This window comes from Cricetulus griseus, chromosome 6 (assembly GCF_003668045.3).
Source record: "Cricetulus griseus strain 17A/GY chromosome 6, alternate assembly CriGri-PICRH-1.0, whole genome shotgun sequence".
NCBI lineage: Eukaryota > Metazoa > Chordata > Mammalia > Rodentia > Cricetidae > Cricetulus > Cricetulus griseus.
In genome coordinates, this window is record NC_048599.1 from 73,085,867 (window position 1) to 73,642,419 (window position 556,553).

The 556,553-nt window shown below is 42.7% G+C and overlaps 6 protein-coding genes and 1 non-coding gene across 14 annotated transcripts; 2 read left to right on the forward strand and 5 right to left on the reverse strand.

The window, feature by feature from the left end:
• Window positions 1-81,383: 81,383 nt before the first annotated feature.
• Window positions 81,384-158,280, forward strand: Hipk3 (homeodomain interacting protein kinase 3). 6 transcript variants are annotated; one of them, XM_027422340.2, is made up of 18 exons: window positions 81,384-81,842; window positions 83,044-83,077; window positions 106,634-107,732; window positions 137,019-137,142; window positions 141,348-141,467; window positions 142,542-142,628; window positions 143,835-144,019; window positions 145,189-145,348; window positions 145,734-145,857; window positions 149,498-149,619; window positions 149,858-149,985; window positions 150,072-150,233; window positions 150,392-150,454; window positions 150,714-151,007; window positions 151,178-151,318; window positions 153,322-153,557; window positions 153,858-154,030; window positions 154,422-158,280. In XM_027422340.2, the coding sequence occupies exons 3-18, from the start codon at window positions 106,636-106,638 to the stop codon at window positions 154,896-154,898; spliced, it is 3,693 nt and encodes a 1,230-aa protein (XP_027278141.1). In that variant the 5' UTR covers window positions 81,384-81,842; window positions 83,044-83,077; window positions 106,634-106,635; the 3' UTR covers window positions 154,899-158,280. The 6 variants fall into 6 exon arrangements, with proteins under 6 accessions (XP_027278141.1, XP_027278140.1, XP_027278144.1 ...); XM_027422339.2 differs by having other exon boundaries at window positions 83,044-83,073; XM_027422343.2 differs by lacking the exon at window positions 83,044-83,077 and having other exon boundaries at window positions 149,861-149,985.
• Window positions 158,281-174,517: 16,237 nt separating this feature from the next.
• Kiaa1549l (KIAA1549 like) lies at window positions 174,518-441,725 on the forward strand. The gene is made up of 21 exons (XM_035446940.1): window positions 174,518-174,752; window positions 331,978-332,322; window positions 334,926-335,537; window positions 337,698-337,813; window positions 340,870-341,089; window positions 342,045-342,178; window positions 349,259-349,421; window positions 351,321-351,380; window positions 357,118-357,269; window positions 362,879-363,050; window positions 371,046-371,209; window positions 376,048-376,232; window positions 383,783-383,910; window positions 387,296-387,480; window positions 390,294-390,508; window positions 398,390-398,519; window positions 421,239-421,589; window positions 432,099-432,196; window positions 433,823-433,971; window positions 435,558-435,709; window positions 441,444-441,725. The coding sequence occupies exons 1-21, from the start codon at window positions 174,518-174,520 to the stop codon at window positions 441,723-441,725; spliced, it is 4,248 nt and encodes a 1,415-aa protein (XP_035302831.1).
• Window positions 441,726-470,804: 29,079 nt separating this feature from the next.
• LOC113836417 (uncharacterized protein C11orf91 homolog) lies at window positions 470,805-472,794 on the reverse strand. Its single transcript, XM_027422351.2, has 2 exons — window positions 472,226-472,794; window positions 470,805-471,061 (listed from the first exon to the last, which is right to left on the reverse strand). The coding sequence occupies exons 1-2, from the start codon at window positions 472,722-472,724 to the stop codon at window positions 470,976-470,978; spliced, it is 585 nt and encodes a 194-aa protein (XP_027278152.1). The 5' UTR covers window positions 472,725-472,794; the 3' UTR covers window positions 470,805-470,975.
• Window positions 472,795-483,077: 10,283 nt separating this feature from the next.
• On the reverse strand, window positions 483,078-493,133 carry Cd59 (CD59 molecule (CD59 blood group)). Of its 2 annotated transcripts, XM_035447148.1 has the most exons (5): window positions 492,976-493,124; window positions 492,497-492,756; window positions 488,382-488,460; window positions 485,082-485,183; window positions 483,078-483,462 (listed from the first exon to the last, which is right to left on the reverse strand). In XM_035447148.1, the coding sequence occupies exons 3-5, from the start codon at window positions 488,440-488,442 to the stop codon at window positions 483,221-483,223; spliced, it is 405 nt and encodes a 134-aa protein (XP_035303039.1). In that variant the 5' UTR covers window positions 488,443-488,460; window positions 492,497-492,756; window positions 492,976-493,124; the 3' UTR covers window positions 483,078-483,220. The 2 variants fall into 2 exon arrangements, with proteins under 2 accessions (XP_035303039.1, XP_027278153.1); XM_027422352.2 differs by lacking the exon at window positions 492,497-492,756 and having other exon boundaries at window positions 492,976-493,133.
• A 6,530-nt stretch (window positions 493,134-499,663) lies between these two features.
• Window positions 499,664-530,211, reverse strand: Fbxo3 (F-box protein 3). 2 transcript variants are annotated; one of them, XM_027422347.2, is made up of 11 exons: window positions 530,054-530,211; window positions 527,328-527,417; window positions 523,932-524,095; window positions 518,671-518,785; window positions 514,833-515,037; window positions 513,795-513,840; window positions 510,529-510,613; window positions 509,559-509,681; window positions 507,031-507,146; window positions 505,445-505,635; window positions 499,664-500,767 (listed from the first exon to the last, which is right to left on the reverse strand). In XM_027422347.2, the coding sequence occupies exons 1-11, from the start codon at window positions 530,155-530,157 to the stop codon at window positions 500,570-500,572; spliced, it is 1,437 nt and encodes a 478-aa protein (XP_027278148.1). In that variant the 5' UTR covers window positions 530,158-530,211; the 3' UTR covers window positions 499,664-500,569. The 2 variants fall into 2 exon arrangements, with proteins under 2 accessions (XP_027278148.1, XP_027278150.1); XM_027422349.2 differs by lacking the exon at window positions 499,664-500,767 and adding an exon at window positions 501,224-504,519.
• LOC113833237 lies at window positions 521,050-521,186 on the reverse strand. Its single transcript, XR_003486645.1, has one exon.
• A 22,963-nt stretch (window positions 530,212-553,174) lies between the features above and the next one.
• Window positions 553,175-553,782, reverse strand: LOC100755733 (ATP synthase F(0) complex subunit C2, mitochondrial-like). The gene is given in 2 exon segments (XM_035446701.1): window positions 553,175-553,521; window positions 553,523-553,782. Coding segments are annotated over 2 exon segments (426 nt in total). The 5' UTR covers window positions 553,754-553,782; the 3' UTR covers window positions 553,175-553,326.
• Window positions 553,783-556,553: the final 2,771 nt, after the last annotated feature.

Here is a 556,553-nt window from a genome sequence, read left to right on the forward strand (position 1 = left end):
GCTTGTAAAAGATAATCAGAACTGGGCCTGTTGATGGTTTACCTTCCCTGGGGGAGGAGGATTTGGGAAGGGTCTTAGAACCCTCATCTGAGTATTCTACCACTCATATAAAACAGTTGAATGCAATTCTGCCAAATTATATGTGGTCTCAGGTCTTGGGGGAGGGATTAGAGGATATAGGTGGGACAAGGGTTCTATCTGTATTAGTTAGAAATTACCATCCCTGCTGGGGGCTGCCCTTTCAGTGTGACTGCTCTGTGACTGTCCTAACCCTCTCCCATCACTCCATAGGTAAGCCTAATAAATTCATTGGTTCCCACATGTGAACATTGGCAGGATCTTTCTTAGTTCATCATTGGGACCTTAAGAAGAGGGGAACACAGTGTTTATAGCTCCCCAGGGGAAGGAATTTTAGCAGCATTTGTCTCAAATTTGTCCTGATTTAATTAAAGTGTGACTGTTAAAAATATTCTAGACCTCAGGGAGCTGAGAACAAAGGAGATCTGAGATTTTTGAGGCCAGCCAGGAATACATAGTGAGACCTTTTGGGAAAAGACAGGGAGTAGAAAGAAAAAGTTACCTGCAATGGTTCTGTGAATCCCCCAGGTGGCAGCAAATACAATTTACATCTAATGATTAAACAGTGGTGGTAAGCCCCCTAATCAATCAATCAATCTATCTTCCAAATTCAATTAGAGGCTAGCTTTGTGTTACCAACTGTAATCCCAGCACAAGGAAGTGCAGGAGGGTCAGAAATCCAAGGTCAGCCTTTGCTATCCCTGAGGTCAGTGTGTGCTGTATGAGACTTAGTCTCAAAAACAAGAAAACAAATGAAAGGAAGAAAAGAAAGAAAATCCATTAGAAATTTTAATCAGGCTGGGCCATGGTGACACATACCTATAATCCCAATATGGGGAGAGGCGAAGGAGGGGAGGCAGGTTGATCTCTGTGAGTTCAAGGCCAGCCTGGTCTACAAAGTGAGTTCCAGGGCAGACAAAGCTATACAGAAAAAAACAAAAAAAAAAAAACAAACAACAAAAAAAAATTTAAACAGAATTCTAAAGTAATAGCTGGGCTTGTGATGAACTTGGTGGCTGGCATATGGTACAAACTTGGATGTTATATATCTTAAAATACCTGGTTAGCTGGAGTTGGTAGCATACAGCTCCCAGCACTGGGGTGATAGGGGCAGGTAGATCTCCATGTGTTTGAGGCCAGCTTGGTCTACATGGGGAAATTTTTTTTTTTCGAGACAGGGTTTCTCTGTGTAGCTTTGGAGCCTATCCTGGCACTCGCTCTGGAGACCAGGCTGGCCTCGAACTCACAGAGATCCACCTGCCTCTGCCTCCCAAGTGCTGGGATTAAAGGCGTGTGTTACCACCGCCCAGCTTACATAGGGAATTTTTAGGACAGCTAATTTACATAGAGATCCCTGTCTCAAAGCAACAAAACCAAAAAGAAAAGAAACAAAACAAAATTAAGGGAAAAAAAACAAATAAAAAACCCTAGTTAAACCTGATTGTCACAGGCTGGGTATAAATCACATTTGCTACACATACTGGCTCTAAATATATCAAGTATAGCCAACCTCTGTACCCATGCAGCTGTATTCTTTCCATTTCTGTCTTTCCATATTTTGATTTATTTTAGAGAAAAGGTTGTCAGGCCCTTGACTTCAGGCCTATGTCAAGGGATGGGTGAATATTTCAAAAGCCTGTGTGAGAGAGGCACAGATATATCTGGGATTTTATTTTTAAAACATGTGTGGCATTCTCAAGATACAATTTCTCAATATACACGATGAACTGACTAGAATGACTGCTGACTTATCCTGAATTAGAATGCTGCCCGAACACATTTTCATTCCTGAAATTTAATCTGATCTCTTACTTGAATTTAAAATATTTTAAAATTAAATTAGCTCTGGATAGTCAGTTAATCAGATAATCTAGGTATTCAATTATATTTATTATTATAAAAGATCTATTTATTTATTTAGACTGAGTCTCACTATGTAGCCTTGGCTAGCCTGGAACTCCTTATGTAGACCAGGCTGGCCTAGAATTCACAGCAATCTACCTGCCTATGCCTCCTGAGTACTATGATTAAAGGTATGGGCCACCACACCCAGCAAGAGTTACTTATTTTTACTTTTTTAAGTGTATGACTATTTTGCTTGCATGTATGTATGGGCAAGGACCAAGGAAGGAAGAAAGGGAGGAAAAATTTTTATTTCTCATAATCTCTTTTCATATTCAATCATATGCATATACTTCTCCCACTGTAGTACACATTAAGCAAATACAAATTTGATTATATGGAAGGTTATTTGTAGTTTTAAAAGATGTGAGGTCTTAGCTGGACAGTGGTGACACACGTCTTTAATGCCATCACTTTGGAGACAGAGGCGGATCTCTGTGAATTCAAGGCCAGCCTGGTCTACAGAGCGAGTTCAGGACAGCCAGGGCTACTCGAAGAAACCCTGTGAGAGAGCCTGGGTGGTGGTGGCACAGGTCTTTAATCGAAGCACTTGGGAGGCAGAGACAGGTGGATCTCTGAGTTCTAGGCCAGTCTGGTCTACAGGGCTAGTTCCAGGACAGCTAGGGCTACACAGAGAAACCCTGTTTCAAAAAACAAAAGAAAACAGAAACAAAAACAAGCAAACGAAAAAGAAACCCTGTGAGGTCTGCTCTGGTCCTGAAGACACTGCATACCTCTGTTGCAGGATGTAGAGAAATGAGGCTGGAACACAGCTGGAAGCTTCCTCCTTGCTGGCAAGCTTTGATGGTTCAAGGAGGCACTATATAGGTTGCTGGGAGAAAAAAGGCATCAACATTCTTAGCCAGCCGTGAGTCCTTCAAACTGCACTTAATGTTCTGTTTTTCTCTTCCCTGCTTCCTCACTTTTTATATGATTCATTTAAAACAGAAGAAAGTTTATTGTTCAATTTGTATGTGCGTTCCTGTGTGCACTATACCTTAAGTAAGAGAACAGGCATGGGAGTCAGTTCTGTCCTTCCACTATGCAGAAGTCACCAGGCTTGGTGGCAAGGGCCTTTACCAGCTGGCAATCTTGCTGGCTTTGTTGATGTTTTGAGACAGGGGTCTCATTTTGTCCCGGATGGCCTCAAATCTAAAACAAGATATGTAGCCAATACTGACCTTGAACTCCCAATCCTCCTGCTGCTTCTTCCCAAATACAGAGGTTAAAGTTGAGCACCACCAAACACAGCTTAGAAGTCATTTTTAAAACAGATTTTACTAACTGAAAATAAGGAGCACCTTAGGACTTTTCCTGACAAGCTTCATTGTTGTCCTGTGTCGTGAGAACTGTACAAAGGATGTATTCATTTTCTGGGAAGAAAAAGATTACCTACAATCTCCATAGATTACATTATTTAAGATGCATGCATGTTTTCAGCACATGCATTTGGACCCACAAAGAGCTCTCCAATAAGGATGTGTGTCTCAAAATCTTGGTGTGACTGTGCTCACCACACTTACCACTTGTGTGACTTCAGCCAAAGACACTTCTACATTTATTGTATGAGGCCCCAAACACTTCGACTCTCTGATGGTCATTTCATTATTTACTAGTTATAGTACACAGACGTTGGAATGTGCTCTCTTGGCACAAAGCATTCTGCTGGAAGTCTAGAGAATAAAATGTCTTCATACTTGAATGACTAAGGAGAAAACACTTGTGGAAAAGGGAGAAAGCAAGTTCCAAGAAGTATATATTTATTATCTCTGGGCCGGTTCCATAGAACTCTTTGTCAATGAGGTCATACATTTGTCCCAGTTGTGGCTCATTTATCTCTACTAGCTTCCTTAATTAGAGCATGCACCCTATCTTTGGCCAACTGTTTAACAAATGTCTTTTCTTGAGCAAAAGACAACCTAAAAAGAATTTTTACAAATCCATGCACGACTGAGGAAAAGACTCCCTTGATAGAGCTTGCATGAAGTCTTGGGCTTGATCCCCAATACCACTTAAACTGACACATGTCTCCATTCCTCCCTCCAATCCAATGGGGAGGTAGAGGCTGGAGCATCAAAAGTTCAAGGTCATTCCAAGCTACCTGAAGAATTTACAACAACTTCTACTGTATGAGAACCTAAGTCAACAACAACAACAAAACTATACAAATCCATTACTATAATTAGAAACAATAACAACAAATCCACTTATTTAATTGTCAATGTACTAGGAGAGGTATTTTCTTTTTCTTTTAAGATGGGTCTCATTATGTTCCCCTGGCAGGACTGTCCTGGAACTAGTTATGTAGAGTAGACTGCCTGCTTCTGCCTCTCAAGGACTGACATTAAAGACGTGTGCCACTACACCTATCAAGTTAATGTTTTCATCTAGATACTGGCTAGCAGTATATATGAAGTCACTGCTCATATTACACAAGGAAATCAATCCTTAAGTGATTCTAGATGAACAATTAATTAATGGTGGTAACTCTCGAAATTTATTTTATGGTGTCTGGATCAATATACAGGTATAACCTTCTTACGATGAAAGACCTGTAGCTGTAGCTCAGTGAATGAGGCCTTGTGATCAAAAGCCAGCACATCACACACACACACACAAGATTTTATGTAAAAAATCTAGCCACTTGAGTTTCAAATAAAAATCATTTCTTTGAAGCATCAAATCTAGTAGCAACCAAAACCCAACCAAGACTGACCTAATTTGGCTCAGGTGAAAAGACTCAGGGGGCTACTTCCTATTTCATTTGAAGCACAAAACTGTTATTCCTTTGGCTACCTTGGTCACATGACTTATCATAAAATAATGTAGTGCCATCTACATCAGAAAGGATGTGACATGTTCCTTAGCATCTAACTTGAGACTACATTCACATGAAGGTTGGTTAATTCTGATTGCTGTAGGATTTCCCAGAGGTAAGCTAGAATATGGGTTTTTAGTAGAAGTAAGTCTTCGGTAACCAGATTAAAGAAAACCTAGAAACCCTGAAAAGCATTGTTTTGAGACTGTTTCCAGAGAAGGTTGGCACCTGAGCCTGAGAGGACTGGAAGGCACGTCTTCAATGTGGCAGTACAATGTGGCTGTCCAGTAGGATAGGAGTGGGAGAGAACAAACACAGGCCAGTTGTTCTTTTGTTCCCTCTAAGAGCTGGGGCATGTATCTCCTGCCCAGGATACCAAAAATCCAGGCCCTTGAGCTGTCAGACTCCAAGATCTAAACTAGTAATAATATCTTTGATGTCCAGCTATGATTTATAGCATTGGTTTTCTTTGGTCTGAAGTTCTCAGACTTGAACTTAGCCATATAATCAACATTGCAGGGCCTCTACTCTACAGTGGAACCCCTCAGCCACCACAGTTGCAGGAGTCAAATCTGTAATAAATCCTCTCATGTATTTATATTAATACCTATTGGTGTTGGAATACATTGCTGGCCAGTTAGAGGCCGCAGTCTGCCACAGGCTGGCAGCTTACTATAAGCTCCAAAATATGGAATTCCCTCCCTCCCCATCAAAGCTTCCTGCTCTCTACCTAGCCTTTTCTGGAAGATGTCTCTGGGCCTGGAGGGCTGACCTCATCTGAAAGTTGTCTCTGCCCCAGATGCCTGGCTTATCTTTAGTTGAACCCTGACATAGAAGCATGCTTGAAAGCTCCTTTGTAGTACATACTAGGAGGCTTATGATAGAAGCATGACTTAGTGAAAAATAGGTGGTGCCCCTGCCACTGTCCCCTTTCTTCCTGGAATAAAGTGCAGTCGTATCACTTAACCATCTCCCTGGAGAGGGGTCTCTATTGACTTACAAGCAGAGGGACCCTGCTCACTTGTTTTGGCTCCCTCCCCACTCAGACTTGCCACCAAGCCCGATTACTTAAATTTGATCCTGTTGTAATAAAATACCTCAAAAACAAACAAAAAACAAAACAAAAGACAGGGTTTAGTTTGGTTCACAGTTCAAGGATACAGAGTGTCATAGTGGGGAAGCAGGAATTTAAGGCAGCTTTCACATTGTATAAACACCCAAGAAACAGAGAGTGAGAAACACTTGGGCTCAGCTATTAGCTTTCTCCTGTTTATAAAGTCTAGGACCTGAGCCCAGGGAATGGGGCCTCCCACTTTCAGGGTGAGTGTTACTACTTTAATTAACCTGATCAAGACAATCCTTCACAGACATAGCCAGAGAACAACACAATCTAGACAATAATCCTTCACAGGCATTCCCAGAGGCCCATCTCCTTGGTGATTGTACATCTTGTCCAGTTAAAGATCAATATTAACTGTCTCAGTCAGAAAGCATGAAAACACTGAAGCTTTGATGGCACTAGGTATGGTAGGATTGGCCTACAATCCATGCTGACAATGAAACTTTCATGGGGATGTGGGATCTAACTTGAAGAGGCTCCCATTGGTCAAATGTTGCCCAATTGGAGCAGAAAAATAATTCATTAACTTAAAAGAGAATCTACAAATCCATACTACTGCATTACAAAAAAGAAAACCATTGTTATAGCCTCTAAAATAGTAATTGAGCCATAAAAATAAATCCTAAAGCTACTTTGTGTAAGACTGTTGGGAAAATGAGACATTCGCAAAGTCTCAAAATGTCAATTCCCAGAATGCTTTTAAATTACAAAGGGGAAAGATATCTGGATGTCAGAGACTGTCAAGAGGACAGAAGGTAAAGGACAAAGATAGTGCTGATCATGATGCAAATGGATGCAATGCCCTCTGTGTGGGAATATCCTAAAGTAAACCTCTCATTTCGTAGATTCCCAGGGACTCACAAAACTAAACTAAAAATCTCACTGATGTGGTGGCGCATGCTGGTTATCTAAGCACTTGAGCAACTTGGGAGCAAGAAGATTGTAAATTTGAGGCCAGTCTGAGATAGTTAGCCAGTTTAGCCCATCTTGGGTATGGTAATTAATTACAATTATCACATTGATGAGATATAAAATCACCTGGAAGATGGTCCCTCTGCATGGGGAATCATTTTGACTAGATTGGGATGGGAAGATCTACCCGCTGTGGGTGGCACCATTTCCTGGGTAGGATCCTGGAATTGTAAAAAAGAAGAAAAGAGCAACTGTTCATCAACATCTGCTTCTTGACTATAGATGCAAAGTGATTACCTGCCTCCAGGTGCTGCTGCTACGACTTCCCGGGTGCAGTTAACCTCAAATTGTAAGTCAGAATAACTCCTCTCACTCTGAAGTTGCTTTCCGCCAGGGCATATTATCGCATCAACAGAATGTGGTTATATCAACAAAAAAGTGATTCCACTGGGCTCCAAAGTGAGACTGTCTCAGAATAAGACACTAAAGGAAGCACCTCAAATAAAGCTGTTCTATGGGCTGGGGAGATAGTTTTGTGAGCAAAGTGATTTCCGTGTGGGCACCAGGACCTGAGTTTGGATCTCCAGCATTCACTTAAAGGCTGGGAGTGGTGTCACAGTCTGTAAAGCCAACACAGCAGAGGTGGAGACAAGAGTTCATGGGGAGCCCCAGACCAGTGAGAGACCCTGCTCAAAAAATATAAACTAGGCCGGGAAGGTTGGCTCAGTGGTTAAGAGCACTCGCAGAGGTCCTGAGTTCAATTCCCAGCAGCCACATGGTGGCTCACAACCATTGGTCAAGATCTGGTGCCCTCTTCTGGCATGCAGGCATACTTGCAGGCAGAACACTGTAGAAAATATATATATATATATATATATATATATATATATATATATATATATATTCTATATGGGCCAGAGATGGCGCTGGCTGCCTACAGCCCTCTGTCACTCCAATTCCAGAGAATCTGACATTCTTTTTTGGCACAAATGCAGTGCACAGACATACATTCAGGCAACACATCCACACACATAAAATAATATTAAATTTAAAAACTAAATGCCAGGTGTGGTGACACACACCTATAATCCCAACACTTGTGAGGCAGAGGCAGGCAGATCTCTGTGAGTTTGAGGTCAGCCTGGTCTGTAAATCAAGTTCCAGGACAGCCAGGTCTACACAGAGAAACTTTGTCTTGAAAAACCCAAAACAGAAAAATAAATAAATAAATAAATAAAAAGTAATGTTGTATGTTGTCTTGACCTTGAACTCACTACCAATCAGAAGATGATCTTGAATCCATGATTCTCCTGTTTCCACCTTCCTAATGCTGAGATTACAGGTGTGTGCCACCATGCCTGGCTTTGTTTCTATGAATTTTATTCCTCTAAATACATCATATGAATAGAATCAAAAAGTAAAACCTTTTGTAAATGTTATTTTTTATTAATTTTTGAGACAGGGTCTCCCTATGTAACCTGGTTGGTCTGTTATTCACTATATAGGACAGGCTGATCTTGAACTCACAGAGATCCTCCTGCTTCTGCTTCCTGAATGCTAGGACTAAAGGTGTACAGCACCAATTTTGTGACTAGTTTATTACTAGTAAAGGTTCTTGAGGTTTATCCATGTTCAACATGTGACAAGATTTTTAGATGGTCTCCTTTTGTTGAGAACAGCACCACATCTTTTAGTATGCTTCATATCTATATCTATCTGTCTGTCTGTCTATCTATCTATCTTCATAGATGAGATTCTGCAGTATGTGTGTATGTACCCCCCCTTTTTAAAGATTTATTTATTATGTATACAACATTCTGCTTCCATGTAACCCTCCAGGGAGGAAGAGGAAACCAAATCTCATTACAGATGGTTGTGAGCCACCATGTGGTTGCTGGGAATTGAACTCAGGACCTCTGGAAGAACAGTCACTGCTCTTAACCTCTGAGCCACCCCTCCAGCCCTTTTTTAAATACACAGTCTCACTATGTAGCCCAGATTGTCCCTTAGACTTGAAATCCTTCGGTATCAATCTCTTTTATGCTGGGATTGCCAACCTGAGCCGCCACACCTGACCTCTATCACGTTTTCTTTTTCCATTCATTTGTTGATTAACATTTGGTTTACTCTCATCTCTTGGCCATGGTGAATCATTTAGGGTGAACATGGATGTGCAGATACCACTCTAATGCCTGTTTTTACTGGTTTGGAATATATATCTAGAAGTAGACACAGGGAATCATATAATAAACTCTTGTTTTACTTTTGTAAACAATTTCCATGCTGTTTCTCATAAAGGCTGCACAATCTTACACTCCCAAGAACAGTACAAACGGACATATATCTTACACATCCTTAGCAGTACTATTTTTTGTATGGGGGGCAAGGGAATAATGGGAGGATTGCACCCAGAATCCTAGACATGTTGGGCAAGTTTATTCTTTTGTTTAAGAACTCATTTTCTTATTAAACTAGGTGTGGTAGAACAGGCCTATATTTCCAGCCCTTGGGAGGCAGAGGAAGGTAGATATCTGTGAGTCCAAGGCCAGCCTGGTTTACATAGTGACCTCCAGGATAGCCAGGGCTAAACAGAGAGACCCTGTCTCAAAAAAACATAAACAAATAAATAGATAAATAATAAAAAGGTTGTGGTGGTTTCTTGTTTCTGTTTTTTGGGGGAGTGTTGGTTGTTATTGTTGTTGGTTTTTCTTTTTCTTTTCTTTTTTTAAAAATGGAGACAGTCTTACTTAGCTATGGCTAGTCCTGAACTCCTGATCCTCCCTGCCTCAACCTCTCTAATCTATTCATGTAAAAGCATGAGGCTGACTTCAGCTGCTTTCTGCCATATTTATTAAGGAAGAGTCTTGTGCTGAATCTGGAGGCACCCAATTTGGCTAAGCTTGCTTTAAAGATCCCTGTCTCTGCTTCCCAAATGCTGAGATTGTGGGCTCTCTGCCACGCCCATCTGTACCAAGGGTGCTAGGATCCAAACTCTGCTCCTCATGCTTCCCAGTCCCTTTACCTTTTAGTTTTGAGGCAGGGTCTTGCTAAGTTGCTTGTCATGATTTTGAATTCTCTCTCTCTCTCTCTCTCTCTCTCTCTCTCTCTCTCTCTCTCTCTCTCTTATCTTTCTTTCTTTCTTTTTTTTCCCGAGACAGGGTTCTCTGTGTAGCTTTGGCACTATCTTGGCACTCACTCTGTAGACCAGGCTGGCCTTGAACTCACAGAGATCCGCCTGCCTCTGCCTCCCTAGTGCTGGCATTAAAGGCATGTGCCATCACCACCTGGCTGAACTCTCTTTTGTATCCAGGCATGTTTCAATTTTCAAACTTCCTTTTCAGCCTTCCAAGTAGGAAGGATTATAGACCTGTGTCACCAGGCCAAGTTCTTTCCTCTTTTGTTTTCAAAAAGGGACTCACTGAAAGTCCAGGGTTGCCTGGAGCTCACTATGTAGCCCAGGGCGCCTCAGAGCCCCAAGTTCTAGGGTTCCATATGTGAGCAATTATTCTTTTATTGTTTTTAATGACATGTATTTTTATGTTGTGTGTATGAGTATGGGTTTGTGCATGTAAGTGCAGTACCCATGGAGGTCAGAAGAGAGCAGTGTATCCTTGCAACTGAAATGACAGGTGGGTGTGAATTCACCCCACCTGCTGTGAGTGCTGGGAACTGAATTTAGGCCTCACTCAAGAGCAGCATGCACACCTAACTTCTAAGTCTTTCTCCGGCTCTCATATGTATTTTAAAATTTGATAAAGTCCCATTTGTCTATGTTTGCTTTTGTTATATTTTGGTATCATACCCAAGAAAATATTGCCAAATTCAAATACCTAAATATTCCTCCTTCATTCCTTTGTTCCTCTCTCCCTGCCTGCCTCCCTCTCTTCCTTCCTTCTTTCTTGAGAAGGGTCTCACTGTGTAGCTTTGGCTGACCTGGAACTCACTATGTAGACCAGGCTGGCCTCAAACTTACAAAGATGTGCCTGCCTCTGCTTTCTGGGAGCTGAGATTAAAGGTTTGCACCACTATGCCTGGTAATAGCCTTTTGTTGTTTGACTTTTGTGATTTAACTTGACAGAGAATGCTATCTTGCCTGATAATACAAAAGCTAAGTATTTGTCAATCTTCCCTGTAAATATATTTGAAGAACTAAGGGACAAGAATATTATCATGTGTCTTATACATGTGCAAAAAGGAAAAAAAATATTTTCTTCTGAGTAACTTTCAAGGTTGTCAGTAAGCATTAATATGTAAAAGTCACTTGGGTAAAAATAGCAATAACGATAGGAAGAAAGTAATTCATATAGGGCCAGCAAGAGTAGCAGAGTGGTGGTGGCAGCACACGCCTTTAACCCCAGGATTTGGGAGGCTGAGGCAGGCAGATCTCTGTGAATTCAAGGCCAGCCTGGTTTTCAAAATGAGTTCCAGGGGTCCACAGTGAAACCCTGTCTCTAGAAACCTAAAATAAAGAGGCTTCATGGGATTTCTTGCAAACCTCACAAGCTCTGATTACCAGAGTTTGATCCCTAGACGTTGTCCTCTGACTTCCACATATGCACTGTGGTACACTTATCTACCCCCCATAATAATGATGATGATAACAACAATAACAATAATTAGTAATAAAATAATTTAGTAAGTTATTAAATAAATAAATTCCCAAACTAAAGTTGTGATAAAAGAGCTTTTTCATGACAACCTCACATGTTCTCATTTTCCTAAGAGTTCTTCCAGACAAACAGAAGAATGCCTCAGGTAACAGGAGAGTGAGTGGAACGTGGAACGATGTATGAAGGTTCTTGGATGAACTGAAGTAATGCCCTGTTGAGTTTGAGAGTGTAGTGTCCTATGAATGTACAAACATAGACTAGTAGCTGAGTTAGGGGATCATGTTTATAGGCTGCACCTGTCAGCACCAGCGTGAACAGAGTCCTTGTTTAAGGCTTCCAGTTGGAGCTGGCAGTTGTTGTAGGGATTAAATTATTTAAAGCTTTCAGCTGGCTAGTGTAGGCAAGCAGTAGCTTAGAAAACACTTAATCTATTTTTTAAAATCTGTTCCTAAGTTTGCTTTGCTTCTGCTGGAAGGCTATACACGCCGCCCACCTGCCACATTCTGGAATCTTTTAAATTTATCCAAGAGAGAAAGGGACCTTTAAGGGATGTTTTTAATGTGATGCACCTATTTTTGAACAAAATCTATTTCTAATACATAAATCACAATTTGCTAAGAATCTAAAAAGGGGGACTGCTTAAATTTATTTCATAAGAAAATGACCACTTTTCCTCCTTGTTTCCACAGGGGTCTCTTTTAAGTTTTGGTTTTGAGTTAGAAGGGCTTTCAGTAATGCCGTATGGATCCTTTCACAGAAAAGCATGTTTAAAAGGTAGTTCTATTTATATCAAGTAGTTTGGCAGCATATTACAATACATTTTACTTCATTTTAGAAAATAGGAGTGATTACTGTGCCTCTAAGTGACCTAACAACCTATTTGACGAAGTGATTGGATAAGTCTGAGGCAGAGGATTTATTAGGCAAATCTTCTTATGGTTAGGTAATTAACCATTACCCAGAGGCCCAGTGTGTTGTTTTCACTGATGAAAACTACACGCAGGATGGCTTTCTTTCTCCTAGAAACATCAGTTCTGGCATTCTACCTCCCATCTATTTGAAGGTGTTAGATATATGACAAGTTAAACTCAATCTGCAAAGAAACTGCTTCTCACATCATTTACCAACTGAGCCTTTTCCTGTATGGCTATAAAAAGAGAAGAATAAGCCAGGTGGTGGTGGTGCACACCTTCAATCCCAGCACTTGGGGAGGCAGAGGTAGGCAAATCTCTGAGTTTGAGGCCAGCCTGGTCTACAGATCGAGTTCCAGGACAAGATCTCATTAAGTAGTCCTGACTGTCCTGGAATTCACTCTGTAGACCAGGCTGGCCAAGAACTCAGAGAGACCCTCCTGCCTCTGCCTCCCAAGTACTGGGATTAAAAGCTTGTGCTACTATGCCTGGCAATGACTATGATTTTTATTTAACTCTATTACAACCTGGCATGATGTCATCATTTCTCCAGTTCTATTGCTAGGGATATGGCTCAGCATTAAAGAGCACTGGCTGCTCTTCCAGAGGGCTGGATTTGTCATATGGCACATGGTGGTTACAACTGTTTTTAATTCCAGTTCCAAGGGATCTGACATCCTCTTCTGACCTTTGTGGGCATCAGGCACAGAATATATGCAAGCAAAAATACCTATAGACATAAAAAAACATTAAGTTGTTAAAAAATGTTAAACTCTTGGGGCTGGAGAGATGACTCAATGGGTTAAGAGCACAGGCTGCTCTTCAGAAGGACCCTGGTTCAATTCCCATCACCCACAGGGCAGTTCACAATCATTCATAACTCCAGCTTCAAGGAGTATGATGCCCTCTTCTGGCCTCTGATGGCACCAGACACACATGATGCATAGACATAAATGTAATCAAAACACCTATACACAAAACATGAATTAAAATAAATTTTAAAATGTTTAACTGCATTTTGATTGGTCATGATTTTCTGTAATAGTCTCTACTTGTTGCAAAGAGAAGTTTCCTTGATGAAGGCCGGCTTTATAAAATCGTGATTATATGTTCTCTTCCATGACCCATGATGTCACTATTCCTGAGTAGTTGGCTAGGTTTCTGGAACCAGGCATGGCTTATTTCTTGCTCAGCAGGTCTTAAGTCCACTTAGAGACCCATTAATTACCGCCAAAGTATGTGTGCCACTACTGCACCTGTAGGGTTAGTGTGCCATGCTGGCCATTGCTGTGGTCCATAGGTGCCTCCTCCTCTGAAAGCTTACAAGGTGCTGTCCGGTGCCATGAGAGCTAGTTCTCAGGGAGGAGGCATCCAGGTAGTTCCAACTCAATGGCCTCTGGGCCCTGAAGCACATGGAGTCTGCAGTAATAGAGGCCACCACCTCTGGAAGGCAACAACAACAAAGATCCCAGGAGGCCTCAATCTTATACAAAGAACTCCAGGCAACTAAGGACCACAGGAGAAACAGTTTCCCCTGGGGTTACTCAATACCAAATGGCCAGTTCTGAAAATATCATACAAACTGAGCGGTTTGTACTTAGATGTTTAGGAATATATACATAAACATATATGTAATGATAATTGATGACAAAGAAGGTCATGAACTTGAAAATAGTGAGGAGGGACATATGGGAGAGTTTGGAGGGAGCAAAGGGGAAATAATATATTATAATCTCAAAAAAGTAATTTAATAAAATGTTTATCAAGGGGCATTATCCCAGAACTCAGTGATCAAGGCTGGGAAGCCCAGCTCCATTTCCACGCCTGGACCGCCTCCCTTAGAGTCACTTTCTAGTATTTGAGCTGGCTCCTAAGGGATCAACACATGCTTTTCTGTTCCTCACAGCTGTCACTGTCAACTCTGTTTCCTGGGGTCCCTCCTCCACCTCATCCTACCCAAGTCTGGTTATGGTCTGATTCAGTTTGCCTAACTGACCCCCACTCTTCCTTTCTGTCACTGAAAATAAACAAGAAGGCTATTTACGTACTGAGGAGGCAGAGCACCAGGAGGAATCCACAGTCCAGACATCTCCACCACTGTCACAAAGGCATCCTTTGTCTGGGGTTAGCTCACTCTCATGTGCCTGACTTCTTCTTGGAATCTACAAGGAATCAAACCAGTGTGGCCAGATGTGGTGGCACAAGCCTGTAATACCAGTACTTGGGAGTTAGAAGTAGCAGGAAGGATCAAGAGTTCAAGGCCAGCCTTGGTTACATAGTCTTAAAAATGACATCCTCACAACAAAATCTTATTATGTTTGTCTACTTTTTCTTCAAGTATGTGTTCTCTCCAGCTAGTACTTCCTTTCCTTATAGTGGGTGCCACTGGCACACACACAACTGTGTATGAAACTGTTAAACAATGGAACAACCAACAAGCTTTTGAATGATGCCCAAAGGAATCCTGGTAGATGGTGAGATAGCTAAGTGGGTAAAAGCTCTTGCTGTGAAAGCCTCATGGTTGAAGAGTTCTGAGTTTGATCCCCAGAATGCTCCCATAGAGGTAAAATAGACTCTACAAAGTTGTCCTCTGAGGACTGCAAGTGTTCTGTGGCATGGGTGCCCACAAATTTACACTAATAACAAAAAAGATGAAAAGAATGAAGTGTGCAGCCTATAATACTGGTACTTAGGAAGCTGAGACAGGAGGACAGTGAGTTTGAGGCTCTCTTGAGATACTGATCAACATAGTGAGTGAGGGCCAGGTCACAGTGAGACCATTTCTCAAAAACTAAAATAAAATAATTAGTGAATAGTCTATACATTTCATGTTTGCTCTTAAAAGTATTGCCTGAGCCAAAAGTAGCCCGTTTGAGCTGTGGATTTCCTGTGGATGAGCAGGTTAGGTGTGGGGGCCTTGCAAATGAATTCTGCCTCTTGCCAACACACTTCTTACGGAGACTACTGACAGCTGTCTATGGCCAATGCCTAGACTCTGTCCCAGGTGTGAGTGGGAGACCTCTTTCCTGTAGACTACTTTGAATTGTCTCAAATATTAACTCTCCAGTTCCAAGCTGATGGATTTTGTGTCTTGGGTTTCTTTTACTTTCCCAGATCTGTGTTTAATTAACAGGCTCTTATTTTATTTTATTTTTTCTTAGAATAGACTCACCCAGTGATTCTTTACAATGCTGTCTCTGGCAATTTCTTTGGATCCAACAGAGAAATTAGACGAAGCCTCTGACTCCTAAGGCTGTAATAGGATTAAATGTGTTAGTATTAGTAATGCATTTACAGCAGTTTCTCACACATAAAAACACAGAAGTGTTAAACAAATGAAAAGCTAATTTTAAAATAACTAACTGGTTGATGTGTATCCTTCTATACAGTATTGAAACAATTTAGGGGCTGCTGAGAGGTAGGCAGATCTCTGAATTCGTGGCCAGCCTGGTCTACAGTGCAAGTTCCAGGACAGGTTACAAAGCTATACAGAGAAACCCTGTCGCGAAAAAACAAACAAACAAACAAAAAAATTAGTGACTAATGATATGGGCTAGTGGGTAAGGACACTTGCTGCTAATCTTGAAGACCTGAATTCAATCTCTGGAACACACATGGTAGAAATGGAGAAGTGACTCCAATTTGTCCTCTGACCTTGACCTGGGGACAATGGCATGTGTACCTATACGAAAACAAACAAACAAAACATTATTAACTGCAACTTGACCTGGTGGTGTATGTCTATAATCCCATCATTTGGGAGGTGGACGCAGGAAAATCAGGAGTTCAAGACCAGCCTTGACTAAATATCAAGTTCAGGAGGCCAACCTGAACTGAATGAGACTCTGTCTCACAAACAAACAACAACTAAATAATAAAAATAAAAATAATAAACAAAACCAACAACCACCTCCCAAACACTATCATTTGGAGCAGTGAAAAATCATTTCATGTGACCTAGAAAAAGTTCCAGAATGAAATTAACTGAATTATAACTATTTTTCTTACTATTGGAAGTTTTCAGTCAAATTTCAATCAATAAAGACATTCCTCCAGTAGATAACTAAATATAAGACTTATTATTTTTGAAGTTTAGTGAGGAAGTTCTTGTTTATACAAAATGGAAATACCTTTCTTATAAAATTAAAAATATAATTTGAAATTATGTGTTAGCTGAGAGAAAATTACGCGTGGTGCAGGCCTATAACATTAGCTGCTTAGGAAAATGAATCAGGAAGATCTCAAATCCAAGATCTGCGCAAGTCAAAGAGTGGGTTCAAGGACAGTCTGGACAACTTGGCAAGACCCTGTCTCAAAATAAGTAAGAAGTAGTTCCAAGCACTGGCCTTGTAAGTGAAAGGCCCTGGTTTCGAATAAGAGAAAACAGGATGGGTTTAAGTAGAGTGAGAACATTAACGTAGTTTTTTGTTTTGTTTTGTTTTAACAAAGCTGGGTTTTTGGTTTTTTTTTTTGTCAACTTGACCCAAGCTAAAGTCATCTTGGAATAGGGCATCTCAACTGGGAAAATGTCTCCATCTACTTGGTCTGTAGGCAGGCCTGTGGGGCATTTTCTTGATTAATGGTTGATGTAAGGGAACCTGGCCCTTTGTGGCCTCCAGAACTACCCCTTGGCATGTGGACCTGGGCTGTATTAATAGCCCTGTGAGCTATTAGGGGCAAGCCAGTAATCAGCATTCTTCCTTGGCCTCTGCTTCAGCTCCTGCCTCCAGCTCCCTGCCCTGACTTCCCTTCAAGAGGGACTTATAAGCTGTAAATCAAAATAAACCCTTTCTTCTCCAATTTGCTTTGGTCATGATGTTTATTACAGCAATAGAAAGCAAACTGGAACAATACCTTCAGTTGTTTTTCAAGACAGAATCTTGTTATGTAGCCCAGACTGGCCTTAAACTTATGGTTTTCCTGAAATAGTTCCCTGAGAGCTGGAATAGTATGTGCCAATATATTTGGTTACTTTCTTTTTAATATATTTATTTTAAACTAATGAAGACTTAATTCATATCCTAAAAGGAAATGGTTTAAAAAATATAGAATTATTTTACATGTATGAGTCTTTTGCCTATATGTATGTATGTACACATGTATACCTGTGCCTACTGAGACCAGAAGAGAGTATTAGAGATTCCGGAACTAGAGTTACAGATGGTTGTGAACCATGTGGAGACTGGGAACTGAATGTAGGTTCTCTTTGAGAACAGAAAGTGCTCCTTCCTAACTGCTGACTAACTCTCGAGCCCATATATATATATATATATATGGAGAAGAGCTGACTAGTTATATTATGATTTTAAAAAGAAAGGAAGGGAGAAATAAATAAAAGAAGAAAGAAAGAGTGTGTATGATATGCACATATATGCCTTTCAAACAATTCTATTAAATGAGTTATACTTAAAATACGGTACAAGTAATGCTTGTTCAGTAGTGGGAGCTGAGGAAAGGAAAATCCCTGAAACCTAGGCATTTAAAGCCTGCTTGGGAAATACAAAGAGACCACGCCTTTAAAAAACAAACAACAAAAAAAAAAAGAAAGAAAAGAAAAGAAATACAGTATGAACAACTTTATTTTCCTCTCAGTGACTCATTAAACCCCAGAGGAAATTTTCTGTAGGTGCCTCGTAACTTTTTGGGTCATCATTTGGGTAGCAAAAAGTTCCCAGACCACGTGTTTCCAATAATAGTTTCATTTCTGTAATTACATTGTCTAGCCCAGCAAATAATGGAAGCCCATATGATGTGGCACTTGCCTCTAGTTCAGCTCTGTCTTGACCATGATCAAAGGTCAGGCCTTTCCCTTATACTGCCTACCACCTGATACCTAAAGAATTCTGGCTTCTTGGAAAAAACAGAGAGAAGAAAAAGGATTTATTTGATTGACAATCAGGCAACCCCTAAGAGCAGTAGGTTCTTACTCTCTATCCCGTCTTATTTCATTAAATTTTTTTTATGTGTATGATGCTTTGCTGCATGTATGCCTTGCACCATGTGTATTCTCAGAGGCCAGAAGACAGTGTTATATCTCCTGGAATTGGAGTTAATGAACGGGTGGTAACAAGTCCACATATACTTAACTTGAGAAGGGATCTGAGAGGAGTAGAGGGAGGAGAAACTGGAATCAGGGTGTATATGTAAGAAAGAAAAATCTATTTCAATAAAAGGACAAATAAGCAAATAAAAATAAACTATTTTTTAAGTTGTCTTGGTTGTGATGTTTCGAAAACTTCTTTTGGTTTAAGCTCAGGAGAAACACCCACAAAACACACAGGGATGACACAGTTGTCTCCACGGACAAATCCCCTCTTCAGGCCACTTTAATGTCAAGCCTTTATAACCTTTATAATTCATTAAGACTTCTGTATTATTGGCTTTTTAATTGCCACCATAAAACATCAGACCAAAGCAACTTCCAAAAGAAAGGGTTTATTTTTATTTATTTATTGTCCCACTTATTGAAAAAGATTTTTTCTCACATAATATATCCCGATTTCTGGGGGCTGGAGAGAGAGCTCAGCAGGTAAGAGCACTGGCTGCTACTTTTTCAGAGGTCCTGAGTTCAATTCCCAGCACCCACTGGGCAGTTCACAACTTTCTATGATTGTAACCCTGTGGGTTCCAATGCCCTCTTCTGATGTGCGGATGTACATGAAGAAAAATTACCCCTCTCAGATTCTTCCCCCAGTTCCTTTCTCTCTCCAGAAGTTCCACCTCTCCTCTCCTGCCTAGCTATTGGCCATTCGGCTCTTTATTAAATCAATCAGAAGGTGCCTTAGGCAGATGAGGTAAAACAGACACATCTTCACAGGAAACACAAAAATTATCCCACAGCAGGGATAGATTTGTTGGAGACGTCCACTTTAGGGCTGAGTGTTCCAAGGTCTCTCACTCTCTGCATTAATGTCTGCCTGTGAGTCTCCCTATTTGTTCCCATCTGCTTTAAAAGGAAGTTTCTCTGATGTTGGCTGAACAAGGCACTGATCTATAACTATAGTAGAATGTCATTAGGAGTGATTTTACTTCTACATTCTTTTAATAGTATTTGGTTCCCTGGGCCATCTGGTCTCAGGTTCTTGGTCACAAAAGCAGTATCAGGTATGGGTCCCATCTCAAGGTGTGGGCCTTAAGTCAAATCAGATATTGGTTGGCTACCTCCACAAGCTTGTGCCACCGTTGTACTAGCATATCTTGCAGGCAGGACACAATTATAGATCCAAAGGGTTTGTGGATGGCTTAGTGTTTATGTTTCTCCTTTGGTAGCATGCAGAGTACCTTTCTGTACCAAAGATGATAGTTTGTAGGGATAAAGGCTCTATGTAGGTACCAGTTCAACTTCTCCATGCTCTATGAGTTATGGCGTATTGTCTTGAGCAATAGGGCCTTGCCACCAGTTTGTGGAAAGCAACCTATAGTCTTGGCAACAGCCTTGGTTGTTTAGCAATTCCTATGGGACCCCTTTGGTCAACAACTCAATTAGATGTAATTCATTTTCCATACCGGAAGCTTCATTTTGTGACAAGAGATGCTCAGTTGGGGCTCTGTATCCTCCATTATTTGTTGATATCATTTATATAGCCTTCATGTCTGCATATATTTCCATATCAGGTTTCCATACTGCCCCTCAAATGGCCTTTAATTTATCTGTCTCTCCCCATGTTCCCTCCCTCATCACCCTCTTCCTTCCCCTTCCCCACTTGATCCCCCCCCCTCTATCTCCCCAAACTCACATAAATCTATATCTATTCTGTTCCCCTTTCCAAGGGAGATCTAACTGTCCCCAATACACACACACACACACACACACACACACACACACACACACACACACACACACACACACACTCCAATCTCTTACTCTATACCCAACTTTTGTGGTTCTATGGATTGTAGCTTGGTTATCATTGACTTATCAACTAATTTATGTGTAAGTGAATACAGACCATATTTAACTTCCTGGGTCTGGGTTTCCTCATTCAGGATGATTTTTTTAAATAGTTCCATACATTTATCTGTGAATTTCATGATTCATTTTTTAAATTGCTGAGTAATATTCCATTGTGTAAATGTACCACATTTTCTTTATCCATCCTTCTGTTGAGGGGCATCTATGTTGTTTTCAATTTCTAGATGTTATTAACAGAGCAGCAGTGAACATGGTTGAGCAAGTGTCTCCATGGTAGAATAACACATCCTTTGGTATCTTGTTCAAGCTGGATCTTGAGGTAGAACAATTCCCATCTTCCTGAGGCACCACCATACTGACTCCCATAGTGGCTATAGAAGTTCGTTTCCCTAATTACACATCCTTGCTAGCATGCACTGTTACTTGTTTTATTGATCTTAGCCATTCTGACAAGTATAAGATGAGATCTCAAAAGTACTTTTGACTTGCATTTCCCTGATGACTAAGGATGTTGAACATTTCTTTAAGTGTTTCTCAGCCATTTGAGGTTCCTCTTTTGAGAATTCTCTGTTTAGATCTGTGCCTCATTTTACAATTTGGTTATGTGTTTTCTTGATATCTAGATTTTGAATTCTTATAGATTTTGGATATTAGCCCTCTATCTGATGTGTAGTTGGTTAAAAAAAAATCTTTTCCTATTTTGTAGCCTGCCACTTTGTACAAGTGACAGTGTCCTTTGCTGTAGAGAAGCTTTTCATGGTGGGAAGGAAGGTGTCTCAAAGTCTTTTCCTATGCCAACGTGTTCAAGGCTATTTATTCCCCACTTTCTATCAGGTTCAGGATATCTGGTTTTATGCTGAAGTCTTTGATCCATTTGGAGTTGAGTTTTGTGTAGGGTGATAATTTTGGATCTATTTGTCTATTTGCCTTCTACATGCAGCTGTGTGGTTTGACCAGCAAAATTTGTTGCAGATTTTTTCCCAGTGTGTATTTCCGGTTTCTTTATAAAAAAAAAACTGGGTGTTCACAGGTATGTTGTATTTATGTCTGGGTCTTCAGTTTGATTCCATTAATCAACATGTTTGTTTTTGTGCCAATGCCATGCTGGTCTTATTACTATAGCTTTGCAGTAAAACTTGAAATCGAGGAGGGGTGGTGGTGGTAATACGTCCAGCATTGTTTTGGTTTTTGAGACAGGGTTTCTCTGCCTGTCCTGGAACTCACTCTGTAGACCAGGTTGGCCTTGAACTCACAGAGATCCACCTGCCTCTGCCTCCCAAGTGCTTCGATTAAAGACATGCACCATCACTGCTTGGCTCCAGCAGTTCTTCTATCATTCAGGATTATTTCAGCTATCCTGCTTGTGTGTGTGTGTGTGTGTGTGTGTGTGTGTGTGTGTGTGTGTGTGTGTGTTTCCATATGAGGTTCTTTCAAGATCTGTGAAGAATTGTGTTGGAATTTTGGGGATTTCATTTAATCTACAGGTTGCTTTTGGTAGGATGACCATTTCTACTATATTAATCCAACTGATACATGTGCATGGAAGATTTTTTTTTTTTTTACATCTTTGGTTTCTTTCTTCAATGTTTTAAAGTTTTTATTACACAAGTATTACACTTGCTTGGTTAGAGTTACCCCAACATATTTTATATTATTTGAGGCTATTGTGAAAGGTGTTCCTTGATTTTTTTCTCAGTCTGTTTGTTCCTTGTGTATAGGAGGGCTACTGATTTTTGTAAGCTAGTTTTGTACCCAGCTACTTTGCTGAAACTGTTTATCAGCTGTAGGAGTTTCCCACTGAAAATTTTAAGATCACTTATGTATACTATCATATTATTTACAAATAATGATGCTTTGAATTCCCCTGTCTAATTGGTATCCCTGTGATATTCTTCAGCTGTCTATTGCTCTAAGACTTCAAGTACTGCGTTGAATAGGTATGGAGAGAGTGGACAGCCTTGTCTTGCTCCTGATTTTAGAGGAATTGCTTGAGTTTCTCTTCATTTAAGTTGATGTTGCCTATGGGCTTGCTGTAAACTGTTTTTATTATGTTGAGGTATGCCTCTGGAATCCCTAATCTCTCCAGGATTTTTCTCATAAAGGGGTGTTGGATTTTTTCAAGGCCTTTTATACATCTGATGACATGATCATGTGATTTTTTATCTTTCAGTTTCTTTGTATAAGGATCACATTCATCAACTTACATATGTTGAACCATTCCTGCATCTCTGGGATGAAGCCTACTTCATTGTGGTCAATGATTTTTTTTTTTTTTTGATGTTCTTGGATTCGGTTTGCAAGTATTTCACTGAGAATTTCTGCACCATGTTCATAAGGGGATTTGGTTTGTGTTGGGTCTTTATGTGGTCTGGACATCAGAGTAACTGTGGCCTTGTAAAATGAATTGGGTAATGTTCCTTCTGTTTCTATTTTGTGGAATAATTTTGGAGTGTTGGCATTAGCTCTTTTTTGAAATCCCAGTAGAATTCTGTGCTAAACCATCTTGTTTAGAGCTCAGAAGAGGTCAAAAGAGGGTATTAAATACTTTGGAACTAAAGTGGTTGTGAGCTTCTTATTGTGTGTGCTGGGAACCAAACTTGGATCCCCTGGGAAAGCAGCAAGTACCCTTAACCTCTGAGCCATCTATCCAGTCCCCATAATTGATTAATTGATTGACTGAGACAAGTCTCATTTAGCCCAAGCTGGACTTGAACTCTGTATGTAGCCAACAATGAATTTAAACTCCTGATTTCCTGCCATCCCCCCTCCACTCCCCAGGCAGGGTAAGGCCCTCAAAAGGGGCTCCCCAAAATCTACCACATCATCCTGGGCCAGGCCTAGGCCCTTCCCCATGTGTCCAGGCCAAGATAGCATCCCTTCACATGGGATGGGCTCTCAAAATCCCTTCTTTTTTTTTTAAGACCTTACATATTTAATACAGTGCGTTACCCCTGTACAAATGGAAAAAAATTAAGTTCAACATTTCTAGACCAATATGGCTGTTAATTTTTGTACAATGCCAACTCAACATGGTAAACTGGGATACTTTTTTCCAAAGTTGACAGCACAGCTAAAGTTTCCAAAAATTCAAATTATATATATATATATATTTATATATATATATATATATATATATATATATATAATGGCAGTATGTTATGCATCAATAGCAAGCAACAGCTTTTCCAGGTTCCGCAGTCATTTGAACAAAATTGTAGAGATATCCAGCAACTCCATTTTAAAAAAAATGTAAAAAACAAAATCCCAGAAAGCAGCACTGTTCTGTTGCTCTTATGGTACCTGGCACCAGTTTTTTAAAAAATTGGCTTCTCAATCATCATCTGGAAGGAAATCATTCTGAGCAACATCATTAAAAACAGCTCTGATAAAGCACGGTCACTACTATGTATCATAAAGCAGGTCCACATATGGGTGAGTACATATCATGTTTGTCTTTTTGTGATTGGGTTACCTCGCTCAGAATGGTTTCTTCAAGTTCCATCCATTTTCCTACAAATTTCAAGATTCCATTGTTTTTTTCTGCTCAGTAGCACTCCATTGTGTAAATGTACCACATTTTCTCTATCCATTCTTCAGTTGAGGGACATCTAGGCTGCTTCCAGTTTCTGGCTATTACAAATAGTACTGCTATGAACATGGTTGAACATATGTCCTTTTTATATGAATGTGCTTCTTTTGGGTATATGCCTAGGAGTGGAATTGCTGGATCTTGTGGTAGACTCATTCCCATTTTCTTGAGGAGTCGCCATACTGATTTAAAAAGTGGCTGTACAAGTTGGCACTCCCACCAGCAGTGGAGGGTGTTCCTCTTTCTTCGAATCCTCTCCAGCATAAACTGTCATTGGTATTTTTGATTTTGGCCATTCTGACGGGAGTAAAATGGTATCTCAGAGTTGTTTTGATTTGCACTTCCCTGATTTCCCTGAACACTTTCTTATTTGTCTTTGAGCCATTTTAGATTCCTCTATTGAGAATTGTCTAGTTCTGTACCCCATTTTTTAATTGGATTGTTTGGTGTTTTCGAGAATAGCTTCTTGAATTCTTTGTATATTTTGGAGATCTGTCAGATGTGGGGTTGATGAATATCTTTTCCCAGTCTGTGGGCTGTCGTTTTGTCTTTGGCTGACTATGTCCTTTGCCTAACAGAAGCTTCTCAGTTTCAGGAGATCCCATTTATTAATTGTTGATCTCAGTGTCTGTGCTACTGGTGTTAGGTTCAGGAAGTGGTCTCCTATACCGATTAATTCAAGGGTATTTCCCACTTTATCTTCTAGTAGGTTCAGTATGGCTGGGTTTATGTTGAGGTCTTTGATTCATTTTGACTTAAGTTTTGTGCAGGGCGAAAGGCTTGGGTCTATCTATAGTCTTCTACATGTTTGCATCCAGTTATGCCAGCACCATTTGTTGAAGATGTTCTCTTTGTTCCAGCATATATATTTGGATTGTTTGTCAAAAATCAGGTATTCGTAGGTTTGTGGGTTAATATCAGGGTTTTCAACTCTATTCCATTGGTCTACCTGTCTATTTTTGTGCCGATACCAAGCTGTTTTCAGGACTATAGCTCTGTAATAGAGCTTAAAGTTAGGGATGGTGATGCCTCCAGATGCCTCTATTGTACAGGGTTGTTTTGGCTATCCTGGGTCTTTTGTTTCTCCATATAAATTTGAGAATCGTTCTTTCAAAATGTGTGAAGAATTGTGTTGGGATTTTGATGGGGATTGCATTGAATTTGTAGATTGTTTTTGGCAAGATTGCCATTTTTACTATGTTGATCCTGCCTATCCAAGAGCATGGGATATCTTTCCATTTTCTGGTATCTTCTTTAATTTCTTTCTTTAGAGACTCAAAATTCTTACGGTACAGGTCTTTCACTTTTTTGGTTAGTGTTACTCTAAGATATTTTATGTTGTTTGTGGCAATTGTAAAGGGTGATACTTCTCTGATTTCTTTCTCCACCATTGTGTCATCTGTATATAGTAGGGCTATAGATTTTCTTGAGTTAATCTTGTATCCTGCCACTTTGCTGAAGGTGTTTATCAGCTGTAGGAGTTCCCTGGTTGAGTTTTTTGGGTCACTTATGTAGACCATCATATCATCTGCAAATAGTGAGAGTTTGACCTCTTCCTTTCCGATTTGTATTCCCTTGATCTCCTTTTGTTGTCTTATTGCTCTAGCTAGAACTTCAAGGACAATATTGAAGAGGTATGGAGAGAGTGGATAGCCTTGTTTTGTTCCTGATTTTAGAGGAATTGCATTGAGTTTCTCTCCATTTAATTTGATGTTGGCTGTTGGCTTGCTGTATATTGCTTTTATTATGTTGAGGTATGTTCCTGTTATCCCTGATTTCTCCAGGACCTTTCTCATGAAGGGGTGTTGGATTTTGTCAAAGGCTTTTTCAGCATCTAGTGATATGATCATGTGATTTTTCCCCCTGTTTATATGGTGGATTACATTGATTGATTTTCATATGTTGAACCATCCTTGTATCCCTGGGATGAAGCCTACTTGATCGGGATGGATGATTTCTCTGATTTGTTCTTGGATTCGATTTGCCAATATTTTATTGAGAATTTTTGCATCAATGTTCATGAGGGATATTGGTCTATAGTTCTCTTTCTTAGTTGTGTCTTTGTGTGGCTTGGGTATCAAGGTTATTGTGGCCTCATAAAAAGAGTTTGGTAATGACCCTTCTGCTTCTATTGTCTGGAATACTTTGAGGAGAATTGGTATTAGCTGTACTTTGAATTTCTGGTAGAATTCTGCACTGAAGCCATCTGGTCCCGGGCTTTTTTTGGTTGGGAGACTTCTAATGACTGCTTCAATTTCATTAGAGGTTATAGGTCTATTTAAGTTGCTTATCTGTTCTTGATTTAATTTTGGTAAGTTTAATCTGTCCAGAAAATTGTCCATTTCCTTTAGATTTTCAAATTTTGAGGAATATAGGTTTTCAAAGGATGACCTGATGATTCTCTGGATTTCCTGTGTCTGTTGTTATGTCCCCCTTTTCATTCCTGATTTTATTAATTTGCATGTTCACTCTTTGTTGTTTGGTAAGTTTGGATAAAGGTTTGTCTATCTTGTTGATTTTCTCAAAGAACCAACTTTTTCTTATATTGATTCTTTGTATTGTTCTCCTAGATTCCATTTTATTGATTTCAGCCCTCAATTTAATTATTTCCTGGCATCTGCTCCTCTGGGGTGTATTGGCTTCTTTGTTTTCTAAAGCTTTCAGTTATGCTGTTAATTCTCTAGTGTGATTATTCTCCTGTTTCTTCATGTGGGCATTTAGCGCTATGAACTTTCCTCTCAGCACTGCTTTCAGAGTATCCCATAGGTTTGGATATGTTGTGTCTACATTCTCATTGAATTCTAGGAAATCTTTAATTTCTTTTTTTATTTCTTCCTGGACCGATGAATTGTGCAATTGGGTGTTACTTAATTTCCATGAGTTTGTAGGTTTTCTGTAGTTCTTGTTGTTGTTGAATTCTAATTTTAAAGCATGGTGGTCTGATACAACACAGGGGATTATTTCAATTTTTTTGTACTTGTTGAGGTTTTCTATGTTGTCAGGTATGTGGTCGATTTTAGAGAAGGTTCCATGTGGTGCTGAGAAGAAGGTAAATTGTTTTGTATTTGGGTGGAATGTTCTATAGATATGTTAAGTCCAATTGCGCCATAACTTCTATTAGTTCTTTTGTTTCTTTGTTAAGTTTCTGTCTGGTGTTCCTGTCCAGTGGTGAGAGTGGGGTGTTGAAATCTCCCACTACAAGTGTGTGTGGTTTTATGTGTGATTTGAGTTTTAGTAATGTTTCTTTTACAAACGTGGATGCCTTTGTATTTGGGGCATAAATGTTCAGAATGGAGACTTCATCCTGATGGATTTCTCCTATGATGAGTAGGAAATGATCTTCTTCATCTCTTTTGACTGATTTGTTTAAAGTCCAATTTGTTGGATATTGGGATTGCTATTGCCGCTTGTTTCTTGGGTCCATTTGATTGGAAGATCTTTCCCCAACCTTTAATTCTTAGGTACCTTCTGTCTTAGAGGTTGAGGTCAGTTTCTTGTATGCAGCAGAAGGAAGGATTCTATCTTCTTATCAATTCTGCTAATCTGTGTCTTTTTATAGGGGAGTTAAGACCATTAATATTGATGATATTAATGACTATCAATTATTGTTCATTCTTGTTTGTTTTTGATTTGGTGATGATGGAGAGATTATGTGTGGGATTCTATCCCTTTTTTCCTTTGACTGTTGGTAAGTTGGGATTATCTATTGCCTATGTTTTTCTGGTTGTAGTTAACTTCCCTGGGTTGCAGTTTTCCTTCCAGTACTTTCTGTAGGGCTGGATTGGTGGATATGTATTGTTTGAATCTGCTTTTGTCATGGAATATCTTGTTTTCTCCATCTATAATGATTGAAAGCTTTGCTGGGTATAGTAGTCTGGGCTGGCATCCATGGTCTCTTAGTGTAGGTAGAATATCTATCCAGGACCTTCTGGCTTTCAGAGTTTCCAAGGCAATGTCTGTTGTGATTCTGATAGGTTTGTCTTTATAGGTTACTTGACCTTTTTCCTTTGCAGCTCTTAATATTTTCTCTTTGTTGTGTATGCTTGGTGTTTTGATTATTATGTGGTAAGGTGACTTTTTTTTTGGTTCAGTCTATTTGGTGTTCTGTAGGCTTCTTGTATTTTCATTGGTATGTCTTTCTTTAGGTTGGGAAAGTTTTCTTCTATGATTTTGTTGAATATGTTTTCTGCGTCTTTGAGTTGGATTTCTTCACCTTCTTCTATACCTATTATTCTTAGGTTTGGTCTTTTCAGGGTATCCCTTATTTCCTGGATATTTTGTGATAGGAATTTGTTGGACTTAAGATTTTCTTTCGTTGATGAATCTATTTCTGCTAGTGTGTCTTCAACTCCTGAGATTCTCTCTTCCATCTCTTGTATTCTGTTTGTTATGCTTACATCTGTAGTTCCTAATCGTATACCCAGCTTTTCTATTTCCAGCATTCCCTCAGATTGTGCTTTCTTTATTGTCTCTATTTCAGTTTTTAGGTCTTGAACTGTTTCCTTGAGAGATTTGTTGATATCTTATATTTTTTGGTTTGTTTTGTCTTCCATTTCTTTAAGGGATTTTCTCATGTCCTCTTTGAGGTCCTCTATCATTTTCCTGAAGATGTTTTTAAGGTCATTCTCTTCTGGTTCATCTGCATTGTGATGTTCAGTTCTTACTGGTGTATGGTTCCTAGTCTCCGGTGGTGTCATATTGGTTTTTCTGTTGTTGGATGTGCTTTTACCTTGTCCTCTTCTCATCCTTTCTTCTGGTGGGTGTAGCAAGTGTTTCTTGTTCTCCTGGTGGGTGTGGGACCAAGGTTCCCTTCTGGTAGATGCAAACAGGTCCAATACTCTGATGTTGGTCCTCTTCTCGTGGATGGAGGTGTCACTGTTATCCAGGTGTTGGCAGTGTTCCGGCATGCCGGATCCCGCCGGGCGGGCAGTTGGAGGCAGAGCTGTCACCAGGCCTTGGGGTGTCGGATCCCGCTGCCGAACTCTGTATGGCACGCAGGTCGCTTGCTTCAGATGACTCTGAGCAGCGACGATGAGCAGGAGCCAGAAACAGCCCCTGGCCTACCTGGGCAGGTGGGTGGAGGCTGGGCCACCTCTGGGTGTTAGGTGTTCAGAACCCTCCGTCGCCGAACTGGGTCTGGCACACAGGTCGCTTGCCTCAGATGACTCTGAGCAGCGACGATCAGTTTTGCTGTTTTAATTTCTAGAAATTATTATTATCTGTATATGAGCACAAATGAGTGTAGTGGTGCTGTGTCATGGTGCGCACACGGAAGTCAGAGGACAGCTTTGAGATGGGGTCTCTCCTACACTTTCTGTGCTATGTATTCAAGCTTCCTCCCATCTTGCAGTAGAAGTGCCAGGATCATAGATGTGTCCCACTGCATTTAGACTCATACTAAAGTTCAGGGCTTGAACTTTGGTCATCAGAACTATATGGCAATTATTTTTACCAGCCAAGCATCACTGCTTGGACTTGGGTACATTTTCTACTTGTGAAGGGTCTTTCCTCTCACTCACCATGTAGTTCTTTGGTTTCTTGTTTGTTTGCTGACTAAAGAATATTATCTCATTTTTTTCAATGATTATTTCAGATTTTGTGGTTACTATTAAACCTGTTGAATATGTTTGATTCAGTTTACTTAAACCCCCTGGGAGGCAGAGGCAGAGGCAGAGGCAGGTTATCTCTGTTAATTTGAGGCTAGCCTGGTCTACAAAGTAAATTCCAGGACAGCCAGAGCTGTTACTCAGAAAAACCCTGTTTTGAAATCACTCCCCAAGAAAACCAACACCCCTCCCAAAAAAGGAAGGAAGGAAGGAAGGAAGGAAGAAGGAAAAAGACCTGTTGTGTGTAGTTGCTTAGGTCACAGCTGGTGATCACAGCTTTGTGGTCAGCTGTCATGGCTGGACACATGCTCCAAGAAGCATAAAATCTGCTTTTTTTCTTTCTTTTTTTTTTTTTTTTTTTTTTTTTTTTTTTTTTTGGTCAGGTATGTGTTTTGTTTTCTTCCTTTTTCTCTGCAGCAAAGGAGATGAAGGGGAGCATCTGTAGCATTATGTAACCCAGTGACAGCCTTTGTTCCTGCCTTGTCATGCCCTCAGGGTAAACTCAATGCTCTTCTTTATTCATTCTCAGAAAGAAAATCCATTCTAAGAGGCATTAGACTCTGGAGGAAATCTTCACAGAGAAAGCGGGGTTACATCATACATCACACAGTAAGATTTAATAAGAGCCCCACTAAGCATTTCTGTTGTCCCCTTTGGTTCATCCTGGGATGCAGTTACTGCTCCCTAAGGACTCCTTCTCAGGCAGCCTCCAAGTGCCACCTGCTCAGAGCATCTCTACAGTGCCCAGGGTCTTCCTTCCAAACCCCTCAATCTATTTTTCTCTTGCAGAATGTTTTTTGCTGTCTCCCAGATTCTTCAATTTTGCATCTTAACCCCTGTTACAGAATATAAGAAATGAAATGCAGAGAAATCTTCATGGGGCTAGAGTGCAGCTCAGTGATGAACTATACCCTTGGCATTCGAGAGGCCTGGGTTCAGTCCTCAGCACCTAACCAACAAGCAAACAAATGAGAATTTTCTTTGGTTGAAATATTTTTGACAGTCACATGATAAGAAATCCATCATAACATGAAGATTCTATGTGTAGATAGCTGAGAGCTTTAGGGATTACAAAACCCCAGAATATTAGCAATAGTGCTGTGTGTGTATAGCTCAGCTGCAAAGTGTTTGCTTGGTTTGTATGAAGCTCTAGATTTGATTATTAGATTCCTAACAGTGGGTGGGGACAGAGGAGGCTTAATGTGGTGGTGCACACCTGAGGCCAGCCTTATGGTCACAGAGAGACACTGTCTTTTTTGTTTTGTTTCCTAGACAAGGTTTCTTTTCTTTCTGTTTTTTCGGGGATGGGGTGGGGTTGGAGGGTGGGAAGGGGAGGTTTTGAGACAGGGTTTCTCTCTGTAGCCTTGGCTGTCCTGGAACTTACTCTGTAGACTAGGCTGGCTTCAAACTTAGATCTGCCTGCCTCTGCCCCCGAGTGCTAGGATTAAAGTTGTGCACCACTACAGAAGCCCAGCCGAGACACTGTCTTAAAAAACAAAACCATTGTATATGTGAATGTGTGTTGGGGGGGGCAGTGGAGAGTTGCCTCAGCAGATAAGAGGACTGGCTGCTCTTCCAGAGGACCGGGGTTCAGTTCCCAGCACCCACACAGCTTACATAAAATAAAAGTAAGTAAATATTAAAACAAAGCAAGCTTGGCTAGGGATGCAAGCCTATAATCCCTCACTTGGCAGAAGCAGATGGTCTGATGCAAGTTCTGGGCCAGCCTGGTCTACAAGGCAACTTCCAAGCCAGCCAGAGCCACATAGTAAAAGCCTGATGGGGAATGTACTTCTGTGTATGTTTATCTTATTGATTGTTGAATAAAGTTCTGTTTGGCCAATGAGACAGCAAGTTAGACAGGACTACGAGTCAAAGAGGATTCTGGGAAATGTAGTAGAGAAGTGGTGATCCAGGCAGGAAGTGACATAGCAAGGAGACTCATATTTAAGCAAGAAAAAACAGGAAATGTCTTTTTTCCCCTCCACTCTTTCTCCAGCGGCGCCATGTGAGCCACCGACCGGCAAGAGAGGGTGCCAGCGGAAGGCATCCTCTATAAGATAAGTCTTATAAAATATATAGATTTATGATAATTAAGACTGAGCTAACAGATGAGAAATCCTAGTCATTGGCCAAGCAGCATTTGTACCTAATATAAGTCTGTGTATTATTTTGTCCATCCATGCTGCGGGCAGAACTGGGGTGGCTTTGGTGGAAAGATTTATCGTAACAGAGACCTATATTAAAATCCAATGAGGACTCATTAATTCTCCTCTCAAATCTATTTCCCTTCTTCAGGCTGATGGATTTGTTGTTTGGTGTGGCCATATGTCTAAATTATGGCCAATGGAGTGGAGCAGAGGTGATCTGCACAATTTTAAAGTTATTTGCTTAGAGCCAGGCATGGTGGTTCACACCTATAGTCCCAGCACTTGGGAGACTGAGTCAGGGGGACTGTTGCAAGTTTGAGGCTAGCCTGGGCTAAACAGTGGTGAATCAGGCCAGCTTAGTCTACAGAATGAGAGTCTGTTTCCAAAGAAAAACAAAACAAAACAAAAAAGTTATTTGATTAAAAGGAGGGAAGCTGTATGCTGATTTCTTCTTTTTTCCCACTTCACTGGAGCGGAAAACCAGACCTGGCAGCAACACAACTTGGAGCAATCAGAGAAAGCCACATCCTCATAGCACCTTGCCTGTGAGAATGCTTAGGCAGAAATTAAGCCCCTTACCAGACATGCTCACGGAGTCTGCAGTCTAACTAGATGCCCCAGTGATTTGTACTGATACTATAGTTTAAGAAGAACATTGGACCCAGCCTACAATCCATAACCCCAGAGAAGCTTGAACCCTCTTCCAGAAAACAGATGGAAGTAGAAGCAGAAATCTACAACTAACCAATGGGCCAAGCTCCTAGAGTACAATCAAAGTGAGGAAGGAGCAATAAGATGAAAGAAGGAGTCAAGACCATGATGGGGAAACCCACAGAATCAGCTGACCCGAGGTAGTGAGAGATTACTGACTTAGGTCTGACAAATGGGGAGCCTGCATAAGACTGAACTAGACTCCCTTAATATAGGTGACAATGATGTGACTGGGACAAAATATGAGGCCACTGGAAGCAGGTCTAAGATCTAACACTATTGCACAAGCTGACTTAGTTGAGCCCATTTTATATGGAGAGATACCTTGCCCAGCCTAGACACAGGGGTGTGGGCGTGGAGCGGTACCTTGGTCCTGCCTCAGCAAGATAATTGGACAGACTTAGTAGACTTCCTAGGGGAGGCCTTACCCTCTCCATGGAGCAGATGGGTGGAGGGGGGAGTAGGAGGATAGGAGGGAGGGGGAACTGGGATTGGAATGTAAAAAAGTAAGTTAATAATAAAAAAAAGGACATTGGAGCTTGTGGTGGATGGAATCCTGAATGTCAACAGCTGAACTACCTGTACCTACCTACATTTCATTACTTCCCCTTTTCTTTTAATTTTGGTAAAATGAATGTAATATAAAACTTACTGGGGAGCTGGAAATAGAGCTCAGTGGAGAAATGTGTGTGAGACATAGGTTCAATCCCCAGACCACCACACACATACACACACACACACACACACACACACACACACACACACACACACACACACACACACACACAGAGAGAGAGAGAGAGAGAGAGAGAGAGAGAGAGAGAGAGAGAGAGAAAGAGAGAGAGAAAGACTCACACATACACACACAATCTTAATTGTTGTGGGCTGTATTTGTGTGTGTCTTACTGGAGTTCAAACTCGAAGCCTTACCTACACTAATGCTCTTTTAGTCCCATGGCAACCATGTTTAACAATAGTTCTGTAGTATTAAGTACACACATGGTGTTGTGAAACTGTCAGCAACTGTCTCTGGGGCTCTTTTCATTTTATAAAAGTGACACTTGAAACTCTATACCCATCAAACAACAACTGGCCTGTTTGTTAGCCCCCCGCTGCCCACAGACTCTGGCAGCCAATATTCTGCTTTGGGACAGCTAGGAAAGAAAGGCAAATCTCTAAATTACTCACTGCTTGGATCCCCTCTTGTAGGACAAAAGAGTTGATTTCCTCAGCTGCTGGGTGTTGACAGCTGACTGTCTAGGACCTCTAGAATGAACAGAGCTCAATCATTTGTCTTTCTAGGGTCAGCAAGTTCACATCCAAAAGGTGTGGGGGGCCGATCCTATGTCGTTACCTATGGGGTAACTCTAGAGCCTCACTTCTTAAACTCTGTGACCCTGAGAGGTTGAAAGTCTGACATGGGATTGTAAAAACATTGGTCATGGTAAAAGGTTTCTGAATGCATGCACAGCCGTCAAAAGTTAATTCACCATCAAATGCAGGATTCCCACAGTGTTTCTGATAGCCTCTGCCTGTGTCACGTGGTGTGTCTTACTCTAGCCTTGGTCATAAATGTTCAGTAGGCATCTCACTTGTGATGGCTGCTTAAAACATTCCTTCTCGCTGGGCGTTGGTGGCGCATGCCTTTAATCCCAGCACTCCGGAGGCAGAGGCAGGTGGATCTCTGTGAGTTCGAGACCAGCCTGGTCTACAAGAGCTAGTTCCAGAACAACCTCCAAAGCCACAGAGAAACCCTGTTTTGAAAAACAAAAAACAAAACAAAACAAAAAAACATTCCTTCTCAGATTCAAGACTGTTGTATTCTTCTGCTTTTATAGAAACAGTGGTTTAATTATGGAAAAAATGTTTTAAATATTTTCTCATCATGATTCCTCGACATATATGTATCAGTTGAGCATCTATGTAGGTTTTATTGTGTTAGAATATTTTATTTTAGCTGGGCGTTGGTGGCGCACACCTTTAATCCCAGCACTTGGGAGGCAGAGGCAGGCAGATCTCTGTGAGCTGGAGGCCAGACTGGTCTCCAGAGCGAGTGCCAGGATAGGCTCCAAAGCTACACAGAGAAACCCTGTCTCAAAAAAACAAAACAAAAAAAGAATATTTTATTTTATAAATTGCTAATGAGTGTCATATAAAATTATTAAATGAATTTGACTTGAAATTAAGAAAGAATTTGGAACAATTCTGAAATGGCTATAAATACATTTCTGTCATTTATACAAAGATGCATTCTTCCAATCAATGATTATAAAATAAAATAAAGTTATAAAATACACACAAATTATAAAAAATTATAATACATTTGTAATAAATTATAAAAAATTGGAGACTCAGGCTGAGAGGCAGCTCAGATGGCCATGTGTTTCCCTTACATACAGGGAAGTTCTGGGTTTAATCTCTTGTATCACATAAACAAGGCACAGTGGGCAACTGTAATCCCAGTACTTGGGAGGTAGGAGCAGAAGGATCAGAAGTTCAAGGTCACTATCTTCAACATAGCAAATTTGAAGCCAGACTGGGCTACAAAAGAGCTTGACTTACTTAAAATTCTCTGCATTCTGAAGTATTAAAATATGTAGCTGAAGGACTGGAGAGATGGCTCATTGGCTAAAGCAACTGCCACTTGCCTTAGTTAGTGTTTCTATTGCTGTGAAGAGATGTTATGACCCCTGCAATTCTTATAAAGGAAAGCATTTGAGGTGATGGCTTACAGTCCATTATCACCGTGGTGAGGAGCATGGTGGCATGTTAGCAGACATGGTGCTAGAGAAGTAGCTTTGAGTTCTACATTTTGTAGGCAACAGGAAGTGAACTGAGACCCTTGGGTGGTATCCTGAGCATAGGGAACTCAAAGATGGTCCCTAGAGTGATACATTTCCTCTGACAAGGCCACATCATTCCAACAAAGCCACACCTCCTAATAGTACTACTCCTGATGAGCTTATGGGAGCCAATTACATTCAAACTACCACACTACTCAAGTGTGAGGACTGGAGTTCAGATCCCCAGTACTCACATGAAAGTTTAGTAGGCGTGGACAGCCCGCCAATAATCTTGTCACTCATGTGGCGGAGACAGTGGATTCTTTGGTCAAGCTGGTTGACTAGACTAGCCAAATTTTAAGTTCAGTTTCAGTGGGAGACTGTGCCTCAGTAAATAAAGTGGAAATAATTGAGGAGCACAACAGACATCAACCTCTGACCTATACACACACACACACACACACACACACACACACACACACACAGAGAGAGAGAGAGAGAGAGAGAGAGACAGACAGACAGACAGACAGACACAGACAGACACACAGACACATAGACACACAGACACACAGACACACAGACACACAGAGACATGCACAGACACACAAACACACACATACATCCAAAAAACTCAGTTAAAACTTACCCTTTTGTTGTTTTTTGAGACAGTCTCCCTATGTAGCTCTGGCTGTCCTAGAACTTACTATGTAGACCAGGTTGGCTTTGAACTGACAGAGATCTGCTTGCCTCTGCCTCCCCAGTGCAGAAATTAAAGATATATATCACTACTCCCCACTGACTTAATCTTATGTAAAAATAAGCAATCATATTCATATCTGCTTATATTGTTGATAAATAGTAAAATTATATGTATATTGAAGAAAAGTTTTAAGATAAATTTTTTCATAGTCTATTATAAGTAAATGTTTGGCTTGTAGATTTGTATGCTTACTTTATATGCCTATACATTAGATTGCAGACCTATTTACACATAGCAAAGGGACCAGCAGGAGTGAAGTGGGGTGGGGATAAACTTTGCTCTAAAGGACCATTCTAACTTGGAACTTCCCTGGAATTAGTGTGTGTGGGTGTGTGTGTGTGGGTTATTTGACTTATACTTCCACATCACACATTTCAGTAACAAAGGAAGTCAGGACAGGAAGTAAAGCAGAGCAGGTACCTATAGGCAGCAGCTGATGCAGAGGCCAGGGAGGAATGCTGTTTACTTGCTTGTTCCTCAAAGCTTGCTCAGCCTGCTTTTTTATAATGCCCAGGACCACTTGCCCAGATGTGGCCCCACTCACAATGGCATGGGCCCTCCATATCAATCATTAATGAAGAAAATGCCATACAGTCTATCTACAGCCTGAACTTATTGAGGCATTTTCTTAACCGAAGCTCTCTCCTCTCCAGTGACTCTAGCTTGTGTCAAGTTGATATAAAACTAGCAAGCATAGTCATTAAGGAAATGGATTTGCAACTGTGATGTGATAACATCAAGTTTGCTTTCCCATTCTTTTTTATTTTTTAGGTTTTCGAGACAGGGTTTCTCTGTAGCTTTGGAGACTATCCTGGAACTCTCTGTAGACAAGGCCTGCCTTGTCTACAGAGATCTGCCTGTCTCTGCCTCCTGAGTGCTGGGATTAAAGGCGTGCACCACCATTACTGGCTCTTTTTTTTTTTAAGATTCATTTTGTATTTTATGTTTCTGATTCTTTTGTCTTCCTGTATATATGTGTATCACATGTGTGCCTGGTGTCTGCAGAGGCCAGAGAGGGCATTGGATTCCTTGGAACTGAAGTTATAGGTGGTTGTGAGCCACAATGTGGGTGTAGAGAACTGAATCTAGGTCCACTGCAAGGGCAGCAAGTGCCCTTAATTATTGAACCAGCTCTTCATCCCCCTTCTCTTTCATTCCTAAACAGTATCCAATGTAGCTTAGTGGTAAAGTGTTTCCTGGCATCCACAGGCTGTAAGTTCTATACCCAGCACTGCAATGCAACAAAAGCCAGTGTCCAAGAGGGGCATGGTAGCTCATGCTTATAATTCTAGCATTTGGAAAGTTAAGGCAGAAGGATTACTACCCATTAGAGGCCATCCTAGGCTACATAATGCCATACATTTGGCATTATGGTCTGAAGAAAAAATGACCCTATCTACAAAACAAACAAAAGCCCATCTATCTATCTATCTATCTATCTATCTATCTATCTATCTATCTATCTATCTATCCATCCATCCATCCATCCATGTACATATAGAGTACTATAGAGCACAAATCTAATTAAGATTTATTTTCACAAAGCCTCGTGTAGTGGTACCCACGAGGCTGAGGCAGAAGGATCACAGGTTAGAGGCCAGTCTGGGCTGAATAATGAGATCTTTCTCGATATATGTCATATACAATATAATTGTATATATGTACAATTACATATAATCATATCATATATATACAACTATGAATATACACATATACAATATACAACACGTACATATATACACTAATATACATGTAATATATGTTTTATATATATGTAAATAAACCCTTTTTCCTCCATAGGTTATACTTTAGCTCTGTTGCCTAAAAATTCATCACTAGTCAGGCATGGTGGCACACACTTTTAATCTCAGCACTTAGGAGGCAGAGGCAAATGAATCTCTGTAAGTTTGAGTCCATTCTGGTCTTTATAGTGAGTTCCAGGTCAACCAGGGCAAGAAGGGAGAACTTGTCTCAAAAATAAAAATAAAAACAAACAAAAAAAACACTGAGAGGTGGGGTTAAGGATGTAGCTCAGTTGGTAGAATGCTTGCCTACCATGAACAAAGCCCTGGGTTGGCGCCCCAGTACCACATAAACTGGGTATGGTACACACTTGTAATCCCAACCCTCAAAGAGTGACCTGGAAGCCTAAGTTTTCAACCTTCACTCAGTGTACTTTTTACCTCCCATATCCCAGCCAATCCAGCCTACTGTGTTTCTCTTTTCCTTCCAAGCAAGCCCCTGTTCATGGGAATTTACAAGTACATTGTAAATTCTATAGGGGAAAGTTTCAGCCCTGGTGGTCCATGTTAGCTTCATGTTTCTGAGCCTGGGATTGGCTGGCCACTTAGCAACCATACCTCAAAGCAGGCAGTAGATGGAGAAGTGACAGGGGAAACACAGCATGCCTTCTGGAAGCCTGGCTTTTTTAAAATAGTAAATGATGAAAATATCTTAATTTCATAACAGATGCAGGGGCATCGTGAGATATAATATGGACTATTCAGGGACATTCATGATAGAGCTTTGACTCAGATTCCGAGCTTTTGAATGACCAGTGTAGATATGAGTTTTCCCCTTTGACTTGAATAAAAAGCTGTAACAGCACTAACTTTAGACATTTTTCCAAGGCAGTGGTTCTCAACCTTCCTCATGTTGAGACTCTAAAATACAGTTTCTCATTTGTGGTGACCCCCAATCATAAAATTAGTTTTATTGCTACTTTGTAACTGTAATTTTGCTACTATTACAGATCATAATGTAAATATCAGATATTTCTGATGGTCTTAGGCGACTGCTATGAAAGGGTCATTTCCTCCACAAAGGGATAGCTACCCACAGGTTGAGAACCATTGCTCCAGGATCTGAAGCTGTATCTCAGTTGGTAGCATGTTTGCCTAGCATGCATGAATCACTGGGTTTGATCCCCAGCACTCTATAAACTAGACATGATGGTGCACACTTGTAATCCCAGAAATCAGAGATAAAGGCAGGAGGATTTCAAGTGTGTATCATCCTGGAGCCAAATACAGTGCTAACTGTATTAACTACTCATATAGTTAAATGGATGACTGGATGGATGGATGACTGGATAGATGGATGACTGGATGGATGGATGACTGGATGGATGGATGGATGGATGGATGGATGGATGGAATGCTGATTCTCTTGAGGCCTAAAATGGAAATTCCTATTCTCATTCATTAAATTCATTTCACTCATTGAACAGGATCTCAATTATCACCATTGAATCTGGCAAATGCATCTGAGAAAATAAAGTCAAATGTGAACTTACAGGGTAAGAGCTACCATATGAGGTGCCTTGTGGTTACCCTAGTTCTCAGCAATTCTGGAGGGAGAGGGTCATGCTTGTATTGATGATGAGACTAGACATTGACGTTGCACTGCTGAGGCTAAGTGACATTTGTCAACAACACTTTCATGCTCTTGACTCAATAATTTTTCCTAGGAAATGATGAGACATATGTAAAAAGACATATATATTTATGGCAACATGGTTTATAATGAGAAAATTTGTGTATGAAATATAGGGCTGGTTAATTAACATGACAGAACCTCATAATGGATATGGAATGATACTGTCTTCAGGGGTGGGGAAAGGAACTCAGGAGTAGCATGTGTGCTTAGGCTGGGTGAGGCCTGGGTTCCTATACCAGTACATAAACACATGTAAAGTGCACAATAATCTTTAAGAAGAATATCTAGTGATGTAGGGAAAGATTCCATAGGGTATGAAATAAGATCACAACTAAAATATTACTGAAGAATGTTGAGGGATATTTGATTACACTGTGAACCCCAAGATTGTATAATTTAAGTAAAATCAACCATAGATCAAGAGGTGGAGGAAGCAACCAGACTAGAAGTAACAACAGAGAGTGAGGGAAATCTGGAAGTCAGAGAGAGAGGCTGAGGAAGTAAAAGGGAGGGACATCTAGTTGGAAGAATTTTTTGTTTTTGCTTTTTTTTTTTTTTTTTTTTTGCATGTGGCATAGGAAATAAAACCCTCTTTCTGAGACAACAGCAGAGGAGGAAGTTCAGCTGGCTACTCTCTTTGCCTCTCTGAGCTAGCAGGTTTTCAGCCCAGCATTTGGCTCTCGAGTCTTTATTGGTAAAATAAAAAAGATAGAGACTTAGTTCAAACAACATTTGCTGCCTCATGTGGAGGTGGTGGAGGCTGCTGAGACAGTGATAGAATTAGGCATTTTGCTGCAGATAAAAAACAACAGAAGAAACTTTAAAAGTTACAAACAAATGGAAAGGCACCTGTATTCATGGATTGGCAGACTTTATATTGTTCATATGTTAATATCACCCAAATCGACCTACAGATTTAATACAGTCACTAGGAAAATCCCATTATTTTTTTTCTTTCAGAAATAGAAGAATTTGGGGCTGGAGAGTTGGCTTAGCAGTCTACTCTTCTAGAGAACCTAAGTTTGGTTCCCAGCAGCCAGTTTGGTGCCCGCCCACATTGTGTCTTACAATCACCTGCAACTCCAGCAACAGGAGATCTGATACCCTTTACCGGTTTCCATGGGCAGGCACATAAGTGGCATATATTAATATACACATATAAAATTTTTGAGGGGTGGTTTGGAGACAGGGTTTCTCTGTGTAGTCCTGGCTGTTCTGGAACTCACTGTATAGACCAGGCTGTTCTCAAACTCAAAGATATGCCTGCTTCTGCCTCCTGAGTGCATTAAAGGAATGTACCACCACCTAGCACATGAAATTTTTTTAATTAAAAAAATAGCCATTATCTTTAATCCCAATACTCTGGAGGAGAGACAGGTGGCTCTCTTGTGAATTTGAGGTCAGCCTTGTCTACATAGTGAGTTCTAGGACAGCCAGAGCTACATAGTGAGACCCATCTTATTAAAAACAATCGGGTTGGTGAGGTGACTCTGCTATGGCAGAGGACTGGAGTTCTATTCCCAGCACCACATCAGGTGGTTCAAAACTGCCTGTAACCCCAGTCCCAATGGATCTGACACCCTCTTCTGGTCTTCCTGGGCCATGGAACACAAACATAGAGACAAAATACTCATACACATAAAATAAATATTTTTTAAAAATAGAAAAGGTCTCCCTTTAGAGCCCACTCCACAAAGAGGGATACTCTCTCAGCCTAGACACATGGGGGTCTAGGCCTGCTCCACATAATATGACAGACATTGATGATCCCCCATGGAAGGCCTCACCCTCCCTGGGGGCAGAAAGGGGATGGGACAGGGGGTTGGTGGGGGGCAGGGGAGGGAGAGGGAACCGAGATTGATGTGTAAAACAAGCTTGTTCCTAATTAAATTTTGTTGTTGTTGTTTTTTTTGAGACAGGGTTTCTCTGTGTAGCTTTGGAGCCTATCCTAACACTCGCTCTGGAGACCAGGCTGGCCTCAAACTCACAGAGATCTGCCTGCCTCTGCCTCCCAAGTGCTGGGATTAAAGGCGTTCGACACCAACATCCTGCCTAATTTACATTTTTTAAAAAGAAAATAAAATAGAAAAGGTCTCTGTTTAATTTATATGCTATTCTAGGAATTCCAGCAAGCTAAAACAATTTTGGAAAAAAGGTAAGTTGAAAATCATTCTTGATTTGAACTTGTTATATATAGTTATAATAATCAAAATACTGTGGTTCTAGCAAAAAGGCAGACAAAAAGGTCAAGGAAATAAAACATTCCAGGACTCTTGCCCTGGATTCCCTCAATGGCAGACTGTGTGAATGTGTAACAAAAGACTGATAGCTAAAAAGTATAAAGAGCTAGTACTAACCAATAAAAATACCCCCAATGATCTTTTTCATGTAGAGTCAATTCATAGAGGAATTGTAGGCTGCAATAAACACTTTGCTCTCTACCTTAGTCACTGTTCTATTGCTGTGAAGAGATACCATGACCAAGGTAACTCTTATCAAAGAAAACATTTGAGGGCTTGCTCACACTTTCAAAGGTTAATCCAATATGGGGAGGGGTGAGAATGATGGCGGGCAGGCATGCTGGTGCTGGAGCAGTAGCTGAGAGCTACATCCTGATCTTCAGGCTGAGAAAGAGACACTGGGCCTGGTATGGGTTTTTGAAACTTCAAGCCCATCCCCAATGATATGATTCCTCCAACAGGTCACATGTAGCAAGAATTCTAATCAATATTTGTTAGTATTCAGGCATCTGTACTGGCCTGCCCTTGGGTTTCTGACAGAATACATCCTCAGCTGCAGCCACTAAGAGCACCACCTGTGCACATTCACTATGTTCCCTTTTAAAAGGGCCCTGCCTACCTCCTCTCTCTGTGTGTGTCTCTCTCTGTGTCTCTTTCCCTCTCCCTCTCTCCCTCTTTCCCTCCCTCTCTCTGTATCCCCTCCTCCCTCTCTCTGTATCCCCTCCCTCCCTCCTCCCTCCCCCTCCCTCTGTATCCCCCCTCCCTCCCTCCCCTACCACTTTTGTCCCCAGGGACTGGTCTCTGCTCTACTCTCTCCCCGCTTTTCTGCCCCTTCTCTCTCCTTTGCCAATAAACCTCCTATGTGAGTCCTGTTGTATGGCATGACTTCTCTTTAAGGCATTTTAAAAATGGCAACAGTATTAATAATAAAAACCCAGGATCAGATATTAGGGGACAAAAGCTGGAAGATCAAAGAAGCAAATTCTTACCTCTACCAATTCTCAAATTAAAGGGGCAATCCTGTCCTCTGACTGCCTCCTCAGACTGATTGCTTTAGACTGGCTGCTGCTCAGACTGCCTAGACTGCCATGAACTTCTGTCTCTATCTCCTTAGAGCTGGGATTAAAGAGATGTCACTCCAAGTGCTGGGATCACCTTTGTGTGACCTCTGTTTCTCTTTCAGACTGGATCAATTTCATGTAGCCCAGGGTGGCCTTGAACTAACAGAGATCTGTCTGCCTCTATCTCCGGAGTGCTGGGATTAAGGGAGTGTGTTCTACCTGGCCTCTATGGCCAACTAGTGTGGCTAGCTTTGCACTCTGATCTTCAGGCAAGCTTTACTTGTTAGATCATAAACAAAATATCACCATAGTCACATCTGATTCTTCTCAAATAGTGCTACTCACTGATGGCCAAGGGGTACAGAGGCAAGCACTAGGTCACACCACCAAGTTTATCTTTTAGCTGCAAGGGGGAAGGTGCTATGAGGTCACAGTATAGCATGCTTTCTCATCAACTCTGTCCCAGAGAGAGACCTGCAACAGGGTGACTGTGGCCTGATTTCTGGGATGGGGAGAGACAGCTAAGGAGTCTGTACCTACTGTTGAAAATGAAGCTTCATTCCAGTATCTTTGGACCTCTTTACAGAGCTGTGGTACCAGTTAAGAAAGTCTTTGTGGGAGGAAAAGATTGAAGTATTCTTGAATTAAATGTTTCTTTTTTTCTTTTTTAAATTTTATGTGCTATTTTTGCTTGCATGTGTGAAGGTGTTATAACTCCTGGAGTTGCAGTTACAGACAGTGGGTTCTGGGAATTGAACTCAGGTCCTCTAGAAGATCAGCCAGTACTTTTAATTGCTGAGCCATCTCTCCAGCCCTCAATTTAATGCTTCTTATTCTCTTTGTCAAATTTCAAACCCCATACACTTTTTCCCCAAAAAGACCAGCTGAATTCAACAAGAATTTCAGAAGGTCACCAGCATGGGGACAAAAATGACTGGGCCCCCGGGAGACCAAGAAGAATTAGTGTAGGCAGTTCATGCTTACTGCATCTGCCCTAGCTTTGCTTTTCCTCTCAGGGATCTGAGCTGGAGTTTACTTGTATAGCAAAATGGCTCTGGAATAGAACTTCCGGAATATTCCTAGCTCCATCGAATGGCAACTGCATAGTTATAAAAGCCTATACCTTCACAGAGCTTACATTTTAAGAGAGGACAACTTTCAGGAGTCATTTTTTTCTTCTACCATGTTTGGAGGGACTGAGCTCAGGGTGTGTGGCTGGATAGCAAGCTCCTTGCCCTCTCAGCCATCTTGCAGCTCATGTAGTACATTAATGAAGGATGTAAGCTGCATGAAAGCACTCTTAATGTGATGCTTAAGAAACAGTGAGTGCTCAGTCATGTGAACCGAAGTGACCATGATGATTTAACCAATCACCTCAGAGGGCACCCTGACTCACTTTAACCTAGGAAGCAGTTATTCTTTCCAACCCTTTAAACTCTCAAAAACAGTTGAATTTTTCATGACTCCTCCTTATTTGTTTTAATAGCACATACAATAATAGTTTAACAGTGGAGTAAATTTTAAGAGAAAATCGCCACAATGTCATTGTCTAAACATACTGTTTCTATTTTCCCTTGTGTTTCCCTCTTGTCTCCTCATTTTGAAAGAGCAAATTAAAACAGTTGAACCCAGAGGCATGTATACATGTGTCTCCTGGTTACCTCAAGTAACATTATCTCAGGAGCTATTTTCCAAGTGACCACATAGTTTGCCTAATTATAAATTTTAGTGGTTGCAAAATAATCCATATTTACTTGTCCCTTTTGCTATTCTCGTTGTTTATTTAGGCTGTTTTTAACACAGCACTGTTACAACTGCAGTCCTTAGTATTTACAATTTTTCTCTTAGAATGCATTGCCAAGAGCCAGGGTTTCTGGGTCAAAGGCCATGAACATTTTTTTTATAACTCTTAATATCTAATGCCAAATTGTGGAAGGGTTTGCAAGAGTTTATAGTGCCAAAGGTTGGATCTTTTCATAGGAAAAAAAAGGAGTAAGTCTGGAATGGTGTATTCTCTAGAGTAACAAAACTTTATAGAATGAATCTTCTATATGTAAAAGGGGTTTATTGGAATGACTTACTGGTTGCAGTACAACTAAACCTTCAATGGCTTGCTGTGAACACAAAGTCCAAGAATCCAGTAGTTTCTCAGTCTATAATGCTGGATGTTTCAGCTGGTCTTCAGTCTATGCTAGAATCCCAAGGAAATAGGCATCAATGCCAGTGAAGGAATGGTGTCTAGCAAGGCAAGGGTAAGGAGGCAAAGAGGAAAAGGAAAGATGTAATGTGGCCTCATCCCTACTGCTCTAGCCCAACCGAGCTACTCAAAGATACTGAAAATGTAGAGTTAATTAGTTATGATGATTAACTATATATCTAGTGACATCCTCTTTACGGGTGAAGAGGTGATGATCCATGGTCAGTACTGAAGTGAAAAACTGTGACCAGTTGGTTCAGACTGGTTTTTTTGTTTGTATTGATTGGCTTTTGTTTTCTAAACAAAAGTGTATTACAATATGCAATGGATTCCAAGACAATGTTTCATTCTAGCTACAGGTTCCAAAAGATGTGAATCCAGATATTTAAATAGGAGTGGAAGAGGGTCACCATCATCTCAGGAACAAGGAACAGCTTCCTTTTTATGAAAAATTTCCTCTTCCTCCTCCTCCTCTTCTCCCTCCTCCTCTTCTCCTTCTCCCTCCTTCTCTGTTGTGCTTGTTTTTGGAACAGGGTCTTAGTATGCAGCCTTAGCTGGCCTGGAGCTTGTTATGTAGATCAAGCTGTCTTTGAACACATATTAATCAACCTGCCTCTGCCTCAAAAGTGCCAAATGTCTTAATTTCACCTGTGACACTAGGCTTTTCCCAGTGGCCTTGGCTTTTTGCTCCGAGTTTCTTCTGTTTCTGTTTGAAAGCCTTATCTTCCTCATCTATCTCTTTGACCTGGTTCTTGGGGCATCTCTGGAGCATTTTTTTGCAACCTTTGGGGCCAAACATGACATATTTGGCCACTTCCCCAGACCCTGACCCCAAGCCTGGTTTTCCTTCTTGGATTGAGAGCATCCTACTGTGCTGCACAGGCAAGCTTTGTAGTGGACATCTTTCTGCTTCCACTCCCCAGTGTTGAACTGCAGATTGTGCCTCCACCCCATTCAGACTAGGTTTTCTTCCTGGATGGGTTTCGGGGAGGACATGGACTGTAGAATGGGCTCTGGGAAGGTGGGTCCTGGAGTTTATGACAAGTACCTCTATTCACTCTGTGGAGAGTCAGAAACCTCACAAAGCAAGACAACTAGATAAAAACATTTAGTGAAACTGGATCCTCTGACAGTCAAGCTCATTGTCAGGATAACTGATGGAATCTAAGGATTAGATGGTAGCAATGAATCAATGATAACATACCTGCTTAATTTTTTTTTTCTTTTTTGAGACTGAGTTTCTCTGTGTAGCTTTGTAGACCAGGCTAGCCTCAAACTCACAGAGATCCACCTGCCTCTGTCTCCTGAGTGCAGGGATTAAGGGCATGTACTGCCCAACTTCTCTGTTTGATTTTTTATAATATATTTTATTATATTTGATTCATTTGTTTATGTGCCTGTGTGTTGTGTATTGAATCATGTGGAGACCAGAGGACAACTTGTGGGAGTCAGCTCTCTGTAACACATGGGCTCCAGGGATTGAATTCAGGTCTCAGGCTGGTTGGCAAGTATCTGCCTGCTAAGCCATCTTGCTGGCCTTAATTTGAGGATATTATGGCTACACAGAACATCCTTGTTTGTAAAAATATATACCTAAGCATTGGATCTGGTAAGAGGACATTATATTATATTATCATCGTGTGTGTGTGTGTGTGTGTGTGTGTGTGTGTGTGTGTGTGTGTGTGTGTGTGTGATATGTATGTGTGCTTCAATGTGAGAAGGCTAGAGACCCTCAGGTGTCCTGCTCTATATAAACTCTCTGTTTATTTTCTGGAGACAAGATCTCCCACTGAGCCTGAAATGAGTTTACAACCAGCAAGCCCAGTGGTCTTCCTGTCTCCAGCTTCACAGGGCTACGGTGACAGACCAGCATAGTCAGGTGCTTATGTCCTTATGTCTGTGCAGCAAACTCCCACCCACTGAGTCATCTCTCTAATCCCAACTTCTTACTCTTTGTACTATATTTACACATCTCCTAGAAGTTTCGAGTTATTTAAAAACAGAAGAAAAAAGGAAAAGCAAAATTACACACACACACACACACACACACACACACACACACACACACACACACGGTGGGGGGGTGAATTGTAAAGGCACACACTAAACTACTCACAGTGGGTATTTTAGAGGAGATAGTAACAAAGCCAAGCAGGAGCAAAGAGGTAGTTTGAAGTGTTATTCTACAAACTTGTGTACTGTCACAGAAAAGATACACCTCTAAATAGAAAGGATCTACTGAAATAACTGAAGAGTTTTGGTCTTTATAGCACTTGGAATCAGACTAGCCTTGATCAGCAGTATGGCTTGGTGCATTGACATGATTAGGGATGTTGAGAATGAAAAAAAGAACAGAAACCTGGGGTAGGGTGATTGTGCAGGCTCTTATGGAGCCACACCTACTACTGCAACAACCTCAGTGTGTTTATTTTATGAACAGCACTGTGATTGGCTACTCTCAGTAGGCCTCTGTAGGTCTACAGTCTCTAGGTACAGTTGCTAGTTTTTGCACACACTAGTCAATTATTCATAAACACTTCTATTTGCACACACTGTCAATATTCAAACTCTGAGTGGAAGAAGTCTTTACCAGTCCCTCTGAGCTGCTTGACTGGGGTTTACAATTTCCGTGGATTGAGGGCATTGGGTTCTTGACATGGGCATACTCATGTCAAAGAATAAACATTCAGTCAGGACTTCATCTGCTCTTTACACATTCACGAAAGGCTTTCTTGATTTCCCACACAAACTGAGGGGCTTAATGCATGCTAAACATATATTCTACTATTGAGCTACACCCCAGCTAAATGACAACACTGAAAAGAACTATTAGTCATAAACAATACTTCTGACACTCTGGGGCATTCAGACTAATATTTTATTTGTTTGTTTGTTTTATTATTTGTGGTGTTGGGGTTCAAACCTATGGCTTTACCAATGAACTACACTCTAGCCTCAGACTTACAGTTTAAAAATAATGGTTTAATTAATTTTTGAAACAAGGACTCATCATGTATCCCTGGCTAGCCTGGAACTCTCTGCATAGACCTAGCTGAATCTGAACTCATACAGATTATATGCCTTTGCCTCCCATGGGCTGGGATTAGAAATATGGAACACCACACCTAACCAAAAAATTATTTTCAAATAATTTTTTAATTACAATTATTTGTGTGTGTGTGTGTGTGTGTGTGTGTGTGTGTGTGTGTGTGTGTGTGTGTGTGTTTGTGCAACCCCCTGCAGTTTCGAAGTCAGAGGACCACTTGGGGGGAATCACTTCTTTCCTTTCTTCCTCTGGGTCCTGGGGAGTGAACCTGGGTCTTTAGACCTTGTGGTAAGCACCTTTTCTGGCAAGCCATCACATGGGCCAAGTTTAGCATAATTTAAAGCTCTTTTATGTATTAGCTCCTACTGTAAACATCTTCTGTCTCTTTAGCCTGTTTTGAAGAAATCAACCAACCTCATAGCTAAATTATTTTCCAATTTGTTTTTTTATTTGTTTATATTGTCTAAATATTCCTTCCTAGGTATTTCTGAAATATTAAGTTATTGAGTCAACAGAGCTGTTTTGACTTATTATTTGTGGTTATTATTACTTATGAATGCTCGGCCTTATCTTATGCTCATTTCTTGCTAGCTTTACAACTTTTAATTTCTGTTTTTCTTCATCTACATTTTGCCTAGGAGCTTTTTACCTTTCTTTCATTCTGTATGTCTTACTCCATGTCTGACTGGCTGGCAGCTAGCTGCCTAGCTGGCTGGCCCTGGGCATCTCCCTCTCTTTCTCCTTTGTTTTCTCCTCTTTTTCTCTCTCATTCTCTTCTCCTACTTAATCTTTCTGCCTGCCAGCCTTGCCTATGGCTCTACTGCCTACCTATTGCTCATTTAGCTTTTTATTAGACCAATCCGGTGCCTTAGGCAGGCAAGGTGAAACAGCAACATCTTTATGGGCTGGAGAGATGGCTCAGAGGTTAAGAGCATCAACTGCTCTTCCAGAGGTCCTGAGTTCAATTCCCAACAACCACAGGGTGGCTCACAACCATCCCTTATGAGATTTGGTTCCCTCTTCTGATATGCAGATATACATGGAAGCAGAATGTTGTATATATAATAAATAAATAAAATCTTTATAAGAAAACACATCTTTACATAATTAAACAAATGCAGCATAAACAAAAGCAACACTTGTTTGTAGTTTTTTTTTTTTTTTCTACTTTGGTCTTTTGCTTTTTTGGACGCAGATCCCAAATACATCAATAAATCACACAAAGACTTATTCTCTTCTTCTTCTTCTCCTCCTCCTCCTCCTCCTTATACATGGCCTTAGCTTGGCTTGTTTCTTGGCAGCTTTTCTTAAATTATTCCATCTATCTTTTGCCTCTGGGCTTTTTACCTTTCTCTATTTCTGTGTATTTTATCTTTCCTTCTTCTTTCGTGTCTTGCTGTGTGACTGGCTGGCTGGCCCTGGGATTCTCCTATTCTTTTCTCACTCAATTTTCTCTTGTCTCTGCCTGTCTGCCCAACCTATCCTTGCTGACTAGTTAGTAAGATGAAATGGTGAGTTCCAGGTTCAGTGACAGATCCTGTCTTAAAAAAAAGATGGGGGGTTGAGAGTTTGGAGTGGTGTTACATATTTTTAATCCCAGCAGTTGGGAGGCAGAGGCAGATCATGTGAGTTTGAGGTCAATTCCCAGACAGTCACCAGAAGAACTACATAATGAGATCCTGTCAAAAAAAAAAAAAAAAGTGGGGAATGCAGTTGAGGAAGATACCCTAACATCTGGCTTTTCAAGCATGTACACACACACACACACACACACACACACACACACACACACACACACACACAAAGGAGAAAGGAAAAAAACAGAAAGAAATAATTTAAAAACTAGTCAAAATTGTGTAATTATTTTTAAAGGAAGTTTTAAGACATTGATAACAGTCTGTAGGCTGGCCACTTAAGGTTTTTAGTGACATTTAGTGGCATGTGTAATGTGTAGTGTTTTTAAGTCACTCACTGTAACTATTTATATTTTAGGTATGTCTCCATACTAGTGAGACTTGTATCACACATAGTCATTACAGAAATTGATAATTGGCCCCATTCCTCCCTCTCTGGATGATAATAACTTCCACCTGAGAACATATATGACTCAACATTAATAAATATAGCAATATAGCAGGGCATGATGGCACATGCCCACAATCCCAGTGCTCTGGAGGCTGAGTAAGAGGATCACAAGTTCAAGGCTAATCTGGGCTAAAAATAAATTCAGAAATACATTTATAAATATATGAAAAACCTACCACATTCAAGGTGCTTGATTAAAAAAAAATGAAGTCATATTTGGAAGATGTTAAAGTTTGCCTTTTCTTTCTTTTTTTAAACAACACACCTAAAATTAGATTTTTGCCTTATTTTGCATTCCCAAAGTACCTAGTACGATGTTTGGCTCACAAAGATTTCAAGGACTTGTTGAATCAAAAAAATAAAAAAGAAGAAACCTTACTCTAATATGTGACCTTAGAGACACATTTCCCAGTTCTTATTCCCTATGGTTTGTATAAAAATAGACCAGGATTAAACTGTGTTACAGAAACAAACTCAAACTTCTGGAAATACTGGTTCATACCCTTTTACCCTTTTACTGATGGCTACAGAAAACACTACCACCACACACACACACACACACACACACACACACACACAGAGGAAGGATGGTTCACCTTAAGTTCTCATTAATATTCTAATTAACAAAGAATAAGGTTTGGCATGTGCTATTATGTTTAAAAGTAAGAGTTCTTTTTTTTTCTTGGTTTCTTTTAAAGACAGGGTTTCTCTGTGTAACCGAGCCTTGGCTGTCCTGGAACTCACTCTGTAGACCAGGCTGACCTCAAACTCAGAAGGATCTGCCTTCCTCTGCCTCCTGAGTGCTGGGTTTAAAGGCATGTGCCTCTATCTATACCTGGCTAAGAGTTAGTTCTTGAGCTAGTTGGGTATTATTGCCTTTAAACCCATTACTCAAGAGTATAGAGCAGAGGAGTCTTGCATTTGAGTCTAATCTGGGATAGAAGGCAAGTTCAAGGCTAGCCTGGCTACATAGTAAGACCCTACCTCAAAATGAAATTTTATTCATCTCTTAAATGATAATAATACTATGCATAGTATTCCATAGAGCATAAGTTTTGGTAAATATAAGCTTCGAGAAGTTATATTTAGGCATAAATTTCTACAAAATAATTATCTGGGTTTAGAAAATATATATTTGCATTTATATAGATTATTCATTTGTTTTGTTTTGAGATTAGTGTCTCCCTATGCAGTCCTAGTGGGCATAGAATTCACTCTTTAGACCAGACTGGCCTCAAACTCAGAGATCCTCTTGCCCTCCCTTCTGACTGCTGGTATTAAAGGCTTGCACCACGTGGCCAAGACGTGATTCTTTCAGGGTTTCATGTTTGAGAGCCTAATCTTCACTGAGAAATAGGGCAAAGCACAGTTTTCCCCAACAGTCAGTATTTATATTCCACAGGAAAGTAGCCGAAAGACTGGACTCTGGCTTCTTGTCACCTTGTTTCCTAGTGACAGTTTCCTAGCTCAAATCCCTTGCTCAGACATGTGCCTGAGATCAGGCATACACAAGTTGAGAAACAGGGGAAACAGACTTCCTGTCAAAAAGCTCTAGATTTATTTGTATTTTATTGGTGTTTTGCCTGTGTGTATGTCTGTGTGAGGGTGCTGGATCCTGGGGTTACAGACACTTGTGAGCTGCCATGTAGGTGCTGGGAGTTGAACCTAGGTCCTCTGGAAGATCAGCCAGTTCCCTTAACCACTGAGCCGTCTCTCCATCCCTCCTCCAGCCTTTTAAAAACAGGGATTTCCCTGTGTAAGTTCTCCCATTGGTTTCATACCTCCTCAAAAGTCATCTCTTCAGAGGCATGTGGATCTCTGTGAGTTCAAGGCCATCCTGGTCTACAGAGTGAGTGCCAGGACAGGCTCCAAAGCTACACAGAAAAACCCTGTTTTGGAAAAAAAAAAAAGTCATCCCTTCCCACCAATTATTTCTACTGTGTGGGAGGGTACACTGTTTTTCTCACTTGTTCTGCTCTAAGTGCTTCTTCATACTTCATCTCCTCCCAATTTCTTTGGTCTTCTGAGACAGAGTTTCATGAAGGCCAGTCTGGCCTCAAACTCACTACACAGACAAGATGACCTTGAATTTCTGATCTTCCTTCCTCCACCTCCCAAGTGCTGTTATTATTAGTATTCTGTGTTCCCATTTTTTATGTCGTGTTAGGAATCAAATACAGGCCCCCTGCATGCTAGGCAAGCACTCTGCCAAATGAGCTTCATCCTAAGACCCCCTCATACTTCTTTGGCCTGAAAAGCTTTCCTATCTCTTATACTAACTACTCCTTTAGGAATTTGTTAGGCAAAGTAACATACTTTAATTAAATAATCATAATAAAAATACACATTGTTGCTGGGTGTAGTGGTGCACACTTTTAATCTCAGCACTTGGGAGACAGAGGCAGGCCTTTCTCTGTGAGTTCAAGGCCAGGCTAGTCTACACAGTGAGTTCCACGACATAGAGAAACTCAGTCTGGAAAAACCAAAAACCAAACCAAACCAAAACATGCATCCCCACACACATGCACACATTCCTACACAAAACCAATGCTATGTTGTTCTTGGGAAATTCTTTCCCAAATCCCAGCTCTGGTTAAGGTATTTTGTTCCCAGTGGATTGTGGTAATAACAATGACTTCTACCTGGTCCCAAGAAGGAAATGTGAAAAAGAACAACTGAGGCAAAACTTAGATCTGTTAAAATGTGTTTATGGCCTAGAAGATCATTGTTAAATTCGTACAACATGTTCTGAAGGGAAAAGAACAGCTTCCTAAATTTGAACTCGAAGTTGACATAGAGAGAAGCAATCGGATACCTCTGTTGCAACCATCCTATTTACAACCACCAGAAAAACAAACTCAAATAAAGACTTATCTCTGAGGTTTTGGTAAGGTGCAGCTGAGTGGATGATGTCACCTTTCCTTTCTTGAGCTTTGGAAGCTCTGTGAGGCCAGTTTCCAGATGTGGACTTTATTCATGCTGCATGTGGCCAGCAGCTAGCTCTCACAGGGTGCCTCAGTGCCTGAACATTTCAGTTTCTGATAAAGCTCACGTTTCTACTTTAAGTAGTGGCTTTACAAGCAGTTCTAATAAATATTTACTAAGTAACCTTTTTTTTTGTATTCTGCTTTCGGTTTAGATATTAATCATTTGACTGACTGTTGAATTCAAAACCAACAAATGCAAGTTGTCTTGGCAAATGTTTTCAACACTTTTAAAGACAATAGTAAACATTTTGACCTTACAGTAAGTGCTTCTTCCAGCAAACTGGGCCACTAGGAAGAGGCTTTTGCTAATTGGATGACTTGGTTTTATTGCTTTTCTGATGAAAAATTGTACAGTGCTTTAGGTATTTTTTTTTTTTTTTGTCAAAGGGAGATGCTAGAGTAACTGCAAGATAGAAAAGCCTGTTTGATAAATGAGCTTTCAGAGTCGCAAGTACTTACAAGTAGCATCCTTTAAATGAAATGACAGAAAAGAAACTAATGTGTGATTGTTGCTGTGTAAGCTGCAGAACTTGCAAGATCACAAAAAGAAAATAGTAGACACAAATAGATGGCTCAGCTGCTCTTCCAGAGGACCCAGGTTCAGTTCCCAGCACACACATGGGGGGCAGTTCACAACTGTAACTGCAATTCTAGGAGACTGGATACACTCTGCTGGCCTTCATGTGTAACAGTGCTCATGTGCATGGACACACACATACATACACACACACACCACCACTACCGCCACCACCAATAATAATAATAATAATAATAATAATAATAATAATAATAATAAATCTTACTTAAAAATATGTGAGTGGGACTGGAAGTGGTAGTGCATGCCTTTAAATTCAGGGAAGGCAGAGGCTGGTGGATCTCTGTCAGTATAGTCTACATAGTGAGTTCTAGGACAGCCAGAGCTGCATAATACTCTGTCTCAAAAAAATTTAAAAAATAAAAAATAAATAAAAAGTGAAATCTGGGTGTTGGTGGCGAACACCTTTAATCCCAGCACTTGGGAGGCAGAGGCAGGCCGATCTCTGTGAGTTCGAGACCAGCCTGGTCTACAAGAGCTAGTTCTAGGACAGCCTCCGAAGCCACAGAGAAACCCTGTCTCAAAAAACCAAAAAAAAAAAAAAAAAAAAAAAAAAAGAATGGAAGAAAGAAAGAAAAGAAAAAGTGAAATAAATGAGTGAAATGAGTGAAAATTGTATGTTTGAAGATGATTATCTGTAAATGTGTTTTTTTGGTGTGTGTGTTTGTATGTGTATGTGTGATATATGGGGATAGTGTATACACATATGTAAATGAGTATGTGCATAACCATGAACTGAGGCCAGAGGAAGATGTTAGATGTCCTGCTCTATCACCCTCCACAGGACCTTTTATTGGATCTGGAGGTAGACTGACAGCTAGTAAGGCCTTGAGACAATCTTCTCCCACTCCCACACAGTTCCAGGGTTTGGATACTTGGGATTCGAACTCTAAATGAAAATGAGGACATGCCCACACCTACGGTATTGTTGAGAAGGTTTTGTTGTAGAAATGAGGGAGAACACAGCCAGAGGCATCTGGAAGGGTCCAGAATGAACCTATCTGGGGGCCGGAGGGTATTGAGAGAGGAAGGGAGGGGGAAGAAAAGGCAAGAGAAGAGCCTAGTACTAAGAGGCCAGGAGTGAGCTAGGAGAACAAAAGAGATCCAGGAACAGAGCTAGCTGGGAGCCAAGAGGCCCTGTAACCAAAATGACTGAGTTACATAGGGAAGAGAAGGTGGGCGAAGGAAATAGGAACCAGGAGGTAGGGGGATAGGTGAGAAGTGCTGGGTGGAGCCACAGGTACTGGTGAGCCCAGGTTTTCTTTGGGACCCTAACACTCAGGTCTTTGTGTTTGTGCCAGAAACACTGGATCATCTTCCCAGCATCAGATAGCAACTACTGCGGTCAGATTTTTCTTTGGGGTGCCAGCTAACAAATAATGACATGGAGACTTATTATTAATTATGAAAGCTCAGCCTTACTTAGGCTTGTCCCACTAGCTCTTATAATTTAAATCAACCTGCTTCTAGTAATCTGCATTTATCTTTCTTTCATTCTATATGTCTGACTCCCTCCATGTCTCATTGGTGTTTTGCCTTTTTTCTTCCCAGAGATTTTTCTTTGCCCCGACGTCCCACCTATATCTCCTGCCTAGCTATTGGTCATTCAGCTTTTTATTACACCAATCACAGTAATACATCTTTACACAGTGTATGAATATCCCACAACATTTCCCCCTTTTTGCCTAAATAAAAAGGAAAGGTTTTAACTTTAATATAGTAAAACTATATGCAATAAGAACAATTATTAGGTAAGAATTACATTCAAAATGTTTAGTCCATATACATTTGCCAAATTCAGAGAAAGTACTGTATTATCTATCCTATCTTAGTGAGTCCAAACTTTTATACCTAAAACATTTTCTATCATAACTTGTTTTACCACCCTACAAATATCTTTTTTTGGGGGGTAGGGTTCAAGGCAGGGTTTCTCTGTGGCTTTGGAGGCTGTCCCTAGAACTAACTTTTGTAAACCAGGCTGGTCTTGAATTCACAGAGATCCACCTGCTTCTGCCTCCTGAGTGCTGGGATTAAAGGTGTGTGCCACCACCACCTGGCTTACAAATATCTTTTTAGACCTGAAAACCTCTTGGATAAACAATTTAAGCTTTTATGTTTTTAAATTTTACATTTCTTTTGTAAGTTTCTGTTTTGAATTTGGTAACAAGGAAACTGTAAAACTATAACTATCACATCTTCATCTCCATCAGAGCCCAAGAAGGATAAAATATTACTTGAACAATCAGGAAATGTAGAGTAAACAACTTCCAAAACTATAGAAATGAAGGAGACATATCACTTGGGTGAAAGTCACCCAAGGTTCCTCTGCATTGTTGGGGGCATCCATCTTTGGCCTACAGGGCTATGAAATTTGACAGACTTTTCTTTGAAGCAGGAACCATGAAGGACTGCCCTACCTTGTCTTGGCAAAGTTCAGCAGTCACTTTCTTTTGTGTCCTATTTGTACAATTTGGATAACATACTGTCAGCAGTTGAGGCAAGGACAGTTTCTTGTCCAAATGGCTACCTTTGTCACACGGGAAGCAAACTCCATATGGAGGTTCTTTGATGCCCATCATCCTTTCTGAAGTAAATTGGTGCTGCCAGGAGCAGATGTGCCTCATTGTCAAAAAAAGCCTTATGTTATTAAAACATCTTAAATGCCATACTCTGTAGTTCTTGGAAATGTTTGAAGACAACCTATATCTAAAATGTATTTCTGTATGACCTTGAAAACATACCTAATATGACTTCAAGTTTGATTGATATAGGTGACTAACTACTAAAACTGCATTTCTTTTTTAGTTTTTTTTTTCTTTTTTCGAGACAGGGTAGCTTTGGAGCCTATCCTGGCACTCGCTCTGGATACCAGGCTGGCCTCGAACTCACAGAGATCTGCCTGCCTCTGCCTCCCGAGTGCTGGGATTAAAGGCCTGTGCCACCAACGCCCGGCTTAAAACTGCATTTCTTAATTATCCTAATGGTTTATAATAATAGTTTTTAAGGACCAGAACTTTACATTACACTTTCAAATGAGCTGCATATGTACAATATATTAAACAAGAGTTTATATATGTTGTACATATATAAAGTTTAACAAAAATAACCTTAAATTTATATCAATATACAAAAATCATAGTAGATGCTTTTTAGTCTATAAGTAGATTCAACAATCTGCCCTTTTATCCTATCATACCCATATACCCCCTTTTTATTTTCAGAAAAAGATCCTTGAATCATTGCTTAGTTTCCTTCCTTTTCTATGACCAGTAGCAATTTGCAATCAATCCCCCTAAATGATGACAACCATTCATAACCCATCGAACTAAGAACCACTTACTCTACCTCTTGGGAATATGGGTGTCTTATTCTCTAGACTGCTTCCTGTTGTCTTGGGGTGACAGCATCTTTACAGGACCCTGAGAAAACTCGGATATAGTCAAGTCCTGGGAGAACTAGCTGTATTGTTTTTTGTTTAGTCTCTGTGTGAAGGGAAAGTGTAGAGCTTAATGTGAGTATTGGCTGGAGTAGTATGAGGCAGGACCATCTTAGCAGGCAGCTTTGAAGTTGTTCTGGATGCAGAATTTTGAGGAAACTGCAACAGAGACATTCTGTGAGGCTGGATCACCTGGGCTACTTGTCTTTATTGGTGTGTGAAAACATGCAGCTTTTAAAGGTAACATATATATCTGCAATAACACAAGTATGGAATGTGTGGTGTGTGCAAGTCAGCTAAAGATGATTTTCTGTTCTATGTTGGATTAGGTAAAAGGCATCTGTCAACCTTATCAATCTTTTTGGACTATTTAATCAAAGTATAAATCTCCACACATGCTATGTGGAAAGATGGCATGTTACAATAAGTCATGAGAACTTTGTAACCAACAAGATTTATCATGTCTCATCCAGTATCACAGCTGTTCCCATGTAGAGGGATCAGCATAAATGTCACCTGTTCTGTTTTTTTTTTTATTCATGTCTGTAGCCAAGATTTTCAGGATTACTCCCCCAATCACATCTGATCTCTATTAAGTTTGAACCATAACTTCTTGTTTCCTGTAGAAATAAAGGCATAGCTTCTTTCCCAATGCAACATATTTTTGACTTCCATTTTGTTGTTAAGACATTCTTAAAATATATATGTTGTTTTAATTTAGTAGTTTTCATAATCCAACTCCTCTCAGCATCTATTGTTTTTTGTACATTAGCATTTAAAAAATTTTAAGGCAACAAAGCAGGGTCCAGATACCCTGTGCATTTCCCATCTTTCAATAACTTATTTTTATATCACTTTACTCTTTCTTTAAAGACTTTATTATAAATTGTATATAGTTTTACTATGATAGAGTTAAAAACCTTTCCTTTATTTAGACAAAAGGGAGAAATGTTGTGTGAAGGTGTATTGCTGTGATTGGTGTAATAAACAGCTGAATAGGCGTTAGCGAGGCGGAAGGTATAGGCAGAACTTTCAGGCAATGAGAGGAAGGAGGAGGAGGAACTAGGCACGTGAGAGATAGGAGGAGAGAGGGAGGAAGCAAGGTGGGTAGTATGTGACAGAACATAGATGAATAAAAATGGGTTAATTTACATTATAAGAGTGAGTTAAAAACAAGCCTAAGCTAAGGCCAAGCTTTCATTTAATAAGTCTCTGTGTGAGCTGTAGGCCCAAAGAAAAATCCGAATACACTGCACTATGGAGGAGAAGAGGGTTGAGAGTTTGAGGCCAGCCTAGGATATGTAGCAAGATAACTGGTCCCCAGAACCAACAGCAGCATGGGGGAGAAGTTTATGAGGTCCCATCTCTAGCAAAGGAGCTATTGGCTGTTGACAGCTGCTGAGGGAGTGGATGGCCCCATGTTCATGTGCCAACAGGCAGAACTAATTGGACTGCATTGTAAATAAAAGAGGACATAAAGTTGGGAGAGGAGTCTACTGGGGGAGTTGGAAGGGTAGTGGATATGATCACAATTGTATACAGTTTTGTGTACAGTATGAAATTATTAAATAATAAATAAGAAACATACATGTAACACATGTATTATTATATTTGTGATACATATATGCATGTAATATATGTATTTAAACTCAAAATCAAAAGGAAACAAGCATGTTGTATATGTACACATGCGCATGGATGCCTATGTATATGAACAATAGGAGGGAGACTTTAGGAGGGATTCCATAGTGTCTTTATTTTCTCTGTGTAGCCCTGGCTGTCCTGGAACTCACTCGGTAGATCAGGCTGGCCTCAAAATCAGAGACCTGACTGCCTCTGCCTCCCAGGTACTGGGATTAAAGGCATGTGCTACCATGCACAGGTAGAATGGTGTTTAAAGATGGATTACACATGGGTTTGGTCTTTTGGACAATTAATAGCTCATGTCATTGTTTTTGAAAAAAATAAACAATTTTTTGATTTTTTACTCAAAAATCTTTAAATTTGCCCAAGCTTATCATTTTTATATCAAAAATTTACCAAAAGAAACTAGGCTAGAGACCTAGCTCAAAATTCTTTCCTTTGTAGGAATGTCCTTCATAATCTCTATAATAAATGTTAGCTGGTTTTTGTGTTGTTAGGTTTTTTTTTTTTTTTTGAGACAGAAGTGGGTATCTGGGCCAAGTGTTCCCAGTATTCTGGATAGCTTTTGTTACTGGGACACAAACTACAATCACCTGGGAAGAGGGAGACTTACTTAATAAATTTTCTCCATCAGACTGGCCTGTGGGTGTGTCTGTGGGAGCATTCTATTGATTGATATGGGAGTGCCCAGCTTACTGTGGATGCTGCCACCCCTGGGCACGGGATCCTGTGTTGTTGAAGAAAGCAGGATGAGCAAACCATGGAAAGCAAACCAGTAAGCCTGCTTCCAGGTGTCTACCTTTAGTTCCTGCTTGGACTTCCCTCAATACACCGTTACCTAGAAGTATAGGAAGAAATAAGCTCTTCCCCCCCCCCACCCCAGGGGTGTTTTTTTTTTTCTTTTTTCTTTTTTTTTGTCACAGTGATTATAATAGAACAGAAAACATACTGGAACACCAGGTTATGGACATCTTAGTCAAGAAACTGAAATAAACACACACAAATTTCAAAGCAGCAAGGAAACTTCATTTAAGAACAAAGTGACAGTGAAGATCAGAAAGAAATACACAGACAGCAGGTCACTCTGTCGAGACTCTTTCACAGGGTCTAAAGGAAGGAGAGGTTGGTTACTAAAAGACATAATGTGGGCTGTTCCCTATTTTGATTGATAGATTTCAGTTATATAACTTTTACTGTTATGATCCTTCCCATAATGCATCTGATTTTAAGCAGATGCATGCCCAATTATACATAGGCATAAGATGGTAAATAGGAGATCCCCTAAATGTTCGCTTACAGGGCATAGTTTGCATTATTGCAAAGAAACATTCCCTTATACCTAGATATAATCAGAGTATGATCTACTAGAAACTATTTGTGTTTGATGGTTGCCAAGGGGAGAGGAAACTTGCCCAGTTGTTTGGAATATGGTGTATATGTCACTTCAAGCAGATGTGTGTGTGTGGAGAGGGTCCTAAGTTGTCAACAGGTAGCCATATGCAATGTTAGGAGAGGTATGTGTGCCTAGTACAGGCAGGTGAGGGTTCTAAGCTGCTAAGCACATAATTAGAATTGGGAGGAGGTGGGGAGAGGGTTCATAGTCTAAACCTAGTCGGGTCCCAGATAACTAAACCATTTCCTATACTCGCCTCCCTCATCTAGGCTTCACTATGTAGTTCATCCTGGTCTTGAACTCATGGACAACCTTCCTTCCTCTGCCTCTGCCTCTAGAGTGCTGGGATGACAGACACATGCCACCATATCTAACCTTTTTATTTTGTTTTTTGTTTGCTTTTTGATTAAAGGAAAGTAAGGAGAAATACCTAGAATTGTTTCTGGTGCAAACCATTTCTTATTTAATAGCTTCTAAAAATCTATCATTGGGGCTGGGAGGTGGTGGCACATGCCTTTAATCTTAGTACTTGGGAGGCAAAGGCAGGCGGATCTGGACTTTTCTTTCCTGTCTGCCAGTTCCCAAATAACTGACAAAGAGACTTAATATTAATTATAAATCCTTGGCCGATAGCTCAGACTTACTACTAACTAACTCTTACAACTTAAATTAACCCATTTCTATTGATCTCTGTGCTTCCCCAAGGCTCATTTACCTTATCTATTGTAGAACACATGAGCCTGTCAAAGATGGCGCTCAGGGGAAGTCAGATGGGTGAGTCCTGAGTTGTTTATGAAAAAAGATGATTAGTTGCCTAGATGAGGTTGCTACATGAACAGCTTGTGTTCATTAGGTAAAGCCTAGGGCACCTACGTGCGTGGTAAGCTGACCTTTAAAAACCATTGGCTGGCTGTTTTCCCACTGTGCAGTTTTTTCCTTTAAACAGTGTTTGCTGTGTGGTAATGTTAGACCCCCGGAAAACTCAAGTATCCGGGGTCCCAGGCCACGACTACGATCACCCCAATCACCAGGCAGATTCGAGAGCTTGATGCAAACTGCATGAGGCTTTATTGTAATTTAACGAGCTAACCCCATGTTAGCTCGGGTCTTTCACCCACCCGCCATGGCGGATGGCTAGAAAAGACAGTTCGAAGCTGCTGCATACAGATCTTTATAGGGCAGCCTAAGGGGAGAGTCTAGGGGTATGCACAGGCTCAGGATTGGTGTGCCTCCAGGCTTGGATGGTTTGCCCTGTGTTGATTGGTCAACTGGTTGTTATGGTCCATAGGCCCTCCCAGGGTGGTTGCTATGCTCTCTACATCATTGCTGTGCGCTTGTCCGTAAAGCACACCCAGAGCCATAAAGCATAGCGCCACCAGCTAACTTCTGATTGGTTCCTTGTCACGAGGCAGGCATCTGACTTTCTAGTGACTAACTTCTGATGGGTTCCTTGTCACAAGACAGGCATCTGACTTTCTAGTGACTAACTTCTGATTGTTTCCTTGTCACGAGGTAGGCATCTGACTTTCTAGTGTCTAGGACCTTCGGCCATTATTGCTGCCAAAAGGGAAGCTGGTCCCTTCAGTAATAAATGAGTTCCTGCTTGACTAGACTCCCTGCTGCGTCTGATTATCTCTGGGAATCTATGAAGCTGGGAATGCACTTTCTCTTCTTTGGACCCAGCTCAACCTTCTGTGGTTGGGCTTAGACCCTACAATCTATGAACTTCATGTTGCTTCTTCTACACCTAGCTCATGACTCCTCTGACTCCTCCCTCCTTCTTCCCAGAGTTCTCTGTGTCTGGTTGTCCCACCTATACTTTCTGTCTAGCTACTGACCAGACAGCTTTTTATTAAACCAATCCAAGTGATAAATCTTCACAGTGTGTTAAAGGATTATTCTAAAGCAGATCTCTGTGATTCAAGCCAGCCTGGTCAACAGAGCGCGTTCCAGGACAGTCAGAGATGACACAGAAATCTAGTTTTGGAAAAAAAAAATCTGTCATTGGGAATTGGAGCTAGGGCCTTGAACATTGCTGTAAGGTTGAGCTACATCCTTTGCCCCCCCTTTTTTTTGCTCAGCCTCCCCATCACTGGGATTATAGGTAACACTTTATTTTTTTCACTGTGAGCTATCCAAAGTGACTTCTTTCAACACATATAGTCTCAAAAAGGAAATGAGGCAAAAGTTAACTTTATGATGAAAAAATCTGATAAATACTGCTTATGGTTTGAATGAGAATTGCTCCCATAGGCTCAGCTCATATGTTTGAATATTTGGTACCCAATTGGTGGAACTGTTTGGGAAAGATAAGGAGATGTGTGACTCTATTGGAGGAAGTGTGCCACTGGGTGTGGGCTTTGAGGTTTCAACAGTTCATACCATTCCAGGTCTCTCTCTCTCTCTCTCTCTCTCTCTCTCTCTCTCTCTCTCTCTCTGTGTGTGTGTGTGTGTGTGTGTGTGTGTGTGTGTGTGTTTGTATCATATAAAGAAGAGCAACAGAGTATTGTCTCCAGCTATTGCTCCAGGCCCATGTCTTCCTACTGCCATGGTCCCCATCTTGATGATGGTAATGAACTCAACCTTTGCAACTGTAAGTACAATAAATTCCTTCTATATGTCCTAGTCATGGTGTATTACCACAACAAAAGCTGGTAGCCGAGTTAGCATATTTATTGCTGTGTCGGGCAGACTATGTTCTTGTGGGAGGAATATAGAAGACTTTAAGATTTTGGGCTAGGAAAGATGTTGAATAATATAGGTGGGGTTTGTTGTTGTTTGTTTGCTTCTTTGTTTTTCGAGACAGGGTTTCTCTGTATTGCTTTGGAGCCCGTCATGGAACTTGCTCTGTAGACCAGGCTGGCCTTAAACTCACAGAGATCCACCTGCCTCTGCCTCCTGAGTGCTGGGACTAAAGGAGTGCGCCACCACCGCCTAGCTATAGGTGGGATTTAATGGACCATTTGAGTAGAATCTTGGAAGACAGTATCCTTGAGAATAATGTGGATTATAGAGGACCAGTTTGAGAGATCTTAGAAGAGAGTAGTATTACTGAGTTACAGACCATTCTTTTGATATTTTAGCAAAGAGCCCTTGTCTTGAGAATCTGAGGCTAAATAGAACAGTTTTGCACTAATTTCATTGGCAGAGATTTCAAGATAGACTAATATTGATTGTGTCACAGCATTGTTAGTGATTAGTTATGCAGAGCTACACTTAAAAAAGAGAACACAGGCCAGGCACTTGTGGTGCACACCTTTAATCCCAGCACTTGGGAGGCAGAAGCAGGTGGATTTCTGTGAGTTCGAGACCAGCCTGGTCTACAAGAGCTAGTTGCAGGACAGCCTCCAAAGCCACAGAGAAACCCTGTCTCGAAAGAGAGAGAGACAGAGAGAGAGAGAGAGAGAGAGAGAGAGAGAGAGAGAGAGAGAGACAGAGAGAGAGAGAGAGAGAGAGAGAGAGAGAGAGAGAGAGAGAGAGAGAGAGAGAGAACACAGGGAGCTGGAGAGATAGCTCAGCGATTAAGAGCACTGACTGCTCTTCCATGGGACCCCGGTTCTACATGGCAGCTCACAGTTGTCAATAACTCCTGTTCCAGAGGATCTGACACCTTCACACCAAGGCACATGCACATGAATAAAATTAAATAAATTTTTAAAAAGAACACAGGACAAAATGAAATATAAAGTGTACAGTTTGAGGAGCAAAAGTTCACTAGGAAATTTAATGTTGGAGCAGCCATGGCTTGTGGTCTAGGAGATGAAAATAAATGGGATAAAGGGAGTGGTGCCCTCAGGGTGAGACCCTACCCAGATAACCCTGAAGTTTGTGAAAAGGAAAGGCCTAAGGAATGACCTGTTCCTAAGGAGCAAGAACAAGCATCACTTCATGGCTGATGCTTTGATTTCAGCACTGGGGAGAAAGAGGCAGCAGGTCTCTGTGAGTTTGAGGATAGCCTGGTCTACATATCAAATTCCAGGATAGCCAAGGGTACATAGAAAGAAACTGTCTCCAAAAGCAAAAAAACAATAAGCAAAAAACGAAAACAAACAAACAAAAAAGAGGGCCGACAAATCAAAGCTTATGCAAACATAATTCAAAGAGGGGGTCAAGTTCCATTCCAAACAGGCAGCAGAACTTGGCAGCATTGGCCATGTGGTTCTGACTTTCGAGTCATGGATACAGTATGAGCAGTGGTGGTTCACGCCTCTAATCCCAGCACTTGGGAGGCAGAAGCAGGCAGATCTCTGAGTTTGAGGCCAGCCTGGTCTACAGAGCAAGTTTCAGAACAGCCAGGTCTGCACAGAGAAACCCTTTCTTGAAAACCAAAACCAAACAACAATGAAAAGAATCATGATGGATACAAGTAAAGGAGTTGTGGGGTTTTCTTCCACAGCTAAGGGAAGCTGCTGAAGCCATGTGTGTGGCAGGGGAGATCCTGCATGGAGGTCCAGGGAGACCATTTGATAAAGTTGTGAAAGTGAAGCTGGGATTACATTGGAGATGGTAGGATGTTGAAGGTGGCAGAGCTGTCGGGTATCTCACAGGAAGAGCTGTGTACAAGGAATGGACCTCTCCCAAGACAGAGAAGTGTATTGCAGTCTGAAAAACTGGAAAGAAAGAACCACCCAAACCCTTTGACATTGGACTTAGTGCTACAGGATTTGGAGTTTTCTCCTGTTGTTGGTTTGTTTCTTTTGTTTTTGTTTTCATTTTTTTGTTTGTCTGTTTTTTGTTTGTTTGTTTGTTTGTTTTTCAAGACAGGGTTTCTCTGTGTAGCTTTGGATCCTGTCCTGGCACTCGCTCTGTAGATGAAGCTGGCCTTGAACTCACAGAGATCCACCTGCCTCTGCCTTCCAAGTGCTGTGCTGGTATTAAAGGTGTGTGCCATCACTGCCCTGCTCCTGCTGTGTTTTGGTCCAGTACTTTTTTTGGTTCATTGTGCTCTTATTTTTCCCTTTTGGAATGGTAATGTATGTTTTATGCCATTGTATGTTGGAAGTATGCAATTTGATTTTTGATTTTATAGGGGCTACCTTAGAAGAGACTTTGGACTTTTTTTTTTTTTTTAAGATTTATTCATTTATTATGTATACAGTGTTCTGTCTGCATGTATGCCTGTGGGCCAGCAGAGGGCACCAGATCTCACTACAGATGGTTGTTAGCCGACATGTGGTTGCTGGGAATTGAACTCAGGACCTCTTAATCACTGAGCCATCTCTCCAGCCCACTGAGACTTTGGACTTTTAAACCATTTTGAGACTGAAAGACTGGGGAGTTTTGAAGATGGACAAAGTGGATTTTTCATTGTGTTGTGGCTACAGGCTTATGGGGGCCAGGGAGTAGAATGTGTTGGTTTGAATGAAAATGGTCTCCATGGGCTCATATATTTGAATACTTGGTACCCAATCGATGGAACTGTTTGGAGTGTATTAGGGAATGTGGCCTTGTAGGAGAAGGTGTGAGTTTTTAAAAGCCCAAGCCATTCCCAGTGTTTTCTCTCTCCATCTGCCTCCTGCCTGTGGGTCTCAGGCATGCTGTCAGCTACTGCTCTAGCACCATGCCTGCCTGCTGCCATGGCCCCCACCTTAATGATAATGGACTTACCCTCTGAAACTGTACGCCCAATAAACTCTTCTCTGAGGTGCCTTCGTCATGTTGTCTTATCACAGCAATAATAACTAAGTATACTTACCTAAGTAACTAAGAACTACCCTAGCCAGGAGATTAAGGTCAATTTAAAGAGTAACCAGCTGGGGACACTCAGGAGGCAGAATCAAGCAGATTTTTGTGAAATGAGGCCAGTGTGGTCTACACAATGAATTCTAGGCCAGCCAGAGCTACATAGTGAGATCCTGCCTTTACAAATAAATATACCTTAATAAATAAGCAAAGAAAAATAACTTTAAAAAAGATGCAGTAACAGGGGAAACTGTGTCAGGGTGGTCTGTGAGAACTTTCTGTACTTAGTTCTCAGTTTTTCTATAAATCTAAAATTGTTCTAAAATCAAGTCTTATCTTAAAAATGCAACAGAAAATGTGTGCTGCCTTACCTAAAATGCTTCTTCTACCTCCATTATTATGGCCATGTTTCTCTTCAGTTCCCAGATACACTAACTGTGGCTGTGTATTCCCTAGAGTAGCTATTGCTACTTGGTTTTATTTTTTTCGTGTTTATGCTATACCAGCCCCACCAGAATTTAATTATCATGTGAAGGCAAGATGGGGTCTCCTCTACTCATATGTCATTGGGAACATGAAGAATTGCATTCATTAATCTGTTGCTATGGGGGCACATTACCCTCTAAACCAACTGGATTAAAATAGCAAGCATTTCCTATTTCACTATTTCTATGGATCAGGAATTCTGGAAGGCTGAGCTGGATGATTGTGACTTAGAGTTGTATTGTGTGTGTGTGTGTGTGTGTTATGTGCATGTATGTGGTTTGTCTGTGTTCATATGAGGCCTGGAGTTGACATTGGGTAGCTTTCTTAATAGCTTTCCACTCTATTTACTGAGGCAGGGTCTCTCACTGAACCAAGGTCACTGATCTGGCTACCTCCTCTAAGTTCTGTGCATTGGGGTTATCAGCAGATGATAGGTCTGCCCAGATTTTATATGGGTGCTGGGGATTTGAACTCAGGCTTGCACAGCAAGTGCTTTATCCAGTGATCCATTTCACCAGCCTGCGACTCTAGTTTTTAAAGTGATTGCACTCAGTGTTGGTCAGAGTTAGCTCATCGGAAGGTTTTGTTGGCTTGCATCGACTGCAGGATCTCCCAGACTCCCCTAAAGCTATTGACCAGAGACCTGGGTTTCTCCATAGGGCTGCTGTTGAAAAAATGACAAGAGACCAGTGGAGGAAGAAGCGATAAGTATTAATATGACAGCCATAGGAATTTTTATGACCTACCTTCTCAACTTGCATATCATCTCCCTCTTCCATTTACTTACCAAGAGTCACAAGCCAGACTGGAGTGACAGCACTCCAAGGCCAGGGCAGCTGAAACCAGTCTGGGCAAATAAATATAGCAAGATCCTGTCTCAAAATAAAATAATAAAAGATACTGGAGATGCCCAGCTCAGATGCTCTTGAAGGGAAGAGTATTAAATTTATGGGCTGTTTTATTATTTTTAGATAGAATCTCTCTGTGTAGATTAGGCTGGACTCAAATTTACAGAGATCTATTTGCCTCTGTGTCTTAGGGTTTCTATTGCTGTGAAGAGACACCATGACCATGGCAACTGCTATAAAGGAAAACATTTCTTAAGGTGGCTCTCTTACAGTTTCAGAGGCTCAGCCCATTATTATCATGGTGGAGAGCATGGTGGCATGCAGGTAGACATGGTTGCTGGAGAGACAGCTGAGAGTCCTATGTCTTGATATCAGGCAATAGGAAGTGCTGTGACACTGAGCAAATCTTAAGTGAAAGTGACTTCAAAGCCCACCCCACCGCGACACACTTCCTTTAACAAGGCCATACCTATTCCAACAAGGCCACACCTCCCAATAGTGCCATTCTCTGTGGGGGGCATTTTATTTCAAATCACTACACTAAGCACCCACATAAAAGCTAGAAGCTCCTTAATCCAAGGTTAGGGTGGGCAGAGACAGGCAGGTCCAGAGCCTATACTGTTCTTGCAGAGGACATGAGTTCAAGTTCTCAGTACTCACAGTAAAGGTGGCTCGAAGAATCCTGTAACTCCACTCTAGAGGATCTGTTGCCACTAGCCTCTGCAGGCACAGCACTCGAATGTGCACACCTCCCCACACAGAATTTTAAAAAATATTTTAAAAGTATATATAAAGCAGGGAGCATTTGAGGAAGACACTCAATGTCAACGTCTGTCCTCTACATGCATATGCATGGGTAAGCACACCTACACACACGTGTACAGATGCACACCCCCAAACAAAAACAAAACATAATTGGCTGAGGAAAATATCTTAGTTATAAGACAATAGACACATAAATATGTGCTGTAGGTGTTGTGAATTTTACTTTAACTAGGCAAAGATGTATTCCATTTATTTATGCTGCATTTGTTTAATGATATAAAGATGTGTTGTTTTGCCTGCCTAAGGCACCTGATGGGTCTAATAAAAAACTGAATGGCCAATATCTAGGCAGTTGAAAGATAGGCAGGATTGGTGGGCAGAGAGAATAAATAGGAGGAGGAATCTAGGCTTCAGAGAGCAGAAGAGAGAATGAGGGAGAAAGAGAGGCAGATGCCTGGGGCCAGCCAGGCAGATAGAGTAGGGCATACAGAATGAAAGAAAGGTAAAAAGCCCCTAGGCAAAATGTAGATGAAGAGAAACAGGTTAAATTAAGTTATAAGAGCTAATGGGGCAAGTGTAAGATAAAATCGAGCATTCATAACTAATAAGTCTCTCTATCATGATTTAGGAGCTGGTTGGTGGCCCAAAAGAAAGCCTGTTACACGTAGGTTTTAAGTGGCTTCCAGTATTGTATTAATCTCTTTCTTTTTTCTTAGTTTTGGATAATAGAAGTATAGTATGATGAAGATGAGACTAACACACAGGAAGTCCTGGGTTTGATTTCCCTCTACTCCCCCCCCCCCAAAAAAGCCATGTTGGTGTATGCCTATAACTCAAGAGCTCAGGAGGTTGGGGCAGGAGGTGAGAAGTTCAAAGCCATCCTTGGTAATTAGTGAGTTGACACCAGCTTGGGATACATAAGACCCTGTCTCTAACAAACACAGGGATAGAGTGTGACTCATTGTAGAGCCTTGCTTAGCTTGTGTGAGGCCCTGCATTTGGATCCTCAGCAAAACAAAACAAAAAAACCCAAACCCATTATTAATACCAATAATCATCATGCTACATATAATTTAAACTTATAGGCAGTAGGCATTTGACATGAATAACTACACTTGCATTTATATCGGAATACTGGGGTAGGGAAGACCTGGACTGGGCCCGGAGACATTCTGTATTGTATTTGATTATTAATTCAGAGGAACCAGACAGTTAGGACTCTAAATTTTCTGGTTGGGGCAAAACCCCAGGATAGACTTTGGGATTTTGTATTTTGTAGCATGATAATTCTCATAAAAAGGAAGGAAGGAAGGGAAGAAGGTAGGAAAGAAGGAAAGAAGGAAGGAAGAAAGAAATGGCTCTTTTAAAGAAAGACTCAGTCCTGCTCCAAAGTTGAATGTGGTGAATGCCAGAAGCTAGGACTATACTTATGAATAACTAATTCTGGGAAAGAGAAGAGGAGCCCAGTGTGGTGGTTTATTCCTGTAATTCCAGCACATGTGAAGCAGAGGGGTTGCTGGAGGGTCAAAGCCATGCTGGACTATATAGTGGATTCCAGGTCAGCCTGAGATCCAGTATGTAGAGTGCCATGCAGTTTCAAAGAGAGATGGGAGGGAAGGAAGGAGGAGAAGGGTATGTGGTGGGGAATGTCAAAGAAAGGCAAACATTTCTTTCTGTACCTCAGGTGTTTCCCTTTCTTCCCCCACTTCAGGAGCTGATCTCAAACAGGACACAGATTATACACTAGGAACCTGGACAGATTATCTTTTCCAATTATATTTTTTTAAAAGATTTTATTTATTATGTATACAACATTCTGCCTCCATGTATATCTGCACACCAGAAGAGGGCACCGAGCTCATAACGGATGGTTGTGAGCCACCATATGGTTGCTGGGAATTGAACTCAGAACCTCTGGAAGAACAGCCAGTGCTCTTAACCTCTGAGCCATCTCTCCAGCCCTCCAATTATATTTTTAAAATATTGATTGATTGATTTATGTGTGTATGTGTGTCTGCAGAAGCCAGAAGAGGGTGCCAGATGAATCCCCTGGAACTGGAGTTAGGGATGGTTGTGATCTTCCATGTGGGTGTTGGGAATCAAACACAGGTCCTCTGGAAGAGTAGTCAGCTGAGAGCATGCAAACCTGATCTAGGCAGGATTTTGGGGGCAGAGAGGATGCTGGGAAGAAGGGTAGAGTCACCAGCCAGGCATGGAGGAAGCAGGAAAACAGCACAGGTGGTACAGAGTAAAGGTAATAAAGCCATGAGGCAGAAAGTAAATTAATAGAATTGGGTTAATTTAAGTTCTAAGAGCTAGTTAAAAACAAGCCTAAGCCATTGGCAGAGCTGTCATATTAATAAGTCTCCGTGTGGTTGTTTGGGACAGGAAAGACATTTTCCTCAGTGATGCAGCCACAGGTAAGGTGCCGTTGCTCCTCTAAATAACCCCTTATTTACACTCCTGTAAGCAACTCCAATGAAACTCACTGGGTCCCTCATGACAGTCAAAAAGAAAAACACATTGAAGTAGAAGAGGGACCAGTTGGCAAGAAGTAGGGGATGTTTGGGAGGGGATAAGAAAGAGACATGGGAGGGCATGATTGCAACGCGTTATGTACATATATTAAAATGCCACAGTGAAACCCATAATCGTACATAACTAATATATGCTAATAAGTACAAATTTTAGAAAGTGAAATCTTGCTTTGGAGGCTATGCCATGTGTCCTAAGACCTAGAGGCAATGGATTCTGCGGGTTTTTTTTTTTTTTTTCTCTGTTTCTTGGGAGGTCAAGGATAAGAAAGGAAGTCTGTTTCAGCACAGCTGCCGAATAGGGGTCGGGACAATTCATGCCGCAGACACATAGATTTGTATGTTAATTATGACAGTTTTTGACAGATGGCAGAAAAGGGTGTTAACAAACTTCATATATTAAGACACTTTTTTGACAGACGGAAGGAAAGCAAAGTCTTTTGGAAAGTGTCTTTTTCTTATTCAGTTGAAGGCTTTGTTTAGGCTACTGGTTACCCTGGCTATTTTAAAACACAAAACAAAACAAAAATGTTTTAAGTAGCATACTTTGTATGCCAGGCATGATGCCTTGTAATCCCAAAGCATCCCTTGTAATCTCTAAAGAGGTAGAGGCCAGAGGAGCAGGAGTTCAAAGACATCCTCAGCTATGTAGTGAGTGCAAGGCCAGCCTGGACTACAAGAGACTCTGCCCCCAAATAAGTAGATAGTATATCTTTTTTGTTTGTTTGTTTGTTTTGTTTTGTTTTGTTTTTTCGAAACAGGGTTTCTCTGTGTAGCTTTGGAGCCTATCCTGGCAGTCGCTCTGGAGACCAGGCTGGCCTCGAACTGACAGAGATCTGCCTGCCTCTGCCTCCCGAGTGCTGGAATTAAAGGCATGCGCCACCAACACCCAGCGATAGTATATCTTTTCTAAGATTAAATTTAAGTTTACCTAAAGAATGAGTATTTTGACCAAAGGTCAAATTTCACTGCTAAAGATCTCTGCAGCCAGGTATAAATAGGAATGTTCCAGGGACACTTTTGTATTTAGAGCAGAATTTGAAGTAACTTGGAAAGGTGACTTTAACCGAGGTAGCGATAAGATGAGGTATGTAAAGAATGTAAATATATGGGTTGTCACAAGAAAAAGCAGAGGCTGGGGATGGCGCTGCACACTGTTAGTCCCAGCAGAGGCAGGTGAATCTCTGTGAGTTTGAGGTCAGCCTGGTCTATATAGGGAGCTCCAGGCCAGCTAGGACTACATAGTAAGACCCTGTCTAAAACAGGAAGAAAGAAAGGAAGGAGTGTAGGAAAGACGGAGAAAGGGGGGATGGAGGGAGGAAGGAAGGAAGGAAGAAGAAAGAAGGAAGAAAAGAGGGAGGGAGGGAGGAAAAGAGGGAGGGAATGAGAGAGGGAGGAAGGAGGAAGGAGGGAGGGAGGAAGCAGCAATCCAGATCTCACAAAACTTATGTGTGGGAGGGGTAAGGGGGTGCAGGTTGACACCGCGTGTGCTCCTCTATTGCCCTTCACCTTATTTTGTCACTGAACTTGGGCTCAGTGTTCCAGCAGACTGGCCAGTGAGTCCCAGGATCTTGCCTGACTCCTTCCAGATGTGCTGCCCCGGCTTTTGTGTGGGTGCTGGGAATTTGAACTCAGGTCCTCAAGCTTATGAGTAAAGTACTTTGTACACAAAGCCATCTTCCCAGCCCCAAACTTCACAAATGTACCTGGACTTTTCCTGGTGTCTATTCTAGAAGTCTTTTTAAAAAGTTATTTGTGTGTGTGTGTGTGTGTGTGTGTGTGTGTGGTATGTGCTTGCACATGCATATATACAAGTACCATGGCACACATGTGGAAGTCAGATTGCAGCTTGATTTTGGTCTTTTCCTTACATCATGAGAGTCCCAGGCATCAAGGTTGTCAGGTTACAGAAAGCATCTTTACCCACTAAGTCATGTGACAGGCCCTCTCCTAGATGCCTTAAGGACATAGCTATTTTCACAGTTCATCCACTACAACTGCAGCTACACTAGCTCTGTGGGACCAGCTCCTTGTCCCCTATTCCCTAGAAGAGCTGCATTGACATGTGAAGGGTCATGAAATAAGGATAGATTTGAACCCAAGCACTCTTTCCTAAGTGCCTGGCATTTTGCCCTCCCAGAAGAATCCATGTTAGCAGGTGGGGTTTTGTTGCAGTTGTGGCTGACTCATTGTCATTGTTACAAGGCTATGCGTGACTCAACTTGCCACTTCTGTTAGTGAGCACAGCTTGTTCTGGACAGTCCCAGTATACTTCCTCATATGTTATACTGTGACACCTGAACTCCAGAGGAAAGAATGGGGCATTTACATGGAGATGGGCATTCAGTGTTGTTGGGCTACTTCCCTGATCTAGACACAAAGAGACAAGAAGAAATTTGGGGATAAAACAAGGAGTTCCTTCTTTGGAAATACAGAAAGTTATCATGATATATCAGTGGGATTTCTGAGGTAAGAGTATTGGACCTGTGTGGTCTTGGGTCAGTGATGAACTTGGTATGAGCTTCTATTCTCACTCAAATGAATCTCTGTTCTGTCTTCATAAACAAAGACAGGATAGCAGGAGTGTGGGCAACTCTTCACCATGCATTATTTCGTAGCTTTTGATTTGTTGTAACAAGTCCTTGCTGTATAGTCCAGGCTAGCCTAAGGCTTGATATTTCTATGTCAGCTTTCCAAGTACTAGAATTATAGGCCTGTGTCACCACAACCCATCTTTAATCTATCTGTCTATCTGAGATACTCTTATGTAGTTCAGACTGACCATGAACTCATAGTTTCTAGAGGATCTGAACTCAGGTCCTCATACTTATGCGGCAGGCATTTTATTCACTAAGCCTTCTTCCCAGGCCTAAAACACAAATTTGGATCATTCTTGTTGTTTGTTTTAGAAGTCTTAAAAAAAAAACTTATGTGTGTGTGTGGGGTGTGTGTGTGTGTGTGTGTGTGTGTGTGTGTGTGTGTGTGTGTGTGTGTGTCTGTGTGTGTGTGTGTACATAAGTGCTACTGAGCACAAGTAGAAGTCAGAGGACAGCTGCTCAGTGCTGGAGATTACAGACATATGTCATCATCTGGGCTCTCACCTACTATTTGAGAGGATTATAAGCTCTGTTGTCCTTTCCAGTTTGTTTGTCTTACTCATAGCTTTATACTAAGGCTTCTTTGGAGTATAGTCCTTTCCATACTAGCCTTTCCAAAGAGGGATTATTATGTTCTTTGTGAATACATATTTATTTGTGTGTGTGTGTGTATGGTGTATACATGTGTGCACATGTGTGTAGGTGCACTCTCCTGTGTGGGTACTCCTGGAGGCTCAAAGTTAATATCAATATCAGGGATATCTTTCTTAATTGCTCTCTACATTATTGCTTTAAAAATTTCATTTATCTACTTGTTTATCTATTATGCAGTGTGCACACACCACAGAACTCCTGTGGAGTCTGGGAGTAGGTTTTCTTCTTCTGCCGTGACACCTAGGGATCATACTCAGATCCATCAGGTTTGGCTGCAAGCACCTTTACTCACTGAGCCATCTTACTGGCCCCACCTTAGTTTTTTGAGATAAGGTCTTTCACTGAATTTAATTCTTTTGAAATATTTTTAGCAGACCACTAGTTGCCACCATCACAGAAGGTAAGTATGTCATGAAACCATCTGATACCTCAAGCAGAGATGGCACACACCACATCTGTAATCTCAAAACTCAGAGGCAAAGGCAAGAGAATCACTATAAGTTCAAGGCCAGCCTGGTCCACATATTAAGGACTAGGACAGACAGGGCTCTATTTTTGGAGACCCTGTCTCAAAAGGAGAGGAAGAAACCTAAATCTGTTTACCAGAGTTTCCCCACTTTGCTGTGATCCACTCACCTGTTGTCCCCATAATATATTTGTTAATGCATTGATCTATGATTGCCTTTTTATTCTGTGGTTACAAAAGTTCATATAATTAAGTTACAAGGTGGAACATGTCATCTTTCTGGACAACCTGAATCCATGTTCCTGGACCAAGGTCACTCTTAGCTCAGAAACAACCAACCAATCAAACAAACAAATGAACAAACAAAAACACCCTTTGAAATGAGATTTATGTTTTCCTTCTCAAGTTCATTAGACTTCTGAGAATTAATGCTGGATGAGGCTGGGGTGTAAGTCAGTGGCAGAGCTCTTGGCTAGCATGCACCAGGCACTGAGCTGCAGCCCTATACACCATACCCAGCACCACAAAAACTAGCAAGCAAACAAACATAGAAACAAAAGAAAAGCCAGGTGAAGCAGAGGATCTCTTCAAGTTCGAGGCCATCCTTGTCTCTCTAGAGACCTCTAGTGCAGCTAGAACTACATAGAGAATCTTGTCTCAAAAACAAAACAAACAAAGAAAAGACAAGAAACACTATGGGATGTCTGGACAGTGAACAATGTAGAAGGTGTGGGTGCTGGCAGGCCTGTCATCCAGATGAGCTGATGCAGTGGGCGATGGATTCAATCAGAAGGAAAAGGTACATTTGAGCAAAACCTACGTGAACAATGATTGTTCCAAAGATTCTAAGGATCCATTACCCATGGAGACATCTTTGTCACATAGGGGGGAATGCTAGTGTTTCCATTATTGTAGAGGAGGAGATGGGGGAATTAATTAGGGTTTTAGGAACCCTTGGCAAAGAGTGATTATCAGACTACATCTTTTAAAAGAAAATGAAGGGGCCAGCAAGATGGTTCATCTGGTGAACATGTTTGCTGACAAGCCTGAGACCTGATGTCAATCCCTGGAACCTAGGTATAGAGAACTGACTCCCACAAATTGTCCTCTGACCGCCCCCCCCCACACTCACACACACATGTTAAAACGAAAGAGTTAAGTGAAAGAATTATAATCATAAGAATTCTAAATTTCCAGAGGAGAAATGTGAAAACTTGAATTCCATTCTATAGGATTTTTTTGTTTGTTTGTTGACTGTAGTACCTAACCTCCATATTAAAATGACATTATGGGGCTGGAGAGCTGGCTCAGTAGTTAAGAACACTGGCTGTTCTTCTAAGAGGACAGGACCTGAGTTTAATTCCAGCACCCACATGGCAGCTCACCACTGTCTATAATTTCAGCTCCAGGGAATCTAACACCTTCAAACATACATACATGGAGGCAAAATACCAATGCACATAAAATAGACATAAATAAATCATTAAAATGAGATTTCAAATTTCCATATTAATGTGGCACTAATTTTTTGCTTGTATCTCTGTCTGTGGTGTGGGAATGGGAACAAGTGTGTATACTATTTGCATGTGTGTGGAGAAGTTGACATTGGGCGTCTTCCTCAATTGTTCTCCCTCTTATATGTTGAGGCAGGGTCTCAGAGCTCTCTGATTCTGATCATCTAGCTAGCCCTCCTGCCATGGAGATGCTATCTTCACCTTTTTCATGTTGGGATTACAGTCAGGCTTCCTGGCCAACCCAGCATTTGCATGGGTGATGAGGTCCCAACTCTGGGCCTCCCTTGAGCCCTTACCTTACCCAGCTTCCTAATGTCACACTACTTTCACCTTAGTTAATGAGTGAAACTGGGTTTTGTTTGTTTTGAGACAGGGTCTCACTACATGGCCCTGGTTGGCCCAGAACTCACAGAAACCCACAAGCCTCTGTCTTCCAAACTCTTGGATTAAAGGTGTGCCATTATACCTGGCTGCTTGTTTTTCTGTCTTTGTTTGGATGTTTTTTTTTTTTGTTTTGTTTTGTTTTTTTTATTAAGTTGCCAGTGCAGGCCTTGTATTTATAACCTTCCTGCTTCATCCTCAGAGTGACTGGGAGTATACTACTGTACCATCATACCCAGCTTAAAAAAAAATAAACACATTTATTTGTATGTTTTTTTGGCGGGGGACGGGGGTAACAGCAGTGGGGAAACATTGCCAAGGTACATAGTGGAGGTTCTCTTCTTCCAACATGTGAATCCTGGTATATAACTCAGATGGTCAGGCTTGGCAGCAAGCTCCTTTGCTCATTGAGCCATCTTGCCTGCCCTGTTGGCTTTTTTTTTTTAAGAAGCAGAACTTTGGGCTGCAGAGAGTTAGTTATTTGGTGGACTTTTTAGTTATTCAAATATGGGCAGGAACAGCCAGCTTTGAATGGGTTTTTCCATCCCAGCTGCCCCTCCCTGAGGCCCAGATATACAAAGTTAGTCTCCAGGAAAAAGGTAGATTATTTGCATGAGGAGGCCAGGACCTCCTGCGAGGAGGAGAAATAAGCCCCCAGATAAAGTTTTCCTGCTTGATCTGTAGTTAGGGAGCTCATTGATTAACTTGGCACACCCTGCGCTTTCCACCCCTCTGGGAAAAAAGGGACCAAAGGCAAGAAAGAACACCTAGGGTCTGTAGTAGAGGAAACAACAACCATGAAACTCAAAGCCCAACTTCCTTGAGGAAGATGGCTGTGGGTGGGTTGGTGACTCAGGCTCTGACAGAGTTCCAAGGTTTTTCTGGAAACTGCAATGCTTTGAATAGAAGCATTAGCATGGTGTGCTAAGGCTCTGCAAGGCCGTTTCTCTACTGACACCTGTGTGCAGTTCAGAAGAGACGGGTACAAGGACAGTGCAAGAAGGACTGACCTCAGATGGACAGAGAACCGTCGGAGGTGGAGGGAGACCTAAGAGAAAGAAGCAGGTTTCAGACCTTGTGTGTGGGTGATGTTCAAGGACTGTGACTGCTTGCAGGCTGAGTTTGTGGACAGCTTCTTTCTGCTTACATAGAAAATCTATTCTTTCATTTTATAAATATTTATTGAGTTCCTATTCTAGACTGTGAGGGAATCAAGCAACTAACAAATGACAAAAAAAAAAAAAAAAAAAAAAGTCCGGTGGAGGGAGATAGAAAATGTACAAGAGCATGTCTAAAATGGCTGGCCCTTAGGAGAGACAGAAAGAAACTGAGTTCTGCTGGGCCTGGTGCACCTGTGATTGAAGCTACTTAATTGAAGCTGAGAAAGGAGGCTCACAAGTTCAAGGTACCCTGTCACAACATAAAAAACAAAACAAAACAAAACAAAACAAGAAAAGGGACTGGGGTATGTGGTGATGTTTTGCTTATGATCTAACAAATGACGCCAGCCTGAAGATCAGAGTGCTTGCTAAGCCACTAGAGGCCAGGGAGTTGTAGCACACACTTTTAATCCCAGGGGACAGAGGCAAAGGGATCTCTGTTAGTTCAAGGCCACCTGGGGCTACAGGAGATTGAATCTGTCTAAAAGAAACAGAGCTCACACCTTTGATCCCAGCACTTTGGGTTCCCCGCCTTTAATCCCAGCACTAGGGAGGTAGAGACAGGAGTGATAGGGCTGGGCAGAGAGCAGAATATGAGGCAGGAGGAGGCAGGAGAGCAGTGCAGTCTGAGGAGCAGTGCAGTCTGTGGATACAGTGGGAGGACAGGATTGCCTCCTTGGTCTGAGCATTGGCAGAGGTAAGAACTCTCTAGTGATTGGCCACTTTGCTTTTCTCATCTTCAGCATTAACTCTAATATCTGACTCTGAGTTTTTATTTTTAACAATTAAGTTCCTGCTATAGGGGTGTTGCTCAGTGGTAGAGCAGTGCTTTGTACTAGGTTCAGTCTCCAGTACTGGGGGAAAAAAATCGGGCAGGGAGGTACTTGGAGGGGCATCTGAGGAAGAAAAGACTGGAAGGACAGGAGTCAGGAGACAGAAAGAAGATGATATTTCAAGTGCTCCAGTCCTATGTAGGTTTTAAGACACCGGTTTGAGCCAACGTGGCTTTTGGTTATGATAAAGACTGACTAGTGGAAGGAAAATTTGAGTAAGTAGAAAACAGATGGAATCCACTGAAAATTCTTTCACCCAAAGATCGTAGTGGCAGCTTTGATCATTCTCTCTCACCCTTCACCAGCGTCCTTTGCCCTGGGATAAAGTCCTGAGTGCAGCCTGGTCTCCGCCTTGCCTTCCTCGGCTTTCATTTACCTTCTTCCATTCCAAGCTCTTTAGTTCCTGAGACTCTCGTTCTCTGCTGCTTTTTCCTATGTGCCTTTTGCATATCTTTTCTTTTGTTTCAGGTCTTTTTCTTTCTTTCCTTCCTGTATTCAATCTTCCCCCTTTCTTCCTCTCTACTATTTGTCTCCTTTTTTCCTCCGTCCCTTCCCCCCACTTTCTCCTTTCCTTCCTTTTCTTCCTCTCTCTCCTTTTATCTTTTGAAACAAGGTCTCCTACAAGTGAAGCTTTAATCCCAGCACTTGGGAGGCAGAGGGCTAGCTCGGTCAGACTGGGACACACAGAGAAACCACAGAGAAACCCGGTCTTGAAAAACCAGGAAAATAAACAAAACCCAAAAAACCCCCCAAACCTCCCAGTTCTGGGACTACAGATGGGTATCATCCTGTTCTGCAGAACTGGGATTGATCCCAGTGCTTTGGGCATGCTGGGCCAGGGCCACTCTGCCAACTGAGCTGTATTCCACCACCCCTCCCCGTGTATGTATGTATGTATGTATGTATGTATGTATGTATGTATGTATGTGTAGACTTGTATGTACGTGGAGGCCCAAGGTTGAAGTCAGGAGTTCTCTTCAATCACTTTCCACCCTGTCCATTGACAGAGCCTCTCACTGAGCCTGGAGCTCACTGATGACTAGACAGGCTGGCTAGTCAAAGGCCCCAGGGACCCCCCCATTTCTTCCCCATCACTGGGCTTGCTGAAGCTAGCTTTTTATATGATAGCCAGGGAGTGAATTTAATCCCTTAATTTTGGAACTCCCCAGACCTTTTAAAAATTTTTTTGAGACAGGTCACAGGAAATTGCTCAGGTTGGCTTTGAACTCACTCTGTAGCCCAGACTGATGTGACCTTGAGGTCTTCCTGCTTCTGTCTTCTGAGTTGAGATCACAGGCCTGTGCCACCAGGTCAGAAGTATCCTGTATTTAAAATAATTTGGAACTACGAGAGGATCATTAGTCTTTCCGAACTCCATTATTTTTGAGACCAGGAAGTCAGTCTCTAGTCTAAGATGACTTGGAAGTCACTGGTGTTGGACCCTGGTGAATCATCTCCTGCCTCAGCCTCTGGAGTACCAGCATTACAGGAGTGAGGCACCACACCCTGCTGAGAACCACTACGTTTTAAAAATGAACTTAGCAAATTGCTACTTGGAGGGTGTGAAAGATTGTATATTGCAGTTCAAGAATGGATTTGAGGGGAAGAGATTAAGGACATTAGGTTAGGAGACCATAGGTTTACTGAGGAAAAGGGCTTGCATTAAAGTTTATTTATTTAGCAAGCTTTATTAGGAAGCTTTTAAATTAGATACTGTACGCAGTCACTGGCAAGGCAATGGTTAAAAGAAAGGTGACAGAAATCCTTTCTGGAATTCATAGGAAAGAGAGTGGGGCAAACCACCCAGCAGAAAGGGGGAAAAGCCCTCACCTCCAGCCTCTTCATAAATGTAGTAAGCTGAAAAAATGGGGAAAGTCTTCCATTAGGAGGCTAGGGGTATGCTTGCAAAAGTTCTGGAAATTTAGTTCTAATGGAATATTTTCTTTGGGATATTTCTCTATCATTGTTTTTTTCTTTTTTTGTATTGATTTTATAGAGTTTTATTATTGCCTTAAGAAATCCAAAGTAAATGCTAAGGAAAATAAAATGTCTCTGATGCTGCCCTCTTTTTGTCTGTAGACAATAACCTTAAACTCCTGATCCTCTTGCCTCCATCTCCCCAACCCTGGTATCCCAGGCTTGCATCGATATGCCCATTTCATGCACATGCCTTTTCTAAAAATCGGACATCGTTTCGTTTTTTGTTGTTTTTTAACTTTGAGGCATGCTAACCCCTTTCACTTTTGAAGATGTTCTACACAATCCTCTTATAGTTTGAAAGGCAGTAGGCCATAAAAGAGTACTATGTACCCAGCAAGCTGACACTCCCTTTACCCTGTCCCAGATGCTGCAATAGAAAATGTGTGTGGAGAAATACATCAGCAGTAAACTCAACCCTCCTAGTGAAGAAAGCAAAGGACACTTCCATTACAGAGATAAAGGTGTCGTGGGTTGCTGTAACGTTAAACATTTGTTCAGAACAAAAGGAACCAGGCGAATTAGGTTTACTGAATGATGGGTTGCTTCGAAGGTTAGTTGAGTTGCTGCCTGGGGAGACAGATGGAGGAGAGAGGGGGTGGAGACTAAGGCTTTGCTCTATAACCTTGCTCTCCTAAACGAAACTTGTCTTAAACCCCTGTCTTAGCATAAGAGTTTGGACTATGCATCAGTAAGATTCTTTCATCTCAAATTCCATGGTTCTATGATTACGTGGATGGAAATGGACCATTCTGTCGATTTCCTAGTTTCCAGGAGCGAAGAAACTAGCTTGGGTGTGGAACTAACTCGATGGAGAATTATCAACTTAGAGGTGGGGAGCTTCCCAATGACTGTGGTGGTGCGCTTGGAAAACTTCCAACAGTCCTTCCTTCATTCTTTGACATGGTGTGACAAGTCTCCTGCTGTTTTGGAATGGGGGAGCGGGAAAGACCTATTTTAGACTGAGGCTGTTCATTTGGCTAAACATCTTCACTTCCTTTGTTTTTTAAACTCCCAAGATGCCAAGAAACAGATTCTCAAGGGGTGGGAAGGGGAATTAGGATGGGGCGACCAGGAAAGGCCTGTAAAATCCTGCTTCCGCATCCGAACCCCTTCTTTGGGAATTAGAATCGTCCTCTAAACGTGTATTTTTGGCAGAGTGGGCCCGGAGTCAGGCTCAGAACTGCAGAGGAGGGCTGACGGAAGCTATCCCTGCTGGAGGGATGGCGTGAGAGCTCAGGGTTGGATCCGCGCGGGCCGCCTGGCGGGCTGCGAGCGTCAAGGGCGCGGCTGCGGGCGGACCCCGGGGAGGGGCTTCGCGGAGGCGCCGGGGCCCTAGCCGAGCGAGGCCGCCCGGGCTGGGCGCGCAGCGCGGCCGAGCGGGCGGTGGCGCTGCGGAGGCGGCGGCCGAGGCCGGGCGTGGAGGAGGGGCCGAGATCGGGGCGGCCCGCGGCAACTGCCCGGGTGACGACTGCCGGCAGCGCGGCGCCTGGAGGAGTCCGAGCCGCAGGCCCCCGGCGTCGCGGCCTCGCCAGCGGCCCTCCTCGTCCTTGTCTCAACCTCGGGGCTGGGGAGAGATGGGCCCTCGCCGCTGCGGGCCCTGCATCCCGCGCTGCCCGTAGGCCCCGGTGGCCCGCCGGCTTGTCACCGCCCCTCTCCCCAGTCGAGCCGTCCCCACCCCAGATCCCCGGGAAGGAAGATGAGGGAAACGGGCCCGGCGATCGGCAGCCAGAGCAGCAGTAGCAGCAGCAGCAGCAGCGGTCGGGGGAGGGTGTTTCGCCGTTTCCTCTCAGCCGCCAGGACAAGATGGCAGCGGCCGCCGAGAGGGGCTGAGCCCCGGCTGGGTGGCGCCGCCTGCTGAAGCGCTTGGCTCCGGGTCCCCGCACGGCCCCCGCGACCCATCCCGGACATGCTCAGGGCTGCGGCCGCCCGAAGCGGGGAGAGCGCGGGCCTCTAGGAAGGTAAGGGAGCCGGGCAAGGGCGGGGGGAGCTTGGCGGCGGCGACGCGGGCCTCGGGGCCGGGGGAACCCTCGGAGCGCCGCTGCTGCGTTTCCGCCCGGTTGCCGAGTGCCGTCCCCGGGCGGTTCCCGAAGGCCGGCGCCACGCCAGGCCCGAGGCGGCCGGACGCGGGGACCGCGCGTGCTTTTCGCGCGCGCTTGGCGCAGCCTCCGGGAAGCCGCCCTGGCCGCGCCGGGCGGTCCGGGCCTTCCCCCAAGCCAGGGTTGCGCAACGGCTCTTCCCAGCAACCGAAGTTTTGTTTGGTCCCACGGGGGGCCTCTGTTTGGGCTCCGCGGCTCTAGGCCGTCACTACGGAGACCTCGTTCCTTTCATTGATGGGAGCGAACACCAACGTGCACGCACGCTGCCGGAGCGCCCAGCCCCGTGGCTGCGCCCGGGAGGCTTGGTGGCCCTGTCACCGGCGTCGCGGGGCGGCGGATTTGGAGGGTGTCAACTCTGGGGACGTGCGTGCGTGTGATTGTTGGGGAGGAGAAATGTGATCCGCGGCTCCGCGTCCCCAGCGGCGGCGGGAGGAAGGCGTGGCGGCCGCGCGGCCGGGCTGTTGCCGGCTTCTCTCGTTACGGCGGCGGCGGCGGCGGCCCCGGCCTTCTTCCTTCGCGCTGGGGGAGAACTCAGCGGAAAGCACTCGGGACCAGAATGTCTGTTTTCCTGTCTGGGGGGAGACGGCTGTTGTAAAATGGTATGTGGATCTCCGGGCGAAGCCTGTTGTTTCCCATTCTTATCTGTGCTTGAGGGATTGCGCTGAAGGGTGTGTGCGTAAATTACCTTGGACCTGTTACAGAGTAGTCACAACATGTTCGGTCCTTGAACCGTGTTTTCACAACCTCTGGCTGGCCTGCTAGGGAATTTTATTTTTCCACCTGTCAGTTCGCTGCTTATAAGGAGCTTCTATTAGCAGCAGCAGCAGCAGCGGCGGCGGTGGCGGCGGCGGCGGCGGGGCTTTTTTTTTTTTTTTTTTTTTTTAAGGTTTCAGGTTATGGCCCAGTTTAACAGGGAAAACTCATGGTTTTTATCGTCAACTTTATTTTGGTGTCTCTCTGGTACTGGGTTGGAAAAGTTAGCTGAAGCACCAGTCTTAGTTTCTGTGTACCTCCGAGTTGTTTAGAGATCTGCTGATTTTTATTTTTCTGTTTTCTGTTTTAGGTTTCTGCTGTAAGCTACAGCCTCTGAAGTGTAGGTACTTCAAACAATTTCACTTAATTTCAAGATTTTAATTGCTGGATGCTTGAAAAATTTTTAAGAGTTTTTTTTCTGATTAGATTATGAAAACATTTCTAGGTCTATTTTTTTTTTTGCTATTGTTTACCGAGAAAAATATTTTAATGCTTCACCCACATTTACTATTTCAGAAACTGGGCAAGTCTCACCATATGTTTGATAAGTCTAGATTCTGCTTAGGTTTGCAAATGCAGTGCTAATTTTACACAATGAGCAATGATAAGGTTTAGACAGGTCATGATTAAGCTTCAGTATTTTAAGTAAACAAAATATGACTGACCTTTAAAATTTTTTTTTGTATTGATTCTTCTGTCTTCATGCTTCTTACCTGTAACTGAAATTTAACCCAACAACCCAAATTCTTTATTTTTAAACCAACAAGATATTTCTTGGTATATTGTTGTATTCATAAAGTGCAGGAAGCTCTCATTTGTGAAATTTAGTGCTTTACCAGTGTCAGTTTGTTTTTCTTGAATTATTTTGATTATTTTTGATTTGTTATAGTAGAGATATACAGGAATGTCTGATTTTCCAGTGTTGGATATTTCATTGTATTTTGTGGAGAATTTACTTCTTAGGTCCTCCTTTTCTATCATAGGGAATACATTTACAAAGAGAAAAGGAGGATAGATGGGGCAGGGGGAGCACCAGTGTTTTAAACAGGTAAGATGAGCTTGAAGTCTAGAACAGAACTGGCCATTAAATATTTTAAATTTATATTTGGACATTGCTGACTACAGTAGCTAAACATACGTATTAGGCAAGCAGATCATAACATGGTGAGACAGTCTTAGCATTTTGTCGTAATGTCTTTTCCATTGAACTAGTCATTATCTTGTTTATAAACCAGCCATTGGCTTCTGGGCATGGGGTTTTTAGAGTCTCATCAAAGTAGATGGTTTCTGTGAGATAATTCTTGTAAACGTGCTTGAGAAGAAGCTGAAGATTATACTCTTGTTAATTTTTTGGATGATCTGTCATAGGATACCATAAAGTAGGGTTGCAAATTAAAGAGGTTGGTTGCTGTAGCAAGTATAGCACTTGACACATAGATGTTTAATGCTAGTTTAATGCTTAAGGCTTGCTTTCCTGCAACTTCAAAAAGCAGTAGTTGTCAAGCGACCTTCTTGATTGAATTTCTGTTTTTAAATATTTGCTGCATGAACACTGAAGGCATATGGAAAAGAGGAAGGGAGAAAATGTCAACCTCACAGCGCAGAATTGTTAATAAAACGTAATTCATGCACATCTATTTAAATAATGGAATAATTTGGCCTATGTTGCAACTCCATTAACTTTTGAAGTTTGTTTCTTTGGGGTGGAGGAGTTAGCTTCCTAATAGTTCTCATTGTAGCAGTTCAGCCAGCGTGTAAGATAAGGCAGATAAGTATTGTCCTATTGGTTGATTCAGAGGCATAGAAACATTGTTTCCATTGTGCTTCACCTGAGCTTAAATGTGAAAAGATGTCATGACAATGCTTTAAGGATGTTCCAAGAACTAGGAAATTCTCTATTTTGAAAAACAGCCTTCCACAAATTGTTGTGCCTTGTAGTTATTAGAACACACAGGCTAATTTGATACATGCTTATATTGTTGCTGCCAAAGTAAACATTCCTGTTGTAAAATTTGTGGGTTGCAGCTGTCCTGATTTCTTAATGTCCAGAGTTCATTAGTGTTGCATGTTTAAGTTGGAAGCTACTTCTGAAGAGGGACTACAAGAGCTTTGTTAGAAGGAGGAATCTTATTGGTGTTTGTTTAAAAGTACTGCCCCTCCTCCACTTTAACTAGGATGTAGTATTATTTCTCTCTGTGGGAAAAGAGAACTTTCTCAGTAGACTTTTGTCAGGAGCAACATTTGAGTGTGATGTAAAAATAAGATGAAAGGAATTATACTAAATGTCCTTACTAGCTCTGGATTCATCTGTTTAAAAGCAATAATCTTCCCTAGTATCTTTAAAAGGCTATAACTCGAAGAAGAATATGTATTTGGAGCAGAAGTTTTGAATCAGCATAGGATATTTATTTTATTATTTTTGGTTTTTCTTGACAGTGTTTCTCTGTGTATCTCTTGCTGTTCTAGAACTCACTGTATAGACCAGGCTGGCTTTGAACTCAGATCCTCTTGCTTCCCAAGTGCTGGGATTAAAAGGGGGTGCCACCCTCAGTTTATTTATTAATTTTTTTTTTTTCCGAGACAGGGTTCCTCTGTGTAGCTTTGGAGCCTATCTTGACACTCGCTCTGGAGACCAGGCTGGCCTCGAACTCACAGAGATCTGCCTGCCTCTGCCTCAAAAGTGCTGGGATTTAAGGCGTGTGCCACCAACGCCTGGCTATTTATTAAATTTTTAGCAGAGTATTGTTGGCCAATTTAAGGAGGCAGTTAATATCTTTTGGTTGGCTTGGTTTAATTAAGAATGGCTTGGGGAGCACCATCAGTAGAGTGCTTCTATACAGCTCTGTTGTATGTTCTTTTGGATCTTAGTCATTCTGTAAGATGGAGGTAGACTTGACATAGTAAGAGGTGTATGTTATACATTGTATATAAGTGTTTGTCAAAGTAGATGTTGAATTTCTTAGACCAGGGACCTCTCAGTTGATAGTTGTCACTAAACAAAGGACACCAGGCTATGTGCTGGAGCCCTAGGAGCTACTAATGAGGAAGTGAAAAGAGCCAGGAACATGCTGATAATGTCCATAATGATATGGCTAGGGTTACTTCTGTCTTAGCAGGGTTACTTTATCTTCTTTTTGTGTTGTTTTGAACTAGGGTCTTATGTAGCTCAGGCTGGCAGTGAACTCCTGTTTTTCTATTAAGTAATACCACCTGGTCTGGCAGATTTAAAAACAAAAAACCCAAACAATAACAAGACAACACAAACACAAAACAGTATAAAAGTTCATTCCTTCTGGGATTACAGGTGTTTAAGCACTTTAAAACGTCTCACATTAAAAAAAAAAATAGCCGGGCAGTGGTGGCACACCCCATTAATCCCAGCACTTTTGAGGCAGAGGCCGGTCATCTCTGTGAGTTCAAGGCCAGCCTGGTCTACAAAGCTACACAGAGAAACCCTGTCTCGCCCCCCCCCCCCCCAAGTCTTACATTACAGGCTTTTCTGAAATCAGAATGGCAAAGAGAATGGAGTTTAATATTCATAATAAATTAGAGTAATAACTACTCTGCAGGATTGTTATTTTCTTTTAAAAGATCCTTAAAAGTAAAGTCAAGGCACATAACAAATTCTATAAATCTTGTGTTTTCAGATCGAATTAAAACCCAGGCTTCTGATACCTGTCACATAATCCACTTCCTAAAGCAGGCAGACATGCTTTTATTTATATCTGTCTGTGCTGGAGGTGAGCCCAAGATCTTACATTCAGCATGTTCTCTATAGCTGAGTTAATACCCCGAGCTTAATCATCTGTTTTGTTTTTACTTATTTAAGTTTTATTATTTTGTTTTATTTTGTGTGTATGGGTGTTTTGTCTGTATACCACTTGTGTGCTTGTAGAGGCCAGGATAGGGCATCATATCCTCTGGAACTGGAGTTATGGATGGTTGTGAGCCACCATGTGGTTGCTAGGAATTATACCTGGGTCTTCTGGAAGAATGTCCAATGAATGCTTTAGCTACTGAACCACCTCTTCAACCTGCCTCCTTTTATTTATTTATTTAATATTTATTTATTTTTTTTGTATTTAACAGATTCTTACTGCTTATAGCTCAGGCATGTCTTGAACTCTAATCCCCCTGCTTCTGTCTCCCCAGTGCCAGGATTACCAGTGCTAGGGATTACCAAACTAGCATACTTGACCTCTTTCACACTTGACCTCTTTTCACAGTCAATCCAATCAATCTCTTGCCTACCACCTATCTCCCAGGTCTTTAAGAAAGACTCCTGTAGCCCAGGCTGACCTCAAACTTGATGCTCCTTCTATTTCTCCCTCAGCACTATGCCCAGTTTAAGCATTTTTCTCTTTCACTTTTTTTTTTTCTTTTTTCTTGAGACAGGGTCTCACTAGGTAGCACTGTCTAGTCTGGAGCTCACTAAGTAGACCAGGCTAGCTTCAAACTCAAAGACCTGCCTCTGCCTCCATTGGACTCAGCTTCTCTTGTGTGTGTGTGTGGGGGGGAGGGGGTGGGAGTGGGGGTGAAGGGGGAGGTGTTCCAGACAGTTTCTTTTTGGCTTTGGAGGCTGTCCTGGAACTAGTTTTTGTACACCAGGCTGGTCTTGAACTCACAGAAATCTGCCTGCTTCTGCCTTCCGAGTGTTGGGATTAAAGGTGTGTGCCACCACCACCTGGTGTATCTCCTTTTCTTAAGTGGCTAGATTTCCAGATTCACTTTTACTTTGCATTTTCTTTGCTATCCTTTAAAAAAATGGAATATGTATGTGTGTGTTTGTATATGCCTACATGTATGTGCATGTGTTTGCTGTAGTACATGTGTGGTTGTCGATGGATGACTTTTAAGAGGTTATACTCCTTCAACCCCAAGATCCTATAGTCAAGCTCAGATTTTCATGTTCCTCCCTTCCCCCACTCTTTAGTAAGCAAACCCAAAAGGATTATGCTTTTAAAAATAGGAGATTTACTGTAGGGAAGAATAATAAAAGGAAGTGTATTACTCATTTGAGCTGTAATTTTTTTTTGTTTGTGGATAGATTTAAGTTGTTAAAGACTGATTTTTTTGTTTGCTTTGTTTTGTTTTGTTTTGTTTTTTTGAGACAGGGTTTCTCTGTATAGTTTGTGGAGCCTGTCCTAGAGCTCACTCTGTAGACCAGGCTGGCCTAGAATTCACAGAGATCTGCCTGCTACTGTTTCCTAAGAGCTGGGATTAAAGGACATTTAGAACTCTACATAGTTGAGACCCTGCCTCAGAAAAAAAATTAAATTTTGTTTTATGTATATAAATCTTTTGCCTGCATGTATGTAAGTGCTCCATGTGTGTGCCTGGGTCTGCAGAGTCCAGAAGAGGGAGTTGGATTCCCCCTCTCCCCCCCAACTGGTGAGTTGCTACTTGGGTGCTGGTAACCACCCAGGACTTCTGCAAGAATGGCAAATAGTACTCTTAATTGCTGAGCCATCTCTCCAGCTCCAAAGACTGATTCTTTAGTGTAATTTTTGGTTACATTGAATGTAAAGGCTTGCTATAGTTAGTCACATGTGTTTCCAGTAATTTTATGCTGGAGAACATTTTCTAGTTTGAAAATTTTGTTTACGTATGATGAGTGTTACATTAATCAGATTAGGGCTGGGGATGTATCTCCATTAGAAAAGTGCTGCCTAGCATCATGAGGCCCTGGCTTGATCCCGAGTAGTACTACATCAGACCGGGGTATAGATCCACACCTGAGATTTCAGCAGTACTGGGGGTGGGGAGAGTGGGAGAGTGGGGGGGGTGGGGAGGTGGGGGGTGAGGATGGTGTAGAGACCAGAGGGTCACAAGTGCCACCTTGTTTGTCCTTAGGTGACTGGGCTATGAAAAGAATAACATCTGTAGAATATGTGTCATTCAGCCTTTAGTTTATTGGTTTTTTTAAAGATTTTATTTATTTATTATGTATACAACATTCTGCTTCCATGTATATCTGCACACCAGAAGAGGGCATCAGATCTCATAACGGATGGTTGTGAGCCACCATGTGGTTGCTGGGAATTGAACTCAGGACCTCTGGAAGAGCAGTCAGTGCTCTTAACCTCTGAGCCATCTCTCCAGCCCCCTAGTTTATTGTTTTTATGTAGTCTTATAAATTATATTTGATTACATATTGATTACCAAGAAATTTATCTGAAGGTTTGATAGAAAACACAAAAAAACTATATTAAAAATGCTTTTTCTTCCCTCTCTCTCTATTGGACAGGATATAACTGTAGTTCAGACTATCCTAAAATTTACTGTATAACTGAGGCTAGCTTCTCTTGCCTCAGTGCATAAATGCTGATATTACATGTATGGGTTACCAAACCCAGCTAACTTAAGATTCTTTAATATCTCCATACTTAGTTGGATTTGTTCATAAATTTTTACAAAATATTTTAGAACATTTTCAGGTAAATTATTTGCTTACAGAATGTTTTCCAGTTTAGAAAGCAAATACATGAAGGCCTGAAAAAAATATATTTTTTATGCTTACTCTTATCTCTGGCTGTCCTTGAATTCCTCTGTAGACCCGGCTGGTCCTTAAACTAAGATCTGTCTGCCTCCGAGTCCAGCACTGGGATTAAAAGCCTGTGCTGCCACCACTATTATGTGCTGTTTATTAAGACCGAGTCTTGTAAGTTTGGTGAACTGCGTGGCTTTAGATGTATAATGCTGCAGTTTAAATAGTTATTAATAAGTTAGAGTGATAACATTGAAAGTTGGATATTGCTTTCAAGAGACATTACTTCCAAAGTATAGTTTAAAATAATTCTTAGGGCTTTAAATGTATAATTAATTGAGATGAAATAGGGCGTAATGACAAAATTGCAAAGAAAATGACAGGTTATGCTGATGTAGAGTCAGAAGCCATGTTCATCACTGCTTCTTTTGAAACACATTCCCACCCCCACCCCCCCACCCCCACTCCCGTTTCTATTTGAGACATTGGTGTTTTGCCATGGATGTCAGGTTCCCTGGAACTGGAATTACAGACAGGTGTGAGCTGCCATGTGGATGCTGGGAATTGAATCAGGTCCTCTGGAAGAGCAGTCAGTGCTCTTTACTACTGAGCCATCTCTCCAGTCCTTCATTAAAATTTTATTTATTTATTTATTTATTTCTTTATTTTGGTGTTTTGATACAGGGTGTCTCTATATGGTTCTGGCTGTCCTGGAACTCACTAAGTAGGCCCGGATGGCTTCCAACTCAAATCCACCAGTCTGTGCCTCCAGAGTGCTGGGATTAAAGGCATATTATACTATGCCCAGCTTTGTTACATCCTTTTAAAAATGTATTTTTATTCTTTGAGAATATCATATTCTTTGTTGAGACAGTGCCTCACCATTTGATCCTGGCTGACCTGGAGGAACTTACTGTTTAGATCAGGGTTTTGCTACTGCCCCCACTCCTTCTTTTTGAGTTGTGTGCCTCAAAGCCTGGCCATACCTTGTATTTTGATATTTTGATGATGTTTATCCCCTGTACTTTCTTTGAGTCCTTCCATATCTACCCCCACTTTCCTGCTTCTACCAACCTTATGCCTTTGGTTTTTATTATTATTATTATTATTATTATTATTATTATTATTATTGGTTTTTCCCCATCAAGTCTTAATTTGTACTGCCCATATACCACTGAGTATGTATGGGGCATTATATTATTAAAACAAAATGAAAGAAAACATAATTTTGGGTTAATTCTAGTCAGTTTTGGTAGAGATAGTATAAGTATTTTGTATTTATATTAGTTGTAAATATAAAATTAGAAAATAATTATTCTAAGTCCCAAAATAATTGTGTTTGTAATATCTTTAGCATTTTTTTTTTTTGGTATCTGGATCATAGATTTTGACTGTAAAAATGAAATGTTATTATCGCTGGTAAAATATTTTACATTTGATTATTCACAATGATATTATATTCTCCATCTGGTATCATAATTTCTACTGCTGGGTATGGTACCTTAAATTTTTAACTTAGCATGTGGGAGGCAGAGGCAGGGAGAGCTGGGTGAGTTCAAGGTCAGCCTGGTCTACATAGTTCCGGGCCAGCTGGGGCTACAGGGTGAGCCCCTGTCTTCAAAAATCAAAACCCAAACCAAACATAAATAGTCCTCATTATTTATTTATAAGTACTTATTGTGTGTGGTGGTGGGAGGCAAATATTCATATCAAGGCTCATGGGTGGAGGTCAGAGGATGATTTCATAGAGTCTTTGAATTCTGGGGATTGAGCTCAGGTTGTTAAAACTTTAAATAGGGGGGCTGGAGAGATGGGCATTGGCTGCTCTTCCAGAGGACCCTGGTTCAATTCCCAGCACCCACATGGCAGCTTGCAACTGTCTGTAATTCTAGTTCCAGGGGATCTGACACCCTCACACAGATGTACATGCAGGCACAACAGTGGTACACATGAAATAAAACAAGTAAGTAAAAAAATTTAAATCTGAAAAAGCTTGTTTTTGGTGGTGGTTTTATTAAAATTTGTGCAGTTGTACTTTCCAAAATATTATTTTTCCTCTTTCTGGGTATCTATACTAAGGAAAGAATATTGGATTTATTATAATGTTAACAAATGGGGAAAGCAGTCCAGTAAGCTATGCATGCAGAAAGTAGGCTGTAAGGCTCAGGGATCATTGAAAGGAGGAAAGAATGGAAGAGTCAGACACACTGGGGGGAGGGGTTGTGGAACACTGACTTCTAGGTATGGCATGACTTGCACCCCTGTTTTTTTTTTTTTTTTTTTTTTTTTTGTTTGTTTTGTTTTTTGAGCAGGGTTTCTCTGTGTAGCTTTGGAGCCTATGCTGGCACTCGCTCTGGAGACCAGGCTGGCCTTGAACTCAGAGATCCACCTGCTTCTGCCTCCCGAGTGCTGGGATTAAAGGTGTGCGCCACCAACGCCTGGCCCTGCACCCCTGTTTTTAAAATGAAAATTTTAATTAAGACTTTGTGTGTGTGTGTGTGTGTGTGTGTGTGTGTGTGTGTGTGTGTGTGTGTGTGTGTCTGCACAAGTGTTTGGGGGCCAGAAGAGGGCAACAGATCCTCTGAAGCTGAAGTTTCAAGCAGTTAGGAGCTGCTTGAAACTGTCGGAAGTGGGTGCTGGAAACTGCACTTTTAACTGCTAACCCATCTCTCCAGCCCCAAGGCTGTTGAACTCTTGAATTCAAAGCAGTTGGAATTGCTTTCACTGGTGCTGTACAGGATTGGACCTGTTAACATCCTGTTATTCCAAGGAAAGGGGCTCATGGGTCCCTACTGTTCCCTGAAGATTTCCATGCAGATAATGGTTGAGAAGGGAGAGACATGCCCATCAGTTGTGTGGTCACCAGTAAGATGCTTCTGCTCTGTACAAACTCACATGTGCTCCTGTAAGCACCCTAATGAGACTCAATGGGTCACATCTCAAAAGAGGATGAAGAATCGGGGCCATTAGTGGGGATGAGGGAACAAGAGAGGGTAAGGGTTATGTGACTATGAGCACAATCTGTATGAGAATGTCATGATGAGACCTGTTATGTATAGTATGTTCTATACTAGTAAACAAAATGAAGGATGTCCCGTAAAAGAACTAAATATGTGCATCAGGTTTTTACATGTATTTTGATTGGAAAAGATGGACATTAAAATGACTAAGAAAATAGTTTTTTTTTCTGATTGTTTTATAATTTTTTAGTAATTGAATAACTTAGGTGTTTGCTTCATAGAACTTTAACCTCTTCCAAGTATAAATGTTATGTATCTTTTCATGATCTTGTAGTGAAATCTTTATGTGCACACTGCATACATAAGTAGAGGCCAGAGGTTGATGAGATGTGTTTCTCTAGCCTTCCTTTCTTTCTTTTTTCTTTTTTTTCTTAAATAAAAAAAGTTTTTGGTGATTCTTCTGGGGAAAAACCTAGGAAGTAGAAAAGTTACATATGTACTTGTAAGTGGGTTGTTCATAAACTGAACTCCTTTAGCTACTTATTTTTTCTAACAGTTCACTGGTAGATATTAATGAAAATAACCTTTTGAACTGAGACTTTATGAACTGATTTTTTTTTTTTCTTCCTTGAGACAGGGTCTCACTATGTAGCTCTGGCTGCCCTGGAACTCCCTAAGTAGTAGACCAGGCTGGCCTCAAAACTCGCAGAGAAACACCTGCGCCTCTGCCTCCTGAGTGAGTGCTGGGTTTAAAGGTGTGTTTCATTATGCCCAGCTTCACGAACTAAATTTTGACTTTTAATTTTAAGTTTATTTCAAGAAAGTACTAGGTAAACATAATTTCAGCCAATCAGTATTTCTTTTTTTTCATTTGTTTGTTTTTACATCCCAGCAACAGTTTCCCCTCCCTCTTCTCCCAGTCCCTCTCCCTTCCCCCATCAATTCTTCTTCGTCTTCCATTTGTCTTCATAAATGGGCAGGCCTCCCATAGATATTAACCAGCCATTGTATATCAAGTTGCAGTAAGGTTGATACTTCCTTTCATATTGAGGCCGGACAAGACAATCCAGTTGTTGCCCAAAAGCAGGCAACAGAGTCAGAGACAGCATCTGCTCCCACTGCTTGGAGTCCCACAAGCGGACCAAGTTACACAATCGTATCATATCAGTCCCATGCAGGCTCCCTGGTTCAGTCTCTGAGCTCCTATGAGCTGAGGTTAGTTAATTCTGTGGGTTTCCTTGTGATGTCCTTGACCACACTGGCTCCTACAATCATTCCCCGAGGTAGGTCCACCTAGTGTTTGCCTGTAGGTCTCTGCATTTGTTTCCATCAGTTTCCATCCAGCAGGTGAAGCCTCCTTGCTGACTACTGGGCTAGGCACAAACATATGAATATAGCACAACATCATTAGGAATCATTTCATTGGCTTTTCCTGTTTGATTCTATCCTAGGTCTCTGGGTTATCCTGCCTCTGGATGCTAATCAGTGTTTCTACTTCTGATGTTTATCTTTGATTATTTAAGGAAAATCTAGGAAATTACCTGTTCTAGTAAGAGTAATCCCCCTTTTAGATTGATTTGGATTGATAGGGTGATTTCTAGCACCTTTGAAATGTCCAACAGGTCATTTTCCATTCCAAAAGTTGGAGTGTTTTGCTAAGTCAGACCAGGCTTGTTATTTAACACCGAGATTGTGTATAGTCAACACATTCTCTAGATGCCTTCTTCACAATACTGCTGGAAAATACCCAAGACTTCAGAATTTTCAAATAAAATGTTTTGTAGGCACCTCAGATAATAGACTCCATTTATGAAACTTTATATGTGTGGTTCAGTTATGTGCAAATGTTTGTGTGAAGTGGTTCAGTGTAATTTAAATAAAATAGTGGCCAAAAGAACACACAAAGTAGTGCAGGTATTTTAAATTGTGACAGCTAATGATTAAAAGATGAAACTTCTGTTCACATCAACAGCTTATTTTCTGTTTCAAAGAAGGCACGTTTTGACTTTTATAAATATGTACAGAGTAACTTAACAGTGGCACAAACTGACGAGGCACTGCTTTGTCAGAAAATTACAGGCTATGCAGTTCCATTCTCCAAGTTCTACTTATGATACCTCATACAGACTCCTTAAAGAAAGAGCAGAAGCCAGGTGTGGTGGTGGTGCATGCTTTTAATCCCAGCACTCGGAAGGCAGAGGCAGGTAGATCTTTTGAGTTCGAGACCAGCCTGGTCTGCAGAGTGAATTCCAGGTCAGCCAGGGCTACACAGAGAGACCCTGTCTTGAAAAACTAAAAGCTAAAACAAAACGAAAAACTTAAGATAATAATACCCTTTACCTTTAAATAGATTCACGTTCACTACTTATGAATAATATATTTTTACTTTATTTTCATTTTTTAATCCAAAATAGGCTAGTAAGACCCGGTAGGCCAGGCATGGTAATACTTAGTCCAGCATTCAGTGGATTATGAGTTTGAGTCAGCCTGGGCTGCACAGTGGAGACTGTCTCAGAAAGCAAAAGCAAAACAAAGGCTGGCCAGGGACTTGACTGAGAGTTTGGGATTTTATGTGCTTTACAATTCAGTTACAGTGAATGGCCTCAACAGAAGTAATTGCTTCTGCTACTGCTACAATTAAAATCTAGACATATGGAGAAGTTATAAGAATATTACAGAATTCCTGTCTCTTTCAGATTTCTCAGATATTAACATTTCATTCCCCCCTTTAAAGGCACTTTAAAAATTTTTACAAACAAACAAATATTTACATGTTTATTTTATGAATTTGTGTGTGCCTGAGTGTATATATGTGCACAAGTGTACAGTGCCCCTGGAGTCCTGAAGAGGGCATTAGGTCCCCTGGAATGAGTTATAGATGGTTGTGAGCTACCATGGTTGTGGGTGCCCAGAACTTCGGCAAGAGCAGCAGGGGCTCTTACCTGCTGAGCCATTTCTCTAGCTTCAGTCCCATGTCATTTTGTATTAGAGACTTGAAGATCTACTGAAAGTGTGCATCTTTGGTATCCTGCACCCAGCTCCTTTGGATCCTAAGGATGTTAGAGCTTTGTCTTAGTTAAAGTAAATGATACTTTATAATAAATGATGCACCACTCACAACATCATCATCCATTTTAGTTTATTCTATTCTTTAGTATTACATGAATACCACCCCCCTTTTTTTCCTTTTTGTTTTTTTAAAGACAGAGTTTCTCCATGTTGCCTAGCTGTCTTGGAACTATCTCTATAGTCCATGCTGGCTTTGAGCTCAGAGATCTGCCTGCCTCTGCCTCCCAAGTGCTGGGATTAAAGGTGTGAGCCACCACCCCCAGCTGAACAGTCCCATTTTTAACACTTGAAATAATTGGTGTGCAGTTTTAAAACAGTTATATCTTAACTATTATGGATTTGTGTGTGTGTGTGTGTGTGTGTGTGTGTGTGTGTGTGTGTTATACAAATACATGGTAGTATAAGCCACATTTTTTTCTCTTTCAAGTGTTAAATACCGAGGCAAGCACTCTAAGCACTGAGCTAAGACCCCCAACCTTAAGAGTCACATTTGTATTGTAGGAGCAAACTGTAGTACCCAGTCATATGGCAGTAGAGTATTTCAGAATTCATTCCTGTAGGCAGCAGTGAATCGAGCATTATTGTATCTGCTTCCTTGGAGGGCTTGTGAGCATCTGTCTAGGTAGGGCATGTACCTGGAGAACTGCTGGTCTTAGGATGTGCTTGTCTTTGGCTTTGCTGTCTAAAGCAACTGTACTTTTTTTTTTTTTTTTTTTTTTTTTTACCAGCGTTTACAAATACTCTTGTTCTCATTGGGTGCTGTTCTTGCCTTTTGTCAATCTCATGGCTATATAATGGCATATGACTGTGGGTTTTACATTTTCCTTATCAGTGAGGTTGCAACTTTTAAAAATTATTTAATGTGCATTGGTATGAGGGTGTCAGATCCCCATAAACTGGAGTTACAGACAGTTGTGAGCTGCCATTGAGTGCTGGGAATCGAACCCGAGTCCTCTGTAAGAGCAACCGCTGCTCTTAACTGCTGAGCCATCTCTCTAGCTCCTGGAATTTTTTTTTTTTTTTTTTTTTTTTTTTTTTTTTTTGAGATATGATTTCCCATGGCTGTCCTGGAACTCACTTTGTAGACGAGGCTGGCCTCAAACTCAGAGAGATCCATCTACCTTTACCTCCTGAGTGCTGCGATTAAAGGCATTTTCAACCACACACAGCAAGGTTGTAAACCTTAATGAAGTAAAACATATGTTTTATTTTGGATTTTGAGACAGGATTTTTCATATAGCCTAGGTTTGCCTGGATGAAACTAGCTAGGTAGCCAAGTTTGACCTTAACCCTGTCCTGTTTTTACCTGTTGAGTACTGGGGTTTACAAACATGTACCACCATATCCAGCTGAATAAAGTAAAATTTTCATAGTATGTACTTTTTGTGTCTTTGGTTTTTCTTTGAAAGGCTGATGATTAATTTGTTAAAATTGTAGCATGCACTTTAAAGTGAAAGGGATAAAATGTAAGTGTGTGGGCACTATGTACACCTAAGTGTTGAGATATTTAAAGACTTTTGGTCTTTGGGAATATGTAAAATGTGTATGAGTCTTAGTGTAGGAAATTCTGTGCTTTATTTGGAGACTAATGAGCATGTGAGTGAAATGTAATGAAAGATAAATGCAGCATTATGAAAGTCATGCTAAACCACAGGCGTTCATTCTAGGATTACAGTTTTGGGGGATCATTGACAGAGACAGATGATTGTCTGTCCTCCCCTCATGAATACCTTCTTCTTCATGTTATAAGCCATCCTAAGTTAGATGGTGAGATTCTGTCTTTTTCAAAACCCAAGCAGAAGTGACGGTGTCCTCTGAGCCCCCTCAACCCAAAACCAAACTAACCCAAAATAACATAATATGCTCTTTTTAACTCACTAACTTGTTTGTTTTTCTTTCTCTTTTGGATGGTGTAGGGTGAGGGGGATAACAACGCTGAACTGAAATAGCTGGCCAGTTCTGTCTGTAAATGACACAATGTAGTTACAGCATGGGGTATCAAGTAACTTTTCATTTTAAATTTGAGTCTCCTATATCCCAGCCTGGTCTCAGACTTGCTGTATAGCAGAGAATGACCTTGAATTCTTGATTCTCCTGTCTGCACTTCTCTAAGTGCTGAGATTATGGGTGCCACCACATCACTTTTTTTGTGGGGGAGAGCTAATTTGATTATTTGAAAAATAGTACATAATTATAAATTTACAAATGAAAGCAAAATTAGCAAGTCTTTAATTTCTTTTACAAAATAGCTATTGATGTCTGTAGGTGGAGTTTCTCTGTGTTTCAGCTGCCATTTCCCAAATAATCACTCAGAGGCTTAATATTACAAATACTTGGTCAATAGCTCAGGCTTATTACTAAGTAGCTCTTAAATTTTAAGTTAACCCATATTTCTTATCTATGCTTTGCCACATGGCACGGTACCTATTCTCAGTTTGGCACATTCATCTTGCTTCTTCCTGCTTCTGCTAGAAACCTTTTAGACTCTTCCCTTCTTCCTCCCAGCATTCTCCTAGTCTGGCTCGCCTGCCTAACTTTATCCTGTCCAGCTATTGGTCAGTGAGCTTCTTTATTAAACCAATCACAGTGACATATATTCACACAGTGTAAAGGAATATTCTACCACAGATGTCAGAAATAACAACAGTTTCTATAGATTTTGTCATAAATGAAAGTTTAGGAACTTAAAACTGTTATCTTTGAAATGCTGGAACATTATTCTTTTTGTTCATTTTTGAGACAGGCTATCCTGGATCTTGCTATATAGACCTTTCTTGCCTTAAGTCATAGATCTGCCTGCTTCCATTTCTAGAGTGCTGAGACTAAAGGCATTTGCCACCATGCTCACCTTATAATTTTTTTGTTACATTTATTATGTGTGTGTGGTGGGCATGCTTGTGGAGGTCAGAGGGCATCTAGTACTCTTTCTGTGTGGATCCTGGGAATTGAACTCAGGTCATCAGGCTTGGTGGCTAGTGCCTTCACCCACTGATCCATCTTGCTGACTCTCAAATGATAAAACTTTTAAATTTCACATATAATTCTGAGAACTAGGCCAAGCCTTCTTGCTTCAGATAAGTGAGGTGGTAGTAGAATTAGACTAATATTAAAACATTTGATACCCATTGTGGTTGTAGATAAAACATTGACGGGGATGGATGTGATGTAACACTCTCCTAGAGTGCTAGCTTCATTTACTACCCGAAAAGTTGAATTGAAAATTAGGTTGTGCAGCAGCGCTGTAACTTCAGCCCAAATAATATGTCTTTTTAAAACCTTTATTTTAGACATTAGAGTACTATAGCCAGGCTGTTTTTATTGTTACTGTTTTATTTTTGAGACGGGGTAGACCAGACTGGCTTCAAACTAATAAGAGATCTGTTTGCTATGTGCCATAGACCCTGGCCAGGCTGTTTTCCCTTAAGGTGATCCATCTATGTGGAAGGCATCAGGTTAAAGGTTATTGGGACATTTACTTCATTAGGCAGCTTTAATGGATTGTTTAATTTCCTGTTGTATCCTCTTTTTCTTTAGAGACAATAAGCTCATTTTTGAAAGCATCAATGAACACACATCTACTTATTTTAATGTATTTGAAAGAGCTGATTTGTGAGTTCAGAAAAGGAACAGAATCATAGGATCACTGTGAAGAATGAACCATTTCTTACCCTAGCTTATTTCCAGTGGAGCAAAAAATACCCCTAAGACAACTTCCCTCAAGACATTTAGCTTTTAGAAATGTAGTTATGAAATATGGACTTCATATATAATTTTTTATGTTTTAAGCCTTGTTTACTATGGGACACTATGCTAGTGCCCTGAGATATCTTCTTAGGATAAAAATGTCTCCCTACCCCCTTGGAGACATTATTTTCTTATGTATCCCAGGCTGGCCCTGAACTCATAGCAGTGCTCTTCCTTCACCCCCCTTATGTATTGGATTTCTAGGCATGCTCATGACAGCTAGATAAATATTTATTTATTTATTTATTTATTTATTTATTTATTTATTTGGAATTTTGAGACAGGGTTTCTCTGTGTAGCTTTGGGGCTTATCCTGGCACTCGCTCTGGAGACCAGGCTGGCCTTGAACTCACAGAGATCCACCTGCCTCTGCCTCCCGAGTGCTGGGATTAAAGGCATGCACCACCAACGCCTGGCTAAATATTTTTTAATCTGTTTTTGAAAAGCCTTTTTATTCATTCGTTTGTTTTAGTATTTGACATTTTCACTACTGATCATGTTTTGTTTACTTTTTTTTTTTTTTTTTGACAGACTCTCTGTGTAACCTTGGTTGTCCTAAAACTCACCATGTAGACCAGGCTGGCCTCAGACTCAATGTATTCTGGGTTCTGGGATTAAAGGTTTATGTAACCATGTACCATGTCTGGCTTTAATTTTTTTTTTTTGGTTAATTTTTTGTGTGTATGTCTGTGTGGTCTTATCTTTTTCTTTTTGTGACACTGGGGATTTAACCTGAGGCCTTCCACATGGTAGGTAAGTTCTCCATCACCTAGGTTTATATCCATGCCCTTTGTGTGTATGTGCTTATCTGCTTGTGTGTGCTCATGTGTGGATGGACATATGGATGGGTGTGGTAAGCATATGGAGACCTAAGGTGTAATTCCTTAGATCATGATCACCTGAAATGTTTTTTCGAGTATTTTATTTATTTATTTATTTATTTATTTATTTGTTTGTTTGTTTATTTGTGTGTACACGCGCGTACATGTGAGTGCATATGATATATGGGCGTATGCGTGCCATGGTGCCTGAATGTAGGAGGGCAGAGGGCAACTTTGTAGTGTTGAATTTCTTTCTACCTTTTTGTGAATTCTGTTTTTGTTTTTTTGAGACAGGGTTTCTCTGTGTATCCCTGTCTGTCCTGGAATTAGCTTTGTAGACCAGGCTGGCCTCCAAGTGCTGAGAGTGTCACCACTGCCTGTGTTTTTTTGTGGATTCTGGTTTGAACTCAGGTAGCCTGGCTTATATAGCAAGTGTTTTTATCTGCTGAGGCATCTCACTGACCTCTGCTGTTTTTGAGATAGCTTTTATTTATTTTTAAATTCTGATTATCTAGTTTGGCAGGGAGGTCCAGGGATCTGCCTCTGTTCACCTCCCCGGTGCTGGGATTACAAACATGTGCCACCATGTCTGTCTTCTTAAAATGTGACTTCTGGGGGTCAAACTCAGGTTGCAGGCACTTGCTTTCTGCTCAGCCATCATTCAGCACACACATGTGCCTATGTTTAATTTTGAGTAATGTTTCATTAAGTTGCCCATTATGATCTTCTTGCCTCAGCCTATCATGTGCCTGAAATTGTAGGCCTGATTGTATTGAAAAAATATTTTTTTGAGACAAAGCCTTTTGTAGCTCAGGCTGGCCTTGAATCTTTATATAGCCAAGGCTAAAATTGGCATGTCTGTGCTATCACACAAGTTGTGTTTTTTTTTTTTTTCTTCTGAGACAGGGATTTTTTCCTTTTCTTTTTTTATAAATACTTTAACTTATTGTATGTATGTTGGTATGAAGGTATCACATCCCCTGAACTGGAGTTACTGACAGTTGTGAGCTGCCATGTGGGTGCTGGGAATTGAACCTGGATCCTCTGGAAGAGCAGCCAGTGCTCTTAACGGCTGAGCCATCCCTCCGGTCTCTGAGACAGGGTTAGCTGTCCTAGAACTAGTTCTGTAGACCAGTCTGGCCTTGAATGACACCTGTCTCTGCCTTCTGAGTACTGGGATTAAGGCATGCGCCACCACCACCTGGCCTAGGTATGGCTTTAAAAATAATTTAAAGAGTCTGGAGGCAATGGTGCAGGTAGATCTGTGAGTTCAAGGTCAGCCTTATCTACAGAGTGAGTTCCAGGATAAGCCAAGGCTACACAGTGAAATCCTGTGTTTAAAAAAAGATCTCTTTACTTTTCGGTATATGCCTTAAAGGAACTGGGAAGACCTCCGCAATGATTTGCTGATGCTCCACTTATGAGTTTGCCTAGAGTTTAATGTGAGGTGTAATGTTTTAACATTTTCATCAACAACTCCAGTGAATGAACAGATTTCTTGCAAAGCTCCTAATGACATCAGGCTACTGTAAGCATTAGTGTAGGAGTCCTGATGAGCAAAGATTCCATTCATACCCATTCAGATGACTGTTACAAGCAAAGTGTTGATGAGGTTGTGCAGAAATCAGCTTAAGAAGTGGTTGGATTGCAATTGAACACTGTTACTGACTTTAAAAAGTGAAAATGAAATAGCCTTATTACCCTGCAATTCTGCTTCACAGTGTATATACAAAAGAATAAAAGAGATATTTGTGTATTCATGCTCTGGCAGCATTATTTGCAGCAGTAGAAGATAGAGGCAGTGGGAAGAAGTGCCCGATTTTGTTCTGGGATTAATTTGGTACATTTTTATGTAACACTTTCCTCAAGATTAAAATATTTCCATCCTCCAGGAAGCTCCTTAAGCAGGAAGGTGAACAACTTGAAATATCTTTGGAAGTCCTTGAAACTGACCAGATTCACTAGGCCCCTCCCTACCAGAGTAAGAAATAAAAGTTGAGAGTCCCTCTCAAGACAAGGGGAATTGAGCTGTAAGGAAGATCTGAGACCAGACCAGCTGCCTGTAAGAAACAGGAACCAGCTGAGTTGTCTGGAAGAGGTTTAGACCAACCGAGGCACCTGGAAAGGATACTGTCCAACCTGTTGAGCTGTCTGCAGGCCTGTGCTGTGTGCTCTAGGTTCCCAGCTCTGTGAGCTGTCATTTATGTTGGGGTGGGCTTGGGTGATGCAGCTGTCTGTGAGTCATTTCTGCTCCTGTAAGCAATCTTTCACCCATACTCCTGTAAGTAACCCTAATAAATCTCATTGGTTCACCAAAGTGGGCTTTGTTTGTATCTGTCCTTTGGTCTGTCATGGATTCTGTATCTGGGGTATGTAGTGTTTCCTTGGGAAAAGTTTTGTCACCTGACATACCTTTGCCTCGTATGGCAACTTTTAATTGAATGTTTAATTTCCTGTTTCAGCCCCCCTCCCCATTTTTTTGAGATAGGGTTTATCTGTGTAGCTTTGGCTGACCTAGAACTATCTCTGTAGACCAGGCTGGCCTCAAACTCAGAAGAGATCATCCTGCCTCTGCTTCCTGAGTGCTGGGATTAAAGGCATGCACTGCCACCACCTACCAAGCCTGTCTTCCTTTAGAGACAATAAGTTCATTTCGAAAGCATCAGTGAACCCACATCTACTTATTTTAATGTATTAGTTCATGATTTCTTTCTTTTCTCTTTCTTTTCTTTTTTTTTTTTATGTAGCTCTGGTTGTCATGGAACTCAACATGTAGACCAGACTGGTCTTGAACTCACAAGATATATGCCTGCCTATGCATCCTGAGTGAAATTGATAGGTTATTAAGATTAAAGATGTAAGCCTTTAATCCCAGCACCATGGAGGGGCAGGAGTAGGCAGCTCTCTGTCATGTCAAGTCAAGCTTGGTATACATAGCCAACAACAAAATAACACAAAAGTAGAAGCAGCTTTAGTGTCTATGGATGAATAAAATGTCATGTGTACATACATGAAATACCATTTAATCTTACAAAGGAAGAAAATTCAGTTGCATGTTACAACATAGATGAACCTTGACGTTATTCTAAATCATAAAAGGGAAATATGAGTCGACTTATGAAGTATATCTTGAAGTCAAATTCATAGAAAATAAGCAATGGTTGCCGGAGTCAAGAGATAGGTCTCTGTTTCAGTTGCAAAAGAAGGTAGCGTTAGGAGGGAGGGGTAATTATATGGCATTGGGAATGTATTTAATGCCACTGAATAGTAAACTTAAAAATGGTTCAAATGGTAAGCTTTAAATATATTATATATAGATATATAAACCTGTGGTTTTCAAAAAATGTTTCAAAAATGAAGGTTTGGACAAGTGGAGGGAAATTGAATGAGGAGATGTTAAGAAACTATTGACTCATATTTGTTTTGTTATTTAATTAGCTCTGTTACACATAAGGCATAGCTAAGTTTGACAGAAAATATTTCAGAAATTTCATATTATATGAAATTGATTAATTTTCATTTATTAACATTCATAATAAATTGAATGTTAGCAAATTATTTCTGTTTTGGATCCTGTTGTCCTTTTTCAGTAGGCCCAGTATTATACATAAGAAGAAACCAGGAGAGCATGCCTTACTAATATTTTACAATGTCAGATCTGTGTCTATGGATATTCATGTTGTATATATGCTGGTTGATTGTTGATTGGTAGTGTTCAGTTAGGATTGCAAGGTTACTATAGGATTAGAAGTATAAAACCCACATCTTTGTCCATTAGTCTACTACCACAAAATTCTGTAAAGAACATAAATTTATTGCTCTTTGTTCTGTAGGCTAGAGAGTCCCAAGATAAAACCACATGCAGGGTTTGTTGAAGGCTTGCTCTCTTCCCCAAAGGTATCATGTAGCTGTAATTTTACATGGTAAGGGCAAAGAAGTTCCTTGAGGCCCCATTTATGAAAGGGAGCCCTCATGGCTCAATCAGCTCCCAAAGCCCCTTCTTTTGTATTTTTGATACAGGGTCTCACTGTATAGCCCAGGCTGGCCTTGAACTCATGCCAATCTACCCCACCTCCTTGTAGGATTACACTTGGTGGGTAGGGAGCATTTCAATGTATACATTTTGAGAGACTGTAAACATTCAGAACACAGCACCTGAAATGAGAGCTCTGGGTGTGGTTGTGCCCACTTGGAATTCTTCACTTGGGCCTAAGGCAGGAGGATTGCTGTGGGTTTTAGGCTAGCCTCAGCTGCAAGCAAAAAGAATCTGAAGTGAGTAAGACTGAGAAATGAAAGTTTAATGGTTGCTACATTGGGAGGCTTTACTATACTGTTAAGTAATAGTTTTAGGCAGTCCTCCACCATCAAAGAGGTAGTATTTTAAAACCTTATTCCTTAGTCTGCTGATAAGAATAAGTGGCAAAGACATGAATAATATAGCTGCAGAGTGCATCATAGTTTATATTACAGTGAAAAACAATAAGGCATAGTGTTGTGTAAAAGCAGTGTTTTGGACTCCATGGTGTTTAGTTGGGTATACAGCAATTGGTATTAAGTGATTTTCATATTTTTCATCTTCGATCTATGGGTATGGATTACATAGTTATTTTGAAAATTAGGAGTATCATAGGAGAGTTATCGTTGAGACTATGATTGGGCAGCCCTACAAAAATGCATAATATATGAGTTTGATATGTCTAGAAAGAGTTCTCAGTGTGGCTTTGTTTTATTAATTTAGCTGGGTATTTGATCCCAGCACTAGGGAGGTAGAATCAGATGAATCTCTCTGAATTTGTTGCCAGTCTGATCTAAATAGGGAATTCCATGCCTGTCACACACAATGGCATAATAAGACTCTGTCTTAAAATGTGGTTGAATAACCTGGTGGTACTGGCACACACCTTTAATCTCAGCATTTGGGAGGCAGAGGCAGGCAGATCTCTGAGTTCGAGGCCAGCCTGGTCTACAGAATGAGTTGCCAGGACTGTTTCACAGAGAAACCCTGTCTCGAAAAAACAAAAAAACAAAAAGTTGAATAAAGGTAGTTTTTGTGTGTCTATGTGGTGTCTGTGGCACAGGTACATGTATATGTATGGGTGTGTATTCATGTGTGTGTGTGTGTGTGTGAGAGAGAGAGAGAGGAGGATGTTAAGTATCCTGATGAATTACTCTTCTCCTTACTCGTTGACGAAGGGTCTCATTGAACACTTGGGGCTTGCAGTGTCAACTAGATTGGCTGGCCAGCAAGTCTATCTCTGTAGGTCCAGTTTTTTACATAAGTGGAAAAATCTCTGGTTCTCATGCTTGCGCCCCAAATGCTCTTATCCAATGAGTTATCTCTTCAGCCTACTGAAAACATTTTGGAGTTAATAGAACCATCCAAAATTTATTGAACATCAATTTACATCCTAGACAGTTTGATTCCGATCTAGCGTGGAAGACATATGTATATCCTGACAGTTACAGTACAAAGAGTCTAAAGGAGAAGAGTGGGGAGTGTGTTCTGAATCTCCGAATGCCTAGCTCTTCTTGGAGGGTTTGTGGTGAATATAATAATTTGGTCATAATCCTAAAGGAGTTTGCAGTGTGCTCAGGGGTAGATGCACAGAAGAATATAACTAAAGAGAATATGTGGGACTTTATGTGCAAGGAAAGAACATGAATATTAAAGTAATGGTTTTGTCAGAGGGTGACTTTCACTTGTGTTGCATGTTGTTGTGTGATAGACTAAATAGTTGGAGGTAGATTAAAGTGTAATGTGTTTTGAGCTGTGGTACTGAGGATTTGTTGTGTGTGTTTTAAGTTTATGTATGTGGATTAGCAGTTCCTGGATTGTATATTGTATGAATTCTGAGATCATGGAGTAAGGTCATAAGGGAGAAAATCAGCTATGTCAGTAACCTGTTAAATCCCCTGTTGTATCTGTGTTACACTGGAGTCAGGTACTGTTTACAAAATCATTGTGCACTTGATGGCTGTGTAGTTGGAGTAAAACCAAAATCCATAGAAAGTCATTTAGTGTCTGGGAACTTAGGCAGCATGGAGGTAACTGGATGGAAAGCCATTAAGTTGTCCTTGTAGTGTAATGAATGCTCTTTAAGATCAAAGGATATTATATTTGGCAAGTAGAATATAGGATCAGAGCTATTAAATTAATCCCTGTATGTGTGTATATACTTAAAACACACATAGTTGTTTCTTCCAGATTATAAACTGTGTTGGCCCAGGTGTATGCAAGTGTAAGAGTGCATACACAATGTCCAGAAACAGATGTCAGGTGTCTCCTATCACTCTTTACCTTGTTCCTTTGAGACTGAACCTGGAGCTCCCATTTTTTAGCATCCTCCTGTCTCTGTTCTCAGTACTGGAGTGATAGCCACACCCAGCTCTCCATCGGTGCTGGGCTCTGAACTCCCATCCCCATCCTTTGCCGAAAGTGCTCCTAACTCTGAACTGCCTCTCTCTCTAGTCGATGGCACATAAGTTATATTTTGATGAGAGAATATTTTATTTTTGCCACACCTGTGCCACTTTTTTAAGGAGTTGTGCTTTTCCTTTTGTGGGGAAAATGGTTGGTACAGTTTCTACTGCATACCTGGTCAGTGCAGCTTGTTCAGTATTTCCCTGAGAACTGAAATCCTGAGAACTAACTTGGAAATACTGAAGATCTTATCTCCTCCCAAGAAAAAAATCTTAATGGAGTTAGAAATTACCATTATTTTAGCATACTATGAATTTGACCCTAAAAGTTTTCTTCCTACAGTTTAAGGTTGAAGAAAACCTGTTCTTTTGGTTAACATTTTCTTCCTTCTTCTGCAGGTATGGCCTCACAAGTCTTGGTCTACCCACCATACGTTTATCAAACTCAGTCAAGTGCCTTTTGTAGTGTGAAGAAACTCAAAGTAGAGCCAAGCAGTTGTGTTTTCCAGGAAAGAAACTATCCACAGACCTATGTGAATGGTAGAAACTTTGGAAACTCTCATCCTTCCACGAAGGGTAGTGCTTTTCAGACAAAGATACCATTTACTAAACCTCGAGGACACAGCTTTTCATTGCAGGCAGGTGCCGTTGTTGTCAGAGACACTGCCGGTGCTACAAAGGTCATAGCAGCTCAAGCGCAGCAAGCTGGAGTGGAGGTACCTCGGACCGTGGTGTGGCAAAACAGGTTACATTTCCTAGAAGGTCCCCAGCGATGTGGATTGAAGCGCAAGAGTGAGGAGTTAGATAATCACAGCGGCGCGATGCAGATTGTCGATGAACTGTCCATACTTCCTGCAATGTTGCAAACCAACATGGGAAATCCAGTGACAGTTGTGACAACAACCACAGGATCAAAACAGAACTGTACCAGCGGAGAAGGCGATTATCAGTTAGTACAGCATGAAGTCTTATGTTCTATGAAAAACACATATGAAGTCCTTGATTTTCTTGGTCGTGGCACTTTTGGCCAGGTTGTTAAATGCTGGAAGAGAGGGACAAATGAAATTGTAGCAATCAAAATTTTGAAGAACCACCCTTCTTATGCACGCCAAGGACAGATAGAAGTGAGCATCTTAGCAAGGCTCAGTACTGAGAACGCTGATGAGTACAACTTTGTGCGGGCCTATGAGTGCTTCCAGCACCGTAACCACACCTGCCTGGTCTTTGAGATGCTGGAACAGAATCTGTATGACTTCTTGAAGCAGAATAAATTCAGTCCCCTACCCCTGAAGGTAATCCGGCCCGTTCTTCAGCAAGTGGCCACTGCACTGAAGAAGTTAAAAAGTCTTGGTTTAATTCATGCTGACCTCAAACCAGAGAATATTATGTTGGTGGATCCTGTTCGACAGCCATACAGGGTTAAAGTGATAGATTTTGGGTCGGCCAGTCATGTATCAAAGACTGTTTGTTCAACGTATCTACAATCTCGGTACTACAGGTAGGCTGCAACGGCTTTTTGGCTATTTAACACATGCTGAGTTTCTGCTAAGTGAAATTTGATATGTGTATGTGATGAGAGAAACCGATTCGGCTAAATAAGAAAATCAATTAAGATCTATTTAGGTTTGAAGTTTTAAAAAGATGTGAAAAAGGAAGGCGTAACATTCATTGCTTAAGGGCTGGATGATGGTGGTACACACCTTTAATCCCAGCACTCAGGAGACAGAGCCATCTCAGTAGTTCTGGGGAAGTAATTTAACAAATACATAATCTCACATAACAACATTTAGAGAAATTATGAGTTCAGGCCGTTATTCTGATTAATGGCTTCAAGATTCACATGTGTTTACATAGCTGCTATGAAGTTTTCTCTGTGTAGGCTATGAGTAATGTTGTCTTAGTGTTGGTGCTGTGAGTGTGCAGAAGAAATTGAGGACAAAATAATTTCCATGCAGCTATTAACAGAGATCTACAATGTCAAGATTAGTGTAATGCTAGACTGAAATACCGTAGTCTCAGAGGCTAGCTAATTTTTAATAAGGTTCAAAATAGCAAAAGTTCTTTTGTGAGTATGAAAATGTCTTTGAAGTCATAGTTTGAGTTCCCAGTTCATAAATTGGGTCATAAGTTATTTACATTTCCGCATCAGTATGAGTGCTGAGATGTTCTCTTGGTCCTCTATAGCACCATGATTGCCAGCACAGTGGGGGCAAATGCAGGAGCGGTACTGGCAGCTGGAGTGGTCATAAGTTACTAAGTAGATGGAAATGCAGTTTATGGCCAGAGGTTGCTATAGCCTAGGGTTATAAACTTTGACCCAACAAGGGGGTAGTTGTTTTTGGTATCACATCTGCCTTTATACTACTTCTGGTTTTCCTGTTCAGTCTTTTGTAAACATGCTGCAAGACCTTGCACAAATAAGGAGAAGTAAGCCAGTCATCCACAAAAACCAACTCTGTATGCCTTGTCATTAGTTGTCAGAAGAAATCCCATGCTCATGTAATTTAGTTATAATTAAATGTATTGATATAAGTTTAGGAACTAGAAATGTAGTCTAATTTATCCTTAGTATATTTTAGATTGCATTATTTCTAGTATTAGATTTCTGAATATCATTGTTAAAACTGTTCAGATGTGGGATTTGGAAGTATACGTTTTTAGTTCAGTCCTGGGGAGGCAGAGGCAGGAGTGTCTCTCTGTTGAAACACTTTTTCAATAACCAAAGGTTAATTCGCTGTTGGAGCAGGGTAGAAGATCTGACTTAGTTTCACATAATTAGATTTACTTGATTCTCTGTCCTCCTAACCATTCTTTTCTTTCTTTTTCTAGTTTATTGAAATGTATGATTCAATTTTACTGATTTTTTTTTTCCCCTGGAAAAATGATTTTGAAATCTTACTCAATTGCATGAAAAGAATAGTGCCTCTCCCTACTCATGCCCTTTGTATACCACAGACTGTGGTTTTAGAGCTTTTTAATGGCCAGCTAGCATATTATATAAACTCCAGCTCCAGCTGCCTGGGCCCTGTGTTTCGTTCACTTGTTAGTAGATGACTTGATTATATTTGCATTATTTTCATGTCAGATTCTGGGCTGTGTGATGTCTAGCCACCTTTCCATGACTGAAATGTGTGGGGTGATGATAAACAACAACAGAAACATTAACCTAGTTTTTATACTTGAGAGTTTCTGTTGGTTTATTAAATGTTTCCAAAGAGACGAGTCCTTTGAAAAGCAATCTAATATGCTAAATGGTTTGTGATCTGGTTTCCAGCATTAGGTCTTTGCATAAATATTAGCCTCTGTGTTGAGAATGGAAGTAAATGACAAATAATTGCTAAGTATAATTTCATTTTGTTTATTTATAAACTTTGGATTAATATTTACCTGGCTTTCAGAAGCTATCAGAACTAAGATTAGTCACAGGTTCTTTCTTTAGAGTTTAAAACTATGAAATTTGTATTCAGTAAACAAAAGCTCATGCTTATGTGTTAGATGAATTCAAAGTGGGCTTGATGCCTGTTAGATTTAAGAGATAGGATAGTTAGTAAGTACTAAGATAGATTAGCAAAAATGCATTGAAGTTCTTAATTAGATACCATCCTAATGTCTGAAATATTTTTGCATGAAAATGGCAGCTAGCTATTACTTTATTTCAAAATTTGCACATCATTTTTGGAACCCTATTGTTTCTGTCTTAGCTTATGACTGAATTACTTAGATACTGTGTGACTAATGAAAGTATAATAAATATTTTAAGGTAGGGACACTATAGGTATATCCTAATTTCTAAGATAAAGGATTGCCTTTAATCACAGATTCATGTTTTACCCATTTGAACTGTGCAACACAAACGTAGTAGGGAATATCTTAAAATAGAGAGGCGTAGTGGCCAGAGATTGTTGACTACTATAGATGGTGAGGCTGTCTAGCTCCCTGCAGTGATGGAAGCCAGGAGTACATGCTAAGGTCATTGATTTGCTCAAGGTCAGCATGTTCTAAATTCAGCTGCCTGAGTGTGGTTTCTGTCAAGAACACATAGGGCTTTTGAATGTGGAAAGGTTTAGCAGCAGAAGGTGCTGTATTTATGAGGTGTGGTGGCAATATTCAGGTCATGAAGTTATTTTTTTCTTTTTTAAATATAGAATTTTAGCCTGTGGGTCTTAGCTACTTCAGAGCAGAGACAGGAAAGTGGGCTATAAAGTAACCTGTTTAGCAGGTCTCTCTCTCTCTCTCTCTCTCTCTCTCTCTCTCTCTCTCTCTCTGTGTGTGTGTGTGTGTGTGTGTGTGTGTATGTGTGTGTTAATTGCCATTGAAGTAAAGCATGCTTTGTAGGAATGAGGGTGTAAATTAGTGAGACCACTCACTTAGTTGTGGTTCTATCCCACCTTGGGGTAGGTTGGGAGGCTTATGTTATTCTTGTGACAGTACAGAAAGATGGAATGATGAACAATTAGATATCAGTTCTTCTTTAGGGTATACCCACATCTCATTTCTTCTTGGACCTAGAAGTATCAAAGGTAAAGTTCTATAACAAAATTAAGTCATACAGAAAAACCCATAATGATTGATACTTTATATAGGCTACTATTTAATCAATCAGTCAGTCACTCAATCAAATAATTTTGAGACAGGCCTGGATATACTTTATGCAGACTAGTCTGGCCTTATAAACTTACAATTGGCATCTGCCTCCTGAGCTCTGGGTATGTGCTGCCAAGCCTAGCTAGGTTACTTTAAAGTAGACTACCGTGCTTCTATACCATCTCATTTTTGTTTTCAGAGCACTTTTAACTATTCTACTTTGTTTCTCATCTCTCTCTGTCTTTGGAGGGGTGGGGAGTGGCAAGATAAAAGTCTTACTATATAAGCCTAGATGGCTGGAAACATACATTGTAACCCAGGCTGGCCTTGAGCATAATTCATTTGAAGCATACAGTACCAAGGTTTTAATTATAGTCATAGTTCTACACTCATGAATCAATTTTAGAATGCTTATCTACCCTCCCAAGAACACCCACTTAGTCCTTGTTGTCTAACCTTCTCATCTCCCTGCCCCTTCAACCCTCAATCAAGGTTTATCATGTTGTAGCATGTATTAGAAGCAAGTATTAGCAGTTCATTTGTTTTTATTGAGTTTTAGATATATGGCATTATATGCTTGTGATCATGAATGGTTGGAGATCTAAAAAGATGTATTACCAGTGAAAATAATATAGCAATAGAGTTTATAACATTGCCAATGATTAGGGCTGTTTCCTAAAATACTTAGTACCTGTAAAGTGGGATGCATTGTGCTGGGTGCATTGTCTAGCACAAAAATAGCCCCAGCTTGACTTGCAATGTGATGAGTAGATGTTCAAAGAAAAAAGGGAGAGCGCTTGATAGAATGGGCAGTTTTGTTCTTTTATATTTTTTTCAAAAGTTTTTAGTTTTCCCACCCATTTTTCTGTACACACACACACACACACACACACACACACACAACACACACACAGAGAGAGAGAGAGAGAGAGAGAGAGACAGAGAGACAGAGAGAGACAGAGACAGAGACAGAGGACAGAGTTTCAGATATGGAGCCCCCTTGCCTCCAAATAGTTCAGTGTACATTTCTAAGATACGAGGGCATTTTTGGGCCAGCAAGATGGCTCAGTGGATTCTCGGCAGCCTGAGTTCAATCACCTGAACCCATAGAAAAGCAGGAGAAGAGACTCCTGAAAATTGTCATTTGACCTGTACATGTGTGCCTACCCACACATCATATACACACAACAACAATAATAATTTATAGACATTCCTTGCATAGCCTTATAATTTTCAATGTCAATTAACATCAGTATTATAGATTTGGTGAGCTTATTTGCCTATTTAAAAAATTTACATTTGTTTTTGTGTTTGTGCATACACATATATGATACAGGATACACAGTCAGAAAGACAACTTTTAGGAGTTGGTTCTTGCCTTTTACCATATTGAGGCAGGGCCTTGTGTTGCTTCTGCCTACTCCAGGCTAGCTGGCCCTGGAGCTTCCCAGCTATTCTCTCACACTGCCTCCCATCTTGTACAAATCACTCCAGAGTGCCCAATGAAAGGAAGCCCCTTTAAACTTGCCCCCAGCCTCTGTGATATGATCTTAGCCTTCTTTAAGTGCTTGCTTTCTGGTACAAGATGTTCTGGCTTGTCTTGTACTTGCTCCAGCCCCATGATTGGCTTTCTCAGTAGGATACATACACACTCTCTCTCTTGCTTTCTTTCTTTTTAGCTTTTTGAGACAGGGTTTCTTTGTGTAGCCCTGGCTGTCCTGAAACTCTCTTTGTAGATCAGGCTGTCCTTGCTGGGAGTAAAGACGTCTCCCACCACTGTCTGCCTAATTTCTTTATTTATTTGAGAGTGGCTATTTAGCAAACAAGATCTGTATACTAATTAATGTAAGTGCACTTATTGATGAGAGTATCATTGCTTTCTCAGACCCTTTTCATGGTAAACTAGAAAATACATGGTGTGTGTTTATGCTTTACATTTCTACAAGTTTATATAGTGAAGACTTCGATTCGATACATGCTGGTGTATCTAGTTCTGACACAAGTTTGTTTCCTTTTTTTCCCCTCCCTTCCTCCCTTCCTATTTTTGAGACAAGAGTCTGTCTAATTCTGGCTGTCCTGGATCTCACTATGTACATCAGGCTGCTCTGGGATGCAGAGATCTGCCTGCCCCTGCCTCCAGAATGCTAGGCTTAAAGACTTAGCTACTATACCTAGCTGTAGTTACTATTTTAAAGCATAGGCAAGCCGACAGACATATTTATTTATTTATTTATTTATTTATTTATTTATTTTAAAGATTTTATTTATTATGTATACAACATTCTGCTTCCATGTATATCTGCATACCAGAAGAGGGCACCAGAGCTCATAATGGATGGTTGTGAGCCACCATGTGGTTTCTGGGAATTGAACTCAGGACCTCTGGAAGAGCAGCCAGTGCTCTTAACCTCTGAGCCATCTCTCCAGTCCCCCAACAGACATATTTATAAAAAAAGTTTCTATCAGGGATTTTCTACCCACCTAGTGGACAGTTAGTTATTTTGAATAATAATAAAAAAAAAAGAATTCTGGCCAATGTGTATATATATTATTTTTCCTTAAAATATTGAAGTGTTAGAACCTAGTGTGTTATTTTTACCTTGCTTAGAGCACTGTTCTTGGGGTCTGTGCTGTGGAAAATATTTTAGATGATACCTATTTTAGTATTGTATGTAAGGGACTAGTGCCATAGAAAGAAGGAGAATGAATTGGCCATGTCCTAAATACTGTTCATTTGAAAAGAGCATTGGAATTAATGTATACATTTAGTATTAGATCTTTCTGTAGATGAGACAAAAAATATCCTTCTCATGTTATCTTTATCCCAGGAATGTTCATGATTTATTACTGTCACATAACTCCTGTATGATGATTCTAGAGTTATTTTTATAAGATGATAGCTTGTGCATATGGTTCAAAAAAATAAATCAGAACCAGAAGAAGTAAAATGAATAAAGAATGATAGAAGTGGTTCAGAACCAGGACACTGAAACTCTGAATTCTAGTTTCTATCATTGACTGATGTACTTTATGAATGAGGAAGCTACTTAACATTGTGCTTCTACATAAACAAGTAAAGGGAACTGTTACTACCTTTGTGTCTTATAGGTTTGGATTGGTGTATAAGCTTTAATGGTTAAATGTACAATGGTGCTATCGAGGCATATGACAAAAGCATTTTTTAAAGCTTCATCAAGTTGAGTTTAATTCTGCACATGGTAGCTATAAAATATAGAACAAACGTAATGTCATGTAAGCTAGACTGATTAGTCATGTCCTGGCAGGCTTGGAAGGCTGTATGTTAGATGTTAGGACTGCTTGTACCTATTATAGTTGCTCATAGGTTAAAAGAAGATTTTTATGATAGCCTTTTATTCTAGTCAATAAAAGCTTTTGATTTCAAAGGCTGTGTATTTCCCTTGGGCTGTCTGTAGCACTGTAGGAAAGGTACATAGAGCCTCATGGTGTATATTGGCAGTAGACTGAAATGAGGACTTAGGTTAGATGACAGCTTCTCTACACACCTGAGAACATTTATGTTACTTATTTCTGTGTCTTCAGCATCTTCTTGTGGCTGGAATTTAGTACCCTGAATGTTATTAACCTCAAGTGTGTTACCATGGAAGAGTGCCAGTTCTGTGCTGGTGAATAATTTAGGTATCAGCTGGTGAGGTGAGATTCTATTACTGAAGAGACAGACTCCAAGACATTAAAAAGAAAAAAAAAAAAGTTTCTTTTGTGAGAAAGCACCAAGTTACAAAAATTGTATATATTTATCTAAAATTCAAATTATTTCACTTAACATTTTTAAATTATAAAACTTTTTGTTTGTTGGTTTTTTTTGTTTGTTTTGTTTTGTTTTGTTTTTTCGAAACAGGGTTTCTTTGAGTAGCCCTGGCTGTCCTGGAACTCACTTTATAGACCAGGCTGGTCTCGAACTCTTGAAAGTTTTTTTAAAAGATTTTTTATTTAGAAATTCTATATCTGTGTTGGGTATGTGCATGTGAATGCAGATGCCTGCCAAATAGGCCAGAGGCATTGGATATGGGGGCTATCATTTAGGTAGTTGTGAGCTAGCTGTCTGGCATGGGAGTTGGGACTGAACTCAGGTCCTCTGCAAGAGCATGAGGCCCTCTGAACTAACTGCTAAGCCATCTCTCTAGCCACATGATAATTTTTAAAAGCTAGTAAGAATGTAACAAAATAGGAACATTTTTCTCCCTTTATGTTGTGATTTTATTTTATAATTTGGTGGTGCACGCCTTTAATCCCAGCACTCGGGAGGCAGAGGCAGGCGCATCTCTGTGAGTTCGAGACCAGCCTGGTCTACAAGAGCTAGTTCCAGGACAGTCTCTAAAGCCACAGAGAAACCCTGCCTCAAAAAAAAAAAAAAAAAAAAAAAAAAAATTACAGAACACGTTTGCCCTTATTTAAAACAAACCTATTATATGGCTATAATTTTTAGATACAGTCACATGGATCCTACCTATGTGAGCCTGCATTGTTACAGGTATACATTCCCATTTTCCCCATTGCATAGACTGAAGCAACCTTTTCTCTCCTTCCCTCCCTCCCTTCCTTTCTTCCTTCTTTCCAAGACAGGGTTTCCCTGTAGCTTTGGTGCCTGCCTGAAACTCTCTATATAGACCAGGCTGGCCTTGAAACCACAGAGATCTGCCTGCCTCTGTCTTCCGAGTGCTGGGATTAAAGGTTCGTGCCACCACCCGGCCTACTTTCACATTTTTATGAGGAAGATTGTTAGGGTAGTGGGTATGGACATTTTGCTGAAAGATACTATACTCCTTCCTAAATACTAAGCTGGTCCAGTGTGTTTAATTGTAACACAAAAATGGCATTTTTGGACTAGGTTGTAGTTCACTTAGTTTATAGAGTGCTTGCTTGGCATGCAGGAAGCCTTGAGTTTGGTCCTCAGCATTGTATGTATGGGGTGGAGGCAGAAGGACCAGAAATTCAACATCATCCAGCTTCGTAATGAGTTCTGGAATGTACCAGACCTTTTCATTTCCTCCTCTTCTCTTCCTTTTCTAGAAATCCTACTAAAAAAAGAATAAAAATACCTTTCTTCACAAAGTAACTTCCAATTTTCATAGGAGTAGATTTAGTAGACAAACACAAAATTTAAAACATTTTAGCCACTTTTACTAAGCATTAAAGAATAGATCCGTTTTCTGTGTCATGTATTATTACTAGATTTTTTTAATGTAAGGAATAAGAATATAAAATGACATTTATTGACTACTTTGTCCTCATCATTATGTTGGACCTTAAGGTAACTATAAAAATAGTAATATCTGCATTTTATGGATAGGAAGTTGAGATGATTTAGGTGTGTTGAACAACAATCTGACTCAAGCCTCCAAACTACAGAGCTGCAGTTTGAACTCAGTTGTACCTTCTTCTTCAGGAAGTTCACCTTTCTTCCTGAATATTGGTGTTACCCAATATAGTGGTCTTCCTCTTGTCTCTAAGCCCCTCTGGTTGCTCATCTGCCAGTGACTGTTAGTGCTTCTGGATTGTATTTCTTCCTGATGTCATGCTCTTAGGTTTGTCTTTTCACTCTCTGACAGTCTTTCTTATTTCTTTCTTCCCCTCCTCTCTGAATTCATGACGATCTTGTCTCCCTGTGACTTAAAAAAAAAAATATTTTTGACATTGTAATTGCATCATTTCCCCCTTTCTTTCTTCTAATCCTTCTCATATAGCCCTCCTTGCTCTCTTTTATATTCATGGCCTCTTTTTTCTTTGATAGTTATTAATTGCACATGTGTATTTATATTTGTGTATATTTCTGAATTAACCTGCTTTGTCTATGTAATATTATTTGTATGTGTGTTTTCAAGGCTGACCATTTGGTATTGGATAACCGATAGTTGTGCTCTTCTTCCCTGGGGAAGATGATTTCTCCTGCTCTCAGCATTCCTTAGTTGTTTGTAGTTCTTTTTGTGTAGGGATGAGACCTCATCATCTTCCCCATCCACTTTGGCATATCTTCTGTTCTCCTTGTTCAGTTTAGGCCATCATGTTAATAAGTAGCTTCTGAAATCACTTACAAGACATAGTCTCACAGCAAACTCCCTGATCCTCTGCCTCGCCTTCAGCAGTGTTCCCTGAGTCTTAGGTTTAGTAGTTGTTTGTAGATGTGCCTGTTGGGACTGGACTCTGCAACTCAGCATTTTGATTGATTGTGACTTTCTGTAATGGTCTGTGTTGCAAAGAGAAGTTTCCTTGATGAAGTGTGAGGACTGCATTTATCTGTAGTATAGGTATAGGACACATGTTTAGAAAGTAGTTAGGGATTATGCTGGTTTCCAAGATCCATACCTCTACTAGTCCTGGGCAGTGATTGTGTCTGATTAGTGTAAGTCTGATTAGAGAGCTATTGGCTACTTCTAAAGTTGTGCAAGCCACCACTGTACTTTTAGGGTTATTATGCTGGGTTGTCACTGTTGTGGTTCATAGGTGTTAGAGCTGAGTAGGACTGTTGGTTGCTTTCTTCCTTTGGAAGCTCCATGTCCAAGTATGATTTTCCCCTCTAACCACGTCTACCCTTCTGACAATTTTTGGATAATCCTATACAGGTGTCACCATCCTCAGGTACAATTAATCTTAACATCTTTTCATCCTCCTGTGTCACAGGTCAACATTAAGGAACCACTTTCTTGGTTATTCAGTGTTAGAAACAGTTCTTTGGTGTCACTTTTCCTTATTGAATTTGTAATCATCATGTGACCAGATCCTATTGATTTAACTCTGATACATTCCCATGTGTCACTTTCCCACACTTTTTACTATGGCTTGTTCTGGTCTGGACCTCTGTACAGGAATTTTTTTCTTTATGTGTGGCTTAGGGTGTTTTTTTTTTTTTTTGAACTAATTTTTATTTGTGTGCATTGGCATTTTGCTTGCATGTATGTATCTTTGTGTGAGGTTGTCAGAAGCTCTGGAACTGGAATTACAGACATGTGTGAGCTGTCATGTGGGTGCTGAAAATTGAACCTGGGTCCTCTGGAAGAGCAGTGCTCTTTTTTTTTTTTTTTTTTTTTTTTTTCCTTTGGAGCCTATCCTGACACTTACTTTGTAGACCAGGCTGGCCTGGAACTCATAGAGATCCACCTGCCTCTGCCTCTGCCTCTGCCTCCCGAGTTCTGGGATTAAAGGCTTGTGCCACAACACCCAGCTGCAGTGCTCTTTTTTTTTAATCACTGAGCCATCTCTCCAGCCCCATTAAAATTCCATTTTTCTCTTGTAGGACTTATTTCTTGTTTTCCTAATAAGTTTCCTCCTTTCGTTTTTATAAGATACATTTCTTTTTATCTACCTTATGGGTAGGTATTAAACACATTTAGTAACCTCACTATCCCCCTTTCCCATGCTAGGGATTGATCCTAAGACTTTGTATTGCTAGGCAAGTAATTTATCACAGCTACATCCTCAGGGTCCTTAGTGTTTCTATTGCTTGTGATAAAACAAGGACCAAAGGAAACTTGAAACTTGAGGAATGCTTTTTTTTTTTTTTCTCTCCTCCAGGCAGGCTTTCTCTATGTAGCCCTGTCTATCCTGGAAGCTCTGTAGACCAGGCTCACAGAGATCTGCCTGCCTCTGCCTCTGCCTCCATCTCCTGAGCACTGGGTTTAAAGGAATGCGCACACTGCCCGGCATTTTATTTTATGTTTTTCTATCACAGTCCATCACCAAGGAAAGTCAAGGAACTCAAGGCAGGAACCCCGAGGCAGGAGCTTGGGGTGAAGCTATGGAACAGTGCTGCTTGCTGGCTTGTTCTCATGGCTTGCTCATGGAGGTTAAAGGAGGGCATGCAACTCTTGGTGCTGGAGTTAGAGGTGGTTGTGAACCACCCTGAGTGTGTGCTGAGAACTGAACTTAAGTCCTCTGAAAGAGCAAGAAGGGCTCTTAATCTTGGAGCCATCTCTTCAGTCCCTCTCCAGAAACCTGTGTTAGTGTACAGTTTTTTGTTTTAAAAAAGTTTAGTTTTCTATTTTTGCTTTTGTTGTCCATGCTTGTGGCTTCAAATTTAAGAAACTTGTCAAATTTAAGGTTATAAAAGTATGTAACTATATTCTAATGTATTAATATTATGTTCCCATAATTTATTGTCTTAGTTCATGAGGAATTAAATATCTTCTTTTCAGACAAGGGTGAGGTTTTAAGTCTGAAAGTTAAGTGAGGAGAGAAAATTATTTTACTATATTAATTCACATGCTTATGATTCTGGTTCTACTTACTAACTGTGTCATCTGCAGCAAGTTACTTTCTGAGCCTCAGTTTACTCATCTTAAAAAACGCTAATAGCTACTTTAAAGGTTGCTGGGAAGATTAATTCACAGTGCAGCTAAAACACTTATTATGATGGGACACTGGATTGACTTCACAAGTAAGAGCTACATAGGAGAGCAGTGCTGTTTACAATAGTGTACAGTGGCAGTGGTAGAGTGATGGTCTCCCATGGGTATTTCTTGGTGGCTTTCTGCTGCTATTCAGAGCCACATCAGTCGGCATAATGTAGGTGAATTTATGTGAAATCAGTCTGTTTGCTTCAGTGCCTTGGCCTCCCAAGTGCTTGAATGCAGGTGTGCAACACCTATCCTGGAATTATGCAACCACTTTTTCTTTTCTAGATGTATTTATTTATTTAAAGACAGGGTTTCTCTGTGTATCTGATATTCTGGAAATCTCTCTTTAGATCAGGCTGGCCTTATACTCAGAGATCTGCCTGTTTCTGCCTCTCAAATGCTGGGATTAAAGACGTGAACTACCTCTGCCCAGATTTCTAGATTTATTTTTATGTGTAGGGGATTTTTCTTGCAGATGCATCTGTACACCATGTAAATGCCATGTCTTTGGAGGCCAGAAGAGGGGGGAGAAGTTGTAAAATCCTTTGAAACTGGAATTGCAGACAGTTGTTTGCTGCAGTGTGGGTGCTGGGAATGAAACCTAGGTCTTTTGTAAGAATAGCAAGTGCTCTTAACCACAGAGCCATCTTCAGGTCTGCATCTTTTTTTTTTTTTTTCTTTTCTTTTTCTCCACCCAGACAGGATTTCTTTGTGTAGCCCTGGCTGTCCTGGAACTCGCTCTGTAGACCAGGCTGGCCTCAGACTCACAGTGACCTGCCTGCCTCTGCCTTCTGAGTGCTGGCATTAAAGGTGTGTGCCACCACCTGTTTTATGATGTGAGCACACCCATATGTCATGTTTATTAACAAGCTTCGTATTCTACTTTATGAAGTAACTTTTATTTGGGTTTCTATGTGCTTGGTATTCTTAGTTTGTTTGTTTGTTTTGCTTTTTCCAGACAGGGTTTCTCTGTGGCTTTGAAGGCTGTCCTGGAACTAGCTCTTGTTGAGCAGGCTGGTCTTGAACTTAGAGAGATCTGCCTGCCTCTGCCTCCCAAGTGCTGGTATTAAAGGCATGTGCCACCACTGCCCGGCATGCTTGGTATTCTTACTACAGTTGATTAATGTATGTGTACTAATTTATTATTTTCTTATTACTAGGGTTTTCTTGTTTGTTTGTTTTTTAAGACAGGCTCTCACTAGGTAGCTTTGTTTGGCCTAGAACTTTTTATGTAGACCTGGCTGGTCTCAAGATCAAAGAGATCAGCTTGTCTCTGTGTATATAGTGCTGGGATTAAAGGGGAGGGCCACCATACATCACTTTATTATTAGTGTTTTTCTGGCCCCACACGAACTATATGGTCAAGATGACCTTGAATTCCTGATTCTCTGGCTTCCCCCTCCCATGTGCTGGGATTACAGGTATGTATGTGCTGCTATAACTGACTCAGAAATTGTTTTAAAAAAATGCTTTTTTATTTGTAGTGCTGGGAATTGTGGACCCCTGGGGTCTCTTGAGTGCTGGGCAAATTCTCTACCACTGAGCTATATTCCCACTCCTATAGTTTAGAAATATATTCTCAATATAAGACCTGTGGCAAGACACTGCCTGTGATTATGTGGTTATTTATTATGTGTGTGCATGGTTGTATGAGCACTGGCACAGATGTGCCATTGTGTGCATGTGGAGGTCAGAGCTGCCTGGGGCGTTGCCAGTTGGCACTTTCTACCTTGTCTGAGACAGGCTGTTTTGTTTGCTGCTGAGTATGGTAGGTGGAATATTTAATAGATAATTAAGGCTTTCCCTATAGTATTGGTTATCCTGAGTGTGCTCCTGTCTTGCTAGGTCTTTCTCACCTTTTCTGCCCCTTGCCATGTGATTCCTTTGCAACTTTGGAAATAGATTTGTGATTTACCTAGTCTGTGGTATTGTTAACAACAAAAAATTAGGTTATTTTATTATTACATTAATTAATTACTTAAGTGTGTGGGGGCATGCCAATGTTATTTGGAACCTATTGAACAACCTAGGAGTCAGTTTCCTCCACCATGTAGGCCCTGGGAAATGAACTCAGTACATCAGGCTTGGCAGCAATATCTTTTCCTGCTCAGCCATCTTGTTATTATTTGTTTCTTTTGTTCTGTTTTTTGAGACAGGGTTTCTCTGTGTAGCCCTGGCTGTCCTGAAACTCACTCTGTAGACCAAGTTGACCATGAACTCACAGAGATCCACCTGCCATTGCCTCTCCAGGGCTGGCATTAAAGGTGTGGGTCACCATGCTGGGCACACTTAAATTTTTTAAATGATATTTTAAGTTTCTTTTGGGATTGCTTATTTTATGTGTGTTGTGTTTTTCCTGGCATGTATGTATGTATGTATGTATGTATGTATGTATGTATGTATGTATGTATGTATGTATGTATGGAGTTTGTGGGTGTTTGTGAGCCACCAATAGAATGCTGGGAACCAAACCAGATCTTATGCAGGACCAATGAATGTTTCTAACCATTGACCCATCTCTCCAGTCCCTTGAATTTGTGTGTTTTAAAAGACATTTTCTGATGAGCCTCTATTATTTTCTCTATTTTCTTAAGTGTATTAAAGTGCCAGTTTTATAATTTCAGTAGCTCAGTGACTCTAGGAGGCTTCTGTTGATTTCTTCCCTCTGGGTTTTGGCATTTGATTGTGTTTTCTTCCTGGCTGAGAATGTTGTGTGTTAGCACTGGACTGTGAATACGAAAAGTTCTTGGTCTGCTATTTAATATAGTATCCAGCAGTCTGTGGTGTTGTGTAGGAATGAGCTAATATATATTCTTTGAAATGAAATAAACTGAGTCACCTCAGCTTCCTTAGTCATGTCTGAAGTGGCCAACATGTCCAGGTGGATGGTGCGGACAGAGTGTTGCCATCATTTTGGACAGAGCTATCTAGAGACTTAGTGTGATAGCATCTTCTTGGGTGACTTCTGTCAGTTTTAGTGTAGTCGTTGGGTAGTGCTGTTATTTCAAGGGCTGCTGGTCTCTTTGTGATTGTGTTAGAAAAACCTGGGCCAGGGCCCTTCTTCTTAACAGTTCTGAGCTGTAGATTTGTGTTTCCAAATTAATGAAAGACAGTTACAGGCTCTTGGCTCCTCTTTCTGTTCAGCCTTTATGCCTTGCTATTAGTTGGCAACTGTTAGAACGTGAGATGGGACACTGTTCAAATTAGACTTCTCCATATCCATCTTCATAGCTGGTTCTGGGATACCAGCTGCTACAGCTTGATACTACTGTATCAAGATCCTGTCTATGCACCTGTAAACAGACTCCACGGGTGCCTGGATTCCATGACAGGTGCCATTCTCACTTTCCCAGAGAAGCTTCCAGACCAGGTTGCCAGGAGCAGAGACATTAGAAAGATAACAGTGGCAATACATCCTCCACCTTACAATGAGCAGATCTCAACCAGGCGAGCTCCCTCCACCCCCCAGGTCCTCTCAGGTGCACCTGCCTTCCCAAGAATTCTTTGATCTCCTTCATGCCACCTAGGGATCAGGGATAGGGACTGTCTAGCAGTAGGTTTTTTCTGTGAAACTTTACCCTTTCCTCTGATACCTTTAAAGAAGGGACCCCCAGTTCTGCCTCATGGGCCTGAACTCCCATCAGAGCTTCACTGTGCTGTTTGCTGCAGGCCTGCCTGTCCATACCATTAACTTTTCTATTTTTCTATTTTTTAAATGTCTAAAACTTTTGCTCTTTCTTTTCTTTTTTGACTGTCCTGAATTCACTTTGTAGATCAAGCTGCCTTGAACTCAGAGATCTCCTTGCCTCTGCCTCTTGAGTATTGCTGGGATTAAAGGTGTACACCACCATGTCCACCAATAACTTTTCTAATTAAACTTCTTACCCAAAAGGATAATCTAACTTAGAATTTTTTTTTTTTTTGAACCCAAACTCAACAGTTATCTCAAGGAAATGTAATTTCAATCCAGTGATGTTTCTCTTTGTACTGGGACTTGTTCCTTGTTTTTGACTTGTCTGTTTTAAGTTACTTTCCATAGATTTTAGGATAGATTTTTGTTTTTTTAAGAGTAGTTTTAGGCTAGGTATTGGTGGCGCAGGCCATCGCAGCACTCGGGAGGCAGAGGCAGGTGGATCTCTGTGAGTTCGAAGCCATCCTGGTCTCCAGATCGAGTGCCAGGATAGGCTCCAAAGCTACACAGAGAAACCCTGTCTCTTTAAAAAACAAACAAACAAACAAACAAACAAAGAGTAGTTTTAGGTTCATAGCAAGCTTTGTAAGAGACAGTTCCTAAGCACCCCTGCCCTCACACACCCCTGCCCTCACACACCCCTGCCCTCACACACCCCTGCCCTCACACACCCCTGCCTTCACACACCCCTGCCTTCACACACCCCTGCCTTCACACACCCCTGCCTTTACACACCTTTGCCTTCACACACCCCTGCCTTTACACACCCCTGCCTTCACACACCCCTGCCCTCACAACCCCTGCCTTCACACACCCCTGCCTTCACACACCCCTGCCTTTACACACCTTTGCCTTCACACACCCCTGCCTTTACACACCCCTGCCTTCACACACCCCTGCCCTCACAACCCCTGCCTTCACACACCCCTGCCTTCACACACCCCTGCCTTCACACACCCTTGCCTTCACACACTCCCACCTTCATACACTCCCACCTTCTGGTACGTATACCTCCCAGCTCTTTACGAACCACCAATAAACCTTTGTTACAAATAATGATCCTACATACATATTACCACTCAAAATCTGTACACCAAGCTGTTTGTATATTAGCTAGCTTTTATAGTTGGATCCTCTTATTTATTCTGCAGAGTATAATTCACAGCGGTGACAATTTTTTTTTTAGGACAAATATCTCAGAGAATTAGTGGTTTTAGTAGGAAATCATGGTGATGATGTTTTCTTTTTCTTTTGGTTTTTCGAGACAGGGTTTCTTTGTGGCTTTGGAGACTGTCCTGGAACTAACTATTGTAGACCAGGCTGGTCTTGAACTCACAGAGATTCACCTGCCTCTGCCTCCCGAGTGCTGGGATTAAAGGCGTGTACCAACAACACCTGGCTGTGATGATGTTTTCAAGGCAATTGCTTTCATGTTCCCTTAAATCTCGACTCTGGAGTTGCTTAATGTAAAAGTTAGCTATTTTGTAAGGTACCCAAAATCTGAGAATATCATGTAAAACATTGAAGTGGAATGTATTTTGGGGAGTATTGTATCTAACTGGATATTTTCTATTCATGGAATGTTCTTAGATTCTATTTATTATAACTGTGTGCATATGATGTATGTGGGGAGTACTTGAGTAGCATGGCACAGGTGTGGTTGGTCAGTAGACAACTTTCAGGAGTAGGTTATTTCCACTGCTTATCAAGCTTGCAAGTTCCTTTACCAGCTGAGCTATTTGCTGGCCCAGTGAATATTTCTTTAAGGTGTGGTCTTAAGAAACTTCCAGTGTTCATCCAGAGAGCACACACACACATGCGTATTATCCTGACTGTTGTAGAGAATTTACTTTATTCCTTGCCAGGTTTACACTTTAGTTTTGTTGTACTGCTGTTTTTCATAAACACTGAAGAAATAGCATTCTTAATTTTAGATGTATTTTTGGTTGAGATTTATATTATGCTACTGGCCTTCCTTGGTATTGTTGTTTCAGTCTGGAGAGGCAAGTATATCACTCTCATATACATGTAATAAAGAGGATGGGCACTTTTAAAGAAAATTTATCTATCTGTTTCAGTTTGTGGAGAAGGCTTTCGTGACTGTGGTACAGTGTGGTAAAGTGGAAAAGGAACCAGCCTCATGCAGAAAGGGCACAAGTGCCAGCAAGATGTGAGGAGGGCCAGTCCTGACCCTCCTATGAGACTAATGTACTCGTATAGACCATCATTGTCTTTTCATTGGAGACTGGCTACCTTCCAGCCAGTCTCTTTACCTTGGGAGTCTCATATCCAATGCACAGCAAACCTCATTTGCAAATGAATTGAGGCTAGTGAAATGCCTAATTTGTTTAAGCCTAGAGATAGTAAATAAAGTATGTATGTACTTATTTGTTTATTCATTACTTCAGTGCTGAGGTTTGAAACCAGAGCACCACCCATACCAAGCCCACAAGCCACTGAGATACAATCCCAGCCCTTTTTATATCTTTAATCTTGAGACAAAATCTCTCTAAATTGTTCTCGCTGCCTTAGAACTCATGCTGTAGATCAGGCAGCCCTTGAACTCGTGTTCTTCCTGCTTTAGCTACTATTATATTCTGTGCCATTGGAGCTGTTTTTTTTTTTATTTTTATTTTTAAAGCATCTATATCTGTCTGTGTATCTATGTATCTGACTATGTATCTATGTATCTATCTGTCACCTATCTTATCTTTGGAGACAGGGTCTCTCTGCATAGTCCTGACTGTCCTGGAACTATGTAGACCAGGCTGAACTCAATGCCTTTGCCTCTTCTGAGATTAAGTGTGTGTGTGTGTGTGTGTGTGTGTGTGTGTGTGTGTGTGTGTGTGTGTGTGTGTGTGTGTGTGTGTAACCCTTGGGAGAGTTTCTCCTTCTGTCATGTGGGATCTGGGGATCGAATTCAGGTTGTCAGGCTTGAATGCAAGTATTTTTACCTGCTGAGCCTTCTTGCTGGCCCTAGCTCTGGTTTATTTACTTTTTTTCTTTTAAAAAATATTTATTTTAATATGTATTAATGTTTTGCATGTGCACCGTGTGTATGCCTGGTGTTCATGTATGCCAGAAGAGGGCATAGGATTCCCTGGAATTGGAGTTACAGATTGTTGTGAGCCACCATGTGGGTGCTAGGAATATACCCAGGTCTTCTGGAAGAGCAGCAAGTGCTCTTAACTGCTAAGCTATGTCTCTAACTCCTTTAAACATTTTCTTGTATGTTAGAAAGATAAGCATTATTTGATGTGATTGGCAAACTTTTCCTTCCTTTTCCTCTCCCTTGTTCTCCTCTCCCCTCCCGTTTTCTCCTCCCTTCCTTCTCCTCATCTTTGGCTGTCCTGGAATTCACTCTGTAGACCAGGCTGACCTCAAACTCCTGTTTTTGCCTCCCGAGTGTTGGGATTAAAGGTGTGTACTACTATGTCTGCCCCTGTCCCCATCTTTCTTGTGACAGTCTCACCATGTAACCCTGGCTTTGAATAACATTATCATGCTAATGTTAATTTCCTGATTTTGGCATATACATTATAGCTGTATAAAAGACCTTGGTTTTTAGGAAGTATACACTAAATGATGCATTTGGAGGTCAAGGGGCAGACATTATCTACAACTTGAATCTCAAAAACAGTATTTGTGTGTGCGTAAATGAAAGAGACATAGTACAAATAAGATAATGTGTTAACATTTGAAGAATTTGGTTGAGGGTATTATCTGAATACTGTGTGTTGTGGAATATTTGTTTAACTAGGCAAAGATGTGTTACTTTTGTTTATGCTGAATTTGCTAACAATATAAAGATGTGTTGCTTTGCCTAAGGCTCCTGATTGATCTAATAAGAAGCTGAGCATCCAATAACTAGACAGTAGAGGGATAGGCAGGGATGGCAAGCAGAGAGAATAAGTAGGAGGAAGAATCTAGACTCCAGAGAAGAAGAATGAGGGAGAAAAAGAGGGAGATGTCCAGGGCCAGTCAGGCAGCAGCCACCAGCCAGCCAGATATGAAAGAAATAGGAAAAGTAGGACATACAGAATGAAAGGTAAAAAGCCCAGAGGCAAAATGTAGGTGAAGAGAAACAGGTTAAATTAAGTTATAAGAGCTAGTAGGACAAGCATAAGATAAGGCCCAGCATTCATAATTGAAAGTAAGTCTCTGTGTCTTTATTTGGGAGTTGGTTGGCAGCCCAAAGAGAAAGCCTGCTACAACTATATAACCTTCTTATAACTTTTTCTTAAATCTAAAGGTTTCTAAAGATATTTGTGTGTATGTGTGTAAGAAGGTTAGAGGAGAGGAGTGTTGAATCCCCTAGAGTTGGGCTTAGAGGTTCTTGTGGACCTCTGATATGAGTGTTAGGACTTGAATTCTGTCCTCTTTAAGAACAATACATGCTCTTAACTACTAAGCCATCTTTCTAGCCTAAATTGGTAGGTTTTTGAGATAGGGTGACTCATACCTGTAATTCCAGTACTTAGGTGCCTGAGCAGGAGGATTTCGGTGAGTTCTAAAACTGGACTATAGTGTGAGACCTGTCACACTCAAACCAAACCAAAAGAGAGGGGCAGAGTAGGGAGAAAGGAAAGAAAACATTTTAAGCTGGGTGATGGTGGTGCACTCATTTAATTCCTGCACTCGAGGCAGGCTCCAGAGCTACACAGAGAAAGCCTGACTCAAAAAGCCAAAAACAAACAAACAAAAAAAACAAGAAAACAAATAAAAACAAAAAAACCAGCCAAACAAACACCCCCCCCCCCAAAAAAAAAAGAAAGAAAGAAAACATTTTAAAATAGGTTTAGATACAGGTGTTACGTGGGGAGAGAGGGGGTCACTTAGGAACAGGACAGTCCACACTCAAGTATTGGCTTCTCAAGAGAGTCAGTCACACAGTCTTTATAGTAGCCTTTAAGTTAAAACTAGGTCAGAAGGATCAAAAAGACCATACCGTGTCAGCTACAAGGAAGTCAAGACAGGTTAACAGTGTTAACAGTGTGCCTGGTCTTTCTTGTGAGATTCCCAGAAAACCTCAGAGGAAGGCTGAATGTAAAGACTACATGTGTACAATAAGCATTTTAACTTTTTTGTTTGTCTTTGTTTTTCGAGACAGGGTTTTTCTGTGTAACAGTCCTGGCTGTCCTGGAACTAGCTCTGTAGACCAGGCTGGCCTCAAACTCAGAGATCCTCCTGTCTGCCTCCTGAGTGCTGGGATTAAAAGTGTTTGCCACTACTGCTTTTTTTTTTTTTTTTTTAAGACAGAGTCTCTCTGTGTAGCCCCAGCTGTCCTAGAACTCATTTTGTAGACTAGGCTGGCCTTGAACTCAAAGGTCTGCCTGCCCCTGCTTCCTTAGTGCTGGGGTTATAGTTGAGTGCCACTACACTTAGCCCATTTTAGCATTATTATTTGAAATACATCTGTAAGAAAAGGAATATTAAAAAACAAAACCTAAAAATGACAAGTTGTCTTTGTAGCACATTTTGTGCTGGGATTATCTCAGCTTTTGAGAGACTTCATTTATCTAGACTCTGAGTTGAGAGGCCTCTTTCCCTTCATGTCTCTTTATTTTTCCTGTTTTTCTATTCTACTGCAATGGATACAGGATCTGAGAGGCTTAACTTCCAGTAAAAGTCTTAGCAGTCCCAGGGATTATGCATCTTAATACGCAGTGGTTAAAAGCATAGAAGCCTCTCTCTGAGTCTCACCTGCACTTCTGACTGCCACATGGTCCTGCCTGGGAATTTACTCTGGATTTGTATGACTACCAATGAGCTAATATTTTCTAAAATACTTAGAAGGGCTATAGGACACTTAATAAATGCATTACAGTATTATGTTAATCATAGTATTATACTAATCATAGTATTATGCAAAAAACTTACTACTGGGGGCTGGAGAGATGGCTCAGAGGTTAAAAGCACTGGACTGCTCTTCCAGAGGTTCTGAGTTCAATTTCCAGCAACCTTATGGTGGCTCACAGCCATCTATCATGAGATCTGGTGCCCTCTTCTGGTGTGCAGGCAAATATGCAGACAGAACACTGTATATGTAATATGTAATAAAAATAAGTAAATAAATTTAAAAAACTATTATTTCTGTATATTTTTTATCTTGGAGACAATAGTCTCATATCCCAGTCTGGCTTTGAAGCTCTTAGGTGTGGAGGACAGCCTTGACCTTCTGATCCACTGCCTCCATCTCCTGAGTGCTGGGATTATAAGAGAGCACTACGCTTGCTTCTGCAGTTTTGAGGATGAACTCAGGGCTTTGTTATGAACTTATTAAATACATTCCTCCAGGCGTTGGTGGCACATGCCTTTAATCCCAGCACTCGGGAGGCAGAGGCAGGTGGATCTCTGTGAGTTCAAGGCCAGCCTGGTCTCCAGAGTGAGTGCCAGGATAGGCCCCAAAGCTACACAGAGAAACCCTGTCTCAAAAATCAAAAACAAAAAACAACAACAAAAACACATTTCCTAGCTCTTGTTACTCTTGTAATTATATGTTCTTTAAATAATTTGCGTAGAATGTAAAGTAGGAACATGGTGAGAAAAGGGATTTGCCTTGTCAGAGGAGGATTAGAGAGAATAATGAAGGGCGAACATGATCAAATACATTAAATATTTACATATGTATATGTGTGTTCATGAAATTATAAAAAATATAAAGAATTGTTGATTGCCTCAGAAAAAGAGAAATATTCTGCCAAATTCAGCAAAGTGATCTAATGGATTTACTAGGTACTAGGTTACTTACAGGAACATTGGCCAACTCCAAAGAATCTGCACCACAGAAAAGTCATACCACCAGTCTACTTCAGGAAAGTTCTAGTGTTGGGAGTGATGGTGCATGCTTTTATTTCCAGCACTCAGGAGGCAGAGGCAGGTGGATCTCTTGATTTTGAGGCCAGCCTGGTTTACAGAGAGAGTTCCAGGACAGCGGGGGCTACACAGAAAAACCCTGTCTCTGGGGGTGGGAGAAAAACTTCTCTTATACATTAACATATCTAAGATTACTATGACTAGGTGATGAAGAAGTGGTTGGGATCTCAGGGAAAAGTCTATTGGACACCCTTCCATTCCTTGCCTAGAGGGAATGTTAAAAGGGTACTACCAGAAACTTGGATATCTATTGTATCATTTTGTCCATGATATAGGGCCGAGCCATGGTCTCCTATAGTTTACTATAGTCACTCTTGTCCATGGTGTCAATGGACGTGTCAGAACCAAAGGAAACAGCTGTATTCTATCAAGATTCTCTTCATCCCTGTATTCTTTTTGCATTCTTTTTCTTTTGCTTGTAGAAACAGTAACAGACCAGTTAATCAAAAAAAGTGTGTAGCAGGTAGTTCCTCAAGTTATGGACCTATTTTTAAGGTCAGTTGACATTTTCATTTTCTAAAATATGATGAAAGTATATAACAAGAACTACTAAAAATGACTTCTGGACCAGTTTCTAGGTTTTCTAGTTTGCTCCTCTTTTTGTCCTGAGTCAGTTTCATAATTTGACGTTGGTTTGATGAGAGAAAGAGGATTAGGAATCAGTTCTTAGAATCTTTGCAGGGGCTGGAGACATCACTCAGCTGTTGAGAGCCCTTGTTGGATAGTTCACAACTGTCTGTGTCTCCAGCTCCAGGAGAATCCAATGTCTCTGGCCTCCTCAGACTCCTGCAGTCACACACACATATCCACTTGCGCCGACATGCATGAATACATGTAGTTAAAAACAAAATAAATCTTCAAGAAAGACTCAGCTCCACTCTTCCTTGGTAGTCTGGGTGCTGCATTTCTTCTCTTCCTTTGCAAAGCAAACAACTTTAAAACTTGCCCCTAGAACAATGGTGTTTTACTTTCCAGGATTCTAGGGGTGGCTGTATTTGAACCAGCAGTTCTTTCATGTAGAACATTTTGCTTACCTGAGTTTTTGATCTTGGGGTGGAAGAGCATTGCAGCAGTTTGTTTGTAGCACATTTTCTTTAAATGACACAGTGTATTAGCAGTTATTTCCATGGCACCCGACCCATTGTTAACGCTCAGTAAGTGGTATTTGTTTTTGTTCTAAGTCCTAAGATGTTCAGCTGTCTCAAGTGCAAAGTGGCTAGTGTGTCAGAGTCCCTTGGCTGCTGCTTGTTGGACTCATATGTTTGATTCCACAAGAAAGTCCCTTAGTTTCCTGAGTTACACAAGCTTTGTTACAATGCATTGCACAGAGTGCCTGCTGTGTGCCAAGCAGTGTTCTTCTAGGTGCCGGAATCACAGTATTGAGACAAAAAGTCCAAGTTCTTGTGCCTTCATAAAGTGCATAGATGCAGCGGGCAGGCATATTTATCAGTTGTTGGGAAGTATTATAAAAGAACAACCAAGTAGGATCTAGATGGAAAACCAAATGCCACAGGGCGGTGGAACTCCCTCTGTTTAAGATTGTGAGAGGGTCTTTAATAAAATGATAGTTAGGCAGAAAGACGAGAAGGGAATCAGCTCTTGCTCCTTCTACCTTCAACCATCTCCTAGGTGTCCTTACATGTAATGGTTTTGAGCAGGTTTGAAGCAGACCTTAGGCCAGAGCATGTAAGTGGATGGCAGGAAATACCAGGTAGCTGAGGCCTGGAGGCAACTCTGAGACAGAATTCTACAGGGGACTCTGGGGTGAGGGTGTCATGGTCTGGTTTGTGTTACCCCTCTTGTTGCTAGATTGAGATAGGTGGGAGAAGACAAGTACAGAAGCTGAAACAGCTTGCTGTTGACATAATCCAAACAAGATGTCAGTCTGGTTTAGGACAGTATAGCAGTGAAAGTGGAATGAAGTGGTTGAATTCTGGATCGACTTTGCGAGTTGGTGAGACTTGCCAGTAGATGTGGAGCGTGGAAGAGAAGGTATATATTTGACTTTCCTGGATTGGGGACTGAGAAACTAAACATGGGGAAAGCTGGTGGAAGGGTAGCAGTGGTTGGAGGAGATGAAGAATTCTTTTCCAGTATGTTCAGTTTGAGATGACTAATGGACATTTGAGACAGGGTGTGGATGAGATAAATGGATAAATAGATAAATATCCCCTCTCCACCCTGTTCTTGCTTTTCTCCTCTCCCTCCTAACTCTTCCTCTTTGCCTGCTCCCCTTTCTCTTTCTCTGCTGGAAATCAAAGCTGGGTTTTGGACATGCTAGGCAAGTGCTCTACTGCTGAGCTAAGTTAGTCCTTAATCCACCTTTAAAAAAATAGCCAAGAAGTGTACACAACTTAGTGCCCATAACCTGATAAATGGATACATCACAATGTATGCAATGGAATAGATACTGCTTAGCAATAAAAAGGGAATATTAAGAATATAAACAAAAGCTGGTTGTGGTGACCCATACCTTTAATGCCAGGATTCAGAGTCAGATGGATCTCTTAGTTCCACTACACTCTGGACTACATAGTTAAATCTAAGCCAGCCAGGGCTACATAGTCAGACTCTGTTTTTTCTTTTTCCTTCCTTCCTTCCTTCCTTCCTTCCTTCCTTCCTTCCTTCCTTCCTTCCTTCCTTCCTTCCTTCCTTCCTTCCTTCTTCTATTTTTAAAATACAGTCTAAAGAATATCGGTGATTGGTTTGTTTCAATCACCTGGGAAATAAATGTAGAAAGGGAATGTTGATGTTCAAAGTTTGAAGCCAGGCATAAGAGTTAATGAGATGGAGCTAAGACATGGTACAAGATGATTGGTTATTGAGAGCATTATGCCTCTGTCCTAAAAACTGAGTGGTGTAATGGTTGTACAATTCTATGACTGTCTTGAAATGCCTCAGAAAAGTGCTGTTTAAACAGGGCACGTGAATGGCATGTGAAATAACTTAGTAAATCTTTTATTTAATAATAATAATAATGATTGCTTTTTAAACATTTTAAGGTAGGCTGACTTGAAACTTGCTATAGTCTAGGCTGGTCTGGAACCCTCTGCCTCTATCTTTCTGCCCCAGCCTCCTGAGTGCAGGCATCACTGGCCTCTCCCGTGGTGCTTGTCTTGTCTGTTTTTTTTTGTCATTGTTGTTTGTTTTGAAGACCTCTCCCACACCTACTTTTATCTTAGAGAAGAACTCAGGATCTAGTAGTTTCATGTTTACTGAGATTAACTATTTCTTTAACTTGTATAAGTTGGCGCTGTGTAAGTCTGTTGTCTTTATTCTCAGAGTAGGGAAAGCATACACTTGCACACTTTTGGATTATTCCCCAAAGAAGCACAACACACAACTTTTAATTTTACTTAGTGATGTTACTTACAGAAACATCTCTCTTATACTTAAGAAACTATCTAATCATTGCCTTAAGCTTGATCAGGCCTGGGTTTTGTTCTTATGAGCACTTAACTCTGAAGTGGCCGAGCGTATCAGCATTATGCTTAGTTTATTAACACGAAGAAATGAAGATCAGATACTTTTAATCTCTTTTTGAAAAATCACTCTAGTGGGAGCCATTTTGTTATCAGTTTTCCTTCCTCCTCTCTTCTTCCCTTGCACTCCAGGACCTCGTGCTTGCTAGGAAAGCTTTCTAGTGTTGAGCTATAGCCATAACCATAGCTCAATACTTCCTTAATGAGTATGCCTCAGATACAAATTCATAGTTAGCGGCATTTCCAATGATAGCCTATGATACCTGTCTACTATAGGTGTGCTTGTTTCCAGAATTGGACATACTTAGTTCCTAAACCAAGACAACCTTTTCCCTAATAGAGCTGAGTTTCTTTGACTTAAGCAAGTAGGTAAAAATGGAGCAACAGAAAAAGAGATGTTCCATTAATAGACATCTTCTCTGAGTGACTCTTACTTCACTGCATTCTTATTTGAAGAATTTGGAGCATTCTCTTCCAGTACTCTATCAACAGGCTCCCAATCCATTCAGAGTTATGTTCTCTCATTGAGGAAAATTTCCTTTCAGCTTGCCAGTTTCCAGTGTTAAGCTGTGTTTTATATCAGTATTTCTAAAAAAGCAAAGTGTTTGCTTGTTATGAACATCAGTAAATTTGACTAAAAACACATGGCAGACAGAAAACATCATTTTATATATAGACTTTAAAATCTCAACTTTGGAGTAATTATGAGACTTCATGCTTGGTTGGACTGTTCTTTGAATAGGCATATTTAATATATTTCTCCTCTATGTATAATGCACAAACGATATCTATCTAAACAGAAGTCTGCTTATGCAAAAGTGTATTTCCCTAGCTAATAAAGAATATATTCTTACAATGTATAGTGTTAAAGTTTAGGTCTCTGCAGCCCAAAGTGACCTGGAACTCTATGTAGTCGAGGCTGGCCTGAACGCTTTACATTTCTCCTGCCTCAGCCTCCCAAATAATGGGATTACAGGTGTGAGTCACCACACCTGGCTTAGAGTTTATTTTCTATTGCAAGGCCAGCTAGTAGAAACCTTGTATCTCTGTCAGGTTCATCTAGATTTTATGTCCTTTACTTCCCCACTTTTACATGTAATGTTATACAGAAAATGTTTGCCATGGTGAATGACTTCAAGGAGACTGGTTTCCAGACTCAACAGGGCTGGTGCTCATGTGAACTCATAGAGACCAACCATGACAGCAAGCACAAGATCTGTATAAGCTCAAGTCAGGCAAGTTCCCAGCTTGGAGAAGAAAGGGAAGTGGACACAAAGTCCCATCCCCAACCAAGTTGCTGTTTGCAACTGATAGCGCTGCGGGCGGGGGGCAGGGGGGTTTCTTTACTGGAGTGACACTGGGTATATCAACCACGAGCCATGACAAGCCCTATGTAGTTGATCAACACCAAACAGACTCCATGTTTTTTTGTGTGCTTTTTTTTTTTAATTGTTTTTTTTTTTTTTTAAGAGAGAGAATTTGGGTGGGTGGGTATGATCTGGGAAGCGTTGGAAGTGGGAAAAGAATAAGATCTAAACATTGTATGAAAAGTTTGAAATATATATTAAAGAAATATGTCATACCTAAATAGAAAAAATTTGGTCATAAAATTAAATTTATTATATTTTATTATTATATTATTATGTATTTTATAACCAGGTATTCTTAGAGGAAATGGCTACTTCTAGGGTTGTCGGTGGAAAAGAGAAACTTGAGCCTGGAATATCTTGTTATGTCAGAGATCTGTGAAAGTAGCAGTGGATGGTGAATGAATACACTTTGAGAGTTCCAATTGGCCAATTCTTGGAAAATTTGGTATCAAAATAATTATAGCAATGAATTATAGCCCACTGAATATAATAGGAATTCACTAATCTGTATTCATAGGGGGAAACTTAGGAATAGATTTAAAGGCTATTGTTTATTTTTGAGGCAGGGTCTTGCCTATATAGCTCAGCCTAGCCTCAGTCTGTTCCTGCCTCAGTCCTATAGGCGTGTACACCACACCTGGCTCTAATGTATAATGAGGAATAGTGTATTTAAATGGAAACTTTACTGAATAAGTAAATTACAACAAAAAAGGAACAATTTAACATTAGTCAGTTGATCAGAATGAAAATTAGTAATGAAATGTAGTGAGATTGGGTGCATTCCGATAAACTTGATAAGAAAACAACATTTCCATAGCAGATTTATGACATTAATTGGCTTAAATCTGGCAAACTCATACTCAGGGACATTTCTGCAAGAACAGACCTGTGGTATTTTATGCCGGAGCCAGGAATTAATCAATCAAAGACTACTATCGCACATTGGAAAACGATTAAAAGGCATGATTCTGAATGGTCCCTTTTACCAGAAAGGACATTTTTAGTATACTGTTTATATTTATTCAGTGTGTGTGTGTGTGTGTGTGTGTGTGTGTGTATGTATGTTTGTGTGCGCACACACGAGCTACTGCATGCTGTAGCATATGTGTGGAGGTCTGAGGCTTCGCCCTGGAGTGACTTCCTCTTCCTCCAAGGTGGAGTCCTGGGACTGAAATCAGTTTGCCATGTTGGTGACCTGTGTCCTGCTGTGCTGTTTCATGGGCCTGACACTGTTAATACAATTGGCCACTGGGTTAGAGTCTGAGGCTTAGACAGTAGAGCTGTTGCTGCCGGCTTCATGTTTGTGATTGCATTGTGGTTGCACAGGAAAATGGTCTGTGTTTGTAGGGGGAAAAGAGAATATAGCAACATGGCCAGTTATTCCCAATTTATTTAGAAGAAATTATTAGTTGTATTGTGCTTGAAACTCTTGGAATATTCCATGTTTTAAAGTTAAACACACCCATATGCCTGTAGACCTAGGATAACTTGTTCCTGGCTCCTTTGCAGTTTATACAGTGACACATGGAGGCTTTTTTTTTTATAGCACGCCAGTTCTCATAAGTAGCAGCATAATTGATCTGAGAATGATACCTTTTTCCACTAAATAACCAAAAGTGTTTTAAGTGCTAAGATTCATTTTAATTTTGTTTTTCAAGACAGGGCTCAAGAATCCCCTTGCCTTTGCCTCTTGAGTGCTGGAACTAAAGGTGTGCGCCACAAAGTCCATCTTAATGGTTTTATCTTATACTCTTAAAAATTAACTAAAAAAATTAATATTTTTGTGTGTATTGGTGTTTTGCCTACATGCAAGTCTGTGCTTCACATGTGTGCCTGGTGCCAGTGGAGGCCAGAAGAGGACATAGTTACATCCAGTTGTAAACTGTCATGTGGGTATTGGGAATTGAACTGTGGAAGAGCAGACAGTGTTCTAAACCATCTATCTAGCTGTGTGTGTGTGTGTGTGTGTGTGTGTGTGTGTGTGTGTGTGCGCGCGCGCGCGCGCGCACACGTATGTATGTACGTACGTATGTATCTTTACCTTTTAACTGAATACACTGAGTGTCCTGAGAATGACTGAGGACCCCACATTCTGTGACTGTTCATTACTGTTCTATTGATATCACAAATGTTTAATGGTTTTTGTCAGCTTTCTTTTGGGTATTATTTCTATTCTTCTGTAGCTTGAGAAGCAAGTCTGTTTTTCGGTGTTAACAGATCCATTAAGGGAAAGGGCTGTGGGAAGAGACTTCATCGAATGCTGCTTAGCACTGAGCTTTGAAGAGTTCTTAGAGCGATGTTACTATAAACAAGAGTTCTCTGCCGTTTTAGAACTTTTCTTAGAATGTTAAATGAAATCAGATAATTTAAAATGAAAAGGAACCTAATTTACTTTTGTTTTTTAAATTTCAGAGCTCCAGAGATTATATTGGGGTTGCCATTTTGTGAAGCCATAGACATGTGGTCATTGGGATGTGTGATTGCAGAGCTATTCCTTGGATGGCCACTCTACCCAGGAGCCTTGGAGTATGATCAGGTAACAGAACGGTCATAGTGACTGGAATTGGTAGACAGTAAGAGTACTTTATCATTTTAGAGAATTGCATGATTCTACATGCACGGAATGTGAGCAGCTCCACAAAGTGTCTAAGATTAGCACCTTACGGGATCCAAACCACTTACGTTAGGTCTTGGTTTAAAAGCCCTTTTCTCCTGCTCCAGTAATGCATTACTTACTCTTCTGTTGCTGTGATAAAACATGAAGAAGGCAATTCACAGAAGGAGGCAGCAGGTGGCTGGAGCTGCAGCTGAGAGCTCACATCTCAAACCACAGACAGGAAGCAGAGAGAGCTAGTGCAAAATAACAAGAGTCTTTTGAAACTCAAAGCCCACCCCTATTGACATACATCCTCCAGCAAAGCCACACACCTCCCAATCCTCCCCAAGCAGCCACCAACTGGGCACTAGTGTTCAAATGCTGTAAACTTATGGGGGGCATCTCATCCAAGTCATTTTAAATGTTTCTGAGATAATTCAGTATTAATTATTATTAACACACACTATCACTGACAGTAATCTCATCATTTACAGTGACTTTCTACCAGTGAACCTTGTCTTTTAGGCCAGGTTTTCTAAATTGTCTGTTTTGCCTCCTTTATATTCTAGACTCCTCTAAAAGTCAGTTTATGTAAAAATTTCTGTACATTCTCTTCTGGTATGTTTTTAGTTTTTAAACAACTTTGGACTTTGATAGAGCTCTAGACTATTGCTATTCTGAAGGACTGGGCAATCTAACCTGAGTGCCATGATTCCAAGCTGCCAAAGCACTAAGGCACCAGCTAGCTGCCAGGACCATACTTGTAGCTTTCTGGGTTAGTTTATGATGTGTAGTCCTGTGGAGCAGGGTGCCATCTAGTGGCGAGTCCAGGTTGACTGGCTGGTATAGTGTGGATTTGGACTTAGGATGTCTTGGGCAGCTCATGTTAGTACTAACAGAACTTTAAAGGTGAGTCACTGTGCTCCCTCCTTTCTGTGAAGGATGGAAAATGGCAACCCTCACCTCCAAATGAACAGACTTGTAAGGCCACAATGCTAATGTAAAGACAGGAGTAGGAGGACCAAACCAAACTCGGACCAGGTATTACCTGGTTTAGAGGAATAATATTTCCAGAGTGTGTGTTCTTCCAAAGGAACTGAAGAAAGTTATCACAAGGTACCAGTAATTGTAGTTTTCATTCAGTTTTAAAAAGTTATTTTTTTAAATACATACATACAAGTAAATACAAGTAAAGATATATATCCTTATTTTGTTCTTAATCTTAGGAAATGTTTCCCCTCTTTGAGATAGGATTTAACACTATAGCCTAGGATGGCTTGGAATTCACTAGGTAGCCCATGCTGTCCCCAAACCTAATGAAATACTCTTGCCTCAGCCTCCTGAGTGCTGGGGCTACCCAGTGAAGAGAAGAATTTTTTAAATTTATTTATTTATTTAGTTAGTTATTACAAATATCAGTGTTTCATTTTCATAGACTTTATCTATCTCCTTATGATCACCTAATTTAGGATGTAGTAGGTCTCTAGTAGAATGTACTTCTCTTATCTGTTCTCCTTTTCCAGATATCAGTTCCTCAATGCACTTAGGTACTCCAAATAAAATACTGGGTTCTTTTAGTTTCTTTGAAACGGTCTCAGGTAGCTTAGTATGGCTTCAAGCTTTCTTTGTAACTAAGGATGACATTGAACTCCTGATTCTCCTGGTTTCATCTCACAAGGGCTAAGGTTATAGTTGTGTGCCATTATGCGCAACTAAAAACTTTGTGATTCCACCCGCCCCCCACAAGACTCAGGATTGAACTGTCTGCCACTGCCTTAGCCTTGGTATATCATCTTAAAAGTACATTGTTACTATTTTTTTTAACCTTGCACTGGCAGTGGGCAATAATAATATTTCTAATTTATTTACTGAGTTCCTTTCTGGCCCAGAAACTGCTATTATAACACTTTCCATTCCTCTCAATATCTCTGGGATGCTTACTGTTCTCTGATTTCAGATGAGGACTCTAGATTCTAGAAAAGTGGTTGCGGAAGTGCCTTAGTGGCCTTGCTGCACTTGTGCATGTGAGGAAATTGGGTCCCCAGATTCCATGAAGTTGGGTGGGCATAATCCCAAATTCAGAAGAATGGGACAGGAGCTGCATCTGCTGGAGTTCAGTTGAGGAACCCTGCCTCAGTAAATGAAGTGGAGAGCCATTGGATAAAGTTACACACCTGCCACATGGATGAAAATTTACCCCCCACACCACACCTGCTCCCACACACATGCAAGCAAGCATACATCACACTCAGAGATACACGTTAAAAAATAAATAAAACAAAAAGCTAAACTAACACAGTCAGTTTGTTAACAGCCGTTAACAGTGGGTCATTTTCACATGCCAAAGCAGCCTTGAGAAAGGATTAAAAGCAACAGGTATAGCCAGACCTGCTCTGTACTGTTGTCCCCTTTTTGTCATGGCCACCTTCTGGACTCCATTCTCACACCAATAGTATCAGGCTAGTTTTTCTTAGACTGCATTAGTTTTTCAATACCCCAACCAGCCCTGTTGGTCCTGTTCCAAGATTTGGGTTCAGGGAAGGAACTTTATAATTTTGCCCTGAGATGGTAGCATTTTATCTCTCAGAATTTTTATTGTGTCCCCTCCCAAACCCAAGATATCTGAGGCTACTTTAGCCTTCTGAGTGCTGAGTGTGAGCTACTATGACTGGCAAAATAGTCTTTATTTTCTGTGTTACATTTTTTTTATTAATAAAAGTTTTAATAACAGAAATGGTCTTTTGGTTTTTTGAAAAAGGGTCTCTATGTAGCCCTGGCTATTCTGGAACTTGCTTTATAGACCAGGCTAGATCTACCTGCCACTGCTTCCTAAGTGCTGCGATCAAAGACATGCACCACTATACCCAGCTGAATGAACAAAAATTTGAAGTAAAAAGATGGTAGCCATTAGTATGAAAAGAAAATGAAGCCAGCTGTGGTGGTATGTGCCGCTTCAGGGGGCTGCAGTAGGATGGTTGCTTTGATTTTAAGGCCAGTCTGAGCTACAGAGCAAGATTCTGTTTTAACACCCACCTCCTTACTGTACACAAAAAGGAAGTAGTGGAAGGCCTTTTTAAAATTGACTACTAAAGAGGCAAGTTTTTTGTTTTTGAGCCTGGGAGATATAGGATTTCTTTTAATCTGAGAGGAAAAATAACTGGTAGGCGAAGGTAAAGATGGACTACTTAGTAAAGCAGAGTATCTAAGGTTAAACTGGAGGGAAGGAAGACCGAGGACCTTTTTGGTCCTGTTATATTTCCCCCCTTAAAGCCTGTGCTTATTGCTCATACTGACCAGTTACAGAATGGCTTTCTAAAGGCCTGATGTATATCAGACATTGTCATGGATGTTGGGAATTGGAGAGAGAGTAAGAAGATGATAAGGAAAAGTGTCATATACTACATGGTGAAAAACATGGAGAAGAATCTAGCTGGGAGAATGTGGTTGCTGGGAAAGAGAGTTACTGTTGCTTACTGGCTTGGAAGGTATATTGAATAAGGTGATATCAGAACTGAAGGAAGAGTGTCATGTGATACCTAGGACAGGTTCTGTGGGTTTCAGTGTGTTCCTTGGGAGGACATGTCTGTAACCTGTCACTTTCTCACATAGGCAACTGGGGCTCTCTGTCTACACTCCCCCTAGAATAATTCATCTAGGCTATCAATCCAAATCCTGCTCTTTCCTTCCTAGTAACTGATTGGGTTGGGAATAGCTCAATGTTAGAGCACTTGAGGCCATAGGTTCAAATCTTCAGTATTGTCCTCCTTATCCCCAAAGGTAATTTCATCTCTTAACTGTGTAAAGTTTCTCCCTGGTGAATCTCTGTATTTCCAGGCTTTGGACATGTTGGTTTCCTCTCTTGATGTATATGGAACTTTTCATATTTTACATTATGTTAATAATTTACATATAACTTTAATATAGATCAAGCTTTTTCTCAGTGAACTCTTGACTACAGTTCTTTTGGGTATCCATCCCTGTTTTTCCTACAGTGTACATAAAACACTGCAGATTCCTCAGTAAATGTGAAAATGAGTGCATAGGTAGTATCTTTATCTTCTTAACCTGAGATCTAGTGTAGTTGCTGATAGAATGTTCAATTAATGCCTGTCATGAAAAAATAAATTTTTTTTATTATTTTTCAGATTCGATACATTTCTCAGACTCAAGGTTTACCAGGAGAACAATTGTTAAATGTGGGTACAAAATCCACAAGATTTTTTTGCAGAGAAACAGATATGTCTCATTCTGGTTGGAGATTAAAGGTAATTCACTTATTTATTTATTTATTTATTTATTTATTTATTTATTTATTTATTTATATGTACTATAGGACAGGGTGTGACACTGTCTATTACCTTTACCAGAAGCTTTGGTCTCATTTATAGGGTTGAGGTAGGTGTCTTAGTTTGGTTTATGTTGCTGTAATGAACATCATGACCAACAGCAACTTGGAGAGGAAAGATTTTATTTGATTTGGCTTTCATAGCCTGATCATAGTCCATCACTGAGGGAAGTCAGGGCAGGAACTCAAGCAGAAACCCTGGATGAGTGCTGCTTATTGTCATACTCCTATTCCATCACACACCACCTTTAAATTAAAAAAAAAAAAAAAGTCTTAGGTTTTTTTGTTTTTGTTTTTGTTTTGTTTTAAATGTGTGTTTTTCCTGCATGTATGTAAGTGTGTGTACCACATGTGTGCCTGGTGCTTCTAGAGGCCAGAAGATGGTGTTAGACCCTCTGGAACTGTAGTAATAGATGCTTGCTAGCTACCATGTGGGTTCTGGCAAACAGAATCTGGATCCTCTGTAAGAGCAGCAAGTGTTCTTGACCACTGAGCTGTCCCTCCAGCCCCTCCATGTGCTTTCTTATATCACCTGGGACCACATGTGTAGGTGTGGCACTACACCCGTGAGCTGAGCCTTCCCACAGTGGGATGGGCCCTCCTACATCAATCATTAATCATGAAATGTCCCACAGACTTGCCCACAGTTCACACTGATGGAGATACTTTCTCAACTGAGGTTCCCTCTTCCAAGATGATTCTGGCTGTGTCAAGTTGACAAACATAACAGCACAACAGGATTTCACTATGTAGCTCAGGGTGGTCTCCAACTTGATCTTCCTATGCCAGTCTCCTGAGTACTGTGTTTACTTGAATGGGCACTATTCCTGGCTTCATATTTATTCATTTATTTGTATTATAAAATCCAGTTTTTTCTTGTTACTCTGTTTGAAACTACTATACTAGGCATTAGGTTAAATGTGTCAGGCTTAAAGAAATAGAAATCGGGATATGGTGAGTAATATGTTATTTTCTCTTTGGTATATATAATAAGACACTGGAAGAGCATGAGGCTGAGACAGGAATGAAGTCTAAAGAAGCCAGGAAGTACATATTCAGCAGTCTGGACGAGATAGTGCACGTGAGTACTGCAGCCACTTGTTAGTTAATCCTGTGTGCTTAAGATGATCCCAGGGGGCTGAGGATTCAAGACTGCACCACTCATTTCCTGCTTTTTCCCCTCCCAAGACAGGGTTTCTCAGTGTAATAGCCCTGGATGTCCTGGAACTCACTCTGTAGACCTGGCTGACCTTGAACTCAGAGATAGCCAGCCTCTGCCTCCTGAGTACTGGGACTAAAGGCGTGCTCCACTGCCTGGCTGCCACTTATTTTCTAAGTGCTTACTTTGAAGTGTTTCAAACAGAATTCAAAATTTTCGAACTTTCAGGCTAAGTTGTATTTGTCTTTATCAAATTTTAAATTTGCCTATGCTGTCATTTTCTAAAGGTTTTTGTTTTGTCTTCAAGAGGAAAATGAATAGAGAGAGGAATTGGTCTGTGTTTAGTAAACACCATTTGGGCTGGTGAGATGGCTCAACAGAAAAAAAAAAAAAAAATCATTGGCCATGTGAGTCTGGTGACCTGAGTTCTGTCCCTGGAACACATTTAAAGGTGGAAGGGAAGAACCTACTCCACATGTACACACACACACTCACACACACACACACACACACACACACACACACACACACACACACACACACACACACACACACACAGAGGCACACACTCAACCCTCACACACTTAAGACAGACATACACAGAGACAGATACATACATACAGAGACAGATACATACACAGAGATACACACACTCAGCACAGTTATACTTACACTCACACAGGTACATATACAGACAACATTTACATACACACATTCTCTCATTCACTTATACAGCAATAATAAGGTGGTTTTAGGCTTTTTGCTGTTGTTTTTTCTTTCAAGATAGGATTTCTCTGTGTAACAGACCTGGCTGTCTTGGAATTCACATTGTAGACCAGGCTGGCCTCCTCAAACTCACAGAGATCCACCTGTTTCTGCCTTGAGTGCTGGGACCATAGGTGTGCCACCACTGCCCAGCAAGTTTTTTTTTTTTTTTTTTTTTTTAATTTAATTTCCAACTTTGAATCCTGTTTGTTAGCTCAGAGGACTTTGTAGATTTGTGAATTTCAGTTCTTTTTGTTTCAAATAACTAGTTGAGTGGTATTTTTTTTTTTAAGACATGAATTTAACAAACCCTTCTTTCTATGGCTTATCTTTATTTGATGGCTTGAAATTTTGATGTCATAGGTGAACACAGTGATGGATTTGGAGGGAAGTGATCTGTTGGCTGAGAAAGCTGATAGAAGAGAATTTGTGAGTCTGTTGAAGAAGATGTTGCTGATTGATGCAGACTTAAGAATTACTCCAGTTGAGACGCTGAACCACCCGTTCGTTAATATGAAGCATCTCCTAGATTTCCCTCACAGCAACCAGTATGTCACCTTATAATCTTTCATAGTGTTTTTTGTTTTTTAAATAATGGTAGGTATTTAGAAAATCAGTGTCTTCACTAAACATTAATAGACTAAGTCTAAAGATGGAACTAACCTGGCTGAGGTTGCACAGACTAGTATGCGGCAGAGTAGAGTTAGAACACACATTGGAAGGCCAGTTCACTCCTGACCCCAAGTGTCACAAATGGCAGTGTTCCTCCTGGAGCAGTGAGGGTACAGAAAAGAATGTCGGAGGTGACTCTTAAGTCCCATTTCCGATTTCGCTAGCTCTCCTTTTGAGACCTGTAACTTTGTTGTCTATTTTTCTTATCCATCTTTTTATTTCTTTCTCTTTGTCTTCTGATTTCTAGAAGGAAAGTGGGTTTTATGGGTTAGTAAGGAAAAAGATATGCTCACATTCTGAAGGCCTTGCCAGCTGCTTTAAATAAAATCGGTGACTTTTTGTGGTCTTTGGGGGTCAGCAAAGGTAATAGAATCATGTGACATCAGAGCAGAGGAAGAAGACTGTTCTGGGGAGCAATGAACCAGCAAGAGGGGAGTAGGAGGAAGGAGCCTGGGGGCAAGCAGAAGGGAAAGGAATAAAAACGAAGTGCAGTAATTCCCATGTGTGAAATGCCATAGCAAAGCCCATCGCTTCAGTCATTAACTGTCACTCTCCCACAGTTTAAAGCAGCTTAACTACTGCAATGAAAGTTACTATGTGAATGGATCGATATTCATTATTGTGAAATTCCCTTGTATTAGTACTTTTATAAAACCCAGGTAGACTTCCTTTAAACACTGAAGATACTCATTCTATGGATTTCCATAAATAACCACTTTGAAAATAGCATCATAATGATATTCTTGCTACCATTAATTTAGTGATTTGTCTATTAAAATTTAGGACAAATTATAAAGAGATCATTAAATTATTGTGTGTAAAAAGTGTGTAATACTGCCTTGCTCTCTTAAATATATTACCAGCATAATATATAGTTGCTTTGATATTTTTCTTCTAGAAATTTCTGTTAGTAAAAGTATAAGAAATAAAGTACAAATCATAGAATTTATTCTTTTCCAAATAATTTTTATTTTGTTACTATACAGTAGTCTTGAACTAAACGTTTTAAATAATGTTACAATATTTTCCACTCTTTCTTGTGCAGTGTAAAGTCCTGTTTTCATATTATGGATATTTGTAAGTCCCACCCAAGTTCATGTGAAACAAATAATCACAGTAAAATGTCACTGTTACGGCCAGTTGCATCAAATAGCACTGCTGCTCTAACGGCAAACCTGACTAAAATCGGGACCTTAAGAAGCCAGGTAAGAACTGACAGTTGTTCGTACTTTATTGAAAGCCTTTGGGCTGCTCACTTTGATTTGAGATGTAGAAGCATCATGTGAGCAGATGCAGTGAGGGTGAGCATTGAGAATGTCTGCTCTGCTCTGTTCTATCTAAACCAAGTAGAATGTATCTTTTGGATTCATTCTCTCAAATCTTCTTCTCTGTGTTAGGACCAAAACTCTATCAAAACAGAGATCAATAAACCCAACTTAAGTTGATCAATCTGCTTTCTGTTTCATCTTCTGGGTTCATTTTTATTGGGGAATTGTGATTTTAATTTTAAAAAGTATGTGTGGGTTTGTAGTGTATTTGTAGTGATTGGAAGATTGCCCTACATAAAGTGGAGTACATTGATTGTTTCAGGCATTAACCACATCTGCTCACTCAGTTGTGCACCATGGAATACCTCTGCAGGCGGGAACTGCACAGTTCGGTTGTGGTGATGCTTTTCATCAGACCCTGATTATCTGTCCCCCAGCTATTCAAGGTACATTTTCATTTAGAATATAATTTATGTGGTTTTTCGATTCTCTCTCTCTCTCTCTCTCTCTCTCTCTCTCTCTCTCTCTCTCTCTCTCTCTCTCTCTCTGTCCCTTCCTCCCTCCCTCCCCCTCTCTGTCTCTCTCTTTCTCTGTGTCTCTTTGTCTCTCTCTCTCTCTTCTTTTAAAGATAAGTTCTCACTATATAGCCCAGTCTGACTTGGTACTCTGCATCTGGAATACTGGGATTAAAGTCATGCACCCCACACCTTGCTGGCTTTGCTACCTTAAAGCAGCAGGTTGATTACAGATAAGGCTCCAAATGACTGTGTCCAACCTTGCCTCAGTGCTTTAGTGGAAGTGATTGATGTTGCATCAAGTCACCAGGAAATAGACTTCTGATTTTTCTAGGATGCCACTTGAGGTTTAACCCTCTTATTTTATAAAGGAAAATAGACTGGATAGGTGATATCATGGTCGTTTCAATCTTTATAGATTGAGAAGGTTATTTGAAAATTTTAATTTCACTTAATATTAAGTAATTTCTGATTTTAAACATTAATTAATTTTTTTTTTTTTGCTTGTATATTCTCTGTGTGAGGGAGTTGGATACCCTGGGACTGGAGTTACAGACAGTTAAGAGCTGCCATGTGGGTGCTGGGAATTGAACCTGGGTCCTCTGGAAGAGCAGCCAGTGCTTTTAACTGCTGAGCCATCTCTCCAGTCCTATTAAGTAATTTCTTAAAAAGTTTATTTTAACATTTCTCACATATAGTTCAACAAATCACCAAGTACATTTATGTTGAATTAGTTGACTAGTAATAGCAGATGGGAAACACTTTCAGCTAGTTATTCTCTCATGTAACTCTCCTCTCAGAAAGTTTATATATAGTCATGGCTACTTAAAGATAGATACAGTCTGAGAAATAATGTCAGTAGGTGATATGGCCATTGTGAACACCAGAGTGTACTCACACAACCTAATCAATATATCAGCCCCCAACCCTGCACCCCTTGGATTGAACTCAGGGCATGGTGCATAAATGCTAGGCACGTTCTCTATCCAAAAGCTATATCCATAGCTCCAGTAATATAATCTTAAGGGAATAATAATAACAATAATTAATACAGTCTTCAGATGTCATTGTTGAGTGGCTGTTGATCTAAGTGTTGTCACATGACATATCACTATATGAGGTGCTTATATCACATATTTTAACAACTTTGTTTCTGGTAATAGAAATGTTTATGTCATAAGTTGATAGCATTCTTAGAAATATTGTGCATTTGCTTGGTTTTTTGTTTGTTTGTTTTCAAGACAGGATTTCTCTATGTAACCCTGGCTGTCCTGGAACTTGCTCTTATAGACCAGGCTGGCCTCGAACCCAGGCTCCACCTTCCTCTGCCTCCCAAATGCTGGGACTAAAGACATATCACTGCCACCAGGAACATTTGCTTGTTTTTAACTATAAGAATTTGAAACAGTCAAAAAATAAAAATAAAAAAATTTCAAACATGAGAAAGTTGAAAAATACTGTCTTCCAATTTAGATTCTTTGAGTGCTAACATTTTACCATATTATACTCTGTGCATGTACTAGAGAAAGTGAGCCGTATACCTTATGACTTCTTGCTAAGATGTTCTTATATTCTATGTTGACAAGCAGATTTTTTGGCTCTGACAGTCTTTTTCTCCTGTGTCGAAGCCATGTGAGTGTCACCCACTTGTCACTGCGGTGTATTTTGTGCAGATAAGGAATGGCAACATTTTTCAGAGCCTATCTTCTATATATTACATGATGTAAGAGATTTAAGAGATATATTTCAGTGCAATAGGACATCTTTTATCTTTTTAGCTTAAAATTGTTAAGGAATAACTTTGTATATATTTTAGCAAATATATTAATGGCTTAAATGTACTGTTTGCCCTAGACATGGTCTCAGAATCTCTAGAAACTTTTTTTATATTGGTCCTTTTGTTTGTCCCTTTGACTGCTTTTCATTTTGGAGACGTTGTCTGATTCTGTGGTCCAAGGTAGCCTTAAACTTGCAAATCATACTGCTTCCACCACACAAGTACTGGGATTTCAGATGTGTGCCACCATACCCAACTCTTACCAACCTTTGTACCTAGTTTTCAAGTATTAAAACAATTCTAATCAATTAGTTTTGCTAACTTTACTATAAACCAACTATTGAATTTGATTAAAAAGAAAGAGAGATGATACACAGAAAATCTCACATTTATGTGAGCATTGCTTATGGGGGCACTGTGGACAATAGAGCACATTGACAATAAACTAAATGTCTGTGAGGAAAATAAACAGGAAGCAATGATGTTTTCTTTAGGATCTGCACTTAATAATTGAGTTTTACAATAAAAAATTAAGGTTTTTTTTTCAGTAGAGAAAGACTAACACTGCATTATTTTATTCCTTATGACAAAAGGGAAACACTAACATCACTTTTATTTTAAAAAATTAAAGTTACACAGCCGTGTGCCTTTGAGCTGAATTTTAGCTGTTGAGATTACATTGCATAGTGATAGGGTCACATCTTAGTTTGTGTGAGTATACTCTATAACTACACACGTAGCCAACAAGTTTGCCCAATGATGCATTTTTTACAAGGAATCACGTCACTAAGTCTGTAATGAAATTGATTGCTCTACAAGTTTGGAACTTGATATAGAGATCTCTATGATATAGAGAATTGATTGTAGTTGCCCCCCCCCCCAATCTTTGGGACATGTTCCAGAATTTTGTTTCTCAAGGCTCCCAAGTAGGGTCTGGTTTACAGAGTGAGTTCCAGACAGCCAGGCCTGTCTTGAAAAACAAACAAACAAACAAACAAACAAGAGAGTTATTATTTACAGAGTGGCTTGTGATACAGTGAGAAGAAATATTAACAGTAACAATTAATTGGCTATCAGTCCTGCCTGTGTCTTTTCATGTATTTATTTTTTGAACCATTTTATAAAAGTGGTAGCATTTGTTCTGTAGTTCTGGCAGCTCTCTACTAGGAACACCAGCCCATTATATCATATTGGGTAAAGCATTGTGGCATCATCAGATTAGACAGTATAGTGGTTTTTGCTACTCCTTTGGAGGCTGAAATATGGTAGCAAGTATATAAATTTGTGCAATTCTTAAACCCCTCAGTATCTGTCCATTAATTGTGAATATACAACCCCTCTTAGTGACAAGTGTGTGAGGTCCTGACAGTTCTGAAGAAGAAATGGCTTAGGCAAAGGGAAGAGTTTTTGTGAAAGAAGCACATTTCTTCACCAGGTTATTATGAAGATCTTGAGCCTCATCCCATCTTTCCAAGCCCCTGTCATAGGAGACAAATGGAGAGGGAAATAATGCCACAGTAGCAAACTTGAGATGGAAATGAGAAGTTGCAGGAAGAATAAATGATTCTGCTTTAAAGCACATTTAGAAAAAGATGGAGTAATTAGGCATCGGTGTTTGAGACAATACCACAAAACAGATAGGAAATACCCATCTTTACTATTAGATTACCATGTTATTTTTATGTAGAAACAGGCATAATCTGAGTCAGAATTTAAACTTTTCATACATTTAAAGTAATATAAGTTAATGCAAGACAACCTTTTCCTCCTATTGATGACTGTTCTATTTCCTAGGTATTCCTGCAGCACATGGTAAGCCCACCAGTTACTCCATAAGGGTGGACAATACAGTTCCGCTTGTAACTCAGGCCCCAGCTGTACAGCCACTGCAGATCCGACCTGGAGTTCTTTCACAGGTTGGTCACAGTTAGTCTTCCTTTACATATGTGTTCTCCTTTTTTTTTTTAAAACATAAATATAAGCCATATGTAGCTTGTAAATCTGGGAAAATGAGAGTGATCTGGTGGGAAGTCATTCTTTTTTTTTGTTTTTGCAGGCCATGGTCTTTAGCTTTTATAATTACTAGTTGTTACCTAGTGAATTTGGGATGTGTTATTTGTACCTTTGTTTTACTGGGTTGCTTTTTTGATGCAGCAGACATGGTCTGGTAGAACACAGCAGATGCTAATACCTGCCTGGCAGCAGGTAACTCCCATGGCTCCTGCTGCTGCAACACTAACTTCGGAAGGCATGGCTGGTTCACAGAGGCTTGGAGACTGGGGGTAAGTCCAAAGCAGAACTTCTCTGTGAATTATATGCAAAGCAGATCACAGTAAAAAGGATTCAATTTTCTGAACTTGCTCCATAGGAAAATGATTCCACACAGCAGTCATTACAACTCAGTGATGCCACAGCCTCTTCTAACCAATCAGATAACATTATCAGCACCTCAGCCTATCAGCGTGGGCATTGCACATGTTGTCTGGCCTCAGCCTGCCACTACGAAGAAAAATAAGCTGTGCCAGAACAGGTAGGTCATCGGGTACCTTAACTTTCCTCTGCATTTTGAAATTAGGCCTTAAAATAAAATTTGCATGTACACTAAAGGGTCACTCTGTTGTATTCAAAAATGACCTCTTTTATAGCTTTTATACAAACACTAAGCCAGCTCCCTTCTTAATTTCTCAGAGGTATTTTGGTAAAACTAATGGAATGGGAGCCAGGAAGAGAGGAAATAAATGCTTTCAGTTGGTAAGATTGTCTTTACTGCCCTTTGATTATTATCTACCTGTAATAAAGCAACTGTAGACATTCGGATGTCACAGATAGAAAAAGTATGTAAATGTAAATTACAGTATTTTAGAGATAATTCACAAAACTCTTGGTCTGTCAGTGTGTTACATCCATGAACACATGAAAGTTTGCACTGTTTGGTTTTACAAAATATCTTTGAGAAATATAATTTCTCTATTTTGATTATAGAAATTACAAATTATTTCTTTGGTTGCAGGAGTAATTCATTGCAGAATACCAATATCCCACATTCAGCATTTATTTCTCCAAAGATAATCAATGGGAAAGACGTTGAGGAAGTAAGTTGTGTAGAAACACAGGACAATCGTCACACCTCAGAAGCAGAGGCACGGAACTGTCAGGAAGCGTCTGTCCGACAGGACTCTTCAGTTTCAGACAAACAGCGGCAAACCATCATCATCGCAGACTCTCCGAGTCCTGCCGTGAGTGTGATCACCATTAGTAGTGACACCGATGACGAAGAGACCTCACCCAGACATTCACTCAGAGAGTAAGTACCAGATGCTCAGCCTTCACAAACAGTGGCCACCCTCTGAAGTGCAGAGGCCAGCTTATGGGGCATACTCTTTGTCAGTGTCCCTGGGCTGAACTGTGTAAAGTTTGGCTGGTTTGAGAATATCTTCTCACTCTTGACCCATGTCTCCCCCACTTCGTCACTAGGTGTAAAGGTAGTCTGGATTGTGAAGCTTGCCAAAGCACTTTGAATATTGATCGGATGTGTTCACTCAGCAGTCCTGATAGCACTCTGAGCACCAGTTCCTCGGGGCGGTCCAGCCCATCCCCTTGCAAGAGACCCAACAGGTAAAGGAATTTTAATAGTAGCTCATCATAAATATTGTGTCATCTGCTAACAGCCTCATTTCTTCTGTCTTGTGTAAGTGAGTATCTGCCGTTTACTACAGTGATTGCTCTTTTGCACACAGGTTTTGAACTACATCAGTTTTGTAAACTCATGGTTTTCGTAATCATGTTTTCCCATTAAAACAGCTCCAATTTGTGGTGGCACATGCATTTAATCCCAGAATTTGGGAGGCAGAGGCAGGGGATCTCCGAGAGATCAAGGCCTTCCAGGGTCACATAGTTAGACCTTATCTCAAACAAACAAATCAAACCTTTAATTTAAAATTAAAGTACCAATACATTTTTTGCATGTTAAAGTACTGAGTGGCCCACTTATATAGAGTAGTCACTTTGATTTTTATCTCTACTATTGGTAACTGATTTGTCTGCCTCCTTTGGTATTGCCTTGTGGGGGCATGCAGTGCCTAAAAGAGTCTCCTAACCAGCACAATGTGCTAATGTATTGAGAGACAAGCCACAGCAATTTAGGGGTGGGGGAAGGTTTTGAAGAAAGGATTTCTCTGTGTAACTGTCCTGGCTGGCCTCAAACTCACAGAGCTACTCCTGCCTCTGCCTCCCAATTGCTCGGATTAAAGGTATGAGCCACCACACCTGGCAGCCACAACAATTTTTATGAAATATATTTGATTTTGTATTGTAAAAATTGGTGACAGTATTTGAAAAGGATTTTAAAGTTTGTGTTTGTTGTTTGTTTGTTTTTTGTTTTTCAAGACAGGGCTTCTCTGTGTAGCCCTGGCTGTTCTAGAACTTTGTAGTTAGGCTGGCTGCTAACTCAGAGAGATCCACCTGCCTCTTTTTCCGAGTGCTGGAACTAAAGGAGTGTGCTAGCACATTGGGCTTTAAAGTTACTTGATACATTTTCCTTTTCTTTAGTCAGGAGCTGTGGTTGGAGTACTCATTAGCTAAGACTGCAGAAGACAAGACAAACAAACTTAATGTGTCATCTTATAAGTTGTTTATTGCATTGCATAGAAGTTGATACATGCATAAATGTACACATAACAGCCACATAAAAATACATATTTAAAATGGTCATAAACAAGGACAACTGCATATAAGTTCAAGAGGAAAAAAAAAGTGTGCATATAAATAACGATGCCTCAAATTGTTAAGACTGAAATGAATGACTAAAACAGACAATGATGTGGAAATCCCAGGGAGTGGGGTCTCTTGAGGGCTGAGGTGTAGTGGGAAGAGTGGGATTCAGGACTCTGGGTTGACTGCAACTTGGTCAGAAAGTCATTTCAGGAGGACACCTAACCTTACAATTGGATCTGAAATATGCAAGTCCTCGTCTAAATTATCTAGAAGAACATTTTGTTTTGTTTCTGTTTTTTATGTTTATGTGTATGTATTTGTATGTGCATACACATTTGTGCAGGTGCCTCTGGAGACCCAAGGCCAGTGCTGGGTGTCTTCCTCAGTTGTTTTCCACCATAGTTTTGGATCTCTTACTGAACCTGGAGCTCACCCATTTGCTAGACTAACTGGGCAGCAAGCTCAGGGCTCTTCTGTTTCTGCCTCCTTAGTGCTGGGACTGCAGATATACCCTGCTGTGCTCAAGTTTTTATGTAGGTGCTAGGATCCAAACTCAAGTTGTCATGCTTGCACAGTGCACATTTTACCAACTGAGACGTCTTCCTAGCATCTAGAACAGTACCTTTTATTTTGAAGAATTATAAAGACAAATTTTATGAACTATTATTATGATGGAGCTAATGTGAGGAAAGAAGAAATAGTTAAGTGCCAAAAGGATATTTCTGAAGTGGAAGAATTTGGTTTATCTGAATAGTCTAGAAATACTGTGAGGAAAAAAATTAACATTGGCCAATTAAAAAATAAAAAAACAGTAACATTGGCCAAGGGCAAAATCTATATAAAATAACTAAGCATCTTGTTAGTGTGCTGGAGACTTTTAAAAATATAAAAATGTTTTCTTGTAGTATGTCAGATGATGAACAGGAAAGTGGGTGTGAGACTGTGGATGGCTCTCCAACATCAGACTCCTCGGGACATGACAGTCCATTTGCAGAGAGCAGTTTTGTGGAGGATACTCACCAAAACACAGAGCTGGGGACTTGTGCTGGCACAGAAGCCAAGCCAGCTGTTGGCACTGCTGTGGAGCCACCAGTGGGAATAGAAAGTGGATTGAATGTCGATGAGCACATGGCAAACACAGGTAAACTTAGTTCTCTGATTGTCCTTTAATGATCTGAGTTTGAGAACATGGAGACCAGGATTATCAGAAATCATCTTTCAATTGCCATCTTGACCCTGTCATATCTATTACACATAAAAAAATCAAAACCAACTCTTTAGATGTCACTCAATGCTTAGAAGCCATGACTTTCTCTTAAAATTTTAAATGAAGGTTCTTCAATCACTGTATAAAATCTGTAAGCACATGTCTAATTTCATTAGAGAAGCAGAAATCACAACTCTGTCATTTTTGTATGTGTGTGGTGGTTATTGTTGCCAGATTCTACATGCCAGCCATTAATAAAAGGACAGCCTGCCCCTGGAAAGCTGAACCATCCTTCTGCCTCGGGTGCTCGTCAGCAAAAACCTACATCAGCATTCCAACAGCAACAGCAGCAGCAGCAGCAGCAGCAGCAGCAGCAGCAGCAGCAGCAGCATTTGAACTTCAGCCAGGTGTGTTCATGTGTTCATGTGTGCATTTGTGCACTTGTGGGATTTACTATGAGTGGTTTTTTTTTCTTTTACTTTATTATTTTTGATTTTGTTTATGTGTATGGGATGTGGTGTGGGATGTGTGTATACTGAGCAGAGATAAGAGGAATAATTATGTTGTGGGATTGTTTAGGAATTTAATAAAATGATATATATGAATGTTAGTTTTATTAGAGTGTAAGGATTAATAACAGTAATGCTAGCTGTAATAGTAAGAAGCAGAAAAATGTTTCCCTTTCCTTAGTCAACTAGACTCTGAGAGGTCCAGTGTGAGCTGCCAGTCACAGTTCGCCTGCTCTTTACTTTGATCTTACAGAATGTGCTGTTCAGTCATGTTTTTCTTTGTGATTAGGTTCAGCATTTTGGAACTGGGCATCAAGAGTGGAATGGAAACTTCGGGCATCGAAGACAACAAGCATATATTCCTACTAGTGTTACCAGTAACCCATTCACTCTTTCTCATGGAAGTCCTAACCACACAGCAGTACATGCCCATCTGGCTGGAAATACGCACCTTGGAGGACAGCCTACTCTACTTCCATACCCATCATCAGCTACCCTCAGTAGTGCTGCACCAGTGGCCCACCTCTTAGCCTCTCCGTGTACCTCAAGACCTATGTTACAGCATCCAACTTACAATATCTCCCATCCCAGTGGCATAGTTCACCAAGTCCCAGTGGGCATAAATCCCCGTCTGTTACCATCCCCAACCATTCATCAGACTCAATACAAACCAATTTTCCCTCCACATTCTTACATTGCAGCATCACCTGCATATACTGGATTTCCATTGAGTCCAACAAAACTCAGCCAGTATCCATATATGTGAAAACTCAAAAACAGTATATTGAGGAAGCTCAATGATACAAACGTTTGATTAAAAATAAAAACATGGTATTTAATAAATATTAGCCATGGCACAAGAAAATTATTTTTGAATCATGTAGACTTGGGTGCAATTTAAACAACTTTGAGCTTTAAAAAAACTCACTTTTAATGTGTTTTGCACATTTGGTATAACTTGTCTTTGGTCATGTATCTTCTTATGTAGTAACTCTAGACAGGTGACTTATGGGAGCAGAAGTCCAGTTTTGCTCCTGCTATTTTTTATAAAATTGCCTTCTAACTAGTGCAAGACACGTCCACATTTGGGAAGCCATTCTGTGTCTAGACTTTAGAGCAACAGATGCACATGTGTCAGAATTACAGCATACGAGTGAATTGTACTGTCTGTGTCTTAGTGTGTACGTGTTGGGGCACTTAACCTAAGCAATTGAGCTATTGTTCTTTACATTTGCATGTGTCTTTTGCATGGGCAAAATGTTGCCTAGACTTGGCTCTTAATGTTGTTCTAATAATCTCAGCTGCATTGTAAACCGTTCCCACACATAGTGCCTTAAATATTTGAGGTTGTTCAAGTTATTACCTATCTGTAAATGTTGAGGACTGCAGCACTTAAAATTCAGACCTACTCTTTAGTTTTCTTTCAGTAGAGTAATGTTCCTTTTGGCTTTGTGTGGTATGATTTCAGATAGTAGCTGCTTTTTCCTTAGTAAGAGGGCAGCATGTTTGCTATAGCTGAATTCTGCTGTCTGATTTTTTTCAGAATGATCTAGCTTCAAGAAAAGCAAGCAGTTAGTAGTGCTTAAGAAAACTTGATTCAGTAACTAATGGATAGTTGATATCTGTCACAGCACAGCATTTTATATACTATTAAGTGAAACTGCAATACAACCTAAGTTTATTTTGGGAGTGTTTGCTGTATAATTGGACTTCATAAAAATGTTTAGAAGTGCAGTAGGCATGACTTGAGTAGATAATGAAAGAAAATGCAAAATGCTCATTGATTCATGATGTGGTTTCATCTTAGCTTGGGCAGACCATGCAGTATTTAATACATAGTAGCAGAATATTTACTATTGAAGCTTGAAAAGATGTGAGTTCTTTGTGTGCAATTTTTCATTTATGCATGTGAGAAGGTTTTTGGTTTTGGTTATTTTAAGTATTTTTACATTGTAGTACTCGTTTTTGCTTGTTGGTGGTGTTTGCTTATTTAATACATTCCGTCAGGGACAGAAATTACATGCTTTTTCTCTTAGGAAGTGTGTATTGGGTTTTTCCCTCCCCCTCCCCTTGGTGGTGATGGTGGTGATGTTTAAATGAAGTTGCTTTTACAGCACCAAAGACTTAATCATCCATTTCTTATATAAAAAGGTAGCTACTTTTTGCATAGACCTCAAGTATATTGTAGTGTAGAGGTGGAATTTAAGGAAAGGTATTAAACCAAGGCTGTGTTTTAGCTTCCAGGCAAGTAATAAATTGTATCATTTATCTTGAATGTATCATAGATAAGCTGCTATATAACGATTGCCACTTCAGATAGCTGTGAAATTAGGTGATTAACTAGTTGTTATTTAGCCTTCTAATTTCTGTATAAGTCTAATTACACGAGATAGAAGCTGGGGTTTTGATTTTTTACTTTGCTTTTCTGTTTGGAGTGTCATTGTAACTACTGTATTGTAAATGATGGAAACAATTGCCTATGTTATTTTGGGGTGTGTTATTTGCATCAGTATTTTATCTCTATTAATGTTTGTGCTCATCACTGCATATAAAAACTTGGATGTATCAATGTAACTTAATTTTTTATTTTCATACTGGCATTGTAGACACTTGAGAAAGCTGTATCTTGCAGGCTTGACTTAACTTTTTTCCTTAAAAGTCTGGAATATAATCTTACAGCATTTACTGGAATAAACAGTACAAAACATTTGAGTGTAAAACTCCAAATGTTTTGGATTGACAGCTTTTCTTTACTAAACAAGTTGCACACCACAAGTACAGCTCTAGTACAGCGCTGATGATAAAGCTAATGATACATTTCTCTTTACTCCATTGACATAAGCAGTGTTTTATTTAATAATCATCCAAGACATAAATGTGCCTGAAGTTGATTTTAAAAATTACAGTATTAGATCATAAAGTAAAAAACCAGCAGCACATTTTTAGTCACTGAAAATGAAGGACTTGATTCCCCCACAGGTTTCAGTGTTTTTAGTAATTGATTCTATGCATTTTATACAAATAAAATATATATAACACACATTACAAAAAGGAGTAGACTGAGATTAACTTATTTACAGATGACACATTTGTGGAGTTCTTATTTAAGTAACTGCTGCTCTTCTCATTTGAGTTTTACGGTCCAGCAAGTTACTGGTGTCTCTTTGCTTCTTGGAAAAGATTTAGTGCTGGTGACGGATGTTTCAGAAACACCGAGTACAAAGATTGATTGTGTCACAACAGGCACAGAAGTGGCCCGTAAGCTGTGCTTACTGCCCAAATTTGATGCATTTTCTGTATTTCAGTTCCTGACTGGAGCAGCCTTGTTAAATTGACAGTAGATGGTAACACTCAACATTTTCATGCCATAGTAATGCTTTTGAAAGGTGTTTCACAGTAAATGCACTGCTCTTAATTAATTGCAATCATGGGCTTTTTAGTATGTTTCAAAATTTAAAACTTCAGAATCCCCCTGAAGTCTAAGTTTAGCATATTGGAAGAAGAATCTGGATCTTACCCCCTTTAAAACTATCTTAATAGTTTTGTTTTAATGTTTTCTTAAATAAAACACTGCATGATTTCCAAGTTGCATATTTGTGTGCTAATTTGCAAGTGAATTTTTAATCAATTATTTTGATATTTAGGTTTTTTTCTTCAGGGTATTAAATATGTTACTCTATTAGCAAAACCTTTTCATTTTAATATCTCTACTGCTAATTTTTAACTTGGCTTGTGTTCTGTAAAAGTTAAATCATACACTGCAAGGTGTAGGAAGATTCATTTTAATGATCCCTTTATAAATCCAATGACTTAGTTTGAACTGTTAACTGTTGAACAGTTTTACTCTTGTGGCTTTTCTCTTTGGTTTGTTTTTGCTTTTACTTCGATGCTACACTAGTTTGCCATGTAGCAATTGCACTGTGCAATATTACAATAAGGACTGGGAAAATTTTTATGGATGTAATGTCTATTACAGTTTGCGATAGTATTTCTCTCTAGTTCTCAGTGATTTAAATGTGACCAAGCCTTCTGTACTTTGTCACAAAAAGCGGGTTTTCCAGGTGACTATTTTGGTGAGTGTCAAAATAAGAATTTATGGTGTATTACTGTTGATTCACTTTGAATTAAAATATATATATTGCAGCAAACAGCTTGCTGACTTTTTTTCCACTCCAGTATTTCATAAGGGCAGAGATGGGAAAGGCTGGCATTACCAAATTACCTAAGCATTGACATTTCATTTGATGCATAGAGCCACCTTATGTTAGGAATTTTGTTAGGCGAATAAGGACTTGGTACAACTTGTTTATATAACTTGCCCAAAGTCTGACTGCTCATGAGTATGAACCTGAGATAGAGCCAGGCCGACCCCAACTAGTCATCTTCCCACCTTGCTTTTCAAACTGTAGTCTGGCACAGTGTGCCAGAAATACCTGAAACCGAAGCATAACCATAAAAAATTTGATTCTCTCTCTCTCTCTCTCTCTCTCTCTCTCTCTCTCTCTCTCTCTCTCTCTCTCTCTCTCTTGGTTTTTTGAGACAGGATTTCTCTGTGGCTTTGGAGGCTGTCCTGAAACTCACTCTGTAGACCAGGCTGGCCTCAAACTCAGAGATCCGCCTGCCTCTGCCTCCTGAGTGCTGGGATTAAAGGTGTGTGCCACCAATGCCCAGCTTCTTAAATATTTTTAAGGATAATATTTCTCTTTGCTATTCATGGATGGAGGATAGGGCAGTCATATGGATTTTTGAAAAGTGTAACATGTTAGTTACCCCGAGCCAGCTTCAGTTATTGAGTCCTTAACTTTGGACACAAATCTGTAGGCAGGTGTGTGGGACATACTCCATTAGGGCAGAGCAGTGATTAGAGACTTGGTACTTAGAGTCAAATCCAGAGCTAAGCAGAAACACACCTGGGAATATATATTTCTCCACAAGCTTTCAATTGAAGTATAAAGTAGGTGAATATTTTAGTGTTTGCTTCTTTCAACACTTTGTTGGTGAGAGTCTTCCAAATTACACAAAATTCATTTAAACTCATGTCACTATAGTGTTCTTTTGTGTGTTTACCAGTTTTGTTGGTGGTCATTTGGATAAGTTTGCCCCTTTTAGGTGTTTGGAATAGTATTGCTGTGGATGTTATTATTGTCCACCCTTTGGAGAACACATGTGTATGCAGTGTATGTGTAGGAATATAATTAATAGATCATAAGAGGTATACATAAGTATACATGTGTATGTCACTTCTAGCTCAGTTGGTAGAGCCTGAGACTCTTAATCTCAGGGTTGTGGGTTTGGGCCCCACGTTGGGTACCAAAATGTAAGAAGAGCTCTTAAGTGGTCTAATTAATAAAAAGCCCAGAGTCAGATAATGAGGGAAATGCTGAGAGATCAGAAGAAGGAGCAAGCCACGCTACCTTACCTCCTTAAGTGTCTCAGCAGACAAGAGAGTGAGTTCCTGTTTCTCCCTGCTTATATCCTGTTTCCGTCGAGCTACCTCACTTCCTGTCTATCTGTACAAACCTCCAGACCTCTATGGTTAGCTAGTGGCAAGTTCCATTCTCTGACCTTCAGACAAGCTTTATTAGTTCAAGCAAGATATCACCACACAGTGTTCCATAGTCCTGGAAATAGTTTGCACGTGCAGTATGTGAGGATTCTAATTGTCTTCTAACCTGACAGATACTTTTCTTTTGCTTTAGTTGTTGTGAGGTTGGATTCTTAATAAACAACAGCAACAACAACAAAAAAAAACTGTTACTAAGGCTCAAGCCCTGGTCCTATATTTAGAGGAAATCTAGAGTTTGTGATTTGCCTGAAGGTATATTCAACTTGAGGGAATACCAAGGAGTATTGAACTATTTAAGTAGATCTAGGGTCATAGAAATTTTTCTGAAGGGGTTGTAGGGTAACAGCATGGAATTGTCTTTGAGTGCACACTTAAACTAGCACCTGCTATCTTGCCTGGCATATCGCATTCAAAATAGGAAGTATCTGTGTTCCAAATGCTAGGTATTTGTCATTGGTCAAGGCAGAAGGCCCATTGCCTTACCTCACCATGATAAGGGAGACCAAGTCAGTGCCAGTAACGTGGCATTGGAGGTGAATAGAATGCTAGTCACACAAGGGGAAAACTGCACAAAAGCTTAACTAGAACATGAGCTTTTATTGCAATCAAAACAAGGATGTCAGAGCTCAGTGCATGGATGGGGTGCTAGAGACAGAAGATACCATTGTGGGGGTAGGTATGCAGCCTTCTGCTGAAGAAAGGGTGTAGACTTAATAATTCCAGACACTGAGAACCTATAAAATGGAACTTAGGTGGTCAAATACAGCCTGATCTGTGTTTTTAAAAATTCACTCTGGTTGGCTCATGTAGAATGGACTACAGGCTTGAAGACCCTCTAGGGTGGTATTGAAGTCCACATGAGAGAGGGAGAGGCATGAGTTCCAATCTGCGATCAAGAGGTTTGTATTGGTATCTTTTTCTCTTTCTAGAGACAGTCTCCTTATCCAAGCTGATCTTGAACTCTCTGTAGCTCAAGCTGGCTTGGGACTCTAGATCGCCCTGCCATGTACCCCTACACCAGCTTCCTTTTACTTTAACACAGTATTTGGAAGAGTGAAAGTTTTGAATATTAATAAAGCCCAACTTACTGCCATTTTTTTTCCTTTGTGGTTTTGCTTTGTGTTTCCTAAGATTTGTTTGCTTTTGTTTTTCAAGACAAGGTTTCTCTGTGTAACAGCCCTGGCTGTCCTGGAACTCACTTTGTAGACCAAACTGGTATCAAACTCTCAGGGATCCACCTGCCTTTGCCTCCAGAGTGCTGGGATTAAAGGTGTACACCACCACTGCCTGACCCTAAGATGTTTCTTGATTGTGAACTTTTAATTTTTTTTTTCCTGTATTCCAGGGCTTTTATAGGCTTTTTTTTTTTTTCTAGGCCTCTGGTCCATATCATGTAGATTTTTGTACCATTTGTGATCACATTGTCCTATCTTATTGACCCTATGCTTACATATGATAAGTATAGTCATAGGAAGTAAAAAATAATATATTTTCCATCCTAGAAAATAATACATATTGCAATATGCTTGGGAAGTTCATAGAAACATATTTTTAAAAATTTACAGACAAGAAAGTCTTCAAATAGTTACTATACATGCAGGCAATTTTAGATTTCTTTTTTACCTTTATTGGTGTGTGTATGTGTGTGTGTATCTACACATGTTGCTTCTATGCCAGCGCACACATGAGAGCATGTGCCACAGTGCACATGTAAACATCAGAACAACTTTGTGGAGTTGTTCCCTCCTTGCGCCTTTACACTGGCTCTGGGAAACAGACTTCAGTCACCAGGCTTGCATGGCAAGTGCCTTTACCCAATGAGCCATCTTACTGGCCCAGTTTCTACTGTTTTCTACTTCCGATTTATGACAAGGTTTTTTGCATAGTTTACAAACCTCCAACATTTTTAATACCCATGCTCTCAATTTAAAGTGAATGGGTTTGTTCTAACTATTGAAGATGGGGAATACAAAGAACTTGCTTTTTAAGAAAAAAAAAAAACCAAACAGGATTTACTTTTGTATGTGTATGATTGTTTTGCCTGCATGCATGCATGTATACCATGTGCATGCCTAGTGTCTGTAGAGGCTAGAAGAAGGTGCCATATCCCCTGGAACTACATTTGCAGATGGTTGTAAGCTGCCATGTTGGTGCTGGGAAGTGAACCCAGGTCCTCCACAAGACTCTTAACTGACAAGCCATCTCTCCAGCCTCACCTTTTTCTTTTACAGATAGCAATGTTTAATTAAATTTGAGCATTTCATAGCATGCATACTATTTTGATTTACATTTATTTCTTTCATTGAATGTACTGTTTAACTTTGTATATATGAGACATCACTATGATCCCTCATCCCTTTTATCCAGTCTAATTCACTAACTGGAAACTCTGAATTTCACCATTTTTATCTTTGGCATTTGCTTTATGCCTGACTGCAGTAGGTACTAAAATATTTGCTAAGTAAATAAACAAACTTGGGGCCTGCAGATATAGTTCAATGTTAAGAGCCGGGCAGTGGTGGTGCACACCTTGAATCCCAGCATTTGGGAAGCAGAGACAGGCTGATCTCTGTGAGGCCAGCTGGGTCTACAGAGCGAGTTCCTGGACAGCCAGGGCTACACAAAGAAATCCTGTCTTGAAAAACAAACAAACAAAAAAGAGCACTGGCTGCTTTTGCAGAGGACCTGGGTTAATTTCCAGCACCCATGTGGCAGTGGTTCCCAACTGTCTGAAACTCTATAGTTCAGGGGAACTGACTCCTTTTTCTGGCTTCTGAAGGCACTGCACGCAGGTAGTGCATAGATGTACATGCAGGCAAAATACTCAACATAGAAAAACATTTTTTTTTTTTTTAAAGGGAATGAATTTAACAGTCATCTGTTAAATTTGAATGGGATTTGGGGGACTACATTTACTCCGTGGTGCCATTTTGGTTATTGAGTATGATTGTGAGCAAGTTTGGGCTTCAGTTTACTCTTTTAAGTGAAGGAGCTGGGGGGTTGCAAACTCAAGAGAGCAACAGTTAACAGCTGGCAAGGCTGATAGCAACATGGAAAGTAAACTCTCTAGGCCCGAGGGCCAGCAAGTACACAGCAAGGCAGACCCAGTGGGCTATGACTTCTTGTTTTTCAATGAGACAAATGTTGGCAATGAATTCAAAGCGTAGCTTAAAAATGTATAACAAAAATCAAACAAGTTTCATCAGTCCTGAATTGGTCTAGGCATCCAGTTTTCATGTTTGGTCTTCTGTTCAATATAATGTGATGTTCCATACTGACCAGCAGGGGGAGGAAGAGTTCTTTAAGAGTTTGTTTCATACTATCTAGAACAAAGCAGAACTAAGTATATCTTGTGTCCCATGGACATTTATAGTCCAATGTGAGGGGGGTTTTCAGCTGTACAAATAGTTTTAAAAACCGACAATACTCCAAGTCTATTGACATTATGTGTTTATCCCTCTGTGACCTGCCACAGAGTCAAATATATATATATAATGTCTCCAGCAAAGGAAAACACCTAGAATTTGGCAGCTTTGGAAGGAGAAAAATATCATTTATCAAGACCTAGATTATCTCCTTTCACCCAGCCAAACTTTTTAACTTTCTTTTATTTCTAAGAAGAATGAAAAGGCCCAGAGACACTGTAGTTAGTTGATTCATAATAATAGAGAAAAATTCAGTTTTATAGTTTTACCCCTTTAGACATGTTTTCTGATTATGTCTTCTATGTCCAGTTGAGTTTTACTGATGCAGGTGGGAAAGTGTGTGCATATGCACTTAGCTTTTCTATAAATCAATATAGAGAATGTTTAGCACATAATGAACACTTATAAATTCTATATTGGTTCTCATAGGATGGAATCAAAGGATGTTGGTTGCATTTTGCCAAACTCTTGTATGTGTATGTAGCCTAAGACTAGAATTCAGCCATGTTTTGACAATTAAAATCAGGCTGTATTTCACTACTAGCTGCTTCAACAGATCTGATTTAAATGTTGTTGATGAACAGGTATGAGGCATACATATTGTAACATCTCATTCATAAATGACATGAGTGGATTTTCTGTTCTGTCTGATGATGGTTGTTTTCCAACACTTTTTTCCCTGTCTGTCTGTCTGTCTGTCTGTCTGTCTGTCCATCATCTATCTGTCCATCCATCTATTGCCTACCTACCTAGCTGTCTAAGTTCTTGCTGTGTAGTCTAGACTAGTCTTGAATTTACACACCTCTTGCTTCAGCCTTCTAAGGGCTGAAATTACAGGGATATGCCAGGTTTTCCAATACTCTTAATTCTAGACAGTCAACAAAGCAACCTGTCAAGTGTTTGCCAGTCCATAGGGTAAATACTTCCATCAGGCATGATTTCAAGTGGCTTGCCTGGTATCATTGGGCATGAAGAGAGACACAACATTTGACAGAGATCCAACAGACAGAAATAACTTAGAGCATGGAGATAATAGAATGTGTAGCATAACTAGGAAGTGGAAAGTGGTGAGTGCAATTAGTCCCTGCAAAGTTGTAATCAATAGAAGAAAATCACAATCATTCATGACTTTTAAGCTTTTGTGTGAAGGTATTACAAAGTCCTGTCATGGCTGAACTATTTGTAGAAGTGAAAGAAGTGAAGCTCATGTAGTATAAGAATGTAAACCATTGCTGCAGTGAAGACTGGTTTGCCCTGTAACTCTTCCTCCAAAGATGAGGGTTCCTATTCCTTGGCAAGTTGTTGTGCTCTTGACAAGTGTGGCTGAACTTTTGAATTTTATGCTTTAGTGCTTTCCTTACCATGACTGTCTGGGAGGTCCTCTAACATGAAGTTCCTCCACATTGCTTCCTCCCTGGATATCTTTGTGGTTTTTGTCAGAATCACTTTGCTCATGGATGTTGTTGATAAATCTGTCCTTTCCAAGCCCCCCAGATTTGTTAATAATCTGAACAGTGCATATCAACATTCTCACAATCAGCTACTAGTTCTCTGGGTCCATTCACCTTGCAGTCATTGCTTCATTCTTTGCTTCCTTTCATCTTTGCTAGACAAGTCTTTCTCCCCCACCCCCTCCATCTTTTTCTGTAGTGTATATGTATATGTGTATTGTGCAGTGTGCACAGGCTCTTGTAAGGGTAGAGGACAGAGAGGTTGTCAAATGTCTTTCCCTCCCAACCCCACCCTCTACATTTTTTTTCTGAGACAGGGTTTCTCTGTGTAGCTTTGGAGCCTATCCTGGCACTCACTCTGGAGACCAGGCTGGCCTCAAACTCACAGAGATCCGCCTGCCTCTGCCTCCCGAGTGCTGGGATTAAAGGCGTGTGCCACCAACGCCCGGCTCCCTCTACATTTTTGTAGGTAAGGTTTTTCACTGATGCTGAAACTCACCATTTTGGCTCTTCCTCTCTCCATCTCCCACCCTGCTCCCAGTCCTGGGATTATAGGTGCACACAACTCTGCCCAGCTTTTTAACATGTTTGCTGGGCATTTGAACTCATGTCTTCTGGCTTCCACAGCAAGTGCTCTTACCACTAAGCCACCTCCCCAGCTCCTGATCATCCACTTTTTAAAAATGCTATGTAGGCTCATTACTCTGGAAGACCAGAAGGTAACCCAGCCACACACTTTGCTGTCTGCCTGGACCCAATGACAGATGAACAATGATTAGTCACTGCAAGTCTTTGGAAAATGTAGTGTGACTGGCCAGTGTTTATGAGGTATCTGTATTCGTGATTTGTAGACTGAAGAGTTAACAAAGTTTATTTATATAGCCATCGACACTTATTATACTATGACAACTAAAAAATGAATCAGTATTATAGGCAAATTAGTGTTATTTAACTAAATGATGGTAAATGAAATTTATGCACGTTGGAACCATGGAATGTGAGCGCTGCCTGTGTCAACAATTGATTTTTAATGGCATTTAATTGTAACTTTTGTAATTTGATTTAAAAATAATGACTGTGTTTAACAAGTAGCTCACAAACTCCTGAAAATTTAGTCATCAGCTCTGAGAAGCTGGTACATGCCACATCCGCCCATCTCTGCAGACACCCATAAAGCACTCAGCACTTAACCACTGATGTCTATAGCACAAATTAGGAAGCGGGGGCTGTGACTCCATTTCACTGGAAGGATGCTGTATCCAGAGCTATCAAGCCAAGGTTGATATTCTTTAAGCTTTCCTCAGAAAGGGCATTCACATAATCAAGGCAGTTATAATCATACCACAACCTTATTGTATAGCTCCTTGGTTCTATTAAAAAAAATGTTTGACAGCTCAATAACTTTTCATTAAAAATTCATTTTTGACTACACTGTGTCTGTTCTTTCATTAATTAGTCTGCTTTGGATGATAGTACTGAAGTAACAAATGACCCCCAAAGTTTCAGGAGCTGAAAAAAAATAATCTTATCTAGTGGTTCATTTTGAGTGCTCCTTTGGGGCAATTCTGCTGCTGCTGCCTATAGATCTGTGTATGGCTGCAGTCTTGTTCATTTGTAGGACGGCTGAAGGATAGGAATTCCTAATCCTGGAGTTAGGAATATTGGACATGCTTCCCCATGGGAAAGGAAAAGATACAGAGCTGGACCTTGACATGGTCTTTCCTTCCTCCCTCCCTCCTCCCTCCCTCCCTCCCTCCCTCCCTCCCTCCCTCCTCCCTCCCTCCCTTATCTTCCCTTTCCCTCCCTCCTTTATCTTCCCTTTCCCTCCCTCCATCCCTTCCTCTCTTCTTTAGACTGAGTCTCACTTTGTAGCTCTGACTGGCTGAGAACTCCCTTTGTAGATCAGGCTGGTCTCAGAGATTGCCTGCCCCTGCCTCCTGAGTGCTGGGGTTAAAGGCACCAGACTTTAACGTTCTTAAGGAGTGGAACTGCACACAGTGGCTCCTGTGGTGTGCCATTAGCTAAAAACAACAGACATGGGGCGGGGGCGGGGGGCGGGGGGGGGGAGACAGCAACTGCATGGCACACAGTCATTGTGGCGAACCACATTGTCCTATAGGGAAGAGAAGAAACCACCCTGGTTTTGTTCTTTTGAGGAGGCAGAAACAGCTTCTCAAAAGCTGATAAAGTCCAGGAACTTCATTTTAAAGAAATTCTTGGGTTAAGCTAAAGCATATGTCTTACGTTACTCAAATGTGTGGTACAACAGCATCATTGTCACGTGGAGTTTGTTAGAACAGAGATGCTGGGTGAACACTTGGACCCGCCCAGCAGATGTGGCTACTCAGGTGCTCTCTTAGTCTCTCTCTCTCTCTCTCTCTCTCTCTCTCTCTCTCTCTCTCCCTCTCTCTCTCTCTCTGCCTTTCCTGTATTCTCAGACATATGACACCTTGACTCTCCCTTCCTTCCCCCTCCACTTGGCATCATTAGTTGCCGCTGTCCAAGCCAACACAGTTCTTCTCTCCTCCACCCTCCCCACCTTGTCTTGGCTCAGACCTGGGAACTGCATCATGTGACTGACTTCCTGTGTCCCAATCCACCCATGGCTTCCTGCTTCATTACCTGCCCAAGTGGTCTTTCTAGAATTCAGTCTTCATCCATTTAGTAGCAGTGGAGATGACAAGAAATCTGGACCAGGGGAAGAGATGATGCACTGTAGGCCAAAAAAGACCTCTGCCTATCAGAATCTGCAAAGTGCAAAAATCTTGGCGTTCAGCTTTTGGGTTACTGTCCAACTCTGAGGAGGTCACCAGATGATGATGTCTTCCCTCAATAAAACTCGTGGTTCCTTGTACAGAACAACTGCATGAGCAACTGATGAATTCCTACCTCTGCATCTTTGCATGGTGGAAACGCCGTCTTTCTTGCACTCATCTTGTCTGCCTTACCAAGCCTCCCTCTAGTAGCCTTCATAAGCCTCACCTGACACCAGAAGAGATCTAAGTCCATATGCCATTTCACCTATAACATAAGTGATTGCTTTATAGTTTTGTTTCTCCCTTGCTGTACTCTGAGACTGCCAAGGATATGGATTTTGACTAACTCATCTTCACAACCCCATAGAACATTGTGCTGGAGATTAGAGACAATCAAGGTTGTTTCATGAATGGAGTGAAGATCAAAATGATGGCTCAAGCAGCCATTGTGACAAAATGATAAACATGGTTGGGTTGGTATACACAAAGTATTGTCAGACACTTAACTGGCACTCAAGAATGAAAAGTGGTATTAAGAGTTTGCCTGTGGCTTCTAAATGGATGCTGGATTCCTCTAGTTCCAGATGCATTAATCAGATCTCCTTATAAAACAGACATTTTGGCAAATGACAGGGAGCAATGGTTGTTTCAGGTGATGACATTTATTGCTGATGTGCTAATATCCTTGTTAGGATATGTATATATTTTTATAATATACTTCTTAATGACCTTTCAAAAAAAGATAGTACTTTAAAGTGAAAATTGAAGTACAAAATCTCTTTCCTTTTTATGTGTTCAAGAAAGAATTATGTGACAGCATCTGAGATTTATTGAGCCTCTTCTGCCAGGTCCAGCTTTTGTTTTGAACAGTTTTATTAAGACATGCTTTATGAGGCTGGGGATGCAGCTCAGTGGTAGAGCCCTCATATGGTGTTTGAGAGGCTCTGGGTTCAATCCCCAATGTATCTCCAATAGAATTTATATGACATCAGTTTTAGTATACTTACAGAATGATGTAACCTGTACCACAATCTAGTTGAGAATATTTCTATCACCCTAGAAAGGAACTATGTGACTTAGCATCCTTAATCCCTTGGTGCCAGGAATCTACTTTTTTTGGTCTCTTTGGACTTGCCTCCTCTGGATACTTCATATAACTAGAGTCATAAACTATGTAGCCTCTGTAATTGGCTTCTTTCATTTGGCACGGTGTCCTCAGGTTCCTTGGTGTAGTAGCACAAAACAGTATTCTCCTGTCCTTGCTCACTGGGGAACAATGCTCAGTTGTACCAAACTTGTTTATCTTTTCACTGATAGATTTTTAGACTGTTTCAACTTCTGTTATGAACAATAATGCTATAAATATTTAAATGGAAATATTTGTGGCATATGCTTTTGTCTTGACATCTCTGGTAGACACTTGGATACCTTGGGTATACTGAAGCCAAGAGCTCTGGGTTGATGGACTCAGGGCTTGAAGCTAGCTGTAAATCATTAGCATTTCCCACAGCCAGTACTAGTCCCTATCATCCCACAGGGCTTGACAAAACAAACAAAACAAAAAAAAACCGAACAAAAAATAAAACCAAACAAAGAACCAGGGAACTAGAGATATACAGTAAAAATTAGCTAACCTCACAGTGTCACTGTGGAGAGGGAGGAGACCATGTCTCTGCTCTAACTGGAGAATCCCAGAGGCATCAGGGATATATATCATCAAGACAAAATGGCCCTTGATGACTTGAAATGAAGGACAAGATATACTGCCTCCTACCACTGAAGGACTTAGAGGATTATTAACTAGAACCTGGGGGAGTGGAAATGTTATCAACCAGAAGTTAAGTTCAAGTCAACAAACACTGAGTTGCTAGGCTTCTGTGGAGGCCTTCTGTGAGGACTAAATTGAGCCTCACCCACCCGGGAGCTGGCAGCTGCTCGTGGTGGGTGTTACAAGGGTCTTGCTGGGCCTGCCTGCCATCTCAGGCCTTGAGGCTGAAACCTGGGAAACTCTTTTTAGAGGGGGCAGAGGTATCAGAGGAAAGGGAAACCAAGATGGCCTACATTTCTGCAGCACTCTCCTGAGGGCCTCACCCTCTCAGTCTACTCTATGCGGTGGGTGGGGTGGGGAGTGATCTTCCATAACTCTTTAATCGGAGCACTCCCATACCCCCCACTGCCCTCTGGCACTGCTAATTCGACTGCATCTTTTGGCCCTCCCAGGCAGTTCTTTCTACGAGGTACCCACAAAGCTATATTAAGTACTTTTCTCAGGGCCAGGCCAGTCAGATGTAGGAAGGACCCTGAAACGCACCTTCCCAGTTATAGCTATTTTTTCAGGGTCATTAGAAGCAAGAGAAACCACATATACATTTTATTTTAAATTCCTTCCATTCTTGGAGGAAGTGGGCAATATAGGCCAGGCAGTCTTGTGATGTCCTGTCTTGAGTCTCATGGTCTCTGTAGAAACTGCCATATTAAGAAAAAGAAAAAAAGAAAAAAAATCCTTTTTATTTTAAGCATATATCTTACTTCTATTTTATGTATATGGATGTTTTCCTGCATGTATGTGTGGGTACAATGTGTGTGCTTGGGTTCCTCTGAAAGCCAGAAGGCAGCATCAGATCCATTGGAACTGGAGTTGCAGATAGTTGTGAGCTGCTAGTGCTGGTGCTGGGAAGAAACTCAGGCAGGTCCTCTGCAAGAGCAGGAAGTGCTCTTAACGGCTGATGCATCTCTCCACACTCCCTTTCATTCCTTAGAAAAACGAGGACTCTGGGAGTTATTTGAAACATATCCTATGGCCCTAGAAGTCACCATAGCTTTGGTTCCCCATTGGAAGGTAAATCCCTCACTCACCTCTCCAGCTTCTTCTAACTCTCTGCTTTTCATGATTCCCCAGCATCCTCCCTGCTCTGAGCAGGGGCACTGGTGTGTGGTTGCTCATCTGCCCCACTGGACCTTCAGGGTTGAGCTCAGAGAGGGTGGAGACAAGGCTTAGCTCTCTGCAGACTCTGGAATTTAGAACTAACTCACCTGGCTATGGGAAGGAAAGATTTGTGAATAGAACTGGAAGGCATACGGGTGTGAAATGATGACTTGGGGAGCAACAGCTGCTTGTTGCAAAAAGAGGTCTAGATATGTGCCCCAGAATAATGACAGAAAGTTCAGAGCAGGGCCTGAAATCACCACTCAGAGGTGGAGTCTTCTGCCCACAAAGTGAAAAGCTTCGTAGTTAACATATTCGTCAGTACCGGTAGCATTGACCACGCCTTTTGGGCGTGAGTCACAGGTGCTGACTTGACCGGTTAAAAGGAAAAGGATAGGGCTCAGAAAGCCCCTTCAGGGGTCTCCAGGAGCATCAGGGAAAGGGTCTGTCTCCTTGGAGCAGGAACTCCGGGCAGTTACTTATTGTTTTGACTCTTTAAACAATTAACACATAGGGAAGTCCCAAAGCCTCAGTTAAGACTACTAAAAATGAATACCAGGGTTGCAATTATCATATAATATATAAGATTGATTGAGCACTTACTGTATGTCAAGTGCATGTCTAAATGATTGACATGTATCAACTCAATCCTTAAAACAACCCATGTGGGAATTACTTGGATCATTTCAGTTTTATGGGTGAGGTTTACAGAGACACGATTTTCTCAGTCATTAGCTAGCAGAGGCAGATCTTAAATTTAACTCAACATAAGGGTTTGGCTTGTCTATTTACCAAACAAGGACTCATCAATCCAAAATTTAAACAAGCTGCCATGGTAACTCATGTCTGTAGTTTTAGTAACCTGGAAACCGAGGCAGGAGAATTGCTATGAGTTTGAGGCCAGCCTAGGTTACATTACAAGTGTGTTCTGAGTCAGCCTTGGCTATGCAGGAAGACCCTGTCTCATTCTCCCCACTCTCCTGAAAGCCTCACCAAGATTTCTGTCCTGGGAAACAGCCTCCCGTTTACTAGCTAAGGTATGAGTTCTAGAGCCTAGCATTTCAGGCTCTTGGCATCTGCCTCCACTGTGGTTCCCTGCCCTGAAGCAGGGTATCCCCTTCCTTCAGGCCACACTGTGCTGTCCTCACTAGATTCCTTTCCTTTCCCACCATGATGCTAAACCTTTTATGATTGCTTAGTTGGCCCTTTGCTGTGCTTGGAAAACTGCTACTTTAGATGTTCTTGTGTCTTTCTCCTTATTGAAGGCAGAAACAGTCCATGTTCCCACAGGAGATGGATGATCTTCTCATATCTCTGTTCCCATGGGGATAAATAATCCTCACCTATCTTTGTCACACCCCTACTTGCTGTAGAGTGCTCACTGTGTACCTGATTTGCTTACTGGACTGTGAGCTTCTTGAGGGATACAATGGTATCTGGTCTCAAGTCCAGCCTTGTTGGAGGATAGAGCCACTCAACCTAACAACCAGAAACTGAAAAGCAATCTGTGTAATGTCTAAGTCTGGCAAGAAATAGCAAAGGGAAAATCCCATTTACAAAACAGAATATGAATATCTCCTCCCTTTGGCAGTAGCCCCAGTGTTTCCTCTCTTAACTGTCATGGAGAACATGGCTGTGGCTAAGTCTTGTGTCTCTTGTTTTACATACTCTCTATTTGGATCTTTTATGTCTTGGGCCAGCAACTCTGTACTTTCTGTTTTAATGCAACCTGTATCACAGATGGCTACAGCTGTGGCTAGAAAGGTCCAAGTTCTCCTTTACCACACCCACCTTGTGTCCCTAGCTTCTACACAGAGCCATGTGCCAGCTTGGTGCTCCTGAGTATCTGTCCCCTCCTCCTTTCCCTTCCTCCTTTCTTCATGGAAAGGCCCAGATGTATCCAGAACCTTCCATGAACAGGCCTGAATATCTTTAACTTCTTCTGTCCTGTATCTCCACGAGTTGCAGGTGTTGGATGAAGTAACCTCACTATCCCAAGCCTGTGTTTCCCTGCCTCTCTCCCCACCCCGGCTAGGCACACTTGATCTCTGCATCTGTCAGACCTTGCCTAGACTGCCTGCCACCATCCCTGTCCCATTTCCTTGCCTCTGGGATTACCACTTGCCATTCCTCAGACCTTGTAAGGTTGAATAACCTCCATGAATGGGCCTTCTTTGTGCCTCAAAATGACTTATTATTTGGGAAAAACTGTAACTAAATTCCCTACTCCCTCTCTCCCTCCCTCCTTCCCTCACTCCCTCCCTCCTTCCCTCTCTCCCTCCCTCCTTCTTTCTCTCCCTCCTTTTTTCTTTCCTCTGTGTAGCTCTGGCTGTCCTGCAACTCACTCTGTAGACCAGTCTGGTTTTGAACCTGCTTCTGAGTGCTGGGATTAAAGATGTGTGCCACCACTGCCCAGTGTCTTTGCTCCATGAACCATCTTACCAGTCCTAGAACTTTTTGAGCATTTCAGATTTTAAGAGTAGGAATACTCAGCCTGAACTACTACATTTCAATACATCTGAACAGATTTGATAGGACATACCTGAAAAGTTAGCATGTTACAATGCATTTTCTTCAAAACACTGTTACTGCAATGCTACAGACACAGGTGAGACAGAGTAAACACTTCACCAGAATGATGCCAGTTTGCTATGCTGTGTCAGGTTGGTGTGGGGCCCGGCTTCCACCTCTCAGCTCCTTCCAGCTTGCTATGCCTTGAACACACCAGGCTAGGCCAGCCTCAGGGTTTTCACCCTATTGGATCACTTTATCTAGAATGCTCCTTCTGCTTGGTTTGTCCCTTGACCTCCTGGTCTTCTTTCAAACGTCATCTTCACGGGGACCCCTTTTTCATCCTGTTTAATGCTGCAAACCCCTATTCCCACTTTCCATTCTTTTACCTTACCATTTTTCTCTGAGGCTTTTTAGCACTGTCTGGTAGTCAATTTATTACCTATGGGGATTATGCTTGTGGCTCTTGTCCAAGTGTCTGGAATAGGGCCTGGCATATAACAGGCAGTTTGGGATGAATGAATTCTGTCGGATGAACAGATGAGTTTCACCAGGTCAGTGAATGTTTTTCCATCATTACTTATATGCCTAGAGCCTAACACAGTAGCTGGCAAGCCATGGATGCTGGGCAAATGGCTTATTGACTGAAGGGTGCTTGAAGCACCTGAGAACTAAGTAGCCCGTTCAAGGGCACGAAGGTAGAACAAGGGTAAGAGCAGAAGGGCAATTCAGCTGACTCTGCCGATTGTCCCACTAGGAGTGATTGACTTGTCAACTCTCTTATTTGGGGGAGATTTTTTGGAAATGCCTGTAGTTGTCCCAAAGTCCAGTGCACTGCCTCTCCTGTGGTATGGGTGTAACAAATGTTTATAATGTGTTTTATTTACGCCAGCGTTTCACTGCAAATAGGCCACAACAACTTCAGTTCTTCGGGGCTAAATATGGAATTCAGGTGTCTGCCAGACCCTCAGAGAAGTAGTGAACAACTGGCACAAAGCTCCCACGCTCATCCTCAGAGAGCTTTTCCAAGATGCAGGCTGAAGACCTAGCTTCCTCAGCAGGTTGACCATGATCCTGTCTAGTCCCTTCCCTGGTCAAAGGACTATCTCCTTTGACCTTTGGGAACCCGGGTAGGAGGAAAGCCACTCCCCCCCTCCAACGAGGACCTCGCCAGTGCAGGGCACGGTTCGAGCCCCGCGCGCGGAAGCGGGGGGCGCGCGGTGGTTTCGCGCGGGGATGCGCGCGCGCGCCTGCCTCGCCTCCCTCGCCTCCCTCGCCCGCTCCGGTGCTACGTGCTTTCTTTGTCAATGAGGCGCCGCTCTGAGCTGCAGTAGCACTCGCGGCCGGAGCCGGAGCCTAGCAAACGAGCGAACAAGCGGGGACACAGACCCCGGCGTAGGGGCGGCGGCGGGCGGCAGGTTGCACGAGCCAGGGCCGCGGGGTTCCGCGCCTCTCAGCCTCGCGCTCTGGGTGCAGCATTCGGCCCCGGGGAAGGGACCCGGGCGCCGCCCGTCCCACCCTCGCCGCACCGTGGGAACCCCATGCGGCGCCGGTCCCCGAGCGTGTGAAGCCGCGGCTCCGCTGAGCCCGCCTCGGACGGAGGCAGGACGAGCGAGCGACTCGCGCCTCCAGGCTCCCTCCGACTCCCGGGCCATGGCTGGAGATGCCCGGTGAGGAGCGGTGCGCCGAGGGCTGGGTTCCCCGGCGCGGTGTCGAACGAGGCAGCGGCCTGGATGTGTGAACTGTCCCTATGGCTCTGCAGGAGGCGAAGCCCCAGGGCCCGAGCGATGCTGGGCCGACGGTACAGGAGCCCAGGGACCGGCCCCGGGAGTGTGGTCTCTGCGGGGCGGGCGGGATCGCCGCGCGCTTCCAGGGCGTGAGGAGCTCCGGGGCCCGCGGGTCCCAGGATGCGCCGCCTCTGCGGCCGCTGCTGCTGGGACTCTTGCTGCTGGCTGCCCTTCCCGGGTACTGCCGAGCCGACTCCGGTAAGCACTTGTGCCCACGGCGGGGTCTAGAGCAGCTTAACCGGTTGGTGGTGGGTGGTGGGCTCTTTGCAGCACCGCTGGGCTATTCTCTGCCCTTAGCAGTTGCAACAGCGGGAGAACTGTCAGAAATCTGTCTCCGGAAAGGCATCGTGGGCGTAGAAGAAAGAGGCACGTTTTTATCTTTTTTTTTTTTTATCTTTTTTTTTTTCTAGACAAGTTGCAAATGCTTCCTGATGGTCGCACAAACACGTTTCGTTTAGCTAGACATGGCATGGTTGGGACAGCCTAAAAGGGACCTATGTAGTGGGGCATGTTAGGAATGGAGCCGTTCACTGTGTTTTGGGCTTCCTGTTGCTAGTATTCACTTTGTCTTTGCAAGGAATGACCTGAGAGTTTGAAGCAATTTCTGTGACGAAAGAGCGTTTTTCCTTTGCTTATAAGAGTTTTTTTTTTGCCCCCCCTCTTTTGGTAATGAGATACTTAAAATAATTGATTGCACCTTGCAAAAGGTCCAGGCATCGATCAAGTGTATAGTCTATTATTTGCAAGAGGCTTGTTTAAAAACAGTCATGCTTGGCTCTCAGACTTCTAACGATCCTTCAGAAACAGATTTTTGTAATTCCGTGGACAATTTTGTGGATTTGTTGTGACTATTTGGGCGGAATTATTCTGCCGAAGTGCTTGGAAACTTAGTGTCATTAGCAATGGTCTTTGAAGTAAGAATGATTGTTGTGGCTCCTGTAAAGGACAAGCTTTTGTGTTTGTGATGGAATTCTGGACTATAGGCACATTCATTTTATCAAACACAGGTAACTGGTTTCTGTAGTGCTGCATGCAGCTTTTAGAAGAACCAAGAAGGACCCCCACCCCCACCCGTGTGTGCTCCCCACCTGTGTGTGCCCTTTTCCCACATCAGATTGAAATTCCCAGTTTTGAAGGAGTTTACAGCAGTTTTAAATACGTGTTCTGGTTGGCTATATCTATATAAATGTTTAATTTAAAGCCATTTTCCTTTGATTCACTTAAAAGTCATTGGCATGAGGGATCTGTGTGTCAAGGGATTTCTTGTGATTCTAATGGTTCCAAAGTTCAGTAGTCAACCTTCTGGGGAATCTGGTTCCCTGGTTTTAAATATGTGGCACGGTATTGAGAAAGAAGTCATGAGGAAGACATAGAAGTCCCTTAGTGACCATTGGCTTAGAATCACAGAGTTTTTGGTTAACAAGCATCCAATCCTTTGATAGTTTTGTAAACCGTCTGAGAGCTTTTCACTTTTGGATGTTGTTCATTTGAGTGTAAAGAATGAAAACTGTTCAGCCATCTGTGATATGTGAAGTTTGGCTTTCCTGTGTCGCCCCGTTCAGCCCCACGACAGCTGATTTTCTCTGACAGGGTTTTGAATTTCTGATCTCCCTTCCAACCTTTATACTTGGCTCCTTACCAACTTCTGAGACTTTGCTTGGCTCATCTTTCAGTTAGCCAGAATCTTATCTAGGGGACTTCTCATTCTCATGCCAGGTCTTAGTCTGGGTCCACCCCTTCGTTTTTCTTGCCATGTACTAGTCATGTGTACATAAGCCTAGAGTAGATAATGATTAAAATGATGGGGAAAGCTATTAAAATAGTTGTTCTATGAGGCCCTTTATCTTCTCTCTTCTCATTAAACATGGTTTCTTTATGCTTTGGGGGTGCCTTTTCTGCTGTCACCCTTGATGCTCAGTTTTCTATGGACAAGGCCACCTGTGGATCCACTGCCTGACTCTGGTCTCTGCAGTGTCCTGTGGCTTGACCACTGATTCCATTTCATGACTGGCTTCTTGATGGCAGAGTGAACACTGGGCATCCAGCTGGACCTTACCCCTCCTTTCACGTGTTCTCTGATTTCAGCTTTTTCCCAGCCAAGGAGAGGCCTGGGCATCTCAAGGGGTTTGGGGGGGAAAGACCTCTCAGGAGGGAGGCAGAAGAATAGATGACTCTTGCTGGGGACCTTTGCCTTTCCACCAGTTACCTTATCTGGAGCTTGCTCTGATGGGCAGCTGAGGTTCTGTGCTGTTCTCCTCTGCAGTGTGTGTGTGTGTCTGATGCCGAGTTACCCGAGAAGCCGTCAGTGACCTGTCACATTCTGCTTGAAGTCCTGACTGCCTTTGAGCCTGTCATTTGCATCATTGGTGGTCCTTGCATTTTAGCATGGCTAAATCTGATATTATGCCTTGGTTGAAAAAAATGGACAAAAAATAGGTTTGTTTCTAGAAAATACTGCACCAGTTCCTAGCACCTTTGAAGCAGGGTGTTTACAGTATGTTCCAAACTGATTTTCACCACCACACTCCATGCCCCTTTGCCATCGTTGGAGACCTCCTTCCCACATAAAGGGAAATCTGCTGTCATGTTTAGTGCTCTCTTGAAGACTCTGTCTCTGAACTCTGTCCCATGGAACCCTTGATCGCAGGCAGTCACTTCTGTTTTAAGAAAGAAGTTGCTGAAGGCTGATGCCCTTCATTCTCTTCTGCCATGTGGGTTCCAAGCAACAATGGCAGTGTGCAAATCTGATGTTCTAACCTTCCTAACCGCTCCTTGTTTGGTTCACATCTGCAAACATTTAATGTGCCTGCTGTGTGCAGACACAGTGCTCATCCCCTCATGGGCCTCTCTGCTCAATGTGACCTTGGCCTTTGGGGCCCTTGTTTCTCTCCCCAGTGTGAAATGGGGGGTAGTAAAAGCTCTAATCTTATTGGGTGGCTGACTGATTCAGTGACTGAGCTAAAGTGCCATAGGATACAACAGTGCCGGACATGTAACTGCTCATAGAGTGCCTTCTGTTCTTAGAAAGATGGAAGAAACTGACTGCATGTTTGCTAGATGGGAGGCTGGGGTAGGGGATACAGAATTGAATAAGGTGCCACCATTTTGCAGAAGAGGGACTTGAACTCTAATTCTATGTGAGTAGAGCTAATAAAGCCAGACTGTGGTTATCTTTAGGGAGAGTTGGAAGCAGGACTTTGAAGGGTGGGTGGGTTCTTAGGGTTTATAGTGACATTTCAGGTCAAGGAAAAGTAAAGGGTTCTTTGTCTCCAGGACACAGGATAGAGGAGGCTCACATGTACCCCTCCTCTGGGGTGGCTTCTCTAGCCAATGTATTCATTTTCCATTCAGCTTTGCTTCCCTATTGCTTGCTGTGACTCCTAGGATAGAATAGGAGCCTAGTAAAATTTCAGCTTTCTTTCATTCTTTCCATTCAGTTTGGCTCATTCTGGTAGATGTTAGAATATTATTTCAGCTGAGTAACTCACAGTAATTTGTGAGTGGCTGCTTTATTTGAAGAAGGGTTTGCTGATGTCTGGGGTTCTCCAGTTTAGTACTTCACAAAAAGGAGATAATTTTATGCTGCGTGTCATTCTTGCCCTTCTCCATGCTCCTTTGCACATCATCAAGTTGGTCCCTATTCCATAGATTCTGCATTCTGTTCATGCATGCATGCATCCGTTCATCTACCCATTCATTCATCTACTCATTCGGTCTGTGTTTTGAGTACATGAGTATTCTGAGGTCATAGTAGCATTGAAACAAGGTCCTATCTTTATGCCATTTGAAAGTGGTCCAGCACTTTCTAAGCTTCACTGGGGCTATGGATCACTTGAAGAGTTTGTTAAAATTCAGGTTGTGATTTGGTTGGTCCAGGACAAGGCCTGAGATTATATTGATGAATATTGATGATTGCATTCTAACAGACCCTATTTGAGTAGTAAGTGATAATAAATAAATATGGAAAGTCCTATGGAGAAAAGAAGTCAGGGTCGGTGTTCGCACCTTCATACCTATTCTTATTTCTATTAGATAATAAAGGAAGAGCCAGAGATGAGATGACAAGGGAGTGCAGACTGCACAGTGGCTGGCTGTGTGTGTGTGTGTGTGTGTGTGTGTGTGTGTGAGAGAGAGAGAGAGAGAGAGAGAGAGAGAGAGAGAGAGAGAGAGAGAGAGAGAGCTTTCCAGGTGGAGGGAAAGGTACACGCAAGGATTGAGGTAGCCGAAGAATCCAGGGAGGACAGTGCAGAACTGACCAATCAGAGGAAAATAGTAAGACGTGATGCTGAAGAGGGAGCCATGTACAGATAGGTTATGCAGAACTTGCTGGCTGTGACAAGGACACGGTATTTTCTTCTGAGTGAGATGGTGAGCCACCAGAACAATCCAAGGCGAGGATGGAGATGATGTAGACAGCAGAGATGGGAAAGGGTGCGGGAGATGAGAGTGTGAACATGTTCTTGAGATAGAGCTGGTGGAATTATGTGAAGTTTAAGGGTAGGAAAAGAAGAGAAGAAACAACAGGACGTTGTCAGCTGCTGAGGTATATGTGTTAGCCTCCGTGATCGATGAACACTTGGTTTTCTGTTGTGGAGGTGTTTGGTGGTCTTGAGAGTGGCAGGGACAGAGGATGCCAGTGGATTTAGAAATCTCCAGTGGACTGGAGAGGAAGGAGAGAAACTGAGACTATCGAGAGAATACCGCTTCCCCACTGCTTTCTTTATTTGAGGCAGGGCCTCTCTGCAGCCTCAGAAGACTGAGCTTTGGAATTGCAGGTGTGTATCACCCACCCACCACACCAGCTCCATGAAACCCTTTTCTATAAAGTTGAACAACAGCGGACTTGGGTAGATGGGGATATAGAGCCAGGGGTATAGGCACACACCTGTAATCCCAGTACTGGAGAGGCCGACCCAGGAAGATCACCAGTTTAAGGCCAGCCTTTGATATGCAGCGAGATATTGTATAAACTAAGCAGAATTACCCCCCACCCTTCTGCAAATGAAGACAAAAAATGTGGATATAATTGCATATAATCACATTTCCCCTTTCTTTTTAGCATTAAAGACAATGAAATACTAACTGCAATTGGCTTTCCCCACCAAATATAAGTGGCCCGAACAAACCCATTTGGGGTTTTAACTGGGTATACCAGTTATTAGTGCTTTGAGAGCAGTTGCAGGCCAGCTCAGGGCTTCCCATTCTCTCACCCTGCCCTGGATCAGTAAAGAAGGTCTCAGGAACAGGGGACTTGTGGTTTAACGCTGATGTGGGACAGCAGTTAGCTCTCCAGTCCCGAAGTGCAGATGACCTTGCCCAAGTCTTACAATCCTGGAATATGGCCTGGGAATGTGCCAAGTGCTCGTACACACTACACCCCCTTTCATTTTCATTAACCTTTAAGCCTGTATCGTGCTCCCCCCCTCTCTCTCTTTTTTTTTAACACACAACAACTCTACTCTTCTCTAAACAAAAATGAATGGTTGGAATGACCCTAAAACATTTTCGTTGCTTGACAACATATGAGAGACGATTTCTAAACACACAGAGGAACACATTATTCAAGGTTATGGGATGGCTGCCATGGATGGTGACTCGCTGGGGATTTCAGGACCAAAGGAGCAGTCAGCACCTGGGTATTTGGAGTTAGCATTACTGCAGCTGGGGGAAGGTGGTGTTGTGTTGCATTGTTGGGGAGTATTGGGGGCATCCTGTGCTCTCTCTGTGTGGGGACTCAGAGGAGATCAAAGCAGCTGGCCCTTGCCCTTTAAGCAGCTGGTGGGTGGCATGGCAGGTCAGTAAAGTACCCTCATGAATCAGGTCAGGTAGCAAGACAGAAAGTCTCCCTCCTGTCCAGGGAGGCCACTGCTTAGAGACAGCCTCGTGAGGGACTGGGGCTGCAAAGGTCATCATTCTGGCTTCTCAATATCCTTGTTTTCAAAGGTCACCAACTAATCCAGACCTTTGAAAGGTTGTGCTGAAGAGAGCACACTGAGGAGCCACAAGGTTTTGTTTCTCAGACAGAGTACCTTAGGTTGACCTCAAACTCGCTGTGTAGCCCCAGATGTCTTTGAACTCTTAATACTCTGACCTCTACTTCCTGAGTGCTGGGATCACAGGCATGCATCACCATGCCTTGTTTATGTGTTTATGTGGTTCAAACCCAGGGCTTTTTTTTTTTTTTTTTTTTTTTTTGAGACAGGGTTTCTCTCTGTAGCTTTGGAGCCTGTCCTGGAACTCACCTTGTAGACCAGGCTGGCCTCAAACTTACACAGATCCACCTGCCTCTGCCTCCTGAGTGCTGGGATTAAAGGTATGCACCACCACCGCCTGGCTCGGTCCAAACCCAGGGCTTTGTGCATGCTGGGCAAGCATTCTACTAACCTAGCTACATCTCCAACCCCTTTCTCTTCCTCCAAATCAAGTTTATAAAGGTATCATTTATGGGGCAGTGGTGGTGTGTGCCTTTAACCCCAGCACTTGGGAGGCAGAGGCAGGTGGATCTCTGTGAGTTCAAGGCCAGCCTGGTCTACAGAGTGAGTTCCAGGACAGGCAGGGCTACACAGAGAAACCCTGTCTTGAAACACACACACACACACACACACACACACACACACACACACACACACACACTTGGTCATGTGATTCCTTTTAGGTGTACTGCATGAGAAGCTTTTACAGAAGTATACTTTGGGTGCCTCACCACAATCTAGATAGAGAATATTTCTATTATCCCCCAAAGTATCCTCCTGCCCCCTAAAGGTAGACCACCAGTCTGTCCTTCCTCCCCATACTTGAGTTTTTCTAGCTGGTCACGTGAATGGAATCACTAACATGTGTGCCCTGCATGCAGTGTTTACCTTCTTTCACATTCTTGAGCATCATGCATATCATTGCCTGCATACTATTTCTTTACCTTTTTTTAAAATGGCAGAGTAGTACTTGAGCACACCACAGGTTGCTTATACATATTGATGGACATTTGGGTTGTTTCCAGGTGTTGACCAAGGAGGCTTTGTTTGGACAACTTTCTTCCACTTGAGTAAGTAAGGGTAGAATCCTGAGTCCAATGTTAGGCCCGTGTTTAACATTTAAAGGCTGTCATCTTTTCCAAGATAGTGTACACTTCTATCCCAGCAACAATGAGTGAGAGTCTTTGCTGCTCCTCTTCATCCCCACTGGTACTTGGGATTGTCTGGTTGTTTTTTCCCTTTAATTTACATTTCAACCACTCCAATAGTTGGTCAGAGTTATCTCATTGTGGACTTACTTTGCACATCTCTAATTACTAAGTGTTATTATTGCATTTCTTTTCCTATTCTCCCTTTCCTGTCTGTATCTCAAGTTGGAAGGGTCTGTTAAAATCTTTTGTCAATTAGAACAATTGGATTATTTGCTTTCTTATTGTCTGAATTTTTCTGGCCAGGCCTTTATCAGATATGTGCTTTGCAAATGTAATTTTCCTAGTTTGAGGATATTCATTTTTATCTTATTAATAGTATTTTTCAAAGAGTGATGTTTTAAATTTTATTAGCTTTATCAATTTTTAAAATTTAAAGACTGTTTATTATTATTATTATTATTATTATTATTGTGTGTGTGTGTGTGTGTGTTGTAGGATAGAAATCTTTGCCCATCCAAGGTGACAATTCTGGAAAGTTTCATGTCTATTATCTTTACTGTTAGAATTGTGATCCATTCTTGTTAATTTTTATGTACCATACAAGGTAAGAGTCAAGATTAAATTTTACATAGGGATGTTTAATTGCTCCAGATCTGTGTTTTGAGAAGATTGTCGGTGCTCCGTTGACTTGTCTTGGCACTACCTGCGTAGGGTTTACATCTGGTGTCTACTTATTTTCATTTTTCTCCTGATGCCAACATAAGCCTATGTTGATTTCTCTAGTTCATAGCTTCTTAAATTTTAGTGCCATGAACAATTTGTTGTTGCAGGGTTCTGTGCTGAGCATTGTAGAGTGTTTTTTCTTGTCTTTGCTTGGTAGATGCTCTTTCCTCATTCCTCATCTGTGACAGCAATGTTATCTTCCAACATTTCTGTGTGTCCACTGAGGAGTAAAATCATGCTCAGTTGAGTTCCACTGCCCTAGCTTCATAGTCAGTCTTCCAATCAGACAGTGAGAGTACTGTTTGTTTATTTGATTTTTGAGACAGGGTCTTCCTCTCTTGCGTAGGCTGGCCAGGAACTCACTACACAGATCAGGCTGGCTTCAAACAGTCATTCCTCTGCTGTAGCCCCAGGAGTGCTGGAATTGCTCGCTTGGGACACCAGACCTTGCACATGTGTCTTCATCTATTTAAGTTCTTCTTTCATCGTGTGTGTGTGTGTGTGTGTGTGTGTGTGTGTGTGTGTGTGTGTGTGTGTGTATTTCATGCTTTTCAAGGTTTTTGGTAAACAGTACTTATATGGTTTTTTGGCATATAGAAATATGATTGAATAATATTAATTTTCTTGGTCTTGAGAGCTTGCTCAGTGGGTAAAAGCACTGGTTGCTTTGCAGAGGACCCAGGTTAATTGCCAGCACTCACACGGAGGCTCAGAAACAGCTGTAACTCAAGTTCCTGGGTATCTGACACCCTCTTCTGGCCTCTGTGGGCATTGTCCTCACATGGTGTGCAGACTTATGTGAATGCAAAACTCCCATACACACAAACAAACAAACAAATTAACTTTACTATATAATCCTTCTAAGTTCACTTTAGTTTTAGTAGCATTTTGTAAAACTTTGAGGGTTTTTCTAAGTGGAAAATCATTCCGTCTGTGATTAAAGGCAATCTTGTTTCTTTTAAATCTGTACTTGTTTTGAATTTCGTTCTTACCTGATTCACTGACTAGAACTGCCAGCATGTTGTTCACTAAGAACTGAGAGTGTGACATCCTCAAGTTGATCCCATCTGGAGGGCCAAGTTCAGTCTTTCACCGTGAGGTATGGTGTTGTGTAGTTTCAATTTTGTCTTGCAGTAGTGCTTAATCTGGGTGAAGATGCTCCTTTCTTAGCCTCGTTTGCTGTGCTTTTTTTTTTTTTTTTTTTAAATCATGGATGAGTGTGGAATTTTGTCCAAAGTTTTGTCTGTCAATATTAAGATGATCACAAGAGTTTTATTTGTTAGCCTGTAAGAAGGCAACACAACTGATTTTAGAATGTTGAGCTATGCTTTGCTGCTGGCATAAACTCCAGCTTAGTCATGGTGTGAGTTTCTTCTGGGTCTGACTTTTGAGTAGTTTTTTTTTCTTTTAAATATATTTATTTGATTTTATGTGTGCCTGGTGTATGTATGTCTGAAATCCCCTGGGAGTTAGAAGAGGCACTGGAGTTAGAAACAGGTGTGAGCCACCATGTGGGTGCTGGGAACTGAATCTGGATCTTCTGCAAGAGAAGCAAATGCTTAACCCCTGAGCCATCGCTCCACCCGCTTCTAGGAGTTACAAAAAGGGAATTTAAAGTTCTAGGCTCATACGAGATATTAGTCTATTGTGGTGGTTTGAAAGAAAATGGCCCCCAAAAGGAGTGGCATTATTAGGAGGTGTGGCTTTGTTGGAGTAGGTATGGCCTTGTAGGAGGAAGTATGTCAGTGTTGGGGTGAGCTTTAAGGTCTCCTTTGCTTGAGCTACACCCAGTGTGGTCAGACTTTTTCTGCTGCCTGAAGATCAAGACCTAGAATTCTCAGTTCCTATTCCAGCACCATGTCTTCCATGTCCCACCATGATGATAATGGACTAAACCTCTGTCAACTTGAAACGGCTAGACTCATTTGGGAAGAGGCAATCTTAATAGACAAAATGCCTGCAGAGGTATTGCCTATAGGCAAGTATGTGGGGGTATTGTCTTGATTAATGAGTGAAATGGAAGGGCCCCTGTCACTGTGGGCAGTACCACCCCTGGGCAGGTGATCCTGGGGTGTTTAAGAAAAGTAGGCTGAGCAAGCCAGTAAGAGGCTCTCTTCTATGACCTTTGCATCAGTTCCTCTGGGTTCCTGCTTGAGTTCCTGCCTTGACTTCCCTAGATGATGGCCTACAAGCTGTAAAATGAAATGAAGCACTTCTTCCCCAAGTTGCTTCTGGCTGTGTGTTTGCTCAGAGCAAAGTTCTGTTGGATTCATTATTATTCATTATTTAATACAGTCCATCTTTGAAGTGTGTGTTGAGTCCTTCCTGACTTTTTCTGTAGAACTTTATATCTATACACACAGCACTACTTGACTTTCTTCTGGGATGTAAAGGGTAGAATGTTGAGCACTTTTCTTTTTCATGTAGCAATTGATTTTACATTCTCATGAAAGCAAGAAAAAGCTTTTAACATGGAAGAGTAGCTTTAAGACCCCAGCCCAACTTCAAACCTGGTACATTATCTTCTTAAATTATCCCTCCTATCTTTTCCACTCCTTCCATATCTGATTTTCCCACAGGTCTTTAAGGGAAACCATGGATCCTTTAACACCACACAGAGTGGATAAGCATCATGGGTTTGGTTTGCTTGTTTTTTATTTCTTATTTTTCAAAACAGGATTCTTCTGTGTAGCCCTGGCTGTCCTGGAATTCACTCTGTAGACCAGGCTGGCCTCGAACTCGGAGATCTCTGCCTCTGCCTCCTGAATGCTGGGGTTAAGGCTTACACCACTGCCACCATCACCCTCTCAGCTAACTGTGGTGTTTAAACCAACTAATGCAGATGTAAATGAAGCCAAGTAGCTGCTGCTGGCATAGGCCAAGGTCACTGCGGCACCTTCAGTCCACTCAGGCAAGGCTTTGACTAATGTGTCCTAATCTCAAGGGGAATTAGAGTTTGATTTATAGATGTTCTGTCTATTCTTAGCTGGAAGAAACAAACAAACAAACAAACAGACAGCTTCTGATGTTATAAACACAAGATGGCTTTGGTGTTTGAGAGTATGAGTAAATAGGAAGTCAGAGGGTGTATCTAACTCTACTCCTGTGAATCAGGGAATAAAAGCCCTGAGAGGTGTGAGTGTCCCAGAACTGCCCCCATCTCCATCCTAGCAGGGAAAGCTGCTGCTCTGTCACTTGTCTTTTTATTTACCAAATGTCAACAGCAAACTCAGCAAGGCTGAAGAAAAATGGGAAGTCTGAGAAGAAAATGTGTTGAAGTGAATAGTTCAGCCTATAAGCCCTTGTCAAAAAGTGCTGAGCAAAAATATCTTGAAACCTACACACTTCATGATCAAATAAAGTGTCTTTGTTTAAAAAGAGTGAGGATTTGGATTAAGAGAGCTACTCTGAATATAATTAAATGGATGAAAATATATTAAAAATCAGGACCATGGAGCCTGTCTTGGGCAGTTTCCTGATAGTGATTTATTATGGTGAGTTTCACAAACACCAAACCTTCAATGGTATGGGGGAATGTTTCTTGTCTCTGGTCCAGAAATACCAATATCCCAAGTCTATTCTTTCTTTTTAACCTTTAAAGTAAGTGTGTGTGTGTGTGTGTGTGTGTGTGTTTGTGTTTGTGTTTGCATGTACATGCCCAGATCCCAATGAAGGCCAAAAGAGGACCTGGAGCTGGAGTTACAGGGTATTGTGAACCACCTGACACAGGGATAGGAATTGAACCCAGGTCTTCTGGAGGAGCAGCAAGTACTCTGAACCACTGACCCATCTCTCCATCCCCATGTGTTTCCTTTTCCTATGGATAATGACACTACTTTTTCCAACAAGGATAGCAGTCCATACAATTTGGCAGATACCTACTAGTTATTCAAGTTTTCGCTCTCTTTTCTATTTGAATCTCATACTGTACTAAGAGCATTCAGGAAACAATTTGATATAGGCTGTAGGATGGTCTAGGATCTACCCCTACCCCCCCTACTGCCCCCACCCTGATTCAGGAACAGATTGTCAACCTAGCTCCTTAAAGTAGCTCATGAATGGCCTCCTGGCCCCAGGGCAGCCTCCTGGATGTACTCAGAACAGGAGTCAGTAATGGTTGGGCTAAGTGAACTCTAAATAACTGACAAAAAGTATAGCTGACATCGTGAGGGTTTAGTTCATACACTTCTCACAACTATAAAGTAAGTTCTGTCATTAATTCCCTGGCTTCAGATGAAGAAATCAAGGCACAAAATGACTGGGTAGTGACTCTTCCGGTTTCACATGGCCAAGTGTCAGAGGCAGGATTTGAACCCAGGCAGTTTATTCCATTTCCTCACTTCTTTATTGTATGGCATTCTGGAAAGTTAAGAGGCTGAGGATATTGACTTTCTGTTTTATGGACTTAGTCCATCTTCCCATGGCTGGCTCCATCTGCCTCTGCAACTAACTGGCTTTGGCTGAATCCTCACATAGCTTCTTAGTTCCACTGCAGGGAACCTGTGCATAAGACTTTCCATCTGCTAGGGGTGCTCTCCATAGCAAGAGGTGACAGGATTGATATTTTGAGTACCTACCTTCCTAGCCTCCATCCTGGCCCACATTCTTAAGAGGGAGACTCTGGGGCTGCAGCCTGGCCCATGGAATTAGGGATATACCCTTCATTTGATAAGCACAGGCACGTGGCACAAAAATGGCTTCTTACCCTGACCTCTCCTTCAGTCAGGGACTCATAGGTACACAGAGGCACTTCTGACAAAATTGCATCTCTACTGATTGTGGTGTCTCACTTGGACATATAATTAACCCTTTTCATGTGCTGTAGGAGTGTAGGGTGGGTCAAATGCTCCCAAATTTGTCTCTTCCCCTATAGCAATAGTAAACAGGTCCACTGGATGTGGTGGTACACATCCTTTATCTCAGCACTGGGGAGGCAGAGGCAGGCAGAGCTCTAAGTATGAGTTTAGCTAGGTCTGTATGTCAAATTCTAGGCCAGTAAGGGTTTCATAGTGAGACTCCATGTTAAACAACAACCCAAAACAAAGAACAGTACCACGCATTGCCTAGCTGGCTTTATATATAAAAAAAACAAAAAACAAAAAACAAACAAACAGTGCTAAGCAACTGGGTTCACGGGATTGACTAATGTGTTGGTATAAATATTCTTACTGTGTGACTGATATCAGGCCAGTGATGCCACAGTGAGTTGGGAAGTGATGTGTCCCATTGGCTCTGCAATGACGTAATAATGGGTCCCAGCATAGTAACGTTTTTATCCACAAATGGGCGACATGTGCACAGCTCATACAGGTAGTGTGCAAGGTCTCTAAGGAGTTCAAAGCCTAGACTTAACAGGGCAATCATGTAGGTAGGCTTATAATCCTGTCAAAGGGAATGAGATTTCCAGGTAGAGAGGGTACAGGCAGTCTAAAATAGCTTGAAGTCTGTCATCATAAGTGTGAGATCTCATAGATGACAAAATTGCATCTCTACTGATTGTGGTGTCTCCCTCCAGACATATAATTAACCCTTTTCATGTGTTGGACCCCATTTTCTCAAATGAGCATTGGCTTTGTCTTGTGGTACGGGAAGATGTAATTTCTCCTTAACTCTGGATGTCACCACCTTCTCCTCTTGGGGGGTTGTCACCAACAGGCTCCCCCCCACTTTTTTTTTTCTGAATCAGAGATGTGAAATGCATGTGGTGGCCCATTAGATATCTTTCAGCTGAACATATACAATCAGCCTCAATTGGAGGCTTTTATTTATGATCCCAAGGCCATCTCTCAGTTCATATAATGATGTTAAAAGCATGTCATCCACCTGTGAAGAAGACCTTGGGGCTCTTTTCTCTTGCACATCTGGGAGTTTGACAAGGAACCCTGGCTTCCATGTGATGGATGCGTACAATTCTTCCCACATTCCCCATCCATCATGCTGATATGAGCATGTTGCTCACCCTGGCCAGCTGCCGAGAGTCCTGGCCACTGGGAGAGGAGAGAAGGTGTTAACAGGATGCATGCACCACTTTCTTCACACATGCAACCCAAGCGTCCTACTGCTGGAAGGTCATTATCTTTACCTATAAAAATAGCATAATTAATTTTTTTCTTTTAATTTCCCTTGAGATATAGCAAGAGGGAAAAAAACACAAGATTCTTCTTTTTTATGGTTTATTGAAGATTTGTCCTAGTTTGTGGACTTGTTGACTTTGGAACAGAAAGACTAAGGCTTGTGAGACAGTTACTATGGTTAGACACTGGGTCAAGAGTTTTATCTCACTTAATCTGAACAACAATGCCATTAGATGGCTCTTCCTCATTGTGTTTGGAGGAAGAGGGAGTTGAGAAGACATTAAAGAACCCAGCTGGCCTAAGGGTAAGTGACAAGACTGCAATTTGAGAGTAGATATGACTGGGATGTAAATATAGTTTCACCTACATCACATAGTCCCATCCAACATAAACACAAAAAAAGAGTTGAAAGAACTGTACAGTGAACACCTATATTGCTACTATGTATATAGCATGATTGACATTAAAATAATTCACCCTGTCATATCATCCATCCATTAGTTCTTTTTTTTTTTCTGGAGTTCTAGGGAATAATACAGGGTCCTGTGCATACTAGGTAAGAACTTTATTACTCCAGCCACATTCCTCTCTCTGTGTTCATGGCTCTATCTGTCTGTGTGTGTTTGTCTGTCTGTCTTTCTCAGCACAGGGTCTCAAGTAGTCCATGAGGGCACCTTGAACTTCTGATCTTCCTACTCTACCTTGTGAGTGCTGGGATAACCGATGTGCAGAATTATGCCTACTGTATGGGATCCTGGAGATCTAATGCAGGGCTTTGTGCATGCCTCCACGTGCTCTCCCAACCTAGCTACACACTCACCCTCCCATATTATTTTTACATATTTGTAGTAAGTTTCAAACATCAGTGTATTTCACTCCTAAACATTTCATTGACTGGGGTTTCATATTTTCATGTGCACTCTGTCTTTCTCTTTCTATCTCTGTCTGTTTCTTTGTTTCTCTGTCTGTCTGTCTGTCTGTCTGTCTGTCTGTCTGTGTATCTCTTTCTGTGATTATTTTAAGAGAGATTGCTATCATTCCTGATTCTCCTGCTCTGAAGTACTCCTGAGTATTGAGACTATAGATGTGTGTCGCCACCCAGAGCTTCCCATGCAATCTTAAATAATGAAGCTTGTTGTTCCCATGGTGAATTTCCTTATATGTGCTAACTGAGGCATTATTTATGGAGCCCCCTGGCATGGGCAGGCACTGACCACCTTGTCCCAGTACTTACTCTGGATGACATCTCCATGCTCCTGACACCAGAGCCATGGTTGCCAGTGGAGGTGGGTGCTCTGAAGGGGAAGGCTGGCCAGCTGAGTGAGGAGAAAGATGGCTATGGAAGGCTATTCTGAGGTAGTGACATTCAGGGAAGGCTATTCTAAGGAAGTGACATTCAAACCAACATTGGCAGGGTGGCCAGTAGATAAGCAAGCCAGGCATCTGACCAAAGGGAGAAATAGGCAGTGCTCTTGGTGGTGGAGAGAAGCACATTTCATTCCTAATCCAGAGGGAAGGCTCATGACTGCAAACTAGCCTCATCCTTCAGCCAGCGAGTTTATAAAACACGAGTATCCTCAAGCCTTTGGTGCCTCTTCTACTGCCTGATCACTTAGATGAATCCCATTGCTGAGCAGTCTAAGTCCCTCATGGATGAACTACCCCTGACTTACACTTCTTTCTACAGCTAGACTTACAGTTGCTGCAAAACCCTCAAATGCCCCAACATTTATTCTGTCTGGCCAAGAAGCCCTTCCCATCCCTGTCTGCCTGATTAGCATTTGTGCTTCAAGATCCAAGTATAGCCTCTTCCAGCAACCTTCCTTGGCACTCAGTCTGCCGCACGAGGTATTGGATGTCATGTGGTTTGCTAACTCTCTGGGCCACCCTCTAAGGCCACTCTCCCATCTCTTCAACCAGACTGAACTCCTCCAAGTAGTAAGTTCTCAAAAGGCAATCCTCTAAGTACATGGCGGGAGGGGCTAGCAGCCCCCCAGAGCTGTGATCCACAAGTATAAGCTATTGTTGTTAGAACTGAGAGCACACACTATTGCAGCCGCGCCCATTAGTAATAAAGAGCCACGTGAATGAGACAACTTGATCAGAGAAAGGAGGAAGAATACACTGTGAAATCAAGCACTAAGGAATACCAAGACAATTGACCTTCTGAGCATCCCAGACCATTCAGGAGGGGTGGTCAGGAAACTGTGCTACTGCAGCTGTTTGTAGGTGGGAGAACCATGGAGTCAGCTTAAGTTTAGGGTGTGAAGGCGAGCAGACAGCTCCAAACACGTGAGAGCCACAGTCAAGGCTGAGGCATGCTTGACTCATTTTAGCACAAGATCTTGCGCATACATAGCATACACAGGATAATGGGAGTGTATGTGAAGTGAGAAAGTGAATTTCCTGGTTCGTTCTCACTACATAAGAACCTATTATATCTTTCCTAGGTTTATTCTGCCAACATATATATATATATATATATATATATATATATATATATGGATAGCATAGTTCTGATGGTAGGATGTAGTGTAAGGGACTGATTGCAGTTCACATTTATGTTTTCAAAAATTAAACACTTGTCCCACAAAATTGTGTGTGTGTTACTAGATATTGAACCCAGTGCACATATTAGACAAGCATTGTTCCCAAAATGAAAAATCATTATAAAAGTCAAAGGTTTTTCCCACAATAAAATATCAGGAATTCCAGACTCTCTTGAATTGACTCCAAAATTGACCACAAGAGTTCAACATTGCTGCACTGTGACTGTAGGCTGAGCAGTGATGCCTACTAGGACATCTGTCACAGCCACAATTTTCTCCCTGGCTAGCTGGTGGCTTGCCACATTATAATATCAAACCAACTCTCCAAATCCACAGCATAGAGTTCAGTTTTTCATTCACCAAGTGTGTGAGTTCCTGTCTGGGCGCTGTCTTCCAAGCAGTGATTCAGGAATCCAAGGTCCTTCTTTCACAGAGTGGGCGGTCCTCAGCAGCCCTTGGAGTTACAAAACCTGAGGTTCCAGTCACTAACATCAGCTCCAGCATGTCAGGGACTTAATCAGTTCTGTCCAGTGCTTAACACTTAGTGCCTACAGCAGTATCTGTCACACAGTAGGATTTCAGTAAGTCTGTGTTGATTGTATAAATGACCTTCTACTCTCAGACAATAACAGCTCATATTTGCTTGGGGCTTAACTCTGTGGGAGGTTGGGTCCTGTCTCATGACACTGGTACTAAGATTTGGGCAGTGGTAGAGTTGCAGGATTAGAAAGGTGAATGTGAAAATCGTCTTCACCCTCACATTCAGTATTTTTCTGATACTGAATTCTAGGGGTAAATTGATGATAAATTGAATTGTTGCTTGCAGCAGTCCTTGATGCCATGTTTTGTTGCTATTGTGATTCTCACTTATCTTAGGGGCACATTTGTGTACCCGGCTTTTTCTGTTAGGTCATCAGCCAGCTCCCAAATCATGACACAGAGACTTACTAGTTTTGAATGCTGGGTCTACTTTAGGCTCCTTTCTGGCTAGTTGTTTTTCTTTAACTTAAATTAACCTGTTTATCTACCTTTCGCCATGTTTTTTATTTATTATTATTATTATTGTTTATTTAATTTTTTTACGTTTTCTTACTTTCTTGCTGTCTCTGGCTGAAGGCTGCCTGGCTATGGCCCTGGGTTTATCTCTTGTTGTTCTCTCCTCCCTCTTCTCTTGTTCTTCCTTACCCCCTCTCTCTCAAGCCTAGAGTTATTCTCTCAGCCTGCCAGCCCAGCCTATCCCTCCTTTGCTTAGCTATTGACCATTCAGCTCTTTTTTAGACCAATCAGGTGGCTTAGGTACACAGGGTGAAACAAATGCAGCAGAAAGAAAAGTAACACACCTTTATACAGATAAAGTAATATTCTGCAGCATAAAAAATGTAACATATCTTTACCTAGTTAAAATAATATTCTACAACACATTTGAGACAAAGCAGAAGGAACTGGCTATATTGTTCTCCTTTCTTAAAGGAATACAAGTAACCACTCCTGCATGTCTTGTTACCCCTGCTCCTGCATCTTTGCCTGTTATTGTATAGGGTCAAACTGTTTAGAGTGATAACATTCATGTCTGGAGGCAGGAAGTGTGAATCCCTTTGCAGGAAGTGCATCATTTTTTTTTTTTAAATTCTTTGTGTCTTCACATCATGCATCTCCATTGCATTCATTTCTCTGTCCCTTCATATCCACCCTTTGCCTTTGCAACCCCCCCCAAGAAAATAAAATTTAAGAGAAAAAAAGGAAAAAAAAAACAAAGAGGAAAAGCCTCATCATGGAAACTGTAGTATGACACAGTGAGTGAAACAGTAAACCTTTTTGTCCATATATCTTTACTTGCAAAAGTGGTCATTGCATAGAGTCATTGGTCTGGTCCGAGGCCTCTGGTTCCTGCTACACTATCGATGCTAGTCTCTCACTGGGATTCCTCTTGGAAGTCCTGTTGTTGACCTGTATTGTGGAGATCCTGCAGCTTTGGGTCTGTAGGACCAGCCTTTCACATGCTTCTGCAAATCATGGATGGGGTGGATATTGGGTTGGGCTAACTCATAACACTGGTTCTGGGCCTGGGTAGTTGCAGGATTGGTCAGCCCATCAGCTCTAGTTCCCCCCTTGCAGCAATGAGCAAGGTGCAGGGCACGCCCTCAAGGTCAGTGCTCCCTCACCTGGGGTTATTTCCAGCTGGTGAGGGGCAGGGAGAGATCTTCTACTCTTATGACCTCAGGGCCAGCTCTCCCACCTGCTCTAAGTGGTGGGAGAAGGGTGGGGGTGAGGGCATCTCTCCCCTACCCACACCACCATACAGCAGATGAGAGGTGTGGCCACATCTCCCATACACCCATTCGCGGGGCCTGTTACCTGCACCCCTGTCAATAGGGTCAGATCTGCTGCACTTCCCAGGCAATGTTCAGGGCCCACTTTCCTGAGTGCTGCAGCACTCAGGTTAAGAGGGAGGGTCAGCTCCTTTGACCTTCACGGGTGACAGGGGTTGGCAGGGTGGGGTGGGGGGCATCTTCAGAAAGTGCATCTCATGTGACCACAGCCTCACGTCCTCACGAGGAATGTTGCTGTGCATCAGCTCAGTGGCATGCAGGTCTTCTTGCTGCTTGTAGACTCACTTCAGCCCTTTTTGCCAGGAAAGTACCAAAGAAGACATAACAATAAGAGAGAGGCATACTCCCTGGAGAAGGGGAAAAGCTCACGATCCCCTGAGCAAATTGAGAGCATGGGAAGAGGGGGGAGGGAGCTAGGAGAATGAGAAGGGAAGAAGAGGAAGGATGCAGAGGTCATGAGGGAGCAGAAAGGTTGAGTCAGGGGAAGAATAGAAGAAAGGGTATGTGATAGGTAGGGTTTTAGTTGAGGGGGTGGTAGGGGAGGACGGGAGGGAGAAGGGAACTGGGATTGTCATGTAAATCAATCTTGTTTCTAATTCAAATAAAAAAAAGATAAAAAAGAAGACCCATAAAAAAAAAGAGAGAGGCATACTCATATAATAAAAAGAAATAGATGTGACATTATAGAAGCACCGTGAGAGGAAAGGGTAATATGGGCTGTGCAGGTGGCATTTCTGATGAGGCTGCTTAATCTGAAGGTCTTTGAATGGGCGTGGAATGGAAAAGTTTGGCATAAGTGGAATGTTCTAGTGACAGTAACTCAACAAAGACTAAAGCAGGTCAATTGGAGTGAATGAGGGGCCCAGGTTAAACTTATTCATCCCCTTCTTTCTTTAACTTACCTCCTGTAGCCTTATTTAGTGCACTGTGCTTTTTGTTCTTTTAAAAGCTATCAACAGGGCTTAGAGAGATGGCTCAGTGGTTAAAAACACTTGTTGCTCTTCCAGAGAATCCAGGTTCAGTTCCCAGCACCTACATAGTGTGGTTCACAACCATCTGTATCTCCACTTCCAGAGGATCCAATGCCTTCTGGACCCTGAGGGTACCAGGCATGCACGTAGCGCACAGATATACATGCAGGCAAAACACCCGTATGCATAAAATAAATAAAAATTAGACAAATAAAAGATTCCAAAAATGAGTTAATGTTTGCTTTAGATGTTCTCCTTCAAATTTCATCATCTTCTAAAAGTGAAACAAATATTCTAATTTTGAAATTTACAAAATAAACTTAATTGATTATTACTAATCTATTATTTATTTATTTAATTTTTTGAGACAAGTTCTCTCTATGTGGCACTGGCTGTCCTTGAATTCACAGATGTGTGCCAATCTCTGCCTCCTGAGTTCTGGGACTAAATATGTGTACCACCATGCCTGACAACTTTTACTAATTTAAAACATGTTTGTATCGCTGTTATTATTGTGTGTGCATTAGCACGCGCAGGTGTGAATATGCTGCCGTGTTTGTGTGGAGGTCAAGAGAGAACTTTGTGGAGCCAGTTTTCTCTTTCTTCCTTTTTCTGGATCCTGGGAATTGAACTCTGGTCCTCAGGCTTGCTCAGCAAATATTTTTTTATCCATTTAGCCATCTTGAGAGCCCAAGATAACCTTTTAGTATTAATAAAGTCTTGAGGGAAGGGCATGATGGGTCATGCCTGTAACCCCAGCACTTGGGATTTTAAGAGCATCCTTGGCTACACAGTGAGACACAGTCTTTAAAAAATAAAAAAAAGAGAAAAAAATAACTCAAAGATTTTATTATTGTTGCAACCATACAGAGCCCTTTCAGTTTGAGTATTAGTTTTCAATTTGGAGGCAGGCTAATTAGCAGAAACATCAGGGGCTGGGGGCATGGTAGCTGTGGTAGAGCATATTCTGAGGGGGAAAGGACAGCCTGGGTTTGATCTAACACAGGGAGAAAAAGTAGGATACGGCAGACCCACATTCTCTGTACACCAGTGTTACATACAGGTCCATGCTGCGTGCTATCAGTGTGGTAAGCTTAGTATAGGACCTAGATGTTTAGAAATGTTTATAACAACCTCTGTAGACATGCTTGGGGCATCTGGGCATGTGATCGTTGGACTTGTCCCTTAGCAGTTTGGATGTGGCTAGACTGACATGGAGATTGGCAGCTGGCCTGAGCTGTCAAGTCACAAAATGGCAGGTGATGGGTTGGAAGGTTAAAACAAAACAAATGAGCCAAGTCTTTCCCCATTTGTGAACTTTACACTGTTTGCTGCTTTGTGACTGCTCACTCTGTGACTACTTTGTCACCACTTTGTAACCACTCATAGCCTAATTAGAAAGAAAAAGCATCCAGTAATTCCAACAACCTAACATGTTACCAACAGCACCTGTATCCTTCCTTTCTTTAGTGTCTTTCCTGAATCTTTAGTGTTGGTTGTTGTTGTGTGTAAGACATTTGTAGGCCAAGTTCATCATGGTTTCTGAGTCTTTTTTTTTCTTTGAGGCAGGGTTTCTCTTTGAGGCAGTGTAACCCTGGCTGTCCTGGAACTCACTTTGTAGACCAGGCTGGCCTTGAACTCACCTGCCTCTGCCTCCTAAGTTCTGGGATCAAAGGCGTGTACCATCACCACCTGGCTGGTTTCTGGCTCTTTATAGGCTCCTAGCTTAAACAGTGTAGAGAATTTTTGAGTTTTCTCTGCATTCTGTGTTAAATATTAGTAACCATAAAAGTGTTATGGTACAGGTATGGAGATGCCACAGTTTTAAAAAATATTTCTCTGTGTGGTAAGCCAGTAACTAATAAAATAAAAGATTTGGTGATCAGTTATGTTTCTTAATTCTATTTCCTCCTAGAAATTTTCAGCTCATTAATATCCAATTAATGTTTGTAATGCCCTAAGATTTTTGTTTGGGGAAGCAGTAAAAGGGAACTCTTTTCAAGTTTTACAGGTTTGTGGTCAAGCCATGCAAGATCTGTTAGAAAACACTCAAATATCTTCACCTTTTCCAGATTTGATTCTCATTAACCTATATTATTGTTGCACTCCATGAGTTTATAATTTTCTGTTAGTTTTCTCTGTTCAGGTAAAATATAATTCTTACATGCCATCAAGCTTACCTGGTGGTAGAGACCCTGGGAGATGAGCTGGCCATCTGGTGAAGTGGACCTCATCCTTTACAAACAGCCATCTCCCCTGGTGGAGTGACATCCCGAGGGCCTGGGTTCTGAATCCCCCTGGCTTTACCCGCTGCCCACCGGCCATCTGTTCCCTGCCTCTTCCAGGCTTAATTTTGGCTTTCTGTACTGCGTGATGAAATCTCTTCTAAGTCACCTGAGCCTACCTTGGTCTTTTACAAAAAAAAAAAAAACAAAAACTCTTTCCATACCTTGGGAAGGGCTGCAGAGAGCACTCAGTGTTGTAAATCAAAATCCTGAAGGAGGAAGGATGTGGCCTTGCCTGGGTGACATTTCTGCACCCAGTCTCTATGTTATGGCTCATCTACCTGCAGGCTCAGCTTTGTAACTAGCATTGTGATGGAAAGCTAGGTATCACAGGAAAGGAGCTCCATACACACATGTTAAAGGAAAACCAACTTCTGATTCCTCTCCAGTTAAGAACACCAGACGTGTTTAGTAGAAACATGGTTTTGAGGACAGTTTTATTAACCTTTTGGATAGGGCTCATCTTTAAGGGTCAAGGGTGTAGAAATCAACAGTCAAATATTTACATGACATGCTCAGTAATACTTGTGCTAGATGAAGTTTCCAAAACAGTACCAGTAGTGTCTTTGAGGAGCATAGGCAAAATCACATTTTCGTGGAATAACTAATTGAATGTGGAAGGCAAGGCACTTAAGTGTTGTGGGATTTGTACACTGTGTGAAGATGTGTCAATGTGATTGGTTTTAAAAAAGAGCCGAATGGTCAATAGCTAGGTAGGAGGAGGTATAGGCAGGACTTTTGGACAGAGAGAGAGAGAACCCTGGGAAGAAGAAGGGGCAAAGTGGTTAGCCAGAAATGTAGAGGAGACAGGAAGTGCAAGATGAAAGAAAGGTAAAAAACCATGAGGCAGAATGTAGATTAATATAAATGGGTTAATTTAAGTTGTAAGAGGTAATGGGACAAGTCTAAGCTAAGGCCTAGCTTTCATAATTAATAATAAATCTCTTCGTCATTATTTGGGATCTGGCTGGTTGGACAGAGAAAGACTCATTACACTTAGGTGTACAATAAGTGGTACAGCGACTGAGTGTTAAAGCCCTTCATTTCTTTCTCTCTCTCTCTCTCTCTCTCTCTCTCTCTCTCTCTCTCTCTGTCTCTCTGTCTCTGTCTCTGTCTCTGTCTCTGTCTCTCTCTCTCTCTCTCTCTCTCTCTCTCTCTCTCTCTCTGTGTGTGTGTTTTGTGTGTGTGTTGAGACAAGGTCTCACTATAAAGCCTTGGCTGGCCTATCACTCACTATGTAGACCAGCATGACTTGTATTCACAGAGATCTTCCTGTCTTTACCTCTTTAGTGCTGGACTTAAAGGCACATGCCACCATGTGTGGCCATTTGATCTCTCCTTATTCTATGTGGAGAGGGCCATCAGTCAGCATCATTTTACTCTGCATTGCAATGGGAATGGACCACTTGAGTTCCTCATCCTAAGAACATGATTGAAGGAGCAATAGATACAGAGTGTCTGTGGTCTGGGACTCTGGGGCTTTGGATAGTGGCTGGGGTCTCCCAGAACTTCTGAGTTGTTGATTTTATCAGAGCAGGAGTTAGAGGACCACAAACCATCAACTGAATTCTGAAAAAGAAGTGGCATTTTCTCTTGGAAATATTTTCTCACTCATAATACACAGTGCAAATTGTGGGATGAAATGGATACGAAGCTGTCCTTACTCAAATTGCTTTGGAACCTTAGACTGTCTTTACCAAATAGCTCTGTGAAATCTAAGTTGAAGTTAAAGGAACAGTTTCTGCCAGCACTTGCTATGTTCCTGACACTATGCAGAGTGCCTGGAGTGTTTATCTCGGATTTAATCTTCACAATCATTTTATGAGGCAAGACCGTAATTATTTGCATTTTATAGATGAGGAAGCAAAAGGGTGATGTAATTTGCTTCTATCCACATAGTGGGATATTAGGTCTGTCCGTTTGTACCCAGGCCAGAGCACTACTACTGTCTATGTTCAGGATCATCTGTAACTGTCCTTGTTCCTACCATGACAAGGAAGCTATATCCTAGACCAAGGATGAGATAGGGTACCTCTGTCTGATAGGCAGATGTTACCTGCTTTTCACATCTGCCAATCTGCACTACTGTGAGCATCCTAGGGCCACGAGGATCTCTTTGTTTCTGTCTCTTTATTTCAGTCTTTGAACACATAAGTCATATTTCTTTTCTTTTCTTTTTTGGCGGGTGGAGGACAGAGTCTTACATGTAATGTTGGCCTCAAACTTGTGAATTCTGCCTCTGCCTCTGGGGTGCTGGGATTACAGGCATGTGTCATCATAAAATATTTTCTTCTAATCTGCTGTTGCTGAGGATATGAGACTCAACTGCATTTTGTTTAGTCTCTTCCCCCCTTCCCTCCATTGTGTCAAGACTCAAATATACTGGCAAGATTTCTGAGGAATTTTTATGGACTTCTTTAAAACTTATACTTGGATAGAGCCAACTCTGCTTTGCTCTTGTCATAGGCCTGAGTCACACAGTAGACACATCTAAATAAAATTTAGAGGCTGTGGGACATGGTTGTGAACTTGCCCTTTGAGCTTGATGAATTATGAGTTTGTTCAGGGGGCCAATCATTTCCCCTGCACTTTGTGGCCGCTATATTTTTCATGCCAACAATACTGAAAATAATGTTTTGGTTTCCAGTTACCTTTTATAGGATTCATATGAATTTGTGCCAGAAAACAAGATCTGAGATAGATGTTAGCAATTTCTGCACCTATAGACTCAATTTAAAAATTTCAATAAATTTCATATACCATTCATCTTTTCTGCTGCCATTGTTGAATCTCTGCTCTGTGCCAGGGCTGTGCTTCCTGATCTGATGCAGTGTTGCTTTTGTCCATCCTGTTTCCTGGAGTAGCCACTGCCCGCATCTAAGAGGCTCAAAGCATTTGCCTACACTGCAAGTATTTACTGGATGCCAGGTGAATGAGGTTTACAAAGTGGAGTCAGAAATAGATTGATAACAGGTAGTTTATTAAGGAATAGTACTCACGCAAGGGAGCCAGTGACCAGGTTTGCACTGGAGCAGGAGGGACCCACAAGATGCTTCCTAGTGAGCTCAGCCAGGTTAAAGAGAAAAAAGCCCTGTGTACGTGCCTCCCTCCTACTTAAACCCTTGTTACATCACTCGGACCAGGCCCAAGTGGCTGTGGTCATCAGTACCTCTAATCAGGGTTTCTCCCAACACCAGGTATCTAGTATGATTGTTAGGGTGTGGGTGGAAATACCTGTGGTATGCTAGGCTGCATCCTGGTTTAGGGGACTCTCAGCCAAAGAAAAGCTACTAGGAACTAAAGCTCAGAGAGAATACCTCAGAGGCAAACCTACTAAGCAGTCAGCTAACCAACCAACCAATCAGGAAGGTTGACAAGCAGCCAGCCAATCAATTAACCAGGCAGCCAACCAACCAATCACCTAGGCAGCTAACTAACCTACCAACTAACCAGCCAGGTGATATGCAAGTAGGTAGCCAGCCAGCCTGCCAACAAACTAACCAGGCAAGCAAGCAAGCAAGCAAGCAACCAATCAATCAAGTAAGTGCTGGTTAGGCAAATAACAATAATTAAATACAGTTCCCAATTTTCAGAGAAGATACTGAGACTCAGGGAAGAAACAGTCAAATTAAGTAAGCATTTAAATTTTATCATTTTCCGCCAGGCGTTGGTGGTGCACCCCTTTAATCCCAGCACTCGGGAGGCAGAGGCAGGTGGATCTCTCTGAGTTCGAGGCCAGCCTGGTCTCCGGAGTGAGTGCTAGGATAGGCTCCAAAGCTACACAGAGAAACCCTGTCTTGAAAAACAAAAACAAAAAAAAAATTTACCATTTTAGCCATAATTTCTTTAGTTTTAAGTACTATTGATAAGATTTAAATTGCCCTACAAATCATTGTTCTGTTTTGATTTTCATGCTTTTCTAGGTACCCCAAACTAAGGCAGAGACAGTGAACACCGTTAGCCCCATTTTGTTGGAGGATAGCTTTAGACACAGGGATTGGATGGTGTGCTCAAGGTCACTCAAACTGGATAAAACCCGAGTGTCCGGTCTCCTTGTCCACAGATCCTGCCTATAGCAGGGTCTTTGTGCATCTTAGGAGACCCAATGTCTGAGCAGGTGAGAAGGAAAAAGGAGAGACTAGATTGTTATGGAAGAGGAAGGGCACGTAGAGTGAACACTGTAGTCATTTAAGATCTGACTCCTGCGTTTTGAGTTCCCCAGTGAGGTAGTTTACTCTCTGGCATTAATTGGACTATGCAGGTGGGAAGCTGTTTTGAATGCTGAGTATCTATCTTATCTGGTTCTCTTTGCTACTTCCCTTCCCCTCTCTTTCCTTCCTTCCCCCTCCTGCCCTTCCTTTCTTTTAAGACAGGGTCTGTCTATGTAGCTCTGGCTACGCTAGAACTCTATGTAGGCCAGGCTGGTCTCAAACTCTCAGAGGTCCGTCTGCCTCTGCCTCCTGAGTACAAGGCGTGTACCACCACACCTGGTTACCCTTATTCTTTTACCTTCATTCAAAGCCTCCTTTACCATTGAGTGTCTTTCCTTCTCTCCCCTTGATGCTCTTAGCTTCCGACCTCACAGACACCTGACTTCATGTGTGGAGGATTTCACACCACCCAGGGGCCTTCTCTCCATGACAACTAGGTTCTGTTGTCGTCCCATCAGCACTGAGGTTCGTGTTTTATAATCTATCCTCTCTCTTCCTGTAGTTTCAAAAGTTCTTGGCTTCTTTATTTTTTTCTCTTCTGAATCTTTACAAAAGAGTCTTTTTTGTTTAGAAGTCATATAAAATATTTTCTTTTAATGTGTGTTCTGTGTATATGTGCCTGTGTATAGGCCAGAGGACTGCTTTGGTTAGCTCCTTCAGCAATGCTGTCCACCTGCTTTGAGGCCGGGTCTCAAACTGACACGGATCCCATCAACCAGATAGACCTTCTGGCTAGAGAGCCCCAGAGATCCTCCTTGTCTCTACTCCCAGTGCTGGGATTATATGCCTGCTCCCTACCAACACTTGGATGTGGGTTCTGGGGATCAAACTCAGATTCTCACACTTGCGAGGTAAGCAGTTTAGTGACTTAGTTATGTCCTTAGCCCCCTCCAAATGTATTTTTCAATGACATTTTTGTATATTTTGTAATATATTTAAATCCATCTGTTTAAATCTAGGCTTACATATGAGAGAACATACAGTATTTGTCTTTTCTCCACTCCTTCCTTTTAGTCCTCTTCCCTCCCATGGTTTTCTTTCTATTTTTATGTCACATATATTGTATATGTATTATGTGTTATATCAATAGAAATTTGTATCATAATATATATTAAATATAAACTACATAAGTCTGCATTTGGGAAAATATACATGACATTTGTCTTTCGGAGTCTGGATTATTTTACTAAACATGATCTCCTGCTCCATCCATTTTCCTGCAAATGACACAATTTCACTCTTTATGGAGGGATGGAAGTCCACTGTGTAGTTATAACATTTTCTCTGCCCACTCATCTGATGATGGACAGCTAAACTGATTCTGTATCTTGGCTGTAAATAGCATAGTGATGAATATGGATGAGCAACTTTCTCTATGTTGCTTTGACTTAATGTCATTTGGGGGTGCTCCCAGGAACTGTCTCTTACCACGCTTCTAGTCACATAGTCTGTAGTTGTGCCAGTGTTTGTCAGTTCTGGACTTTCTGATGCTTGACCAGTCTCTGTTAATAGAGCCTCTTTGCTTGGCCACCCAAGCCAGAAACCAAAGAACCATCCTAGACTCTTTTTTTTTTTGGTCCCGTCAGTTCTGACTCCTTAATAATTGCTGTGCACACATGCTCCTCCTCCTCCATCCTTTTCTCAGAGGTGATTTCTGTAGTAGCCTTCCAGCAGTCACCCAGTAAGTCTCCCTCCTTACTGCACCCCAGTCCACCTTCCACATATATTTCTTTCTTTTCTTCTTTTCATATGTGTGTGGGCATTGTGTGTTTACAAGTGTATGTGTATTCCCGAGTTGTGGGTGAATGAGCATATATAAACAGGTATAGGTGGAGGCCGAGGTTGATAGTGGGAATCTTCCTTGATTGCTCTTGTACTTATTCTTTGTGGTGGAGTCTTCTGGTCTGGACCAGATCTCACCTGTATAGCCAGTCTTTCTACCCAGCTTGTCCGGAAAGTCCAGCCTCACCTTCCCAGGCAGGTCACTTTGCCCACTTGGCATTTGTATGGATTCTGGGCATCTGGACTCAGGTCCTCCTGCTTGCAGAGCTTTAACTGTGGAGCCATTTACCCTCCCCCATTTTCCCGCTAAACCACAAGACAAATCACATCTTCCTCAGGGGAAAAGCTGTACCTAGCCCATAGGTGTTCTATTTGACTCGAGTATTGGCTCTTGCCATATTTAGAAGCAATTTTCATTGGGCTTAACTTGCCTTTATTAAAAACAGATTTTGAATCAGGATTCAAGCAGTGGCTTACCTTTGGAAATAAGTTCTTCCTTGGCTCTAGTATTCTCCAGTGGGAAGAGCTAACAGGTCCAGTCGTTCCTTTAGATAGGCAACCTCCTTCCAGGCAGCCATAGATTCCAACCTTCTCACTGTGCTGTTGACCTGGTTCCCTTGGCATAGGAGTTGTTGGCCTTTGACTTGTGGCATGATGAGAGTCTGCACCAGATGCCAGGGTCCCACCCTAGTCCTCACTCCCAGACCCGATAGAGCTTGCTTTTGTGGAGGGCCTCACACTGGTACTCTATTCACACCTCTATCTTGGCACAACTCTTCTGGCTACAACTTACATTAGAGGCAGTACTCTTTTCTGAGGCTCTGGGCAGCCAAGTAAGATGACAACCTCCTCCTTAAGCACTTGGCTCAGGGGTGTTTATTCTCACCGAGCATGCTGTGAGCCTGTGGGGTTTAGTCTTTTTGAAATCATTTTTGATGGCAGTGTTCTAGAAGTGGAACATTTTATACTTTGGTCAACACCAGGTCTATGATCCTGTGTGCACAATGCACCCTGTCCTCCAAACAATAGGGTCACGAGAGAGGCCTCCGCACCCTTTCCTCTTCCCACTCTTTACATTTTTCCTTTCTTCACACTACTCACGACTAAATCAGTTTTATGATAGTCTAATGTATCACAATCCGAGCTTAGGGAAAAGCTGTGTGTCTATAAATCCTTGACATCCTATGTTTAAATTCAGTGTGTGCTGTTCCTGCATTTCTCTATATAGGAAGAACTTTCTCTGCTTTCCAAGGGGCCCACAATGAGAACAGATTTCACAGCCACTGAAGTAAGAATGTTATTTTAATGCGATCTTAATCTCCAAGTTCCTGCTCTCGAGGCATGGGATTGGTGGAATGATTGTGAACACGGCCCTTTGTGTCAGCTCTCTGATGTGTCATCTGTGGTCAGATGAAGTTAATATTTTCAGAGTCTTAGGGAGAGTAAAATGGTTCCTTTAAATCTTTTGTACATACGAGGAGGTGAAAAGCTGGGTGAGACTCATAAAAAGAATTTTCTTGGTGACAAGCTTTTAATAAAAACCTTCATTTAAGTCAGTTAAGTCTGAACAAATCACAGAAAAAAACAACAACATGAAAATCAATAAAAAATAAAGGAAGAGTATTGTCATGAACAAGAGATATAAAGGCTGCAATGGGATGTTTATAATTATAACAAAAATGAAAATTGAAGTTATTCCAAAAGGTAAAGTCATAAAGTGACAGCTCTCAAAGTTTCTTTTTCTTTTCTTTCTTCCCTCCCCCCTCTCCCTCCCTCCCCCTCTCCCTTCCTCCCCCTCTCTCCTCCCCTTCCTCCCTTCCTCTCTCCCTCCCTAGCTCCCTTCCTCTCTTTTTTGGTGTATATCCACAGCCATCCTTGATGATAGGAATGAGGAAAAAAAACAGTGGTAAGCAGAATAGATTTAACCTCCATGTATCTTTCAACTCTGAAAGGTAGAGTGAGAGAAAAACAAACAAAAACTCACAAAAACAACCAGAGGACACCACAGCACTGATATAAAGAGAATAATACCGTAATGTACTAATGCCAAAATATACAACCAGAAACGTAAACTTTGCAGAGCTGAGGGCCAGCAGAATGGTTCAGCGGGTAGAAGCACGATTCACAAAACCTGAAGACCCAGGTTTAGTCCCCAGGACCCTCATGGTAGAAGGAGACAATGGGCTTCCCACAAATTGTCCTCTGACCCTTCCAAATGAATGAATGAATGAATGAATGTAAGGTTGTTGGCTCTCTCTCTCTCTCTCTCTCTCTCTCTCTCTCTCTCTCTCTTTCTTTCTTTCTTTTGTTTCCCTGTGTAGCTTTGGAGCCTATCCTGGTACTCGCTCTGGAGACCAGGCTGGCCTTGAACTCACAGAGATCTGCCTGCCTCTGCCTCCCGAGTGCTGGGATTAAAGGCGTGCACCACGAACGCCCGGCTGTTGGCTTTCTTTTTAAACTTTCTTTTGTAGAAGTATGAGAGTAGGGGGTCCACAGAAGGAGGTCACAAGAGGAAAATTATTTTGAGCTATAAAATTGTTAAGCAGTTTTGAGGAAGTGAAAACTCAAATGAAACTTATGTAGTCAAGTAACAAAGTTTGTTAAGATGAAACATGCCTGGGGCATGTTTCTGTTGTGTCTCTCCATAGGTGTGTGTGTGTAACAGTGGGCAGTCATCAGCCCCATTTCAGAAGAGGGCATGGTGTCAGCATGCCCACCGACTTAGCCTGCTACAGCAAAGGCAATGGTTTCTCCAAGAGGGGCATTTATTACCAGCTATGTGTTTCTTTCCTTTGAATGATTCTGGCAGCTGGAGCAAAGCGAGCTTATTACTCCAACAGTCAAAGAATGAAAAATGGCCACTGATACCAGCTCTCCCTTCTCACTTCAGTAATGGAGTGAACATTTCATTATTTGTTTATTTGGGTAGTGAATAGAATAAAGCCATGTTGTCCTTCCAAAACAGTCATGCAGAGAAGGGGCACTAATCCTGGACCCCAAGGTCTTGATGCACCTGCCATTCTCCTTGCTGCTAGGAACTGAGTGCTGCTTTCATTTGCTTGGCGGGCTTTTGGGAAGGCTGGGAGGATTGGGGGCTCCTGCAGCCTGCAATGTGTTCTCCCACTTGCCTAGGCCATATGGCAACACGAATGTGCATATGCACAGGAGAGTTGGTGGCTTGACTCCTGGGCTTTCCATTTGGTTGTTTGTTTTCCTGGGGTCTTTGGTCTAAATTGTATGACCTCATCCTCTTAACAGCTGAACCCAAGTGGGGAAGCTGGCCACACAGGTAGCCTCTTCACCAATGCTGGGTTGTAATCTGGGCAGAGGAGCAAAGCTCCCTAGGGCAGGAGCCCCTGCAACTCAGGGCAGGTTTTGTATGCACTCTTGCTCCATACTCCTCTTTCCTTGGGTCCTCCTGCTCCGTGATGCCTCAAAGGGATTAGTTCCCACTGAGATTTTCTTCTAGATGGAATTAAAAAGGATCAGCACCTCTAAAGAAGCAGCTACTTTGTGGCTGTTTCTTTGCAATCTTTATTTTTGGATAACTATTTTGTTAATCTCTGCTTTTATACACCCAGGGGTCTGGTAAGGACTTCTTGCCCTACAAGCCCTACTTAGATGGCTCAGCCCCCTGCTGCCTGCTGCAGATGGAGGAATGATGCCTGGAGTTGCCTGCAGACTCCTCAGGGACCAGGTCTCAGTTAGGCTCATTTCTGCCTTTGAGCTGCTTCTTCCACACTGAATTGGTTCATCTTGAAGCTCGCTAACCTTTCCTTTTATATCTGTCTAGAAAGATGTGGAATTTGCTCCTTCTTTAAAAAAAAAATGTCGATTCTCCAAACTTCCCATCTTAACTCTACCTTTACAATTCTAAGGAGGTTTGGGGAGGCCTAATGACCTGTACTGCAAAAATAACAGTGCAAGGCCAGTGATGGATCTCTTTTCCAAAAAGTCTTGGAAAATTCTAAACACCCCAAAGCCTCAAAGGCATGTACAACCCATAGCCCATAGACCATATATAACTAAAGATACCTGTGACTGCATTCCCAAAACAGAACTGTAAACTTAAAATATTCTGAGGTCATCTTTCAAGTTTGCTTTTGTGTATGGTGTGTGTGTGCAGGTGCACTTGTGTTCATGGACATGTGGAGGCCAGAGAAGGCCCCCGAGGATGTGGGACCAAAGGTGCTGCCCTCATTGTTTTTTTGAAAACAGGATCTCTTACTGTTTTGAAATTCTCTATGTAGGCTAGACTGATTGGTTAGCCAGCCTCAGAGAGCTGCCTGTTTCTTCCTCCCCAGTGATGGGACTGCAAACCCACCACATCTGACAAGTGCTGGGTTTGCAAGTGTGTACCACCACACCTCACTTCCCTTTTATGTGGGTTCTGGGATTGAACTTGGTTCTCATGATGGCAAAGCAAGCACTTTACCAGAGGAGCTCTACCCAGCCCCATTGTTTTTTCTCATGACTCGATTGATGGCACAGTTCTCCTGTGAAGGTCATAGGTGACAGGTTGCAATGTCCAAAGCTGGACATGCCTGCTCCAACATTTTGCCCTGGTTCTCCATTTCCTCTTTGTCTTCTGTCTTCCCTTTGACTTCCACCCCCAAATTCCTCATGAATCTTCACTAAGAGCTCTCAAGCTTTCTTTGGTCACTTTCCTATTCCGAATGACCATGCCCCTAGGGTCACTTTCTAAGCCTGAGATGATCAAGCCTGCCTGTTCCTCCATTATAACACCATTGTCTCTTTAAGAGCTGTTAAGACAATAACTTGTTCAAGCTGGGCTTGGTGGCATAGACCTGTATGTAGTCTCAACTACTGAGGAGGCTAAGACAGGAGGATTGAAAGGCAGTCCACTCTGGGTTGCATAGTAAGTTCAAGGCTAGCCTGGGCAACTTAGCAAGATGCTGTCTTAAAGTAAAAAAGAGGCCTGGAGACATAGCTCTCTGGTAGATCTCTTGCATAGTATTACTAAACCCTGGTTCAATTTTAGTACCATGAGGGGAAACAGAGTCATTTTTACTGTGTTACTTAATTACGTACTCCCTAGAGAAAAGGAAAAAACCCAATAACTTCCACTCTTCTAGAAGAACAAGGCTGGGGATGTAGCCCAGAGGTAGGGGCCTTGCCTAGAATGAACAAAGCCCTGGGTTTGATTCCCAGCACTGCAAATAAATGCAAATATATTATTATTTATAAAGCTGAATGATTGGGAAGTGTATTTTAGAATGCCATCTTTTTAAAAACACATGATAGCTGAGTTACCAAATCTGGAACTAGAAGGGAAATAATTTGATTTTAAGTTTTAAAAAGGAAATAATTTTACTGTATATGGTGATACACACCTGTAATCCCAGCACTTGGGAGATGGGACAGGAGGATCAGGAGCACAAGGTCAGCCTATCTACAATAGAGAGTTTGAGGCCAACCTGGCCTTCAGGAGCCCCTGCCTACAAGAAGGAAGAAGGAAAGGGAAGTTAACTCATGGGGAGCTCTATGGACCTAAATGCTAAGCTGAGAGTGTCATCTGGGGGACATTGCCACACTTTTACTTTTAAGAACTTGTACTACTCCAAAGCTACACAGAGAAACCCTGTCTTGAAAAAAACAAAAACAAACAAACAAACAAACAAAACAAAACAAAACAACAACAAAAAGACCTTGGTACTAGGCCACTCGCTTGCAAATGGCAGCTCCTCACTGGCAAAATGGGATCCAATGATTTCTAATGTTTTCCAGCTCTATTATTTTATATGTATTTAAACTCTAGAGTTTCCCAGCCTTCTAGGAAAGCTGTGTACAAGTTTTTGCCAACTCTGTGATCCATTTCTTTTGTTCAAGGTGGTTTCCTTTGAGAGTGTGCAGGCCTCCCCACTTCTGACACCATCTTTAATTTTTTAAAATTACAGTTTGTTTCATTTTTATTTAGTGTGTGTGTGTGTGTCTGTGTGTGTGTGTGTGTGTGTGTGTGTAAGAGTTCAAACGTGCTATGGTGTGTGTGTAAGCTAGAGAACAACTTTCAGGAACTAATCTTCCTTGTGGGCCTCTAGGATTGAACTCAGGTTGTCGTCAGGATTGGTGGCTGGTAATGTTATCCACTGAGCCACCTTGCCAGCCCCTCAGACACCATCTTGAGACTAGAAGACCACCTTTTGGCTTATGTAGAAAACATTGCAACAGAGGTTAGGTAAAGCGGATGGTGGGTGGTGCATAACATTTAGCTTGTGTTTTCCTTTTCTGAAAGCTTTTGTGAACTGCGGAGTCTCAAAACTCTGCCTCCATTTCCAAGGAAGAATTGCGTTGGTAGAACTACAGAGTTTCTTAAGGCCCCAGGATGAAGGTTTGAAGGTTTTGCACAACCTTTCATCAGATGTCAGAGAGTTGATGGTTGATAATTGTTCCCCTCTGGATAGAGGGGAGTGACTGACATTTACCAACCTCAGAGGTTTCATGGGTTCCTGCTTTCCTCACTAGTTTTCTTAAGTGACTAAAGGAGGCAGCATTTCTTTTGAAACATTTGTATTTTGTGTGAGATATCTATATATTATATTACATTTATGTATAATTTATTTACATTTACATATATATATATATATATATATATATATATATATATATCAGAGTTTCACTATCTAGTCCTGGCTGGCCTGGAACTCACTATGCAGAGCAGGCTGGCCTCTGCCTCCTGAATGCTTGGATGAAAGGTGTGCGCCTGGCACAATGTGCATCCTGACTTCATTGGGGGTAGATGTTGCTGGACCCGAGGAGATGGCTCAGTGAGTAGAACACTCACTTTGAAAGCAAGATGATCTGATTTGGTTCTCAGAACCTATGTGTAAAAACTGTGTTTGGTGGTGGGTACTTATAATCTCAGGTCTGGAGAGGCAGAGACAGGGTTCTTGGGGCTCCCTAGTCAGCCAGCCTAGCCTAGTTGGTGAATTTCAGGCCAGAGAGACATGTTTCAATAAACAAAGTGGATAGCACCTAAGTAACTACACCAGAGGTTGATGTCTAGCTTCTGCACAGGTGAAAACTGCAGATATACATGAGAGAGAGAGAGAGAGAGAGAGAGAGAGAGAGAGGAGAGAGAGAGAGAGAGAGAGAGAGAGAGAGAGAGAGAGAGAGAGAGAGAGAGAGAGAGAACTACAGTCACACACCTGGATGGGACATTCTCCAGACCCAAGGGAGAAGGAAAAAAAAATCAATAAAGATCATTTGCTAAATCAAGGTCTCTAGGCTTGCCTTTTCTTTCTTTTCTCCTCACTGATTTATTCTCTTTTCTTTGGGGGAACACCCTTTGGGTGACTTATATGATCATTATCATCCAAACTCCCCCCTTTTATTTTCCATTTAAAATAAAAACCCCAAAGCTCACTTTTCTGGTGTGTTCTCACCCTTCCCCCACACTTTTATTTCCATGGTGGTTTTCTCTAAGTCCTTAGGGCATTTTGAGATGAGATTTGGAAGAAAAACTCAATGCAATATAAGGTTACTTTACACCCAACAGTGGAAAGAATACTTCACAGATCCAGGAAGAAAACCCTAGGGAGTCTGGTGGTGGAGAGGAGCCCCACAAAGAGCATTCTGTCTTCTCTGATGCATCTCTATGGCTAATGTGATTACCTTCCTGCATGTTTTGTTTTTATTTATGACTCTTTACTTCTGTCACTCTACTTTGGCAGAACTGGGGGAAGCTAGATTTGGAGTGTGGGGCATGAGAATTCAGAAAGCAAACACTCTTTGCTTTTGGAGAATGAAGCTAGGTGAGTTAGAGAAGATGTCAGAGGAGGTGGCGGCTTGTCACCAAGAGAGTCCTCACAGGCTTTGGAATGGCAAGGGAGTGGATGTGTGTCCTGGCTCAGCCACTTAAAATTAGAAGGATATTGTTGGGCCACTCTGATTGCTGCTCTCTATTGCATTGATAACTGGGAACACTCACAATTTTTCTCTTAGCATTGTTATGAGGGCTAAATGAGATATCAATGTCGTATTCCTAGGCAAATACCTAGGAAGTAACTCAAAATCCCTAGATACTACACAATCATGTTAGAGGTCATTCCTAATTAACTCTTTTTTTTTTTTTTCTTTTTGAGACAGGGTTTCTCTGTGTAGCCCTGGCTGTCCTAGAACGCACTCTAGACCAGACTGGACTTGACCTCACAGAGATCTGTCTGCCTCTGGCTCCCAAGTTCTGGGATTAAAGGTGTGTGCCACCACCACCTGGCCCTCGTTAGCTCTTACAACAGATTTCTTATAAAGGCACTACTACCAAGCATCTTGGTCTGACTCACCTACCCTAACATCGCAGGCTCTGTTTTTTAGTTTCACCAGTCTTCACGGCTTCTGACCTTGAGGTTGGCTTTTCAGTTGTGACCTCGGCTTACTCCTTGGAGTGAAGGCTGTACTATAAATTGTGCTTCGGTTCCCTGTGGGTTGGGCTGGGGAACACAGATAGGTGTTCTTAATGGCTGGGACTTGATTCTGTCCAGGAAGAAGAGGTAGGACATGGGGCTGTGGGCAGGGCAGAAGGGAATCAGTGGGATGGGTTAGATCAGGAACAGCAGAGTCTTTGGGTGGGAGTGAAGCCACCTGGAGACCAGAAGGTGGATCTGGCTTCCTCTGGGAAATGTAGAGGAAGAGGTGAGAAATGAGGGAAAGAGATGGTATTTGGTCACTTAAGAGTCTTTGTGAGTTTTGAAAGGGCTACTCTAGGGGAGAAGGCACAAGCCAGGCTGTAAGGGCTTCCCAAGAGAGAGATAGGGAAGTTGGTTGTAGTGGTTTGAAAGAAAATGGCCCCCAAAGGGAGTGACGCTATTAGGAGTAGGCGTGGTCTTATTGGAGGAAGTGTGTCACTGTGGGGGCAGGCTTTGAGGTCTCTTTCTCTAGCTCCCCTCAGTGTGACAGTCAGGAAGCACTCTCAGCTCCAGCACCGCGTCTGCCTGCACACGTCCATGCCCCCTTCATGATCATAATGTTCTGAACCTCTGAAACTGTTAGCAAGCCAGTCAGCAGCTCCCCTCCACAGCCTCTGCATCAGCTCCTGCCTCCAGGATCCTGCCCTGTTTCAGTTCCTGTCTTGTCTTCCTTCAGTGATGAACAGCAATGCTGAAGCATAGGCCAAATAAACCCTTTCCTCCCCAACTTGCCTTGAGGCCATGGTGTTTCATTGCAGCAATAGAAACCCTAACTAAGACACTGGTATAGAACAGATGTTTCTAAATGCTGGCCCACAGGCACTTTATCAAACACAAAGTTAATATAGTATGTTTTTTAATGAGCCTAATTTTTAAATTTAATTTAGAATCAATCTTATTTTACAAAGCAATCCCAGTTCCCTCTCTCTCCTGTCCTCCCATGCCCCACCACCGACCCCCATCCCACTCCCCATCCACTCCCCAGGGAGAGTGAGACCTTCCATGGGGGCTCATCAAAATCTGCCATACCATTTGGGATAGGGCCTAGACCCTCCCCTGTGTATCTAGGCTGAGAGAGTATCCCTCCATGGGAAATGGGCTCCCAAAGTCCATTTGTACACTAGGGATAAATACTGGTTCCACTGTCAGACTGCCTAGGCTTCCTAACTGACACCCACATTCAGGGGGCCTGGTTTGGTCTAATGCTGGTTCCCCAGCTGTCCGACTGGGGTCCGTGAGCTCCCACTTGCTCGGGTCAGCTGTTTCTGTGAGTTTCTCCAGCATGGTCTTGACCCCATTGCTCATCCCTCCTCCCTCTCCACAGCTGGATTCCAGGAGTTCTGCTAATGAGCCTAATTTTATTTACCTTAATAGCACCTTACAGTCTGATATTATAGCCTCACTTTATTACTTTCAAAAGGCCTTTTCTTTTGGAAAATGATGGCAGATATCAATCCTGGTCACTCATTAGGATACTTTAGGAACATTGGGAAATGATGAGGTCCTTACCAGACAACTGAATTGGAATCTTAGGACAGGCTTGCTCCTGGCAGGTGTCTGCAGCTGCCCAGGTGCCTTTCTTGTCTGGCTAGATTGTGTACTTGTCTGCTAATGTATGGAAGGATGTTAAAGATAGGGTGCTGATCTAGAGAGATGCCTTAGTGTTTAAGAGCACAGAGGACTAAAGGACCTGGCTTTGGTTCCCAGCACTGACATCAGGTAGCTCACAACCACCTATAACCCCAGTGTTAGGGGGACCCCACACCTCTGGCCCCTGAGAGCATCTGTATTCATGTATACAAACCTCCCCTATACACATAATTAAAAATGATAAAAATAGGTTTTCAAAAAGATAGTACTGCCAGGTTTGATTTAATGTTTTAAATGAACATCCTTGGCAAAAATCACACATTGGAAACATGATTCATTGCTCAACCTTGCTTGGTTATTTTGTTCTTTGTCATTTTTTCAGGCTAAATTTTCGTCTTATGGCTTTATGAAATTCAAGTGACAGGGATTTTAGATGACAAAAGAGAGCTTGTTCTAACATTTGTATTAGTTACCTTTCTTGTTGCGACAAAGTAACTGACACAAACAACTTGAAGGGGGAAAGAGTTATGCAGCTCCTAGTTCTGGAAGATTCAGTCCATGTTAGTTTGGCCTCATGTAACTGGGCCGAACATCATGGTAGCAGGAACATGTGGAAGAAGAGAGGCACTCCCATCATGGTGGACAGGAAGTAGAGAAAGGAGGGACACAGGAAGGGGACCAGATAAGATATAGCTCCCATAGACACACCATTAACCCCAGTCCCTCTAATTACCCCCATCTCCTTACTTTTCACTCAAAAGCCCTTAATCTGACCATCTCTGGACATGCCGTCACAGACACATGCAGAGATGCACTCTACAGTTCTCCTGGGAATTTCCTAATCCTCTTAGGTTGACAATTAAGATTAATTATCACTATGTGCCTTTGAAAGTGGCAGCTCTCAGGTGCCTCAATGCACCATACTCGAGTTTATTTACAAATTAAGGAGCACGGAAAGGCACTCCTGGGTTCTCCAGCCAAGTGTCATTGAGGATTATGGAGACACCAAGCCAGGGGCTTGTACTCTGGACATCCTCCTCTTGGGCTTCCTGGAGCATCTCTTGTGTGTGTGTGTGTGTGTGTGTGTGTGTGTGTGTGTGTCTCGGGGTGGAGGAGTTGCGGCCAGCTATGTCTTCCCGTCTCACTGATCTTAGGATGTCTAGTACTTTCTGACCTTGGGGGTACTTTTTTTTTTTTTAACTGACACTTTCAGATTTGAAATGTAGGGTCATGGATACTGAAACATTTTCATTCAGCATTGTGGGTCTTGTAGTTATTTTAATGTTTAAAGGTCACAGGAAACATTTGAAATGTAGATAACTTAATTTCCATTAGAGTTAAAGGTTTCTAAGGTGCTATGGCCAATAAAGGCTAATAAAAATGGTGATATTTAAACGAGTTAATGTTCTCTTTCTTATATGAATATTTTATATGAAATATACAGGAAGAAAAAATCTATATGTTTATCCAATATTATGGTCACTGGCTATTGGCAACATGTCTTCTTGGGTTATTAAATGAATAACTTCTGTGCTGTGGATACAAATTGTTAGAAGAATTACACTGACTGTTCTTGGGACTTGTTTTGCAAACTAAGTGTCCTGGCAAAATCTTGCTAATATAGGCATTCTCTGAATTACCAGCACTTTTACAGACTTGCTATAAATAACACAGTGTGGGCTGGACTATGCAGCAGCTACCAGGAGGCAAGAAATGGTGTTTATGTGCAGCTCTAGAGTTGGTATTGTGGTAGTACCATCAAGTCTAATGTACTGTCTGCATTAATGAGTGCTGGCCATTTGTACCAAGACTGGTGGCATGATGTGCTAGTCTAACCATAACTATGGTTAGAAAGGCAAAAACATCTCCACCCAGTGAAAGCAGCTGCCTCTCCAACTTGTTATTTGACTTCTTAATTGGTTGAAATATAATGAAGACTGATTAAATGTCAGTCCAACCAAGAACACACAGCAATTCATTACAAGATCAACAACGGTGTAGTTAGCCTCTCTCTCTCTCTCTCTCTCTCTCTCTCTCTCTCTCTCTCTCTCTCTCTCTCTTTTCAAACAAGGAAGCTGAGATGCAGAGGAATTGAATTAACTTGCCCAAGCTAGTAAATAGCAGTGCTAGGATTTGATGATGGGAAATCTGATTCTGGCTTTAGTCCTAACCAGCGTGTTCATTTCACCACTGGGGAGATACAGGAACCTAGTGTATCTGAAGGCTTTCCAAGAGGAAGTACTGCTGGATACAGTGGTGCCTGCTTATAATCCACATACTTAAGGCTGGAGAGATGGCTCAGTGGTTAAGAGCACTGGCTGTTCTTCCTGAGGACCTGGGTTCAATTCCCAGCACCCCCATGGCAGCTCACAGCCATCTGTAACTCCAGTTCTAAGGGATTTGATACCCTCTCTGGCTTCCATGGGCACTGAGCCCACATGTCATACCTAGACACACATGCAGGAAAAATCAAATATACTTTTTCAGAAGTCTCAGCACCTTTGAAGCCCATGAAAGAGTGATGAATTCAAGGTCAGCCTGGGGTATTCAGTGAAACCTGGTCTTAAAAACAAAAATACAAGAGGGGACATGAATAAAATTAAGATTTCCCAGAGCCTACTCTGAGAAACATAAGCCCTCTGAGCATCCCTCTTGAAAACATTTTTCTTTGATATGGTTAAGGGAAATGCATAGCAGTTATCTACTTGCTGAAGAGAAACACCCCAGCCCTAAATCCCACAAAGTTTGGCAGCTAAGAAACCACATTTTCTCAGTCCATCACAGAGCTTCCAAAGCTTACTGCAGTGCAGAAGCTCTTTATGGAGAACCCATCTTTAGGGGCTAGGGAGATGGCTCAGCAGGTGAAGAGCTTGCCACACAATTGTTAGGACTGGAGTTTGCACCCCCAGAATCTACATCAGTGGTGACTAGGAATGTCAGTCCATCCGTATGTAATCACACTGGGCAGGGTGCAGAGACAGGTATCCCCATTCTAGCTGACACACTGGCTATCTAGCTCCGGGTTCAAGTGACAGGCACTATTTCAACAGGTAAAGTGAAGAATGATTGATGAAGACACCGGATGCCGGCTTCTGGCCTTTGCACCCTTACACATTTGAATATGCATACACCACAGTCAGGCATGACATGCACACACATATGTATTTGTGCACAAACCCATAAAAACAGGACAAACCTATATACTTGGAGGAGTGATCTTTAAAACACCACTTTTGTTAGGGTTATAGCAATTAGTTCTAGAAGACGTGTCATCCATTCATGTAGCATATATGTAAATTTAAAATTTCAGAGTTTTAGAAAAAAGGCATAATACAATTTGTGGATTTATCTTTACTTATTTATCACTTAAATGATTGTTCTCATCGATATCTGCATCCTGGATCCACAGTGGCTCACAATGTCTTTGGAGGTCTACAAGAATTGTTGGCATGGACCCTGCATCACACTGAGGCGCTGATTCATTCTCTCTCTCTCTCTCTCTCTCTCTCTCTCTCTCTCTCTCTCTCTCTCTGCCTTGTCCTTTAGTCTGTCTTGTTGTAGAGGGAGAGAGTATTGAGTGTCCAGTGTCTCCAAGTAAGATTTTCATATCCACAAAAATAAAATCTCCAGATCTGGATGCCTATGGAAACAGAGACTCTTTTAAATTCCCATGAAATGCCCGGCGTTGGTGGAGCATGCCTTTAATCCCAGCACTCCGGAGGCAGAGGCAGGCAGATCTCTGTGAGTTTGAGGCCAGCCTGGTCTCCAGAGCAAGTGCCAGGATAGGCTCCAAAGCTACACAGAGAAACCCTGTCTCGAAAAACAAAAAACAAAAAACAAAAAACAACAACAACAAAAAAATCCCCTGAAATGCCCTGGAAAACCGAGATAGCCTTTGGCACTGTGATTTCTTAATTCAGAAAATCTACCATTGAGTATTTTTATTAATTGCCACTTTGAATTAGCCACCAGTCTAGGAGTTTATTAAAATCATAATTCCTAGCCATGTGGATCATCATTATGGATTATTCGTGTAGTGTTCTTAAGTGGTTTGGAGTAAAAAAAAAAAAAAAAACAAACTGTGTGCCATATGGATCTAACAGAATTTTATTATTTTATAATATGGTAATTTAGGAAATGAATATTCCATGGATGATCAATAATCTTGTAAAGAAACTTTTAAAACAATGACACACAATATATATTACAGACAATGTAGTTCATTTACCCTTCCACTTATTGATGGATTTTTATAGAGGACTTCTCTTTGCCCTTACTATAAATAAATGCGTGATGGAAACCTTTCATATAAATTGCTGGTTTTATTTCTGGTTATTTCTTCAGAGTAAATTCCTGGAAGAGAGTTATTGGATCAAAGGAGGGGGAGCACATTTTTAAGGCTTCTACTTGTCAAGTAACCTTCTCTGCTATGTCCACTTCCCCACACTTTAGCAGTGTTAGCTATTGTTAAAAAGCGAGCAGGGAGGAGCTCACAGGGCTCACTTCTCCCTGAGGTTGTAAGTGCTGGCTGGAGCAGGCAGAGGCCTTTTCTTTATTGATGCAGCTGATGGTGAATTACTGGGGGCTCTGTCAGCAACCTCAGTGAAACTCACTGGGCTACCCCAAAACCAAACTCAAGCAGGTACCAAAGTGGAAGAAGGGCAGACTGGAAGAAGACAGAATCACAAGAGGGAAGAGGTCAAAAGAGGGAAACAAGAAGGTGAAAGTGATCAAAGTGTGTTACATACATGTATGAAAATGTCATAACAGAATCCATTATTGTGTATAATTAATATACACTCCTAAGAAAAAAAACTGGGCCTCCTCCACCCAGACAACAAAAGACCTTTGTTAGTCTGACAATTAAAGTAATACTGTATTTTTTTGTTTTCATATACAATTTTTTATTTCAAATGGAGAAATGAAGTTTTATCTTGTGTTTTTTTAAATTAGGTGTGTGTGTGTGTGTGTGTGTGTGTGTGTGTGTGTGTGTGTGTGTGTGTGTTTCTTTGCCTCCCTCCATCTGCTTGCAGAAAGCAAGAGCACCATCCAGTCCTGTAGCTAGAAGGGGGCCAATGCCCGCTGAAGTGGAGGGTGTGAGCATTCTCCTTCAGATTTTGGCCAATAGTGTCTGTGTGGAATACTCCAGTGGAAAAGCCACATCCCATCTGTCTTCTCTTCCTGGCTTGCACTGCCCATGCTGGCACAGTCATTTTGTCCCTCTAAGCTATATGACGAGTCAAAGCCTGAGATAGGACTCTCTTGTCCATGAATTTCTTTCTTTACTCCGTTGCCATGGAAATGAGCCAAGGGAAGCTGGCAAACACTGACTATGTCTGTCTTTAAAAGACCCCTTTCAAGCACCAGTCAGCCTTGGATCCCAGGGGCTGAGTGACCACCCCTGAGTAGTGCCTGGGAAACCCTCCACGAAATGGCTCACTGCCTTTTCTTGCTGTGGGACGTTTTCTGGAATGCTGGCTGATTATCGGCGGAGCCCCATGTATTATATCTTCCTTGGATTTCATTTTAGCCCTTGAGGATGGTCTGGAAATGAAAATTTAAGCATCACACTGTTAGGTAGCTGCTCCCAATCTTCAAATGCTCTTCTTTGGGATCTCATAAATTTTGTAGTTTTTTTCCCCCTTTGATAAATCATTTCCATACAAGATAAATACTGGGCGATTATTTGTTAATAGTTACTTTATGAAGAAGGAAATTGGAGCAGAGTAACTGTTATGAGCCACGTGTGGCCAGTAGATGTGAGAGTGATTATGATTCTGTCTGCAGCTGGATACCAGCTGGGTTGTGAGACAATACAAATCCAGAGAGTTCTATTCAGGAAACCCATTCATCTGCTCATTGTGGATACACTTGTGATTCTGCCCAGGGACACCAGAGGTCACAGCCTCAGAGAATGCTGTGTAACTGCACTTCCAGAGAACTTTCTGCATTCTGTTGGAAGTAGTTCATATCTGCTCTTCCCATTGTGATGGTCACTAGCGTAGGTGATGGAACTTTAGAAATGTGGCCAGTGAAGAAGCCAAATGGCACTTTTTTTTTTTTTTTTTTTTTTTTTGAGACCAGGTTTCCCTGTAGCTTTGGAGCCTGTCCTGGAACTCACTTTGTAGACCAGACTAGCCTCGAACTCACAGACATCCACCTGTCTCTGCCTCCCAAGGGCAGGGATGAAAGGTGTATACCTCATACCACCTGGCTTTACATTTTTTTTAAAGATTATTTATTTATTATGTATACAGTGTTCTGCCTGCATGTATCCCTGAAGGCAAGAAGATGGCATGGTTGTGAGCCACCATGTGGTTGCTGGGAATTGAACTCAGGAAGAGCAGCCAGTGCTCCTGACCTCTGAGCCATCTCTCCAGCCTGACACTTAATTTTTTAAAATTACATTTGTGTGTGTGTGTGTGTGTGTGTGTGTGTGTGTGTGTGTGTGTGTGTGTGTGTGTTCATGAATGACTATAAGTGGCAATTTAGAAGAAAACAGCCACAAAGAAAGTGACACTATTAGGCAGTATGGCCATGTTGGAATAGGTGTGGCCTTGTTGGAGGAAATGTGTCACTGTGAAGGTGGGCTTTGAGGTCTCATATATGCTCAAGCCACACCCAATGAGACAGTCTATTTCTTGTTGCCTATGAGTCAAGATGTAAACGCTCTCAGCTACTTCCCCCTCCAGCACCGTGTCTGTCTGCACGCTGCCTTGCTCCCTGCCATGGCGATAATGGACTTAACCTCTGAAATTGTAAGCCACCCTCTCAAATAAATATTTTTCCTTTGTAAGAGTTGCCCGTGGTCTATTTCATAGCAATAGAAACTCTATGACACTATGGGTATGTGTGTGTTTCATGGGGCTTGTGTGGAGGTCAGAGAATGACTTTCTAGAGTGGGTCCTCTCCTTCCACATTTCGGTGGGTTCCAGGGATCAAACTCAGGTTGTCAGGTTTATGCAGCAAACACCTTTACCCACTGAGCCATCTTGCTGGCTGAACTGCATTTTATGTTGATTAAATTTAGTCACATGTGGCTAGATCCTGCATTGGTCAGCCCAGGTCTATAGTATACTGCAGGCAGGCTTTAAAACTGACTTGGTTTTTTTCATGTGCTGGAAATTAAATCCAGAGCCTCTTGCATGCTGGTCATGTCCTATATCGCTGAGCTCCGTCCCTGCCCTACATGATTGCCCCTCACCTTCAGCCATGTCCTCTGTCTAGGCTACTGTCTTCACATCCAGCCTTTGCACCTTCTGTCCCCCGGGCCTAGTATGGTTTTGGCCTGCTGTCACCTTGTGACTGTGTCTCACTTTAGGTTTCTGTTCAGGTGGTCACTGGAGACTTCCTCCCCTGACTGGCTGTGGAGATCTCCCTATCTCTCTGACTTTATTTTGATTTTGTCTGCTGCAGTTTTACCATCTGACTTAAAGGTGGCTCTTACTAGCTACAAGTTCAGTTTGGGAAAGAAATACTGTCCTGAACACGTGTAGACTTTTTTTTTTTTTTTTCTTGTTGACAGTTCCTATATAACACAGTAAAAACAACTATGTGTTAGTTAGTTTTGTCAACTTGTCACAACCTAGAGTCACCCAAGAAGAGAGCCTCAATTGAGGAACTGGCCAGATCAGGTTTGTCTATGTGAATGTCTGTGGGGAGTTGTCTTGATTGTTAATTGATATGGAAGACCCAGCCCATTGAGGGTGGTACCATTCCCTAGGTAAAGGGTTCTGAATTCTGTAAGACAGGAGATAGCTAGGTGAGAGAAAGCCTGGGTATATTTATTTTCTCTGCTTTTGACTATGAATGTGATGTTACTATTTGCTTTGAATTCCTACTTGGGTTTTCCATCAATGATGGAATTGTAAGCTAAATGAACCCTTTCTCCTCAAAGCTGCTTTTAGTAAAGGTATTTTGGTTACAGAAACAGAAATGAAATGAGGAAAAGTTAAGTGTTTAGCATTTTCATTACCTTGAGAAGTATATATAGTCCAGATCCCATTCAAAGTACATGGGAGGATATACCTAGATTTTGTGCTAATACTGTGATGTTTTATATAAGTGACCAGCATGTAGAAGTTTTGGTGTCTGTATGAGGGACTCTGAAGCCAACTTCCCATAAATACCAACCGATGACTGTGGATTATTCATTTGTGTTATCTGCTTACACCATAGATTTGTTATTGGCTATCAAATCCATCTTGAAGGCACAAAGTGTTTCTATTTTTGGTCTATTTGTTTATTGTATGCTTTCTCAACTTTATCAGCCTCAGTGAGGGGGGGCTGTGTTTTCTTATATTCCAGATTCCCTAATAGGCATTCATTGTATTTTTTGTTGAATAATTGAGCAGACACAGCCTAATAATGAACTCATTGTAGCTTCATGCACCGAGAGACTTGTGGAATCTTTCCTTTGTTCCCTTGGAGGCACTGATTTTGTATCCCCCTGGGCTCTGGGGATGGATGTGCTAGAGTAGAAGTTAGATAAGTCCTTGTTGTCTTGGGGAATTTAAATAGCTTTGAGATCTCTGTTCCATCTGGATCCAGGAATGCTTCGCTGTTTATGTGCAACAGGTTTGCTGGTTGCCAATGTGTCTGAGTCCAGTGACCATGTCCACTAACACTTATGTGGATTGACTTATTACTTACAGATATGTGATGAGGGACAACAGAAGCCTGAGACTCATTGCACAACAGCCCAAGAATCAGGCAAGGGTGGGTAGAACCTCTTCTGTACATGCCCCATTTGCACTGCGACTGATGGACCTAACAAACAACTGCCCATGGTTTTATTATGTCTGGGTGGTTTATTATGTATGTGTAATTCAAGGGGCTTAAGCATTGAAGGCCATTCTATTTTTACAGATTACCAGGGGAAAATAAGCCTGTGCTGTTATGGCCAGGCCCTTCCCACTTTAAGATGTTCAACCCCAGCACACTCTGCAGTTGTTCTTGAGAACAACCTGTGAGAAAGTTGGGGAAATGGGTTGGATGGAGATCCTGGGAGTTGTTCCTAGGACCTGCCCATCTATGACGTGGCTTGAAGAGTCTATGGAGATTTTGTATCTTTCAAAGTCACAAATAGCTAGTGTAGAAAAAGAAACCATTTGCAAATTCCAGGAAATAACCTCAAACATGATTTTACATGGGAAGGCTGGCATGGTAGTGATGTCTTTTATCTTGTCTCACAGGAGAAAAAAATGGCCAACCTAAAAAGTTCCATGGCTTCCATGCTGAGTGGCAAGCTCTATGAGAATCAAATGATAGGTTGGTAGATAGCTATCTAATTACACCTTGAGATTTTTATTAACCTATCACTGAACCTATATACTCAATGGTTTCTGCTTACACTACAGAAATACAGGTGGTCCCTAGAAACATTCAAAAGGTGTGTAGTCTCAGTTTCTTTTCTCTCAACTTTTCTTTAGCATCAGATTTATTATTTCTTGTGTTTTCTGTCATTAGAGAGTTGTAATAATAGTGTTATCTCCCCCTCCTTTGTTAAGTATGCATATTGAAAATAACATGGTAAGTGGGCGTATTTTTTTTCCAGCAGGAAGTCTTCAAAGAGAACATAGGCTTCCGTGTAATAAACAGTGGCACTGGGCCAATATGTCCAAGACATCAGATCAATCTCTTTATATTAGAGGCTTGAGCATTCCAGCTGCATACATTTTACAGTGCCTCATCTGACACCATTTGTGATAAATATTCCCCAGTGGTCAAGTCATTGCTTTATGATCTCTCTAACAGGGCGACTGTTTGCAAAGCTGCTCCTTGCACATTGAATTTAAATGTTAAGAATCTGGACCTCTATCTCGGAAATCTCTTATTAATTTTAGTCGAGCCATTCTAAACAGCTACCTTTTTCCGTTGGGGGAGGAAGTGAGGCAGGAGAGGAATGAATCACTTTGTAAGGAAAACCTAGAAATGGACCCTGCAGTCAAGAGGAAGACTGAGTCTTGCTGGTCATATTTAGTAAATATTTATAGCTGAGTCTCTGGCTGCAACCCTCCAGGTGTATTCACGTAAACATTTCATAACTTTGTAGTATTTCATAGTGCCTGGGGTAGGAGACAAGTGTGACACATAGATTGAAACCACACTTGCCCCTGTTAGGGATGGGCTGTCTCCAAGTATCACATATTTTTCACTGAGTTAATGTGGTGGTCCCAGCTGGGATTTTTGACTGCCCTTGTTGGATGGAGCTCATGGGGGAGTGACAGAGGTTGCTGTAGCTCTGAGGATGGCCTATTGATTTGCAGCCTCAGACGAATCTAAAGCTAAGAGTTTATGTTTTAAATAATGGGTAGTCAGCTCTGCAAACATATGAGGTGGATCTTCCTGCCATGCAAAGTCCCTCTCGAGGCACAAGGAGAACACTTTGGGACGCCTGTTTATTCTCTGTGTCGATGTTGTGAGCATAAAAGCTCTGCTGAGCTTCTGTTCTCACTCTCACGTGCTGGGTGGGTGAAGAAATTGCACTAGCAATTTATTCACTCAGTAGTGGCTAAGAGAAAGGGGGATGGGAGTTGAGGTTGTGATGGCAGCAACTGTGGGGTGGGAAGACCAGGCCTGAGAGGAACATCTTACCGGTAGGAAGATGGAGTCCCATCACCGAGGCTTTTGGACTTAATTTCATGTCTTGCTGTTCATGAAAGGCAGACCCCAGACCAGCAACCTATTTATCATTACCCAAGAACATGATAGACAGACATAATCCTCGGTCCGCCCTCAGACCATGGAGCTTCAGAAGTACTCCTTAGCAAGATCTGAGGGGTTTGCATGCATGTTAGAGTTGAGAAACACTGACTTAATGGTTTCATTTTAATGCATCTGCAGAGCATTGGTCAAGCATTTTTGTCTCATAGAGTAGAGGAGCAAGGCATTTAAATACATGCTGGTTTACAGTCACTCCATGCTAGACAGGAGGGGCTGAATAACAGTGTCCCCTATAACTGGACCTGGAGTTTTGATACGATATGGTGATCACACACTGGCCATGGTATGGACTCACAGCAGCGCTGCTTTTATCTGAGTCGGAACTAGCAGAGTGGGGTGGTAAGCTGCTGGAGGTGCTTGCTGCCAAGCCTGATAACCTGAATTCCATCCCTGGAACTCGAATGGTAGAAGGAGAGAACCAATTCTCAAATGCTGCCCTCTGCCCTCTGTTCCTGTGGTGGTACACATGCACCTGCTCACCATCACACCCCGTGTGCTTACAAAACGAATAGAGACGTGATGGGATTGCCGGAGGGCTTGATAAAGCTCACATGGCTGCATCTCTCCACAGAGGTTCTGATTCACTGCATCTGAGAATTTGAGTTTCTCACATGCTTTCTGCAGCTGCTGTTACTTCCTCCTGGGGACCACACTGTGACAGTCACACTCTTCATCTGTCCCATGACACTTATTCACGCTGTCCTTCCTAGTAGCACTTGTTCTGTGGCCAGTCTCAGACTTCTCTTCCACCAAGACTCTCCCGACTCTTTACTGCCGATTCTCAAATCATCATGCATTGCCAACCATACCTGTGGATTCCTGGGACTTCCTCTCTTGACCTGTGGTTGGAGCCTCAGAGAAGAACACAAGTCCATTCAAAGTACCCCACGGCGGCTGCAGACCCGTGATGAACAACCGTTGCCATGTGCATCCCTTCCTGGTGTCCTGCATGCCTAGCTTCCAGGGTCACAGCTTACCTGCTGGGACTCTTCCCTGCTTCCAAGTCTTCTTGAGACTCCACTAAGAAATTGCCTCATTTCCAAAGCTGGGTGGCATCTTGAGACCATCCTTGCTTTGTGTAGATCCTGCTCTTCTTTTGAGGTGGTGGACTTTGCCATGTAAAACAAGAACAAGAAAAATTTATCTGAACGTTTTAGGTTCCCCCTCCATTCCCTCCCAAGATCACTCCCTTCAACTCTTCTTCTCTGATTATTACTGTTACAACACACACACACACACACACACACACACACACATACCACATGCACATATGCAAAATATAAATACATTGATGAGTTCAATTTTGTTGTTTGTGTGTTATGGTTCCAGGGCTGCCCACTGTGTATTGAACAACCAATTAAGGCACTCATCCCTGGGAGAGGCTGTCTCTTGTCTCCCCTTTGAGAATTTTATGTTTGTAAGTGTTAAAATCCCAGCAGGAGATCACACAAAGCAATGCTGTCCCTGTACTTCTCTGAATGTAAGAAGAGCTCCTACCAGCTGTGAGTTTCTGACCTACAGCCATACCACCCTGGATGCACCTGACCTTGTCCAACTGCATCTTTCTGGTCTGCTTGGGTTAGCTTGTGCTCATCACTTTGGGTCCTGTATGCCTAGTTTCGAGCAAAGGATTCATTAACTATTCTTTGGCTGATTTATCTGTGGGTAAAGTTGACACCATTTCTTTGTTATTTTCTTTAGTAAGCATACACCGGGATGGGTTTCATTGTGATGTTTTCATAAATATGTATCATTATACTGTGTTCTTTGATAAAATTAGGTTGTTTGTATCAGAGGACACACATGTCATACTGCACCAATGGAGACCAGGGAACAATGCATGGGTGTGTGTGTGGGGGGGGGGCAGGGGTAAGTTCTCTTCTTCTACCATGTAGGTCCTGAGGATCAAACTCAGGGTGTCCGGCTTGGAGCAAGCACCTTTACCCACTGAGCCATCTCACCAGCCCAACACTACAGGTATTTTTTTTTCTGCCCTCCCCTCTGACCTCCTTCTTCCTAAATGGTTGAGCAAATGAGTGAATGGTTAAAACCCTGACATTGAACTTCAGCCCCATCCCTTATCTTAGACATTTTATGTCTCATGCCTCTTGGGGGGCAGGATGTTAATGTGTGATGTAACTCTATCTCGGGGAGGCTGTGAATGCCAAGGATGAACAAGCTGATCTAGAGGTGTGCCATGTGCCTTATGCCCAGTGCAATGGAACTCTGCCTGTCTTTCTTATAGCGATCTTCCTTGGTTCCAAAGAACTACTTCAAGATTTTTATCAGTTGCAGGTTTCTTGGTTTTGTAGGCCCATGGTGATTTTCTATCTGTGTTTGTAGTAAGTTAAGTGCAGGTGTTAAGTGTCGTGAACCACATCAGGGAGCTTCCTGTTGGCGTTCTCTCCTCTGTTTTTACCTTATGCTGTCTGTCACCTTCATTGTGGAAACCCTGACTTATGAGACAGTGTGACTTGCTGTGGTGTTTTCCCCTGGGAAACCAGCTGTGAAATGAGATAAGTATACGAAAGTCATCCAGGTATAGTAATAAGGATGGGAAAAAGAAAGCATTTGGATGTGGGACATCTGAGCATAAGTTCTTATTCTACATCTCCTTGGCTGAACACAGAGGATAACATTTACTCATTTCCATAATTCTTCTTTTTATTAGAAACAAGCTTCTTTTACATGTCAATCCCAGTTCCCTCTCCATCCCCTCCTCCCCTGCTCCTCCACCCTCCATCCCAAACCCTTTCTGCTCCCCAGAGAGGGTATCTTCAAAGTCTGTCATATCATTTGGAACAGGGCGTAGACCCTCCCCTGTGTATCTAGGCTGAGAGAATATCTCTCCATGTGGAGAGGGCTCCCAAAGTCCATTTGTATACTAGGGATAAATACTGATCCACTACCAGAGGCCCCATAAATTGGCCAGACCTCCAAACTGACATCCTCACTCAGGGGGTCTGGAATAGACCTTTGCTGGTTTCCCAGATAACAGTCTGGTGTCCATGAGCAACTCCTTGTTCAGATCAGCTGTCCCTGTGTGTTTCTCCAGTCTGGTTCTGACCCCTTTGCTCATCCCTCCTCCTTCTCTGCAACTGGATTCCAGAGTTCAGCTCAGTGTTTAGCTGTGGGTATCTGCCTCTACTTCCATCAGCTACTGGATGAAGGCACCAGGATGGCATATAAGGTAGTCATCAATCTCATTATCGGAGAAGGGCATTTAAGGTAGCCTCTCAACCACTGCTTAGATTGTTAGTTGGGGGTCAAACTTGTAGATCTCTACATTTCCATAATTCTTAGGAAAGGTTGGAATTCTGGCTCATTCCACATTAGACACTATAGATCTGTAAATACCACCTCAATCAAATAATCAAAGATTTTATCACCAGCACTGAGATTTATCATCATGAATTTTCTATTTTGGTGCACTGAGTAGGCCAAACATTTCTGGGGGATTTTACCCAAAACACACAAGTTCAGTCTAATCAGGAGAAAAGATCAGACAAATCTAAATCAAAATGCCTGGCCAGTCAGCCCTCCTCATAGATGCCAAGGTCACTGTGGTGGTTTGAAAGAAAATGGCTCCCAAAGAAAGTGGCAATATTAGGAGGTATGGCTATGTTGGAGGAGATATGGCCTTGTTGGAGGAAGTGTGTCACTGTAGAGGTGGGGTTTGAGGTATTACATATGCCCATGATACTGCCCAGTGTCTCAGACCACTTCCTGTTGCCTGTGAGTTAAGATGTAAGAACTCTCAGCTACTTCTCCAGCACCATGTCTGCCTGCATGCTGCCTTGCTTTTTGTCATGACCATAATGGACTGAAACTATGAACTGTAAGTGAGCCACCACAATTAAATGTTTTCCTTTATAAGAGATGCTGTGGTCATGGTGTCTCTTCACAGAATAGAATACCCTAAGACACTCATGAAAGACAAAGAAACTCGGAGAAACTGTCTCAGACCAGTATAGACTTGAGAACTGATTTTGACATGGGGCCCTGGACATGTTCCTGAATCATAAAAGGGACACTAGAGGCAAGTTGGCAACATTGGAACAAGGCCTATGGAGGAATAATTTAAACAGTAAACAATAATTTGTCAATGACATTTTCTTGTTTTGGGCAACTGTGTTATGGTTATGGGAAGTTAGAGGAGACATTAGCAGAACTTGAGTGAAGTATCAATATTGAGCTTTTTTTGTAAGTAGAAGATTATTTCAAAGATGGAAACTATGATATAGGCATAATTTTTTAAGTTTTTGTCTTTCAGGAAGTGGAGGGGCTTCATTTGTTATGGATGAACTTAGTTGCTGGAAAGAACAATTTATTCCTGAGCTAGAACAGTTAAGCTGTGTCTTGACTGATCAAGTTCCTGGCTATAAACCAAGAGCAGGGAATGCGGTTGCTGAGGTGGCCAGGGAAACAGTAGTTGGTGCCTGGAGGAGATGCTTTGGATGGGCTAATGTTCACCTGGATCATTTGCAGTGCTGATTGGCTAGTAAGTACCTCCCCAGGTAGCCTTTCTCCGCTAGGAGCTAAGAGCTGACACTTACTGGCACTAACCCTCATAGCATCTCAGAAATACTCCCTGGCCTAAGGTCACCCAGGGGAAGCACAGATCTCACTTCCAGCTCATTTTGACTATGCCAGTCTGTTTTCCTGTCCTCTTAGCAGGGCATCCCAACATGACTAAGGCCTACATTCCTCAGCCCCTTCGTTATCACTTGACTATAAAAGAGAAATTAGGGGTTCCAGTATTTTCTTAACCCCCATGATGTGTTTAAGCATAGACTAGCATTTTACACAGGCTCTTTGGGACTGTCAGTTCAGGAGAAGTTAGGGGTGGATGAGTCCAATAGATCTCCACATTTACTTAGGAAACAGTGCTGGGGAGAGGGGCGAGGTACTACCTGCCCAGGCTGGCCAGTCTCATCACTTGATTGCCAGGGACAACACAGGATTCTATGCTGCCCAGCACTGCTGCTGTGCTTCCTTGGCTCAGCCATCTCCCTCCTCTCTGGAGCTCTTGCTTCCAACCTTCTCCTTCTTCATAAAACCTCCCCATCTCCCAAGAAAAGTTAGTCATCCAGAGAGTATTTCTGCAATCTCCTCTCCTTCTCTGCTCACTTGCCTGGCCTACTGCATTTTCTTCTTGATCCTTATTCGGGAGAGTTATTTGATTGGTTCTTGAGGACTTCCAGCCAGAGCATCTCATTCCATGGCATTGCTGTCTCTATTATAGATAGATTTGTTAGTTTATTGTTCATCTTCAAAAGTTCTTCCTCAGAGCCTGAGTAATGTTGGAAAAGTGTCTACTGTACGAGCATGAGGACGTCACTTATCTCAGATCCCTAGTACCCATGGGAAAAAGTCAGGCACTGTGTTGTGGGTCTGTAGCTCTAGTGCAGGGGCATGGGAGTGGTGGAGTGGTGGTGGCAACAGGTAGATCTCCCATGTTTGATGGCTAGCTAATCTAACCAATCACGAACTCTGTGTTCAGTGAGTGACCCTATCACAAAAGCCAAGGTGGGACTGGCTAGATGGCTCATCAGTAAAGGTGCTTGCTGCCAAGGCTGATGGCCTCAGTTTGATCCCTGGAATTCTCATGTAGGTAGAAAGACAGAATCAACTTGACAAAACTGTTTTCTGACCTCCACACATGTGCCATGAGATGTGTTCACACAGATAGACATCGTTTGTACCCACATGCATGCATATACAACAATAATAAATGAATTAAAACTTTACCTATTATTCTCTCCTATGTTACATCCTGAACGGTTTCCCCTCCCTCCTCTCCTCCTTGTCCCTCTCCCACCTTCCCTTTCCCTCAGATTCACTCCTCCATTTCCCTTTAGAAAAGGGCAGGCCTGCCAGAGGTATTAACCAAACATGGCATATCATGTTACAATAAGACTAGGAGACTAGGAACATCCTCTCATATCAGGGTTAAATGAGGTAACCCAGTAGTAGGAAAAGGGTCCCAAAAGCAGGCAAAAGAGCTAGAGACAGCCCCTGCTTCCCCTGATAGGAGTCCTACAAGAACACCAAGCTGCACAACTATAACATATATCCAGAGGACCAAGGTCAGACCCATGCAGGCTCCCTGGTTGTTAGTTCAGTTTCTGTGAACCCCTATAGTCCCAGGCTAGTTGATTCTCTAGGCTGTTTTCCTGTGGTGTCCTTGTTCCCTCTGGCTCCTATAATCCTTTTCCCTGTCTTCTGCAGGATTCCCAAGCTTCACCTAATATTTGGCTGTGGGTCTTGGTATCTGCTCCCATTAGTTGCTGGATGAAGCCTCTCTGATGATGATTATGCTAGGCTCTGGTTTACAAGTATAGCAAAGTATCATTAGGATTCATTTCACTGACTTTTTTTCTTTTGCCAGACATGTTTGGTCCTATCCTAGGTCTCTGGGCCTTCTAGCCTCTGGTTCCTGGGCTCCCTCTTGTGGCATGGGTCTCAAGTTGGACCAGTCATTGGCTGTCCACTCCCACAAGTTCTGTGCCCCCTTTACCCCAGCACATCTTGCAGGCAGGACAAATTGTAGGTTGAAAGTTTTGTGGCTGGGTTGGTGTCCCAATCCCTCCACTGGAAGAAGCCTTGCCTGGCTACAGAAGATGGCCAGTTCAGTCTCCATATCCCCCATTACTAGAGGTTTCACAAGGGTCACCCCTGTAGATCCCTGGAAGTTTTCATTGCACTAAGTTTCTACCTTGTCCCTGAAATGCCACCCCTAAGTATTCTTTCCCTCCACCTCCACCTGTTGCCTCATGTTCCTATCCCCACCTGCTCCCAGTCCACCCACAAAATCTATCTTATTTCCCCTTCCCAGGGAGATTCATACATCCTCCCTTGAGTTAGTAACGAAGAGGTTTGTTACTTAGCCTCTCTGGAGCTGTGGATTGTAGCCTGGTTATCCTTTAAAGCTAATATCCACTTACAAGTGATTAGATAACATGTCTTTCTGTGTCTGGGTTACCTCCCTCAGGGTAATTTTTTTCTAGTTCGACATATTTGCCTACAAATTCCATGATATTATTTTGTTAAAACAATAACAGACAAACTGGATAAAAAATGATTAAGGGAAAGCACTTGGTGTCAACCTCTGGCCTCCACATGTATGTGTACCTATATAAACATGTGGACAAACTCATGTGTATACACATCACCCCTGCCCCTGCTCTAAACAGTCATTTCCATTCCAAAGTTTCTCTCACTGGCTTCCCATTTTGTTAAATCCAGTGGTCCTTTCCAATGCTAGTTGTCCTCACAGCTCACTGAAAAAAAAATGCTCACCTCTCTAGAAATGCTTCCTTCCATGGTCCTCCAGGTATCACTTTCTGCTACTTATTCTGAGATTACTGAGCTCTGCTCTGAAAGCTTCAGTTGTATCTCACTTTATTCATTTTTGAGCTGAAGCATCTATCTGGGCTCTGGCTTCCTTTCCATCTTATGTTTCTATCATCCCTTTGCCCAAGCTACAGTAGCCATGCTGGCCTCTTTGTTGTACCTTAAACCTGCCAACTGCTCCCACCCCAGGGTCTTTGCACATGCTGTTCTGTCTGGAGCGTTTGTCCAACAGAAAGCCACACATCTCTCTCCTTCTTGTCTTGGCCTAACAGTCTCTTTGCTAGTGAGGTCCCTGCTGATACTGTTGACAAAATAGCAACATCTTCCTCCCACCCATTCTCCTTAGTTTTATTTTTTCCTTTAGCTATATTAGAATGTCACTTAATGCCACAAAAGTGAAGACTCTGGGTTTTGTTTGTTGTTATGTACTCTTCTAGACCCAATACTCACAGCTATGCCTGATACAAAACATGTTTCTCCTAGTTTGCAAAGGGCCAGTGTTCATTGTGAATCCCTGAGGAAAGGATGTTTTTGCAGCCTTCCACCCACCCTCCCTCCTTTTCTTCCTTCCTCTTCCTTCCTTCCACCCATACTGCTATTTTTCATGAAATATTTCTGGGAGATGCTGACTCGAGTGTTATTTGCAGTAAGTCCTGTTTGGGGTGAGGTAGGTGGAGCCAATGTTATATAACCCTAGCCTTTTCCCTTAACTAATAAAACATGCCAGCACAAAGGAAAAGTGTGCATCTAGCAGGCCTGAGCTCAGCCCGAGGCTGTTCTTTGATAACTTGTTAGGTAAGATCTGGCCAGTTATTCCATCTTTGAACTTAAGAAATTGTCTTGCATTTGGGTGTTTTTGCATCATTTACATCTTCCTAAGAAAGGTATAGAGGAAATTTTAAGGCCCCTTTGCCTAGAGCTGCTGAAACAGCTCAAGTCTGCTTTGTGCTTTTTTTTTTTTTTTTTTTTTTAATCTAGTTCTCAGTTGATCTCTCCGTTGGGGTGAGAACCTGGCATACTGCCAGGTTCCTTACCATATTATAGGACCAGACTTCCCTTGACTCCATTGGAAGCAGCTCTGAGAGGCAGGGGGTAGTTTGTTTCTTTGGCCACCAAAGAAACAAATCTCTAGCACCATGCTGCTCGCCTGATGGGTGGCCAATTAATATCTATCAAGTGAACTTTTGAAGCCACACCAGAGAGGTCTCATTTGACTCGACCCTATCTCATGCTGTCATGTAACCAGCCTCGGTGTATTTTTCTTGAGGTCAGTCCCAAATAGGGGTCATACACGAGAACTATCATGTTTATCCTATCTGGGCACAATGATAATTGCATAAAGCTGCTGAGATGCTGAATGGAACTCAAAGTTATCTTCTCCGGTTTCTATTATTTAAAGTTCAAAACAATAATATGGACATTCCTGGAAAGATGCTTCAGGGAGTTTAAACAGATTACAAGATCCCACTGGGGATCTAATTAGAAAGCCACTGCAGCTCATATAAGCAACGTGTGTCATCAGCATTCCCAGAAGAAAGTTTGCTGTGATGAATCGTCTGTGCATTCTGTTCAGTTTTGGAAGATGGAAGGAATGATGTAAGCCTACAATGTGAACTGGGGTTTGATATTTAATTTCCTAGAAATGGTCAAAGGTAAAGTCGTGCTATTTCTGGAAACTGGAAAAAAATTAAAGGTCACTTGGAAAAGCCCAAGATTTTGGTAACTCAGCTTGTTTGCAAAGACTGGCATATCCTTACCCTTTAGATTTTCCAAGGGTCCTTCTCTAGATTGCACAGTAAAAAGAATTGTATTGCATGTGGCTAATTAACTTCAAGTACTGGTGTCTGGTCATTAGTGCCTTCACTTGCTCCAATTAGGTTCATCCAATTCAGAGGCCACCTGACTAGGGACAAGATGGACAGCTGCTTTAGAGAGAGGCAGAAAACTAAAGATGACAAGCAAACAAGCAAATGGGGCTGTAATCAGATCCTGGCATCAGTTCTGGTTTTGGTAGTTTTTCTTAGGTGTCACCATAGTTACAGTCTCTGTAGAGCACACTGATATTATAGTAGGGAAAAATGAAGCTTATGGTTGCAAATTCAGTGACCTAAATTACTACAATTTTGATAGCTTATGTTTATATGTTGTTGTTGTTGTTGTTGTTGTTGGTGGTGGTGGTGGTGGTGGTGGTGGTGGTGTGTGTGTGTGTGTGTGTGTGTGTATGCATGCACGCATGTGCAGATGCAGGCGCAGGTAACCATCTGTGTGCCTGTAGAGGTTGTTTTCGTTAATCACACCCTACCTTAGTTTCTGAGACAGAGTCTCCTCACTGAGCCTGGAGCTTGCAGGTTCAGCTCAGCTGGCTGAGGCTCAGAGGGCCACACTCCCAAGGATCCCAACTGAGGTTCTCATGCACTGAAAACTCTTTCTCTACCCAGAGGATCATCGCCTCAGCCCTAGTTTTATGGCTTAAGGAAATGTTTTGCTTCTTCCCATTTGATGGCTCTCTTTTTATTTTTATTTTTGCTTTATAATATTAAAAATGCTGTGTATATTTGCATGAGTGTTCATGTGTGCAGGGACACATACATGTGCAGAGTCACACAGATGTGTGTGTAAATGCATGTGGAGGCCAGAGGACAAACTTGTCTGTTGCTGTTCATGTACTATGCACCTTGTTTTTATAACATGGTCTCTTATTATGTAGGCTAGGCTGGTGACTGAAATCCAAGAATGTGCCTGTCTCTGACTTTCTGCTGCTAGGATTACACGTGAGATCCTATGTATAAATCTTACACCCAGTTTTTAAAAGATGGGTTCTGGGTGATGGAACTTGGGTCCTCATGCCTGTAATTGCAAGCCCTTTACTAAGTTAGTTGTTGTTACCCAAGTGCTTATTTTTTTTTTTTTTTGAAACCGGGTCTCATGTAGCCTAGACTGACCTCAAAATTGCTATGTAACCAAAGACAACCTGGAGATCCTATTCTTCCTGCTTCTATCTCCCCAGTTCTGGGATTATATGTGTGCACCACCACACCCAGCTTTCTTTTAAAATTCTTAGTTGACACATGGTAATTTTATACATATGTATGCAGTACTGTTTTCTTTTAAAGACTCACTGAACTAAGATGCCAAGTGACTAGTGGCCAAATAGATTTAGTGTCTTCCTAAGTGCTGGGCAATCTCTTAACAGCATTTCTAGCTTAAATCCCAAATTTACTCTGATCCTCCAAGAAAATAAACTAGCCTAGTGGAGAAGAGGTGATAAAGTTATGTCTGATAGAGGATGCTCCTCTGATGGGGGAAGTCCTTCTGTGTATATGTTTGTCTTATTGGTTGATAAATAAAGCACTGTTGGCCAATAGGGAAGCAAGATAGGTGGGGCCAGGAGTCCAGGAGGATTTTGGGAAATGTACTAAAGAGGAGTGTCACCATGTGATCCCAGGAAGGCTGGCACGTAAGGCCCGCATCCTCGATAAATCCTTATAAAGATATATAGATTAGTAGTTACGATAATTAAGACCGAGCTAGCAAATGAGAAATCCTAGTCATTGGCCAGCAGCATTGTAACTAAGATAAGACTCTGTGTGTTAACTGGGGCCCTAAAGAGGCTGCAGAACCTAGGCAGCTGGCGGTAAGAGTTTTTGTTACACTCCTCGATTGGTGATGGGACTGTGTCTTGATACAGCCATCAGAGGCTGAAATATTAGCAGTGAAAAATTCATTTATAACACTTCACCTCTCAGACGTCCTAGTATAGCCTAATTTACCCTAAGGTGTTTTTTTTGTTTTTGTTTTTGTTTTTGTTTTTCGAGACAGGGTTTCTCTGTGGCTTTGGAGGCTGTCCTGGAACTAGCTCTAGCAGACCAGGCTGGCCTCAAACTCACAGAGATCCACCTGCCTCTGCCTCCCAAGTGGTGGGATTAAAGGCATGTATCACCACCACCTGACATTACCCTAAGTTTACTCAGAACACTTACATTAGTTTGCAGTTGAACAGAATCATCTGATGCAAAGCATGTTTCATAAAAAGTATATAGTATCTCATGTAATTTATTGATTACTATACTAAAAACAAAAATAGTAAGGCTAGGGCTGATGAATGGCTCAGTGGGTAATGCTCTTAGTCAATCCAGATGACCCGAGTTCCATCCCAGAATTAATACAGAGGAGAAAATAACCCACTCCTGAAATATGTCCTCTGACATCCACTCACTCACTCACTCACTCACTCACTCACTCACTCAGTCACTCAGTCACTCAGTCACTCACACACACACACACACACACACACACACACACACACTGAAAATTTTAAAGAAGGCTTTATAGAGCTAGGTTGCTGTTCTATTATAAATTTTAAAAAATCAGGATAGGAGAAATATCCCAGTGGTTAAGAGCACCTGCTGCTCTGCTGGAGTTTGGTTCCCGTCAACCTTGTTAGGTAGCTTATAACTAACTGCCTTTAACTCCAGCTCCAGGGTATCTTATGCCCCATTTGTGGGGACTCACACACCTGTACACATACACATACATATAAATAAAAATGAAATATATCTTTAAAAAATAATTTAAAATATCCTAAACTCAACCTCTGTAAGCTGGGGACTATATATACTAAGTATAAACAATAGAAGACCTGATATTATATATATATATATATATATATATATAATATATATATAATAAAGTGTTGGCTCTTGCAATTATGAAAATTTGAAATGTGAGACTTATATTGTCAAGTGGAGACCCAGAAGAACTCATAACTTAGTTCTGGTCTGAGTTCAAATCTGCAGGCTGGAGAAGCACTAATGCCCTATCTTGGAGACAAAAAACAATTCTCCTTTACCTAACCTTTTGTCTTCAGTGGGTTAGATGTGGCCCAATAGCATCAGAGTTGCTTAGTCGTATGTTAATCTCACGCAGAAACAACTTCACAGACGCGGCCAGAGGTGATGTTTAACCCATATCTGTGGTTCAAAATCAACTTGACACATAAAGTTAACCATTACAGAAGACAATACTTTTATTCTCTTGTACGTGTGATGAAATACAGGTACAGAATGTTCAGGCATGTGAGAATAGCAGCGGAGAGAGGAGACAAGCCCTGGTAGCCTGGCTCCTTGAATCTCCACTCTCATCAGGAGTAGCAAATAACCCTTCAGGCGTAGATGGGAAAGCAATTGGGGAAGGAAGTGAAGTGAAGGAGTCCCGTGTTGTGCTGAGAAGATTGATTCTACTTAGAAGGAGACCTGGGATTTGAACCCAGGTCTCCTGACACCTCGCCCAGCCTGCAGGAGTTCTTCAACTCCAGCATGAGGTGCCCTCTGTAGTGAAGACTTTGTCTGTGAGGAATCAAATGGAACTTTAGTTGTGCTCCTGACACTGAGCTGTAGTCTCTCGCTGCCTCACCTTGTCTGCATTAGGACTGTCTTCACAATACATCCCACTCTCAAAATGCTCTCAGCCATGTTATCCTGCTTGGACAAGTGCTAATTATTTCAATACTTTACCTTCAAACTTTTTTGAGTGCTCTCCTATATGCATTATTTTAAAATGGATTAGTTCAACAAAGTGGATTTACTCTGGGGTTTGTGGCCCTTTGTGGCTATGAATGGATAAAAAGCTTTTACCTACTCTTAGAAAAGAAAAAAAAATGAGTTATGTGAAGATGCCAGGAGAGGAAGGAGTGGTTATTTAAGTGAAGTGGTTTCTGGGAGGCAGCTCTGATGGAGACCGGTTCAGCAGATGTCATAGAAACTAGACATGGAAGTTGGACTGTGCTGTGGTTGCATCTTAGCTCTGCCTTGGACCAAAGAGACACACAGGTCAGTTTTGCAACTTTCCTCATATGAGGAATGAGCAGCTGTGCTTTGTACCTTCAGGGTGCCTGTGAGAATGAGGATGTGGTCCAGCTCATGGCCAAAATCATAGCTGTGATGAGTTCTTGCCCTTCTGGTGGTTTCCAGTTACCTGCCCTGAGGTGCATGTCCTGAAGACATTCGCCTGGTCATTCCTTCCACCCACACATCTTTTGCACTCATAATGACTAGACCTGGTACTTATAAAGCTTCTTGTCCCTACCATTGGTCCATCTGCAAAGCTATTCTGGAGCTTTAAGCCACAAATGGATGGAGAAGTGTGTGTCCCTCACCCCTGTGTGTGTCTCTCACCCCTGCATGTGGACTTTAATTAGACAAAAGGCCCTTTTTCTTAGTTCTTGGTTGGCAAGTTTGTAGAAGTAGGAAGGGATAAGGGAGGGTAATATGTACGTTTTATACAGATATGGAATCAGTGACCAAGTAAAAAAACACAAAAAGCAGCTGTGACAGTTTGAATGTAATTGGCCCCCATAATCTCAAAGGGAGTGGCACTATTAGGAGGTGTGGCTATGGCCTTGTTGGAGGAAGTGTGTCACTGTGGGGCAGGCTTTGAGGTTTCCTATGCTCAGAATACTGCCCTGTGAATCAGTCAACTTCCTGTTGCCTGCAAGATGTAGGACTCTCAGCTCTAGCACCACATCTGTCTGCACGCTGCCATGCTCCCCGTCATGACGATAATGGACTGAATCTCTGAAACTATAAATGAGCCCCCTCAATTAAATGTTTTCTTTATAAGAGTTGTGGTCATGGTGTTTCTTCACAGCAATCAAAACCCTAACTAAGACAGGGGCTAATAAAAAGCATTCATAGGGAGTTTGGTGACATGACCATTTCCTTTATAAATTCAAGTTTTGGCATTTACCCTGAAGAGTTTTCTCTAATTTGCATATAGCATTAGATATTACACCGATCTTGCAGTAATCTCGGCTGCTTTCCCAGCATTGGCCTAGGGCTCACCTGTCTTGAGATTTCCTTTGCCAAAAAAAAAAAAAAAATAGCCCATCACCTTGGCGTTCAGTGCTGTTCAAGTTCTCAGGATACAGGCAGAATGGAGCCAAATTCCTGGCCAAAATAACACATATTTCCTAGTCCAGTTCCAGACAGTCATTGTTCCCTTCTGAACATGGAGGAAGGAACTGGCTTACTCCCCAAGGCTTGTTCAGCCTGCTTTCTTATACAGCCTAGAACAATGAATGCAGGATGGCACCATTCACAGTGGGCTGGGCCCTCCTGTATCAGTCATTGATCAAGAAAATGCCCCATCGACATGCCCATGGGCTAATATGATGGAGGCAGTTCCTCAGAGGAAGTTCTTCCTTCCCAGGTGACCTGCACACCATCCATTCATAAAGCCTGCACTGTTTCTGGAGAGACTCTGCTAATGGGTCGTGGTGATTGCCTCTGCAGAGAGGGCCCGAGATCTGGGAGGAACGGGAGAGGCTTATGATTCATTACATTTCTCTTTGTATTTTTGGAATGTTTTGCCATGTGTGCATTGGTGTTCCAATTAATTCATTAAAAATGAGCTGTCCTTAATTTTAGCAGCTATTGATATTGAAATGAAGTGAGATCGTATACAGAATATGGACTAATTGAGCCTGTCAAATAACACATTTCACTAACACACTAGATGCCATGAAGAAATTCACAGTGACTTGGTGTGTCCCAGATAAGGCCATCTGGCAACTCGTATTCAAGGGGAAAAGAGCTCCTGGTGCCCTGAATGCACTCTGGGGCCTGCACTCTTGCTTATACATTGCTTTAGAGCTCTTCTCTGCCCCTTCCTTGGCCTGTGAGATTCTGGAGACAAGTGTCTCTCACACCGCAGCCTGCAGTCAATGGTCAAAACACAAGGCATTCTTGATCCTGTTGGGGGTGAGTTCTAGGGAAGCAGGTCCAGTTCCTCCTTCAGTAGAGCAGGCCAGGCCCCGTGTCCAGGGAATTCTCAGTTGATGAAGGCCTGAGGGAAAGGCCAGGGTGATGAAGGAAAATGAAGATGAGCTGAGTCTGATGAGGACAGCGTATCTTGACAGCTTAATTTTATTCTCCAACCTCTGCTGTGGAGGTGGTTGCTGGAGGAGGAGGCAACGCCAGCAGAACAGAGAGAGCAGCAGGTGGGAGCAGAGCAGAGAGGAGCTGGATCACAGCAGTTGTTCAGTGAATTTCACAGTGCCTTTCAAGAATGAAATCCAATTTATATTTAGAATTTGATTTGAATCCAGAAGGAACAGACAAACTGGTGAATATCAAGATCATAAGAAAGAATTTGTGTCATTTATCGAGCGGATTTGTAATCAAGTGTGAAGAGGATGTCTGATCATGCTTATTCATTTGTTCATTCACTCACTCCACATTTATTGTCAAAGCCTTGGGGGCCCATGAGGGAGGCAAAAATAATTTGTCATAATGATTAAGAATATCTTGGGTTCAGATATCTGGCTTCAAAGCTGAATTTCCTTACTTGCCACTGAAAAAGTAATTTAATCTGTGTGTTTCCTCATTGGCGGTATGGGGATGGTAGAACCTTCTCATAGAATAAGTTGGTTTACCAGATATAAAGTGCTTAGGACAGAGCTGACATAAGCAGAACTCAAATGTCAGCCTTCTGACTTAACTGACTCTTTCAGGTCGCTTTTCTGTTGCCATGACAAACACCATGATCAAAAAGGAACTTGGGGAGAAGAGGGTTTATTACAGGCTATACGGTTCATCATCAAGGGAAACCAAAGCAAGAATGTGACGGCAGGAACCTAGAGGCAGGCACTGAGGTAGAGACTATGGAGGAATGTTACTTACTGTCTTGTTCTTTACAGCTTGTCCAGCTTGCTTTCTTATACAGCTCCTACCACCTGCTCAGGGTGGTAGCTTCTACAGTGGGCTGGCCCCTCCTGTATTGATTATCCATTTAAAAAATGCCCCCAAGACATCTGATGGAGGCAATTACTCAGTCAAGGTTCCCTCTCCACAAGTGACTCAAGTTTGTGTTTAGTTGAAGAGAACTACTCAGCACATTCACTGAACACTTCCCAAGCTCCTGCTTTACCCCGGGACTGCTGCAGATCCTGAGGCTGAAGAGATCGGAAATAGTTTCTTAATCTCAAAGTCATCCCGGGCTGGGGAGATGACTCAGTCATTAAAATACTGGCTGTCCAAGCAAAAGGACCTGAGTTCACATCTCCAGAACCCACATAAAGGGCAGGGTGTGGCATTATACATCTGATAACCCCACTACTAAGGAGTAGAGGTAGAGATAGATGGATCTCTAGTGCTTGTTGGCCAGACAATGTAGCCAAATTGGTGAGTTCCAGTTCAGTGAGAGACCCAGTCTCAAAATTAATGTGGAGAGCAATAGAGAGCATCCAATATTGGACCTCTGTTTTCCACATACATGTTTACATCTGTGCACACAAAGCTGTGTGCACACACACTAACATGTGTACCAATACACGGAAGCACACTCTAGCATGAATGTTATCCGCTGGTTGATGCACTATTTGTATCATCATTGTAAAAACTCCTCAGCACTCAGTGCTTTGCAAGCATGACAGACGTGACTTGTGCTTCCCAGCCTCTGTGGGTCAGGAGTCGAGGAGTCTCATGGATCAGCAGTTCTGTCCATGGTCTCTTATGAGCTTTCAACAAAACATTGGTCAGGACTGACTTCAGTTGTCTGAAGGCTTTACTGGAGCTGGAAGATGGATGGGCAAGCCAGCTCACTCATATGAGTGGGGAGTTGCTTCTTTTTCCACATGGAGCTGTCCATGGCACTGCCTGAGTGTCCTAACATGCTGTCTGGCTTATCCTTAGGGTAAGTGATCCAAGTGGCTTAAACCAGAAACTACGGTATCTTTTATGGCTTAGCTTCAGAAGCTACACACCTTTACTTTGGCTTTATTTTATTGGTCTCAAAGTTCAACCCTTATTCAATATGGAGGGGAAATATATGAGAGCAGGGCACTGAGAAGTGATGGTCCTTGTGGAGTGTTGTGTTAGCTGGGCTTTTCATCACTATGAGGAATACCCCAGAGAAGCAACTTAAGATGAAAAATTTTCTTGACTCGTGTTTTTATTCCATGGCTTATGGGCTCCATTTCTTTTAGGCTCGTGAAAAGGCAGAAACACGGAAGAAGGGCATGGCACAGGGTAACTGTCTGCCTCATGACAGCCTGGAAGCAAAGAAAAGTAACAGGAAGTACTCAGGGCCAATTACACACTTCAAAGGCCTGCCCCAGAGGCCTATTCCCTTCATTGTAGTGCAGTCTTCCACAGGTCCATTCAAACTCTGAATCTGTCACTGAATTAAACCAGAGTCTATTCCGAAAGTCTATTCAAACTCTGAATCTGTCACTGAATTAAACCAGAGCAGAGCTCATATGTTAATTGCCTCCGAACACACCCACACAGACACAGGCAGAGGTGTGTTTTACTCTTCTCTAGTAGTTTCTCAGTCCAATCAAGTGGTCAGACAAGATTAACTGTCACAATTATCTTGGATGCTTGCTACCCATAGCTAGGCAGGAAGATGTGAATGAAAAGTGCAAGCTTCCAATGGAAGCCCAGTCTTGACAGGAGCGGGTAAAACTTGAGCTGATTTTAAAGGGTTAGATGTTTGACCTAATGTGTGAGCAGAGACAGTATTCTAGGTAGCATTGAAGATGGAAGCTTGGAGTGCATCTGTTGTATGTAGTACAGTGTCTAGGAAGGCAGGAAATGTTGATAGAATGTACTTGGATTGTTCTTTGGGCCACCAGCTCACAAATAACAACTTGGAGGCTTATTAATTATGAAAGCTTGGCCTTTGCTTAGACTTTTCCCTTAGTAGCTCCTATAATTTAATTAACCCATATTTCTTAATCTGTGTTTTGCCTCATGGCTTGGTTATCTCTGATAGATACCGTATGTCCAACTTCTTTAGAGTCTAATTGGCGTCTCTGTCATGAGCCTTGCTTCCTCCTCCTCTTCCTTTCTCTCCCCAGAAATCCCACAAATACATCCTGCCTAGCTATTGGCTGTTCAGCTTTTTATTGCACCAAGATCACAGCAATACACCTTCACATGGTATACAAGTATCCCACAACCATAGGAGGTTGACTTTGGTACTACCCCATAAATGTGAACATGAGGAGGTGATGGTTTAGACATGTCAGGAGAGCCACACTGCTCATAAATGAGTGAAATGATTTTACAGTCTTTAAGAATTTACTCTCGAAGGGGGGGGGGCGAGCTAAGAGAAGGGAAGAAGAGGAAGGATGCAGAGGTCATGAGGGAGCAGAAAGGTTGAGTCAGGGGAAGAATAGAAGAAAGGGTATGTGATAGGTAGGGTTTTAGTTGAGGGGGTGGTAGGGGAGGACGGGAGGGAGAAGGGAACTGGGATTGTCATGTAAAATGGTCGTTTCTAATTCAAATAAAAAAGAAAATAAATAATAATAAAAAGGTTTACTCTCTATAGTATTTGTGGTATTTGGGATATGTGTTATGGTTTGGATCATCAATATCCCTCAAAGACTAGATGTTAAAGGCTTGATCAATAGCTTATGGTGCTAGAAGGTGTGATGGAAAATTTAGGGGGTGGCTTAGTGGAAGGAAGTTAGGTTATTAAGGACATGCCTTTGGAGGGAATATGGAAACCCTGGCCTCTCGTCTACCCTTGCCTTCTCTGCTTCCTGGCCACCGTGAGGTGAACAGTGCTTCTCCTATGCACTCCACCACAAGGTACTATGCCACCACAGGCCCAAAGTGACAGAGCCAAGAGACCACGGACGAAAATTTCTACAACTGTGTGCCAAAATAAATATTTCTTCCTTTCAGGTTGATTATCTTAGGCATTTGTCACAGATAACACAGATGCTCATGCCTCAATCCATTCAATTTACTCATCCATACATCTGTCCATTCAACTACTCAACGTTCACACACACACACACACACACACACACACACACACACACACACACACTTTCACTTTAGCGTCTGCTGTTTTATTTTTCCCTCACAGCACTAATCACTATTTGACTTTATAGTGTACTTTATTACTAGTGTCTTCCTCTAGATATAAACTCCTGGATGTTAGGGGCTTTTATTTTGGCTCATTTTAAGGGGCTCAATAAATATGTGGTTGAGTAAGACTGAAGCAAGGTAATAGAGGTGTACAGAAGATGCTGTGGGACCTGGGGAGAAGAAATGCCAAGTCTCCCTGGGGTTGGAAGGGCGTCAGTCATTGGAGAAAGCTTTTCAGAGTGCTTGCTTTATTAATTGAGCAAGGTGGGCTGATGAATTGGGGAAGGGCATTCAAGACAGAGCTCTGTGAGCAAAGATGGAGACATGAAGAGCCTGCTCACCATTCTAGATGATGCCTCCTCTGTCTGATTGTCAATCTCTGTCTATGCCTGTCTCTACTATGGATGGAGCCAAGAGTTTAATCACAAGACAAAAAGCGCATCTTTTTAAAAAAAGATTTATTTATTTATGTATTATGTATACAGTATTCAGTCTGCATGTATGCCTCCAGGCCAGAAGAGGGCACCAGATCTCATTACAGATGGTTGTGAGCCACCATATGGGTGCTGGGAATTGAACACAGAACCTCTGGAAGAGCAGTCAGTACTCTTAACCTCTGAGCCATCTCTCCAGCCCCCAAAAGAGCATCGTCTAACAGCTACTTTTCTTTAATAATTTATGTTTAAAGAATTGAATCTGAGGAAGTTTTCTTTGGAGGTATTTCGGATCATAAAAACTCTACTGGCTAGGGATACCCTGTGTGCAGCAGCTGTGAAAGCATGCTCAGAAACACAACTCTTGGCATCGCAGGATTTTTTCTCCCATTATTGATGTTCATTCTCAGCAGTGTTTTGTTATATAGTTCTTGGCTACAAGGCAAGACCCTGGGTCTTCTCTGTGGCATTGGTAAGATATGGTTTCTGATTACTGTCTTGTATGTGTACAAATACTCATATGTAAGCATATGTGTGGTGTGAATGGATGCATATATATATATATGTGTGTGTGTGTGTGTGTGTGTGTGTGTGTGTGTGTGTGTGTATGTATATATGTATGTATGTGGTAATGAGAGGACCATCTTGAGTGTCCTCAGGATTGCCATTCATTTAAGATATATACGGTCTCCCATTGGCCTGGAGCTCGCCCATTGGGCTAGACTGGCTACCCAGAAAGCCTGAGGTAGCCTCCCTGTGCTGAAGTTCTAAGTGCATAGCACTACCTTGACTTCTATGGCATCTCTTTTAATTTGCAGATTTTATTCTGATGTCATATTGCTACTAGTTAGAGCCACAGCTTGGATGTTTTTCACTGAAGGAGGTACAGGTCTGTGATGAAGATGGTTTGAATCAGATGTTGTTTTTAGCGCTGGACGCCAGGCCAGCCTGAGGATCTTTTCAGGTTATTGCTTTCCCAGTGTTCTTCCTCAGTGCAGGAATGTGAGACATGAAAGAAAGTGGTTGCTTGTGACTTCCTGCCTTTGTCTATTCTGTGAACCTCAGGAAACAGCTGTTCAGAGGAAAGATAAAACCTGCATAGATGTCCAAGTCTTGAATATATAAAATACCCTCCACAGCAGCCATGGTCAGGTAATCCAAAATTATTAGCATAACCTTTGAAACTATTTCAAAGGAGGCAACTTGCCCCAGGAGTTTTCATAAGTTCCCACTTTTTTTTAGTAACTCAGTGGAATTTTTTCCTTTGTGAACTGTCTTTGCTCATATTAGCAATGCATTGGTTAGGTCAAAAAACAAACTTTCAGAGGCAATAATCTTTAGTTCTGCTGAAAAAAAAAGAACTCAAACTTGATCTTAAATTTTAATAAAAAGTTAAGTGTTTCCAGGCATGATGTTTTACACCTTTAGTCCCAATACTCTGGAGACATAGGTAGGTAATGTCTGTGAGTTCTACACCAGCCAGGCTACATAATGAGACCCTGTTTTGTTTTGTTTTGTTTTGTTTTGTTTTGTTTTAAAGTGTGTTTGTCCTTTGGTGGTGACGCTATGGTATAATTTTCATGTTTCCCCTAAAAATAATAATGAGCATATATTGTTCTATAGTACAAAATTTAAAGTAAGAGGCTTTTAGGAAAATTTGTTTTTCAACTGGGTTGTTTGTGACCATAGATCTGGTTGCTTGTTTGTTGTGTATGTCTCTGATTGGATGCTGCTTCTTCATTTCCCTTTCTCTTTGGAGCCTACCTTTTGGTGTCAGTGATAGCTTCAGGCAGCTGAGGGTGATGTCCCCTTATTAACTGAAACTTGCCAGAAGACTGTTAGAATGACAACTATGGAGACACAAAAATGAGGTCGTTTAGGTCAGGTTCAGGTTCCCAAAGAGGAGATGTTTGTTCTCTATCTCATACCTCTCAGTCACTAACAAGGAGTCCAGAAACCACCTCCCCACTTTCCATGAGAATCTGCTATCAGCAGTTGTAACTAAGTCCAGTTACACCTCATTTGCTGACTGTTCATATGTTTTTAAACTGGTGCTTCTGAAATAGAATCTTCCAGTCACCATGGTGCAAAGGTCAAGTGTTTTGTGTTGGTACCATCTATTCATGGCCCAAGACAGTCAGTTGACCACAGGACATGTCAGGTGAAATATCAGCTCTGGAAGAAAAAGAAGGCAGCCACTCTGAGCAAAAGTAAGACAGGGTTGGGGGTAGGGTCAACCTTCCATGTTTGAGAAGTATGCTAGCTTTCTACTCCTAGGCTCCAATGCCTGCAGAAAATAAATATTGATCACTAAAAGGGTGAAATTGGCTCTCCAACCAATTGAACAAAAAGTCATCTGAGAAAGTTGCTTTAGCAGCTTAACAGTGTGATGTGGCTTAATGGTGTGCCAGTTGCTTTTCCTTAGAGGAAGGCCTTACAGGCTACATAATGAATCTGGCAATACTCACACATGACTGAACCCTTTATTAGTTTATTCCCACAATTACCTTGAAAATTAAGAGCAACAAATATAAGAAAACCTTTTCCTTATTCCCCATTGGTGCTGGAGAGATGGCTCAGTGGTTTAGAGCACTGGCTGCTCTTCCAGAGGGCCAGAGTTTGATTCCCAGCACCCATGTGGCATCTCAGAACTGTCTGTAACTTAAGACCTAGGAGATCCTATGCCCTCTTCTGGCCTCTGTGGGGCCGGGAATGTACGTGGTGCACTTGTATACATGCGGACAAAACACCTATGTACAAAATAATATAATTTTTTAAAAATTAAAGCATAAAGAAAAAGAAAATCCTCTGGCACCTATTAGGGATGAAAATGGGCCAGAATAAACATTCAGTACAGGGGCCAGCAAGCTCTCCGTTGAAAACCACTCAGGAGCACTCTGAACTCTTCTGAAAAGCAGAGACCATGGCTCTTTGTTCTACCCCAACACTAGAAAACTCTCCAGCTCTGTATAGACTGGGCCATGCATCAGGTTACTGCATGCTGCTCTCCAAAGGTGCTGGGCAGGTCATAATAACTGCAGATTCTAGGAGGAAGTGGCTATGCATGATGAATCCAGAGCTGCTACCTTCTCATAGAACCAGAAAGTTTCCAGTGCTCTGAATTGTACTATGAAGAAGATTCTTAGTGAATTCCCAAATGAGATTGGTGACATAGCTGTGCCTTCCATCATACCTGGCCATTCCTACAAGCAAATCTAAGCTTGGATCTGGCTTCCAAACATACCCCATTGTCTCAAATGTCCACCACTCTTCACAGCCCACACATACTATGCTCTTAATCACTGAGTCATTGACACCCCCCCCATGCAAGCCATTTCTTCTAGTGGTAGAAAGATATGTGTCAGCTTGAAGCACACACACACACACACACACACACACACACACACACACACACACACCTGTAGATAATTCTCTAGGTTCCCTTTCCTCCACACCTTTAGATACCTTCTATATAAAAGCCTTATTATGTGCATCTCCTCAAGGATTCAAAAAGGAAGACATGGATTCTGCCTTAGGAGAACTATAGCCTTGAAGCACAGATGAGACCTACACACAAGTAGATTTTGCAGAGTGGAAAGTGGATATTGTCTTCAGGAAAGCATAAAATGTTATGGACTTGAGTCCCAACTATTTACAAGAAGAAATATAAACAGCCAACCTGCCTATATTTATAAGCATCTATTCTACTCATAAAATACATGTTTATTTTCCCAAAGTTTCTCTAACATATGGCTATTTCCCCTGAATTATTTCTATTTTTTGTACACGTTGTGGCAAATTTACCATAGAAAGTGTCATTAAATTCTGCTCACTCTCCTGTTTGAGTTCATTTGTTTTGTAGCTGAGGGATTGTCCCAATCTTGTCTAGAAGACAGGAAACAGAAGTGTCTCTTTGCAACAACTTTTCACTCTCCTCTGTCAGCCATGTTCCAGCCAAAGTGTACTGAGCTGCTGTCCAGAACGTCTTCCATGTAGGGAATGGAATCAAATGTTCTGAAAAGACCCCCAAAGGCAAGGGACCCCCCCCACCTTGGATAAGTCTTCAAACAGCCAACTTCTGCCTACTTCTCATTCTTTTCATCTCTACAGGGCTCCTCAGGAGTTTAAGAGCAATTAGCTCTCATTTGCTGAACATCTGCCATGAACCTGGCATTTCATGTATGCATGCTTCAAATCTCTTGAAATACCATATGAAAGACTGGCACCAGGAAGTCAAATTATTTGATTAGATCACATAGCTTCCATTTGGATCCTAGTCTGAATGACTTCAAAGATGTAATTTTTTCCTATGCATCATACTGCTTCTAAGTTAAAGATTCCCAAAAAAGAGATGTCCTTCACTTCAAAGAAAGCAACAACAATGAAACCAAGCACAAGAAGCCTCCTGACATCACAGTTTTTAAAAGACTTTTCATGTTTTATTTTATTCATATGTGTGGAAGTTTGAATGTAATTGGCCCCCACAAGCTCATAAAGAATGGCACTATTAGGAGGTATGGCCTTTTTGGAGTAGAGGTCTTGTTGGAAGAAGTGTGTCACTGTGGAAGCAGGCTTTGAGGTCTTATATATGCTCAAGCCACATCTAGTATCTCAGACCACTTCCTGTTACCTTCTGATCAAGATATAGCTAGTACCATGTCTGCCTGGATGGCACCATGTCCTGAGATGATGATAATGGACTAAAACTTTGAAACTGTAAGCCTCCCAAATTAGATGTTTTTCATTTATAAGTGTTGCTGTGGTCATGGTGTCTCTTTACAGCAACAGAAGCCCTAGCTAAGTTTGTTTATTTTTGTTTTTGTTTTTGCCTACATGTATGTCTGTGCACCACTTGCATGCAGTGCCTGTGGAAGCCAGAAGAGGCCTCTCTCTTAAGACCCTAGAACTGGTGTTACAGATGGGTGTGAGCCACCATGTGGTCCTTTGGAATACAGGTCCTTTGGAAGAGCAGTCATTGCTCTTAATCCCTGAGCCATCTCTCCAGCTCCCAGCATTATAGGTTTTAAAAGTCAATTCACCATTTCCTCAGCTCTCTCACTGTGATAATGCCTTCATTCTCCCTCTCTTCTCTATTCAGGAGGCACATGAGATCTGGGAAAGAGGTAGGTTGCATGTGTGCTTGCCCTCTGCTCAATTAAATTCTTATACTGTCTGAGATTCCTCACCTAGGGAATGGTGCCATCAACAGTAGATGAGCCTTTCGGCCTCCATTAACAGAATGGAGACAGCTTCTCACAGACATTCTCACGAACCAGTATGATGTAGACAATTCCTCACTGAGACACTTTTCCCAGGTGATTCTAGATTGTGTCAAGTTGATGCTAAAACTAACCATCACAGGTGGTCCTATTTTTTAATTCAGCTAAAACCTTGGCTATCATTAAACTGGCTTTGCCTCTCTCCCTATAGTTTAGACCATTAAGCATCCCTTTAATGCAATCCCATCTTCTTTTTGTCCTGCCCATGCTCTCGCTATCCTGTGGATTATTTTGCTTTACCAGAACAGGAAGGCTGGAGTAAGTGGGTGTAAATTGTGGGCCAATTAGCCTTCAACTAATTTCTTCATGAAGTCAAGGCTTTTCTTCTCAGTCTCATGTTTGCTACAGCTTGTTATGATGACCGACACATGACTAGAATGTACTCACCCTAAAGGTTGAAAAGGAGTCTCTCCAGCTGATTGATCTCTATCTCTATCTTTATATCTATCTATCTATCTATCTATCTATCTATCTATCTATCTATCTATATTCTGATCATTTCCTGGGAAGAGCATGTAGTCTCTGAGTGGCTCACACAGGGTAGCACTGCTCTTTCAGAGTAAAGCCGAGTCCTTGCCAATGTATGGAATCTCAACAAAGCAACCAAGAAACTGAGGGTGCCAGTGAATCCCACACTGGACTATGACAACTGGAGATTTTACAGAGTCACGTTCTTTTTGAAAAGAACACTGAAAAGATGAGAGGGGGAGAGTTTCTAAATATTTTTAGGCTGTGTGTTAGCTTTTGCTTTTTCCAAATTTTTAGGTGCTCAGCAGGGACAGGGAATAGAGGATAATGCTTATTAAAGCAAAACTGGGAGGGGATGCATCAAGTTTGTAAGTTTAAATATGAGCCTGCAGCATGATGCAGCCACCCGGAGAAGCTGATGGGACTAATCAGAATGCAACACCTAGACCCAGAGCTGTGCTTTCTCCCTTAGACCTCAGGTTTCTGGAAGATGCACCAGAGTACTGAGATTATTTCTCGAATGTCACCAGTCTGGGTCTGTTTTGCTTAGAGAATTCTGGAATCTTTCTGAATCATGTTTTTGGGGTTTGAAAGCAAGAACTGTAAATGGGTGCGTGGCATCTGATTATATTATAAATTTAATTGAAGATGGCCAAGGGAATTAAGTGCCAATTTGAATTCCTATCAAATCAGATAAAAATAGCTAAGAAATATCAATGCTTAGTCATTGTTGAGTGTCTGCAATTTCTGTTTAGAGTAATGTTCCACTTTGGGAACTATTTCATTATGCACAAACTGCACAGAAACCACATGTAAAACACATTATTAATTCACCCGGCATCCAGTTGATTTTTTTTAGGTGGATAGTACCAGGCAAAATATTGTAAGCAAGAGGAGAGAAACTAGTAAATCCTTTCTTCCTCTCTAGTCCTAGGTTTTCACCCTTCTGCCACCAAAATGTTTATATTCTACTTGGGAAAACAAGTAATATCTAATAATAAAAGTTACATAATAATTAAGGGCAAGAATAACTTCCCTTCCAGCAGAAAACCAAGACCTACATGCAAGCAGCTATTATGCAAGTTCTCTCTGCCTGTGGAATAAAGAGAGGAGGCAATGAGCTAAATAACTGGATGACAAATGATCCTGTGTTTAAACTGAAGTTTACCGGGCCGAGAAGCAGCTCAGAGGTACAGAATCTGCCTAGCTTTGCAAGGCCCTGGATTTGATCCTCAGAACTGCAAACAATGTAACAAGCAAGCAAACAAACACCTTTGCAATCTGCAGATAACTCTCTCCTTATGTATACCCTACTTTTAATTTGCAAACACTTTTAACTAACCCCACATCCAGCATTTCACTAGTAGCAAATCAAAGACAACATATGAGATGGGGGAGAAGAGGCTGCCACCAATACAAGCAGCCACCTTTGTGTGACAAGGTAGACAGTAGGTAAATATAGACAGATATTCTGATGGTAATAGAGCTTGGCATTAATGGCTAGCTGACAGATGTGACAGAAAGCTATAAAACTCTGTGCCTGGGGTAGGTCTAAATAGGCCCACCGAGCTCAGTGACCCCGAAGGATTCATTGCATTAAGGTGCATTATAGTAATTGATGTATTTCTTCTGAGTTTCACAGCCTTTGTTCATAACAGTGACCCTGAGGCCTGCAGGAAAGATTAAATTATGCTCAGAAAATGCTATTTAAGAGAGTACACGGGTGTATTGTATTTTAGAAAGACATCCATGCTAAAGTCTATTGGAGTGACATTGTCATAGAAGAAACGTTCTTTGAAAAGAAGAGAGAAATAAAGTGAAAAAGAATTGGTGCCTTCAAAGAAGCCTGAACACCACTTATAAAGCAAGGGTGTAATGATGGCTTGTTAGCTTGTCAGAAAAGTTGGCCAACTGCAGGACTCAGCCACTATGACACTTCCCTTGGTTGCCCACTAGAGCAATAATTTCAAGTGGTTCTATCTCATATAGTAGCCAAAGTCACATATGATGACGATTTGATCTAAATAAAATGAAGGACTCTGTGCCTTAGATACACAAGCCATGATACAAGTGCTCACTGTCCATTCAAGGCTAATGGCTACCATATTTAATAGTGCAGTTATACAACCCTCTATCATTAAAGATAATTCTTTTCAACGTCAGGAAGGGGAAGGGTGCCTGTAGGCTAGAGTATATCAGCAAGACTACATGCGACAGTGAAAAAAATGTATATGTACATATATGTATATACAGACAGACACAATATTTTTCATGGTTTTTGTTTGTATGGTTTGACTTATGGCACGATTCTGTTACAATTTCAGAAAAATGCCATGTCTGGATGATTTTCTGAATGTTTCTTCATAGTTTAGGAGCAGCAAGAAAAGCTAGTTGAAATGTGGGGCTCCTGAATGCGCAGAAGTTTCTGGAAGAATCAGAGGTCACAAGGCTCTATGTTAATGCCATTCTAAGTAATTGGCTTACTTCTGTACAGGGTTTTGTTTTTGTTGTGGCTTCATTCTATTTATATATCTAGATTAGGAGTTTGGGGGAATTTTTAACTAGGTTTTTCAAAGAAACATGATCAAAGGAAACTCGAGTTTTATATTACTTGAGTAGGAATTACCAGTTCACTAATGGACAGATCTGTGAGTGATGGTCAGGATAAAGAAGTCATCTCTCAGCAAAGGTGCAAGCTTACTGAATTATGGGGGAAATAAAGGTATTAAATTACTGACCAAGGGAACCCCTCTTTAGTTAGCTGATAGGTTTCATGATGGATATTGATTGGAAATGAAGAGAGGAGAAACTAAATTCGGTTTAAAAGGTAGCTTATAATTTGAACAGGGAACACAATGACTTTTTCAGTTTTACAAAACTCATATTGATGGCCTAATTTACTGTTCCCCAAGGGCACCTGATGCTGTGTTGGAGATGGGGGTTGTGAGGCTCTCATAGCGATCTGTGTACATCTTCAGCTGCCTACGTATTTTATGCATGCACATTAATGAAAGTGTAACTGGCTTATTGAATGGACTGAGCTTGGTAGAGCTTGAGCAAGGAGGCTACTTTGTTATTCTTTTGTCCCCTTTTCTATTTGTGTGTGTGTGTGTGTGTGTGTGTGTGTGTGTGTTTGTGTGTGTGTGTGTGTGTGTGTGTGTGTGTGTGTGTGTGTGTGTGTGTGTAGTGTGCATGAGTATGCACCTGTGTTTGCATGTGTGTGGGCACACATGAATATGCTTGCATGTGGAGACCTGAGGTTGATGTCAGGAATCATCCTTGGTTTCTCTTCCACTTTGATCTTTGAGACAGAGTCCCTCAAAACTCAGAGCTTGATGAAATATCTAGTCTTGCTAGCCAGTTTGCTCTAGGGATCCCTTTCTCTGCCTTCTGGGGCTGGGATTACAGGTGGGCTGCCGCAGCCACTTGACATTTACATGGGATCTGATCTGGAGTCCCCATGCTTGCACAGCAAGTCTTTAGCCACCGAGCGGTCTCCCCAGTCTACACTTTGCTCCATTTATGCCCTTCCCTTTCAGTCCTTTCGCTTTTCTAGTTCTTTCAGGTAATAAACAAATATATCTCTTTCCCAGGCTTAGCATATCAAGTTTAATGTGATATCAAAATCAAAAACCACGGCTCCTCCCCATAGCTTTCTTCCCTGCAGCTGATTTTCTTTTTTTTTTCTCCAGTTAGTTTCCTCTTCTGACTTTTTCATTTGTTTGTTTTCCCCAAAGAGGGTTTCATGCAACCCAGGTTAGCCTTGAACTCACTGTGTAGCCAGGGATGACCTTGAACTTCTAGTCTTTCTGTGTCTACCTCCCAAGTGCATCCATTATAGGTGTGGGCCACTATGCTTGTTTGTTTGTTTTTTTGTGCTGAATCAAAACCATGTAGGCAAGTAAAGCACTCCCCTATTGAGCCACATTGTCACCCTAGTCCCCTCTTCTGATAAGTAATTTTTTTCTTCTGTGATGTTAAGGCTCCATGCATATGACACAGGCACTCTACCAACTGAATTATGTCTCCAAAAGTATAAAAATAAGTGTTAATATTGTGTCCAAGGCAGAGATTTAGGGAAACAGTGGCTCTTAAAAGTGACAGCTGGCATGGTAGGAATGGCAACATAAGGATTTTAACAACATGTTTATTACTTATACTGCTTTTTATAATCCTAAATCCCCCCAGTTTTGATTGCAGTTGCCAGCTGCTAGGAAATGGGCTTTTTTTTTTTAATGCATAAGTTTGGCATTTGGATGTTAGTGCAGAAGGTGTCTCAACTTTCCAGCAAGTGCAATTGATAATCACAGAGAAGCATGTCAGGCTTCCCTGGCCAGTCCAGACACTGGTGCTTTTGACCTTGTGTAGGATGGGGCTGTGAGACCGTTACATCTGGATGCATTTGGATCTATATACTTGAGCACACACACACACCCCCTTCTCAGCCATCCCCTTTATCATGGGTTTGTTTTGAGAGGGCATGCCAGGTCCCTCTGAAGTGTGGTTTGTGGCAACTACTCTGGGAGTGATTACACATTGGATGCTGTTCTTGACAGATCTGCCTCCTAATGTCACAGTGCCTTCAGCTACTTCTTTGTGCACTGTCTTACACAAGGCCTGTGTAGGATACTCAGCCCAGGAGGGTTTTCTTGGTACAACAGCACCCTATTAGTAGCATAACGTACTACTTATTTGTCTCACCACGAAAGGAGTGAGGCGCTGGAGCAGCGGTGTCCTGGAGGATATGGAGAACCGATTGTGATTCATGGCCTAACCCAATTCACACCATCCATCAGCCCTTTCCCTACCTGTAGAAACAGCCTTCCTCCCACCTGCTCCTTTTATCCTTATTCGGTCTTTATGTCCCTCAGCAGCACATCTCTGCTCCTCACCAAACCCTCTACTCATCAGAGCAAGTCCTTCCAAAAAAAAGTGAGTAAAACACTCTAGCTCTTGATGATCATGGCTGCAGCGGGTGGGACTTAGGATTCGCCCAAACAGCAAGTACCAGGAAGTCCCAAGTGTTTGCTGCCCTTGGAGAGGGGTGGTGGCTCTGCTGGCGTAGAAGTAGAAAGCTGGCTTTTCATTGGTGGGAGGGAGTGGAAGCCTGAGACTGAGGTAAGCGCTGGGCAGGGTAGCATGCATGGTGCATACCTGATTTTCAGGAGATGGAATGCCACCCAGCTTGGTGTTATGATGATTGTGGGAGGGACAAAGATCTATTTGACAGGTCTTAGATGGATGTGCTCTTATAGATGAGGGATAAGGGGCGGGGTTAATGGGCACCTCGTGTATCAGAACCATCTGCTGGTTAAAAACATCTGTGTGCTGGCACACTCAGTGTTGGCTTGATTATGTGTATGTCCACTGGTTTGATAGAGTTGAGCACATAGATGTGAATATGTGTGTCAGTATGGTACCTATTACATAATGTTGGCTACAGGAAGATCTATACACACAGGAGGGACTGTGGGCTTTGGGAAAGGATAGTTAATTTAGGGTTTCCCTTATCTCAGTGCTGCTGCTGTAAAAGAACACAAGCAAAAATCTCCTTTAAGTGTTTACATTTGGTGCTTTGCAAAGATTGGTGGGGGTGAGGGAATTGGGGTTCCTGGTCATTGCTGTGTGAGATGGTTAAAAATGTACATTTACCTGCAGAAAAAAAAAATTCTTGGAGGAGTAGACACCAAAATGTCTCTTGTAGTTGTCTCACAAAGTAGGGCTATTGGACACTAATTTTTTCACTTATTTGTCTGTGTTTTCTCATTTTTCCACAACAAAATCACTTTGTTGAGCACACTTCAATACAAGCAGAATAACATTAAACTAACTTGGGGGTTTGGTTTATATACATATTTCTAGAGAATAATCAATTCTACTTCATGTTTCTGCAAGAAATTTCCCTTTTTAGTGAAAAGGATAGGTCACCTTTTAAATAAGAGGAAGGTTGGCATTGAAAAAAGGGATAGGTTGGCATAACAATGTCTGTTATGTAACAAAGATCTATGGTGTGCTTGGCGTTTTCCACACATGCTCAGTTACAGCAACACCACATCTCCACTTATAAATGACTACAAAGAGCTTCACTCAAAAGCTCGAAGCATCAAGGCAAGTGAGTGATAATCTGGGATTTGAGCAATTAAATTACCTGACTCTCAAGTTTGGCCCTCTTTCCATACCAGACTGCCAGCTGTAGCATGGGGCATCTGGGAGCACTGAACATGTAGGCACCCTCTGAACCTGGAGATTGCTGTTTGTCCCCAGACATTTCATCCTATCTCATGCCTGAACAGCTGAATGGCTTACACCTGTGCAGCCTCTGTGTCCCAAAGGGCCTGAGTGTCACTATTGCTAAATTAATTATATGGTAAGAATCATCTACCCAAGCAGTAAAATCCACCAACATTATAGAGTATTCACCTTATGCCAGATGTGGCAAGTCTTTTATTCGAACTGTCACCTTATGATTTCACAACAGTCCTGGGAGGTAGATTTCTTTAAACCTCTTATTTTACAAACATTTTTCTACTGAGGCATGCAGAGAATTCAGCTTGTCTAGGGTCACCCAGCTAGAGGGTCTTCCAGCTGGCTTTAGGGCCTAGGCCAAGCAGTGTGCCTCATCAGTCTACAGTGCTGAAGAAAATCTGTTTCCCTCTTATTGGTTCATGACAGCTGAGCCTCTTCCAAGCTGGGGACAAAGCCATGGCAGCTTTTCTGGAAGGGTGGTGTGTGTGCGCAATTCTAGAGAATATCTGATTGGTTAGCATGCCACTAATTCCTGGTTCAAAACTAGAAGACTGTGTAGACAGAGTTTATCAACCAGCTGAGTATTTTGCTAGAAAGTATGTTGAGTGGTCTGACAAGTCTATTTCTAAAAAAAAAAAAAAAAAAAAGAAAGAAAAGAAAAAACTAGATATCTATCGGTAATATTTAGGAAAGGCAATGTATGTAACATATTACATAGTAGAATATTATTATTTTTTAAAGAAGAAACAGATAATGTAATGGTTAAACAGACAGAAATCTATGAAACAGAATTCTGCAATACTTTCATGACTAATCAGAAGAGGAACTACGTCTAGAAGTAAATTTGAACAGCAGTTCCTAACAGAACACAATTGGGAGTTTAAAGTATTTCATAAATGGTCAGATACTAAGTCAATTACTCAGATACTAAGTCAATTACTCATGACTTCAGGCTTTAAATATAGCATAGATGGTGTTCATCCATACTTAGTTACGGGATAATTTTCTGCTGGTAGTAAGTTTTAAACTCTCTCTTGGGCACCTTTCTAGCTGTAGAATATTATTTTAAGATGTGTTACGTTTGTTTATGCTGTGGAACATTTGTTTAATGATGCAAAGATGTGTTGCATTCTTTTTTGTTGCATTTTTTTTTTTAACTCTGTGAAGCTGTGTTACTTTGCCTGTCTAAAACACCTGGTTGGTCTAATAAAGAGATGAATAGCCAATAGCTAGGCAGTAAAAAGGTAGGCAGGGCTAGCAAGCAGAGAGAGTAAATAGGAGAAATCTGGGAGGAGGATCAGGGAAGGAGAGGAGGAGAGGGCGATGCAGGGCGGCGGCCATCCAGCCACACAGCCAGACATGGAATAAGAAAAGAAAGGATATAGAGAAACAGGGAAAGGTAAAAGCCCAGAGACAAAGGTAGACAGGATAATTTAAGAAAAGCTGTTTAGAAACAAGCCAAACTAAGGCCAGGCATTCATAAGAATAAGAGATTCTGTGTGATTTATTTGAGAGCTGGGTGGCAGCCCCCCTAAAAGAGTAAAGAGTAAAAACAAAAACAAAAAAACCCTACAATATTAGCTATGTTGAATATGTTCACTTTCCTCCATGGGTCAGATTGGACTATAAGGGACATTCTTGAATATGTGACCTTAATGATGGAAATCTGTCTTTACTAGGTTATGCTTATACATTAGCCTCCGAATTGCTTCTTGGAAGTCAGTGAAATCATCTGTATAGGTCCTATGCAGCATCTCTAAGAAAATTAACTTTTGAGGTTTTTTTTTTTTTTTTTTTTTTTTTTTAATACTAGGGTGAGCTGTCAATTTCCTGAGTAAATAGGTTTTTTTTTTTCCCCTTCTCAAGTAATGAGGACGATTGTGGTAAAACTTTGTCTGTCTTTATCATCACCCTGTGTAGATTTTTATCACATCTGCCAGGAAACAGCACTGGAGAGACGGTGCACTCAGTGGTTAGAGGTCTGAGCTCTCTGTCTATTAGACTTTCAGGTACAAAGCCCAATGTACTTGTTAGGTTTCTCATTACTGTAATAAAATACTTAGCAAAGGCAACTTGAGGAAGGAAGGGTCTGTTTCAGCTCATGGTTTGGGTGGAAAGAAGTCGTAGTAGTGAAAGCAGCATTGGCAGTCATGGGAGTGTGAGGCAGCTGAGCACAGTGCATGAGCAGTGGGAAGCAGGGAGCGATGGATGCTGCTACCCTGCTCACATCTCTTTTTTTGCCCCTTTTAATCAGTCTAGGCCCCAGTCCATATGGTGGTGCTGACAATATGGATCTACATGTTGATCTTCCTCAGTCAAACCTCTCTGGATATACCTGAGCCCTTAGGTGTGTTTCCCAGGTGACCCGAAATACAATGAAGATTAAACACCACATCCAGTCCTTTCATTCACTGACCTCCAGCGAGGTCCTTTGTTCTGCAATTTTCTTACATATATAATAGAAGTAATATTATGTTTGCTTGACTCTCAGACCTACTTTCTTTTTTAAAAAAAAGTTAACATCTCCAAAATCCAAATGTTCATCATGTTTTAATTAACACATCTTTTTCTTTTTAATGATGCCTTACATTTATCTAAATGCAGTACCTCCCTCTTTGGGCTATTCTAAGAACTATGTGAGGTACCATATATAAAAATCACTTGGCACATGAACGTCATGAAATGCCATTGCCTTCTTTTTTCACACCCAGTCCCCGGAACCACAGTCATCCTTGCTGTTGACTCATTTGTTTTTTTTTTCCCCCTCTTAGCCATTCTCCCCTTTATATTTAAACTTTATTCATGTTGTTTTAACCAGTATCAGTAAAGTATAGCAAAAAAGTGGATGGTATGGTCAGTTGCATTAGTGATGGCTACCACCAAAACCACCCAGAATCATAAATAACAAAAATCCTAAATAGCAACCCTTAGGAAAAAGAACTCCTGAGTCCACCCATATGCTCATGTCGCACATGAAGAGAGATGACAACTGCCTTTGTCCAGGATAATCTAAGGGCTACCACTTTGGAGAGCTCAATTTTGCTGCCTGGGATTTCCATGATGCTCTCACACTTCAGCCCAGCCTTCTTAACCCTGAATTTTCTCTGCTCCCAAGTTTTTTATCCAGCCCTATTGAATTTGTTGTGACTCAACAAACAAACAACCTACCCCAAACAACCCAAGTACACTCCACGCGTTTCTGAGCTGTGGTCCTTTGCCTTATGTGATTTTGCTTGAAACAGCTTTGATGTGAGATGTCCTTCTGTATGCTGTCAATATGTATTGCTTTTATTGGTTGATAAATAAAGCTGATTTGTCCAATGGCTAGGCAGAATATAGCTAGGTGGGAAATCCAAATAGAGATAGAGAAAGAAAGAAGGCACAGTCAGGGAGATGCTATGTAGCCACCAAAGGGGTAAGATGCCAGAACATTACCGGTAATCCATGGCCACATAATGATACACAGATTATTTAAAGTGGGTCAATTTATAAGAGAGTAGTAATAAGCCTGAGCCATTGGCCAAACAATTGTATTTAATATTAACCTCTGAGTAATTATTTCATAACCGGCTTGGAGGACCCACGAATGGGAGAGAAACCAGTCCAGGGAACCATTGGGACAGATTAAAAATATTCAACTACACAACTTTCTCCTCCTTCCTTCCAACTCTCACCTGCCTTTTTTCACTATCACTTCATATGGGAAGAGTTCTCCAATGCCAGAGCCTCATCAGGAAGTTCTACTGTATGTTTCTATCTCTGCATGAATGACTCAGGTAGAGCAGGTCTCAGAGTTTCCCAACCTCTTAGACACTCACATTCTAGAGATGCTAATGGGCAGATGCTTGGCCTAGTTCTGCACTGAACACCTGGCTCCTTGACCCCACACATAGTAGGAGCTCAATAAACATCACTACATGGGTAGACCATAAATTCATATACCTATATGAAACAATCAGAAACTCTTTATACTTTTGTGCCTATATTCAATTTATTGAGATGAGGATGCCTATATCTTTTGTTTTATAATAAAGTATGCTGTGACTCACACTAATGAGACAGCTCGAACATTTCTGCAAAAACAGCCATCCAAGAATGGCCAAGCATCAAAGGCAAAGTTTCAGTGTAGAGATCAAAGAAGGATTAGGAGTGGTCCATGCCATGGCGAGTCCCGCCCCCCCCCCCCGACATACAACGGAATCTCCAACACTGGATCTCAAAGCAGTGTTGCCAGTGCGTTTTGTCTTAATTGTTTTCTCCATCTGGGTGGTGGCAGAGCCAGATTTTGCTTCTAGATCATCTTTAATGAGAATCTACAGTGGAATGGAGCATCACTTTCTTTTTTCTTTTTTAGATCAGTGTATATGCGTGTATGGGTGCACATATGCCATGTTCTCATGTGGAGACCAGTGGATGACCTCTGGTGTGCATCCTCATCTTCCGCCTTGTTTGAGACAGGTTCTCTTTGTTGTATACTGCTGCATGCACCAGGCAAGCTGGCCTGTGAGCTCCCTCCCTTGCCTCCCACCTCACTGTAGGAGTGCTGGGATTACAGGAGCAAACTCCCTTACCCAGCTTTTACAAGGGTTATGAGTATTCAAACTCTGGCCCTCATGCTTATATGGCAAGTGTTTTACCCACTGAGCCGTCTCCCCAGCCTTCACTTTATTTTTAGAGTGGAGATAAAATATAACGGTGGCTCATTGCAGCAACAAAAGTAGTACTCTGGAAGCCTGGCTCATTTCATCCTGGAGGTCTGGTGAACAAGAAAATAGAAAACCTTGTAGTTAAAATACACAACAAAACAACACCTCAAGACTTGCTTGCTTGCCGAGCTTTCCAGAATGGGGCATTACTTGCAACTCCCTGTCATTACTTCCCTGCATGCATCACAGTCTTTTCCAGACAGCCACATTTCCCCACTGACAAAACATTTGATTCTCAGTGACATTTCTCCATCATTATAAATAGCAGGGACTTTTAAATCATCCTTTAACTGCCAAAGCTCTTCTTCCCCACCCAGTGTGGCCATAGGAGTTTGAGCAAAGCCATTTGGATTCCAAAACAGATCGATTGGCTCATATTACACTCTTGTACTCCAAGAACTGCTGATTTTAGAACATTTGGAACTTTCATGAAGGTATATGTTTTCACATATCTCTCCTGTATGGCGTTTCCATGGCACCAAAGTGTTTGCATTTCAGTTGATGCTCCGTGGTGACTCCAGTCGACTTTAAGGGTGTTTCAAGGTTTCAAAATAAGAAATTATGACAAGGGAATAATTAGTCTCACTTCACTGTACATAATGATGGGCAAAATAATAACCCTGAGCAAGGAGCATTACTGAGTGACTTGACTAGCAGTCCATGTGGTATGGGCCAGGACACACCTGTCTTGCCTTATACTGGAATATGCTTGTAGACGGTCACTGTCACAGGATCTGGAATGATGCTGTGTCAGCATGAGTGTTTTCTAGCATTCTGATCCTGCATCTCTCCTCATCCAATCATTCTCTTTCATGCTCTCCCTGGTGAGTGATGTTGGTTATTTATAAATTGTGGGTAGAAAACATCATGTATGCAGCGAGAAGATTAAATTTTGTGAGTGTTGATTAGCATTCTCAGCACTGCTTTAAAAATATATATTAAAATGAACTATTCTCAGCTGAAATATGGCTTTCCATAATCATAAGTCTGGCTTTGGCTTTGGTGCCATTGTAATTCCTGTAAATATATTTTATTGTTCTCTGGTCCTGAGCAGGGTGAAGATAGTATGTTGTTGTTTTTTATGTAGAAACATCAAGAAATAGTTTTTATTTTATGGTTAAGGTTTTTATTGTAGATATGAGAGAGAGAGAGAGAGAGAGAGAGAGAGAGAGAGAGAGAGAGAGAGAGAGAGAGAATAGCCAGAGGTATCTGGAGGAGTCTAAAGCAGAGAGAGAAAGAAGTAGACTGAGCATGCCCAGCAGACTAGACATGGTCAGGGCCAGGAAATCTGAAGAGCAGGAGAGAATAGTGGAGATATCAAGATAGCAAGATAGTAGAGCAAAGTCAGGGAGGGTGGGTAGCAAAAGATAAACTCAGAGTAAGTGACGGAAAAAGAGTAAGTGCATGAGAGAGAATAGCCAGGTATAATAAGAAGAATGAATAGCCTGTGAGCTGGAGGGAGTTTAGAGCAGAGAAAGGGGTGAGAAGGGCTAAGATACTAACATGGACTTTGAGATGTGTGACAGGTACTTATGATGCTGAGGGAGCCTAGAGGCCAGCATGAGCTTTGATATGCTGATAGGCATCACAGGTAGCCACATGTCCCTTCTGCCAGAGGTATGGGAAATAAATAGTTTTTTAAAAATGTCTCTAGGAAGGTAGAAGTATCAAGTGCTGGAAGAGAGTATGCAGAGGGTTATGTTGGCTCTGGATAGAAGTGGACTGTAAGGAGAGGGTTTTGTTTGTTTTGTTTATTATGAGATATGAGTAGTGTATGCACATGGTTGTGCAACCATCACTACTATCTGGTTTTAAAATATCATTCTAAGTCTCCGTATAAACCTATTAATCTACCCTCTTTCCCATGATTTGTCTGTTCTGGACACACACACACACACACACACACACACACACACACACACACACACACATACACACACACACAGGTGCACACTCAGGGAATCACATAATATGTGGTCTTTCATGCATACATATTTTAGCAAGTATCAGTACTTTTCTTCCTGAGGACTATTTTATTGGTCATCAGGTGGTTGAATGCTTGGGGTCCACCCCCCACATTTTTTTTGCTATAGTAACAATACCTCCATAAGTGTTCATGTGCAAATTGTTGGGTGGACACATGCTTTCAGCTTTCTTACACACATTTCTAGGAGTGGAATTGTTTGGCCACACAGCAACTCTGTATTTAACCATTTGGGGAACCACTTACCCATTGTCAATGACTAGATACCATTTTTCAATCCCGTGAGCAATGCATGAGGGCTTTAGCTTCTCCACCTTCTCAACACTTGTTACTTTCTATTTTATCCATCTTAGTAGATGTGAAGTAATGTCTGGCTCTGGTTTTGATTTGCATTTACCGAATGACTAATGATACAGAACATCTTTTCCTGTGCTTGTTACTTCTCTGTTTTCTTTGGAGAAAGGTCTCTTCAGCTTCACTGGCCATTCTTATTTATTTATTTTTGGTACTGAGAACTGAACACAGGGCTGTGCTCACCCTCTGCTACTGAGTATTACCTCCAGCTTCTTCTGCCCACCCTAAAATTAAAATTAGTTGGAAAATTATAGAGAGAGTCAATTCTGACTGTCCACTTGATTGGTCTGAGTAAATGACACCTCTAGTTGTGTCTGAGGGCATTTGCAGAGATAACTGGATCACAAGGGCTCTGACATAAGCAACAGTGCAGGCCATTGGTGGGTTCAAGATTTGGATTAGTTATTGAGCAATGCTGGGTCTGTGAAGGTGGTACCCAGATATAGGAAGTGGTTCAATGGAGTGCCACAGCACTGAGCGTCTGACCCAAGTTATTTTTATATATTGTATTTCAGATACTTTATCAGACATACAGTTGGACAGTGTTTCCTCTTATTCTGACCTTTGAAGAAAATCCTGAAACTTTTAATGAAGTTCAGTTTATTATCTTTAATTTTTGTTTGTGATTTTGATGACATGCCTGAGAACTATTGCCTACCCATCTCCTTATAAGCAACCCTAATAAAACTCACTAGGTCATCAAAATTTTTTTAAAAATATGCAAGTAGGAGAGGAAGGAAGAAGGGCTCAGTGGAGACAAGAGAGGATAATGGGGTGGATGTAACCAAACTGCTCTATATATGTATAAAGTTTTTTTATAATAAAACTCATTTTATAATATAACTTATATAATTAACACATACCAATAAAAATGAGATAAAAACACATTTCTGGGGCTGGAGGGATGGCTCAACACTTAAGGGGATCTGAGATTGGTTTCCAGCACCCACGTCAGAGGGCTCATAACCACCTAGAGCTCTAGTTCCAGGCGATTTGGCAACCTTTTCCGGTATCCACAGACACCTGCACCATGTTCATATACATGTCCATCCCCATACAAGATTTTTTGTAAAAGAAAAAGAAAACCATTGCTTAATCCAAAGTCATGAAAAATTAATTATATATTTTTCTTCTAAGATTTTTTTGTTGTTTTAACTCTTACACTTAGATAAGTGACACGTTTTGAATTACTTTTGTATATGGTATGAAGTAGGGGTCCAACTTCCTGGTTTGAATATTTAGTTCGGTTTCCCCATCATCATTTATTTAATTGATAATTATGCCCCCAATTTAATAGTCTTGGTGTCCTTGTTGATAATTAACTGGTCACAAATGTGAGGCTTTGAAGTTAGGGTTAATTCCTCAAATGCTTAATAATTAGGTTGAAAGATATTGAAGATTTGAGAGAAATCAAAGCTAGCCCTGCCCTGTACCTTCAAGGGTCACCCACCCGGTAGGAAGAGTCAAACAGAAAATGCAATAGAAGATACTAAGGTCTGTGGAATCAGCTTGGAAGTTGGGAGAGCACCTAACCTAATCTTGGGAAGGAACAGGAAATACTTCCTGGAGGAGGCAATGACCAAGGCTAGTCAGTTAAAGGGGTTGTCCTGGTGTTGGGGAAAGTTCATTGGTGGACATACACCACCAATGCACAGTTCCATACTGACCAAGTACAGTTGTCTTCTCAAAGTCCATGATTTACCACCACCTTACTCCTTTGCCTGGCAGAAGACTGTAATGCCTTTTGACTAAAGAAAGATGCGGTCTCTGTCTCTGAGTGTGGCATTGGGAAGCTGTCTCCACTTTGGATTTACCCATCCCCATTCTAGTCACAAGGGATTCTTCTCTGTGTCCTGCATGTACTCCTTATTCTTCACCTTGGCCAACTGCATAGCCTACCTATAATACCTGACTCTGTTTCCTCAAATCCTTCTCTTGTGAAGTCCTAACTAATATGCACAGGAACACACACGCTTATCCTGAATTGCACTTGCTTTGTCAGCCTGTGTGATCCCAGAACTTATGTTTCTCCTGATGAAGCATCCGTCACAGGCAATCACAGGCGTTAGTCATACACCTGTTTTTTCCTCATTTCCCTTTTGTGAGAAACTTGAGGGTGTGGATGCAAGGCTAACTCATCTTTACATCCCACACACTGTCTGCCACATATGAGATTCTAAGAGAGCTACTTGAAAAAGGCAAGGCACAAGCTTGTCTTCTTTCTGCCTTGCTATTAACACTGGGCCTCTGAGAAGGACTTTACCCACCATGAGCCACCCCCCCCATTCCTCATTTATAAAAGAGATAGTGATAATATCCACTTTGGAGATAGTTTTGACCATAACTGAAATAGCTCCAGTAAAACATATTGCATAGAAACTGTCATATAGCAATAAACACCTGCCAGATGAGGTGTCTGCAAACCTATTGTTTCTCAGCTTATCCGGAGTCTCCTTCCTCCAGGCAACCGCCTTGGTCCTTGCTGGAGAGTGAGAGAGGATGCAGAAATTCTAATTATTTGGTGCTATGGGCAACTTTTGTTGTTAATTAAGCAAGGCTGCAGCATCTGGAACATTTGGGAGAATATATGAGGGACTAGAAAGCTTTGCAGAGTATGTATGTTTAGAGAGTATGGTATTGACCCTCTTGGCTGTATGGTTTGCTGACTGGTCCTTTGGAGCTGTGAACATTTAAAGAAACAGGCACAGAAAGGGCATGTCCTCATCTCCTGCAAAGATTTGTTGAGTAGGGTTGGTCAGAGTTCTATATAGCTACAGCTTAACCCAACTTCCCACTTCTTCCTAGGTGGCCCAGATACACATAAAAGGGAAAGTTTTTTAACCTTTCTGGTTTTGTGAATACTTGTATATGAATACATATTTTTTTTACTAAGTCCTGCTTAAAGACTTAGCAGTGGTGAGCTTATAAAAACAGCCCATTTCTCACCAGTTTGGGATATCTTAAACAGAAGTGCATATTAGAATTGGCTGACATAATTTTAAAAATATATATATAGTTTGGGGGATGGGGAGATAGATAGTTCAGTCAGTAAAGTGCTTGCCATGAAAACATGAGTACCTGGGGTGGACGCCGGAACTCACATAAAAAAGCTGGCCAAAGAGGTGTGTACATGTAATTTCATCACTAGGGAGGTGTTGACAGATGGATCACTGGGGCTCACTGGCCAGCCAGCATGGCCTACCTGGTAAGCTCTACAGCAATGAGAGACCTTGTCTCAAAAAAACAAGGCTCCTAAATAAAGACACCTGAAGTTATCCTCTGACCTACACCACACACACACACACACACACACACACACACACACACACACACACACAAACACACACACACAGTTTCCTCACCTCTACCCTCACTGTGATTTGTCAAATCTAGGACAGGCCCCAGGCACATCTATGCCTTTCAAAAGCTGTCCAGATGCGCCCAGGTGTACCAGGAACTTGCCTGTACAGTGCCTCCATATGATCTTTTACAGCCAAGAAATCCCACACAGCTGGTCCTGGGCTGAGGGTGGGGACTGTAGGAAGCACAGCAAGTGTGAAGGACACTTGGTTACTGTGCTGAAATGGGCAGGCTGCCAAGCTGGCCACTTTAAAGGGAAAGAGGAATCTGCAGTCTTGTGGAAAGACAAGTTTACTCTGTAATCAGGGACTCTGCTAATGAGTGCAGAGGCTGAGCTGATTATGGAATTGGGCATATAGATGAAGAATGGAGGGGGGTTGTCATGGTCAAGATTCCTCTCCATGTCTCATTGGGAGCTTCTGGGAAACTGGGGAGAGATGTTGGACTGAAAAGAACCTCAGTTTTATTAAGTGAAGGGTTAAGTCCCGAATGGCTGTCTGAGGGAAAGAGAAACAGAGGTGCTATGGGCCAGAATGCAGGGCACTTTTGAGGCAGTCGAACTTTAAACCCATAAAAGCCGATCATGTTACCTTTAATTTGAAACTTCCAGTGGATTCTTATTGCACTTGGATTGCCACCCAGGCTCCACACAGTGGCTTCCTGGCACCTATCTGTCTTGACCTCACTCACTTGTCTGGCTCACTTCACTCTAGTTGCCGTCCCTGGAGCTCACTAAGATCAGTGTCATTTTAGGACCTGGCTATTCCCTCTTCTAGGCTCACTTTCCTCACCATATGCCCCACGGCTCCTGCTTATCATTCAGGTCTCAGCTCAGATGTCGTTTTAATGGTTCCTTGCTAGTACATCCTATAAAAAAGAGCTTCTCCCAGTGGCACGAAGAAACACATTACCTGATTATCTTTGCTTTTCCATAGTGCTGATCACTCCATGGGCACCTCTCATTTATTTACTTACATATTCACGTGCTTATACTTGTCTAATAGATGCCTCTTCCATGGGAATGCAGGCTGCATGAGAATAGAGCTAAGAGTCGTCTTTGGTTCTGTATCTCTAATGCCTAAAAGTGCTAGGTGCTGAGTTAGAACTCAACAAATGATTGAGTGGATGGATGGATGGATGGATGGATGGATGGATGGATGGATGGATGGATGTAGAGTCCAAATCTGAAGCCAGAGAGTAGAGTGCAGAGAGCTAGGATGCTAGGCAGAATGGTGTTTGGTTTATTAGTTTGCTCATTTATTTTTAGTGTTTTTTTTTTTTTTTTTTTTTTTTTTTTTTTTTTTTTTTTTTTTTTAAGACAGGGTCACACTCTTGCCAAGAATTCACTGTGTGGCCTAAGCTAGCCTTGAACTCACAGTGATTCTCCTGCCTCCACCTCCCAACTGCTTGGATTACAGGTGTTAGTTACTATGCTAGTTCAGGTTGAATTGACCTTTTTAGTGGTGTAGGGCCAATAGCTAGGTCAGTGACAGGAACCTCATGATACAGGCAAGGAGACTGTTGCTAAGCAATAGTTGGACTGCAGAATATAAGAAGAGAGCTAAGCCACTTCCCTCTCTGGAGGAGTTTCCTGACAGCCTCTGAGGAAGGACCTGAGCCCAAGGGGTGGATGTGTCCACCAGAGAAGAATGCCACCCACCCACTTTTGGTACACTGGGGAGTGGAGCCAGGTCTTCTGATTCTAACACATCAGAAAGAGTGACCAACCATAATGTTAACAAGATGTAGGAATCCACTGAGGTATGACTCACAGAAATGTTCTCTCTGACCTTCTGCCCGCTGGGATGGAACACGATAAATTTCAAGATGTAGACATCTAATGGGAAGTTTTCAGAAAGGTACAGTGATGAATGACCAGTGGCGGAGTGTGGCTGTGTGGAATGATGGACAGAGGGACACACACTGGTGTGTGCATGCACGTGCATACACATATTTGCACGTGGGTCCTCTTTTCATTTTTTGAGCTCCTTAAAAGCATCATTTGCTGGGAACCACCAGGGCTCTGCATGATGTGTTTATCTTGTATGTGAGCCCTTCAGGTAGCTATGTCTAAACACATCCTACCCTCCTGGGATTAGCATGTATAAACTCCCTGCCTTCCTCCTGCAGAGCCCAGCAACACAGGAGGTGTTTGCTAAATGCTTGCTGGATGCTCAGATACATACAATATATATGTATCTCTTTCTCGTTCTTTGACCAAGGGTTTCTCTGTGTAGCCCTGGCTGACCTGAACTTTTTCTCTCTGTAGACAAGGCTAGCCTTGAACACAGAGATTCACCTGCCTCTTAAATGACTACTTCTTTTATGTTTTAAAGCCTTCTCTCTTAAAATAGTGTCTGGGAACTAGAGACATGGCCTGTCAGTAAAGTGCTTGTCACACAAGCATGAGGGCCTGAGTTCAGACCCCAGAATCCCACATTAAAAAAGCCAGGTGTGGTAGTGCAGACTTTAATGCCAGCATCGGACAGTAGAGAAGGGGATCTCTGAGCTTGGGCCCCAGGCCAATGCCGGATCCTGTTTCAAAAAACAAAATGGATATGGAGAAAGAAACAACACCTGAGGATGACCTTTGACCTCCTGTCTCTCCCTCCCTTTCCCTCTCTCCCCCTTCTCTCTCTCTCTCTCTCTCTCTCTCTCTCTCTCTCTCTCTCTCTCTCACACACACACACACACACACACACACACACACACACACACACATACACACACACACACACACATCTGGGGTGGAGAGCTGTGAGTTATAGGTAAGATGAGTGAACTGTATTTGTACAGAAGGTTATGATATGATCTGGGGTGACGCTGGCACATCACAAGAGGATCGAGGCAGAAGTTTTCTCTAAGGTTTAATTACCTACATTATAAAAGCATGGGGCAGGGTTTCCCCCAGGAACATGGGAATCATTACTTCTATGACCTGCAGATTCCCCTGACCTTGAACTCGCTGGTGATGTGGTATTGATTGTACCACAGCCTCGATTCTGCTGCAGCTGCAGCAAGCAGCTTCCCTGCTAACAGCTCTGGGGACAAGTTTGGTTTCAGCCTCACAGGCATGGCTGGCTGGCTTTGTAGCCCTGAGAATGGGGAAAGGTTTGCTCAGAGCCATGTCTTGCCTGGATTTTGGTTTTGGGGGAAAACAGATTGGCCTGAGCTGAGCAAGGGGAGGGGCACAGTGATGGAGGGGTTTGGAGGCTTTGCTGGGCTGCTAGAACCACGTGGAGCTCAGCGCTCCACCCACAGAAGGCTGCATAGCAACAAGGGAGTTCTCCAATCCTGTCCTCTTAAAGAATTGGCCACAGACATCAGTGGCACTTCCTCGTCTGATTTTTATGGTGTCCTTCTCGTAAAGGGCAATCTATGGTTTTGTTTTATGTGGATTTGGACTATCAGTTAATTCTCAAAATAGCAGCACTGAAGTGCTTATAATTCATATTTTCACAAACCACAAGACTGAGATATAGGCACATTGTCCCCACAAGTCACTTGTTTAACTAGTGACAGCATGGGAATTTGAACCTAAGGTAGGTGAAGACCTATGTGGATGTTTATAAAATTGAACAGTGTCATATTTTACCTTTCCATGAGTCCTGGTGTCCCTGCTTGTCTTTTTTGCCTTTGTCTGGACAAAAAGGCAGAGCCAGGGGCATGGGAGTGGATTTGCCCATTGGAGCTTCACTATTGGTGTACAAACCTCCAGCTGCATAGATGGTGACAAGGAAGAAAGCTCTGAGAAGAGGCCAGAGGGTATTCAAGTGGCATACAGACCACCTGGATGTCACCACCTGTCCACTCCTCATGAGCAATTGGCCCGGATTAGAAAGGAAAGTCCAGAATGTAGAATTTACAAAGGGCTTGTAGAAGAAGGGGCTTGGGGGACATCCAGGCAGAGAGAGGCTGCCAAGGGTGGTCTGACTTGTCAACCAGAAAGCCAAGCAAGAGGTGGGCAGGGGGTCTGGACTGCACAGACGACAAGCTGGCCCTTGATATGGCTGAGCCAAAGAGAAAAGGTAGGAAGTGCCAGGAATGGAATATCAGTGGGAAATTTAAAAGTTGAATTTGAAAACCCAAAATGAGGGCGGCTTTGGCAGACAAGAGAAGTCTCAGCTGTACTGGCGTAGAGGGGAGTGAGCGTGTGGCTCTCAAACCTTGCTCCCATTGTGATGATCTTAACAGTAGGTCTGCGAGCGAATCGAGATGTGTGTTTTTAGCAGGATAGCAAATAGGAGCCAATGCTGACCACATTTTTATTGAGATTAAACTGATTTCCAAAGAAGGTGAAAAGAAAGGAAGAAAACAGGCAGAGTTTTCAGGACCGAGCAAAGGAAGACAAGAGGCTCAGAATGCTGCCTTAGAGTCTCCATTTAAAATTGGCACGTGTTTAACAGGCAGGAGCTTGTTCCAAAAAGCTGGGCTGCAAGAAACAGACTGTTGGCTTATTTTCCTAAATCAAGTTAAGCTTGGCTCCAGGCTACTTAAGAGGGCTGGAGAGAGGCTTGTGTGAATGGTGTGTATGCATCTAGAATAGCTTTATTGATTTATAATTCACACAGAATACAATTTACCCATTTAAAGTGTGTAATTCAATGACTTTTAGCATGTTTGCAGGGTGGCTAAGCCATTGCCACAACTAGTATTACAACATAATCATCACCCCAACAGTCTATGCCCTTTACCACCCACTGTATTCCCTTCGTCTCTGTTTCCTAAAAAACTGTCAGTCGACTTCCTGTCTGTATGGAGTTGCCTTGTTGATTAGCCGCTTTCACTGCTCACACTGCTGACTGCAAGGGTGGTCGTCTGTGTTGTAGCATACTGTAGAACTTCATTCCATGTTTGTTCTCAGACAAGGCCTCCTTGTATAGTTCAGACTGGCCTGATACTCACTGTGTAGCCCAGGAAGACCTCAGAAGCCCCTGCCTCAGCCTCCAGAGTGCTGAGGTTGCAGGCATATGTCATTGCACCTAGCTTTTTCTCTTTTGTTCATGCCTCCTTATGGCTGAGTAGTATTGCATTAGGGATAAGCCTTACTGAATTTTCCCATTTTTCAGTTAGATGGACATTTGGGTTTTCCTACCATTCATGTCTTTGGTGAATACATTAAAGTGTAATTCTTGGGTAATATGTTAGCTCTATCTTTGGGGTGTTGTTTCTTATCTCAAGGTTGTGGCAGGGTTACAGGAGGTTGTTATAAATTTGAGGGAAGGAGCTCTTGTCCTTATTCCACGTATCCCAACTATAATGCCCAGTGTCCACGTCCGTATGTCCCATTTGAAAGTGGGTTGTTCTACTAGTCCCATGTCCTTAGTCTCCCAGCCAGTCTCTGCACTGAAACTGCCACTGTTTGCCAAAGCTGAGGTCCTTTTGGTTTTTCTCCATGGCAACAGTGTGCCTTGTCAGATGCCCATGTTCTCCCTGCACTTTGAAGGAAATAGGAAGGACCCTTGGCTGCTGTGTAGGTCATGTGGTGCCTTGTCCACCTTCACTATCCTCCACTTACTCACCTTTCCACAGAGGCTGTCGTAGCAGCTTTATTATTTGTGTTTACTTCAGCTTAATGTTTTTATTTTATTTCATTTTCATTAGCATATATTGATTGTACATAATAATGAACTTATTTCATACATGGGCAACTTACCAGTGGTGACCCTGTTCTCTCCCTCCCTCAGCCACTATTAACTTCCTATAGTTTATCAGGGGATAAGGTCTTGTATTTTTCTCTTTCCTTCTTTCTTTTGTGTATGGTACATGTGTGTCAGCACCTGTGAGAGTGGATGCACTCAGGCACATAGGGACATGAGAAGGCCAGAGGTTGACCTTGGGATGTCTTTCCTCAGTCACTTTTCCACATTATTGTTGTTTGTTGTTGTTGTTGTTGTTGTTATTGAAACATAGTTGCTTACTGAATCTGAAGTTTGCCATTTCAGTCAGACTGACTGACTGGCCAGCAAGTCTTTGAGGCTTAACCAGTCACTGCCCCTCCAGCACTTGGATTACAATGGTGCACCTGCATGCCTGGTTTTAGGGAGTGATGTGCGGAGACAGTCTTCAGGAGTTGAGGTAATAGCCAGAGTGGAATGGTGGCCGTGACCGATGGAGGAAGAGACCTTGTGGAGGTAGAACGAAGCCACTGTAACAGGACATACACTGCAGCAGGAGCTAGAGGGGCAGATGTGTTTTGCTCTGGGCTCCTCTGCCTCCTGTTGTCTTTCCATCCAAGAGATTTGCTTGGCCATTTGGTTTTGCTCTTTTAAACTTGGAGATTGTCTTAATTAGGGTTTCTATTGCCATGAAGACACCATGATCACAACAACTCTTATAAAGGAAAAACATTTAGTTGGGTTGGCTTACATTTTCAGAGGCTTCATCCATTATCATCATGGTGCAACATGATGGTGTGTGTAGAAATGGTGCTGGAGAAGAAGCCAAGTGTCCCACATCCTGAAAGGAGGGCAACAGGAAGTAGTCTGTTTCACTGAGCGTAGCTTGAGCTTATATGAGACCTCAAAGCCTGCCTCCACAGTGACACACTTCCTCCAACAAGACCACACTTCCTAATAGTGCCACTCCTTTTGGGGGCCATTTTCTTTCAAACCACTACAGAAATTTTTCTTTTTGGCTACATATTGTCTATACTTTGAGGGCTACATCTGACTTCATTTTTGGTGTCTTTTAGCAAAGGTGAATTCCTACTTGTGTTTCTATAATTATTTTCTATTGTTATGATTATTTAAAAATTTAAAATTTGAGAGCAGGTGGTGAGTCTGTTCTTTGAATTTAGGATTAAGAAACCTGGTAAGTGGATCAGCAGCATGGTTGTTATTATCTAACCTCCTGCTCAGTGCACTCAATAAGCTTTCTTTTTCCTATACAAAAGACCCAAACAACAAAAACCTGATAAATGTAAGCCTTTTAGGACCTCTCCCTGTTTTTTGTTTGTTTGCTTGTTTGTTTGCCTTGATTCTGAACCTATCTCTATAGCCCTATTCTTTGGTATCTTCTGAGTGCTGATAGCGTTCAGATGGGGAGTGTTGTCTGGGTCACTTCCTTGTTTTAGTCTCAGAACTGGGACATTTCTTTCCCTCCCCTGCTTCCCTTAGCCACACAGGGCAGACTTCATTCTTTTTAGTTATGGCCATGCCTTCTCTATCAAAGGCAGAGTACCATGTTTATGAATAAGATCTCTGCAGTTCTGGAACAAGCTCCACCTCTTAGTCAGAGAGACCTTGGCCAGGGACTTAAACCTCTCCACTGGAACTTGGCTTCTCCAACGCTGAGATGATAATGATGTAGTCTCTCCTTGAAGAGTTGTGAGAATGAGATGGGTCTTTGTGCAGTGCTCGGCAGAGGCAAGCATCCTGTAAGCATTCGCTGCAGCAGTACATGAATGGACAAAGAAAATGTAGTGTATATGGGCACAATGGTCTTCAGCTGTAAGGAGTGAGACTGTGCCATTGACAGGAAAATCAATGGAATTGGAGATCATGTTAAACTAAGCCAGATTTACAAAGACAAGTACTACATGCTTTCTCTCACTTGTAGGGAAGAAGGGGACTGGAGTAGGGGAATGAGAGGAGGGTGCATATGATCAAACTGTTATATTTACATATGAAAATGTCAGTGAAACCCATATTGCTGTGTAGCTAGCATATACTAATAACATATTTAAAAATGTTAGGATTAGTGAGAAGGCTCAGTGGGAAAAGGTGCCTACTGTCAAGCCAGAAGACCTCAGTTCAATCCCTGGGACCCACACAGCAGGAAAGAGAGCCAGTTCCCTCAAGTAACCCTGGGACTTTCACGAACCCTCTGTGGCACATGGGCAACACACACACACACACACACACACACACACACACACACACACACACAAACAAATAAATAAAAATGTTAGCTGCAAGTTTGATGTTGGAGTCTTCTTTTGTGGCAAAGTTATGAGTAGGGGCTTCAGTAGTTGTGTCTTCTTGCTTTCAGCCTTACTCTAGGATTTATCATTGTATTGTGTGTTCTTTACTTTGTTGTCTCATCTTACTTCAATGATTTATTTCTCTCAGAATCTTTAAAATAAGTAGACCTGCATCATTCCCCTCCTGGCTTTGCATCAGCATCAGCCTCAGACTCCAATTAAGGCAGTCTGTTTCAAGCTCTTTTGCTGCTTTCATTTCGATATGCTTGGGGTCTTTTCCTATTTCCCAGGACAGGTGTTAACCCCTGTACTTTAATGTTGACCTGGCTGGTGCAGATATGGCCTCTCATAGTTTCTTTGCCACTCATAGCCCAGCACCTTAAAACTTAGGTCCATGCCTAGGTTTAACTTTCTAATGTGGGGCCCTTGGTGCTTTCATGGGTAAGGATGTCCTGCCTTCATACAAGCTACCCATTGGAAAAATTGGACCAAGGGGTTAATGTTGGTCATTTTGTCACCTTGTCCTTTGGAATCATGACATTTTCTTGAATCTGTGTTTTTGAAACTTGGCTTTGGAGTCATACTTTGTTTTTCTTTGTTATTATTAAAAGTTTTGAAGTACTAGCTAGAGCAATAAGACAACTAAAGGAGATCAAGGGGATACAAATTGGAAAGGAAAAAGTCAAACTTTCACAATTTCCAGATGACATGATAGTTTACATAAATGACCTGAAAAGTTCTACCAGGGAACTCCTACAGCTGATAAACCACCTTTAGCAAAGTTGCAGGATACAAGATTAACTAAAAAAAAAATCAGTAGCCCTACTATGTACAGACAATAAATGGGCTGAGAAAGAAATCAAAGAAACATCACCCTTTACAATAGCTACAAACAACATAAAATATATTGGGGTAATGCTAACCAAATAAGTGAAAGGCCTATATAGCAAGAATTTTAAGTCTTTAAACAAAGAAATTAAAGAAGATACTAGAAAATGGAAAGATCTCCCATGTTTTTGGATAGGTAGGATCAACGTAGTAAAACTGGCAATCTTGCCAAAAGCAATATACAGGTTCAATGCAATCCCCATCAAAATTCCCAAAATACTGGCACAATTCTTCATAGACCTTGAAAGAACAATACTCAACTTTATATTGAAAAACAAAAACCCAGGATAGCCAAAACAAGCCTGTACAATAAAGGAACTTCTGGAGGCATCACAATCCCTGACTTCAAACTTTATTATAGAGCTATAGTCCTGAAAACAGCTAGGTATTGGCACAAAAATAGACAGGTAGACCAGTGGAATCGAATTGAAAACCCTGATATTAATCCACACACGTACAAACACCTGATTTTTTACAAAGAAGCTAAAATTATACAATGGAAAAAGAAAGCATCTTCAACAAATGGTGCTGGCATAACTGGATGCTGACATGTAGAAGATTTCAGATAGATCCATATCCATTGCCATGCACAAAACTTAAGTCCAAATGGATCAAAGATCTCAACATAAATCCAGCCACACTGAACCTCTTAGAAGAGAAAGTGGGAGGTACAGGAATGAATTAGTACAGGATACAGCTTCCTGAACATAACACCAGTAGCACAGACACTGAGATCGACAGTTAATAAATGGGACCTCCTGAAACTGAGACGCTTCTATAAGGCAAAGGACACAGTCAACAAAACAAAATGGCAGCCCAAAGAATGGGAAAAGAGCTTCACCAACCCACATGTGACAGAGGGCTGATTTCCAAAATACACAAAGAACTCAAGAAGCTAGTCACCAAAACACTAAACAATCCAATTAAAAAGTGGGGTACGGAACTAAAAAGACAATTCTCAATAGAGGAATCTAAAAATGGCTGATAAACACATAAGAAAGTGCTCAACATCCTTAGCCATTAGGAAAATGCAAATCAAAACAACTCTGAGATATCATCTTGCACCTGTCAGAATGACTAAAATCAAAAACACTGAGGACAGTTTATGCTGGAGAGGATGTGAAGAAAGAGGAACACTCCTCCACTGCTAGTGGGAGTGTCAACTTGTACAGCCACTTTGGAAATCAGTATGGCGATTCCTCAGGAAAATGGGAATCAGTCTACCTCAAAACCCATCAATTTCACTCTTGGACATATACCCAAAAGAGGCACATTCATACAAGAAGGACATCTGTTCAACTATGTTCATAGCAGCATTATTTGTAATATCCAGAAACTGAAAGCAACCTAGACGCCCCTCAACTGAAGAATGGATAAAGAAAATGTGGTATATTTACACAATGGAGTATTACTCAGTGGAGAAAAAAAACAATGGAATCTTGAAATTCACCAGCAAATGGATGGAACTAAAAGAAACCATCCTTAGTGAGGTAACCCAGTCACAAAAGACAATCATGGTATGTACTCACTCATATATATGACATAGAGCAAAAGATTACCAGCCTACAACCCACACATCCAGAGAAGCTAGGAAACAAGGAGGACCCTAAGAGAGACATACATGGTCTCCTGGAGAAGGGGAAAGGGACAAGATCTCCTGAGCAAATTGGGAGCACGTGGAGAGGAGTTTGAGGAAAGAGAAGGGGAGAAGAGGAGGTGGGGAGGAAGACATGAGGAACCAGGAAGATTGAGTTTGGGGAAGAATAGAGGAGAGCAAGAAAATAGATACCATAATAGAGGGAGCCATTATAGGTTTAAAGAGAATACTGGCACTAGGTAAATGTCCAGGATATACAAAGATGACCCCAACTAAAATTCTAGGCAATAGTGAAGAGGCTATCCTAAATACCCTCCCCCTATAATGAGACTGATGACTACCTTATATGCCATCCTAGAGCCTTCATCCAGTAGCTGATGGAAGCAGAAGCAGAAACCCACAGCTAAGCACTGAGCCAAATTCCTGTAATCCAGTTGCAGAGAGGGAGGAGTGATGAGCCAAGGGGTCAAGACCAGGCTGGGGAAACCCACAGAAACAGATGACCTGAACAAGGGGGAGCTCATGGACCCCAGACTGACAGCTTGGAAACCAGCATAGGACAGAACCAGGCTCCTTGAACGTGAGTGTCAGTTAGGAGACCTGGGCAACCTGTGGGATCTCTGGTAGTGGAACAGTCTTTATCCCTAGTGTACAAATGGACATTGGGAGCCCATTCCCCACAGAGGGACACTCTCTCAGCCTAGACACATGGGGGAGCAAATGTCACATCAGCCTAGGCCTTGCTGCAAATGATGTGACAGACTTTGATGATCCCCCATGGAAGGTTTCAACTTTCTATGGAGCAGAAGATGGGATGGGATGGGATGGGGGTTGGTGGTGGGCATGGGAGGATGGAAAGGAGAGCGAACTGAGATTGATATATAAAATAATATTGTTTCTAATTTAAACAAAACAGTGATTAAAAAAGAAAAAGAAAAAAGTTTTTTTGTGTGGGTTGTAGGCCAGGTGGTGGTGGTGCACACCTTTAATAGCAACATTTGGGAGGTAGAGGCAGAGGCAGGCAGATCTCAGTGAGTTTGGGACCAGCCTGGTCTATAAAGAGAGTTCCAGGAAAGCCAGAACTGTTACACAGAGAAACCCTGTCTTGAAAAAAAAAGTTTTTGTTGGGGAGGCTGGGGTACAATTCAGAAAAAATGTTCTTACTCAGCCTGTACAAGGTTCTGCAATTCCTGTAACTTGCTAGAGAAGGTTAGAAGAGAGTAAGGCTTGGGGAGACTTTGGGTCAGCAAATTAGGTTGAGAGGAAATCCCCTGCGGGTGTGCTAGGTCACATAAAATTGTGTAAATTATTATGCAAATAAATATTACAAAAACATATGTTAATCTACACTACTTACAGACAGTTGTCTTTGTAAAAGAGATAGTACATTCAGAATAATATTTTACTAAAGTCTTAATCGATTGTTGATGGCAGAGTTACCACGAGAGCTTCTTAACTGTCATTTCTGGAAGGGCAAGTTATCATTTCCATCAATGCCTATGTCTAGCACGTGTTCCATACTATATTTCAAATCTCAAGGTCTTTCCATATTTCAAAAAACGGTCTGTGAATAACAGCTAAAGAGCTTACTTCACAACTCAGTTTCTGGTGGCTTTTGGGTGTACTGTAAAACCTGATTATGAAAGACAGAGCAGATATTCTCAGCCTTCTTCAAGCCAAGACTTCCTTCAGCCCATCAGCTTTTAACAGTCTCATTTATGTGAACCACTACATTACCATCAGATGCTTTATGGACCCATGAATGCAAGTGGCTTTTGGCATTTTCAACAGGGCCTGTACATGATGAATATCAAGAAGTGTTATGTGGATCTCCATAGCCATTGATTATTCACTCAGCCATAATAAATTATACTTCTTCGCTCTGCCTTGGTGTTTAGGAGGTCTGCTGCTGGGGAAGAGATAACATCTAATAGTAAGAAGGTTACTGTTTCTGCTAGGTGTCAAACTTTAGATACCAGCTTTCAGAAAGGACGGTTGCATTTGAGAGGCATTAAATCATCGCCACTTCTCAGCTCCACCTGTGGACCATTCACAGCACTCTGTGGATTATGTTCACCACTTTGCAGGAGTTAGGGCCTCATGGGAAGTATAATGTACTGAGCAAGAGATTTAGTCCACTAGATGGAAGCCATATGTAAGAAAACGAGACCTGAAAATAGGAGCCAAAAGATTGTGCCTGTTATTTTAGTTGCCAAAAAACAGAATCATCAAATACTGTGTGTTTAATGGGAAAGAAGGCCAAGATGGGCAAAGCAGGAAGTATTGGATAAATATGGTTAGCAACAGTTTTTAAATCACCCAATCTGTGTCAGATTTTCTTTTATCTATTCATTCCCTACTCACAATATCAATGTAAGGAAGATTCTATGCCTATCCCAATTTGATGGGCATGGAAGTCAAGGAACAAAAAGACAAGTTAACTTGTCTAACCAGGATATAGCAGATCTAAGATTCCAACTCAAAAAGACTGGCTTCTAACCACCAAATTCTGTAGACTGCTTCTAGAACAATCACTTTTACTTCTAAAACAGGGTCATCTTTAAGACTCTGTCTTTGCCTGCCTTAGGTACTGTGCCATTCTCATCTTAATTTTCTACACCCAATCAGAGAGTAGATGATTTATGCAAAGTCACTCATCTTACAGGCCATACTGTTTGGATTTGAATTGGGTCCTGACTCCTGAATCCAGTGTTCTTTTTTGTTTCTCCAGATATTTGCACAGCAATTCAAAGTTTCACATTAATGATGATGTTAGATCCTCATAGAACACTGTAAAGTGAACTATGAGTAATTTGAATGTGTTCTGGCTAGCTGTGGTTATGTGATACTAGCCATTGTAACATCTGAAATTTCTGACTTCACATCTCACTTTGAGCTACCATAATAAAACACCACAGACTGGGTGGCTCAAGCAACAGACACTTAACTTTGCACAGTTCTTCAAGCTGTCAGGCAGCCAACATTGTTGTTTCCTGGGAAGAGCTCTCTATACTTTTTTTCTCATTGCTGTGACAAATACCAGTCAAAAACAGCTTAAAACAATTTTTGTTTTGTTTTGTTTTTTTTGTTTTTCTCTGTAGCTTTTGGAGGGAGGCTGTCCTGGAACTACCTCTTGTAGACTAGGCTGGTCTCGAACTCACAGAGATCCACCTGCCTCTGCCTCTTGAGTGCTGCGATTAAAGGCGTGTGCCACCACCACCCAAAACAATTTTTTTTATATGGAGAAACAAAAGACCCAGGATAGCCAAAACAACCCTGTACAATAGAGGCATCTGGAGGCATCACCATCCCTAACTTTAAGCTCTATTACAGAGCTATAGTCCTGAAAACAGCTTGGTATTGGCACAAAAATAGACAGGTAGATCAATGGAATAGAATTGAAAACCCTGATATTAACCCACACACCTATGAACACCTGATTTTTGACAAACAATCCAAATATATACGCTGGAACAAAGAGAACATCTTCAACAAATGGTGCTGGCATAACTGGATGCAAACATGTAGAAGACTACAGATAGACCCAAGCCTTTCCCCCTGCACAAAACTTAAGTCAAAATGGATCAAAGACCTCAACATAAACTCAGACATACTGAACCTACTAGAATATAAAGTGGGAAATACCCTTGAATTAATCGGTACAGGATACAGCTTCCTGAACATAACACCAGTAGCACAGACACTGAGATCAACAATTAATAAATGGGACCTCCTGAAACTGAGAAGCTTCTGTAAGGCAAAGGACACAGTCAGCAAGACAAAACAGCAGCCCACAGACTAGGAAAAGATATTCACCAACCCCACATCTGACAGAGGGCTGATCTCCAAAATAAACAAAGAATTCAAGAAGCTATTCTCGAAAACACCAAACAATCCAATTAAAAAATGGGGTACAGAACTAAACAGACAATTCTCAATAGAGGAATCTAAAATGGCTGAAAGACACATAAGAAAGTGTTCAACATTCTTAGCCATCAGGATATGCAAATCAAAACAACTCTGAGATACCATCTTACTCCTGTCAGAATGGCTAAAATCAAAAATACCAATGACAGTTTATGCTGGAGAGGATGTGGAGAAAGAAGAACACTTCTCCACTGCTGGTGGGAGTGCCAACTTGTATAGCCACTGTGGAAATCAGTATGGCGACTCCTCAAGAAAATGGGAATGAGTCTACCACAAGATCCAGCAATTCCACTCTTAGGCATATACTTATGCCTAGGAAACCACTAGGCTTCCAAAAGAAGCACATTCATGTAACAAGGACATCTGTTCAACCATGTTCATAGCAGCATTATTTGTAATAGCCACAAACTGGAAGCAGCCTGGATTCCCCTCAACCGAAGAATGGATAGAGAAATTGTGGTACATTTACACAATGGAGTACTACTCAGCAGAATAAAACAATGGAATCTTGAAATTTGCAGGAAAATGATGGAACTTGAAGAAACCATTCTGAGCAAGGTAACCCAATCACAAAAAGACAAACATGATATATTCTCACTCATATGTGGACCTGCTTTATGATACATAGTAGTGACCGTGCTATATCAGAGCTGTTTTTAATGATGTTACTCAGAATGGTTTCCTCCCAGATGATGATTGAAAAGCTAATTTTAAAAAAAAATGGTGCCAAGTACCACAAGAGTAACAGAACTGTGCTGTTTTCTGGGATTTTGTTTTTTACTTTGTTGTTGTTGTTTGGTTGGTTTTTTTGTTTTTTGTTTTTTGTTTTTAAGTGGAATGTGCTGGATGTCTCTACAATTTTGTTCAAATGACTGCAGAATCTGGAAAAGCTGTTGCTGCTATTGATGCATAACATATTGCCATATATATATATATATATATATATATATATATATATATGCTAATTGAAACTCAAATATGTGATGAATCCAAGGTGTTTCAGTGAGTGCTCACCTGTGCATGCAAATTTGATTTCATCTTTAATGAGTAGTAAAGTTATATGCTTGCCAAAAAAAAAAAATAAGTGACACACTGGAAGACAAATGTCACACAATTTCAATTTTATGTGTAACCTAGAAATGATGAACTTATGGGAACAGAGAGCAGAATTGTGGCTATTAGGCTTCAATGTGGGCCTTTTAACAATGGGGAAACGATTGGTTTAAGGATATAAAACTGCAGTTGGACAAGAGCATGGACTCTGTGATGTCTTGAGGTCTACTGGGAGCATGATAAATATGGTTGATAACAATATGCTATACTTTAAAAGTTGTGAGATAGTATACTTTAAGTGTTCTCAAAACAAAAATGATGAATATGTGTGATATAACTTGTTAATTGGTTTAATTTAGCCATGCCATTGTGAACATACTGTATTATGTACCATAATTGTGCATGACTTTATTTATGAGCTAAATAAATGAATGGAAAAAAATAAAACAAAAAAAAAAGCAGCTTAAACGAGGAGAGGCCCATTTTGCCTCACAGTTCCATCGTGGCAGAAAGGGCATGGTGACTTAGGTGACTTAGCTGTGACAGTGGGAGCTTGCACTTGGTCATATCACAGTGTTCAGGAGAAAGCAAAAAGTTTGAGCGGGAACTGGAGCTAGGTGATAACTCTCACCAGCGATAAATGTTCCCTCCACCAGCAACCCACTTCAAGAGCCATGCCTTCTGTCTCAAAAGTTCTAGTTTCTCAAAACAGCATCCACACCAGCACCCCTAGGCCAGGACAAGGTGTTCATGGAGTACATGGAGCACATGGGAGACATTTCATATCCAAATGTGGAGGTTTCTTGCTGTGGGATTATGTGATCTTCCCCAGAGCAGGCAATGACTTAGTGGAGAGGGCATCTCCTTCTTGCTTCTTCTAAAGCTGCTAATCCTGTCATGAGAGCACTAGCCTCACACATGATCTCACCCTAATTATCTCTCATGGGCTTTGCCTCTTAATACCACCACATTGGGAGGGATATAACAGATGAATTTTGAGGGACACAGACATGTGCTCCCTAAAAGCACACAAGGAGTTTATTTCCCACATTACAGTGATCACGTTTCCCTGGCAGTAACGACAGTGATTGTAATGAAGATGACATAGCTTTGCCACATGTAGTCATTCAGGACACAGGCTGATCCCATGGTTCTCAAAGTGACCCTGGATATTGATATCTGATGGCAAATGGAAAAAGAGAATGGAGGCGCCAGTAGGAGATCTTGTTAGACCAGGCCTGGAAGTAGCCACTCTCTTCTAGCTATGTTTCAGTGGCCAGGACTTTCCATGGCCACTCCAAGTAGAATGGAAGTCTGGAAAATGTAGTTCGTCTGTGGCTCAGGAGTGAAGGAAAATGGATCTAGAGATTGGCTGACCAGGATCTGCTACAATAGTTAAAAGCAACATGCATAACATCTAACATTACTGGCTATTGTTAGGTGAGTGATTTAGGCAATCATGAACTTTTTTATTTTTGGAAAGAGAAATTGAGGGACCCTGAGAGAGGATATGATTTGCCCTGAATCTCATGGGCAGATGGTAAGTGCCAAAGCTTGAATTCAAGGCCATTACTCCAGAGTCAATGTTCCTAACTAGTCAGCAAGTTTGTATCTCCCCAGGCTTAGCTGGGAGAGCTGGTTCCAGTCTACGTTTTTTGCCATTAACATTTTTATCATGAATAGTACAACACAGGACTTGGGTGGTTAGGCAGCAAAGAATGCAGCATGGTGTGGGAAGGGGGAAGGCAGGTGTGGTGAAATACTCCTGTAACCCCAGCTAGTCAAGAGGCTGAGGTGGAAGAAACAGTTGAGCCATCGAGCTGGATACCAGCCCGGAAAACATAGCAAAACTGTGATTTATTTATCTATTTTTATTTTTGGAGGCAGCGCCTCACATAGTCCAGCCAGCATCAAATTCACTGTGTAGCCAAGGATGACCTTGAGCTCCTAATTCTCTGACCTTTATCTCTCCAGTGCTAGGATTATAAGCTGAGTCACCACTCCCACTTTATGTAGTGCTGGGGTATTGGGGTTGAAACCTGGGGCTTCACATGTGCTGGGTAAGTACCCTTCAATTCCCCAGCCCAAGACACTGGTTGAAAAGAAATTTTGGGAGGTGTCCTTGTTTCTCTTCATCCAAAGCTGAGACTCTGAAGGGGCTGCCAGCATCTCCTATGGGAACTGCTTTAATTTCTTAGTTTACTTGTAAGTAGCCAGCACTCCTAAACCCTGCATCCATGAGCATTCAGACAGATGTGAAATGTCTTCCCCCAGTCATTCCGGGCTTCTGTTAGTGGCAGCTGCCCTAATGTGAGCAGGGGACTCAGGTGTTTGTCTTTTCCTGGCCATTTATCCACACACTTTTCAAACTCTAATGTGCTGATGAATCACCAACACTTAATTTCATTAAAATGCAAATTGCCCTTCCAGGTGGGGGGCCTGGGATTCTGCATTTCTAAGGGACTGTACATTGTGCCCACAGTTAACGCTATGTTTTGAATGGCAAGAACCTGGTACTGTGCAGTAGTTAGAACCAGCCAGCTCCTTCTCAGTGGTTTTTTTTTTCACTTTACTCCTGTCATATCTTTTATTGTATTGCACAGTAGCTAATGGAATAAGTGCCTGTCTCCTCAATCGGAGTCTGAGATTGTGGAGAACTGAGACCATTTATACTTGAAGCTTTGATGTCTGGCTCAGTGCCTGATTCATCATAGTCACTGAATCCATGTGATTTGAATAAATGAGCAAGGATCACAAGTGCTGAATCTTGAGGCACTTGCTGTCAAGGGCAGGGCACATACCAGGTGTTATGTTTCCTGGCCATCAACAGTGACAGAGCACTTCTGATTCTCTTGGGGTCCTATGGCACTATAATATGTCCTAAGACCAAAGAGTAAGGGAGGGTAGAGGAAGGTATAGGGATGACGTTAACTTGGGGTGTGTGGGAAGAAGAATCTGACCTACACAATATGTCACATTCCAGCCAGCAGGGAGTCAGGAGTTGCATTTCCTGTTTGGTTGTTTCCCCGTATGTATCAAGTTTTTTCTTAATTTTTATTCAAATTAAAAACAATCTTATTTTACATACCAATCCCAGTTCCTTGTCTCTCCCATCCTCCTGTTTCCCCACTAATCCCCCATCCACCCCATCCACTCCTCAGGGAAGGTGAGACTTCCCATGGGGGATCATCAAAGTCTGTCACATCATTCGGGGCAGGACCTAGGCCCTCGCCAGTGCATATAGACTGAGAGAGTATCCCTCCAGAGAGAATGGGCTCCCAAGTATGTATAAGTTTTGAACCTGGAGGTACATCTGCATCCCAACCAGAGTAAGCAACCTCCGAAGCACACTCTTTCCACCAGCAAATCCATTTTGTGTTTTCAACATAAAAATCTCTGTTTTTTTTTTTAACTTATATATGTATGTGTATATGTGTGTGTGTGTGTGTGTGTGTGGTCATGTTTGTGAGTGCAGGTGCAAGAGTGTAGGTGCATGAGTGTGTGTCTGTTAGTGTGTGCACGTGCCTTTCGTCTTGTTTCAGCAGGGTCTCTTCTCACTCTCACCGTGTATGGCAGGCTAGCTGGCCCAAGAGCTTCTAGGGATTCTCCTGTCTCAGTTTCCCATCTTGCAGAAGGATCACTGGGATTACAACATGTGCTGCCTTGTCTGGCTTCACAAGAGAACTCAGGTCCTCATATTTGCACACCAAGCGCTTTATCCACTGAGCCATCTCCCCAGCCCAAGTTCTTCTATGATAACTTTGGATCTCTGAGGGCTGTAGTGGTCTAAAAACAAAACGATGCCACTCTGCTTTGTAACAACATGACCATCAAGTGCTAAAGCAGAGGCTGAGACAGGGTGAAGTCCAGGGAAGGGTCAGCACAGGCTAGGAGAAGGTGGGCTATCTGATGGTGAGCAGTATGACCTTTTGCTAGGTCTCAGACTATCTCAATAATCTCTTGGAGGGTTAGGGAAATGGATCAGTAAGAACATTTTCTGTGCACTCATGAGGACCTGTGTTCAAATCCCCAGAACCTCTGTAAAAAACTAGGCATAGTTGTGTATGCCTATAGCTCCAGCACTTTGGGATTTGTAGATAGGAGGATAATTGGGACTTGCTGGCCACCAGCCAACACCAGTTCAGTGAGATATCACCATGTCTCAGGGGAATAAGAAGATCACTTGAGCAGGATATCCATTGTTCTCTTCTGGCCTGACCATGTATACAGGTACATATACTATATGCACACATAAACACACAAAGTGAGAGAGACAGACAGACAGAGACACGCACACACGCATACATGCACACAGACACACACAGACACACACACACACACACACACACAGAGAGAGAGAGAGAGAGAGAGAGAGAGAGAGAGAGAGAGAGAGAGTCTCTTGGGACTCGGGGTACCTCTGATGAGGGAGATACATGCACACAAACTTTTACATGGTTTTAACAAGTGTCTTTGATCATTGGAGTGAGATTGGGGCATGGGTAAGATGGGACATGATTTAGAGAGGTTTACTCTGCCTTCTGTCTGTCTCTCCTCTCTCAAGTGGATTTGGCACAGGTGAACTTGCCACAGACATGGTCTTAACCTGTCACTATGTAGGTAGACTGCTACAAGGAACCTTTTCGGTTCTTCTCAAACACTGAATCTCAGAGATAATCAGTGATGTCAACAGGTCACCTGGCTAGGTCACCATGTTAGTTTTGCTTCTTTAACAAAATAAGATTTATTATTGTCCCAGGTTGGGTGTGTGTCCCTGTCAAAAGCCATTCCCCACACTCTCTTTACTGTCCCATCTGCCTGTAGCATTGTCATCTGATGAATACCAAATAATGTCGAGGATGGTTCCCAGAACTCTTGGTTCCCAGTAATTTTTTTTTGTTGTTGTTTTATTTTACTGACAAGGGTATTTGATGTGACGGGGGAAGGGGAGCCTGTAGCATCCTCCAGAAGACGGAGTTCTCTTTGAGGGTGATGCCATGCTTTTGTCATGCTGTCTAATAGAAAGGTAGCCAAGGCAGGATCTCTCATGGTATGATTGGCATCTCCACTCCCTGAAAGTGAAGACAGAGGTCATAGTGACTCCCTCAGGCCTTGGCTCAGCACAGCCAACTGTGAGTTCTTCATTTGAGCTCAGCTGGGACAACGGAAGACTTGACTATGTACTGGGTTGAGATACTTTGCATCTATTGACAGTGTCCCTGGTCATTTGAAAAGTATGGTTCTGGTTCTGGGATCACGAGAGCTACCTCCTATGGAGGGGAAAGAATACCATTTGCACAGGAGTTAAATTATTAGTTACATGGAATGGAGGAGAATTGGTGTTTTGCTATATTGAACATCAGTTTTTCCTCCTAAGAGCACTTAGCTTGTCTCCTTTTGGGTGAGTTAGGTCTTTCTTCCCCCATTTGCTGCAGTGGTGGGCCTGAAGTGAGGCATCTGTCCCCTAGCCATAAAGAAAGCCTGTAAAGCAAATTACACCAGCCACACCCCCACTTCCTCCAAAATGTACATCCTAAACAGACTCGGACAGAAGATGATTGGAATGACCAGAAGGCAGCAACATCCTGGGCCTGTGACACCAGGGTGGTGGTTTGAATGAGAATGACCCCCATAGGCTCATGGATTTGAATGCTTGACCCTAGTTAGTGGCACTATTTGAAAGGATTAGGAGGTGTGGCCTTGTTGGAGAAGTGTGTCATTGGGGAGTGAGCTTTGAGGTTTCAAGAGCCCAAGCTTCTCTTTTCCTGCTGCCTGTGGATCTTTTTTTTTTTTCTTTTTGTTTCAGTTTACGTGCTATGAAAACAGGAACCATGAGACTCCCCATGTGGAGTTTATTGGGGGAGGGGGAAGGGGACAAAGGTGGAAGGGGGAAGGAGGAAGAAGAAGGGAAGAAGAGAAGGGGGAAGGGGCGAACAGGTGGGAAAGCTTGCACATGCGTACAGAGCCCAGTAATGTGTGATGTAGCAATGATGTAGCCTACAATACAGGCTGCCTGTGGATCTTGATGTAGAACTCTCAGTTACCTCTCCAGCACTATGTCTGCCTGCATGCTTCCATGCTTCCTGCCATGATTAAAAAAAAAAAAAATTGGACTAAAACTCTGAAGCTATAAGCAAAGCCCAATTAAGTGGTTTCTTTTATAAGAGTTGCTATGACCGTGGTGTCTCTTTACAGCAGTAGAACTTTGACTAAGATGTCAGGATCTCCGAGTAGGGGGTCATCATACCAACATTCTCCAGAAACTTTAAAGTCTCCCCTGATGGTTCCAGTGTGCAGTTAGAGCCACCGATGAAGAGGCTGTGCCCAGAGTGTTTAGAGCACCATGGGTTTCCATGCCCGACCTTTCTGTTGGACTTTGATGCCCTAAAATTCTCCCTTGAAAAGTTTGGATTATTTAAATTAACCAGCATAGCCTGTTTTATTCCTTGTAGCAAATGACCTGGTCTTGAGTAAGCCGCCTTTCCCGGGAAACCTAAACGAATGGATTTGGAGACTTACCGCCAACAAATATTCTTCCTCATAGAAAAGCCAAATCCACTCATGGGCCATAAGCCCGTTATTCTACTGACACAAAGAGTAAGGATTTACATGGTATTAGGAATTGGGGGGAGGGGTTAAGAATCCCTGGAAGGCTTTTACCCAAAGAATGCTAAATCCTAACATTTCCTTCTCTAGAACTGTCAGGGATACATTGATATAGAATCAAATAGCTACTTCCTTCTGGCAGGAGACACATTTAAGTCAGGGACTTTGAAGACATTCCTCAGAGGAGGCTAGTTAGTGACTGGAGCGCTTGCTGGATCTTCTAGACTTCCTTCCTCCCCTTCTTCCTCCCTCCCTCCTTCTTTTCTTCCTTTTTTCTTTCTCTCTCTCTCTCTCTCTCTCTCTCTCTCTCTCTCTCTCTCTCTCTCTCTCTCTCTCTCTTTCTTTCTTTTTTTTTGTAGAGATTAGGTTCCTCTGGGTAGCCCTGTCCTGGGACTCTCTCTGTAGACCAGGTCTGGCTTCCAACTCACAGAGATCCTCCCACCTCTGCTTCCTGAGTGCTGGAACTAAAGGTGTGTCCCACCACTGCCCCCTAGAGTTTCTTAGTGGAATAGATTTCCCCTGTTAGCATCTCAGGAGGGGAAATACTATTTTTGTAGGATGGATGTGGTAAGTGGTCAGTGAAAAATGCAAAGGTTTCCAAAACCCTGATTTCATTTTGATTGTGTTGCAAATGTAGGGAGTCAGGGAGCCTCTTTGGTTGGATGCTTCTCTCCTGGGTGTTGGTTTGAATTTCAGGCTCTGAGCAGAGGTGCAGAGGTGCCGCATGCAGAGTCCCATGAGCTGAAAGAGTGTGTAATCTGGTAGGCCATGCTGTGAATAATTTATTTGCATTTACAGTCACATCACTTTTAATCATGGTCAAATGTGAAACAGAGTGATGTCGATAGGGAAGAAACACATTTCCTTGTTAAGAGCTCAGACAGGAGGGCTATACTTTGCTGAAAAAAAAAAAAAAAGATTCACACACATTCAGGCCTTGGGGAATCTTGTTAAGTGTGTTAACCTTCTTCCTAAGCCAGCTTCAAATCAGGAATTAGAATGGCAATTGCCACTTTAAAACTGTTGGTTGTCTCAACCTATAGCCACACAGCCCTGAAGGCATTTGTCCTAAGATCTGTGGCACTAGGCCTTACGATCCCTGAATCTCTCAGTTGGAAGGCACTAGTGAGGACATCGGAGCAGCTTCTTGTGCAGAGCTGATCCCTTCTGCAAACACGCTTTCTAGATCCAATACACTCATCAGATTATCACCCAAAGCATAGCTCTGGACTCTATGCCCAGGCATGTTCTTCCTGTGTCAGTGTGAACAGCTTCCAGGTACATCCCCTTGTCAGTATCCACTGCTATGCATCACATGGTTACCACATGTCTTGCAAGGTCATGGTCATAACTTCCTGCTTTTGTAGTGGTATTGGTAAGTTCTGGGTTCAACTGAGAGACCCTGCCTCAATAAATAAGGTGAAGAACAATTAAGGGAGACTCCCAATATCAATATTTGGGCCTTCACATGCAGGAGCACACACATGCACTTGAATGTACACATGCAACTACACACATATGTGTGCCCACACATGGAGACACTCATACACACAAGCGTGTATAAGCATACTCGAATAGGCAAAAATGTCCACTCCAGTATTTTACAATATATCCCAGAACAAAACTAGGAGTCAGCAGACCAGAGTCATGACCAATATACAGCCCCAACCCTCTATAAGTAAATTGGATTCCATATCTACATATAAAACATTGTTAAGAAACATGTAAAATGACTTTTAATAAAAACTAAAATGTTATTACAGCTTAGATAACACCCATTTAAAAAGAAAACAGTTCTAGGCTTGATGTCACTTTCAAAGGAACTTTATTTGGCTGGGTATGATGATATACACCTTTAATATCAGCACTCAGAGGCAGAGGCAGAGATCTCTGTGAGTTTGAGGCCAGCCTGGTCTACATAGAGAGTTTTACACCAGCCAGGGCTACATAGTGAGATCTTGTAAATAAAATAAAATAAAATAAAATAAAATAAATGAATTAGAATCTTACTGCCGATTGAAGAAAAAAAAAGACCCAAACACCATAAAATTTCTTAATCTCTTTTTTGTTCTTTCTTGGTATTTGTAAGGATAGAGGAATATAATTATAACTATTAACAATTTCTTCTCTCCACACATTACAAAGCACACTTCTAAAGAAGAATGCCTGCATAAGACTGAACTAGACTTCCTTAATATAGGTGACAATGGTGTGACTGGGACAATTTATGAGGCCAGTGGCAGTGGGTCCAAGATCTAGCACTAATTCACAAACTGACTTAGTGGAGCCCATTCTATATGGAGAGATATTTTGCCCAGCCTAGACACAGGAGTGTGGGGATGGAGAGGTGCCTTGATCCTGCCTCAACTAGATGATGGAACAGACTTAGTAGACTTACCCTCCCCATGGAGCATATGGGAGAAGGGAGGGTGGGGGGGAGCAGGATGAGAGGAGGGAGGGAGAACTGGGATTGGAAACTAAAAAATGAATTAATAATAAATAAATAAGAAGAATGCATCATAACAAGGCCATATATTCCATCATCCCAAACACATTTTTATCTATTTAACCTTTCTTCAAAATTACCCATGAGGTCTGTATTGAATAAATATGTGCATATAAAATAAATGCCCATTAGAACTTAAATATGCAGTTAAGGTCACAGCTGTTGCCTGACAATTGCCAGACCCTGATGCTCATTTGACTCTCCTGGATTCAAATCCAGCTCTGCCATTTGCTGTGACTGTTATCTTGACAGGTCACATGTGCTTCTGAGCCTCGTGTCCTCACTGTGCAATGTATGCCATCAGAGGCAACCTTCTGGCATTCTTTGTGAAGATTAAATGAGACTCTCTACAATACAGATTTAATGCAGACCCTGACTTCTGGAGAGTCTTCAATCAGGGTTAGGTTTGACACAGATTTCTTGTTAATGGGATTAAGACTGATATGTCAAGGCATACTGCTATTACCTAAAGACTTCTCGGGGAGCCTCTCTCTGTCCCTGGTATCTACAGTCATCCCCAGAGCTCAGACTCACATTGTCTCCTTCTTTCTAACCTTTTCTCTTTGTCCCACCGACAGAACGGTCTGGTTCCTGTTCTGATTATAATATGATGTGTGGTCCGGTTTACTTAGATCCAGCTGACTGGACAAATACCTCCTGGTGTATTTGCTTCCTTGGGGTACAATAGAAAAGGCTTGTATGTGCTTTATCATGTCTATATGGTTTAAGCAACTGAGGGCCAGCTTAGATGGCTCAAGTAAAAGGTGAGGTCATATAAGTAGGCCTCCTCATAGTGAGGGGCCCCAGGGTAGTTGGGCTCCTTGTGTGGAACCTTACTTTCTTGCAAAATAGGAAGGCAAAAGCTGCCCAAACCTTGACAGCCTGGACTCAGGAGTCCTGGAACATCTCATCCACCATATTTTACTAGTCTTAATATATATACTAGACTGGCCAGCCAGCCAAAACCTAGAGATATTCTTGTCTCTGTCTCTCTCATGCTGTAATGTTGGGTATGTGTCACTGTGCCCAGTTTGTACATGGATTCTGGTGATCAGAACACAGGTCCTCATGCTTCTACAGCAAGCACTTTACCTACTGAGCCATCTCTACACCACCCATCCTCCTCTTGACTAATCAAGAAAGGTGGTAGAGTCTTCACTCTCATGACTCCCAAAGAGCCCCATAAGGACTCAACAGGTGGTTGACCTAGAACGGGTGGCTCTAGGAGCTTGAACATGAGCATACACAGGCTTTGCTGTGCCACTGTCCTCAAAAGTGGAATGAAAAATCCCTGCAGCATGGAGGAGGCCATCTTCTCTAGCTAATCCAGCTAGCCTCCTGGTTGGCTTGTTTTTTGTTTGTTTGTTTGTTTGTTTTTTGTTTTTTAGTTTATTTAATCAAGAATGCCTCTTCCTTTGACTCAGGGCGAATAGATTCAATCACTAACTGCACATCTCCTTGCTTCTGACTCTCGTATCTCAGGAGAACTTGGTCTGCTCTTTGGATGAATCTCAGAGAGCAGCTGTTGCCCTGAGTAGCATCTCTCTACACTCACACTGAGACTCTCACATTTTTATGTGATGGCTGCTGATAGCTTATCTATTTGAGTGGTTTGGGGGGGGGATGTGTATTCCTACATTAGAATGGAAACTTGCTTAAAGACAGAGTTTGTGTCTGTCTTGGGCCCTGTGGCTTAGTATAATGCTGGCACACAGTGGATGTTCAATGCACAGTTGAATGATTCAGAATGACATACACAGAGATTAACTTTCCCCAGGAACCATGATAAATTAGTATCTCCAAATCTCCATCGTGGACCAGCTAATGGGACTCTGTTTTCTCATTCCTGTGTCTGTCCAGGAGCTAGGGCCCATCATTGCACAACATAAGCTTTATGGTTGGTTCTCAGACCATGTGCTTTACTAAAATCATGTGTTGATGTATAAGCACAACTTGTCTATGTGCCAGCTTATTTCTATATGAGTGCAGGGAGGACTTGGAATCGTTGTTCTGAGGGGCTGGGGAGAAGGCTTAGTTGGTAAAAGGCTTTTTGCTCAAGTATGAAGACCTGAGCTCCCCAGCCTCCATGTGGAAAAGGTGGATGTGACAACACACGCCTGTAATCCCAGGCTGGAGAGGCAGAAGCAAGAAGATCCATGGGTTTCCTGGCCAGCTGATTTCACTGAAACAGTGTGCTCTAAGTTCAGTGAAAGACTGTCAGAAAACAAGGTGGAGAGTACTACATTTGCACACACACACACACACACACACACACACACACACACAGAGAGAGAGAGAGAGAGAGAGAGAGAGAGAGAGAGAACGAGAGGGCAGAGAGCAGAGACAGAGACGGGGACACACCACACACACACACACACAGAGAGAGAGAGAGAGAGAGAGACGAGAGAGAGAGAGAGAGAGAGAGAGAGAGAGAGACACGACGGGACACACACACACACACACACACACACACAGAGAGAGAGAGAGAGAGAGAGAGAGAGAGAGAGAGAGAGAGAGAGAGAGAGAGACTGTTATATCTGGTCACTACAGAAGTTCTTTAAAACATGGCATATTTGAATATTTTGGTTTGGATGTCTTGGTCCTCTGGAATTTGGCTCTTGGTTTTCTTCATCAACACATTCAATCCCCCTCCCCCCACATCCCACCCCCACCTCCTGTCTTTCTCCTTTCATTGGTACCAGTGTTGTCTACCCACTCCTTCTTCCCTTGGTGCTAAGTTACCACCTACCTCCCACTCAACCTCCAGGAAGCAGAAGTTAACCCAGCCTCACACATACAAGCACTGGAGCTTCGTGTAAGGTGGTTTTGTCTGGGTTTCCCAGGATGAGAGGAAATAATATCTTGAAGAGGCTAAGTAGATTTCCCAAGGGGAGTCTGGGATGTGACTCTAGTGTGTTCTGATTTAAATCCAATGCCATTGCAATATCAATTTGAGAGTGAGTGAGATGAAGTATACATGTAGGAACAGATGATGGATAGATGGGTGGTGCGTACATAGAGGGTGGAATGGTAAGAAAAAAATGAAGGAAGCCCACAGTCAGAGGGAAGGATTTTAGACCCTTGGCAGGGGGAGGTTTTATAGAGAAGATCAACTTGAACCTGGCTTTCATGAGTCAATCTTCATCTTCCTTTTTGTTACATCAAGATGAGAAGGCGAGAGGGAGGTTTATAATATAAAAATATATGCTATTATCCCCCATGGAAGGCCTCACCCTCCCTGGGGAGAGCAGAAAGGGGATGGGATGACAGGGTGGGGTGGGGAGCAGGGGAGGAGGGGAGGGAGAGGGAACTGGGATTGACATGTAAAACAAGCTTGTTTCTAATTTAAATTTTAAAAAATCACAAATATATATGATACAATCTCTCTCTCTCTTTCTCTCTCTCTCTCTCTCTCTCTCTCTCTCTCTCTCTCTCTCTCTCTCTCTCTGCCTGGTGTATAAAGCTACTCAAAGCTATTAGTTTCCTTATACAGAAATCAAATTCATTATGCTGTAATAAGGCAAGTAGACAACACACACTTTTGAATTATTCTTCTTTAAAATTCAGTATGGTCATTAGCCACATAAAGGAATTTGTGCAGATCCTCTGCATATTCTGAAAAGACCCCAACACCAAACCCTATCCCCCCAATGTCACTGTCTGTGGTGCTGAAACATGACCCCCTAGCTTCCCTCATAAAGACCTGTTGTAAGTGTCAGGGGCTCAGAGAGGGACGGGGGTCGGTTATGTGGGAACAGAGTGGAGAGAACGACTTTCTTACAGACATTTCTGAGAAGAAAAATGAGAGCCTTCGTTTGCCATGCTTTTAAAGTAGAGACATCCTTTGTTGTTCAAAACCAGAATCAAACAACTACAAGTTCATTTTTAGATAGACCCTTGTTCTCCCAACTGGCTAGTGGTGTTTTCACAGAACAAGGAGTTATATATATCTGGGTTATACAGTGTCTCTCCCTGCCCAGTCTTGCTTCAGTCGCAGGCATTGGATAACTCTGGTGAAGAAGGGTGGCAGGAACAGCAGTTCATCTGTTCTAGTTATGTTTTGGATCTTCAGTCTTCCAAGGATGTACTCAGGTCAGATACTAGTGAGCCAGAACTCGAAGGTCCATGTTGTCAAGGAGATGTTTTTGTGGGAGAAGAGTGAAGATAAATGAGTGTAGATACTTGGAGATAGTAATAAGCACTATGGAGAAAATAATCAGCAATTATCAAGAAAGAATATTAGTTTTTCCTTGGAAACTGTGTGCACAGAAAATATCATTTATAGTTAATAATAACAACTGGTAACATCCAGTTAGTGCTATGTGCCAGACACTGTGGCGGGTGTCTACTTACATTAACTTGTGTAAAAATACAACTCTGAGGTGACTGACTACTGTGATCCCCGCTTTGTGGTGAGGCAGCTGAGGGAAAAGCTGCTTAAAGATCATGTTGCATTGTAGTGGTAGAGCACAGACTGGCTTCACAGGCCACGCCAGAATCAGAGGCAGCCAGGAGGGAGTGATGAGGGAGAGACGGAGGTAACACGGGAAGGAAGAATACAGGCTGCAGACTCCCTAGATGCAGGCAGAGGAGTTTGGAGCCTGCGGAGAGGTTTCAGGGAAGTTCTAGGATAACTTAGCACCTGCTTTTACAGAGGCTGGACTTCTGGTCTTTTGAATCAATCTTTATTTTTCCTCTTGTTGTACCATAGGGCCTATGGCTGGGCCTGATTCCTAATGAGGTTCTTCACCGCAGCCTCTGGACAGAGCCATATCCATCACTCAGCAGTCAGTTTTAATTGGAGATTCTTACGCCGCTACCTCTAGCCTGAGAGAGGAATTTGAGAGATGGGAAAGGGACTGTCAGTTTGGTTTATAGAGGTTTTACATTGAAAGCTTTCTATGCTACTCTGGCTCATGTTTCTTTTATATGAAAGAGACTTGGAAGTAGGATACTTGCTTCGTGGCCCTTTTCTGTTTCTCAACTTGACCATGGACTCATTTTATTAGGGGATATTTATCACTGAGTTTTAGTATTTTATTAAAAATATCAAACACAAAACATCAAGTTGATGAGAATAGTGGCACCTCTGATTTTAAATAATAAAGAACAAATGCTATTTACAGATGTATCAAAGAAGTACTTAGCTTTAAGATTTGGTCCTCTTCATCGGTATAACCACACCTCAATCTATCTGCTAACAATTGAATGGTTTTCTTCGTAGCTATTATAAATTTTGCTATTAGCCACTATTTTAGTGTCTCTCTGCTGAATGTGGCAGTCATTTCTATTGACATGTGTACCTTTTCTACACATGTTTTCAGGAGTGAGTTGCTAGAGTCATAAAACATGCATCTGGTTGGCTTCAGTAGATACTGCCAAATAGGTTTTGCCACACAATCTATTTCTTTTCTTCCTTCCTTCCTTCCTTCCTTCCTTCCTTCCTTCCTTCCTTCCTTTCTTTCTTTCTTTCTTTCTTTCTTTCTTTCTTTCTTTTTCCAAGACAGGGTTTCTCTGTGTAGCTTTGGAGCCTATCCTGGCACTCGCTCTGGAGACCAGGCTGGCCTCGAACTCACAGAGATCCGACTGCCTCTGCCTCCTGAGTGCTGGGATTAAAGGCGCGCTCCACCAACGCCCAGCCACAATCTATTTTTTTCTTTTTCTTTTTTCACAAAGGAATTTAACTCAAGATTCTGTTCAAAGAGTGTTTTAAAATCTGTTTACCAAATTTTTAGTGATAGTTTATACCCTTGGCAGTATTCCCACTGTATGAAGAGAAGTGTGTAGGGCTGATCTGTGATTAAGGGTACTCACTGCTCTTGCAGAGGGTTGGGATTTGATTTCCAACAGACACATGGAGGCTCCCATCTGCCTGTAACTCTAGTACCAGGGGATCTGATGCCTTCTGGCCTCCATGGGCTCCTGCATGCACGTGATCCACATACAGACACAGGCGCACATACAACCAAATAAATAAATATTAAAATGATGTGTATGTCCTTAATTTTATTTTTCTGAGTCCGTTCCATGGGAATTTCTCTCTTGGCCACCAAAAGGTCATTTCCCAACTTTAAATGTGGTGGAGGTTTGAAGCTATTTATTACAGTAACAGTTTTAGTATCGATGTCGAACTTTCCCAGATACTTCATTCTGTGCATGTAACCCTTCAATTATTTACTTGGTCTCACTGAGTCTTGGCTTCTAGTCCAGACATGCAGGAGGTAGAGTCTATAGGAACCACCTTTCATTATTTAGCTCCAACCACAGCCTCTTCAGTTTCCACTTCAAAACTGCTCAAGGACTGTTACTTTCAAATTGCTGTAAATCACCTCACCCTTCTGATTAACCGTGTCTTCCGCCCCTGTGGTCCCTTCCCAGCTGCCTCCTGTGGGCGGGGCAGTGTGACTCATTGTCACTTCATTACTTCACATGTATTATTTTCATTGTCATGGCAAGCTCCCTGCAAAGCTGTCATTTAACTTTTCAATCCAAGGTGCAAAGGAGTTATGTAAGATTCTGCAAATCCCATAACCTGTAGGAGGGACAGCACCCTGAAGTCACAACTTCCCCTTCAGTCACAAATCACAAATTGTCACAGGCCTGCATCTTCCACACAGATGTATCAAAGAGCAAAACACCTCGTGCCCCAAATTCTGCAAAGGGAGTCTTAACCTATGAAGACTCAGTTCTCCTTAGCTCATTAGCTGGTTGTCAGGAAATCCTCCAGGGAAAGCCTATCTGTGCTTTTAGTAGTGTATGGCTGAGCCTCAGTAATTGTTGGTTGGTCGCTCCTCCTTCTCGCTAACCAGCTTGGTATTCTGTTGCCAGCAGAACCTGTCTCTCCTGTACCTGGTACATGATATCCCCTATGCGGAGGGAGGGAGGAAGGAGGGAGGAGGGAGGGAGGGAGGGAGGGAGGAGGGAGGGAGAGAGAGACAGAGAGAGAGAGAGAAAGAGAGAGAGAGAGAGAGAGAGAGAGAGAGATCCAGGCTATTTCCTGTACTATTCCCCTCATTTCCCTCTGATTGTCACCTGTGTCCTCTCTATCAGACTGAACCTTCACTTCTGCTGCTTCTCCCGTTATTATTTCAGGTCTGAGTAAAGCAACAGAGAAAGTTCTTTTCTCTAGACATTTGTGCTCCCTGGGAGGCTAATGCAGCAATATTCTTAACAATCAGAGAGAAGGCACATTTGCCTTGCTTCTTCCCCCATGGGTACAGTTCTCCAGTTGTTTCTTATGGCCAGATTTTTGGCATCTGGAAGCATGATTTGAGAACTACAAAATTATTCCATCACTATAAGAGTGGCTCATATTTATTGAGCACTTCACATGTTCTAGGAAGTGTTCAGAGAGACTTATTGTTATTATTTTTCAGTGTGTGTGTGTGTGTGTGTGTGTGTGTGTGTGTGTGTGTGTGTATACTGGCACCCAAGCCATGGTGCATCTGCAGAGCTTTTGGATGTCCATTCTCTCCTTCCCCTGTGGGTTCTATCATTGAACAGCTTGTCTGTCAGGCTTGTGCTCAAATGCTTTTACTGCAGCAGACTGAAGTCAGAGTGTGGCTTGTTGCAGCAGTCCCCAACCCCTGAACCAGGGACCAGCAGTGGAGCAGGTAAATGTGGAGGCCATGGTGCCTGGGGCCTCCCAAGTGTTGGGGGCCCTTGGAGGGAGTAGGAGCCAGTCCTGCTTACTTTCCTCTATCAAACTCCTAAGCTGCTCCCTCCATGGCTCTATCAAACTGCTGGTAGTCTAAGTGTGAAATAGTAAGGTGGAGGGAAGAATGGAAATTGAGTCAGATAGCTGCAGATGACCAGCTGCTGGGGCAAGCCTGGGCCTCATGCTTGGAGCACTCATGTGGAGCATCACTGTAGTGGAATCTGAGTGTCTCAGAGTAGAGAGTGAAGTCTGGCTGTTTAGGAGCATTTGAGGGGGTCTTAACTAGGGTTGAGTGAGGAGCATGATATTATTTAAGATGAATTGATACAATAAGATGACAATTTTGAAGGTCTTGGTTTGGTACTTTTTTGTTTTGTTTTGTTTTGTTTTTCGAGACAGGGTTTCTCTGTGGCTTTAGAGGCTGTCCTGGAACTCACTCTTGTAGACCAGGCTGGTCTCGAACTCACAGAGATCTGCCTGCTTCTGCCTCCTGAGTGCTAGCAATACAGACATGCACCACCACTGTCAGCTTCTTGGTTTGGTACTTTATGTTGAAAATTTGAGCAATTAAGAATGGGCTGTTGGGACATTTCTGACCTGGATACAAAGTTACAATTACTTGGCCCTTTAGGAGGGGGATGCAGTCTAAGAACAAGGTTTCTATAGAGTGAACATCAGCAATTTAAACCAAGATGAATACAGCATCAGCAGGCACGATAATCCTATGAGACCACTGTCATATATAGTCCATTAGCCAAAACGTTATTGTGCAACACATGAGTTCGTCTAGAACTTTTCTCTTCTTAGTCAGTGGTTGCCTGGGAATAGCAAAGTGCTGTCCTTAAAGTCAGCTCAATGATTATGTTGGTGAAAACAGGTGTGTGTGTGTGTGTGTGTGTGTGTGTGTGTGTGTGTGTAGTTCTGGGATATCTTGGCAGTAGCTTGCCATATTTATAGCCCAAGTATTTATCTGTGACTGGACAACACTCACACCTCCTTCCAAGGTATTTTCAGCCTTTAGTTATGAAACCTTGTACAGAGTGAGAATCCAGAGCTATTAGTTCTTTTTCTTCCTGTGTTTTTACAAGCTAGGGCTTTCTACAAATGAAATTGTTTTGCATTGTTAAAGGCTCTTGGGTTTGGCTGCAGACAGTTGAGTCTAGTGTAGGAATGGAAGGTATTATAAACACTAATACTGAAGTTGGCACTAAATTATTTGGAGAACTGAAGAGCAGAATCGAAGCTGGAGTTTCAGAAACAACTTTGAAAACCATCTTGTAGGACTGTGCTCCCCCAGGTGCAGCTTTGTCTATATGATCATGATGCTGTTCCCATAGTGGGGGCTTCCAGAATGTGCTGTGGCGTCTATGACCCGCAGGAGAATGACTATATTGAGTCCTGCATCTCTATACTCGATTAGTCCTGAAACAAAATCTTGTCCATGCACCTATTGATAGAATTCACAAAACCTCTACTGCTCAGGCTTCTAAGTAGCACCAGGCAGCTTTGGCTTTCCAGTTTCTCCGTGCTAGAAGGGAACTAACTGCACTGGGAATTGAATAAGCCCATTCCCATAGCAAGATGCTGCTAAAATTTTCCCACCCAGGCAGAGTGGCTGCATGCGTGGGGAGTTTTAGTGCCGGCTACTACTCTTTCCCCTTATCATTTTACTACCCATTAGACTCCTAACCTCAGAGGAGCAGAAGCAGGAAGAGGAGCAGAAATAAATTGCTATACTTTGCTCTTTATAGATCAAAGAGAGAAGGTGAACATTAATGGCTGCTGGTATAATGTACCAAGCACCAGGCTTGAGAAATTACACTTGAATATCTCCTCAGGGTCATCATCCTTTCTACCTATACCAGGCTTTGTGGAAATGCTTTCCCCTCACAATCCTGATAGAGCTGACATCCCTCCCTCTGCACCTCCACAACACCTACACTCAGCCTACTCTTCCTCTATTTGTTAATTGACCATGTCATGCTGGGTAGCTACAGAAAAAATCCGATATATCTATAGAAAACACAGGACAGCTCTTACAGCCTCTTTAAATGTCTTTGGGAGCTTCTTATTGACTAAATGAAAGGAGAAAGCATGATGTTGAGGGCCTGGGACTCTATCTAAGGCTAACCCATTTCCTTCATTTGTGATCTTGGGCAAGTCATTTAACTATGAATTCAACTAATTAGTGTATAAAATGAGAGGATCAGGATACGTGGTCCCTGTGTCTTCTTTCCAGCTCTTTGGTTCTAGCATTTCTTTTGATGGGGAGGGACCAACAGCAAAATGTCAATTAAAAGGGGATGACTTGTGTTTTAAAGTGAGACCTATGGGCTATGTTCTTCACTCTGTCATCTTGCCACTCCATGATAGAATTCCTACCTATTTGGTTTCTACAATGTTCTGGAACTTTCTGCACCACTACATTGTATTTGCAAGACCTATTGGCAGTTTTATCTTCCCATGGTCTTTAAAGACAGGTCTCCTGTCGTACTATCTAGGTTTTTTCAGAAAAGATAAACTTCTTGTCTGTGATTTGCACAAAGGAAAAATCCCAAACCCTTCTTTTCTCTGCTTTGGTTTCTCCCATCCAAGTACTAACTAGACTCAGCCCTGCTTAGCTTCTGAGATCAGATGAGGCCACAGACATTCAGAATGGTATGCTATAGACCCCTCTTTGGTTTCTATATATGCATTTGACATCTAGAGAGCTCCCTCATTGTCTCATTCCTTACTCTGTTACTAAAAAAGACTGCTTTATTTCCAATGCTAATGGGACCACATTAGGTATTATTTGAGATGCAGGAGGAGTACAGTCCGTCCAGCTCACACATTATTACAAAGATGAACTATTGCCTTTGTTAGGCAGCAGAAAGAAGCCACCATGAATGTGAAGGTTAATGTTCAGTTTCACAGCAAGGTATAAAAAGGTTGGAAAGAGCAGTAAACCGCCATGGTGTTTACACTGCTTTTCCTTGCTTGGACTGTACCCTCCATTTCCTCTAAGGCAGGATGTTTATGATTTAGAACCTCAGCTGATCTGCATAATCCATTAAAATGTCACTTTTTTTAATTGCAGAAGCTATTCCTCTGAAGCACATACCTGCTATTGGAGGAATTTATAGCCAGGACATGATATGATTTGTGTTTGATATGACTGTAGCCACCCCTGCCATCCTGGGCTACCCTCAGTAATGTCTCCCTGTTTGACCTCAGAAACCAGGGACCAGTAGAACTGAATCCCCAGCCGGCTCTTCTGCACACTCTTCCTGGCATCTTTGGAGACTCATTTCCCAGTTTCAGTAATTGCTTTGCTGATGCCCTGTTATACTGGGGACGATTCTACAAGCAGCATCAGATGAGAGTGGATTGGGAGAGAGCGAGTGACTGCTTAGAGTAAGCACACAGTGATCACAGAATGCCACCGGAGCCGTGATTCGCATGTGCCACAAGAGCTGGCAGGGGTGCAACGGAGCAGAGCAGGCTTTTAGTTCTAGGCTCCTAGTACTGCTTATCTTTGACATGGTCTGTCTTTGGGGAAACTGGGATTGACCTCGGGGGTTCTAGGATGCTTGACCAGAAGGCTGAAGGTTCCTGGAATTATGGGGGCATCGCTGAAAACAAAGGCATAGAGACGCTGGCTAGGAAGTGGGTGCAGTGAGAGAAGGGGCAGGCTAGGGTGCTTAGGAGAACAGCCTGAATGTGGAGACGGAAAGCCATGAGTGAGTGAGCTCATGGTGAAAAAAGGCAGATGAAGATGTGGACTGTCTGGGTCCCGGGTGGTCAGACTCAGTAGGTCTGGGGTGCTTGTTGAGAACCACTGAGATGCTAAGACAGACAGGGAGAGAAAGCAGGTGTGGGCAGCACAGTGTTGTGGAAAGGCACAGGCTGTGGAGATGTATTGATGTCAAGGCCTCTGCAGCTAGGATGGCAATATTCTATTTATGTGGCTTCAGTATAAGGGTTTGCATTTGAGTGAGGGTGGTCCAGTGAGACATAGCACGATGATGTGTAGCAGCAGAGACCTACCTTCCACACCTGAATGCTCTCAAGCAAGCCATGGGCATGGCTGTGTGGCAACCCTCACCCACTTCTGTTCCTCCTCCTCCTCCTCTTTCTCTTCTCCTTCTTTTCCTCCTCTTCCTACTCATCTTCTCTGTTTCTTTTTGACACAGAGTCTCACTATATAGCCCCAAACTTGCCTTGAACCTACTTCAGCCTCCCAAGTGCTCAGATTACAGAGGTGTACCACCATTTTGCTACTGTGTGTCGGGGCTTGCTGTGGTGTCTTTGACGTGATGGTGGGTGTGTTCCTGAAACTTGGTCTCTGCCGGGTGTTTTTCAGCCTCCCAACAGATTCCTTAAGCCAGGTGCTATCCCTAGTAAAGGCCTTTTTACTTATTGATTACTCTGTCTTGTCTGTGATGGAACCCTGGCTGATGCCTGAGGATAATAATATCTTACTCAAGGTGTTGCTGGAGAATTAAAAAGATAACATATATAAAATACCTGTAAGCACTTGGTGCTCAGTAACATTGATTTATTTTCAGAACATAACTAGTTTTTCTACTGGAGACCACTGAGAAAGACCAAGGCAGTGTCCCCTGTTAATCAAGGAACTGGTCATGCAATGCTATATCAAATGCTTGTGTGCATATCTCAACAGTGGAAATCCATGGCTGCCCAAGTGAATCTAAGCTATCTGGTCATGCATGCCACAAAATGCAAAACCTTGACACTCAGAATGAGAGATGGTAAAGTCTGTGCCTACACTGGCATTTTGGATGCTCCAGAATGCACGGGCAGAAAGCCTTTCACGGCTGTCAAATGTCTGGTATCTGACTTTCCAATCTGACCATACAGGTGCAAATGTTCCCCTCTCAGGTCTAGGTTACTAATCTCTTGTCCCATAGCTTTGGTTTAAAAAGGGGTCTTAAGGGTCCCTTCTCTATAGTGTCACTGTGAGGTTTCCATGCAGCAATACATATGTAAGGCTCAGCCTGCCCTGCCAAACGGTGAAGCTATTATTAATGGGTTTTGTGAGAAAACCATTAAATCCAGGACCACTGCTGTGGTTTAGATATCAGTTGAGTTTGTTCTCCAAGGGTCCACATATGAGAGGCCTGTTACTTTAAGAGATGATGTGGGGAGGTAATGGTGTGAACCTTAAAAAGGTGAGGACTAGAAAAGCAGCAGGAAGTGGCACAAGAGAGGGTAGTGTGGATGAATATGACACACACACATACAAAGACACATGAAAATATCATAACAAACCCATTATTTTGTGTGGTTAATATATGCTTCTAAAAAAAAGAAAAGGTGAGATGCACAGTTAGCTCTGGGTGAGTGTGCTGCCTTGGGAGGTTAAAGAGGCTGTCTGGAAACTCCTGCTCTTGCAGGAACAGGCCCAGTTTGGAATCACTTTCTGGCTTCCTGTTTGGTCATGTGATCTCTTCCTTGTACTTGAATTCCTACCATGCAGCCTTTGTTACATCCAAATGGCTACTGGTGCCATGTCGTTAAACCTCAAGTACTGTGATAACTAATCCTGTTTTCTGTATAAAGTTAGTCTGCTTCTTTATAGTAATAAAAGTAGACAAATACAGTCAGCCAGCCCCATCTCCTCCCTTTGTCTCCATTCCATTCTCTCTCTCCTCACATTTTCTTTTCATCCCTCCCGGGTCCTCTCTAGGCTTATATGAAGACTTCCTCTTGGTCCATGTCACAAAAATCAACAACTACTGCTGGAAGTTATGTGTGGCCCCAAGACAACGTGATCTTGTGGGACTGGAAGTGATTGGCTTCCCCTGGGGCTCATGTTTACTGGTGTGACAGTCATCAGAAGGGGATGGTAGTGACCAAGCTTACTGTTTGCAGTATGAGGGCATTTATTGAAGAAGGGGACAGACACTCCAAATGGTGTTGTTCACTGATTCATTGTTCACCAGTGAACAAACACAACGATGATGGCTTATGGATCACCTGTCTTCTACAAGACCCTCTGCTTTCTGAAATTTAAGATTTAGACTGAATTGCCTCTCCTCAGACTGTTTACTGAAACCCATCTCAGGCACCCAGAGAGGCCAGGGTCCAAGGAAGCAAGTGTCAAAGGAAGGTGACATTAAAACCCTTTCCATATTAGCTACAAAGGAGCTCACTTACCTAGTAAGTCATGTAACCCCCCTCAGTGTTCCAAATACCTCTTTAAAAATTTAATAGTATTTATGCATATGCATGAGTGTGTGGTGTGTGTGCACGTGTGTGTGTGTGTGTGTGTGTGTGTGTGTGTGTGTGTGTGTGTGTGTGTGTACCACGGTGAGAATGGAGATAAGAGGACAACTTTTGGAAGTAAGTTTTCTCCTTCCACCTTGATTTTGAGGCAGGGTCTCTCTTACTATTTCTGCCTCTCTGCCCATACGTTTCTAGGTAGTTCAGTCTTCACTTCCTGTCTTGCCGTACAAGAGCTGGGATTGCAGATCCACACCACCACATGCCGCTGTTTGGTTTTTTAATGTGGGTTCCAGGGATTGAGCTGCGGCCATCATCGTGCATGGCTGAAACTTTGACCTGAGGAGCCACCTCATCAGCCCTGTGTCTCTTTTGAGACAGCTGGTCTGCTTGAAAATTGACCACCTGGAACAACACCAGAGGCTGTCTTTTTGGAGAGCAAGCATTAGATGTGGTCTTGGAGAAAACTGAGGACAGGGTGGGGGGAACAAACAAAGCTAAAGGGATAGTTTGTGGAGAAATCACTGGAAAAGTCCGTAACAGTGAAAGAATGGACAAGTCATTTCCCAGGATTTGTGAATTTGTGATGTCAGCTGGGACACTGACCCTTGCAAGTCACATTGCTTTCTACTGGGTTGGGTGTTTTTAAGGGCCCTCAACAGTATTTCTCCTCAGTGTTCCCATCCCTATCATTTCTGTTGAGACAATGATTCTATAGCCCTTGCTACCCTGGAACTTGTCATGTAGGCTATCTTTGAACTCAACAGTTCTTTTGCCTCCCAAGTACTAAGATACAAGTGTGAGCCACACTTCTGCTTGACCTCCTCTGACCACTCTTTCTTCCTCTCCCCTTCCCCCTTCCTCCCTCACTCTCCCCTTCCCCTGCCCCCTTCCTTTTTTCTTTCTTTTGTGGCACTAGGCTTAAATCCAGGGTTGTACACATGCCAGGCAAGCACTGGACCACTTAGCTATTTCCTAGCCCTCTTTATACTTTTTATTTTAAGATAGAGTCTAGTTAAATTGCCCAGACTGACCTTAAAGTCACTCTGTAGCCCAAGTAGGTCTTGAATTTTCAATTCTTTTGCCTTAGCCCCAGTGTTCTCATGTTTCATGCCAGATTTAGAGGGCTTCAATGAAAATCCACACCCTACAAAATTCCTTTGTCTTTTCAAAGCATTATCTCTCCCGGCTTCCATACCACGTTGCTTTCATGCAAAGGAGCTTCTGAGCAGTGTTTCAGTGAGCTTCCCCTGAGCACTTCCTGGTGTCTTTATTTAATCATGGTTTTATGAACTCTTCATATGCCAACCAGACAATTTTGCAGCCTTAGAGTCATGCTCAGGAGACAGACACTGGGATTCTTTCCCCCCTGCAGTCAATTTTAAAGGCTTTCTCATCTGAGATTTTTAGTGATTTGTGAAAAGCAGATGGAAGGCACATTTTGGGGATTTTTGCAGCCCAAATTCCAGGGTGGCTGTGCATGTGATGTGTGGTTATGATGTAAATTCTTTTCTTATTTGTTGGTGCAGCTATCATTAAGATTGATTTTAAGAAACCAATCTTGTTTTATTTGATTTATTTCCATAATGTTTATGTGCTTCACAGAAATATTTCATGAAATGAATTTTCATATTAATTTGGACTTTCTGGAAACATTAAATCTCTAATGGACCACCAATTCTTTTCTCCCCCTCTCCCCTTAACAGTATCCCCTGAGGAAACTGAATAAGTTCACATGACTCAGTTAGGGTCTTATTTACTTGCAAGGAACAGAACCCATCTGAAATCATTGAAACGTAAAGGCACACACACACATTTTCTTTCAGCTCTTTATTTTTTTAATTTTATTTAGTGTGTGTGTGTGTGTGTGTGTGTGTGTGTGTGTGTGTGTGTGTTCAATGTGGGGAGGGTTCGGGTCATACATGCCAAGGTATATTTGTGGAGGTCAGAGGACAAGTATCTAGATTTCTCCTGCTGCTTTGATGTGGATCCTGGGTCTCAAACTCAGGTTTTCAGGCTTGTATGGCAAGCATTTTCCCTGCTAAGCCACCTTGCCAGCCCCTGAAGACTTATATTGTGGATAAAGTACAAGGAAGGGTATCACAAGAGATGTGGCGTATGGGTAGGCCTTTCAAATATGGAAGACACTAGATGCTGGAAGAAACTTTAGAGATGGATTTGTGCAGGGATGGCAAATATCTGTATATTTTTCATGCAGACATTAATGCCAGCACCCTTCCCTGCAGATTTGGAGTCCTGTATAACAGCTGGGGCAGCCAGTACCAGTCAGTGGGAAGTGGCCCTTGACTGTGATCAGTCCGAGCAAGAAATGAAAGCCGATGTATGTAACAACCTTTCTTCCCTGTGCTTTCCTGACAGGGATGGAATATATGCCAGCATTGTCTCCCAAGTCCCTTGAAATGAAGGATAACAAGTGTTATCTGCCCCTTTTCTTTCTGATTATTCATAAACAATCTTTCTAGAATTAGTATCTATTTTTAAAAGCCCCATTTATGGAATTGGAGAGGTGGCTTAGCAGTTAAGAGCTCTGGCTGGTCTTCCAGAGGACTCAGGTTGATTCCCAGTACCCACGTGGTGGTTCACAGCTGCTGGTGACTCCAGGCTCAGGGGATCTGATGCCCTCTCCTGGCTTCTTCAGTCACTGAATGCATGTGGTATACATATGTGCAGGCAAAACATCCGTGCGTGTGTGTGCGCGCGCGTGCGCGCGCGCGCGCACACACACACACACACACACACACACACACACACAGAGAGAGAGAGAGAGAGAGAGAGAGAGAGAGAGAGAGAGAGAGAGAGGACAAATTTAAAGCATCCTTTACTCCATCCAAGCTAGCTTCTGATTTCTCCCCAAGAATAGAGAATTTTTTAACCCGCAATGTGGAATCAGCCTGTTTGTCTGAGTTCCCCAGAAGTATACAGGCTCACTTTGCAACTGTGTGTTCATAAGCAGAAGGTGTTATTTTACTTTTTGAAAATATGTTTTCTGCAGCTATATTTAGACTAAGGAAAGAGCCTTGAGTGCTCAGCTCAAATTATATTCAAAGTGCCTAATTACTGTTGCGCTCAAATGTAATATTGAGCGAGGTTGCATCTTCAATTCACATTTTCCCTTCTAGAGTCACAAATGACACAGCTTTGAGACACCTGTTCTGCTTGTAGGCACTCACTGTTGCAGCTGATGCAGCTGTAATGGCTAGTGGCAGGACTTTTTCCTGGATGACAATACCGAGGAGCAACTCTCCCTTCCTTCTAGATGTAGATGCTGGTGTGTGTGTGTGTGTCCATGTGTGTGTGTGTCCAGAGGTCAATATCAGGTATCTTTTCTCAATTCACCCCTACCTTTATTTTTTGAGATGGTAGCTCACTGAACCCACAGCTTATTGATTGGTTAGGCTGGCTGGCCAATGAGCTTCAGGAATCTGCCTCTCCCTGCTGGACCATAGCATTAGGGTTACAGGTGCCTGCCACCACCCTTGTGTTTATACAAGTATTCTGGAGATTCAGATTCAGGTAGTTCTGTTGATGTAACAGATTATCAACTGAGCCATCTCTCCAGCCCAGGATGCTGTTTCCATTTTATTTATTAAATTTTCCTAGACCCAAGTTTTAAAAATAAGATTTATTTATTTATTATTAGGATTTATATGTATGTTTGTGTGAGTTCAGTTGTGTCACATGTGTGCAGGTGGCCATAGAGGCCAGGGGTTGTTAGATACCCCCTCCCCCTCCGAACTGGATTTACAGGTGATTGTGAGCTGCCTGATGTGGGTACTGCGAACCAAAATCAGATCCTCTACAATAGCAGAAACTGTTGAGCCATCTTTTCTGTCTATAATCCTAGGAGAGACATGCTCACACTCAGAAGGCAGTACTGTTTTCTGATTTCTGTGGAATTTTACCTGTGGAAGCTTCCATGTGGCAGGGTCACCTTATGTAGCGGCCCTGTAGGAAGGGGAGTCACGGGTCTAGAAAGAAAGGTGGTGTATGCCAACAGAAGGGAGGGATACTTGCAACCATCAGACCAGGGCTGATCTATATCTTTAATACATCACAGCCCAGGGCTGGCCTTCTATTGAAAAGAGCCCTTAAGATAGGCAGAGCCTGAGGCCACCGTACTGTTATTTCCCCCAGGAAGGGGGAGTGACCTAGGAAAATGAAGAGTGGAGACGTGGCTCCAGTAACCTGACTAGAAATGCCTGTTGCTCAGTACCTTGCATTTTTATATGTCATGCTAATAAAAAGTAAAGACTTAAACACACCTGTTTCTCGAATGAGATGCCTGTTTGCAAGAGAGCATGTGGGACATCTGGGACTCTGCCACAAGCAGCCACCAGCATAGTCCAGATTACAGCAAACCCCAGATAAGGAAGGAGCCCAAGTTCTTCATCAGGTACATGGTGAGAGAGAGTGGTCATGGGGAACCCATAGAAATGACTTGTTAAACAAGGAAGACTTGTTGAACAAGATTAATCTGTGTGGAAGGTGATAAAACTGCTTCACAGAATTGCCTGCTAAATGTGGTAGGTAGCACACGCTTGTACATCCAATACTTGGGAGGGTGAGGCAGAAGAACCGAGTTCAAGGTCGGCTCAGGCTGTTTTGAGATTTTTTGTCTCAAAACAAAACAACACAGTAACAACAAAAAGATTCCTTGTTGCAGGGATAGCTTATCTGTAGACCATATGCTCAGCACGCACAAGGCCGTGGGTTCAATCCTGAGCATCAAGGGAGAAAAGGATTTCTTGGTTTAAATCACAATAGAATTAGAAGCCATTTATAGATCATTCAGTTTCCCTGTTCTGTGTTAGAGTGGAGGATTGAAGTCTCAGTGAGGCAAAGTACTTGAAAGGAAACAAGCGTTGTGGCCAGAGTCACGACCCAGATCGCCTGGCCCAGGACTGATGTGTTGGCTAATTTTTCTTGGGTTAATTTCATCTTTGAGCTCACTGAGATAGACAAAAACAATGCAGAATTGACTTCATATTGGAGAACACTTTGTATCAAATCTGTCAAGCAGGCTTGGCTGTGGATTTGCCTGTGTGTTGTGGCTGAAAGCCCAGGATCTGTGACATTCTCTGACTTTTGCATTCACAGAATAAAGTTATTCTGTTGCTTTCAGCTTTCTTTGATCCATTGTTCAGCATTATTAAAGGGCTCTGGAGTTGCAATTAAAGTTATAAAATAATCTTTACCATTAGTATTAAATTTCACCACCACCACCCCAAACCCCCAGTTCTTTTGGAATTAAATAACTTCTTTTTGAAAGTGTGGAACTTTTTCTTGGGGAATAGTAGACTGGGTGATTTAACAATGGCAGTGTTGATAGATGTCTGTGAGAAGAACTAGGTAAGTTCTCAGCATTCTAAACAAAGACACATTCATTGATACCATATGAGCCATTTAGCCACGAGATTCATCTTATTGAAACAAATTCAGAGTTAAATTAGTCAATGTTTCAATCTACTTTTTAGAGAGAAAATCTATTGTAAAGAAAATATTATGATAAAAGTGTTGATTTTTCTACATTTCGGCAACATATGTTTGTCATTAATTATTTTCATTTTGTGTAAGGAGCCAGGATCGCAGGCTCAATTATATGCAGTTAAAAACCCAAGCAGAGTGCCCCAAGAAGCATTCAATTTCTCTTGGTATTTGTAAGAAATCAACAAAACAGGCTAGCTACCATTTCACCGCTAAATGGTTCTAACCATTATTTACTGGGAAAATAATAGTTAACGATTACTTCAGGGTAGAAGATAGAATTGTAGGTTATTTATCCCGAGGGTAATAGTTTGGTTTTAGCTTGAAGAAGCTGTTCATAGAAAAAGCTACTGCTGTGAGAGGTGGAAAACCAAAAGCTGCATAAATCCCTGACATCAGGAAAGCTATTGGAGGAGGAGAGAATGTTGCCTCCCCACAGAAGTCTCTACTTAGGATATTTGTCCTTAGTAGATGCTGCTAAGAGAGAGATGCTGCTCTTCCTTACTTGCTTTCCTAGCCTCCTCCATGCTAGTGATAAGAGGCGTGTACCTTTCTCAATGGTACTTTCCTATCCAATGTCAGGTCATCACCCACCCCTCGTGTGTGTGTGTGTGTGTGTGTGTGTGTGTGTGTGTGTGTGTGTGTGTCAGCAGGGATGTAAGCGTGTTATGGTGTACATGTATAGGATGTATAGGTTAGGGGATAACCTCAGAGTGCTGGTCCTCATCTTTCATGTTTGAGACAAGGTGTATTTGCTGGCTTACCTGTGAGCTTCTGGAGATTCTTCTGTCCCTGTCTCCATCTCGCTGTAGGGGCATTTGGGATTGTAGAAGAGCACACTTATGTCCTGTTTTATGTGGCCTCTGGGGATTAGAACTCAGGTCCTCATACCTGCCTGACAAGTGCTTTACTGACCATGCTATCTTCCTGGCCCAGTCATCTTTTTAAAAAGGTACTTTATCAATAAGATCTTATTCAATAAATCAATGAACAAACATTGAAGATACTTAACCTTTATAACTGGATGCATTTGGAAATAAGCACACACTCATGACCACCAAAGCATTGCCATTTCAGTCCCCTAAATGTACCCATCATCTCCAAAAATGTCTTCCCACTCTTTCCTCCCTGCTTTTATGGTAAGAGAATGTATTAGTTACCTTTCTGTTGTTATGATAAAGCGCCATGACCAAGGCAACTTAAAGAGGGAAGGATTTATTTAGCTTACAGTTCCAGATGGACAAGAGTCTGTCATGGTGGGAAAGTGTGGCAGCAAGCAGCAGGGGTGGCAGCAGGGACTGGATGCTGAGAGTTCACATCTTGAACCACAGCAGGAAGCAGAGAGCACAAACTGGAGGCGGCTTGAGGATTTAAACTCTCAAAGTCCACCCCTAGTGACACACTTCCTGCAGCAAGGCCACACTTCTTAAGCCTCCCCAGAAAGCAAAATGTGTCAATGGGCATAAATGCATAACCAGCCATGTATGTGTTGGCACACAAAACATTGTAGACTTCTTTGTCTTAGGTATGAAGGTTGGCCTTGTGGACTGGCATTTGGACAAGCAGGTGGAAACTTTCTGCCAAGCAATGTGTTTTTTAAAAGCAACATTTTAAAGGTGGGGTCTTTTCAAGTTCCTTAAACGTTAAGGAATTTTAAATTCTCAGCTTCTTTAAGGCTTCAAGAATGTTAACCGTCTGGGTTACCTCACTCAGAATGGTTTCTTCTAGTTCCACCCATTTGCCTGCGAATTTCAAGATTCCATTGTCTTCCCCCGACCCCCACTGAGTAGTACTCCATTGTGTAAATGTACCACATTTTCTCAACCCATTCTTCAGTTGAGGTGCATCTAGGTTGTTTCCAGGTTCTGGCTATTACAAATAATGCTTCTATGAACATCGTTGAACAGATGCCCTAAAAAACAATGGAACTAGAAGAAGCTATTCTGAGCAAGGTAACCTAGTCACAAAAGACAAACATGGTATGTACTCACTCATATGTGGATTTTAGACATAGAGTAAAGGATTACCAGCCTACAATCACACTGCCATAGAAGCTAGTAAACTAGTAGGACCCTGAGAGAGACATACATGGTCCCCTGGAGAAGGGGAAAGGGACAAGATCTCCTGAGCAAATTGGGAGCATGGGGGGAGGGGAGAGGGAACTAGGAGAATGAAAAGGGGAGAAGAGGAGGGTTGAGGAAGACATGGTGGGGCAGGGAGGTTGAGTTGGGGGAAGAACAGAAGAGAGCAAGATAAGAGATAATATAATAGAGGGAGACATTATAGGTTTAAAGAGAAATCAGGCACTAGGGAAATGTCTGGAGAGCTACAAAGATGACACCAACTAACAATCTAAGCAACAGAGGAGAGGCTACCTTAAATGCCCTCTCCTGATAATGAGATTGATGACGAATTCCTATGCCATTGCATAGCCCTCATCCAGCAGATGGTGGAAGTAGAAGCAGACACCCACAGCTAAATCTTGAACCGAACTGAAATCCAGTTACAGAGAAGAAGGACTGAAGAGCATAGGGTTTCATACCAGGCTGGTGAAAACCTCAGAAACAGATGACCTGAACAAGGGAGAGCTCTTGGTCCCCAGACTGATAGCTGGGAAACCAGCATGGGACTGATCCAGACCCCCTTAATGTGGGTATCAGTGAGGAGACCTTGGAAATCTATGGGGCCTCTTGTAGTGGATCAGTACTTATCCCTAACCTAGGAATGGACTTTGGGAGCCCATCCCACATGGAGGGATACTCTCTTAGCCTAGACAACGGGGGAGGGCCTAGGCCCTATCCCAAAGAATATGACAGACTTTGAAGACCCTCCTATGGAAGGACTCACCCTCCCTGGGGAGCAGAAAGGGTATGGGATAGGTAGGGTGTTAGTTGGGGGGGGGGAGAGGGAGAGGGACCTGGGATTGACATGTAAAATAATTTTCTTTCTAATTAAAATAAAAAATTAAAAAAAAGAATATTAGCGGTGGTGAGATGAAGGTTCACTTGCTACGTAGTGAGGCAGGACCTGGTTGAGGTTAGGAATGTGGACTCAGGACTGAGCTGCCAGGGTTAAAGCCTTTGCTGTACCACTTGCAAGCAGTGGAACTTTATGTAAACACACACACACACACACACACACACACACACACACACACACACACACACACACTTATTCTGTGTGTGTGTGTGTGTGTGTGTTCTTGGGTGTGGGCACATATGTGTGTGCATGTGTTTGTGATATGCATGCATGTCCTAGAGGTCAGAGATTGGTGGCTGGTGTCTTTCTTGATCATCCTTCACCTTATATATTAAGACAGGATCTCTAACTTGAACCCAGAGCTCATCAAGTCATCTGGCCTAGCTAGCCAGCTTGCTCCAGGGCACCCTGTCTCTGATCACTAGGATTAGAGTTAGACCAGCACAACGCCTGGTACTCACATGGGTACTGAGCAAGTACTTTATCCACTGTGCTATCACCCTAGCCCCTAGGTTTTTAGTTTTTCCTACCTGAAGCTGAAAAATGAAGATTGGAATTAGTATCTTCCTGATAGCATTGCTGGGAAGTCATGTGTTCACATCTGGGAGCCTCAGAGAAATGTTGGGCTGAAGGAAATAGCAAGTGTTAGTGTCTGCCAAGAAGCTGATGCTCTGTGGGTTTGATGGTAAGTACAGAAAGGATAAGTTCACGCACACAGGGGTGGCTTTGACTGTGGACTCTTGTTTGGGGACAGGGCAGTTAGGCAGATACCCTCTTCCAGCCTTTACCAGATGGTGTGCACACTGGCCTAGACTTTGCTGGAGAAAATGGTGTCCATGTTGGTTAAGCTGAGCCATAAAAGGGGTCCCGGTCTCTTCTGTGATCACCCTCTCTCCCCATTATAAGCAGACACCTTGAGACTCAGTTACTAGTCGAAGATTAGCCTGGAGAAGTCTAAAGAAAAGGAAAGTCCATTGCCAATGTGTGTTGGAGTGTTGTCTTCTCACAGTATCTGATGGTTTCCGTTACTGTTTGGTAAGCCAAAGCACTAGGAGACAGAGTGAACTCAGTTGGTGAGTAAATTTAATGTAAGTAGATCTTATTATTTTACACCCAAGGAGCACTCTACTGAAATACCTAAATCTCAGAATTTTAACAGTAAATGCTGTATCCATACAACCAAAAATGTAATCCTTTGAAGCAAATAAACTGTAAATGAAAATTGTCAGCTATAAATATGATGGTTATGTATTTTTAATTTAAAAAATTTTAATTAGCTTATAAACTGACAGGTTTCCTCAATGGCATTTTCATACATGCTTTGTTGTGGTTGGTCCTCTCCCATCCACCCCCACCTCCCCCATGGTTATATTTTGTTTGGGTGCTTTTAAAGGTCTTGTGAGGAGGGGAACCTCTCAAGGCTTTATTTACCTAAAACAACATCTTCTTTTTTATTTTAATCTTAGAGGTAGTCAATTTGATCATTATTCAGTGCTAATAAAGCTGAGCTATAATTTCCTTTTATGAGAATCTGAAATAACATCTTGAAATACTGCTGTTCATCTTAATAGAGTTAGATTTCTTTAGTAAAATATGTGCTTAGTCAGTCATTGATGAACGTAGAACTTGGGAAGCTGGGTGTGGTGGTGTCTGCCAGCAATTTCAGTATTCAGAAGGCTGTAGCCTACTCACTAGGAGAATCGAGAGTTTAAAGCAAGCCTTGGGTACATAGTCAGACCTTGTCTCAAAACAAAACACAAATCAAACCCAAGACACAGAAAAGAATGATGTTTGCTATTAATATTAGTAAAGTTTTACTTCTTTGTTCCTCAGATAGACACATCCATCAACATCCATGCAGCAGCTCCAGCTGGAGAGGAAGACACTCCAATATCTAGAGTGTCATCTTCCCTTACTTTACTGTGCCCAGCAGTGGCAGCCCCATCCGTGGAATGATGCTGGCTGTCTGTTTGTTGCTGCACTTTTATCCTTGAGTTGATGAAGTGTGTTACTAGGGTGTGAATAAGCCTGATAGCACACTTGGAGAAATTATCAGCTGTGGAATGGCAAAGAACATTTTCTGATTCCACAGTGTATTCAATCCACCCATCAGTTCAGTTTTCCTTCCTCGTCCCAGTGCCTGCTCAAGGGCAATGACTTTGACTCTGAAATGATTTAAGTGGGAATTCTCTCAAGGTGTTCTTCAGAGTATTGCTTCCCTGGGACTGTTGTAAGTCTCACCAAATAGAAAGAAGAAAGAACAGAGCCCCACAGTCAACTCCTTTGGGCTTCTGTGGGTTAGGCAGAGTTTTTGTTTACCACAGACTTTCCTGAGCCTTTGTGTGCTCCTGGGCTTTGTGGCTCTCCCCTCAGAGATTTCCTAAATTGTTTTGGATAGAGAAGCCTTTCTTCCCCTCCAATGTACTCATTGTCAGTTGTATAGAATGCCAAGTTGTCTGGTTGCCTCGAATCTAGGAGGCTTCTTTTCTTTTCAACACAACAAAATACTCAGAGACACAAAATGAATGAGAAGTTCTCACCTGTCCTGTCCCAGTGTAAGTGGCTCAGGGCTGGAGTTCTACATGATAGCCTCTGGGAACATTAGAGGTCAGAGTGTGGTTTGGAATTACATCGTTTGGTCCTAGGTACACTGCAAAGCCTGTGTGTGTGTGTACATGTGTGTTTGTGCATCTGTATGTGTATATACCTGTGCTAGCCACCATGAGCTTTATAAAAATTTTGTTATTTAAATGGGGAAGGGCCTAGGCCTGGCCCAGGATGATGTGGTAGACTTTGGGGAGCCCCTTTTAAGGGCCTTACCCTGCCTGGGGAGTGGAGGGGGGATGGCTAGGGGCAGGTGGGATGTTGGGGGTGAGGGGAGGGAGAGGGAGAAAGGATTGACATCTGAAGCAAGCTTGTTCCTAATTTGAACTAATAAAATAAAATAAAAAATTTTGTTATTTGAGAAGTTACATATTATCCTCCAATTTATTACTACTTGATATACATGTAATATTCATGTAATTGCATGAAAATGCTTAGATTTCTGTTGATAGCTACAATATACTATATCCTCCAACTCTGCATTTTTTTTCTTGGTGAAGTGTGCAGTTTATAAGGTCTTCACAACCAGGGCCTTGCTTGTGCAAATAAGGGGAATTTGGAGGAGAGACCTACGAGATGCATATCGAGTCTCACTCATCTTAGGATGATGGAGATTGGGGCTGGAGCTCAGAATGCCCTGAGTTCCATCCCCAGCAACACACAACACACCAGGGCATGGCAGTAGTGCAAGCCTGTAAACCCAGCACTCAGGAGGTGGAGACCTGAGGATCAGGAGCAAGGCCAACTTCCACCACACCACAGAGAGTTTAAGGCCAGCCTGGGATAGAATATCTCAATAAAATAAAAGAATGTAAAGTGAATGAGTTTCTCAGGTGCTCATTGGAAGATTACAGGCAGAATCACCATGAGAAATGGGAAATATTTCAGAGTGGATAGGAAAAGCCAACAACAGAAGTGAGGGTGTAAGAAGGTACCATCACTGTTCGGGGAAAGGTGTATCCCCCAAACCTCTTAATTAGACCCTTTTCTTTTTTATGATAATAACATTCATTGTTGATAACAATATTTATTAACTGTTGACCGTATTCCAGGCTATGCTAATGGATTAATGTCTTTAAGCCTTTCCAGACAGATATATTCAGCCACACCTTAAAAGAGCATAGGCACCAAGGGGTCAGGTAACTCACCTCAGTTTATATATGAATGTATATACACACCAGTTTATACTGGAATGAGGTAGCTGGACCAGGAACCCTCGGTAGTGACATTTGGCTACTTTCATGTGCGGATCATAGCTGATCGATCTTCATGTCAGAGGACACATTCAATACATACTAGTAAATGATTATAATGATCAAACAGGCCGAGAATGGTGGTGCACATTTGTAACTCCATCACTCAGAAGGCTTCAGCAGGAAGATCATGGGTTTAGCCAGCCTGGGCTCCATAGTGACACTTTGTCTCAAAAGAACAATGCCATGGCTTGAAGGTAATGTCTCCTGTAGGTGTGTGTGCTTGAACACTTGTTCTCTACCTGGGGTGCTGTTTGGAGAGATTGTGACATCTTGCAGGAGGAAGTGGTGCCAAAGGTCACTGGTGCTTTATGTATCCACCTGAGATAGTGATGAGGAAACCTCAGGAAAAGAGGCTGTAATTTACAGTACTGAGAATTGATAAGCAACTTCCGTTACAGCTGTTGGGATGGTTAACCAAATTGTGATTCTGTGGCTTTGGGGAATAATATTCAGCCCCTTTTAATTTGGAACAATGCTTTTGATGTGTTAAAAGGGAAGAAAACTGGAGAGTAAACCAGAGCCTCTCCAAGAATGAAGTCAGGAAGTAGGATCCTTGCTGTCTGAATCAGTTTTCTCGGTGTGGCAGGACGTTCAATGTGCTGGGGGATGAGGGAGGAATGGGACCCCTCTCTTTCTTCTACCTGCCTATCGTCTAAGTTTTCTGCCATGATCATCAAGTTATTTATCTTTCTCATGTCTGTGGCCAAAGTACCACACAGAAGCCATTTAAGGAAAGGAAGATTCACTGGCTTTGAGTGCTGAAGTGTACAGTGGTGCTGTGTGGTATGGGTGGCAATGGTATAACCAGCATGGTACCGAAAGCCAAGAACAACAACTTGGAACCGGAAATAGATATGTAAAACAACTGAGGCCTACTCCTGGTGACCTTGTTCCACTGACCAGATCCTATCCCAAATGGTCTCTGACCTCCCAAAACAGAGCCACTAGCTGGGACCAAGTGTTCAAAGACATGGGCCGGTGGGGTCATTTCCCATTTAAACCATAGCAATCATATGAGCCCAGGGGAAAGTGAAATCATATTACTGTTCTAATGGGGGTGTCTGTGAGAAAGGGCCAGCTTTATTTTAAAAGCCATTTCACAAATGATTTGAAAGCAGTAAAGTTTTTAAAACAGAAAATAGCTGTGGAAGAGCTTTGAAACTTAAAATGCTTCTGTTGATTCAGTAAACAGAGCCTTCTCTTTTGCTGGCATCCCTTCAACAATGGCAATCTGATTCTATTAACTGGTGCATTTTGTTTTAAAAAGCCCCAAGGGGAATCATCTTGGGAAGGAAGATTCTAGGCGCCAAACTTTAGAACTTAGGCTCCTCTCAAGGGCTTGCAAAGCACATAAGTGGGTGTCAGTGTGGGCTGGACGCTCCAGCAAAGTGGTGGCTTTTAATCCATTTTGTTTGGCCTTCTGGGAATGGCCAGATGGTCTAGCTAAAATGAACAGGTCTCAATGATTTAGAGCTATGCTGGGTAATGCTTGCCGAACCACTATAGCAAGGCACAGCATAGAACTTGGAAGAGAGAGGCAGCTGCTCTGTGGAATTCATCTTAGGACACTCTGGGAGGGTAGAGCACTCCCCAAACCCAGACATAAGGTTCACTCTTGGTCTTGTGGTGCCGAGAGCCTAGGAGCTGGGATATGAGTGTGTCAGTTTCATTGGTGACAGTGTGATTCTGTGACTACAGCCAATCCAGCACTTAAACTCTTTGAGTCTTGGTTTCCTGTCCTGTGATGGTATTTGTCATCTACCTCATGGATGTCATCCTGATTTTTTTTATGTGTGTGTGTTGACTTGACACAAACCTAGACATATTTGGGAAGAGTGATCTTAACTGAAAAAAATGTCTACATCCAATTTGCTTGTAGGCAAGTCTGTAGGGTATTGTCTTGATTAATGATTGAAATGGGATGGAGCAGCTCACTGAGGGCAGTGCTGTCCCTGGGCAAGTAGTCCTAGGCTTTATAAGAAGTTGGTTGAGCAAGCCATGAGGAAGAAGCCAGTATGGTCCTCCACAGCCTCTGCTTCAGTTCCTGCCCCTAGGTTTTTTCCTGTTTTTATTTTTAATTTTTTTTAAATTAAAAATAGATTTTTTTCATACAATATATTCTGATTATGGTTTCCCAACCCCCAACTCCCCCGGATTCCCCCTACATTCCTGCCCACCCAAATCCACACCCTTTCTTGCTCTCTCTCTCATTAGAAAATAGACATCTAAAATAATGATAAAACCAGATTGAAACAAAAGCAAACAAACCAGAATGGGACAAAACAATAAAAACAAGCAAACAGAAAAAAGAGCCAACGAAAAATTTATAAGAAACACTTAGCAACAGAGATATGCACATTTGCAAAGAAATCCCATAAAAACACAAAACGGAAACCATAATATAGAAGCAAAATACCTGTAAGGGAAAAAAAAAAAAAAAAAGCTCAGACAAAGTGTTATGAGACAAAAATCCCTCCAGATATAACACTGAGTTCGTTTTGTGTTGATCATCTACTGCAGGGCATGGGGCCTGCCCTTCAGTGTGGTTTATGTACCCGGTGAGACTCCATTGGAGAAAACTCATTTTTCTTTTGCAAGCATTTATCAATTGTAGCTAGCTTCTGGGTGAGTGTTGGGGCTGTGTCCGCCTGTCCTTTCAGTGCAGCGGCTTCCAGGTTTCTGCTTTGAGCCCCTCCTCTGGTTTCTCTTGATGATGAGCCACAGCGGTAAGCTGGAATAAAGCCTTTCCAAGTCGCTTTCGGTGCTTGTGCTTTATCACAGCAGTAGGAGCCCTAACTAAGATGGGTACCATGAGGAACACGGTGAGATGATGAATACGTAAACAAAAAGAGACACACAGACTGTGAGGTTCTGACAGCGCATGACTCACAGGCATTTCTGAGTTTTGCCAGTCATCTAAGTTCTCTGAAGAAATGTCTGAGTATGTCCGTGGCTATCCTGGCCTCACCAAATGAAGGTAATAATAGTAACATTAGCAGCACTATCCGGGTCTCTAAAAATGATAACCAATGTATTTTAGAATTTACTTATTGTTTGAGAATTCCATACATGTACATCATGTGTTTTGATCAAATCTATTTGCTCATTCCTTCTCTTCCAACTTGTCCCAAACCCTGCCTCCACTTATCCCTCCCAACTTCATGTGTTCTTTTCTTTTCTTTTTATTTATTCTTCTCTCATACATTACAGCCTAACCACAGGCACCTTCTCTTCCCTAGTAGCCGTCAACTGCCAACAGCTCCTCAGCTAGGGTGGGATTTTGTGAACCCCTCCCACATTCTTGCAAACAAATGCTGCTGGCTTACCTTGGGCAGGTTTTGTGCATGTTGCTAGCAGTCACTATGGGTCCGGCCGTGCAGTGGTCCTGTCACAACTGGGAAATACTGTTTTATAGTAGTTACCCTTGCAATCTTTCTTCTCTTTCTGCATAGTTCTTTGAAAGGAAGGTGTGTGAGACAGAGGTCTCACTGAGGGCTGAGCACACTTCAGCCTCTTATTCTCTGTATCTGGCCAGTTGGGAATCCTGGATAACCAGCATTGTTTGAGCACTGTGTGTCAGGCTCTGTCCTAAGGGCGTCACAAGTATCCTGCATCTCCACGCAAACGCTTTCCTGAGATAGGCACCGTAATTACTCTCATTTCTCAGGTGAGAAAATCAAGGCACAGAGAAGTTAAGTAAGTTGCTCAAGGTCCCACAGTTAGCAAATTGAAGGGTTGGGCTTGAGGTCAACAACATGACTCCAGGGCTCAATGGAAGGTACAGGCATTTTTCTCCGAAATGTCAATAAGTGTGTTGTGACTCTTTACTCTTCGGTTGACTTCATTTCCCACTTAAGGAGCTGGCTGACAGTGATCAGGTGTGTTTTTCAGGTGCTATAAATGAGGAAACCTGGCTAGTGAGGAGGGTAAGTCTAGTGTGTGGATGGTTAGGATCTCAGCTGGCCAGCCAGGGAAGATTTTCTTCTCCCCAGTGCTTCCAGCAGCAAAGAAAGGCAGCCCACTGATTTGAAAAGGATCACAGCTGTGTCTAGCTTGCAACATCACTTTTGAGCAGATGAGGAAGCAATCCAGGGCAGTGCTGAACCAGAATGGACGGATGTGTCTTAAGTACAGGCTCAGGGTTCTGGAAACAAATGTCTCTGTAGTGAAACCAGCTAGGATCAGGGCATTGATTCAGCCCTAAGACCCGAAAGACAGAGGTGTGTGTCTGGATCTGGGTATGTACACATGAATGTTGGTGCTTGAGGATACCAGAGGTGTGGCATCCCCCTGGAACTGGCATTATAGGTGGTTGTGAGTTGCCTGATGGAGATGCTGAGAATCAAACTTGGGTTCTCTGCAAGAGAAGTGTGTGCTCTTAACTGGTGAACCATCTCTCTAGCCCCTAAATTATTTTCTAAAAATACAGAATATTCCATTCCTATCCATCCATCATCTATCTATCTATCTATCTATCTATCTATCTACCTATCTATCTATCATCTATTATTATTATTATTATTATTATTATTATTATTTGTGTATGAGTAGTTTACCTGTATGTATGTCTGTGCACATTTGCATATCTGGTGTCCATGGAGGTCAGGATATAGGGTCAGATTCCCTGGAACTGAAGTTACAGGTGGTTGTAAGCTACCAAGTGGGTGATAGGAACCAAACTTTGAAAGAGCAGCAAGTGATTTTAAGATTGAGTCATCTCTTCAGACCCCCACCTCATTTTTTAAAACAGCGTCTCTCACAGAACTTGGGACTCCCTGTTTTGGCTACACTGACTGGCTAGCCAGTCCCCACCTGTGTCGTTCTCCTATAGCAGGAGAAGGGCCTCTCTGTGTCCTTCTCCTTAGCACTGAGGTTACAAGAGCACACTTCCAAGCCCAGCTCAGGTCTTCATGCTCGTGCATCACTCACTGACTAGGCCATTTCCCCATTCTCCAGTCCTTGCATTTTGGTCATTAGCCAGTGACAGGCCATGGATCCAAACTGTTCTCTTAGTTCCTTTTGCTTAGGTTTCACCATAATACAGAACTACTTCCCAAAACTTTTTTTAAGATTTCTTTATTATGTATACAACATTCGGCCTACATGTATGCCTGCAGGCCAGAAGAGGGCACCAGATCTCATTATAGATGGCTGTGAGCCCACCATGTACTTGCTGGGAATTGAACTCAGGACCTCTGGAAGAGCAGCCAGTGCTCTTAACCTCTGAGCCATTTCTCCTGCCCCACTTCCCAAAACTTTTAGTCCAAGTCTGCATTTAACTTTCCTGAGGATGGTCCTACTTCACTAAATACTGTTTGAACAAGTTTAGCTTGAAATCTATGTGCACAAGCTGTCCATTAAGTAGTTTGTGACCATCCATTCTTGTTTCTTGGAAAGATGACTCTAACTTTTTTTTGTCAGGTGAGTGTTTTTTTGTCTTGCTTGCTTCCATTCTCATGCCCAACATAAGTCAATTTCTCCTATTTTCCCCATCCAACCTCTCTGTAGCTCCTACCACTTGACTTACCCCTTTGGAAAGAAAACACTAAGCAGAAGGTAATGGCTAGCCTGGCCCTGGAAGGGAGAGGTTTGTCACTTCAGAGAGTGCCTGAAGGCTTGTGCTAGAAAACCTGGCTCTCCTTCATCTTCCTCTTTAGTTTAAGGGACTTACCTTTGCTTTCTGTGGATTTTGGAGAGTTGTTGGCATATTTGACAGCAAACAATAGTCCATGTCATTCTACATCCAGAAAAGCTGTGGAGGTGGTATGAGAGTGAGGTCAGTGGAAGTGGAGACTGGGGAGGTGGTTCTGTGGGTGAAGTGCACACAGATCCCCAGCACTCATGTTAAAGAAAAAAGCTCAGGCACAGCAGCAAACGTGCGCACCCAGCACTGTGGGGAGGTGGGTAGAGACAAGCTGATACCTGAAGCCACTGGCCACAGTCAAGCCAAATCAGTGAGCTCCAGGTTCAGAGAGAGACCCTGCCTCAAAAAATCAGTAGAGAGTGACCAAGGAAGACACCTGGTGTTGATTTTTGTTGTCCACATGCATCCATGCACAAACACACATACCCACAGTTCCAGTGTGTGTGCACACATGAACATCAACATTCTCTCTCTCTCTCTCTCTCTCTCTCTCTCTCTCTCTCTCTCTCTCTCTCTCACACACACACACACACACACACACACACACACATACACATTCACACATAATATCTATGGGAGTTCATTGAGGAAAACCAATAAGGTTGTACTACTAGAATGGCCCACTATTTTCTTCCTCTTTAAAAATGGAATACAGGCATAAGAAGGCATTCCATCTCACTCTAACAACTTAATCTATTTGTTGCTGTAGCTGTGTGTCTACTATGCAAAGCCCTTGTTTTCTTCAAATCCTAGGTGCTATGCTAGACTTCTCATTCCACAACTCACTGTTTGTGATATTCCAACAGATGTATTAATTACTTTTTGTCCTACCTTGAAACCATACTTCATGCTGCCATTTAGTCATGACATTCTGTACCTATCTCATCTACCTGCACTCCTGCTTTACCGTACAACCCTCCATAGCTCCTTACTTCCTACTTGGATTAGTTTTTTTCTTTTCCCTCTCTCCCTTCCTTCCTTTTTAAGACAGAATCTTGCCATGTCTAGCACTCAGCTTTCCAAGTGAAGGGATTGTAGGCATGCCTACTACCCATGTCCCTGTATTGATTTTCTATTGCAGTGTAATAAATTGCCACAAATGCCATGGCTCAATGTGAACTACTATTATCTCACAGCCTCTGTGGGTCACCTGGCTAGGAAAGCCTCACTGGCCCAGCTCACCGGGGTCTTCTGCTCAGGCTTCCTGGCTGTAATTACAGTGCTGGCTGGCCTTGTGAACATCTGGAAGCATGACTGGCGAAGAATCCACATGAAAACTCACTTAGGGCTGTTGGCAGATTTTTCCTGTGGCTGCCACACTGAGGGCTTAGCTTCTTTATGATTGTCAGCATAGGGACTAGCAATTCATGGTCCCTTATGACTGCCTGGAGGCCACCTAGGTCTTGCCACAAGGACTCACACAATATAACTTATTGCCTCACAAAGCCATGCTGAGAGAATGAGTCTGCTAGAGTAATGGCATCCTAAATAATGACATCTTACCTTTCTATGGTTTAGATGTAAGTCACAGGCTCCTCTTATTTTTTTCTATGAGGGACATCACAAAAGGAGTGACCACCAGGAGACCATCATGGTGGATACCTTAGAGCTGGTCAGACATTCATCTCACTGCCTTCCTTTGTGTGTGTCTTAAGCTTTCTACAACTTGTCTCTAAATTTACCTCTCCCTTTTTGTTTAATTTCTGAGATAGTGTCTCATTTAGCTTAGGCTCAATACATAGCCAAGCCTGGTCTTGAACTCCTGATTTCCTGTATCCACCCCCTGAGTCCTAGAATCATAGATGTGTGCCACTATACCCATCTGTTTTCCCTTATTAATAAATACCATCTATTTCCCATTTCTACCTTAGGAATTTTCTCTTGGGCTGGGGAGATGGTTCCATGGTTTTTTAAAAAAAAAATGCATGCTGGACAAGTATGAGGACCAAAGTTTGGATTCCCTAGAAGCCATGTAAATGCCTGGTGGGGGTGGTGGCCCACAACCTGCAATTCCATCTTCAGAGGGTAGAGACAGGATTCCCAGAGCAAGCTGGCTAGCAAGACTGGCAATATCAGTGAGCTCTGGGTTTGAGTGAGTGCCCTGTCTTAATGCATAAGGTGAAAAAGCCATTGGAGATCATTCCTGATGTCAACATAGGCCTCAACATGTAACACACACACACACACACACACACACACACACACACACACACACACACACCATGAAAAGTTGAAAAAGGAACATTTCTTCTGTTTGTAGGTTTTATAAGAAACAACTTTAATTAATATATTCACTTAATTATCAAAAACATCGTGCTAAAAAACTAGAGTAATTTTTCAATGAAATGAAAGGTTCCTATTGTTTTGGTTCCTTGATGCTGTCAAGAATCTATTAAAAGCTATAGAGATCCAGTTCCTAGAAATGAAGGGCACAAGCCCATATGTACTATGCCAGTGATTATTGCTGCCAGCACCAACCCTTCACTCTGTGCTGAGGACACCTACCTTAGCATGCCCATGATTTGGGAATTTAATTAGTGCACAATGGAGACAGTTTGTCTTTGCTTCATGATGTCCAGGCACTGGGCGGAAAGACTCACACATCTGTAGAGATTTAAATTGCTGGAGGCAGAATGATCTAGAGGCTTCTATCACGTGTGTATGCTGTCTGGGCTGAGGTGCCAGAAGACTTGATTTAGTCTGGAACACTGTCTCCCTATGGCATGGGCTGCTCGGAGTGGCTCCTGGGTTCCAGGACAGAGGAAATCTTCCCAGGGACCCAGCTGCAGCCGTGAGGCCTTTTATGACATAGCTTCCAAAGCTCTGTGGCATTACTTTGCCACACTCTAGTTGGCAGAGTAAACTCGAGTCCACTCAGATTCAAGAGGGAGGAAACAGCCTCCCACTCAGAGCCATAAAAGAAAAAGTGCAGCCATTAAAAGGACTGCCACATGCAAAACACAAATGTGTTTATTGAAACCCTGACTTCTGAAGACCGAGAGAGACCACAAAGAACTCTATTTCCATCTCTCACTCCAGTCAACTTTCTTTGCAGCTTTCCTTCCATCTTCTGCCAAGACCTCTGTAGGTGTTTCCTAACTGATCTACTGCTGCCCACGATTGCCAGTTTGTTCCTCAAGCCACAGACGGAATGATTCTTCCCAAACATTTCCTACTCCCCAACCCTCTCCATCCAGCTGAAACCCATGAAGCTCTAGAGGTCCAACCAACACACACCCCTGAGGTTTTTATCTCATGCTGTCCAGCATCACTCTTCATGATAGGGCTATTGGCTACCTTCTTGTATTTCTTTTTTATTTTATTTTATGTGTATAGGTGTTTTGCCTGGATGTATGTCGGGACATTATGTATGCATACTACCAGAGGAGGCTGTCAGGACCCCCAAGACTGGGATTAGAGATGGCTCTGAGCCACCATGCCCAATCTGGGAATTGAAACTTGCTCTTCAGGCAGAACTGCCAATGCTTTTAACCACTGAGCCATCTGTTCAGCCCCAATTCCTTGTATTCTTAATTATGTGTCCTACACAGGGTCTTCACATATATTTGTTCTCTACATTGACTGTTTTACTTTCCCTTGTTCTTTGGGAACTCATTTTCTCGGTGGTGTTCTTCCCCATTTCCTTGATCAAACCATACACTCGTTGCTTTCTCTTAAGGATTGTGCATCTACAGTCTATAGCCTCATAAACATTTGTGAAAATGTCAATTTTTGCATCCTTACCTCCTATATATCAGTAAATTCCATGAAGCCAGACATCATATATATTTTTCCTACAAGACATGGTTTACTCCAGAGTATGGCATATAGCAGATATTTGCAGGGGGACGTAAAGAAGAAGGGAAGGAGGAAGAAGTAAAGGAGGGGAGGTAGTGATGAATTGATCTGAAAAATGCCCCTTCAGGTACTTGTAATAGTGATGAGCTCATTAACTTAAACTAGTGCATTGTGCTTTCCATGGTTTTATTAATTAGAGAAATCTCTCTTTCATTATTAAGCTATAATATCTCTCTCCTGTTCTGTTTTCCCACAGCTGGTCAGATGGTTTATGGGTAAAGGCACTTACTGCTGAGGCTGATGACCTCAGTTTGATACCCAAAATCCACATGGTGGAAAGAAAGAACTGACTCTTGCAAGTTGTCTTCTGATCTCCACCCCCCCATCTCTCTCTCTCTCACCACACACACACACACACACACACACACACACACACACTAAGTGAATGTTAAAAAAGTCTTTCCCACATGTGTTAGGGAGATTGTGACCCCCATCAATAAGTCTTTCTAAATGTTTCTAAAACATTTAAACAGCAGAGAAAGATAAAATTAGTCCCCAAGGTCAATGGCAGGTACAAATACTTACCAGCATGCTCCTTGAAGGCTCTAGTCATGGTGAATTTGGTATTTTACTCAAAATCGTATGTTTATCCTCAGAGATAAGTATAGTCTTTGGCTTTTAAAACAACACTAATACTTCAGGGTGCTACGCTTTGACACTCATAAAGCTTTGGGTGTCATCTAGGATCTCAGTGCAGGCAGATGACAACCCCTCTTTACAAGGTAAGATCTCAACCAAGATCATGTGCTATAGAATGTATCTTCTATTTAAATGTGAATTTAAGGGACTGAAGAGCTCAGGACCTCTGGAAGAGCAGGCAGTGCTCTTATCCTCTGAGCCATCTCTCCAGCCCGACATTGCATAATTTTAAAAGTAGGTTGAAGGAATCTCTAAATATTTATCATGTCTTTATGGTGAAACACACAAAGTCCACTCTTCTGGCTTTGTGAAATATACAACATGCTAACATTAGCTCTGGTCAGTGTACTATGCAACAGTACACCAGAATTTTTGCTTCTTCCTACCCTAAATTAGTGCCACTAGTCAACCTCATCCCATTCCTCCCCACTCTTTTCTCCCAGGCTTCTTGGAACCACCATTCTAGCTTCAAATTCTGTAGTCAGTATCTGTTACTTTTTGTTTACTTATTGTGTGTGTGGCAGGGGATTCATGCATGCCATGGCATGTGTGTAGCAGGCAGAGGGCAAAATTCTCCGAGTTGGTTCTCTCCTTCTACCACATGGGTTCCAGGGATCAAGTTATCAAGCTTGGTAGCAAGTGCCTTAACTCACTGAGCCATTGTGGTGGTTGGAATGAGAGTAGCCCCCAGAGGCACATACATTTGAATACTTGGTCCCTAGTTAGTGTAACGATTTGGGAAGAGATATGGCCTTGTTGGTGGAGGTAAGCCACTGGGTGCAGACTTGGAGGCTTACAAGCCCACATTCCCCAGTTAGCTTTCTGTATCATGTGCTTGTGGAGTAAGATGTAAGTTCTCAGCTCCAGCTCCAGTGCCATGCCAGTCTGCCTATTGCCATGATGCTCACACACTCTAATTATCCATTCAAAACTTTAAGTCCCAAATAATCCCTTCTTCTGTAAGTCACCTTGGTCATAGTGTCTCATCACAGCAATAGAATTCTACCTGAGACTGCCATCTTACTGCCTCCCCCATGCCAGTTTCTTAATGTGACACTCAAATGTCACCTCGACTGGGCAGTACAGAGAACAGTGGATTTGATCCTAACTCAGTCTTAGAATGTTAATTTAATGTTATATTTTTAAATAACCATATAAAATAATAGATTCCCCTTTGGCCCTTATATACATCCATCTGTCCCCACTATCTTCCTTTCCACCCCATGTCACATATTTTCTATTTTAGTTCCTAACTCGCTTATTTAAAGCCTCTCCCCCCGCCCACCATGGGCCTCCATCTAGTTCCATGACCTCTATCTGCCCCCAGCCCATATACATATAGACATAAACAAATTAGAAGCTAGGAGCTGTGTATCGGAGAGGGAATGTGGTATTTGTGTTGCCTGGTTACCTGTTGCCTGGGTTACCTCTCTTATCATAGGATTTTCCAGTTCCATGTGTTTTCCTGTACATTTCATTTTTCTTTACAGTTGAATAGTCATTATCCAGTCATTTTTTGATGGACATCTAAGCTGATGTTCATGCAGGTGTTCACAGAGGTCAGAAGAGAATGTAGAATCTTTTGGAACTGGAGTTATTGGTTGTTGTGGGCCACACAGTGTAGGTGCTGGAAACTGAACTCAGATTCTCTGAAAGAGCACCAAGCACTCTTAATCAAGGAGCCATTGCTCCAGCCTCCTCACTCATTTCTTAAAATATACCATATGATGCTGGTCATCACCAAGGGGGAGGAAATGGGTAGCAGTAAGAGAATGGTTAAAGGAATCCAGAAGTATGGTCTCTGTTCTTCCACTGTGTAACAGGCAACTGAATGTTTATTTCATTACTTGTGACCTATAGCTTACATATAGATATGGATTTCAATGTATGAAATACTTCCTGATTTAAGAAAGACAGGCTAAGATTTGTCTTGCTAACTTGAATTTCTTCAAGCCCATGGTGAACTTAGTCAGTTTCTCCTACAGAGAAAGTAAATTATTTTTCAAGAGTGCTTCTGACCCTATTTCTGCATAAGGAAAGTTTGAACACAAACAAGCCCCTATATTTACTCCTAGTCTTTGTCTTTGCTTACCAGTAGTTTCAGTTAGTTGACAGTTAGTTACAGTCAGTTCTTTGAAACACTATTCTCTGCAGTTCTTCAAACCAGTTATCTTCTGAATGTGTATCACTTGCTAATCAGTGAATATGGTTTCTTCCTCGGCTTTATGTATGTCATTGGTAGTTGTTTAAGTTACTGTATTCTAAAATCAACTGTTCTTGAGAAATACCCCATACATATTCCATTGCACACTAAAAATAAAGTTGAACTAAAATACTCAACATTTGGAGATAGCAAGATGGCTCAGAGGATAGAAGGGATTGCCAACCACCCTGATGACTCTGGTTTGGTCCATAGAGCCCATATAGTAAGACAGAAATGATTCCCCAAAGTTGTCATTTGACCTCTAGATGCCACCATGTAAGAGCACACACTCAAACCTGTATGTATGCACACACATTGTTGGCCTCAAGTTGTCAGGCTTGGTGTCACATGCCTTTGTCTGCTGAGACATCTTGTGGCCCAGAAAGTGATCTTTGGAAAGTCTTCCTTGGCATTTAAATGTTTACCCAGAAGCCACAGTTGTTTTGGGTTTATAACTCATTATCGGGAGCTAGTCACATGGTGCCAGCCAATCAACGTGTTATTTTAAGAAGTTCATTCATGAAGCTGCATGATGTCATGTACTCAGAAGGTAGTGAGATGGCATTAAGGAGTGTCACACCAGGAGCACAGCAGATGGCACAACTCAAAACTGTTCATAGATACTTCCTTCTCCATGCATCGGGGACTGTGTGGGGGAGTAAAGGCTCCCTTGGGAAACCCTGGATTCTAGTCAGGAAGAAACAAATCCACCGTAGACCATCGTTCTTACTCTAGCCAGGGGTTTTCCATCAACCTCCTTTGATTGAGGCTGGTGACGCTCACACTACCTCCTAGCATCCATTCCTCCCCCCATTTGCAACATGTTTGTGAGAGAACATCCTACTAGAAGCAGAAGCTGCTTGGCTTAAGCATCCTTCTTAGCTACGATGCTATCTTGGAAGCAAGATGAGTTTGTTTTGACTCTGTAATCAGACCAGTGGTTGAATCTGTTTCAATAAAAGTACACAAGGATCCTACATAGATTTCCCCTGACATCCAAATACTTACATAAAAAAGGATTGTAAAATAAACTATAAACTAGCAAACTGCAAAACTATCTAGACAGATATTCTATTCACTCACATGTGTCTCCAGACATGGCTGGGTGCAAACACACCACTGACTATTTGGAGATAGCATGAATGCGGAGTGGGAAGGCGTGAAAGCCATCGTATGTGCCTTCCATGTGCGACTTCAGCTGGCTGGGAGAACACCTCCTTGGGTCACATGTGGTAGCACCGAAGCATGAAGCAGGTCCCAAGAAGTGCAGGGACTTCAAAACAGTGCTATGTAGACTTTAGTGTCCTGGAGCCCTGTGCCTCCTGCCACTGTTGTCTGTTGAAGCTGGGTTTACCTGGCTGAGCCACAGGGAGCTTTGGGTCCTGTAGGTAGGACCCACAGAACCATGACATGGTTATAAGGAGCCAATCAGGCTTAGGATGGCTTCCTCAGAAGACAGTGGTCTTCTTACAGAATGTAACAGTGTCCCATTGAGGATGGTGGCAGTGTGGGCTTATACCCAGACAAATCCTAAAAATGACCTGAGGCCAATTTCTTATATCTGAATCCCAACAATGGGAAATTTAAAAAAAAAAAAAACAAGAATACAGGGCTGAGAAGATATAAATAAAATGAAAATAACTAAAATTTTTATTAAAAAAAAACCACAAGAACACAAAGGATCAAAAGGGAAATGGCCATGTGTTCTTATTCAGAGTGGAAAAACTTCATCTAACCTTACTTTTCCAACTCTCACCGAGGAAACTGGAAAAGCCATTTCAGAAGATGATTACAACTTAGCTTTTGTCATGGAGAGGATGTTGCTTGTTGGCAAGACTTTCCTGTTGTAGGACCTTTTCCAGTTGTTCACTTCTTTGTTTGGCAGAACACAGTGTGGGAGAAAGGATAACCTGGGGATGCAGCCTAGCTCTGGGAGGGAGGAGCCCTCATACCCAACCTGCTTCTGTGTTCCTCCAGCAGAGGGTGTCCTCTCTGTGGGCCACAGCTCCTCTTACATTAAATGGCAAGGCCCAGGCTGTAACCAGAACTTATTTGTTTAGTGATTTTCTGCAAAGAGAGCCTGTCCCTCCACCTCCATGAGTTCATTTGCTCCTCACAGAGAGCTCTATAAATACCACTCCTTTCTCTTAAAACTCTTAAAGCCTTAGGACCCGAAGGGACGGTTTGGTTGGTAAAGTTCTTGTCCCTGAAGCACGAGGAACTGAGTTTGATCTCCAGAGGCCAGTAAAAGGCTAAGCAAGCTGGTGCATGATCATGATTCCAGCACAGAAGAGGTGGAGGCAGGATGATGGGTCCCTGGGGCTCTCTGGCTAGCCTAGTTGGCAAGTTCCAGGACCCAGTGAGAGATCTCGTCTCAAAGGACTGTGGACAGCTCTTGAGAAACAAATGGCATGGAAGGGTGATATCTGACCTCCACATGCACAGATACCCTTACACACATCAGTGCAGGCTCACACACACAAACACACACACAAACACGCGCACGCACACCCATCCATATGCACGGGGGGGTGGTGAGAAGAGAAAGGAGAAAAATATTAGCTAAGGACACTTAGCTACCTTTTGAACCATCAGCCCAAAGGAGCCCAGGAAGGCGGCATCATAGAACAGGACATTTGCCATCTACCCCACCTTCCTTTCCTGCTGGGTGCCATTGCCTCCTCACCTTTCTACTGGGGTGTCATGCATTGTGCTGACAGTTCTGGTCTCAGCAGGTGCTGCTAGTGACACTAGGCCTTTTGAGATGTGTCTCCTGTCCTAGGTAGGATATGAATAATTTTTCCATTTGAAATAACCTAATGTGAAAGAAATCTCTTCTGCTCCTTGACACATCATGAACAAAGAGCCAGGAATCCTTTTAAATCCAAGAGAAATACATTTCAGTGAAGCCATTTTTCCTTCAGATATTGCCTGGAATATATTTTTCTTGAGATGTATTAGGGACTGAAGAACATGTTCACGGAGACTTCTTCAGTACTGTGCAGTTTGGGCTCTTGGCTCAGATCTATTTTGGTGTCATTTGCTACCTTCTGGTAGCCACATCTGTCTGATTTTTGTAGGCTTTATGCCCGGTAGGGAATATGGGGAAAATGAAATACATGAGTGTCTTCCATAATGTTGTTCAAAAACCCCTTCATCAGCCAGGCGTGCTTGGTACATGCCTTTAATCACAGCACTGGGAGGCAGAAACAGACAAATCTCTGTGAGTTACATAGTGAGACCCTGTCTCAAAAAAATGTCTTCATCAAAGACCAATTTTCATAGCACTGCCCTGTGGGTTCTCTGCATCACACACTTGTGTTTACTTATTTCCTTGTTTGAATTGTTTCACAAAGGTGCTATGATGAGGAGAAGGGCTCTGTGGCCAGGCAGGGCCTGTCTTGCCTGCTCCTTGTCTCCAGCACCTGCCTGCTGTAGCAGTGTCTCGATCCCAAGCCCCATTTCCATTCCATGTCTCACGTGGATACATTCTTCCACAGGGACAGACAATCTACAGATACATGTCACTCCGACCTCAGAGTCCTTTCCTCTCGGGAAATTGTTACCAATTTCACCAACATGGCCTTTCTTGGAAGTCAAGTCTTCCTTAGCAGTAGACGGAACCAAGAATGTTCTGGGACAGCCTCCGGACAACACAAGCATGTCGCAGCTATCCCAGACACCTCTGCCCAAGGCACACCACAGGACCAGGGCTCGGGTGGACTTCTCTTCGTCCCTTTATCAAGGAAGTGGACACAGCGCCTCCCTAGATCTTGCCAAGGACTCCACTGAGACTGTGGTCCACACAAGGCCTGGAGGGGGAAGAGAAGCAACGGCCATGTCAGGTTTGCCTCATACCAGCATGCTCCCCCCATTGCCTACAGCTCCATCAGACACCTTGAGTGCTGCTTCTCCATCACAGCCTCTGGTGGGGACTCCCTCCCTTTCAAAGCAACCCTTGAGGTCAGACAGCCCTCCACTTCTCCCTCCACCACCGTCATTTTCATTGGCCCCTGATTCACCTCATTCCATCACCCCTCGTACGTCTATAGAGCATCCCACTAAAGTGCCTTTGTTTCACCAAATCACACCAGTTGATTCCTCTTCAGGTCAGAGCCTAGGTAATGTCCTAAACCCATTTTCTCACAAAACAAACCACTTTCCATCCAGAAATGCCCGGACTTACATAGGTACCCCTCCTCTAGACTTTTCTAGATCCTCAACAAAGCAGTACTCTGAGCTGTCCCTGTCAGGGAGTCCCCACTCGGCAGGTTCCCCCACTCCTAGGGTTCTGAGCTCCGTGGCAGAACTGGACCACCTGTCTCTCCCTTCCCTAGCCCCTGGAGACCTTCCAGGTGGAACTTCCTCATGGTCCATGTTGGGAGAGGCTTCAAGTTCTGCATTCACCCAGCCAATCCACACAGCAGGGGCTGTCAGAGGGAGCAGTAGGGTACCATTGCCAATTAATCTGAGCACATCGGCAGCAAGCTATGAGGCTTGGCCTCTACATTTCCAGACTGCAGAGTCAGTGATGAGCAGCAGGGAGCTAGCCCCTGTTCCTCCTACAAATAGCCCCACCAACTGGCCACATTTGTCAGAAGCTCTGGAGCATTCCAGGAAGTCAACCCTCTCCCCAAAATACAGCCCTTCCTCTTTGCTGCCTCCTCTGCCTCCAACTGCACCCAGGCAAGGGCAAATGGTCTCTTCTGAGGCAGCTCCTGGATCACCACTGAAGGGGACAGGTGTCCCTCCCTACCTGCTTACTATCCTCCAGCCCACTAGAGATCATGCCTCCCCCGCCCCTGTGCCAGGGGCATCCACTCCCCATGAAGATGGCCACGATGGATACCTTCCTGATACAGCTGTGCACCTCCTCTCAAGCAAACGTCCTAATCTTCCTCCTACAGTATGGACATTTCCTCAGCAAAAAGAGGACAGGGTGACAGCCACTTTCAGGAAAAATGAAAAGACAAAAGGGACAGTTCCTCTGTGGGCCCTTCCAACTAAAGAGGTTTCAAGTTCAAGTCTTCAGGCTATGAGTGGATTTACCTCTGATTTTAACACAGGTCGTATTTCACCTCTCATCAAGACGGCGGCGCTAAGAACAGACCTCTCTCCTTCAGGGTCACCTCCATCATCCATGCTCTCCACACAAGCCCCTCAGGCAGGTTCTCCTCCTGGCTCTTCCAGCACCAAGCTGCAGACTCTCACAGCTGCCACAAGCCTGTCTGTGTTGCCAGCTTCAGCTTCCAAACAGGTGACAGCACTTCCCTCCTCCACCAATGTCTATGATTTCCCAACAATGGGAGGCACGAGAAAGCCAGCAGCCACAGATGTTTTCTGGAGCTCTCTTTCATCAGAAACTGCATCCCTCTCCACACAATCGACAATATCTGGCTTGCCGTGGCAAACAGATCATGATTTAAACACTCACACAATTAACTCCATAAGTTGGGTACCTCATCCAGCTTCAGCGACTCCTCCCAGCGGTACGACTTCAGCTGCCAATGCGATACAGTCTCAGAATTTCAAAGAGGCTGGTGGGCAGTTGGTGACTACAGACAGCTTTAACTTTCAGGATCTAGTCTTCAGCCAAGGTGGCAATCAGCCCCTCCAACCATCAGAAGGGGCCATAGCTGAAAGCTACACAGACCTGTGGCTCACAAGCAAGCATCTCAGAGACTTTGACACAGCAATAGTTGATTATTACCCACCCACAAGTCAGCATCCGATATCGCAGCTGCCTCTCCGGCCAGCCCATCCTCTTTGGGCAACTTGGCCAAGTTTAGCTTCTGCAGCTAGCTTGCAGCAAATGCTTTCAGATGGAACAAACCCAGATTCACAAATTTCCAGTGACATCTATCTATCACCGGGAAAAAATGGCTTCCCGCAATTCCAGAGTGTCCGGCAATATCATTCAACTATGGACTCAACCTCTATATCAACTGGTACCTTTTCCAGGACCCCCTCCAAAGTGCTGCGAACTTCTCGGCGCCCCAAGAAATGGACAGGTGCAGCCACTAATGCAAGTAGTTTGTTTCCTGGTACCCAGAAAACAGGTATGACTGCTTTTTCAGCCAAAGCATCTTCAAGCTCAACACAGATGGCCAGCTTTGCTTTGAAGCAGCCTGCCTCCCCTCGTTCAGTAGTGAGGTACAGCTGCAGACAGGCATGCCGCTGATCCTCCCTGCCTACCTGAATTTTTTGAAATTATTCAGAATTTATGTCCTTGCTATCAACAACCATGGCTTTGCTGTAAGTGGCATTCTCATTATGGCTGGTTGACTTAATGAACCTAAGGTTGTTTCTCCTGTGTTCTCCCCACTGCAAGCCTAGAGTGTAGAGACTTCTTCCACTAGCAAGCTCATAAGTAACATTCTTTCATCATCAGGACAGTGATGTGTGCATCCTAGGCCAATGACAAACTTTTCCTTTTCTCTCTTTGCAGTGGAAAGCTCAGTGTCACCCAAGGGAGAACTGACAGCAACAGCTGCAGCTGCCGCCACCACCACATTGTTTCTGAGGAAGTCAACCCCGGCAGCGTTGTCTGCAGCCCTCACTGCTAAGGGCGCTGGCAGCAGCAGCAGTTTAGTCAAGAGCAGTCTGACCACAGCTCTAGCTAAAAATGTCACCAACAAGGCAGCACCAAGCCCAAAGGTGACAGCAGGGACAGTCCACACTGCCTTCCCATTCACACCAAACTACATGCTTGCCCGGACTGCACACGGCATGAGCGCACATACAGCCACACAAGGGACCACGGGCTCTGCTTCAGGCCTGTTGTCCACAACACATCTCCCCAAGAAACCACAAGCCATGCACACTGGCCTCCCCAATTCCACCAGGCCAGACACATCCAGAGCCTCCACAACCCGCCCACTGACAATCACAGCTGCATTGACATCCATTACAGCATCGGTAAAGGCCACGAGACTGCCGTCTTTGCAGACAGGAAACACAGATGCTGCTTTTCCGGCTGTGTCGACCGCAGTGGTCACAACTGGCAGGATGGCATCCAACTTGGACTGTCAGATGTCCCACAGGCTCCTAATAAAGACAGGTGAGAGGCCACTGTCTGATTGGCCTGAGGGCAGAGGGGTAATCTTGACCTCAGCAATTGGTTAGAATGAATTTTCTTAGATCAGTGCTTGTCAATCAGGAGTGCTCTCACCCTCCCTCTCTGAGGGGGCATTTGGCCACGTCTGGAGACATTTTGGTTGTTACACATTGGGAAGGGAGTGTTACTTGGAACCTGTAGGTACCTGTGATTGTGTTTAACATTTCACGATGCTCAGTCTGCACACTAAAGACAACACTCAGTTGGTACAGTGCTTAACATGAGGACCTGACCTCCTAGAACCCATGTTTTAAGAAAGCTGGGTGTGGCAGCTTATAACCCCAGAGCTCTGGAAAAGCAGAAACAGACAGATCCCTGGAGCTCTCTCACCACTCAGTCTAGCCTATTCGATGAGCTGCAGTGAAAGACCTGTCTCAAAAAGAAAGATGGGTAGCAACTGAGGAATAACCTGTGATTGTCTTCTGGCCTCCACGTACAAGGACACACACAGTTACACACTTGAATGCGCACACACACACAGACACACACACACACACACACACACACACACACACACACACACACACACACGGGTGGAGGTGGGGAGAAAGAGACAGACAAATCAGTATTACAGTATTATCAAGGTTAAGAAACCTTGACTCTCATCAAGTGTCAGAAAAGAGAAACATTAGTTGGCACAGATTCTAGTCCTAGGATTGGTTCTGATATCAGAAGTGCCCAGTGAAACCACAGTTAACTCACGGAATTCCTGAACACAGCACATTTTGTCTGTGAAGTACTCCAGTGATGGGATCTTCGGACTCACTGCACCATTGAGAAAGGTTTTCCTAATCAGCAGATACCAACGGGACAGTTGAATCACACAGTGGGGGGTAGGGTTTCTTTTGATGTCAGTGGGGTTGATCTCTTCTCTGCCCCACTCCCTGGTTTCAGAAAGCGAGTCTAGAATGCGTAGAGTGTTTTGAATAGTGCAGTAGTGTTCTCTATAAAAAGCATTTAGACAAATTATTTGAAAGAGCATGCCAGTGTTGAATGCTCATTCCCGCCTTCCTCCTCAGCCCACAAAGAATGAAAGGAAATTATATCTTATTCTAAAATGGGAAATTGTGAAATTAGGCATAGCAGAAAATACAGTATCTCTTTCAGTTTCTCTATTATGCCATCTGGGTTTTTAACCCACTCCCCTCTCCAGATCCATGCCTTCTCCTAGGCCCGCTCCATGCAGAATCACCTCTGAGCCGCTGTCTTCTTCACTCCCCGCCACTATCCACAGCTGACCAGCCACCAGTGCTTTCTATTCTCACTCCTGAATATCCCTTCTTTCCATCCTGCCTCCCCTCCCACTTCACCGTGCCTGCAACTCTCTACACATTTCTCTCTCTCTTCAGACCTCTGTCTTCTCCAAACTGTTTACCAGAGTGCGGTCAAAGAAATCTTCTATAATTCATTACTTCATTTTAAACCCCTATTTCCTCTCTCCCTTAGAACCAAGCCAAACTTGTGCGCTGACAAGATTCACCCCCCTCCCCCGATGCCTTTTCCCTTGGTGCCCCTGGCTCTGGAAGTACCTTCCTCTTGCCAGGTGAACACTATTACCCTCCAATACTCATCAGAAGCATCAATTTCCATGGAAACCAACCTCCCCCCCATCCCAGCCTCCTTCAGAAGCCTTGGTAGAACTCTGACTTCCTTCTAATGGTGACAGTCAAAGTCAGTCACAGATGCCATTTGCATCCCCACCTGTGAGGTAGACCTGTCCCTCTGGATTCAGGGTCAATTAGAGCTATAGAACCCAGCTCAGGGCCAGTCTCTAAGTATGTCAGTGGATGCTGTTACAGATATGTGGTTTCGTGTTGACCCGCTGGGGGTCAGGCATACAGAGACTGGTCCTCACGGTCAGAGGCAGCAAGAGTTGGAAATGTAGTGCCATCAGCATTCCAGCTCTTTGGCATTAAGACTCCATAAACGACTTGGGTTTTCCTCAGACCAACAGTTACCCCCCCAGCCTGTCCCTGATTAGTGGGCCCTTGCTTATTCAGTGGTGCTCTGGATTTGATGGACACAGAGGCTGGCAGTGGGGTGCTTGTTCATTATGAGGTTCATTCTTGACTCTGATTACTTTGCTTCTCTTTCACCCCACAGTTCTCTTCCTAACCCAGAGGAGAGTGCAGAACAGCGAGTCCTTGAAGCTTGGTGTAACCAAAGGGCTCACACAGGCATTGCGGAAGGCTTTCCGCCAGAACGATGTCTCTGCTCACGTAAGCAACCCAGCTTTCTAAGCTGACCAATTCAGCCCACCCCCCTCTTGGGTCCAGAGTAAGAGTAGATGTTTTCTTCCTTCCTAGACGCCACATTCACACTTGCTAGAAGTGGAAGTTTTAGACATTTTTGGTAGATAACTAACGTCTTGTGGCTGGAGAAAAGGGTCATTTCAAAAGGAAAACTTGAGACTAATTACCTTGCATTACTTTTGTATTTTTAAAAATTGTCCCATCATTGGAGGAGTATTTAGCAACCTCTAGAAACCATCCATTGTTGTTTTGTCTTTTGTTTTTTTCTATCTTCTGGGCAGTTATAAATAGTGATCTATTTCTGGACATTTAACAGGTATAATAAAGCCAGATAGATATTGCATACTTACACTCCCAGAACATGAGAGGCTGAGACAGGAGGATTTGTCCAAGTTTGAGGCTACCCTGGGCTGCAGATTAAGACTGTCTCAAACACCCAAACTGAAACCACCACCAATGCTAACAACAACAAAAGCCCAAATTACTCAGATCTGCAAGAGGAGTTCCACTCTGTTGGGTGCGCCAGCAGCAGATAGGGAAGTAAACATTTTTCCCTCCAAACACTTCAATGCCAAGTACTGCTTAATAACTGCTGGGCTGGTTTCAATGGCACAGCCAAGTAGTGGAGGCATTGTTTTACAGTCCTTTGGGTTGATCCCAAGTGTTAGAGCAGTAAATGCAACTGGCAGTCAGTAGGCTTCCTTTTGTATCGCTTAAACATATCATTCTGGCTTCGTCTTTGGATGTCCTGGTTAACAGCTGCATCCAGCCTAGTGGTCCCTCCCCACCCATCATACAGAGGACCAGGGATGAGATTTTGGCACATCCTCCGTTGGTCATTGTCAATCTCGCTTTTATAATTCTAAAAAAAAAGAATTCGAGAGGAAGAAAGAAGGGAGAGAAGAAAGAAAAAGCACTCCACACTAGGTGACCCCTGCATTGGAAACCTTAACATTTTTAAACCAAAAGTTGAACATGTAACTTCTCTCCTTCATTTGCCTGGTGTGGTTTTCACTGAACTACAATCATTTTCCAATGACCTCTGTAGCTTTTGCTTTTTCTGCACATCATTGCAGACCCTGCCACAGATACTATTCTTTCAAAATAATTGGTGCACTTTGTAAACTTAACACATTTCTTTTGAAATTTTTGAATTAGCACGATGAATGCAAATCAAGATCATTTTCCATGAATAAAAGGTAGTGGCAAACGTGAGAAGAGTGGGCACAAATAGCCCATTAAGTTCCAGTTAGCCGATGTTGCTTGCACAAGGCTGTGGGCAGAGCCTGACAGCCCTTTGCTTGGCTATTGGTTCATTTGTTTGTTTGTTTTTAAAGACATACAGGGGTTATAAATGTATGAAAAACAAATAGTCCCTGAACCAAAACTTGCTCTTTGAAGTAATTAGAAGGGCTGGAAAGTTCACAGCTTGCTCACTGGGTGAGTTGTTCTTTGGGACTATGTTCATGGGCCATCATGAAGCTCCTTGGTTAGTCATTTTTTATAAAGAACCAGTTGAGAACACACTTTGGAAGGACCAAATTGCATCCATCGTGTTGCAAAAATCAGTTTTCTTGAGGTTTTTTGGAAAATATTTGTGACCTGGGGCCTTATGCTAATGGATTGCCCCTGGGCTATCTCCCCAGCCATATAGGACACTAAAGCAGATGCAGGAATGGGAAAGGTGTGCAGAGGTTAAAATAGCCTGACATAGAAGCCCGGTATTGCAGCGTGAAGTGCCTGGGAGATGGCTGCTGGTACTGGTTGTATCCATTATCTATGTATTAAAAGTATCATTGAGCAGTATATGTAAGGCATGGTTTAGATGGTAGATTGTATATTATCTGGGTTTTACCACAATGAAAAGAAGAAAGGAGGCTGGGGATCATGATCAGTCAGAAGTAGAGCTTTTGTCTACTGTGCACACAGTCCTAGGTTCCATCTCCAGTAAGAGATGTGCACACACATACACAATACATACAAACACCCCACACAAACATATACACATGTATGCACATGTAGACAAACACACATATGTACAGACACAAACATATACCCACTCAGACATACAGAGAAGTGAAGAGATTATGCAGTAGTATCTACCCTGTATACACACACACACACACACACACACACACACACACACACGTATTTCTTTATATACACACACACACACACTATATATATATATATATATATATATATATACAAAAATATGTATTCCTAAGTAAAAATGATTGAAAGGAGATTACATCTAGAAGGTAGTGGCAGTAATACCTGAGACAATTATTATTTTTCTTCTAATTTTCCAAAACTCTAATTTTATGATAAACATCACATTTAACATATAAAAAACAAATACCCACATTTAAAACTATAAACATACATCAACAAAGCAAAGTGCAGTAAGGATAAGTTCTAAAGCCTCAAAATCCTTCCCCGGGACAAAGAGGACTCAGGCCCTCAGTGTCCCTTAAGACTCACCTGGGAGAGAAAGCCTCTGACTCATCCCTACCTTGTCCTTGAACCTGTGTCTAGGCCAAGGATGGCGCCAAGGCTGAAGGCTCCTTCTCTGCTTTAAAGCATAAAATTCCACTTTAGATACTTTGTCACCCATCCCCAGAAGGTGCCCTACTTCATTCATCACCTCTGCCTTTTGCCTCCCAGGAATGGTGAGATGTAACTTTTTTTCTAAGCAACATTCTGTTCCTTAGACATCTTTTCGGCCTGCTGTCCCCTCTCTGACTTCCTGGTAATATACTTAGTTGCTCATTGGATCATACTCAAACTGCTTAAGGAATCCAAAATCAGTTTCAACTTTTTCTCACGTAGGTTTGGTGTGGGTTTTATATTGTTGTTTTGGGATGCTCACACATGCACTTTGCAGGGTTGTTAGGATATTTGTACAATGAGAACATCCCAGTCTGCAGTGTTACTAACAGCTGTGGCTCTAAGAACACAAAGAGGAACTTAAAGTACTGTGGAAATAAACAGTGCGTTCTGGGGGTCCGTTTGTTTTGTAGGTGGACATCCTGGAATATTCTCATAACGTCACGGTCGGCTATTATGCTACCAAAGGGAGGCTGGTGTATTTGCCTGCTGTGGTGATGGACGTGCTGGATGGGTATGGCATCAGCAACGCCACTGCCGACCTGAAGCAGCACACTCCCACCTTACAGTCTGTGGCGGTGCTTGCCTCCCCATGGAAGCCCCAGCCTGCAGGTGCCTTCCGGCTGAAGACAGGCAAGTCACTGGGAGGAACAGGTCCTATCGTTCCAGGACTAGACAAGCCCACTGCTAGCTGCTTGTCAGCTTCCGTAGTCCTTATACCTTCAAATTTCCCTGCTCATCAGATGTCCAGGTCTTCTGCCTCAACGTCTCTAATTCTGACTTCCTTAGACATGTTCCACCATAAAGGCTTTTCTTCCCAATCCATATGCTTAGTGCATTGCAGCAGAGAATACCATATTTTCCCCTTTTCTTTTCTTTTCTTTTCTTTTTTCTTTTCTTTTCTTTTCTTTTTCAAGATAGGGTTTCTCTGTGGCTTTGGAGGCTGTCCTGGAACTAGCTCTTGTAGACCAGGCTGGCCTCGAACTCACAGAGATCCGCCGCCTCTACCTCCCGAGTGCTGGGACTAAAGGCATGCACCACCGCTGCCCAGCGTTTTTCCCCTTTCTTATCAGTGGCTACTACTATGAGTTGAGCACCAATAAAACCTATCATCTGAAACTAACAGGTTCTGGCTGTTATTGAAGTAGTCTCCCAGCAAATACTTTGACAGCTTTCTCTCAGTTTCCCTTGTGATTTCTGATTTGCAAAGTCTGTGATCCACAAGAGTGGAAGTACCATTGCAGTGGGAACCATCAGCTCAGTGTGGAGGACAATTGATCATCCCCATCCACAGAAATAGAGGGCCCTGGTTGTCATCTTTGAGCAGATGTCTGCAGTCTCGTGGAATAAAGCCATGACGTCCTTTATGTTGGAAAGAACCTTGGACTCAGTCAGGCTTTTAATTATTCTCTGTTATAAATCATCTTAAGACACACTTTCAAAACTATAATTAAAGCTTGTCTGGTCTTACCATTTATTTGCCTAATTTCTGTAACCTAAAAAACCATGCTGTTTTGTATCACAGCTATTAAATCTGAGGAACTAAGACAGAGCATTGGTGAGTGGTGACTTGTGGCTCTTCTTCTAGTGTTACAGTTTGTAAGCCAGTCAGACAACATTCAGTCCTGCAAGTTTGCCCAGACAATGGAGCAGAGGCTGCAGAAGGCATTCCAGGATGCAGAGAGGAAGGTCCTTAACAGCAGGAGCAACCTGACACTTCAGGTAGGGAGGAGGGGCTTCAGGCCACATAGTAGACAGACAGCCATAATGCATATATTGGTCCCTCCCCATTTAAAAACTGTCATATGCAAATGTAAGTTTGTACTTTTGGCAGGTGACATAGACAGTCATGGCATTGGTGAGTCTGACTATGGCAGGTAGGATTCCAGGTCACTATGAACCTACCACAATCCAGGGATTAATATTTGGTTTTTGTGTGTAATGCTTCCTCTGGCTTTCCTTTGTCTTCTTTCTTTCTTTCTTTCTTTCTTTCTTTCTTTCTTTCTTTCTTTCTTTCTTTCTTCCTTCCTTCCTTCCTTCCTTCCTTCCTTTCTTTCTTCCTCCCTTCCTTCCTTTCTCTTCCTTCCTCTCTCCCTCCCCCTCTCTCTTTCTTCCTTGCCTTCCTTTCTTTAAATATTTATTTATTTATACAGTGTTCTCCCTCCATGTATATCTGCACACCAGAAAGGGGCACCAGATCTCATTATAGATGGTTGTGAAATACCATGTAGTTGCTGGGAATTGAATTCAGAACCTCTGGAAGAACAGCCAGTGCTCTTAACCTCTGAGCCATCTCTCCAGCCCTCCTCTGGCCTTTTAATGAATTTATCATTAAAGAATTGAACCTGAATATACTTTATAAGGTGAATCAATTTTCTCATATAAAATGAATGAATTTAACTTTTTACATTATTGGCATGTGTGTGCATGCATGTGTTTGTAGGGCACATGCTACAGCAAATGTGGAGTTCAGATGACAACTTATGAGAATGTGTTCTTTCCTTCCAACATGTGGGTCCCAGGGATCGAACACAGGTCACCATCCTTGGTGGCAGGGACATTTCTCTCCTGAGCCATCTTGGGGCCAGTGAATTAATTTTTAAATCGCTAACTCTGTTGTGATTTTCTGTGATTAAAATTGTTGTGTGATTTTTATTGGACTATTTGTAAGCTTCAACACAAATGATCATCACATGCAAACAAAAAACACCCACAGATATCCCCCCTGCATCTTTTACAGTGTGGGCTTACTCTCTGCCAGCAACTGTGCTTAGTGTTTTACAAATATTTTTCTGTGTCCTGATCAAGATATCCTCTGAGATATCATCTCCACTTTGTTCAAGTGAGAAATGAGGATTCTGAAACTCCCAGAAGGTCACATGATTGGAAAAGAATGGAGTAAAGATGTGAGCCCAGACTCTGTCTTCTTATCCACTTGCTGCATCAGCATTGATACAGTGTATAAAGGGTGTCCCTGAGCCCTTAACAAGTGCATCTTTCCCAGGAAAATCCACTTCCTGGTCTCCATGTATTTGGCTTCCTGGCTAACAGTGTGAGCATCACTTTTTCAGACCCATTTGTGTGTGTGTGTGTGTGTGTGTGTGTGTGTGTGTGTGTGTGTGTGTGTGTGTGTGTGTGTGTGCGCGCGCGCGCGCGTGCGTGCACGTGCAATTATATAGATAATATTTCAATAAGGATGGATGCTTCTTAATTATATTCATCCAGCCCCCAAAGTCTCTAATTAATGCCTCTGTTCTGTGTCTGTTTTGACTACTGAACTATAAAGCCTTTGCAATTCGACCAGGGGCTTTCAAAACTGACATTTAGCATAAGCGAGTTATCAGCAAAGCCAGTATGATGTAGAAAGCACTCAATCTAATTTGAAGGAGCAGCTTTCCTTTTGTAGACTCAGGCAAAGTGGATCAGGGAGGATCTCATTACAATTCGGCTCTTATTACTCTAAGATCTAAAATGTGTCACAGATTTAAGATTTATGTAAGCAGTGTGACTCAGCTCTGGTGCGAAATCTTTTTCTTCAGGATTGTCTCCATGGTCTTAACAGGTGTGTGAACCTAAGAGGTTCTTGGAAGCAGAATAAGCAGTAAGAGGTTTATTGAGGGCCTGCTGTTTATTCGATGTTTTGAGATCAGACACCCAGATAAATAGTTGCCGATGGTCTTCAGCCTGTCTCTGTTGTGAGTCTTCAGTCTGTCTCTGTTGTGAACTGGTTATGGGTCATCAGATGAAATATAAGCAACAAAGCTTCCTTGGAAAAGACTACAGCAGGTGACTCGACCATTGCATCTAACTAGATTTGAGATACTCTGTGACATGTTGGAAGCCTTTAATACTAATTGAATGAATCATTTTATTAATCTCATTTCACATTTGGCCTTGGCCAATATGAAGTATCAGAACCAGGTTTGTCACTAGATTTAACACGCCTTTCTTGGTCCCTCTATCATCCTGGGATCATAATAATATGGACTTCCAAATTGATGTTTTTGTAACACTTTCCCATTCCATTCCATTAAATATAATTTTGTATGGTACTTGAATCTTTTGTGGAATAAAAAAGATGTAAATATCAAAGTTATTAGAAAAGTGACTTTTAACAAAAAGCACATAGCATTAGGAGCTAGGTTACAGTTGACTCAATGAGGGTTATAACAGAATCCAAGCTTATGAGACATAAGCAGAAAGAGGCAAGATGGGCCTCATTCCACTGAGACATTCACAGCTCATTGGCTGGAGGCACAGCTGGATCCAGGTATGTCAACACTTTCTTCAGGAGATTCTCTGTTCATCTCTTGGCTTGCTTTCCTCCAGACCCCTCCTCCTATTCCCCCTTCTTCTTTTAAGATTTGTTTTTATTTTATTGTATATATGCTTTGCCTACTGTATGTATGTCTGTGTATCACATGCATAGAGTGACCATGCAGGCCAGACAAGGGTGTCTGATCTTCTAGAACTTGAGTTACAAATAGCTGTGAGATGCCTTGTGGGTGCTTGGGAACTGAACCCGGCCATCTGGAAAAATAGCAAGTGCTCTTAACTGCTGAGCTGTCTCTCCAACCCCATCATGCCTCTTACCTCTACTGAGTGGTCTTTGGTGCTTCCAGATTTGCCTCATTCTTGTTGCTTAAGGTCTATAAAACCAAAGAGCTTTTTTTGGTATCATTTCAGTCCAAACCCTGAGACCAGCTCTCATTGGTCCCACTGTGCCACTTGTGGATTGGTAACTGTGACCAAGGAGATGAAATATCCTGGTCAACATGGTCTGGCACAGAGGCCTACTCCTGGAACCTGGGAAGTGGCAGCCGTACCTAAAGCACATGGACAAAGTAGAGAAGGGCTTTCCAGGGACTGTCATCTAAAAGGAGAAAGCTGGGAACAAAGTGGCCTGTTGTCTAATGAGTTAATGAATCAGAATGAGTGAGTGAGAAGAGATGAGGTCAGAGGCTTCATAAAGGGACAAGATTGGGTTCATCAAAAATACAAAGGCATAGAAACAGAGCTTGGGAGACCTTAAGCTGTAAAGATCCCAATATTTACCATCAGGAATTGTAGATGGAATGTGATCCCTACAGAGATCCCATTCTGAGAAACAGACAGGAGGATTGCTATAGATGCAAGGGCAGTCTAGCTAGCTTGCATAGCAAGTTCAAGACCAGTTAGGGATACATAGTCCTGTCTTAAAAAAGCAGGGGAGAAGGGAGGATGTGGGGGAGGGAGCAGGGGCTAGAGAGATGACTCAGCAGTTGAGAATGTTTGGTGCTCTTGCAGAAGACCTGAGTTCAGTTCCTAGTACCTATATCAGGCAGCTCACAGCCACCTGTAACTCCAGCTCCAGGGGTTCTAATACACTCCTCTGGCCTTCATGGGTACCTACACACACACACACACCAATCCCAGTGGTGTTTTTAAAACCAGAAATAGAGAAATCTATCCTGAAGTTCAAGTAGAGCCTCAAAGTACCTTGAAGAACAAAAGCAATCTTGACAAAGGACACATTTTGTAAGTTTCACACTTTGTTGTTTCAAAAATTAATTTTAAAAAATCTATGATAACCAAAACAGTGTGGTCTCAACTTTACGACAAACACAGAGATCATTCAATGATTTGGAAAGAGAGGCTGGAAACAAATCCAGTATTTTTTTTTTTAATCAAGGTTTGTCTATGAGGAAAAGGGTGATCTTTTTAATAATGGATATCCACATTGCAAAAGAAGGCAGCTGGAGCCATATCTAACATTATCAACCAAAATCTCTCGAAGTGCACCAAAGACCTTTATGTAAGAACTAAAGCTAAAGGGCTCTGGGCATAGAAGAAAGATTTAATGGCCCTGTTGGACACTGTTGGAAAACTGCAGAGCCAAGAGAAACAAACCAAGTACACATCCTTGAAAATAAGAACTTTGCCTATCAAAGACACTAATAACAGAGTGAAAGATAACCCACAGAATTATGAATCAACTATCTGACTAGTGATGAATATCCAGAACTTAAAGAAATAGAAAGAATTCCTGCTATGCATCAATTTAAAAAATTAATGGAAAAAAAGGACTGGGATTTGTGGTGTTGTACTTGTCTAGCATGCATTATGCCCTGGGTTTTAACTATGTCACCACAAGGAGAGAGGCAGATAGAGACAGAGACCAGGGGTGGGGGGAGAAAAAGGCTTTGACACAATTAATAATCACGAGACGCCATTTCACATCTGTTAGGATGATCATTCTAAAAAACAAAACAGAACCCTAGAAAATAGTAAGTGTTGGTGAGGATATGGAGAAGTTAGGGTCGTTGAATACTTCTAGAGGATGTGCAATGGACAGCCACTGTGGAAAACAGTACCATGGTCCCTCAAGAACCTGAACATGCAGTCAATATGAGCAAGTAACTCCATGCCTATCTATATAGCAAACATAATTAAAAACAGGAACTAGAAACTAAAATAGGTATTTGTACAGTGTTCACAATGGCGAGAAGCCAAAAGTGAGCCAAGTGTCTATCAAACGAATACATGAAAAACAAATGTAGTCTATACGTACTGGAATGTTACTAAGCCTTCAAACAAGAAGGCCACTCTGGTGCCTACTGAAGCATGACTGGCACTGAGGTCATTGTGCTAAGTAAACTAGTCTCAGAAGGAAAACTATAGCATGATTTCTCTTCTACCAGGTACCTGGAGTTGTGGAATCAACAGTAATCTTTAGGAACAACCTTGGAATAAGAAGATGGAGAAACTAGGAGTTTTTTTAATTGGTATAGAGCTACAGTTGGGGCCAGTGAGGAAGTTACGAAAATGCTGTTGGTGATAGTTGGCAAAAATGAGAATCTACTTAATGTTGCTGAACTATGTGCTTAAAGATAGTTAAAATATTAAATTCTGTGATATATATATTTTACCACAACAAAATGGTATAACTTACCTGGTTGAACACAGGATCTATCTGTGTATATGTGCATACATAATTTTATAAATATGCACATTCATACACACACACACACACACACATACATACACACACACACACACATATATATATATATATATATATATATATATGTCCATATTTCTATTTTACTAGCTTTATGGGCCTCTTGGAAGTCCAAGGAGATTTAGTGCTATTTATTGATAGGTGACAAGTATTCAGTAAATATTCACAATAGAGATAAAAATAAAATAGTTATATTATTAAGGTTTACTTTTATTATTTATTTGTGTGGTGTGTGTGTTTGTGTATGTGCATACTTGTATGTGTGGGTGCCGTAAGAGGCCAGAAGAGAGCACTGGACTCCCTGGAGCTGGAGTTACAGGTGGTTGTGAGACACCTGATCTTGGTTCTGAAAATGAAATTCAGGTCCTGTGCAAGAGACCCAGGTGCTTTTAGCTCTTAGCTACTGGGCCGTATTTCTAGTTCCCAGGGAACTCTTTTGAATTGTCAGATGTGCTTTTTTCTGCACACCTGGGACAGAGGTTTGAATACTTTCTGGGAAGAAAACAAGAGCTGAGCAGAAGCGTTGGCTGGATTACCTTTAATCAAGGGATTGTGGCTCTTGGTTGGAGAACTGAGAGAGCTGTCACTCATGGGGAAAGAAGACAGCAAAGTAGAGAAGCTGTTCTGAACAGCTTTCTTCAGAGACAGGACAGAGATCAAGGCTGCAGAGATGATGCCTGAGTGAAATGGGGTCCCAGCAAGCCAGGTGGCAGCCAGCCCCCAGGCGGGTAAGACAGTCCTCAAAAGGAACTTGAGAGTTCTGTGAGGGGACCTCAGCTGAATGTGTGGGCAGTGACAGTCCCGTATCCAGTCTATACCTGGGCCCTGATGCCCAAAGGGAGGGTGATGCATCAGTGCCCTATCCTTCCTTCCTTTCTCCTGTGCCCCACTCAGCTCCCTTTAGCTAATACCAGTGGGCAAAGAAACCATTGTGTAGTCCTTGAGGGCAGCCTGCAGGATGCCCTTTGTGACATACAGGGCAGTGGCAAGGAGATCTGTCAGAAAAGGGCAGACACACCACAGCAGCCAGCAAAAGCATCTCACCCAGCCAGTGATTTTTCTCCTGCTCATGTTTTTCAAATGTTTGAGATATTTTTATCTGTACATTGACCCAGAAAATCTCATTTTTCCCCAGCAACTAAAAATGAAGTAATACTGAGCATGAGAAGAAACGCGTGTTATCTTAGAGAACTTTTTTCTCATAATCCATACCAAATTAATGGTTCACAAAAGGAAGTAATTGCCCCATAAACGGCCAATTTTGTATTTCTGAATTCCTGTTATGCTTGTATTCAGTCACCTGCTCATAACACCGGGTGCACATTCCTCTCATGAAAGTTCCCTGACCAGCTGACAGTTGGGCTGTGCTTTATATTTATATTTCCAGAATTATAAAGGCCACTTGAGTCAGTTTAGCCCCTGGAAAAGACACAGGAGTGGTTAAGAGCCAGAAATCAAGACTGCTTGGGTTCAAATCCTGACTCTGTCACAAATGAGCTATATGACCTTGAACAAATCCCTGTCACTCTAGGCCATGGTTTCCTCATTTGTGAAAGGCAGTCATAAATAGATTTCCAGGGTTAGATCAAGATGGAGATGACGTGCCCATAGCCCAGTACCTGGCATGCTCCTGCAATCTTGTAAACAATGCCTTGCTATTCTTTTTTCCTCCTTGCTGTCCCCCCACTGCCCTTCCATCACAACCCACAACTTCTGCTGAAAGGTCCCTTCCTCGGCCTCCCTGTCACAGACCCTCACCTTATTTGGCATGTCTCCTTCCCCTTTGTTCCTGTGTCATCTAGATCGTGAGCACGTCCAATGCCTCCCAGGCCGTCACATTGGTGTACGCTGTGAGCAATCAGAGCTCGTTCCTCAATGGCACCGTGGCCAGCAGCCTCCTTAGCCAGCTCTCAGCGGAGCTGGTGGGATTCTACCTCACTTACCCTCCACTCACCATCGCTGAACGTGAGTATGTGCGCCTCAGCCTCGTGGAGAAGGGCCCTGTGCTTTCCCCTGGGGATCTTTGTCCATGCAGCAGAAGAACATCTGTTGTGCTAAGCTACACACTGTGTGTGTTATCTCGAGCAACTGGAAACAATGCAGCACATGGTGGTTAGATTGACAAGAAGTTCATTGCACACTGCAAGAAAGCTCTTGCTTGAGCTTATGATAAACCTATGAAGTGGATGCAAAGCTAAAAGAAAAATAATTGAAGCTACCCCCAAAAAAATTTTCACAGGATATCACTCTCCCACAGCTAATAGGGCTGCGTGGGGTCCTGTGCTCTGAGCACTGCCTTCCAGGGTATCTGTCCTTAGGGGCAGTCCATGTTGCCAAGGTCTTCTCTCCTCTCCACAAATCTTCCTAGACCTTCAGGTTCAGCTGGCAACAGACAGTATAATGCAAACTTTGTGATCTGTGTCATGACTTCACTTGAAGTCCCCATAGTCTGAGGCCTTGGCTCTCTGTCATGCTTGTTACATAATCCTCATTACTGTGCAGTCAACTGGACTTTGAAGACTGAGCAGCCCACATTTTGTCACTAAACATTTGCTGCGTAGCTAAAGGAAGTGATGGTCTGTACCCTAAATTTAATTATTATATTTCACAAGGTCACTGGAAAAGAACTCCTTTAAAATATACCCATTAGCAAAAGTGCTTTGTAATTTCTTTGTGTAGTTGTTTTGATACTATAAATGAATGAGATCACACACTTCAGTAATTAGTGTATGCATGCACGCATGTGTGTATGTGTGTGTAAAAAGTGTTCTTGTCACTTAGAAACCACTGAAAAGTTTTTTAATGTGTTTACTGGAAAGCTCTAACAAACTTTCAGGCAGTAAGGATGACTCTGAACTTCATAAAAAGATTGTGTCATAAAAGATGGCGGCAGGATGTCATGGGTGGCTGGTGCAGGAGTTACTTTCTTTAACCAGCTTGGTTTTCTGATAATAATCACAGTTAAGTTGAACTGAGCAGAAGGGACTTGGAAAATGGCTCAGTTGGGAAAGTGCTTGATGTGCAAGCCTGAAAATATGAGTGTGATCTCAGTACCCACATTAAAAATAATTCTGGTGACGTGCTCACAACTGTAATACTATTGCTGGGAGGTTGGCCCAGGAGGAACCCTGGAAGCTCACTGGACAGCCAGACTAGTCAATCAACAAGTTTAAGGTTCAGTGAAAGATCTTGCCTGAGAAAATCAGGTGAGAAGCAATTTAGAAAGACACTTGCCGTCATCTTCTGCCTTAAACATACATGTGTACACTTATACATACATGTGTACACTTATACATACACACACACACACACACACACACACACACACACACACACACACATGAAGGATGTACTGCGTGCTGACTATATGTTAGACACTATACTGAGTCCTTTAGGTGTGTGAATTCTCATGGTCACCATGCTGGTAACTCTTTCTCCCAGCGCTGGGGTACCACATGTAAGCCCTTACTGCTAGAAAGATCCCTTTAAGATATAACCATTCCTTAGACCTCCATGGTGCTAGATAATCTGCACAGAGGAAGCCCCAGCTAAGATAGGCTGCAACTGTGGGTATTGATAGTGATATTGTTCCGTTTAAGAAGGCGTGAAGGAAAAACTCCAAAGAGAGACACTCCTGAATCAAAGAGAGGAACTCCTGAATCTGAGCCCCTTGTAGAAACTGTCCCTTTACTGAGTGACCTTTCTATCCAATGAGATAGTTTGACCTGTGTGCAATGATTTCCCAGAAATGGTAGTGAGGGACCTAGCTGCTTGCCAGCTTGTTACTTCTATGTGTCCTTTGATAATGTTTACTCAAAAAAAAAACCTATCAAAGGAATTTGATGTGTTTTTTATTTGTTTTAGCACTGGAATATCCCAACCTTGATATATCAGAAACAACCAGAGACTACTGGGTCATCACAGGTAACATCCTACTTCTGTATGTCCCTCTTCATACCATCAGGTTGGTTTGTCTAAAAAGGTGCCATTTGGTGACAGAATCGACACCTTATAAATCAAGGAGTTCCTTCCATGGGGCTAGAAGGGATTGGGGAAGCTAAGAGAAGAACACCCTGAAGATGATTACTGATAAATAATTCAGAACTGCTACCTCAATGGTCCCATCTTCAGTCTATCTCATAGCATCACCAGTGGGTGATGTTTGGAGCATGTCGTCAGCGTGAGTGGCTTGTAGAAAGCTTTCTTGTCAAACTGTCTTTGGACCACCAGCCCACAAATAATGACCAGGAGACTTATTATTAATTAGGAAAGCTTGGCCTTAGCTTAAGCTTTTTCCCAACTAGGTCTTATAACTTAATTAACCCATGTTTTTCAATCTACATTCTGCCATGTGGCTCGGTTACCTCTTCTTAGTACAGCCCATCTGACTTGCTCAGGTGTCTAGATTCCTCCCAGTTTCTCTGTCTCTGCCCAAAAGTCCCACCTATACCTCCTGTCTAGCTATTGGCCATTGAGCTTTTTATTACACGAATCACAGCAATACATCTTCACACAGTGGGCAAATACCCCACAACATTGGCTATCTGGTGCACGTCTGTGTGGGTAGCTGTCTGAACGGATGGCAGACGTTCACTGCCCTGCAAAACTCAAATCAAAGCCAGAGGAGGACCATATATGTGCTGCTCCTTCTCGGGGCACCCGACTCACCACACACCAATCCTGGTGTGCTCTGCAGATGAGGTCGAGTGGGAGTCGAAGAGCAAGCATGTTCTTGTGGCATTTTCTCTTTTCCCTTGACATTTCACAGCTGAACATTATGAAACAGTAAAAGCATTCTGTTTGTGTTTTCAAAAGCCTCACAGTGGCTCTAAAATGAGAGAGTCAACATTATTGAGGCAATTGGAGAGGACAGCTGTTTGTAGGAGTAAAAGTGACCAGCCCAGCCATCAGTGTAGACAACTGAAAGTTAGGTTCTTGATGTTCTGCAAGTTTGAGACCAAGACACTGATAGGTTTGTGTCTTCCTCCCATTGCCTTGGCTTGAAGTTGGTCACCTTTCCCATTTGTCTTTACTTGTTCTTCCCGATGAGCTTGTCTGTCCTGATTTCCTCTTCCTATAAGGACATCAGACACATTGGATTATGGCCCATGCTCATGACCTAGTTTTAATTTCATTACCCCTGCAAAGACCCTCTCTCCAAATACTGTCACCCTCTGATATATTGGGGCCTAAGACTTGCACATGGGAATTTGGGGAACATATTCCAGCTGGTCAATGAGGAGGAAGGAAGATCCTTCAAGACATGGAAATGTGTATAAAGGGAGCAGCTGCCCCAAGCTCCCTTCCCTCATCCATCCTTCCCTCACTGCTGTCCCAAGCAAGTGGCCGGTGGGTTGTTGCCCAAAAATCCCAGGGTAGTTCCCACCCTGCTGCAAAGATGCCTGCCTGCACTCTTGTAAAGACAAGATCACCCACGTGCCCCACTGCAGAGTCTTTGGTATGCAGAGGTCATTTTAACTGCTAAGAAGGCAAAGTAAAGAGGCGTATTTTTAACAGAGTAGAAACAACTCTACCAGGAGGCAAACCCTAGAGAGGCCATGCTAACCCAGCAACACATCTCTGAGCCAGCAGGTTACATAACGACACAAAACTGCATGTCTTCCTCCAGTGACGGTGCCTTTTCCTTCACAGATATTCCCCCTTCTCTGAACTTTAAAGTTTACATTCAGTGATCATAATCCATTCTTAAACATAGGCAGTCAGCGGTGAGATCCCCTCCCCATCTTCTCACACCTTGCTCTGCCTTCGTTTTGATGGCATTACCTTATGGAAAGCCATGCACACAGTCTTGTTTCTGAGCTCACCTGGGACTTAACCCTTCATACCCACTTTTGTGACGTCCTTCCTCATTGCTGTTGTTGGCATTGTAGTTAGTAATCAAAACAGCTGCTACCATCCCTCTGCTGGTGGCTTCAATCAGTTAGTACTTGTGTGGAACGAACTATGTTTTGGCATGACCCACTTACCTTCTATACAAACTATGACTCACTTTACAAACTTCTGGGAAGCCTCTGCCAGTTTGCCCTATCATAAATGGAAAGGCTGACGACTGGATCCAGAAATGAGGGTCTTTGCTCGGCCTTGGGCCCCAGACCATCACCACAAGCTCTGCCCTTTTCAATTTGTAGCAACTCTGTAGTTTCTATTACAAACTCTGCTTGCTTTCATCTGTTTTACAACTGGAATTAGATGGAGTATATTATACACTTCCCGCTCTTGCAGAGGGTGGGTCCTTCGATGGAAAATCACAGCAGTGGGTAGCCTCTGCTGTTTCTATGTACAGAAAACCCATGGGCTGTCCTGCCATATGAAGATCTTCCAGTTGGTTTTATAGAAATGAATCAAGTTAGAGATACCCAGATACTAGTGACTAGGGCTTGAAGATATGGCTCAGTCAGTTAAGTGCATGCCATGCAGTCATGAGGGCCTGGATAGACTGCCCATAACCCACATTGAAGAGGAGGCAGTGGCAGGCAGATCCCTGGGCCTCATTGGCCAGCTAGCCTGAGACTAATCAGCAAGCCCATTGGTCACTAATAGAGGGAAGAGCCTGTCTCCCATTTATACATCTGCCTTTGTTTCACTCACCAGAAACAAAGTGGCAGAGATAATCGCAGTAATAAGCGATTTTCTTCTTTTCTCGCCTCTGCATCTTACTAGTGTGTCCTAGAGCCAGTCCCCTGGGCTTTCTGGGCTTCACAAACTCACTTGTAGAATGAGGGCAAGACACCAGCTGAGCACGGAGACTCCTGGAGTTTGAATGTGTGGGATTCAACCACAAATGAAACAATTTAGCTCAAGTTCAGGAGAATGGTCCATGCCTGATGATGGATCTTAGAGCCCAGAGTGATAATAAATAAAATGAGGGGGGGTGTGTCGCAGTCTTGGACTTTTCCTACCCAGCTCCTCTGAACACAGCAGGGGATTTGGAAGCCTTCTCTACTCTGAATCTGTAGTGACTGAGAGTGGGTGGCCAAGAGGGCCCTAGCTGATGTGATGAAGGGTCTGAGCTACTGTGTCACTGTGACAGATGTGAGTACATGCCGCTCCATTGCCTTCCAGGTAGGCAGACAAGGTCAAGAAGAGTGTGCTGTGGACCTTGGAGGAATGGAGGAGATCCATATGCAGGGGCACAGATCCATTCCTTCCATAATGTTTCTTCCTCTGGCAAAAATGGACCTAGCAAAGGGGGAGGGGGGGCTTGTGTTAGCAACAGCCGACACATAGTGGTGTTCTATAGCACCACCAATAAATGTATTATTTACTGAATTATTTCTTCTTCACAATCAGTAGTTAGCTCAGTGGAGACCTGAAGCCCTGAGAAACTATGTGGCTTGTCCCGGGAAGAGGAGCAGTGATGCCAACTGATATCCCTGCTTCTGACCCCCCAGTTCCCCGCAGCTTGCACAAAGAAAACACACTCTTTTCTGGAGAGCTGCAGGGGAACACACTCAAGCGGTCGAGGCGTTAATCACTACACTGCCATGAGTGCTTCCCACACTCTCCTGTACTTTCCTTGAGGCATTTTGTTATTTTAAAGAGAAATGCACTAAAAATACATATAAAGTAAAATGTCCCATTTTAAGCATCTTAAACTTACAATTGAGTGGCACAGAGAATGTCCATTATACAAGCAACCATTAACTGCTGGAACATTTTTGTCACCTAGAAATCTGACGACTGCCTTTACGTAGTGTCTGCCTTTGAATCATGACAGAGATTCCTGTAAACCATCTGTGATGCCCCCTCTCTTCCTCTTGTCCACTGGTCAGGGAAAGCCAACTTAGAATTCATTTCAGTGGTCTGGGCTGTATATTACTACATAGGGTGTTTTTGAACCTGACTCTCCTGTCTGAGGAGCCCTGGGAGTCTGCAGGACACTGGCAGAGCAATATAGCAGTGTTCATCTCTGTTTTCAGGGACTTGCCTGACAAACAACCTAGAGTCCCTCACCTGGGCTCTAGAGCTATGCTTTACACTCTCCAGGGGGATCATTTGGCATTTATGGCTTCAAAGAAATAATTTCAGAGACCCGGCTATGGGTTTTATTTCTTTCTTGATTCATGTATCAATGTCATTCTCTGAGTGTCATTTTTGATGGCTTGGTCTGGCCCTGTGTGAGATTCCATCATTGGTGCTGACTGCATGCAACACCCTGCTTGATCAGTGGCTACAGAGACAGCATGCTCTTTAGGAGGGGCTATTTCTTGGTGGATGGATGGTATTCATGACACTGGACTAGACTGTGTTAGAACCAACTCTTAAATGAAGACTCTTCTATTCCATTCCCATCCCTTGTGAATTTTGATGGCTTAAAAAAAAAACAAATCAATTTGAACACTTAAAATTTGGGGTGTGACTGTGTCTGAAGGCATTGTTTGCATGCTTATGGTGAAGCTGCTTCCCAAGGGATGTAGAACAAGAGTTGGACTCTGGACATAAATGAAAGCAGGGAATTGCCATGTAGAAAGCCCCAGAGAGGTCCTAGTGTTCATTACAACTCTCATCCATACATTAGCAATGGCTTGCAACTTCACTGTTAGTGTCTCTCCTGCTGTCCCCAGAAAGGGCAGCTAAAATCTAACCAAGGAGAGGTAAGGGCCAGGAAAGCATCCCATGTACCTTTCATAGACGTGGCCAAACCACCTTAGGCATCCCCTTTGAGCTTAGAGCCCATTAGTCATGTGCTTGCTGTGAGGTACCCTTCCTTTTTGCAGAGGTCTGGATTCCAGTGGCTTGCTAAAGGACCCATAATTGACAAGAGCCAGAAATGAGAGAGCATACACTCCTTCCATTAAGTTGTCTTATTCTTGAATGGGAAAGGACATGATGGGTCCTGGGAAGCTTTAGGGTAAGCTTTAGGGTAAGAAGGATCCTATCTAGTAGAGAGAGATAAGGATACTGAACAGCACAGTTTGCCCACATGTATGCATTCAAGTTCCAGGATGGCTCCGTGAATCCTCGACCAAGCTGTTGAGAAAGAAAACTAAACCCCAAATTAGGATTTGCAAGTGAGAACCAGCCAGACCCCAGTTAGCAGCACCTGCAGCTCGGCTGTGTTCCCAGTGGACTCTGTGGGATGTGTCATCTTTAAAAGTTTGGGTTTGGGCCATTTCTCTGCATCTGTCTCTATCTCTGTCTCTGTCTCTGTCTCTGTCTCTTCTCTCTCTCTCTCTCTCTCTCTCTCTCTCTCTCTCTCTCTCTCTCCTGTTCCCTCTCTCTCTTCTCTTTCCCCACTCTCTTCCCTTCCCCCAATAAAACTTCCTTCCCATGTTTAAAAAACAGTTTGGGTTTGATGCTGCAGTGTTTGATATGTCACATCTTACAGAAGAAATACACAAGCGTTGGAGTTATACAAGCTTGGGTTCATACCCTGACTCTGTTACTTACTCACTGGATAGCCTTAGGCTGGCCACTAACCTTTCCAACATGTGCAACACACGGGCAACTATTCTTAACTCATGAGCTGTCTTGAAGGAGAAGTGAGGTCAGGTTGTGGAAAAGTAGGTAATGTTGGCCAAGCAACATTGTAAGTAGGGCATGCGGCTCTTCTTGGTTATGCAGGGCAGGTGGTGGTGTAGTTACTGAGTCAGCAGGGATTCTGGGCTCTGAGCATCCCCTCTGCCTTCTGCATCCTCAGTGCTCCAGGGTGTGGACAACTCGCTGGTGGGCCTGCACAATCAGAGCTTTGCCCGGGTCATGGAGCAGCGTCTAGCCCAACTGTTCATGATGTCCCAGCAACAGAGCCGGCGGTTTAAAAGGGCCACCACCTTGGGAAGCTATACTGTGCAGGTAGGTGTGTGCAAATGGGGTTTTCTAGTGATTGCAGGGGGAGTGTGTTCCCTGGGATTAAACAACTGCGTGTGCCCAGAGGCATATCCTTGCTGCCAACAGACTTAAATCACTTGACCAGCATTCCTCTGAATCTTTTGAGGCTGAGGGTCAGTCTCCTCCTTCATTGTCAGTACCTAGATTACCAGGAAAGGAGTCTCTATACATGTAGGTATTCATGAAGAAAAGTTCTCACCCTCCTGTCAATTCCTTGTAGTTCTCAAAGAAACTACCAGCACAAACTTCTCTGGGTTAGTTTAAGGGACTTGGGTAGTCAGGACATCAGCTGTCCCTATGAAGGCTATCTCCACCTCCCTCCACACATTATCCACTTCCTCCTAGAGTGGGAGTGTCCTTAGCATATTTGAACCAATTCAGGCAGCTTAAATACGATTAACTTCATCCTTCGCCCCTGGGAACCCATCTCTAACATGCTAGGCTAATTGACAAAGCTCACATTACAAATGCCCCCCTAGTTGTGTGGCCTTCTGCTGGCTCATGAACTCCTGATTGACAACCGACCATGTTTGCAGAGATGCACAGTATCATGCTGTCTATGTGGAAGCTGCAGACATCAGCTCAGTGTCTGTAGATCACATCTCTGTGGCTTCTTGAACGGCATCCACCTGCTCACGCTGCATAAGTTGCATCACAGCCCTGGCAGACGCTCCATGTCTTCTTATATGCAGTAGAAAATTGTGCTCATTGTCCTATTGGATGTCAATTTGGTTCTGAAAGTTTGCTCCATGCCAGCCCACCCCTAGGTAAAAGGATGGTTCGTTTCACAAGAAGACAGGATTGTGATTTCCCCTCTGTGGATCTGTTGCATGTGAGCCCTACAATTCACACTTTTCCTAATGACAGAAAGCAAGTCACTGGTGACCACCTGACTGTGGAGTGGTTTGCATCAGTTCATGGGAGAGAAAGGACCATCTTACAAGCCCAGTGCTACTTGTGGCCCTAGCACTTCCACACATCTCAGAGAGATGGCATGTCAGATTTCAGAGAGACGGCATGTCAGATTTCAGAGAGACGGCATGTCAGAGTATAGCAAACTGCATTTCTTTTTTCTGAGAATTTCTACATATAGATGCTATAGATTGCTTCTGACATCATACTTGGCTAAATCTTGGTAAGAAGCTCTTATCAATTTGGAAATGAATGAAGTTAATAGATATTTGAATTATCACTCACCTCTGCCAGGTTATTCAAATACTGCCAGCCTGCTCTCCCACTAGGGAAAGGAGTGACGAGTCTAAGCCTCCCCCAAACCCACACGATGGCAGTTCAATTATCTTTCACCCAGAGGCCTTTCTTCTGGGTTGAGGTGTTTTATAAAACGACTTCCCTTCATAAATATGGAGATGAAGATGACTAGAATTTAAACTTATTTTTTAGTAGATGTATCTGGGAAGATGGCTCAGCCAGTGAAGCGCTTCCTGTACAGGCATGAAGTCCTGAGTTTGGTTCCCTAGAACACATGCACAAAGCAGGTATTGACAGCACACACCTATAACACCAGGACTGGAAAGGGTAGAGACAGGCAGATCATGGGGGTTCACTAGCTAGCTAGGCCACATTAGTGAGTTCCAGGTTCAGTGAAAGACACTTTCTCAAAAACCAAACTAGAAAGTGATGGAGAGAGATACCTAACGTTGACCTCTGAGCTCTACACAGGCAACAGCAACACACGCACACATACACACACACACACACACACATTAATTTTTAAAATTATATTCCCTTTCTTCATATCCAAGTTGGACGTGTTTCTGAATTTTTTTATTTACCCGGTCTTGTATTTTCTATATAGATTTTTTTTTACTCCCCATGTGTAGATCCTTTAAAATATGCATGTCATTTTTCCTGTTTTAAATGTGAGACTCTGTAATTTGTAATTAACAGGCATATGAACTGGAGTAGTTCATTCATTATATTCTATTAAGTAACTTTCCATAACTCATTTAGTCAATTTACTACTATTGATTTTTTTTAGGATTTTTGTGTTGTTAATCAACTTATTATAAACATTTTTGTAATATCTTTTTATATTCTATGAAACTCAATAACTGTAATGTATACTCTGAAAATATTATAATGCAATATTTATCAATTAATTGCTAATTTTAAAAGCCAAAAGTTAAAATCCTAAATGCTCAGTGTTTATGTATGTGGACCTCTGTGTCCCACCATTCAGCCCTCTCCCACCAGCAGCTCCCCAAATATCCACACTGAGACTTATTATTAACTATAAATGCTGATAGCTTAGGCTTGCTACTAACTCTTACAACTTACATTAACCCATATTTCTTATCTACACTCTGCTGCATGGTGTTACCTTTGTTCATCATGGCATGTTCATCTTGCTTCTCTCTGCATCTCCTGGTGACTCTGCCCTCCTTCCCCACACTCTTTTGGTCCTCAAGTCCTACCCAACTTCTACCTGTCCAGCTATTGGCCATCCAGCCATTTATTAGACCAATGAAAGCAACAAATGTTTACAGTGTACAAAAAGATAGTTTCATATCATTTCCCCATTTTTATCTAATTAAAATTATTAAATAAAATTATTTACTCTAACATAGTAAAATTATATACAAGACAGTTATCAAGTAAGAATTACAGTCACAATATCCAGTCCATTTATATTTGGCAAATTTAAAGAAAATATTCGATTATCTATCCTATCTTTGTGAGTCTAAAATTTTATACCAATTTACCTTTTATTGTAACTAAGGAAAAATTTAGTCTAACTATTTAGTCTTTAATTCCATCAAAGACCCCAGAAGGGTGCAATGTTACCTAACTACAGGGACATCTGGCTGCCTCGACAGTCACCCAGAGTTTCTCTGTAATGTCAGGGCATTTATCTTTGGCCTACAGGCCTAGTATATCTGGAAGGCATTTCTGAGAAGCAGGGAATTTTGAAGGACTGTCTTGCCTTGTCTTGGCAAAGATTGGCATTGCTTTCTTTTGCATCCTGCTGGTCCAGTTTGGACAGTATACTGTAGGCAGTTGAGGCAAGGGCAATTTCTTTGCCCAAATGGCTAACATTTGATATGCATCATCTTCTCTGAAGTAAAATGATTCTGCCAGAAGCAGACATGTCTCACTGTCAAGAAAAGCCTTATGTTATTAAAAACATTTTAAGATTCATAGTCTATAAGTCTTTGAAGTGTTTGAAGATTACCTATCTAAATATATCTGTTTAACCTTGAAAACATACCTAATATGACTACAAGTTTGATTATAATAGATGACTAACTACTAGCCCGTATTTTTAATTACACATTACATTTTTTGTTTCTAAATATTTTTTATTTTTATAATTGTTATTAGACCAAATTTAAATTAGAAATAAGCTTCTTTTACATGTCAATCCCAGTTCCCTCTCCTTCCCCTTCTCCTCTACTCTCCCACCCCCTATCCCAACCCCTTTCTGCTCTCCAGGGAGGATGAGGCCTTCCATGGAGGATCTTCAAAATCTGTCACATCATTTGGAGAAGGGCCTAGGCCCTCCCCCATGTGTCTAGGCTGAGAGAGTATCCCTCTATGTGGAGTGGGCTCCCAAAGTCCATTCATGTACTAGGGATAAACACTGATCCACTGCCAGAGGCCCCATAGATTGCCCAGACCTCCAAACTGACATCCTCGTTCAAGGGGTCTAGAACAGTCTTATGCTGGTTTCCCATCTATCAGTCTGGGGTCCCTGAGCAACCCCTTGTTCAGATCAGCTGTTTCTGTGGGTTTCCCCAGCCTGGTCTTGACCCCTTTGCTCATCACTCCTCCCCCTCTGCAACTGGATTCCAGAGTTCAGATCAGTGTTTAACTGTGGGTGTCTGTTTCTGCTTCCACCAGCTAATGGCTGAAGGCTCTAGGATGGCATATAAGGTGGTCATCTCATTATCAGAGAAGGGCATTTAAGGTAGCCTCTCAGCTATTGCTTAGATTGTTAGTTGGGGTCAAACTTGTAGATCTCTGAATATTTCCCTAGTGCCAGAATTGTCTTTAAACTTATAATGGCTCCCTCTATTATGTTATCTCTTTTCTTGCTTTCTTCTATTCTTCCCCCTGACTAAATCTTCCTGCTCTCTCATGTCCTCCTCTCCCCTTCTCTTCTCCCCTTCTCTTTCTTCTAGCTCCCTCTCCCCTCCCCACATGCTCCCAGTTAGCTCAGGAGATCTTGTCCCTTTCCTCTTCTCTGGGGGACAATACACATTACATTTTTTAATGAGCACAATACCCCAAATAAGACTAGAAACATACATATAATAAAACAAAAATAATTTTAAATTTGTATCAATAAACTAAAATCCATAGCAATGTAAAATATTTTGAGATTAATAGTTGTTTGGGGACTAAAGTAGATTCAATAATCTACTCTTTTTCCCTATCATTCCTATGTTAACCATGCCCACAACCATGCAACAGAACATGTGTCCATATATTATGATTATCATCATCATATCATATGATTATCAATTTGTAATTTCCAGTTAAAAGTAACACTCTGCATGTCTAACATAAAGGGCTTGTGAGGCAATCTTGTGAGGCAGATATTTGAATGCCATGTGGAGAGAAATGCTTCAGCATTTGAAACATTAATTAATTTAAAAATGTAAGTAAAATGGTGAGCTGCAGGCCTCTGAGATGGCTCAGCAGGTAAAGGCACCTGCTACCAAGCCTGAGGCCCTGAGTTCAATTCCTGGGACCCACATGATAGCAGGAGAGAACCCATTCCTACAAGTTGTCCTCTGACCACACATGCATCATGGAGTGTGTGTGTGTGTGTGTGTGTGTGTGTGTGTGTGTGTGTGTATGTGTGTGCATGTACACATAAATACAACATGTGAGGCATGATGTCATATAGAGAGTATGATGATTTTATAAGATAATAAAGAAAAGGTTTTATAGAAAATACAAAGATTAGGAACAAAAGCTCCAAGATGATTAACAGTTCTTTGGTGTCAGAGGAAAAACAATACATTATTTTAATTTTTTCATTGCTTGATGCTTTTCCACTTTGTAGTTTTTTTAATAAATAAATAAGTAAATAAATAAATAAATAAAAAGCAACCCTCTATGTAGCTTATTTAGAAAAAGAAGGTTGAGTTTCTGAGCACTGCTTTTATCAGAGGTCGCCTCAATTATAGACAGGTCTTTTTTCCCCTTTCAGGCAATTCAAGGTTTTGGAAATTAGCACCTTGTTTGGGGTAGCCTAGTGTGCCCTGAATTAACGTGGAGGCCTAATTCAAATGAGGCCAGAGCTCAGCTGAGGCTGGGAAACATTGCTCTTCCCTGTTTCCATTCCCAGCTTCAAACTGCTTTCCAGATGTTGGTGTGTTTCAAGCCCCACTTTCTCCTCCCAGTCTCTCATCCCAGGGATGACAAGCTTCCCGAGACCCTGGCTGTAAGGAGGCTCACTAGGCTGATGTCTAGCCTGTTCCTGTGGGTCCACTAGGGCACAGCAGGCCTCAATGACTGGATGAGGTGAGCCTTCTGATGGCTCAGAGGCCTGCAGGGCCTGTCCAAGATGCTCTGGCCACACCCTGCTTCTCTTTTCTTGGAAGATGGTAAAGATGCAGCGAGTGCCAGGACCAAAGGATCCCGCAGAGCTGACGTACTACACACTGTACAACGGGAAACCCCTGCTGGGGACCGCAGCAGCCAAGATCCTGAGTACTATCGACTCCCAGAGGATGGCCCTGACCCTGCATCATGTTGTCCTTCTACAAGCTGACCGTAAGGAGTCTGTTCATTCAGGGCTTTACTGGCATTAATTATTTTCTGTGCATCCCGGTGGTCCTCCAAACCCTTATCAGTCGTCTTACGGCTGAGCAAAGTTTGGTTCTGGGAGGTTTGAAAATCAATCATCTATGTTTTCTCTTAAAGCAAAAGGCTTTAGGTGAGGGATATAGTTTGCAACATCTAAATTATGATAGGTGATAATGTCACTTTGTCCCCAGGTGCTACCTCCTCTTCCTCCTCAAATCCGGTATAATCTAGCTACAGAAAATAACTGCAGCTGAGATCATATTTATGTGCTGGGGGAATTAAAGATAATTTGATTCAGTGAACATTCAGTTCTTTTTGAGCTGTGCTTAGTACTGGAGGACCTCAGAAGTGGGTGACACCTGGTTTCTGGCTCTGAGGGACAGAGTTGTTGATGCATGCACCTGGCAGTGGGACACTGGTACCTTCGAGGGAGGGTTTGCTTTGAAAGGTCCTCTGGGACCAGGGGACAGAAGAAGGGTATTAAAACCAGTACACTCTCTGTGGCAGCTATTGTGCCCCTTACTATGCTCCACTTATTTATCTTCTATTCTATTAGAGCTCTGATTATTCAGCTCCATACTACAGGATGGGAAACAGGCTCAAAGAAGGTAGAATAGCCTGCTTACCCATCACAACCGAGCACTTAGCCAAGACACCACTCCGGATATTTCCAACTTTAGTCCTGTATTCTTAGCTGAGTCATACTTTAAGAACGCATTCAAGGGAAGGGACGGGTGTATGTTCCAGAAAAAAACACCATGGGTAAAAATTCAGGGGAGATGTACCAGGTGTGTCTAGAACACAAGTAGTTTAAGTGGCCCCGGGGGCAAAAACAAACAAAACAAGTTTAATGGAAGGTCAGTTCCCATGGTTTTCTTGGTGGTGTCTGCTCTCCACAAAGAGCATCAGGTTGGTCCACATCTGGCTCACGAGTTTCCTCTCCTCCTTCTCTTCTTCTCTTGCCTTCACTGGGGATGACTGTGTAACAGACATATCATGCTTGGCTAGCACATCCTCACAGACACACCTGTGCTGAGGAATGATGACAGCCATTGCCTGCAGTCTTGTTTTTGAAATGACACTTTCAACTGTGAGTCTCTTTTCTCTTTTCCCTTTCCCTCTTCAGGGCCTCTGTACTTGTCAGTTTCTGGTCTCCACTTCCTGTGTTTTGTTGTCTTTTCTATGTAAATTCCCCCAAAGTTCTGTCCTCAGTGTTTATGCCCCCCCTTCCTGAAGAACAAATCACAGGTAAAGGAGAGAGGTGTCAATGCTAAGCATGGAGAACCGACAGATTCAGAATATTTTGAGCAACAGAGCTGATGGGTTCAAACAATAGATTTTTTTCTGGCAGAAAAAGGGGGAGATCAGAGGAATTGCCAGAGACTTGTGGGTATTGGCTTGAGCTCTGCATTTGTTGAGATGCAGAAGGTATGGATTTCATGGCTGGAATGGGAATAAGGGCAATGGAAGTTATATTAAATTTGAAATGTCTGCTAGAGAACCCCATGGAAGTCCAGAGTGAGAAGCTTGGGAACATCATGCAGAGCTAAGGGAGCAGGTGGAAAGGAATGGGAGAGCAACTGAGCAAGAGTGAAGACTCCTGGGAAGTCCAGGCATGGAGGAGCAAGAGCCAACAGAGGATCCTGAGGAATGGCAAGGGGATACAGGGGACAGTGGGGCTTAGAAAGTCAGTAGAGAGACTGGAGAGATGGTTCAGAGCTTAAGAGCACTTAACGCCCTTGCAGAAGACACAAGTTCAGTTCCAGCACCCACACTGGGAACTCACAACTGCCTGGAGCTTCAGCTCCAGAAAGGAAGCACACACACAACATGGAAAGGGGTGGGCTTCCATGCTTATTTAGATTCTCAAGAGGCAGTGCCATCAGATACAGATGGAGATTTTTGGTGACCCAGCTAGCAGTGGCTATGGAAAGGTAAGAAGAGGATCATGATGAGTAGAACCTTTGTGTGGGACACACTGAGACAATGGGTGAGTTTGTTATCTGTGGGGATGCTGTAAAAGAGGGAGCAGTTGGCAATGGGAAAGAAAAAGGTGAGACATGTAAGTCAGACTCCTCAAGGGAGCCAGGAGACTGGGCCTCATGCACATGTGGAGAGATCGAAAACAGGACTGTGGTGCATTTGGTAACTGAAGCCCAAGGATGCATTCTGATTGGTTCTGATCTCTTGGGGCATCATGAAGTGAAGTTGGCAGCTGAGCTAAAGGCAGGAGATGGATTTAAGCAGAGCCAGCTGGTTAGGACAGCACAGCAGGTTGCCAAGGCATCCTCATCCTTGTTTCTCCTGCTGTGTCCAGATAATTCCTTCTCCTCTTTTGAAAGTCCAGGTCCAGTGCAGGGGATATGGCTCAGTGGGTAAGAAAATGGGTATCTGAGTTCAAATCCCAACATTCACATAAAAAGCTATGTGTGACTGTGTGCACCAATAACCCCAGCTTTGTTGAGGGTAGAAACCGCAGGATTATTGCTCACCTCAAGAATAGCTCTAGGTTTAGTAAGAGACCCTATCTCAAGGCAATAAAGCAAAGGGTAAACATGGATACTTGATGTCCTCCTCTGGCCTCCATGCATACATGGGCATGAACACTCATCCAAGTCTACACCATGTACACATATCCTAGATCATCTTGCTGCCCTCTCTAGCTGTCCCAGGACACCATTCACTGAACATTCTTAGCAACCTAGCTCACTGGCCCTTCCTCTCCATCATTTACCTGGTCCCAGCTACCTGTTCCGTTTAGTCTCTTTGTTCTGGGACTTCCTGCTCCAGACCTGTGGTACATGGGAAAGGATGAAAAGAACTGTCCTCAGTGAATGCAAGATGTGAGCACACACCAAGAGAGAGGCTGAGGCCAAAAGACTTTGCTGGTTGACGGGGACTAAGAGAAGGGGAAAGAGGAGGAGTTCACATCAGATTAGATGTGTGGAGCCTTCTGGAAACCAGGCTAGGTGTTGAGGGAGGACAAGGACATTGGACTAAAGATGCAACTCTCCTACCCACTCCCAAAACCATCTCACTTTAACTCCTCGCCTTTACTTCTTTGTCTCCAATTCACTGGCTCTTTCAGGTCTCTTCAATAACCCACACATCAAAGCCATTCTCCATTCCTTTGTTCTCCAGCTACAGTAGTAGCTTCCCCACACTCAACAGTGACGTGTACAGTCCTGTATCTTCCATACCGCCACTGGAATCACTGTAATCAAATTTGAGTTCTGCTCTTACACCAACTCCATAAAAATAATTATTATCTCTCCATCATCTATAGAATAAAGTACACACTCCTGGAAATGGGTCTTCGCAGTAGCTCCTCTCAGTACTCACTCAGGTCTCTGTATAGCCTGGTCTCCAGGTACCCTAGATTGCTTTCTGTTGTTGTGATAAACACTATAACTAAAAGTAATTCAGGGAGGAAAAGGTTCATTTTGTTTTTAACTTCCATGCCATAGTCCTTCATTGAGGGAAGTCAGGGCAGGAGCCGAAGCAGAGGCCATGGAGGAACACTGCTTCCTGGCTTGCTCCCATGGCTTGCTTAGTTTTCTTTCTTGTACCATCCAGGACCACCTGCCCAGAGGTAGCACCGCCCACATTTGACTAGGCCATCCAACATCAAACATTAGTCAAGAAAATGCCCCACAGACATTCCTCCAGGCCAATCTGTTGGGGACATTTTTTTTCTCAATTGAGGTTCCTTATTCCCAGATGGCCATAGTTTGTATTAAGTTTGTCAAAAAATATTAACCCGTACAGCAGGCTATTCTTCCTGCCACACAGCCTTCTTTCCCCTTCCTGTCTAATGCTTCAGCCCTGAGAATGGACTCACTACTCCCCATCCTTGTCATGAGTGAACCGGTTAAATAGCCAAATAAATACTAAGCTAGATGGTGGTAAATGCCACGGAGCAGGAAGGGCTGTGGATATGGAGGAGATGAAGTTGTGATTTAAGATGTTGGGTGGGGGAATGAAGAGGATCAGGTAATAGCCAGCTAAATGGCAGGTGGGAGGGAACAGAAAGATTCCCCAAGCCATCTAGGACCTGGGTCCAGACAGAGGTGGGCGTGAGGCTGAGTGCGGAGGTTCACAAGAAGGAAGAGTAGACGTGGTGAGATCTAAGGCACAGGAGAGGGGTCCCACTAGATTTCACAGGCTGGTCCTGAATGGAGGAGAAGCCATGGGAGGGTTTAGGCACGAAAGGGGCATAGGCTGAACACTGACTCCTCAGTAGACCCCTGGGTGGGGTCACCCTGCATCTACTCACCCAGCTATCCATGCCAACATTTGAGAAAAGAAGCTTGAAACATAGCTGGATGCTCTCCTTTTGGTGCTGTCCGGGTGAGACTCACTTAGTCTGTGCTTACACTGGTTGGATTCTCCTAGCAAATGCTTGTGGAAGTGTGAACTCCAGCACACATCTAGGTGTCGACCACACCTCCGTTCACATGCGATAGCTCAGAACGGACCCGTTTTAGAGTGGCTCTCAGTTCCCTCATCTGTGAACCCGGATGAGAATAGTGTGCAGGCAAAGGCCATGCCATTGCGTCTGATGCTGAAGAGGCACTCGGAGCTTATCATCATTTTCCTCTACTGAACCTCTTGCAATTTAAATGAACACTCAGGCCTTTCCACCCTGTCCATGGCCTCGTATTTTTAGATCACATGCCAATGAATACATTGGATTGGGATGACTCCAACTGACCTAGCTTTAATATCATTTCGACTGCTAAAGGAATTTAGTAATATGCATCAGATAAATCTGTTCTGTCCCCCATTTAAATAGAGGTGAAGGAGTGTTACATAATGTACCAGAAAGTCATCCACCCAATAATGAAACCAAATCAAATCAGAGTGCGTATCTAGGCCTGCTCACTAATTCTATACATATGCACGCATTTCCTATGTATGCATATATTGATAAATGTGTATGCATTTAGAACACATTCTCATACACTGCATGTGCATCTCCAGCATGTGATGAGTTGGATATCCGGGTCTGCATCAGGACAAAATAGCTTAACCTGACAGAGGCATTAGTGCTACTTTCCACAGAAGCTCTGAGCTTTAGAAAATGTTAATGACAGGGAACTCACATATAAATACAAGTTACTAAGAGCAGTAGTAATTAAATGCAATGTCAACAGAGACACATTATCTAATGAGCTGTTTTCAGAAGTTAATAATGTGATTAATCACTGATTGATACAAACCGTGGAAAGAGAATCTCTTCTATACTAATAGGATCCAGAGCCCAAGGGCAGCCAGATAACAGGAAGAATTTGGCTAACAAGGGACCAGCTGAAGTGGAGGTGGTTGAAGTCAGAGGAAAGCCAGCTGGCTCCTCAGACAGATCATCCCCATGTGTCGCTTACCAGTAGGGCTTTGGTATTGCAGGGTCAGTCCTCAGCTTTGAGGCCATATAGCCTCCAGAATTCAGTGGAGTTAGGAAGACTTGTGCCAACCAAACATACAAAAAAACCAAAATGTAAAGTAAACTGTATTAAATTAATTTAAAATATGAACTAGAATTAACATGGAGATGAGATTTTCCTTCTATCTTGGTCTCATTGCGACAGGTATAATAGCGGCTTATGTTCTCAAGCCTTGAGCTTCTGGTTAAGCTCTCATTATGTGGAAGGTACTCTCATAGGTCCTGAGGGTGCTCCTATGATTCACACGTGGTCCTGAGGATGCCCCTATGATTCACATGTGGTCCTGAGGATGCCCCTGTGATTCACACGTGATCCTGAGGATGCCCCTGTGATTCACACGTGGTCCTGAGGGTGCCCCTGTGATTCACACGTGATCCTGAGGATGCCCCTGTGATTCACATGTGGTCCTGAGGATGCCCCTGTGATTCACACGTGGTCCTGAGGATGCCCCTGTGATTCACACGTGGTCCTGAGGGTGCCCCTATGATTAACACATGGTCCTGAGGGTGCCCCTGTGATTCACACGTGGTCCTGAGGATGCCCCTGTGATTCACACGTGGTCCTGAGGATGCCCCTATGATTCACACGTGGTCCTGAGGGTGCCCCTATGATTCACACGTGGTCCTGAGGGTGCCCCTATGATTCATATGCATGCACACACACACAGTAGAAGGGTGACAAGATGAGCAAATGCCTGTGCTGACATGTGTTTTAGAGCCTTGCTGCTATGACCAGAGGCCTGGTACAGATACGTCATCCAGGAGCTTTGGGGAAAGGAGTCTGGAAGAGCCTGGTGATAGTGACAGGATTTGTGTGCAGGATGCTGGATACGCAGAAGAGTCAGCACTGATGGCATGGTGATGGCCTGCCTAGCAGTGGAGCAGGAATGGAGATGAAAATGTCTCAGGAAGAACAGATCAGGGAGGGAGAGAAACAAGAGTTGTGTCGTGGGGGCCAGTGAGATGACTTAGTGCATAATGGAACTTGCTGCCAAACCTGATCTGTGTTTAATTCTCAGAATGCACCTGATGAGGGGAGAGAAGTTGGCCTCTGGCCTCTGGCCCTAGGGACAACAGTTAGCTGAAGCCTAATAGCCCAACACCCAGCCCCAACATTGAGTGTGCATTCAGGGCACACTCCCTACCATGGCAAGTCCCCCTTGATCTTTGCTGCAGACAACCCTTCCTTCCTATGACTCCTCCCACAGGCATCTGCTTGGATTCCTGTTTTACTTATTCTACTTCTGAAGTCAACCCTTTTGATTTGACTGACGTGTTCCCTAAAAATCCCTGTGTGTAATCCTGAGAGTGGCTCACTCACCTCACATCAAGGGCCTTTTCTCCTTCCCACATTTTCCTAACACAACCTAACAAAACACTGAAAGATTTATGCAGCAAATAGCCATGTACCCACCCTTCCAGAACCCACAGTTAGCGCTCTATTATTGGTTTTTATTTTTATCATGTATTTATTTATCTCTCCTCTGCCCCCTGCCCCATGTACTTCAAAGTAAGTCACAAGCATTTGCAGAGTCAACCCTAAACATGTTGGTGTGCATATCACTAACCAGAATTTGCCATTCTCTTGTGACGCTGCAATAAAACATACACACAATGGAGATATACAGACCTTAAATGTGCCATCTGGTGAGTGTTGACAAATGCGCACGGCTGTAAGAACCAAGTCATTGTCATGGTGCAGGGCATGGCCATCTGTGCATCATCCCTTCAGTGTTTACATTCCTGCCCCACCTCCTGAAGACACCTGCTGTCCTTGTAACCTATCCCCCTACTGAGAACAGCCTGGTCCTTGTGGTTAGGCCAAGGCATTTCTAAGCTTCCCACACACATTCTGAGGGGATCCGTCTGCACGGGTTACATCTTATTTGCTCCTTACTCACAGGATGGTTTCACTACTATAGTTGGAGTCATCTTTTGGTGGCTCTTGCCTCCTGACTCCAACATACATGTTTTTGTGTTTGTGTGTTCCTAGAAACTTGCTGTTTCAGCTAGTCCGGCTAGTCAGCGGATTCTTGAGATTTGTTTCTGACCCCCTCTGCTCAGTGCAGGCACATATAGTCATGTCTAAATTTCTTCATGGGTGTTGGGGACTTGAACTCAAGTCCTAAAGCTTGCAGGAAAAAGCTCTTACCCACTGAGCCATCTCACCAGCCCCCTCCAACATGCATTTCTAATCCTCATGTGTTTTTGTTCTCTCTTTTGACTATCACCAACAAGGAGAACGAACACTAATTGGCGTTCCTCTTTCTGCTCTTGGGAACAGTGGAGGCTAATGTCAACTGAGCAGCTGCTAGGAGTCACAGAAAAGCACCACAGAGTGGTGCTCTCATTTTACAGATTCAGAGAGCATGAGCAACTTGCCCAAGGTCACACAGCTGCAGAGGCTGTTGAGTTCCGTCTCTCCCTGTCCTCTGACTTGGGGTTGGAAGTTACATTTGGGTGACTTTCCCCTACCTAAGGCTCCTTGTCATGTGATTCTTGCTGGCTTTTCCCCACAGCCGTGGTGAAGAATCCACCCAACAACCTGTGGATCATAGCTGCAGTGCTGGCACCCATCGCTGTAGTCACTGTCATCATCATCATCATCACCGCTGTGCTCTGTAGGAAGAACAAGAATGACTTCAAGCCGGACACCATGATAAACCTGCCTCAGAGAGCAAAGGTACATGCAGGCATGGAGAGGGCCAGGAGCTCTGCCTAGAGGCCCCACCCACCTTTCTCGAAGGCTTCTGAGGTTGTCAAGTACCTTCAGAAACATGTCACACACCCTCATTCCAAAGGTTGCCCTTCTGTTACGATAAATCTTTCTGCCAAAAGCTGCCTGAGCCCCACTGCCACGTGTGAGCTTTACACCAGCCGCCTGCCCAAGTTAGGCCCAAATGAATACACAGAAACTTGTATTAGGTACAATGCTGCTTGGCCAATGACTAGGACTTCTCATCAGTTAGCTCAGTCTTAACTATCATAAATCTATATATTTTATAAGACTTATCTTATCAGACGCCTTATCGGCGTCCCTCCTTGTCGGTGGATCACATTGTTCCACTGGAGGAGGAGAACGGGAAAGAGGGCCCTTCCTGGTTTTCCTTCGCTTAAATATGAGTCTCCTTGCTATGTCACTTCCTGCCTGGATCATCACTTCTCTACTACATTTCCCAGAATCCTCCCTGACTTCCAGTCCCGTCTAACTTGCTGTCTCATTGGCCAAACAGTATTTTATTCAACAATCAATAAGATAAACATACACAGTACATTCCCCATCACCCTTCTTGTTATAATGAGCATGTAACACACGCTTCTCCACTGCTTATGCTCTCCCACTAACATTTTTGAGTAGTTGGCACACAGGGCATCTCTCTCCATTGCCATATCCTCTTGAGGAAGGACCATTATTTTACAGACAGAGAAACTGAGGCACTGACAACTGGTAGCAAGAAAGACGTGAAAAGACCTTAGATATCTTCAATAATTGGACCCCACCTCCTTGTACCAGCAAAAAGTAATTCTTTCCACTCCCTCCTGGTTCCTTGGATAGTGAGCAGCAGAACTGATGTGATGGTAAGACAAGCCTGCAACTGTCTGAACATACTAGCCTCCAATGTGAAGATGTTACGAGGCTGGTTGGGGAAGCTAACTAGGCCATGAAAGTGGGGCTCCCAGGAGTGAGATTACCCTTTCGAAATAAGCCCCAGGGGACTCTGGCATCTTCTACCACATGAACACACAAGAAGGGGGCAGTGTCTATCCCAGCAGTGAGCCCTCAACAAAGCCCAGGTGTTCTAGAACCCTAACTTCAGACTTCCAGCCTCAGAACTATATCTGCCTTTTATAAGCCTCTTGATTAATGGTATTTTGTTGTAGTGGCTCAGGCTGACCAAGACAAGGTCTCTTGGCTCCTACACAAACCTCTTTTGGCACAAAGACTCCTAGAAGTTTCTTCATCCCACTAATGACCCTGCTTCTGTCATTGCCATGATGGACAAGCAAAGATTAGGCTGGCAACTACCAGATACCCACATACCAACTTCAGTAGCCTAAAGAAAACCTGGCTGACAGCCCTGCCCTCCATCTGTCACCAGCAAGTCTCTTCCCCACCTACCTCTGGTGACTAGGAGGATGGGGGAATGAAGACTGAAGTCATTCTGAAGCTAATTTTCCAGTCACATAGCTGCCTTTGTGATAGTCCCCGTGGTAAATGTCCAATCTGTAATAGCCCGTGTTTAAATAACGCCTTACAATCTGCTGGCTCTTCTAGGTCTGTCACCTCATTTGTTCATCACAGCTGTCCTGGGAGGTAGGTCACAGTCAGGGCAGGTTTCATTATTCTCACTTAACGGCCAAGAAATCTGGAGGGAGAGACATAGGGACTTGTCCAGTCATACCACAAACAACAGAGAGGTGACTAAAGCCTGCATCTTTCTCTCTCTCTCTCTCTCTCTCTCTCTCTCTCTCTCTCTCTCTCTCTGTGTGTGTGTGTGTGTGTGTGAGAGAGAGAGAGAGAGAGAGAGAGACAGAGAGACAGAGAGAAACAGAGAGAGACAGAGAGACGTGTGTGTGTGTGTGTGTGTGTGTGTGTGTGTGTGTGTGTGTGTATGTGTGTTTGTGTGTTGTATGTACTTGTTAGTATGGGTGCACATGCAGTATGTGCATACAGACAGAAACCATAAGTTTCTATTAGGTGAGGTGTCTTCCTCTCTCACTTGCTATCTTTATTTTTTCAGACAGTCTCTAACTGAATTGGAAGCTCACTGAATGAGCCCAGGCTGGCTGGCCAGTGAGCGTCAGGACTTGCCTGTCTGCTCTCCCCTGCCAGCTCCTGGGGTTACAAACATGTGCCACCCACACCCAGGTTTTACATGGGTCTGGAGATCTGAACTAGTTCTTGCACAGCAAGCACTTTAACAACTTAGCCTTCTCTGCAGCCCTCTCAGAGCTCATGCTACATTATACACCCACCCACACTCTGAGACTTGGCAGGGTGTCCGCTCCCAGCTCTGAACCTCTAAACTCCACCTGGCCCTGTAGACATGGGACAGCAAGTTGCCACTCCCTCTGACTTCCTACACATTGCCATTGTGTCAGCCATGGAGCTTGTCCTTGGAGGGTCACACTGGGCTCTGATGTGTTTGCATGAACACAGCTCACTTGAGTACAAGAAATCAAAGGTACTTTTATTCCATAGTAAGCGGATACATCTGTGGGGAAGCTGGAGCCTGATTAGACAGTCTGTCTCCTGGGGCACCAACCCCCCAAAAATGTTGTTCTGTATCTGTTGACATAAGGCACCTGCTTCCCAGACACAGTGGGGTGCACTGGGAATTGTCGAGCTGTGAAAAATGAGACTGTTCCAAGACAGAATATTTCATTTCCATTTGAGCTTGCTTACGATGTGAGTCTTTTTAGATATAACAAGTAATTATCAGAATCACAACCTAGTCCAAGAATGCAAAACACACCATACTGGAGTTGGAAAGGGAAGCTTTGAGTTAAACCAAAATCTTCATGCGTCTGCTGAGGTGAGCAGCATCCTGCCTGACTTGGCAGCTCTGGAGCTAGGTCAGATGAAATGTTGGTGGCTCCACAGAGCTCCTTCCATGTCCCTACCCTAGGCACTGTGCTTCTTAGATGTCTTACTGGTGCTGAAAATCAAGCCAACCTATGTCCCATAAGCTGCTGTGTGTTCCTGAGTGTGGCTCAGCTGGTTGTCTCTCCCACAGTAAGGGTGGGTGTGACACTTCAATTCCCAAAGCCCTTTTGTTGCGGGAAACCAGCAGAGTGGAACTGCCTAGCGCTGCAGTCCTGCTGGGGAGAGTCAGGAACACTGCAGTATTTGAGAGACTGCTGCATGGAAAGTGTGAGCAGAATTCTATAAATGCCAGGGGGCAAGGCACAGTAAGAAAGGGAGCCATGGGCACCAATCGGTAGCCACGGCAGACGGCCCCAGGGACATTACTGCAAGCTTAGAATGCAGGCTGCAGAGCCAGAGGATCCTGAGGACCCGTCCTAAGACTCAGTAATATACTTAGAATGCTAAGCAGAGAAGGTGAGTGAGCTTTTCTGGGAGCTGAGGCCAGAGAGGATCGTACACCCTCTTCAGAGACAAGGTACATGAACACATCCTGTTGCTATTGCTGTCAGCTAGCCTTCTTCAGGGAGAGTGCTGAGAACATGGAATCATAGCTTTCCTTACCTCCTGTCTTCTTTGGGCACACCTCTTTATTCTTGGTCAATGAATTTGCAGCCTTCCTTCCCAGCTCCCCTTTCATATAAAGAGAACATAGTGGGAACAGGCACCTTTAGGAGAAGGTCATTAGAGCCTACCCAGACGCAGGGTAGGGCCTGCGGGGGCAGGCACAAACTGCTTAGGACAGGTCATTCATCCCCTAAGAACAGCCACAGTTTTCCTCTTCCTCACATGCTACCTATATGACCTCAGCACAGTTATAGTGCCTCTTTGTGCCTTGAGTTCCCCATCTGTCAAATGGGGATAGTAGCACCATTCATGGGTAGGCAGGTGTAAAGATTAAGTGAATTAAGGTATGGAAATTGCTTTAAGCTCTGCCTGGTCTATAATAGATGTCACATACAAATTGGCTTTTATTGTTTTGTATATTTTTGTCTTAAAAACTAATATAACTGTGTGCCTTTAAAAATTATTGGAGATTACTATTAGTAGTAGTGGTGATGGTGGCAGTACCAGGGATTTAACCTGGTACCTTACTCATGGTAGGCAAGTGCTCTACCATTGAACTGTTTATTTCCAGTATAGAAATTATTGTTTCGATTTGGTAAAGGTATGAAACTCACTAGAGTGATATTGTATGGTTGAGGTTGGAAGTTGCCAATGTGTGTCAGATGAGCAATTGACTGATGTTAGGCAATTTTCAAAGAGTTAAGCCCATTGCCCTGAGAGTCAGGATCTAGGCTTTGCTTTTTATCACTTAGCTGTGTTCTCTTGGGCATTCACTGACCCTCTCTGAGATTTTGTATTTTTTCCTATACCATGAAGACTAATGTTTACCTTGCTTTCATCTTTTAAAAAGAGAAATCAGTGTTTTATTGCTGCACCAAACACTTGTGTAGACTTTTTTTTTAACTTACTAACAATGGCTACCTTAGGAGCTGTCAATTCTTTTTTTTGTTGTGGGGGATAGCTGTCATTTCTTAATGTCTCTGTTTTCACACAGAAGTGACCCAGTCTTCAGAAGTATCCAGTGGATAAAAAGTGTGAAGGATGAGGGGTCAGATAGAGAGATCTGTAGGCAGAGGGTGAAGATAGGAACTGAGCCAGATTGTCCCAGCCCTGGGTTCTTAGCTACTGGAGATTCCTTCACAGATGAGCCCATGTGATCAGAGCAGAAACCAGGCCAAGCACAGTGAACAATGCCCAGATAAGATGGCAGGCCCCATCACATGTATTTTGCTGCCTGTCTCTTCTCAAAGCTGTCAGTGAAGACCCTTCTCTAGAAATATGACTTCAAACTTTCTTCTTCCTCACAGCCCGTGCAAGGCTTTGACTATGCCAAGCAGCATCTGGGCCAGCAAGGGGCGGATGAGGAGGTCATCCCTGTGACTCAGGAAACAGTGGTTCTTCCCATACCTGTCAGAGATACTCCTCAAGAAAGAGAAACGGCTCAGGATGGGAGCACAATCAAGACGGCTAAGTCCACTGAAACCAGAAAGAGGTAGGCATGGGTGAACTTCACCCTCCTGTCAGCAAGAGAAATAACTGACCTGAGAGCTGTGGCCCTCAAGTGAGTTCCACTGTTCTCTTTAATGCCATTCCCCACCTCCCAGCCGCCACCTTGTGAGAACTCTAGGTTGATTAGCCATGACACTGAGCCCTACATCGTAAATAGAGGTAGCCTTTCTATTTATGATAACAAATTTGGCTCTGGTGTCACATTGTTGGCTCCTCTAAAATTGGTGCCTCTGATTCATGACAGTTGTGTTTTACCAGCAGCGTCTCATGAAGCTACTGCTTTCAGTCAGAATCACACTGAGTGTTTACTATGAGCAAATCTCTTTGGAACAATTGGGGATGGTGGCTGGCATTAACATCAGACCTCTACATACATATACACACCCACACCTATGCCTACACACATGAGAACACTCAAACACATGGAAAAAGAAAAATGAGAATGGAAAAATAACCTGAGCTCTTTGACTGGTGTTGAAGGGCTGTAAAAATGTGTCTGATTGATTTCTGCCCCCAAGAATCCCATGATGGGAGAGACATGGAGGTTAATGATGGAAGAGCAAGCATGACAATTTGGGATACTCACAGTAGGGTCTGAGGAAAGCACAGTGGCAGAGAGCAGAGACAACAAAGACCCATGGTGCCATCCAGGCATTTGTCACAAAGCAGGCCCTTCCACTGAACCTCGAGGGTGGAGGGGTGGGAGTAGGTGGTATGGGTAAAGGGACCATCTGAAAGTGGGGGAGAAATGAGGTGTGTGTGGGCTTCTCCCCACAGCATTTCCCTGGAGTTACTTCAACCTTCACAGTGGTTAGGACATGGTAAGATGTGAGAACAGAAGATGGATTAAAATTTTGGATGGCCTTGCCTGCCAGGCTCAGGAGACTGACCTGATTCTCCAGGCCATGAGAAGCTACTGAAAACTCTTCCAAGGAGATTTGACATCTAGCCTGTACTTTAGGACCATTCTCAAGGTGATACAGATGATAGATAGGAAAGATTAGGCTAGAGGCTGGGAGACTCATTACAAAGTCTTTGGAATGGCCACGTAAAGAAACAGGGAAGCCAGTGGCAGGCCCTATTGGTTAGCTAAAGCAGCACTCCTTGGCAACCGATTCTCCCTTGTTTCAAAGCACTATGGAAGCAGAAACACTTCCACCCTGCCTCCCTCCCTTCTGATTCTTTCTTATTTAACAGATATGCACTGCCTATTTGCTGTTTGCCAGGCTCTGGAGCTATCCCAAAGAACAAGACAAACTTTGTATTCATGTCAAAGTTACCATCTAAAATGGAGATAGAAATTCAGGGAAGACCTTACTAATTAATGGCATTAGAAAAGATAGCATTAAAATGATATGTCTGCCATGGGGAGGCTTGCTAGAGGAGGAGTGTTCCAAGCAGATGGAGCAGTGTGTGCAAAGTCTAGAGCGAGAGAGATTCTTGACATGCCTGAAGAAAAGTGATGTAGTCAAGAAGGCCAGTGTGAACTATCGAGGAAATAACAGCAGATGAATTAGGGAAGCTGCCTGTAGCTAGCTGGTCATGTCAGGTATTAGAGACCAAAGTCAGACTGGATTTGTATTGTAGATGAAGATCAGAAGTCATGGAAGGGCTTGAAGAAAGAACTGACAAAGAACTGACATGCGCTGATGGATTAAAGGTTAGCTCTGTGTGGAAAACAGACTATAGGGGTTCACAGTAGAAGAAAACCCCAGGACACCCATTGAAGCGACAGTGGCATGGCTGGCGAGCATGGCGGTGTGAGAGCGGCTGCACTGTTAAGAAATGCTGTGAAGGAATGCATAATGCAGATGGTAGGCTGCCACAGGGCTTGGAAATGAGTGAAGTGCATTTGCCATGTGTTTGTGTTAGAGAAGTCTGGAAGATCAGCTTATCTCTCACCAGTAGGTACACAAATGAAAGTGCTGAGAACCACTAATCGTATGAGACTGGAGTTCCCAGGAGAGGCTCAGGGTAGAGATACAGTTATGGGAGTTGGTGGAGTTCTGTTTTCCTGTGAGACTGGAAAGATTCGTTTAGGAGGAGAAAGATAGAGAAAGGAAGAGCTCCAAGAACTAAGCCTTGGAAGCACTGCTAAGATTAGAGGTACAGACGATGAGCCAGAGTCAGCAAAGCAAAGTGAAGATGCAAATGATGATGAGATGAAGACAAGGGGAGGAGAAGCCAAGGATCAAAGTAATTTGAGGAAGCAAATACCCCACTATGGATCATTAATCTCCTTGTCTCCCACCACAACATTTGGGGGAGGGCAGAATCCCAACTGACACATTTTTATTCAAATTCTTTAATTACTACTCATACTTACATATCCATCCCCCCCATTCCCTCGCCCTCCCATCCTCCCATGTTCCCCACCAACCCCCCCAACCCATCCCCCAACTCCTCCCCAGGAATAGTGAGGCCCTCCACTAGAGAGCTTCAAAATCTGTCATATCATTTTGGGGGAGGGCCTAGGCCCTCCTTGCTGTATCTGGGCTGCAATAGTATCCCTCCATAGGGAATGGGCTCCCAAAGTCCATTTGTGCTCTAGGGTTAAAGATTGCCTCAACTGTTAGAGATCCCATAGACCGTCTTGACCTCCTAGGGGACACCCACATTCAGAGGGCTTGGCTCAGTCTAATGCTGTTTCCCCAGCTTTATGACTACGGTCTCCATGCTCTCACTAGGTCAGGTCAACAGTTTCTGTGGGTTTCTGCAGCCCCGTTTTGGTTCCTTTGCTCATCCCTCCTCCCTCTCCACAACTGGATGCCAGGAGTATGGTTCAGTGCTTAGCTGTCCCACCTGACACATTTTTAAAGCCCTCCTAATGCCAGTCAAAGAGTCCTGGTTGTTTTCCTTTCTCTTTTTTCTTTTTCCATTTTTATATGTATGTGGTGTGTATGTGTCTGTCTGTGTGTGAGTGTTCACATGTGTGTAGGCACAGGTGTTGGTGTGCATGTGTATGTGGAGGTCTGAAGTTTATGTCAGCCACCATCCCCAATTGCTTCACAGAGTTTTGCTCATAGAAAAAGACCTCTGCATGAAGTCAAACAACAGAGTTGTATTTTATTCTAGAAGCTCTTGGTACCTTAAAAAGAAGTAAAGAATAGAACAATGGGTTTAACCTTATGTGGAAAATAAAGTTGAAGGCATGAATTAGTCATCTATAGCCTGATAACAAAGCACTCCAAAACTTCGATGCTTAAAACAAATTGTTATTTGTTCAGTTCATGATTTGGGTGGGTCAGTAGCTTGAGCTCTGCTGGATATTATCTGAAATTACCAGAACACCGATCAGGTGATAGGAATCCAGTCGACAAGGCTACGTTGTTGCCAACAGCCTTATCTGAAGTGGCCCAGGACACTAGTCCTCTCTCCACATGGGCTCATGTTCCAGCAGGCTTTTCACAAAGAGATTCCAAAAGTCCAAGGGCAGCTAGAAAAACAGCCCCAAATGCAAATATTTCTCAATTTCTCAAGTCTCTGCTTTTGTCATGTTTCTTTTCTTCCTGTTGGCCAACCAAGTCACATGTTCAATTTCAGAGACACTGTAGAAGACTTCCCAAAGTTTGATTGCACAGAGGTGTGAACAAAGTTGGCACCATTACTGCATTGGTCCACCCAGCATGGAAGGGCAGAGCAGAATTAAAACACATGCAGCAGATGGTTTTTCTAGGACTCATCCATTGTGTGACTTATAGCATTATTCTCATGCTGATCCTTGCCAAGCACAATAAAGTCATGTTGACAACTTATCACCCATTTACAAGAAACTGAAAAGGAAGAATTGCTAAATTAAGATATTGATGTAGCACTTCTGAGAAGAATAAAAATTCTTTCTTACCTATTCAAATTGAGTACTTTAAATCCTGTAGGGATTGATTTTTGAAACTTGTTTGAAAACAAGCACTTCTTGAGGTAGCAAGGAGTCACCTCTTGCTAATTAAGTTTAATTATGTATTCCCATTTTTATTAAGAAATATTAGCTTATGAAATAGAGAAAAGGGGAGCAATTTCTATACTGTGGCATGATTTCTACATCTGCTTCATTATTCCATCATAAAAGTATAATTTTACTAAGGGCTAACTACAGCATTGCCCAGGCTGCCCCATGAACCTCATCTCTGTTCTTGAATGTCTGATCATGAAAATCCAAGATCATTTTTGAAGATTTTGTATGTTCATGTATAGTGCATGTGTATGTGTGTTTGAGTGTGTGCATGTGTCCACATTCATGTGGAGGCCAAAGGTCAAGGTTCGATGTCTTTCTGTCTTCCTCTATGGCTCTTTTCCTTTTTATTTTTTTCCCACTGAACCCAATGCACACCAGTGGAGGATATGAGTTGGCCATCAAACCCTAGGGATGTGCAGGTCTCTGCCCCTGCACTAGGATTATAGATATGCACTGCCAAACTCAGGTTCTCTTGCTTTTATGATAACCGAACCTTCTCCCCAGCCCCATTTTAAGTACCAAACCTAAGTGCAAACCCATTATGAATCAGGTTTCTGACTTCCCCATCTTGCCACATCAGTTTCCTCATTCCAGCTACCTATAGAATGACTTGTAGGCCCTCTCAGAAGGGGTCTGCTAGATGAGCCCCCAAATTTTGCAAGTGAAAAATCAATGATTTAGTAATTATTGATATTCTTACATTTTTTAAGATTCTTTAAAAAACAAAAGTCTGAACATTCAGTCACCAATGGGCTACCTCCCCTTCCTCCTGTCTGGGGACTTGGTGATGCTATTTTGTTTGTCTGTGACTGGGATGAACATGCCAGGTCAAGGTTGAAGGATAGTCAACCTCATAGGAGCAGCCATAGGAAAAGGACTCTTGTATTAGCGATGAGCCATACTGTTTAGGAATTGGTTAGGTCCCACACAAGCTGCACATCTATCTGCAGTTCCAAAAAAGGGACCATTGAGTTCCATAACCTTAAATCTCAATCTCAGAGCTGACATGTGTTTGCTTTCAAAAGTACTTTTATTAGTGTCATGTGCACACATACACACACACACACACACACACACACACACACACACACACACACACACACACAGACACACACTTTCTACTTCTGACCAGGGGTTTGGAGTTAGATGCTCACTGTAAAGAGAGGTATATAGATAGAAACAAAGACTAAAGCAGATTGGATTTTTCTCCACAGAAATATAGACAGAAACAAAGACTAAAAGCAGATTGGATTTTTCTCCACAGAAATGTGCTCACTGACACCTTTCCTCAGAGTGAGAGAAACATCAGAAGATTCTTTCAGGATCAAATGGGGAAAAGGAATTAAAACGTTACAAAAATCACTAAGCAGCTTACAAATGTAAAATAGATTACAAATCACTTTCCACTCCCCCACCCTCCCTAGAGGTAAATGAAAATCTTTTTATCCAATAAAGCCAGCTGGAGAGTAGGTGCTGTGAGCGCTCAGATTCTGAAAACAATTCAAGGGCATATGTCTCCTCTCTGTCTCTCTGTCTCTGTCTCTGTGTGTGTGCCTTCCCCCCACAACCAGCAAAGTAGTCAACTGGATACATATTATATGTGTTACATATATAATAAGTATACATTCAATCACTTAATACCTGATCCATATTTCCCACTGATAGTTTTTGTAGTACTAATGAAGCAAAATGACAAAAAAAAAAAAAATTCAGCCACATAAGTTAGAAGATGCTGCGTTAAGTGAAACAAAGTGAATCCTGACAGAATTGATCCGAGTCTCTGGCATGCTACCACAGTCAGAGGCATCCAAAGAAGAAATGCAGTGCACATTTCCCAAGCCCCATGTGCAAATGTTTAGTTCGTGTGTGCTACAGAACATACTTGGCAGGTACTGCCTCATCCCGAACATTCTAACCTTCACTCTTGGTAACTTGTAGAGTTCTGTCTTAGTTAGGGTTTCTATGGCTTTGACAAAACAATATGACCAAAAAGCAAGTTGGGGGAAAGGGGTTTATTTGGCTTGTACTGCTACATTGCTGTATATCATCGAAGGAAGTCAGGATAGGAACTCAAACAGGGCAGGAACCTGGAGGCAGGAGTTGATACAGAAGCCATGGAAGGGGGCTACTTGCTAGCTTGCTTCCCTTGGCTTGCTTTCTTACAGAAGCCAAGACCACCAGCCCAGGGATGATGGCACCACCCACAAAGAGCTGGACGGTCACCCATCAATCACTAATTAAGAAAATGCCCTATAGCTGGATCTGATGGAGGCTTTTCTTCTCAATTGAGGTTCCCTCTTTTCAGATAACTAGTTTGTATGTCAAGTTGACCTAAGACTAGCCAGCACAGGTGCCAACATGCACAGAACTGAGCATTCTAAACTCACACAGGTGGTGGAAGAGGAAGAGAAGGAGGAAGACTGTGCTGGAATACTCAGCTTTCCCCCAGTGATCAAGGGCATTGACCCCAGCCAGTTTTTCCATTGCAGGCATTAATTGACTCTATTTTCTAAATGTAGACAACAGACAGTAGAAGAACAAGAGATCGCTAGGTATTTGTCCCCTGATCGTCTTCCACACAGGGAGGTCAGCATTTTCAATTTATCTACCCCCAGGTAGGCTATGAGGCCTCCAGAGGCAGCAAAGTCTCAAGTGCCCACTTTCCCACAAAGTTCTGGAGGTGAGAATTCAGTCCTGAAAAAGGATGAAGGCCCTATGACTTGCTCGCATCTGAGGTTGCTGTCTGAGACACTGGAATTAGGATGCTCTGGGGTGAGGGTGACTTGTCACTGCCTTGCTTAGCCCTGGAAACCCCTCTTGGCCTCCATGACATTCACACTCCTCACTTTCTGACCAAGGTGGACCATGTCCAAATCCGGGATCATTATTACACCCAGTGACCAAGTTTGGAGGCACTCAACATAGTCCCTAGCACATAGTAGGCACCCCCGCTGTTTGCCCTCAGACATCAATAGACTCGTCTATCTGGCACAATGCTTTGCACAGAAAAAGGCAACGAAAGGCTTTTCTGGAGGAATGTGCATCTCTGATAAGTGCCTCAAAATACGAGTAGTAGCTAGTCAAGAGTATGCAAGTGTGGAGAGCTGACAGTGAAGACCCAATAATGTAAGACTTCATCTGTAGTAGTTATGTAGGCCTGCGCTGGGCAAACAGACAAAGAGAACCGTGTTCTATGTGTGGCCAAAGATGCTCATGTGACTCAAACACTGATGACACAAAGCTGTGTAAAGAGAGGGCGTGTTACACAGACAGTGTCACTACTATTTCCTCAGTCACCGAGATAGGTGATGGATTAATGAAACAGAGATAGGACTGAGGGCCGGCCTCATTGAACTTTCTAGAGAGTGAATGCACTTCAGGACAACCAGCCACTTCACCTTTGAGCAAGTGTGGATGAGTGTGGGTGGCTTTTGTTTCTTTTGTCTCTTGTATCATTTCTTCTTTGCCACTGAAACTGGAATGAAAGGCTGCAGATATAAACTGTGCAAGTAAAATAACCTTGGGAGGAGGCTGTTCTAGTTGAAACTTACTGTCTACCCTGTTGCTATGGTTACCTCCAGCAGGTCGCCCAGTGAGAATGGCTCTGTCATCAGCAACGAATCAGGAAAGCCCAGCTCAGGGAGGCGCTCACCCCAGAATGGAATGACACAGCAGAAAGTGACAAAGGAGGAGACCAGGAAGAGAAATGGTGAGAAACCTCCCCACCAAGTACCCCTCTAACCCCTCCCATGTAAGCACACACACACTTGCACACGAATGCACACACTGTGTGCTCACCTCAGGCATCTCTATTCTACCTCTCTGAGGCCTGGAGACTGCTGGGAACTGTTGAGTGATTTCTGTGTCCTCCTTCCTGAATCAGCCCTCACTCCCTCAACTCCATATTTGTAAAGAATGGCACACTTCCTGAGGAAAAAAATCTTTCTAGAACCAAGTGGTGCTTGCTTAGAACTTTTCCTCATTCTTGGGTGAAATGACACAATTTCCAAGGCCAAGCCCAACAAACTGAGAGATCTCCAAAGTGCTGCTCATCTTGGGGGTCCCCAGCTTCCTGCCCTTAACCCCTTAACAAGTTTCAGGGGTTCATTGTGTACCTGTGAGTCCAGATACTGTAATTTTAACTAACAGGTCTGTCATTAAAAAAAAAAAAAAGTATTATAATAAAAAACAAGTCAGCCTTGCTGGGTGGGCTGTTGTATCCAGTTGTAATCCAAGCTTCTTAGAAGCTTGAAGCAGAAGGATCAAAAGTTTGAAGCTGGCCTGTACAACTAAGTGAGACCCTGCTTCCAAATTAAACTTCACAGTGGTGGGATGCTTGCATTACCCTAGGTTCAACCCTCCGTACCCTCTAATTAATTAGTTTAGCTGTGTGACTCATTCTTCTGGGATACTTTAATGTTTCATTTCACTCCTAAAGTAAGAGTTAAACAAGAAAACTCTTAATATAATATATATTTGATTGGATCTGGAGCTGGGACAAAGGAAGGAGGAAATCGACACTGAGTGAAACTGTGGAGAAAACAGAAGTGCATCTTTCATCGCCTGGCCAGGCTACAAAAAGAATTGAGCACTTTGTGTGTGAATATGGCCCCTGTGGAATATTCAATTCCAATCACAGGCAGGGTAACTAAGGCTAATTAATAAATGTTAATGTACAGACTAGCCCTGTTTTCTGCCAGACTTATTGCATCCATGGCTTCTACTCTTGTTCTCTGGTGAACATATGAACTTGAAAAGGAAACACACTGTTCTGCCAGCAAAATGGCTGACATAGGTCTTTGTGGTCCTATGGCCTCATTAATTAGCCTAGCTGCAAGATAATTTTAGAGCCCATTTCATGAAGATGTTTAAATATAAGTGAGAAGGTTGGGTATAAAGGTAGAATTTTGAAAGAATCAAAACAAACAAAAACAACTTAATGTCAGGCGTGGTGACTCGTGCCTGCAATCCCAGCACTCAAGAAGCTGAGCCATGAGTTCAAGGATACCTGTCTCAATAAATAAATAAATAAATAAATAAATAAATAAATAAATAAAATACAAGTAAGATGCTTTTCTTGACAAGTGCAGGTACTTGACCTCCTAAGCCAAATGTAATATTTTATCTAGGAGGGGAGGTACTTAAAGGAATATGAGGGTTTACTTACGGGAGCAGAGGTGACTCAGAGAGCTGCAGCGCCAAAGCCCACTGCAGCATGGGTAGCAGCTCACAAAAGCAGGGGACCTGGAGCACACTGCATAGCCTGCAGGCAGCTCAACATGTTGGAGACTATCTGTCCCTTCCAAGTGACTCAAATCTCCAGTTGGTTTCTTCCAGGCAGCTGGTTGGGTCTTTGAGTCTTCTTCTCAGTTTGGCTTGTCTGAGCATGACTCCACAGTCTTTTATTGCTTACTCTTGGGAGAGAGAAGCCTAGTGAATCTGGTCAGTTTCAGGGATTTCTTGAAGTTATTTTGAGTTACCCATAAACTTTAGACCTAAAATGACAGTCTACCTTGTCATTTTGCATAATGTCTGTGGGTCAGAAACTTGCTAGCAGCTTCCTAAGGTTGTTCTGACCTGGGGTCTGGCATAAAATCACAGTCATGTTGGCTTGGCTGTAGTGACAAAAAGATGGCTCTCTCATATGTCTGTTAGTGGGAGGCTACCATATAGGGCTGCTTGAATACCCTCAGAACATGGTCAATGATTTTTTTCTGGAATAAGTGACCCAAGAGAAGACTAAGTGGAAGCCATCATGTTGTTTTCTAATGAGGGCTTGAACACAATGCGCTGTTGTTAATGTAACCACCATTTCTCTTTTGGTTTAAAAAGTCAGTGCTCTCACTGTAGATATTAGTATCAGGTAGTAAGAATGGGAGCATCTTGGAAACCTCCATAGCATGGAAGACCTTTGCAGGAGTTGACTAGGAAGTGGGTGATGAAGGTGGCCAAACATACATTACATAGTAAAACTACCCTCTAAAAATACATACGTATCTAGTGACACTTCTGATAGAAATTTCCCTCTGTCACTGGCTGCTTGGTGACCTGATATTTGCAAACCAATCCAGGAAACTTTTAAAATGTCCAATAATGACCCATTGTTAATCTATAAGTTGTTTTAGCTACATTATAAAATAACTATTTCCTTGGTTTAATTTGACAGATCTTCTGTGATTATAATTGACATGCTATATTTCTCAATAATTTAAATAACATCTCAAGTCTCTTAAGCAGGTAGGAGGAAAGATGAACACATCTACAGTCATATTTTATGTAATACTTATTTTGCTTCCAAACTGCCTACTAGTTCAGTTGCTTGAACAGGCCTAATTTATCTTGCTGTCATTCTTATACCTACTTCATGAGAATACAATTTAAAAACAAGTAAATCAGCTAGATATGGCTGGACTTGAAGCAACTTCTGTCAGCTTAGTTACAGAAGCACAAAGCCAACTTGTGTCTTGCAGCCGTCACAGCAGAATGGTTTGTCAGATGGGAGAATTAATTTACCAGTGTGTAGGAGGCAATGAGTCCATGTAATTAGAGGAGTTGTCTGTAGCTATGAGTTAGTCTCTCTGGTAGTTATTTCATAGCTTTCTTTTGTTATAGATAAGTACAAGAATGAAAAAGCTAAATTGTTTTGAGAAACAGTCTTCAGAAAAAAGTAAGAGCAACCAAGTGATGTGTGTGGCTAATTGACCTGGGAAACTTGTCGATTAACATTGTGCAAAATGTGATAGCTTCATCAGCAGAGACCAGCTGAAGATTTGTTATTGTGGCAGTGGCCAGATTGAAGGATAGATGCGGAGTTTGGCCAATTTTACTTTTCTCATTTTTATAAACAAATTTTCTTTTTAGTGTTTTCAGATGTGTGCTGTCCCCATTTTGAAAGAATTTTTGTTTCTTTCTGTTCAAGTGTAACCTTTAAAATTCTTTCCTACCCACTGATAATACCATAACTGGATAAATAACTGGACCTTAAATTTAAAGGTAAGCCATGGGCAGAGCCACACACTGCAGTTTGAGGTGCCCCACATTCCAATCCTGCAGCTCCCTATATCTCAAAACCCACATGTTTCTCCTGGCTTTAGTGACCACGAGTGATGAAGAGGAGGGAGCGGGTCTCTTTGACAGTGCTGGCAAGGCAGCAGCAGCAGATCCCTTTGACACATCCTCAGGATCCGTGCAGCTCATTGCTATCAAACCATCAGCTCTGCCCGTAGTGCACCCTGCCTCAGACAGGGGCCAGGAGTCCTCAGCGGCGCTCAATGGTGAGGTAAGCATCCATGACCTGGGTGGAGAGTCCAGCTGGACCACGGGGATTCAGTGATCCCTAGGCACGTGGAGGGCAGCTTGTGTCCAGTGGTCTCGGGCTCTGGAGGCCATTTATAACTCTGGGTGCGCCAGGCCTCAGTGATGTGAAATACAAATCATGCAGAGTGAGTTTGTTGATAGCATTTTCCTCCTGCAACGAAAGCTCAGAGCAAACCTTGTGATTAGACAAGCAGATATCAGAAGGCCTCCTTCCCGGACCCCTCCTAAGCACACATAGTCTGCAGCCTTTCTACATTGCACTCTTGTTCATTCAGCTCCCATTAGGATCTGTGTTGTTGGAGTAATAGGAGAGGGAGAAACTGAGAGGGAAGTGGAGAACATACTGTCATTTGGGCAGGGAACTGGCCACTAGAGACTCTGAAATGACATCGATTTCTGTTCGCGAGCTTGAAATAGCCCCATGGTTGCTTTCTAGGTGGTGTCAATGTCAATCAGCTTGCCTGGGCATCTGGCTGAATTGGTAAAGTGCTTGCCATGAAAATCTGGGATCGGCACCCATGGAAAAGTGGGGCACACCAGTGTGTATCTGTGATTGTAGCACTGGGGCGCAGAGGCAGGTAGATCCTGGGGCTCATTGATCAACCAGTCTAGCTGAATCTGTGATAAGATTTTAAAACAGCTGTCACATGTATGAGGGATTTTTATCAAAGAAAATTAGATAGAGATAATGGATGATCTGTAACAGATGATTGATCAATAGGTAAGGGAGAAGAGAGTTGTCTCAGACAAAGAACAGGAAATAGGGTTGAAGATGCCATCCCCTCTATTTTCCTTTGGCAGTAGAATTATCCATGAGCTGAAAAAAAGGGTTTATGAGTTTTTACAAATGTTCACATGGGGCCACTTGTGCAAATTTACATTTTACATGTATGCACTCATGTGTGCATGCATATACAGTTTTCTCCGGTGTTAACGTGTTGGGTTGATTGTTCATTTCATTTCTACCCTGCTTTTGTCTCCTGAAGATGGTGGGAGATTTGCAAGGTCTAAAGCCTTTTTCTCATCATGCCCCAAGGGACCTACTACATCCCTGTACAACTGGGTGTCACTAATGCTCACTAAGCCAGGACACTTGTGACAGTGCTGTGTGCACCTGTATGTGTGTTGCAAGAAGGACTCTTTTCTGAGCAGGAAGATTGAACTGGCCTTACACTGTGATGAGCAGAGCTTCCAATGTATGCAGCAGCAGCACTTCTATTTTTAGTCAAAGAAACTAGAGCCCAAAGGGTGAGGTGCTGACTCAAGGTCATGTTGATAGCTGGAGTTCAGTTGCCCTATCTCTGCCTCTTTCCTCTCCTGACTTATACTCAATCCCATCATTAGAAATAGTGTTGCACGTAGAAAGAAAGTATGGTCTCGAAAGCTGTCTTGCCAGAGTTGGAGTGCCAGCTTGTCCACTCACTGTCTCCGTGACTCAGGCAAGTGAGTAGAGTCCTTCGTGCCTCAGCATCTCTATTCACGAAATAGGCCGCTATACATAAAGCACTTAGCACAGTGACAAACTCATAAACAAACACATTATCATCATTACAAATATTTTGTTTTTATTATTGTTCATTCATCGATGAGGAAGAATTAATTGGTCACAATTTGTCCTTTCTGTCCCTTAACTCTGTAGTCTTTCCTGAGGCACAGTTCTGTGTTCCCTCCCCCATACACACACAAGCCTCTGGAGTTGGTACTAATGCACTGTTAACTGCCTTTGATTATGACTGTTTGCCTAGCTAAGGCTCTCATTATAGCCACCATACCTGGGTCTCTTTGTCCCATCCTCATGATATGAACATCATACAAACAGACTCAGAAATTAGGACAGATCCCTCTCCTCCAGGCCCAGCTCATTGTCATGTGAGGAGAGCACATGAGTACCCTCATTCAGAAATGGAGCCATGTTCCATTTGGACAGTTGAACGAGCAGGCCTTGTTGGCACCTCTCACAGAGCTTGGCACAGACTGCAATAACTCTTCTTCCTTCTTTTAGGGATGGCTGATTTACATGGAAAGGGGAAAAAAACATAACCCAAGTTTCTCCTTTATGAATTACAGGGAATTCTTTTAAAGGTTATTTTAAAGAAAACATATGACATTAAGCCACACAAATTTTTATAGCGCTCTCTCTCTCTCTCTCTCTCTCTCTCTCTCTCTCTCTCCTCTCCTCTCCTCTCTCTCTCTCCTCTCTCTCTCTCTCTCTCTCTCTCTCTCTCTCTCTCTCTCTCTCTCTCTCTCTCAAAAGTCAAGGGTTTACAGAAACAACTCTCCTGGGCAAGCAGATTGTATGGAAAACCCCCTGGAGTGAAGCATTCGTTCTACTTTCCCAGCTCATCCATTGATACTCATCCAGAGAGCCCCAGCTAAGTGAACAGAGGAAGCCATAAGGTTACTCAAGACTAGAGCTAGACACAGGGCACCAAGAACTTGTCTGGCAGCTAGGCTCCCACACTGAGGAACCACATGGCATAGGCAGCGTAGGGACCAAAACAGTAAGGGCTCTTGGCTAAGGATTTCCAGTCAGACATAAGACTTCAACAGGACAGATGTGGGAAGCAAGGATGTAAGATAATCCAGTAAGTGCCCGATCCACTTAAAATATGAGGGTGATAGATGAGAGGCTTTTACTATCAGGTCACAATTCCCAGACAAGCTCTCCCAAGCTTCACTGCTGGTCTTTTTGGTCAGCTGACCTTGTAGAAAAAGCTTTTTGTCTATTGCCGTGCTGAGTCAGATGTGGACCTGAGACTCTCTCTCTCCTCCAAGGTGAACAAGGCTCTGAAACAGAAATCAGACATCGAGCACTACCGGAACAAACTACGCTTGAAAGCTAAGAGGAAGGGGTATTACGACTTCCCCCCAGTGGAAACAAGCAAAGGCCTGACGGAAAGGAAGATGTATGAGAAAGCCCCAAAGGAAATGGAGCATGTTTTGGACCCAGACCCAGAAGCGTGTGCCCCCTTTGCAGAGTCTAAAAACAGGTAGATGGTGTACTTTATGTCCCCGTGTCACAGGTGGGATGAGAGCAGGGGACACCTTGGGCATTATACCCATGCTCCCTTGATCTTGCCTTGGGACTTTGATTTTTGCAGGCTTTTGATCTGGGCCTCACAAACATGTACTCAATAATGAGTCTGAAAGAGAGTCAAATTGAAGCTGTTAAAAAAAAATTCTGGGGCAAACAACCCCAGTTGTCCTTTAGCTTAATGATATTTTCAAGCCAGTTGCTATTTCAGAGCTGGGTGAAATATAATTATCACCTACCTAGTTACACAACTTCCAGATCAAGGGGCATTGCATTGTTCAATTATGCTAGTGGTTCTTCCACAGGAAGGCAAATCTCATGCCTCACTCTTTCATTCAGCTTTAGTGCCTATCACACTGTAGCTCAGCACTCCATGCTAGCTTGTCTCGTTCATTCATAGATCTGTGTAGTTAGTCAGCACATCGTCACCTGTAGAGTATCAGACAGCAGTCAAGATGATGTATACTTGCGTGGTCACTGTGTGCTTCCTCTCACTCATTCCTTCTATGTTTTATAAGTGGGACTAGACAGCCTAATCATTGATCGTATGGAACTTAAGGCCGAATGAAAGAAAAGAAGGGACACCTGAAAAGTGTGACCACAAACCTGAGGGGCATTTGAAGTGTGAACTGCTGTAGCTCTAATGAGGTTGAGATAGAGCGAGGCCAAGTGGTTTGAATTGCTTTCTCTCCATCTGTTCTTTGCTTCTGTAACAAAATACCTGTGATCGGGCAATTTATAATGGGCAGAAGTTCATTTTCTAACCATTCTGCTGGCTAGGAAGCCTAAGACCAAGGCATCGGAGTCTGGTAAAGGTGGTCTTGCTGTGTTAGCACATGGTGGAGGGTGGAAGGGTAAAGAGCAAGAGGTGGGCTAAACTCACTCTTTTATAGTGACATTTGTTTTCATCACTGTTCTATTGCTGGGAAGAGACACCATGACCAGGGCAGCTCTTACAAAAGAAAGCATTTAGTTGGGGATTTGCTTACAGTTTTAGAGGGTTAGTCCATGATTATCGTGGCAGCAAGCAGACAGGCATGGTGCCATAACGGTAGCCAGGGTGCTTCACATCTGGATCTATAGGCAGCAGGCGTAAAGAGAGAGAGTCTGGGCTCGGCGTAGTCCTTTGAAACCTCAAAGCCCACTCCTAGTGACACAAGGCCACACCCACTCCAATAAGACCACACCTCCTCATCCTTCCCCAACAGTTCTACCAACTGGGGACCAATATATGAGCTTATGAGGGCCATTCTCATTCAAACCACCACAACATTGATGTGCCCCATAAGGCTCTGTGGCCAAAATCACTGGCCAAAGGTTCTACTTCCTAACACTAATAAAGCAGCAGTAAGTTTAAATTAAATATTTTACTTCTTATTCATATGTGTATATATAGTACAATTGGATACAAACCACCACCCATTCTTTTTCTTCCAATTCATTCCCATCCCCCCACTTTTCCCTCTGAACTTCCTGTACTCTCTCTTTTTTCTCTTTCAAATATAGTATCTTCTGAGTCCATTTAGTTCAAATTGTATGTGTATGGATATGGAACCATCTATGAGAGCATGGGTAGCCTGCATCCCTGAAGAGAAGTGACTCTCCCTCTCCCATTAGCTATAGGTGAGACTTCATGAGCCTCTCTCCATCCATTCTGGGATTTTGGCTGACTTGATCTAGTCTGGGTATGCAGTCACAGTATCTATGAGTTCATGTGTGTGACTGCACTGTCGTGTCTAGCAAATACTGTTTTGCTACAGAGATCTGCCACCTCCGGCTCTTATAATCCTTCCATCTCCTCTTACTCAATGAGGCAACTTGGTGTGGTATAGATGTGCCAATTAGAGATGAGCACTCCACAGTCTCTTGTTCTCTGCATGTTGATTGGTTGCTGATCTTTGAAGAGAAGCTTCTCTGATAAGGGTTGAGTGATGTACTAATCTGTGAGTATAAAAATCAGAACTTGCGGATCCTGATGGAGAGATGGCTGAGTAGTTGAGAGCACTTGCTGCTCTTTCAGGGGACCTGGGTTTGGTTCACAGCACTCACACATTCGTTCACTTTCATCTGTAACTCCAGATTCAGGGGTTCTAAATGTCCTCTGGCCTCTGAGGGCACCAGGCATGTATGTAGTGCACATACACACAGGTAGAACACTCGTACACATAAAATGAAAATAAATGAGACTATTTTTGAAATGAACTCAGGGAGTAATTTTTTACTATGTCCATTTAGCAGAATAATAGTACTAAGTTCTCCCCCTAGGAGATGGACTAGGCAGCCACAGGTTTTTGGCAGGGGCTCATCTTATGTAGTGGGCTTTCAACCCAATAAAAATATGTTTGATTTCACTCATAATATTCTTGCCACCGGTGCAAATATCTTGACAGGTCAGTCATTATTGTAGCTCACAGTGTTCACGGCAGAGTAAGAATGATGATGACCCTGACCTCCAGAGCCTGTAGAACCTTCCAGCACTGTGAAAGTTAGCCAGTAGGAATGAAGATTCCAGGAGTAACCACACCTTGACGTAAATTTTAGAGAAGGAAAACATTGAAAGTGTGACAGCTGTCTCCAAGCTCAGTGGCTGACTAGGCAGTGGCCTCCCACAGTGAGCAAAGACATAAAGGAGAGCAAAGCTTGTCCACCTCCCTTCCTTTCCTGCCTGCCTGCAGCACTTCCATAATTCGAGACCACCTCTTGCCAGGGTACATTCTCCTTGATGCTTCCCTGGCTTTGAGCATGCTGAAACTGCAGCCACCATGAAGCCACAGCAGGTGCATGCTCCACATACCAGAAAGAGTGGGGCAGATCCTGGCCTGAACAGATATTTGCTTTGAAAATGAAAAAAAAAACAAATTTTAAAACAACACCATTCAACAGAATTAGGTGAAAGCAACAAAATGAGGTTGGGAACTGGGAATAAACTGAACCAACATAATGTATTTTCAGTAAAGAAAAAAGGGAGGGGGAGATTCTAAGCCAGGGCTTAATTTGCCAGGCTTGGTTGGCTGGTATGACAAACTGAGGACATAAAATCACAGCATGACAGGGTTCGCAATGCACATGTCACATGTTAATGGCTGTAGGAGGAGGGAAAGAAAAGATACGATTTGACAGGGAGGCTGGTAGCCACTTTATTTTACACATTGCTCTTGGAGACTCTGCTTTGGGGTTCTTTGATGTACTGGGATGGGAGCTTTTCTTCTTAGATTCCTTGGCTTGAAAGTTACTGGACAGACAACACTTTCAATGACTTTTTTTTTATTTTATTTTTTTTTTTTTTTGAGCAAAGCTTTTCCCTAGGAGCTGTGTCTAGACTCTTCAAAGTAAGTTCAGGCCAGCTGCCTAAGGTTTCCTGATGGACTGTCACTGCTGTGTGCGGGTAGTTATCTCTCAGCAGGTGTCCATTGAGGAAATGATTCATTGTCTCTATAACACTAAGAAAGGTTTGAAAACCCATTCAAGTGTACACTACTTAAGGAAAAAAGAGAGCCATGAGCTAGATGAGCTGGGGAGAGGCATGAGAGATAGGATGGAACGAGATGGGATGGTAGAGAAGCTAACAGAAAAGGAAGGGGCTCAGAGCTGTGGCTCAGGGGTGTGGCTCCAGACGGCTGCATGCTGTTTATCTGTTGTCACAGGCTGGAATCACCTGTTAATTGTTGTTCACACACAACCCTCAGAGATGCTGCTGTGTGCCACCCAGCTAGAGCAGGGCACAGCAAAGCAGTTGGTTGTCTGGTGTGCAGGGACATCATTAAGTCCAGAGCAAAGGAACAGCTAAGAAGGAGAAGGAGAAGGAGGAGGAGGAGGAGAAGGAGGAGAAGAAAGAACTGAGATCCTAATGTTAACTAATCACTAAATCTTTCAAAATAGTTTCAAAGTTCTTTTCCCCCTAAAATAGGTTTAAACACCCTATTTTACATTTTGTACTCTTGGGGAGACAGTGGACAGCCTGACTGAGGCTGATGCCATCTGTGGCTGGATTTATCTGTTCAGCTACCTTTATGCCTGCCATCTGCAGCCTTCGTAACTCCTTCTCTGGGATTTTTCTCAGAAGCCAAAAATGCTGTGTAGCTAATGTGCTGTGGCGGATTCTCCACTGATGACAGATTAGAACCAATAGATCAGTACCCTGGCACTGGGTTCTGGGGTGTCAGTAACACTACTGTAATAGCCATAGTCATAGCTTTGTGTTTGATTCGTATTCAGGGAACAGGTGTAGAAATCATCACCTCCCCCAGGATTACCCAATACCTAGTAACAAAAGACTCACCTGCAAGTGTGGTTTTCAGATGGAAACCCAGACCTCCTTTAGATGGCCTCCGGGAACTCTCGTTCTAGGCCAGTATCCACCTGCATTGGTCACCACGATCTAAGAGCCAAGCATTTGACAAATGAAGATCATCCTTGTGCTTCTGGAGTCTACCATACTCATCCAAACCAGCTCTTCCCACCCCTGCCTCCCCTGCCTTGTCCATTTCATCTCCAGGACGCCACAACTTAAAGGCTTTTGCTTACACTGCCTCCTCTCTCCGCTGCCTTCTGATCTACCTGGTTACTGTGTACCCTACCCTTCTGCCCCCTCATGGCCTGGATCTTTCTCTGAGGTCTGTGGGTGTAATGAACTGTCTTTCCAATGGCAGGCATCTCCTGCCATTGAATAATCCCCCACACATTTCCAGTTAGTGAGCCCCAGGCATCCTAAATATGAATCAACTCTATTGTACCTCTGTTGACTTCCATCCATCCTTTCCTCATCTCCCCTTTCCCTGACTGTAGTTTCCAGAGCCACCTTGAAAAGAAATCATTAGCATTCAAATCCTCATAGATCATCATCTATGGTGCCAGCACAAGGCAGTAACCTTGTCAGTCAGTAATCTATTCAGAGTTGCTCTGACAGCCCAACACCGCCCATACCTCCAACAGCTTAGGCTCTCTCTACAGAACCCCAGGGTTCCATAGAATATGGTTTGAAACTGCTTTCTTAAACTCTATTGGAAGTTAAAATATCTTAAAAGTTGAAGTAAAACACATCATAACCCAGCAATATTGTCAGGGGGAAAAAACTCAAATTGACATGTTATAAATTATAGCAAAGTAAGAACAAGTGTGCCTAGTAGAATCAATTGATTAAAATAAAACATCTCTTTACCAGACAGCCTGAGTTATCACCAAGTAGACAGTCACACACCAGACATATTTCCACATTGGAAGTATGGTAATTGAGACATTGTGCCTAGCTAGCTAAGGAGGTAGCTCAACTGTAGGGTAGCACTTGCCTAGTATGTGCAAGACCCTGGGTTCAATCTCCAGCACTGCATATATATATATATATATATATATATATATATATATATATATATATGCCATCATAATGCAATGTTTACTCTGAAGGCAGAATAAGCTGGTGGGTGTTCCATTGTCTAAGCTTTTAACATATTCATGTTCCTCACTAGTTTGTTTAATACTTATGAAATAACCTACTTTTGATTGCCAATCTGCCTGCTTATTCTGCCACTGCTCTTATTAGGAAATCTTTTCTTAATGGGCTAATCGACAGTGGCTGGGTAGCTAAAAAAAAAGTGTGTTTTTTTTTTTCCAAAAGCATAGTTGTAATTAAGTCAAGGATGCAAATTCTTTGGGATCTGCTTTAAGATATGAGTCACTCTGAACATATTCAGCCTCACCAGCCTGCCGTGACCAGGCCCCTTTCCTAAAGGAAGACTCTAATTGCAGACAACTGGAGGGTATGGTTTATGATGTGAAGTTGTAAGCTGCCATATTAGCCAGGATTCTTTTGGTTGCTAACAGTGGAAATCCAGCACAAACTGGCTAAACAAAGGGGGACTGTGTTATCAAGTGCAAGGCCAATGCTTTAGTCTGGCTAGATCAAGGGAACCATACTGATTCTGGTTTTGCTTTCCTATCACTCTTTCCCAGCCTCTTTTGAAGGCAGGCTAAAACCTCATGATGGCAAAAACCCAGTTGTCAGAAACCCCAGGTTTGTGTCCCTCAAATCTAAAAGATTCCCTCTTTCCTAGTTGTGGCTTTAGCCCCAAGACTCAGTCTCAATGGACCCAACTTGAGTCATGCGCCCACCCTCCCGACCAATCACATGATGTAGCCATGTGATTCTGTACTGGTCCAATACAGTAGTAGTCAGTATCTACCTTGGCAGCCCCCAAGAAGCACCATGCTATACTTACCAAGGGGTAAGTGTAGCACAAATTCTAGTTGGTATTAATAATAAAAACCCAGAGACAAATATTGGGGCTAAAGCTGAAGATCAGAGAAGCAAGTGGCCAGTCACTAATGAGTGCTCACCTCTCCTAATGTTCAGGCCAAAGGGGGCAATCCTATCCTCAGACTGCTCCTGACTGCATTGCTCCTCAGACTGACTGAGCTCCTGACTCCTCCATCCTTATAGCACTGGGATTAAAGGCGTGGGATCCCAAGTGCTGAGATCACCTTTGTATGAGCTCTTTCTCTTTTAGACTGGATCAATTTCGTGTAGCTCAGAGTGGCCTTGAACTAACAGAGATCCATCTGCCTCTTTGAGAAGTTGACACCTGAACAAGCTACTGCTACCTGAGCCTGAAGAGCTTTGTGCTCACATCAGAGACTATTTAGAACTCAGCTAAAGGGTCACTTCCTTAAAGAGGAAGGCCTCCTCTGACTTGTTATTTATCCCTGACTGAGCTTTTTATTTTTATTTGGGTGTCATCCTTAAGTATCGACCCTCCATTTGCTGAGATAGGGTCTCTCATTAACCTAGAACTTGTCAAGTAGGCTGACCTGGCTAACCAGTGAACCCCAGGGGTCCTCCTGTCTCTGCCTCCCCAGTGCTGGGATTACAAGTGTGCTTCACCACACCTGGATTTACTATTTATTATTATTATTATTATTATTATTATTATTATTATTATTATTATTATATATTCTGGTACCTGAACACAAGTCCTCATATTTGCAAGACAAACACTTTACTGAGTAAGCCACCTCCCCAGTCCTCCTTATTTTTATTAATAGCACTAATCACTCTGAAGTTAGTTTGCCAGTTTGTTTCCCCCATTGGAATACAAACAGTAGAAGTACCAGGGGATACTCAGTTTCCAGGTACTTAGCACATACTGGGTGGGCACTCAGTAAAAAATAAATAAATAAATAATTTTTTAAATTAAAGAAATTGGTGACTAGTTGGCTGGCTAGCTGAATAGGCCCCAAGTTGCCTCCATGCCTTATTGTCTTTGCCAAGGAGAGAGTCTACATGGTAATTGTAGAAAATAAATCCATCCATGATGATAGCATTCAAAGTAGCCCATTCTCCACAGGCTTCATTTACTAACACATTGTAGGAGTCCATGCCTGAAATCTGAAAGATGAAAAAGGAACAGGAGGCTGCTGAGTCAACAAAGTCAGCAGAGGCGAGTTTGTTCTGCAATGTTAGCTGTCCTCGAGGGTCAACAGAGAACCCCTGGCCTTGCCATCAGCAGAATTTTAGATGAAGTTGCACTGCTCCAATTGATTGTAGTTGCCTAATTTGATATGAAAGAACACATAATTCAGCCAAATAGTTATAGTGTCTTACGCAGCTCAGGGCGGTGGGGTCCCGTGTGTGTGTGTGTGTGTGTGTGTGTGTGTGTGTGTGTGTGTGTGTGTGTGTGTGTGTGTGTGGCCCGGCTCCTCTGATAGCCAGAGACTGAGTACCATTAGTTCTGAGATTCTGAGGCCAATCCAAAGCCTCCACTGGTTGCCTGTAGGTTTGGATCAGTGGAGAATTCCATCTGTCGGGGCATTTGCTGCATCATAACAGTTGTTGGATTTCCTTCAGGCAACAGATGAAGAACTCTGTCTACCGAAGCCGGCAGTCTCTGAACAGCCCTAGTCCAGGAGAAACCGAGATGGACCTTCTGGTCACACGGGAGCGACCCCGGCGTGGAATCCGAAACAGTGGATACGATGTAAGTGTCTGGTGGACTGGGGTGGATGCAAGCTTTCCCCAGAAAGCCAGGGATACAACATCTTAGAGTGTTCCAGTCTACCACATGTTTGGGGAGTTTCAAGATGCCCTGCAATGTTTTTGTTTGTTTGTTTGTTTTTATGTTGTGGGGGGGGAGGGTGTTACTGGCAGGGGGAGATGGTTGTTGTTTGTTTGTTTTCCTCTTTTTCAAAGTAAGCTACTTGGAACATGTGAGAGTGATTGTGATTTCTAATTGTTCTATTCTGCAAACAGTGTGTTATTGACCTGAAATTCAAAGCAGATTGTAAACGGTCTTAATTCCTTCTCCCTTACTAGTAGCAATACATTAGAGTTCATGGAACACTGGCTGCTTTTCATCCATAACAGTTTTGAAATTTTGGATTTGTTCCTGATTTCATAACTCCTTAGTGAGCCATAGAAACAATGAGACGTCCAACAGTGAAAGCTGGCTCCATGTGACAGGCTTGGACTCAGTGATGTGTCCAGACTGCAAACACTCCTTCATCCCATCAGGTTTCTCCAGATGAGGAGGCTCTATCCAGTGCCTACCCTCAAGGCGGAGATGTCCTGAACTTGGAGTTGCACCCATGAGCTCAAGTGAACTGATTCCACACTTAAGGTGGAGATGCGCACTGCTCCTCTCCTTGCCCCACAATTTCAAAGAATCCGCATGTAATTACAGTTTTATATAAAAAAAATACTTCTTTCCCAGTCCCTTAAATATTTCTTTAGTTACAAATTAATTTTTCTCTAACAAGAGTAATAATTCAAATACTGGAGCAACTTACAATTTGAGAAGTGGTGATTTGAATAGTACATTTCGGGTTTTTTTTTTTTAATATATCATGCTGATTTGAAGACAAGAAGATTTTTTTTCCCTTTTGAGATTAATCATTGTTTGGCATAAGCACTTAAAATGGGCTTTTTATTTATTTATTTATTTTAATTTAAATTAGAAACAAGCTTCTTTTACATGTCTAAAATGGGCTTTTTAAATGGTCCAGTTTAAAACAGGTCATTTGAATCTCTGCTGATCTTTCTTGGTTGAAATCTAAGGTTGTGTTGATGGTGGTGTTCATCTCTTTTCTTAAGTGCTGAACACTGTGCCCAGGGTCTCATACTCATTCAGCAAACTCTCCGTCGCTGAGCTATGTCCCCAGTCCACTCCTCCTTTTTCTTCAGTGGTTCTAATCATGTGTTTCTTTTTTCACAAAACAGCTTGAGATTTTCACGTTACAAAATTCTAGACACTCTGACCACATATTTTGATGTTACATCTTTGCTTTTCTGCTAAGCTTTCCTAACAGAACTATTTCTGGCTAGGGAAATGGCTCAGTGACAGTGTCTGCTGTGCAGACAAGAGGACCTGCGTTTGGATCCTTAAGCACCTGTGTTAATGTCAAGCATAGATACAAAGGCCTGTGACTTCAGTCCTGGAGGTCATTGGCTGGCCAGCCTAACTGAAAAGATGTGCTTCAAGTTCAATGAGAGACCCTGTCTCAAAAAAATAAGGTGAAGTAACTTGAGAAATGGCTAGGCAGTTGAAGTACTTGCCATACAACTGGGAAGATGGGAGTTCAAAGCCCCAGAAACCTATCTACATGCCAGAGAGACATGACAGCTTGTGATTCAGGAGGAAGAGACAAAGGAGCCCCAAAACAAGCTGGTAGCAAGACTTTCCATGGCAGTGATCCTTGGGTTTGACTGAGAGACCCTGCCTGGATGAATAAGGTGGAAGAATAATAGAGAAAAACTCCCCACATCAACCCCAGGCCTCCACAGGCATGCACATACATGTGCATCCCCATACACACTCAAACACATATGCATACACATACCTACACACACACACACACACACACACACACACACACACACACACACACATTACCTCCCACATATACACACAAATAAACAAACAAATGAGAGCCCTAAGTTTTAGGCTGATTTTTCCACCTTCCACCCCTGTCAAGAGGCCAAGGACATCATTCCTAGAAGCTTGCTTAGTTTAGGGGACATTTTCTTCCACTCAAATCCCTGAGACATACTAGGTTCTTTTTTCAAGACTACTGTTAATAGGTTTCTTGTAAGAGTCTGGGGAGAGACACTTTTATAGTTATGAGGAAATAAGCCAGAGGTTTCACTACTAATTTTGAAAGAATACAGCACATTTTTAGCCATGTAGCATAACTTTCAGCACCTACCTATTTCCTTTAGAAACTACCTAAACTACCTAAAATAACAAGTTGTTCATCATTCACAGATATGTGTGAGCATGTGTGTGTGTGAGTGTGTGTGTGTGTGTGTGTGTGTGTGTGTGTGTGTGTGTGAGTGCACTCGAGTGCGCGCAAGCGTTTCTTTGAGAATTGTATGTTATCTTTAAAATATTGTAAGTTTCTTTAGGTAAAAAATACTCACATAGGAAATAGTTCTAAGACTTTAGAATGTGGACTAAGGATTATCTCTCTGGTCTCTTCTTGAGCCTTTACTGTTCACGAAATTTAGTTCAACTTTCTTGGCTGCACAGTGCAGACCAAGTCCTATTCTGCTCACTTTGTGTGCTATATATTTGAATTTTCATGATTTCCAGCCATTATACCCCTTGCTCAGAAGAGGAAACTGGGGCTCAGACTAGATCCATAGTTTGCCTGCCTTCCAGAGCATATGCTCTTAACCAGCATGCAACATGATTTCTTGATACCTGCTTCCTGCTATATAGCTGATCCCATGTAAGACATGCCCTGCATTTCTAAACCTCTGAGGGTGATCAGATGCCAGATCTCACAGGAATCCTTATGTAGAAAAGCTGACATATACATAAAAAGATCAGCAAATAAAGAAGAGGAAGAAGTGAGTGATAGTTTTAAACAATGCATTCATTTTCCAAAAGTACCAGGCACTCCTGGCAAAAGAATCCATTAGCCCCACAGTGAACCTGTCACTTGATTGGAAATGTGCCATTCGGCCTCCTGGGACTGGAGATCTCAAACTGGGCCAAAATGTTTATGCCTTTCTGCCAGGTTTAAGAAACCTCAATGCTGGGGGGAGGAGGGGGATCAGGGGAGATTGATTTAATTTTGAGTTTTCCAAACCTTGACTAGTTTAGAATCCTAAAGGAAAAGCTGCATATAAAAATAAATGAATAAATACACAAATAAGCAGGTTAACTGTACTGCACAAGAAAATCTTAGCCACAGGGTGGAAAGCAGCCTGGGTTGTTCCAGAACTCCCTCACCTCCTTCCAGCCTACCTCCATCCCCCTGGGGCTTGGACTCTTGGTTTGGGCCCAGGGTCCCCCACTAGTTTTTCTCCACTGTCCTTTTCAGCCCTTTCTTCAAAGGTATCTCCATTCATTTGTGACTCTTGATGACCCGCAGAGCCATTCTGTCCTAGGGACCAACAGCTAGGCTAGGATGCAGATTACAGCATCTCTTAACCCACATCAGAGAAATTTCTTCTTGCAGTAAATTGCAATTAGTGCAGGGACCCACAACTGGACACTGTATGGAGAGTGAAAGTCTCTGGAGCAATTGGTACTAAATGGAATGTCTTTATCAACTCCCTTCCCTCAAGGCTCAGGGATCCATCCAGAGGAAGAGGTGGAAAGATTGTAAGAGCCAGAGGTACTGGATAATTCTGAGGAAATAGTGTCTTCCAGACACAACAGGACTGATCCACATGGGAACTCACAGAGACAATGACACATGTTAAGACCTGCATAGGTTCAAACTGGGGAGGGGAAATAGACACAGCCCCACCTCTAACCAAGAAGCTATGAGTGATTGATACCTACCAGGAAGGGAAAACCAGCTTTCTCCAATGGAGTGACGTTGGGTAAATCAATCACACTCCAGGCAGGCCTCATGCCCAGGAGTAGCTGACCAACACAAAACGGACTCCACGTTTTTCTGTGTGTGCTTTTTCCTTATTTTGGTAATTTTTGTTGTATTGTTTTTTGTTTGTTTTGAGAGAGCGGGAATGATGCTAGATGGATAGGGAAACAGGGTGGATCTTAGAGGGGTTAGGGGGGAGAGAACATGAACAAAATATATTGTGTGAAAACAATCTAATAATAAATAAATGGTAAAGGAAAAAAGATATTCCGTGTAGCAGGAACTGTTGGATCTGCAGAGGGGAGAGCACTTCAAGAGTGTGGAACTGCCAGGGTTTACAGCAGCAGTTCTGAACTTCCTCTTCACTCCATCAGCCAGGGCACTGAGTGACTGTGACCTAATTAGTAGTCATTTTCCGAGAGTATACACTCATGATAAAAGGATGGATCGTGTTTTAAAAAGATGTCCTAAACTGATCACTCTTAACAGGCAGACTACATAATTAAACCATTTTTGGCTTTGAACTTAATTCCTCCTAATGCATATGGCAGGTAGAAAATAGACTATCAGACTAATGTAGAAAGGGGAAAATAACCTCTCAAACTTAAAAAAAAAATGTGTGTGTGTGCGTGCACATGTTTTTTGTGCATGGTGCATGTGTATATGCACCTGTGTGTGTAGGTGCTTGCACCCATGTGTACCTGTGTAAAGGCCAGAGTAGGACTTGAGGTATCTTCCCATATCACTCTCCACCCTCAACCCACCCTTCCCCCAAGACAGAGTCTTTCACTGAACTTGGAACTCACTGTTTTCCATTTAGGCTGGCCAGCAAGCCTCAGTCATCCCTGAGTCTCCACACCACCTACCCCTTGCCCTGGGGTTACAGGTGCGTATGGTCATGCCTAGCTCCTTTAAGAAGGATTTATTTTTACTGTTTATTCATTTGAATGTGCATATGTATATTTGTGTGTGAGCCTGCTTGAGTGGAAGCAAGAAGAGAGTATCAGAGTCAGCAGATCTAGAATCATACGCCATTGTGAGCCACCCCAGGTGGGTACTAGGAACTGAACTCTGATCCTCTGCAAAAGCAGCAAACACTCTTACCTGCCGACCATCTCTCTAGACTTGTAAGTATAAATCTTAGTTAAAATGTTGGTCTTTGAGCTGGAAAGATGGCTCAGCAGCTGGGAGTATGTACTGCCTTTGCAGAGGTTGGGAACTGGCTCCCAATACCTACCCTGTGGCTCCAGCTCCACGGCATCTGGCACCCTCTTCTGGCCTCCTAAGCAACCTGAACTCACATGACATACCACACAGACACATAGTTTTTAAAAATCTTTCTAAAGGCTATCTTAAAGTAAAATGTTATTTTCTGAATGAAAACTATGTAGAAAATGATTAATTCATGAATAAAAGAAATGTCCCACCACGATTCTTCCCATACCAATCCAATTGCTTACCCTAGTGTGTGCAGGTGGGGCAGGCTTGGCTTCTAGAGAACTAGAAACATTCAAACCATCCCCAGAATTAAAAATGTACCCCTCAGCTGGTTATTTTGTCCCTTGGGGGACATTTGTTTCTTTGCTTTGCAATCCTAGGTAAGTAACCCAAGCTTCATACACACTAGCTAGTTGATCATTTTATCACTGAAGTATGCTACAGCCCTGATCCCTGATGTCTGTCTGCCTTTCTTTCTTTCTTTCTTTTTTAAAGATTTTATTTATTTTTGATGTATACAGTCTTCTGCCTGCATGCAGATCTCATTAAAGGTAGTTGTGAGCCACCATGTGGTTGCTGGGAATTGAACTCAGGACCTCTGGAAGAACAGTCAGTGCTCTTAACCGCTGAGCCATCTCTCCAGCCCCTGTCTTTCTTTCTTTCTTTCTTTCTTTCTTTCTTTCTTTCTTTCTTTCTTTCTTTCTTTCTTTCCTTCTCTCCTTCCTTCCTTCCTTCCTTCCTTCCTTCCTCATATTAAACTCTCACCCTTTCCCCAACTCCTCCCAGATCTGCCCTCTATTCCCCAACCCCACCTAACCTCTTATCCCCATCCAGTTTGTGCCACCCATATAATCATGGGTGTGAGGCCATCCACTAGAGCATGGTTGACCTACCAGGGGCTACACCCTTTCAAAAACTGACTTTCCCTACCAGAGATATTTGTGGGAGTTTTTGTTTGTTTTAAATCTATGACAAAAACGGAGACAGCTCTAAGCTTTGACAGTGGGGGAGCACACCTGAAATGATTGTTTGACCTACAGCTTTAAGGATGAATGTCAGCCTCTCAAAAGTAATGCCACTCTTACCATCTGGAGGTCTCGGTTGCATGTTTTCTCTGCCAGTTAAAAAATTAAAAGGCAGGGGAAAGCTTAAGGACAACAGGTAGCAGCAGGGAATATCTCAGACACAGCAGGCAGAATGAACAGATGAAAACCTACTTCTGTTGGTGGTGAAAGGGACACTTGCACAACAAGGCCCACAGAAAAGGGGCCTCTGCAAAGAAGAAGGGGGAACCCATGAAGCTGAACTCCAGTCCCTCCTTGAGAGCTGGGGGTTCTGAGAGTCTTTGGTGGCTGAATTTGGTCAGTTTAAACAAAGACAGGGAAGCAGATAGGCACAATACTTTCTGTAACCCTGGCCTGGCCTGGCCTTGAACTTGTTCAAAGCATCTATCTGCTGGCAGGTGTGTCCTCTTTGTGGGAGAGAAATTCCTACAAGGCCATTGTCTCAAGCTACCAGACCTTGTCTCATCTCAGATAAGAAAGGTAAAACAGAAGCTGAAACTTTGCCATCTTTATTATCTGTGGCTCCTTCCCCTCTGTGTCTGCCTAGCAGGGATCTGTCTAACGCCCAGTTCCTTGTTATATGCCAATTCCCTTAGATTTCTCTCAAATGCTTTGCCTGAAGTTCCATATTCTGGAGCTATAGGTGGGCCCTGACAGCTTTACTTGTGACATTTTTCTTCATGGTGGTGGCAAAACAGTATGTATGCTAAAGAACTTCTATTTCAGATTCTGAGTGTTGATCTTTCTCTGGGTTCAAGCTTTGGGGTCCAATGTGCCCACTGATGCTGGCTGTCACAGTGAAGCACAGCTCCTAGACAGGATCTCAGTAGTGAACAAGTCATACTCTATAATGTTCCTTTTGTGGTTTTGTGCTCAGTGTGTTTACAAAATACCCATCAATAAATACCCATGAGATATCCTGCTGCATGGTTTTTGTCCATCTGTGGACTAGTGTAGTGTAAGTGTCCTGAGCATGTTTAAGGTATTCTATAATGTTTGAGAGTCCAGATTTATTAAATGCTTTTTTAAACTGGTATGTTATCAGCTTATAATGGGGCTGGCTGAGACATAACCACATCATAAGCCAAGTGGCATCTGTATATGGTAGGCATTCCTGGCAGAGCAACAAGTTCGCTGCTTAAAAGGTGAGCAGTCAATTTGAAAATATTCATAAATGTGGCTGATCTCCTGGCACATCCTAGAAGAGGCAATGTCACAGTTACCAGACCTCATTCCAGAGACATGTTTCATGAAGATACATATCATGGGGCGGGGCAGGGGGGGAGGGTAGCAGCTAGTTCCTGCTGTGGTGACAAATACCAGACAAAAGCAACTTAAGGAAGGAAGGAAGGGTTTATTTTGACTCATGGTTTGAAGGGATACAGTCCATCATGGAGGAGAAGGCGTGGTGAGAGGAGAGAGGCCACTGATCACATGGCAGCCCCAGCCCAGAAGCAGAGAGATGAACGCTGGTGCTTAGCTCATTGGCGCCTGTTTATTCACTGAGGACCTTGGCCCACAGGACAGTGCTGCCTGAATCTGGGATAGGTCTTCCCTCACAGACACACCAAGAGTGGAGTTTCCATAGTTACCCTAAATCAAACCAGTTGACAGCCCCGCCTTTTGTTAACGTGACACTCAAACACATCATCACCCTTTAGTCCCTACAAGTTCATGTTTATCCCATAACGAAAAATGCATTTAGGCCAACCTAAATAGTGTCGTGGTCTTTAACCATCCCAACAGTGTTCAAAAGTCCAAAGTCTCTTCTGAGACTCAAAGCAACCTTGTAACTCTGAGCACCTATAAAAAAATAAGTAGTCGGGGCTGGAGAGATGGCTTAGCTGTTAAAAGCACTGGCTGCTCTTCCAGGGGACCCAGGTTCAGTTCCCAGCACCCACATGGCAGCTCACAACTATCTGTAAACTCTAGTTCCAGGGGATCTGATACCCTCACACATATATACAGGCAATATACCACTGTACATAAAATAAAAATAAATTATTAAAAAATAAGTAGCATAGTTCTGATATAGAGTGAACATTCTCATTCCAAAAGGGAGGAATGGAGGCATAGCGAAGACAGATCAGACCAAGGCAAAAACAGAAGTCTGGCAGAGAAAGCACCAAATCCTTCAGTTCTGTGTCTGGCATCTGATCTCCAAAGAACTTTAGTAGTTGTGCCCTCATGCTCCTGCCACCTGCAGCACACATATCCCCTCTTCGACTGACTCAACTCTGCCTGCAGCTTTCCTTGCCAGATATCCCATGGTGCTGTCATCTCCAATATCTTGAGTGTGATTCTACACTTCACACTTCATTGCAGTAGTCTTGGGATCTCCTTGAAGGATGCTGACCCTGCCACACATTGCCTGACACACACACACACACACACACACACCACACACACACACACAGAGAGAGAGAGAGAGAGAGAGAGAGACAGAGACAGAGACAGAGACAGAGACAGAGAGAGGGGGGAGGGAGAGATAGACAGACGGACGGACAAACAGACAAAGACAGAGTGAGAGATGCATGCGCGCACGCACGCACACACACACACACACACACACACACAGAGAGAGAGAGAGAGAGAGAGAGAGAGAGAGAGAGACAGACAGAGACAGAGAGAGACAGAGAGAGAGGGGGAGGGAGAGATAGACAGACGGACGGACAAACAGACAAAGACAGAGTGAGAGATGCATGCGCGCACGCACGCACACACACACACACACACACACACACACACACACACACACACACACGGTGGCTCTCTAATATCTTGGTGTAAGCCTCTGTGACCCCCTTACTCTTACATACCTCTCATGCCTGCAAAACCAGTACCATGTGGATACTGCTGATGGTTTGAGGACAGCTCAAGATGTAGCCTGGCCCTTTTGACCACAGCTATCGTGGTCACTTGGTGGCTAAAACTGAGAAAACATTTTCCTAGGCAATTGTCTTCAGTCGGAAACTTCTGTAGCATTCATAGCTGAGCCTCTCTCCTTTAGAATTAATTAGCATTATCAGTAGTTGGAACCTTCTATGAATGGGAGTCCTGCCCCCAGGACACCTTTCTTATTGCCTCAGTTCAGAGCACTAAGTTCTCGTCTACTGGGGCTGATCCCTTTAACACACTACTTTCACATGTCCTTGTCTGCATCTTCAAATTCACATTTTTCATATATTCTTGCTTCATTGTTGTCTCTTGCTGTAAAACTGCATCAACATCCTGTCTTAAGGTGCCTTCATCCAACAGTTCAGTCCATCACTTCTGGAGTTAGCCTAGCTCAAGTTTTCTGAACATGGGAAGAATTCAGCCAGATTCTTTGCCAGAATGGCCATGAATGGCCCTTAGCCCAGTTCCCAGTGGATTCCTTGTTCCTCTTTGAACCCATACTAGCCAAGACCTCCATTTCATGTTTCCCTGGGTGTTTGATTCCCCCACTTTCCCACCAAATCGGCCCATTAAGTTCTGCTTACAGCATTCAAAGGCTTTTCTAGTCAGGCGTTCCAAACTCTTCCACATTCCTCATGCAAACCAGTTCCAGAGGTCTGAAGACCATATGGTTAAGTTTATCACAACAATGGGTTCACTTTAGTTACCAGTTTTCCGTATTAGTTACTTTTCTCATTGCTCTGACAAAAGCAACTTAAGGAAGAAAAGGTCTACTTTAGTTTACACTCAGAGGTCAGGTCTTGCTAGGAACACCCATCCATGGCTAGTTTATTCTATGGATATGTACCCTTTGGCCTTTCTGTGGATCACTAAGCCTTTGGGAGCCAATGTGTATCAGCGTAGTCATGAGAACACTTCTGGGGATTCACTGTACCTTCCATTGCCCATCACACTTAAGTGGAGGAGATAGGAATAAGGTCTAATGATGTAGCCCTGGCTAGCCTGGAACTCATTGTGCTAACCAGGCTACCCTCCAACTCACAGAGATCTGCCTGCTTCTATAATCCAAGTGCTGGGATTGAAGGCTTGTGCCACCATACCCTGCATCCATCATACTTCCTGAATATGGTAAAACCATTACAGTCTGTGTACATTTAACTGATTCAAATTCAACAACATGGCCCACAAAGAAAAAGAAAAATAATGCTAAAAATGCATAGTCTGTTCATCTTGTACATGCAGATTCCTTTTTTTCCCCCTGCTTTCTATAGGACTTCACATAAGGCCATATAAGCAGTCCTGCATGGGTTGTTTAAGGGATTTTTTAAAAGCTTAACTGTGCACGATTTTACCTTCTCTACTGGCATAAGCATCTAAACTCTATATGTGTGGTTCCACTGTCCAACCTTGGTGAGGCTCTGGGGGTGGTGGTTTGAAAGAGAGTGGTCCCCAAAGGGAGTGACACTATTAGGGGCTGTGGCCTTGTTGGAGGAAGTGTGTCACTGTGGGAGCGGACTTTGAGGCTTCCTTTGCTCAAGCTTCCCTCAGTGTCAGTCAGTCAGCTTTCTGTTGCCTGAAAGATGTAGCACTCTCAAGCTCTTGCACCACATCTGCCTGCAGCCACCATGCTTCCCATCATAATGATAATGGATTAAATCTCTAAAACTGTAAGTGAGCCACCCCGTTAAATGCTTTACTTTATAAGAGTTGTGTGCTCATTGTGTCTCTTCACAGTAATGAAAACCCTAAGACAGAGGGCATGCTGAGTCAGTTCTGGGGCCTGTCCCAGGTTGTGATTAGTGGTGCAGAAAGGTATAGATTTTCTGCGACAATGAACTTGGGTAAAGGATGAGAAAGTCCTTCAGGAGGTCTGATACTCCCTGGATGTCCCACAACCACTGCCCAGTCTAGTCACCGTTGCTCACCACCATGGACTGAGTGACCTCTACAACACCACATGCTCAGGCTGCAGATCGTCTTGTAACTCCTAAAGCTTTGAGTCTGGATCTCAAATCTAAGTTCCCAGAAGCTCAAGACTTACTTGCTTGACTGAGCCAGACATGTTCTGCTAGTTCATGTTTCAACCCATCAGCTGCAACCCAAACGCCCTTCCCCAAGAGTGTTATGTCCTATGATTTCCTTGCTCTGTATTATGTGCTCATCACTCTATGGAAAGCTTGTCTTCCTGCTTACTTCATCTGAAGTTAAGACTTGGGGCTGGGTAGTTATCACATGCATTATGTTGGAGAGCATCTCTGGCTCTACCTGGGAGCTGCCAGTAGCCCCTCCCAATCATGGCAACCAAAAATACCTCAAGAGATTGCCCTACATACCCCTCCAGGTAAAGACACTGGCGTGGGCAATGCTTTCAGAACTTAATTTAAATGTCTTCTTGCCCACAATCTTTCCCAACTCCCCTATTCCTGTCTATGTGACTGGCTTAGATACTCATCTTTTTGTTGTTGTTCTCAGCCCACAGTCTTTGACTCTCACCCCCTGGCTTCTGCTTGTTGGTTTATTTGTATTATTTCTCCAGTTGACACTTCAAGGGCAGAAATCATGTTTTATTCATGCCTGAAACCTCAGCATTCAGGATAGGAGCTGGTGTCCTGTAGATGCAGTGTCTCTGTTTATTGAGCAAAATGAACAAGCAAGTATGTCAACCAGAAGAGGTAACTCTTGAGCTGAGTGGGCACATTGATACCTCTGAATCACACAAGCACTATCGAAGCTGTAAACACATGTTCAGGTGTACTGCTGTTTATAGTAAGTGGTGGTTATCCGTTCAGATGCTCTGGCTAAAAGCAGCAGAAAACCCAATGCAACTCAAATTGTTTTAAAACAATAGGGAATTCATTGGTGACAGTAAGCCCAGGAACGGTTTGATTGATTTATCATTTCATCCTTCTGCATTATACAGGGCTGGGTCCCTTCAGGCATGGGCTTGCTTCTCTCTAACAAGTGACTGCAGCAGTTCCAGCCCTCACAACCTTGCATTAACCAGCACAGCAAAATAAAAATTCTTTTCCCAGTTATGAAAAATGTTTATAATTTTTATTCCCACTGTGCCACCATAAAGTGAATGCTCAGTTCTGTGTCAACCATGCTGACAGCAAGAGCCAACACTAATTGATTTACCCAAGCCAGGTCTAACCAATAGACCTGACACAGACTTTATCCCACCCAGAGCCCCTGGCTGAGACACAGGGTGTGCTGATTTGGTTTTGTCAACTTGTCACAAACCAACGTCACCTAGGAAGAGGGGACCTAAATTGAGGAATTGCCTCCATCAGATTGGGCTGTAAGCAAGTCTGTAGGACATCGTCTTGGTTAAAGATTGATGTGGGAAGGCCCAGCCCACCATGGGAGGTGCCAGCCCTGGGTAGGTGTCCCTGGATTATATGAGAAATCAGGCTGAGCAAGCCAGTAAACAGCATTCTTCCATAGTCTCTGCTTCAGTTCCTGCCTCCAGGTTCCGGCCTTGAATGCTGCTCTGACTTCCCTCAGTGATGGATTGTTACCTGGAAATGTAAGATGAGATAAACCCTTCCCTCCCTGATGTGCTTTTGATCAGTGTTTTATCACAGCAACAAACCAAACTAGAACACAGGAAGGGAGAGGACAGATGCCAAGCTGTCACAGTACCCACTGCTTGAGGAGGGCTCCTCTCCAAGGAAGCCCAACACACTTTTCGGTGTCATTGGTAGAGACCTGTTCAAGATTTGGGCTCAGAAGGAAGTGGCTGCAAAGGCCTGTCTACTCCTGTACCAGCATTCTGCAAAGGCAGAACCCCTGGAGTTTGTTTTCCAGGAGTGTTTTTCTAAATGTATCAATGCTTCTGCTGAGGCAGGCAGTTCTGGGTCTGTGAGATCCAGAACACACATCAAATGGAGGGAGGTGGGCTGCACTGTTTTGTGTGGGACCCGGGACCATGATCAGTGGTAAGAAAAACAGACAAGGAGCCAGATCCATTTATCATGTCTGTGCCCATCTTAGTAGCCATCACCTCCAGCCTGCTCTTGGGCCCTTGCTAGGCAGATATAGAGTTTGTGGAGATTGTTCTCTATTTTACATATCAACTCCAGTTCCCTCTCCCTCCCATCTTCCCATGCTCCCCACCGACCCCCGAAACCTACCCCCACACACTCCACAAGTGAGGCCTTCCACGGGGGATCATCAAAGTCTGTCACATCATTTGAGAGATGGCCTAAGCCTTCTTTCATGTATCTGGGCTGCAATTGTAACCCTCCATAGGGAATGGGCTCCCAAAGTTCATTTGTGCACTAGGGATAAATACTGGCCCCACTGTTAGATGTCCCATAGACTGCTCAGGCCTCCCTATCTGGCACCCACATTCAGAGGACTTGGTTTGGTCCAATGCTGGCTCCCCAGCTTTACAACTAGGGTCTCTGTGTCCTCACTAGGTCAGGTCAACTATTTCTGTGGGTTTCCCCAGCACAGTCTTGGCTCCTTTGCTCATCTCTCCTCCCTCTCTACAACTGAATTCAAGGAGTATCTTTTCTTTCTTTTGTTTTTCTGTTTTGTTTTGTTTTTTTGTTTTGTTTTGTTTGGTTTGGTTTTTCGATACAAGGTTTCTCTGTGTAGCTTTAGAGCCTATCCTGGCACTCGCTCTGGAGACCAGGCTGGCCTCGAACTCACAGAGATCTGCCTGCCTCTGCCTCCTGAGTGCTGGGATTAGAGGCGTGCACCACCAACGCCCAGCTCAAGGAATATATTTTCAAGCATATTATATCATTCAGTTGTAGAAGTTATTTGTATATAATGAATACAGACCCTAATATTGTCTGCTGATCAATAACTTGTCTTATCATTAGTGTATTTTTTTTCAAAACTAGTTGCTAATTTATTTTTGAAGACTTTAGGCTACAAATGTTCCCCAAGGCCAAATAGTAGGACTAAGTTTGTGGAGTAGTTTCCAGAAACTCTTTGGGGTCCCTAACAGATCTATAATGTCCCTCAAATTTGTTCCAATGGGGTTTCAAAAGAAACTGGGGTCAAATGGATTCTTAGCCACTGTGCAGGCAACCTTGGTGTATATAGGACTTGCTTGCTCTTTGGAAAATAACATGGAAGGCTGGAGAGTTGGCTCAGTGATAAGGAGTAGTTTTTTCTCTTCCAGAGAACTCAGGTTCAATTCCCAGAGCTATCCACATGATAGGTCACAACTGTCTGTAACTCCAGTCCCAGGGTATCCAACTCCTAATCTCTGTAGATACCAGGAATGAACACATCACACACACATACAAGTAGGCAAAATACTCATACACATAAAAAAATAAAGTAAATAAATATTTTTAAAATTTTAAAAGAAAACAACATAAGAATTGTGGGTGCTTGTCCTATGTGGGTGTACCATAAGTGCAAGACCAGGATCCCCTGTGTTCAATGGAGAAAGAATGGTTTCAATTTCTTCAATGGGTTGTGATATACCATATGAAATTCCATAACTACCCCAAACTTAAATAGATGCATATTCTCTATGCCAGTAATTCCATTTGTATAAATTTAACCTATAGATAAATTCATGACTATATACAAAGTTTAATCACAAGGATAACTTTTACAGCTTGCTTTATATAGTGAGATATCAAAAGACCATTTAAAACAGTGGATTGTTCATTATAATTTTAAAATTCCATATGACATAGTTATGACATTATTTAAAGTTATTCCTTATGAGTGCATGTTTATTGACAGAGAATGTTATATATATATTTGTATGTAGTAATAATATATAGATACATGAATGTGTATTTTTAAAAGCCTTGCATGGTGGCTGGAGGAATGGCTCGGTAATTAAGAGCATTTGCTGTTCTTCCAGCATCCACATCAGGTGACTGACTTACACTCACCTGAACTCCACTTTCAGGTGATACAACACCCTTTTGTGGCCTCTAAGGGCACTTGTATGCATGTGCCATATACTCACGAACACATACACACATACACATAAGTAAAAATTAAATAAACTTTTTAAAACCTTATATGTTTATATCCACGTTTATATAAGTATGTGTGCTTATTCTCTGTTTATAAAATCATAACCCAGTTTGTTCTGAAAGAGTATCTAAACCAGATATATGCTAACAATAGTAATTCATAAATATCTCTAATCCTATACTCATATTTTTCATATATATGATATCAACTCAGTGGTTATGTTTGTTAGTTTTATGTCAAGTTGACACAGCTAGTCATCTGGTAAAAGGGATCTCAACTGAGAGAATCTCTGAGATTGGCCTATAGGCAAGCCTAGCATCATTTTCTTAATTAGTGAGAGGTGTAGGGGGGCCATCTCACCGTAGAAGATGCCAGCCTGGCTGGTGAAACCCACAGAAACAGCTGACCTGAACATCAGGGAGCTCTTGGTCCCCAGACTGATAGCTGAGATGCCAGCATGGGACTGATCCAGACCCCAAGAACATGGGTTTCAGTGAGGAAACCTCGGAAATCTACGGGATCTCCTGTAGTAGTTCAGTACTTCTCCCTAGCATAGGTGTGGACTCTGGGAGCCCATTCCACATAGAGGAATATTTATTGAGCCACGGGCGTGGGCCTAGGCCCTATTCTAAAGGATATGATAGACTTTGATGATACCCTATGGAAGGCCACACCATCCAGGGGGAGCAGAAAGGATATGTGATAGGTAGGGTTTTAGTTGGAGGGGGTGGCAGGGGAGGAGAAGAGGGATAGGGAACTGGGATTGTCATGTAAAACAATCTTGTTTCTAATTCAAATAAAAAAATCTGCAAAAAAATACAATTAAAAATACCTTTAAAAAAAAGAAGAAGGTGCCAGCCCTGGGCAGGTGGTCCTGAGTTATCTAAGAAAGCAGGCTGAGCAATCCATGGAGAACAAGCCAGTAAGCATCATTCCTCCTCCGCTTCAGTTCCTGCCTCCAGGTTCCTGCCTTGAGGACCTGACCTGACTTGCCTTGAGAGCAGATTGTAAAGTGTAAGCCTTTCCTCCACAGTTTGATTTTGGTCATGATGTTTAATCATAGCAATAAAACCCTGACTAAGACTGTGGTCCTTTTTAAATCTCTCCCCACAATTTCGCTCCTTCATATATCATGGCCACTTTTGTTCTTTTCTAGAAAAAAAAATCCTACTCTTAAAACCCTACAATCCAGCCAGGTGGTGTTGGCAAATACCTTTAATCCCAGCACTTGGGAGGCAGAGGCAAGTGGATCTCTGTGAGTTCGAGACCAGCCAAGTCTACAGAACTAGTTCCAGGACAGCCAGGACTGTTACACAGAAAAACCCTGTCTTAAAATAAACAAACAGAAAACCCTACAATTCCACACCCCTCCTCTCTCTGGTTGCTGCCTCCACTTCCTATTCTCTGTCACAAAAGTCAGAGAATTTGATATCAAAGTTTGGTCCCTCTCTAGAAGGGATGCAGCTATCATGACCAATATGGAATTATGTATTCTGGCTGGGACTGGGGTTAGAGGTGTCAGGCATGGGCAGTGTGTTGAAAGTACTCCAATATTCATGTTCTGTGTCCTCTTTCATATGTATAGAAACATCTGGGGGGACATGCATGAATGTCACAATGTTAGCGGCAGTTATTCTAGCAGTCTGAATACAAGGGGTTTTAATTTTCTTTGTTTGGCTCATCTCTGTGTCCTATTTATTATTATTATTATTATTATTATTATTATTATTATTATTATTATTAGTCATTCCTTGATTGTTTTTTCTCTTTTTAGAATTTCTATTGAAGTATATCTTGATTAACTTATAAAAATAGCTGCCCAGGATTCTTTTCAATATGAAGTTGAGAAGCAAATATGCTAACTTTCAAGATAAATGCACTTAAAAATATTCTCTATCCCAGATTTGACCCCAGATAGACACTGTACTCAAGCCAGCCACCAGCCAATATAGGGAGACTTTTCTTTTCTCTTAAAGGATAAGGCACGTTCATAAGTGAATACAAGTGAAGGGGAGGAGCAAGGACCAGGGGTCTTAGGGTTTCTATGAAAGACACCATGACCACGGCAACTCTTCTAAGGAAAACATTTAGTTGAGGGGCCTTGCTTACAGTTTTCAGAGGTTCAGTCCATTATCATCATGACGGGGAGCAGGACAGCATGCAAGCAGACGTGATGCTGGAGGAACAGCTGAGAGTCCTACATCTTGCAGGCAACAGGAAGCTGACTGAGACACTGGGGCGTATCCTGAGCATAGGAAACCTCAAAGCCTGCCCCACAGTGACGCACTTCCTCCAACAATGCCATACCCACTCCAACAAAGCCACACTTCCTAATAGTGCCACTCCCTATGAGCCTATGGGGGCCAATTACATTCAAACTACCACACCAGGTAAGCCAGTGATCATGGTCCCCCTCATCTGCAAATGGACAGATCTGTGAGGCTAAGCAAGGTAACACTTTATACAGACTCTTCACAGGGCCAGCATATATGTGAACCCACTCTGTGGACTTCTTTCACTTAACAGCCAGTCAATGGCTTTAGACATGCTGCCCTGAATTGAGGGCTCTGGTTGTCATAACTCATTAGAGATAGATGGAACCCCAGAAGAGTGGCGCATCCACTAAGGAGCAGTTGGTATTCATTGACAGCTTATTGCCAGGTTTACTGCTAAGCACTTTTGTTTATATACTTGAAAGATTTTACTTTGCTGAGAGAAAAAGTTTTAAAAGATTTTAGTTCACAGAGAGAAAAAGTTTCCCACAGACCTTGGCCCTTTACAAGGGGGTTGGCCCCAACCCCGGGCACATCCTATGGTTTAGACGGGGGCAATCGCCAAGACACACCTCTTTGGGTCACACCTGGCTGGCCAACAGACAATCAAGGACTTTCCAGGGCACGTTCTGTGGTTTTTCCTTTGTAGAAAAGCAGGTCACACCTGGGTGACCACTCTAACATGAGATCATACTTTGAAATCAATCACTTTGTGCCCCTTGCCTGTATGCTGATCTGCGGTTTTTTCCTATATAAGGAGCTTGCACCCCATGCTGGGGTGTGCAGCTTTCCCGATATTGCTGACACCCGAGTGCGCATTCGTTCAATAAACACTCTTGCTTTTGCAGCTCTTGGTCTGGTTTCTGAGTCTCGGGGGCTCCTTGGGACCCTGTGCCCCTTAGGGGCCTGGAGGTGTTTCATACTGATGCTTTTATCCTATGGTCTCAGAAATAATCTTAGTAATTACTCTATCTCTGTCCTAGTCTCAGAAGTCTCTTCTGGCTTTTGTCAGAGCACACACCTACGGGTGATTAAGAGGTCCGTTTGTATATGTACAATGGACATATACAATGTTTGACTTTTCAATGCCTCGATTTGTGCATCTGTACAATAAAAATAATCATATTCATTACTATTACAACATAGGTTATTACAAGAGTAAGGAGAGTCAATGTATACAAAGTTCAGAGAACAGTGCCTGGCATGTAAGCTACTCATGACTGATAGCTGATATTGTTACTGTTGTTATTTATCTCTCCTGTATGATACTCCATCAGGGCCAGGTCACAGTTTTATTTATTGCTGTATTCTTTTTGTTTTGGGTTTTGGTTTTTCGAGGCAGAGTTTCTCTGTGGCTTTGGAGGCTGTCCTGGAACTAGCTCTTGTAGACCAGGCTGGTCTCAAACTCACAGAGATCCACCTGCCTCTGCCTCCCGAGTGCTGGGATTAAAGGCGTGCACCACCACTGTCCTGCTAATTGCTGTATTCTTAATGAAGCCTTAAAAAACAACTAAGGGCTGAAAGCAGTATTTGTCCCATCATGAAAAGAAACCTATAACCCATGGTGCAAGCAGAGGGCATGGAAGGTGTTTAACTTTCTGAGTGGACATCAGATAATTCCAGGACTGGTGTTAGGAGGGATGTGGCATTTCCTCGGGCTGTTGGAGTTGAAGATTTGGGGTCTTAGTTAAAGTTTCTTTGCTGTGATGAAACATGGTGATCAATGAAACTTAGGAAGGAAAGGGTTTATTTGACTTACACTTCCACAGCTCTGTTCATCATAAAAGAAAGTCAGGACAGGCACTCAAACAAGGCAGGATCCAGGAGGCAGGAGCTGATGCAGAGGTCATGGACAGGTGCTGCTTACCAGCTTGCTCATAGCTTGCTCAGCCTGTTTTCTTATAGAACCCAGGATTACCGGCCCAGGGATGGCACCACCCACAATGGGCTGGGTCTTCCCACATCAAACACCAACTAAGAAAATGCCTTGCATCTGGATCTTATAGTGGCTCTTTCTCAATGGAGGTTCCCTCCTTCCAGATAACTCTAGCATGTGTCTACTTGACATAAAACAAGCCAGGACAGATGGTAAATGTCAGACAGTAGTTCAGTTGAACTACAGAGAGCATCCTGATCCCCAGGGAGTCCCTGCAGCTTGCCCATGTGTCGTACAGTTCATTAGCATTGGAGGGAATGTGATAAAGTGGACCTTCCATCTTAACCTCAGACATACCCTGTGGGGAATTGGATGACATTTCTAAAGTCAGGTCAAGTCTCAAAGTATTATTGAATGTTGGGTGTCTTATGGTGGCCTCTAGAGAAAGAGAAGTGCAGTGGGTTCAGGGCCTCTGGTGTCTGGGGTGGGGGTGGGAGTCAAGACAGACATTAAACAAATACAAGTGTATCCAGAATAAGCCAGACTGGGTGGAAGATAGCCTTGTTTCCATCTGTGGATAAGGAAAGACTGAGAAATGGGGTAGAACAGGAGTCTTTGAAGGTCGTGGGCCATGACACTTGACACTTGGATTAAAGGAAGCCCCTGTGCAGGGTGAAAACCCTGTTGTCAAAATCAAGCATTAATTTCTGCTGGGGCAGCGTGATGGCTGATGGAAGCAGGAACCTGAAGTAAATGTTCCCCCAGCAAAGGTAATGCTACCCCTCACTAACCCAACTCAGAAGGTGCCCTGCCCCCCTCCTGCATTGCACAGCCCCACCTCAGGGATCTTAAGGAGGACAGGAGAGTAAGGTGTGTTATTAAGAAGTGCACTCTTTCCCTGCCTAATACACAATTATAAATCCACACTAGAATATATTCACTCTCTGACTGCAGACGCATACCACTGAAAGGTGGCAAAATCATAGCTCAGCTCACCTCGGTGCCATTAATCTCTCACCTGGGAGTAATCTGGCATTAAGCATCCATTATGTATTAGGGAGATTGAAGATGTCGTGAGGAAGGGCCTGTGTGAGAAGCAGCCATCACTGATGAGGCAGTGTGACACAGTGGGATACGCCCAGGGCAGCATGCCCCCTCCAGGGGACTTGGAGCAAATCATTTAACTTCCTATCCTTTACAATGGAGCTTGAAATAAATTCCAAATGTTCTCTGCAATATAGATAAACTTTCTTCTGGAAGTTGTACTCGTGATCTAGAAGATATCCCTAGGCACAATCTTAGCAATCAGATTTGCTGGCCTTCAGAAAACCCATTTCCCAGACAATGGTCACAAGCCTTTCTCTACAGCATCTCAGTGGAATGGCATGTCCTTGGACTCAGGGATGATTTTAGGTACTAACCTATGATCTGCTTTTGCATATGTTAAAATGAAAAATAATACTTGATATTGATCGCTGTAGTTGTTTGCTAATAAATCTAGTCTTGAAGGTACATGGAGAGTCTTAATTTTGATCTTGAGCTATATACAAGTCAAGTCTTAACTCTAGTCCCTTCTAGAAAGTAAAAGAAAGGTCTAATGTCTTTTTTTGTGCTCTCTGTATTTTCAATTTCTTCACTTAATGTGTATGTACTAATTCCATACTAAAGAAAAGTGAATGTGCTTTTAAAACACCATCTTATTTAGGGTTACTATTGCTGTGGTGAAACACCATGACCAAAAGCAAGTTGGGGAGGAAAGGGTTTATGTGGCTTACACTTCCATACCATAAGCCATCACTGAAGGAAGTCAGGACAGGAACTCATACAGGACAGGAACCTGGAGGCAGGAGCTGATGCAGAAGCCATGAAGGGGTGCTGCTTACTGGCTTGTTTTCCACAGCTTGCTCAGCCTGCTTTCTTAAAGAAATCAGGACCACAAGCCAAGGAATGGTACCACCCACCATGGGCCATGCCCTCCCCCATCAATCACTAATTAAGAATATGCCCTATGGGCTGGAGAGATGGCTCAGAGGTTAAGACACTGACTGATCTTCCAGAGGTCCTGAGTTCAATTCCCAGCAACCACATGGTGGCTCACAATCACCTTGAATGAGATCTGTTGCTTTCTTCTGGTGTACAGATATACATGGAAGCAGAACGTTGTATACATAATAAGTAAATAAAATCTTTAAAAAAAAGATATGCCCTAAGGGCTTGCCTATAGCCTGATCTTACAGCCATTTCCTTAATTGAGGTTCCCTCCTCTCAGATGACTTTAGCTTGTGTCAAGAAGACATAGAACTATCCAGTGCAAACTTGAATATATCACAGCTCTGACTTCTGTGATCTCTGAGAGAAGGACTTGCCTGCGTGAATGAATTCCCCACTGATATCTTCCTGCGGTGTCCATTTTAGCAGCCAGGTGCCTCGTACATAGTAATTGAAATTCATGATAATTTGTATGAATAACATCAATAATGGAGCTGAGAGGGCTGCTGATGGTGACTAGCGTATCCATGCCCTGTGCCCGTTCTAAATCTTCACGCAGACATTCACTGAATCTTTGTACAGCCCTCTGAGGTAATACATCATCCTTTTACAAGTGAAGACGTGGAAATAAAGCAGCCCTTCAGACTGGGACATCTTTAATGCCCTGGTTTTTAGCTTCGCAGTGCACCGTAGATCTGGCTCTTACAATAGCAGCTACTGTGGGCAGGGGACTGTATCACCTGAGCCATCCCTTGTCTCCTGCTGTTTTGTACTCTGGGATTTGCGCATGGCCAGTGTGATAGGGTAAGCACTTACATGCATCCCATAGAACTGTGAAGAATGAGCCCTCACAGGCATCCCACAGAGCAGAATATACAGTTTACCAACATACCTTCATCAACAGGCAGCCTAAACTGACTGTCCTTGTAGACTTCTCTGGAAGCTAACAAGATCCAGTTGTCTATTCCCCTCAGTTCTGCCCCTACTCCCTGAATGGTGGGTGCAGGTGAAAGAGAATGCTCTAGATCAATAGACCTCAAACTTGAGAGGCCAACAGAATCTCCTAGCATGCTCTTGAAAGCAGGGTGCTGGGTCCCATCTGGGACTTTTATTTCATGTCACATTATACTTGTAGATCATCTGTGTAGAAGGATGACTGTGTTGCGCTCCATGATAAATGGAATCAGGAAACCAGGAATTCCTTAACCAACACCTGGATCCGGGCTCATTTAAAGTAATTTGCCATCCTTTGGGGTACAGACTACTGAACGCTCCAGATTCTTATACCCAAAGGTATCTAGATTTTGAGAATGCCATTAATTTAATCAGTGAAAGCCATTTCTCATTATTATGCTAATTAGCAAGTCTGCAGGACTGATGTAGCTGTAGACACCTGAAGACGACAATGGCAGTGGGAGTTCAATCTGTCCTGTAGCCGACTGCTCCTGCTGTGGGAATTCCTAGATAGAGCACACTGGATATGACCTAAGTTAGCACGGACTCATTATTTCATCAGTCCCAGTGAACATTTTAGGATGCAGGAAAGAGCTTCATTAACAAATCGCTGGACTTTGTTTGATCCCACAGACTGAACCTGAGATCATAGAGGAAACCAATGTCGACAGAGTCCATGAGCCCAGGGGCTACGGCAGGGCGCGGCAGGTGAAAGGCCATTCAGAGACCTCCACCCTGAGCTCGCAGCCCTCCATCGACGAAGTCCGGCAACAGATGCACATGCTTCTAGAGGAAGCCTTCAGCCTGGCATCCGCTGGCCACGCGGGCCAAAGCCGGCACCCGGAGGCCTACGGCTCTACTCAGCACCTGCCATACTCGGAGGTGGTGACCAGCGCTCCGGGGACCATGACACGGCCCAGGGCTGGAGTGCAGTGGGTGCCCACCTACCGCCCAGAAATGTACCAATATAGTCTGCCCCGACCGGTAAGTCACACCTCCTGCCTACCTACCTATCAGCTTTGGGTTTACTGTCCCCACTACAGTACAAGGGACCCAAAGCAAGGATGTGGGGATTTAGAGACCAGCTGTGCTGGGGTCTCTTCTCATACTTCACTCATGATCCACAGCCAAACCTTGTTCTTGTAGGACAAGTCCCGGAGGAGCCCTACATGAAACCTTAACCCATTTTAGAGGCATTTCCTTTCCTGCTATCTATCACTCCTGAAAGGGTTGACCCCATTCTCCACTCACTGATTGTTTTCTCTACTTTCAGACATGAAACCCAATTTAAATGTCAAAAGGCATCAAAGAGCCCTGCATGAAGGGCCTGTGCATCCCGGTGGCTAAGAACACAAGCCGAGAGCCAGGTGGCTTGACTATGAATCCCACCTTGACCACTTTCTGGCTTTGGAACTCCAGGGAGTTGTTTTAAGTTTCTGCTAGTAAAAATAAATACATATGAACAATAACCTAGTAGGTAGGAAGTCCCTCTCTAAGTACATAAGAGTTATTATGCTCTGTGCTGATCTGGGCATTGCTTTATATAATATATTTGTATACCTGTGTAAGTTATCTTACACAGTCTGTACAGTGAACCTCTGAGACAAGTACAGTTTCATTACTATTTTACAGAAGAGGGTGTCCAGTCCTCTGGAAACTTAAATTATAGACATTTGTGAGTTGCCAAAGTGGGTGCTGGGAATGGAACCCTGGTCTCCCAATGAGCCATCTTAACCACTGAGCCATCTCTCCAGCCTCTGTATTAGCCATTTTAAAGTACACAGTTAGTGATAGTCACATATTCCCATCTTGTACAACTATCTAGGACTCTTCATCTTGCCAATATGATACTCTATACTCTTTAAAAGAAGACTCCCTTGTCTTCCCTCTCGATAGTCCTGGAAATTACCGTTTACCTCTGTCTATAAAGTTGGCTGCTTTATGTACTTCATTCAAAATATTTGTCTTTATATGATTGGTATGTTTCACTTAGCATAACCCTCAAGTTTATACCATGTAGCATTCATCAGAAGGCTCTTCCTAAATTTTAAAGCTGAATAATACTCAAATGTACATCCCACATCGTACCTGTTTGTCTGCCAGTATGGATGGACTTGAGTTATCTTCACCTTTGGGCCACTGTAGGTTGTGCTGATACTCACACAGGTATACAAATATCTTTTGGGTATCCATCTACCATGAGTAGGGGGGCTGGATCACATGGAATTCTATTTTCTACTGGCATTGTTTTCTACAATGGTTGTACAATTTTTCATTCTCTCCAGCAATGAATTTCTGATTTCTTCACATTTCACAATGTTTATTACTTTCTGTTCTCTTGATAGTAGGCATCCTAACGTTTTTGAGGTAGGTCACATTATGGTTTGGTTTGCCACTCATATGTCTTCTTAACATAATTTAAAAGATACAATATACTTTGGAGCAATGCCCAGGTCATTGCCATCAGAAAATGTTGGTGGATATACTTTAGAAACCCTGCATTTCTTTAAAAAAAAATTGTTCACAATTCCAAGGCCACTCCAGTCACATTCCCACGGGTCTGGATCTAAAAACTGGGAAAAGTCTCTGTCAGACTTACATTATTTGCCATTATAAAATGCTTTCCCAGCCAGGTGTGGTAGCACACAATTTTAATCCCAGCACTTGGGAGGCAGAGGCAGGAGGATCTCTGTGAGTCCAAGGCCAGCCTGGTCTACAGAGGGAGTTCCAGGACAGCCAGAGCTACACATAGAAATCCTATCTAAAAAAACCAATAAATAAATAAAATGCTTTCCCACATCAACATTCATATATTATAGTTTCTGAGATCACAGTGTTCTGATCATGTACATAAAGTTGGCAGCTGCCCCATTCCGGATGGGAATTTCCTCCCTGGGATCTATAAAATATTCCAATCTTAACACATTTACATACCCCTCCTAGGAAGTTGCCCTCTGGAAAAGGCTACTGTTTTGTGTTGATTGCCTCCAATTTCAGTCTCGTTGCTGAATCATTTCCAGCTTCTGTATAAGGATCCCTAAACTTGATCACTAGCCAGAAGTGGAATGGTGCTCACCAACCAAATGATCTCAGGGACTAGTTCTGAGTCTCAGAGTCTGCTCATAGTGGTGTAAGAGGGCTGTTAGTTCCTGCTAAATGATTAGCACAGTCCTGGCACTTAGCAAGTACCCTAGACCTGTTGGTTAATAATCAGTAGACTGCTTGGCATGATGCCAGCGCATCGAATTATTTGACAGTGTTCATTATTATCAAATGAATTCTTCTGTGTTATTGAGCCTACTGTCTATATCCATTTCCACTTTCCGAGACCACATCTCGTTTCTCCACTCTGTTAAGCCCATTTAAGATATGCACATGATGCCCTACCTCAGGGTCCCAAGGAAACATTGCTTTACTTTGGTGACATGTCTCGGGAGCTACTGGACTCCCCTAGCTGGAGGCTGATTCTAGGAACCCATGAGGGCTCTGGGTTTCAAAAAGAAAACTTTAGATGACCAAGAAAGTTCTTCCCATCAGTGACAAGTTAGCTGTTGCCATAGCCCTTACACCTCTGTTCAATAAAGCCATCTAAAACCATGGTGGGCCTTGTGAACATTCAGGCATCTGTTGTAATTGGGAGTTGGCAATTGTGCTGAACAGGACAAACACATCAGAAAATAGGGTGCTTCATAGAGAAAAGGTCTGAGGCATAACCCAACCTCTAGGCAAACAGTCAAACCAGAACACACTAAGAGCACCCACTCATCATCAAGGGTTCTTTCTCTACCAAGTGCACAGAAGTCTTCTGTCTCCATGAAAGGAGAAAATAGACAATAACACACAGTGGAGATGATGATGCTTAATCTAAGGTCTTGCAGAGGCTCCCGTGCTATGATAATGTAAAAATCAATAGAAAAAGCAACAAGATACCTATGATTACTTTTTGTCTTAGAAAAAAAGGGAAAGTGCACCAAACTCTGCTGGGGGTATAATTGGGAGCTGGTGATTTTAATATGCCAGGGCCAGCCTCATGGGATTTATGTCAAGGGAAAGGTTGCTGCTGGCATCTTGGAATTTCTGCAGTGCGGTTTGGGAGGATTTGCTCATATTTTACCTCTTGAATCTATAAAGAAGTTGGATTTGACACCTAATGACCAATCCAATTTTGCTAGCAGGCATAATGGGTGTATGCCAAGTGGAATGAAACTATCCTACAACTTTCCTGCTGCTGAGAGTATAAGGCTTCTTAAAAATGCATTAGAATTGAAACATCTTCCTAGACTTTACAGAAGAATTAACTGTACTACTACTAATTACACCTGCCATCTATTAGTTGCCATTGTTGACTGCATACTGATGTAAGTGCTGTATAGACATGATCTCTTCTAGTCTATCAACCCTCCTATGATATTACTATCACTGACTCCAAGTACTCAGTTAAAAAATGGGTTTGGAAAAGTGAAGAGACTTGTCCAAGTTTCCCTTGATGTCCCCAGGGGACAGGTTCAAGATCCCTCAAAAAGCAGCAAAAAACAACTCAATACTCAAGCCCCTCATAGGTCTCATTTGCATATGAAACCTACTCATATGCTCCTATGTCATCTCTAGGTTATTTAGAATGCTAAGCATGACATAACCCAAACACTATATGAATAGCTGCCATCTATATTGTTTGGGGAGTGATTATAAAAGAAGTCTGTATGTGCTCAGTGTAGACTCAGTTTTCTTTTTGAGTAGATTCCATCTTCAGTCATTTGAATCCCAAGCTATGGAATCCATGGATCCAGGGACCAAGTGAACAGCTTTTGGTGGCAGAGTGGGTTAGAGCCTATTGCTGTCTAACACTGATGCAACACAGTTTCCATCCCTGGACTAATGTGAATTATAGGGATGTCCTCCTAGCTCTTATAGAAATGCAAATATCTACTTTACATTGGTGTTTGGTCTGCTCATAAAGAAGATGACTCAGTTTGGGGGAGCCTTTTCTATTCCTGTTATTGGCCTAGTAAGGGAGACAGATCTATGGGGATGAAGTTGGGTTTTGACAAATTTGTGTTCCTCCTTACAAATAGAAGAGTCATCTCCCAAACCTTCAATAATAAACCATGCCAACATATCAGGCACGTTTGTAGTCACCACAGCACCTGGATTCACACTGTTTGTATTTCTCAAAATAAAATTTGAATCTGCCCTGAGCTTTCATCTGGCCAGGTGGGTAAGTAATTGCAGGGGACAGTTCTGAACAGTCACTGCCAACCATACATTGTGCAGCTCTCAGAATCCTTGAAGGCAGGCCACTATGCCTTACCAGCTTGCCTGGGTGAGCTGAAGGCTGTTTGTTTGCCTTTGCTCTTCCCTGATCAGTGCCCCAGAAAACTAGCAGAGCTCTCAATATCTGACCAAAGCATACTCCACTAAACTTAGGAACATCACTAGTCACTGAATCTATGGGAAGGCTGTTGCATGGGAAGAGAAGAGAAAAATCTGGAGAACGCCTAGCCCTATCCACTGTATTAGTTACCACCATGTCACTATGGCAAAAAATGCCCAAATGAACAGCCTGAAGGAGGAAAACTGAATCTTGCTCATAGCTTCAGAGAGTTTGGCCCATGTTTTGAGGGGGAAGGAGGACTAGGGATAAGATACACCCAAGAACCCTCTCCCAGCCGTCTACTTCCTTCAGCTAAGCCCTATCTCCCGAAGGTTCCTTAACCTCTCCCCAAATACCACCAGTTGGTGACCAATATGTACTACATGAGCCTATGGGGACATGCCATACTGAAACCGTAATACTCGCTGAGTGTTTTTCTGGGTGTTCCAGGAAAATCAACTTTGTTCTTCCACCATCTTCTCAGTCAGCTCAGGCTCTTGCTGGCTTCTGGGCTTCTGCATGATGTGAACCTGTAGGGGGAGTTGGGGAGAAGGCTGTAATTTCTGGTCTCAGTTTTCCTCATGCCCTGGATGGCATCCCTGAAAAGTGCATGTGATCGCATTTTCTCCTGGTATTAGTCCAAAAGAGGACAGTGGCGCCTTCGTGTACTTCGAAGTCCTTACCAGGCCCCTCCCTCTTCTCCTCCCTTACTTTGTTTGCACACTAGTTCTGGCTTGCCTTCCCTTTCCTCTTCTTCTCCTTCCCTTACTCCTGTTCTCACTCACTCATGAGAGGCTTGCATACCCACGCCTGTCCGTCTCCTAGCCTCCAGAAGCTTCCTCACCTATCCCTGCAGGACTGACTCCCTCGTCACCTGACTCTCCCTTCTTGCGTGGGAAGTGGAGGTCAGATTCCAGAGCTTTCCTAGAGGTGCACACAGGTCCTGTCTTTCAGATTATGTCACGCTTTGATGAGATTTAAGTCCTTATCCCAGAGGGTGAGACTGGAAATAGCCCCTGTAACAAATCCATCAGCATCCTAGGCTCTCTTGCCTCCCTTCCAGCCTCCCTTTCTATCAAAGGGTATTTGTCAAGTCCTGGAACAGTGCTCTAAATGCCCCTTACTTCCTCCAAGTCTTTTGTCTATCATGGCATCAAATTTAGACCCCAAGTGCTTAGGACTTAAATGGTTGATAGTCACAATCAAGGGCTTTGTGATTAGTAGCTGTTTTTTGAAGTGCCAGCAAGAATCAACTCTTGGCAAGCCTCAATCTGCCTACATCTTCCTTCTCTGAAGCAAGAAGTTGGGATGCCCTGGATACTGAAGTATGGAAAGAACCTTAGATTCAAAGAACTGTGGGAGGGAAACAAAGCTTGATTATTTCAGTTACCATACCAGCGTATTATTTTGTCTCAGAAGAAAAAAGTCAACACTTACCAAATCCTAGTTATTTCAGATTATTATTTCAAAACTAGACAGCTAGTTTTGAGGGGCTGGAGAGAGGGCTCTGTGGTTAGGAGTGATTGATGCTCTTCCAGAGGACCAGCGTTCAGTTCCCACATCAGGTAGTTCAAAACCACCTGTAACTCCAGCTCCAGAGGAACTAGTGCCCTCTTCTGGCTTCATTGGGTACCTGCATACCTGAGTCATGCATTCACACAGATACACGGTCACACATGTGTAGGGGACAGTGTAAGCCACACCTGCTAGAAGCTGGCTACAGGTGTGCTTGACCACACCCACACATGCATATGATTTTTTTAAAAATGTAAACAGCTTTGAAATCATGCTGGGATCCTGTTTTCTTCCATGCCTTATATGAAAGAAGGCAGGAGATATTAACATTCTTGAGGCCAAGCAGCTGTGAAAGGTCAGTGAAGAATCAGGGTCAGGCTTAAAACCCGCCCTCTACACCACCCACTCTCAGGTCTGAATTAGTGTGCTTCATCAGCTGTGTGATTTTTGACAAGTCAGTTGACCTATCTGGGCTTCAGCATCCTGACATATTGAGATAAGGATTATAGTCTCAGTGTCTCTCGCTCTCTTTCTAGCTTGAACGTCATCTGATGTCTGAAGCACTGGAAGCCTCAGACAATGTCCACCCATAGCTCTTAGACAGTTGCTCTTGTTGTCTGAGAGGTCAAGATAAACAATGGGTTTCATTTCTTCTTAGAGTTAGATTTTAGTTGTTAAGCCCCACATTCAAATAGATCAGAACTATTCTTCTAGAAGATTCAGTCAGTACAAAGTTACCTGTCACTGGATAATGAAAAGAATGGATGCTTTTCTGGGTTGCTGGCCCTGGATAAGGGTTTCTGTTGTAGTTTGGATCTGAATTGTCCCCAGCCCATTGTACTATTGATGGGTTATAGAGTCTTTAAGAGATGTGGCATCACTGGAGGTATGCCGTTAAAAGGAGTGATGGAACCTGAGTCTCTTCCGCTTTCACTCCTAGCTATGAGGACACCTCCCATGATGCACTAACACAAGACCAATGCAATGGGGCCAACCAACCATAGACTGAAATGTCTAAATCTTCAAGTCAAAACATAAAAAAGAACGCTTTTCTTGGATGATAAATAGATTCTCTTGGGTAATTATAGTAATAGAAAGCTAGCAATGCAGCTTCTAATGAGGATAGTTTAGCATTGAGTCTTCCTTCCCCTGCTAATACAAAGCTCCCAAGATCCCCTAGCTTGCTCCTGTTAGGAGGCTCCTGTCAGTCTTTTATCACTATAGTGCTATCCTTGTGGTTTACATGTCCAGCTGTCTCTTTTTTAGTAGATACATGCTCACAGGAAATCCCTACTTGTCTGTGTTCATGCCACAGAGGTTGCCAGGGAAGATGGCTCTGCCCTGATCCTTCATCCCCCAACCTAAGAGGGACTGGAGCATCACCTTCATTCTTTCCGCATCACAATCAAATTTCTGAGCCCAAAGATTGTCCTATTTAGTCATATCCAGCCTCTTTTGGCCTTGGATACTGGGGACATTTATAAAGGCTGTCTTCCGTGCTGAGTCTCCAGGCTTCCCTGCCCAGAGAAAAGGGACCCCTCCACACTGGTAAACCCAAAAGATGTGTTCTTGAGTGATAAGCTGAGCACAGCAAGAATAACTATGGAATTAGGAATTGCAAGCCATCAATGATTTTGAATAATAACTAACAGTGGTGAAAGAGGGAGTAGATCCCCATCACACAAGAGCCAATAAATGCCAGATTAAATGGACACAGAAAAGGAACTGGGATGCAAGACAGGAGAACTTAGAACCTCTGGAACTTGCAGAGTGGGAAAGGTAGAAAGATTTTCTCAGCTTATGCACCCATGGCAATGGCAATCTCTGCTGTATATGTGACTACCAAAGTTCCAAGGACATAGCACAAGAGTGGGGGGTCTACTGACCTGCATAGATGTGCTTTATCCTGAAAAAGCCCACTAATAAAGGGGACTCCTTTAGTGCTCAACAGAAGCTCAGAAAAAAAGCTTTTATCAAATCACTTAGTGGTTTACTATTAGGTGAGCATAGAAAGCTTTTTCTTGGCTAGCAAACTGTGTTGAATACGGGATAAGTCTTTCAAGATCCAGAGTTAAAAATAGATGTCTGCCTCCTTTGCTGAATATTATCAGAGGCCAGAAGAGACAGAGGGGTTGTGAACCCCTGTATTTTGTGAAGAGAGCACGTCACTTGTTGAATTATTAAGAATTGTGAAAATACAGCTAGCAACACATGCAGGACAATGGTTTTCAACCTGTCTACAAAACTCGGAGTTCAGGGAGCGCCGTAGGAAACCGTCATGGAATAAGGGACGGGCCAAATTTAGCAAGCTATTCTCTCCCAGTTTCAACCAGACACACTGCTTTCAAGTACATGTTTCATGTCTGACAAAACAGTTTCAGAGATCTATGAAGATGGCTCGGTGGATAAAGCACTAGCTGCATAAAGTGGGAGACCCTGCCTAAGGAAACAGGAGAGCACTGTAGGAAGACACTCAGCATCAGTCCTCCTCTTCTGCCCTCCGGCCTCTAGACGCCAATGTCAGCCTTGTTCAGCACCAACTCTGTAGCTTCTCTTTTTGTATTTTCAATTTCCTTTTTTTCAATTAACTTTTTACTGAGTTCCTCAGTTCTTTTCCCACACTTCTCAGTTCTCTCTTCATCAATTACGGATGCACATTTTAATTCCCCAACACTGAGTGCTTTATCTCAGGAACCCTGTTTCATGTCCAAAAGTTGTTGTTTGTGAGTACGTTATAGCATTCCTGATGGCATCTCAATTTGGTCAGTTGATGCTTTTTTTAAAAAAATGTGTATTTATTTTAAATTATGTGATATGTGCTATGTGAGAATGTGGGTTTTTGTACATGTGAGTGTCATGCCCACAGGACCAGAAAATGGTGCTGGAGCTGAGGTTATAGGCAGTGTGAGTTGTCTGATGTGGGTGCTGGGAACTGAACTTGGGTCCTATGGAAGAACATGTGCCCTTAACCACCGAGCCATGAGCTCTGGTCTAACTCTTTAAAAGCGTTTGTTACCGTGCTATTTTTGTTGTTGTTTTATGTCTGGACAGTTGAAACTTGGAAGTCTTTAAAAGTCTGTGTCTGCGGTTTTGGTACTGACTTTCATTCCTCCCTTCTGATGTATTCCATGTTTCATGTCTGACAAAACAGTTTCCGAGATCTATGAAGATGGCTCCATAAGCTCCTATTTAATTTCTAATTGTCCTAAGCCTACTTTAGAGACACTCCACTCCAAAGAGAAATTCTAAGTGTTTCCACGTAGGCCTTGGAACCTCACCAGTCATGGTCCCAAGGAGAGACCAGGCTTGCCAGGCACGTGCATACCTCAACCATGTGCCCTGTGCAGAAGCCTGATCTCACAAGCAGACGTTGATCGGCTGCCCAGTTTGTCTTCTGGGAAGCCACATCTTTTGCATTTGCTTCCTGTTCGCTATGTCCACCTCTGGTATCAGCTCACAGTTTTGTTTTAGTTTGCTGACATGCAGGGGAGGGAGGATACCAGAGTTATCCTTAATGATTTCCCTCACAGCTCACAATTTTCATGGGACATTTAAAAAAATGTGCTTTCTCAGAGGCTTGGCTGCTATTACGTGGGTTAGCCCCGACAGGTATGGTGTTTGCTGGCATACTAGAGGGGGGCAGGGGACCTCAAAGAATCCTGTCTATGGAGTCCCCTTGAGGCAGCATTTTGTTTTGGTGCTTTGGGGTTTAAAGGCCTGCCATCCTGTGTTTCGAGAGTCTGACAGACAAGCACACACCCTGAAGAGACAAGTTGAGCTTTGTCTACCCCAAGAGCATCTCTAGATTTTTCTCTCACTATTGTGGGCCTTGGCCTGACCCTCTCTGATCCTGTCTGTCTTTCTTTTATCCCCTCACATGTCGACTGAAGTCTTTGCTTGGTTGCAAAGTCCATGTACACAGGGCCTTGCCCACCTTCTCAGTAACCCCCTGAGCACAGCATTGATGTGTCTACTTCAGAAGAGCACACAGAGGTCACCAGGCTTACCTACGAGTTTAAAGTCTGTTCATCAGATCCTCCTGCCCCCAAATCCATTCCTTTCCCACATCAAACCAGTGTCGCAAGAGACAGCAAACTGCCGGCAGTGAATCGTTCATTCCTAGCATGCATTGATCTTCTGCTATGGACGATACCAGGCATGATATTACGGACAACAAAACCTTGCCCTTAAAGCCTCAGATTACAGTCCAGCTGGTGGCAGATAATAAATAAGCAAGCAGCCATATAATTTAGCCAAAAAGTACTCATTTCCTTAGACAGAGAAAGGGGGAATATGGGACAGGATAATGGCATGAAGGAAGGAGCTAGGGCAGAACCAGGAGGAAATCATGCCAGGAAGAAGGAGCAGCCAATATCCGAGGAGGAGGGTGTGTCCTAAGGCCACTGAAGGGCCTTTGGTGGTCCAAGCAAACCAGAGAGCTTCAGAGAGATGAGACCGCATGGGATGAGACTGGGGACTGCATTAAGTGAGATCTAGGGGACACATGTGAGGAGGGACCCTCTGGAAGTATGCTCCCTCCTTAAATACAGAGCTGTGTGCTGGGTGACACTGGTTTTAACAGCTCGAACTTGCTTGTCTCTTCACAGGCTTACAGATTTTCCCAGCTTCCTGAAATGGTTATGGGCTCTCCCCCGCCACCCGTACCTCCCAGGACAGGTCCTGTAGCTGTGGCTTCCCTCAGGCGGTAACTCATTCCTTTCTTGGCTTTGTTTGAGATATTTGTAAAAGATTTGACCTCCGGGTTGTCTAGTCCTGTGGACAGTTGCCCCAGTAAACTCACTATTCTCTGCCCCAGTTCAAGGTGTGTCCCTGCGGCTGGGACACGGTCATAACATGAAGGAAGTGAAGACCATAGCACATTGAGCAATTTGCATGTCTTTCTAAATAGAAAGTCCCTGAGACCCCCACAACCAGAACCACCCCAGGTTGATTGCACTGTACCTTGATTGCCCATACCCTGACCTTGAAGACATAAAAATGACAAGTGTGGCTGCCTCATCCTGTGTTTGCATACCCAGAAGCCCCTTTGTTACTTCTAGGGCAGTGTCTCAGGGGCCAGGGGGTAATGGGTCTGGACTACCCACTCCCAGTCTGGACTTTTTGGAGAGGCCGAACTCAAACATTTCAGTATGGGGCATTTCTAACTCAGATTCTCTTTGTCCCTTACTGATACAGCCAGCACATGTCTTTAATAAGTGGGACAAGAAATAGAAAACTCAGGAGCTCTGGGGAAGGATGAACTAATTCTGATACCCAGGCTGGGGATAACCCTACCCTGGGGAACTCATCAGTCACTGTCCCAACCCTGCTCCACACCTCCCACAACATTCTGGTCAGCCTATCTGTGGGCCGCAGGCATGGATTTTGTGATGATGGTTTTAAAAAAAAAAAAAGGTGAGATTCCCTAAAAAATACTGTTTTCAGTTCTGATGATTCAGTGTCGAGCCACCTTGACATTGTCCCTTGAGGCCAGTGGTGACCAGGATGGGCTGGCAAGAAGCTGATCAAGGGTCCATTGCCTAATCTGCCAAAGGTCTGATTTCAGGCAGATCACCTTGCTTCTTGGGATTCCTCAGGAAGGGGTCTCAGCAGAGTGTACAGGGAAAGATGCAGAAGTTTCTCTGGAAAGGGTCTTCTGAAGCAGAGCTGTGGGATCAAACAGGCAGGAAGGAAGGATGAGAAGGGAAGGCCACCCCACACTGGCCAACCACCCCACCTCCCACCCTGATGTGTAGTCAGATCTTTCTAGCCTCCTGAAGGCAGCACAGGGGGTTCTGAGCTATTCCTGTGCATCTCTCAGATCAGTTGCCCACCTCGGTCCTTCCAGGCAGGTCTGCTGATAGCCATCATCTGCCTATTTCCTCTGTCAACCCCCACCCCACCTTCTGCACCATCTGCCATCATCACCCACATGAGGATGTAACTTTCCTGCATTAGACCAGGAATGCACTTTAGAGGTAAAGCTGTCCATCTCATTGGCTGTTGATGATGTCGTCACCTCCTAGGTCTGCCATCCTCAGATAATACCCAGAACTAATTCCCTTGCTGCTTTTACTACCCAGAACCATCCTTAGAGAACTAACCTCAAACAGGGAAAACAAAAACAAACACAAAAATGACCCCACTGCTGCAGGTCTGGGTGCCACCTGCCATGCAGATACCACCAGCAGTCCCATTGCTACTGGTGGCAAATCAATCCCAGGACCTCATGAGAGTAGGGGCTTGACGACATCAGGTCATTTTTAAATGTAATGTGACTGCTTGATGCCTGAGGCATGCTCACATCACACAGTCCCTCTGCCCTGCCTAGGTCCACCTCGGATATCGGCAGTAAGACCCGGATGGGCGAGTCCACAGGACCTGAGCCTGCCCAGTTGCATGACAGTGCCTCGTTTGCCCAGGTGTCCAGAGGTCCCGTGTCGGTGACACAGTTGGATCAATCGGCTTTAAATTACTCAGGTGAGCCAGAGGAGGAAAATTCTTTTCCCTGTGCTGAGTCCTCCCAAATCCACACAAACCGCCACTGTCAGGAACCAGCCCCACCATATGTCTGGGTCCTCTGACTTCACTAGTACTGACTAAAGGAGCTACTGGTTTTATTTCTTTTTAAAAAAGAAAAAAAAAGCTGAACTCTAGTTATGTTAAAGTTAAAGTTTTGTCATATTTGTTAATATTTTGTCATATTTCAGGTTTTTGTTTATTCTACCTTCACAGCACGACACATACAGCCATCCTTTCCCAAGGTGATCATGATCCTTGGGCCATGGGTTTTAGACCTGTTATGTACCTATTTAAAAGTATATGCTAATGCTATATGCATTTTAAATTTGCATAAACCACATGCTACACATTTCTCTTTGCACTGTTTTCTTAACATTGGTTTCAGTGCTTCTCCAGATGGCTATGTGAGCACAGGTTAGCCACTCACTTCCACCACCATGTTGGTGCCCTGTGACCTCATCTATAACTGTCCATTCCTTTGATGGACATGAGGGTCATTTCCAGTTTTTTTTTTTTTTTTTTTTTTTTTGTCAAACTGACAATGACAAAATGGAACTGGAGATTTGCACATGCCCTAGTTTGTATATGACCTGGTTGAATTTTTATTGTACTCATGCCATACATTTATGGTTAAACCTGCCAGCACCAGTTGCCAGCTCTTACTAAGCCATTTGTGGTTTCCAGGAATTCCTCTGGTGAAATCCATTCCTTTTGATTGCTTTTGTTAAATCGTTAAAACCACATGTCCTCCTGGGAAGAAAGCACCTGCAGCCAAGGTGTCCCTTCCTCTGGACAGGTCAAGGGCAGGATGAGGGAGAGGATGGGGCTTTACAGGGAGGGTTGGACCTTCAAAGCCTAGAAAGCTAGTCCGGACCACAAAGGTGATGTTTGACATATTGACTAGACAGGTGATGGGGCGGGGGCTGCAGAGTGAGGCCCTCCGAGTGGCCTTTTCCCTTGCCTGGACCAATGTCAGAATCCTCCCCGGATTTCCAGCTTCCTGAGCTAGAGTCCACGCAGGCACGGTGGGAAGGGTGCCAGCTGGACGCTCCACTCTCTTTAGGAGGGTGGGAAGTGAGGTGCCGCTAGCCCATGATGCTTCTCAAGAAGTGAAAAAAGAGAAAAGGTAGATTCAGTGCCCACCCTGCAAAGAGAACACAGCCAGCATCTTAGCCCCGCTTGGTCTCTGTGCCAGGTATCCTGAGTAGGGCGCCACCTGCTCCCCTTGGCAGTCACAGTAACCTTGGAAGAGCTCCACTAAGGAGAGCCAGGTGCCCTCCACCTCAGCCTCCCTCTTTGCTGATGCATTACCTAGAGTTTCAGCCACTATGGCGGGGCTCTGCTCTCCATTAGATGGCGTCTCTGTGCTCAGGGTCTCACCTGCCTGTCTGGAACTGCTTCAGAATTATAGCCAAGAACATGCTCCTCACCTCAGGCCTGATTTACTGGTAGTCTGTGGAATGGGGTTTATCTGGCTCTTGCTGGTAGGGGTTTGGATCCAGAGTCCAGCCTCTCCTGACCTCCCACCCACTTTCTCTGTGCAGGTAACACAGTGCCAGCCGTGTTTGCCATTCCAGCTGCCAACAGACCTGGCTTCACTGGCTACTTCATCCCAACACCTCCCTCATCCTACAGGAGCCAGGCCTGGATGTCCTATGCAGGAGAGAATGAGCTCCCAAGCCAGTGGGCTGATTCGGTGAGACCCATGCTGATGTTCTCATAAATCCTCCCTTGCTGGGCACACCTCTAGGAGAAAATGGGATGAAAGACAGAGACCAGGCTTTGGTCCTCTCAGGACCCCTCCCATCATTCCAGTGGATGAAGTAAATCATTTTGAAGGAGGCAGTGCGGAGAGGCATGTGACCTTTGATGGGGGAATTTGAGACTTGTTTCCTAGCATACATTCTACCTCTTCCTAGCAGGGTAACCATAAGCAAATAGGCTTTATAGTAATAACTACCATCTGTTTAGTATTTTCTGTATGCCAGACCCTGTTTAGATGTTCCATGATACTGTCTTATTTGATCTTCATGACAATTTGATCAAGTGAGTTTTATGAATCCCATGACTACTCCCGTTTGCAGATAAGGAAGTGAGGTTTAGTCACATGACATAATATCTAAGGCCACACATCTAGAAAAGAGCCTCGGCCAGAGTTAGAATTCATACCAAACTGATTCCAAAGTGCTTGTTAAATTTATTTCTCTCAACTGTCATATTCTACAAGATTTTAGATCAAATATCAGCAACTGAAGCCTCAGAAGCCCTGAAACTACCATGTGGCAGATCCTAAGATGCCCTATTTAACCTCTACCCAAGCATTTGTTTCTCCAGGCCCTTTGATATTTCCCTTAATCCCTCATAGGTGTGTGACATGGTTATACCTGTCTTTGGACTTTCCAGGTATGGCCATGAAAAAAAAAAAAAAGGAGAACCACCTATGGTGTGTTTAGTGGGCTGTCCAGTGCTTTAGTGAGCTCACCTGGTATAGATGAGAAAGACAGGTTACTGCCCAAGCTGAACCTGACATTCCCTGCATGCTCTAGTCACTTTCAGTGCTGGTCTCTGCCTTTGAAATACATTCTAGTGTTGAAAAGCACCTTGATACAGGAGTCTGGCAATATCTTTGTCCAAATCTCTGAGGCCCGAAGCCTGTAGTGACTTGAGTTTCAACAACACTGGGGGTGGAGGTTGATTCTATGCATAAACTTTCCTGTTGTCCAAAGCTTACTTCCTTGGTTTCTAAAACATAAAAATACATGCCACATTGCATATAAAGTATTTCTGAAATGAATGCTCTCAATTCCCCTCAAGTGGGTGTAGCTTAGCTGAATCGTGTTCTATGAGTGGTTCAGCGTCCTTATGAAGGCTCACAGTTCTCAGGAGACATTCAGAGGTTGGGCTTTAGCAGTTTGAAGATTCTGGCCTTTTTGTTAAAATATCTACAAATTAGTAATACCTGGACTTGATACTATGGCTTAATGTGCTTGTTCTTTGCATGAGCTTCCTCCCGGCTGGGACTTTATGCTGTCACTGTCTCTTACATGTGCTCTTCTCAATGTTCAATTCTCTGCAAATGAAACGTGCCTGAAGGCATTTAAGTTGTTTGCAAAGTTGGAGTAAGTAGGCTGTGGGAGAAGAACTGGAGAGACTCCCTGCTGTTGGGTCAGTGGGTCTAACCTGGGACATCATAGTATCTGTTTGGGAGTGAAGGCTCAGCTCCACCTTTCGTTTTTGGTTTTGTTGTTTTGTTTTCATTCTTTTTGTTTGTTTTGTTTTTGGAGTTTGAGGATGGTTTTGTTATTGTTTATTTAGTTGTTGTTGTTTATTTTTGAGACAAGGTTTGATTCCTAAGCCCAAACTGACTTGGAATTCGCAATGTACTGTGAAGTCAAGGGCAAACTGTAAACTCCTGGCAATCCTTCTGCCTTAACGCCCCTAGTGCTAGGATTACATTCATGAACCATAGAGTCTGACTCTCCTTTCTCAGCCCTCCATCTGATTCCCAGAATGCTTTGCACTGCCTTCATTTCTAAACAATCAATATCTTTGGGTAGAACTGATCAATTCAGAGCGTGTCAGACTCTGTAAGTCTTAAGATGTAGAAATAATGTGTGTGCTTTTCAGAGTAGATGACATACATGTTTCACTGGGAAGGCTATAAACCTGCAGCTTGGACAGCTATGTGCTCTACAGGATTCAGAGGAAGTGTTTTCCAAATCCTGGATCCTCACTCTCAAGATGCCAAACACACACAGCTTACTTGGGCTTTCAGTTATATCCAGATACCCCTGGGTTCATATCACCTTAGAGAAGAAGGCAAAAGACCTTAGCAAGTGCAAACCCAACCTTCCTGACAGGATGACAGAGTCATTCCGGAATCATCCCCAACAGCCACTAACACCAGGATTTGATGTCACAGAGAAAGGTTGTGTGTTGACTCTGTCCACTCTGGTTCATGCAGTTTGCTAAGGTTGAGTTTCCCTGGCTCTTTTTAATGCTGCAGCCTCAATAGGTCTTTCGTGGAGCCCAGTTATCAGCTGCAGCTCAGCTGAGAAGTGTACCCAGGCATGGTGCAAGCTGTTCTGTACACCCCTGTACAGCAAGTGAGAGACAGTACAGAAAGCTTGGAAAGTCAGCGAGAAAAAGACATCTCATTTGGGCTGACTACAGAGATTACATGCCCTCTATATCAATGTGAACAAAACAAGACCCCCACCTTCACTTGGGTGCCTGACCTTCTTGGTCCCCCCAAATCATCTAGACTCGGGGTATCATGTCGCTTTCAACCTTAGTGCTAGATAGAGAAGCTTCTGGAGGAGGCCTCAGACTGTATTCATTATTTTTCTCATTATTGTGGCAAAATGATCTGACAAGAAGTAATTTAAGGAAAGAAAGGTTTGCTTTGGCTTAGAGTTCAAGGAGATATAGCCCATCTTGTTGAAGAAGGCATGACAGCAAAAGCAGGGGGCTACTGGTCATTTCGAGTCTGTAGTCAGGAAGCAGGGTGAACAAGAAGTGAGGCTGGGCTTTAAAACCTCAAGGGTCACCCTCAGTGACTCACTTCATTCAGTAAGACTTCACCTCCGGAAGATTCCAGAACCTTCCGGAACATCACCACCAGCTGAGGATCAAGTTCAAATATATGAGCCTGTGAGGGGTAGCTCACATTCAGATTCACAACATAGACTAATCAGGAGCTTATGCGGTGATCAATTGGTGATATCTGTCAATGAATAGTAGTGTTTACAGCCCTGGATTCTGGCCAACAAAGCATAATGGTACTTGCCTACAAAGAGACTATTACTAATGAGTACTACCCCAAGATCATCCTGGTTGGCTAGTTATCTTTGCCTCGCTGGTTCTCACCACTAGCGCCAAGATTTGATGTCACAGAGAAAGGGTCATGTATTGACCCTTCTCCACTCCGGGTCATGCAGTTAGCTAAGTCTGAAATGTAGCAGCTTCCTCCTCACACATTTGGCACCTACTGACCATCCTGCAGTGATTTCCAAACTGTGCCTAGAACCCCAGGCTCTGCGAGACTTCCTGCTCTATACGAGGCATAATTGTGAGCATGGAGCAAAGCAGTAAGAGAGTGAGGGCGGAGGGAATCCTGCCTTCACAAAAGTGATGGCCTGGGACAGGAGATGATGGCCCAGGAGGAATGCCTACCACGCTAGGAAACTGCATAGAAACACTGTTAGCTGGTGTCAAGCTGGCAAAGGTCCCTGAAAGAATGGAAATTTGAGCTGAGATCTGAAAGGCTTCCTGTTGTCTGGCCGTGGTTCTTGGTCAACTCCTATTACCCATATATTCTTAGCTCTTGTAGCTAGATAAGTGAGACAATCCAAGCCTGCGTTTCCGCTAAGGTACAGGGGAAGCCTTCCAGCCCTTGTGTGTAGAGACATTAGCAACTTCTTGCCACTTTATTTATTTGCAAAGTCTCATGGTGAAATTAAAACCTCAAACTCAGGCTTAAGGCATCAATCCAATTACTTCCATTGAGTGAGTTCTCACAGCCTCACTTGGACCACTGAGGCAGCCTCAGATCCACCACCCCTGAATGACCTTGCTGAAACTGACTTCTCTGCTCACACCCATCAAGGGTTTCCAACCCACCATCTCAGAAACCTACTTTCTCAAGAGGGACTATCAGAGCATCCGGCATCCCATCATGTACTCCCCTATCCCAAGTGTCTGAATGTTTGTGTCCCTCTGCCTGACTCACATGCTGAATTCCACAATGTCAGGGTGGTGGCTTTAGGGGGATAAGTCTTGGGGAGGTGGTTGGTTTGTGAGGGTCAAACACTTATGAAAAGAATTAACGTTCTTATAAAAGAAGCCCATAGAGCGGCCCTACTGCTTCTATCACGTGGGCAGCTGTCAAGAATCAGGAAGCAGCCTCTTACCAGACACTGGAGTCCCCAGCCTTCATGAGTATAAAAATCAATTGCCATTCCTTATCAGCTCCCTGGTCAGTGATATCTTGTTATAGCAGCCTGAAGAGGTTAGGACAGCTGTCCTGATCCATCCTCCCCTGTGGCCCCAGATGAACATGTCTGTTGATGGAGAAGGAGGCCAGGTGTGGTGGTGTATGTCTATAATCCCAGAAGTCAGGAGACAGAGCTGGGAGGACCACCACGGTCACAATACCAGCATGGTGTACAGTGAGTTCCAGGCCCACTAGAAACTCAGCTTTTATTTCTCACAAGTGTGTCCAGGACAGGCAGTAGATGCGCTAAAGAAGAACATGCTCCATGGACTAGCATCCAGTTGCTTTTGGATGGGACAGCCTGGGGACCCAGCCCCACCCAGCACACCCCTCTGTACCCCTGTGCTCTTGGTTTTCCACCTGTCCAGCCTGCCTATGCTACCTCTTGAACCTGGAAGCAGACTCCTGACACAGGTTCTCTGCCTGCCCCACAGTACTGTGCACCTGCATCCTCAGTACTCATCTTCCAAGCATCCCAGCCAGCATCCTGGGATGTGAAGGTGTTTGTGGACCAAATAGCAGCCTACATATGGTATTGTTTCTGTGGGCAAGATAGTGATAGATTCTAAATCTTTTTTTAAAGATTTTATTTATTCATTGTGTATATAACATTCTGCTTCCATGCATATCTGCACACCAGAAGAGGGCACCAGATCTTGTAACGGATGGTTATGAGCCACCATGTGGTTGCTGGGAATTGAACTCAGGACCTCTGGAAGAGCAGTCAGTGCTCTTAACCTCTGAGCCATCTCTCCAGCCCCTGATTCTAAATCTTTTGCTTGTCTTTATTGCTAGAGACTTCTGTGTGTTTAAGTAGAGAATGAAGTGTCTCTTTTAATGAAAAGAGATTTTTCAAGAATGTGATACTGTATCTGTATCGAAAACACTGCAGTGCACAAATTAATTCCCAGTGCTTGGAGCCAGGGACACCTGTGCAGAGCTTGTCTTGGTGACTTGGTGGCTGTGTTTCCTTAGATTGTGGTACCCTTTTCTTCAGTGCCCTCACCTATAAAACAAGGATAATAACACCTACGAGGAGATTGTTGCTTGCAGAGTTAAAAAGATACTGTGTGAAAACCAATAGGGCTCAGTGGATGTCAGCTATTGTTATTAGTAAAAAGCCCCTGCGCTCCCTTGCAACAGTTCTGTTTACCCAGCTGTGCTTAAGTTAAAAAAAAAAAAGGCAGGGTCGTTCAACTGTGAGCTCAGGTGTATTCTTAATGTTTTCAGCTAAGTTGGAAAACATCTTTTTAATTCGTCCACCAGCCTTCTTGTCCAGTCCAACAGAGTTTGTTAAAGAAACTGACTCCAGATTGGAAGGGCAATAGCTGTGATGGTGCTTGGTCGCCTCCTTCTTCCAGTATTGAATATATCCTGTGCCTTGAGCTCCCTCCTAACACGAGTTCCTTCTCCTCTCTTCCAATCTCTTGTGCAGGTCCCTCTTCCCGGGTACATCGAGGCCTATCCCCGGTCCCGTTATCCACAGAGCTCACCCTCCAGGCTCCCTCGCCAGTATAGCCAGCCAAGCAACCTTCACCCAAGCCTAGAGCAGGCCCCCGTCCCCTCCACAGCTGCCTCACAGCAGAGCCTGACAGAAAACGAGCCTCCAGACACTCCATTGACCAACATTTCCACTGCAGCCCTCGTGAAGGCTATCCGGGAGGAAGTGGCCAAGCTGGCCAAGAAGCAGACAGACATGTTTGAGTTCCAGGTCTAACGCCTCAACCCTGAGGGGATCTGCACTTGAAGACTGTGAGACAACAAACAGGCTTTGGGTTCCTCTCCCCTAATATGTGGGGGCTCCAGACAATGCATGGGTCTTTTTCATCCTCAGATTCTAAAAATGTCAACAGTGGGGCTGCTGGGAAACAGAGATCTTGTGAACAACTGGAGTCTGACTTCAGCAACCAATTGTGGATCACGAAGTCCAGAGATGGGACCCTACGTTTGATGTTCTATTGGGCTGAATGTTTGAACTGTGGGTGGAATTTCCCTAAGGAGCCCTAGTCGTGAGAAGCACTAGCTAGCCTGCAGGTTCCTGTCCAATGTCCCATTTTAGTAAATCGCCAGAAGGGAGAGAATACCCCTCTGTCTTCAGTGGCCTCTGCATGTTCTCTTTCTGTGTTAAAGGCAACACAGAAATGTGATTAACCACCAGACGGTACTCTATCATTGAGCCATGACCGTGATCGCTTTAAAAAAAATCACCTCCAGTCTGTAAGGGAGATACTGACTGTCCAGCCAAGAAACTCGAGTCTCTTTTCTCTTAAAGGCTCATGTTCAAAGTCAAATGAATTGGATGGAAATCAGTTCCAATGGCTGTGCCTATAAATAGTCCTGACTCTCCCCCCCCACCCTCCCCCGAAACACACACCTGTTAATTAAAGGCCAAGAAAGAGAGTCGATGAGCCAGAATGGTGGACTTGTGTTGACAGACTGTTTAAAAGGTGTTGTTGTTTTGAAAATAAAGTCTCCTGCAAATGGGATCCAAATAAAAGAGAATTGGTGCTAAGAGGCTTGGGATCCTGTAAAAGAGAAGCAGTTATTTGTGGAGGTTTTTCTTTATATTGAAGATGGCCCAAGAACCTGGCCATCCAGGGGAAATAAGAGATACAGTAACTTTAACAAGATCTGTCTCCTCCATTGTAGAGTCCAGCATGTGCTGCTGAGTAGTACAACAGAAACTATTACTGATTACGTTAGAGATGGGAAAGATGGATCCAGTCACCCCATGTTGCAGCCTCTGCTTCTAGAAACTTCTGAATGTAGAAAATCTGGTTTGAGATGAAATGAAAGCATCTTTTTAAAAGTCTGTGTTCACCAGTTCTCTGTGGTGGATGGATGCAAGAGGACATTTGCTGAGATGGCAGGATGCTACCCTGGGATGGTGCTATCCCATGCTACTCTCCCTGGCACGAAGCATCAGCCTACAGAGTCCTGGGTAGAAACACTGCCTTGTAGCTCTGGGTACCCAGCCACTGATGACCCCTCTGTTCAAATAAAACTGATTCGGGGGTACCAGAGGAAAAGAGAACCCTAAATTTCTGCCCCAATTTTGGGAGCTATGTATGATGTCAGGGGGCTTATTTGGTGTCTGTTGGAGAATATGGTCCTATCCTGCCTTCACCCATGACCCATCTAGCTTCAGCTGTACCCATGCCCCTCTGAACCCATCTATCCATTGTATTCATGAGTTTCTTTGGTCTTTACTGAACTTAGAGGCTGAGAGAAGAGTGGGATTGGAACTGATTAGGACGGGGACTCACACTGTCAAAGCACAGACTTTCCCAAGAAGCTCTTTTTATTTCCCTCTGGCAAATTGTCCTTTCTGGAATGTTCAGAGATATGTCATGGAATCCCCAGACAAGTCTCTTGTGGGGATGCCATTAGGTAGTGTCCTTTTAGTATGCCGGTTGATCTTTCATAGTGTTAGTTTTTTGTTACTTAATAAGAAATCAGCTATAAATAAAATGTATTTTTGTAATTTCTGTGTGTATATATGGTATATTTCTACCAATGGCCAGTTGTAGTCCAAAACTGAATTCAGCTTGCAGAACACTGTGGACAGTGCAAGACTTTACTGACAGATTAACGCAATGCCTAAATCTATCCAAGCAGGCATTCAATGCACTTGAATGAACAAAGAGCCAAAGAAACTCAGCCTTTCATGCAAATTATGTAAGTCTGATAAAGCCAGCTACATTGTTCCACTTTATCGGTAATATCAATATTTCATCAGTTCAGTGGTATCAACACAGTACTGTATGGACTTGGTAAGTGTTTGGAATATGAGAGAAAAGTTTCTAGACTATAGAATATGAATGCTTCAAGAGGCAGTGTCTAAGCTTTGGATTCCAGTAACTTCCAGATCATGAATCTAGAGTTAGCCTTGGTGTGGCTCCAGATTGCCAGGACAAGGGAGCTACAGCTCACTGGGGTCTTTGCAGAACCCCATGAAATATTTAATTCATTGAGACAATTAAAATATAGCATGATAAATCAGATACTATTAAACTAGATACTATGGGTTTAAGAAGTCTATGAGAAGAAAACCTGAAATTAATAAAAAAAATTAATGTGTTCATGTTTTCCTACCATCGTTAAAACCTCTTGGGACTAAGATGTGGTCCCTTCTCTAAAGAGTCCCCTAAGCATAGTCAGAGGTGATAGGTCCCAGGACAGGAGACCCACACAGATGTGAACATGGGGTTCCATGAGAGCCCAGAGGAGGCAGCAGTGAGCTCAGATTGTCCTGATCTTCAGACAGGCATCGAAGCCATAGAGGATCTTAGTGACTTGGAAGAAGAAAGCCCACGTCCAGACACATGAAGGGTTAAGCCCAAACCTGCTGATTCATGCTCCAGCCTGCTCTCCATTTCACCATGATGCCTGGACATTTGTTGGAAACACATGTCTTTAACTGTGCCCAGAAATCTAAAAAATAGGCAAGACTCATGTGAGGAACTCCATAATACTCTTGCCAAAAAAAAAAGGGGGGGGCAATTTGACTTTTTCTAGAGAGTACCACTGAAGATACAATACACTTAGTCAGAAGCCGGTGGGGGTAACTCACTCATTCAGCACCATGAGTCAAAAAGGCAGGCAAGGATGCACTGACACTCTGTCACTTCATCAGGTGACCCAGTAGGGCAAGAATGTAATGGTCTATTGTGTAGCCTGGTACCTATGGTCTGAGGCCTATGCAGGAACGAGGTGGCAACTGTAAACTATAGAGTGGGAAGTTGCCTCTGGAAGGGTTCAAGGCCATTCACTGTCCCAGGAGAAGTAATTCTGTGTACTTGTTATTTTAAGAGCTCAGAAAAAAAAAAAAGACAAAAGACAAAACATGCAATTTCTGAATAATCTTGATTCGAAAAAGGAAATCATAATATCTGTGATTGAAAAGAAAACCTTCTGTGAGGGTAGGTAGAATTCAAGAGGTGTGAAATTCTTACAGCTGAGTAAAAGAAACACTCCCCTGTCAGGCAAAAAATTGAAATGGATCAAAAGATATTGATTTCATATAAATGAGCCTCATTTTTCCACATAGCGTACAAGCACTCAAAGTTCAGTGTATAATGTCATAGCAGTTTTCAAGTTTGAGAAAAAGATCTGAACTTAAACCTGTATTTAGAATTTGGACTTCCCTTTCAAATTACAGTCCAAGACCCTTAAGGTTTAAGTATAATTTAGCATGTCACTGACTGGGTCCAAGTATTAGAAGTTACATTCTGCCATCTAGTCCAACCTCAAAGGCGTTCCAGTCTAGGAACTTCTCAAGGACTAGAAGCCTGTTCAGCCTTACTTCAGCACAGGGACTGACAAAAAGACACAGGGATAAATTACAGAAGCCAAAGGCAGATGTGGAAAAGGCAGAGGATCGGCATCGATCAGCCCTTCTTTCTGATGGCTCTTTCTCTGGCACTCTCCCCTCACCTGCTTTCATCTGTCTCTCTCAACACACCTGCTTCACCCTCTTGCTTGCCTGGACCAGCCAGCTTACTCACTAGTGCATATGGAACCAACCACGGACCCCAGGACTCACACCACACTTTTCCTTCCCAATGCAGACTACTCTCGAACTAGCATCTTTGAGCACCCTTTAGACAAGTGCTTGAGAATCTGATTGGTCCAGTTTGTATCTGCCTGTGGATAAGCTTCCCTCAGGTCAGGTGCCCATCCAGTCAGCTGTAAGCAAAGAGGCAGGGTTATGTCCTATAAGCATGGTCCCTGGATTGACCCATTTGGCAAGGGCTCTTGTTGAGAGTTGGTACCCAGAGGAAGGAACATGATCAGGGAGCAGGAGCAGGACTCCCCAAAGGAAACTGCCAGACTGGAACTGACCACACCCCTAAGATACCGCCTGGCAGCCGGTACTCAGAGGGAAGACCTCTAGATACTGCCCGTCACCCCAGGGAAGCCATCTCCCACACATCAGGTGAGAGTGCACACACTTGAATGAACCCCCTGTAGACTGGCTAAACTGGCCCCAGACACCTCCCACCCCTACCCACACTAGTTCCTGAATACCACTGCTGGGCCCCAGAAGAGACCTCTGACCAAGGCCCAGTTAACTTAGTGTCGTGCTCAGCTCAGCCGACAATACATACTTGTAAATTGAACTGCATGGTCTTAGCTCAGGTGCTATTATTGTGGCTCCAGCCACACATTTGCATGGATGAGAAAATTGATGCGCCTCTCCACAGACTCTCTTTGAAACAAAATAGGTTTCCAGTGAAAATGATGCTACAAGTGGCTCTGACCTTCCGGCTATAAGAAGTTAGTGCCCTGAGAACAGAAGGGTCTCTGGATTTGTTATGTGAACTGTTATAGAACCCTAGGTGGAGGTAGATACTGAAATGTAGGTGTTCCTGAAAAGGGACATTTAGGAAATTAATTGTACCAGAAGCAAATTCTCTTAGAAGATGTTGAGTTGCTTTGATTCTGTAGGTTTCAAAAAAGAGGGAAATTTCAAAAAGGTAGAATTTGTTCTCAGAGGTCAAACCCATACTTGAGTTAGAGCCATCCTATTATAAGTCTGGAACATCCTATGATAAATCTAGAGACTAATTGCTTTGTCCTCTGGCCTTGCTCAGACTCTTGTAAATGACGGAAGGAGGCCATCCAATGTACTTTACATAAATTAACCGTGGCCTCACCTTCCTCTCTTTTATTTCTTCTTTGGGTCTAAACTCACCTCCACCTTCACATAAATTAAGGAGAGAAAAGAAAAGGGAAATGTACCAGACAAAATCAGAGGAGTGTTGCTGGACTGGAATTTTTGAGAAGGTGTAAATATTCTAGAACTTGAATGACTCACTTTGAACTAGTCTGTGGCTCCACATGGGTCAAATGGGAATAATAGCATCTGTACTTCCTACCTCCCATGTTGGTTGTGAGACATGTGTGCACAATGTGTCTGAACATGGTTGGAAAGCATATTGGAAGAATTTGCTATTAAAACCATTTGTTTCACAGTTAAGTTTGATCTGGTTCCTGCTCCCCACTGAGTTAATTTGTGTTGTCATGTGTTCAATGACACAACTTCTTATCAAGGAAAAATAAAGGAATTCTGCAGATTGTAATTGCCCACAAAAGTCAGCCCACATGGAGTTGCTGTTATCGTTGTTTGTCCCCTGTGGTTTGGAGGATATGTAAGTGTTTCCACATGTGCTTTGACTCTGGGTGGAAAAAAACCCAGTCTGTGATTCTCTCAAACCACTCTGGATGCATTGGGCAAAGTACCGAACAGGAGCTTTGAATGTAGCTGTTGTTATTTCAATGCTTTGCTTTCTAATTAACTTTGTACGTCCTTTGCCTCTGCCGGGAACAGAGTGTTCATACGCTGTTAGAATTTTTTATTGTAAAATAAAATGACAAAGGCTTTCATACCCCAAAACCTGCTTGCTTCTCATTCAGTCTCCTCCAGATGGTGTAATGTCATTTCTTTCACAACCCATCTACACAATAGTGCCTACCGGAGGTTAACTACAGAGCTGTGGCAGACCTCAAGCCCCAGTGCCATCTCCGAAGTCCCACCTGCTTAGGCATGGGATTGTGGGCAAGAAATAAATACTCACTTTTGTATGGTTCCCAGAAGCAATTTGGGGCTCCAGGAAGAAGCCGGTGTCTGTTAGGGTATGCTTTCCAGAACACAAAGAAGTCTGATTGAGGTCAAGGGCTCCTGATGAGTCCACAGACAGCAATGGAAGATGGGCTTCTAATAATTATCTGTTATCCACCCTGTGCTACACACAGTAGTCATGACATCTGCCTTTCGTGAACCCTACCCAGAGACCAGGGAATGCCTTCCGGATCTGCCCTCTGCCTTTTGATTGGGTGGAAGACTCAACCCAGACTCATAGGTGAATCAGCCCAGAGAATGTGGCTTACTCCATGAACAAGGTCAACCGTATTCTCCCACTAGAAAATGCCAAGACACAGTCTGTTAGCAGCACACAACCAAACTGGACGGTCAAGACCCAGATGAGCCACGGTGGGCTAATTCAAAGCAAAGATCTAAGAAAACAGAAAATGAGTAAGGAGTAGCCTTGAGACAAGGAGAGTAGAACAGAGAGGTAAGGAAGCTTGGCTCTTATAACATGGCAGATAAGCAATCAACCCTGAATGTTTCTGGGGTATCCATGTGCCTAATGACAAGTCACAAACCTTTGTCATTCAAACTCGGGCAGCATCTCCAAGCTGCTTTTCACTGCCCCACCCACAACTTGCTGAAGTCCTCTTCAGGTCCTTACAAAATACTTAAAGACTCAAGGAGCTGTCTTTTACTCCTCCTCCTGCTACTCTGTAAAGAGGACTGGGATACACTTCCATAACTGAGCTCAAAGCCACTGAATTGGGGCACCGAGGAAGAGCATGTAGAGACCCTACAAAATGCTTTTAATGAGGTGTTCTGTGGGATGGAGGCTACTGCAGAGACCAAATCTATCCAGCAACTGGGGTGATGGAAGGTTCTCTTCCCCTGCATTTCCTTTTTCCTTCTTCCTGGATGCTAGTGGCTCTTGACTCTTTGGGACAAATTAAAGGATCAATCGAAAGAAAATGGTGGTGCCTACTCCTGCCCAGGGAGTGGGTATAGACAGTCTCAGAGCTGGAGAAGGCATGTGTGTGCCCAGATTCTCCCAGCAGAGCAAGGACGGCAAATGTATTCCAAAATGCAGTGTATTCATTTCATTTCTGTTGCCGTGATAAAAATACCCCCAACAAAAGCAACCTGTGGGGAGAAAGGGTTTACTTGGGCTTACAGTTCTGGAGGGGTACAGTCCATCATGACAGGGCAGAAATGGTGACCGGATCACGGGGCTAGCCCATCACGTTATGTCATCAGACTTAGAAGAAGTAGATCCAGCCTAGAAAACCTCGAAGTCCACTCCAGTGACATATTTCCTCCAGGCTCCATCTCCTTAAGATTCCATAACCTTCCCAAACAGTGCCACCAGCTGGGGATCAAGTGTTCAAACACATGGGCTTATGAAGAACACCTCACATTCCAACTGTAACACTGTATACTCCTCTGAGCAAACACTTTGCCCCCCCCCCAGCTGATGAACCCTGTGCACCTAGGAAATAGCCTGGACCTGAGAGTAAAAGTACTAGCCAGGGCAAGTCTCCGCAGATTGTTCATAGATGGTTAGGAGATGTTAGAGAAGCGAATGTCGCCATGCCCAAGCTCATCTTAGCAGCTGAGCCCTGATGTGAGGCGATTTGGAAGTTGAGCCATTGGAGATGATTATGTCCAGATGCCTCCTAGACAAAGAGAGAAAGAACCCTTGGCTCTTTTACCATCAGTCAGGAAGCAGGCCTTCAGCAGACACCAAACCTGTAGGTGCTTTGGTCTTGAACTTCTCAGATGATCTGTGAGAAATAAATTCCTGACATCCATAAGCCACCCAGCTTATGGTTTGGGGTGACAGAAGTCTAAACAGACCAAGACAGTAGGAAGCAAGGCTCTGCATTTCTCTATGTCTATGTGGAGGACAGATTACAGTCGATACTGGTTTGCACTGCTGGGCAATTTATTTTGCCAACATCTTAAAGTTAGTGTTTACACAAGCACAAAGCCAAACTTGAACAGAGACCACGTGACTCACTGGAACCAAAATAAAGTTTGGTTAACAAGACAGTTTTATCGCCACCCTGTCATCCAAGGAGGACCTTTGCTGAACACTAGAAAGAATTTACTTTGGCCCCTTCCTCCCTCCACAATCAGGCCTTCAGTCCTGGAACAGAAGCCTTCAAAGGACACTAAGGTTTATAGAAGCCAGCCCTTTGAGGCTGTGGAATGCCCGTGATGGTAATGCCCAGATGCTCTCTGATATTTGGAAACAGCTGAATCTGGGGTCTTCCAACAGCTGGATGCTGAGCTGAATTTCTTATACTATGTCCTGATCTGTAGGGATTCAGGGAGATGAAGCAAGAGGCTGGTTGTAAGCTGGTGGAAAAGTCCACTGTGTAGGTCAAGACTTCCAGATAAAGGACTTGGGTAGTCTTAAGACTTGTCTTAACTCTGCCAGATGGCTCATGTTACCATGGGAACTGAATGAAACTTTCTTTCTCTTTAAGGTTTTGTCTCTCACACTGGTGGGTTCCAAACTGATCTTGATGACTGTTTTAGATTATGTATTGGTCAAAGCAGAACCAATGACTAACAGCAGAAACCAACAAGTGAGCAGGCATTAGCCCAGGAGGAGAGCTACAGGGCTGTCTTTCCACCAGGGTCATTCACATGTGGCTATGGCTTTCCCCACACTGCTCATTAGTCCTTTATTTAACTAAAACACTCCAAGAGTTCCAGGGGCCAGCCCTCTAGTTCTCCCTCAGTTGAGCAAACATTTCCTGAGTGGCATGTCAGACACCAATGCCCAGATGATAGGGGTTCCATGGTGGGGAGGTGGCAGCTTTTACCCCTCACAGAGTTCATAGTCAAGGAAGATTGGCCCTGGACTCACAAAGCCAACATAGAAAGGGCTCAACATTTTTCTACTCATGAGAGCCAGTCAAATGAAACCAAAATTTATATGTAGGTTTGGAACTTTTACTGCTATAGCACTGCCTAATGGTGCCACACAATTCTCCCTCCAAATTATCTTTAGCCAATTAGGAGGACACTGAAGAGAGAACAATCACCAACTGCCAAGAATACAAATCTAAATATCAGAGCTGTCACTACCCTGTGAAATCAGGGAAGGAATAAGAACCTTAAAGGGCTGTCTTATCCAATCTACATGAAGAACTCAGGAATGATAGAATTCATGAATGAAGCCACAATACACAGTTGCCATTTTGAAGTGCCCATATTAATGATATGTCAATCAGAATTCATTGCTATTGTACGGTACAGTGGTTTGAATGAGAATGGCTCCCATTTGAATGGTTTGTCTTCAGCTAGTGGAACTGTTTGGGAAGGATTAGGAGGTAAATCCTTGCAAGAGGTGTGTTGCTGGATATGGGCTTTGTGGTTTCAAAAGCCCACACCAGGCCCAGTGTCTCTCTTTTCTGCCTACAACTTGCAAAACAGATGTAAGCTCTTATCTCCTACTCCAACGTCATTTCTGCCTGCCACCATACTCCCTTCTGTGATGGTCATGGACTCACCCTCTGAAACTGTAAGCAAGCCCCCAATTAAATGCTTCTTTTTATAAGTTGCCTTGGTCATGGTGTCTCTTCACAGCAATAGAAAAGTACCTATGACATATATGTTTGGGTTTTTAATCGCCCTCTGAAATATATTCGATGCAGCAAATCTAAGTAGGTAAGCCGCTCCATCTTTGTGGTGATAACATTCTTTATTGCATTAGTGTGTTTAACTTTCTGGAAATTGTGTTTGTTTGTTTTTTTCTTGGCAAATTTACATATGAAATAACGCACATCCTCTCCATGGTAATTTTCCTTCCGAAGTGTCAGCAAAGATTTGTGCTTACAGCCTTTCTTCTCTCACATTTCTCCAGGCTCCACAGGAAAATATTTTAACAAGCATTTACAATATCCTCAAAGTATTAGCCATGGCCATTGGATGAACTGATGTAGCTTGTTGTTTTAAAAATGATAGAATCCAGGGCTGGAGAGATGGCTCAGTGGCTAAAAGCACTGGCTGCTCTTCCAGAGGACCTGGGTTCGATTCCCAGCACCCACATGGTACCACACAACCATCCTTAACTCCAGTTCCAGCAGTCCAATGCCTTCATCTTACCTCTGTGGATGTCTGGCACGCTCATGGTGCTCAGGCAGACACTCATAAAATTAAAAATAAACCTTCAAAGAGGAAGAAGAGATAGAACCCCAGGCTCTGAGTTGGGAGGGGCTGGGTGGGATATTATTCAGCTTTATATTCCAAAGTCACCAGAGGCTAAGACTTGACTTGTGTATATAGAATTGCTTACCTCATCAGAGATTAAGCAGAAAGAAGACTTCAGAAAGTCTGGTACCTCAGATGAGAGGGAGTTGGGCTAGACAGATGGCACATCAGTTAAGAGTGCTCGATGCCCTTGCAAAGGATGCAAGTGCAATTCCCAGCATCCATATAAAGCAGCTCACAGCCACCTATAACTCTGGCTCCAGGGGATTCAAAGCCCTCCTCTGGCCTCAAGAGGTACATGCATATATGTGGTATATACACAGAGAGAGCACACATGTACACATAAATATAAATAAATAATAAACGAGAGGAGCGAAGAGGTTGAGAAGGATGGAGAAATTTTTAATATAATTCAGTATTTGGGTGGAAATCAACGTCAGTACTCTGGGGTGGAAAGGGAAGGTTACAACTTTATTGAAATTCTTTCTACTTATCTTAGAGATTAGTATTGTTTTGATTTAAAATTGTATACGAGGAACCACCAAAATCATTCCTGTTTGGGTCCTAGAAAGGTTTCACTCTACCTCTGAATCTATTTCATGGCCAACGTGATCACACTTGAGGTGGTCCTTACTGTTTCTCAGTTTCCATTACTATAACAAAATACCTGCTATAATTGATTTCAAAAGAGAAAAGTTTATTTTGAATCCTGGCTTCAGAGATTCCTATTGCTTGGGCCCACGATGAGGCAGGGACCCTGTGGTGGAACCAAGCTACACAGCTCATGACTAGATGTGGAAAAAAAAAAAAGACAGGACCCCACAGTCCCCTTCTCCAAAGTGTCCCTAATGACCTAAAAGCATTAAGGCCCTGTCTTAAAGTTTCCTCCTTTGGGGCTAGACGTTGGTGGCGCACGCCTTTAATCCCAGCATTCAGGAGGCAGAGGCAGGAGGATCTCTGTGAGTTCGAGACCATCCTGATCTACAAGAGCTAGTTCCAGGACAGCCTCTAAAAGCCAGAGAGAAACCCTGTCTGGAAAAACCAAAAAAAAAAAAAAAAAGTTTCCTCCTTTATTAACACACTGCCTATGGGGAACATTTCAGACCTGAATGCACCCATGTCAGGATCTGGGACCTTCCAGATCCAGGTTTGAACTTTGCTTTTACCACATTCCAGCTGTGTGACTATGGGCAACCTGTGTCCTGTCCTGTCTCTGAGTTTTGTCTTCCTTGAGAAGGTTTTGCAGAAGAGGACACTGTAGAGGGGGTGACAGAATGTAAAGTTTACAGTTAACTGCCTGGCACACTGTAAGCATGGTGCTTACTGTTACCCACACAACTCTTGCAAGAATATTTCCAGAGCTGGCAACGTCACCCATGGGTCACCTAGCAGGGACTCCTGTACTCAGCTTCCCTGACCCACCCTCCATGGAAATTCCTTTTGTCCAGGAACCCAAAAGACTGGTAAGTTGCCAGGGCAGAGTGTGAGCTCAGGACCCCAGGGAGAGGTGGAGGAACTGTGAAATGAAAACCCTTTACCACTCACCAGAGCAGGAAATGGGGGATCAGATGCAGACCTCCCCAGCACCCCCATATTCCCCCTTTGTGGTGATGCTTCCCATCACCCCGGGAGCCATTCTTCTGTGCACTCCCCAGGCCAGCCCAGAAGCCTCATGAAACAGCTGGCTTTGGTGCATCTACAGGTCTGGCACAGCATCAAGCACAGTCCCTTTGTTCAAACAGCATGGGTCACAATCCCAGAGTCATGTGGCATGCCAGGGGAAAATGAGATACTACTGGAGAGCACTCCATGGGCCTTTCCACATTACCTACTCAGGGGCAACGTGTTAGGTTTGGTTTTGTTTCTATGACGAATCTGACTGCCACAGGGGGAAAGATTTCTTTTTAGCTCATAGTTCCAGGGGCTTCAGTCCATGGCCAGCTATTTCTTTCACTGTGAGCCTCAGGAAAGGGTGAACAGCTTGCCTCTTATAGACAAACAGAGGGAAATGGGCAGGAAAGGGTCAGGGCAAGATATCCCCCAAAAGGCATGTGCACCACCAGGTCTGGCTCCATGATGTACTGCAGCAGCAGCCCAAGCAGACTCATATAGGGATACCAGCCAATGAGGCTTGAATAGTTTCACTCTCTGAGAACTGGGCATTCACCTTGAAACCAAATCAAAAAGAGCACATTCCCAGGGCCAAGTAGAGCACTCCTGCAGCAGGCAGCCAACCGCAGCAGAAGCCAGGTGCTACACCTGTGTTTATTTTTGCTATACATGCTTTCAACTGCTGCTGTGTCTCTGTGTCCCCCAGAGGTTTCTTCTGGATTCTTCTAGGTGATAATGAACAGACAGGTAAATGTCAGCCCTGTCTGTGCCTGTGAGAGGACTTGGGGTGGTGGTGGGTGGGTGCTATGGGTGTGTCACACTTCTGGATCTATGCTGCCATCTAGTGGCCACCATGAGAAACGTGAAGCGTTTTTTATTAATAAAGCCAGAAACCTTGCCCCAAATTGTCCAGGAAACTGATAACGATGATGGGCGTGGGCAGCAGAACCAAGCAGTTCAAGACACTGCCTGGGTTAACTGGCAACAGTCTGTTGTGCATGTTTTCCATGTGAGAAAAGGACAGAAAGAAGAACACATAAATACTCAAGTGGGGAAAGGAAAGATTTTGTGTGCTGCTTTCAGAGTTGCAGAAAGTCTGCACTGGATTAAAACCCTGAGATGAGAGGCACAGCCCTGGCTGAGTCTATGGTGGCACATAAGAGCTGTTTCCCGGAGGTAGGTGATATTCTTATCTCTTCCTTGTGAAGCTGGGTGGTACAAGTCCCCCTTGGATGAGGAACCCAGTAAAGTGACATTTTTCACATGTCACACAGCTGGTGTGTGCTGGGATTCTGACTCAGTCGAGCCCAGAGCCTGCAGTCACCTGTTACAAATCACCTCTCAGAAAGGGGGTGCCTAAGGCTAATCCCCAAGTCTCGGTCAAGAACTCAAGGCACTGCAGTGTACTTACAATAAACAACCACTTGCCCCAGATCATTCCCGATAATTACTACATCCAGTTGTGTCCGGCCTTTTGACACGGCAACACAATGTTGTCTTTCACATTTATAGTTGAGAACCATGAAATCGAGTTACAAAAAAATGCAACAATGGCAAAAATCTCATAGTGTTTTAAATAGGCCTATGACTTTTGTGCTGGGCCACATGCATCCTTAGCCACATGTGGCCACCCGGATAAACAAACTTTCCTTGTGTTTTGTACAAGTTACTGTTTTAATAGGCTGGACCAGAAGTCAGACTGTAAGACCAGGGGTGGCAGCTTTTCCCTTTCCGGTCAGCAGTCATCAGTATGTTCAAATCGCATTTGAGGAGTGTGTAGTGTGAACAGAACCTCAGGCTCAGGGTCTGCTGATGGCAACACAGCCCTTGGCCCTAAGATCACAACAGAGCTGGAAGAAGGATAGGCAGACAATCCTACTCCAGGTTGTAAGGGCCAGGAAAGGATGGTCAGGGCATTAACGGAACTCAGAGCAGGGGCATCTAAGATAGACTTGGGAGAAGTATCAGTAGAGATTTCCCAAAGGAAACTGCATCCAGCTGCTGGGAGACAAAGCAGAGGCTGCATTGGCACAGCTATGGCTTCTTTCCTCTTTCCTTGCTTAGTGCCCTGGGATGAGTGCCCTTAGTGCTTTGTGTTATTCCTAATTTGAGGATTGATAAGCTGGGCATATATATCTGCATGCCACCCTTCATCCTCTCTAAAAATCCCAGTATTCACAATCAATGCACTCAGACCTCATGCGACTCTTACAGCTCTCTAGCAGCTAAGTTGCAGGAAAGCTGACTGTAAGAGGCCAGAAAGTCCAGCTTCAAGATGAGAAGTGAGCTGCCTGCATCCTTACTGGTTTCTGGGCAGAGGCAAGTCTGAGAGATCCAGAAGGGAGCATGGTGTGTTTTGTCTCCCAGTGGCACTGGGGGCTGCAACAATAAACCCCTGACCACCCTCTTCCCAACACAGACAGATCCAGGGAAGGGGAGGTTCCTGGAGGTTCCTTACAGGTAACCTCGTAAGAAATGGCTATGGATCACCATCCCTAACTTTTCAAGCTCTAATATAGAGCTATAGTAATAAAAACAGCTTAGTATTGGCATAAAAATAGACAGGTGGATCAATGGAATCAAATCAAAGACTCTAACATTCATCCACACACCTATGAACACCTGGTTTTTTGACAAAGAAGCCAAAATTATACAATGGAAAGAAGAAAGCATCTTCAGCAAGTGGTGCTGGAATAACTGAATGTTGACATGTAGAAGAATGCAAATTCATTCTTATCTATTGCTCTGCACAAAACTCAAGTCCAAGTGGATCAAAGACCTCAACATAAATCCAGTTACACTGAACCTGATAGACGAGAAAGTAGGACAGGAGACAACTTCCTGATTATAACACCAGTAGCAAAGACACTAAGATGGACAATTATTAAATGGAACCTCCTGAAACTGGAAACTTCTGTAAGGCAAAGGACACTGTCAATAAGACAAAACAGATCCCTATGGAATGGGAAAAGATCTTTATCAACCCCTCATCTGACAGAGGGCTGATCTCCAAAATATATAAAGAACTCAAGAAACTTGACATCAAAATACCAAATAATCCAATTTAAAAATGGGATACAGATTTAAACAGAGAATTCTCAACAGAAAAATCTCAAATGGTCAAGATACACTTAAAGAATTGTTCAACACCCTTTGCTATCAGGTAAACACAAATCAAAATGACTCTGAGATTCCATCTTACACCTGTCAGAATGGCTAAAATAAAAAAAAAAAAACACCAATGACAGCCGGGCAGTGGTGGCACACGCCTTTAGTCCCAGCACTTGGGAGGCAGAGGCAGGCAGATCTCTGTGAGTTCAAGAGCAGCCTGGTCTACAAGAGCTAGTTCCAGGACAACCTCCAAAGCCACAGAAAAACCCTGTCTCGAAAAATTAATTAATTAAAAATTAATTAATTAAAAATAAAACACCAATGACAGCCTATGCTGGAAAGGATGTGGAGAAAGGGGAATACTACTCTGCTGCTAATGGGAGTGCAAACTTGTACAGTCCTTTGAAAATTGATATGGTAGTTTCACAAAAATTGGAACTCAGTCTACCTCAAGACCCAGCTATACTGATCTTGGGCATATACCCAAAGGATACTCAATTATACCACAAGGACACTTGCTTACCTATGTTCTTAACAGCATTATTTGTATTATTTGTAGCAGTCAGAACCTGGAAACAATCTAGATGCCCCTCAACCAAGAATGAATAAAGAAAATATGGTACATTTACACAATGGAGTATTACGTGGTGGGGGGAAAAACAATGACATCATAAAATTTACAGACAAACTAGAAAAAAAGATCATCTGGTGTTAGACCCCCGGAAAAAAAACTCAGGTATCCGGGGTCCCAGGCCACGACCGAAGTCACCCCAATCACCAGGCAGATTCAAGAGCTTGCTGCAAACTTCATGAGGCTTTATTGTAATTTAATGAGCTAACCCCATGTTAGCTCGGGTCTTTTGTCCACCCACCATGGCGGTTGGCTACAAAAGACAGTTTTAACCAGCTGCCGAGAGATCTTGTAGGGCAGCATAAGGGGAGTGTCTAGGGGTACGCACAGGCTCACGATTGGTCTGCCTCCAGGCTTGGAGGGCTTGCCCTGTGTCAATCGGTCAACTGGTTGTTATGGCCCATAGGCCCTCCCAGGGTGGTTGCTATGCTCTCTACGTCATTGCTGTGTGCTTGTTCGTAAAGTACACCCAGGGTCGTAAAGCATAGCACCACCAGCTAACTTCTGATTGGTTCCTTGTCACGAGGCAGGCATCTGACCTCTAAGTGACCAAGGCAAGGTTATGGCAAGCACGTGTTACTGTCATGGCTGCCAAAATGGGGAGCTTATGAGTACATACTGTACTCACTCATAAGTGAATATTAGCTGTAAAGCAAAGGACAACCCCAATTCACAGCCCCAGAGAGGCTGAAGGGACCAGCTCCCCTTTTGGCAGTCATAACGGCCGAACACGTGCTTGTCTGACCTTGTCCTAGACACTAGAAAGTCAGATGCCTGCCTTGTGATAAGGAACCAATCAGAAGTTAGCTGATGGCGCTATGCTTTACAACCCTGGGTGTACTTTATGGACAAGCGCACAGCAATGACGCAGAGCATAGCAACCACCTTGGGAGGGCCTTTGGGCCATAACAACCAGTTGACCAATCAACACAGGGCAAGCACCCAAGGCTGGAGGCACACCAATAGTGAGCCTGTGCGTACCCCTAGACACTCCCCTTACGCTGCCCTACAAGATCTCTTGGGAGGCCCTAGGTCTTGTCTTTGCTAGCCATCCGCCATAGCGGGTGGGTGAAAGACCCGAGCTAACATGGGGTTAGCTGGTTAAATTACAATAAAGCCTCATGAAGTTTGCAGCAAGCTCTCGAGTCTGCCTGGTGATTGGGGTGACTGAGGTCTTGGCCTGGGACCCCAGATACCTGAGTTTTCTGGGGGTCTAACAAGGCTAGATAACCAGGAGGGCCCAAAGAGAGATGCATGAATTTCCTTGGGAAGGGGAAATAAGAGATTTCCTGGATAAACTGGGGGATTGGTGGGGCTTAAATGACTGGGTTGGGTAGGTTGGGGATGGGTCAAAGGAGAAAAGTAATGAAAGAGATATCTTGATAAAGGGAGCCATTATGGGGCTAGGGGGAAACCTGGTACCTGGGAAACTCCCAGGAATCCACAAGGATGACCCCAGCTAAGACCCCTAGCAGCAGTGAAGAGGGTGCCTGAACTTACCTTCCCCATAATGTAATCAGATTGGTGACTATCCTAATTGTCATCCGAGAACCTTCATCCAGTAACTGATGGAAAGAGATGCAGAGATCCACAGCTGAGCTCTGGGAATACAGCTGAAGAGAGGGAAGAGAGAGTAAATGAGCAAAGGGGAGGTCAAGATCATGGGGGGTGACAACCCACAGACATAGCTAACCTGAGTTCCTGGGACTCATGGACCAACAGCTAGGGAGTCTACATGGGAACAGCCTAGGCCCTCTGCATGTGTGTGACAGCTGTATAGCCTGGTCTGTTTGTGGGGTTCCTAGCAGTAAAATCAGGGCTTGTCCCTGGAGCTTAGCTGGCTTTGGGGAACCTGTTTCCCATGCTGGATGGGAGGTGGGGCAGGGGAATGGGAGAAGAGTAGGGAGAGGAAACTGTGGTTGGTACATCAAATAAATAAAGAAAATTTTTTAATTTAATAAAAAAAAAAAAGAAAGAAATAGCTATGGAGCTGAGTTTTGCAGAAGCAGTCAGTCCTTTGTTCCTTTTCCTAAGTGTTTAGAGGACTCCCTTGTAAGTTTTTTCAGGCTACTTTCTATAGCTTGTAACCAAAGACCTCTCCTATCACCTGTAATGTTATTTAAGGGAGCTATTTCCTAACCGCACCCAGGACAGGTGTTTGTGCAGCTTCATGCCATGGATTTCCCAGATTCCTATGTAATTACGTTCCCTCCAGGTGATGTGGACACCTGGTATGAATGGATGGAAGGTCTGGTCAACAATCAACTAGCTCCCTTTGAAGTGCCACCTGCAGAGAGGCAGAGCCCTGGGTCCCTTCGGTTGGATGTGTTAGGAAAGAATTACTTCCCACAGCTGCCTCCCAGCCACACCCGCCTCCCTGTTCTTATTTGTGAAGCTGAGCCTTAGGGTTAGGTAAGATCAATGCTTCTTCCTATGTCTCAGCATCCCACTAGCTCAGAGCTCTTAGCAACCATCACTGCCTGCACCAGCAACTCAACACTGAGGGCTATGTCCTACCAAGAGCAGAGAACCCCGAGGTGGATGACTCCCAGTATGGGGCAGTTTCACAGCTGTCATCTGTCCAGCCAGCAATTGTCCTGAGACAGATAAGGAAGCAGACTCAAGAAGGTTAGGTAACGTTGCCAAGGTTACGCATTTGTTTTGTGATACCACTGAAGGGGAAAGGCCAAAGTGCCCTAAGACACCAATAGTATGTTCGTCTGCAGTGGAACTGAAAACTTAAAGCAGTTTTTAAAGCCTTCCCTCTCTTCCTCTCCCTCCCCTCTCTCTTCCCACCATCTCTCACACCATTCCCACAGGTCCCACAGGCGTTAAATCCTGCCACCGGGGGAGCACACAAATGACTAAGATAATAAGGCAATGAGAGATTCCCCCTTACACTAGAGGACTCTGTTGTCAGGACCAGAGTAACTGTATGACTAGCTGGTTGTAAGTCCTAGTGGGTTTCATCTTTTGTCTTGCTCAGAACTGTCGCCAGTGGAAGACCTGCCTCTTTGTACAGGTTCCTGTCTCTGCTTTGCCTTTGACCTTGCTTTCACTAAAGCAGAATGTGTTCATCTGTCCAGGTTCCAGGACATTCCTCCACCTGTCTTACGAGGTTCATCACATCACAAGTCAGTAGCCATGTGCTGTGTTTTTGCTCCTCATGTCTATAGCTAGGCAGACCCTGGTCAGCCTGTCTTCCCTGCGGGCAGGACCAGCTGCTTCTTTCATGCCTTTCCTGATCTGTAGCTGAGGGGACAAATCATGCTGGAGGAAGCAGCTAGCCTCATCTGTATCTTCAGCTTGACCTTGATTGCCCCAAGCAGCTGTCCCTGTAGCTGAGCTACAGGCAAAGCTGTGCTTTTGTTCCCCATTTAGCTGGGTGTGTGCTAGTGTTTAACAACCTTCTCTTCAGGAAGGAGGAAGACAGCCCTGCATTGGTACATGTGCCAATTTCCAGTGTAAATATTCTCACTGTGCATCATTAGGAAGAGATGCAATTATGCAATATTTCCACCCTACAGACACAAGAGGGGTAAATTACCTCAAGAGCATAGATGATAGCAAAATAATTAGGAAATGTGGAATTGTCAACATGTGTTGTTGGTTTTAAGATTTATTTATTTTTATGTGTTGTATTTGTGAGTGCCTGAATCTATGTGTGCACCAAGTGCATGCTGTGCCCAGGAGATCAGAAGAGGGCACCAGACCCCTGGAACTGGAGTTACAGATGGTTGTGAGCAGCCAGAAACTGGTGCTAGAAACTGAACCCAGGTCCTATGCGAGGGAGGGCAGCCAGTGCTCCTCACCACTGAGCTCTATCTCCAGCCCCATGTGTTACATTAGTTTTAAGTATAGCTCAATTGTTTGGGGATGTGTTATTGTTAGAAACAGAGCTTCACAGCACTTAGGCATAACTGACATTGAAAGCCTGACCTTCCTGTCTCTACCTTCCTAGGGCTGGGATTGCAGAGTGGTGCCACCACTTTGTTGTAAAATGACATAATTTAACGTTTTGGTTTGCTTCATTTTTGTTTTTTCAATACAGGGTTTCTCTTTGTAGCCCTGGCTGTCCTAGAGCTTATTTTGTAGAGCAGGCTGGCCTCAAACTCACAGAGATCCTGCCTCCTGCCTCCTGCCTCCTGCCTCCTGCCTCCTGCCTCCTGCCTCTGCGATGCTGAGATTAAAGACATACACCACTACCACCTGGCTTTAAGTTTGTTTTGGTCACAGATACTTGTTGTGAGGTTCAGGTTGGACTTGAATTTATTATGAAGTCCAGTCAGGCCTCACACTCCTAATCCCTGTCTCAGCCTCCCAAAAAGGTTGTTAAAAATGACTATATTTGACAGCCAGCTCACAGAACTTCTGAAAAATGGACAGTTGGCTCTCCTAATGAAGAGATTCTAGTCACCTCATGCATAGCAAACATGGCTCTGACAGGCTCTGCCCTTCTCCCCAATTCCCTCTGCCTAAAAACCCTTAGATTCCATTCCTAAAACTAGCCCCTAAGTTCCATTCCCTTGTTTGGCCAACCCATGCTCCTGAGGCTGACTACCAAGGTCCAGCTATCAAAGTACTGAAATCCAGCAATCAAAAGCCCCCTTTAGCTTATCTAATATAACATGCCCATTAAAATTAAACACCTTATCCTATGCCAGGGTTTCCCCTTTCACCTTTATAAACTGTCATTTCCCTGTGTGCCACATCTGTCTCCTCTATCCAGAGGCTTTGTCCACCCTCCTCCAACCCCAGAACAAATACCCCTTCCCCCTCGCTCTCCCTTGTCCCTTCTCTCTCCTCTCACTTGTTCCCTCCCCTTCTCCCTCTTCCTCTATCTCCTGCCTTTGTCCCTTATCCCTACCCTCTGTCCCACTGGAGCAGATAAACCTCCTTTGTGCTGACAACTTGGTCTTGGGTTATCTTGAGCTGACTTTAAGGTTCCCTACCCCTAAACTGCAGCTGCCTCTCTCCTACTCCTTCCCTAGCCTATGGAGTTACTTCTATCACAACGCCGTTCATCTGCCAGACATCTTTTCTTGGAGAAACAGCTTCTTCCATTCTGTCTTGTCCCTGGGAAGCAATCACATGATCACATGATCTCAAGTCACTGAGTGCGCAAGTGGGGAACACCAGAATACTGTCAGTCCTGTCCTCACTTGGGAACAAGGGAGAGTTGGGGGAAGGAAGCCAGTCAACTCCAGAGACTGTCAGTATTTACACTGAAACGCCCAGCTCCATTCTTCTCCCACTCTGGTCTCCCTCCCTTCGGGGTCACTGTGACAGTGAAAGACCCCCGAAGAGATACTTTCGTAGAAGGAGACCCGCACCCAGGAATCAGCGAGACCACGAGCTTGGATGCAAACTGCAAGAGGCTTTATTGGAGATACGGGTTCCCCGGGCGACTTAGCTTCTGTGAGGCCAAGCGCCCCGAGCCAAGGGAAAGGGGTCCTTATATAGGGAAAAAGGCGCAAGCTAGGAGCAGGGATTCTATTGGATAATTCTAATGAGGCATTGTACAGAGCTATTCCCATTGGTCAATGTAAATGAGGCGCTATACAGGGTTATTCAAATGAGGCGCAGTACAGAGTTATTCAAATGAGGTGAAACACAGAGTCTTTCAAATGAGGCGAAATACAGAATCATTTCTATTGGATGGTTCAAATGAGACACAGAGCCATTCCAGATCAGCATATTCTCAAGGTCTGGTGTCTGGTGTCTGGTACAACAGACTCAATTCCCCCCCTCCGCTTCCTGATGGCTGACCTTGGGGGCGGAGACCTTGGGACGGAGTGTTTCTCATCGGGCGGGGGCTCAGGGGCAGGGCTCCAGGCCGGCTCACTTGGTGTTTGTTCTCGTGCCGGCCCACCTGGTGCTCGCCCTCGTGCCGGCCCACCTGGTGTTCTTGGGCCGGGCGGGCTAAGGGGCAGGGGTCTTTCAACAGGACTGCTTGTGGCCCTAGATAAGGGCCACACCTTCTGCCATGGGCCCTGTGCACACAGTCCTCTCTGTCCCCATTTCTCCCCTTCATACCTGAGGCCTTCAGTTTGCAGGAGCCAGTGAGGTTTCCCACTCGCAGCCCATGCCCTCATAAGTGTGTGTTTTTGCTCACTTGAGCCGTAACAAAGCACAGCACTGTAAGTAGCTCCTAAACAATACATGTTGACTTCTCACACAGACACAGAAAGTCCATGATTAAAAGGTGGCACACTACATGTTTGATGAGGACCTGCTGACTAGGTCTTTTCATTGTGTCCTCACATGGAAAAGAGGTGATGGTGATGGGGGATGTCCTTCTGTATGCTGTGAATATATGTTTATCTTATTGGTTAATGAATAAAACTGTTTTGGCCAATGGACAGGCAGGATATAGCCAGGTAGGAAGTATAGGCAGGGTTACCAGATTAGACTAGAAGAATTCTGAGAAGAATACAGGGAATGAGTCTCCAGAGATGTCATGTAGCTGCCAAGGAAGAAAGAAACCCAGGCATTCTCCAGTAAGCTAAGGCTATGTGGAGATACACAGATTAATAGAAATGGGTTAATAATTAAGGGAGAGATAGTCTGTAAGAAGCCCAAGCCATCTGCCAAGCAGTTTATCACTAATAGTAGCTTCTGTGTGTTTATTTGGGACTAAACTGCTGTGGGACAGGACAGAAACTTCTGTTTACATGAGGGTGCTCTCTGTTATTTATTTATGAAGGGGGGATATGAATGTAGGCATACATTGCCTCAGTGAGTGTAAAGGTCAACAGACAACATTTGGAAATCAGTTTTCTTCCTTAACCATGGGTTCTAAGGATCAAATTTGTATCATCCCACTGTGGGGCAAGAGCTGCTACCCAGAGTCATTTTGCCAGCCCTGGGATCTCATATAAAGGCAATAACCCTATTCAAAGAGCCCACTTTCATGACCTAATCCCCTCCTCCAAGTCTCCACCTCTTAACGAAGGATTAGATTTCAGTAAATGAATCTGGAAAGAAATAAGAATTCAGTTATATCACAGTTAATTAAATTTTCTTCAGTTTTTTTGAGGATCTTGGGAGATGGCTCAGTTTGTAAAGCGCTTGCTGCACAAACATGGAGAGCTAGTCCAGGCCCCAGAACCTTTGATTAAAAAGGCAGTTTTGTTGCCTCCTTTGCAATCCCCAACCTGCGGCTGGCTGCCAGCCCTCCTACCCTACCCAGCCCCAAGCCAGATCCTTTCTCAAAAGCTGTGCTGACACACTCCTTTAATCCCGGAACTCGGGAGGCAGAGACAGATCTCTGTGAGTTCAAGGCCAGCCTGGTCTACAAAGCGAGTTCCAGGACAAGCTCCAAAGCTACACAGAGAGACCCTGTCTCAAAAAGCCAAAAAAAAAAAAAAAAAAAAAAAGTTAAAAAATAAAAGAAGGTAATGGTTCTGGAAAGATGACTTTGTGGTAAAGAGCACTGGCTGCTCTTCCAGAGGACCTATATTTAATTCCCAGCACCCACGTGGTGGCTTACAATTGTGTGTATGCTTGTAACTTCAGTTCCAAGGGAGTAAACACATAATGCAGGCAGAATAACCATACATATCAAACATTTAAAATAAAATTAAATAAAAATACTTAAAAGTACATGGCACCTGAGAATTGGAACCTGAGCTTGACCTCTGGTATGTGCATCTTTACACACCTGTGCACACATAAAGGCATGCACATGCATGTGCTCTCACACACACACACACACACACACACACACACACACACACACACACAAACCAACTTAAGTGCTGCACTTTTTCCTGCCAATGCCCATCTGTACTCACCACACACCTGTCCAGGATGTCCATAAGGGTCTTTGTGGTCAGAACATAGGCTCTGGAGCCAGCCCCAAGTCTAAATTGTCTACTAGCAACAGTACCATAGTGGTATTAATTTACCTCTGAGTGTCTCACCTTTGGGCAACCTCTAAAACCAGTCTCTCTACCTTACAAGATCATTCTGAGGATAAAGTTCAATACCCATTTAAAAAGCTTAAAACAACCTGCAATGCCTAGAAGGTGCCAGTAGGTACAGAAGGCTCTGATTATATTGCTTTAAAGTATGCAGTGTGCCTGGTTTGGGCTATAGTCATCATATATGCAGAAGATCTCCTAATCAGGCACCTGTCTGGAACCATACACTTCCTGTGACCTTCCTGTGTTGTGGATTCCTCTTTGGGCTTTTTCGTTAGAAGGACCTGTGCCATGGGGATAGCACAATAGTCCACATTTCTTTGATGGCTTCAGTTCCCTAAATGCCTCCAACTTTCCACAACAGCTCCAGGCACAAAAAAAAAAAAAAAAAAAAAAAAAAAACCAGTACTTGAGATGTGAGCCTGTATGTCTTTTCCAATCTGCAGGAAATAGGGCTATGCTGGTGGGTGTGGATGAAGTCAACCATGTCTGCCGGCTCCAGCTGTCTGTCTGGGGAGGGCAGGTCCACGCTATCAGGGAATCCAGAGAGGACAGTTACACCCATTATGAGTACATTGGCTGCTGTGTGTGTGCACTGAGGGGTCAGGGCCAACCAAGTGGCCTGGCTTACCATCCTGCATGTCCTGCTGTGTCACCAACCAGTCCAAGAGCACAAGGAGAACACCTGGGAGGTCAGAATTCCTCAGAAGAAATGTCAACTGTCCTTGCATTGCGTCACACACAACTTCTATAGCTCCTATTTTGTTTTGGGGGTCTGTTGTTAGGTTGTGGGGGGGGTGTTTGTATGTGTGTGTGTTTGTGTCTGTATAATGTATAATTTTGTTTGTGTGTATGTATGTATGTATGTATGTATGTATGTATATACATGCATGTGGTATATGCCTAGGTGTGCTGATATGCACAGAGTTGGGAGAAGATATCAGGTATCCTGCACTATCACTCTGCCTTATTCCTTTGAGACAGGATCTCTTGCTGAACCCAGAGCTGGACTAGCTGGCCAGCCAGCCCCAACAACTCTCTTGATTCCCCCTTACGGACAGCACTGGGGATAAGACACTTGTGTCTGTTCCCAGCTTTTTCTGTGGCTGCTTGGAATCCAAACTCAGGCCCTCATGTGTCCACTCTCACCCACTGACCAATCATCACAACCTGTTTTGGTGTTTTTTGTTGTTTTTGAGACAGTGTGCTGGAAGTATATGGAGCAGGGTGGCCTTAAACATGCTGTGATCCTCTTGCCTTAACCTTCCATGCTGGGTAATTACGACCATTCCACCCTGCTCCCCTGAGACTTGATAATGGAGAAAGAAACATATAAGGCAGCCTTAGCAGTTCCAACCCAGTTCCACAGGCCCTGTCCTGTGCCTGTAGGGAAGTGAGAGCACTGGCCTCTTTAGAAAACATGCTAAGAGAGACCTATGTGGTGTGGGGGGAGGAATTAAATGTCATAAATTAAATTAATGCCAACTTCAACACCTGAACACTTCGCACTTATCTGAGTGTAGCCCATGAGGGGCTCTCTGGACTCTTGGGAGGTAATGGGTCACAGGCTCCCTGGGATACCTCTGTCTCCATCTGAGATCTGTACTCAGTTTTCCTGGTTGATTATCATTTGTTTTTATTAACGTTGGCGAGGTCCAAGCAGTCACTGCCCTGGAAACCTGATGGGGGATGTCTTTGTGTATAAATGTTTCTCTTATCGGTTGATGAACAAAACACTGATTGGCCGGCAGCCAGGCAGGCAGTATAGGCAGGGCTATGAGATGAGCAGAATGCTGGGGAGAGGACACAGAGAGAAGCTGCCAGGGAGACATCATGTAGTGGCCAAAAGGAATAACATGCTGGAGCATATGGGTAAGCCACAACCTCATGGCAATACATAGTTTAATAGAAATGGGTTAGTAAGAGAGAGCTAGCCAATAAGGAGTCTGAGCCATCGACCAAACAGTTTCTAATTAATATGTCCCAGTGTGTTTATTTGAGGCTAAACGGTTGTGGGACCAGGTGGGACAGGAACCTCCATCTACAGAAACACTTAAGTTCTCAAGGAAAACAAAAACTTCTCTAGTAGCACCCAGCCTACCTGGGCTCAGGTCTGCCATCTTCCGGGCATGGGAGAAAGGATCCAGAGTCACTGCCAGGGTAGGAGGGCCCTACTAGTAGAACAAAGTTCGTCAATCCACGGAACTTCATCTTTCATCCATTTGGCCTGCATAGAGTTTTGGAACCATTTGGATGAGTTGCTGAAACTGAGAAACAAGGACTTTCACCTACCCTGTGCTCACACTCCAGCTCTGGCAACAACTGCCTGCGCTAGGGAGCTTTAACACTGGGTTCAAGTACTGCAGCTTGCCAGTCCTACCTGGCCCTCAACTCCAGGGTTTCCAGACAGGTCTTGTAGACATGCAGATTTGTATCATCAAGCTGGGGTTGCTGCACAAATCTGTGTACATGTGTAGACAACTTCCAGGGTTCTCAACCCCCATTTACTCACTTCCCCGCATCTATACCCCATACAGAGGTAAGCCCCTATTTAGATGAGTCTTCCATGCTCCCTTCAAGTCATCTCTCTACTAAATGCTAGATACTCTGTGCTATTGTGTGGATACTTCTGTTCCCTACAAAATTCATCTTGGAAGTTTAACTTTCACTTAAATGGGGGCCTTACAGCAGTGTTTGGGTCATGAACACACCACTCTCATCAAATTAATGCCACTATAAAACTGGCTTTCAGGAGTGAGTTCCCTTTCCTCTTAGGCTTTTTTGCCACATGAGGGAAGACACAATGTCCCTCCCCTCCAGACGATACAACATTCAAAATGCAACCCTGAAAGCAGAGATGAGGCTCCTAACCTGCCAGTGGCTGACTGGTTGGGCTTCCTGTGAGAAACAACTGTCTATCATAATTAGTCTGTGGTCATCTGTTTGAGGAGCCAATGTAAATGCTCTTTCTTGCAGATTTGAGCATGCCAATTTCCACCCTCTCCACCTCCATCACTGTCTGTTGGATTACCCTCCTCAGAACACAGACATGCAGACATTTTTCCCTCTTAATCAAGTCTTCTCTTCCTGCTCCACTAACATCGGATCTTGCTGTTTTCCTTTGCAGCCAAAGCCAAGGAGTGGCCGGTGCACTCATCGGCTCCAATCCACCTGCTCCCGGCCTTAAGATTACCTCAGTCAAGCCTTGGTCCTACTGCTCAACCAAAATTTCTCTTAAAGATATCACTAGTTTTGTGTGCTACTAAAACTAAGAGTGGACTCCTTGGCTTTCCTTACTGCCATGTCAACATTATATTTTTAATGTAAAAAAAATTAAAAAAAAAAACTATGTTTGTGTGTATTTGTGTGGTGTACACGTGTGTGGAAGTCAGACAACAGTTTTCAGGAGTTGGCTCTCTCCTTCCATCTGTGGGACATAGGGATCAAATTCAGGCTGTCAGGCTTGGTCTTTACCCACTGAGCCACCTTGCCATGCCAGCCCCATGCAGCACTGTCTATGTGGGACACTCACCTCCTTCATGCTTCCTTCAGTTGATGTCACACACAACTGACTCAGGGCTAATGGCCTTTTAATTGTTTCAAGGCTCTGTGCTTTTTCCTCAACCGAAGTGCCTCCAGGCTCAGAGCTCTCCAGTAGCCAAAAATGCTTGGACCAGAAGTGTCATGGATTTGTTTGGGATCTTCCTCCTCTTCTCCTCCTCTTCTTCTGATTTTGAAAATGTACAATGTATACTTATATATCTTGGAGATGGGGCCCAAGTTTAAGAAATTCATTTTTTTTTTTTTTTTTTTTTTTTTTTTTGCTTACAGCTTGTCCACACATCCTGGAAGTAATTCTGGACAATATTTTAAATATTTTTGTGGATGAAACAAAGGTTTCGTGATGTGACACTTAGTTGAGTTGGTAGTCAAAGTTTTAGATTTTGGAGCATTTTGGACTTCTGATTGATGGGTCAGAGGTGCTCTGAAATGTATTCTATTTTTCCCTACATTCACTACATTCTGTGGAGGTCTCATGCAGTCTTACATCGCCACATCAGTAACCCCCTAATTTTCACCTCAGCAAAGGCCTTGTCGGGAACTCCAGGTTCATATATCCCACAGCTATACAACCCTCCATATCACACACTTCAGACTGAATTACACATCTTCCCCTCAGCCTGTCACACCTGTGGCTGCAGCTCAGAACAGTGACTCCATGAATGATGGTCTGATAGTTTCTCAACACACACAGCTGTCAGCACTCTCTCTCAGCTGAGTTACTGATTGCTAAGTGCTCTTCCTGCTTCCTTGACTCACAGTGTAGCAGCAGGAGAACCTGTTGCCCCACAAGTCAGCTCTTGTTACACCTTAGCTGAAAACCCCTAAGGACTCTTCTCATCTCACAGGAGCCTTGTGGCCTGGCCATGGCTATAAGAATGAGTTCTTGTCTTGGACTCTGGACTGACAGCTGGGGATCCTGCATAGGCCCTGTGAATGTGGATGCCAGTCATGTGGCTTGATCTGTTTGGGGAGCTTGCAGTGGGATCAGGACTTATCGGGGTACATGAATGGGCCTTTTGGAGCTCAGCCTTGATGGGGGGGGCAATTTGGTTTATCAGACTTTGTTGACTCCCCAAGGGAGGCCTTACCCCCTAGGAGGAGTGGGTGGGGGTGGGATGGGAGGAAGTGGGAGGGGCAGGAGAAGGGGAGGGGGAGGGAACTGGGGCTATGTAAATGTATGTATGTAAAATGAAAAATGTAAAATAAAAAATCTGTTTCATCAAAAAAAAAAAAGAATGAGCTCTTATTGAACTACATGAATAAGTTCCTCTGCACTCACCCCTACCCCTCTCCCCTCACCCCTTCTACTCTGCCATCTCTGCCTATTTGTTAGGACTCAATGCTAGCATGTTCCCCACTGTAAGCCTTTGCATTGGCCCTTCTATATGAAACATTCCCCACAGGGTTACAACCTCAAACCACTTCCCGACATTGTTTAAATGCTACCACCTGAACAAACTTGGTAGCATACCTGTAATCCCAGTACTTGGGAGGCAAGTGCAGAATGATTTGGAGGTCGAGGTCAAGGTCATCCTGGGGTACATAGTTTCAACCACAAAACAGTAACAAAATATGCCTGTTTGGAAGTCCACCTCGTCTTCCTTTGAATTGTCTTGCTATCCTTACTGTGCTCTCCTTTTCCTTGTTTGGCATGTTGTTTTCTGTGATGCCAACTTGTAGTTCACTAATTTATATTCCCACTTTATCTTTTCCCCATCCCCAATTCCAAGAGCTTCGGTGGGGGAGGGTCTAAGCGTATAATAAGCACTTGATAAATATTCCTTGAATGTCATGTATGAATTTCTTAGAAGGACCACGTTTTTGCTAAGGTTACCGGAGTTTGTGCTTCAAAAATATTCTTTTGGAAAACAAATACTTTTGGAAAACATCTCTCTAAAAATGAGAGATGTTGGGATGGAGGGCAACTAAAATTCTAATTTTAGTTCTAGCCCTCAAAGGATCTTTCTGGGTGAGAGCCAACATTGAGTCTCTCCCACATATGGGCCAGCCTGGTGTGTCTGGCAGGGGCAGTCTTGGGTCCACTCCTTGAGCCACAGGAGACTCTGAATAGGAGGCCAGACAACAATTCTACATCCCATGAGGGAGGTCCCCCAGCATCAGCAGAGAGGAGAGAGGCCATGAGATTTCCCATGCAAGTGGGCACTGTATGTGAAGTATGTGCTGGGAGCAACAATAACAGCAGTAAATACAGAACAGAAAATAACCATCTTTGAAATGACAACAAACAGGACACATTATCTAAGCACTAACACCTAAGGAGGTGGCTGCCCAGCCCTGGAGGGCAGCTCCTCAGGAGACGGAGGCCGACTTTCCAGGTTGCCTGGTCGTCTTCAGTCCTTGTAATTTTTCATCTTTCAGCGCCTTCAGGAATTTATCTGCAGGAGAGCAAAACAGACTCAACTGTGGCTGGGAAGGTTTTTGTTTTGTTTTTTAGGGTCTTCCTATGAAGCTCCAGGATGTTCTAGAACTCTTGATCCCTCTGCCTCAGCCTCCTAAGTACTGGGATTCCAGGTGTGCACTATCTCCGCTCTGAGGAGGAATCTTCTAACTTCTAGAGCAAGCGTCTGAGAAGTAACTGTGCAACACCCTAAGCCCAAACATTCCTAACTCACTCATATAACTGAGAAGGCCAGTTGTAGGGACTTTGTCTCTCGTGGCTATGAAAAAGTGTATCCTACAGGGTATCAGATGAGTTGGAGACTGTTCCCAGGGCCATGCATACCTAAGTACATAGGTCTGTTTGTTTTTTCATACTTCACCTCCCTGTGTGGCAGAGGAGAGCAATTTCACCTGTGGTAGAGAACAGGTGAAATGCTCCTTCCAGTGCCATCTGCCCTCCTCTAACAGTCAAATTCAAGCCTTAGAACAGATGGTGAAAAAGGACAGTCTATGGCTACTAATTCCTTCTGGAAATACAGCTGGATTTAACTGCCTTGCTGTCCAATAGAGAGGAATCTTTTCATATACCAGAGGACTCCTGCTTACATCAATACACTTGGTCTGCTTAGATCCCTAAGCCCTCAGATCTAATGTCTAGAGTCCAAGATCCTGTCAGAGGGTTATAGGGCATGGGGCCCGTGGAAGGGCAGAGACCAGGGCCCTTGAGAACCTTCAAAGTTTGGGCAATCCCTACCATCTCCTCCCACCCATAGACCCGAGTTTAAGACTGAATAGTAAAGGTTAAAGTCTCTGGAGATAGACAGCCTGTGGTGGGTGGAGCTCCAGACTACGGAAGTGTAGGAAGGTGAAGTTTAGCAAGGGAATGCTTCAGGTGTCAAGACCCGGAGTCTACATTGCCTCCTCAAGGGCGAGCGCCCCTGAGGGGTAGAGTTCAACACTAAAGGGCTTGATTAGCTCAGGGGTCTGGTGAGGCAGGGGTCGGTTGAAATTCAGCACGTGGGGACCTGGACCTCTGGGGGACAGATTTTGGAAGTGAGACTCCTAAACCTGGGGGCAGTGTGGGGTCACATTCTGGTGCCTGAAGTACTCTAGCGGACAATAAGAATGGCTAGGGTTGGGCTCGGTTGGCGATCACGCACAGCGCTGGGAGTCGAAGCCGTCTCCAGTGATGGTGAGCAGCTCCAGCTCCTTAATCCGGATCTCTAGCTCGCACAGCTCCTCAGGGTGGGAGGCGGAGGCGAGCCAGGGGGTCGTGGAGCCGGGGACCAGGGCTGATGTTGCCATCTCGGGCCCTGGCGGCGGCGAGTAGAAGAAACGCAGAGGCTCGTAGGGTATAGGGGCCAGACCGGACGGCCAAGGCGGAGGGCACGGGCGCTCGCTGGGGGGACCCAAGCCAGGCGGCGGCGGAGGCACCGTGGCTGGGGGTGCCAAAGGCAGGGGTCGGACCCCCGCTATCCCCGCCACCCCGCCCGCCGGCGCCCCGCCCGCCTTCAGCGGCACGAAGAGCTTCTTCCAGATGTTAAAGTCGCTCAGCGGAGACGACGAGATGCCCCGGTCGTAGAGCGACGGGAAGTAGAGGGGTGGGGCCGGCCGCTGGCTCATCTTGGGGTTCTGGCTGCCGCGCCGCCCCTTCGGCATCTTTTGAATGGGAGGCTGCGTGAGAGGAACCCCGCGCCGGGAGACGCGCGCCAAGGCCCCGTGTCTAGGAATTCGGAGATTCCACAGGCCCCGCCCCGACGGAGCGCGGCCCCACCCTTTGCTCTCGCCCCGCCCTGAGAAGGCGGGGCTCTAGAGAGCAGAGACCCCGCCCCACGAGCCCGCTGTGCAGAAAGCCAAGTCCATCTTTGGTCTTTGTTGGTCCCAGCTGCGGCTCTGCGCTGCGTAATTCCGTCTCCGCCCTAGTCTCCTCCCAGCGCCCTTCAATTCGATTTCTACTGCGTTTGCATACTAACGTTGCTCACGGAGTTGGCCAGGGCTGCCAGAGAAATTCGGCCTTCCTCTCCTTTTATCAGAGAACAGAAAATATTTTCCAACAACCAGGTCCCTAGCACACTTGACTCATTATTTAGGAAACTGGGGAAATGGGTAGCTGACTTCATCTTCTCCGGAGGGAGAAGAGGAAAATTTTCTGATAAATTTAGCAATGCCGTGGAAGATTCTGGAAAGGGGGACGCAGTCTGGATTTGTAATGACTCTGAAGCAAACATTTTTTTTTCTTTATGAGATGAAGTTTAATTCTCCTCTAGTTATCAGAAACTGACAAGTAGCTTAACACCAAAAGGAAATCCCTCAGGGAGCCACCCAAACACCACACCCATTCCTGAGAGCTAAATGTTCTGCCCAGCTCACCTCTATGAAATATTAGTCATTTTTCCTTAAGGACGTTCTTGTAATGATCACCAGCATGAATGAAGAGGGATGGGTGGGGGCCAGGCAAGCTCAGTCTCAGCTCCATAAGAGAAAGCTGTGTGTGTAAATATATGGGGTGGGGCAGCAAAGGATACCCAAACTGGTAGTCTTGGGCAAGAAGTTTGATTGTGGGAGAGGTTGTTTGCTTTTATTTTTTGAGTAAGGCAGTCCAAGATAGCCTGGTCGTGGTGGCTCACACCTTTAATCACAGCACTCGGGAGGCACAGTCAGGTGGATCTCTGTGAGTTTGAGGACAGCCTGGTCTACAGAGCAAGTTCCAGGACCAGGCTCCAAAGCTACAAGAGAAACCCTGTCTCAACTCGTAGTCCCCCCCCCCCAAAAAAAAAGGTAGTCCAAGCTGGCCTAGAGCTTTGTATGTGGACGATGTTGGCCACAAACTTACAGCAATCCTCCAGTCTCTCTGCCTGGTGGGATTAGAGGCAAACATCACATCAAGCACATTGCTTGATTTGTAAATCATTTTTCTTTCTTTACTTTTTTTTAGTTTGTATGTGTGCATGAATTTATGTGTTCTGTGTGCACTCAGAAGCCCACATAGGTCAGAAGAGGATGTGGGTGCTGGGAAATGTAGCAGGGTCTTCTGCAAGATCAATCAGTAAGTGCCCTTAATGAACGAACCATCTCATCAGAGCTGTTAAGTCTGAAATAAGAGAGACTGCCTTTGAGATGAGTCCCTCTTCCACCTCCTCCATCAAAGAGCAAAGGCTGTTTTATTACTTAAAGAAGATGAGCCTAAGCTAAACAGTGAAAAGAAATAGTGGTAGTATGCCTAAGGGCACAGAAATAGACTGAATAGCTCTCCCATTAATGAAATATCTATTTATATACTCCTGCTGCCCTACATCATAGAGGGTAACTTTCCCTCTTCCTCCCCAAGCAACTGCATGACTAATTGTTTCCTCTTCCTAACTCCAAAAAATTGCCCTCAAGTTCCCCTCTGTGTTTTGTTTTTAACACTTTCATCTGTGACATCAAGAACCTGTTTTAAAAGGGGACCCTATGTCCTACCATGGCAAGGCCAAGGCTGCCTTCATATCCTCTGGTCTCTAAGTCCCTCCTTGGCAGCAGGCTGGCTCTTATTGGAGGTTTCTTGTGCCATAATCAAAAGGGCATGCTATTCTTAGAAACACAAAACATCCCTTTATTACTAGTCTGAATTAACCATTGTGCTGGTGTAGACTTGATGGCTTGGGTATTCCCACCTCCCTCACAATTCCCACTGTTTCAAAAATGTTCTCAAAAAACACAGTCCAGCCTTTATGCTTGTTCTCCTAGATACATGTATTCCCATTTACTTGCAGATGTAGAAAAATAAAAAAAAAATTAATGAAACTGTTAATGAAAGTTATGTTAAATAAGTTAATGGAATTGAGGTCTGAGAGCTAGGTCAGTGGAACAGGGTGTAAAAAAACCTGGCAGATCAGACATTGGAGTAAACCTCACCAACCAGAACCAATTAGCTGTGCTAATCTTGGTCTGCTTCCTCCAACAAGGCTCCACCTCCCAAAGTTTCCAGAACCTCCTAAAATAGCACCATCAGCTGAAGATCAAGTAACCTAAAGCTGAGCCTGTGGGGAGGATGTTTCACACCGAAACCTTAACAACCTTGAAAGCTTGAGAATTTCATTTTGAAGGTGCAAAAAGCCCAGGGCAAACTATGGGACTCACGAATAGAGCAAGATCAACTGTGTGGATAGAGCAGGATCAACTGTGTGGATAGAGCAGGATCAAGTGTGGATAGAGCAGGATCAGCAGTGTGGATAGAGCAGGATCGACTGTGTGGATAGAGCAGGATCAGCAGTGTGGATAGAGCAGGATTAACAGTGGGCCTGTCAGTGCAGCCACTGAAAGGAGATGCTGCTGCTTGGTATCCCAGTGACTGTGCCAATCACAGACCTTTTCCTTTGCTCCCTACACCCACAGAGGCTGCAGAAAGTAATTATCAGTTTTCCCCATTCCTCCTTGCAGCTCACATGGTTACAGGATCCAGATCCAGCCGGAATACACAAACAAGAAGACAGTTGGGAGTTTGGAAGACAGATTTTAATTTCCTAGCAAGGAAAACTGAAACACAGTTCTCTCGTCACTTCTTTCTGCCTTGAACTTGATGCAATGCAGGAAGCTCTACAGTGACTTTGTGTTTGTGAAGGTAAGACCAAGAATACCATCAATATAGCAGCTCAGACAGTGTTGACCAACTGAATCAAAGCTAGTAACTGCTTATCTCTGGATTATGGATGCAACAACAAAACAATCAGATTGTATTTGATTGCACTGTCTGAAGTCAGGTTGTCTGTTACTTGCAGCTGAATGCCTAAGAGAGTCACAATTTTGAGAACAACAAATTTATTTTGTTTTATTAGTTCTTACATGGGTGAAACTCCAGAAGAAAACATGCTCATTCTTTATGCTTTGGTCATGGGAACTTTTATTAATAGTTTACCAAGACGGAAAGGATGGATACAATTTCCCAAAAGCTAATTGAAGTTTCTGTCACTAGAAGTGAGGGAACAGAGACCATGTGACAATTAGCCAAATCCCCCATTGCAGTAGGTCCCATCATTATAACTGACAATACCCAGACTCTTGTTCTGTTCACTGCTTCCACAGTTCAGGATTTCACTCTCATCTGTTGACATTTCTCACCAGTAACTGTCTTGGGCAAGTAGTTTTGGTTGCAACAAATAGAAATTTGATCAAGTAAATTAAAAACTCAGAACACAGGAGAGGGAATAAGAGGAGGACTTACTGAATCCCAAGGCAGAGCTGCTTAAACACACCCCAGCCAGGGAAATGGGTGCCATCTGATCTATCTGTAAGCTGTAAACACTTGATAGATTTGGGTCTAGGCAATGCTATTCATATTGAAAACTGAGAATTATGTGAGCAAGTATACTGATCATGCTTAGAGTAATATATCACAAAAGAAGCTCTTACGTTGAAGCCAGGACTTGTGGCATAGGCCTGAAAGCCAAGCTTACTCCAGAGGCCACACAGGAACAGCAAAGGTTCAAGACCTGCTGGGCAATTTGACAAAAACCTATCTCAAAATAAAAAGGGCTGTAGCTGGAGCTGATTGTAGAGCTTTTGGAAGCATGCATGAGGCCCTGGGTTCAATCCCTCGTACTGAGAAAACAGAGAAGCTCTCATGTAACCACTATTGGGATAATCTTATTATACACTGTGTGCACATGTGTCTCTATTTAACCTCACCTGCCCTAAGACACCTTCTGATTGGTTTGATAACGAGCTGAATGGGCAATAGCTAGGCAGGAGAGGATAGATGGGACTTCCAGACAGAGATAGGAACTCTGGGAAAGAATCTGAGGCAGGAGATTGGCCATCAGTACTGAGCAGAGGTAATGAGCCATATGACAGAAAATAGATTAACATAAATGGGTTATATAGTAGTAAATTACCAATACGGAGTCAGGTAGAAATATTGTAGGGGAAGCTGTAGCCACACCTTCTTAGGGGCTGGCTACAGGGTTAATTTAAGTTTTAAGAGCTAGTTGGAACAAGACTAAGCTAAGGCTTAGTCCAAAGAAATTGCTGTTCTCCTTGTTGAAAGGTCATTATGTGCCAGGTCTTATTGGGCTCATAGTAGTAGAGTTTATGAATTTCAACACAAAACTCACTACCATCAACCACATCCACACATACATTTCCAGACAACCTGATTAGCAGGGATTTGCTGAGCCAAGAATAGCAAGGCTAAGAACAACAATGCCTCTACCCACCCCCAAGGAAGCTTATCACAGAGAGTAAATGACCACTCCATAGACTAGCAAGCTTAAGCTAGTTCAAAAGGGTCATCCCTTGCAGAGCATAAGCTGTCCTTACCTCTGTCAGAGGCTCTACATAGTAGCTGGGGAGGAAATAATATTGTTTCTAATGGATCATTGTAGGCACTTGTCTAGAAAGTAAGGCTCTCGGTATGGTCATTCTTCTTACTCCCATGAAAAATGAGTATATGAACATGGGCCTTAGATGTGATAAATAAATTACTCATCAGACAATTTTATTTCAATAATGTAAGAAATTTGGGAAGGAGACCTCTGGTCAGTTCCTCTTTATGTCAGACAGTGGGATAAGTATGGTGTGATTTGCCGTAAGCCCGAGGCCACTGTAACCCTAACAACCCAGTTCTCTGGTATGCTAGGCAGCTTTTGTGGCTGGGATGAAATGCCTGAGAAAGATGACTTATAAAGTAGAAAGTTTATTATGGCTTCCAGTTTCAGAGGCTCCATGCCTGACTGGATCCATTGCTTTTCAATCTATGACAAAGCAAACCATCAGGGCACCAAGTATATGGCAGAGCAAAGCAGTTTACCTCATGGAATCCAGGAAGCAGAGAGGAAGGAGATGAGGATCCAGTATCCCCTTCAGGGGCATGCCCCTCAATAGCCTCATTTCTTTTTGCCAAGTTCCACTTTCTGAAGATTCTGTCACTTCCCAATCCATAGCACCATCAGCTGGGGGCTCAAATTTTCACAAATATGGTTTTGGGTAGTAGTCTAAACCATAGTGCTCCAATAATTTAATGTCTATTAAAACCCACATACTGCATATCAGACACTTCACAAATGCATTCCCCTTCAGATCCAAGGTATATGTAGAAAGCCCAAGATAGACTTTTGTTTTTCCTTTAAACCAACAAACAGACCCAGGCATTGGTGGCACAAGCCGGGTGTTGGTGGCACACACCTTTGATCCCAGCACTCTGGAGGCAGAGGCAGGCAGATCTCTGTGATTTTGAGGCTAACCCTGGTCTATAGAGTGAGTTCCAGGACAGCCAGGGCTACACAAAGAAACCCTGTCTCGAAAAAATAAAAAAAAGTTTTCTTTTGTAAACAAAGGTGAGAATTGATTTCTTCAGCTTCTGTGGTAATTTGAATGTATTGGCTCCCGTAAACTCATAGGGAATGATATTAAGAGGTATGGCCTTGTTGGAGTAGGTATGGTCTTGATGGAGGAAGTGTGTCACTATGGAGGTGGGCTATGAGGTCTCATATGTGCTCAAAATGCTGCCCAGTGTCACAGTTCACTTCCTGTCACCTTCTGATTAAGATGTAGCCAGCACCATGTCTTCCTGCACAGCCATGCTCCCCGCCATGATGACAATGAACTGAATCTCTAAACGGTAAGTTGCCACCTCAGTTAAATGCTTTCTTTACAAGAGTTGCTGTGGTCATGATGTCTCTTCACAGCAGGGTCCTATCCCAGGTTTCTTTCCAAGTCATCCGGAAGTACATCAAAGATTGGGCACCCGAGGAGGGTATAGGGAGGGTGACTGCAGAGTGTCACCTTATTGCCTTTGGTGGTTTTGAGCAACTCAGATAATTTCTCCAAACGTAGTTCCAACTACTCTATTCTATTGTTTTATGTGTATAGGTGCTAGTGCCTGTGGAGAGAGGAGAGTACATCAGATCCCCTAGAACTGGAGTTACAGTTGTGAGCTGCCATGTAGGTGCTGGGTATCAAATCTGGGTTCTCTGGAAGAGCACCCAGTGCTCTTAACCACTGCAGCCAACTACAGTCCCTGTAGTTCCAACTCTTATCCAAGGCAAGATGGTGATACTGACGAAGACAGACTTAAGGCCAGAGCTGGCAAGCCCTACACCTGAAGTTGCCCTCATCACAATATCAGGTGAGTACCACCTTTAGACAACATCACCTTCTCAGTACAAGCAGCTCATAGTGAGAGAGCCCACTAGCATCAGTTCAGATCGGTTTGCAAGCAGCAGAAACCAGTATGTGCTAAAAGGCTTTGAAGATGGACAAAAGACTTACCTTGAGCAACATAAACCACCTGATCCTACTAAGAATGAAGATGTATACATCTATACATCTAGTCTATTTTCTCGGGAAGTCTCAAATCCAAAACAGACAGAACAGAGTCAGGCAGTCTCTTATTGTGTCAGGATGTGTCACCATGTTAAATCACGGGCTGACTACCACGATACAGGAGGCATTTCCCCACACCTTAACACTTAGTACTTCCAAGATTCAGTAGGATACTTGTCAACATCCTCTAGGACATATATGAATTCTACTTAGAAACCCACTTGGTATACCTTTGAACCCACAGTTCACCTTCTAAAGACAGTCCAGTGGGATTGTTTATGCCCAGCACTGAACAGTATGATAGTGTCTGTGAAAGCCAATGATGACCTGCTCTCTACTTAAGTGGCCTGAGCAGTGCTACCTGTGGGTCCAGGCACTAACCCATAAACACAACTTTGCACAGAAAGAAATAGTAGCCCTCCTCCTCCTCTTCCAGCATGACCCAGATTCTGTTTTCAAAAACCTGCCTTTTGGGGGCCAGTGAGATGGCTTAGCAGGTAAAGGAGCTTGGCTCCAAGGCTCCCAGATCTCACGATAGGTGAGAAGTGACTCTACCAAGTTCTCCTCTGAGCCCCTCATGTCCACATGTGTGCTACACACACACACTTACTCGAACACACACACATAATGATGGGGGTTGGAGGGGGAGAGAAAGACAAATAATAACTTTTTTTTTTTGAGACAGGGTTTCTTTGTATAGCCCTGGCTGTCCTGGAACTCACTATGTAGACCAGGCTGGCCTCAAACTCAGAGATCTGTCTGCCTCTGGCTCCTGAGTGCTGGGATTAGAAAGTAACTTTTTAAAGTAAAACAGAACAAAACCAAACCAAACCAACTGCCTTTTCCCTTCCCCCCAAATGAATTCTTTCCATTAAGTTGAGATACACAGCCCAAGATGCTGGTCAGACAGTCTTATACTGGAATCTGGATCTTGAAACAGACATCTGGAACAGCAAGATTCCTAGCTTTTTGGAATCTCAGATCTATCTGGCCCACAAAATATGCATCCACAAAATTTGAAATGTCTATTTTTTGTTTAAATGAGTCAGTGTCAGTTATTGTTCCTCAGAGCTTACATGGAATATGCTACTTTGCTCAGCCAGTTGCTGAAGGGGAAAACTCTTTTGAGGAAACAGTCATACCTGATAATTTAACTTGGCAGAAAGAGTAAAATAAAGGTGTAAAGCAGATGCAGAGATCTACAGCCAAGCACTGGGCTGAGCTCTGGGGAGTCTCTCTGAAGAAAGGGAGGAGGGATTGTAGGAGCCAGGGAGGTCATGATGGGGGGGGCACAGACAGCTGACCAGAGCTGGAGGCCTTCATGAGACTGTCTGTCCTAGGCCCTTTGCATGTGTGTGACAGTTGTGCAGCTTGATCTCTTTGTAAGACTCCTGGCAGTCAGATCAGGACCTGTTCCTGGTACTTAGCTTAGCTGGCTTTTGGGAACCTGTTCCCCAAGCTGGATTACCTTGCCCAGCCTTGACAAGGAGAGGAGCTTGGTCCTGCCTCAACTTGGTGTGCTCTGCTTTGTTCAAGCCCATGGGAGGCCTGCCCCTTGTCAATGGAGATGGAGGAGTGGGTGTGGAGGCTGATAGGCAGAAGGGGTTGTTGAGGTGGGGACAAGAGGAAGGGGAGGAGAGGAAGGAGGGAAGGGGAAACTGAGGTCAGTATATAAAATAAATGAGAAAAAAACATTATTTAAATAATTTTTTTTGTTTTGTTTTTTTGTTTTTCGAGACAGGGTTTCTCTGTGTAGCTTTGGCGCCTATCCTGGCACTCACTCTGGAGACCAGGCTGGCCTTGAACTCACAGAGATCTGCCTGCCTCTGCCTCCCAAATGCTGGGATTAAAGGCGTGCGCCACCAACGCCCAGCTAAAATAATTTTTTTAAAAAAAGATGTTGTAAAGAAAAACACTTCCAGGGTCCTGCCATTTCTGTGTTAACAGCCATGGTAAATGTGCTGTGTGTGAACTGTACTGAATCACCGAGAAGCCGACGGGCTGGAGACAGGCAGGTAGAACATACTTGCTGTCCAACTGCTATTCCCAAAAACATTTGGACATCTCAAATGACAGCCCACAGTCTGTTCCACTGCATTCATCCTGCACGCATGCACACATGAAGGGTCTTCCTGCTAGGTGACGCTTAAAAAAACACACTTACATGCCTCTGTCATATGGCAAGGCCGTTTATTATTTCATCATGTGGAGCAAAGTCAACAATCTACTTTTCTCAGAAAAAAAAATGAGAGGGAATAATTTTAATAAAGCATTATTATAGGCAATTACATTTCCCTAATAAAAGTTAGGAAATCCCATGTAAAATTTAGAGATTCAGGAAAACTCAAATTGTAGTCACTGATACTTCTACAAAAAGGACAGACAGACTTTTTGTGTTTCCTTCTTCCTTTTTTGTTATTGTTTTGGTTTTCTTTTACTTTGACTTTTCCTTTCTTCCTTCCTTCCTTCCTCCCTCCCTCCCTTCCTTTCTTTTTTTAAGGCAAAGTCTTACTATATAGTTCTGGGTGACCTGGAATTCACTATGTGGTCAGACTGGCCTTGAACTTATGGCAGGAGCCTCTGCCTCGCGAGTGCTAAAATAACAGGCTTGAGCTGGGAGTGTGGCTTAAGGGTACAGCACTTGTCTTATGCTCAGAGATCTGGGTTTCATTCCAAACAAGCAAACAAACAACATCACTGCCTATTGTTTATAATTTATTAAAGCCACTGGAGATCAAAATAGCAAAGCAGCCATACTAGTTAGCTATAGAAGCTAAGCAGTGATAGTATACACCTTTAATCCCAGGACTCAGGATTAAGAAGTAGATGGATCAGGCTGGAGAAATGGCTCAGCAGTTAAGAGCACTGGCTGCTCTTCCAGAGGTCCTAAGTTCAATTCCCAGTAACCACAAATTGGCTCACAGCCATCCACAATGAGATCTGGTGCCTCTTCTGGCATGCAGGCATACATGCAGGCAGAACAGTGTATAAATAAACAAATCAGAAGAAGAAGAGGAAGAAGAAGAAGAGGAGGAGGAGGAGGAGGAGGAGGTAGAGGTGGAAGAGGTGGAGGAGGTGGAAGAGGAGGAGGAGGAGGAAGAGGAGGAGGAGGAGGAGGAGGGAGGATCTCTGTTAGTTCAAAGCCACACAAGGGCCACACAGACTTCACAAAATTGATCCAGTGCTAAAAGAAACAGCTCACATAAAGTTGATCTCAGCACCTGGGATGGAGACAGCAGTATTTGGCTGGGCGGAGGAAAGAATATAAGGAGGAAGAGACAGGATCTAGGAGCCTTTTGCCCCTGAGGATTTGTGGAGACAGGACTACCATTTCAACTGGGTAGAGGTAATATCAATTGGCTTGGCTGCTTTGCTTCTCTGGTCTTCATTTTGAAGCTTAAACCCCAATATCTGTCTCTGGGTCTTTTATTTTTGGTGCTACAACTGCCCCTGACTGAACACATCTGGAATATTCACACACCAAGTCAGGATCTGCAAAGGCCGTGAGTGTGACAGAATGGCGAAAAGAATCCCCCTGGTTACTCACTCCTAAAGGTACTGTCTGAACTTCTCAACTACATTCTAGGAACCAGAGGGATGTCCCTGAGGGTTGCCAAAAGCCCACGTAAGATGAAACAGAAAGCCAGTCCTCCTTAAACTTAAGGTGGACCTTTCCTTTGTGCAGGCCAGTCCTCCACACTGCTTCCTCTTATCCATGGTGTTCAAATAAACTTTATTCTTTCCCAAAAGGATATAACAGAAAATAATAACAGCTTTGAAGTGCTGCAGCAGCAGCAGCAGCAGCAGTAGCAGCAAAAAAGACAGAGAACAGAGGCACTCTGGGACTCAGTGGTAAATTAGAGACACAGCTTCCAGATGGCTGCCAGAACTGAGGTCCCCAGCAACACAGTCTTCCCGGATAAGGAGGTGGCTTTTGAACCCTCGCCATTTCCTCCTTCATTTCCTCCTCCTTTGAGATTTTTGTTACATAGGTCCACCTGGCAGCATCTGTATTCTACACTTGCCAGGCCTAATTTGTGCAAAAGGGTCTTGGCATCGCACTCTGAAAATTTCCAACACTGTTGATAGATTTGTCTTCCTGTGGAGAGACACACATACGCTAAGAAACCACACAGGTGCAGTTTTGAACCTGCCATTCTGTATTGGAGCTTAGCCTATGGGGATAGAGAAGTTTGGGCAGAAATAGGCATCCCAACTGAGGTGTAAAAGGGAACAATCAAAAGTGATGGCACACCTCCAAATGGAGAATGCCCCATAAATCCTGTCACAGCCAGTGTGCAAGTGTGTGTGTGTGGGGGGGGTATAGGCAGTTATATTTCTATTTAAGAGGGAAACTTGGTGATTCCTACTAAGATTTTAAACACATGTAGCCTCTGATCAATCAATTCTACATCTACAGTGTAGGAAAAGAGACAATACTATTTGTAAAGCAAGCACTTAAAAACAAAATCTACTCATGAATTTGTTTACTACATAGTGATGGAGACAGAGAGACAGAGAGAAAAATATGACTTCATTCCAATAAGGAGGGCTAAGATCAAGAAAATGAAATGAACCAAAACATATTGAGTGAAAAAATTTTTCAATAACATAAAAGAAAAAAAATGAAATGATGTTAGTACTCATGGGGCCATTCTACATTTTCTACATTAGCAGTGAAGGTGTGGAGGACTGCCCTCCTCCCCCATGGAATCAAACACTTTGAACATAAGGCCTAGACTTCTTGCCATAGTCCAGAAATTTACACAAAAAATTATCAGGTGCTCCTGTTTTTTTAAAACAAGGTACCTTTGATGGGTCCTTACTTAATTGAAAATGTACTTGAAGGCGGTTTTAATTCTTATCTCTTAGAAAGGGTTTTATCTCATCCACCAGACCATACTGAGATGGCCATTGCACCTACTATCTTTACTCACACACAGTCACCTAGCTTAGAGCTATAGCCACCAAAAACAAAGGATAGCTGCTGGCTTCTTCTGTGTCTACCATTTCCTACATTCTTAAGTGGAGACTCCATAGTCCAGCCAACTTGGAAAAGCAGATGATATGGGCTTTGCACACTATGCTCCTCCCCTCGCTCATAAATGCCTTGTTCTCTGAGGCCACTCTTCCGGGCACCTGCAATGGCCTCTCAAATGGATAATATTCCTTATTATACATGTGACATTTATTATCCATTGAGCTCATCCTGTGTCCCCTCAGGACTCCATATCCATAGATACATATGTTTAGACAGAGGTCTAAACAGTCATTTGAGACAGGCAAATAGGCCATAGTCAAGGCTTTGATGCGTACTTTCATTTTTTGCATCCTTAGCTAGGACCCTGGCACACTGGAGACTCCCAGAAGTCTGGAAGGCAAGTATACTATCACTATTAAGAAGCTTGAGTTTTGAAATCAGATAAATTCCCAAATGCAAATCCTATGTTGATTGCCTGACCTTTGCCTGTTGTATTATATGAGCCTCTGCTTTCTCATCTGTCACACAGGAAGACTGCCCTGAGGGTTATGTGAGAAATGCTATATTTACAAACAGGATATAGGAAATGCTTAGTGTCCTGTGCTTCATGACAAGCTGGTGTTGGTAAATAGCAGCCATTACTTGGTGAGTACAAATGCAGTGAGATTTAGGGAGGTCCAGGTTTCCCAGGTTCTCACCCCTGACCACACTTAGACCAGAAACCCAGGGGTCCTTACCTGATACAGCTACCAGACAGGAATCCACGTTAACTGAACAAGTGGCATTCGTTCTGCATGAGGCAACTGGGTCTAAACAGCTGTAGCATTTGAGGCTAACACCTAGAGTCAGAGAGAAAGACTGTTGGGTTCTGTTAAACCAGCAATGGCTCAGGCAGACCTCACCAGCAAGCACAGATCTGGGTCAGCTTGTTTTTAATCTTTGTTTGTTTTTCTGTCCGGTAGAGACAGGGTCTCTCTATGTAGCCCTGGCCATCCCAGAACTCGCTCTATAGACCAGGCTGACCTTGAACTCACAGAGATCTGCCTGCCTCTGCCTCCTGAGAGCTGGGACTAAAGGTGTGTGCCACCACTGCCAGGCTTTATTTTTTGATTAAAATTTTGACAATTTCATACATATATACAATGTATTGTGAGCACACTCACTCTTCCCCTTACCACTTCCCCCAACCCTTTCCTTTCCCCAAATAGCCCCCTTCCTACTTCCACTGTGACTGAGTTTCTGGGTGTGTGTGGGGGGGGGGGGAGTGGGGGAGGTAGTTCTTTTCCCTGAGGCTCAACCACCCTTGAATTGATACAGTAACCGTCTAAACCAGGAAGTGCATAACTGTTGGGGAAAAGGAACAAAGCAAAAATAACTCAGCAAGTCCTTTGTTTTCTTTCTTCTTTCTTTCTTTTTCCCTCCCTCCCTCCCTCCCTCCCTCCCTCCCTCCCTCCCTCCCTCCCTCCCTCCCTTCCTCCCTTCCTTCCAAAAAGAATGTGCCTGAATGCAAATCAGGCTAGCAAATGCCCTCTCCAAAATCACTTCCATTTTTCACCCCAACATAGGTAGGTGACAGCCTTTCATCCTATTGGTGGGAACTCAATTTCACAATGTGACACAATTGGTTAATCCAGCACAAAGAGGCAAGAGGGAGATTCAGGGAAATACAGTCCCTGGTCAGCTGATAGGAAAACAACACAAAAAGACATTCCTCATAACAACCAGCCAACTACTTTAGAGGAAGCAGTTAGCCTCTGGTGCCCTTCACCTGAGGAAGGAAATGCCTGTTAGGTTAGAACCAGTGGCTAACCCGACCATGCTTCCCTCCAGTAATAACAGATACTAGCAAGCACACCACCAGGAGGATGTCTGTGACTCTGGGACAGGTGCCCTAGGCATGGCCCCACCTCCACCCCAAGACTTCAGGGAAAGAAATGCTGAATCCAGGAGGAGCAGGAACTCCGGTCTCCAAATAACTGGGTTCTAAGCTGATTTTGGGACCTCTTGCTGCTCCACGGAGCCTAAAGAGCTAGTTAGAGTTCATAAAGTCAACCACCTAGGAGTTTGGATTCCAAACGAATAACAATTGCCAAGTTGCTTAGAGACGTAAGAGATCAAAGGGCACATTTCCCGTCCATTTCCTCCATACTTCACATTCCTCTTCTAGATTCCATCCTCATTTCTCCACAGTACAAGATACATCTCCCTCACTCCCTGCCTTATTTCCTTCCTCAAAACAAATGTCCTTGCTTTTCCAAGCCTTTTGAAGTTCCCCCTCTCCCTTCAGACCCTGCTATACCCTTGACACATTTGAGACGGCTCAATACTGTGAATGAAAGTTCCTCAACAAACACTGGAGTCTTAACTGGATTGTGAAATCCAGTACCAAATTCCTTGGCTATTTATGGCTTCTCTCTATACTTGACCAACCAGCTTTTGTGACCATTAGGTAAACTGTTTGGTATATACAGACTGAATACTGGATTCTAACCAACCAGAAGGCTATGGAATACAGCCAGAGGGCATCTGAGGTCTATAACAGAGGTTTTACTACTTTACTTTAACCCATCTACCTAATGTTTCCACCAGTGTATTCCAATAGCATCTTGATTTATGACTTTCTTGGTTCTGTTGCCACAAAATCTCATCAAACTGCTTCCATGTTGGAACATGGAATTTGGGGTAACCTAAATCTGTCTTCCCAGGCCTTGGTTCATATTTGGTTCCAGAATAAACTATCTCTGTCCCTTTTGAGATGAGACTTCTGTTTTTGTTTTGATGGTAACTAAGACAGAAATTCCAGGAAAAGCTAGTTTAAGTGTTCAAAATGACAATGGGCTATCATCTTTGCATTCAGACTGAGAATCCATTTCGGTGGCAGGAAGACAACTGACTTGCCATGATTTATTGATCTCTTGAATTAGCCACAAAAAAAAAAGAGCCCAAAAGCCCAAACACAGAATTATAAGACAGAGCCAGCATGATTTAAAAAAAAAAAAAAAATCCTTCAAAAAATGACAAAAGAAACAAAGAACAGACTGCGGAGAGTTAGGACTCTGAGGGAGGGCCTGTGCTGAGGCTTACAACGAGCAGTGTGAAGGTCTGTCAGTGACTTTACCAGTGACGAACATGTATTGTTTTTGTTTAGTTTGTTTTTTGAGACAGGTTCTTTCTATGTAGTGCTGGCTGTTCTGGAACTCACTATGTAGACAGGCTTGACCTCACAGAGTTGCTGGTTTTCCCACCTCAATCCCTGCTCTCCCTACCCCACTACCAAAGCCAATAATGACTAGGATGTTATAAGAATATGTCACAGGCAGAAAATAATTTGTTTTTGTTTTTGGAGACATGTTTTCTCTGTGTAGCTTTGAAGCGTGTCCTAAAGTCCCTCTGTAGACCAGGCTAACTCAGAGAGATCCACCTGCCTCTGCCTCCCAAATGCTGGGACTAAAGGTGTGCACCACCACCACCTCCACCACCACCACCTGGCAACACTTGACCTTTATAATAACACAATGTGAGTGTTGCCATTGTTATAGAAGAGTAAGAACAGATTTCTTCAGAAGCCAGGAGAAGGGTCCCAGAAATGGATGGTCTTTACAGCAATAGCCTGGGAATAACCACAAAAGAGTAAAAACCAGGAACTCCAGTGGCAGATTGGAGTCACATTCTGACATGCTACTTCTGAGTATTATTTCAATCATTCAAAAATCCCTTGTCAGCATTAGTTCATAAATTCGGAACCCTCTTGGGTCTCAATTTTGTCATTTCTCTGTTTTAAAAAGAAAATAAGCAAACAAAAACCAAAAACCCAGTTCTGTAACTCAGGGTGGGCTTTAACTCAGGCAGACACCCCATGGAAGGCACCCCAAAACATCAGAGTTGTCACACAAGCAGGATCCAGAATGCTTGAAGCAAAGAAACCAAAGTTAGGCCTTGATGAGGGCCTGGAGGCCAGGGGCAGTGGCTCAGACTCCCAGAGGACCAAGAAAAGTAGCATCGTGGCCAAGGACAGTCTAGAGGTTCTGATCACTCACCTGTAGAACAGAGGGCAGCCAGAAGAAGCAGGGGTAAGATGAGTAGCCTTTGAACTTCCATTGTGCCTGTCCACCAAATCTGGAATGAACAAGAGTTGTCACTGACATATGCCTTCCAGCTATTTCCAAAACCACAAGCTAGAGTCCAAGGTTGTTTGGGAAAAGTACAGAAGGCTAAAAGAACAGGCATGAAACCTCCACTGGGGTAGGGCGCATTAACTCAGGGCAGTTCTGAGTAAGGCTGTGACATTTGGTCCTCTCCTCTTGCTTCAAGATCTCACCTAGTAAAGAAAGGCTGGGGCAGGAACTCTACTCCACCCACCTCTTACCCTTAAGAAACTTAGTCATTTAAACCACAGGGTTCTACATGTTTTTTCTTCTGAGACTACAAGGCAAGGCTCAGGCCTGGCAGACAAAGGGGATATGCGGTGGGGTAAAATACCCATGTCTTCAGTGTTAGAAAAGGTTCTGGGTGTGTGCAGTGTGTCATCAGTCTCATATCTTTAAAGGTACTCTGCTGACCAAGGTCAGAGGGAAATGAAGAAACTAAAACAGGAAATTTCTACATTGTCCATTGTAGAAATTGGGCTGAGCCACCATGGGTGTGTGTATTTCAAAGACAAACAGGGCCTGGTCCTTTCCTTACCAGTGGAGTACCAATTCCCTCAGCATGCTGCCAGCTTCCTGCTTAGTTACTCATGCTAGGAGGATTCTGAGTACAAATGATGATTTATAGACTCAGGTTAGGCGGGACTTGGGGTATGGAAAACTGCTACAAGGGAGCAAAGAGAGGAGAGTGTTGACCAGAAGTCCTCAAATACACAGGAGTGCCTCGATGCCTTCTGAAGGTGAGGACCAGCTGTGTCAGGCACTGGAGTTAGGGATAGAGGGAAGGTGGTCCTGGATCCCAATGACACTGTAGATATCAGGTCTGCAAGAGCGTCCAACGCCAGACAACTTCCTGCAGAAAGGTACCCAACATAAACAACACTGTGGGAATATACATAATCCCTTCCCCACATCTGCTCTGGGATGAAGAGTTGACAAAGTAATTGGAAAAAACTGGAAAGAATCAAACAGATCTGGTAAAGATCTGGGCTTCTGAGCCCAGTTTAGAGGTCTCTGACAAAGTCTGTCCTGGGCTCAGACCTGACCTGGAAATTACACTTTCAGTCAAGGCACTACACCTCTGAATTTCTTCCAGTGAATTAGGACAGAAAAACAAGCAACTGTTGGAGCCAGGGGGAAGGCTGGTGGGACCAGGGCTGTTATATAGACAGTTAGTTTTCAAATAGAAGGGCTGCAGAGAAAGAGAGAAGAGGTTATTCTACATGTTTCCTAAGATAGAGGACCAATGAGGGGGATTCATTGTGGATATTCCAGGAAAGTGCTTTCCCTACTGATCTACATCCCCAACCTGCACTCTGATTTTTCTAAACACAAATCCCTTAACTGCCTTGCCACATGCAGGCTGGCCACAGTGTATCAGCACATCAGAAAGTAATTCCTCTAATTGTTCTCTAGCCCTTGGGAATGTTCAGACAGTGGAGGTCATAAAGCAGAGATGCTACAAGAGCCCTTTAGAAGACTGTAAGAGGTTAAAAACAAACAAACAGGGTCTTCGAGATGGCTCAGCAGGTAAAGGTACTTGCTGCCAAGCCTCAGGATCTTAGTTCAATCCCCAGGATCCATATGGACAACTCCTGAAAGTTGTCCTCTGGTCTCCACAAGGGAGACCACATTAATACAACAAATGAAGAGATAAATGTAACTTTAAAACTTTTAAAGAGGCAAAGTCTAAAGACTGCTGTAGTAAGAACTTTCATTCTATAACAATTCCAACCTGACAATTACTTATTCATTGCCATCCAAGGGAAATTCAAAAGGGACAACAAGCTGGAATGACCAAGTTGCTGAAAATGTTTGGGGTAGATGTGTGGTGCACTTACATAAAAGAGGGCTTGGACACTGGTTCTCAGTGTCTATGACCATGTAGATCAAGCAGAGGATGAACGGATCACTGGACCTGAGTCTGGGTACGCCTAGTCTATATCGTAACAGCTTGTACTGTTGTTCACAGTTCCCAAGGACTGCAGATGTTCCTGACCACACTGAGAACCAGTAGGTTGCAGTGACCTAGCCCAAGTGTTGAAAGTGACTCTCTCAGCAGGGCTGTAAAATGAGATGTTAGTGCTAATTAAATAATTAGAAGTGTCTTTTGTGTTCTGCAGGACCCACACAATTACACCACTTGATACTTGTTACCAAGCGGGCCATTAAGCTTGATTGCTAGTTAACTTCTGTTTTGGGGGGCAAATATTACAGGCCACTGCTAGGGCTCCTGACGGAACAATGTAGTTAATCCTTACAACAATATTATAAGGTAAACATAAGCACTTCTTGCACATAAGCAACTGGGAGTGAAGAACAGAGAAACTCATCCTAATATGGCTAACCCTGAGGACAGGAAGAGCTCTATTGGCCATGGCATCCTCAGGGCCTCGAGAATGCTCCTTAACTGACACCTCTCAAGGAAATCAGACCTGGGTTCTCCAGTCACAAAGGCTTCATTCCGCCAATACTTGAATGAGTAAGGGCCTGGAACCCTCGGGGCCTTCGTGAGGGAATGAAGCCTGCCCCTAATCAGACTCCAGGTAGATGAAGGAAGTGCAAGATTTGTGTTGTCTTAAGCTTATTTTTTTATTCATTTGGTAGCAAGAAAAAAAATTCTAATATAAAGTCAAGCATGATGGCACGTACCTATAGTCCCAACTACTTTGGTGGCTGAGATGGGAAGATCACACAAACCCAAGAGTTTTATACCCATTTGGTCAATAAATCTAGACTCTGAATACAAACAAACAAACAAACAACCCCTCAAACATGCTATAGCCAGCAGTCTCATTACTGGAAAATAGTGAGACATCATCTCAAGCATAGAGTTGAGCTTGGAATCATGAAGGTATATGGAGATTGTAATTGGGCTTCCAAAATAAATTCAGCAAACAAAAAACTGCATGAGATTCTCTGTCCCTTCCCCCCTTTCCTTTCTTTCTCTTACTTTTACAATACTAAGAATGGAACCCAAATGCAACACCACCACTGAGCCACAACCTCAGCCAGAGTAGAGATTTTAACACCAGCAGTTTCCATAGGATTCACAGACAGCTCTGGCCCTGGGGGTAGTTGCAACTCCAGAGAGCTTGGGGCTGATGTACTTTAAGGCTAAGCAAGTGATATAAAATAAAACTACAACATTGCCATTTTATAGGAAGTTCATAGAGAGCCAGAGGTATGGGATTACCTGCCCCAAGACAACAGGATCGTCAAAAAATCACTTTGGATGCTTATTGCTTGTACTTACCAAGGTGTGGGAACTAAGTGGCTTAATATACTCTAATGTTAGCAGTCTCGTGAGCCTGCAGATTGTATGTCCTTACAAGCTTGGGCATGCAGTAGCTAAGCATGTAACAGAAACCCAAAGATTCCTTACCCAGTTCCAAGCAGTAATTACATCAACAGCTAGGGACAAAGAGCAAACCACCATCACAATGGAAAAGCCCCTCCCAGCCACCTAGTGGCCCCGAGAAACACCCTCCCACCCCCACCTGTGCTCTTAAAATCGCACAAAACTTCAGCTTCACCTCCCTCTTTTTGCAACTTGTTCCAGGACCCCAAATCCCTGGTTCATCCCGGAATTGCCACCCTAAAACCCGTTTGATTGGGGTTTCTCTTTCAACCCACCCAGTGAAATGGAAGGTTTCCCGTATACAGCAAAGTACATGCCAAACAATTTTCAGCTTGTTTGGTGCATAATGAGTGAACACCTTCTTAGCTTCCGCAGACTGTTAACAGCAAATGTCGAGGACGCCCTCGATTGACATTCTGTCGTCTGCGTGTCTGCCCTGGAGAAGTGGCGAAAAGACGGCCCTGGGGTTGGCGTCGTCTAAACAATTGCTGTTCTCCACATTCCCAGAGGCCAACCTGAGCTTCTCGGTAGGCGACCTTAGGGCTCACCACCACCCTAGGAAAGTAAGGCTTTCCCCTTTGCTGATGAGAAACCAAGGTTAAACAGCTGCTTCGACTACCTACGGACGAAAACAAATGACACTCACTTTCTACGGTTCTTTACAAAGTCCGCCCTGAGACTGAAGGGTGGCACCGGCCCACGCACCAAAGATATCTGCTAAAGCGGTTTCAAATGTGGACCTCTGCCAGAAGAAAGGCGGTAAGTCATCGAGGCTGAGGTTAGCCCTCGGCTCCCCTGCGTCTGCCTCCTCTGAGCCGTGGGGCGGTCCCCGGAGTCAGGTGCCGAGGGAATGTCGAGCTACCGGACCGTGCGTGGAAAGCAGAGTCCGGGCTTTCGGGAACCGGCCTGCAGCAGGATATCTTCATTAAATAAAGAAGGAGGGAGGAACTACAAGCCTGGGAGAGGTATCTCGAACTGCAAGCCTGGGAGAGGCCTCCCGAGGGAGAAGGAACAAGGACAGCTTACCGCACCCATCCCCCCACTACTCCCGGACGCATGCGCTCCCGAAGCACCCCCACCTCTCACCCCAGGCTCGGTTACAGCCGACTCCGCGCCCTGGCTTACCTGCCACCTCGCAGTCCTCTAGACACTACCACCGCCGATACTTAGAGCCCGAGGATTTTTCACGCAGAAAGCGCTAGCGCTAGAGCTCCGCCCGTTGGCTGGACAGATACGGAGCTCCTCTGGCCACTCCCAAGAACTGATGACCACACACACACCCCTCCCCCAGCAGCTATTTTGGGTCGCAGCCTTTACCTCAGGTAGAGAGAACATGACTAGACTCTCAAAACCCAGGGAACAGAAATGGCCTGAGTCTCCGATTTCTTACTTCAAACGGTTTTTGATTTTTCCCTTTCTAAAAAAATAAAAAATAAAAAATAAAAACTTACTTCCCAAAGTGTTTTTGTGCCCATGTTTGCTAGCGCCCAGAGCTCTCTCAGTCGGTCATGAGTATCTTTCCAGGCACTTACAATGGTGACTTGCTCCTGCTCTCAAGTTATAACAACCTTCAAATAGTCTTCAGATACAGCTGCGGAGTGTTTTCTTTGCAATCAAGACAAAATTTCATCGTGCTTTTGTGGACTGGTCAGGGACCAGAACTAACGCTTATACCTTCACGTGAAATTGTAATGGGAAGTTGCCATTTATTTGGAAAGTCACATCCAGTAAAGAAGTAACAAGAACAATAATTTTAAAAAGAGTAAATCTTCCAAGAGGCTGGCTACTTAGGGGAACAGGAGGTACTCTTTGAGCATCAGTCCATGAAGCTGCAGCATCTCAGGCCTGCTTTCTGTTGAGTTGGAAAGGGAAGCATTCAAGGAGAAGAATCCAAGTTAGGCCATAGGTCCTGGATGAGAGAAAGGAAACAATAATCCAGTTAGAGAATTTTTTTTTTTTTAAAGGCTTTCTGCCCTCAGCAATAAGAAGTAAATTTTCGCCGGGCAGTGGTGGCGCATGCCTTTAGTCCCAACACTTGGGAGGCAGAGGCAAGCCTGAGTTCGAGACCAGACTGGTCTACAAGAGCTAGTTCCAGGACAGCCTCCAAAGCCACAGAGAAACCCTGCCTCTTAGCCCTGCCCCTTCCCAAAAGAAGTAAATTTTCATTTCTTTGTGGTTTTTTTGTTTGTTTTCCCCCAGAAGTAATGAAGGGCCCAGACCCTCACCCAGTCCCCTGCTTTGGCAGTCATGACAGGCTGCAAAAAATACCCAGCAAGATGTAGGTAGGCCCCTGATTCAGCAGGATGTGCTGCCCACCCCCTTACCCTAATTACTGGAGAGAAACTATCAGATACCCACCATATGGTAGGGAACCAATCAGAAGCTAGCTGGCAGGCTCTGGATGTGTTTTACTGATCACAGTGGAATGCAGCAGTAGCAATAGCCTTTGGAGAGCCTCTAGGCATAACCACCTTTCCTCAGCTGCAACTGACCAATTCAGGACAGGTTCCCCCATCCTGGAGTTGTGCCAATCCTGAGATTGTTACTATGCAACTACCAGACCCACACACACTCCCCTTGCTCTACCCCCAATACATGCCCTGCCCCACTGCTTGGGGTCCCTCCTACTTCACCCCTGTGTCATACAGACAGAGGACCCAAGTTAACTTGTAATTAAAAAGACTCTTTGCTTTTGCATCAGATCTGGTCTCTTGGTGGTTGGGGGGGTTCAGAGTCTGGGCACAACAGTATCTATTCTTCCATAACATGTTCCATTCCCCCTGGCATGTGGTGGGTTCTCTCTGTACCTGCCACATCCTAAAGAGCAAAGGAGGCTGGGATATAGCAGAAGGCTAGCCTATCAACAAGTACAGAGAATGAGCTTCAATCCCCACTGAAGAAGAAGCTCAGACATCTTTAGGCCAAAAAAAAAAAAAAAAAAAAAAAAAAAAAAAAAAAAAAAACAAAAACAGAAAGAGGGAGGGAATCACCAGTAGAACACCCCAAACACATATAAAAAGTAGGTCATCTCCCCAGTTCCTGGCCCTTTCTCTACTCTGGAAATTTGTAAGGTTTACCAATAAGCAAATCCTTTGATGGGATTGTTGCTGAAATCCTTCCCCATTTCAGTGGTGGGGGTGGGAGTGATAGTGAGCATCACCTATGCTCCTCCAAAAGTAAAAAACAAACCTACCCACAATTTCACCAAAGTTCACTCTGATGAACCTACGAATTCATTCAGTTTTCTTACAAAGCATAGGTTTTCTAAATGAGTGTGGGTGCTCTCCCTCCCAAGGTCACACTGGAAAGTCATTAGCTAGTAGAAATGGTGTCTTTCCCTCAGACACATAGAGGATCCCCTGCCTTAGCCTTCCCAAGCTTGAATAGTCTAGCCCCTCCTGAAGCCACATGCTTTTAGGGCAGCATTGCCTAGCATGTGAAATGGAGCAGTTGGGTAGTCAGTGAGGCTCTGTGAGCTTCCTCACCCCTGTAGGAGCTCTAGGGGTAAACAGTCACAACAGGGCCAACTAGATGATCTTTTGCAAGTAAACACAACTGAACTGCAGGTGGAAGCAGTTTGGAGGATAGTCCTGTACAACAAAGGGGGTGAGGGGGAGGGGGTGGAACAAACACCTGCTAGCCAGTATCACAAGCAGGGAGTGAAACTATAGACAGTGAGTATCTTGCAGGGACAATCATAAAACCTTTGGCATGTGCCTTTTATCAAGATCCTCTGCTGAGTTCCAGGATCAGTAGTATCCAGATCCTGGTTTTCCTCCATGCAAATGAGACTTTGACTCAGGACTGCTTTGATATTTAAGGCATGCCTGCATCCAAAGCCCTTTCATTGTCTTGTATACATTGCCCAGTATATCTCCTATGATCTATTCTCTTTTAGAATTCAATGCCCCTAAGTTCTAAAATTGCTAAGTATTTTGCTACCAATTTCTTGACTTTATTTTTGAGATTCTTTTTTCTTCGGTATGCTGGCTAGTTTTATGTTAACTTGACACAGGCTAGAGTCATCTGAGACAAGGGAACACCAATTGAGAAAACGCCTCCATAATATTGGGCTTCAGGCAAGCCTGTAGAGAATTTTCTTAGTGATTGGTGGGGGAGAGCCAAAGTAGGCTAAACAAGCCATGAGAAACAAGCCAGTAAGCAGCACTCCTCTACAGCCTCTGAATCAGCTCTTGCCCCTGGATCCCTGCCCTGTTTGAGTTCTTGTCCTGACTTCCTTCAATAATAGTATCTGGAAGTGTAACCCAAATAAACCCTTTCCTCCCCAACTTGCTTTTGGTCATGGTGTTTTATCACAGCAATAGTATCCCTAGTACTGAGTTGTTGCCCTTGGAGTTTAGTACATCCATGCTACTTTATTATTACTTTGGGAGTATATGTTCACAAAAACTGATACATCCAACCTCATCTTCATATTCACATCTAGTCATCTGCTATGTATCTCTATGTCCCTGAACTCAAAGAATGTATACAAATGTCATCTCCAATGACTGATTTCCTGCCATTTTATTTTTCATAAAACCAGAAACCTGGAAATCGATGTTTTTCCTCTACTCCTTTGTATCTACTAACTTATCAGGCCTACTTACCATTTCCGTATTGTAATTCCACTCCCCAATTGCTACTGCCCTAAATTCTGGTCTGTGGCTTGCCTGGGTCATTGACTCCTTCACAGCAGACCTCCTTGTTAATCCCTGCATTCTAGACCCCTTCAACCACATTACTGTTAGAGACCCAGTTTATTTGCCTCTTTAACATCTTGCCTTTTTTCTTTCTCATTCTTCCTTGAATACGTATGGCTGGTTGCCCTTTTAAGCCAGGCATGTAGCATACAGCTGGAATCTCAGCACATGAGCTAGAAAAGACCACAAGTTTCAGGCCAGCCTGGACTACATGAAATTTTTTTTTTTTTTTTAAGGTCTTGTTCTAAGGATGGAAAGAGAAACCTGGAACACATCTGGATCTGGAACATTGATGACATTGTGCCATATCAGTCCTGAACTAGTTATCTTTGAGTTTTCTTTAAGAACCAAACTATTTAAGCTATGGTTAATTTAGCTTTGTCTAATCCTGAGGTTCAGACAAATACGTAAAAGAATGTGTTCTCAAGAGGCCTGCAAGTGGACTTTGTCAATGGTTAAATTCCTTTTAGTGAGAGTCTAGGAGGATGGCTCAGCAGTTAATAGCACTGACTGCTCGTCCAGAGGACCCAGTTTCAATTTTCAGAACCCAGGGGACCCCAATGACCTCTGGCCTGCAGAGACACCAGGCATGCAGGTAGTGCACAGATACACACAGAGGGCAAAACACCCATACACATTAAAATTTTTTCTAAGAATGTTGGCAATGTAACTAATAGAAGCTTATCAACTAATCACACCTTAGTGTGACCTGGAGGTTTATTGTACAGCTAATTCCTACTCATATAAACATAGCCTCCTGGAGGGAGCAGGGAGTCTCATAAAACACATTACCTTCAATGAAGCAGATGCCCCAACAGCTAGTCACATTTGTTCTTGTTCTTTGAGAGTATAGCTTTGATGGAATGGCCGACTTAATAAGCAATAGCCATCAGTGACTTCCGTGACTTTTCTCCCCCCTCTATAGTCTTTGATCGCTTTTCATTTCATTTCTGGGTCAGTCACTTGATGACAACTTACTGTCAACATCTTGTTTCATGAGAAGGTACAAGACTAAAATTTATGACCGAAGACCCCTTCCAGAGGTTATACAAGCAGTACACACTTGCTAGAAGAGACTTCAAACATGCAGAGATTTTTTTTTTTTGCAAGCCCTTCAGAAGGCTGTTATTTCTCAGTTGCAGCTGTCAATAATCCGTGTTCCCGTTAGTAATCCTGATGAACTTATGGGTCCATCAACTGGGCTTGGATGGAATCTTTGGTTAATTATTGTCCTCTCTCCAAGAAAAATAATGTAACAAAGCCTGTGAAATATACTAAGGCAGCAATTTTTGAAGGGTGGCTTGAAAATCACAGTCTTGAAGCACTGTGACATACAAACATTAGACAGGGTTCAAGAGCAATAGGGACATCAATTCGTTAGGGAGAAAAAAGGGGTACAAAGAACAGCAAGGGAGTATGGGACAGCTCTGACATGGCGACTTTGACATGGTTCTTAACTACTGCTTTATTGGGAACGTCCTTTTTAAAGTGGGTTGATGCTAGGGTCTAAATGTCCATCATGTCTATGCCCCCTTCCTGTGCATTATGTTGAAACTAATCTACATAACAGCTTTATGGAGATGTGAGACCTTAGGTTGATTTGGTTATAAGGACTGTCTTCATGAGTGAGAATAGTGCCCTTAAAAGGGCACTATTAAAGACTTCTCAGCTTGCAGAACTAAACTTTCTTTTCTTTTTTTAAAAGACCGTTTTTACTCTGTAGTCCAGGCTGGCCTCAAACTCAATATGATCCTCCTACTTCAATCAGCCTCTCAAATTGGAATTACATGTATGAGTTATCAGCCTGGCTTTTTCTACTGTAAATTACAATCAAAGGTATTTTGTTGCTGGGGCAGTGGTGCACATGCCTTTAATCCCAGTATTGGAAAGGCAGAGGAAGGCAGATTTCTTGTGAGTTCAAGGCCAGCCTGGTCTACAGAGCAAGTTCCAGGACAGCCAGGACTAAACAGAGAAACTCTGTCTCAAAAAATAAAATATGGAAATCTAAATGAAAATAATTAACCATTTTTAAAAAGGTATAGTCCAAACAGTATTTGGCAGTTTGGTAACAGTTATCACTTAATGACGGGGACACAGTCCAAGAACTGAGTCATCAGGTGACTGCACTGCCAGGTGATTTTGTCACTGTGCAAACACGAGAATGCATTTTCTACAAACCTAGATGGAAGAGGTTTGTTCTCTGGCAGTAACTGCCCTTCACAATCGGCTTTTCTAGCTTCTAAAACTTAGTCAGCTACCTTCACACCCAAGTTTGCAGGTTCATCACTCACTTTCATTTTCTAACAATCATTTTAGACCACCCAGAGCTCTCAGTAACTCCGACATCCTGGTCAGTTACAGTCTTCTCAATGTTGTGGACAAACCCTGCTTTGGCAGCGGTCATCCCTGGTGTTGAGGATGCATTTGTGTTGTCAGGTCATTACAAGGTTCTCCAGATCTGATGTTGACCTTTCTTGAATTATTCTAACTTACTGCCTTCAATGAAGCAGATGCTCCAACAGCTTATGTCACATTTGTTCTTATTCTTTGAGGGTATAGCTATGGTGGAATGGCCGACTTAAGTAATAGCCATCAGTGACTTACGTGACTTTTCTCCCCCTCTATAGTCTTTGATCACTTTTCATTTCATTTCTGGGTCAGTCACCTGATGACAACTTACTGTCAACATCTTGTATGCTTTGGGACCATAACAAAAAAAACGTGAGATTTAACCAAGCACATATGTGGTATACACAAGATGAGGCTACTGTTGGCTTCTCTTGTTGAAACACTATGTGATTGTACTGTTTTATGGAAAATAAGTAGGAAAATGACTTAGAATATTCTGATCTGTCATCGTAAAATGGCAAGTTTGTTCATGGTCCCTAAGAGCATGCACTTAGCCTTGAAATGGCTCTTTCCTAGATTTTCTTCATGAGAGAACTGTTTAGAGGAAAACTGATGGAGAATAAAAGCATAAGCAAAACCAGCAGACAATTCAGAACAGACTTACTACACTCTGGCTGCAAGCCAGCAAGTACACTTGCCATCTTCTATCTTAAGAATAAAGGCTTAATACTAGATTTTGGGAAATAGGCACTTAGACAAAATCATTTTTAAAATATGAGTTTTTGACACTTGAAGGATTTCATTCCAAACTCTCAATTATATAATTACAAAAAAAAATCATGTTTCAGGAAAATATCCTTAACCCTAACATAAAATTCTGATCACTTACCACAGTTAGACAAATGTATATAAAGGAACAAAGCAGAAAGCGTATTTACAAATGTAGACTCTAGAAGACATTGTGAGGAGTCTTTAACAACACTCTACATTCTTTTACAAACTACATTTAAAATGATGAGTCTGGAAATAACGTGAGAAAGGTCATAGCGTGAGAACGTTAACTTTTAAAGTCCAAAATTATCATGTTGATGACATTAAAGTTAACTCAGGGTTTGTACAACAAAGACTAAATTCAAGGACAGATTGTCAAGAGAGGGCAAACTATTCCCATTCAAGTTAATCAATTAGTTCTCTGTGAGTATAAAATACTAACAACCATGAAGTGGATTAAGGTAATTAAAAATTTTGTTAGTTTCTAAACAACTAAAAATGGGTCTTTTCACAGTCCTCAGATAGTTTCTTTTTACCCTTGTTTGTATATTTTTGCTACATGTAAAATCCTCATCCAAAACAATTTTTCCTTTACTTCTGTGTTTTTTGTTTTTTTAAGTAGAAAATATTTTTAAACAAAGAAACATCTGTTCTTTAACTATAGAACTGCTCTTCCACTGACTCCTGGAAGAGAAAACAAAATATTCCCATTTCTTCCTCTACCTACAACCACAAAACAAACCAAAGCAATCCAACTCCTGATGTAGTGTCATGTAGAAGCTAGGTCTGGAACAATATCTCATGCTAGTTCTGCTATATGCTGAGCACAATTATTTACATTATTGACAGATCTATTTAACAGGATAGAATCATCCCAGAGCTTCCTTCAGCAGCAGCTAAAATAGACGCGAACAGCGGCGTCTGCGGATGGGAACATCAAAGACCCTCCTCTGTCTCTCCTCTCCTTGACCCTCATCTGATTCATTCTCATCCTCATCTGATTCATCTGATTCGTCCATGTCTGCTGAGTCATCATTTTCTTCTTCTTCCTCAGCTTCCTCTTCCATCTCTTCATATTCATCAGGACCCATTTCCTTAAAAGAGAAAAATCGTTTGATGAGAAGAATGTCCTTCATTTCTTATAATAATTCTATAGCCTAGAAAATAAATAACTAGGCATGCTAGGCACAAGTTTTTACAAACCTGAAAAGTACAATCACATAATGCAAGACTCTAGACTGTATTCTGTACCACATGTTAAATAATGCTCAATATGGTTTTAATGGTAAATACACTTCACTAAGACAGTACTTGTTCTTCATATAGTAGTTGGTAATTCATACATGGAGGCAGGTATACTATTCCTAAATAAGTCACAATAAAGTTTTAATGAACTTATAGGATGTGTTTATTCTTTATAAATGTGCTTACAGGAACAAAAGACATGAAAATATTAATCAGATACAACCTCTACTGCTAATTTTTACACTGTTCTTATACGATTTTTTATTGAGTTCCAAAGACACATCATTTTAAAGATCAGTAGCCTCTACTTTTGAAAAAGGAGAATTTTTATTTTTTCAGTTGCTTATAACAACAACAGTCACTCATTATCTCCCAGTTCCTGTGGTTGGGTAATGGGAAGCACTCAATGGAACACTTCTGACTTCAAGTCTCTCATGCTGCTACAGTTGAATGGTGACTAGAACCAAGCGTCAACCTCAAGGACTTCTTCACTCACATGTCTGGCACTTGGACTGGGGTGATCCAAGTATCTGGAGCCTGAAGTGGGCACCTCCTTCCACCTTGAAGTTGGATCTCTACATGCCTTCTCCAGCATGGCTGCTTCATAGGAACTGAACTTCTCACACTAGGTCTCATGACACCAAAGGCACACGTTCCGGGGGGAAAAAGAGAACTAAGCTAAAAGCAGTGATGGCCCTTTTCTAACTTAGCCTCAGCCAGTGCCACTTTGCTGATTGCCTAGAGAGGTACAGTTCTAAGATCAGTCAACGCTGCAGGAAAAGGGAGACTTGAAGGCTCTGCAACAGGAGTGATGATGAACACAGTGTCAGAATATCTCTTGGAATGCCATTCTGCTTAAGCAGGCATCCCTAATCAAGTCATGGATTTAACTTAGCTGCCAATTTTCTCTTATACCATCTGAAGACTCGATTATTGTTATATTGGCCAGAATTTGAACAGCCAGGGCTCAGCTGGTAATCTGAATACTGAGAAACAGCACATGATGTCAGCAAAAATCCTTCTACCATGACTTTTATGGTTTTATGGCATTATTAGCACTGCTCTCCCCCTTCCTCCCTTTTTAAAGACAGGCTCTCATTAGCCTAGACTGGCTACTCCAATCTTGTTTTTAATTGCTATCTCCCTAGTTCTCTGAACTCAAGCCTTCTTGGGTCAAACATGCTAAGCCCACCTAAGAACCCTGACACCAAGTGCTTCTTTGGCTGAATCTACTTGGTTCCCTTCACTCCTTTTATATCTCTACATGTCATCAAGGCCTTTCCTGACACATATTTATACTAGATCCCAACAGGGTACTCCTCTTATCCCCTGATTTTTCTCCACCACACTTGTTACTTGGCACAGAGCACATGTTAGTTTGTTTCTTCCAATTAGAATATATAAAATCCAAGGCAGGGCTTTTGATTATATTGTTTACTACAATATTCAGACACATGATCGAGCAAATGAAAATGTAGGAGAAAGAATTGTGGCATTTAGGATTTATTATAACACAACAATAACAATCAGAAAATATGCACAAATGTGACTCATGTGGCATTTCATTATTTTTAAGATTATCTTTTAAATCTAAGGAATGAAGATTTCAAAATTCTGTAGTAGGTACAAAAGGAGGGATGGGGAAGGCTTTGGAAATTCTAAAACATGATCATCAGGTAGTATTAATGAAGAAAACAAGAACTGTTAAAGGAATCAAATGTGGCTCGAGAGAGAAATGCTCAGATGAAAGTCTACTATACAAATAGCACGTAAGAGAGGAACAGAGGGGAATGAACATAAGGAAGCCATGAGGAATGTTCATAGTGCCCTCAAGCACAATAAATACCCCACACAGGGACATTATTCAACTACACAATGTGTATTTACAGTGGTAAGTATAAAGGAAAAGAAATTATAAAGCCTCGTAATTAATCAAACTGGTGGAGGACAAAAAAAGCAAAACACAATTCAATTTCCATATCAAGGAAGATAACAGAAATAAGGTAAAAAAATACAACCCCACTATCTTTTTTTATGTTGATTAAAATAAATCACGAATCTCTTTTCTTTCTATTGACTATCTTTGAGGAAAACATTTTCTATAAAGCAGGTCAACTACTTTTTCTTGTTGTTAAGCAGAAACTACAACTCTAAATAAATACAGTTGAGAGGGTTGAACATGTAAAGGTTTTATTTATTGTAATTTTAAAAGAAACTGATACTATTATAAATGTTTTCTTTTAATTTCTAATATAGCAAATACTGACACAACCATGTAAATGAGTTCTTAAGAGTCATCAATGATTTTTATACATCTAAGGAGGTGATGAGATCCAAAGGCTTGAGAACCACTGTCCTTAAGTAAAACCCATACTTATATATACTGAAACAAATATTAAAAACAAGCAACAAAAGGATCAAGCTGACCCAGCTTGACTGCCTGTCCAAACGTATCTCAATGTTTGTAACTTTAGGACAGGAGTGTTATTGGAGATGACAATCAAAGAACTACTTCCATAAACAGACAGCAATCCTAAGCACTGGCACACAATTATAAACTTCAAAATGCATGAGGCAAATCTGACAAGAATGAAGCAAGAATTGGACAAAGCCTTAACATTAACTGAATATTTCAACAATAATCTCTTTCAATGGCTGAAGCAAGAAATATACAGATGACTTGACAAACACTGTCAAACAATCAACCAGCTTAGCCTGTCTTTTAAAGAATAAATTCTCACATGGCAGAATATACATTCTTTTCAAATACACAAAGGTCATTTACCAAGATATAGAAATTCTTCACATAATCTTGGGCCATGAAACACTAAAAAATATTAGCAATACACAGTAACTTCTCCAACTACAGTAACAGGAACCAATAAGCAAAAGACAACTGAAGAATTTCCAAATACTTGAAAATTAACATTTTTCCATGCAATCATAAGTCAAAGTTACAAGGGATATCTGAGAATATTTTGAACTAAATATTAACTAAAATATAACATCAAAATTTGTACAATACAGCTAACACAGTGGTTAGAAACAGGAAAGGTCTACAATCAATTATCTAAACTTCTACTTTTAAAAGCTACATTAAAAATGAATTAAACCCAAAGTAGGAGAAACAAAGACAACTGCACCAATCACTGGGATAGAAAAAAAAACAAACAGTACAGAAAATCCATCAAAACTAAATGTTGTTCCTTTTTGAATGATCAATAAAAATGATGTGATTAAAAAAGGATATAAATCACCAATATTAATAATAAAAGAGGGTATTTGACTACATCTCTTATAGTCATTAGAAGTATATTAAGGGAATATTGTGAATAACCTTGTGCCAATAAATTCAACATTCAGATGAAAAAAAAATTCCTTGAAGGCACAAATTACCAAAACTGAAACAAGAAGAAATAGAAAATATGTATATTAAAGAAATTAAGTCCATGTTTTAAAATTTCCCCACAAAGCAAATTCCAGTCCCAGACAGCTTCACTGATGAATATCAACCATTTAAGGATAAGATGGTGCCAAGCTCATATAAATGGAAGTCTGGTTTGGTGTAGGCATGGTGACAACACATCTAGCACTTGGGAGGCTGAGGCAAGAAAACAGTGAGTTTGAGGACAGTCTGGGCTACATAATGATACTCTATCTCAAGCCCTTCTTCTCATCTCCTTCACCCAAGAAAGAAAATGGAAGTCTATTACAGGGAGTAGCAAATTCTCCATACTGGAAGAGTTTCTAGCATTCTCCCATTGAGAAGAAAGCTAAAACTTTACTTATAAATCTGGACTAGTATGGGTCCTTTATACTGAAAGAGAATGGATTCTCTTTCAGCAAAGTTAGTGGCTTGTCCATTTTTTCTAGAATTCTCTCAAACCCACCCATTCCAGGAGCTAGGAGGGCATTTTCTAAGCACCCAATGTCTACAACTCAGGTGAATTCTGAATATACTATTCCCAGTATGTAACGCAGGACTTCATACACTTTGCTTAATCATTTTACAGTCCATAAATTAGGGTTATTGCTGTACTTATCACAAAGTAACCTTAAGAATGAGATTTGTAAAATATGCCTGGTTGGCTTGAAAAATAATCACAGGAGATGGCAAAAAGTATATTTATAACCAATAAATCCTCTGTAAAGTTCTCTATAGAATACTAGTTTACTGTATTAAATTGGGAATCTTAGTAAAAATACTGTAGGAAATTGTTTTCCATTTTTAATGACAAAAGTCAAATTTAATGGGTCTTGCTTGGTCCTTTCACATCTTCTAACATATGCAGGCCACATAGCTACTGTTGGGAGCAGTAGAAAAGTCTAATCTGAGAAACAATAAGTAGTTTCTCTGGCTGAAAAGTAAGGAGGAACTAAAATGAACTTATTGTTCATCTCCTTTCATATATTAATATAACCCTAACTTTTTGGAACATCATTTATAAACCACTCATCTACCTAAACAAAGATGGTCCTTAGAATACAAAGTCCTGTAATCCAGCACTAGAAAAAATTTAACTTACCAATCGGGCTATAGACACCCTGAATGTTGGACATGCCATGTGGAATCGGGGGATGGCAACATTAAAGACCTTGTCCTTAAAGTACAGAAAATGGAAGGTATAATACCCTTCCATATAGCCTGATGTTGTAGAAAATGTGGTGCAGCTTGTGTATTCGTATATCCGACCTGGGCTGATAATTGGAAATTCACCTGCATAGAAAATAGTAACAATAAACCAAATTATAAAATTCACTTCTTCTTTAAAGTAAACATGTTCTCAAGATGCCATATAAGTAGTTTGAAAGTAAACTGCACAATTAGGAAAAACTCCAAAAGTATATACAACGAAGTATGGCAGTGATGAGATCATGAGGGTTAAAGTTCTCTTGGTATTTTTTGGGGGCTGAGTACTTTTTACATATGGAGGGCAAAGGACAACTTATGGGAATTGTTTCCCTTCCATCTTGTGGATCCCAGGGATGGAACTCAGGTCATCAAGTTTGGTGGAACTCGCCTTTGTCTGAAGAATCATATTACCAGCCCTTAACAGTTTTTTTGTTTTGTTTTGTTTTGGTTTTGGTTTTTTGTTTTTTTATTCCCTAAATTCTCTACAAGGTAGCAGGTGGGGAATATCTAGTAAAACAAAATTTAAAAGACACACATTTTTTTTCAAAGTTGACATAATCTTTAAAACACAAACAGAAAAGTGTCACAGTTAAGACAGTAGCTCAAACAAACAGAAAGACAATCTAATTCTTATAGTTTCGAGAGACTAAAACATAAGGTTGCAAGGTGAATCCCTAATGTTCAGTCTGGATAAACGTCAGTTACTGAGGAGGGTCTTCACACCAACAACTGGCAAAAGCTGTAATATAATTCCTTAGTACTAGATTTTCTCTTTTTAAGATTTATTTTATATTTCAGCCAGATGTGGTGACATACATCTTTAATCCCAGAATTCAGGAGGCAGATGCAGGTGGATACCTGTAATTTCAAGTCCAGCCTGTTCTACAGAGTTCCAGGCCAGCAAGAGCCATAGTAAAACCCTGTCTCCAAAAATAAACACTTAAGTAAAAACTGTAAATTATAATTATTTATGTATATACATGTGCATATGTGCACATGAGTATAAGTGCTCACAGAGGCCAGAAGGTATTGTATTCCCTGGAGCTGGAATTATATGTGGTTGTGAACTACCTAATGTGGATGCCAGGAACTGAACTTGGGTCTTCCGGAAGAACAGCATCAATAATAACAATGAAAATTAAATCTGTGCTATTAACTTCAACATCCACCTCCAAATTTTATAAAGATTACCAATGTGAAATTTATTTTCTTACTGTCCTGTGCCACCTAACTCATAGAATATAATAATATTTTTTTAAAAAAATAAAGAACACAAGAATAACAATCAAGGAACCCTAGATGATCCACAGAAAGGGAGATCAGTCCCTGTATAATTGAATTTGCTATGGTTTTAGAAAAGCTGACATTTCAGGGACTAAAATGATAAGCTAATGACCTCCACAAATTACATTTATGGGTACACAGTCTAAACTTTCTTTGAAGCAACTGACAGAGAAATGTAAATCTTGGGTGACATACCAACTACTCCAGGTCCTTGAACTTCTTCCACATCCCCTTTAGCATTCGTTATCCTCCAGTAGCGACTATCCAACTGACAGGCCTTCTCCGGAAGGGCATCCCTTGACATTTCAATCCTGGAGAAAGGAGCAGGACAGATGCATTCGTTTTACTTTTTTTTTTTTTTTTTTTTTTTTTTTTTTTTTTTTTTTTGTAATACTATAACATTTGAGTTAATTCCAATGGAGACTTTCAATTGGACTAATTAATTAATTAATCTAGCTCAAAGTCCATGTTAGCTATACATTCTCAAAGACATTGCTTTAACCTGGTTAATTCTCCCCATGGAAATGCTTTCAACTCAATTTATTCACCTATTATTCATTAAGAACCAACAATAGAAGCAGTGGCAAAAATACATGCAAACAATGTGGTTGCAACCATCTTTGGCTGCTCAGATAAAATTCCATTTGGCAGACATTTTTAGATACAGTGCCATGAAAAACTTCTGAAGAACTCAGTCATTTACTCATACAAACCTATGCAACACAATTCTTTTTTTTCCCCCTCATTAGCTTCTAAAAAGCTCAAATTACTAAGTCTCAAGTTACTGGATTTATATTCAACTCTGTTTCTAGACACTATCATTTCCTCTTTCTCTAGGAATCTGCCTCTAATTTTTACATCAAGTAAAATACAAAGGTGTTTCTATTTTAAGCAAGCCTTAATTCTAAGTAGGAACTAAATAAAAACAAACATCTATTCCAGGTGTTGGTGATACACGCCTTTGATCCCAGCACTTGTGAGGCAGAGGCTGGTGGATCTCTGTGAGTTCGAGGCCGGTCTGGTCTACAGAGCAAGTTCCAGGACAGGCTCCAAAGTAGTAGAGAGAAACCTTGAATCGAAAAACCAAAACAAATAAAAAACCCATCTAGACTATACTTGTAGCAACAGGTTATCTTTCTGCCTAAGTACAGAATATTTCTAAGTACAGGGAATTAAAGCATTTGTTTTTATATTTAATCAAATCAAACATTAATACTATGAAGAACTCCATAAATATTTACTGCAATTTAAAATTGAATATAGACAGGCCACATGAAATTTTAAATGCATGGTTTTCTGTTTGGCAAGGTGATAGCTTCTAGATTACATTATAAATCTAAAAAAGAGCTTTGACAATTAGAACTCAGTGGTCCAGTTCCCACAGTATCTGAAACAATAATTCATACTCAGGACACATGCAAAAAAAAAAAAAAAAAAAAAAACATAGTTTGTCAAACTTCTTTGTGAGCACTATATTGTTGAAAATTGACTAACTTTTTTTGCAAACTTCAGCAAGAAACATTTTTTCAAAATGTGCTTTAGCAGGATGGCAAGATGGCTCAATGGATAAAGGCATTTCCTGCCAAACCTAACAAGTTGAGTAGCATTCCCAGGACCACAGGACAGCAAAGAACCAACTCCCACAAGCTAATCTCTGGAGACCCCACACACATACATACAATAAATTTAAAATGTAACTAAAAATTTAGGTATACTTTAGAGCTAGGGAGATGGCTCATTGGGCACAAACATAAGGACTGGTGCTTGAAGCCCTAGAACCTTCTGGGTAGGTGTGGCTGCCTGCACAGGAGGCAGAGATGGTATCCCCAAAACAAGGATTGCTAGTCTAGTTATATTGGCAAGCTCTAAGTTAACTACAAGACCTGCTTCAAAAATTAAGGTGAGTATGATAGAGGAAGACTCCTTCTATCAACTGTAGGCTTCCACATACACATGAACCCACACATATGCAAGCAAACACATACCCACAAAAAAAAAATACAATTTTAAAAATAAATAAAAAATAATTCTTAAATGTACTTTATGGCTGGGGATTGCAGCTCAGTGACAGAGTACTTGCCAAACATGTAGAAGGTTCTTGATTTTATTCATAGGACCATAAAACAGAACAACAACAACAACAACAGAACCCCCCTAAAAGTCATTTTACAGACCATGTCCAAAAAGAGGCAAAAGTGAAACAGCCATAGGATATCTGCACTTTAACTGAGAGGTGAGTCTTGGTTGTTTTTTGTTTTTGTTTTTGTTTTTTTTCCAAGACAGGGTCTCTCTGTGTAGCCCTGAAACACATTCTGTAGACCAGACTGGCCTCAGACAGAGATCCACCTGTCTCTGCCTCCTAAGTGCTGGGATTAAAGGCATGTGCCACCACTGCCCAGCAGTGAAAGTCGAATCTTATGGTTCAGATATAAAATGGTACCAAGGACTCACGTGTTGAAGACTAGCTTGTTTTTGTTTTGTTTTATTTTTTTCTCTGCTTACTGGTCACTACAAAGTGAACAGCTTTACTCTGTGACATTATTCTACACTTCTATGATACTCTGCCAAATCACACTCTGATCCAGAAATGATAGAGCCAAATGGCCATGGACTGAAGCCTCTGAAACCCTGAGCCAAATAAACCCCTTTCATCAGTTAACTGCTTAGCTATTTTGTCATAGAAACAAACTGACAACCACAACAGTCCCATTTAAAATTCTCACCTGATTCGATATGTGAAGAAATAGTGTGGTGGGTGTACAGAGCTGAGTTCTGGCAGAAATGATGTGGACACTGAAACTGTAATATCTCCAGTTGTTGCTACACACTCTGGGTCATGAATGTATCTAGCAAGGAAGGAAATTAAACATGTTTAAATCAACTAGCTTCAATTCTTAAATGGCTTAAAGATATCATGTACAATAACTTCCTTATACTTTACAATTAAAACTTTAAGTTATATTGATACAATCCTGTTGAACTTGAATTTCATAATGTTGGAAAACCTTGGTGATTCTGATTTAGTATAGACAGCAATCAAAGATCCATGGTCATGGATTCAAACCATGGATCAGTAATCAGTTTAGAAACTAACAAGGGCTTCTCTTGGTTCTCAGTGCTATAAAAATTTGGAAGACTTCTGACCATACTCATTAAATAGTGAATATGGCAATGAAAATATGGGCAATGTAAATATCTTGAGCCTCTTATGCATAATTAGTAATTCCTGCCTCTAGTGGAGAAGCCCATGACATATACTTAACCTACTGTTTCTGCCATGAAGGTTACTATGAACTAGTATTACCTGTAACCACCTCTAATACTAACTGCTAACATTTGAATGTCCCAGTTAGAGATAATAAATGTTTGCTATGAGTTAGTTGTTTACTTGGTGTTCATAATAAACCCATTAATTAACTAACTTTTTGTTTTTCAAAGAGAAATTATATAGCTACTGACAGGCTACTAAAACACATTTGGTTTTTTCCTCTTGATTTTTCAAGACAAGAAAAATATGGACTGATTAAATGTTTGGATGTTTGGCTTTGGTGTGAGAATGAAATAGTCAGATTTAGGACAGTGAAGTTCATTTCTTAACCTTTCAGAGAAATCTAATCTCATGATAGATATCTGCAATAGTTAGCCTTTTCTGATTTATAGTAGTTTCAATCCCAAAAGCCTCAACTAAAATACCTGAAAATCTGGTCTCTGATGATGGGGAAACCACCTGATACAACATTGTTGACGTAGGATGTAAACCAGTCAGTAAAGGTAGCACCTATAAACCAAGAAGGGGGAAAATGAGCAAATGGGAAAAAAACTATAGAAGAAACAACCAACTATAATTTCACTATATTTAAGGTATGATACCAAAACTAGAAATATTTATAGGTATAATTCTACTAGTACTTTATTAGTACAATTTCTTTAGACAATTCTTTTTTTCTCTTTTTCCAATTCTTATTGTAAGTGTGGTGTATGCCTAGTAAGTGCCTCTGTATGCACTTGTGCACACACATGCAAAGGACAGAGGATATCACATCCCTGCTTCATCACTCTCCACCTCATTCCTTTGAGACAGGGCCTTTCATTGAATCTGGAGCTAAACTAGCATCCAGCAAGGCCCAGCAATCCTCCTGTCTCTGCTCTATAAAATGCTGGGATTACAGGCATGGGCACACCCAGCTTTCACATGGGTACTGGGACTTGAACTCAGATCCTTATGCTTTCACATTAAGTCCTTTTACCCAAATGAGTCATCAATCCAGTCCTTCTGTTCTCAATTCTATCTACATTATGTCCTTTGTGTTCTCTACTAGCACTATCCATGGCCCCTGCCCAATTCTTGTTAGGGAATTCTACAGCTATTTTCACCTATGTTGTTTTTTGTTTTATACTCAAGATAATAGTTTTTATCACCATACCAAAGCCAATTTGTCTATTAATTTCTAAAGCATATAGAACAAAAGAAATAGTTACATTTAGGAAAAAAGCATTAAGAAAGGTTATCAGACACCTCCTCTCAATGATCAGGGTTCATCTTAGACACATCCTAATATATACTCAAAATCCTGGCACAAGCCAGGCTCACTCTAAACAGCTTCCAGAGATATGACTTTGTGGAATTCTCAGCATTAGGTCAATACCAAAGTCATCAAGATGCTCACTACTATAGATTCAGTTGCACAGTGGTCCTCCATATGCTCAGTGACCAACTCAAAGCAGAAAACATTTTTATTACATCAGCCCAGTCCATACTATTTGTCTATGTTATATTAAAAGAATTCATGACAAGTGTTTATATGAATTAAGTTTAAACATTCTATGTAATACAATGTGATTTTCAAACATCAACTAAGTACAACTTAGTGCCTTCAATATATAGTACTTAATGCTGTTTACTGAATATTTTTTAAAGATTATTTTTTATGTATACAGTGTTCTGCCTACATATATTCAATGTAGGCCAGAAGAAGGCATCAGATCCTATTATAGATGGTTGTGAGCCACCATGTAGTTGCTGGGATTTGAATTAGGACCTCTGGAAGAGCAGCCAGTGCTCTTAACTTCTGAGGCATCTCTCCAGCCCTATTCACTGCATTTTTTTGTAATCTGGTTTCAATTAACCTGGTTCTTAACTGAGTATCAGATGTTCAATTTACATCACTGATTGTATTTTTAATTATCAGACTTTCATATTTGTTGCAAGGGTGGTTTATTCAGTTTCAAAGCAGACAAACATGGAAATGAAAGAAATTCAGAACCTAACAGGAACTTTCCTTATTGACCAGGAAGTCTTTAATTTACAAATTTATCAGCACTGCTGGGCTAGAGCTGTGACAGTCATCTCTGACAATATGCTATACCAAAATGCCAATGAAGATAATGAGCATAAGCACACTTCCTGATAGTGTTTAGCTTAGAAACAGGACACTGTAGAAGTCAAAATGAGTTGAAAGCTAAGGCCTAAATTTAAAAGCTTGCATAACTTGGGTTAAGAGTAAGATCTTTTTAGATACTGTGAAGTATATCACAAACTTGGACCATGTCACCGTATGAAATAAAACAGATACTTGTTTGCTGTTCTAGGTTCCAATTAGAAGATGAAATTAAATGCCAACATTTATTTATTTACTTAGTGCTGGGGATTGACTGAAACTGGGGCCTTGCACATGCCAGGCATGTAGTCTATCACTGAGCAATCCCTCAGCATCTTTTCTACTATGAATACATAAGGGATATGTTTATGTCAGAAATCCCCTTATAAAGCAGACTTAGTATACAGGAAGCTTCTGCTAGTGAGCAGGGTCTCAGCAGGACGAGACCGAACAACCAGCAAAAGGTGAGCTGCACTTAAATCTAAACTAAAGAATTCCCCCAAATTAGTAAGCAATACCTTCATAGCCAAGGAAAACAAGTACCAAGGGGTGTGTGAAGCCTACAATTTACACTCATCTTGAAGAATGATGCTCTCATGTTTCTACTGTAACTTGTTAATTAGCAGCAAATGAGAAAAAAATATAATCATTTTAAATAACTGTACCTCCAATTATATATTCATATGCTCAGGGGAAAGTTCACCGATATGTTATAGAAATTATCCTACTTAGCTGTAACTATCAACTTGACACAGTCTAGAGCAGCAGTACTCAATCTGTGGGTCATGACCCCTTTGAGGTCAAAGGACCCTTTCACAGGAGCTGCCTAAGACCATCCTACATATCAGGTATTTACATTATGATTCAAGACAGTAGCAAAATAACAGTTATGAAGTAGCAACAAAATAATTTTATGGTTGGGGGAGTCACCATAACATGAGGAACTGTTTTTAAGGGTTGCAGTATTAGGAGGGCTGAGGATTGTTGACCTAGAGTCACCTGCGTCTCAATTGAGGGAGTGTGCACATCAGATTGGTATGTGAGGGATTGTCCTATTATTAATTGATGAAGGAGAACCTAGCCTATGTACACAGCACCATTTCCTGGGCAGATATATATATAAAAGAGCTAGCTAAGCATAAGCCTGTGAGTGAGCCAGAGAGCAAGCAGCACTCCTCCATGGCCTCTGCTTCAGTTCTTGCCTTGAGTTCCTGCCCTGGCTTCCCCCAATGACAGACTATGATGACCTGTAAGATGAAATAAACCCCTTGCTCTCCAAGTTGCTCTCTGTCAGGGTATCCTTATCACAGCAACAGTTAAGGTAATACAAGACCTATATCATTTATCTAAAGAAAATTAAAAACTTAAGACTAAATAGGATATGGCTTTTTTTCCTAAACAATGAAAACAAAAGGGATGCCCCAACGAGAAAACATAAACATAGAACCTATTAAACCAGGAATTACTAAGAGATCCAAGTATAAAGCTGCCAGCTGCTCAAGTAACTCCATTTTGCCAATTCATTTTCTTTCCTAAGCCAATAGAAAGAAGGGAAAAGATACTTTTCTATGTTTCTCTTACCTATGATAAACATGTCAATAGCAGCAGGATTTCGAGCCATTTGGTCCTACGAGGAAAACAGAAACAAAACTGATACAAATACATTCTTATTGTTTCTTACCTACTTCTCTGAGAACAAAGCAAAACAGATTAAAAACAAATTCAGTTTTCTAAACAATAATCAGATATTCCTCCTTGTAATTGTCTTCCTGGCCAAGCAATCACCATCTTGGAGAGTTCAGCTGCACCCCCACACACATGCAAAAGATCATCCCAGCTGTTCTGATTGTTTACACCCCATCTCCACAGATGAGCCTGCAAGGGCACAAGATTCTACTGATCAGAGTCGCCAGCTACTACCTACCACCTGGTATATATAGAAGTAGGGAAGGATTAGGGCTGAGGCTCCATTTATACAGCTATGGGGAAGTCCTCATACATGCTTTACCCATGGAGGGGTACCCTCAAGTCTAAAAGTAGTCCCTCATCTATGAAATATTGTTATTGTTTCCCCAAAGTGAACTTTGGTGGACTCGTGCCTGGATTTGCCATTGGGACCTTAGGAAGAGAGGTAGAGAGTCTTACCACTCTCCTTGAGAAGGAATTTTAGCAACACCTGTCAGTTCCAACCAGAAGACAAGAAACTATCCTTCAAGAACATAATTAGCAAGTTAAAGTGATAAAATAAATAGCTTGTTATACTAGAAGAAAGGGCTTTGGATTCACAGTCAAGAGACCTCAACAATTCTAGAATGTTTAAAAGATAATTTTATACATTACAATCAAAGACTTCAATAATGAGTTCCTTGGTTTCTCTTATACTTAAAATACCTTAATGTGAATTACAACTTTCCATCTAAACATGTTGAGTTTGCACTATTTATCCAATGGCAAACCTTCCTTTTGGTATTCTATATCACCATGTGAGGATATTAGTTCTCTAGCTAAAAATGTATGATGTTCCATCCTATTTTATATCCCTGAATGTATCCAATGCATACATTTGTATTATTGTCAGAACACATGTTAAAGCAATAATCAAACACACTTCCTACTTACTGGACATTGGTAGAACACTTCGTTTTTATTTCTGCCCTCTGCAGCCTCCACAGCTATGTACTGACTCAAGCCCGTATGTATGCAAAAGGTTAAAGGGAGACAGTATTTCAATCCCTGTCTCTGCTGAAATCCTCCGGCAGCAGTATCAACATCTAGTAAATCTTCAGAGCGATAGTGATTTGACAGTGCCATACTTCCCAGCAACCTGAGGAGAATACAGACTCAAAACTATCAACAGCAGAACAACAGAAACACACAGTGCCACAGGGCTTGTGTTTCACCTTTTTGGTGAATAATTTCACACTGACAAATTTCTTTTTTGTTTTGTTTAAAACAAACAAACAAAACCAGAGTCTTGCTATGCAGCCCTAAACTGGTCTGGTACTTGCTATGTAGTTGATGCTGGCCTCAAATAATCCTCCTGCCTCAGCCTCCAGAGCACTGAGATTATAGGCATTAGAATTGTGTGTCATCATGCCAAGCTGGTAATTTTCTAAGCATTGGTTAGCAAACAAATTTTAAATCAGGAATATCAAAACCACTAAAATTTCTATATATCAAATTCACTTTTTTTTCTTTTCTTTTTCTTGTGGTTTTTTTTTTTTTTTTTTTTTTTTTTTTGAGACAGGGTTTCTCTGTGTATAGTCCTGGCTGTCCTAGAAATCACTCTGTATGTTGTAGAATATTATCATGTTATATTTGTTTATGCTTTGGAACATTTGTTTAATGATGCAAAAATGTGTTGCATTCTTTAATGTTACATTTGCTTAACTCTGTGAAGCTGTTACTTTGCCTGCCTAAAACACTTGATTGGTCTAATAAAGAGCTTAACAGCCAATAGTGAGGCAGGAGAAAGGATAGGTAGGTCTGGCAGATGGAGAGAATAAATAGAAGGTGAAATGTGGGAAGAAAGGATCGAGGAATGAGAAACAGGAGGAGAGGAAGACCCCAAGGGCAAGCCACACAATTATATAGCAAGCCATGGAGAAAGAAGTAAATAAAGTTATAGAGAAACAGAGAAAGATAAAAACCCAGAGGTAAAAGATGTGATAATTTAAGGTAAGAAAAGCTGCTAGAAAATAGCCAAGCTAAGGCCGGGCATTTATAAGAAAGAATAAGTCTCTGTGTGTATTTATTTGGGAGCTGATTGACAGGCCCCACAAAGAGTAAAAAAAGCCTACAACACTATAGATCAGGCTGGCCTCAAACTCACAGAGATCTGCCTGCCTCTGCCTCCCTCCTGAGTCCTGGGACTAAAGACATGCACTATCACTGCCTGGCTCAAATTCACTCTAAATCAGAATATTCTTAAATTTAAAAATTAAATGTCTAAAGTATCTAAATGCCAGTCTTTTTAGAAGAAATATAACTTTGTTGCTTTTAAGGAACTTGGAATGGTGATTCATGCCTGTGACCAGACACTAAGACTAAAGCAGAAAGGCAGCTGAAAGATGAAACAGGCTATATAGTAGATTCTTGGCCAGCAGAGGCAAGCATAACCCTGTCTAAAAAGAACACTCAGCAAATGGCATATACTAAAATCCAACTGTTCCAAAGGCTGAGAAAAAGATAATGAGTTCAAGGCTTACATGGACTACACAGTAAGACTTTTACTACAGCTGAGTGGTGGTGGCACACGCCTTTAATCCCAGCACTTGGGAGGCAGAGGCAGGCGGATCTCTGAGTTCAAAACCAGCATGGTCTGTCTACAAGAGCTACTTCCAGGACAGCCTCCAAAGCCACAGAGAAACCCTGCTTCAGGGAAAAAAAAAATTTACTACAAAATTAAAAAAATAAACTATATTATATAGTGAACTAGTGCTCTGTGACCTGCTATTTATGTATGTACATATGCTCATATATGCACACACATATATTGATAGCTAATTTAATGCTAAAGGGATAAATTTTCTGACATCTTTATCTTGATTCAACTTTCAGTTTATCCTATGAAACTAGACAGAAACAAATGTAAACCAAGTCTCTCTCTCTCTCTCGTGTGTGTGTGTGTGTGTGTGTGTGTGTGTGTGTGTGTGTATGATGAATGCCAACAAAACTAGTCACTGATTAAAAAGTCTTCTCCAAGTCTGATTTCTTGGGTAGACAGACACAATGATAAATAACCCTGTATTGAAATTCATGAGCTATCTACTGTGTCAGTTCTGGACAAGTCTATTTTTTTTTTCTTTTTTCTTTTGGTTTTTTGAGACAGAGTTTCTCTGTGGCTTTGGAGGCTGTCCTGGAAGTAGCTCTTATAGACCAGGCTGGTCTCGAACTCACAGAGATCCTTCTGCCCCTGCCTCCTGAGTGCTGGGATTAAAGGTGTGCGCCACCAACGTCCTGCATGGACAAGTCTTAACAAAGTTCAATTCTATTTTCTCTTAAAATAATACAAAAATTTCAGCTTTTTCAGGTTTCAATTCACTAGGAAAACAGATTAGAAAATCAGAGCCAATCACTTAGGTGTCTCTAGTCCTAACTGGTCTATTTCTTTTTCTTTCTTTAAGGTTTTTACTTTGATAATTTTAAAGTGTGTGTATGTGTGTGTGTGTGTGAGAGAGAGAGAGAGAGAGAGAGAGAGAGAGAGAGAGAGAGAAAGAGAAAGAGAGAGAGAGAAAGGAGAGGGAAGGAGAGAATGAGTGCAGATGCCAGAGGCATTGGGACTCCCTGGAGTTGGAATTACTGGCCATTTTGAGTTGCCCAGTATGGGCGCTAGGAACTCAGGGCCTCTGCAAGAGCAATACTCACCCTTAAGTACCGAGCCATCTCTCCAGCCCCCTAACTGACCTGTTTATGACTCATCCCTGACATCTCATTTCAGGACTACTACTTTGTGTTATCAGTAGGATCCCCTTGGAGAATACTCAATTCAGATTTGAAATCATTAACAGTTTCCCATAATTCCTCACACACAGAGGAATAACATGATTCCATGAAGAACAATGTAACATTCTCCCTACCCTCTTGGTATTTTACAAATACAGTATTGAAATAGCTTGAAAGTACAAAAGGAATAGACACAGACAAAGTTTATCAATTATAAAACTGTAAACAAATTTGATGGCTACTATAGGGTCTTCTTTCATAAACAACAACAAACAAACAAACAAACAAACAAAAAACCCCAAAAACCAAACCTGCTGGGCAGTGGTGGCTCACATCTTTAATTCCAGCACTCGGGAGGCAGAGACAAGAGGATCTCAGTGAGTTCGAGACCAGCCTGGCTACAAGAGCTAGTTCCAGGACAGCCTCCAAAGCTACAGAGAAACCCTGTCTGGAAAAACCAAAAAACAAATAAACAAACACCAAAAAAAAAACAAAAACCTACAATGAAAACTCTTCTTTCCTTAGTTTGGTGTATTCATCTCTGAACAAATCATGCCTTTTTTTTCTTTTTCTGTTTTTTTTTTATACACAAGTATAGTAGATAAAATTTGCATCAAGTTCCTAAACCAGTTTGCCTAACTTGTAACAGGGTAAACACATCAAGCATTCTTAACAGGTTACATACACTCACAAATACACACACACACACACACACACACACACACACATCTCCTGTGTCCCAGAGCTCCCATCCCCAACCAGATCTCATCTTAATCTTCTTAAAAAATGTGTTGGTAGGGATAATTCTCTTATAAGACACATTTGTTTTAATAGAATTTAATTTAACCTATAGATACTATCTAATGGATTGCTATAAGAGGGAATCCCCCTTTTCCATAATATCATTCATATATATAACACACATTTTCATATATACACACACAACTAAGGAAAAGTGAATAAGATGTACTTTCATTCTAGAAAGTAATGTCCATTTCTGAGAATTACTTACCCTGGAACCACTAACTTCTGCCCATTGTGAATCCGGTATGAACATCGATAATCATCAGGGAGCTTGCAACCAATCTGAGCTTCTACAGCATCCAGGTCTTCCTCACGTGCGCCTTCTGCAAACGTACACCAAAGACAGAAGTGTGTACACACAATCAGACTTCAATCTAGTAGGTCAGCTGCCAACCCATGAAACAATCTTACAACAAGTGAATTCTGTTCAACATATACTGTTAAAATATAGGGCAGTGAATTGGAAATTAATTTTAAACACTGAACAAAGTCTTTAGTTTCCTCTTGACAGGGAAAACACCAGCACAAAGTAAAATGGAGAGGAGTACCAAGGAAATGAACAATTAGTTTTTTTAATATTATAACAAAAACCTTCTCACTTTTCCAAACATAATATATTCATACTTTTTTAAAAAACAACAATCTTGAAAGTTCTCTCAGCTGATGTCATTTCTAGAGTTTCAATGTGACCCTTTACGGGAAATATGGAACATTAGGTAGATGTAGGTTCATGCTGTGAGAAGCCACTAAGTTGAACTCTTGCATGCACATTTGAAAACTTGACCTACATTCTAGCTGTCACAAACGGGGGGGGGGGGGGGAATACAAACACCAAGAAGAGACCCACTTCCAAGCAACAGCCCCTCAGGTTATTGGATCAAATCTCTCACTATTGAATGATTATGTCCAAAATTCTATGGAAACATAATAAATAAAATAACCAACTACCAACAACACCCCACAACGTAGCCAGATATGGTGGCACATTGACTGTAACCCTAAGAGTAAGAAAAAGGAAAAACAGAAACAAAATAATCAAACAAAAACACAAGAGGTCAATTAGGCATCTAGAATCACCTTGATTTTTTTAAGCAATTGCCAATTCTAAAACAAGTGGTCAAAGAGATGATGAGCCCAGCTTTAGACAATACTATAGGACTGATGGATTAAAAGGGGGGTGGTGTCCAGAGTCCACTAAAGAGAAAAGGGCCTGTTCAAATAAACAAACACAGTTTGTTTGTTTAGGTTTGGCTAGGTTATAGAAAGCCAAATCCTAAGAAAAAGTGAACTGGAAACAAACCAGTCCTCACATATGAAAAGCACAGTTTTTCCAATTGCATCAATCCTAGATCACATTAATATGACCAACCCCCTGACTATCTGCAGCAAAGGTAGAAGGTACTCTCTAGAAGAAAAAATTATTATCCTAAGACCCAAATAGTGCTGTAAAATCACTCAGAAGAACTAAGCCTAAATAAAAACAAGAATGAACTAAAGAGCAGGCAAGGAGTGTTGACACATACTGTGATCCTCGCCACAGGTTTTCAGGATAAGAAATATGCTAAAAATTAAAATCACAAAATAACACTATCGGACTCAGTGATGGACTAACATGCACAGGGACCTGATCTGGAGCCCAAATACCCTCCCATAAAAGGGGGAGGGAGATGATCAGAACTAAAGCTCTTTCACTGTCCAGGAAGTGGTAAACACTAAATTCTATTAGACTTCAATACATCAAAACTGCATATTTTAATCTATATTGTGGTCACTATAAAGGAAATACAAAGGGAAAGAAAAGAAATTAAACATAATTAAGATTGCAAAAAAGTGAACATATTTAAATGACATGGTTAAGTTCAAATGTATTAGTAAACAAATTAACATCACTAAGCCAAATAATCTAATGAAAAGACAGACCAGGTAAAGAACAAGGACTCAAGGATGCAGTGCAGAGGTAGAGAGCACAGGCTTAGAATGTGTTAGGCTGCCAGTCGGTGGTGACACACACCTTTAGCCCCAGCACTCAGTTGGCAGAGGCAGGTAGGCAGGTATGTCTGAGTTAAGGCCAGCCTGGTCTACAGAGCAAGTTCAAGACAGTCAAGGCTACACAGGGAAACCTTGTCTCCGAAGGGGGAAAAAAAAAAAAAGAATGTGTTAGGTCTCAGCTTCAATTTCAACACCGAAGTAATTAAAAGAAATTCTACCCAAGAGACTCATCTTATTGTAGACACTGGGAAAAAAAGCTAGGATGGCTCTATTCAGATCATGAGTTAGACTTTAAATCAAACAGCTTTAATAAAACTAATGGAGAACTTTCGTAATAATAACAGCAAAAGGTTAAATTCACTATGTAGGTTATCACTTTTATGTACCTAAGTAAAACACGTGTGTGCACACACATATATGTATACACACATTTTTTTTTCTCCACTTAAAGTTTTAGGTACACTGCAAGGGGGCAGCAGGCTAAGCAATGAAGTACAACTCATAGCCCCAAATATATTTTTTAATGACAGAGTTTTTTTTAAAAAAGTATTAGCAGTTTAAAACTATTACTACTCATTTGTTTGCCTATTTTGCAAATAGATGTGAGGCTAGGACAGCCCAGGCAGGGCTCCTTTCGTAAGCACCTCTCCCACACACGTGCTCTTGCCTCTCTACTACAGACTTAACTGAGAGGAGGTGGAGTACACTGAGCCCAACCCCTAGGAAACCAAGCCAGAAACTTCCTTATTATTTGTTTCTAAGCATCACAAGTTCAAGCACAACTCAAATGGATCCTCTGTTTAGATCACAATGTTGAAATCATGGTGTTAATTGAGGTGCCAGTTCATCTTAGTCATCTTCTGCTTCAGATCCTCTTCTAAGCTCACTTTGTTATTTGCAGAATTCAGCAGTTTTTCACTGAGGCCTCAGTGCCCAGGAGTCCCCTAACATTTTCTATTCTGTAGCCTTCTCCTCAACATACCAATTTGCTTACTCAAAGTAAACAGGAAAAACATATTAAGAATCTCTCTGCCTTCTGAAAGGCCCAGATCCTTTTAAGAATTTACTTGATTAAGGTAGGCCCATTCAAGATCATTTTCCTTTTAATTAACATTCAAATTCAATTAATTTGGAACCTTAACTATACCTTCAAAATCTAAATCAAATGATGAAATCTACATCAAATGTGAATTTTTAGTTCTGATAAATGTCCTCCAGTGTAATATACTAGAGAAACTGAGTATACAGAACTCTCTGTAAATCTAAATTACTCTCTCTATATATTAGGGACTGGGGAGATACCTCAGTCAAGAAAGCCCTTGCTCTGCAAGAATGAGGACTCAAACTCAGATTCCTTAGCACCTTTTAAAAGCCAGGCACTGTGCTGAATGACTGCAATCCCAGAATTTAGAGACACAAACAGGCATATCCCTATAGCTCACTGACCAGTTGATATAGTTAAATCAATGAGCTTCAGGTTCATCGAGAGACCCTGTCTCAAAAAAAAAAAAAAAAAAAAAAAAAAAAATAGGGTGGAAAACAACTAAGGCATCAACCTCTGATTTTCACTAAGTGTACACACACACACACACACACACACACACAAAAGTGTAAAAAACCAAAAGTTTGATAGAAAAGAAACCAAGCAGAATAGAAGCCAGTATCATGTTGGATAAGGAAAAAGCTAATGTTTGTATTCTATGTGTTACATAAAGGTATGGTGCACACCTTTAATCCCAGCACTTGGGAGGCAGAGGTAGATAGATCTCTGAGTTTGAGGCCAGCCTGGTCTACAGAGCTAATACCAGGACAGCAAGGGCTACATAGAGAAACCCAGTCTCAAAAACCAAGCAAACAAACAAACAATAACAACAAAAAACCCTTAATTTTGAAGCTGGGCGTGGGAGGTAGAGGCAGGCAGATCTCTGAGTTTCAGGCCAGCCTGGTATACAGAGTGAGTTCCAGGACAGTCAGGACTACACAAAGAAAACCTGTCTCGGGAAAAACAAAAAACAACAACAAAAAAAAAAACCCAACAACAATAACAACAAAAAAAACCAAGGAGTTGTGTCTACCATTGTGCTATTATGAATTACTATTTTACTGACTACCACTGAGTATTTATTTTCAGATTACATCCTATTGAAGTAGCTTATGCCCATACCAGGTGAATATTACTAATTTCTTCTTAGAGGATAAGCTGTTAAGATATTAATGGGGGACTCCCAGTGTTCTACCTACTCCATTTACTAAGATCTAACAAACCCAGATTTAAGCACCTTGTTATGAAATCATGGTTTGTCTGAAAGTAACATTTTCATGAGAAATTACAGTGGAAATCTGAAGGAAAAAGGAAATGCTATTTCAAAAAGACTGGTTCTAATGAAAAAGAGTAAAAAAGAACAGACTCCAATTTTAGCTTGGCAAAACCACAGCATACATATGATTCCATTTAGTGAATAAGTCTGAAAAAACTTAAAGTGGAAAGCAGATAAGTAGTTACAAATGTATTTTTATAGGGATTAATTAACAAATCAAATGGAAATAACTTGTTAATATTTCTAATCATAATTAGACAATATAACAGAAAGAACATAGATTCTGGGGCAAACAGACTTGAGTTCAAATCTTAGTTTCACTACTTTGTAAATACCAAACGAAAAGTTATCCTTATTCTGTGCTTAAAGACCCAGGTTCTTTCCTAACAGTTGATAGACACCAAACAAGAAAAGGTATTGATAGAAGTTTTCAGTTAAGAATTAATCTTGGGCTAGAGAAATGCTTCCGAAAATAAAGCACTTGTCACCTAAGCATGAGATTGAAATTTGGATTCCCAGAGACCACATAAAAACTGAGCAGGTAATCTATCATTTGGGAGGTAGAGGCAGGAATACCTGGGGTAAGCAGGCCAGCTAGATTAGCTCAGTCAGCAAGCTCAGGAAGAGACTCTACCTCAGTAAATAAAGTGGAGAGCAATCCAGAAAGACATGTGATATTCTCTGGCCTACAAACACGGAGGTGAACGCATATGTGAACATGTATACACATACGCATACTACACACATACACACAAAACAATAACAACAACAACAATAGTCATCTTTAGGAAAGGGGGTATAGTCCATGGTAGAATACTTGCCTAAAATGCATGAGGCCCTTGGCTCAATCACCATCATTGCAAAAATAAAAATAAATCATAATGGTTATTCTCAAGCAATCTTAGCATTGTTTCTTTATATAAAACAAATAAAGATAATAGTTCAACTTTTTATCTAATAACTATATGGGTTCCCAAGCTAACAAAAAAAAGGCAAGATCCCTTTAACAACACCAACAGTATATTTTCTTGGCTATTCGCAAAATGTGAATGGTGAACTAGAAGAGGTTGGATTAGCCCAGGTACACAACAGATCCAAAGTTATTTAAACTAGTCTTGCTATACTAACTAAAATGTGGATGGAGAACCTGTATTCCCAGTACCTTTCAGAGATAAAACCATCCGAGGACACCTGGGCTCCAAGTACTTCTTGAGGTCATCCCAGGCCTTTTTAATAGCAGCATAATGGTCAATGTATCTTCCTACATCTGAGTAAGTAGTTATGAAGAGAGATTTCCAGCATTGATTCTTCCGAGATTTCTCTTCCCTAGATTTAAAAAGACAAGATTAAAAAAATCTTTTGAGATGATTTTAACATATCTTTTTTCTTTTCCTTTGCTTTTTGAGATAGAGTCATATATATAGTACAGGATAGCCTTCAACTAGCTATGCAGCTAAGGATAGACTTGAATTTTTGATCTTCATGCCTCTAGCTGCTAGGTGCTAGAATTAGAAATGTGTACCACAGAGGTTAAGAGTATTGGCTGAACTCAGATATCCTGAGTTCAATTCCCTGCAACCATATGGTGGCTCTCAAACACCTATAAGAAGATCTGGTGCCCTCTTCTGGCCTGCAGGCATACATGCAGAGACTCATACATAAAAAAATATAAGTAAATTAAAATTTTTGAGAAAAAAAAAAAGAAAAGAAATGTGTATTACAAACCCAACTTAGTTTACCAACACACTTTTTATTGGGAGTTTGTAGTAACTCTACCTTTTTATTTTCCAACACACTTTTTATTGGGAGTTTGTGGTAACTCTACCTTTTTATTTTCTGAACTTATTTTAGCTACAAAGAGAACTAGATAAGCAAGAAGTGATACATGAAAGCTTTAATAGTTACTACACTTCATGATAGGGTTATTTATTAGTCACTTACTTTCTACTAAATTTTTCCCCAAGTTTCCTAGTTCTTAACAAAATATGTGAATAGTATGTCAGTACAAATTTCAATTTACTTCTAAAAATGTATCAGTTTCAACAACAACAAAAACACAAACAAACAAACAAACAAAAACACAACTTTTTTGAGACAGAATCTCAGGTTCTGGCTGGCATGAACGGATTCCCCTGCCTCTACCTTAAGTACCGAGGTTATAGGTGTATGCTACTGAACCTGGTTTCAATTATAAAAATATAAAAGGCATAAGTAGTTGTCCCATTTTGAGAATATTTAGAACTTAATAGCAATAATATTGGACTAGCATACCTACATTGGAGCAACCAGAGAATCTTAAATCAAAACAAGTACATGATTCAACAACTTTCCTTGCTTTAAATATATACGTTTATTGAGTATCCACTTGGCCACTGAGAACATTAAAACATTCACACTTTTTTCCCTACAAAAGTAGATAGTCTAATCATGAACAAAGTGAAATGTAAACTTAACATAGAGGATAAGTAATTGGAAGGGGTCCTTGAAAGTACTGTCAAATGAGCTTAGACCTTTTCCTTCAGAAAATGCAGAGCCACTGAAGGGGCTAAGGGGAAGCTGAAAGGGGAGAGTTGAGGCTGTGGTTTGGGATGAGGGGTAGATTTAAGGGCGAGAACTAGGACCAATATGGATCTGAAGTAGTCCTGTGAGAGGCAATAGACTGAAGAAAGCTGTGGTGACCAGGTGAAATGAGCAAAGATGTAAGACATGGAAGCATTAACTGGGAAGGCTAGCAGTTTTTACTGAACACAGGGAAATAGAGGAGACTTAGGATGACTCCTAATTCTGGCTTGGGTTCACAGATGGGTGCTATAATGAAGACCAGAAATGTATAAATAAAGGTTTAGATATGAAGGAAAGAATAATCATCAGAGCAGAGGTATTTTGTTTTTCTGAAACAGTAAATGTAGTTCAGGATAGCCTCAAACTCAGGATCTTCTACCACAGTCCCCCAAGTGCTGGACTCCAGGTGTGGACAACCACACCTGACTCCAGGTGTTTGTTTCATTTGGTTTCAGTTTGATTTGAGGGAAGGAGTGTAATGAGGGAATAAAGCATCCTTTTATTAATATATAGTATTAGTATAAATACATACAGGTATCAACAAGGCTAGGGGTTGTAACTCAACTGCAGAATGCTTGCTTTGCATGAGTGAAGTCCTGGGTACAATACTGTAAAAACTGAGCTTGTGAAACCCTGTCTCAAACAAGCAAACAACAACAACAACAAAAAAACCACCAAAAAAACAAAACTAAAAAGTCTAAGCCTTTAGCAGTTATTTATGGAAATTGTTTCTATACTTCTAAATCCTTATACCTCTGGTTCTTGATTTATAAATTTTACTCCTATCAGGTGATGCCCCAAAGTGAAAGATGAAGATATATCAACACTTAAAATTCTTTCTTGCTCATTCTTCCTCTTCCCAATGGTTGACAGCTGTTATTAACTTTTCCCTTGGTAGAACTAATGTTTTCAGCTTCAAATAATATACTTAGTTCAAGGCCAGACTCGTCTACAAAGCAAATTCTAGGACAGCCAGGGAAACCCTGTCTCAAAAATAAAATAAAATATGTGTGTATGTTATATGAAATATGATTTATATATATAATATATACATATACTTCTCCACCCACTTTAGTGGTCCTGATTTCCCACAATTGAAGAAACATGTTAGGTATCCCTGCCTTTTCTTCTACTTTACCTAAATCTTACTGCCATCTACATTTTTATTCTGGCAACATGGTAACTTTAACTGGACCCTGTAACAGAAACTAGGTTAGAAAGGAAAACCAGTACATAGTAGTATTATGATAGTCAAAGGTCAGGATACAATATATATATATATATATATATATATATATATATATATATATGCACTAGCGGCTGGGAAGGGGAAGAAAGCAAGGGGTTCAGAACATCACTGGAAATAAGAGTTAACTAGAAAGTAAAAGTATTAATAGACAACAGCTACAGTTTACTGCAATTTACTATATGTTTTATGGCATGTTATAAAGAACTAAAAGGAAGGTTGGGAAGCTTCAAATACAATGAAATGTACATATTTAAGGAGCTGGAAATGCTAATTAGCCTGACTTATATACACTGTAAAGGTGTACTGAATTACACTTTATCCCATAAACATGAGCAATTATTGTATACCAATTAAAAATTACTCTAGCGAAGCAGTTCTCAACCTGTGGGTCACAACCCCTTTCATAGGGGACACCATCTTGCATATCAGATATTTACATTATGATTCATAACAGTAGCAAAATTACAGTTATGAAGTAGCAATGAAAATTATGTTATGGTTGGGGTCACCCCAGCATGAGGAACTGTATTGAATGAAGGGTCGCAACATCATGAAGGTAAGGAACCACTGCTTTAGTGCCAAGTGTGATAGCTTACCCTTGTAATGCCAGAACAGAAGAGGCTGCAGCAGGAGGACTGCCACAAGGTCAAGGCCAGCCAGACTACAGCAACAATGAAAAATTTACTCTTAAAAAAACTACACCATAGCCTGCACCCACAAAAGAACAAATGTTCATAGAATACTTACTCAGATATCAGCCAGTATTTTTTGCAATGTCTTCTCCACAGTGGATCATGAGTTGATAGCTGGCTAAGTCTTCGACTGACATAGCCACAACTGGTAATAACCAGATTCAATTAGTATAAAAAGGGAAAAATTTAAAAAACAAGCATTAAAATAGCCATTGTTAAATTTTGAGTCCCTTTATTTTTCTTATTTCTACTTATTACCTATACTGCAATGCGCATCCTTTAAAATCTACTTAATGTGTGAGTTAGTATAATTGCCCTGTGAGTAATATGGAGAAAGTAACATATTATCTCACATTCAAACTAATTCCCAATAGATTAATACAGTTTCATCCGACACAGTTAGGAAAATAGGCACCAAAACCGTTAGGGCCTGTCAACATGTTAGACACTTGGCAAAGTTGGACTGTACTGGGAAAGAAAGAAGCTGCAGTATGCTGGATGAGTCTGTAGACAAAAATAGTGTTCAACTCGACTCAATTCCACAAATGAGGAGGAGTCATGTCACTTCAGCTTAAAATTCTGATTACTACCTAAAGCTTTGAACTAAAACTCTGTTCTTAACAAGAGGCTACATGATCTCACCAGCCATCCTTCACTTGGCTTGCCTGTTACTTGTTACTACCTTTAGCAAAAACAGCTTTCTAGTTTTTCTAGTTGAACAGGCCGCACTATTGTTAACAGACCCATGAGCCTCTCGACACTGTTCCCTTCACGAGGGCAGAACTGCCCTCCGCCACACTTGTATCTTCCACAGAGTTAGTCATCTCATCCTGCACATTCCCCAGGAGTGCAACTCATGTATTCCTTCCTAATACTTGGCCCCTCTTGCAACTGTGCACTTGTTTGACTTTCCATCTTTTCTATAGGATTTAAGTCACATAAAAAGACCATATCTCTCGACAGGTGGTGGTGGCCCACGCCTTTAATTCCAGCATTCGGGAGGCAGAGGCAGGCGGATCTTTGTGAGTTCGAGACCAGCCTGGTCTACAAGAGCTAGTTCCAGGACAGCCTCCAAAGCCGCAGAGAAACCCTGTCTCGAAAAACAAAAAACAAAACAAAAAAACAAAAAGAAAAGAAAAGAAAAAGACCATCTCTCTCTAATTCACTATTGTATGCCTATGCCCACATGTAACTGACACATGGCAGGCACTCCAAAAAAATTGAACAAATGAATAAAAAAATAAACAATACTTACACTCTAGAAGTGAACACTATTATGACAAACTGTAGTTGAAGAAGATGGTGGGAGTGTAAGGTTGCCAAGTTGAGGAGAGTTAAGTATTCCAGACAGGGAGCAGCGTTTACACAACAATGTGCAAGTGTGTGGTATGCGGCTTGATGTCTGCTCTAGCTAGAATAGACTGCACAAATCCGATAGTGGAGGGAGGCCTGAAAGGCCTTAGATAATAAGCTAGATGATAAGGGCCTTAAATACTCCAGAAGTTCAGCGTACAGTCTGTAAACAGGGCTATTATGGGCTTTTAAGAAAAGTGACAGCCAGATTCGGAAGATAATTCTGGCAGCAATCAAAGATAGAAAGCTGTCAAGATAAGTTATAGCAAGAGTGTATTTCAGATGAAATCAATTTGAGCTGGACAGCTTTCTCTACTTTAGTACCCACTGGGTAGGGGAAAATGTTTTCTGGAAAAACAAAAGTGTTAGCAGGTACGAGTGGAGGCCACAACAGAAAACCCAGGAAATACCTCTGCCACCATTTAGCTAGGCCAACCAACAGCTACCTATAACTCCAAGAAATCCGTACCTCCCTAACAGGCCCCTAAAAACCGAGGACACAATCATCAAATGGCCAGGATCCAGTAACCAATCAAAACACAAAACCGTGTCTTCCACATATGATTCTGTCTCCCCTATAAACATACACGGAGGCACAAGAATGCCTGGCCATGCTGTCAAGGATGTAAACAATCCTAACACGGGGGTGGGGGTGCCGCGGGGGAAGGGGAGAAAGGGAGCACAGCAGCGCCATTTCTTCCTCCAACCTAAACAGTCCCGTTCTCTGAAAGATGGGGCTTTTGGACACCCTTATTAGCATGCCCGGAGTTTATTGGGGAGGGGGCGCTGGGGGGGGGGAGACAAACGTTGGTAATTTGGGAAACCCTGAGGTAACTGCAGTCACCTGTAAGGCCTCACCGGAAGTCGGTGACAAAACACAAAATCCAACCACCCACCGTAAGAAGGAAAACTGACAGCCAAAAAAAGTCACAAAGACAAGATAAAGTGCACGCTGCCGGTGACCACGGTGTCTTCAGAGGGAGTCGGAAGGTCGCAGGCCTCCTCGCGCGCGTCCTACCTGCCCACGCGGGCTCTGGTCATCCTGGACCCCAGGCCCGACAGGGATGCGCGCGGGCCGGGACAGCGGCCTTTCCCCGGTGCTAGACCAGGCCCCAAAGGGCCAGCGAGGGTCCGCGGCGTGCGGCACCGGGGAGCCGCCTCTCTCCTCGGCAAACCGGCCTAGCCAAGGCTGGAGGGGAGGACGCTAAGCCCCCGGGGTCCCGGGCAGGAGGAAGGCCTGAATGCCCAGCCCCCTCCTCCGCGTCGCCGTCAGCCCCCACTGTGGCTCTGCAGGATAACGGCTGCCCTGCAGTCACCCTCGGGTGCGGAGGAAGCCCGCGTCCAGTCAGCGACCCCGGGCCTCCTTCCCTGACTCCTTCGCTGCTTCCCTCCGCGTTCCCGCCCCAGCCACGAGCACCGTCCCATTACCTGATCAGGTCCCTGTAGTCCACGAAGGACAGGATGAGCAGAAGGGGGTCGGTGGGCAGCGACTCCAGGGTCAGCGGCGCCGTCTCGGCCTCCACGGCAGCCATCTTGCCCGGCCCGCTGCAGCCTGGCACCACCCCGGCCCCGCCCCCGCCGCCCGAACCGCTCCGCGGCCGCTAGCACAGGTTAGTTATGTAACTGTCACCCGGCCCCGCCCCCGGGGCGCCCCGCCCACCCCGCGGCCTGCCCAGCGGGACGCTGCTGACTTGTGCAGTGTCTGGTCCTCTGCTGATGAGTATTTCCCGTCACATAACGTCTCCTAAGCTTAGCCAGAACCCAGCCAGTCTGTCCCCGAGTCTTCTCTCTCTTCTTCCTGCCATTTTAAATGCGGTATCTTCAAAGCCTCCCCCTAAACCTCACACTAATCATCCCCGGCCTTTGGGTCCCAAACGCATTGCTTCATTTCCAATCCATGATCCTCGTTGCTCGCCTCAGAGTCCCCTGCCCCGCCCCCACCCGCACTCAGCCTTGCAGCCCTGAACCTTTTCCACTTAATACAGAAGGAGTGGCAGGAAAACAGATACAGGGAAAGACACTCCAAATTCGAAATAATCAGAAGGTTGTAATTCTACCACTGCCCACAAAGCAAAATGTTCCTAAAAATGAAAATAATCTCTGGGTAAATTCCTTAGCTAGATTCCCAACAAGCGTTCATTTCCAACTTACCCGTTCATTTCCAACCTACCCGCATCCCGGAGAAAGTTTCTTCCAACTACTTAGTGTAAGAAATAATCAAATATGAATCTTTTCCATCAAGTACTGTAAAACTCGTGTTTAGGACAAGGAATTTAATTATTTTTATCTCCCCACTTTGTAAGACTTTTTTTAGTTTATTTTTATTTAAATTAGAAACAACCTTCTTTTACATATCAATCTCAGTTCCCTCCCCCTTCCCTCCTCCCCTGTCCCCCACTGACCCCCTATCCCAATCCTTTTCTGCTCCCTAGGAAGGGCGAGGCCTTCCATGGGGGAAATCTTCAAAGTCTGTCATATCATTTGGAGCAGGGCCTAGACCCTCCCCAGTGTGTCTAGGCTGAGAGAGTATCCCTCTATGTGGAGAGGGCTCCCAAAGTTTATTTGTGCACTAGGGGTGAAACTGGTCCACTATCAGTGGCCCCATAGATTGTCCAGATCTCCAAACTGACCTCCTAGTTCAGGGGGTCTGGAACAGTCCTATGCTGGTTTCCCAGCTATCAGTGTGGGGTTCATGAGTGATATGAGATGAGTAAGGTTAAGATATCTTTATTTAGATAAACACCAGCCAAATGCAAGCCAGAGCGTGCCAGGGGCAGTAAGGCAGGGAGGCCAGAGAGAAGGGGCCTATCACTCATCATCCTGACCTCACCTTGACCACGCCCTGACAGGCGTGGTCAGGCACACCTGTAGCCAGCTTCTAGCAGGCGTGGCTTACACTGTCCCCTACACGTGAGCAACCCCTTGTTCAGGTCAGCTGTTTCTGTGGGTCTCTCCAGCCTGGTCTTGACCCCTTTGCTCATCACTCCTCCCTCTCTGCAACTGGATTCCAGAGTTCATCTCAGTGTTTCGCTGTGGTGTCAATTTCTGCTTCCATCAGCTACTGGAAGAAGGCACTAGGATGGCGTATAAGGTAGTCGTCAATCTCATTATCAGAGAAAGGCTTTTAAGGTAGCATCTCACCTATTGCTTAGATTGTTAGTTGGGGGTCAACCTTATAGGTCTCTGGGCATTTCCCTAGTGTCAGAATTCTCTTTAAACCTATAATGAGTCTTTCTATGATGGTATCCCTTATCTTGCCCCCCTCCATTCTTCCCCTGACTAGATCTTACTGTTCCCTCATGTCCTCCTCCCCCTCCCTTTCTCCTCTTTCTTCTAACTCCCTCTTCCCTCCCCCATGATCCCCATTAGTTTAGGAGATCTTGTCCCTTTCCCCTTCTCCAGGGACTATGTGTGTCTCTCTTAGGGTCCTCCTTGTTTCCTAGCTTCTCTGTCAGTGTAGATTGTAGGTTGGCAATCCCCTGCTCCATGTCTAAAATCCATATATGAGTGAGTACATACCATTTTTGTCTTTTTTGCAACTGTGTTACCTCACTCAGGATGGTTTCTTCTAGTTCCATCCATTTGCCTGCGAATTTCAAGATTCCATAGTTTTTTCCCCCTGGAGTAGTACTCCATTGTGTAAATGTACCACATTTTCTCCATCCATTCCTCAGTTGAGGGGCATCTAGGTTGCTTCCAGTTTCTGGCTATTACAAATATGCTGCTATTTGTAATAAGACTTTTATACAAATGTTTTAATCCCCTCCCTCAGTAAAATCTTTCAGTAATTTAAGTCAGGTGGCACATGCTTCTAATCCCAGCACTACTGAGGCAGAGGCAGGTAGATTTCTGTGTGCTGGAGGTTTGAGGACAGTCTGATCTACAGAGTGAGTTCCAGGACAGCCAGGAACTGATTGAAGGCAACACAGTCATTTCCTTTTCTTTCTCTTTTTTCTTTTCTTTTCAAGACAAGGGCTCTCTATGTAGCCCAGGCTGGCCTCAAGTTCATCTTCATCTTCCTGTGTCAGCCTCCTGAGTGCTGAAATTATAAATTCAAACACTGTGCCCAACTGAAAAGAGTCACTTCTAGTTGCACAGGAATTATGCCTGTTTAGATAGGTAAATGCTTACAACAACGTTATTCCTAATTTGTGTTTGTGTCTATTTGTCCAATGGGCTGCTTGTTTTAAGTACAGTAGCTGGTAGGGGTTTCAGGTGCACCGCATCTGCTCCTACTGTCCTTCTATACCTGGACTTAGTCTAAGCTATAATCAGATCAAAATTGTGAAGTTATCCTTCCATCAGGACCAGGACTGAGAGAGGGCACTTGTTTGGAGCACAAAATTTAAGAGGGGTGCCTGTTTTATAGCTCTTTTCTCCAGTTGAAACATTCCCTACTGGATGGAGGAAGGAAACTGGCTAGACTTAGAAAGTAAAGGACATGCAAAGCCCAGTAAATTCCTGAAATCTACAAGATTAAAAAATCCACTTCCCAAGGCTAGATGGGCTAGCTCTGAGAAGAGAAGAGACTGTCCATTCTGCTGAGATGACTGACAATAGTCCTGGGAGCTCCAAGGGATACAGCTTTCATAACTTGTCATTCCGCCTAGGGTGGGCTTTTTTGGTGATGCAGCTGCCTTCTTCCATGCTTCATTCTGGAAATAATCCTTCATTCATACTCCTTAAGTAAAACCAGTAAACTCACTGGCTCAATAACCTATATCTGGATGGAACAATTTCTTTTGTCTGTGCCCTAGCTGAGGAAAAAGTTTGAGTAACTAAGAGAAATAATATTTTAGGGCAATATATTTAGAAATGAAAATGAATGCCAAAAATCTATACTGGAGAAAATACCAAAATCTTAAGTGAAAACAGGAACACACAATGCCATATTAAAGCATGGATACAAGTTTTTGTTTACTTTTAAATGATTCATTTCTCATGCCCAAAAAGTCAAAGCAGGTAGTCTGATGAAGGACTTGCTTCTCCTAGATATGTAGGCTCAGAAGTCCTAACATGAACTTTCAATCTCTGTCTTCTTTTTTCATGGTCTCATGGAAGATGCCATGGAATTGCCAGTCCCTCCCACCAGGCCCAGGCTTTGCTTTTCTATCCAACATAATATGGGGGAAATAATAATTAGGGGAGCAATGTAGGTGATCAGGACCCACAAGAGCCATCCTGTCCTGGAATGTGGCTTCCTATTGCCCTTCTCCACTACCCCAATAATGGCTGAACAAAGGAGCAAGAGAGCACTCAGGACTGACTTCTCTAGATCTTCTAGTATAAAGATGAGAAGGGGTGCACTGTAGCCTGTGGGTTTGAGTGGGGATAACTATCCCCCAAGTTGGCTAATTATTTAGAAAACTGTTCTCTAAAGGGCACAGAAGAATGCCAGTATCTTCTTTCATTACAATGCCTATGGCAAATCAGCAAGCACAAGACGCTAAAGAAGGGGTCAGATGCAGAATGCAAGTTTCTCCTTTAGTCTGTCCTCAATGCTTTTGAAATAATATATGTTCCCTTTAGGACTCCACTGCTACCTCATATATGACAACTAGGCCATAGCAAATAACATCCCACTTAGTGCTGATCCTCCTTAGCTTCACTGCCTTCGAGGTTCCTATTGACTGTTGTAGTAAATTCCTCAGGCATCAACCCATAATTCCTGTCTTGCTGTGGATACGCATCTTAGCCTTGAAGACTAGGAAGGACTGACATGAACACATTACTAGGACTAACATTTGGTTGGGGACAGACAAATCTAAATTGCCCTAGAAAGCACTCTAAGCTGTGTCAAGTTGACAATTACAGCTAACTAGAACACTGAACAAAGTATTAAATTTTAAATAAAAAGGATATCACACAGTTCCATACTAGAGTTTGAGGCAAAAAGATGGAAATGTACCTCAAAACACATACTTTTATTTATTTTTAAATGATTGATTTCCCCTCCCTACAAGGCCTAGCAGTACTTGCTTGGACATGGGGCCAGCAATGACGAGATGCCAAGTTCTAGAGTCTAGAGCAGCGGTTCACAACTTTTTTTTAATGCTGCAATCCTTTAATACAGTTCCTCATGTTGTAGTGTCCCCCAACCCTAAAAATTATTTACTTGCTACCTTCTAATTGTAACTTTGCTACTGTTATGAGTCATATTTTTTTTTCGAGACAGGGTTTCTCTTTATAGCTTTGGAACCTATCCTGGAACTTGCTCTGTAGACTAGGCTGGCCTTGAACTCACAGAGATCTGCCTGCCTCTGCCTCCTGAGTGCTGGGATTAAAGGTGTGAGCCACCACTGCCCAGCTATAATTTCAATATCTGATATGCAGGGTATCTGATATGTGACCCCTGTGAAAGTGTTGTTCAATCCCAAGGAGTCACGAACAACCCACAGACTAAAACGATAGTCTACCAGTGTCCTCTCTCCATAAGTAAAATACCATCTTTTAGGGGCCATGAGCACTTTCTGGGATTTATTATGTCTTACTCTTTCCAACCTAGGGGCACCTCTCAGTGGAAGAAGGAAGCTGGGAGCTAGGGTTGATTGGAGGAGTGTATGACATAGGGCAGTGGTGTCAGACACATTGTGCTCTGTAGACACCAGCCCCCAATTTGTATTTCCACCAAACAGTACTGGAGCTATATACCACTGGGCTCTGAACTGCAGTTATATGAAGGTTGTGTACCAACTTTGTCTCAGTGCTGAGGATTTTGGCATCCTCTTGATTGTAATGAGGCAGCCTATTGCAAGTGACAGGCCAGGAAATGAACAGAAGGGAGGATCACAATTACGCCATCAACCTGGGCTGAAAGGGAAGCCCTCCTGCTCAGCAGAGCCCAGGAAAATCCAGGGCTATATTTATGCTTTAGGGCTGAAAGTAGGAAGAATGATTAAAGTACAGGGGTGAATGAAGATTGGAGGCTGCCAGAGATGCTCAAAAGGCAGCCAGGGAGACAGGTTGTGCAAAACTGTGGCATGGATTTAGTTGCTTTTGTGGAACACAGCCAGTCCGTGGCTAATGAGAAGCATGGAAGGGACATAAGAGGATTAGAGGCAGAGTAGGAGTAGCTACTCTAACTGAATCTTGGAACTTGGTTGCTTTGCCTTCCCTGCTCTGCTGCTGCTGCTGCTCGGAATGGACAGAGGGACCAGAGTTAACTCATAAGAAAGACTTTGCTTTTGCATCAGATTTGGTCTCACGGTGGTAATTCAGGGATTCAGTCTTTGGACACAAACAATGGCCTGTGTCATGAGAGTGGCTAGGCTCTAACTGTGTGATCAGTTAACACTTGCTATGAAAACAAGGGTGGGCTAGTGTTTTGCTTTTATTTTATTGTCAATACTCTCCAGAGAAAAGGGAAAAATTAGTCTCTGCTTTTCTCTGTGCCCCAGAAAGCTGATCTCTGAGCTCCTTCACTCTGTAGCTCTTCTTATTTGCCTGCTTCAACTCAGCCAATGGGATGTTCTGAGGAGCCTGAGGAAAGAGTAAGAAAAGACAATATATACTCTCCATCTGCCGGGGGTTTGGCTGTGTTTTCTGTGGAAACTATCTCCTGTTGGTGCCCTTTCCCATCTTTGGCTCCCAATCTCTGACTCAGAGAGATCAGAGGGACAATATTTTCTCCTTAAAACACCTGTTAAATTTCCTCACAGACATCCAAGCTAATTCTTTACCAGATTTTCAAGTATTTGTTCCACATGATAACAATGCAACCACCCAGCATTCCTATTACAGAGCATTTGATTTTAATAAGAATTATTTGGAGACTTTAGCTTTCATGGTTTCAGCATTCAGAATTTTAATACGTTAAGAAAGCAATTTTGAGCTGGGCATTAGTGGCGCATGCCTTTAATCCCAGCACTCGGGAGGCAGAAGCAGGCAGATCTCTGTGAGTTGGTGGCCAGCCTGGTATCCAGAGCGAGTGCCAGGATAGGCTCCAAAGCTACACAGAGAAGCCCTGTCTCCAAAAATTAAAAAAAAAGCAATTTTGAGAATTCTAGACTTTGTGGATTTAGATCGTTCCAAATTTCAGCCCCTGGGGATTACAATGTGAGGGATTGTGTGTTTGGGGATTATGATGGGAACCACAGATACTACCTGGAAATAAATGGGAAAAAAAGAAGGCCGTGGAACCTCAATGCTTCTGTGAAGAGGGGCCTAGTAGCTAGTAGTAGATTGTTGTGAAATATTTGTGTACACTGTAAAGATGTATCTCTGCCAAAGGCTCCTTCTGATTGATTTAATAACGAGCTGAATGGCCAGTAGCTAGGCAGGAGAGGATAGGTGGAATCTCTGGGGATAGAGAGGAAGAGGCATGGGGTTTTCTGCCAGCAGACTTGGAGTAAGTCGGATGTACTGAGGAAAGGTAAAAGCCACATGGCAGAACATAGATTAATAAGAAGCAGGTTAATTTGAGTTATAAGAGCTAGTTGAGGACAAGCCTAAGTTAAAGGCCAAATTTTCATAATAATAATGTCTCCATGTCATTATTTGTGGGCTGGCAGTTCAAAGAAAGTCTGACAAGATCACAGGGTTCATCTTCTGGTGTCTGAGGTGCAGACCCTGAATGTAGTGTTGTGATCTCTGGGCTTGGATATCACAGCAGGTAACTCACAACAGATGCTCTGAGTTCTGCATGTAGGATTGCTAGGTGAGCATGCAAGACCCCATGCATACCAATAAACAAAAACTGCACTTAACTAGAAAAACAACTTGAAAGCCCAGTTAAAAATGAATTCTTCCTAATCATCCTACATTTTGTACAATGGGATAAAAATATCACACAAGACATATGCTTTAAAAGTATTCTTTATTTAATATACTAGGCACACAAATTCTAATAATTCTCTAATTCTATTTCCCCAATGATTGATTCTCCTTTGTGACTTCTTATAAATTTGCCTGTAAATGGCTTGCATATAAAGTCCAGATTTTACGGACATTGTAATGGTTTATAATAATACAGTGATAGCATCTAATTAATTTTGTTCTTTTGCCTATTCACAAGAAAACATGTCCAATGATAATATAAGAAGGTGCTATGCTAAGTTCTGGTTGTCACTGATAGGCTGGATTTCAAAGTCTCAAGGCCATCAGTGATGGGCTATGGCAGTGAGGCTTTTCCTAAACTGGCTGATTTCATAGCATGCTATTCCTCACTATTGGCTGTTCTTTTTCTAACTCGAGTCTTTGGCCAAATAGCAATCTTTTCCTCTGTTCAATATGAAAAACCAGGACTGCTAATTGTCAGTTCTCCCTTTGGAGCTCGCCTCAGCCTAACCTGCAGATGAGACCGTGTGACAATATTGGTACTTGAGTCTGTGGCGATAATTTAAGTTTCAACTACTATGGTAGAAAAAATAGCTCTAGTTGCCAATAGCTTAGAAATTGGTCAGAGAAAGAGCTGAATAAAAGGCATTTAAGGTGCCCTAACAGAATCAGTAAAGGATACAGATAGTCATTCTAGAACAAGTCCTGAATATCGAGTACCTCTATCACTGAGTTATTATTGAGCCCCAGGCAGCTTATGTTAGGAGTACCTCTGTAGCATGAATTCTAATTGTTCTTAATAGTAAAAACTCATAGTCAGATATTGGGATTAATGCTGAAGATCAGAGAAGCAAAGCAGCCAGCCACCAGAGAGTTCTTACCTCTACCAATGCTTAGACTAAAGGGATGATCCTGTTCTCAGACTGTGTGCTCAGACTGCCTAGACTGCACTGTTTCAGACTACACTGTTCCTCAGACTGCATTGAGCTCCTGTCTCCTTCTGCCTTACATTCCTGTCTCCACCCAACCATACCATTCTTGTCCCCACCTCCCTAGCGCTGCGATTAAAGGCTTGTCACTGCAAGTTCTGAGGTCACCTTTGTGTGGGCTCTGTTTCTCTTTTAGACTGGATCGATCAATTTTGTGTAGCCCAGGGAGGCCTTGAACTAACAGTGATCTATCTGTTTCTGTCTCCTGAGTGCTGGAATTTAAAGGTGTGTGCCACCTCTGTGGCTAACTAGTGTGGCTAGCTTTGCACTCTGATCTTCAGGCAAGTTTATTTGTCAGATCATAAACAAAATATCACCACATACCTCCATCCAGGTCAGTATCTGAATTTTTTACTTAGGACATTACAACTGGTCTTTTAGAACCTGAAATGTACACTGGGGCTAGGATTCATAAAATCTAAAGCCTTGAAAGGCAGGGATAGGGTGCAGGCTTGCAATACCAGCACTCGGGGCAAGATCAGGAGGATTTTTGCAACTTTCAGGTCAGCCAGAGCTTCAGAAGACCCTGTTAAATTAAAACAAAACAAAACAAAACAAAACAAAACAAAAACCAACCAAACAAAAAACAAAAAGTAACTTCTCAAAGCCTGAAAGTTCTGTATGTTGGCAATATGTAAGAGAAACTCTGTTTTTAGTTTTAGTACCATGGAAGTTCAGTGTGCTTATTACATAGAGTTGAATAGACAGGCAGGGTTATTGCATACAGCTGAACAAAGAGGAGTCAGTGTTTATGGCATACAGCAGGATCGAGGAGATGCACTTAACCTAATCTCTGTAGGTGCAGGGGAGCAATCTTCAGACTACAAAAATGGGGGAGCAGCAGGGCTCAACTGTGGTGGACATTTTCTGCATCAACATTATCAACATCCACACGTGGCTTTGCCATTTCCCCCTGAGTCTCACCTCCAAGTATGTGGACATTTTACCACCAGGCTGGGGGGGGGGGGTTTGATATGGCTGTGCTCATTTCAACAGCAACAGCACACATTCACTCCAGACATCACCACTCAGATTTTCCTTTCACCTCCACACTCATTTTGAAGGGAGCATTACTAGTGTGTGTGTGGGGGGGGGGGGGTTGTAGCAGGAATAACAAGGAAAGTCAATGGGGTTATTGTTGTGGATCTCCCCTGGAGCTGCCCTCTCCAGACCCTACCCAAAGAAAGCCCGCTGGGGGTCAGCTCTCCCCCTGGGATGCTCAGGACCATGCCTATAGGCTATTTGAGGTTCCATCTCCCACCTGCTTCTCCCTTGTGGTTTCTCCTCTTCTCCTGGGACTGGGTGGGAATGCTTTGCTCAGATTACAACCTGGATGTTAATTTGGCCTGATCTGATTTATTGCATTGGCAGAGAGACTTAACATCGGGGTATGAAAACCTTTCAGTTATTGAAGCATGTGTCAGTGACTTTCTAGGTAGGGTTGTCAGAGAGAGAGAGGGAGAGGGAGGGAGGAGACAGAGAGACAGAGACAGAGAGAAAGACAGACAGACAGAGAGAGACAGAGACCTGAATCTAAGACAGGATGTGTCTGTAGGGGCATTTACAGAAAAGATTAACTGAGAATAGAAGACCTTCCCTCAGAATGGATGGTATCTTCAGATGATTGGTCCACATGTAAAGAGGTTCAGGGGAAAAGCACTGTTGCTTGCTGGCCTGCCTTTGCTTGTTTTGAGCAAGTACATCTATTGATGCTGAATATATCCAGGGCCAAGATGCCTGCTACCACAAACACCAATGAGCAGAAACAAGAACTTAATCTTTGAGTTATGCTTCATTCAAAGAGCTGGCAACCCAAGAAGACAGGATTAACATCCTAGAGATCCAGCCAGGGAGATGGTGCTGCACAGAACTAATTTTCAAGCCAAAATGCCACCATCTTCAGGAGTTCAGCAGGTCTGCTTGTGAAAGATCACCACAGCTGGGCTGGTTGACTGCTGACATTCCCTTAGAGAAAGAGGGGATAGGGGGATCCAGGGACCTTCACCTGAATATTTAGCCATCTCTGTTTTGGGATTTCAGGGAAGAGCTAGAATACATAGGTGGAAAAGGTCTAGAAGAGGGGGCTTCGTCTATGCAGCCACAAGGAAGCCATTGTACCTGCTAGGCACAGGTCTTCCAGGGTGACTGCTTTAAGGTCACTTATCCTGCCCAGAATCCCTCACCCATTGTTCTGTAAGCAAGCCTAATAAACTCACAGTTCCAAGGGTGAACTTTGGTGGAACTAAACTTTGGCTTGTCCTTGTGATCTTATCTAGGTTAGACATTGCCCAATTCTCCCAAAGGGCAAAAACTCTCCAATAGATGACTAAGTCTTTGTCAACAAATCTGATGACTTGAGTTTGATCCCTAGAGTCCATGTGGTAGAGGGGGAGAGGTGGTCCCACAAGTTGCCTTCTGACCTCTACATGTATGCTGTGGAGGGAAAATATGAACTCGTGGACATATTAATACCAGATTAGAAAAAGCAGGCCAGTGAACTTATTGAATACAGCAAACCAAAGAAGGATGCAATGCCCTTGCCAGACCCCATCAGGAGAACACCAAACACTGCAATGGCAAAAGCTACAACCAACCTGTCATCTGACCAAGGGATGGAGGAGCAGAAACTTTCAAGGGTCCCCAGATCTGCAGCCGCAACTGTGGATGGAGTATGCTTGATTCCCCGCTGTACATCTATCCATCCATCTGAACCTTCCTGCACCTCACCCCTTGGTCCTGCAGTCCTGTATCTTGCCTCTACGACCTCCAGGGTCCTGACATAATGTTTACCTTTTGATTCAATCCCAAGGCCTGGTTTAACTTTGCAACTCTGCCTGAGTCTGCAAAGATGACTCCAGCACTCTGCCAATGGGGTTTATCATCGAACCCCAACAGTAACTGCTCCTGAGACCTTGCAGAGAGGAGTCTTAGTGCTCTGACACTGTCCCTCTCTGTTTCCCTGTGGCCCTTTCTTTCCAGGTCCCCTACTCAGACACTCTGGGTTTTACCCAGTACTGTGTTTCTGAGTTCTCAGAAACATTAAGACAGGGACTCCTGTGCTCTGGACTCTGGTTTCTCCATCTTCTCTTTATCATCTCATGACAGAGCCTTCTAGTGGGACAGCTGTAAAGCTGAGTTTCTCTTGGGCTACCAAGTATTAGGGGACTGGGGAATGTATCTGGCTGACTTCCTGCAAGATGCCCAGCCTGATCTCCCTACTAAAAAGGATGTCAACTCCAAACTCATCCCATGGACCACCACCTTCCCTAGGGGTACTTCATGAATGTCTGCCACTCCTCCAGCTTTGATTTCTTGTGGATTTTTACACAGAATGCATTATCTGGATCTTTCCAGTCCTAAGAAACAGAACATCTGCATTCCCGGGTGCTTTCTGCTCTAGAGGCAGTGAGTCCTGGGGGAATGGAGCTGATAAAGAAGGCAGACTAAAGTCTTACACAACAGCCAACTTGACTCCAAGCATCAAGTAATTTACACTCCAAGAGTTAAGTAGAGTCACATGAGTAAAGAGTACAATCACAAGGACAAGCTGCATGGGGTGAGTGTGTAGCATGTGACAGACCACCACATATGGTAGACAAGCCACGTGTGGAAGCCATATGTGGCAAAAACATGTTTTTCCATAGAAGCAAATAAATAGCCATACCCAGTTGTAATGAATAATCTGAACTAAGATCCTTCTTATCTGCTACACCTGAAAGGAGCACAGAAACACATTCCAGGAAGAACTTTGTGTTTTTGAAGAAACTGAAGTCCACAAGGCTCTTGTTTTCTTGGAGTTTTCTCACAAGCCCTCAGAATTCTTCTCACATGACTCCATTCTTGGACTGTGTTCCAACACCTAGGTGTCTGTCTTTATGGGCATTCAACTTGCCAAAGTCAACTCTGAGACTCGTGATTATTAAAGTGTTCTGTACTATATTCATTGCTTTTCTTGTTATTGTGTCCAAATATTTGACAAGAAGAGATCCAAGAAATAAAGGGTTTGGTTTGGCTTACAGTTCAAGGAGAGAGAGTATATTACAGCCTGTGTTCTACTTAGCCTTTCTGTTGCTATGATACTAGTCATGACCAAAAGCATCTTGGGGAAGAAAGGATCTGATTCGGCTTTTGTGCTGCAGTCCATCACTGAGAGAATCTGACTCAGGAGCTGAAGCAGAGCCCATGGAGGAACTCTGATTACATGTCCAGTCAACCCAATAGAGAAAACACCCTCATAGATGTACCCTGTACCCAGAGGTTTGTCTTGTCATTCCAGATTCTGTCAAGTTGACAGTCCATATTAACCATCACAACTGCTAAGGACACCACTACCAGTTTTCAGTAGCCTCTTAAACAGTGATCAGCCTAAAGTGTCACTGGAGAGCTGATGCTTTTAAATAACCTTTTGTCTAGTTTTATTAAGCTCACTAAGTTAGTTCATTTGAGGCTTTTGAACCACAGGACCCTGGCTCTAGAGTACCGAGAGCCCTCTGCTCCATGGCCCCAACAAGGAGCACTGAAGTTTGAAGGAGTTTGATACCTGGCTCAAAGGCCATCCCCTTTCCACAATTTCTGTGCCAGGTGCTTCTTACAAAGAGGAGAGATGTTTGACACTGAGGTGGGACTGACAGCAGTTCTGCTTCTAAAGCTTTCAAAAGAAGCTGGAACTTCAGTAAATGGCTTCAGGTATCACTGGAGTCTCTCAGCCCTCAGGGAGAAGCACCTGGGTTACATCTTCAGAGCTTATATGATTCCAAACCTTCCCTCCCCACCCCTGCCCCAAGGCAGATGGAAAGACAGGACAGGGAAGGACATTGTTCATGGTTGGTTTCCATAACCCTGTACATACAGAGAGCACAGTATGAATGCACTCAAACGTGCTGTTGCTCCCAAACAATATAGTCAACATGGGAATTAGCATCATCGGGGCAGTCATGCCAGCCTTGGGATGCACACTTATTTGATTGACCCCTGCAAACTCGGCAGGGGTGGTTAGGACCCATACCTAGGTCTCAGTATCCTTCTCCAGTGGTCAGATGTGTAAAACTAGAGGCATCGGGGATGAGAGAGCCACCCTAGGGAGAAGGTGAATGGCCCCAAAACACCATGCCCCCCCTGGACCCACTAGAGGTTAAAGGCCTTGAAATTGGTTGAGTGTGGGGAGGTTTCTCTAGCTAGTACCCCAGAGCTGCTTACAGACCAGAGGAGATGCCTGGTCACAATAACACATGGAGGTATGCTTTGATGTTCATGGTGTCTGATGTCCTTACTTCTTTTCCTGTCACACACTGCTTGGGTTTTAGGGTTCTTGGTTGTAATCCGTAGTCTATACACCCACAGCTTTTGTCCTGGAATGTATCCAGAAAGTTACAATGCCAGCCAAGATTGGCTCTTTGCTCACTGCTTCCTGTAACATGAAAAATAAAAGACCCAGAGACTGATATTGGAGTTCAAGCTTCAAGCTGAAGATCAGAAAAGCAAAGCAGCTGATCACTAGCTCTTACCACTACCTCAGGCTGAAAGGGCTGATTCTGTCTCCATGAGCTCTCACGAAGCCTCTTCTTATTGTGGCTGGAGAACCCTGAGACTTCAATGTCTTCCTATCCTCAATATGGCTGGAGAATGAATGCCTGATACTGACTATTGAAGACCCTGATCCTATCTTTTATACCCCTCAGGTGTTGGGATTAAAGGTGTGTGATCCCAGGTGCTGAGATCATCTTTGTATGAGCTGTTTCTCTTTAGGACTGGATCAATGTTGTATAGACCTGGGTGGCCTTGGACTCACAAAGATCCATCTACCTCTTAATCCTGAGTCCTAGGATTAAAGGTGTGTACAACCACCTCCTAGCTTCTGGCTACTGAGATTCAAGGTGTGTATTACCACTGCCTGATCTCTACAGCTTGAGGTTGACTTTGCTTTCTGAATCCTTAGGCAAGCTTTAATAAATCATAAATATATCACCACAGCTTCCACTTGCAGAAGCATGGCAGGATGTGGCTGGGGAAATCTCTCTTCTGTATGTTTGGTTTTTTTGTTTTGTTTTTTCATGACAGGGTTTCTTTGTATAGCCCTGGCTGTCCTGGAACTCACAGAGATCTGCCTGCCTCTGCCTCTTGAGTGCTGAGATCAAAGGCATGTGCCAACACCACTGGACTGAAATCTCCCCTCTGTAATGACCAAGTTCATGACCCAATGGGAAGTGAGTGCTTAGGTGTGCACATTGTGTTAAAGGTGGTTTGTCTTAGCAGGATGTGATCAAACACCCTGTCAAGGCAACATAAGGGAGAACGGGTTTGTTTATTTAGCTCACAGTTCCAGATTGCAGTCCATCATGGTAAGGACACAATGGCGAGCTTGAGGGAGCTGGTCACATTGTATGGGTAGCTCAGAAGCACAGAGTGATGAATTCATGCTTAATAGTGCTTAGTAGCCTTTCTCTAGTTTATACAGTCCAGGATTCCTGCCACAGAATCCTGCTATCCACAGTAGACAGGTCTTTCCACTACAGTCAAATATCAAAATACCCATCCAGGCATGCTCAGAAACCCATCCCCCAGGTAAGTCTATATCTTGTCAAATGGGTAATTAACACTAACCTTCACATAGTTCTTGTGCACTAATGTTGAACAGAGTATCCACAGGCAACACCAAGCTAAAGGCTCACTACTTGCAGTCACTATACTTCTGCTCCCACAAAGTCACTTGGAGTCACCCCCTCACCTAGGGGCCTCATGAGTACCTTGGTTTTCTTACAGGCAAATCCTTTCTAGCTGAGCTTGGGATGGGGTGGGGTGTGGGCTGCTACGAGAAACCCAAGTAGATACTTTTCTGCTTTCTTGTCAAAAGTCAGCAGAGGCTGGGCTTAGAGTCTCTCAGGACACACTCCAGGACACCTCTTAGACTTCCCTAGACAGTTGTGGCTAGATTCTGCCTAGGACAGAAGGGTGCCCCACCCTTCCTGCAGGCCTGCCTCTGTCTGTTCCATAAAACTGTAGGGAAGAGGTCACATCTTTCGTTTGTACGTGGCCTGCCAAACCTCCACTTCCTGTCAGTTCTCCCCCTGTACTGAAGCTGCTTTGTCCTGGGGACAAAACAGTAAAAAATAATTGCTTAGTGAACTGGCTCATGACTAAAATCACAGCATTTGGGAGGCTGAGGCAGGAGGTTCACCACAGATTCTAGGTCAGCCTCAGCCACACAGAGTTCCAAGTCAGCCTAAACCACACAGGGAGGCCATCTCAAAAAAAAAAAAAAAAAAAAAAAAGCCAAGAAAACACCCACCTGTCTTTTGCTACTGAGGAACAGCAGGGTTCAAGACCAACAGGCGCCATCTCTCCAGGTTCCCCTGAATCTATCTCCTCTTGCCTCACCTCTACCAGCGACCTTAATCCCCGTCCTCTGTCCAAGGCCCACTCTAGACTTTCAGAGACTAGACCCTCCCACCCAGTAGCTGGGATGGGCATGAAAGAGCAGAGCTTGGCTGAATAATATTAGTAACGCAATCTTTTTATCCTTTCTAAGAAACTGAACGCCGGGCCGTAAGCTGTACAGTCTGTCTTCTTTCCACTAAACCGCAGTAGGATTCTTGTTGAGTATTTTGGTGTTTGGTGCTGGGATTGACTCCAGGGCCTCTGAATGCATCACTGTTGGCACCCACACTATTCTCACACGGGCAAACGGGTAAATGTAGATACTCAAATGTTTGCTCTTTGTGCTGGCAAGTAATATGTTTGTTTCAAGATACCAAGGTTATGGTCTTAGTACTTGCAGAGAACCATTTTATGAGATCCATCTGGAAGTGCAACTCCACTTCGAGGCAGGCTGACAGGATGTAGGAGAGCACTTTGTTTAGAGGCTCCGGAAGAGGCAGCCTCCAAGGAAAACCCTGTGCACTGTGACCAGGTGAATCCCAGACAGCCGCTGAGGCTTGGTAATCTCCCTGGGCCTTGACTCCTCCCTCTGGTGACCATCTAATATCCCCACCCCTCTCCCACCGGTTCCTCTTTGGGTCCTCACATTTGCGGGGGCAAGTTGACCGGCGATGTCCGCAAGGTGGCGCCAGGTGCATGGAGACTTAAGCAGAGCAGTAACAGCCCAGTGTGGACCTGCGTGGAAGCTTCCTGGGATTACCGGCATCTGGAGCATCCACTCCGGGTGGGCGAGGTCACCCCAGTCCCTCAGAAAGGGACTCTCAGGAGGCTGGAAGATGTGCATGTGGGGCAGACTCACCTTCCGGGCCAAGTAGACCCGAAGCAGGTCCCAGAGCTGGCGGTGTCACCCACTCCTGGAGGTGTCCACTGCTGGGCTGAAACCAAGCTCAGAGCGAAGAGCTTCTAGGGAATCAGATGACATGGGTACTAGTTTCCGTTCATGTCCTTGAGTTCTACCACAGAACGCTGAGGTTGAAGGACTGCCTCCCCTCCCCTTTTTTTTAATCAATGCAACTGCGTTAACTGGGGAACCAAGTCCTGGGGTCCACGGCAGCAGTTACCATCATCATACAGGACACCAAGGTAAGGGGAGGAATATCCTCCTGCCACCTAGGCACCCTGTCCCTTTCTTAGAACACCTGCCCATCTAATTCTAGCCAGCCTAACTCCAGCCATGGTCACGAGGAAACTCTAAAGCACCCGTGTAGACACCGCTGCACCACGCTAAAGCCCAGTTGGTGCACGCCAACTCTGAGACTAGGGTTACACATCTGAGCTTCCGCCTGTTCTTGGGATACTGCTCCTGGCTGTGGACTATACCTGACATGGGGACAAGACATTCCAGTTAAATGAGTCAGTAGGAGGGACAGGATCGGAGAGTGACCTTCAGGATTTCTTAGCCAGTGGGAAGGGTGGGTCCAGCAGCCAGCAAAGGCAGTCTAAAGGGTGGTCTCTGGCTGGAGCTAAGGGCAGCACCACCTCTTCCTTGTCTCTCTTATTTGAACACTTTCTCTGCCTCACCCCACCCATGCTGTGGTTCTTCTTTCTCCACCTCCCTGGGTGTGTCATCGCCTGTGCTCTGTTCCTCTCTTTATCTCACATTCCTGCCTGTTGTGGAGCACTATCCTCCAACCAAAACATCAACAGCATCGTAACAGCAGTGCCCATTTGCAGATGACCCCTGAGGTCTTGCCTCTGTTGAACTGTTGACCATCCCTTAGAGAGGAAGTGGGTGAGAAAAGACATTGCTGGTCCCCTGCCTGAGATTTCAGAGGCTCCCTCCTGTGCCATCCAACCATTTGAGTGTAATTCTTCCCTAGTTGCACATAGTAGCCTGGGGCTCTTGGAGGTGTTAGAGTACATAGACTGGGGAAGATAAATTGAGGGGGCCTCCATCTATGTGTGGGGAAACCATTATTCATGTTGGAGACTTTTCAGTGTGGCTGCTTTGGGTTTCCCTACAAGCCTGTAACTGCCCCTGCACCTGTGTCTTGTAAACCCACTGGCTCCCCAGGGTGAACTTTGGTAGAATCCTTGGGTTCCTCACTTGAGACTTGAAAAAGAGAGGGCAGACTTCATTTACCTCTCACGAGAAAGGAATTCTCACATGAGTGCCCCTGTGCCTACCTGTGGGCTCCATCTTTCCTGTCCTCTAAAGCTTTTGTCATTACTGTCATCATCAGCATCAGCACCACTATCATCTCTTACTTAGCACCCGCCATGCCTTGCTGTGTATTGTTCTCTCTGTGTCATGTAAATGAACTCTCCCGATACCCCTAACAGTCCTATGCAGTTATCCTTGTTTTACAGGGCTGGGGATCAAATCCAGAGCCTCAAGCATGTTATGCAAGTGCTATCCCACCAAGTTTCATTCTAGACATCATCTTAGTTTTTTATATCAACTGTATTGTGGGTCTGCCTCTTTCATGTATATCCTTATGCTCCATCAATTTCCCCCTTTTCTCTTATATTTTTAAAGATTCTTATATTCTTTAGATTATATGTTTGTATGTGTATGGTGTGTGTGTGTGTGCGTGCACGCTCGTGTGCGTGTGTGTGCTCGAGTGCATATGAGTGCAGGTACCATTGAGGGCAGAAAAGGCAGTAGAGTCACCCAGAGGTGGAGTTACAGGTGGCTATAGCTGCCTCATGTGTGTGTTGGAAACTGAACTTGGTTCCTCTGGAAGAGCAGTAAGTGCTCTTTAATGCTGAGCCATTTCTCCAGGTCCCCCCTTCCTCTTAAATGTTCACTCTCTTCCTCTTAGCTAGCTCCTCTTGCCAAAACCAAATAAAATATTCTATCTTAGTGTGTTCTATTGCTGTAAAGAGACACTATGACCAAGATAATTCTTACAAAATAAAGCATCGAGTTGGGTGCTTACTTACAGTTTCAGAGGGTTAGTTCATTATCATCATGGCAAGAGCAGACAGGCATGGTGCTGGAGGAGTAGCTGAGAGCTTTACATCCTGATCTGCAAGCAGTAGGAAGAGAGATAAACACTGGGCCTGGCATAGACTTTTGAAGCCTCAACCTCTTCTCCCAGTGGCACACCTCCACCAACAAGACCACACCCACTGAACAGGGCAACACCTCCTAAGCCTTCCAAACAATTTGTCAACTGAGGACTAAGCATACAAATAAATGGGCCTGTGGGGATCTTTCTCATTCAAACTACCACACCTTCTGTGCTGGCTAGTCTTATGTCAACTTGGCACAAGCCAGAGTTATCAGGGAACCTCAATTGAGAAAATGCCTCCATAAGTTCCAGCTGTAAGACATTTTCTTAATTAGTGATTGATGGGGGAGGGGGGGTGCCATCCCTGGGCTGGTGGTCCTGGGTTCTATAAGAAGGCAGGTTGAGCAAGTCATGGTGAGAAAGCCAGAAAGCAGTACCCCTCTGCATTAGCTCCTGCCTCCAGGTTCCTGCCCTGTTTGAGTTCCTGTCCTGACTTCCTTTGATGATGAACAGTGATATGGAAGTATAAGCTGAATAAACACTTTCTTCTCCAACTCACTTTCTGGTCCTGGTGTTTCATTTTCATTGCAGCAACAGAAACCCTAAGACACACTCCTTACCCTAAAGGCCATCTCCATTGACCTAACCACACTAAAGTTACATCTCACATTTCTCCTTCTATCTCTTTCTTTCTTTTCTTTCTTTCTTTCTTTCTTTCTTTCTTTCTTTCTTTCTTTCTTTCTTTCTTTCTGAGTCCTGTTAGAAGTCAAGAAAGCAATGATTTAAGACATATATTCTATGGCTAAAATAAAAAACACCAATGACAGTTTGTGCTGGAGAGGATGTGAAGAAAGGGGAACACTCCTCCACTGCTGGTTGGAGTGCCAACTCCAACTTTGGAAATCAGTATGGTGATTCCTCAGGAAAATGCGAATCAGTCTACCACAAGATCCAGCAATTCCACTCTTAGGCATATACCCAAAACAAGCACATTCATACAACAAGGCCATCTGTTCAACGATGTTCGTGGCAGCATTATTTGTAATAACCAGAACCTGGAAGCAACCTAGATGCTCCTCAACTGAAGAATGGATAGAGAAAATGTGATGCATTTACACAATGGAGTACTACTCAGTGGAGGGGGGGCAAATGGAATCTTGAAATTTTCAGGCAAATGGATGGAACTAGAAGAAACTATTCTGAGTGAGGTAACCCAGTCATAAAAAGACAAACAGGGTATGTACTCACTCACATATGGATTTTAGACATAGAGTAAAGAATTACCAGCCTACAATCCACACTGCCAGAGAAGCTAGGAAACAAGGAGGACTCTAAGAGAGACATACATGGTTCCCCAGAGAAGGGGAAAGGGACAAGATCTCCTGAGCAAATTGGGAACATGAGGGGAGGGAAGAGGGAGCTAGGAAAATGAGGAGACAAGAGGAGGGGTGAGGAGGACATGAGGGAGCAGGAAGTTTGAGTTGGGGGAAGAATAGAGGAGAGCAAGATAATAGATACCATAATACAGGGAGCCATTATAGGTTTAAAGAGAAATCAGGCGCTAGGGAAATGTCTGTAGATCTACAATGATGACACCAACTAACAATCTAAGCAACAGAGGAGAGGCTACTTTAAATGCCCTCCCCTGATAATGAGATTGATGACTGACTTATATGCCATCCTATAGCCTTCACCCAGCAGCTGGCAGAAGTGGAAGCAGACACCCACAGCTAAACACTGGACTGAACTGGAATCCAGTTGCAGAGAGGAAGGAGTGATGAGCAAAGGGGCCAAGACTAGGCTGGTGAAACCCATAGAAACAGCTGACCTGAACAAGGGGGAACTCTTGGTTCCCAGACTGATAGCTGGGAAACCATCATGGGACTGATCCAGACCCCATGAACGTGCATGTCAGTGAGGAGACCTTGGAAATCTATGGGGACTTTGTAGTAGATCAGTACTTATCCCTAGCATAGGAATGGACTTTGGGAGCCCATTCCACATAGAGGGATACTCCCTGAGCCTAGACACAAGGGGGTGGGCTTAGGCCCTATCCCAAAGGAGATGACAGACTCTGAAGACCCCCCCATAGAAGGCCTCACCCTCCCTGGGGAGCACAAAGGGTATGGGATAGGTAGGGTGTTAGTTGCAGGGGGTGGGGGGACAAAGAAGGAGGGGAGGCAGAGGGATCTGGGATTGACATTTAAAATAATCTTGTTTCTAATTTAAATAAAAACTGGAGAGAAAATTTTTAAAAAATACAGTGATAATAATAATAATAATAATAATAATAATAATAATAATAATAATAAATATTCTAAAGGGAGATAAAACATTCAAGCCTTAAGACTCAGGAAATAAATCAATAGATTCAGGAAGTCCCTGAAACAGACCAGATTCACTAGGCCTCCTCCTCCCAAGGCTTATATAAGCAATGGGGACTGTTGAGAGACATTCTCAGACCAAAAGAAGCTAAGACAAGCTGAGCTGCAAAGAAGAGGCTTTCTCCAACCTCTCGAGCTGCAGCAAGTTGTGCAATGAGCTTCATGAACTGTCATCTATGCTGGAGTGGGCTTTTGGTAACACATCTTGCTTTGAGTCATTTCTGTTTCTGTAGGTACCACCCATACTCCTATAAGTAACCCCAATAAAACTCATTGGTTCAAGTTGGACTATAGTGACATCCTTAACTTTGCTTTGCTATTGATTCCCTATTTAGGTGAATAGATATTTGTTCATGTTTTCCCAAGTACACTGCCACACAACCAATGTGTAAAGCTCTCTCACCTCCCCTCCCTCACTTCAAGTTCCTTTATTTAGGAATCCTGATGGTTCATCTATAATCTTACTCATCTTAGGGAGGGCTTTTCTCTTTTAGGATTTTGCCTGGGCTCAGCTCTCTTCCCCACTTTCTGCATGGTCAATGCCTTTTGGCATTGAAGAGATGTCAAGAACACCTTTTTCCTCCTACCTAGGGCAAGTGAGAAAAACTCAAACACGCGCCTCATTTGTGAATATGGGCATCTTTCTACAGAAGTGGAGTTCTACCTCATATCCCCCTCCTGCTTTTCTACCCACAGACTCAGTCTCACAAAGGTTATGACAGTTAGAAATTTCCTCCTGTGAGAGGAGATCGGAAGCAATTAAAGTTAAATCTGTGGGCTGGAGTGATGGCTTGGGGTTTAAGATCACGAATTTTTCTTTTAGAGCACCAGGGTTCTATTCTCAGCACCCACATGGTGGCTCACACAGCATTGGAAACTCCAGTTCCAGGGGATCCAATGGCCTCTTCTGACCTCCAAGAGCACTTCATGCAAATGGTGCACAGACATACAGGAAGACAAAACACGAATGCGTATACACACACACACACACACACACACACACACACACACACACACACACTTAAAAAATAGAGTTAAATCTAGGTGTAAATGGGACTGGGGAAGCCAGGCATGTTGGTCTAGCTGGATAATGCCTTAATGATTCTCACCTAACAAGATATAATTCACCTCTAATATTCTGAGAATTTTTCTTATTGGAAAAATGACTGCTGTATATATTTTTTAGAACTTCCCGGTAGATGGCAGTGAAGTGTCTTGTGTTAAGAGAGTTAGTGACTTTTGGTTTTGTTTTTATATTTTGAGACAGCTTCTCACTATGTATCCCTGGATGGTTTGAACTTGCTATGTAGAGCATGCAGTCTTGAACTCACAGAGATCCACATGCTTCTGCCTTCTGAGTGATATGTTATAAAGGATTATCTGATCAACAGGATTAAGGCTTGTAGTTTTGAGTATTCTGTTGTGCTTCTACACAAAGGAAAAACCAACAGAAGATACAACACCAATTAAAAATGAGTCCTGGGGACCTAGAGAGATAGTTCAGTGGTTAAGAGCACTGGCTGCTCTTCCAGAGGTCCTGAAGTTCAATTCCCAGCAACCACATGGTGGCTATCAACCCTTTTCTAGCATAAAGGTATACATACAGATAGAACACTCATACACATAAAATAAATAAACCTTTAAAAATTGAGTTCTGAACAAGAAGTTACTTTTTTTTTTTTTTTTTTTTGGTTTTTCGAGACAGGGTTTCTCTGTGGCTTTGGAGCTAGCTCTTATAGACCAGGCTGGTCTTGAACTCACAGAGATCTGCCTGCCTTTGCCTCCCAAGTGTTAGGACTAAAGGCGTGTGCCACAAATGCCTGGCTAAGTTACTTCTTTTCTTCAAGCAGGTTCTTGCTATGTAGCCCTGGCTGGCCTAGAATTTAATATGTAGCGCAGGTTGACCTCAGACTCATAGAGATCCACTTGCCTCTGCTCTACCTCCTGAATTCTAGGATTAAAGACATGTGCCATCATGCTCAACTAAGAAATTGCTTTTTCTTTTCTTTGTTTTCTTATTAATACAGTATTTATTTGTCTTCTCTCTGTCAAACCCTGAGCCAAGCACTTTCCCCAGACTTCCTGGGGAGGTACAGGAAAAGGAACACACAGGGCAGACGGGACACGAAAGAACTATGGGAGGTGAAGTGGAGACAGCTGCTTCACATGGCAAAGAGGATGAGAAAAGCCACCATTAGGCAAAAGAGCCCCATGGCCTCTGAGAGGGCAAAGCCCAGAATCGCGTAAGAGAAGAGCTGTTGCTTCCGAGAGGGGTTCCTGGCATAACCAATGATGAGGCTCCCCAAAACAGTTCCAATCCCAGCCCCAGAGCCCGCCACCCCAACTGTAGCAGCCCCCAGCCCCAATGAACTTGGCGGCTATGTCGATGTCTCTAGAAATGACGCTGGTTTGGAAGCAGCGGCTATGGATGAATGAGGTTGGAGGACGAGGGGCTGCCACGCTGCTGAGGCCCTCATCGGTCCATGTCTGTGGTCGATTCAACTCCATCGCAGACAGGGGACGACTCAGCAGCTGAGAGGTGCTCCTGATCAAGGAGCGGGTAGAAATGAACTTGGAGCAGGCATACATTTTCCGTTTCTGGGGTGAGGGGCCAAGGCAGGAGAGCAGAAATTGCTTTTCTTTTTTTTATTATTTTATTTATTTATTTATTATGTATACAACATTCTGCTTCCATGTATATCTGCACACCAGAAGAGGGCGCCAGATCTCATAATGGATGGTTGTGAGCCATCATGTGGTTGCTGGGAATTGAACTCAGGACCTCTGGGAGAGCAGCCAGTGCTTTTAACCCCTGAGCATCTCTCCAGCTCCCAGAAATTGCTTTTCTAATCCTTACTTATACTAACAAGTATGTAATTGAAAACTTCATTTTGTGTGTGCATGTGCATGTGTGCGTGTGTGTGGAGGGGCATGGTGTGCCATGATGCTTGTGTGGATGTCAGAGGACAAATTTTCGGAGTCTATTCTGTCTTTCCAATATGCATGGGTTCTGGGAATTAATCTCATGTTGTCAGGCTTGCATGCCAAGCTTCTTTACCTGCGGAACCATCTTATTAGCTGGTAAGTATATAATTAAAAGAAAAATCAAAACCCTATTGTTAGTCATGCACTGAATAATTTAGTATCTCCTTCACCTTTTATAGCATGCTCCATGTGTTGTATCCAAAAGGTATTGCTGAGTTCTCAATTGAAATCCACAAGAATTTTATTATGTGAATCATCAAGCAATTCACAGAATAAATTGTGTAAACATAAATTAGAAATTAGCAATTAATGATATAATTATATAACAGAAATCACTCATTATTATGACTATGCTGTTATTAGTAATGTCAACTGCTCATTAATTAATAATGTAATACTTAACATGTTATTAATTGCATATTTTGTATATTACATACATATAAGTTCCCAGATGAGATATTATCTACTGGGTTTTTTGTTTAGAGAGACTTGGGTCTTTTTAAATCAATTTCAAGATCAGATAACAGGGGAATAAATGAAAGAGAATGAACTAAACATTGGCTACTTTTTTTTTTTGCAGAAAATGGATAGGACAGAGAGCAAAGAATACTGGGTTAGGATATGGATTGGCTGCTAGTGTTTATGTCAAGCATAACTTGGGAAAAAAGCAGAAAAGCAAACAGTAGACTGAATTTCTTCCTATCCAAGTACTTAGCATGAAGCAATAGCTGAAGTTTATCTGTAGAACATTATCTCTGAAATTTAACCCTTTGAGGCTGGGGATGTAGTTCAGTTGGTAAAATATTTGCCTGTCATTCATGAAGCCCAAGGTCTGATCCTCAGCAGCAAATAAATCATAGGTAATGGTCTAATAATAGAAAATTATAGGCCTGTTATTCCAGTGCTCAGGAGGTGGAGGTAGGAGGATCAAAAGTTGGAGCACATCCTCAGGCACATATGGAGTTCAAGGCCATCCTGGGCTATATAAGATCTTGTCAGAAAGAAAGAATGAGAAAATGAAAGAAGGGAAATAAATTTAACTTTTCACCAAATTTACATTGTTTAGATTTACCATTTGAAAAGCAGACCCTTTTCAGAAACTATTTATTCATAAATCCTTAGCAATTTGGAACCCTTCCCCATCATCTTATCTTAGTAGTTACAGTGTTCTCCATATTCTAAAGTCTTTAAGGATGAAAAAATGTATCAACTAAAGACTGGAAACAAGAGCAAGGCTTGGCAATATTTGTCACACAGTAGATAAACAGAAGGCAAAGAGTGTTTCAATGGCATGTTGGAAAATCAAGGTTGAAATAATGACGTAATATATATGGATAGAGACAAACAAAATTGATGTGGAAATGAGAAATGGCATCGTGTGCACAGCAGACATGATTCAGCTTTGACAAGGCAATGTCTAGGGAGAAGATTATCCAGGATGCAGAACAGTGATGTCCATTGGCTTCCTTTATGATACCCATCCAACATTTGATAACATACTGTCACATTGACACCAATGAATACTACGTTAAATTTTTTTATTTTATGTATATGGAGGTTTTGACTGCCTGTATGTCTGTGTACCATATAGGTACCTGGTGCCCACAGAGGTCAGAAGACGGTGTCATATCCTTGGGAACTACAGTTACAGACTTTTCAAGCTGCCATATGGGTGCTGGGAATCAAACTTGGTTCTGTTGAAATAGCAGTCAATGCTCTTAACCACTGAGTCATCTCCCTTAGCCCCAGTACTACACATTTCAAAGGAATGAAATACAAGAGCAAATTATTGCAGACTCAATAATAAATGAGCTTAATTTGAAAAAGGCAAGATGCTGTCAGGCAGTGGTGGCACACATCTTTAAACCCAGGCTCAGAAGTCAGAGGCAGGTGGATTTCTGTGAGTTAGAGGCCAGTCTAGTCTACAGAGTGAGTTCCAAGACAGCCAGGACTATACAGAGAAATCCTGTCTCAGAGAAAAAAGTAAAAATAAAAAATAGAAAAAGAAAAATGCTATACATTATTCTTGATTATTTTAAACCTACATCCTTTGAGGGAAGCCATATAAAACAGATGAAGCTATGAGAATTGTGAGCCAGGCTTGTAATACCAGCACTTGGGAGGTTGAGGCTGGAGGATAGGGAGTTTTGAGTCCAGCTTGGGCTACCTAACAAGACTCTGTCTCATAACAAAGCAAAAAACAGGACTAGGGAGATGGCTCAGTGGGTTTGGTAGTTTGACTGAGAAAGGCCCAAATAGATTCACATGTTTGAATACTTGGTCCCTATTGGTGGACTATTTGGAAAGGATTAGGAGATGTGGTCTTGCTGGAGAAGATGTGTCATTGGGTGCTGGCTTTGAGGTTTCAAAAGCCTACATCATTCCCAGTTAGCTCTCTGTTGGC

What these genes read in the sequence shown, in the direction of transcription:
- Hipk3 (XM_027422340.2), top strand. Translation starts at nt 106,636, where the DNA reads ATGGCCTCACAAGTCTTGGTCTACCCACCATACGTTTATCAAACTCAG. An exon ending in CTACAATCTCGGTACTACAG is followed by an intron (nt 107,733 to 137,018) that starts GTAGGCTGCAAC and finishes TTTAAATTTCAG; the next exon opens with AGCTCCAGAGATTATATTGG. An exon ending in CCCAGACATTCACTCAGAGA is followed by an intron (nt 151,008 to 151,177) that starts GTAAGTACCAGA and finishes CTTCGTCACTAG; the next exon opens with GTGTAAAGGTAGTCTGGATT.
- Kiaa1549l (XM_035446940.1), top strand. Translation starts at nt 174,518, where the DNA reads ATGGCTCTGCAGGAGGCGAAGCCCCAGGGCCCGAGCGATGCTGGGCCG. An exon ending in CAGGCTCCTAATAAAGACAG is followed by an intron (nt 335,538 to 337,697) that starts GTGAGAGGCCAC and finishes TTCACCCCACAG; the next exon opens with TTCTCTTCCTAACCCAGAGG. An exon ending in ATCGGCTTTAAATTACTCAG is followed by an intron (nt 433,972 to 435,557) that starts GTGAGCCAGAGG and finishes TTCTCTGTGCAG; the next exon opens with GTAACACAGTGCCAGCCGTG.
- LOC113836417 (XM_027422351.2), bottom strand. Translation starts at nt 472,724, where the DNA reads ATGCCGAAGGGGCGGCGCGGCAGCCAGAACCCCAAGATGAGCCAGCGG. An exon ending in CGGCTTCGACTCCCAGCGCT is followed by an intron (nt 471,062 to 472,225) that starts GTGCGTGATCGC and finishes GCTCTCCTGCAG; the next exon opens with ATAAATTCCTGAAGGCGCTG.
- Cd59 (XM_027422352.2), bottom strand. Translation starts at nt 488,442, where the DNA reads ATGGAAGTTCAAAGGCTACTCATCTTACCCCTGCTTCTTCTGGCTGCC. An exon ending in GGCTGCCCTCTGTTCTACAG is followed by an intron (nt 485,184 to 488,381) that starts GTGAGTGATCAG and finishes CTCTGACTCTAG; the next exon opens with GTGTTAGCCTCAAATGCTAC. An exon ending in CTGTCTGGTAGCTGTATCAG is followed by an intron (nt 483,463 to 485,081) that starts GTAAGGACCCCT and finishes GTCTCTCCACAG; the next exon opens with GAAGACAAATCTATCAACAG.
- Fbxo3 (XM_027422347.2), bottom strand. Translation starts at nt 530,157, where the DNA reads ATGGCTGCCGTGGAGGCCGAGACGGCGCCGCTGACCCTGGAGTCGCTG. An exon ending in GATGGTTTTATCTCTGAAAG is followed by an intron (nt 518,786 to 523,931) that starts GTACTGGGAATA and finishes GTACGTTTGCAG; the next exon opens with AAGGCGCACGTGAGGAAGAC. An exon ending in GGGTGTCTATAGCCCGATTG is followed by an intron (nt 500,768 to 505,444) that starts GTAAGTTAAATT and finishes TTCTCTTTTAAG; the next exon opens with GAAATGGGTCCTGATGAATA.